Source organism: Lissotriton vulgaris, chromosome 11 (assembly GCF_964263255.1).
Source record: "Lissotriton vulgaris chromosome 11, aLisVul1.2, whole genome shotgun sequence".
In the NCBI taxonomy this organism is placed as follows: domain Eukaryota; kingdom Metazoa; phylum Chordata; class Amphibia; order Caudata; family Salamandridae; genus Lissotriton; species Lissotriton vulgaris.
In genome coordinates this window covers 997,520,679-998,097,394 of record NC_141699.1, presented here as the reverse complement: position 1 = coordinate 998,097,394, position 576,716 = coordinate 997,520,679, and the positions used below count along the sequence as shown (strand labels likewise).

At 43.4% G+C, this 576,716-nt stretch overlaps 1 protein-coding gene and 3 long non-coding RNA genes across 4 annotated transcripts; 1 reads left to right on the top strand and 3 right to left on the bottom strand.

The window, feature by feature from the left end:
- Nucleotides 1-97,809: 97,809 nt before the first annotated feature.
- Nucleotides 97,810-98,601, bottom strand: LOC147683857 (uncharacterized). Its single transcript, XR_015301068.1, has 2 exons — nucleotides 98,561-98,601; nucleotides 97,810-98,069 (listed from the first exon to the last, which is right to left on the bottom strand). It is a non-coding gene; the product is annotated as an uncharacterized LOC147683857 (long non-coding RNA).
- A 4,827-nt stretch (nucleotides 98,602-103,428) lies between these two features.
- Nucleotides 103,429-104,220, bottom strand: LOC147683856 (uncharacterized). Its single transcript, XR_015301067.1, has 2 exons — nucleotides 104,180-104,220; nucleotides 103,429-103,688 (listed from the first exon to the last, which is right to left on the bottom strand). It is a non-coding gene; the product is annotated as an uncharacterized LOC147683856 (long non-coding RNA).
- Nucleotides 104,221-107,488: 3,268 nt separating this feature from the next.
- LOC147683855 (uncharacterized) lies at nucleotides 107,489-108,280 on the top strand. Its single transcript, XR_015301066.1, has 2 exons — nucleotides 107,489-107,529; nucleotides 108,021-108,280. It is a non-coding gene; the product is annotated as an uncharacterized LOC147683855 (long non-coding RNA).
- An 87,623-nt stretch (nucleotides 108,281-195,903) lies between these two features.
- On the bottom strand, nucleotides 195,904-516,723 carry ACAP2 (ArfGAP with coiled-coil, ankyrin repeat and PH domains 2). The gene is made up of 23 exons (XM_086944277.1): nucleotides 516,353-516,723; nucleotides 442,127-442,184; nucleotides 425,700-425,819; nucleotides 408,068-408,121; nucleotides 398,469-398,527; nucleotides 394,812-394,995; nucleotides 390,232-390,276; nucleotides 382,639-382,734; nucleotides 353,627-353,701; nucleotides 303,999-304,111; nucleotides 290,440-290,491; nucleotides 283,090-283,190; nucleotides 280,600-280,705; nucleotides 273,917-274,125; nucleotides 267,282-267,351; nucleotides 254,014-254,108; nucleotides 240,189-240,376; nucleotides 235,703-235,795; nucleotides 220,982-221,175; nucleotides 214,864-214,973; nucleotides 213,180-213,290; nucleotides 205,835-205,896; nucleotides 195,904-197,596 (listed from the first exon to the last, which is right to left on the bottom strand). The coding sequence occupies exons 1-23, from the start codon at nucleotides 516,403-516,405 to the stop codon at nucleotides 197,493-197,495; spliced, it is 2,352 nt and encodes a 783-aa protein (XP_086800403.1). The 5' UTR covers nucleotides 516,406-516,723; the 3' UTR covers nucleotides 195,904-197,492.
- Nucleotides 516,724-576,716: the final 59,993 nt, after the last annotated feature.

The window sequence follows — 576,716 nt, the reverse complement described above, 5'->3', positions numbered from 1 at the left end:
TCCAGATATTTTACGTTTTATTCACTTATTTTTAGTCCTATTTTTCCCTTCATAAAAGCAGAAGTACAAATCCCTGATTGCAAAGAATTTCCCTGGACTGGATGAGCTAATTACGCCTGGATCTGGGAAACAGGAGACCTCTGTCATTGCCTTCTCCCACCCACATACAGGATGCCCAATGGATTCCTCCACATTAATGTGTCCTGTCACCAAGCAAATGAGCAAATGTCCACTTGCAAAACCAACACAATGTTACAAACAAGCATGTGCAATGCAATAGTTCTCGCATTTGTGAGAGTTTAGCTATTGGAATTGTAAATGATTATGCCTTTTATTTCTGTTCTGTTAATTAAAACATAAATAAAAGGCATTGTCATTTACAATGTCAATAGCTCAAACTTTTGTAAATGCAAGAGCTATTTCATTGCAAAGAAGCTTCCGCCATTGTCCCGGGCTGCTTAGTAAGTGAAAGTGGCATGGCGCACTGAATGTTGCAGGAAAGCATGTTGTGCCTGCAGATGGAAAAACGAATTCAAGAAAATAGTGCTTACAGATTAAATAAGACATCCATGTAACAACAGAAGTAAAAGGGCCAGTCCTCATGGGAAGTTACAAATGAAGACAAGGCGGTATTGACCCGTTCCGTGCTCCCGTCGGCCACTACCTGGCTGGAGCTGCGAACGACCGTTGGCCGATGCAGCCCCACACGTTTTTTGAATGTTCCACACTGGCGCGGAACGTTCGAAGCAGCTATGGAGTTAAGGAGGGACTAACAAGCCTATTAACGAATCAGAAGCCAGCATTTACAAAGGACAATGACAAGCCAATAAAAAATATGGGCGGAACTTCAAGGCCATACTCAAATTCAGCATGCCTTGCAGAGCCCAGGCTCGACCTAAATAAAGGCAGTTCAGCCCCAAATACAATTCAAAAGCACAGCCCTTGTGACAAAATGGCGCCATGGCATAGGTCTGGGTCGAGGATGTGAAACGGCATTTGGCCTCATAGGAGCGTCGAACGTTCAGCGCCCAGTGCTGAACGTTCGAAGAACGAATGCTGGCCCGTCGGCCAACGGTCGTGCGTAGCACTGGCAAGGTAGTGCTTGCGACGACCGTTGGCCGACGGCAGCACTTAAGGGGTTAAAGGCTATTTGTTTCCGGTCCTGGTTCAGCCGAGCTGAATACATATCATTTAATTTTTTTATTTTTCAATTTTAGCATGCGCATCTTACCACAGAGAACATCTTCCGCCTACTATCCCCGTACGCTTCCTAAAGTGGTTATTAAAAATGATGCCTTTTGTAACCTTACAGACGAAATATTAAAATAGCACACAATCTCTCAGCGGAAGGCACCCACGCAGCATTCATTCGTTTCGGTTCCGATGGCAGCCCTTCTTCCCAATGGAAGACATTAATGCTCTGCCTTAGCCGGGCCTAATGGACGAAAGAAGGACAAAACTAAGATTTTATTATAGCACTGAAGGAAATCTCTCAACGCGTGTGCGTCAGACAATTCTAAATAGGCCCTGCGCTATAACACCGAGGACTAGCTAATGGGCTCGACTTCCGTGAACAGCACATTCCTTTTATATCATATTAATAGGGTCTTGCTCCAATTATATTATTGTCTGGCTCACTTTTTTCTGAATTTCATTTCAAGCACCACAGGTTCAAAATTGGCGATGACGAAAAATTAATTTGTAGTGTTGTGTTTTGTGTACATTTCCGCCACTGTCCGACGCATCAGTACGGAAAGGAAGTCTGAGTCACTGGTAGTAGGCTTCTGACCAATCACTGACGTGCTTTTGCATTCGTACGAAAATAGAAAACGAGTGTACAGCTGCCCGGCGCGCATTAATATAGATTTTTAGACAGAAAGGGAAGAAAAGGTCGAAAACATGCCAGGTTGCATTAACACTTTTTTTGAGAAAAGCACAGAAGTGTGTCTCAGGTGTGGTTCTACCGAGAAAGTCGAGTCCCTTGACAGAAGGGAAAATTGAAAGCAGTCATTATCAAGTACAATAAAAAAAAAACCGTTGTACTAATAAAAATAGCTGCAAAATAAAATTAATCAAAAACAGAAACACATTATGTTGTAAATGTGTTTGCTGTCTTCTCATGTATCCTGGTACTCCCTGAAGGGTTAATTCGCATTTTTGACTTATGGATAATTGTCTACAATCCGCTATTGGATTGTTGCAATATTATAGATACAAGCATGTGGTAAGGGACTGTTTTCGCTTAGGCGGACAATGTTTGCTCAAGTGTCGGTACAGTGGCGTAGCAAAGGGGTGGGCCTAGGTGGGGCGGTCCGCCCTGGGCGGCACTAGTTTTGGGGGCGGCGGCCTCCCCCTCTTACCTGCTTCATGATTCATTCGCCAGCAATCCCAAACCCCCGCTCGACCCCCCCACCCCCTCTTACAGCCGGGGCGGCAACGGCTGGGAATGCCACGGGCGGCAAAAGGCCTATCTACACCACTGTGTCGGAATTCCAAGTTGGGTGGTATTTAACTCACCGCCCTCAATCTCCCCAACGGCCCCCAGCGACTTGAGACCCTTAGGGGTGATTAGTTTGCACTTTACAAATATGGATTATTTATTATTATTTTAACAACTTACAGTAGGTGCTGTTGATCACACTTACAAAATCCTACTGTGTTGGCTTTTATCTGGTGAGCTAAATAGCGCCACTCTTGGCATCGTTATTACCTTAGTTAAGCATTATTATAAAGAAGCAACGTACAATATAAGTGAAGTAATCTGATTACTGCAAATATATATAACGGATAAAGGGCCAGATGTATCAAGAATTGCTTTCTCAATTCTTAAATAGCGAATTTTCCCGATTCGCTATTTAAGAATCACAAAATGCAATGTATGTAGGATTTGTAAAAAAAAGCTGCGATTCCTACATATTCCTTAATAGCGAATCGCAAATAGCGATTCGCTATTAAGGAATACTTTTCCATTCATTCCTATGGGCCTAGAGGCCTATAGGAATGAGTAGGATTGCATTCGCAATATGCGAGTACCAAATAGGTACTCGCAAATTGTGCATGCAATTTCAAGGGTGCAAGGGGGACCTAAGGGCATGTGTGTGCCCCACATGGCACTTAGAAAAATGCAAAAATGTGAATTTTTTTAGGAAATTGCAAATTACCACCAACTTGAAGTTGGTGGTAATTTGCGATTCCTTAAAGCCAGGTCGCAATTTTTTCTTACTTCCTGCATTGTTTTTTAAGGAATCGCAAATTGTGATTCCCTAATTGCATTAGCAAAATAGGTAATCGCAAAAATTGCGATTCCCTATTTTGTGAATACCTTTTGAGATGATACATCCCAAAAGGCTTTTTACCGTTTGCAAATGTGCCAATTCTGCGAAATAGCCTGTTTGCAAACGGTAAACCGCTTGATGCATCAGGCCCATAGAATCTCCTGCCTTACATTCTAAGGATATTGGAAGTCACGGAGGAGTTCCATAAGCATATGGAGGAATGAGGCTGAACGCCGAGTTCCTTTATAAGGTTATTGAACTCCGAGATGCCTTGCTACATCCTTATCATGTACGCCAGGGGGTACGTTGGGCCAGATGTACAACGTTTTTTTACATTCGCAAATGGCCTGATTCGCAGAGTCTGGCCGTTTGCGAATGCAAAATGGCATTTTTAAATGTGCAAAGGCCCAATTGTGAATCGCAATTTGGGTTTGGACTCGGTATTAGGAAGGGGTGTCTTTGGGGCGTCCCTTCTCTAATAATGAATCGCCGTGGCACGTATGTATGTTTTGTGACCGAAATGGGGTAACAAAACATTTGCATATTACCACCAACTTCAAATTGGTGGTAACCAAATATTTGTAAAAACAATTTTGAAAGCAGGCAGTCGTCCCATGGGCCACTACCACTGCCTACTCTTAAAAATGAAAAGAAAACTTTTCATTTTTCTTTTTGAAATGCATCCCGTAAACAGGCTGCATTCCTAAAAAAAAAAAATTGCTTTATTGTAAAGCAATCACAGGCATGGTGGTCTGCTGACCCTGGCAGGCCACCATCCCTGTGATTTTTGTGATTCCAAATATGTTGCATACTGAGATCTACCTCATTAATATTCATGGGGTAGGGCCTATTTGCGACACACTGAGAATCGCAGAATTAGTAATACATACATTTGTAATTAGGTGTTTGCTATTGCCATAAAAGGGAATTGCAAAAATGTGCTATTTGGTAATCGTGAACAATTACCTACGTACATCTGCCCATTTATGCCCTATAGTTTATGGTCACACCATCACCTTTCCCACAAACCACTTAAAACCTTACGCGTAGCTCTTTCATATGACAGAACGAGCATGCTTGCAAACATGAAGAATTAAAAAAAAAACTCTTGTACAAAAGTAAACACATCACAAACGTGTTAAATATTTGTTGCAAACAGATATTAGAAACAGTCAAACACAAGTCAGTATATTTATCTTTTTTTTTAAAAACCTTCAGTACCTCAAAATGGGAAGAAACATGCAGAAATTCTAGCTTGTCTCTATCTAAGGAGGGCAAAAAATGTATCTAGCAAGATATGGCGCATTCGTGCTCTCTGCCTGCGTTGGCGCACAGTCTACTGTCTAGCAACAACGCTGGCACCCTTGCGCTCTGGTGCAATGGTGTCTGCATTGCAGGCAGGATTATTTTTGTGCAGGAACGGGCACCTTCCTACACAAAAACAATCCTCTGAGGCTTTTTCCTCTTTTTAAGGGTGCTGCAGAATGCAGCACCCATAGAAAGACAAAACAACACAGAGAAACAAAGATATTTCTCCTCTTTGCACCTCACGCGGGATGTCGTAGCATTTTGACGCATTCCAGGTTTACCAGTATTGGTAAATCTGGGACTGCACCAAAATCCATGGGTGGATGTGTAGGAACACCCACGTTCCACCCGAAACACCTTCCATGGGTAGAAAACCATAAGGCTGCGACTTGCGCTACCTTGTGTACCTCCAAATTGACCATTTTCCAAATGTATCTCCAAATTTACCAACTTCTCGTTGTAGGCAAATAGCCACTGTAGTATCACTCCTGCTTTCCACTCTCTTTCTTTTGTATAATAGTGTCTAGGCTCTCGTTGTTTTCTGCTTTTCCTCTATACATCGCTTACAATTCCTGAGAGTTGTGGGAGTTGGTGTTATCCACAATACTCGGTTTACAACCCAAAAGACTACACAAGTCAATCCATGATCAACATGCAGGTAGGAAACAAAACATTTATGGAATATTATAGGGCACAGATGATCTCCTTCAAGATAGCATCTGAGGTTTCTATTTAGCCTATAGACGGTGGCTAGTTTGGGTAAGCAGCTTGGAGCCTTGCCTTAGAACGCTCTAAGTATCAAACATATGTGTTTATGAATTTTTTTATTTAAGTGTTATCCAACGTTATTTAAGGGTGATCCAACGTAAAAGTTCATCATAGGCGTTATTTTTTTCTAGGTTTCAAGATACAGGCGCATTCTCTATAAATAGGTTTGGAATATTTGGATTTTCTGTATCTGTATTCTTGGATTTGCCATTTTAAATAGGCATTGCAATAGTCCAAGGGTGATGGAATTGGCGATCTCAGTATTTATATGTGTGGCTCTAGATAAAAGGGGAAAAAATGTGCATAGAGTATTGAGTTGAAAGGGTATTCCTTGACCGCTATGTTTATTTCGAGGAAGGGCAGAGTAGCACCTCAGAGATCAGAGTCAAACCCTACACAAGGGTTCTAAGCTTTGTATACTGAAGAGGGATTTCTCTCAGTAGTGAGGTCATTCTAATGGAAAGGAATTACAATTCTAGACACTTCTGTTTTAATCCAAACCTTTTTCACCCCAAAGTATAGACAATCCAGGTAGCCATAAAATGTTAGGATGTTTACCAATCTGTTCTTCAAGTCACAGGGGGCCTGGTATGTCCTGAACATATCTGCAGTTGAAGGTAGTGTTGTGTGATCATGTTGGCTAGGGTTTAAATGATCAGGTGTAAGGGTGACAGAAAAACCTCTGAGGCCTTCCAAACTTCAGCCAACTCATGGGTGGGTGAAAGAGCCCATGTGGATTGCTTGGCTGTGGTTAGTGAAGATGGACTGGTTCTACACAGAGTACCAGAAGTTTACAGACACAACTGGTGAACCCTCTGTCCATTTTGAAGCTTGTCAGGTGAATCTACTTCAATAAATACACTGGGGTGACTGAGTAATAATGTGCTACTCTTGGACAAGGCCTCACATAGATGTCATTTTGATACATTTCTGACAAAAAAGCAAGGCAGTTATCTCAGTGTTCTTAGAAATCTTTAATAGTTTCTTGGATGTCTTCTGTTTGCATAATATATATGATTGTTCTGGAAAAAAACAATAGTTTGAAAGGCAGCTAAAGCGGTCTCGAAGACCAGACCTAAAAAGAGATTTCGCATATATGCTATATACATTAAATAGTATACAAAATATCCCATCAACAGACAAATCATATTTTTGAAAAATAAGGAGAAAACGGTCATATTGTCAACCTTTCGAGTAAACATTGAGCCGCATTCATTTTTGTTTTTTTCCAATAGATATCACTTCACGCGTGCACTGGTGATTGCCTTAACCCACAGAATCGATTATATCTTTGTTTTACAAAAGTCTGTAGATTAAATGACAAACTGTTGCCGGGCACATGAATTGCATGCTAAAATGATGAGACACAAAGACCGATAATTACATTATTTGTTTGGGCAGCTGATTCAGAGCTCTTATTTTTTCTTATTTTTATTTCTTACTGCAGAAAATTGCATATAAACAAGTACTTTTTAAAATGTGAATGAACATTTCTAATAGAAATGGTAACATGAAAATAATGAATTCGATTTCTCCACTTGACAATTACATTTGCATTTACATCTGCTAAGAAGTATACAAATAAATTGTTCTGCCGGATTATGAATGAGCACTTCATACTGGGAAGCCATCATACTGGCTGAAAAGCACTGATGTCATTGACTGAAATGCTCTATGTACATTTGTTGTGCTGAGGAATGAATGAGCCTGTTTCAACTGGAGTGCTAAATCGTTTTTTCCAACACAAAAATAAAAGTAGGGGTCATAGTGGGCATAGGTTGTTTTTAAAACAAAAATTAATCACCCTTATAATAAATTGATTGGCATGTTTAGTCGGGATGTCAGTCAAGGACCAGTCAAAATTATGAGTAGGTAGATATTGTGAAGGATCTTCAGGATCATACTGAAAGTGCACTACAACAAGAAATGCTCTAACTTCCCACTTGTGTCAGTGCTGGGTAGAGAGATCAAAAAGGAAACAGGCAACCAAAGCATTTTACAATTGTTATTTTGTATGTTTATGTATGTGACTTGCAAATTAGACAAGACGTTGAGGGTTCCCGAAGATGGAAGAGTCATTCTCAAGCGAGTCAATATTACTATTGCCATGGTCCAAGACTCGGCTATCCTCTTTACTGAGGCTCACTCGTAGGACGAAAGTCCATGACAACCCGCACAGTTTAGCCATCTCCATCATTTCTTCTTGTCCCTTAAAGTTCTTCTGCCTTGTTTGTTTTTGGCACTAGGTTGTGGGACCTCTTGTCTCGAGGAGAACCTTAAATTGGAAGTGCATGTTCTTCAAAGGCACATTTCTGGTGCACCCCAAGAGGGGAGGCCATTAATTGGTCTCCGCACTCTAGCCCTAGTAACGATGCTGGTCGGATGAACATCCAACGCCCAATGCGGAGAACCAAGGGTGACGGAGGCACTGCCAGAGGCACCCAAAGTTTCATTCCATCTGCCTTAACAAGGCGGTCGGACCGCGCCCTTGTCACTTGACTGACATGCCTCCAGTCATGCGAGAGCCACGCCGCCATTCACAGTGTGGCTGGGCTGTACTCACTGAAATAGAGCAAAGAAAAAGAGAGGGACCAAACAGCCAAAGGAGCAGGGTACCAGACAAGACCTAGGTCAATAAAAAAAACCTTTGGGTCAATCCACACTTACCACATCATACTTACACATGGAACCTCAAATCACCAGTGTGATAACAGTAGACGGAGAAACAATATAATCATGAAATAACTCTAATGTAAAAGATACAAGTTTAATCCATAATACATATACAGGTATCTAAATATCAGGATAAATGACAAAATACACATTACATTAAAAATATATAGTTCCTATCTGAGCAACATATAACAATAAATTCACAGAAAGTAAAAAAAGTCTATAGCCTAATATACTATTAAAAATCATATACTACTGAAAATAATTGGGAAACCAAGTAGGAAAAATGATTCCAAATCACAGACAAGTGCTACTTAATCAGAAATAAATCAATTGTAATAATCACAAACATTATTTCATAGGTCATATCTAATACAATTTTTCATAAAGATTTAAGGTAGACTTTTTTTTTCATTGCATCTCGATGCGTTTCGGTGGGCACTAGTCTATGGCCATCACCTTCTTCAGGAAAAAAACATATAGTTCCCAATATCACTTTTTAATAAAAAAAATATGTACAAAAATCAACATAAAGACAAAAATTAGCTACACCTTTTTAAGAACATTGTCTCAACGTCCACAAATTAAGTACAAAGGTGACAAAAAAGGTTTCCACATTAAAACTGGTCATTCTTCGCTCAAGCACAAGCAATTATTCTATAAGGCACGTAGGTCCAGAAGAAGGGTTAAACAGCCACAACTTCTATGAAAAGGGGACTAAGAAGAGCAACCCGGTAACCCTGTAGTGCTTGGGTAAATATGAACAAAATAAGAAAGGGCTGACAAGGCAATCATTCAATACCTGACTCATAGGATTGCAAATAGATTTGCTTAATAGTATTTGCATCCAAGAAAATGTTTACTAATACTGAGCAACAAAGTGACAGATAAGACAATTGAACACTCGGGCTCATACAAGTAAAAATGTTTTTTAGTCATAAGATATAACAGACAAAATCACAAAAAATGAGAGGTTTCATAAATTGCTTCATCCAACAGCTTCATGACCAATAATAATCCAATCTAGTCCTATCAAACACATGTAAATATCTCTAGTGAAAAATGTCAACATATACCTAATTCAACTATCAAGTCCTTACCCCAAAACATGATAGGTTTAGCAATAGAATAGTAAATTAACTTTATCCTACAATAGGTGGGAAGAGAGGTTTGTGCCTAATATCTCTAATTTGCGAAGCTTTATGATCACATGCTCAGCTGAATGAACAGTAGATACAAGGAAGACATTGCATCTATCAAGGGCTTGAAGGGAAGGAGCAAAGCTTTCCTGCTTCTGGTGGCCAGGCCAATCTCATTTGAGTTGCATGTTGACTAGTGTGCTGGGGCATATGCAGTAGCAGGAAGTGCTGTCTGCGGTGGCATCTGGCCATTCTAGTCTGAATCTCTCCACTCACAGGTGGGGATTCTACTTTTAGACTTTTTTGTGGGTGCAGGTGTGAGCTCTTAATGGAAGGTCTGGTCACAAACGTTTGCATAAATGTAGGTCTATTGTAGGAAAAGCAATTTCAAACCGGTACCTAGTAGCCAGCCCGTCCTACCTCCGAGGGTCATTACGCAGCCTGTGTGGGGTAAGAGAAAGATCTGTTAGGTACTAGGGGGCCTGGGGGATGGAGTCACAGGTGGAGGGATGGCAATCACACTTTCAAGCCTAGTAGTGCAGGGTAGAAGTCCCCCCTTGATGATTTATACTTGTTGTGCAGATGAAAGCTAGATCTTTTCTAAAACTGTGCTTAAGGCCTACTTCTGGTAACCAGTCCTGCCACTTTGAACTGCCTCCTACAGTGGTGGGGCAGTGGAGAATATTTGCAAAAGGAATATCTTTGGGCCTATGCTTGGACTACTACAAACTTTGTTTCTGCTCCACCATAAGCCTGGAGGTATTTGTTGTACAGACCAGGAAGGTGTACAACATGGTCATAATACAATGCATACTTCATAAACATGTCCTTCAAGTTCACAAACTTCTTCAAGTTAAAGAGGATGGGCAGACAAATGACAAAGCCAAAACTTATGGAAATTGCTAACGTTGAGGAAAAAGAAAACAATGGTCATGAAGTGCAAATGGATGCACTATGATATTATTACAAATGATTTTCTCTGAATAGTTTTGACATGGGCGATGTTGGGTACGCAGTTGAACCTCAAAGGGGTACTTGAACTACCTCCGCGTGACTTTGTTGCATACACTATGCAACATGTTCCACTAATGATGTGTTTTTGCATTTATACATTACCTGGAATATATGGAAAGTTGTGTATTGTTCTTATTGAGAAAGTGGAACCAATGTAAAATGCTTTTTCAGGATAAAAATTACATAAAAAACTAAAAGTAATGATGGCTACTGCAAATTTCATAATCCTAAATATAATTCATGTATAGAGCCTAAACCGAAAGATTTCAAGACACAGCCTGGCCTTCCAACGTCATGCAACCGAATGACATCCAATAGCAGTACAACTTGTCTGTACATGACAAATGTGAGCTAGTCAGGTGTGATCACTAAAACCATCTCCCTTGATCAGAGGGTCATTAATTTAATTCTCGACGAGGCAGACTTAGATTTTTCTTTTTCCAAAGTGGATGAATTGAGTATCATAAATTGAATAATCAATATTATAGGACTTTTAAGAGTAAGCGAAGAACACTTCTAAAAATAGTTATTTAGCCTGAATTTTCTACTCCAGGCACAACAAATAAAACTTTTACCACTCTGACTTACAAAATAGACGTACGCATAAACCCGGGGTCCGATTACATAAACTTTGCACTGATGCAAAAATCGAGCACACAATGACAATGAAAATAAGGGTTAAGGCCTACATGTGTGAAGTGATTGCTGCAGCCTTTAAAACTACATACAAATCTATCAAACTAGGGGGCATATTACCAAGCAATAGCGATAATTATCGCTATTGCTTGGTTAGAGACAAAAATTTACTGCTGAGCTGCGGCGATTTTTACCGCAAATAAACCTTGGTATTACCAAGGTTTATCGTAAATGCGATAAAAATCGCCGCAATGCATGAATATCGCTGAAAAGTCAGCGATATTCATGCATTACCGAGCTAATGCTCTTAGCCATGTTATCCACCTCCCATTGGATAACATGGCTAAGAACTGCTCAGGGCAGGTGTTAGCTTTTGGAGATATTCGCACTTAGCGCGAATATCTCAAAAAGTTGGTAATAGGAGATAGCGATGTTAGCGACTGTTTTCAGTCGCTAACATCTTGGCACGCCCACTTTGCATGTCATTAGCGATAAATATCACTGAAATGAAAAGTGGGGCCCAAGATGGTCGCTATCTCCTACTAGCTGCCGCTAACTGGTGTTAGCGACAGGTAGGTAATAGGGAGATAATTTTATCTCCGCTTTCTTGGCTTTTAACCCCTTCCATGCTCATGACGAGCTCAGCTCGTCATGAGGCACAGTTGAGCTGTGCTGATGACGAGCTGAGCTCGTCATGAATAAAGCCAAATAGCAGTTTCCAGCACAGGGTAAAAATAACCACAGCAGCGATGTGGTTAAAGGCAAAAAAGCAGAGATAAACCCCCTTGATAATATGCCCCTAAATCTTTTGACAGGAGGGAAGCCATGATTTTAAATATTGCTAGCTCGATTTATATGTTAGCAGTAAGCATACTCCATTCTGATGGCGTATGCTTACCACCAACACAATGGTCCGCCTGCCAAACTTCTCCAGCAGCCCGACGGATTAAGGGCTGTTGGAGAACTGGCTAAATGTCTGCCCTCCAAATTTTTTATTGTCCATCACTACCAGGCTTACTGGAGGTAAGGAGCAGTATAAAAACAATAAATACCAGTCTTGCCATGGGAGATAACTCCCATGGCGAGGGGTGCATTGGTTTCTTTTATTTTCAAAAACATAAACACACTTATGGGGTTAGTTTTTGAAAAAAAAATAACATTGGAAACTTTGCAGTATGGCTTCATCATGTTTGACAGAGCCGTACAGAAAAGTTCAAATGCATTCCCAGGAACTGCCATGACGGATGTTCACGTGAATGCTTGAAATGTCCGTCTGGCTGACGGACATTTAATAATTTGGCACTTAGGACCCTCAATAGGATGATGGAGTAAATTACTTTATCTCCCTGGTGGAGGATGGCCCGACTGCCAAATTATAAATCGGGCCTTTAGTAAGTCACTCATAAGTAGGCCTTCGAGCCAACAAAGTAAGGTTCCTGCCATTTAAAAGCGGAACATGTAAGAATTTAATGGGTGCATGCTCCTAAAGTGACAAGCCCTAAATATCTTGTTTCACCTTCTGTACTGTAGTTGGCTCAATGGAAAAAGCTAAAATACATGTTAATGTGCTATTTCTGTATCTTTGGTTTGGAATGAGCTGCAGAGATGGCTTAACCACTTTTTTTCATATTTATTAAAAATCCAAATCAATGGTGAAGTTGTTTTTTTATAAATATAAAGGAAAATAAACTTTTAAAAAGTTATATCTTCTCTTCTTGTAGCCCCTGTAGGCTAATTTAGCATTAGCCTGCCTACTGCTGACAGTCAGTGCTGCTTTGACAGGAACTTTTAAAGCTCAGTGCCATGGGAAACCTGGAGAAAAAGGGTCTTTTGATCCCAAAAATCACTTTAACCTCCTGGCTTTAATTGCAGGGAGTTGGCTCTAGAGCTAGTCTGGAGTGTTTGAGTGAAATAGGTCTGCCCATTACCTTAGGCACCCTTAGGTGTGCCACAAGCTCCTTCCAGGGGTTGAAAGATTCTGCCTTGTTGAGTTTCCCTGAGAATTAGGATATGCTCCAAATATTGGAATGATTTCCCTTGGAAACGTTTGCCCATTGGTCAGAGAGTTTACATGAGTCACCTCACCCATTGACTAGTGAACTGTAGAACATTAGTACCTCACCACAGCTTCTAATAACACTTTCTGAACCAGTGGCAGAATAGAAGAGGATGAACCCTTTGCGGAGACATGAAGGGCAGGACCTGTTCCAAATTGTACCCGGGACTAAGAAGTGGGCTCTAAGGTAGGTTGGCTAACTTTCAATGTGGCTTCAGAGACATCAAGAACTGAAAGAGGACATTTCCTGGAGTGACCAGTAAACCAGAAACAACTGCAACTGACTGCACCTTGCTGGTGGCTTCTTCTTAAATGTATCCCGGCCCCTAAGTGCCCTCCCTGAGGTCATGGGAGCCTTAGAAGTGACTGAGAGGAACTGCTCCAGCAAGTATAAGAGTTGGGACATAAAAACTTTTTGGACTTCCATGGCCTCTAGAGCTCCAGCAGGACCTTGAGGCAACGGTGTCAGATTTTGGTTTCATTGGCTACAGCTTCAGGCTAGACCAGGCCACGAGAAATCTGCTCGCTCACTCGTTATGATGAGCCAGATTTTATCAGGTTGAGCTATTTTTAGAGCCTCCTGGCCTGTTCTGGTGAGCTGACAAAGAACAGGTATTCTGTTCACTCAGAAAGTGAATAAGCAATAAGGATGCCTTAAAATCTTGTTACATTGGTCTGTGTCCAGAGACAGTGGTCTAATATCTGCTTATGTTTTCTTACAATTTGCTGCTTATTTTATCAAATACGTTAGTGTTTATTTTTCTTTCTCTGACTGCAAAGTTAGAAGATTTTGTCAAGTGAACTGCCTGTCATTCGTTCTGTAAAGAGTGAAAGAAAAGGCTGTAGGATGTCAGTTATAGCGCACATCATTCAAATAGATTGTAAATGAACTGAACAAGCATTTCCAAATATATTTCATGGTACGAGGGTTTTGGTTGCACATTAAAAAAGTTAATTGTCGCAATGCCCTAGATAGAAAATAGACTATCAAGAAAATGTATTGGTGGTAGCTGGAGAGTAAATATTTACATTCTCCTGTGCAAAAAAAAAATGTAGTGCTTATATAGCGCACGTATCACCCCCGAAGGGGTCTCAAGGTGCTGTACACATATCGCTGTAGAACCCTTCCTGTCCTTTCCCTGTGAAGTGCCCACTCCTGGGCACCCCAAGGTGAAGCCAGGCATCCTAGCGCTGTTGGTGCTGTTGTGGAGATTAAGCAAGCTATTGCCCAGAGTTGCAGAGTGGGACCCATGATTAGAATAGGCGCCGAGGAGAAAATTATCAGGTCCGGGGAAATTGAGCCCAAGACCCACCAAGGCGGGAATTGAACCTTGGTCAGGGCCAGACCTCTGCATCAGGGTCTGCCGCTCTAACCATTGAGCCACACTTCTCCAGTCAGAACACCCATAAATGGACGTGAAGACACTCATTCGTGGAGTATTTATGACCATATATATATGTACATATCCCCAAACTCTCACGTAGATGCCTCCAGTAACATTCGCACAATAGCACCCAGACATTTTAAGGCATGGGCAAAGTCGGCTCTGGCCCAGGGCTCCAGCATTTCAGGGGGCCCTCTGTTAGAGCCAACGCTGTTCTACAGAGTATTTCCCTGATGACTTTGAATAATTCTTAAACAGATTGTTTTTAATACCGTTTTCCTTTATTTTTAATGTGGGGTGCTGTGTGAGAGTCTATTGTAGACATTTTGCAGAGAAATGTTGTGTTTGTTGTATGCTAGGTCCATAAATAGTTTCTTTTCGATCAAAACGAGCCCTCTCATATGAAAAATGGGACGTGTAACAGAGATTATTTGCAGTAATATTAGTGAGCTTCTGCTGTGTTCCAATATTGTCACTAGCCATAAATATTGGATGTAAACACATTTAGATTTTGGTCGAGTGCGTTGGTGCACTCAGTTACCTGGCCAAAGGGGCACGTAAAAGCTGAAATTGGATTATAAATTAAAAGTTTTTCAAACAGGGGCCCCCAAATATGTTTTGCCCAGGGCCCCCAAAATCCTTAAGATGGCCCTGCATCCACAGACAAACTCACTCTACATCTGGACGTATCTCAAATAATTAGTGTAGTGACCGGCTGGTCACGGTCTAGTGTTTATAAAAGAATGGGGGTCATCCTCGACTCCACACTCTCCATGACAAAGCAGGGCAACGCCGTCTCCTCCTTCTGCTTCAACACCCTCCGCATGCTTCGCAGAATCTTCAAGTGGATCCCCACCACAACTAGAAGGACGGTCACCCAGGCCCTCGAAGCAGTAGACTGGACTACGGCAACGCACTCTATGCAAGAGCCCCGGCCAAACTTCTGAAACAGCTCCAACGCATCCAGAAAGCCTCCGCATGCCTGATCCTCGACATCCCGCGCCGCAGCCATATCACACCCCATCTGAGAGACCTGCACTGGCTCCCCATCAACAAGAGGATAACCTTCAAGCTCCTCACCAACGTACACAAGGCACTCCACGACACCGGACCAGAGTACCTCAACAGCCGACTCAGCCTCTACACCCCATCCCCCCAGCTCCGCTCTGCAGACCAAGCACTTGCCACCGTCCCCCGCATCCCAAGAGTGACCACCGGCGGCAGATCATTCTCCCACCTCACCGCCAAGACGTGGAACACCCTCCCCATCCACCTATGGCAGACCAAAGACCTCCTAACCTTCAGGAGACTCCTCAAAACCTGGCTCTTCGAGCAGTAGCAGCGTTCCCCCCCCCCCCCCCAGCGCCTTGAGACCCTCACATGTATGTAGTGCGCTTTACAAATGCTATGATTGATTGATTGATTGAATGTGTTTCTACCAGCCAGTCCTCGAGGGCTGGGTCCACACTCACCCACACCCATCCATCACATGTGTCACCGGTCAGGTGACCCTGCTAATAAAAGGGGCCGGGCGCATGTGCCCTGGGCCGGTTCCAGAGGGCCTAGGGACCTAACCCATTACAATTAGTTACCCTCTTGATTGACACATGCATTGATTCAGTGGTCACATTTCTTTTCACACAAATCAAAGTATCACTGCAAGTAGTTAAATTCCAATACACTGCATTGTTCTTGTGAAGGCGCATGCTCACAAGGAAGACTACATATGTATACGGATCTGATTAATATCATTGCTGGCAATTTTGCAATGTTATCAAATGTTGATACTTTTACTGTGTGTTGTGTGCTTGGTTTTGTCAAAAATAAGATTAGCATATGGATGAATTTTTCTACGAATAGACTCTGAGATGTTGAAACACACAAATATATTCAATCATAACCAGACACTAGGGTCTAGTAGGGCCTGTATGCAAAATAATGTAGACACTCAAAAGTTGTACTCACATATGCTCAAGTAGTATAGTGGGGCACATGTCCCAAATTAGGTCTTTGGTCCCCTTCTTCTATATGGTCATGGAACTCCTCAGTGATTTTCAATATTCTTATAATGCATGGAAGCCTGCAATCCCTGTGTAAAAGCCTTCCTCTAGTTTCCTTTTTGCAGGGAAGTTTTGACACATCTAGTCGTCTGTCATAAAGAAATTACATATCTGCTGTACTGTAATAAGTTCATATAGTTGACTTCTTAATTCACAATGCCTGCAGCCAAAGTCAGCGGCCAGGGTGAAAGGTAGGTCACGTAGCATAATTACAGCTGTAGTTTAACCCGTTCGATGCTGAGGACGGCCCCCGGCCGTCCCGCGTGACGGTGGGTGTGAGCAGAGGACGGCCGGGGGCCGTCCAAACCCCGCCCACTTATTAAAATGCCCGCACCGCAGCGGAATTGGTGCCGCGGTACACATTTAAACAAGGAAAACTGGAATTGCCTTTTCCTTTTTCTGCTATGTTTTTGTAAAATGGAAAGCATTCACCAAAAAGAAGATATTTATGGCGACATGGTTCTGTTTTTTGCATACTATAGGTCATTACAGGAAAGACAGAATCTCTCATGTTTCAACACAATTTGAGCCACAGCATTTTGTAATCTGGTTTACAGTAAATTGATCCTAATGTGTTTTTTTGAATTACTAACTGCACAGATTCTGCTTTTATTCTTTGTGTCTGCAATAAACATGAAATAGCAAAACATTGAGTCTTTAAGCGGATTGTGGGAAGGGTGATGTATGACCATGTATTACAGGAAATAAAATACCCTCTGATGTAGATTAAAAGGATATTGTTAGTCGCCTCAGTGTTACGTGACCTTATGAAGGAACTTGATCTTCGGCCTTTTTCCTTTATATGGTCATGGAACTCCTCATTGACTTGCAATAGCCTTATTATGTACAGCAGGGGGACTTTATCCCCTATATAATGTATGACACAGAGGGCTAGATGTAGGTAATTCCGATTTACCTACTCTTAATTACCGAATTTTACCAATTCGGTATTTAAGAGTAGGTAAATAGGAAGGAGGCAGATGTAGGTAATTTTTATTTTACAATTACCGAATCTGTAAGATTCGGTATATACCGATTCGGTAAATACTGAATTGGTATTTCCCATTGATTCCTATAGGCCTTGAAGCCCATAGGAATCAATGGGAAATACCGATTCGGTATTTACCGAATCGGTAAATACCGAATCCTGCAAGGGGGAATGGGGTGTCACTTTGACACCCTGTAGCACCCCAATTCCAGGCTTGTGTGCCATTTGGCACATATACATGCCCTAAGGGCATGTCTGTGTGTCAAATGGCACAGGTGTACATGCACAGATGTGCATGTACACCTGAATTCATTATTTTCCATGCAATAGTATTACATGGGAAATACCAAATTCTAAAGGGCCTGTGGCACACTTAAAAGTGCCACCTACATCTGCATTTACAGATTCTGTATTTTTATCGAGTATGTATTTTCCGATTTGGTAATTGTACCAAATCGGTAAATACAGAATCGGTAAAAATATCGATTCTGTGAATGCATGCCCCCTATATAGGAAAAGGCATTTACCGGTCGGTAACGGCCGAATTCGGCCGTTACCGACCGGTAAATGCCTACCTACATCGGGCCCCATGTACATTATCTCATATATAAATGGCCAGTGTACAGTGTGAAAAAATTGCATTACAAGTTTTAAGGTTTGACCCATAAAATAACAGAACTAATCAGAAATGTTCAGTGTCTATTTTGGGTTTAAGTGCTAAAATAAAAGGAAAATCTGCTTTACAGCCATAATGGCTGACAATACACGAATCACTTATATAACATAAACATTAGTCTCTAATGAAATTTCTGTTAAACAGGTTGTAATCCCACGTAATCTCAGTATTTTCACGTAATGCTTGTTATGCGAAATTTTCAAAAGTATGCTATCAAGCTGTATTGCACTATTATGCAGGGCTTTATTTGGGATTAAAAAAAACAGGGGGGTCTCTCAAAGGGACGTAGGCAATGTAATTAAGGGTATGGCTTAAAAAAGCATAGGCTAAAAATCTGTGCTTAGCATAGTGTGCTGCCCGATTGGTATTTTGTTGCTGCTGTCTCTGCATCCAGATATATAATACAACAAGTAACATTCCACCTACAACAAGCCAGGACCGTTGGCTTTGTCAATGGTTGTTAGTTGCATAAGATAAATAAGCAACAACTATGGCTTCCTTGTATATAACATTGAAAATGCTTCAGTTCTGACATGATCAGACTGTGAATGAAATTTAACGAGTCTCATTGAAGTCACATCAAAGGCAGTGAAGGGTGGCACTGCTGCAGAGTTAAGATTTATTTTTCACCCCAAAGGGCAAAAATGGATAGGCCGATAGGGACCCGTCTCAGCACCTGCTTTTTAGAACTACTGGTGCTCAGCACTGGCAGGACCCGGCCCACTTAAAGCCCTGATATAAGTATCACAGCGTAAGTGTATTGGAAGAGTGCAAAAGACCAGAACACAAGCAGCTGCTGTTTGCAGCGTCTGTGCATTGTGGTACCTTTGTTTTCGCGGGAAATGCACCCTGTAATGGTTTCAAGGGCTCATTTCGTGCTAAAAGATAGCCCAAATGCCGGTTTTCCATTTCGTCTTATTGCATGTGATTTTATGCAATTATGCAAATGCGAATTATGCAAATTGTGCGCACCCCTAATAAACACGTGTCTCCGATGGTGACCATTATGGTAAGACTTCATTCTTCATCCTACTGAATTTACAATATAGTTAATACAATACATACCTAGAAAGGTGTGTGTATATATATATATATATATATATATATATATATATATATATATATATATATATATAGAGAGAGAGAGAGAGAGAGAGAGAGAGAGAGAGAGAGAGAGAGAGAGAGAGAGAGAGAGAGAGAGAGAGAGAGAGAGAGAGAGAGAGAGAGAGAGAGAGAGAGAGAGAGAGAGAGAGAAATATATATATATAATAATATGTTCCATTTCTAGGTTTTAAACCTTAATAGATTAGTGCTTCTGAGGCAGGATTACCCGGTGCATGTAAACATGCAATAGCCACAGGAGGCCAGAACCCATCTGATCCGGTTAAGATAACATTATTACAAAGCTCTCCTTTTATCAAGGCAGTTCTGGGTAACAAAAGAAAGTCATGGCCGCCGGCTACAGCTCTCAGTGGCTCCCTCGGGAGTCTATATTTAGCCTCCTGCATGCATAAAACTGCAGTGTGCTCAACATAAAATATTTAATGTCTCCCACGCTGGCAGGAGCGCCTGTGCTCTGAATACTGTCACAAAGCTTCCGCCACCGTAATGAACTCGGAACAAAGCCAAACCTCTCTGGAAATACAAACTTAATATAAACCACCGCTCACAGAAGTGGGACAGCTGTCTGAGCTTTGTTTCAAATAGTTCCTCAAAATGTAACATAAAGCGAACTGTATTCTTCCACGACCCTAGTTCATTGAATTGTACTAGTAATTATATAGCGCTTTCCATAGCCCTTGCCGAGACAAAGCGCTTTCAGGTAGTTCGATAGTTCGAAGGCGTTATTTATTCAGACCTTCATATCTCAGCCGAGGTTGTGAAGTGCACTATTGTGTATCAGTTTCAGGGTCACCCTTGAAAGTGCATGGTTGAGAATGGGTTTGTAGTTGAGCCTGCATGGAGCGTGTTGGGTGAGGTGTGTTGGGTTTAAACTGGTATTTTGGAGTCTACTCAGTAGCATCAGAGCAAGCCGCTGGAGTCACTGTTAAACCACCCAAGGAGTACTGTAAGTGGTCCACCGAAGAACAACAGTGGACCAGCTCGCTGGAGGCGCTGTTAAACCACCAATGGAGTACTGTGTGTGGTCCACCGAAGAACAACAGTGGACCAGCTCGCTGGAGGCGCTGTTAAACCACCCAAGGAGTACTGTGTGTGGTCCACCGAAGAACAACAGTGGACCAGCTCGCCGGAGGTGCTGTTAAACCACCAAGGGAGTACTGTGTGTGGTCCACCGAAGAACAACAGTGGACCAGCTCGCTGGAGGCGCTGTTAAACCACCAATGGAGTACTGTGTGTGGTCCACCGAAGAACAACAGTGGACCAGCTCGCTGGAGGCGCTGTTAAACCACCCAAGGAGTACTGTGTGTGGTCCACCGAAGAACAACAGTGGACCAGCTCGCCGGAGGTGCTGTTAAACCACCCAAGGAGTACTGTGTGTGGTCCACCGAAGAACAACAGTGGACCAGCTCGCTGGAGGCGCTGTTAAACCACCCAAGGAGTACTGTGTGTGGTCCACCGAAGAACAACAGTGGACCAGCTCGCCGGAGGTGCTGTTAAACCACCCAAGAAGTACTGTGTTTGGTCCACCAAAGAACAACAGTGGACCAGCTTGTTGGAGGTGCTGTTAAACCACCAATGGAGTACTGTGTGTGGTCCACCGAAGAACAACAGTGGACCAGCTCGCTGGAGGCGCTGTTAAACCACCCATGGAGTACTGTGCGTGGTCCACCGAAGAGCAACAGTGGACCAGCTCGCTGGAAGGCGTTGTTAAACCACCCAAGGAGTACTGTGTGTGGTCCACCGAAGAACAACAGTGGACCAGCTCGCTGGAGGCGCTGTTAAACCACCCAAGGAGTACTGTGTGTGGTCCACCGAAGAGCAACAGTGGACCAGCTCGCTGGAAGGCGTTGTTAAACCACCCAAGGAGTACTGTGTGTGGTCCACCGAAGAACAACAGTGGACCAGCTCGCTGGAGGCGCTGTTAAACCACCCAAGGAGTACTGTGTTTGGTCCACCAAAGAACAACAGTGGACCAGCTTGTTGGAGGTGCTGTTAAACCACCAATGGAGTACTGTGTGTGGTCCACCGAAGAACAACAGTGGACCAGCTCGCTGGAGGCGCTGTTAAACCACCCATGTAGTACTGTGCGTGGTCCACCAAAGAACAACAGTGGACCAGCTCGCTGGAGGCGCTGTTAAACCACCCAAGGAGTACTGTGTTTGGTCCACCAAAGAACAACAGTGGACCAGCTCGTTGGAGGAGCTGTTAAACCACCAATGGAGTACTGTGTGTGGTCCACCGAAGAGCAACAGTGGACCAGCTCGCTGGAAGGCGTTGTTAAACCACCCAAGGAGTACTGTGTGTGGTCCACCGAAGAACAACAGTGGACCAGCTCGCTGGAGGCGCTGTTAAACCACCCAAGGAGTACTGTGTTTGGTCCACCAAAGAACAACAGTGGACCAGCTCGTTGGAGGTGCTGTTAAACCACCAATGGAGTACTGTGTGTGGTCCACCGAAGAACAACAGTGGACCAGCTCGCTGGAGGCGCTGTTAAACCACCCAAGGAGTACTGTGTGTGGTCCACCGAAGAACAACAGTGGACCAGCTCGTTGGAGGTGCTGTTAAACCACCCAAGGAGTACTGTGTGTGGTCCACCGAAGAACAACAGTGGACCAGCTCGCTGGAGGCGCTGTTAAACCACCAAGGGTGTACTGTATGTGAGCCACCCAAGAGCAACAAAGGACCCGTTTATTGGCAGTGGAGTTAAGCTACCAATGGAGTTCGATATGAGTCCAGTCCACCCAACTGCAACAGAGGACCAGCTCATTCGAGGAGCTGTACAGTCACCAAGGGAGTTCTATGTGGTGTTCACCCTCCCGCAACAATGTAGTCACCCATTGGTGGCACTATTAAGGCAACAAGGGCCGATGTATGACCATTCTGATTTTTGCGAATTGCAAGTTGCGATTTTTGCGACTCGCAAAATGCAATGTACCAATGTGTCTCAGACATATTTAGAGATTCCCAATGGGGTCGCAAATGACCTACCTCATCAATATTCATGAGGCACGTCACAATTTGCAAACCAATGGGAGTGGCAGGCACTTACAGGGACCGCAAATGCGGTCGCTAAACAATCATACACCCCCTATGACTCACTATTAGGAAGGGATGCCTGTGGTAACCCCTTCTCAATAGTGTCTCTCAAACCCCTTTTGTGAGTTGGAAATAGGTTACTGGCTCACAAAATAGGGTTTGTGCATGCTACAACCAATTTTAGTAGTCGCAAACGGCTCGATTTCACGTTTGTAATCCATAAAAACAGTCGTAGATCTGGCACCAAGGAACCTCAATATAGAGTCCTCCCAGGGGTGAAAGAGGACAAGGTTACTGGAGGCACTGGTAAACTGCCAAGAGAGTACTTATGTTATGTTATGATATGTGATCTTATATAGCGCATGGCTACCCCAGCAACGGGGCGTCCCAGCGCTTGCGGACATGCCTGAAGCTAGTACGGCAGAGGAAGTGCTAGATGGATGCAAACAACCACGTTTTTATAAGGTTTCGGAATTGCAGGTGATTTGAAGTGGCCCGAGCTTTAGGGGGGATAGAATTCCAAAGCTTAGGGGCCAAATACCTGAAGGAGCGGCCACCGGCTCTGCTCCTCCGAATCCTGACAGTACGAGCTAGAGAGAGGTCCGCTGAGCGGAGTGCGCGCGTGGGAGTATAAAAAGGGCAAAGTCCCTGCAGAGTTTGGGGGCCAGCGCTATACAGGATTTTGTGGGTGAGGCAGAGGGTCTTGAATTGAATACGTTGTTGTATTGGAAGCCAATGTAATCGTCGAAGAAAGGGGGACGTGTGGCAAGTTTTGGGTAGGGCAAACAGAACACGGGCGGCGGCGTTCTGTGCTCTTTGCATCCTGTTTATTGCAGTCATGTTAGAGCCTAACATGAGGGCATTGCAATAATCCAGGTGAGATAGAACTAATGCCTGGACTATAATCTGGCGGGTAGAAGGCTAAAAAAAAAACAAGATGCCCAGGTTAAAGCCCAGGTTAACACCAGAACCTGGGCTGCTATGGGAATTCAAAAGGGCATATTATCAAGCCCATTATTTCCGCTTTAGCGGCAGTTTCCTGCAGATAAAAGCGGCGATAATGTATCGCCCTTTCTTGATAATATGGCCCCAGGTTCTTTAATGATCTTTCTGCTATATCCAACAATCTTATAAGTCTTACTATCGCTTGCAAATGCTCTCTTTTCAAGAAGAAGTCAACACCAGCGTGAACAGACTGTACTCCCTGGTGAATCAGGGGCCACTGAAAGTATGATCTATGTTCACTGATTTATTTATTTATTTATTTTACAGAGTTTTATATAGCGCAAACTTGAGCCGAATCGGGTTTTAGAGCGCTTTACACGAGCACCAGTTGCGGTACATGAAACACATTCATTTTTTTGTTAGTCACGGGGAGATCAAGTGATTTGCCCAGAATCACAGGATGTTCAGCGTCATTGCCGAGACTCGAACCTGGTTCCCCAGATTCGAGGACGACCGCCCTAGCTGTTAGGTCAACTCCTCTCCAAGATAGATTAGATAAGGACAAATACAAAGAAGATGTGCTATTGTTTCCTGATGCCACGACATAGGCGGCACTTGTTGGAGGCTGGGTGGGTCACCCATGACGGCAGAAGGTCTAGTGATGAAAAGCATCCTATCCGTATCTGGCAAAAACTCAGTTTATAATAAATAGTAAGAGGTTCAGTAAGGTACCTTTGAATCCATAGGTGTTCGTAGCACTCTATGACGAAGTTGGAATGCGTTCTTATCTTTAAGCTATGTCGATACACCGTGAAGGAAGCTGCATGTACCACTTTATTTAGTGCTGTTTTGAACTGATGATTGGGCAGAAGTTGGTTCCATAATTCAACAGCACATGCATAAGTGTGCTGAATTGAGTAAACTAAAAACCAGAAATAAGTTGTTGTCTATTTACACATTTCTATTGATCTACACATCAGTAGGCACAACATGTACTATCAGCACTAGGGAGCAGATTGGTTGTTTCTGGTCAAGGGTCTGCACATGATAATGGTCACACACATGGCTGCCACCTGCTCAAGACACCGCGTCAGACGTACCTCGCAATTAAAACATTTGGTGCTCAATAGGTGCAGTACTTTGCTGCCATCCTGTGTCCTCCTATAACCATGGAATGACTTCCATACCACAGCAATGTGACCCTCCATTAGAATATTTATGCAAGTACTAAACCAGAAAAACTCATACATGAAAGCCACATCTGGAAGCAAAATAAAGGGATGTTTATTTATTTATAAAATTCACATCGCAATTACTAATAGCAATTCAGGCAATATCATGTCCTTCTGAGATGGGCAGACTCTCAACATGAGCTCAGCCAGCAATACAGAATCAATCACACAAACTGCAATACACATTCAGCTGGGGCTCCACCTCACTGCCAATAAATGCACCAATATTCACCTTCCAGGATTTGTCATACAACAACTCCTCTTTAAGGGTTGGTCATAGGTACCTCTGCTGAGACATTCCTGTCTCCAGATCCTTGTCAAGGCTACCTGAGGCATACCAAAACCACCAGTTCTGGGCTCATTTGGGACCCATCGGACTCCGTCTAGCTACTGCGTGAGAGTAACTGTCAAGAACTCAGTATATCGCCTAATTGAGTCTTTCCTTAGGATGACCAAGAGCTATGTTCTAACCTGACCTGCATGGACCACGAGGCTAGCACCAGCTATGGGTCAACATTTGCTTTCACTGTAAGAAATACTATTTACAGGTTAGGAAGGAGAGAGTGTAATCTGTGGCTGAGCTCCCACAGTACTGAAGAAGAAACTGCAAAGGTAACCCATCATCAAGAGGGGTAATCAGTCCCAGAGAAAACTGTATGTGCTAAGCAACCTAAACAATAATACAGTTACAGAAATAAAGAATGTGATGCTCTAAATCCATATAATTGAAGTGAATTAAATGTAATAAGAAAATTTCACAAAATGAAATGAAATTCAATAGTTTTTGGTAGACCATACCAACTTCAAAATGAAATCAGATTATATAAAGTGTCCGCCTGAGGACTTCAGGCCTCTAACAATATTTGCTAGACCACCTGAACGGTCCCAGAGCTGAGGGGAAGTCAGATATTGTGTGTGATGCAGACTTTTTCACTGTGGTAATGTTGCAGGATTCCCAGTATTGGGATTCCAGTAGTAGGTTACTTCTGCATTGTTCTGACAGGATCTCTAGAACTTCTCCCTTCTCTGATGCACACCTATGGTTTTCCTGCTTAATGTGACTGTATACACTGGGACTGCACTTACAGCAAGGGCTGTAAATTGTGTCACCCTGGTGACGTAACCCAAGATCAGGCGAAGTTCCACAGCAGTAGGTGGTGCATAGAGAGTGAAAGGGGCATCATGTTTACAGAACAAATGTGCCAAAGTCTTTTCAGCAGTCCGAAGGAGGCAGCAGAAATAAAACCTCCATATGCCCCAAACTTAAAAAACACAGGAGAAACCGGTTAGTCTAGGCCAGGTTCCTCCTAAGTTGGTCTATGAGGGCCGGATCCATGTTAGATTTTTAAGTTAACTACATTTATCTATATAGGGATATGCTAAAAATCTGGCATGGATCCTGTCCTCCAGGACCAACTTTGGAGAACCCTGCTCTAGGCAAATGGAATTGCTCACATGTATTCATGTGCACCAATATTTTAGCTCAGGTGTCTTCCTGCACCCCTAGGTGCTAATGTTTGGTTCTATCCAAGGTCTGGGTATTGAAGCGTCAAACTCTTAGGCGATTCTTTCCATGGCCTCTTTCCGCATGCACTTCTTACAGTCTTACCCACCCATCATTCTTTAAGATGGTGGTGGACTCTCCCCGAAAGGCTGCAGACCTCTCAAGATGGCATCTCACCCTACTTGACCTCACACATGTGTGTCTAGTCACCTTCAGGGGAGCTGTGATTGGGGATCTGGAGACCAGCAATCTCTGGAGAACCCTGATGGAACTTCATACCTCTTCCGAGGGTCTGTGTCAACTAGGTGTGGGGGTTGCTTTTCCGTGCTCTTTCTCTCACCACATGGTTTATACAGTGCAAGGGCCTTAACACATAAAGCAAGCGCTTTAAGATGGATGTCTGCCACAGTTGTGGGCTGATTTAAAGTATTGGAGAGCTCCATCAGCGGTTTGGTACCTCCTCAATGAATGCAACTACATTTCTAGTCAATTGCAGCATCTGCCTTTAACGTTTCAGTGACAACCACCCATTTACCACTGTTTGCTTGTGCGCCTCAACGATTTGAGAGGAGGGGCCACCCAAAAATGTGGCAGAGAATCCCTTAATTTAGCATTTGCAGCACGCACTTCATGTGATATCGCCCATGAGCTAGCCTATCATTTTTAGGCTCATTCAGAAACGAATAAATCTAAAGATCAAAACTGAAATAAAATCACTTACACTTGTAAATTCCTTCCTCTTTTTTGTATTGTATTTATTCTTTTTCATTTTGTCTTAAAACTTAATAAAATCTTACTGAACACAAAACTGAAATAAAAAAAAAATAACGACAAATACACATGGGGCAGATTTACAAGCCCCTTGCGCCACTTTTGCGTCACTTTTCCCATGTTAAAAGTGGTGCAAGGGGCTTGTAAATGTGCCCCATAAGTTTTTTATTCTGTTTTATTTTGCGTTGCAAACTTTCTGTAGTCTTGCAACAGAACTGTAATAATAAGAAGGTTTCGGTGTTGCTTTTTTTCATATGTGTGCTTGAAGTGGTAGTGCATTAGGCATCAGTAGGTCATTTCTTTGAGATTTGGTGAACCAACGTGATGTGCCCTTGACAGAAGTGTTTTGCTTGTTTGGTACCCTTGTGATTGGTTTGTGAAGAGGGGTAGTTCTCCCGCGGTTCGAAGAGTGCCAGTGCGAAGAGCGTGTTTGGTTTTGGATAAGAGGCAGAGTGCATTTCGTACAAAGTGTTTTTGCCCATTCCTACTGTGTATGAAACTGATTCACAGGAAAGCAGGATATCCGCCCCCGCCCCTTACATTTTTTATCTTCATATCTCAGCGCAGCTTCGTGTTCACAGTTTCCATCAATTTAAGCTAGGGAACTAATTTACTTGCCCATGTGTAACCTGCAGGTTATGCCTGCACCGGGCACGGGCCTACCAGAGCATCATATACGTATACTCGTTTAACAGGTTGCATCAATGGAACGAGCAGACGTCACAGGCAAAAGGAGCAACTGTAAAACTCCACACTTCAGGAAAACACGCTCTAGGACAGTTCTCGCGCTGTTTTCAGGCAGACTTGAAAGAACCGGAAGTGAGGCACATAGTCTAGGGCAGAGGTCTTCAAATTTTTGGATGCTGAGACCCCCCTGTCAACATTTTCAAGCGTAAGGACCCCCTCCTGAATTTTTTTTTTAAACCTGTAGGTTATTACGAAGGTGAGGACCAAATTATGCGACAGGCTTCACTAAATTGTGTGAGTAGAAAATGTAAATAATGTTCTGTGATGCTGTGTATTTTGGGGTAGCATTGCTTTATTATTTCGAATTTTTTTAAACACAGTAATACTGAGGAAAGATTTCACCCCATCAGTACCAGTTTATAACCAAAATACAGCAATTAAATTCAGAAAGATGTCTAGTCAACCTCTGTGAAGGGCCTCCCAATCCGCAGAAATACGCGCTGCCACATTAGATGCTCACCTGGCCATGGCCGGGAGCAGCAAGGGTGCATTCAAACCGTGGCGGACTTGTGCAGAGTTAAGCAGTTTACCCATGCCCCTTTCCTCTCACCCCCTTCCTTCCATCCCTCTCTTCTCTCCTCTCTCAACCCTGGACCCCTCTCTCACATTGCTGGCAGATGGTTATTAGCCCCTGGACACCTTTTGGTAACAGTAGCGCACTACAAATGTAAATAATAATAGGCAGATGCAGGGGATCCACTAGACCCGAACTTCGGGGAGGGGGTTAACACTCCCAGCCAGGGCTTGTCCAAGCACTGGTCGCACACAGTGCATCAGTCTTTCCTCCTTCTCCATGAATTCCCTCACTACCACTCACCAACAATACACCTCATCTCTCTATAGCACCTGTCTGACAAACATTTCATTTTTTTATAGCGCTACTCATAGTTTACTCACACTCAGTTCTGTGATGTGCATGATACATCTTCTTTGTACCAGGCACTTTAACCTTCTGCACTGTGTGGGTGACGAGAGTGCCCATGTGACTGCACGGTGAGCAATGCAACAGTGTGAGAGTATTGTAAAAGGAGTGACTGCAGGGTGAGTGAGGTGACCATATGAATTTGGGTTCGGCTGTAAGTGCAGAGTGGGACGAATTAGTGCATGGTTAGTGATGGCCTTGTTTGAGTGAGCTACAGATTGAGCAGTAAGGGGGGGACAGGTGAGTGGAGTGTCACATGAGTGCAGGGGTGAGAAGTGTGCTAGTGTGACTGCAGGGTGAGGTACAGAGTGAACAATGCAAGCAAATTTTTAGTGCAGAGTGATCACTGTGAGAGCAGGATGAGCGGGTGAATGTTTGTGCATGGTGATCAGTGTGAGTGCATGGTGATCAGTGTGAGTGCATGGTGAGCAGTGTGAGTGCATGGTGAGCAGTGTGAGTGCATGGTGATCAGTGTGAGTGCATTGTGATCGCTGGGAGTGCAGGGTGAACGTGAAAGTGAAGGTGAGAATGAGAAGTGAGTAGTTTGAAAGCAGGGTGCATTCCCAGAAACTTGAAGCGTAAGGTTTCAGATACAAGTTAAACTATTGCTATAATGGCATTAATCAGGGTTCGAGGGTGGAGGAAATAAATAATGTGCTGATCCTGCAACAAACTTCCAGTCTAATGATTAGGGTTACTAGCTCATTATTTTGATGGCCCAGAAATAAGCAGTCACCTACAGCTATATGTTTTGCACTTATCTGTGAATACTTAGAACAGCAAATATAAATAGAAAGCACTTTTAATTGTGTTCTAGGGATGCCTCAATGATCCATGACTAATAATTAAAGAAAATAAAGACAGAAAAGTCACATCACTAATTAATACATACTTTTTTATTTATAACTCTATTTAGTGTCAAGAGCAGGCATGTTTCTTTTGGCAACCCAACTTTATATTTTTTTCATTAAATGCATTCTCACACTACAGCAGTAAGTGTAAAAATACAAATGTAAGGAATAGTCAGAGTGGGGGCCCAGGCGGTACTGGAACCATAAAAAAACTAAGCTTTGGTAATCAGTTAACAAAGGCATGTAAATATGCTAATGGTCTTTAAAGAACTGTGAAAAAATTGGGCTGGAGATAAGACTCCAGACACTGCCCAGCCGAGGCCCCAGGAGAGAGCTGTACTGCAGCAGCCCGGGCTGAGAAACAGGATGGGGAGGAGGGGGGCTGAAGCCCTGGAGGCCAGGGCAGTCGTGACACTGTGAAGGCGCGACCCCCTTTGCATCGCTCCACGGCCCCCCTGGGGGTCGCGCCCCACAGTTTGAAGACCCCTGGTCTAGGGTGAAACTGAATAGGCTACTACAAGACGAAAAAAAATATTCTTATATTCAATGTTATAACTTTGATGCTTTGCAAATTTAGAGCCACAGATGCAATATTTTCACACAGATTTTTTTCTGAATTGCACTACATTTTTTCCCTCTACATATCGTGAGAAGAGAGTTTCATATGAAGAAATATCGACAGAAGACGACTGTTAACGGATTTCTTTAAACATTTATCCAGTAATTTCAAACAAATCAAAATAACCAGACTGCAGGGCAAGAACCTCTGCCAGATCACAGAACAACAGGGATTGGTCTCAGAGAAGCAGTACCAAGTACCCACCAGCTAATTCCCAGCTGAGGCTCAGTTAACACAAGCAGACGCTGAGCGGAACCCCTCTGGAGAACCAATGGCGCGGATATATGCAGAGAGCCTGCTGCCGCTTTCATGGCTGACATGCATGCCCCACGGGCACGCTCGGAGAGGATGCAGCAGCAGCACTGTAGTTGCCATGCATGAGATGGAGCCTCGTTGCAGCATGGTTTGAGGACCTTAAGAAACAAACAAGTGGGGATTCCCCGGAAGTGGATGCACTAATCTTGGAGTCGCAATCATATAAGATCGCAGCAGAGAGGCAAAGGGCATGTGCAGGAAAGTTGGTTTCTGTTGCAGTAACACCCCCCCATTTTATGCCAGATTTCTGATGCACTTTGACTTGATGTGACCTGGACCCCTGCCAATCAGATGCCCAGGACCTGTGTTCTTTCCCATAACTGTACCTTTGTACCCCCAATCGGCACCTCTCTGGCTCATGTAAGTCCCTTTATAAAAGGTACCATGGGTACCAAGGGCACTGTGGCCAGGGAAGGCCTCTAAGGGCTGCAACACATATTGTGCCACCCTTAGAGGCCCTATACCGTAACACACACACACTGCCATTGCAGGCTGCCTGTTTTGGTGCAGAGTCGACAGGGCACACATGTTCCATGCCTGAAACCCACTGCCTATGGTATAGGTAAGACACCCCTCTAGCTTATTGCACTATACCACTAATTTGGGTACAGTTGCATGAGCACTGTACCCCTACAGTGTCTAAGTCCATTCTTAGACATTGTAAGTGCAGTAAAGGCAAAAGGAGTATATGTTCTGGGAGTTTCTCATTACGAACTCCACAGCACCATAATGGCTTTACTGAATTCTGGGAAGTCTGGTAGCAAACTTCTCAGCATTACAAACCCACACTGATGCCAGTGTGGGATTCTTTATATAATGCACTTAAAAACAACCAGCATCTGGTAGGTTCCCTGATTGGTAAACACCAGCCTGCCACCACGAGACACGTTTCTGCACCCCTGAACTGGAAGGCTTATCCCTGAGCCCGGAAACAAAGGCCTTTCCTGGGCGGAGTTGTTCATACCTCCCCCAGGTCAGGAACAGCCATCTGTGTCTAGGTAGCTTCAAAGGCCTTGCCGCCTTTGCAGCACGACCCCCAGCCTATCCTGGTATCAGGAGAAGGCCACCTTCCTGTCTCTCCCCTTTTTGGCGGGAAGACAGAGGGAAAAATTAGAACAGCTTAGAAGGTGTGCCCACCTCTGCCAACCCAGCCCTTGAGGAGGGGGAGGCAAGGTGAAGCCCATTATTCAGTGTTTGCCATCTTGCAGATGGCAGGCACTCTCTAAACAGTGTTAGGGATTGTGCCCACTCCCCCATGTGGGGTGAGCACACCAAGGGTGTAGTCACCCTAAGGTCAGTAGCCCATTGGCTACTGACCTCGAGACCTCTAAAATGCCCCCTAATGCAGTATTTAGGGGGCAGCCCTGAACACAGAAGGCAGATTCCTGCAACCTACGAAGAAGGACGAAAGAAGACGCCCAGCAGGGGAGACTGTAGAGAAGAACAGACTTGGCCCCAGCCATACCGGCCTGTCTGCACTTTCTAGATCCTGCACCAAAAGTCCTGCAGCCAGCGACCTCCAGAACCCTGGGAGCACTGACTTCCTTCAACAAAGACCTATCTCCTGTGAACAGCAGTTCTGTTCAAAAGAATATCCAAAGCAGTACTCCAAGCATGCTGAAGACAAAGACACCCAACGCCTGGAACCACCACTGCACCCGTCATCTACGGCTTGAGTCGAGTGGCCCACCAGTCTCAGCGAGGTTCCCCAGCACTCCAGAGTCAAAATCCAGTTTGTGTTGACCTCTCCAGGACTCCCCGACGTCGTCTGCAGCCTCTGCATGGAGACCCCCCTAACCGCTAGTGGCCCGATAAGGTGAAATCCAACCTCAAAAGACACCCTGCATCCAGCTTCCCTGCGCCCTGGAGAAGAGGACCTGCGGTGTACCTACGTCCCCAAGCCCTCCAACTTACCTGGCCAGCTGTTGGTTCCTCCCGGAGGACTTCCTGGACTGAGCCTGCCGCCAAAATCCAAAACCAGCACCTCCCATTAAAAACAACAGGGTCCCCAACGCCAAATCAGCACTCTATACCTGGTCGCCCCTGTGCCGCTCGGGGTGCACCTTGTGTGCTAACACAGATCCCCCTTTGCCCTGAGCTAAAACCTAGGAGCTTTGCTCCCACATCCAAGTGACATGACCATGAGCAGCCACCAACTGGAGGCCCCCTATCCCCCATTTGATAACATTGGGTCTCAGCACTGTGCAACGCCGCCACCCTAGTGCCGCTGACGGTGCTCTTTGAGTGCACCCTTTACCCTGGGGGAACCCTGGTTCTAACCCCAGAAACTCAACTCCTAAGACCGAATACTCACTGTTAAAACGATAACCTCATTTTCTCCCATAGGATTGCATTGACTGTTGTTCTGTGGAAAAAGTTCTAAGTCTGGAGATAGAAGTTGTATGAAAAGCTAAGAAAATGTGTTTTAAGAATAACTGGCATACTTTCTTTTATCCTGGAAATGTCCCAGTGTGATATCTAGGCATATCACACTGAGTAGATAAAGTAATCCAGAAAAAGGAATCCGGAAAAAAAACTAATGTAATCAAAAAGTTATTACAACTGTATTTGCACATTTTTGCAACCTGTAAGAAAATTCATTATTCATCCAGCTAGCTTTTTCACAATCTATCTTGGTACGTAAAATCATATTTTACCTCGACTAAGTCCTGCTTTGCTATACAAATAAAATACTACAAAGAAATATTTTTGATACAAACAACTGGTCTGAGTTCAGTCTTTGAAAGTGTGACATCATTCCTTGCCTCAGTGTGTACAATAAATGCTTAACACTACCCTCTGATAAAGCCCACACTACCACAAATAGAGAGTAAGGTATCATCTACTTTTATCTCTGTAAGCCTTTGGGGATCCACTGGAGTCTGTGCACACTATCCCTTACTTTGGAATAGTATATACAGAGCCAGCTTCCTACATTGGGGAACCAATGGCGCATAAATATGTAGAGCGCCTACTGCCCCTTTCATGGCTGACATGCAGTCTCCTCATGTAAGCTCTGAGATGACGTAGCAGCAGCACTGTAGTTGCCATGCACTGAGATGGAGCCTTGTTGCAGCATGGCTTGAGGACCTTAAGAAACAAACAAGTGGTGAGGCCCCGGAAGTGGATGTACTGATCCAGGAGTCAAGATCACTGTAGAGAGGCAAAGGGTGTATCTCCTAGACCAGAAGGCAAACATCCAATAATTTGAAGTTAAGATATAAATGTTAAAGAATAAATGTAAAAACAGTGCTTAGAAGTGAACAGTTCTGGAAAGGTTACCTGAGGTAGCGAGGGACCGGGAAAAGTCCAAAGTTCAGGCCAACCACGATGGAGCGCAGGCCAGCTACGAGTCTCACGCAGGTCCCTCCGAAAAATTATTTTTGATGGAGCCAAACGCAGACACTGAGAACACGATCTTTTGCATGCAGTCGGCCCACTGCGTCGTCGTCCAGCTCTGTTGAGATATAGTCAATGCATAGTCAATGAGCCAAGCAAAGTGTCTCCGTCGGGCTGCGCAGGCTGTAGAACCGCTTTTGTTGAAAAGCCTCGGCGTCGAACAGCGATGCGTCGGTCCCGACTGGCGCAGTGCTGACGATGAATCGATTTTGTAGCAAGACAGCTATAGAACCCACTTCTGAGGCCCAGACAAGAGGATGCACCTCCGGCAAGGGTAGGACACACAGATGGCAGAGTCCAGCAGCACCAGCAGGAAGTCTTTTCTGTCCCTGAGACTTCAGAAAACTGGAGGCAAGTCAGCAAGCCCTTGGAGTCACTCTGGGTTCAAGTAAGATGGGTCAGATCCTTGTCCTCAGCAAGGCAGATATCAGTATGCAGCATGGCAGCTCAGCAAAGCAGTGAAGCGGGTCCTCAGAACAGTCAGTCAAGGCAACGTGGCAATCCTTACAGCACAGCAGTCTTTACTCCAGCAGGGTTTTTCCCAGGTCCAGAAGTGTACTGTCTTGGGAGGGTAGGTGCCCCAGTACTTATACCCAAATGTGCTTTTGAAGTTGGGGAGGAGACTTCAAAACAGCTACTTGAAGTTCACAGGTCCCCTTTCATCCTAGTCCTCTATGCCAGGCTACCCGTGAGGGTAATCAGCTCTTTGTGTGGGACACAGGACCCTGCCTATTCAGATGTAAGTGTTAGCTCCCAGTCTCCCTTCCTGACGAGGAAGGCTATCAGAATGCAGATGAATCCTCCCTTCCTGTGTTTGGGGCTGTCTAGAGCAAATGCAAAAGCTGTACCTGTCACCCAGCCCAGGTGTGTATTGGAGACAGGCTGCAGGCACACAGACTAAAGTTAAAAGCAGAGAAGTGTCCACTTTCTAAACTTGGTATTTCTAAAATAATACTGTCACATCAAATTTTACCACTAAAGAGGATTTATCATTACCATTCCAAACATATGAAACATGATTTAGCTTTCCTTTCTAATCAGGAGTTCCAGCTTAAAAGTGTTGTAAGGAATTCCCAATGCTAACCTATAGGAGGAGTAGGCCTCACAGTAGTGAAAAATGAATGTAGCTGTTTGTCACTACCAGGATATGTAAAATTTAGCAGTACATGGCCTACTTTTTATTTACACAGCACTCTGCCCTCAGGGCTACCTACGGCCTTTCTTAGGGGTGATCTATATGTAATAAATGGGGAGGTTAAGGCTTGACAAGTGGTTTTAAATGCCAAGTTGAAGTTGCAGTAAACTGCACACACAGGCCTCGCAATGGCCGGAGACAGGGTTGAAAGGCTATTTGTGTGGATGGCACAACCCCTGCTGAAGGCCCACTAGTAACATTTAGATTACAGGCCCTGTGTATATGGTATACCACATTACAAGGGACTTTGAGGTAACCTCAATATGCCAATCAGTTATACACCACTTTACAATTTTTAGGGGAGAAGCACAAAGAGCCTTCCTTCTTCCTGGTTTCTAGTATTCAGGACTTGTCCGAGAATATTTTACAACGCTACATGGATATGGAGGAAGTGACTACCAAATTTACCAAGAAACACTCAACTTAGAAATTGCTCTTCTCCTTCGCAATTATGCTGATTTACTGTGTGAAGCAGTGAGGAAAGGAGGAAGCGGGTGATGTCTCCCTCAAGCTGAATTCCTTACTCTCCAGATTCACTAAAAGATAAATGTTTCTTCCTAGATTTGAAAGGGTTCTACTACTTGGCTGTCTCTTGTTTAATTAAAATAGGTTGGATAGTTTTTATTTAGAGTGGCAGGTAAATGGGTTATAATAAGCTAAGCATAACAAGGCCAGACTGGATTCTAAAAGATGGATGCCAGGAACTTCAATGCAAACACACGGAATAATCACTTCAGCTTGAACATTCTAATAATTCCCTGTGCTTAAACTACCATCTCTAAATAAATGGGCTGAATGTTCCAAATGAAACAGCCTCCTAGCAATGAATGAATGCATGAATGAGTGAAGGAATGGGTTTATTTATAAAGAGCAATACTACTTAAACTGAGTATCCTGGTGCTATTCCATGCACATAACCATCTATCAATGACTATAGCTAAAGAGAAGCTCACCAGAGTGAGGAGGACAACAGAACCGGTATGTTTAAAAAGTCAACAAAAAAATCATTTGGCAAGGAGAAAAGCCAGGTTTTAAGGGCGTTGTCTAACGAACGTCTCATTTTCAGTTAGTCTCAAAAAGAGAGGGAGCTGGTTCCAAGCTTTAGCTCGTAGCATGTAAAAGGATCTTCCTCTTCCAGTATTCAACCTGAAATTGAGGATTTGGAGGAGGTTAAAATTGGCTGATCTTCGAATCCTTTGACTACTGTAACGTATGAACCGGTCAGAAAGATATTTCTGATCTGTTAGATGAAAGGGGTTCTGAGGACAATAGTCTGGGATTTAAATAGAAACAGTTTATGTACCAGTAAATTATGTGGAGTTCTAAGACCGTAGGATTTGGAACTCCTGTAAGGGAGTTTGGGCACTAATTTCACAACTGCATTTTGTACCACTTGTAGCTTATTGATTAATCATTTTGAAATGCCTAAATAAAGACAATTACATTATTCTATCCTGGAAGTAATAAGAGCATGGCCTACCGTTTTTCTAGCTGCCAAATGAAGAAGTAAAAAAAACTCTGCACAGCAAGGATTTGTGAACAAAGGGATACGTTACTATCAAATTTAACCCACAGATTCCTAGCAACTGTCAAAAGATTCCAGATTTAGCCACATTGTTGACCCACAAGTGTTTCTGGCCTCCTCCAGGACCGAAATGTGTTGGACATCTATTGAATTCCCTAAAGTTATGCCATTTAGGCTCCTCTGGGACAAGGAGGATCAAAGGAAAAGGAGGAACATCATGATTAAGAGCTTTCTGGAGAAAGACTAATGATACCAGTTTTATCATTCATCCTGAATACAAAGTGCTCCTAAAATAGTTGGAAGATACAAAAAACGATTTTGCACAGCAGATTACATTTCGGCAAGGGCCTTTCACATGATCTGAGATACAGAACATGGTAGTTCCTTTATTAATCTCAGGACATCGAATGCCACTTCAAAGGAGCTGATTAGGAGAGTCTCTGGAATAGGTCTTAGTGATGGCACGAAGGAGATATACCATATTTAAAAAGATTGTCGTTTTTTTTACCCATGTTCACTGCTCACATAGCAATCTGTGCACCTGTGTATGACCAATACCTTTTGTTGTTAATGTTTATAAATAACATAGTGTTGGACGGAAAAGTCTTCTGCGTGGTAAAGATGCACACCCCAGCCCTGAGCACCCAGTTGTAATGTGTCTGGAACTCTAATGCTGATTTTTTGTCATAGGTGAACAAGAAGCATGCATGTGCGCCATGACATAGGCATCTCTCAGAGATTGCGGTGTGTTTGGACCAAGAGGGGCACCCAAAGCACTACCCTCATTGTGGTGGAAGGCTACCTCCTTCACCAGGAGTTAAGCAGGATGGGTGCGGTGGTGGTAGCATACCGGTAGTAATCAGTAGTAGTGAACAGACAATTTTTACCCTGTGTTACTGGATTGTGGCCTACAGACTCATTCCCCTTTTGAAAGGTCCCACTACTGTTTGCATAACTCACCCTTGGCCTACAGCAGGTAGATGTGAGATGCTAAATGACGCAGGAGTAGTGACTCTGTGTTTGTTTTATGTGTGCTGGGAAGGGTACAGAACAAGGATGGAGCAGTACTGTTCAGTGCATGTGTGGTTAGTACATGTACTGGGTGTATGTATGCCTGAGAGGAATACATTACATGAGAGTTATAGTGATGTGCAGTGCGTGCAAAGTGACAGCATGTGCTGGGTGTATGTGTGCTTTGCATAATTACAATGCATGGAAGTGCTTAGCAAAACGCACATTGTGAGGTTTGGAAATAACACACCATAGTTAAAAATAGAAAAGCCTTAGTGCTGAATAGTGCATGCAGACTCAGTGTGTGTGTATGAATTACTGTTTACATGCAAGGGTACAAAGCACAGAGAGATTAGTGCTGGGCAATAAGTGTGCTGTGAGTTTAAACTGAGTAAATGTGCCTACAAGGGTGCATTACATTTTGGGAAGCCTGGGCCTGTCTGGTGAAGATCTGAGCAGCAGAGGAATATCCCCCAGACAGATTTGTGGATTGCTGCATTTGTGTGAGTTGGGAGGGACACATTCTGGAGGGAAGGGAGTCACTTCCTCTTCACATCATGAGGTTGCTCTTTGATTCAGTGATAGATGACATAGAAGGGGGCTGGACACATCTCAGGAAGGGGGATGGGCTGATAAAGAAATGATAAAGAGTGGGGCTGGGAGCCCGGGATTAACCTTTTGATGTACATATCATCGTGACAGACATCGAGATGTGAGCTCTAGTCACTCCCATGAACTGTGTTGTGGGTCAAGCAGCTTCGGAGTCATGCCTGCTGTGACAGACATCTTTCATGAGGAAAGAAGAAAGAGAGGACTGCTCACTTCAAAAGAAGCCGAATCCCAACATCAAACTTCAAAGACTCAGAACCTAAATCACACTTGGTGTCTAGAAAAGGACTATAAGAAAGGGAGGTTGAGTCCCCAAAAATGTGTCATGTGCCAAGCAGCAAGACAGGCTGTGGGAGAAAGGGAATCTCTGCAAGACTTCTGCCTCTGAAAGAGACTGGGGCAGCCAAGCCCTGCTAGTCTTCCTACAGGCTGAGGGACATCACCCTGGGAAACAAAGACCTCCAGCCCTGGAGCCTGGAGCACCAGTGACTGCCTGCAAAGAACACTGTACCCTGTGAGGAAGAAGAGAGCATTGAAAGGAGCGAGGTCCAGTGGGGAGCCCTCCCATGAGGACTCCATGTGCGAGGTGTGAAGATTTGGTGGTGGAACAATAGGGATAAAGCCTGTGTACACTACTGTTTTTGGGAACCCCCGTATGCCAGGAAAGGGCACCCCTAGACAGTGCTATGTATTGAGCGCTATGCATAGGGCGCCAAGAGCGCCCAGCCTTGTTGCGGAGACCCCGATTGAAAGAGGGGCCACCGGTGAAGAAGTTCTGTGACCAGCATGCCTGGACTTGTGAATGTTGACCCCAGAGGGGCCGCCGTGGTGTGGGAGATTGCATCTGAGGAGTTTGTGTTGCATCCAGAAGGTACCACAGCAATCCCATGTGCCAGGCGGAGCTGCTGGGACCAAATCACCAGACTTCAGGTAGTTGTCCAGGACGTGAGAGTGTCTGCGACTAGAGAGTCTAGCCCCACCGTGAGTCCTGCCCAGACTGACCCCCATTGGGGACAAAGAGATGCTGAGGAGGATGGCATGCCTTCGCTGGATTCCAGTTGGGAGCCAAAGAACCGCTGGGGAAAACGTAACTTACCACATCGCTGTGAGCTGGAAGTTGCTCTGAATGCTGGGGAGAGAAGCCACGTCACTCCATATGTACGCCAAGTAGCCTGACTTCTCTGAGCAGGATCTGTTCCCACGAGTACCCGCACTGAGGGCACCTGCTCTAATGCCGAACGCTTCTGGGCTACTGAAGCGGGTAAGACTTGAACTAGGGCCTAAACTCCCCAGGGGTTTGCTGCTGAAGGTGCTGTGGCACTATCATCAACAACAAGTATCTATGGGTCAAGGAAGTAAGAAAAAAGACTCAACTCACAGAATATCCTCGACATAACCAAATGTTAGTTTCTAAAAAGTGAAGAACCCAAATGCTCAATTATGCATGACTAAATACACGTGGGCAAAAAAAACTCAAGGGCATGTAAAGTTTTCCCATCAGTTGCCGATCTGTACCACCCTTTTTACATCATCTGGGTTCTCCTTACCCAGGAGAGAAAGTGTCCACAGTCTAATGGTGTAATAGAGACTGTGAAGACCCAGTGGCTAGTGTGTTAACAAATGGGTAGTACAGATGTTAGATAGATGATAATTAGGCAACTGAAAAAGCAGTGCAAATGGTGTAAGTGGTGATAAAATAAAATTGGATGAGGCTGAGTAAAAGTCTAATTTTTTAATATTTTCTCTCAGCTCCTCCAAATCTACAATTATGTGAAAAGAAGAAAAACAGATTTAACATAATATCTGTACAGCAATGGAGGTCAACATGTTTCTGCATAAGTGGCTGTTTTGCCACTGCTTTCGTCAGGACCTAGATTGTTGCTACTGCTATATAGTGAAAGATGTGGAAGGGAATTAAAATTTATATCACCTGGGATTTCAGGCTAAATACTCCACCACAATCTTGTTGAAGCGTCATGTCGAAGACAGAGAAGTAAAGAGAAACAAAACAGATTAGAAACATATCACAATACATTGATGTGTGATTGATGTGCCATTGCAGAATCAGTCAAATGGTCCGTAATAAAACTATTTCTACAAACTTATGTCGCCACTCACCAAATATTTGTGGGAATGGAGCTTCACCCCACCTGGCTGCAGCTCAGGTATAGAGGAGCACCGCTCTATTTAAAAACAACATAAAGACATTCAGTAATTGATTGAGTTCACACATTTGAATAAAGCACATGAAGCTGGGCTTGGTATGTTTCATGAGCAAGAACTTACTAGATCACAAAGAGCCCACATCAAGTCAAACACGGGTACTTTAATTACCATTCATTCTATATGAACAAGTTAGCGAATGCAGGTAAATTGGTAAATCTTAATGATGTCTCAGAGCTTAAACCGGCATAGGCTGATTGAAAGAACCTAGACTGTTGTTAAACCATAAAGCGCAACTTCACTCGTAGAGGACACCAAAATTCAAATTGACATGTCTCTCTTGGAAACACCTCAAGATTCTTATAGTTGCGCTCTATTATCGACAAGCGCCTGACAACTAATGGTACCAAGCGCGTATCTCGTGGATTATCATGTTCGCGCTCTGTTTTGAACAAGCGCATAACAATTAACAATTAGTGGTTCCAAGCGCGTGTCTCGCCGTCTTGGCACCGAGAGCCATTGCGTGTCAGAATACGGCTGCATTTCTTACCTATCCGTCGGTGTCTCACAGCGTCCCTCTGCGCTGACTGGGGAGGCACTGACTAACTCGAAACCAGCATATTTGTAAACAAAGCCCTTCCGGACACGTGAGGCGGCTGGAGGACACTGGGAATTGTAGTTTAACAGGATTCTATTAAAACGACATACGCCGTATTAAGCGGTTGAATTTAGTTCACAAGTATCTTAGAGTTATTCCCTCGTTTTGCGTCGTCAGATCCGAGCATTTTATCATGTTTTTTCAAACGTTTTTTCAAACACCGTCTCGATCCGGACTCGTCATTTCACATCACGTGATCTGACGGAACGTGGGATACGTAGTCCGATTTGAACATGCCCGATAACAAATAAATAGATATAGGCGCTTTCAAAGGCTAGAACGTATGACAAATATTGTAACACCCTAATTGTGTGTATTGACGCCAACATATTACCATTACATTGTAATAAATGTCGCACTATAGACACTTTTGACTAAAATTCTGAAGAGTCCGAGGGAACTCTTGAGTATAGTCTAATAGTTTACATTCCCTGATGTGGCCACCAGTGAATAGGGAACAACCCTGAACACTATAAACTAAGGAGGGTGGGACAGTGATTTGCCTCACAACTACTAACGCCCGACCTCAACGGGGACTGTGTGGTTGCATTTGAATATTGCATATCTTTGCATGTGAATAGTTAGAAACAAAATTAAATATGTAAAAGCAAGTATTTGGCTGGACATTGATTTATTGTTTGTACTTTGAGTTATGAGTGTGTTCACTGACCTGTATCCACATTCCCCCAAGGGAGCCTGCACTGTTACTGTTCGACCACAGCTACTATTGAGAGTCAAGTGCAGAAGGGGTACTTGGCCCAGTTGAGCTGGATCAATACTAGGTCAGGCCCCAGAACATCAGAAGTAAAAGGTCCGAGGAAGAGGTATGGCACAGCAGCCAGAGCAGCTGGTTTAATGGTTCAAACCCCGGCGATGGTGGCAGCTCAGCTCAGCATCAATTGACTCTGGGCAATAGATAACTTAAAGTCCCCGACAGTCCCTAGCGTCTGGATACCCTTTGGTGTGATAAACACCACGGCTGGGCTCAGCAACCCCTGCCTGCTTTGTGGCCCTCTGAAAGGGGTTCTGACACATATAAATCCATATATAAATATCAACGCCGTACAATATACCTGAACTGCAAAATGCAAACAAAACCTTCTCCCTAAATCATGTTTTTTTCTGTGCAACCAAACAGAAATCTATACTGCAGCTTTAAACATTAATAGTCATCAAACTAAAGGGCTTTTTCATTACTTCATATAATACATTTTTATCCCATAATAACTGCTTGAAAGCTGTTCACGAATGGCATAACAATGTATTGATTGTATGCATCACCACAAACAGCAGGGGAACAGCGTTTACAACGCAACTTTTACAACGAAGTACCTTTACGACGCAACCATTACAACGCAAGTCATTACAACGACTTGCGCTGGGGGCGCTCTAGGATAGGGAATAGTTTTAATTTACTATCCAAAACCTTCCCTACTATCCATGGGGACTGGAGTTGGAATAGTAAATTAAACTATTCACTATCCAGCACCCCCCAACGCAAGTCGTTGTAAAGATGTGCGTTGTAAAAGTTACGTCGTAAAGGCATGCGTTGTAAAAGCATGCGTTGTAACGACATACATCCCAAACAGCATAGCAATCTATTGTCCAGATACATGACAATGTTACTATTAGTGTAAAACATCCCATTAACTCAATTACGTGAAAATAACATAACCTGCACCACCTCTTACTAAGCTGCATGCTAAGAATATTTCACATTGAATGGCAACAAATTGAAACAGCATAAGTCCTTACAATCATAATGCTTGATTCATCAATAACTCTGGGCTCCTATGAACAATCGGGCTACCCATCCCAAATAGGCTTCTCCTCCTTGTCAAGATTAGTAAGCACCATATAAATATCGGTACCATTATAGGGGAAACAAGGTGCTAAGGGATTGAGAGAGTGAGCATAAATGATCACGTACTAGTATAGTAGGAGAGGAACCTGTCACCGTGCAGAAAGCACTGCAGGAAACACAAGGTCAACAATCAATTACTAAGAGATTGAATATGTTAAAGATATATGCAAGAGCATATTCTGGATTCAAGAGTTGGAAGTGAGATCAGTCACACTGCCTTAAAAGAGGCCTTTGAGGTGTTCATGTAAGAGAAATGTCCTAAAGTTAACTCAGACAGGATGAAATAGATCTGTTACACTGTGAAGAATTGAAGCTAGAGTGAAAAAGAAAGGGCTGTCAAAGTCGAACAGTTGACTGGGAAATCTTTACTAAGTAGAAAACTACTAAGGCGCCTATTCACAAAATGCATTTTGTAGTATATTTATTTAGTAGTACTTCATGGTACTGCTCATGAACTGCATAATACTATTTACTAACCAACGTGCAGAGGTCTATGCCTTGCCTATCTCTTCTGTGCGGAGATCTCCACCCTGACTGCAGCAATAGCTGCAAACATACTTCTCCCTTTTTTCTAGTAAACGTGAGAGGGAAGTGTGGCTAGAAAATGTATTATACTTACTACATAATGAGGTTAAGGGAGGAATAAAGAGGAGTTTAGAGAGGGTTAAGGAAGTTTTTTGGTGAGGAACATTCACAAACCCAAAAAAGAGTAAGCCCATTGCAATTCACAAACAGCACTTCTACAGTTACTACAGCCAAAAGGGCTCAAATCAGTTGAAAATGTACTCCTTTCCAAGCCAGGAGCAAGCCTAGTATCATACATGGCCAAACACTTATACGGCAACACACTCTCATAGAAAATAATTGAGATAAGGATTCAAAATAGAACCCCATTGGAAATGCTGTTGAAAAAACATCATTTATTTAAACTTTTTAAACATTAATAAACATTTCATTTTTAAACAATATATATAAAGAAAAAATAAATACTACTTAATTTGTTCCCAATTTTAATGTCATACAAAAGTATGACATTTTTGAAAATGGTCAGCATACTTTGCATCAGGTCAACCAGTGTGCACTGAATGCACACCATCTCATGCAAGCTCACCCCTCACACACCCCTCACACATGAACTATGTGACATCCTCATGATGCGCTTTCTGTGACAAAACTGGCACTCTCTCGTCCACCATTGGCTCCACTAACCTTCCACTGTTCTACTGCCACAGTTTACAAAGTCATTGCTGTCCAAGAGGGTGAACTAGTCATGATTATCAATACCCTAAAATCATGGCCCCGTCTGTCAAAATCTAATCTGCCAAAATAATTAGGCTGTGTCATCCCACCCTTGTGGCCTTCATCACATACTTCATCAACCTGTCACATTAGAATAATTCCAGAAAAACAGCATCTTCAAAAAAATGAAAGAATATGAATATTCATTGTGAATATGAACTGGGTCTGCAGATGTTCATGTCAACAATTATTAATTTGTACAAGCATCCACAGAGTTTGATTACAAAATGCAGGTAAACAAAACAATTAAGCTCATCTGTAAAATAATCAGTCATTTAAATTTTAAACATCTGTCTCATGTGTCTTAAGCAGGCATTCAACTAGGAGTTGTGGGTTTTAAACCAATAGAGGCTGCCTACAATCTTAGGGCTAGATGTTCTAAGGCAGTGGTCTTCAAACTTTTTGATGCCGGGCCCCCCATCAAAATATTTTAGGCATAAGGACCCCCTCTTGACAAAAGTTTCTAGAACCTAGTATTCCTTATCATTGACAACCATACATGTTCTCCAGAGAAACGGTCAATCTGTGTTTGCACCTCATTAGTACCAGTTTAACACCCAAATATAGCAATAAGCAACTAAAAGGTAACCGGTACAGCTTTACAAAGAGCCTTCTACAGAGTGGCAACACCTGCTGCTGCTTTTTAGTAACTTTTGAACCTTTCGAGTAAATAATTTTTTTGTTAAAATTAGCAGATTAAGCTGCAGATGATGGATTATGCGGCAAATGCGGCAAATCTATAATTATGCTAAAATCGCTGTGGTCCCACAATCACATAATTCCAGTGGACCTTGGTATAATAGCTATAATGCATTGGCTGCAACTTTATTGCACTGCATTAGAGGAAAACCATTCTATATTTCATGGGATGCTGTTAGCTTGGGGTTTACAGCTGTATGTAACTGGAGGGAGCTGAACATCATTCATCATAATTAAAACATACGTACGTTTTCAGGTCTCTCACCGCTAGGTAGCTATATATATAATATCGGGCTGCTTTAGTGAATAACGAATACATGCACTATAATAAATTATAAAACCTCCATGCAAAAGTCTGTGTGAAACCAGAGAACCACATAATTAATTTGTGGTTGGTGCAGTGGAGAATAGTGACTTGTGTATTTGTAGTGCTATGAAGCAACTGCCTGTGACAGAAAGCACTGTCAATGTGTAAGTCTTTATTTTATTCTTGCATTACACACAGTATAAGATAGACCCCTACAAAATGAGCAAAATGTTTTATGATAAAATGGTGCTTCCAAAATATACACGCTGCTTCCAAAATATGGGGGCTTATTTAGAAGCCCCTGGCGCTGCCGGTGTGTCATTTTTATGATGCTCTGGTGGGCAAAGTGCAGACTCATATCTACGAGGCCACGCAAAGTCACTTTGTGTGGCTTTTCAAGGCCTCCTAGATAAGGTGTAAAGCAACGCAGCGCAAGGTCGATGCGTTGCCTTACACTGCGTAAGGGGGGGGGGGGGGGTTTCCATGGGTTTTGATATATCTTTCTTTCTCCTTAATTGTTTTCAAAAGCCTCCATGGGTTGTTTATGTGCAGGAAGGCATGCTTTCTTGCAAAAAAAAACATCCTACCAATAATGCAGACACCCTTGCAGCATGGTGCAAGGGTGTCTGCGTTGGTGCTAGGCACTAAGTTGTGTGTCAGCAGAAAGGACAGGAGTGCACAGTACTTATAAATACATCTATTCCTGCTCTTTCGAATTGGCGTAGGGCAGTGCAGCAAAAAATACTTGCGGAACTGCCCTACACCATTTCATTGTAAATGAGGCCCATAGATTTTAATATTATTCAGAACTTATGTAATGTATTTTTTTTTACATAACTGTCACTCCAACACATCCTTAAGGATAATAAGAGCTATGGAAATACGACAATGACTTAATCTTCCTGTGCCCAACAATAAAAAAATGGTGAAGGTGTCCTCATGTAATGCAACTGGTGCTATGTAAAGCACTCTGATACCCAATTCGGGTCAGGTTCGCGCTATATAAAACTCTGTAAAATAAATAAAAACTAAAAGCAAGCACTTCACGACTCATTTAACTCTGTACACTACCACTCAAAAACGTCAAGTGATTTGATCAATCGAATGTAATCGCACTCTCCTGAGCAATCAAAGCCAGGCAGACAACTGAACACACCTTTCTGACCGTGTGCTGCAGGCCTGAAAGACATGCAAATGTTCACAACGAGTTAATCTGCAAATCCTTTACATTTGCAGGTTAACTCATTGCACACATTTGCATTTCTTTCACCGGCCAGCAACACACTGGTAGAATGGTGTCTTCAGCTGACTAAGATTCCCCAGCACATGAGATTCTTGAAATTAACCGTCTGGGATGTTTTTTTTTAATCAAATGAAGAGCACGACCCCCTTCCCATGCCTCCACGGCCCCCCTGGGGTCGGGCCCCAACAATTGAAGACCACTGTTCTAAGCTGTTTAGTGGTCTCAAACCCTGCGGTTCATTAAATCAGTGTCTGCAACTGCTAAATGGCTTTTTACTGTGTACTAAACCCATTTTGCAATGTGGTTAATGGTTACTATATTACAAAATGAGCTTAGAAATACATAATGAATTGAAATTTGTAAGATGCATGTTTAGGGTTTCCCTTCAAAACTGCAATCCACATGCAATGTACCAATGGTTTGTGACTAATTTCGGCTACAAATCATTGAAAACCCACGGACTCCTCAAAGGAGGAGGCAATCTTTTTACTAATGGGAAGGGGTCCACATGTGACCTCTTACCTTTTGTGAATGTTAAAAAAAACCTTGAGGAGCAGGCAGTGGCCTAGGGGATTGCTACCAACGCTCAACTTTAAAGTAATATTTTTTTTACATGCCACTCTTTCTTTTAAGGAAAGTGGGAGTCGTTAAAAAAGTGTTCATTTAAATGTATAGACAGTGCAATGGAAGCACACCTGAAAAGTGCAACTGTGTTTAAAGGCACTTCTAAGACAATCCAGAATGAGTTGCTTGACTGTATTCTGGAGGAAATAAGAGAAAGTATTAAATAGCAATTAAGAAGCACTGATTACCTGGCTATCCAGGCCGGTGGTACAACTGATGTTGCTACAAAGATGCAGTCAGTACTTCTTTTCCACTACATTGATGGCAAAGTCCTAGGTAGTGGAAAGATTGTATTGCTTTTCGTATCTTAAAGATTCATCTGCGGATACCATTTCAGCAGCTATTCTTCATGAACATAACTTTATTTTCCCAGAGCACTGTGGTAAAGACAAGTTAATTGTTCAGAGCTATGATGGTGCCAGTGTCATATGTGGGGCCTCCGGTGGGGTTACAAATATCTGAGATATTTACCCAAATGCACACTATGTCAATTGCTATGCCCACCAACTAAATCTAGGCTGCATCAAAAATATCCAGAGTCAGAATTTTCTTTAAAGAATTATGTGGCATTAGTGCTTTTTCCCTTTCTCCAAAACGGACTGAACAGATAGTGGCAAGAAGAATACGGAAAGGGTGTGCAAATCGCTGCAACTTCAACATTCAAGCTATCAATATAATTTATAAACACAGAGACGGCCTTACAGAATGCGTGAAATCTATCACAGAAAACAGTACATTTGATTCCATTTAAGCATGTGAAGCCAAGAGCTTTACAGAACTCTGGGAAACAGGACGTTTATTTATTTTTTGATCCACAGCTTAATGCACCATGTCAATATTTTGTACAATCCGATGCAAAAGCGAGACACTGATACTGTATTTGTACAAAGGGCCACTTCAGACTATGTGATAAGCATCAACAAGGTACGGGAATCCATTGATAATTTGAACTCTAAATTGCCATATAAATCTCAATTTACAAACCGCAAACTGCAGATAAGTACCTTGATTCAGGAGGGAAAAGAAGTATGTGACATTATTGTGCTACATGCAAGGGAGCACTTTGCATTCACAAGGCATCTCGTCAGTGCAACAACACTACTGCATAGTGACCCGTTTCAAAAACATGGCAAATGTTTTCCTACTTCAGCTCACAATGAAACAGTAGAAGCATATTCAATTTTAAACAAGTCAAGATTGCACATTGAACTATCAATCCTCTATGGAAGACAGGACATTCATCAGCCTACAGGCAGTCATTGCTTTATATATATTTTTATGTCAAACCAACTTACTTTTTCAGGAACTCTTAAGTTATTGAGAATTGTCATTGTAACATCCATGACAATATCTGAAGCTGAAAGACATTTTTCCATACTGAAGAGGTTAAAACTTTTTTAAGAAACACAGTGACCCAAGCTTGTCTAAATGCTCTGGCCATGCTGTCAATGGAAAAAGAACTAATAAATCAGATTAGAGAATTCAAAAAAAGAACTATGGAAAAGTTTGCTTACATTAAAGAACGGTGTGCAACCTTTCTGTATAAATAGAAACCATGGAAATGCACATTGTGTTGAAAATCATTGGTCCTAGCAAATATAGTTTTGATTTACTTTGTATTGAAATTAACATTAAAGAATCCTGTAAGAACCTTGTCTGAAATTAAGTGCCCCACAAATGTAATGGCGGTTTCAATAGCTTGCATCACCTGAGAGGAATTCAGACTTACTTATCCTTACAAAGCCACATACGCTTGGTATTGTTTCAGGGTATTAGTTAATGCCCCCCTCTTTGTACCCTTTTCAAAGATTCCCAGCAAATGAGGCCCAGTTTTGTAAATATCCTAAACTCTGTCAAGCGTTGGACTAATTTACAAACAACAGCCAGGCAGACTGTGACCATGTACCTTCCATTTGTAACTGCAACAAATGATGGACAGAATGCTGAATGATTCAAGCATCTTCCCCCAGTCAAGAGATATGGGTTAAAACCATTGTTCTTTGCCCACTACGTCACCACAGTTTGGACCCAGCCATATGCAAATCAGTCTTGACCCTGTGCCTCATGGGAACAGTTCAGAGTGAAGTGCTGAGCCAGGTCCTCCCTGGACCAAAAGAAGAATCCTGGGACCGATTTCAGGGTATGTTACCCTTCATCACACAGGCTAGCTTCAAACCAGTTGCACAGCGAGCAAGGGACCAACGTCTGGGCATACCCGCCCCACTTAGAGCAAAACGTGTAATTGCAACAAATGATGGACAGAATGCTGAATGATTCAAGCATTCTCACCGGTCAAGTGATCTGAGTTAAATCCATTGTTCTTTTGCCCACTATGCCACCCCAGTTTGGACCCTGCCATATGCAAATCAGTCTTGACCCTGTGCCTCATGGGAACAGTCCAGAGCGAAGTGCTAAACCAGGTCCTCCTTCGACTAGAAACAAGCATCCTGGGACCGGTTTCAGGGTATGTCACCCTTCATCAGCCAGGCTGGCTTGAATCCAGTATCACAGTGAGCAAGGGAACCACGTCTGGGCATAACTGTCCCACTTAGGGCGAAAAGTGTAACTGCAACAAATGATGGATGATTGCTAAATGATTCAAGCATTCTCCCCCAGTCAAGACATCTGGTTTAAATCCATTGTTCTTTTGCCCACTACGCCACCCCAGTTTGGACCCAGCCATATGAAAATCATTCTTGACCCTGTCCCTCATGGGAACGGTCCAGGCCGAGCTGCCAAGTCAGGTCCTCCCTGGACCAGAAACAAACATCCTGGGACTGGTTTCAGGGTATGTCACCCTTCATCAGCCAGGCTAATTGAATCCAGTGGCACAGTAAGTAAGGGACCCACGTCTGGGCATACCCGTCCCACTTAGGGCGAAAAGTGTAACTGCAACAAATGATTGACGGAATGCTGAATGATTCAAGCATTCTCCCCCAGTCAAGAGATCTCTGTTTTGGTTATGTGCCCTTTTCTTTGCTTTTTTGGTGATCCTTTTTGGATAGCCTCTTTGTTTCGGTTTTGAAGATAGCATCTGGGCCTGTTTTTTGAAATCTTATAGATTACTGCAATTCCTGCCTAACCTCAAAAACTGCCCATAGGGAAGATTTTCTCTGAGTGCACCCGGGTGAAGGCTGGTAAAGTGAAGTAGGTAGATCACCGTAAAAGCAAAGAAAAGGGCACGTAACCAAACAGAGAAGTATTACTGGAACAAAAAACGCCCACAAAGCCAACTATCCCGCTTACCTGTGTAACCACTTATAATCCAGTGTCCAACAAAGTGTCCAAAATCATTCAGAAACACTGGAAGATAATGAACACTGGTAATCAACAGTGGGAAAAACCCTTGTTCGCGTACCGCAAAGGAAGAAGCCTAAAGGACAATTTGGTGTCTACCAGACCACAACAGCATACCAAACAAATCAAACCGTATACAACGCATGGGGACTCCCTAAAGTGACCAGGCACTACTCATGCGGTGATTGTAGTGCATGTCACTTGACAAAGACCCCATGAGGGTATCAGCTAAGTCTTCCGGCGGGCTGTTGAATCACCAGACAATGTTTTTGTGACAGGCCCCCCCACGGCATCCATGGGGTACATCTTTATTTAGTTAATCATTTTTCTTACACAGAAGGCTGTAAGCACGCTGAACCGTAAGTACACTTGATGCATCCCAAAAGGCTAATTACTGGTCACAAAAGGACCGATTCTGTGAATCGCCACTTTGCGACTGGTAATTAGCTTAATGAATGCGCCCCTTTTTGTGTTGCATGTATATAGTTTATCTCCGCATGTTTCTTTCTGTTTATTTTTTATACCATTTGCCTTTATGCATGACCTTAAGTTCCATTATGTGAACACTAACTAATATATTATTCTATGGAATAAGTAGCCATTGACTCTGTTGGACCATGTTGAATGCCATTTTATCTCTCGTATGCACTGGCTCAGTAGACAGCTCCAACCCTATTTATCAATACAATTGTGATTATTAGCCTCAAAATATCAGTCTGACCTGAATTCACATGGAGATAAGAGAACTAATTTCATAAACATGTTGAAAGGAATATCTCCACCTCAAAAGTTCTTGAGTGATGATGCAACCTTTGCTAAAGAAGCACGCCAGGCTTGCCTAAAAAGCCAGGACAATAAAAGCGATTCCTTTTTGGTCTTTTCATTTTTTTAAATTGACCTGAAAAAAGTAGCTTTTTTATCCCATTTTTGTAAAAATACGATTTGCACAGGAGATGGTGACAAACCTCCAAAACAAATGCCTTCCCCCCATCACCCACCCCCTTACCCAGGACCAAGCCCAGTTGCACCACTCAGAAATCTCACCAGCCGCCACCAGGGGCGGCCTTAGGCATGTGCAGGCTGTGCACCTGCACAGGGCCACCAAACCCCAGGGGCCACCACGCCAATATATATCATTAATCTAATAATCCTCTGAGGATGGATACATATTTGTGTGGCGGCCCCTGGCAGGGATTTGGCGGCCTCCAGCTCTGTTCCACTTCCAAACACCCGGCCCACACCCCCCCCCCCACCCCCCCCCTTCTTCACTGGCCTCCGCGCTCCGCCCCGCCTGGACCCCCTCTTCCGGGGCCCGCTACCCATGCTCCCTGTCCAGGGCCGCCATGAGCCTAGAGCCGCCCCAGCCGCCACTGTCTAGGGAATTAAATAGAGACAAGCCCCCCCACCCCCTCCCCATCCCCCCCCCCCCCCCCCCCCCTGTGACACGCTCATTCCTTCATTGTCATTTACACCCCCTTCCCTCCCCGGGCACACTAATGATGTCACTAGTGACACTGACAGCTCTCGTCGCTTGACAACCCTCTGCTACTGACCAGCACCTCAGGACAAAAGAGTCATTAACCGGAAACATACATAGTCTTCAGCGCCATCATTTCTTCGCTTGACGCAGATTTTAAACACAAAATAACTGCATGAGCTTCTAGAGACGAGAAACACGCAGCAATAACCGAGGGCAACAAACCATCTTTCAACAGGAAAAGACAAGTTAACGCGCAGCGGCATCTCTACAACGCAAGAATTGCAGGCAGTTAGCTAAAAGGCTGCAGGCATGTGAAATGGTGACGCATGCCGTAAAAAAGATGGAACTTCCATTACATTTTTGAAATAGCTCGACTGCGCAGAAGGAGGCATTGCATTATCTGGTTCAGCAGCCTACGTTTCCTTGGCACCAAATGAAATAGCCCTTTAAATGCTAGAATTCCCAACCTTGAAATCACTTTTTAGCTTACAGGAACGTTTTAAAATCGGCTGCTAAACAACATGAGCACTGTTCACAAAAAAAAAAAAATAAACAGAAACCTTCCTCACCTGGGTGCAAATTTGCTACCTTGTAGAATTCACAAATGTTTTCTAAGTTCATGTGGGGACTGCAACAGTTGCAAGTTTCTAGGAACGTTTTTGTAAATTCCACTTTCCCACACAACAAATATTTAAACTGTGTATTTTTGCATCAGAAAATTTGCAGCTCAAATGTGATCATTAACATTTTTGTTTTCTTTCCTCCACAGGGGCCTTTGAATTCCTCTGTGATCTCCATCAATTTTGAGGCCATTCCCTTCACATTCTGGAAAGTGATTTACTGATAGGAGAGTCAAGTGTGATAAGTCGTCAGACAAGCTTGTGAAGATCCACAAATCCGTAGGTTACTGGGCACACACAAACTATTCAGACACTCTACTCTGTTGCACCGTATTACATCCCTGCTTGCAGCCGAGCACAGAGATTGCCAGAGCCTACTTTGCACCTACTTGTAAGAAAGTGGGGGCATATTACCAAGCAATAGCGATAATTATCGCTATTGCTTGGCTAGAGACAAAAATGTACCGCAGCGCTGCGGCGATTTATACCGCAAATAAACCTTGGTATTACCAAGGTTTAACGCAAATGCGGTAAAAATCGCCGCAAAGCATGAATATCGCTGAAAAGTCAGCGATATTCATGCATTAGCGAGCTAATGCTCTTAGCCATGTTATCCACCTCCCATTGGATAACATAGCTAAGAACTGCTCAGGGCAGGTGTTAGCTTTTGGAGATATTCCCGCTTAGCGCGAATATCTCCAAAAGTTGGTAATAGGAGATAGCGATGTTAGCGACTGTTTTCAGTCTCTAACATCTTGGCACGCCCACTTTGCATCTCATTAGTGATAAATATCACTGACATGCAAAGTGGGGCCCAAGATGGTCGCTATCTCCTACTAGCTGTCGCTAACTGGTGTTAGCGACAGCTAGGTAATAGGGAGATAATTTTATCTCCGCTTTCTTGGCTTTTAAAGCCAAAAAAGCGGAGATAAACCCCCTTGATAATATGCCCAGGTGGTTTCTTAGTTAGGGTAGATTGGCGTCCACCACAAGTAACAAAGTCACTCTCCTGTTAAGTCCAACCAAAGGTTTCAGTAATTTAAACCTGAGCTCAACCTCTGGTAGCCGTGGTACAGTGCAGACAGGCTTAACTTAACGAAAACGAGTAAAGCAATTAGAAGTACCGAAACAGTTAAAAAGTCAAACAAAACAACACAATAAAAATTCCACTTCAATTTATAAACAGAGAGAAAAAATTAATAAGTAACGGTCCACCATAACAATAACAAACCAAATAAGGGGAACCAGATATATGAATTTTTAATAATGTAAGTGGAAAAAGCGCCCAGCAGCACAAAGCGCCAATGGTTAAGAATGGAATGGTCACAGTAGACCGGGGCCAAGGTGCGATGTGGGGTCCACTGCGATAGAGCTCAGTTTGGATACAACAAGTAGATTGGCCCCACTAAGACTTGGCAGTAAGGAAGTTCAAAACAAGATTCTAAATCACAATCTAAAAAAGAGACTTTGGTGTTTTACGGAGGAAAAACTCCTCTCCACATGATACGAACCTGAAATTCAACCAGACGTGGTGGAACTGCCAGTAGGATACTTTCTGCAGTCAATCCCTTTGAAACTTTGGAGGAAATTTTTGAAAAGTTCCCAAACTTCTTTTGATGCCTAAACAACCATACAACTGCACTTCCAAAGCTCCCAGGACCTCAGTTGGAGCACATAGAGATATTCAAGGTGTCAGGTAGAGGGCAACAGCAAAGTTCAATTCAGGTCCAGCTGCCACCTCTCAGCTAGGATTCCTCACAGGAATGTTTTCTTCAGCTTTCATGTTCCTCAAGCCATCCAGGGCATTAGCCTTATGATCCTTGGAGAACTTTCTGTCCCTAGATTTCAAGTGGAAGGGGGCCCAACCTCTTACGGTCTTTCTCACAGGTCACAGATGCAAATTGCAGCAGATTCAAACCACCTGGTATCCTTTCACAAAGTCAACAGTGTTCAGATGAAGGTGCCTTGGACGTCACATCTATGCTTAGCACCATCTAGTGCGTGGGGGTGACTCCTGTGCACTCCCTAACCAATGGGGTTAAAATTCCCAAGGGCAACTATTCCCACTTAATCAGTAGTTCCTGTTTGCCTTACTGCAAACACACCCAAAATGCCATGTGCCAGAGCATTTTTGAGGTGACAAACGTCTTCAGCCACACTACACCTGGGCTCTGAGGGTGGGGATTTATGTCATAGGGTAATCACCTCATCAGAGGTGGGACTGTCTCCAGTCCCCGGAAAAGCACAGCAAAACGCCACTTTGGGCTGTACCTATTTACGAACATTTTTAACTTATTCCACATTTATCCCTAGTAATCCAAAACAATTGTCATCAGTATTCAGAATCTTCCACTGACGAGAAAACGCACTTCGTGTACACGTTAATTTCCAAGTTTCTACTATCCTCATGGTGTCACTCGGACTTTGACCAAGAATATGACGAAAAACGTGAATTCATTTCAGGCAATATTTATTATCACATAACCCAATGCATTTCGGGCATCCAGCCCTTCTTCGGGGGTCACTGTAAGTTATAAAAAGCAACAAGATTACCAAGCTGTTTGTCCCTGTGTATACATTTTACATTGTCTAAGCATGTCCGACCTTAATTTATCTTTTACTTCTCATAAGAAAGACATCCCAATTATTTCTAAACAATTATACACATGTTAACCCAAAAAGTACAACATCAGACTCGAACCCCCATTATTTGCACAATGTTACATGCTGCATTAGCGCGATAAGCCACCCCTTACCCTAAAGACGTATGCCCTTCTTTTCAAACTCAGTTTCAACTTTTTGCAATACTCTGACAAAGTGCGTGAAATCATGTTTATGAACAGTATAAACTCTGTGTTATATACCATGAACATATAGCCAATAATCTGACAAAAAACAAACAGTACATCTTATCTTTGACACGTTTAAAACTAACGGTATTTAACCTGAGTAACCTTGTCTGAGAGCCATGAAAAAAAGTTCTGTGTCAATTGCATTCTTAAATAAACTGTTCTCCTAGCTTACACGTACCTGATGTCCCAACATTAACAGCTACATTGCCTCACTGCTGAAAAAAGAATTACCATTCCACTTGTTTTCCCTCTTTTTAAAGAGCATGCTTTGCGCTCTGATTAGTCCAAATTAAACGGAGGTTCCCACCCTCTCTCACCTGGTAAAATAATTATTCCTGAGATCTGTGCTTACAAAAAACTACATTTCCCACCTTTCCCTGGTTCCATGTGCAGTTAACCTTGACTGAAAAGACATCTGTAATCACAGAAGTTTTACATAAATCCGACAATGCTTGTTGAAATCATATTACTTATACATTCTCAAACAGTCCAATGTTAGAATCCAGTTCTCCTGCTGCCGTCCCCATGAACCACGATGATGGTCTTAGTGCGCGATCTCGTGTAATCACAGAACATTATGATCGTTTCCTTATGGGTGCAGTCCTGATTTTGGGCTATAGTTATAAATCAGGACTGCACCCATAAGGAAACGATCATAATGTTCTGTGATTACACGAGATCGCGCACTAAGACCATCATCGTGGTTCATGGGGACGGCAGCAGGAGAACTGGATTCTAACATTGGACTGTTTGAGAATGTATAAGTAATATGATTTCAACAAGCATTGTCGGATTTATGTAAAACTTCTGTGATTACAGATGTCTTTTCAGTCAAGGTTAACTGCACATGGAACCAGGGAAAGGTGGGAAATGTAGTTTTTTGTAAGCACAGATCTCAGGAATAATTATTTTACCAGGTGAGAGAGGGTGGGAACCTCCGTTTAATTTGGACTAATCAGAGCGCAAAGCATGCTCTTTAAAAAGAGGGAAAACAAGTGGAATGGTAATTCTTTTTTCAGCAGTGAGGCAATGTAGCTGTTAATGTTGGGACATCAGGTACGTGTAAGCTAGGAGAACAGTTTATTTAAGAATGCAATTGACACAGAACTTTTTTTCATGGCTCTCAGACAAGGTTACTCAGGTTAAATACCGTTAGTTTTAAACGTGTCAAAGATAAGATGTACTGTTTGTTTTCTGTCAGATTATTGGCTATATGTTCATGGTATATAACACAGAGTTTATACTGTTCATAAACATGATTTCACGCACTTTGTCAGAGTATTGCAAAAAGTTGAAACTGAGTTTGAAAAGAAGGGCATACGTCTTTAGGGTAAGGGGTGGCTTATCGCGCTAATGCAGCATGTAACATTGTGCAAATAATGGGGGTTCGAGTCTGAGGTTGTACTTTTTGGGTTAACATGTGTATAATTGTTTAGAAATAATTGGGATGTCTTTCTTATGAGAAGTAAAAGATAAATTAAGGTCGGACATGCTTAGACAATGTAAAATGTATACACAGGGACAAACAGCTTGGTAATCTTGTTGCTTTTTATAACTTACAGTGACCCCCGAAGAAGGGCTGGATGCCCGAAATGCATTGGGTTATGTGATAATAAATATTGCCTGAAATGAATTCACGTTTTTCGTCATATTCTTGGTCAAAGTCCGAGTGACACCATGAGGATAGTAGAAACTTGGAAATTAACGTGTACACGAAGTGCGTTTTCTCGTCAGTGGAAGATTCTGAATACTGATGACAATTGTTTTGGATTACTAGGGATAAATGTGGAATAAGTTAAAAATGTTCGTAAATAGGTACAGCCCAAAGTGGCGTTTTGCTGTGCTTTTCCGGGGACTGGAGACAGTCCCACCTCTGATGAAGTTAGTACCTTGTGCTCAGGGTATAGCACTACGGAAAATTGCACGCACCTAAGGATTAAAATGGTTTAAAAATTAAAACTCAAACTTTGCAAGAAGAGGTGTGCGTCCTACCTTCATGAACAAGCAAATAGGGTAATCACCTGTCTCCTTCCACATCTAACACTAAAATTTAAATTGAATCACTGTACCTACAACAAACCCAGAGACAGAAGTCTGGTAGGACAAAAACAGAGTCCGTCAGCAACCAGACAGGGGAATACAGATGTATTAATTTTTTATGCAACGCAGTTCAGCAACCAAAACACCTGGATAGTGACTACACTGTGCCGATTTCTGCCAGATCATAGCCTTAGTAAATCTGGCCCAGAGTGGCACTTCCAGGTTCTCCTATAACTTGATGGCTATGCTGCTTGTTGTTGCCAATTTACGTAGGATGTATGTCGTTACAACGCATACGTTTACAATGCATACCTTTACAACACATTTTTTACAAAGCAACATCCATTACAACGCATACCATTACAACGCATACCATTACAACGAATTGTTAAAAACTACCTTTACAACGCATTCCATTACAATGCATACTACCTTTACAACGCATACCATTACAGCGCACACCATTACATTGCATGTATGGTAAGTATTGGATAGTGAAGGGGTCAAAATTACTATTCTAACTCCAGGGGGGTGCAACAGTAGGGTAAGTGTTGGATAGTGTAGTGGTAAAAAATTACTATTTTAACTCCAGGGGGTGCAACAGTAGGGTAAGTGTTGGATAGTGTAGGGGTAAAAATTACTATTCTAACTCCAGGGGGTGCAACAGTAGGGTAAGGGTTGGATAGTGTAAGGTACTATGCGTTGTGATGGTATGTGTTGTAATGGTATGCGTTGTAATGACATGCGTTGTAGTGGTATGCGTTGTAGTGTCATGCGTTGTAATCGTTGCGTTGTAATGGCATGCGTTGTAATGGATGTTGCGTTGTAAAAGTTTCGTTGTAATGCCAGTGCGTTGTAAAAGTTGCGTTGTAAAGGTTGTTTCTCGTGTCAAGCACTATGACCTGTGGGTGAATCATTGTGGTCAAGGTGAGGGGCCTGACCATCAGCAATAGCAGTCCAGCAAATGTGTAGGTTTAGGGTCTATCCACCCGCAGCCTGGGATGCCATACTGGAAAGCCACCCTCACCCATTTGAAGAAGATAAACGCAACCATACTGAAGACCATAAATCACAAACTGTGCCCTCCTTTGTCCTTGAGACAATCCTGGAACTTAGAATACTTTTCACTGGCAGGTCTCTGTTCTCAGATGAATCACTTAGAGACTTGAAGGCAAAGTTACGTGTGGACCCATTCCTTGTTCTCCTTGCGGATGCTGAAATGATCTATTGAGGGACATAATAAGGTCCTTATACTGAGCTTTCACTTCGTAAACCACAAACATTATTTCTAAGTCATGTAATCCATGTATTGATCCCTATCAGTTTATATGTTGTTTTGTTTACCTGTGAATATGCTTGGATATAAATTGCTTGTAACCTATAAACCTGTTCTGAATAAAATTGTGTGTAGGCACATGGTAACCATACTCAAGTGAAGTGGTTTGATACCCATTGCGTGTTGCCTGCACTGTACAAAAGTACAAAAAAATATATATATATATATTTAGGACAGAGTCCCAGACTCAAGGACTCATGTGAAACATATTTCTGACTGCGCAGAACTTTGCTGGGATGTGAATGACAGTTCTGGTTCTACCTCCAGAAATACCTTTCACAGACTTACATACATCCCTCAATAGGTACGCTTCCGGATGACAGTTCGCTCTGCAAATCTGCATAACATATGTTCAGCCAAATTTACCAACAATCACAGTACAGGATGCTGCCCTTCAAGTGATGATTTAACAAATTGTATACATCTCACAAACTGTCGTGCCTATCGGTGCAAGCAGGAAACACACAAATGTTGACGGGAGGCTGCTTACAATGAGTCTAACCAATGACAATAGCTCAGGGTAGCACTCCAACCCATCGTTCTTTTGCTCACCATGTCACAGTACAGCCCGAAATGCCAAGCCAGGTCCTTCCTGAACCAGAAAACATGCAACCCAGGATCGATTTTGACCTAGTTATGGGCTCATCAGCTGGGTATGGCTTGATTCCAGTGACACAGTGAGCATGGGACCCACATCTGGACTAGACTGGCTGGACTGTTCCCATGAGGAACAGGGTCAAGACTGATTTGTATATAGCTGGGTCCACACTGAAGCGGCATGGTGAGCAAACGAACAATGTTTTGGCGTGCTTCCCCAAGCGATTGCCAGCAGTTAGGCTTATTGCAAGCAGCATCCCATCACCTTTTGTGTGTTCCATGTAAAGCCCTAAGTGGCATGGGCATGCCCACACATGGGTCCGATGCTCCCTGTGTCACTGGTGCCTTGCTGTACCCGGCTGATGAGTCCATAACTAGGGTAAAAATGGTCCTGGGTTGCTTGCGTTCCGGTTCAGGGAGGACCTGGATTGGCAGGTCGGGTTGGACTGTTCCCTTGAGGAACATATCAAGGCTGATTTGCATATAGCTGGACCCAAACTGAGATGGCATGTTGAGCAAAAGAACGATGGGTTGGAATGCTACCCTTGTGGAAGTTGAAGAAATTGATGTACATAAACAGCATTCATTTCCCTTCTTCTCCCACTCCTCTCCCTGTGAGCACCATGAATACCGTAAATTATTGACCGTATCACTCTGCCAGTAAGAGCCCGTACCCATATGCATATGTACAGCCATTCTTGGCACCATGGCCTTCTACCCATTGGAATCCCCGGCTTCCCTCCTGCGCGTATCTCATGCATAGACCATGAAACCCTCTCCCTCTGCGCGACCCTGCTGCGAAAGGCAACTCTCCTGCTTGACCCGCACAAAACCCCCCCCCATTCCCTCTTGAAGAGGCATCCTTCGCCTTAGCTGACATAGCCCTCCCCAGCTGCACCTGACTGCCCCCGCTCTCTCATGTACGGGTCATAAGATCTCTCTCTCTCTATGTGACTCTGTCCCTGTGTCCACCCTGGCTACCCCTCCCTTCTCCTCACATGGGCAAGCCGTAAACCTTCTTCTTCTGCAAGACCCTGTCCTTGGGAACCACGGCCGCGCCTGACCAACACCTCCTTCCCTTCCATGAATGCCCCTCTGTTGACAAGCCTTCCCTCCGCGCTCGATTGTCCATGCGACATGAATACCACTCCTTTGATGACCCCTTCCCCCGGGTCCGGCTGACCACACATGTCCGAGGCCATCGCCTGAGTCAGGAGATACCATTTACTGCCCTTATTGTATGAAGTCACTCCTCTTCAAAGGACCCACTATTGATCCTGGCCACCCCACCCCCTGGCTATGATCAGGCGCGCACATCCTAAACTGTTGACGGAACACTCAGCTGCGTGATTGCCCTCCCCCCTTATCAGCAGGTCAAGGGTCTCTGTTGAGAACACATGTGGGGTAGGATTGACACGAGGATTATAGGGATGTCTTTTCCTTTGCGTCACACTGTCCTGATTGTACTATCAAGTGTTTTGTAAGGTATAAAAGAAGGAGTCTCAGCTCACTTGTTAGAGCACCTCCTGAAAGACACCGTGTTTCGTGTCCGAAATGACTGGCTCTCCTCATGAGAAATAAACTCTGTTCTTGATTCCTGCTTCCAGCGCCTGTCTCTTTATTTGGTAAACTATTCAGCATGGGAACTAAGAGGCGGTTTGCGCCAGCGGCCTGGGCATCGATAGAATTATGGGCTCCTGTTTCACAATTGGCGCCCAACGTGGGGCCCATCAGTGACATAAGGTCCGGTAAGAGAGATCCAGACGAAGAAGTGAACATCTAAAATGATCGGAGTATACCTGCCTTGAGAGGGCCCTAGCCCGGCTGCCGATCGAAAGAACTTCACCAATTCTGAACGGACCTCTCTTGAGTGACCTATTGTCCTGACTGGAATCCCACAGGAATGCTACATGGAGTAAGAGAACGATCGGGCGCTGGAGGAGGAACACGAAGAACTGTCCGTATGGTCCGGTCCGGGTAAGATTAAGTAGGGTGTTCTTACGCCTGATTGGTAGGGTGGTTCTATCCACCTGATTGATTGATTGATTGTATTGAAATCGGTATTTGTATACTGATATTGTTGGTATTGGTTCATTTAGCTTTGAATGCTACTTGACATATTGGTTCTCTTCTTGAGAACGAGACATTCTCTGTTTGCAAACGGCGGTGAATAGGAACGTTCGTCCCTCTTTGCAGATAGAGAAGGGTAGGTAATGCAGACTTTTGTCCCCGTTGTAATCCGTCATGCCTACCTTTCTCCCCACTGATTGTTTGAAATCGATTAATAATCGATTGTTGCTCTTTGAGATCTTCCCTGTCTACAAACTGAGACGAGTAGAAATATTCTGTCTTCCTTTCTGGATAGCGAAGGGCAGGTAATGCAGACGTTTGTCCCCGTTGTAATCCGTCATGCCTGTTTTTCTCCCCACTGATTGGTTGGTTGCCTGGACATTGTTGTTCCAGGAATTGTTTCGTTTGAGGTATTTTCTGCCTGCAAATAACGTGGAATAGAAATATTCTATCTAGTCTTTGCAAGTAGTAAAGGGTAGGTTATGCCCCTTTGTGAATTCGTCAGTCCTACCCACTCCCCACTGTTTGGTTATTTGGGGGGTAGCTCGCATGGTCCGCCCAGGAGACTACCCTTATGGAGGACATATGCTCCCCGCTCATGGGCCATTTAGTGGAAGTAGACCATCTGGTCCGTCCAGGAGGCTACCCTAGTAAGTGGAAGTACATCGCTCGGTCTGTCCAGGATGATACCCTAATGAAGGAATATATGTTCCCCTTTTGATCGATAATCTCGTTCCACCCCGGACCATTTATTGGAGGGAACTCGTCTGGTCCGTCCAGAAGTACCCCTAGTGAAAAGGACACATAAAAATATGAAGTGATCACCGTTCCCTACTAACAGAAAACTTTAGCTCGAAACACGCTAAGGAAGAGAAAGAAAAATAAAAAGAAATCAGGCTAAGTCAGTAACCCCCTGATGAGCCTTTGACTTCACTAAAAATAAGAAACATTAGAAATAGTTCGTAATAATAAATATAAAATGGCGAAAAGTTTGACAGCAAAAAAAAAAAAAAAATAGCCACGAGGTAGCTAGGCTCTACTGCCTATTCCTGCTCCCAACATGTCTGCCTCATTGCCCGCCACGCCCAAATAACGGTCACATGAAATAGAAACAATTCAATAGGTACCTACCCCCATTCCGGAAGCTCCCGAAGTGCAACAGGTCCGCGGTTACGCCCATCCGGAAGGCGAGGCCTCGAGGCACGAGGGGCTCGCCTGGCCGCGGTCAGTAGGAGATGATGTTGGGCAGGCGGTCCAAAGAATGACAGGGACCTCTCCATCCCTCCTCTTCTGCCGCCCTGCAGGCCACGGGGAGAGAGGCGGCTGTCTTGCCTCGGCCACCGACCACCCCTCTCTCTCACCCGATCCGGCTTTCGTTGAAGGGCGAAGCCAAAGCGAGGATGGCGGCATTTCTTTGTGCTATAATGGCCGCAACTACACCCAACGCCTGACAGTTGCAGGTAGTCCCGCCACATGCCGACGTCTGGACAAGCGCAAGTAGCCCCGCCACATGTCCACTCCTGGAGAGTTGGAGGTAGTCCCGCCACCTGTCAAAAAGGAAGGGGGGGGCTGTCTTGCCTCAGCCGCCGACCACCCCCCCCCCCCCCATCTTCAATAGCCAGCACGGCCAATATCGAAGCGACGGAGCCGAGGAACGGCGCGGGGTCGCTGGAAGGGGGAGGTGACGCGAACGAGCCTCCCCCACCTCCCTCAAGGTGGAGGCTTCCAGCGACACCCCAATGCTCTTACTTAAAGAGGGTCAACATCGAAAAGCGGTCTTTTGCCCAGGACGGGCACGCACCCCATGCCTTCTCTCCTCAACCTTGAAGATTCTATGAGAGCCGGGGGCACCCCGATCCCTCCACATGGGCGCCCCCGCCCCCCTCACTGGGAGCCGCGACATTCGTGCAACTCCTGCCGGCGCCAGCCTCGGATTGGAAATGGCTAAAATGCAGCCACGGCACAGACTTGTTCAGTTCCGGTGGAACACCAGAATGACCCGGTAGGAAAATTGTTGCCGCCCTCCCCACTCTTTGACTAATGGTCCATATTGTTAGACTGTTAACCACATAGCACAAACTTTTTGAACTGCCAACGGAAGGTTCTGGTCCAACCATACGAGACTGGAGACATTCTGACTATGCTGGAACCAGCCTGACCTCGCCCAAAATGGCGCCGACACGAAATGAGACTTTTTTGAGTAAAGTTTGTTGCATCCTGACCGCCCAGCTTTTTGTCCCGAGATACGTATGCAGTTTCTTGGATAATGAAAGTAGATATGAAGGATATTGAGTATGTGCTTGGACAATGAACTGACTTAGGGTGGGTACTGATTATGATCTGGAAAATGAATTGGTGTAATTTAGGTAATGAATGAACATTGGATAATGAATTTATGAATTTATTAAAGATGAATTACTGACATGCATCATGCTTGCTCTGTAGGGAAGTTTAATACGATTTTATTGCACTGCTGCACTTTATGCAATGAACTGCCACCAACTTCGTTCTTCTTATGTACAGTTTCAATCTGCTTCGTAGCCGGCCCACTGAGTTGTAGGCCTGTATTTGTACCTCAACACTTTTTATTAAAAGTATTTTGAAAGGGAAAGTATGGTTGTAGCAGTTGCATTAATGAGTTTTGGATGTTTTACTACAATGAGCGAAGAATAAGTATGATGAAAGCTGAAGGTTAAAAAGGATCAGATATTTAGCAGCTACATTATGTGTCACAGGCAGCCGGAAAAGTGTTTTAGACGCCCTTAAAACGACACCACAGAAATGCCACCTGACCGTCACCCTTGCACCCGACAAAGAGGGTTGCGACCAAGTAACTCATGTAGATACGCAGATCGTCAATGATTATCTATCTGACCACTGGTCCCTTTGGGCTTAAACGCCGAGATGGTAAAGAAATGCAGTACGTGGAGATAGGTCGAGTAAGTGGTAGGTAAAAACATTTTCGGACTACTGCATGCTGATGTGTTTTGAATGCTGCCCCCCCCACCCCTTCTTTCTCCTCCCTTCTGCAGGTCACGTCAGAATGTCGGCTGAAGTGTGGGAGAGCGATGGTCGGACCACCGACGAAAAGGGAAAGAGGGAATATGTGTGTAGTCGTTATAACGATAAGTTTTTAAAAGACGTAGACTTAAACATGACTGTTCCTCCTTAGAACATAGCGACTGGGAGGATGGACTGACATAGAAACTTGACGGGTACTGTATGACGACAATTGACTAGAAATAACACGTTAGACAATGTAACTAGACATTTGACTAGGTAGGGAAAGGACAAGGAAAAGTGTGTGGGTAAGGGTTACCACGGCACCACCCGTCTGGGAAGTTAGAAATGTTGCTGATGTTCAAAATGCACTGCCCCCTTTCTCACACTCTTATAGATATAGCCAAGCTGTCCGACTGTTCTCCCGATCAATACTTGCCGTTGCCTCAGCCTGGAGAACTTCCCACCAAAGGAAGGAACTGAAGAATGGTTTAAGATCCAACCATGGGTAAATAGCACGACCAGGCTAATTTCTGACCGACCAACCGAGGTGTAAGTATTGGCAATTGAGAACGCTCGCAGACATAACAAGCGAGAAGGAAAAGGAGGGAAGGGTAGAAAGAGCTAAGCACGTAGATAAATAGGATAGTAAAGATACGTAGGATATAATATGAATTTTGTTGGCCACCTGTCGTTTTCTGTTTTGTCGTGAATGTCTTATATATGTGTAGTACATGTGCTGTCTTCCCTGTCTGAGTTTGTGTGTATGTAATGTACGGATTTATGTCTTCCCTCTGCCTGTATTTACGTATTACCTGACCTTTGCTGTTCTGTGTTGTGAGCGCACTAAATGACCTATTTTCGTACACGTCTCTCTCTCTCTCTCTCTCTCTCTCTCTCTATCTCTCTCTCTCTCTACATGTCATACGTGTACCGAATGGCTCGTTTAGGTTGCGGACGACTCTCACTCTCTATGAGAGTCTCCCTATCTTCTCTCCCTCTTTGTGGTAAAATTGTGCCCCACCGGCACCAGTTTTGATTGGATACTTATTGAACACGAAGGTGTTCAGCGAAATTGACCGAAACTAAAATAATTGTATCTCGCCATATTACTACCTCTCCTTTCAGCAAAATGAATGGACTTGAATTGGCTGAGAAGGAAAGGACAGGTAAGACGACTAAGGTCCCCCAAATCTGGCCATTTATAGGGGAACTGTATGTCAATGGCACCTCATTTCTGTTCTTCAGAGACGAACGCCAACGTCTAGATTGACCCCCGAACGCCCAGATTGCCCTACCCCCTTCTTCACCCAAGCGCGAGCACCCGATGCATCCCCGCCCCATTTTTGATCGACCCCCAGCTACTGTCCCGGATGTAAACACAATGACCATGCGCAACTGTTGTCCCTCGAAAAAGGAAAAACTGTTTTACCCTGACTCTCGATGATAGCGCCCCCGCCCTGTTTGAAAAAGTTAGCCAGCCTTGAAGGGAAATGTTAGACTGTTACGGCTCAGGTTAGAAAGACGAGTCTCCCTGGAGGCTCCGAAATGTAGAGTTTGATGAAATACACAGTTGATAAGAGTCTGACTTTCCTCCATATGTGACCTGTGTAGACAATGAATAAAACTTGGCATGAACTCAGTAGGAATGCCGACATATGCACTGCTTGGTAAATGAACTTCTGACTGTGACCAATGAGCGTATCTCCCAAGTGCGTTGGAGTGAGGGAGGAATTTACATGCATAAATGTCTTCCCCTGACCAGTTCTCTAAAGCTTGTTTTGTACCTATTCAAAGATTCACGATCACCGAAGGAGAAGGGTCAGATGTGACATACAGCCTGGCTGCAGATCTTGAGACACGTGTGACGTCGACCAAAGGTGGAGCTGCAGAGCAACAAGATACGGGACGAGACCGCAATTTCAACGTGGAAAATGAAAAATGATGGGCCGCCTTGAAGCCCTTCGTCTGCTAACCCACGTGTGCCTGGAGTCTCTGCCCCCCTTCTTTGGGCCCGATTGATGGGCCTGCCTGCTTGTTATCCTTTGCTCCCTTGGTCCCTTTTGTGTGTCCCAGGAACTCTGACCCAACTCCGCTCTCTCTCCTATCGACTATTTGAACCACACTCACCCTCTTTTCCACGTGACTTTTTTTTGCCAAAAGGAAGAACTGCATTCATATGGGAATAGGGTGTTGCCACGGAAAATATAGGTGCCGAGCATAAGGCGCCACCAAACGGATTGTTTAGGGAACAGGACTGTGGTCTAACAGCAGAGGACTGACCGCACCCTGCAACGCGTAAGGATAGAACCGAGCTGGACCTATAGCTCCACCGCCGGTGCTCAACAGCGCCAACGAAAGTACACGGACTAGAGCCTACCAGTGATGGCTCACTGATAAAAAGACACTGTGACGAAGAGATCTTGTGTATTGAACTGAGTTCCGCTCTCAACTGCTTGGTCAAAACTGTTCATTGGTCACATTTTTAAGTCAGAAACACTTATGCTATGAAGTGTGCTTAATTGTTAGGAACTCAACGAAATGCAATTTCCTATGTGCTGCATTCTGCCCATCACCTCAACTGTCTATGATTGTACGCCAAATGCTAGTATCAACGAATGCTAATTCTTCAACGATGCCTGTCTATCTGTAACCCCATCAATTGCAAAAATGAACGCTGTAATGTAAAAAGGGGCGACTGTGGAAGTTGAAGAAATTGATGTACATAAACAGCATTCATTTCCCTTCTTCTCCCACTCCTCTCCCTGTGAGCACCATGAATACCGTAAATTATTGACCGTATCACTCTGCCAGTAAGAGCCCGTACCCATATGCATATGTACAGCCATTCTTGGCACCATGGCCTTCTACCCATTGGAATCCCCGGCTTCCCTCCTGCGCGTATCTCATGCATAGACCATGAAACCCTCTCCCTCTGCGCGACCCTGCTGCGAAAGGCAACTCTCCTGCTTGACCCGCACAAACCCCCCCCCCATTCCCTCTTGAAGAGGCATCCTTCGCCTTAGCTGACATAGCCCTCCCCAGCTGCACCTGACTGCCCCCGCTCTCTCATGTACGGGTCATAAGATCTCTCTCTCTCTATGTGACTCTGTCCCTGTGTCCACCCTGGCTACCCCTCCCTTCTCCTCACATGGGCAAGCCGTAAACCTTCTTCTTCTGCAAGACCCTGTCCTTGGGAACCACGGCCGCGCCTGACCAACACCTCCTTCCCTTCCATGAATGCCCCTCTGTTGACAAGCCTTCCCTCCGCGCTCGATTGTCCATGCGACATGAATACCACTCCTTTGATGACCCCTTCCCCCGGGTCCGGCTGACCACACATGTCCGAGGCCATCGCCTGAGTCAGGAGATACCATTTACTGCCCTTATTGTATGAAGTCACTCCTCTTCAAAGGACCCACTATTGATCCTGGCCACCCCACCCCCTGGCTATGATCAGGCGCGCACATCCTAAACTGTTGACGGAACACTCAGCTGCGTGATTGCCCTCCCCTCTTATCAGCAGGTCAAGGGTCTCTGTTGAGAACACATGTGGGGTAGGATTGACACGAGGATTATAGGGATGTCTTTTCCTTTGCGTCACACTGTCCTGATTGTACTATCAAGTGTTTTGTAAGGTATAAAAGAAGGAGTCTCAGCTCACTTGTTAGAGCACCTCCTGAAAGACACCGTGTTTCGTGTCCGAAATGACTGGCTCTCCTCATGAGAAATAAACTCTGTTCTTGATTCCTGCTTCCAGCGCCCGTCTCTTTATTTGGTAAACTATTCAGCATGGGAACTAAGAGGCGGTTTGCGCCAGCGGCCTGGGCATCGATAGAATTATGGGCTCCTGTTTCACACCCTGAGCGATTGCCAGCGGTTAGACGTATTGCAAGCAGCGTCCCATCACCGTTTGTGTGTTTCATGTACCAATGCAAGCATACATTGTATTGCTGGGTGGTAGACCAGCAAAATGCTGTTTTTACTCTCAGCAGTTTTTACCTTTCCACAGGCAACAGCAAAATACCAAAAGTCTAAATCCCGAGACCCAAACCTCATTTGCATGGGTATGCCACCTCAGAAACTAGGCCAGTCTTGGTGGACAAAAACCACACAAAGCTTTACGCCCACCAGCACTGCCCTTCCTCATATGAGAGATAGCCCACCACAGCACCTTAACCACTTTAGATAAAGAGAAATGCAATTTCTCACTGACCTAAAAGTGCTTATGACCATTGTAAGACAGTTCAGGACAGGTGGCCATTTAATAGAATTGAGGGCTAAGGGTATGGATATGCGGAGGAACAATTTATATTTTGGACAGGTGGCCATTTAATAGAATTGAGGGCTAAGGGTATGGATATGCGGAGGAACAATTTATATTTTGAGCAAATATTTTATCAATGACTGGTAATAATGAAAGTCTCAAAGATAAACCATATAGGCTTTGATGACAAGTTTCATTGTGTTGGCAAGGTGCAAATTCCACACCTGTAAACACCGGTTTCATGCGCTAACACCAAGCCAGTAGCATACAGTTATCAGTTAATCCGCACGGAATGGAGAATAACCACGCAGAGCTGTTTTTTCCGGGTTATATACCGCCTCGATACCCTCACGGGTGACAAGAAGCGCTATACACATCTACTGATTGATTGATATCACACATGGTTCTCTTATCCATACCGATTGATGCTCCCATTTACCACCTGCACTGAGCAGGTGGTAAGTAAGAACAGCGGTGTAGGGTGTGGCAGATGGCTATGTTGAATTTGTCGGCGAGCAGGGTGGCTGGAGCGAAGTTAGGGCGTCATCTATGCTCACCCTGTGACCTAAAGGTAGTCGGCAGGGGCCGGGGTGCGCTTGAGCCCTCAGCCCTTTACCAATCCTCCTGTGATTTTACCAGTCAGATATTCTGGCCAATAAAACCACGCTCAATGTGGCCACACCCAAATAATCAGATTGTGGGAACACCAGGCTTGTTGTGAGCAGGAAGTAGCAGTATCCACGTGGGGATACCCCTTAGCTTGATTCAGAAACTGGCCCTAACAGTTACATCAGGGGAAAATACAAGTCTCTAGACGGATGCAATCTATAGAGAAGCAAAATGGCTATTAGATTATAGAAATCCTTCTGATATGTTGAGATTCTGATCAGCAATAAAAATGCCTGTTGTCACTGCACTTTCCACTTCAATATGTGGACTTTAAACATGTGATGGGTTTTATTGGTTTCAGGCATATACAGTTTCCCATGGACAGTGACCTAAAAATTGATTTTTTTCAGTGGAGACTTGATGGTTTAGGTACAGAGAGTTTCCGGCTCTTATCCCATAATTTTCTTTGATTGATGGTAAAATGGCATTCCTAAGCTAGTCTATTGCTTTACTTCACATATTGAACAAGCAGAGTATCGAGCAATGGCAGCTGATGGCAAGACAAGCCCCTTCACGAGAGCCCCGCTACAGTCACAGACTAGAGAGAAACAAGAGGTTTAGAGAGAGAAAAAGAGAGAGTGTATGCATTGTGCTAGCCTGTGATGCAGTCTACATTTTCCCTAGTCTATGCAAGGCTGCTTAATTTACAAAAACACATAAATGCAATGGCCCACAGATGTCCTGAGGAACATGCCCCAGGAGCTGCTGAATGCCAGAGTTGCTGAATATCAAGGCGGCCTCGTCTTGGTTCCTTCTCATTCATCTTTTTCCACTTCCTACGGGCCCGATTCACAGAACTAACTTAAGACAAAATGCTAAACATACTACCATTTTGGTATTCACAGAAGGCACTTACTCATTTTGGTATTCACAAAAGGCACTTACTCATTTCGGTATTCACAGAAGTTAGGCCTCCTAACTTTAGGACTCCTAAATGCCTTCTGTGAATACCGAAAGCCTTAAAATTAGGATTTTTCTCAATTTAGTAGTAGTAAAGTTAGGACTCCTAACTTTACTACTACTAAACTGAGAAAAATCCTAATTTTAAGACTTTCGGTATTCACAGAAGGCATTTAGGAGTCCTAAAGTTAGGAGTCCTTACTTTACTACTACTAAATTGAGAAAAATCCTAATTTTACGACTTTCAGTATTCACAGAAGGCATTTAGGAGTCCTAAAGTTAGGAGTCCTAACTTCTGTGAATACCGAAATGAGTAAGAGCCTTCTGTGAATACCAAAATGAGTAAGTGCCTTCTGTGAATACCAAAATGGTAGTAAGTTTAGGATTTTGTCTTAAGTTAGTTCTGTGAATCGGGCCCTACATCTCCTGTCTCTTTGCATCCATTTTTTAGGTTCTTTTTGATCCCCGCTTTCTACTCCCTTTGTCACTTTTTTCCCTATCTTTCTTACCACTCATGTCTCTTTTTTCTACCTTTCTCTCTTGCTCTAGGTACAAGTTTGATGATGAAAATGTAGTCGCAATCCCAAAAAGTTAATGCTGGTTCTCACCTACTGCAACCACAAGCATACATTAAGTACTGAATCCAATTGCTCTTGGAAGGGGCAGTAGCTAGGACCATCCCTTGATCATGTATTGACAAGCCAGCCACCGTTTCCAGAAAATGTCCTGTCCCACCGCTCAGGACCCATCTAGTCCAGAAGCCGAGGGGCAACAGAGGAAGTGTGCTGCAGCTGACCTGTTCAGTGTATTTGCTGAGATATGACATGGGACTCCTTCGAATCGAAATGCTGTACTTATACAGATGCAGGGCCAATGGGTTGTAAACTGGGAGGATGGTTTCAGAGCACACTAGGCTACTGTGACATAACCATGTTCCAATGCCCACAAGCTAGTCATTTTCTCCTGTATTGTAGGGATGGTGTTTATATTTTCGCCAGGGCTCATTTTGATTACTAATCTGGCCCTGGAAAGATGCTGTATAAAAGCACATATGCAGAGTTTGGTTGCAGAGTTGCATATAGTACAGTGGGACTTACATTGGTTGGATGACGGAAAAGCAGGCAATATAACCTTGTGTTACAGAGACACACCAAATGTAGATTGGCAAGATATACTACATTACATCTCCACATAACATCTACACTTCTGTGCTCAATGATCAGAGGCAGGCGTGATGAGCAATGTCTTTGGCGAATTGATATGGAGTGGTCAAATGACAGAGTCTCTAAGTGTCAAGAAATCAGTTTTCAGAGCCTGCAAAGAGGGCTAGCTCTTATCTGAATGGGATGAACATTACAGAGGGACATAACATAATAAATGCCTTTGTAAAGCTCAATACAGATGCTGATTATTACCCAACTCAATCGTACTTATTTTATCGGGTGCGGAAGGATGCAAAATTATTTGGAACTTCTGGGATTCAACCCTGTGACCATTAGGTCAAACACAGATTCCTAGAGTGGGTACATTAATCCACTGAGCCAGCAGAACCGGCGAGTACTGTGACAAGTACTCATATATACAAAATGGGATGGAGCGGGGATCGTAAGTGGAGTTTAGCAGATCATGGTGTCAACTGCTGGGTGTCATGAAGTGAGGGTCCGCCTTCACACTGGCTTTTCGTTCATAGCCTTAAAATGTGGCACATGATTTAGACCTATAATGGAATGAGCAAATGAGGAACCTTTGAGATGTGATGTCACACGGGATGATATATTTGGTGAACAAAGCACAGGAGATGCAGGTTCCAATGCCAAACCAGATCAATCTTTTTCAAGCAACATTTTGTGAAGGAATATCCACTGATTAGATACAAAATGCAATCTCAAAGGAGAGAACTTTCTTGGCCCTGTCAATTGCTGTTGGCCTAATGTGAGTCAGTTCAGTTCAGTTCAATAAACTTTATTCGGTTAAAAACAAATAACCATAAAAGTAGCAGACATAAAAACAAATTACAGTGATTACAATAATTACAGTAATTAAAGCTCATTATTGTGAGTTCGGTGAGGGAGATCAAATAGGAAATTTAAACCATTTCAGTTACCATTTGTTTCCTTAGTTTAAAAACACTTTTTAAATAATTTAAAACCACAGTAACAGTTAAAACCGTATCCATTTTCTGGACTTCTAAAAAGGCTGGGCGACATCTGGTTAAATTCATTTCTTTTAAAAAAGGGACAATAATTTTTCTACGGGAGGCACTATAAAATCTGCAGAAGAAAAGGATATGGATATCTGATTGTTGTGACATACCATCACACAAACAAGTGGGCAATATATGATTCCATGAGTTCATGCTAGGAAAAAACACTAATCTAAAAAATATACAAAATCTAAAACGAGTTAAAAGAAAGCGATCGTAGTTTGTCATGGGCAGGGATAAATATGGCTGTACAGAGTTAGTCTCACAGAGAGTAGGGAGGTGGGAATGTACTGAATGTTTCAAGATTTCAGCTCTCTTCCTCTTATCCACAAGATGGTCCAGGCAAAGGGATTTTAGTGTACTCCTAGAAATGCTATCCATTGAAGATGGATCCGAATAATAGGAATAGCATCCAATCTCGGTCAGGAAACACTTTACATATCCCAGCCATTCTGCTCTGTCCACGTGATCCAAACTGAGGGTGTCCTGTAACAGGGCCCGATTCATAACGCATTCATTTGTAGTCCATACCCTATGCCACAGTAGGATAGGTTGAATTTTGATAATGTCTGTTATGTAAGGTTGGCCAAGTTCAGCGTGACAGTTAAATGTGGCAGCACACTGTGGAACTGCAAGGACTCCCCTCAAAAATGTATTCTCCACCACCTGGATTTGATCAACATTTGCGTACCCCCACAAACCTGAGCCATACATAGCCACAGACAAGGATGTTGCTTTATATATAGTTAGCATTTCTTTTATCGGCTTCCTGCCCAATTTTCTGACAAAATTCTTTAGGGCCATGATCGTTTTCATAAATAAAAGGGTTCTAGCCTTAATTGCGCTTGTCCAAGAACCTGACTCATGGAATAAAATACCCAAGTAGGAAAAGGTTGGGGTGTTATCCAGTGGCACATTGTTTAAAAACATCCGTTTCATCGGTTTACCTGATTTTGGACCACAGTTCATTGTGAAAGTCTTACTACAGTTTACTAGTAAATCTAGGTTCAGCATGAATTTCTCAAAACTAACTACTAGTTTTTGCAGAGCCCGAGGAGTGCGTGCCATAAGCACGGCATCATCCGCATACATGAGCGCAGGGATTGCCCTCCTCCCCACCCTGGGCATATCCCTGCACTCCTGCACCAGGTGATGCTCGAGCCCATTGATGTAAAGGAGAAATAAAAAAGGTGTCAATACGCAACCTTGCCGCACTCCACGGCCCACACTGAATTGTCTGGAACATTCGCCCCCCCTACCGTAGCGAACAGAAGCTGTGGCTCCACTATAGAGTTCCCTCAGGAAACAGATGATGGTATTGTCCACTCCCAAACCTTTCATTATTGCCCACAATTTGGAGTGCGATACGCAGTCGAACGCTGATGAAAGGTCCACAAAAGTCAAATACAAGCGTTCCGATTTTATCCTTATATATTTGTGCTGCAGTAGCATTAAATTTAGGCCTTGCTCGATTGTGCCAATCCCTTTTTGAAAACCAAATTGCAAATCACTCATGATTTCATTTTCCTCAGCCCAGCTTTGGAGTCTTGCCAACACAATGCGTCCCAGAATTTTTATTGATGAGTCAAGAAGGGAGATTGGTCTGTAACAGGCACAACTGTTTTTGTCCCCCTTCTTGTAAATCGGGACGATGACAGAGGTAAACCAGGATTCTTTCAGGCCCCTTGATAGAGCCGCATTAAAAAGTTGTACCAACATTGGTCCCCAGATTTCAGTATTGACTTTAAATAGGTCTGCAGGAATCCCATCGGGCCCTGCTGCCTTACTGCCTTTGGTGGATCTCAAGGCAAGCAGTACCTCATCAAGTGTTACAACCAAGTTATAACTTGGTTGTAAATCCAAACTATTATGAGGACCTCCACTGTGGATATCTTCCTGTGCCTTATAAAGATTGGAGAAATGATCTACCCAATTATCCTCATTTATTGCGATCTCGATTCGCGCCGTATGGGTTTCGTATGGGAAAGGGGTATTAATTACTTTCCAAAATGCGGCGGGATCTTTAGTTTTTGAGGCCTCGCAAAGGGAATCTATTGCCTCCTTATTTAGCACAGTTTTCCTTACTTTCAGGGCCTGGTTAAATGCGGACCTGCATGCTCTTATTTCACCTATATCCCTGGGGCATCTGTGAACTGCCTGTTTTAAATTTTTCAACGCCCTGGTACATGCATTATCAAACCAACTCTTGGGTCCCTTACCTCTACGTTTTGCCTCCACCCTTAGGCTACTTTTTATGTTTGTGGCTATTATACCAAAGTGCTCAATTATTTGATCATTATTGGAGTTATCACCCAAACAGATCCTGAAGCTATTTGAGCACGCCTCCCAGAGTTCCTTAAAGAAGGTTGCGGGGATTACTTTGCTCCAGTTGAGTGTGTACCCATTTTGTCTCCCAAGGACAACATCAACCGCTGTCTCAACTAGAGGCGCGGCCGTAGATGGGTCTGGGAACAAATCTATTACCTTAAGGCATTGTGGAAGATGGTCACTTATGGGCAGTTGGATATTTGTAACCCCCAACACTCTATGATTGAGATTACTGGAGGAAATAATAAAGTCAATGGTTGACGCTAAGCCTCTACCAACAAAGGTCGGGGCAAAGGGTGTGGGTTTTAGGGCTGATTCATTAGCAAACCCTAGATCAAACATAAATAATAATTCGTTGAGCAGGTCCCCCATCAGAGTGTGTTCGAAATGAGTCAGGTACGTATCTCGCTCTGTCATTAGGCCACATAGGCCCTGACTCCCTTTAGTACATAGTGAACAATTAAAATCCCCCCCCCATAAAATTATCAGTTCTCTGTCATTTTTATCTACCTCTAACTGAACTTCCTCCTTGAGCTGCTTCATCACAACCACAATTTCTTCCCTCGGGACATTATTGTAGAAGTTAATAAACAGCACCTTGGCTCCTTTAAAATTTCTTAGGATTATGAGCTGAAAATAACTAGAATATGAGTAGCAGTGAGCTTGTTTGATTTTAAGTTGGTTTGAAACAAACGTAGTCAAACCACCCTTTGCTCTACCAAAATGACCTCCAACAGCTGGGGTAAAGAAGGTTCTATAACCATTTACATGGATTGAGTCCTGAGTCCATGTTTCTTGCAAGGCCACTATATCCTGGCCATTTATTACAGACTCCCAGGCTGGGTTAGTGATTTTTTGCCTCAACCCTGCTACATTCCAAAACAACAGTGCACAAGGGTCACTCTTTGCCTGTATCGGGCCATTTCCTGTCTGTTCCCCACTCCCATTTTTAACACCTACGATAGATTGCATCTGCTCCAAGATATCACTGTCGCATGGTGTCAGTCTATCGGAAGTGAGGGTCTTATGTAATGTGGGCAATTCTTGAGATAGCTCGCTGGAGGCCTCAATACTATTAGGGAGAACCCCATCCTTAGTAAGAGCTTGAAAAACCGGGGGAGAGGATTTTTTCCCAGCCATATTTTCTTGGGATATCTGAGCTTGCTGTCAATCTACCCCCTCCAGACCAGAGAAAATCTGGAAGCGATTTTGAATTGGTAGATTGTGCATGTGTGGAAGCAATTCTCTATTATTCCATGGTCTGCCTTGAGTGAGATTAGGCTCCAGATAAAATGGATATTGATTATTAGGAGGGGGGTATTGATGGTCTTGTAGCTGATTTCTGGGATAAAAGACCTCCGGCCTCTGCATGTAAATAGGGGGGTCCTGTGCATTTGCATAAGCGAAACTACCCAACATTGGTGGTGCCCCCCTTGGACCAGCCCTATCCCATGGTCTTACATTTCCAAATCCCCGTTGTTGATGGAATGGCTTCTTAAATAGCTGCCTGTCCCAGCCCCGTTTATTAAAGCCTTTTGGCGGTGCATAGGGATAGAAATAGGATAAGAGATGTGTGGAGATGGCATCGCTGCTACTGGCATCGAACCAATCTCCAATATGCCTCACGGCCCTATAATCCTTAAAATTGATGATTATAACATCACCCCTTCTATCCTTCGGTCTGACTCCCACCCAATAGGCACGCCTTACACTTATAATTTCACCATTGATTGATGCAGGTTACGGTCTGTTGTCTCGGAGCCAGAAGGTAACCTTGTTCCGTAATGCTGCATGATCTTCCCATTTACCTGCAGGAAGTTCTGGGACCCCTGCCATTACAATAACATAAGGGGCAGAGTCTGGGGGTAAGTCTATAATACGACTCGTCTTTTCAGGGGCAATAGTCGGAGGATTCCCATTTCTTGACTTAGTCGTTAATAGGTCCTTGCTACCACCTTGGTTTTGAGGTCCCCCTGGTTTAGGTGTTTGCTCCTTAGTTACTGGGGCCGCCAGCTGGGTTATAGGCAATTGTGATGTGGGAGTTAATAACGTGATCGTAGGGCTACCAGATCTTACCCTCTCTTGCACTGGTTTCTTTTTTAGCACAGATGTTGGTGCTATAGGTGCTGGTGTTATAGGTGCTGGTATTATGGGGGAAGCTATTACATTAGATTTTGCAGGTGGGTTGGTTTTTACTGTAGAGTTCATCTTAACTTTTCCTGGGCCCTTTACCAGGTCAAGTAAAAGGAGGGAATTCTGTTCGACCTTTTTCTCTATTTTATCTAGATGTATGCACATCATGTTGGTTTTGTCCAGAAGTGGTTGCATCACACCCCTGATAAGTTCTACAATCTTGGCCATCATGGCCTCCTCACTTACTAAAGTTTGACCAGTTTGTGACTGTGGGGAATGAACTGACCCTTTCCTTATCTTCTGTGCTCGATTGCACAGTGGCTCACCCCCCCTTTTTTTACTGTTTCTCATAGTAAGGGGAGAAGTAGAGGACCTAGAAGATGACTCAATAGGAAGTTTTGGGGAACCTGATAACCTGCATAAACAAATGGATTCTATCAATGTGAAGTGACAAAAAATATAATATTAATTTCTGTGAATTGTGGGAAGATTCACTCTCTCTTAAGGTGGTAAAGATGAGAGCACAATGTGCTTGTTAAAATACCCCTCACACACTAAAAAAATCCAATAGTGTCATGCTTCATCATTGGGGTCTTCCCGTCCCTCTACGGGGCGGGGCGTGCTACGACCTGGCGAACTACGCGGGAGCACTAATAATGTGACAAGGCTATGTGATGGTGCAAGGTGAAGTGTGTCAGTGAAGTGTAGGGACCTAATAATGTGTGGGAAAAACAAAAAGTTAAAAATCCTCTGGCTAGTGGAAAAAAACAATTTATTCACTTCCCTAGCTGGGGACGTTAAGAAGGGGGTTTTGGGGTAGAGCAAATAGCCACTACCTGGTCTACATGTTTCGTAAGCAGTCCCCTACTGCTTACTCATCAGGACCTTCTAGTGGCCCCTACTAAAAAATAGCTCAGTTGCTAAATATAGTAAGCCTGTCGTCCTAAAAACTAACAGTAAAAATAAACTGATAGTTTTATGCTTCAGGGCATGAGCTGGCCCAGGGAAGCTAAGATTCTCAAAAAGAACCTAAATAGGTCTCTGTAAGGAAAAGAGGAGGAAACAAAAAGGACAAATCTTTACCAATTGTCATTCAATTCGAGACACGACGTATATGTAGCGCCACAATGCCCACGGGTCATTCAAGTTATGCCCAACTCATAAAGGTTATAATTAAAGCTTTATGGACAGAGTGATGATGCAATCTGCCATCCCCTGTGAGTCCGTTTGCTTAACGAACATATTGTTGCCCCACATAATTGAGGGCGGATTCATATTATCACACACATTCATTCATAACTCGATGCCCACATAGGCTCACACACAAGGTTAAAAAGAGGAATTCGTTTTTCAATTAGTCACCCGGCAAAATTATCTACCGTGCTGATATCATGACCAATGTTCGTTTAAAAACCATGACACACACACAAGATGTCATTACGGAAATTCATACATACTGCTGAGGCGGAATGAATGTGCCTCATGAGCTGGCAGTCGATAGGTGTTTCAATGCGGTAATCTGTAAGGAAAAAGAGCCGCGCCCATAGTGTCAGAGCACGCATCCTTACTGCAATGTTGCCGTTTTTTTAAGACCAGGGTTTTAACGACGTCTGGTAGCGTCTTTTACTTACAGTAGCCGCGCAAGGTTAATACCTTACTTCTATCCGTCCTGCCGCTCTGGAGAGTGCTCGCGTTAGAAACCCAGTGCTGCTTATGACTTCCCTGAGCGCCGGACACGTGTGGAAAAACTAGAACGCTCACCTAAGATGGCCGCCCCTGGTGGAACGCGGGGTGTGCAAATCAGGTAGTCTCTTCACTATGTCTATTCCGTTTTGTATCTGCAGTGGCATTATTAAATAATTCACAATTATTTACAATCTTAAGCCCGAAGGTCGCGCTTCATGTTAAAAAAAAAAGGTACACCCATAATCTTTGATGGAACGAGGGTGATTGTGAGTGCGATGGTTATCAGATTCATCAGTCCTTCAGGGTGGATACAAAATGATGGTTGGTCCCATATTGGCACTGCTGTAGGACGATAAAGTGGTTATGGTAGTCTACAGCTGGGCCCACGGAATGTCATTGTTGAGCCCATATTTGTTTGACTGGACACGGAAAACCCATCTTTGTTCCTTCTCCAGTAGATATTTCTCGTGGTCGATCTGCTCAATCACTGTCCACATTATATCTTCAGGTTTATGCCCGCTTTCAAGAAAGTGGTTGGTCAGTTTCGTGCTTGACTTCTTGCACTTGATAGTGCTCTTATGTTCGCCTATTCTTATTTTCACCGCCCTGCTCGTCATGCCGATGTACTCGAGATTGCAGGGGCAGGTGATCATATAGACGACATTTGAACTGTTACAGTTACTGAAGCTTCTCTGCTCCCATGTAGTTCCATTCTTGAAAGTCAGTTTCTTACTTTTCTTGGTGAGACAGCATACCTTGCATCCACCGCAGGGGTAGTGTCCTTGTGCCAAGCTGGACTTGCCAGAGATCTTGGCCTCTTTTGGTCTAGTATGTACCAGGATGTCTCTGACACTTTGAGCCCTTTTGTGAGAGAACATGGGTTTTGGAATATCGAGGTCACCACTGTTCAGAATTTTCCAATTCTTATTGATTATTTTGGTGACTTGATCAGAATTTGTGTTATATGTTGTGATACATATTGGTCTCTGTATGTCCGCCTTCTTTACTTTGTCCTCGAGTAGGCTCTCCCTACAATTGTTCCTGGCTCTTTTGTACGCTTGACTGATGATCCTTTGTGGATAGTTCCTTTTTTGTAACTTTATCCTTAGGTCTTCGGATTGAGATTTGAAGTTGTCAATTTCGGTGCAGTTCCTGCGGAGGCGCAGGAACTGCCCATAGGGAAGATTGTCCCTCAGATGTCTTGGGTGGAAACTTTGATACATTAAGAGGCAGTTCTTTGAGGTGCTCTTAAAATGTGTGGTCGTCATGAGTCTGCCATTCTTTGGGAAAATATTCAAGTCCAGGAATACCAAGTTGGTGTTAGAGGTGACACTGGTGAATTTGAGGAACTCGTCCTGATAATTCAACCACGTGAGGAACTGCTGGGCAGTTCTCTCATCTCCATCCCAGATGATGAGGATGTCGTCAATATACCTCTTCCAAGTTAAGATCTTCGGTCGGAAGGGATTGGAGGCATTCAGGATTCTTGTCTCCTCAAGATGGTGGACATAGAGACCAGCTATACTGGGAGCAAATGTGCTTCCCATGCTGGTCCCATGCTTTTGAAGATATAGGGTGCCATTGTGTTCAAAAAAGTTGTCTTTTAGTGCTAAAGAACAACATTCCATCACCACGTTCCGTGGGGTGTGGTACTCCCAGTCATCCGTGAAGAGAACATCTTCTATGATTGCCAGCGTTTCATTGTGGGGCAAGCTGGTATATAGACTTTCTACATCACAGCTGATTAACAGTTGTGAGTTAGGATCAAAAGACACTTCCTCAAGTAGATTCAGCACATCCTTGGTATCTCTCAGGTACGTTGATGTTTTTTGTACCATGGGTCTTAGAAATGCGTCCGCAAATCTAGAGACTGGTTCAAGGACCGACCCGATCCCCGATACGATAGGTCTTCCTGGGGGATTCACCAGATCCTTGTGGATCTTCGGTAGGATATATAGATAGGGGGTTCTTGGATTCTTTTGACATAAAAACTCCCCTTCTTTGTTGGTAATCCAATTATGGGACAGTGCTTCTTCAACCATGGTTTTGATTTTAGTAGCTATTCTCTCCGTGGGATTAGTTTGTAGGATCTCGTAGTTCCTTTCATCTTGGAGTAGCCTGGCGCATTCTCTGTCATATTGTTCTTTTTTCAACAGAACAGTCGCCCCGCCCTTGTCCGCTGGTTTTATGATCACTTCTTTTTTATTACTCAGTTCACGAAGTGCTTGTCGTTCATCTTTTGAAACATTCTGAAAGATTCTTTTCTGCGTGGGGTCAAGGGATTCAAGATCCTTCATGACCGCCTTTTCGAAAGTCAGAAGTTCGATGGGAAGAGTATTGTTCATGGGAGTGAAGGTGGATCGTGGCCTTAACCCTGTGTCACCCTGTTCATAGTTGTCTTGTTTGTCTTTGAAAAAGACCTGTAATTTGATTCTTCTTATGAATTCCTGGACTTCTTTGCACAAGTGGAACTTGTCCATGTTGGCTGTAGGAACATATCCTAGACCTTTTTCTAGAACACTTTGCTGTGAGGCCGATAGTTCTGAGCCTGTCAAGTTTACAACTAAACTCATTTCCGGTTCCTCGATGCCCCTGTCATACTCCTGGTTGACACTCTCGGGGTTTCTTCCTCTTCGGTTTCCCAGTGTACGGAGTTGCCTCTCCGGTTCCTCCCTTTGTTTTGTCCTCGGCGTGACCCTAAAAAAGGAGCCGGATTTTCAAAGTACCCATAGTCTTGTTGGTATCCCCATGGTGGAAAAGGGGCATTAGGGTGTTGGAAAGGCGGTGGGCCATATTGTTGGGGAGGATACATCATTTGTTGGGGGTAGCTGTTCCATCCCCGCATGCCACGTTGATTGGGTCGTCGAAAGTTCCTTCGTGTGCCCTGGTACCTTGGGCTTTTGTTGCCACTTGAATTGGAGCTACTTGATCCTGCTTCTGAGGAATCATCATTAGAAACATTATCACCCGATGGTTTATAGTTATCTTTAATATAGGGGTAGATCTTCTCCTTACTCCACCTGCTGGTGTCTTTTTTAAGTTTCTCATATTTGCTGTCTTTGAGGTTTATTTCAAAATCATTCAATGTTTTATTCAGCTCTTCCAGATATTTTTTTAGATTTGCTGGGGATTCGTAGCTTTTGAGACGTACTTCGATGGCCTGTATTTCCACTTTCAGATCAGTCGCTAGTCTACTTGCCGTCTTGATAATCAAGACGATCCAGTCTCGTGTGCATCTCCACGAGATCTGGGACCAGTCGATTTTGAAAGTCTTATCTTCTAGAAATATGAATGGTTCATTACGAACCACGAGGCCGGCTGGAGCAGTGTTAACCTTTAGGTACTCGGACATGAGTAACCCATGAATGGCAGTTTTTATTTGGGTTCTCCTCAGTTCTTCCAGTTCATCCCAGTCGCTATTCTTAACAGTGGGGCACCCGGAATTTAACCCTTCAAAAGTTCCTAGGGTAGCCATTAGATTGGAAATTTCATCTTCGGTAAATCCAAGGCCTAGATCGGCCATTGTGATTTCAGTAGAGCGGGAACTCCTCTATTCACCTCGTTTGAAAAACCTCAGGGAGCAGAATCACAAAGTTGGTGTGAATACTTGAATCCTTGTCAACTTCCGCAGCTGCACGCTGCCAGTAATTCCAAAACACAGGAGGAAGTAGAGAGGTACTGATAGAATCACCCTCCAATTAGATATGCATAAACAAATGGATTCTATCAATGTGAGGGACGGGAAGACCCCAATGATGAAGCATGACACTATTGGATTTTTTTAGTGTGTGAGGGGTATTTTAACAAGCACATTGTGCTCTCATCTTTACCACCTTAAGAGAGAGTGAATCTTCCCACAATTCACAGAAATTAATATTATATTTTTTGTCACTTCACATTGATAGAATCCATTTGTTTATGCATATCTAATTGGAGGGTGATTCTATCAGTACCTCTCTACTTCCTCCTGTGTTTTGGAACCTGATAACCTAACACTATCATTCCCTATAGGTGGATCCAATGACAATTATTCTATTACCCCCTTGTCCTTGTAAAGCGCTCTGATATCTGCAAAGATCTTGTTCGCGCTATATAAAACTTTCAAAATAAATAAATAAATAAATGATGATAAGCTAGTTGGTGTGCTAGACAAAAGATGTTTGCTCATTATAATGGGATCAACAGGAAGGCTATCAATGTTGTCTGTGATCCCTGATTGTGACAAATCAATAAGCATCACAGAGTCTCTAAGGCGAGAGGGCGAAGTTACATCCCCTATTCCCCCTAAGTTGGATGACCTCAAATCTGAGAATAAAGGTACAGTTCCAGACTCACTCCCCCCTCCTTGTGTAATTTTATGGCTTGCTTTCCTTTGCTTCCCCCTTCGTCTCACTCGGGCTTTCTTGAATCTTCTAGGGGATTCTTTTGTTACGGGCTCATTTATTTCTGTAGAAGCTATGCCCAGCCCTATGGGGGCTTGGACATGAGAGACTTCATCATGCTGCCCCGCATGGACCATAGCAATTACAGTAGTTACTTTGCCTGCGGGGACCGGATGTTCCTTTACCAAAGATGTATCGGAGGTAGTAACTGGAGGCTCAGGTGTAATAGTAATTATAGGCGAATGTTCCAATCCCAAAGACGCCCTTCTGTTGCTATTAATTAGCGCAACCTTTTTAATTAGAAAGTTGTCCATAGTTACCAGTTTAGAGGACATAATGGGGGATAGTTCCAGGCTCAAGTAGTACAAGAAGTAACTATGTAAATGATAAATTCTCACTCACGTGTTATTAATCTGCATAAACGAACAAGGAACAATAATGGACAAAAGGGGTATGGCCCCGGCCCGGCTCCTCGGTCCTCTGAGGGCCACAGAGGGCCCGCCCTTTGCCCGGCGCTACCCGCGCGTTCCCGCGTCGCGGGGGGCGGTGCTGCACTATATGCGCCGCCTGGCGCCAACTCTCGGGACGCGGCTTCCGGGCGCTAGGAGCGCTGGGGGTTGTAGTCCTTACCCCCGAGTCCCGGTGTATGCTGCAGCGCTCGGTGGCAGAGAGCGCCGCGGCTGAAGGCTGAAGGGCAGGCTGTTCGTGGTCCTTCCAAGCGGGACCCCTGTTGCGTGCTGTAAGTCCCCCGCTCTGCCGGGAGCGGTGCTGCACTATATGCGCCGCCTGGCGCCAACTCTCGGGATGCGGCTTCCGGGCGCTAGGAGCGCTGGGGGTTGTAGTCCTTACCCCCGAGTCCCGGTGTATGCTGCAGCGCTCGGTGGCAGAGAGCGCCGCGGCTGAAGGCTGAAGGGCAGGCTGTTCGTGGTCCTTCCAAGCGGGACCCTTGTTGCGTGCTGTAAGTCCCCCGCTCTGCCGGGAGCGGTGCTGCACTATATGCGCCGCCTGGCGCCAACTCTCGGGACGCGGCTTCCGGGCGCTAGGAGCGCTGGGGGTTGTAGTCCTTACCCCCGAGTCCCGGTGTATGCTGCAGCGCTCGGTGGCAGAGAGCGCCGCGGCTGAAGGCTGAAGGGCAGGCTGTTCGTGGTCCTTCCAAGCGGGACCCCTGTTGCGTGCTGTAAGTCCCCTTCCAAGTCAAATAAACGCAAAACCGCTGCGAGCGGCTCCAGCGGAGCAGAGGCCGCGAGCAGTCTTCAAGGTGCAGGCAGTGGGCATGTGCAATGCGGGAAGAGGACACAGCTGAGGGTAGAATGGGCTGCTGGTCCTCTCAGTCCCTGGCAACAGAACAGCTTCCAAGTCAAAAAAACGCAAAACCGCTGCGAGCGGCTCCCGCGGAGCGGGGGCCGCGAACAGTCTTCAAGGTGCAGGCAGTGGGCGTGTGCAATGCGGGAAGAGGACACACCTGAGGGTAGAATGGGCTGCTGGTCCTCGCAGACCCTGGCAACAGAACAGCTTCCAAGTCAAAGAAACGCAAAACCGCTGCGAGCGGCTCCCGCGGAGCGGGGGCCGCAAGCAGTCTTCAAGGTGCAGGCAGTGGGCGTGTGCAATGCGGGAAGAGGACACACCTGAGGGTAGAATGGGCTGCTGGTCCTCGCAGTCCCTGGCAACAGAACAGCTTCCAAGTCACAGAAACGCAAAACCGCTGCGAGCGGCTCCCCATGTGAGTCAAAAAGATAGCACAAAGGAAGTATTTTGCTAAAGAGGCATCACATATGTATCAGAAAAATGCCATGATATGGCTGATTGCCGATCGTGGAAAACAAAAAAGTGATGGGTGGATTGCTTGGATTAATCTCAGCCACAGGCAATTATGTTGGTCTGCAATCCACTCCATTGTTTTTCGCTCCATCACGCTAACTCAGACAGGAACCAGTGATATATCAAAGACTGTGTCACCAGAATCGAGCTATTCCTCAATGATAAGGCCTAAATTGACTAAAATTGGAGTTAGTTGTGTTCCCATCTTGAAGGGACCTGGTCTGGCAGTTCATACAGGACCATTCCTATTGGAGCAGGATCAGGTCTGATTTGCATATGGTAGGTCTCTCTAGAGTGGCATAGTGGGTGAAAAGTGGCTCACCGGAATGGGGCTCAGAACATTAAGTTAAGCATTTCCTCTAGTACTTGTTTGTTGGTGTTTGCAGATCATGGTTGGTTGTCTCCAGAGCTAGGGGCACATATTTGAGAAAAAATTGAACGCTAAGGGTGATTTTAATGGACCTCTAAAAGGCCAGGCCAACAACCCCACAACGGCCAGGAAACGTGACTCTATGGTGCATCAAGAGCAGATGAGATAAGGACAGGTGTAATGGTTGTTACCAACTACTAATTCTTGTCATGAATTGGTGTTGTTACACTGTGAGATGTTTATTTCACTTTGTTGCATCAACCATGTGGATTGCAATCTAAAATATTCTAGACAACGGGTCTGCCAGTCACCCGATTTGAATGTTGGTATCGGCAATAGTTGTAACAAATTGTGGATTTTTTTTAATTTAAGGTTTTGTATAGCATAAACATGAGATGTTAGAGCACTTCACATAGGATACAGTTTTATAAATATTAGCATACAACAGTAATATGAATTTACTTTGGTAGAAAAGGAAAAGTGTACAAATTTGAATTCAATTATGGAAAATATTAGGTAACCAAAACGATGTACATCAGTCAGGAAAAGAGCGCGTCTCGGTGGCGGGTCAGCCAGACCGGTGCCTAGGACAAAAGTCGAAAAATTGAGGTTCACAAACCATGGACAAGGTTTTATCTCAGAGCTCATTCCTCAGGAGCAGCCTTACTTCCTATGTAATTGGAAAAATCGATTGTGACAGTGTAATGTCAAAAGTAAATTACAACAGGGATCTAACAATATATCCTGAATCAGTCAAGTCCTCAAGGCACTCATCGAGTGGTCTATTATCAGGATTCTACCTTCAGATTAGCCCTGCTGTTTTGCACAGTAATCATGTTTTTAATCTACGCTACTTCTCTGCTGCTTGATTTGTTCTCTGCTGCTCTATTTTATGCTGCTTGCACTGTCTAGCAGCTAGAAGACTTGCACTGGGGCACAGAGCACTTTTGGTGTATGTTTTTTGGGGAAATTGTAATTTTCCTTTATGGTCAAGGGCTGTGTATTAAAGGCGCTGATGGGTCACACGTGTTAACAACATTCTTTTGTAGCAGTATGCACCTTGTTTATCTATCACTACACAAGCATTGGAGAGGGGTTCAAAATCTCTGGAAAGTCGGAGCACTATGCTATTTCTGCTACAATATTACACTTTCGATGTATTTTTATTACTTCTATGACATGGACATCGAGGGGCAGATTTACAAGGAACTGATGCATCTGCATAGATGCGTCAGTTTCCTAGCACCAGTGGCAAATGTCCTTGCACCACCATGGATGCGATGTATTTACAATACAGTGCTCCATGGCGCGAGGATTAACAGATGCGTCAGAAATACTGACGCATCTGTTGGCACAAAAGTTACGCATTGCTGGAGTTGCGTGTGAAAGTGACACAACTCCAGCAATGTGCCACAACAGATAGGTGAGTCCCATACAACAAGCCCTGTGTCATTCCTTACGCCTGGTCTGAGCAGGCGTAGGGATTTTTACGCAGTGAAGTCATAGAGTGACGCAGTGAAATGTTGTAAATTTCATTGTGTCAGTTCTACATGGCTTTTTGCCTGGGAACGCCTAGCCTGCATACATTATACCTAGCACAGGTATAATGTGATGCAGGGCTTTACAACGTGACGCATCTCCCCAGATGCGCCACGTTGTAAATTGTCTGCATTGTTTGCGCGCGCCGTTGCATCAAAAAAGTGACCCAATGCCGACGTAAGGAGGCGCAAGGGGGTTGTAATTCTGCCCCGGAGTTCTTAACTCAACTCCCTTAGGGATCAAGTTCTTAAATTTTTGGATCCCTTTAGGAACTGATAGCTCCATGCTATGGGAATAATTAAAAATATACAGAAAATGTAAATTATTGGATGTCTAGGGGAGTTGAGTTGACAGCCCCATGTCATATAAGTAATAAAAACTATTTGAGACAAGTAAATTATTGGACCCCTAGGGCAGCTGAGCTGAGAGCTTCATGTCATGGTAGTGAAGAAAATTGCCGGGAAGGTGTAACGGGTCAGCGGTTGCACCTTGCTTATCAACAGAATCTATCACTTGCTCTCATTTGTTGGTGGTGACTGATCTGCGGGCTAGGTGGAGAGTCAGTCCTTGTGCCTTTAACACCAGGTTGCAGATGGGTTTTTCTTCTGAGAGCTTATATTATGGCTGGGCTCTGGGTACACCAGCTGGCTCCTGGTATACATCTCTAAGATTTGTGATTGATACTGTGTTGTTGCATGTGAGAGTATTTTTACATGTATATATTTACATAATGACTGAGGGCCCGATTCACAGAACTAACTTAAGACAAAATCCTAAACTTACTACCATTTTGGTATTCACAGAAGGCACTTACTCATTTTGGTATTCACAGAAGGCGCTTACTCATTTCGGTATTCACAGAAGGCACTTACTCATTTCGGTATTCACAGAAGTTAGGACTCCTAACTTTAAGACTCCTAAATAACTTCTGTGAATACCGAAAGCCTTAAAATTAGGATTTTTCTCAATTTAATAGTAGTAAAGTTATGACTCCTAACTTTAGGACTCCTAAATGCCTTCTGTGAATACCGAAAGTCTTAAAATTAGGATTTTTCTCAGTTTAGGAGTCCTAAAGTTAGGAGTCCTAACTTTACTACTAAATTGAGAAAAATCCTAATTTTACGACTTTCAGTATTCACAGAAGGCATTTAGGAGTCCTAAAGTTAGGAGTCCTAACTTCTGTGAATACCGAAATGAGTAATTGCCTTCTGTGAATACCAAAATGAGTAAGTGCCTTCTGTGAATACCAAAAGGAGTAAGTGCCTTCAGTGAATACCAAAATGGTAGTAAGTTTAGGATTTTGTCTTAAGTTAGTTCTGTGAATCGGGCCCTGGACATGGCAATGGTATGTGATTTTCAAGGTGCACCCTATATTGTGGTCTGTTCACTTAAAGGAAGTGGTGGCTTTTGGTCCCCTGCAGCTTCCCTCCAATAGGCTGACATGTACATTGATGAGTTCAAAGTTCTAAGGTAGGTCAGACAGAATTGCTCATGGTGGCATCAATTACTTTTCTAGAATTACTTGAATAATATAATTTCCTTGTAAAGCTATGTGGCAGATTTATTACAAAGTAGTACTGCGCAGCAACCAAACTTGCTGTGCTGCGTTATACTAGGAGAGCAGCACAGAGCCGTACCTACTGAGATAATGTGTGGCTACTTTCTTCCCTAGCACTGACACACATAAAGGCAACCTAGCACTATACGTACAAATGTACACCATAGTGCAAAGGTGTGTGCATGATGTCTAGCATAGGGTATGTACTGAAAGGGTACAAACAGAAACAATTGTACACCTTTCGCATTTTCTTAGCGTTTCACACATTGGCTGTGGACTGTATCGTGCAGCATACACTCAATGATTGTAATGTTTTGAGATTTCAGTCCCACAATTCAAAATTCTTTAATAAAGAAATGTTATATGAAAAAAAAGAAATGTTTAAAGAAATGTAAACATTTCTCTACTTAACGCCGTTTCAAGGACGTGTTATTATTTTTGACGCAAAGTCAGGTCTATCAATCTTTGTAAATCTGGCCTTGAAATCAAAAACCCTGGGTGGTAGTGTGGCAACACCCAAGTACCACCCATGGAGCGCTCCCATGACTTAATGTGATGCAAAACAGCACAAACCACAAAAAGCGCTATTCGCTCTACTTTAAGGGCAACTTTCCAATGCAAACAAAGTTTTTCACAGGAAAGCAAATACTTTATAAGCAATTTACACTGCTTTGTGTCACTTTGTGGCATCACAAAGTGTTGATAAATCTGCCCCAATGTGTTTACTCCAAGTAGTGACACAGCAGATATTTCTACAATGAGTGTGATTGCTTTCCATGAACAGACATAATGGGGGTGGGGGTTGAGTGTAACAATAGCTACAAATCAAATTTGAACTCATATTTTCCTAGTGTTGGGTTTTGGGAACCTATGCACCAAAAAGAGGATGGAGTATTCAAAAACAAATTAATGGGTGTAATTGTGCTGAGCGGGACGGGAATTCTTTTCATGGTACAATTGACGATTGTGAGTATATGTCAGGTTATTGACCAGAAGTAAGTTGAAGATCAGAGCTTACCAGACTTTGTACAATTTTAGCATTGGAAGCTACATTCTGCTGCATGCCATACCATGGTGAGAGCTGGACCATCGGATCGGTGGAGTCGATCTGACTCTTCCGCAGTGGCGGGGAATCGTGGGGGTGTGATATGGGTAGAGGAGGGCACAGAGACCAGTTATTGTGGTCCTCCTTCAGAAAATTGTATTGTATGAGAAATTGCAAACTTGGGCTTCATCCTGGAATCACAAACACAATGAGTTTCCGATCAAGGACTGAGGTTGACCAATCCAACCAAAGATAGTGGTCTCTCCACTGGGAGTATTTGGAATCTTGCAATCCAAGATGTGGCAGAGAATCATCCAATGAGGTCAGCTGCTGATTACGCTGCGTACAAAAGGCAGCATCAATAAAGGCAAGATTTAATTGTTGTTCTCAACGCCCCATTGCTACTCATTTTGTCAGTGATTTTTCTCAGCAAATTGGATTTTTTGGGGATCTATCTTCTTTCATCTGTTGACTTCCATAGCTTATTTTGCTACTGTTGCCATTTTCCTCCATGAGTTTGGATCTTTCTTGTGGGTCTTCTGGATTTGGACTTGTTTCTTGTTCGTCTCCTTTCTCTTTCCTGACGGCAGAGGAAGTTTGATACCTCGTCAGTTTGACCAAGGTAGTCTAGATTTTTGTGCTAGAAATACATAGATTGTCAAATATGTTTTTTTCCGTTTGTGGGTTTTTACCTCAATCTGTGAGCATCTCATGGAGACATGTCACCTCTTCATGTATAATATTCTGTGCAGTGTGGCACCGTAACTACTGGGAGGGAATCACTCTTTCCTAAGTGAATTCTCAAAAGAGCACTCATCAGATCTACTTTGTGCCCTGTCCTTGACAGTGTAGCTTGATGATATTGTTGGTCAGTGTTCAAGACCCTACAACACTAAAAGCAACTGGATTTGATGATTTCTGTTTCGGGTGGAACCATCAATTGTTTTCTATCCATTTGGTCCAATCCAACTTTCTCGTGGGCTTTCCAGAGGTTTGCAAAGTTACAAGCTCTTGAGCGGGTACCACATAATTGACAGGTAAATTATTATTTTCAGGTTAGCTGCCTTGAGGTATAAAAACCTTAGGGTAGGTAAAATAGAATTTACAAACACTGGGGAAAAAAAGTACAGGTAAGTATTAAAGGATAAGGATAGTGGTAACTACCGTTAATAAATAATAAGGCTTACATTAAGGTAAGATAGGGTTAAGTGCAGAGTGTAATGTTAAAGGAAGAGAGGCATACAAGGTTTTCACTTTAAATAAATTATAAAAATTAATTAGTAGCTCACTGCTGGAGCAAAAATAATGCAAAAATAAATACTCCGGCATTATTCTCCCCAGGATTAACAACCCAAGTTTAATCTCAAATGCGTATTGACCACGAAAATTACACAGAGCACTGAATGGGTATTATATTTTATACTCTGCACATTCAGCCATTGTGTGATAACCTAAAAGCTTCAGATTCCATCTGTAGGTAAATGATAAAGAACTTTGATTGCTTCTCTCCTACTCTCTTGATTTGTCACTTTTTCGCCTTAACTCTAGTTCTGGCTACAGTTCGCTCTCTCAACTCCTAATCTTCCTTAATTGCAAAACATTAGGGGCCCGATGTAGGTAATTCCTATTTACCTACTCTTAAATACCGAATCATACCGATTCGGTATTTAAGAGTAGGTAAATAGGAAGGGGGCAGATGTAGGTAATTCTTATTTTAGAACTACTGAATCTGTAATATTCGGTATTTACCGATTCGGTAAATACCGAATCGGTATTTCCTATTGATTCATATGGGCCTTGAAGCCCATAAGAATCAATGGGGAATACCGATTCGGTATTTACCCAATCGGTAAATACCGAATCCTGCAAGGGTGAACGGGGTGTTACTTTGACACCTTGTAGCATCCCAATCCCATGCTTGTGTGCCATGTGGCACACATACATGCCCTAAGGGCATGTCTGTGTGTCACATGGCACAGGTTTACATGCACAGATGTGCATGTACACCTGAATTCGGTATTTTATCACCCAATTGTATTGGGTGATAAAATACCGAATTCTGAAGGCCTGTAGCACTGTAAACAGTGCTACCTACATCTTGGATTTACCAAATCGGTAAAATGACCGATTCGGTATTTTACAGAATCGGTAAATTTACCGATTCGGTAAATTTACCGATTCTGTAAAATAATGGCCCCTACATCTCAATCACCAAATACCGGTCGGTAACGGCCGAATTCGGCCGTTACCGACCGGTACATCGGGCCCAATTTCTTTTAAAAAAAAGGAATCTTTTGGAAAATGCTCTTTGGGCAAGACAAGTCCAAGGAGAACCTGAAGACCAACGTCAGATTCAGATTTCATGACATCCTGAATCTGCTGAAACAAATGATCTACCACTTGATCCCATTGTTCAGTCAAGGATTCTTATTGATAGAGGCACAAGCCAGCTTACTAGTATTCCCTTCCATCTTTACTCTAATTTGGTTAAAAGGACTGGAAGAAGTCCTACCAAGCTGACATTTCCAGCCAGGTCATTGTAAGTGAGAAATATGGATCCAACGGGAAGAAAAGAGATATTTTATTTGACTGCAAACCATGCACGGGCTTCCTGCTTTACAACTGTCCCCCTTAAAACCTTCGTGTCAGGATCTCTTATTGAAGAAAATTAACTATTATCTATAAAGATATTTTTCATTTATATGAAGTTTTTGAATAGAGCTAGTAGGTCTAGTCTTGCAGCCCTTTCGGAGTACTAGGATATTACACCATCGGCCCACACCCATAGTTCTTCAGTTTGCATTGAATAGTGATCAGTCACCACTTATACGGCCATCCGAAGAGAGCTGGTAGGAGTAGCTGGCTGGACGCAAGACCCTGCAGCTAACTCAGCTGCACAAGGCCGAAGGCTTTTAATATTGGGGATTGGCAGCCTGAGGTGGGATATGTGCAGAAAATCCCCATTGCACTTGACAAAAGGCTGTGTTCTACTGGTGTTGGTCACCTGCGAAGGATTGGGCACAGGGCCAGGCATTGTGTCAAACCCCCAAAGTGCTTGGCTGAAGACTGTGCGCAGCTGGGGTGGGCTGCCCCAGAATGTTCATCCAGGCACTGCAGCCAACCTCCTTTGAGCACAGCCAAAAGGCCATGGTCTGCGTGTGTTGGCCGTGTTGGAGAGTTAAAAGCTTAGACTGGCCAGAGGTCAGGGCCTATGGCCAACCCGTAGCTGCCCTTAGCTGAAGGCCAAGCACAACAGGAGTTATTCTCCAGAAGAGTGTTGGCTGTAGGGCCACTCACCATTGCACACGCTCAAAGGTGTGTGCTACAGATATTGGCAACTTATGGAGAGTTTGAGCCCTGCGGTCAATTTTGCTACACCAACCAAACAAGGTTGGTTTGGCCACTTACAGAGTGGTGGGCACAGGGCTTGGACAGAGGCCATGGCTTGTGGCCCCAGTTTACTGCTTGTAGCCAAAGGATATGCACAGGGGGTGTTGGCAGCCGTGGACAGTTGTGCACAGGAGATGGGCAGAGGCCAGCTCATTGGCCAGGGCCTAGGTCCAACCCTGTGGTGCCTTGCGGAAGGTGGTACCCTGCGGGTGTTGCCTATCTGCAGTGAGTTGGTGTAGGGGCTGGCCGGAGGCTCTTCCGATGTCTAACCCAGCGAACATGGCTGTTATTGGCTGCCTCCAGAGGTGGAACACAGGACCTGAATGTCAGGTCCTGTGGCCAACTCCGCGGCACTGCAGTGCACAGCACTGCTTGGACACCCATGGAGTATTGGGCATAGGACTTGACCTCTGGACAGGCCTTCTGGCCAATACCCTGTTGGTAGTCTGTGAAGGGTTGGACACAGCACCAGCAGGAGGCCAATCACCTACAGCACCACCCAAAAGGCCATGCGCAGTTGGGGATGGTAACCTGTGTAGGGCTGGCCGCAAGGAAATCTTGGATGTTGTGCCTATGCAAAAAGCTCCAATAATTCACTGAAAAACAAACACATGTTAAAGTTAATTTATGGTTTGCATTGGTTATAACACTGTAGGGTTACAAATTAAAACCAAATAACAGAAGTTTTCAAGTTTCGATCAGGACTATAATCCATAACTTGCAAAACAGTCATGCAAATAATCACTCACAAATGCAATGCTTATGATCTCACAATACAACAATAAATAAATAAAACCCAATAGCAACCTAGTCATAACATGCATGTTTCAGTTTTAATTCACAGCCAAAGTGGCTGTTTTGCAAAAAAGTGAGAGGGCAGAAAAGTACCATATCTACAAAGATATTGCATTCTTTCACTCCCCTCCCCACACCCTTCCATTACAAAATACTAAGCTATGACACAGTTTAACAGTTATAATATACGACTGTTATACACATTACAGCACATACGCATTGCTGGTAAGGTTAGTAGAAACGAAAACATTTCTCCTTATTAACGCTTTCATCAAAGAGGCATTATTTTTTGGGTGCAAAACCTTGTCTACCATTATTAGTGGATAGGACTCTGCGTCAAAACCTATGGGCGGTTGCAAATGAAATCCAAAGTACTACCCATGGGGCGCTGCCTTGACCCAGAGATCTTCAAAGCAGTGCTAGTGCTACTTTGCATTATTTTAGGGCTACTATCCAGCACAAATAAAGTTGTATGCTGGAAAGTAAATCCTAAATCAACAGTGTGCCTCAGTTTGGTCACTTTTGGGAGGCATACCCAGCTCAAATTGTAAGTAAATCTGCCACTAAATGTAATCGTTTTTTTAACCATCCATGTGTAGAACTAATGCATTGGTTTACTTGTGAAGTGACAGTCAGCAAGTTTTGACTTCTTAGCCAACAAACCTTTGCAGGTGTGGTAGTTTTGTTTTAATGAATCTAAGTATTTGCTTAAAAATCTCAACATGCAACATTTTGCTGGCCAAGAACGGATAATCTGAGACAAACAAATCTCAGCCTTCAGTGATCTATTGACTTTTCTTAACTAGCACAACCTAATTGTGTTTTAACTATAATGAATTTTCCATCCTTGGATTTTAAACGACTTTAACAATTATGTTTTATGAATTTTGTAGTGCTACTATTGCAATGGTTTTAATTAGCTATGCAAATAAAAAAAATTAACTAAATCTTTCCAATCTGCTGGCCAAGAACAAAGCTCTGGCTGATCATACAGCACGAACTGGCAAGCTGTGGAAGTGTGCAATTGTGCCTATATGCGAGTTGTATGCATCTACATGTCCTTTCTGTGTATTTTATGTGAACGTTTATGCAGATTGTGAGTTTGTATGCCTATGGTATACAACCTTTAGCACGCATCTTTTAGCACGCATTACCATTACCACGCATCTGTAACAACGCATACCATTACAACGCATAGCGCTTTGAGGCGATCTGACTTAGGGAATGGCTAATGAATAGGTTAATTTACTATCCAATAACCTTCCCTAGTGTCCACGGGGACTGGTGTTGGAATAGTAAATTAAACTATTCACTATCCAGCACCCAAAGCACTATGCGTTGTAAAGGTATCGCGTTGTAAAAAATGCGTGGTAATGGTATGCGTGGTAAAAGTGTGCGTGCTAACATCATACGTCCTATGCCTTTACATGTGTTGGATATGTACATGGGTGCTTGTATCATCGATGTGGTTAGTTCTTGTGTATGTGTGTTCCTTTAAAACAAAAACCTTATCCAGCGGTCTACTGAAACAGAAATCCTATCTGGAGAGAGGACTCAGAACAAATATAACAGCTAGAGTACTACAGTATGAAAGTAAACAGAATGAAGATACCCTATGGAAAAATCAGATTCCCATCACTCACCGAAGTCATCAGTGTCATCATCTGGGTATCCCTCCTGCCATCCACTGTACCTCTTGATCATAGAGGAAATGCTAGTGAATTAACTCTTGAATGGGTCGTAAAGGAAGGACAGAAAGAAGAGAGAAACAAAGCCTCTCATTCATCACATAGATGTGATCACCAACAGTATGTGAAAGTGATAGGCGCAGTGCAAAAGTGTGAAAGTGAAGTTAAGAAAGGATTTACAGGAGAGGAAAGACTTTTATTGGGATATCTCTTGTAATCCCTATTAAAAACAGTGCAAAACGCAGTTTTTATACATAACTGCTTCTGAATGAGTTCGACATGTTTCAGCCTATTGGATAAGTGGTCCAAGGCTTTCTTCAGGACCTATCAATGATTGGCGTTGCTACTGCATTAAAAGTCAAACATGAAAAACAAAGAAAAACACAGATAACACAAAAATGGCATCAGTCCAGGGTTGCACAGGTAATCACTGGCCAGATATAAGTTAAATGATACTGCATCTTTAACCAGCAATAACTCTGAAAACAGACGGTTTAGAATAATGAGTGATCAGTTATGGAATGAGCAATGCCTCCTCTGATCCAATGGATCCAACTTCTGGTCCCTACAGGGCTGAGGCAAGGGGATTAGAGGTGATACTGTCGCTTAAGATGGTGCATGTGCACCCTCCTTTGTTTCAGAAAATAAAGAAGCAGCTCTACAACATATATGATGTTTTTCTTGCTCTGCTTCTGGAGCAGGGGTACCTCGTGGTCCACTGGAAGTCTCAGTTTGTTGAGCTGTCCTCTCAGTCAGGTAGGTCTTGGGCTGCAATCTGGTGGAGAAGGCAACACTTTTCTACCACAGTCCAGCTCCTCTCACAGTCAGGTGAGCCTTCAGTCTTTGCTATGGAGAAGGAGTAAGGCCCATCCACAGACATTATCAGACCTAGTCTAACCTGGAACTCAGTACAAGTTCCACTCCTGGCACTGGCATTCCTCATTCCTTTCTTGCACAGGTGTGTAAGACTCCGCAGTGTCTAGTCAATGAAGATTAACTAAGTACCCTCTGAAGACCACAATTATATTAGTTTGGCAGCCAGACGAACCGCCAACCAAGGGGTATGCTACTTTAGCAGGTTGAAAGGCTACTCCAATCCAAATGGAAAGATTTCCTGCTGTTACTAACCAGATTTAGTGGACTCCCTGTCCATTGTGCACACTAACACTGGCTTAAGCTGGCTCAACAGTGATGTTTATTAGCCTTTATCCGTAAGGCAGATGCAAAGGTAGACAGCCAGAACACAGAAAAGATGGAGGGTGAGTTTCACATAAGCAGGGGAAACCTAAACAACTGACAAAGTGAGAGGGATCGAGACCTTCCCCACCCAACAGGTAAACCGGTTTTGGAGAATGGATAGAGGAATAGGCATGGACTCTGAGATGTGGACAGAGAAATAGACATGGATTCTGGGTTGTCCATAATGGACACCCCTGGCCCGCAATCAACCCGGCACCCACCAGTCTATTCACAACTTACAAAGTCCCAACCATACAACAAGCATCCTGCATACAATTCCCACATTTGAAGAAGGCAAAGGGCCCCGGTTACAGGGAATGGATGAATCTTTTAAAGAGGAAGGCCAGTGGAAAGCTTCCTCAGAGGGGACCATTAAAAAGGCTTGTGTCTCCGGCTAGACATGATGCCATCGCTGTCTGTGCCACAACAGCCTGGGTTAAAAGGTAGGTGGCCACTCTCACTCAGAATGTATGTGCATTTTTGGAGTCCTGCTGGCATCAGAGCTCAGCTCAACAAAAAATAAAACAGGGAACACTTCTAATAAGATCGCAACATTGGCAACCATACTTGGGAAAAATACAGAATTGTATCCAAAAACGTACAAGGGCACTGAAGCACAGCAACACAAAGCCACACCGAACCCCAAGTACTAGAACACAAAATATGTATACAAGTGAAAATATCAGACATTAGAGCAGAAAGGGAAAGGAGCATAGTTTTAAATATCACATTCTTTTCTTCATCAGAAAGTTTAACCCCTTCGATGCTGATGACGGCCCCCAGCCGTCATGCACTACTGTGGGCGTATGCTGATGACGGCGGGGGGCCGTCATGAACCCACCCACTCGCGATTCTGCCGCACAGGCGCAGAATCGCGGCCGCGCCCAAGGGGTTAAGAGCCATGAAATCACAACATGCACTAAGTGCCCCAATTGTTTGTACCTGCCATGTGGTGCACACAGTGTTGTGTGCCAGGGCCACTCATGGACGTACCTGGTATATTTCCCTAGCTCTAAGCAGGACCTGTGCTTCAGAATACCATTTGGAGCATGTAAAACAGTCAGGGGTGTCCAATGAACCACTCCAAACATACCTGAAGGACATCCACATTAGGATTAAATACCACCTACAAGAATCACAGGTGTTTTACTAGGGCGCCTCCAACCCTTCCTCCAAAAAAGCACACTAAAGCAATCGGGACTAGCATTTTATAAGGCTTTATTTTGAAGCCACTCCAGTGCGGAATGTGTTCAAGCAAACTATAGCAAATATTACAAGAATTTTAGCGGGCTAGAATGAACAGAAAGTGAACTAAATATAATAGTTGACGTATTATTTCAGCTAATTCTCCTTCCTATAAAGTCTTTTTAGAGCTTGAAAGCCTTTTTTGCTGTGGCTAATACAGCTATGTACATGTTTGGCATGGGCGGGTCTGAATAGCCACTCTCTGTCCCTGTGAGCCCAGTTTGTTATCATTTACTGGCCTTCACTTTAGAGAAATGAAGAAGCTCCCTGGGATATAGATGTACCTGTCTGCCGTAAAAATTGAACACGCTGTATTTAAATGTTTTCACATGCTACAGTGAGAAAGCAAGCTTGTGATTAGTGGCGTAGTGTGAAAAGAAACTCCTGGGCATGCCTACCTATTAAAACAATTACAAAGAAAGAGGAGCACTCAAATTTATATCAATTTAGCAAAATGAACTTAAGGGTGCAAACTGCTAGACTATGTTGGCTACATAGTACCAAAACAGTGACTGAAAATGCAAGCTGAGCCTACATGCAGGATGCACTGTTCCTAGGAGAAAGTTATTCTCACAAAGTAAACATATGATAAAATGCTAATGAATCAAAAGTTCTATACCTGGATATTGCCAACATAAATTTTATTTTTCACAGTGATTATTCAGTAATAATCCTGCCTTTTCAACTCATCTTATTAATCATGCAATGTTATCTTTACATAACTCTATATGGTTGATAACAAGAGCAAAATACAAATATATGTGTGACTTAATGAGCCACTATGCTTCAAGTTAATCCATTTGAAGAAATAACATTAAGTGTAGTTTCTAGTTGTCGCCCGATGCATTTCGGGAAGCCCTGTTCCCTTCTTCAGGGGCGAGTACCTAGAGCAAATATAATACAGAGAAATGTATGTGTCAAAAAAATTCAACTGCAAAAGGATGAACAGTATACACAGGGAGGAAAAAAGAAATAGCTTTCAAAATTTGTCATTAAAAGAACATTCAATCGTTAGAGCATATCAACTGTGTTATGCAGAAAAATCATTGTACATATCCCCTAGTGTGGATCAATAAGACATTCATCCTATGTAGTAGTGCTGCCCATCTAATGGAAGGACAGACTAATAGTCAGCTAACGAAAATATACTTAAGCAGAAAACACCGCTCATTATTCTAGAACAATAACACATAAAAACATCTGAGTATATGTGCGTGGTCTGTGGGTGAACATAAAAAACCGAGCAACTGCCATATAAGTAGGGCCAGTATATATCATAACCTGCAGTAAGGGTCACAAAGATTGAATAACCAACAGTGTGTTTATGCTTGCTCTAATACGCACGGTCGGGAGAATGGGAAAATAATGAACCTACCAGCTGGAGGGTGATGGATAATACGCTCTCTGAGTCTTCCCTGGTATCTATCACGTAAAAACACTGTGGAGAAATGATGTAGATGGACACCGAATGAGCTAACGATGTTACATAAAACGGGGTTGCTTTAAAGTATTATCTCAACATATTAAATAGAAATAGCTGTGATCTAGCCAGCATGAGCCAAAAAAACGTACACATGGGAAGCATTTACAGAAGTGCAAACCCGACTATTGGAAATGTCCTATTAGTTGTTGGACGAGCATGTCCCTTAAGGTGAAATTAAGCGTAACACTGCCAATTTTCAAATAAGAAAAGTACCTGGAGTCTTAGGTGACTATAAGAAGATCCAGTAACTTATGCTTAACATCGGACCGTTCTGTGATATACGTAAAAGGCTCTTCTCAGTATTTAAGAGGGAATCTACAGGGAAATACAAAACAGGGCTAGAGGCTATGTCCAGTGCACTGTGACTGTAAAGGCTTAAGCGCTGAATCGAGTCTTACCGGTTCTGTCATGAACTCGGAATTATCCTCGTGGGTTTTAAAGTGGACTCCTATGAAAGGGGATACATAACGAAACAGTGCTAAGTTGAACGGCAACCCGTTGAAGGGTAAATAAAGAATGCGAGCGCTGCACTGAGTCTTACCGGAAAGCTGGTGGACGCGACGACACACGCGGCGGTGGAATCCTGATGTGGAAATCAGCGGAGGGATACCATACAGGTTCTTAAATAGTTCCTAGGTGAAGCACGTGTGTGAGTCTAACAAGGATACTGGGAAATGAAGTGCTAACACTAGCGATGTATCGAAAAAAGACTAAAGTGACAGGAGCTCTTACAGAGGAATACAATTCAAGGTGAATTGACCCACATTGTGTAAAATGAATAACCATAATATGGAGATACAATAAAACTTGCAAGCACGATAAAATCCACATACATGAGATATCGGTTTTCAAAACTGAACAGTGCTGTACAAAATAAATAATTAATAACCTCAGTTTAGTGTCAACTACGTAAGTATTCACAAAAAAAGACCTCAGTCTCACAATACAAATGTGTTTTGTCCTGACTACAGTGATGTGAGATGTCCCTCTACATGCGTAGTTACATTCTATTTATGTAGCGAGTGCTTACTGGTTACTATCAATTGTGAAACTAGATGCACAAATCAATAATAAACACTTTGCCATGGTAAATGCATAATAATGTGGTTACATCGCCATATCGAGATTCCAAAACACCTGAAGACATGCAAATGAATGTTTCAACAATTAATGTGTACATCAAGCAACATAAATAAAACCATTAAAATGGTGATCATAACAAAAGAGTGCGAACTATGCGTGAGCATAACTGGGGACAGTATATGCTGTGAGATGAATGTGGGAATTTAATGTGACAGCGAGTCTGCAACTCGAACTTGAAATGCTAAACGGATACTAAGACTCATAAGAAACAACTGTAATCAACCCTATCATTGAGACCTGTGGGTATCAAGGTGGTGAGATATTCAATCCAGTACACCTCCCTCTGCAGTAGTTTGGCGTTGTTGTCTTGGCCTTCTAGTTTAGGTACAACTTCAATGATTTGCGCTCTCAATTGAGCAATATTGTGTTTGAACTCTATCCAATGTGTTGCTACTGAAGTAGTTCTGTTTTTACACCTGAAGTTGCTTTTGTGCTCAGTGAGCCTTGTCTTGAATTTACGTGCAGTTTTGCCTATATATAATTTGCCACATGGGCATTTTAGGCAGTAAACAATGTTCATGGTGTTACAGTCCCCAGAGTGACGTAACTCAATCTTTTTACCTGTAGTGGGGTGCGTCATGCTGTTACCTGTTATGATGTTATTGCAATGTACACAGTTTTGACAGCGCATAGTGCCTGTATGAGATTGTGTAGTTACTTTGGTATTGCCAGTTCTCAACTTATCCATTAAATTCTTGCCTCGGGTGTAAGCAAAAATAGGTTTATCAGCAAAAATACTCCTGAAGTCACTTTCGTTTTGTAGCAGTTCCCATCTGTTAAGAATAATTCTCTTGATTTTATTAGACACAGTGGAAAATTTAGACACAAATGTAATTCCTGACTTCTGTACTTTAGGTGGGGGATTAAGTAGTATTTGTCTGTCTACAGTTGACAGTCTTTCAATTGTGTGGTCAAGCACTTCTGTGGGATAGCCTCTACTCTCAAACCTGTTGCGATGCTTAGGGATTTGTGCGTTTAGTGCATCGTCATTCGTGCAAATTCTTTTAAGTCTCAGAAAGTGCGAATAGGGTAAATTAGTGATGAGACTCTTTGGATGGAAACTGGAAAATAGTAGAGTGCTGTTACGGTCTGTGGGCTTTGAAAAAATGTCAGTATGCAACCTCCGTGACTGGTCATCTTTCTTAATCAATACGTCTAAGTAATTGACCTCAATCTCACTCATGGAGTGAGTGAATTGTATTCTCAAGTTCCTGGTATTGAGTTCACTAATGAGTCTATGGAGTTCAGTGGTGTCTTTGCTCCAAATTAGAAAAATGTCATCGATATATCGACAGTATTGGACGAGACCCATTTGCCATTCTTCATTGGTCAAAATATATTCGTCTTCAAACTTGGACATGAATATATTTGCATAGGCTGGAGCCCCAGAAAATCCCATGCTCGTCCCTGTCAATTGGCCATAGAAATTGTCTTTCCATCTGAAATAACTGTTGTTTAAGCAGAAATGCAGTAATTTCAAGATAAATATACTTTTGTCCTTCGGGAGATCTAGTTTGAGCAATGCCCATTCGGTTGCATCCATGCCTTCCTGATGATTTATGGACGTGTATAGTGCGGTAACATCTATGGTACATAATGTCCACTTGCGACTGTACATACTTTGGATGGTCTCGATTTTGTTAAGAAAATGTGTGGTATCTCTGGTGTATGTACACCATGTTTGCACAAATTTTTGGAGGTAGTAGTCCAAATATTTACCTACAGGATCAAATATGGATCCACACCCCGCCACAATGGGGCGGAAGGGAGGATCCGTGGGGTGTTTGTGAATCTTAGGCGTCATATAGAGACGCGGTCTCTTGGGATTAGGTGTGGTGAGAAAAGACTTTTCTACCTCGGTGATGATACCATCTTGTATGGCTTTCTGCAAGTATGTTTGCAAAATACTTTGTAGAGTGTTGGTGGGGTCATTAGCCAAGATAGTGTATGTGTGGGGGTCGTGAACATGATCATCAACTTTACGTTCATAGTAGTCAGTGTCCATAACAACCAGGGCACCTCCCTTATCTGCTGGTTTAAGGGTAAGAGTTTCATCTTGTGAGATTCCCTGAATCGTTCTATGTTCGTATTGATTAAAATTGGATTTACCAGTGGATTTGTAACGGATCTTGTTAAGATCTCGTTTAACTGTTTCCTCAAAAAAATCGATAATCTTGTGCGACACAGGGGCTTGAAAGGTGCTTTTGGGACGAAAAATTCTATCATCAGTGTCCATGTTGACATCTTCGCATACTTGTAGGACATTGGAAAAGTAGTGGCGAAGTCTTAATTTGCGTGTCAATTTGTAAAGCGCAACCTTAGTGTCTAACAGAGTGGTATCATTGGTGGGTACAAAACTCATACCTTTGTTGAGGGTCATGAGTTGTTGTCTGGTGAGATTTTTCGAAGAAATGTTAATGATCAGACTACACTCTTCCCACTTCTTAGTACTTTTCCCCTGTCCTCGCCTGGTGGGTCGTTTATGGGTTCTGCTGTCGGTTGTTCCTGTAAGTTGACCGAGGGTGGTGGTGGTTGTCCTAATAGTGGAACCTGGGATAAAAAAGACATCGTGGTGGTTGAAGGACCAGGTGCTGTTGTAACTCTCACTGATTTGTGGGTAGATGGTAAACTACGTGTGTCTGTGGTGATAGTAGAAACCGGCAGTCTGGTGGCGGCTATATCTTGGTCTGTGGTGATACTCTCTTCACTCGATGTATTGACTCTAGGTTTGGAAAATCTTTTTTTGGCGTAAATTTCAGCCCACGTGTAGACCTCGTTCAGTTTGTAATCTATCGTATCTCGTCGATACTTCCTAATTTTGCCTTCTTGTAATTCTTTGTTGTATCTGTCGAGTTTGGCATTGAGGTCTTCAAGAGTGTTTGTCCAAATTTGTGGATCAATGCATGTTTCCAGGTCTTTTTTGAGATCAAAGATTTCTTCATCCAGATCTCTGATAGTGTTGGACAGCTCTTCTATAATCAACAAGATGAGATCAAGCGAGCATTTATTTAGAATGGCGAACCATTTATCCATGAACTTGGAGTTTAAGTGAAATCTAAACAGCATGGGTCGTAAAGCTATCCTCAGGCCTCGTGGGATTCTTTTGGCTCGATGGTATTGTACCAAAGTTGAGGCATGCAGTCTTTGATTGAGTTGTCTTCGTGTAAGGTATTCTAATTGTTTGAGTCTTTGAATAGTGGATCCTCCCTGTGTATCAACTAGCTGAATTTCTTTAATAAGCGCATAGATGCCCGTAGCCTCTTCACTGGAGTATGTCAGGGTTTCGGCTCTATTCTCTGTGATGCGTGTTATGTTGTCAAATGATGCCATACTTGTATCAATTAATGCAATATTTAACTGGATGTGGTGCTGCCTCTTGGGAGCCAAGAGCGTGATAAAACAATTACAAAGAAAGAGGAGCACTCAAATTTATATCAATTTAGCAAAATGAACTTAAGGGTGCAAACTGCTAGACTATGTTGGCTACATAGTACCAAAACAGTGACTGAAAATGCAAGCTGAGCCTACATGCAGGATGCACTGTTCCTAGGAGAAAGTTATTCTCACAAAGTAAACATATGATAAAATGCTAATGAATCAAAAGTTCTATACCTGGATATTGCCAACATAAATTTTATTTTTCACAGTGATTATTCAGTAATAATCCTGCCTTTTCAACTCATCTTATTAATCATGCAATGTTATCTTTACATAACTCTATATGGTTGATAACAAGAGCAAAATACAAATATATGTGTGACTTAATGAGCCACTATGCTTCAAGTTAATCCATTTGAAGAAATAACATTAAGTGTAGTTTCTAGTTGTCGCCCGATGCATTTCGGGAAGCCCTGTTCCCTTCTTCAGGGGCGAGTACCTAGAGCAAATATAATACAGAGAAATGTATGTGTCAAAAAAATTCAACTGCAAAAGGATGAACAGTATACACAGGGAGGAAAAAAGAAATAGCTTTCAAAATTTGTCATTAAAAGAACATTCAATCGTTAGAGCATATCAACTGTGTTATGCAGAAAAATCATTGTACATATCCCCTAGTGTGGATCAATAAGACATTCATCCTATGTAGTAGTGCTGCCCATCTAATGGAAGGACAGACTAATAGTCAGCTAACGAAAATATACTTAAGCAGAAAACACCGCTCATTATTCTAGAACAATAACACATAAAAACATCTGAGTATATGTGCGTGGTCTGTGGGTGAACATAAAAAACCGAGCAACTGCCATATAAGTAGGGCCAGTATATATCATAACCTGCAGTAAGGGTCACAAAGATTGAATAACCAACAGTGTGTTTATGCTTGCTCTAATACGCACGGTCGGGAGAATGGGAAAATAATGAACCTACCAGCTGGAGGGTGATGGATAATACGCTCTCTGAGTCTTCCCTGGTATCTATCACGTAAAAACACTGTGGAGAAATGATGTAGATGGACACCGAATGAGCTAACGATGTTACATAAAACGGGGTTGCTTTAAAGTATTATCTCAACATATTAAATAGAAATAGCTGTGATCTAGCCAGCATGAGCCAAAAAAACGTACACATGGGAAGCATTTACAGAAGTGCAAACCCGACTATTGGAAATGTCCTATTAGTTGTTTTCTCACCACACCTAATCCCAAGAGACCGCGTCTCTATATGACGCCTAAGATTCACAAACACCCCACGGATCCTCCCTTCTGCCCCATTGTGGCGGGGTGTGGATCCATATTTGATCCTGTAGGTAAATATTTGGACTACTACCTCCAAAAATTTGTGCAAACATGGTGTACATACACCAGAGATACCACACATTTTCTTAACAAAATCGAGACCATCCAAAGTATGTACAGTCGCAAGTGGACATTATGTACCATAGATGTTACCGCCTTATACACGTCCATAAATCATCAGGAAGGCATGGATGCAACCGAATGGGCATTGCTCAAACTAGATCTCCCGAAGGACAAAAGTATATTTATCTTGAAATTACTGCATTTCTGCTTAAACAACAGTTATTTCAGATGGAAAGACAATTTCTATGGCCAATTGACAGGGACGAGCATGGGATTTTCTGGGGCTCCAGCCTATGCAAATATATTCATGTCCAAGTTTGAAGACGAATATATTTTGACCAATGAAGAATGGCAAATGGGTCTCGTCCAATACTGTCGATATATCGATGACATTTTTCTAATTTGGAGCAAAGACACCACTGAACTCCATAGACTCATTAGTGAACTCAATACCAGGAACTTGAGAATACAATTCACTCACTCCATGAGTGAGATTGAGGTCAATTACTTAGACGTATTGATTAAGAAAGATGACCAGTCACGGAGGTTGCATACTGACATTTTTTCAAAGCCCACAGACCGTAACAGCACTCTACTATTTTCCAGTTTCCATCCAAAGAGTCTCATCACTAATTTACCCTATTCGCACTTTCTGAGACTTAAAAGAATTTGCACGAATGACGATGCACTAAACGCACAAATCCCTAAGCATCGCAACAGGTTTGAGAGTAGAGGCTATCCCACAGAAGTGCTTGACCACACAATTGAAAGACTGTCAACTGTAGACAGACAAATACTACTTAATCCCCCACCTAAAGTACAGAAGTCAGGAATTACATTTGTGTCTAAATTTTCCACTGTGTCTAATAAAATCAAGAGAATTATTCTTAACAGATGGGAACTGCTACAAAACGAAAGTGACTTCAGGAGTATTTTTGCTGATAAACCTATTTTTGCTTACACCCGAGGCAAGAATTTAATGGATAAGTTGAGAACTGGCAATACCAAAGTAACTACACAATCTCATACAGGCACTATGCGCTGTCAAAACTGTGTACATTGCAATAACATCATAACAGGTAACAGCATGACGCACCCCACTACAGGTAAAAAGATTGAGTTACGTCACTCTGGGGACTGTAACACCATGAACATTGTTTACTGCCTAAAATGCCCATGTGGCAAATTATATATAGGCAAAACTGCACGTAAATTCAAGACAAGGCTCACTGAGCACAAAAGCAACTTCAGGTGTAAAAACAGAACTACTTCAGTAGCAACACATTGGATAGAGTTCAAACACAATATTGCTCAATTGAGAGCGCAAATCATTGAAGTTGTACCTAAACTAGAAGGCCAAGACAACAACGCCAAACTACTGCAGAGGGAGGTGTACTGGATTGAATATCTCACCACCTTGATACCCACAGGTCTCAATGATAGGGTTGATTACAGTTGTTTCTTATGAGTCTTAGTATCCGTTTAGCATTTCAAGTTCGAGTTGCAGACTCGCTGTCACATTAAATTCCCACATTCATCTCACAGCATATACTGTCCCCAGTTATGCTCACGCATAGTTCGCACTCTTTTGTTATGATCACCATTTTAATGGTTTTATTTATGTTGCTTGATGTACACATTAATTGTTGAAACATTCATTTGCATGTCTTCAGGTGTTTTGGAATCTCGATATGGCGATGTAACCACATTATTATGCATTTACCATGGCAAAGTGTTTATTATTGATTTGTGCATCTAGTTTCACAATTGATAGTAACCAGTAAGCACTCGCTACATAAATAGAATGTAACTACGCATGTAGAGGGACATCTCACATCACTGTAGTCAGGACAAAACACATTTGTATTGTGAGACTGAGGTCTTTTTTTGTGAATACTTACGTAGTTGACACTAAACTGAGGTTATTAATTATTTATTTTGTACAGCACTGTTCAGTTTTGAAAACCGATATCTCATGTATGTGGATTTTATCGTGCTTGCAAGTTTTATTGTATCTCCATATTATGGTTATTCATTTTACACAATGTGGGTCAATTCACCTTGAATTGTATTCCTCTGTAAGAGCTCCTGTCACTTTAGTCTTTTTTCGATACATCGCTAGTGTTAGCACTTCATTTCCCAGTATCCTTGTTAGACTCACACACGTGCTTCACCTAGGAACTATTTAAGAACCTGTATGGTATCCCTCCGCTGATTTCCACATCAGGATTCCACCGCCGCGTGTGTCGTCGCGTCCACCAGCTTTCCGGTAAGACTCAGTGCAGCGCTCGCATTCTTTATTTACCCTTCAACGGGTTGCCGTTCAACTTAGCACTGTTTCGTTATGTATCCCCTTTCATAGGAGTCCACTTTAAAACCCACGAGGATAATTCCGAGTTCATGACAGAACCGGTAAGACTCGATTCAGCGCTTAAGCCTTTACAGTCACAGTGCACTGGACATAGCCTCTAGCCCTGTTTTGTATTTCCCTGTAGATTCCCTCTTAAATACTGAGAAGAGCCTTTTACGTATATCACAGAACGGTCCGATGTTAAGCATAAGTTACTGGATCTTCTTATAGTCACCTAAGACTCCAGGTACTTTTCTTATTTGAAAATTGGCAGTGTTACGCTTAATTTCACCTTAAGGGACATGCTCGTCCAACAACTAATAGGACATTTCCAATAGTCGGGTTTGCACTTCTGTAAATGCTTCCCATGTGTACGTTTTTTTTGGCTCATGCTGGCTAGATCACAGCTATTTCTATTTAATATGTTGAGATAATACTTTAAAGCAACCCCGTTTTATGTAACATCGTTAGCTCATTCGGTGTCCATCTACATCATTTCTCCACAGTGTTTTTACGTGATAGATACCAGGGAAGACTCAGAGAGCGTATTATCCATCACCCTCCAGCTGGTAGGTTCATTATTTTCCCATTCTCCCGACCGTGCGTATTAGAGCAAGCATAAACACACTGTTGGTTATTCAATCTTTGTGACCCTTACTGCAGGTTATGATATATACTGGCCCTACTTATATGGCAGTTGCTCGGTTTTTTATGTTCACCCACAGACCACGCACATATACTCAGATGTTTTTATGTGTTATTGTTCTAGAATAATGAGCGGTGTTTTCTGCTTAAGTATATTTTCGTTAGCTGACTATTAGTCTGTCCTTCCATTAGATGGGCAGCACTACTACATAGGATGAATGTCTTATTGATCCACACTAGGGGATATGTACAATGATTTTTCTGCATAACACAGTTGATATGCTCTAACGATTGAATGTTCTTTTAATGACAAATTTTGAAAGCTATTTCTTTTTTCCTCCCTGTGTATACTGTTCATCCTTTTGCAGTTGAATTTTTTTGACACATACATTTCTCTGTATTATATTTGCTCTAGGTACTCGCCCCTGAAGAAGGGAACAGGGCTTCCCGAAATGCATCGGGCGACAACTAGAAACTACACTTAATGTTATTTCTTCAAATGGATTAACTTGAAGCATAGTGGCTCATTAAGTCACACATATATTTGTATTTTGCTCTTGTTATCAACCATATAGAGTTATGTAAAGATAACATTGCATGATTAATAAGATGAGTTGAAAAGGCAGGATTATTACTGAATAATCACTGTGAAAAATAAAATTTATGTTGGCAATATCCAGGTATAGAACTTTTGATTCATTAGCATTTTATCATATGTTTACTTTGTGAGAATAACTTTCTCCTAGGAACAGTGCATCCTGCATGTAGGCTCAGCTTGCATTTTCAGTCATGCCTACCTATTATTCATGTAGGTAACAGCGAGGCCTAAAATAACCATGACATATCATATGAAATATATGAAAGGGAAAGCATGTTACAATAATTAATGAAACCTATATAGCACACTGTTCTACATGAATAAGCTTGGATGCAGAGAAAGCACGCAGCGTTAAACATTAATTTGAAATAAATAATTGAGGGCCTCTGGCCATATAAAGGTATGCAGATCTATGAAATAGTGGGCACCAAGGCAAGCAATGTATAGACGCATGAAGCAGAACCTGTGTGTAAACCAGCACTTCACAGACGTGGATAGACATGTGCGTTTGTGTGCATGGAAGGAGGCAGTAGGGGCCAGCATGGCTCGTGGGTGGGGTTGTGGTGGCGGGAAGGTCGTGCAAGGGGTAATTTAATCATAAAAAAGAATCCGTCAGTTAGGTCCGACGTCTTCTCTGCTCCTGCTCACGGGAAGCAGACAGCCAGGCTCCCTCCCTTAAGCCAATCACAACGCTGCAAGCAGCATTGTGATTGGTCGGGCCCCCCTCCAGCCAGCAGCTTATGGGGAGGCCATCTTCTCCATGCAGGCTGCAATGCAGCTTACGTGGAGAAGGGCAGAGTGCGTATGACTACTTTGGGCAGCCCCAGGGGGCCAACCAAACAGTCTTTGCGCACTCAGGAGTGGGCAGGGACACCACTCCACCCCTGCCGGCTTGCAGAACAACCCCGCCTACCCGACCGCAACCAAACATAAAATGGTAATAAATGAAAATGCTTACCATTGTATGTTTCTGCTTCTCTCACTGCGAGAAAGCAGTAGGCGGCGCTACTCCGCCCTAGTGGAGGAGCTGCCCCTGGAAAGAGGAAGCTCTCTTGCTCTGTCTGTTCCGGTTTTCCGTGCGAATACAGGGCCTCATAAGGCACTATTTGGCCGCCGGTTACGTTACGTGGCTTTTCATGGCCTTATAAATATGTGCCCCTTTCACACAGAAAAAAAGAGTGAAAGGGGCGTTCCGCTGGGAGCATTCCCAGCAAAATCCATGGCTTTTTGACACTGCCCCAGATTTACGAGAAATCGTAGGTCTAAGGCAGCGCCAAAAACATACAACTCCGCAGGGGAGGCGTAAGCGAGGCACAATGAGGAGAAATATCTACAGCACACATAGAAAGTGGAAAAAGCCTCTTGTGATTGTTTTTGTGCATGAGGGTTTCAGCCGCGGCCCATGCCCCTTTTTAATTTTCCCTTCGGGTCGTTTGTCGAAGCCTCCCCCAACCAGGCCCCACTGCTCTGACCTGCACGGGCCGCACCTACAAGGTTTCCCTTCCTGCACAAAAATAATCTTCAGCCCGAAACACCGACGCCCTTGCACAATGCTGCAAAGGAGCCTGCGTTGGCGCCTGGCAGCCCATTGAGCGCCGGCTGATGGGAAAAGCACAGGAATGCGCCGTATCTAATAGATACATATCTAACAGATACGGGCATTCCTGCCCTTTTCTTTTATAGTAGGGCAACGCAGAGGTGCAACTAGAGCCAAATTTCGGGAGGGGCTAATAGAAATTTCGGGGGGGGGGCTAATTCTTCCAGCAGTTAGCAGAGTGGAGATGCAGGGACTCTAAGAAGGGGTGAAAACACAAAAAAGCCTGGTTAACAAGTATCTGGTCTTTTAAAGACCTGTGAAGTACTCTGGTGCGGCTGCATTAAGACGATCGCCAGCCTGGGAAGCTGTCTCAGCCCGGGCTGACACACAAGACGGGTGGGGGGTAGGGGCAGTAGCAGGGGCGGCTGGTGACATTTGAAAGTGGTGAGGCGTAAACTAATTTGCATATTGCACCGCAGCGAGCGAGCCCGAACCACCTTGCATCCATCCATACATCATTCATGCATCCACCCATCCATCCACCCACCCATCCTGTACCCATCATGCATTTATGCATCCATCCATCCATCCTGCACCCATCATGCATTCATGCATCCATCCATCCAGCCATTCATCCACCCATCCATCCTGCATCCATCCTGCACCCATCATGCATTCATGCATCCATCCATCCATCCACCCATCCATCCACGCATCCATCATCCATCCATCCATCCTGCATCCATCATTCATTCATGCATCCACCCACCCATCCATCCTGCATCCATCATTCATTCATGCATCCACCCAGCCATCCATCCTGCATCCATCCTGCATCCATCATTCATTCATGCATCCACCCATCCACCCATCATTCATCCTGCATCCATTCATGCATCCACCCATCCACCCACCCATCCACCCACCCATCATCCATCCTGCATCCATCCATCATTCATGTATTTTTATGACCATATAACTTGCACACAGCTTGTCGGTGTTCAATACCAGTCTCGAACCTTGTACTCCAGCGCCAATGATACATGATTAATATTAATTGTTTTTAAAACATGTATTTATTCGACACCAATTTCACACCTTAGTCGGAACATCATTTTTATTTGTTTTTTAAAATATCTATTTATTTAACACAAAAGTAAGTAATGTATACATTTTTATGGCTCGATAAGAGGCTCGAACCTGGTTTCCCAGCACCAAAGTCAGATATGTATTGACCAGCCAATCCTGGCGCTGTATGCAGCGCCAGGATTGGTTGGGGGGCACCATGACTCCTCGCCCAGTCGCCCTGTGTAACCCCGGGGGCTGCGGCCCGCCCCCTGGTCCTCTCTCTAAGGGGGAATTCACGGGAAAACGATCTGCGCATGCGCTGGCATGCTTGTGCCCAAAAATACACTTGCGCAGCTGCAGCAGGCCCATCCTACCCCCGCCCCCCCCTGCGCACTCCGGGAAAGTCGGGTGGCTCCCGGTTTCCCGGCCGGCAGCGCGATTTTTTTTTAGATTTGTATTGGGCTTTTAGTGACAACGTGGTAGGTCCATGGGGCTTAGTGGGGCTACGCCCCAATGGACGCACCGCGCCTGGGCAGTAGCCCTTTGAGCCCAATGGGTGTTGCACGCCAGAGGCAACACAGCAGCAAAGTCTGTGGCGCTGCCCTACGGCAGAAAAAAACAAGAATGAAGCCCACAGTATACACAAAAAACTGTTGGCTTTATCTCTGCTCTGCTCGGATTTGCCACTTAAGTACTGCAGATCTAGAAATAAAGCGACAAACCACTAGTAGTAATCCAAATCAAAATTAATTAACTGTATAATAGAAACACAGTTTATGTCACGAGACTGGGCGAGGTGCCGACGTGATCCGCAGGAGCCACTTCAGATCTGCATGGAGACGTGGCCACAAATACAATCTGCATCACGATGACAAGACATTAGTTTCAAGAGATATTTCAATTAATTGTCTATCTTGTCCCTCGATTTGAAGCATGCTTGCTTCATTCCAATCTTCACAGTAAACCTGCAAATGAGTCTCTGCAAAAACACCCGTCCGTCTCCGAAGGGCGGTGCCTTCTCTGACGTCATGGGCACGAGAGAAGCCCGGGGCGTCTCGCGCTGCGCGCATGGCAGGTGTTCTAGAAGTTTTCCACTGACGCTACGTGCAGTGCAGCACCGTGCGTACGTGCCCTTTTACGTCCAATCAGAGCCCAGGCGGAGTGATTAGAAAGGGCGGAGAGGGAGCAGTTTCTCACTAATTAGGCTGTCACCATTCAATTGATAGGCCGGGTGAGTTATGGCTGGAGGCTCTTTGAAACATAACCTTTAAAAAGCCTACACAGCAGAATCCATATTCCCCTTTGGGCCATAACACTTTTTTTCGCGTTCTAAAATGACTGTGCAGCCATCCCCAGATGTCGCATCGAAGCAGCGAGAAGCCACAGAATCCTAACATAAAGTTTGCTTGTAAACGCCTTTCCATATCATAAAGTCAGCACTCTGTAATGTGGCCTGAATTTGATACAAGTTATCAAAATGCAGCATGGAAGATAGAAACACTGGTGGTCTCCATTTGGCCTTGATTATGAGTTCATCATGGTGTTAATTAGCACATGCCAGATTAAATATCGCATTAATTTATCAACTCGTCTGATCATCAGTTAAAAACCACATATGGTATTTATCACATATGGTAGATACTGCATGTTTGTGGTCCATACGTTTCAGTTACTGCATATCACATTTATCACATGCTAAAAACAACGGGGCAGATTTACATTAACTGGCGTATCCCTGCATATTAGCAGTGATTTGCCAGTTATTTTGCGTGACTCAAACAACCCCATGCACCACCATGAATGCACCGCATTTACAATGCAGCGCACCATGGTGCAAGGTTAGACAGATGCATGACTGATCTGTCGGCATAAGGGTGACGCAGTGCTGGAGTTGTGTCGCAAGCGTGACGCAACTCCAGCACTGCTCTGGGTTGCCCTATACCTAATATGCTGAGTCACTCCTTACGCCTGCTTCGTCAATTTTACGGTGCTTCCTTGCGACGGGACGCCCACCCTGCATACATTATAACTGACTGAGGTATAATGTAGCGCAGGGCTTTACAACGTGACACATCTAACTAGATGCGTCACGTTGTAAATATGTTGCATAGTGGCGCATTGTTTACGCTGCAGCTGCGTCACAAAAGTGACGCAACAGCGGTGTAAAAGTGTCGCAAGGGGCTTGTAAATCTGCCCCAATGTGTCTCGTAAATAACACCCTATTATTGGTATGAGAGGTCTTTGAAAACCAGTGAATACCAATGTAAAATACCTCCAGTGAAAAGCTGGTGCTAAAAATTCCGGAAAATAGAAGAAATCGCAGAACAGCTGTAAAACAGTGCAAAAAATGAGGATCAAAACAATAAGGCAAAAAGAAAAAAACAGTACATGTGCTGTTTAGCTAAAAAATAAAACCACCATTGCCTCCATGGACAGGGGAAGATTCACAGGTTGATTGCCATAGCTGCCAAGAACACCTGTTGCCCGGCGGGTAACAGAGGCTCAATAAATTAAACAGAGATTCGCTGCCTTAGCCAGCCTGCACCGGACCGGGCCTCTTGGCTCCTCTGTGACTGGCAATCAATCAAATTAACCCCTTGGATGCGTCGGACGGCCAGGGGCCGTCCGACGTTACGGTGGGCGTTTGCGGAGGACAGCCGGGGGCCGTCTGAACCACACGGTTAAAGGGTTAAAGGCATGCATATGTGCCATAGTTTCAGCGTACTTATAAGTGACATTCAGTGACTAAATGTGTGACACTTAGACATTTTCCTGCAATCAAAATCCTGCAATGAAGTCCATGGAAACAGACAAACATCAGAACTTACACCTATTTGAGCAACGAGAAACTCGAACTCTGCAGCAGGTGCCTTTAAACCTATTATTTCTAAATATTCAGCACCCTCCACCCCAACCTCAGCTCCAGGTGCAGCTAAATCACAAGAAACAAAGGGATCTCTGTGATAAAAGCAGTAGCCCACTGAGCTATTCACACAAAATACAATTCTGTAATATGCTGGTAGGTTTTCTTTGCAGTAGCTGTCTTGAGAACTGTCCGTTTTAAAGAGACTAAGAGCCTTCTCTCACCCTCTCACCATGACCGGACACAAAATTATGAATTTAGGCTCCTTGACGAGGAAAACTAAGTGGTAGCACAAATGAATATTTATGAATTGCATGGTAGAAAAGGGGTGAGATGTCCTTGGAACGCTTCAACATACATACTGTGCACTTCAATGCCACAAATGCTGTGAAATGTGCCTGCTGCTGTGAAGGTGCCTTGCTAGTAGATAGCGATGGCGGTTTAAAATGGTAACAGGCAAATGTTGGGGGTTTCTGACACACAACATTAAAATAGATTGACATAAGAAAAGTTTCAACAGTGGTAGGTATCAAGAGACGTTCTGAATGAGTGTTTATTTCTTTGTGAAACAACAATAATGGTTAAGTTGAGCCTGCACCCAAGTGCTATAATAGCTGTACGAAGGTGGATACCTGACTATAGTTACCCCAGATTTTTTGCCTAGTGTTTGGCTGGTTTTTTACTTAGTTGGCCTGGGATCCTGCTAATCAGGGCCCCAGGCTATCTGCTCTCTCTTTAAAATGGACTCCATGTACACTAGGTACATCTCCAATTGGATACTGGGTCACCTTATGAGCCCCTGTACAGTGTACTATAGGTACCCAGGGCATAGGTGCATCCAAGGCCTACCAGGGGCTGCAGCATGTATTATGCCACCCCTGGCTGGCCACCCAAATTGACACAACTGGCTGATCACTCAGCTGGGGCAAGGTGGTGTAATCACCCCTTGCTTAGATATAGTATACCTATATCTAACCTTATGTCTGGACACATATACACCTATAAGTCACTCCTATGGCAGGCCTTAACAATCTGGAGGCAGAGTGCTTGGTTTTATGTGAGGTGATGCTCTAGCATGAGCTGAGCCTGTCTGCAGCTTTCGGAACCATGCCCTTATAGCTGTTCTAGGATATTGCCATACCATATACTCTTAAGTGCATTATGAACCTCGCGGTTAAATGCTATCTGTGGTTTGGCTTTATCAAAACAGGTCATGTAAGGTGTCATACGCTTTGGAATACTACCCCCTCGCCAGTCCTGGCGACGGGGGTAGCATTCCACCCTTCTAAAAGGAGAAGACATGTTACTTTCCTTAAACGCGGTTAAAATCAACCAGAGCCTCAGCATCACAAAATGGATGCTGCTGCCACAGACACAAGTCTGGCCTCCTGCTGCTGACCGAAACTCCGGCAGGGGAGGCCTGGACAAAAGGTTTCCTGTCACAGGGAGGTGCTAGCACCACCCCAGACAGGAGATAGTGGATTGGGGCAGGGAGGGCTGAATGAAACTAGACACTGCCTGGGGCACACAAGGTGTCCCATGCATAGCCCAGTTCAAACCGGTGCTGGGGCACTCCAGTCCGAGCTCTGGTGCGAAACTGGACAAAGGGAAAGGGGTGTAACCACCCCCTTCCTGGGTCCCACCCATAGGTGGGACCTAGCAGGTGATCCAGCCCCTTGATTTGGAATAAAGGTAGGAGCTGTGCCCTTAGACTTTAGATCATCCTGACTGAAACTTTGATACGAAACTCTGGACCCTTCGACATCCTACTCGACGTAGAAGACTGAAGAATCTCCCTTGTGGTCAAGGAGTGACCACCCTGCACAAGCGGCACCATCAGCACTCAAAGGTTTTCTTTGTTGTTGCTCCCACCGGAGCTCGAACGACAGAGACCAATAAGAACTGGACTCCCAGACATTCAACAGCCCGATCCACAGCCCCAGCAAAGCTGAGACCCGTGGAGGCGATGTGAGACATGGGACCGGCCATCTTGGAAAGCCAGCGAAGTGCTTCCTGTGCAGCTCCCGAGGCACCCTCGAAGCTGTGCTTTGGGGATTGAGAAGCCCCAGCGCCGAGCAGCTTTCGCACCGAAGATTTCCTCTTCACACTCACCGAGTGCTGCGTGGGGTCCTTTTGCATTTTCCTGCTCGACGCGTCTGTCCGGTCACTTGCCCGTTGGCTAGTGGCCTCTGTGACAAAGAACCTACAACTTTTCACTGCTGGTCTGGTTGCTCCAGACTGGCCCTTGCTCCCCTGAAAAGGAGCAGCCCATCAGACCTTGCTGGTCTGACCCAGAAGCCATCTCCGATTCCTGCGTGGGTTACATTTGCCAAGGCCGGTTGACTCCGATTCGAGAACCGACACCGCCGACAGCGAGAGCCTTCGTGGGACAGTCCGTGTCCACCTCCTGGTCGTCGTCGATACTTCCTGGTCCACGTGGCAGCGGAGACAAACTTCACGACATCACCTGATCGCAACCAGACATCGCCTGGTTCCTTCCTGGTCACTGGCTAGTGACCGAGACTCTGCCCCCTCTGCTTTCAGGTACTCTACATCTTCGATCCACCCTTGGATCCAACCGGACTCTTCTCTCCTGGTCGCCTGCAGCATCTTTTCACCAAGGCTCCATAGAACTCCACGACGAAACCCGACGCACTTTGACACCTATGCACCCGCTTCCTGTGGGCGAGGTAAAGAGGGTACTACGGTGCTCCTGTAGAGATTTACATCCCTAGTGTCCTAGTTTTAAGTGGTTAAGTTCTAGTCCAGTTGGAAGACTTCCAAAGCTGTAACTTTCTAACTTTTACGCACCATTGACTTCTATTGGTGCACGCGTGTGCCTATAGACACTGCACCCGCATCCTGTGGGCCTACCCTGTCCTAACATCTGTTAGTCCAGTGTAGCCCCAGCGATTCTCAAGGCCCTAGGCCTTACCATTGTTCGTGACGTGGTTCATATACCACTATTTTAGTATATGGTTTGAGTGGCCACCAGGGCCTATCCATATTTGTGCAACTTTTGTATGTTATATGAAGTTCTTTGTTTAACGCTTGTGCTTCTGCCCTCATAAAGAGTACAGAGGATTATTCTAGTAGTAAATACATATATTTTATAATATATAACTTGTGTAGTGTACTTTCATTTGGTATTAAAGGGATTGCATATGGTAAAACAGCTGGCTTCACATGCCCTCTTGAGATTAGCTTAAGGCTGCTTTTGTCCATGCTACCAATAGGTTAGCTGGTCTATAAGGTTGGCTTACAACCAATCACCATAGGGGTCGTTTGGACTGGTGCGAGGTGCTCACTAGAATAGTGAACATCACATACCAGGCCAACTTCTCACTATAGCCACAGGTCCGGAAGAGATATGCATTTAAAGAGGTTTTACTGAATTACATAAACCAAAGAAAAGATTCAACAGCCAAGACTAAAATTAACACTTGAGGAACTAAACGCAACCTTTCATCACTTTGTAAAAGTTACATTACTCGAATATAATAAAATAGTAAAGGGTACAGAGCATCTCAGAGAGTGGGACGAGTCATACCAAACAAACGGTGTGGGGCACTATACTCTAAAGAACAGTTCTAATGCTGCACAGATACGAGACAGTGAGTTTATATTGAAACGGGTGCGCAATGCTATGAGGAAGGTGCAGTAAAATTAGTGTAAGAAGAATGTGCCACCCCAAACCCCCCACCCCAATTCTATTAGTGCACGGAAGTTCTGCAGGCCACTGACTAGGTCACTCACAGATTGAGGCAGTCTACGTGGTGGGGTTTCAGCTGCTAATGCAGTCATCTGAGGCCAGGACTCCATGGCACGAGCCCAAGGACAAGTCGGCAGACAGTCTGTCAGTCTGATATTTGAACTATTAATGAAACTAACTGTGCAGACACACGCGGTCAGCAGACAGTGCATGTAGTACATACCGGGAGTGAGCTCCGCTTGCAGCACGGCCTGCACACACACCATTGAGGCTGTGGCAGAATTAATAAGTGCAGCGGAGAGCTGGCAGGCTGTAAAGAGCACCTGCTACTTCGGCGGCATCCTCAGCTCCCGCCTCTTCAGCAGTGCTCCTCTGCTACTCCTTATTATCCCTAATTGCACCACCACTGACCGGCGCCATGCCTCTCCAGTTCATTAGCAGCTGATGGTGGCAGTAGATTTGGAAGTGCCAGGGTCCCCCGAAGCTGTGATGACAGTACAGGCCGCGCTCTGGGGGTGACTCCAGGGCTCTCGCAACCATGATACCTGCCATCCCTTCACTGCTGCCCTGCTCCATGAGCCAGCAGTGCACCCCTCCACCTGCCCCAGCCCTCATATGCTGCTTTAAATGCAGCTTCAATGGTCACTCTACCTGCTTCACCTTCAGTGCACAGGTGGTCAAGCCAGCTCTAAAATGCGTGAGTAATGCATTTTAATCCAGTGATGCGGACCACCACATTAAAATGTGTTAGTCTAATGCAGAGGTCTTCAATCTGTGGGGCGCAACCCCCAGGGAGCCTGTGGAGTCCTGGGAAGGGGGTTGCGCATTCCCCGGCCTCACTTATGCCTGGAATTCAAATCGTTTGCTTTCGTTATGGAAAAAGACAGCCCTAATTTCGCTTGTTAGAATACTTCAGCCAAAGTTTCCTTAATTGAGTCTCCTGTGCTGTGAAAAGCCTTTGTGTCAGGGTGCCTGCATGCCTGAATGAAATGCAAATGTGCGCTATTAGTTAATCTGCAAGTGCAAGGGATACTAGTGAGTGGTTTCGGCTTTAATTGATAGAATCACTCCAAGCTGCTTTGTGATGATAAAGATTTGGGTTTTTTGAGTGGTAGTGCAAAGAGTTAACAACTGGGCTGTGAATCATAACTGTATTTACACATCCCTTAGTACCCTTAAGGAGGTGTACAAGGGACAGTTATGTAAAATACAATTGCCTTACATACGCTCTGGTATTACTAAAATCTACATTTTGGAAGCGTCAATTGATAAAACTATTTTCAAATTTTGAATCAGTCTATCTTACAACTGTGTGTAATGCATTTATAAAAAAAAAATGACTTGCATATTCACAGTGCTTTCTGTCACAGGCTGTGACCTTGTAGCACTAAATATACAAAAGTCACTATTCTCCACTGCACCAACCAAGATTTAATTCTGTGGCTCTCTGGTTACACACAGACCTCTGCAGTGCATTAAATCATAGAGGATTCATAATTACTACAGTGCATTTCCCACTGAGTAACAACTTTTTAGATTTATTTTGTATTTATGCTGCTCATTATTTTATATGTAGATACCTGATGGTGAAAGACCTATAAAATGTACAGCATATTTTGTGGCTTATTGATTAGAGTCTTGCATTGCCAGATAATCACTTTTTTGATGGTCTTGCAGCAAAGCGTCTCAACCATACCTAAGAGGCGGAGCAAAGTCACCCGGCAGGACTTAGCATAGCCTCATTGATAGGGAGTAAGACAAAGCAGCGGAAGCCGCTGGTTTCGTAGTCCTGAAATCGATGAAGGCCAAGTATGCTGAATGCTGTCAGCTGGCATGACTGGACAATCAAGACTGAAGTTATTCCAGGAAGCTGGACAGGATTGTGCAGGTAAGTCTGAAAGCCAAATAGGTTGCTTCTGCTACTGCCGAGTTCCCAGTTGCAAAGCTGGATGTGAGTGACGGATGTGCCTTTTACAGGCCCTAGATTCAAAATGCAAAAAGAACAATTGATGGACAGAATGCAGAACAATGTCATACATTCACCCCAGTACAGAGATCTGGGCCTCAATCCATCTAAACTGGTGTGGCATTGTGAGCAAAAGAATGATGGATTTGTTCTGCATTCCATCCATCAATTGTGTGTCTTTTGCTTTCTCGCCCTAAATGCGCCGGGTATGCCCAGACGTGGCACTGGATTCAAGCTATCCTGGCTGATGAGGGGTGAAACCCCGAAACCGGTCCTAGGATGCTTTTTTCCTGTCAAGGGAGGACCTGGCTTGGCAGTTCGGGCTGGACTGTTCCCATGAGGCACAGGGCCAAGGCTGATTTGCATATGGCCAGGTCCAAACTGGGGTGGCATGGTGAGCAAAAGAATGATGGATTTAACCCAGATCTCTTGACTGGGGGTGAATGTTTAGATTGGTTCTGCATTCCATCCATCAATTGTGTGTCTTTTACTGGATTAAAAATGGCCACCGAAACGATTCCAGAAAGTTCCAGGAGATTCTGGGTTGAAAATGGCAACCAAGAATATACCAGAAGGGTCCAGAATGTTCTCAACGTAGTACACCTAGTGCAAGTAGGCCACATCAGATTGGTGGTGAATTATGTGGACAGATGGCCTTTTAAACACTTGATAACTTAAATGCTGTGATGTTAGTCCTGGCCACTGTGCGTTCTTTGATCTACACATGTGACTACTGTGTTTACTGACTGCTCCAACTGGTCGTGACAATACAGTCTTGTCTTGTGTATGAATACAATGTTTCAGGGGGCTCCAGGTGATCTTGCAGATATAGTGGTGTATCAGGACAGAACAGAGATGTTGTGATGAGATCGGTCTGAATGTGGTTGTAGCTGTTTCTGCTCTGTAGGAATTAATTTTCTCACTCTAAGAACTTCCAATGCATAAAAATGGGCACTTCCTGCTGTTTTGTGCATGTGCTACCAATTGAGCACAGTATTAACTAGATGAGGTAAATAGCACACATAGGAACGAGGGCGCTGGTGTATTCTGACCCATCCGTAAACCCCATGTTTCTGTATGGGTCAGAATTACGAATTGGGAGTTATTCATGGTATTCAATAGATATTGGATGTGTTAAATACCTCAACCTTCGCTAGATTATGGTGGGTCAAACCTGCTGAAATTTAACAGGAGAAATGTATATGGTGTTTATCGTACCATGCAGTTGGGGGCGGCCTTAGTATGTGCAAGCTGTGCACCTGCACAGGGCCACCAAACCCCAGGGGCCACCACGCCAATATATATCCTTAATATAATAATCCTCTGAGTATGGATACATATTTGCGTGGCGGCCCCTGGCAGGGATTTGGCGGCCTCCGGCTCTGTTCCACTTCCAAACACCCTGACCCCCCCTCTTCACTGGCCTTCGCGCTCCGCCCCGTCCGGACTCCCTCTTCCGGGGCCCCCTACCTATGCTCCATGCCCAGGGCCGCCATGAGCCTAGAGCCGCCCCTGAGATTGTGGTGCGTAATGCACCAAGATTTGCCCTTTATTCCCCAAAAACTCCTAATAGGCACTATGTATTGCACCCAATAAATAATGTACCATTATTTATGAGGTACCAAACATAGAAACTTCCCATGAATCAGGGCCATTCGGTATTTAGCACACGCAGTAAATACTGATACTGCTGTTCACTGTAAAAACTCTGATCTCTGTTATTTAACACGTGTTATTAACCAAACTCCGTGGAATTGGTATTTAGCCTTTATACAACTTTGGTGGTTTTTACCACCAAACTCGAAATCAATGCCCATAGATTGTGAGCACAAGAAATCCTCATTCAAGTGAGCCGGATATTGGGTCATTTTTTGCACAAAGTTACTACTGTAATTAGTGGGGAATAACATACCACAACAACTTTTTGTGCGCATGGAATGCTTTTGCCCATGCCGCACAGTTTTCCTGTTATTTAGGTTCCTTCCGGTAGTAATGACCAAGGAGAGAGTTTGGTTTGTGCTAATCTGGTATTTGGTACAAAGTAAAAACCAGGCGCACAAAAAGATTGTTCTCAGTCCCCGCATTGGCCCTCCTCCCCCACCCCAATTCAGAATGAGGCATTTGGTGTAACTTACTAGAATACATCTCAATGGGATAGATGTCACTGGGGCTGCACCCAAAAAAATTAAATTCTGTTGTTTCGAAACCAAATGATCCAACTTTTTAATTATTGAAAAAGTTAAGAATTTTCCGATTTGACCAACATCTAAACAACTCACGCTGACTCATTCCTATACTTTGATTGCTTTGTCCAGTCATGCTTTGCCATGTACCCTTCCTCACCGGCCAATCCCTTCCTACCCGGCCCCACCTTATGTTAGTACTCCAATACAGTTTCCTTCTTCACCTCCTTGCTCTTGTGAAGCAGTACCTTCTCACGCTCCCTACTTTATCTTTGTTCCCTTATGTTTCATTCTACACTGGATACATCCTATGTCTCTATTCAAACTCCTCTTTCCTCCTTCTGTCTACTTCTTTTTCTGTATTCCGTCCATCAATTGTATGTCTTTTACTTCTTCCTGCCTCTCCTGTTACTGTTGCCCTTGATTTTACTTTATGCCTAACTGTATTTGCCTATCCGCCCTTATCTTCTTGCTTCTTTTGAATCTACCTGTCTGTACAATATCATTCCTTTGTAATGACAATCCTTCTCTTCCTCCTATTTCTTTGTTGGTCCCCCCCCACCCTGTTTAACTGCTTGCACCTTCTTCGTGTCATACAGCATTTTCCACCTTACTGTTGGGTGTAGAAGTGTCTGCAACTTCTTTTTCCGCTTAGGTGTAATTTGGTGTACCCCTCTATCAATATTGTTTTGTGTACCATGCATTGATACCAGTGCTTAATTTGAGCTGGTGGTTGCAGGTGAGGTCCAACAGCCCTCAATTTTGGCACTTAATTTTCCTCATCAAGCTTTCACTCAGGGCAAGAGAGTGAAAAGCAAGAAAGGGGCATAGAAAGAGGAAGAGAAAAGAAGGAAAACAGTGATAAAGGTGGAAAGCAGGGATGAAAAAGAACCCGCAAAAGTAAGATAAATGGAAATGTTTACGGATAACAAACAGTATTTTTCTACCAATGTTCCAAAAAAGAGCCACAGTCTTATATATTGTTTTTTTTATTATTATTATTATGACGACAATTTTTAAGGTTAAAGCACTTTACGGACAATAGAAATCGAACTTGAGTTCACCAGATGTCCAATAAGGATCTATGCTTTTAACTTGTATTAATGATTTTTACCAGGATGTTCTTTGTATGTAAAATATATTGTTTTGGTGTAATGGTTTTAACCCTTCGTATGCTGGGGACGAACCCCAGCCGTCACGCCCCGAGGTGCTCGTGTACTGATGACGGCTGGAGTTCGTCACGGCCCGCCCTCTTCGTTTGTTTACCGCACAGCGGCAAAAATGGGCCAGCAGCGAAGGGGTTAAACGACCAAACACCTGAATACATTTCTACTTTTCTTCTGTGAGTGTCTAGTTATAGATGAAACAGGCATGACATGGGATCAAGGCTATGCAGTGTTGGTATTCAACACCTCGATATTCGTAACCAACAATCGGCTTCTGAGTAAAACTTTGGGCCCAGGCACTTATTGTTTTACAAATTAAGCTTTGTTTGATACGCTTAGGTTGAAAGTATTTAAAAGAATAGGTAAAAAAAAACGCCCTCTGCTACCTTAGTGCCTGGTTAGCAATGCAAGTTCAGTGAGATGAAAGTGCAGTGGCAAAATATCTCACATTCAAATAGGACCCTCATAAATGGCTGTGTGGCACACATTGACTAGGACAATGCTTGGTACTCATCATCAGCTAACTGCAAAAGGAAATGTTCACAGCAGTCACTTGATTGCTTTTATCTTTACCCCAGCCCTGCTTCAGGTCCTCACTTTGCCCCTAAATTGTTTCAAGCTTAGAAGAGTTTGTATCTCTGCACCTAACTTCTTTATAATGATAGTGATTCTCAAAATAAGGGTGTATTACATTTTCAGTGTGGATGTGTCACTTATGGCTGCAGAGAACAAATAAAGCATGCTGAAGTTTGTGCAGTTGTAAAACCTAATGATGAGGATGTCAATAGAATTCGAAGAGTGGGCAATGTTGTAATTACTCTCAATGATATCTGCATCTCCAAACTACATCTAAATGAAGCAGCCTTAAATTCTGTAGTAAATGTAGGAAAGCTCTTGCACCATTGTCATTTTTGGAAAGATGTAGACTAGGAATATGGAATTCCGAATAGCGACGTAACAGAATAGCGTTACAGCAATATAGATGGATAAAATATCAAAAGGTAATTTTCAATACCCAACTCCACCTATAGGGATCTTGGCAGTGAGGACTTCAAAGATGGAAAATTATATGGAGGATGAAGAATAAAATAAAATAGTAACTTCAATTTCACAATAACCTAACTCTATTCCTGTAGAGTTTTTTGCAACGGAGAAAATCCTCACACACAGGCTTAGGGCAAACAGACATAAGCCATAGACCCTTGGGGTCATAACACTTGTTATTTACAGTGCTTCCAGCATAAGAGAGTTACAAAGTGCTATATTGAAGATGATGTTATCATTGTTAACAACTCATAGGCCCAGGTTTACAAATATGTCCCAGTACGTGGAGCAGCACTCCAAGTTGCTGCACTGCTTTGAATGATAGGGGGAGAGAGCAGGAAAGCACCATACCTACAGATATATGGCCCCATCCTGATCTCTCACTAGCGCCGGCACACAATCAGGAAGCCGAGCACCACGCACACACCTTTGCACCATAGTGCCAGGGTGTCTGCGTGACTCATGCACAGGTTCCTTCACTGGAAGGGTACCCCTTCAGTCAGGGCCGGACTGGGAAGCACAACCGGCCCTGGCAAAGTGCTCGGCCGGCCCCCCCTCCTCACTCGGAGGGGGGGGAGGGGAGGAACGGTCGAGCACTTAGCCGGGGCCAGTTTTCGGCCAATTTTGCAGCTATGCTGCAAAAACGGCCCTGTAACAAAAACGGCCCCCAGGGGCCCAAAACCGGCCCCCACCCGTGAGGCGCACCGGGGAATTGCCCGGTGCCCGCTATGGCCAGTCCGGGCCTGCCTTCAGTACAAAACACTATGCTTAGACTAACTTCAAAACTTTTCCTACTTTGTATGTGTGCTGTACAGCGCAGCACCCATGAAAAGTGGGAAACGTTAGGAGAAATAAAAGCATTTCTCCTTTGAACACCTGTTTCAAAGTTGTGTTATTTTTTAGCAGAAAACAATGTGCACTATTGTTAGTAGATAGGGTTTTGTGTCAAAAATCAAGGGTGGCTGCATCCGAACGCCCATGTACCATCCATGGAAAACCCACTTGAAACAGAGAAACCCCCTCTCAGACAGCTTTCCAGCGCAAACATTTGAGGGGAAAAAATTTGAGCTGGGTTGCGTCACTTTTGTGACTTACAGCTAGATTCATGAAAGAGCCGTTTTGCGAGTCCTTAATAGCGATTATTAAGGAATCGCTATTAAGGACTTGCAAAACGGGATTCATGTAGGAATCGCTAAAAAAATTGCGATTCCCACACATTCCTTATTTGCGATTAGCAAATAAGCCCATATGAATGAATGGGGAGTATTCCTTATTTGCGATTAGCAATTTGCTAATCGCAAATAAGATAGCGATTTCAAGGGTGCCAGGGGTGTCCAAAGGACACCCTGTAGCACCCCTGAAATGCAAATTTACACAGGTGTTGCGCACACACATATCCAAAGGACATGTGTGTGTGTAACATGCAACAGATAAAAATGCACTAAAGTGCATTTTTATATTTTTTCGCTATTTACCACGAAGTCAGACTTCGTGGTAAATAGCGGCCAAATATTGCGAATTCGCAATTTAAAATTGGTTAATGAACTGCATTTAAGGAATCTCTAATAGAGATTCCTTAAATGCTATTCCTCGCAAATATGCGATTTCGTAAATAGCGATTTTTGCATTTGGGATGATGAATCCCAAATGCAAAAATTGCGCTCGCAAAGGGCCAGATTCTCAGAATCTGGCCCTTTGCGAGCGCAATTTCCTTTCATGAATCTGGCTGTAAGAGTGCAAACAATTTTGTAAATTTGGTCCATTATTTTAGTTTGGCATTCTAGTGGGTATTTACTTATTTTCCTGCACAGGCACAGCGTCGACTGCTCAGATAATCCTAAAAAAATCTAGGCCTCCGTCTTGCTGGACATGCGCTCGGTAATGCAGCTGACTTTTCTAAGGTCGTTCGAGTGGAAATGAAAGAGATAAGTGCCCGCAGCACACAGCGCGCTAGATTTAATCAGGTCAAACATTTATCACCTCTGGAGGGCCTTTGTCTCCAGACAGAGCCGTGGGCGCACGGCTAAACTCGAGGACAGGCGAGGGAGCGAGAAAGAAAATGCAGAAACGGTGTTATCCTAATTGTGTACCACTTGGGCATGAGCCAAGCACGCTTCCCTAATTGGCTCGGAGGATTAGCAGGGCTCGTGAGCGCATCATTAACTGGAAGACACGACAAAGATGATGAGCCTCATAATTTGCAGATTTCTGTGTAACTTTTTAATCTTCGTGCAATGTGATGAGAGTCTCGCGAGCCCCAGGAGGCAAATGAACATTTCATGTTGTCCAGAGAAATTAGTAAAAAAAGAAATGTATTTAAACAGAAAAAAAGCCCAGTAGGGAAAGACTGTTCAGTTTAAATAAACTTTAATTTTTCAAGCGTTACATTTCCAGACATTCCGAGCTTCTAGGCGCCTGAAGATAGAACATATACACACCAAGGGTCAGATGCATCAAATGGTTTTGTCCATTTTGTGTCTATGGGAAAATGTGTTCATGCATATGGCCCCTAGCAATTAAATAAAGCAATAGAAATTAAAAATAAAATGCCCGAGCCATGATTGAGGAGGTCGACAGAGCCCTCGCCGAGTCTGTTCGGAGGAGGCGCAGTTTAAGTTTTGGTTGGATGTAGTCAATGTCCTTATCTGTCTGATTTTTCTTGGTAGAACGTTCCATTGTTTAGCACCCTCAAATTTCAAAACAACCTCCCCCCAAACTTTCAGAGTTGCCAGTTTGGAACATGTAGTGTAGGTTCTTTGTTCGAGCACAACAGTCTGGTGGACTGATGGTAGGCAAAACACATCAGAGAAGCAAGAAGCTTCTTGGCCATGGAAAGCTTTCCAAACAAGCATTAGTACATGGGTGCTGTATGTGTTCTCCGTCTATAAGCCAGCCCAGCTCACTTTCTCCTTGTAAGTGCCATTTGTAAAGCGCACAGCTACCTCCAACGGAGGTGTCCCGGCGCTGTCCGTATACCGCTTAGGAACCCTTCCTGGTTTTTCCCTGTAGAATGTCCACTCCTAGGCACCCCCAAGGTGAAGCCAGGCATCCCAGCGCTGTTGGGTCTGTTGTGGAGATTAAGCAAGCTATTGCCTAGAGTTGCAGAGTGGGACTATTGCCTAGAGTTGCAGAGTGGGACCCATGATTAGAATAGGCACCAAGGCGAGAATTATCAGGTCCGAGGAAATTGAGCCCAAGACCCGCCGAGGTGGGTATTGAACCCTGGTCCCGGGACCAGACCTCTGCATCAGGGTCTGCTGCTCTAACCATTTGAGCCACACTTCTCCACTTCTCCTTGTGTGACATGGTCCTGTTTATAAAGTCCCAAAATAATACATGCACCTCTGTTTTGAATTTTTGGTGGTTTGAAGATTTCCTTTTTTGGGAAGACATAGATAAATAGGAACACATTGAGTTGGGTTTCAATAAACATCTGTTGTTGTCTGCTAAGATTCCCCAAGGGATAAACGTGGTCTTTACAAATACATGTTATGTTATACTTCGTATGCTATGTTATGTTATAGATTACTACATTCTAGAAAAGACAACAGCTTGAACTAATAGTTAAAGAGTAGTCTGCAGATCATCAATGAGAGGAAAGCGGTTTATGAAATGGTGTGGTTGTGCGACCTCACCGTGTAATAAACTCACAAATCCGTCTTGGGTCCAGTCAGGTTCGTTTGCAAAACCTTAACTCAATCCTGGATAGCTATAGCTTCAAGGTCTAAGGCTTTGTCAAAGGTACAAGTGAAAAGCATTTAGAAGTACTAAAACAGTGGAATAAGAAAGAAACACAACCCAAAGAAAATACAACACCAATTTATACAAATATCTCTTATTTTTATGAATTTTTAGACACCAAAACAAACAGGATGCAGTGGAGAATTCTGAAAATATAAATTTGAACTCATAAATCAATGCTTTTAATGTAAATCACTAAAACGCATTGGCAACTACTGTGGGTAGTGGTTACTTAGAAAATTTGAAAAACATTTACAAAGTTGTGTTTTATTGCTCCCTCCACTTTGGGCACCAACTTTGACAGAGAGCAAGTCACAAATGTCAGTAATGCTTTGCAGGACAATTAGCTTGCAGTCAAACCAGTCTCCAGACCACTTCCAGGCTCTATGGACGAACTGCAATAGACATTAATGGAGTGGTGCCTGATGATACAGGATGCAGAAGATGTTGAAAGATGCTGTGAAAGCTGATCCATTGATGGGGGCCTTCCTGGGACCACCCCCTTGTTCTACAAATATGGTGGATCAATTTTGCTCACAGGGGTTGATGTCCCTTGAAGTCCGGTTGATGTCCAGAAAAAGCCAGTTGCCACTGGTCTACTGGTCTCTGGTTACAGCAAAACCAGCGGTTACCTTTAACTGATGCTAGTGTCTATCTTGGGTGAACAAAGTGCACCCAGGCAACTCTCCCAGGTCCAGCAGAGTCAGGTGCTACTTTTGAGGTTTGAACTTGGTCTCCCAGACTGCACTTTTGGCAGTCAGCAGTAGTCAAGCGATTGTGGCTGCCAACTTGCCAGGGCAGGCTTCTTCAGCTTTTGTGGCCCTGTGGCTGTACCAGGAAATAAGCCAACAGACCTTTGTGGTCACTCCTTCCATCTGGGACTTGGAGACGATTTGTCCTTCTGCAGGGCACCACTGGAACAGTCCTCTCTTTTGTATTCCAAGGGTCAGCAGGTGCAGTACAGTCTTGGTGCATCCGGTCTTTGGAAGATGCAGAGAACAGCAGGGCAGTCCTTCTGAGGTATTCTGTTCAGTACAGATATGATGTCAGGCCTGGATGTCACTTTTATGCTCACAACTTACCCTCAGTGGATGTGGTGACTGCTTGCCAATGGGCTACCAGGTCCGTTCCCCACCTGATGATGACTTCCAGCAAAGTCTGGCATCTAGCTTTCCCAGAATGCCATATTCTGCCCACGTCCAAGATAGCAGAACTCTTCTTTTGGTGTTTGGGGCTTGGTAGCCCACCCTAATTGTGCGGCTACCTGAGGGATAGATGCCTATAAGAAAACTAGTTTGGCAACTGTTTCCCCCGCACTGTCCTTGATGCCAACCTTTCTATCAGAAGAAAAGAGCAGCCTCTCTCGTGTGTCCACCATTTGCACCATTTGCCCCTCCAAGATTTCACTGTGCCACTTCTAGGATGCCACTGTGCCAAAACCATACGCATGCTTGAAGCAGGCTTAAGGAGTGACATAGCACAAGGAGGAAAGGCCTCAACATGCATTGCTGGAGTTGCGTCGTGCTTGCGACATGACTCCAGCAATGCATGACTTTTGTGTCAGCAGATGTGTCAGAATTTCTGACGCATCTGTCAATCCTTGTGCCATGATGTGCCGTATTGTAAATATGCAAAAAGAACAATTGATGGACAGAATGCAGGACAATGTCATACATTCACCCCAGTACAGAGATCTGGGCCTAAATCCAGCGTTTTTTTGCTCACCATGCCATTCCAGTTTGGACCCAGCCATATGCAAATCAGTCTTGACCCTGCCCCAATGGGAACAGTCCAGCCCGAACTGCCAGGCCAGAACAATGGATTTAACCCAGATCTCTTGACTGGGAGTGAATGTACGATTTATTCAGCATTCCGTCCATCATTTGGTTGTGTAGCACTTTTCACCCTAAGTGGAATGGGTATGCCCAGATGTGGGTTGCTTGCTCACTGTGCCACTGGATTCAAGCTAGCCTGGCTGATGAAGGGTAATACCCAGAAACCGGTCCCAGGATGCTTGGTTCCGGTCCAGGGAGGACCTGGCTTGGCAGTTTGGCCTGGACTGCTCAAATGAGGCACAGGGTCAAGACTGATTTGCATATGGCTGGGTCTAAACTGGGGTGGCATGGTGAGCAAAAGAACGATGGATTTAACCCAGGTGAATGTATGATTTATTCAGCATTCTGTCCATCATTTGTTTACATATTGTAAATATGGCGCATCCATGGTGGCGCAAGGGTTTCTCAGGGTGGCGTAGGGAAAGTGACGCATCTCTACACATGCATCACTTTCTTGTAAATCTGCCCCCTACTATAATCTTTGTGAGAAATGATCATTTTAAACTATAAAACTGTGTTCCTAGGTTTAACCTTATTGAATTTCCCAATACGCCTAATGGACCTCTCACTCCAAAAGCTATTAATAAACTAACTTTTTCAGTCTTAGCCAGCATGGGACATTTATTTTCAAATAGAGATTTCAGATGCTGTAAGCAGCCAAATACTCTTTGTGAAAATCTGGGGGAAATAGGGAATTATGGGGGAAATCAGTGACCCAAATACAGATGCCCTCAGTAATTTTTCATTTTATTTTTAGGGACCCTCAGGGTCCCACTTGCAAAGACCCAGGTGTTCTCCACCCCCAAACTTGCCAATACCACCAGCATCTGTACTCAGAGGGTGGGAAAAATCCCAGCAATTTTCCGGGCCACTCATAATCAGGAGTTTAGAATCGGAGCTCTTCATGTAAGTGGCTACTTGCTTGTAGCTTAAGCGATTCTCAGCAAAACAGTAGACAGTATACAGTATAGTTTACCAAAGACTCCCTTTGCCAGTGTGATGGTGCAACATAGCAAAGCACCAGGCACTTTATTCTGTTTTGTACATTTTATACTCCTTAGAGAAGTCAATTCCTTCGGCCCAGGGCCTGACTGGGAACCAAAACCGGCCCTGGCAAAGTGCTTGGCCGGCCCCAGTCCCCCCTCCGGGGGTTGGGGGTGCCGCCGAGCTCTTTGCCAGGACTGGTTTTCAACCGATTTTGCAGCTATGCTGCAAAAACGGCCCTGCAACAAAATCGGCCCCCAGGGGCCCAAAACCGGCCCCCACCCGTGCGGCGGACCGGGAGATTGCCCGGTGCCCGCTACGGCCAGTCCGGGCCTGCTTAGGCCATTACTATTAGCAGAGATAATCAGGGATCATGAGACAGCTCTGGCTTATTTATTATCCCTAGAAAACATTTATTTATTTATTTATTTATTTATTTTATATTCTTATATAGCGCCTGAATAGACCCCCGAAGGGGTATCTCCGCGCTTTGCCAGTAAGAATATAACTCCAGATGGTTATGTTCAGAGGGGATAGTGCATATTACCAGGAAAAAGTCAATTGCTGGAAAATAGGTGTGTTTTTAAAGTCTTCCGGAAAGTCAGGTGGCTGGTGAGTGATCTCAACTCAAGAGGTAGAGAGTTCCAGAGCCTTGGTCCCACATGGGCCAGCGCTCGGCCTCCTTGTCTGGACTTCTTTATTCTGGGTACCTGCAAAAGCTCCAGGTTACCAGAGTGCAAGGAGCGTCCAGGAGCATATGGCTGAAAGATTTTGGCCAGATATTTTGGACCTTCACCTATCATACTTCTATGAATAGTGCATAGAGTCTTAAACTGTACTCGCTTCCTCACTGGCAACCAGTGGAGTCTGGTCAGCAGGGGGCGAGAAGGAGTCCTAGAAGGTACATTAAGGACAGTCCTTGCTGCCGTATTTTGGATCACTTGTAACTTTTTGAGTTGTCCTTCATTAGCTCCTAGGAGAAGACCGTTACAATAATCCACTCTGCTGATGACTAGCGCCTGCACAAGTGTTTTCCTGTGGCAGTCTGGCAGATAGGGGAACACTCTTTTTAGCATCCCAATTGCCCGAAAGCAAGTACTGGCCACTTGATTTACATGCTCCTTAAAAGTGAGTGTCTGATCTAATAGCACTCCCAGGTTTTTGACCGTGCTCTTAGGGCTGGGAACAGGTCCTAATTCTAAGGGCCACCATTCAGGTGACCAGTGTGTTGCTGCTTGTCCAAACAACATGACCTCTGTTTTCCCTACGTTGCGTTGGAGACAGTTTGATGACATCCACTCGGATATTGCTCTCATTCCATCTGCAAAAGATCTTTTTATTGCAGGTGTCAGACTTTTAAAAGGGAAAAGAAGTTGGGTGTCGTCGGCGTACGACACCGGGGTAAACCCAAATGATCTTGCTAAGTTGGCTAAGGGGGCCACATACACATTGAATAGTGTCGGGCTTAAACAGGAGCCCTGTGGCACTCCCTTGTTGAGCTCCCTGTGGATGGATTTGTGGGAGCCCAGCCTAACTTCTTGGGAGCGGCCGGATAGAAAACTTTCCATCCAAGACAGAGCCACTCCTTCCAGGCCTACGTCCTTTAAGCGATCGAGAAGCACCGTGTGAGACACCGTATCAAAAGCGGCGGAGAGGTCCAACAGCACCAGAATCATAGAACTGCCCTCATCCAGTGCCATTTTGATGTTATTGGTCACTGTTTGAAGGGCTGATTCGGTGCTGTGGTTAGGCCTGAACCCAGATTGTGAATAGTCCAGGCCCTCCGTCGCCTCAAGATGTTCTGATAGATAGGTGTTCACGTGCTTCTCAGCTATCTTGCCGATGTAAGGCAGGAGTGAGATAGGACGCAGGTTTGAGAGGTCTGTCCATGGAGATGCCGCTTTTTTCCGTATTGGGTTTACCACCGTTCTTTTCCAGTATGCCGGGACCTGTCCTTCCATGAGAGAGATGTTAATAACACTCTGTATGGAGGGTCCCAAGAGAGAAATCAGAGGGGCAACCATCTTGGCAGGGAGGAGGTCATTAGGAGATCCGGATTTAATGTGGGTGATGAGAGGAAGGATCTCTGTCTTGTCAATTGGAGGAAAGGATAGTAGCAGATGCTTATTATGCTTTGGCGGGGTCGGGGATAGGGGCTTGTTGGTGTCATCCATGTTGTTGTTAGCTGCCACTATTCTTTCATAAATAGTGTTTATTTTGTTCTCGAAAAATAGCGATATTTCATCGCATAAAATCTGCGAGAAGTCATCAGAGCTCTCACATGCGGCCGGTTTGACAAAATTTTGCAGAATTTTAAAGAGCTCCTTGGGACAGTTACCCGCTTCTGCTAATTGTTGCGTTAGGCGGTGTTTCCTGGCTTGCATTGATTATATATATGTCGTTTTCAACTATGTTTTAACTGTAGGATACGTAGCAAATACTAAACATGTATCATGTTCATTTTCTTTTTTAATGAAAGTAATATGTATTTATTTATGAATTGTATATGGAAATTAAAGTAAATTAACTAGTTTGTGCACACTTTTATGGTTCAAATAGAGCTGAATAAAGTATTTTTGACAGTTTCTCAGATTTTGCAGTTTGAGAAGTAAGGCATATGTATGTTTATATTTTTGCAAAAATTAAGGGGCATATTATCAAGGACCGGTGTTAAAATTATCGCCGTTTTATCGACAGGAAACTGCTGATAAAACGGCGATAATGGGCTTGATAATACGCCCTTGTTAATACCCATAGAAGCCCATGTTCTGATGTTAACATGGGCTTCTATGGGAATTAACAAGGGCGTATTATCAAGCCCATTATCGCCATTTTATCGGCAGTTTCCTGCAGATAAAACGGCGATAATTTTAACACTGGTCCTTGATAATACGCCCCAAAGTTCTTTCTATCCCATTTCAGAAATACCTCACCCCAAAACAACTTTCAGACAATCTATTGAAATGCCAGTAAGTCTGGCTCATACTTAAAGAGAAAGAAAGAGGCAGAGAGAGAGAAAGTAGTGCGGGGGAGAGAGACAGAGTGTCACATTGGTCAGTTTGTGTGAGTGGTATTATGGATTGGCGAGTGGGTAAATGCAAGAATGACTATGGATGCATTTATAGGTACTTCATTCATAAAGTCACTCAGTCATCCGACCATGCACTCGGTCATGTATCCTTACCTTTATGCATCCATTCGTCTACCAATTGTATAATTGTTGTATTCACCCAATTTCCCATCCAGAATGCCACTGACACAACTTCACCAATGAGGAGCCTCTTTCTATTATAAGCCAGAGCTATATGTTTTGCCAATGCTTGTTTCGTTTGCTCCCCTCGCATCTACCTTTTTACTTTTTCTCTCTTCTTCAAGGGTACTGGCACATGGAGACAACTAAATGAGAGTATAGAGGTTTATACATTTAAAAAAAAAAACTTTTGTGATTCAAGCTTTTGCGCTGCAGGTTTTCGTGAAATTAAATGACTAAATAATATGAATTGTCATTTAGAAAATGAAACATATTTATCATAAGCAATTAAAATATGTGAACAAAAACGGTGTACTTGGGGGAAAATAAAAAAACATACATAATATATGTTACCATTGTCAAAATAAAATGATTTATTAGGTGGAAAAGTATATAAAGCACCAACAAAAACAGTACGTGAAAGATAGAATTTTTGTTAAAAAAAAAAGAAGATTCGTTACTAAGAACACAGTTATAATTTGAAAACTTCTGCAATCATTTAGTGTGATACTTTATGGTTTGAAATGGGGCAGATTGTTTTTTCTGCACATTTGTACCATTACCATAGATATTGTGAAGTGTGGTAGCAATGCACCCTGTAACAAACTGGGCCATCAAGAGTTTCCAGAAGCAAAGGTTTGTTGGAAACTAATAGCAATACAACAGGTGTAAAATGTAATAACTGTGCTGCTGCATGTTTGCATATTTATTTGAACCAAAGTCCTGGCCCAGTTTCAACGCTGAGTTGTAATGTTATGTTAGGACCTCCAGATGTTACAGGAATATTAAATGAACTACTAATTGTGTAAGTAGTAAATAAAAACAACAACAATCGCTTGGGATTTCGTGTATTAGAAAGATGCTAAATAGCTTGAGTAATACACAGAAGAGTTAGCACATGGGTAGCAATAGCGGAATCTCATTTTCAACAAGCCAGGTGCTAGATTTATCACGGTTTTGTGTTGCCCTGCCATGTGCCACGCAAGGGTACTGGAGGACAACGCAAAACCTAGGTGAGATTTATCAAGCCGCGCAAAGCCACCTTGCGTGGCCCTGCATGGCTTGATAAATTTGAGTGACGCAAGTCAGTGCAAAATGCTGCTTTGCATTACTCTGCCCCAGGGAGGCGTTCCATGGGTGGATCGTGTGTGTTCTTTGGTACATTCTCAGATTTACCATTACTGGTAGACCTGGTAATGCATCAAAAAGCTACGCCTCCCTAGTTGAGGCATAATGAGGAAAAATATCTTTATTTCTCCTCGTGTTTTCCTCTTTCTGTGTGTGCTGCATTTTGCAGCACATATCAAAGGCGAAAATGCTTCTCAGAATTGTTTTTTTGCAGAAAGGTGTCTCTCATGCCCAAAAACTACCCCGCCTACGAAGCAGGTAACCTTACACCATGGTCAAGGGTGCCTGCATTGGCGCTAGGCAGTCAAAAGAGCGCCAGCGCTAGTAAAGGACAGGAATGTGCCTTACAATGTTAAATAAGGCACATTTGTGCCCTTTCCCTCTCACACAGCACAGCAACCCAAGTGATAACTCTCACGACCCACTGGGATGCAGCCATATCATTAATGGTCGACAGAAAAACAATAATCAAAGGCTGGTTAGAGGAGGCATACCCTGACGCAGAGGTCAGACCCGGGACCAGGGTTCAATTCCCGACGCGGCAGGGTCTTGAGCCCAATTGTCCACGGACTCGATAATTCTCGCTTCGGTGCCCACTCTAATCACGGGTTCACACTCTGCAACTCTGGGCATTAAGCTTGCTTAATCTCCACAACGGCCCCCTGCAGCGGGATGCCTGGCTTTCACCTTGGGGATGCCCAGTACGGGTTATCTCACAGGGAAAAGCCAGGACGGGTTCCCAAGGCAAGCACCGAGATGCCCCAGGGTAAGTCGAGCGCTATATAAGAACACACATACATACATACATACATACATACATTGATTGATTAGCTTTATTCATTTCCAGTATAAAAACATAAAAGCAACAACAGTACATAAATATACACCAATACATCAATACATTTCATTTCATAAAAGTTAACGTCTGTTAAGTAAAGATTAAATCAATAGAATAAATCAGCTAATCAATGAGCAGCAGGAAGAGTGAACAGATTAATTGAACGCAGGGGTGAAGTGGCCACTCGGTACAAGACCACTTCTAGCTGTCCGGAAATTGCTCTGTGTTGCTTGGCGTTGCGACGGGACATATAATGTTCTAGGGTAGAATTCACTTAGACTCCAGATAGATATGGGCCCATCACCTATTTGTGGCTGCCAAGATTGGAGGTATGGGACGACATATTTATTGCTAAATTTTACAAGTACCAAATCGCCCACAATATTTTTTGGGAGAGGTCCTAGCCAGCCCACCCTTCTAACGCTTACTATAGTGCCATCTATATTGGGGGCAAAGGTCTATTTTTGGTTAGCCAGAACACGACGTTGTTCCTTAGGTCCTGCTGTCTTTCGTGTTTCCCTTTAGGAGTTCTGGTAGTCCTGAGAGGATGCACACGATAGGAGCTGCCTCTGGTGGCAAATGTAGATGGTTGGTTTTGTGTGGTATAGTGTCATAACTAGCCGCTATTCTTTTTTGAGATTACATTTCTTTATTCTGCCCAGCCCTAGAGTAAGAACTCTGTGATGTTGTGGCGGCTTTCGAGATATTTAAGGTTTTCATATGTGGGGCAGCTAATTGGTTACGGATGGTCTTGCTTTGTATAATGGGATTAGGCGTTTCTGTGGGGGCTGAACGCTGTAATTGTACAGAACCTCCCATAGTTTTTGGAAGTAGCGAGTTAGCCTTTATTGCTTCCTCGACACCCGTGAGCCTATCCCCTAAGCTAGTCATTTTGTCGATCAACGGGGATATAATTGACTTCATCATATTTTCGAGCGCGGACAGTAGAGAAGCCTGTGTAGATGCTTTCGGTGTAGCAGTGCTAGGAGTATTGGGTAATGGTGGATTTGGGTTTAGTTTTTGTTGCTTGGCCTGACTGCCCGTTTGTTTTACCTCATCTCTCTTCCTTTTGGCAGAGAGCACCTGGGTGGTGACTGCGGATAAAGAATTTGCTATTGGTCGTGTTATGAGGGGCGTAACCTGTAGAATTTGAGTTAGTTGGGAAGAACAACTGGACCCAGGACTAGTCGTAGCTATAGGGGAGATTGGAGCGGTAGTTTCTAATTTCACAGGGGCGCACAAGGATTTACACATTTGATTTAATTCTTCCAGTAATGATGTCGCTGGGGCTGTATCAGCAGTCTGTGGAGGAGAACCCATACTGAGAGAACTGTCCATGGCTGGGGATCGTTCTATTCTCTCTAATTCGCTTGCAATGGGCAGTATTGCACCCTTGATATATTAGTCCATTGTTTCCCTAAGCAAATCACCCTGGGAGGAAAGTTTTCTAGTGCCCCCCTTGCAAGACATAGCGTGACAGCTTATAACAGTAAAAACTAAGTCAGTATCGGCTACCGAGCTATAGTGACCCTTAGGAAGGACCTGTAGAATGAACCGGAAATAGTCAGTGGGTATCTGTACCTTTAGTCAGTATTCTTCAAATCTTGGTTCAGAACTAAGGGAGGTGCCCCGACCCGGCCTCCTCTGGCCTATGATGGCCTTAGATGGTCCCGCCCTTGTCCCGGGCTTCTCCCGGCGCCGACCCGCGCGCGATCCCGCAACGCGGGGGATGTCCTTCTTTTGTAGCGCCTCCTGGCGCAGGACTCAGGTGTGGCGGCGTGCTAAGGCTCCTGGGAAATGGAGTCCCGTAGCGAGCGCGCCCCTCCCGCTGCGGCCGCTGGTGTAGCTATTGCGGCGGCGGAGGGGAGCGATTCGGCATCGGTGTCGGTGGTCCCTGCAATGGGACTTGCAAGGTATGCCCCTCTGATTTGGAAATGGTCACCCCGCTCCACCGGGGCTGTCCTTCTTTTGTAGTGCCTCCTGGCGCAGGACTCAGGTGTGGCGGCGTGCTCCGGCGCTAGGGCTCCTGGGAAATGGAGTCCCGTAGCGAGCGCGCACCTCCCTCTGCGGCCGCTGGTGTAGCTATTGCGGCGGCAGAGGGGAGCGATTCGGCGTCGGTGTCGGTGGTCCCTGCAATGGGACTTGCAAGGTATGCCCCTCTGATTTGGAAATGGTCCCCGCGCTCCACCGGGGCTGTCCTTCTTTTGTAGCGCCTCCTGGCGCAGGACTCAGGTGTGGCGGCGTGCTCTGGCGCTAGGGCTCCTGGGAAATGGAGTCCTGTAGCGAGCGCGCCCCTCCCGCTGCGGCCGCTGGTGTAGCTATTGCGGCGGCGGAGGGGAGCGATTCGGCGTCGGTGTCGGTGGTCCCTGCAATGGGACTTGCAAGGTATGCCTCTCTGATTTGGAAATGGTCCCCGCGCTCCACCGGGGCTGTCCTTCTTTTGTAGCGCCTCCTGGTTCAGGACTCAGGTGTGGCGGCGTACTCCGGCGCTAGGGCTCCTGGGAAATGGAGTCCCGTAGCGAGCGCGCCCCTCCCGCTGCGGCCGCTGGTGTAGCTATTGCGGCGGCGGAGGGGAGCGATTCGGCGTCGGTTCGGTGGTTCCTGCAATGGGACTTGCAAGGTATGCCCCTCTGATTTGAAAATGGTGCCCCCGCTCCACCGGGGCTGTCCTTCTTTTGTAGCGCCTCCTGGCGCAGGACTCAGGTGTGGCGGCGTGCTCCGGCGCTAGGGCTCCTGGGAAATGGAGTCCCGTAGCAAGCGTGCCCCTCCCGCTGCGGCCGCTGGTGTAGCTATTGCGGCGGCGGAGGGGAGCGATTCGGCATCGGTGTCGGTGGTCCCTGCAATGGGACTTGCAAGGTATGCCCCTCTGATTTGAAAATGGTGCCCCCGCTCCACCGGGGCTGTCCTTCTTTTGTAGCGCCTTCTGGCGTAGGACTCAGGTGTGGCGGCGTGCTCCGGCGCTAGGGCTCCTGGGAAATGGAGTCCTGTAGTGAGCGCGCCCCTCCCGCTGCGGCCGCTGGTGTAGCTATTGCGGCGGCGGAGGGGAGCGATTCGGCGTCGGTGTCGGTGGTCCCTGCAATGGGACTTGCAAGGTATGCCCCTCTGATTTGGAAATGGTCAAAGGCAAGTAAATAGCCGCTCATCACGGAGCTGGATAAAGTAGATGGCACACATAAAAACCGCCCACCAGGCGAACAGAGAGGGAATGTAATAAATTGCAAGGGCAACTTAGGGTCCTAAGAACTGAAAAGGCAGAGATAACACTACTAAGACTGAAACTGTTGTTTTATGAAAAGGGAAACAAACCAGATAAATTGCAATCCAGTACACTCCGGGCACAACGAATGAAGGAATACATTCCCTCACTGAACACACCAGGGGTACTAGAGGTAAGTGATAAGCAAGGGTGTCGGGGCTCTGGGTTCTCTCACGCCTTTGAGTGTGGTTTGTGCCTTTGGATACCAGGCAGTCGAGCATATTGCCTTTCCTCTGAACCTGCAGGTCCATTCAGTCACTCAAATTTAGTCATCCCCTGTGAACCATGCCCATGCAGGCTATAATTACCCAGCAGTATTTTAAGGCATTGCCTCATGTTATCCTTGTAGGGTATCCACCAGGGCCTTGTAATTTTTGGCCCAAGATTGTGAGGACACTCTTTTCCCCCCAAGGGCGCTGATCCTGATCATCTAGCTTGTTCCTCAGTGACATCTGAAATTATGAGAAGCTTCCTTCCATCACACAGCAGCAACAGCCATTTTGTTTGGGTGCAGTATAAATTCCGTGCCCAAACACGAGGCTCTGCTTGGCTTCGTTTCGGTTGAAGGGAGTGTTTCTCCATCGTCCTCGCCTGTTCTTTGCAGCGTTTCTGCCACCCGCTCTGAAGATAACTTCCCAGCTTTTGGCGCACTACCCTTAAAAACTCCTCCTTTCCTTCTGCTGTCCTGTGTCAATCCCGCATCTGCAGCGATTCCAGCATCCATGATCCTGAAAGGAAAAGAACAAAGACAAAGCATTGGCATAATTTTTGAGTGAGCCCACACATCGCTACAAAAGACACACAAAGGTTAGTCCTCTAAGAAAAACACAAAAACGAAAGCGTAACACTTTACTAACAATAAGGATCTCAAGATACCATTGTTATCTCATTCTTTGGACTAACCTCGCAAGTCTTTCCTGCCATCTTTCGAACTACCTGGAACTGTTGCTGAAAACTCTTTGTGTACCAAACCAACTAATAAGCTCTTTAGAATTTGGCAATTGGTCACGGAATTTGAATCTAGAAGATTCAGTCAGTCACCAGAATCCCTGATTGAAAGGGTCATATTTAATTTGTGAGATTGTGAGTATTGTGTCAATGCTAAACTTCTTAACAAAGGTGAATAGTAGTTAATGTACAAGATTTATTAAGAGTTATCTTTCTCCCTCATGTGCATAGTAATGAGAAACAACTCTAGCCTGAGATAAGCAGAGGTCTGATGGAAGACATTCAGCAATCAGATGGGGAGAAGCTCTCCAGGAGGAACCAGCAGACAACTTCACAAGAACCTTCTTGTCTCTCATCCTTTTTCCCTCTGCCCCTCTGGAACACCTACTGGTTATGGGTTTTTCAGTCCTAGTCGAGAGTTGTTGTGGAGGTCCAGCATTGCTCCCGTGGACAAGTCACCAGGTGAGTGGCCTCACAAAGGGAAACAGGAGGCGTGCCTCAACTTCTGTAAGGTGCTCTACTCGGCAGGAGGAGAAAACCTGGAAGAGATGACCTCATATTTAGGTACACTCTGGTTGCCACAAGTGCCCCCAGAGTGGAAAGACTTCCTGGAGGAGCCTATTGCTTCCCAAGAAGTATTATATGTAATAAAATCCCTTAAACCTCACAAGGTACCAGGTCCTAACAGACTGACAGGCGCCTTCTTTAAAGAACTCTCAGCACTACTAGTAAAACCCCGAACAGACCTCTATAATATATTCCAGGAAACAAAATTAGTGACTCCCACAATGAGAGAAGCAGCAGTGATAGTGATCCCTAAATTAGGTAAACCAAAAACAGAATGTAAATCTTACAGACGCATAGCACCAATAAACACTGCTGTGAAGATGTTGACCAGAATTCCAGCTGAAGGTTAAGCAAAATCCTACTGGTACTAATGGAACCATGATCAGGTGGGATTTATCAGAGATAGACATGGCACGTATAATGTATGGAAAGTCGCACATTAAGGGCTGATTCTGATGCCGGTTGGAAATGCTTCCCGACTGAATCGGGTTGGAAATGGTTTCCTACCCACTCTGATCGGGACAGTCCGACCAACGGAGTACAATGCATCCGGATGCTTCCCAATATGATTTGGTTCAACTCCCATTGACTTCAATAGGAGCATATGTTCCTAACCGCATCATAATTGGGCCCCAGGGTCGTTCCCGATCCGATTTGGAAGGAGCGAATTGCGTTAGGAGGCCTTCCTAACTGTATCAGAAACAGGCCCTAGGTGGGAAAGCTTTCCAACCCGCATCAGAATCGGGCTCATAGTCTAAATATTTAGTAAATGCTAGATACTGGCCATTCTGGTAACACTTGACTCAGATAAAGCATTCAGTAGGGTGAGCTGCAACTACTTCCAAGCCATACTTAACAGAATAAACCTGGGGCCCAAATTTTAGCTCTGGATTTTGGGGCACTACGTGTAACCCGAGTCTCGCATCCAAGTCAGTGGTAGGGCGCCCAATGTATTCTTACTCCAGCAGGGAACACGACAAGCTCCCACTTAAGAAAAATTTACACATCTTCAAAAAGCCATGCAAGACCCAATGGTTGAACAAGAAAGTCATAAAGCCCCTTTCTGTATAAACTGTGTAGTGTAGTGTGTGTGTCGTGGAAAGTGTGTAGTGGCGATAGGACGCTTTGCAAAAAAGCTAAAGCTGTCTGTAGCCAGACCTGCAAAGGTCTGCAACAAATAGCAACTGAGCAGAGGTACAAGCAATAAAACAACCAGGATGAATCAGAATGAACTAGATACCTATAGGTTGGAGACTGTATACTATTTATGCAGAAAAATTGTTTAACAGAATTAAATGGATACCTCAAAGAACTGAGAATTTGTATTAATAAATGACACGCAAACACATTGAAGCAACTCAATGCCCGGATGACCCTGAACTCGTACAAATCGCTTGCACCGCTTACGTACTTTAATCAGGGCTATTCCAAAGAGTTAAAAATGAAATTCTTAACCGCATCGCTGCTGCGGTTATTTTTGCGCTGTGCGGCTGTTTTCAAATAACCGCGTTACATGACGAGCTCAGCTCGTCATCCGCACACGTCACCCGTGGCTGATGACGAGCTGAGCTCTTCATCAGCATCGCAGGGGTTAAGGTACAGATATGGCATCCTCCCATGCACTCAGCATCTTCCACAATGGCTAAGGGCCACAACTCCTAGCACGTGCAGGCTGTGTAACAACAAGCAAGGAGACATTTTACACCTAATCTGTACCTGTAAGGATTTACATCAAGAATGACTACTGCTATTAAAAGCTTACCTCAAGCAATTAGGAACCTGCACTAGAAGACAAGCGGTGTTGGCTTGCTTTAACCCAGGAAGCACGAAGCTGAATTGCAGATTAGTAAAATACTTAAAGCTGGTCAAACAAAAAGCACCTAAAATTGTCATAGCGGAACGACAGACAGACAAGTGAGAACCCTCTATGGCGCAACTAACTTAAAATTCAGGACTGGCTTTCTCCGAAGGACGGAGGACTTGCTCTTTCGTTAAATAATAGTTTGTATAGCAATGGTTCTTTGTTTTAAATGTATAATAATGTTACCTACTCATTATGGTTTCTATTCATTGCATAAGGACAGAGCACTAGCACTTTTGGAAAAAAAAATATTAAAAAAAACATTTGTCTGTACAGCTACCGCTTTTTTAATGCACAACAATATTAGCTTCTGTTTGACATTTTTTTATTATTGTATAACAACAATTTTATTGCATCTTTTTAAAAGCAAACACTGCAATGGTTGTTAATAACTATGCAAAATAAATAAACTTAACTTAAAATTGAAGCAACTCAATTTTGATCAGAAAAGTAATCACCAAATATTTGCCCTATACAGCAGCGGAATGCAACAAAGTTTTCTGTGCAAAAGGATATACAGACTTGATGATATTAAAATATGTTAATGTATAATAATCATATATGTATATATATATATATATATATATAAACATATATATTTGTGTGTGTCAAATCAGAATAAATTAATCTATTTAATGTTATTTCCTGTGGATTCCATTTTAAGTTCCTGCTTCCGTTAATTTCTATGGCAGACTTCTGCAATACCAGTGGTTGGCCATGTGTGCTGCTGAACTCCATGTCATCAGAGACCGAGTATATTTACCAGGGTTCATTTTTTGGGTGTAGCAGCCTTACACTCATAAATGAGGCTCCGCCTCCTATTTCAGGGATGAAGAGATATGCGTCTGCATGTTGTATTTAATTTACACTCGGATATTTTGAATAGCCAAAACTAGTCAATTTACTACAAAATGTAAAAGTTAATTTACATATGTAGATCTCCTCACGTGTAAATCTCCCTTTGTGAAATGACATCTATGAGTGAAAATTTAGTCAAAACTGTAGACTTGCTTGTCCCGTTCCCTGAAACGGGTTGAAGTTAGTAAAAACGGCATATACAACCATAAAATTACCAGTAGCAATGACATTATGTCCGTATTTGATGTTCCACACACTTGGCAGAGACCTCTGCACTTGGGATGGATATTTCTCTATGGTAATGTATAGGCACATTTTGAAACTTTAATTAAAGTTGAAAAACCCCAAAATATTTGTAAATTAAATCTTAATGTAAAGTAAGTTTATATGTGTATTTTTTAAAGTTGAATATTTGTTAAATGTTACAGCACTACTGAATACATACTAAAATAAAATGTATTTAAAGTGTAAAACATAGCACCCACTTAAAGTAAAATTTTATATTTATTTACTACATTTTAATATGTATTAAAGGTTACAAAAATGTATGTGTTGAATTAATATACATTTAATTTAATTTATTTTAAAAAGTTATATTTATTTTTAAATTAGAAAGGCTATTAAAATATTTTTAATAAATTAGTTTCTAATTAAATTTAACGGTTATTTTCTAACATCAAAATAAAACCTACATATATTAAATTCATTTATTTTACCATTATTTCCTACAGGGTTTTATTTTAAGTGCCTACCTCGATTATTTACAAAGGGGCGTAAAGCCACTTATTGTGGCTTAATTCTACTTTGTAAATATGGTATCCTTTCATGCAGTTTTTGGTGTGAAAGGGGCGTGCAAAGGGTGTTGTTGTGGGCATTCCACCACAACACCCATTGCTTTTTGACGCTGCCCCAGATTTACAAGGGTATGGAAATCTGAGACGGCACCAGAAACTAACCATGCAAATGTGTTAGAATGGCGCAACGAGGAGAAATACTATTATTTCTCCTTATTTTTGCTACTTCTATGTGTGCTGCAGAATCGAGGTAACAAATTGTCATTATTGATTGTTTATATGCAGGAAGGGACATCTTCCTGCACATAAACAATCCTTCCTTGCAATGCAGGCACTCTTACACTATGGCTCATGGGTGTCTGTGTTTGTGCTAGGCAGCTATTTGTATACTAGGGAAAACACAAGGTGCACCGCATTGTTGTAAATATGGCGTATCCCTACACTTTGGAAATGGTGGAACACAGCCCTGCACATTTTCCAGAGCTCCGCCATTTCCTTGTAAATATGCCCCGAGTCTGGAGCAGTTCCAGAGAGCTGCCCTTTAACTCAGCACCGGATCCAGCTTCTCTGCAGTCCCTCTTTCACTTCACAAAATGAACAGTTTCACTGAAATGGAATACCAAGCAAAAACTACAACACAATGCAACTCCAATTCTAATTTAGAAGGTTTCGTTTGTCAGTTTCTGTCTAAGATTTCTAGGAAACTTCTTCCTACACCTTCAGAGAAATACAAAGACCATACAGAGTATTTAACTGGCTCCTGGAAATATACAGAAAATGACCATGAACAGTACAAAGGTTTATACAGTAAATCAGGTGCTCCTTTATTCAGCAGTTTCTAAAAATGAAACAGGCCACTGAATGCAGCGACGCTTCTGGAGTCAAGATTGGGTTTACAAATGCAAACTCTAAGCAGGGCAGCCTCGAACAGAGCTAACATAAAAAGGTAAAAGTACAGTGCACACATTTATTCCTGGCAATTTTAAACACACAGCAATTATGTGACCAGCACCTTGTGTAATTGGAAAGTTTTCTCTGGGAGGAAAAATGCTTCCGTTTCAATTGAAGTCAAGTGCATCATGGAACCATTCAGATGCCACTTCTGTGTTTTTGTTGTTCTTTTTTTAACGATTTGTCCTAAAGTGATTTACCAGCTCACAACTTTTCCCGTCACTAAGGTCCCGATTCACAGAACTAACTTAAGACAAAATTCTAAACTTACTCTCATTTTGGTATTCACAGAAGAAGGCACTTACTCATTTTTGTATTCACAGAAGAAGGCACTTACTCATTTCGGTATTCACAGAAGTTAGGAGTCCTGACTTTAGGACTCCTAAATGCCTTCTGTGAATACCGAAAGCCTTAAAATTAGGATTTTTCTCAGTTTAGGAGTCCTAAAATTAGGCGTCCTAACTTTACTACTACTAAACTGAGAAAAATCCTAATTTTAAGACTTTCGGTATTCACAGAAGGCATTTAGGAGTCCTAAAGTCAGGAGTCCTAACTTTACTACTACTAAATTGAGAAAAATCCTAATTTTAAGACTTTCGGTATTCACAGAAGGCATTTAGGAGTCCTAAAGTTAGGAGTCCTAACTTCTGTGAAAACCAAAATGAGTAAGTGCCTTCTGTGAAACCGAAATGAGTAAGTGCCTTCTGTGAATACCAAAATGGTAGTAAGTTTAGGATTTTGTCTTAAGTTAGTTCTGTGAATCGGGCCCTAAGTGTTCTTGATTCCACATTTTTTTATAGACACCTAATTATTCTGCAATTATCTTGGAGGATATTTTATTTATTGCTACTTTGCTCAGATGCTGTTTGTTGTTAACATTTTTAGGTCTGGCTGCAGAGAACTTTGACTTCATTTCGCCACTACACAATTTGAGCCCCACATAACACCGATTACACAGAAATGGGCTTAGGCGCTTTCTTCTTCAGCGATTGGCTCTTGCATGGCATTCTGAGGATGTAAACCTGTTTCTGCAGTGAGAGCTTGCAACAGTGATGGGACCAAGCAGTTCCTTTTTTTTTATTCTGTTCTTTACGTTGCTACTCTACATGATATATTCTGGATCTTTTCCACAGAGAAGTCACTAATTTAATTGCCATAGCTGTAATAATACAAAGTCAAGAAGTAATCATAGACAAAAAAAAAACATAATTCAACTTCTCTTCAGACTGCTGATCGCTGCTCCTTAGCACGGAGCCTGAAGCTGTTCTGCGTTCGTACCCTGGGTCTCTAGCACTGCTCCTGATCGGTATTTCTTTTTCCTACTCAGAGCACCAGCTGATCTTCTGTGTTCTGGGCACTGTTCACTTTTGTTCAGAGTGTGGGTGCAGCTCACATACTTACGCCGGTCACTGTTCGTGTTCGCGCCCATTGGGCCTACCACTTCTACTTCTTGGAGCTTCTCTGGTGTCAAGAGCACAGGCTAATGCCAGAAACTCTTTTTGTTTGCACACAGCAGTTCTCCCTCTGCTTTTACCATGCAGTCGTATTCATACATATCAGGAGCTTGGCTGATTCTGTTTTTTGTCTCTAATTACTTCAATGCTACATCTAATTATGTTTTGTCTCTTATATTTGCAGTATTACTACAAAGACATTACCCTTAGCTAAGGCCTACATTGTAGATATCTCTGTGACTCTTTCATGGTATTCAATTTTTGGAGCCAAGTGGCAGGTTGTGGGTAGTTCTAACAGAGTCTACTTTTTTTGCCCCCCGCGAACCATTCCTTACTTTTTTTTTTAGGTCGAGCCTAGTGGCAGCGCACATGTGCTGCTCGCTCTACGAGACTGCTGTTGTAGAGTATGGGAAAAAAGCCGCGCCCACTCTCCTCCCATATTTTTCCTTGGCTTGTGTCATTGTCTTCTGTAAATGCTACCTTCTGATTTGTTAATAGGCTTGTTAGTCCCTCCTTAGTACGGCCTTGTCTTCATTTGTACCCCCCCATGGGGACTGGCCCTTTTGCTTCAGTTGTTACGCGGGACCTGTTATTTAGTCTGTAAGCACTATTTACTTTATTGAGTTTCTTTTACTGCAGGCCGGACATGTGCTGCTTCAGCTGAAACTGCTTGAGTTTTTTTAAGCAGCACGGCCACCCCCATAACACAGGCGCCTGCTTTCAGTCACTTTAACCCACCATTATCTCGTGTCTGTTGCAACCCCCCAAGTACAACGGATTTACAAATGATTAGCAAATTACGTCATTTGAATACCAGGTAGCACATAATCCTGTGCTAATTGGCTGAAGCTGAGAGCAAATCTGTGTTACAGGTCATCTGTACTAAAGGCACCTAAAGGGTTGTTTTCAACAACCTGTTTTATTAACACCACCACCATCACCAGTACCACAAATACCACCAATACCACCACCTCCATCAATATCCTCCACTGCCAATACCACCACCATCAACACCAATACCACTATCACCACCACGACCATCACCAATACCACTACCACCAATACCAATACCACCACCACCAAAACCACCAATACCACCACTACCAATACTACCACCACTACCAATACCACCACTACTAATACCACCACCACTACAAATACCACCACCACTACGAATACCATCACCAATACCACCACCACCACCACCACCAATTCCACCACCACTACTAATTCCACTGCCACCACCAATACCAACACCAGCAATACCACCACCACCACCACCACTAATACCACTACCAATACCACCACTACTAATACCACCACCAATACCACCACCACCACCACCAATACCACCACCACTAATACCACCACCCATACCACCACCACCAATACCACTATCACCACCACCAATACCACTATCACCACCACTAATACCACCACCATTAACACCACCACCATTAACACCACCACCAATACCACCACCACCAATACCACCACCACCAATACCATTAACACCAATACCACTAACACCAATACCACCAATACCAATACCACCAATATCAATATCAATACCACCGCCAATATCAATACCACCACCTCAGCGCCTCTCACTCACTAGTAAAAGGAGAGGCACTGTACAAGGCCGGAGCTGCAGCCGAGACCATCCCTCCCTCCCTCCATGCCTGCCATAAAGCACAGCACAGCCCAGCCCGCCATGCACCAGGAGGTGAGGCCAGGGCCCCACTCCAGCTGGAGTGTTTTTTATTAGGCCAAAAATGGCAATGACATTATGCACTGCCACACTGCACACTCAAATCAAGGAGAGGGCAGAAAGCTCTTCCTCCTGAGGCGCAACATTGTAATCACAGAGCGAAAGGTGTTGGAGCTCAGATCATATGTAACTCTCACCTCACACTTTGAGTCTGTGTAATTTACACTTACACATCTTCTTCACTGCACTATTTATCACTACTTTGAAGATGTCGCAGGCCGGTCTCTTCCTCTGATATTTACAATCTAACAAGCGGTCGAGAAGGCCCTTTATTGCAATGCAATAGGTCTCACATTTGCGAGAGTTTAAGCTATTAATATTGTAAAGGACGATGCCTTTTATTTATATTTTGAAACCCAAAGCATAAATAAAAGGTATTGTCATTTACAATGGCAATAACTCAAACTCACATGAATGCGAGACCTATTGCATTGCAAATGCTTGTTGTATAGACCAGGCACAACTGGTGTGATGTTATGCGTTGTAAAATTGTGAAAGGGCAAATATTACAATGAGTAGAAAGTGGGAGGTAGAAGGGGGGCAAATGTGTAAGTGTGCATGGCTGGGGGCACACAGGGAAGTGTGATTGAGTTTAAACACACCATGGCATGGCTACCTCTGCATTGATTATATGTAGGGCTCCCGGTTTTATGGTATATATATATATATTTTTTTACATTTCCACTGCATTTATACATATTTATTTTGGGCAATTTTATTGGTATTTGTCCATATTTACTTTATGTTTTGAGAATAAACTAAGACGTAAAATGTGATATTTCCACATTTAACTGATAACATGCACTTGTACTTTGATGCCTTTTGCGTTTTATCCAATTAGGCAGCCAAAAATAACAAACACTGCACATACAGGTAAATATTAGCATTATATGTTAGCACATGCCTTTATTAAAGGGAATCTGGTCCTGTTTTTAATTCCCTGTGGTGGCTTTCTGCTCAGCAGTTGGTCTGGATTCATAATGGAGAGTCACTTGCAAGAAGCACAATTTTATGGATTTTTCCGCTTCTAAAAATGAATACAGACAGGAAATTGATTGTTTTCTGTCCGTATTTATCTGTAAAAAAAACTTCAAACAGAAAACTGGAAGCCTTAATTATATGTTGTGTCTGGGAAAAGCCGATGTACTTTCTTACTGGAGCTTGTGCAACGTGTCCAAGTATCAATGCTTTTATTCACGAACAATGTAGGTACGTTGAATTTAAGATGGTGGCTCAGTCAATAAGAGTGGGCTCAAATGAAGACCATACAAAGCATTAACCCCTTCACTGCGTCGGCTATTCCGCCGCAGTGCTAAGGGAGGAGGGCGGCCGAACGGCGGGTCCATGCTGGTGACAGAACCGCTCCGTCACCAGCCGCGGTTGCGCTGTGCTCATGACGGAGCGGTTCCGTCATGGCCCCGCCCGCTCAATAGAACGCTCAGCGCAGGCGCGGAATCCGCGCTGCGCAGGCATGCCGAGCGGGCCGTGACGGAACCGCTCCGTCATCAGCACAGCGCGGCCGCGGCTGATGACGGAGTGGTTCCATCACCAGCAGGGGAGGGGTTAAAGGGCTCTTGAAAAGCATGTGTTATTTACCCATTATAGCCTGGGCACCGTGGCACTGTTACTACCCCCTTGTTACAGACCCTATTTCCAATGTTATCCCATTTTTGGAGCATCCCCATATCACATACACAGTTTGCTCTTTTTGTTTGGTTTCATAAATAAGTGAACTAGTTATATTTGGCAAAGGCAAAAGGCTTAGCTTATTATTGAAAATGCATGCCAGATGGATTGGCTTGGCCAATACTTATTTGAGTCTGGTACTCTGCAGCACTCACGGAGGCTTTAATCTCTTGGCAGCATGTTCACCAGAAGCAGACAGAGCACACAACTTAAAAGTGGTTTCAAACCACAGACCGCCCCTTTCCCTCAACACTGTGTCTTTAACACCAGTTTCTTTGAGAGATGCCTGGCTTGTGGCATAAAAAAATGGATTTGTATACTAGCACCACGAGGGCAAAGAACTGCTTCAGGGAGGCTATGCATTCTTCACACTCCACAAAACACATTGCTTTCCTATATTTTACCCATTTTGTTGGTGCCTTTTGTGTTGCGGGCGCTGAGCCAATAGACACAGGCGAGGTACCATTTATATCAGGAGAAGTATGGGAACACAGAATATTACCAATTGGATATTCACCCATTGCTGGCTTCCAAATGCAAGCACGTTTGCAATAAAGAAGACATTTTGCAAAATGCCATCAGAATCATATGATAGTATGGAATACACCATATGTAGAGATGTACAAATACCTACTACGCCTAAAATCAGTATCTTGTTTGAATCTCAAAAAAAGCATCGGATCTTTTCACACCTATTCATTCATTTGATTTTACCAATGAATTGCTGCATAGTTGGTACACAATGAAAAAAACATCATCACAAGCTGCAGCTCAATTGTTGATTTGTGTTTTTGGACAAACACTATGGGGCGGATCTACAAGAAAGTGCCGCAACGCGGCACCGCAAGCCCTTTGGCTGTGCCACGCTGCGGCACTTTCAGAGCACAGGAATGCGACATATCTACAATGATATGTCGCATTCCTGTGCTTTCCCCTGCGCTGGCGCAGAAACAGCTGCATGGGGAGATTGCTTTTGTGAAGGAAGGGGCACCTTCCTGCACAAAAACAATCACCGCAGGCATTTTCCTCTTTCAATGCGTGCTGTAGAATGCACGTTTCTCGTAAATCTGGAAATGCATCAGTGGACATGGGTGTTGCGTGGGAACACCCACAGCAACACCAATGACCTGCCCCAAACACACAAAGTGTTGCGTGAATAGCGGCGATATTTACAAGCACAGGTTAAATCACGCAGGGTGACTTTACCTGTGCTTGTAAATATCCCTTGAAACAAGGGTGGTTGGGCCCTGTGGGAAAGAGGGTAGGTAGGGCCACAGTATAATGAAAAAACGGGAAGTTTTTACCTAAACCTCTGGGAATTAATTGAAACAATAAATGTTGTTTGACGGATAAACAACTTTATTTGTTTACCCCGACAGTCAATTTTGTCTTTTGTTTCTTTGATTTCACAGTTTGTTTTATCTTTTTATACACAGAACAAGTTCGCCATCAACTTCACATATAGCCATATGTGGTTTACAATACAAATTTGTGAATATTTACAATGAGTGAGTGAAACACAAAATTATGTGAAAAACATTTAAATTACAAAAGTGCTCATGATTATGACAAAAACATGGACAATGAAGTAACCATCAGAATTAGAAAAAACACAATTGTCAGTATGTGGGCTGTGGGGTAAGAATTTTTCAAATGTAACCCCTAGCCACTAGAACTGAACAAATCAATATACTTCAAGAAAAAAGCCCATTTCATGCATCAATCGCTTTAACGTAAATATCAAATACAAGATAAATGCCGACGCGTTTCGAATCCTGTTTGTGGATTTGCAGGATTCTCATCAGGGCAGTGTAATTCTAGTCCATGGACACTGTTTACAAAACAAAGGGGAAAGGTTGTTTTAATCGAAAAGGGTCCTCAAGCCAGTTTTCTATTAAAATTATTTACATCACTGAAGGCGGCATACCTTGTGTGATTTTTGTCCAAGGCTGCACTTGTTTAGTGAAAAACGTCTATGCTGTGGAACCGCGCTGCAACAGAATGAAGATTGGGTTAACCGGCAATCCGAAAGGGGCAAAGTTTGAATGCCTAGATTTAAGCGCAGGGAGGGCATTATTACCTCTTGTCTTCGTGCTCCGGCGGCTGGTCTGCCTGTGTCCGGATAATTAATTCCTACGTTATCCGTGTTACATTTCTGGGGGAATTAAGTTTAAACAAGCAATGAGATCATTGATCTACGCTGCTTTGATGTAACTGTGTGTACAGGCGCTCGGGGGACTTACTTGTTTGGTTCTCCGGCGGCGCGAGTTTTTCGCTCCGGAATTCAGTTTTCTTTCTGTGTGAATGAGGAAGGAAATAATCACTGCACTGAGCCTATTCGTGCGCTTTGATAAAGGGGACATTTTAAGGAACTGGGGCTTACCAGTAGTATTCACGTTTTCGCTTCTCACGTTCGCACTGCTCCACGGCCCACTCTGAATGTAGGTGTCCGCGGCTGTGCCTGGAGTGAATACATAGTTTGTGTGATTCATGGTCAGCCAATCAGGGCCGTGTTGGTCGTGATCATGTTCTAGTTTCTTCTGGGATATGTAGTCCCCAAGTAAAAGGTCATATATCTCAAGTCCAGTTTATTTCACTGAGACAGTTTAAACCATTGTTGACACTGTCAAATTTTAATATGAGGTATGCCTCTTTGCGCAATAACATGGTGTCAACATCGGACTGATGTTTAGACTCTACCCGGGCCAATATCGTCCACTTAAAATCACTTTCACTATGATTCTTATCCATAAAATGTTCAACCATTGGCGCGGACAGCACTCTTTTTTTTATTCGGGAACGATGTTGGGTTATTCTGGCATTGACTGGTTGGCTTGTTTTGCCAATGTACACTCTGTCGCACGGACAGACCACAGCATAGTCTACATTTTTCGTTTTACAATTTGTAAATACTTGATGTTTCCATTGTATACCATTATGGGTAAACACACTGCCTTCAAGGGTGGTTGAGCAAGATACACAATTTCCACATTTGTGGTGCCCACATATTGGTTTCAGATTCCACTGTGTTCTTAAATCCCTTTTTTGTTGCGGAATGTGACTGTCCGCTTTTATGAGCTGTTGTCCTATGCTTGTGTTCTTACGCATGGCAAAATTGGTTTTGCTAGGAGGTACTCCAATGTTTCTAATAGGTGCCAGTTTTTTAAAATGATGCGTTTGAAATGGTTTGTGTGTTGACTAAAAGTAGTTACACACACTAATTTGTCTAATTCGCATTTTTCCTTGACCTTAAGTAAAGTCTCTCTTGGGGTGAATCTGGGTCTATTTTTCGAATGTTTTAATAGTTTTTTGGGGTACCCACGTTTCACCATTTCGCTGCAAAAGGATGTTGCATGTGACTCAAAGTCAGATACATTCGTGCAAATGTATCTGACTTTGAGTCACATGCAACATCCTTTTGCAGCGAAATGGTTAAGGTCAAGGAAAAATGCGAATTAGACAAATTAGTGTGTGTAACTACTTTTAGTCAACACACAAACCATTTCAAACGCATCATTTTAAAAAACTGGCACCTATTAGAAACATTGGAGTACCCCCTAGCAAAACCAATTTTTGCCATGCGTAAGAACACAAGCATAGGACAACAGCTCATAAAAGCGGACAGTCACATTCCGCAACAAAAAAGTGATTTAAGAACACAGTGGAATCTGAAACCAATATGTGGGCACCACAAATGTGGAAATTGTGTATCTTGCTCAACCACCCTTGAAGGCAGTGTGTTTACCCATAATGGTATACAATGGAAACATCAAGTATTTACAAATTGTAAAACGAAAAATGTAGTCTATGCTGTGGTCTGTCCGTGCGACAGAGTGTACATTGGCAAAACAAGCCAACCAGTCAATGCCAGAATAACCCAACATCGTTCCCGAATAAAAAAAAGAGTGCTGTCCGCGCCAATGGTTGAACATTTTATGGATAAGAATCATAGTGAAAGTGATTTTAAGAGGACGATATTGGCCCGGGTAGAGTCTAAACATCAGTCCGATGTTGACACCATGTTATTGCGCAAAGAGGCATACCTCATATTAAAATTTGACAGTGTCAACAATGGTTAAAACTGTCTCAGTGAAATAAACAGGGCTTGAGATATATGACCTTTTACTTGGGGACTACATATCCCAGAAGACACTAGAACATGATCACGGCCAACACGGCCCTGATTGGCTGACCATGAATCACACAAACTATGTATTCACTCCAGGCACAGCCGCGGACACCTACATTCAGAGTGGGCCGTGGAGCAGTGCGAACGTGAGAAGCGAAAACGTGAATACTACTGGTAAGCCCCAGTTCCTTAAAATGTCCCCTTTATCAAAGCGCACGAATAGGCTCAGTGCAGTGATTATTTCCTTCCTCATTCACACAGAAAGAAAACTGAATTCCGGAGCGAAAAACTCGCGCCGCCGGAGAACCAGACAAGTAAGTCCCCCGAGCGCCTGTACACACAGTTACATCAAAGCAGCGTAGATCAATGATCTCATTGCTTGTTTAAACTTAATTCCCCCAGAAATGTAACACGGATCACGTAGGAATTAATTAACCGGACACAGGCAGACCAGCCGCCGGAGCACGAAGACAAGAGGTAATAATGCCCTCCCTGCGCTTAAATCTAGGCATTCAAACTTTGCCCCTTTCAGATTGCCGGTTAACCCAATCTTCATTCTGTTGCAGCGCGGTTCCACAGCATAGACGTTTTTCACTAAACAAGTGCAGCCTTGGACAAAAATCACACAAGGTATGCCGCCTTCAGTGATGTAAATAATTTTAATAGAAAACTGGCTTGAGGACCCTTTTCGATTAAAACAACCTTTCCCCTTTGTTTTGTAAACAGTGTCCATGGACTAGAATTACACTGCCCTGATGAGAATCCTGCAAATCCGCAAACAGGATTCGAAACGCGTCGGCATTTATCTTGTATTTGATATTTACGTTAAAGCGATTGATGCATGAAATGGGCTTTTTTCTTGAAGTATATTGATTTGTTCAGTTCTAGTGGCTAGGGGTTACATTTGAAAAAATCTTACCCCACAGCCCACATACTGACAATTGTGTTTTTTCTAATTCTGATGGTTACTTTATTGTCCATGTTTTTGTCATAATCATGAGCACTTTTGTCATTTAAATGTTTTTCAAATTATTTTGTGTTTCACTCACTCATTGTAAATATTCACAAATTTGTATTGTAAACCACATATGGCTATATATGAAGTTGATGGCGACCTTGTTTTGTGTATAAAAAGATAAAACAAACTGTGAAATCAAAGAAACAAAAGACAAAATTGACAGTCGGGGTAAACAAATAAAGTTATGTTTATCCGTCAAACAACATTTATTGTTTCAATTAATTCCCAGAGGTTTAGGTAAAAACTTCCCGTTTTTTCATGTAAATATCCCTTAGCAGGCTGCGCCATCGGTGCGTCACGCAACGTGATGCACCGGCGGCGCATGGGACTTGTAAATCTGCCCCGGAATATCCCTGTGAGCAAAAGGATCTGAAGAACATAACATTATGTGACTTATGTAAATCAGCCATCGGGGTAAACTATTAAAGATGAAATCGTGGTCATTCATTTTTATTTTATTCCTACTTAGTTTCATTATTTGGTTTGTTTCTTTTGGAAAACTATGTACAACTTCCACAAATGACCCATTGCTGAATTTAGGATTTGGTCTAGTTTTCAGAAACATGTAGCTTTTCGGTTTCACCCATGGGTTTCACACCTGTTTCCAGCACAAGCTACAAGTAGGTTGAAACACAAAAGAAGGGACAATAGACTACCAGTTAGAAAAAGGCAAAAACTGTGGTAAAAACAATCGTTTTTGTTTACATATCTGCTTGTTCCCGAAAGTTGGGAAGATTGGGATCTTAGCACAGCAAATCTTTTGTTGATGCCATTTTTATATGGAAAAAACATACACTTAGTTACACAGTCCCCATTCCCATCTTTGAAACAAAAACTAAATATTTTTGACAATTTTCTCTGTTCCTTTCAGGAAAATCCACACTCCCTGGGTACTTTTAGAATATCCAAAATGTGTGTCTGGGCGCTGTGGTGATGCACATTTGGGTTAGAAAACAATTGTGGATAAAATGTTATGAAGCCTTAAACTCAAAGGCCCACAAAAATGTGCTCAGCACTAGGGTGGGATAAGCTTCACCAACTAAGTGGTTAGTTAACCAATCCTTGTGAACACTGTTTATCTGTGTTACATGCAGAAATGCTGTTTTTTTTTACACTACCGCCTGTCTTACTGACTTTGTCAATGCAGTTGAAAAAGTAGCAAACAAAGATTGCTTTCTGTGAAGAATGTCTACAGGAAATCAAGAACTGATTGACACACAGCGGGATGATTGAGTGTGTAATTTAGATGTACAATGATCCATCTTGCATTCCAATGGAGTCTTTCTTGGAAAGCAGAATGATGCGCCAAACAGTGAACAGCATGAAGTCATGAAGAGTGACACTCCTGTGGATGAAGCCAAAGCACACTATGTCCATTTGAAAGAAAATTAGAGGAAAGAGTTTGAGGGGATGGAAAGAAGACAAAAGAGATGAGAGAGGGGAAAGGAGCAGGCTGGTTTGCACATTTTTGCCAGGGATGCTTTTGGTTCCCAGTCCAGCCCTGCATTTGCTCCTAACAAATGTGCTGTTCTGGGAGTCATGTATTTAAACTCCAGCAAGGCAAACAGCGCCTTTAGACCAGTGCTTAATTTGTAAAAACCTTAGTGCTGGTGCCCTCGACAGGAGGACACTAGAGCATGCACCATCCGTTACCCCTGACAGCACTGTCAATGATAGCAACAACACACAATCATCACACTCTTAAAAGTGTGACAATTCATACTATTACAGGCCCCCAAAGCTATAAGAATGGCCTTGCAGGCAAATACTAATAATTGGAAATTGAAATTGAAATAATAAACAGAAGTTGTTGTGCTTGTACCTAAATTGGCAGACACCACTACCATGTGGCAGACAGTCATAAGCCTCGGTGCTGGCAATTAAGTGCTGGTGCTGAGCACCAGAAAACAAAGGCACAAATTAAGCACTGCTTTAGACCCTTACGGGTGAGTAGTCGTGCTTTACAAGTAACCTGATTGAATGATTGATTGGGCATTCTGAACTTCTGAGGTGGGTAAATGGAATACCATTAATTGAGAACTAAAATATTATCTCCTACAGCACTTAGAAATGGTAAATGTGTGATATTTACGCCCGGATCCCAAGTTCGCCAAAATGAAGGTGCTGTTTATTGTGCCCCATAAATAACGATACAGCAGGCTTCTTCTCAAGTTTTTGGGGAATAACATGCATGATTACCACACCAAAATCTGCTTGTTACTGTAAATACAGTATACTTTTTCCCTGGTAAATTATGGCAGGTTTGACCTGCCAAAATTTAAGAAAGGGGGAGATATTAAATAGACTCGTGATTTTTGGGTGTGTTAAAAACGCCCAACTCGCAATTCCGGCCCCAGCGCAAGCAGGAGTTGATGCCGGGGCAGAAACCACAGACCCATTCAAAATCCGGACCTTGGGGTTATGTAGAAAACAGGTTATTAGTATAAATAGCATTCACGTTTATGTGGATGGATGTTTTCTCAGGTTTTTGTTTAATAATCACAGTATATCTAAGCCTAAACTGGTTTTAAACGCATTAAAAGGCGTTGTTGTCATCGATAAAGGCTGCTGCTCTTGCACATTGCAAGGCTTTTGTCGGCAATGACAAACACTTATTGTGGGTGGTAGATAAGGGTGCACAGCTAGGCTATCTGGTGAATTTCGGTGTTTTTAGGTGTGTGTCATAGACAATGTTATCTGGTAAGGTCAATCAAGTGCTTCTTAGTCAAATAAAGCAACTATTTTTAAAAATGTGAGGAAAATAATATGTGGAACCTCTGGCTGGTGATGAAGCCCTTGGGGTGATTTTGGAGGCAGCAACTTACATAATTGTACAACCTCAAACATACAGGGCTAATAATAGGTGGAAACCAGTGATCACAGAAACTAGAAGAATAGCAAATAACTGCAAAGGAGAAGATGTAGACTGAGAAAGAAGACAAGTAAGATACTGGGTAAAAGGAGTGGATCAGAGTAAGAGCTGGGATGTTATATTGGTCTCTGGAATAAAAATAAAAAAAAGATCAGAGGCCCGATGTAGGTGGCCATTTACCGGCTGGTAACGGCCGATTTCGGCCGTTACCGACCGGTAAATGGGTTTTTGGGATGTAGGGGGCCAATTTTACTTATTCGGTAAATTTACCGAATCGGTATTTTTACCGATTCGGTAACTTCCAGATTTAGGTGGAACTCTTCTGAGTCCCAAAGGCCTTTCAGATTCGGTATTTTACCACCCAATCCAATTGGGTGGTAAAATACCGAATCCAGGTGTGCATGCACATGTGTGCATGCACACCTATGCCATGTGACAGACAGACATGCCCTTAGGGCATGTCTGTGTGCCACATGGCACACATGCCTATATTTGGGGTGCTAGAGGGTGTCAAAGTGACACCCCCTGCACCCTTGCTGGAATCGGTATTTACCGAATCGGTAAATACCGATTAAGTAATGCCCATTGATTCCAATGGGCTTCAATGCCCATAGGAATCAATGGGCATTACCGAATCGGTATTTACCGATTCGGTAAATACAGAATCTTAACGATTCGGTATTTACCGATTCTGTAATACCTACATGCCCCCCCCCCCCCCCCCTCTATTTTACCACTTCTTAACTACTGAATCGGTAAAATTCGGTATTTAAGAAGTGGTAAAATAAAATTACCTACATCTAGCCCCTAATGCCACTGAGAGCAGAATACTGTAAAAGGTAGTATCACGGTTTGTACGTGTTGAAGACACCGTTGTATACACTATATGAAAACAAAACACGAGAGTGGCAGGCACTAATGGGACAGGACTCCAATGTAATAGAGGGGTACAACTAAAGTCTTATTGTGTCCTGATCTGGAAGGAGACTCACCAAGGAGTCACCCAAGTATGGAATAAATGCAACAAGAGTTAACTTATACTAAACTTGGGAAAGCAGAGTGAGTGAAAGCAGAGTGCACAGACTAAACAAGTATGGGGACTAAACAAGTATGGGGAGATGAAGACTATGTGCAGGAAGACACTACTGGAGGCATAAAAAGACCAAGTACAAACTGATTGAACAACCGCAGGCATTGAACTATCTTGTGCCTTACTAGGTGAGGGGCAGATAGAATAAAAACATGTGTTCAGTAGTGCTTCACACAGGGGCATAGCTATCAATGATGTATCAGGTGCAGTAGAACCAAGGTTGAGTGATGGATGAGAACCACTGAACTCCAACTATGATTGTTGTTTTGCTGCAGAACTTGGAGCAGAAGGAACCACATTTTCCTTGTTTACATTATGGCCCGCAACACTCTAGCGGCATCACTGCCTTCATTCACACATCAAGCATTTACAAGAATGGTATAAAACAAATGTCACTATTACCCAATTTAATGGGACTCTGTTTAGTGACCTCGGCAGGATGGAAAGCTGAATTTGCCTTGTTGAATTTCAAACTTTGACCTTCAGATAACTGTATATTTTAATAATGGGTGTTACCTCAAAGCGGTATCTTTTCGCTGGCAATCAGGGAAAAGAGACAAATAGAGGGCACTGTCTATACCCTTGTTGTGTCATATAAAGTGGCAATGTAGCAAGTTTTTTTAATCTACAGTCTGGACAGACCTTTTCCTTGTGTCAGTGAAAGTGGAGTGATTTGCCTTTCTTGTGAAAAATGCCACTGTGATGTCAAAACCCTGCACGAGCACCCCTTGTGCATGGCAGATACGTGTATATACAATGAGTGCGTGCCCCCTGTATGGTAGTAGGAGCCTGTATTTCACGTGAATGAGTAATGGGGCCAGTGGGATCCATTTTGATGCCTCTGGTTTAGCAGGTCACAAGATGGAATATTTGGACAGCTTCTCCCAGAAAGTGGAAGTGCATTGCCTACATTCCTGTGGCTGGAGGATGGAGCCTGAAAAGAGGAAGACTGAGACTTTAGAAATTCCATTAGCTTCTTGTTAGTTAAGGGATTCCAACTAGTTCTTCCTGAGCACTGTCATTTGATAGCTGGTATAGGTGAAGGGCAGGACTGCAGTCTGTGTTGCTTCTGTTTCTGTTGTTCAGGGTATGGATGTTTCTAGGCAGGGCTTGTACTTGTGTCTGTCTCTGATTACTGGATAAGGAAGGCTAGTGACAACAAGGTGCAGAGAGAGCTCACACCTTATTATGCAGATCTTTTGGGTATTCCCGTTGAAGTCAGCCCCATTGCTAAGGCTGTTCGAGCCATCACTTTGCACAAATCCGCAGCTCCTATCTGGAAACTATGAATAAACGTCTAATCCAAGCCACTCTACTAAGGTCTTCTTGACCAAGGAAGGGAGTGTGTCACAGAGTACTCAATGCTCAAATAACTTCTGTGCACACAGGCCTGGGGCTTACCGGATAGCCAGTCTCATAGATGTGAGAGGCCACCACCTGAATTCAACACTCTCTGCTGGAGAAGCTGAGGATGTGCCTATGAAGCCTAGATGCTTGCCTCCATTCTGAGAGATGGAAGGAGTTTGCCTGGCTTCAGAAGAAGTCAGAATGGCCAGGAGGAGGAGCCCAGCATGTTCTAAGTGTAAAGAGTCCCCAAAAAATGCTGACACCCCAAGAGAGCGAGCCTTAGCAACCGGAGCTGTGAGGAGGAGGACCCCCCCCCATCCCACTGCATTGTTCATGAGTGAACTGTATCAAGATTGCTACAAGGCATGTATTCCTGTGTTGCTTCTCAGCCTGCCACGAGCCCAAGAGTCTTGGGTTGCGGCTACTGACGAGGAGGGAAAAGCTGCATCAATGCTGAGGTGGAAAGCCCTGATCATCCCAGATGCCAAAATTGCCCAAAAGACACCATCATCAGAGATCAGGCCTGGAGTCTGCCTTCCACTGCTGAAAGCCTGTCTGCAGTGTCCACTGCCAGAGATGGGTATTTGGGTGCAGTTCCACCTCAATGAGTCTGTCCTGCAAACATTATCACAAGTGAAGCTGCTGCTGCAGTCCCCAAAATACAATAGTCTTTGTTGTGAGGGCAGGAGTTCAACCCACATCCACCGCACAGCCCAGACTGCACGACGAACCAGCAAGTAAACCATGGGGTTTAGCGTGCCAGTGGCAGCTCCTCCTCTAAGGCGGAGGAGCATCACCCCACTGTTTTTAGAGCAGTGAAAAGGGGTCAAATAAAACTATAATAAGATTCTTATTGTTCTCTTTTTGGGTTCTGCAGGCTGGGTTAGGGCAGGGTGGGGCTGGTGGCTCAGGGTGGGAGGAGTGGACTATGCACACTAAGTGCGCATGATTGTTCAGTCAGCCGTTTTGGCCGGCCAAGCAGTCATGCGCACTTTGCATATTCCCTACCAGGTTGTGATGGCCAGCCTGGTAGGGAATATGCACAGGCTTCCTTTCCTGGTCTGAGCACTGATCCACGGCGCTCAGACCAATAACATCGCTGCATTGCAGCGTTGTGATTGGCTCAGGGGAGCCTGTGTGCCCGAGAGCTTGTGAAGCTTCTACCGGACTGAAGTTAGGAAGAGCGTAGAAACGGAGGAGCGATGTGGCCCGCGGAGAAAGTGTAAGTGTGTTTTAAAAAATATATATTTTCACACCCCTCCCCCTGTTGTCATCTCCCCCCCCACCCCATTCACTACTAGCCGCCACTGTATCATGCACTTGGGCATGAGCAACTGAGGTGCAAGGGCAAGTGTGCTTGAGACCATTTCATAAAAAGAATGAGTGAAAAATACATTGAACGGAGTTGCTCCTGAACTAGTGATAAAATGTGAGCCATCTGTGGCCGAGTCTTATCCCTGCCTAAGACCATAGCATTGTTTACTGGAAAAGAGGCGAGTGTAGTGCTTCATTGTTCATAAACTCTGTATAACTTACTCATCTTGTTGTGTAGTATCTAGTTCTGCTGTTGGATTAAAGTACTTCCATTTTTCCATTAAAGAAAAGAGCACTAGACATTATGTTATTGTATCGGTTGGGTGGCCGCTGAGGCATTGCCTCCTTGAGAAGCCTGTGACTGCTCGCTTCCGCTACCCTGAGTGTCAAGTGAGAGAGGGATGTACTTGGCCAGTTTGCAGAGCTGTAGGAGGAAAGATAAAGAACACCAGTGTCAAAGACCTGGATCACCATGATTGTGGCCCAGCAGTTCTAGCTGCCCTTGAACTAGGTCGGTCAATGCCACAGGGCCCACTCTTTTGCTTCAAAATCTAAATCTAAATTTAAAATGCACGAGTCTGGTAATAGGGCAATGACAGAAGACGGCTCCAAATGTTGTATAAAATCTGGGATTAACCGTTTCACATAAGATTTTTTTTTTTAACCTCATCCGTGCTGCCACGATTTACCGCCGGTGCTGGGGCCCAATGTTAATGGGTGTGGTCATGAGGGAACTGTTCCGTCATGAGCACAGCCCAACCGATGCTCATGACGGAATTGTTCCGTCATGAGCATCGAAAGGGTTAATCAGTGAATGTATGAAAACGATTTTAACAGTGCTCCTAAGAGTGTATCGGTGCTAATGACTAACAGCAAGAGGTCAGTTAAGCCACAGCAAACAACCAGTTTAACTCAGAACTAAGAGAGCGGAGTTCGAGTAGAAGTAGATTCCAGGACTTTGCGGCCAGATAAGAGTCCGCCCCACCATGCCTGTCTGATCCTAGGGACTACAGCCAAAAAGGACTGAGAAGAATGTAAAATCCTAGCTGGAATATTGACATAGTCTTGTTGACCGATGCAGAGGGCCGATCATGGATAAGGCCCTATGAGCCATGAGTAAAGATACATTTAGAATTCTCTTCTTTATGGGTAGCCAGGGTTGAAATGGCAATGTTGAGATAGCAGTTTAAAACTGCTCTCCCGGCTTGCAGTGGCAGACTGAGAGTCCTGCTTTGTGGCTGCACAGTAAGTGCTGCAGTCCACAGGGGACACTTAATGAGGTACACCTTGTACCACATACTAGGGACTTATAAGTAAGTTAACTTATGCTAATTGGGTGTAATCCATGTAAGCATATACCTGTAAGGGTTAGAGCACATGAACTGAGGCCTGGACAGCAGGTCTCTGAGCATTTCAGAGTGATTTCACCAGTACTTAATAGGCAAAAAGTGGGAATGCACCTACAAAAAGCCATTGTCTTACACTGGCATAAAAGGAAGAAGTGGGGCCACACATGTAATTAGGTCTCACGTGGGCGGAGCAGCAAAGCTGCCACACCCTGAGAGAGATATTGTTAGAAAAAGGGTACTGTAAGCCCTGCCCCTCCTTTCCATTGGGTAGCGTCAGCGTTAATGGTAAATGCTGGCTTCCCAATGGAAAGGAGTGTTTTTAGTTGCCGCCCTGTCCGCTTTTTAGACAGCCCCTACGTACAACATGGCCTGCTTTACGGCTGTAGTAACTAACTTTCTTATCAGTGGAGGCGTGATTTATTAACTACTCCGGCCAGGCACTGAGCTCACAGGCGCAGGAGTTCACTGGGAGGACAGAGGGATCCCGGCAGACTCTGTAGTCTTAGAAGTGGAATTCCCGCCCTCTCCTCTCCTCGCTACTCTACGTCCACCCCACTCTCTGCCGTTCCTCCCCCTTCCTCGAGTGCTCTGTGGAGCGTCCTTGTTTCTATCGTGGTACATTAATGTTTAAATGAGACATATTTGCTGCCAAAGCTTGATTTTATGAAATGCACGCGCCCTGTCTGGAAATCTCACACTGAGAGCTCCCCGGATTGTCCTATGTGTCCCAGGCCCTCCGGCTCCCGGCTGAGAGGCCTGACCCAGGGCAAGGCTTAGCCCGGGTGCGCTCCCACAGCAACGAGAGACGCGGCCCCGAGACACCGGCCTCCCGCCTCGGATCCCAGGCAGAGACCGCGGTGTCCGGACGAGGAGCACACAAGAGAGTGCAGGGCGCCCTCCCAGAAGACACAGAGCCTCCCGGGGGAGAGAGGGCAGAGTCCCTGAGAAGAGAGAGAGCAGAGACAGAGCCCCTGAGAGCAGAGAGGGCAGAGAGATAGAGCCTCCAGAGGGAGAAAGAACACAGAGACAGAGCTCCTGGGAGGAGAGGGACAGTCAGAGGGGACAGAGCTCCTGAAAGGACAGTAGGGGCGGCCTTAGGCATGTGCAAGCTGTGCACCTGCACAGGGCCGCCAAACCCCAGGGGCCACCACACCAATATATATTTTTAATATATTAATCCTCTGAGGATGGATACATATTTAAGTGGTGGCCCCTGGCAGGGATTTGGGGGCCTCCGACTCTGTTCCACTTCCAAACACCCTGACCCCCTCTTCACTGGCCTTCGCGCTCTGCCCCCCCCCCCCCGGACCCCATCTTCCGGGGCCCCCTACCCGTGCTCCCTGCCCTGGGCCGCCATGAGCCTAGAGATGCCCCTGAGGACAGAGAGGGGGCAGCGCAGTGCGCACTCCCATACGAGACAGAGCCGTCCAGTGGAGAGGGAGCAAAGACAGAGCCCATGAGAAAAGAGAGATCAGAGACTCTAGGAGTAGACAGCGAGCACAGACAGAGACAGTACCTCCCGGAGGAGAGAGAGAGAGAGAGAGAGAGAGAGAGAGAGAGAGAGAGAGGATGAGAGAGAGCCGAGACAGAGCTCCGGGAAGAAGAGAAAGCAGAGCCAGAGCCCCTGAGGAGAGGTGGTTCCGGAAGAGAGGACAGATCCCTCAGAGGAGAGGGAGCACAGACAGAGGAGACAGAGCTCCTGAGAGTACAGAGAGGGGCCGAGGAGCACAGATAGAAAAGACAGCCCCTGATAGGAAGCAGACAACTGAAAGAGGAGACAGCCCCGAGAACACAAGAGGAGGCAGCAGCGTACCAAGAGAGGACAGAGAGGGACCGCACAGTGCGCACCCACAGAGACAGAGCCGAGCCCATGAGAGGAGGAGGAGGAGGACAGACACAGACAGAGAACCGGGGAGAAGAGAGCACAGACAGAAGAGACAGAGCCCCTGAGAGGAAGCAGAGAACCGAAGGAGGAGACAACCCCCTAGAGCACAAGAAAAGGCAGCAGTGCATCAAGAGAGAAACGAGGCCCTGAGACGAGACGGGCACCCTTTCGAGAAGAAACGACCACCACAACCCCAACCCCCAGGAAGCTCCCAGAGCACAGGTGTCGCCCCCTGCTCTCACCGGCCCCCGTCCCTCCCCTGACCCTGTCGGGGGCAGTATGGACGAGCTGGGGATCTACCGCTGCCAGAAGTGTAAGATGGCCGTCCGCTCCCTGCCCCTGCTGGAGAAGCACAAGTTCGGCATCAGGGTTGGGGGTCTGTCGCAGGGGCTCTGCAAGACCCCCTCTATCTTGTTTCTATCTTGTTTCTAAGTGTGGTTGAGCACTCATTGTCTGCTGGGGTTAAGACCAACAAAACACGTTGTAGTGATGGATTATAATTCTGCATTCCTCACAAACCTTTAGATGTCTGATGCTTGTAGATGTCTGATGCTTGTGCATGTGGATGTCTGGTGCTTGTGGATGTCTGATGCTTGTGGATGTGGATTTCTGATGCCTGTAGATGTCTGATGCCTGTAGATGTCTGATGCCGGACACTTGTGGATGTCTGGTGCTTGCGGATGTCTGATGCTTGTGGATGCCTGATGCTTGTAGATGTCTGATGCCTGACGCTTGTGGATATCTGACTCTTGTGGATGTCTGACGCTTGTGGATGTCTGATGCCGGACGCTTGTGGATGTTTGACGCTTGTGGATGTCTGATGCCGGACGCTTGTGGATGTTTGACGCTTGCAGATGCCTGATGTTTGCGAATGTCTGATGCTTGCTGATGCCCGAGGCTTGTGGATGTCTGACGCTTGTGGATGTCTGATGCCTGATGCTTGTGGATGTCTGACGCTTGTGGATGTCTGACGCTTGTGGATGTCTGACGCTTGTGGATGTCTGACGCTTGTGGATGCCTGACGCTTGTGGATGCCTGACGCTTGTGGATGCCTGACGCTTGTGGATGCCTGACGCTTGTGGATGCCTGATGCATGTGGATGACTGAATCCTGATGCTTGTGGATGCCTGATGCTTGTGGAGGCCTGATGCTGGTGGATGCCTGATGCTGGTGGATGCCTGATGCTGGTGGATGCCTGATGCTGGTGGATGCCTGATGTTTGTGGATGTCTGATGCTTATGGATGCCTGATGCTTGTGGATGTCTGATGCTTATGGATGTCTGATGCTTGTGGATGTGATGCTTTTGGATGTCTGATGCTTGTGGGTGTCTTATGCTTGTGGATGCTTGCCGCTTGTGGATGTCTGACGCTTGCGGATGCCTGACGCTTGTGGATGCTTGCCGCTTGTGGATGCTTGCCGCTTGTGGATGCCTGACGCTTGTGGATGCCTGACGCTTGTGGATGCTTGCCGCTTGTGGATGCCTGACGCTTGTGGATGTCTGATGCTCGTGGATGTAAATGACAATGCTTTTTATTTATGTTTTGGTTTGTACAACATACATTAACGGCATTGTCATTTACAATACCATTTGCAATACCAATAGCTCCAAAACTCTCAGTTGTGGGACCTACAGCATTACAAATGCTTGTTTTTTTCTTTGCCCCTTAAAAACCTCTAACATGCCGGAGGGTGTTTAACGCTATCTTTGCTAGCAAGTATGAAGAAAAAGGTATGCTAAAATGACATTGTTCAGGACACCTTCTGCCCTGCAGCTCCCACTCCCAGTAAACAAAGCCAGGGTCTGAAACAATGCTCTCCACAGCCACTGCTCACAGTACCAGGGCCGAGCCATCCTGCCCTGCGCTCTGGGCCTCCATTTGGCTGCCAGTGCCATTTCGTATCCATGCGCCACTCTGAGTAGTTTTTCCGTCTCAGAACTTCACATGCACCACATTCTGCCCGAACCTCGGCGGCTGATCACCCCACAGAAACCATTTGCATGCGTCTTGTTTTTTTCATGTATATTTAGCGTGGACTCGTCCCGAAGGTATCAGAGCGCTTTACGTGAGCGCCAGTTGCATTACAGATCGACACATTCGTTTTTTGGTTTTTTTGGGCACGAGGCGATGGAGTGGTTTACCCTGAATCACAGGATGCTTGAGCCTCCCGCCAGACTCCAACCTGGTTCCCCAACGTCATACTCGGCAGGAGGCCGCGAATTTGGCAATCAGCTATTAATGCTTTTGAAAAGAACCACATCTGCCTTGTGAGCGATCAGTACCCATACATTGAGACCGGAAGTATTTGTTTTTGATGTTAGCTTTTAAGTTGGCGCCACCTTGTGGCTCTGTTGTGCCTCACTCACTGTTCCAACTTCCTTTGTTCTTTCATTTTGACCCCGGCTGCTCCTGTCGCGAAACTGCTGTCAACTCGAAGTGTTATTGTTTCCGCACGTGACCAGGTCTCTGCTGTGCTTTTCTTGTTCCAGAAACTCAGGAAGTGTGACATATATTGTCTAGACAGCAGAGAGGAGCATTGTTGGCGCGTGAAAACGCGGCGGATTCCCGAATATGCATAACGAAAGCTAAATGTGATATAAATGTATATTTGCAGTCAGACGAAAAAATAACAAAACATTACCGGATTCGAGCGGAAAGGAACACGAGACAGAGGTCGCAGGGCAGGGGTAATCTGCAAGCAATAACTGGTTTCACTGAACACAAAAATGCGAAAAAAAGAGACATGCCTCTCTAGAGAGGAGATGCAGTTACCTTGATAAGGATTTTTATTTGGCATTATAATACATGTGTGATATATAGTAGGAAAAATTCAGTAAGAAATTTCGGTAATCCTGCCTGTCAGAGTTTGCCTCCAGCTTTTATACAAGAGAAGTTCCCCATGGTATACTAGCGCCATCTAATGTACAAAGGGAGTATTGCTCAAGCATGAACAGCCATACCGACCAAATGAGTTAATAAATTAAAAAAACTTTGGAACCGAGTTGCAAAAACGTTGAGGGGAGGGGGGGGGTTGAAAGCTTCGAGGTAGAAGAGTGGGACATACAGGGCACAAGTCCTAAATGAAGAAGTGGGGGGACGCTCGCTTACAGGAAGTGACATCACGACCGGAAGTGGCGTCACGAAAGGCAGCAACCTAGAAGTGGGGGGACGCTCACAGACCGAAAGTGACGTCACGACCGGAAGTGACGTCACGAAAGGCAAAAACCTGTTGAAATACGGCGTCCATCCATTGGTTGCAACGGCGAACCTGGTAGGTGAAGGGGCGTGGTGACCGGCGTGGTGTCCTGCGGCAGTCCGAGACCCTTCCGATTTCAGCCATCCACCCGCGCGCACCTATTTTGTAAGGGTGGACGCGGTTTTCATTGTAAATGGTGGACGGCTTTGTGATTGAGCAGGGTGGACGGCGTCCACCCTGGAAAACCCTCGAAAATAAGTGGGGGGATGCCGTCCACCCGCGTGGTACCCAGACTCGTGCCCTGGGGACATAGGTGCTCTAAGAAGAAGTGGGGCAGCCATTGAGATTTTCAGGAATTCCCCCGAAAAAGCCATAAATATTGATGATCACAAACGTTCCCAATGCTTGATCACACTGAATTGTCAAACTTCAGTGCCCCCCCCCCAAAAAAAATTAGCATGAATATCCAAATATAGTGAAATGTAGGTAGCTGCCTGAGTCGCCCAGAGGCCGACAACGTAGGGCTAGATGTAGGTAGGCTTTTCTAGAGAGGAGAATCAGTCACCTTGATAAGGCTTTTTATTTGCCATTGTATTATATGTGTCATATATAGTAAGAAATTTCGGTAATCCTGCCTGTCAGAGTTTGCCTCCAGCCTTTTCCTATGTAGGAGGCTATTTTTCTGATTCAGTAAATAAAGAATCAGTATTTACCGAATCATCATTTGGTATTTACCGAATCGGTAAATGAGATGTAGAAAGCACTGTAAACAGTGCTTCTGGGCTATAAGAATTCGTTATTTACCACCAACTATTAGTTGGTGGTAAATAAGGATTTCCTATGTAAATGCATAAATGTGCATTTACACCTGTGCCATGTGACAGACATACATGCCCTTAGGGCATGTATGTGTGCCACATCTGCACACAAGCACTAATCAGGGGTGCAGCAGGGTGTCAAAATGACACCCTGCCACCCTTGACTTTTTTCCAATTTTACCGAATCGGTAATTACCGATTCGGTAATTGACATTCATTCCTATGGACCTCCAGGCCCATAGGAATCAATGGTAAATACCGATTCGGTAAATACCTAATCTTACAGATTCAGTAGTTTTTTACCGAATTATTATCTACATTGCAATTACTGATTCGATTTTCGAATCGGTAATTTACAATTACCTACATCTAGCCCATAGACAGGCAGCAGCTTAGCGCTGCATTTCCCTGCTGTGTCGCACACTTCTCCCTCCCCTTGCTCCCCCGCCTCTCTTTGGCTCTAAGCCCTCACCCCTCCATCCCCCAAGTGACCTATGGGGTGGAGGGGTGAGGGCCTATTTCCAGGGAGGTAGGCCAAACCCCTTGAGGAAAGGTCACTTCTGGGGGTCGGTGGGAGACCTCTATATGCAACTCAACGACCGGGGTCCTCTTCTTTGTACACTCCTGTGCAGCGAGCAAGGAACATATGCTGGGGTCAGTTTTTTCACATGGATACAAGGTGAGCAGGGGACAATATAGGAAACATTTCTGTCATATACCGGCAGTTGCCACCCCTGAGGCTTGGCTGAGTTACCGGGAAATTCATAGGATTTTGGTGCAGAACCAACCACAAGAAGGCGCCCAAAAGGGGGCTTCATGCCAATACCACTGAAGTCCTTACAGCAGGGCCCTGGGGTGAAAGCAGTGGTACCCTGTTATTCCTAAGAGCAGTTGTAAGCCTGGGAAAATGGGGGATTGCCTGGTAGTGTTCCGCCTATGCGCACAAGTTCATTTTCCTGGGGGGTTCATTGAGCTCAGAAGTGGGTGACTCCCAAAGTTTAGCACCAGGTGTTGTGTATTCGTGGTACTTGATGGCTAATCAGGTAGGCAGTGAGAATAGGTAATATCTCTGACTGCCCTTGGACCGCCAGTAAGTTAACCCATCACCATATCTAATAAAACTGCAACATAATGTTCTCCAAAGAAATCTGGAGTGGTCTCAGTTATTTGGGGTTTTCGTTCCATGTATTTATCTTGTCTATTAAGTGTGTTTGCGCCTGGCTAAGGGATATCTGCATCACACCAGAGAAGAGGGAAAATAAAACTTTGTGGTAGTGAGAAAGTGTATGGGAAAATACACCTGGTTCATAAAACTGCCCTCACACACAGCAAGCTGTGTCATGTTTTATCACAGGGCTGCTAACCCACCTCAGCACAAGTCAACGCTGGAGGTGGAGAAATAGGGAGGGGGAAGACAATACAACATACAGTGTAGGATAACATGTGAGAAAAGGTGTGCAGAAAAAAATGATAATATAAAGCTGGTGTCAGGGAGTCCCATTAACAATTTTGATATCGGGCACCCTGTCCTGGTTTAAAATGAAGGAAATGTGGATACTGGGTTGGGGAGCTTATAATGAGGCACCAACCCCTCCATGCTGCAAAAGCGTCGACATGTTTCAGCCAGCAAAATATACTACTTGGACTTCAGGACTCTCAATGTTGTGATTGTAGGAAGGTGGATACCTGACTATGGTTACCCCAGATTGTTTGCCTAGTGTTTAGCTGGTTTTCGACTTAGGTGGCCTGGGATCCTGCTAATGAGGGCCCCAGGCTATCTGCGCTCTCTGTAAAATGGACTCCTTGTACTTTAGGTACATCCCCAATTGGATACTGGGTCACCTTATGAGCCCCTGTACAGTGTACTATAGGTACCCAGGGCATAGGTGCATCCAAGGCCTACCAGGGGCTGCAGCATGTATTATGCCACCCCTGGCTGGCCATTCACATTGACACACCTGGCTGATCACTCAGCTGGGGCAAGGTGGTGTAATCACCCCTTGCTTAGTTATAGTATACCTATATCTAACCTTATATCTAGACACATATGCACCTATAAGTCACTCCTATGGCAGGGCTTAACAATCGTGGAGGCAGAGTGCTTGGTTTTATGTGAGATGGTGCTCTAGCATGAGCTGAGCCTGTCTGCAGCTGTCGGAACCATGTCCTTATAGCTGTTCTAGGATATTGGCATACCATATACTCTTAAGTGCATTATGAACCTCCCAGTTAAATGCTAACTATGGTTTGGCTTTATCAAAACATGTCGAGTAAGATGTCATACGATTTGGAATACTACCCCCTCGCCAGTCCTGGCGATGGGGGTAGCATTCCACCCTTCTAGAGGGAGAATACATGTTGTTCCTACTATTCCCGGTTAAAGTTAACCAGAGCCTCAGCATCACAAAATGGATGCCGCTGTCACAGACACAAGTCTGACCTCCTGCTGCTGGGAGTCCTTCCAGCGAGGGAGGCTTGGACAATAGGTTTCCTGCCTTGAGAGGTGCTAGCACCACCCCAGACAGGACTTTGTGTATTGGGACAGGGAGGGCTGAAAGGATTGAGACACTGTCTGGGGCACACAAGGTGTCCCATGCATAGGCCAGTTCAAACCGGTGCTGGGGCCCTCCAGCCCCAGCTGTGGCGCAAAACTGGACAAAGGGAAAGGGGTGTAACCACCCCCTTCCCAGGTCCCACCCATAAGAGGGACCTAGCAGGTAATCCAGCCCCTAAGATTGGTATATAGGTAGGAGCTGAGTCACAGGACTTTAGATTATCCTGACTGAAACTTTGAAACGAAACTCTGGATCTTCATCACTCTACTTTGGAAGAAGACGACTGAAGAATCTCCCTTGTGGTCAAGGAGGGACCACCCTGCACAAGCAGGCACCATCCAGCGATCGACGATTTGCTTTGCCGCCACCTCTCGCCGGAGCCCGAGACCAGAGCCTAACAAGAACCGGATTCCCAGACATCCAACAGCCCGATCCACAATCCCTGCAAAGCTGAGACCCGTGGAGGTGACGAGAGACGTGGGATCGGCCATCTTGAAAAGTCTGCGACCTGCTAACTGTGCAGCCCCCCAGGACTCCTTGAAGCTGTGTATTGGGTATTGAGAAGCCCCAAGCCCGAGCAGCATTTGAACCAAAGATCAGCTCTGCACACTCCACGAGTTCTGCGTGGGGCCCTTTTGCATTTTCCTGCTCAACGCGTCTGCCCGGTCACTTGCCCGTTGGCTAGTGGCCATCTTGGCGACGATTCTTTGAAACTACACTGCTGGTCTGGTTGCTCCAGACTGGCCCTTGCTTCCCTCAAAAGAAGCAGCCCCTCAGACCTTGCTGGTCTGAGTAAGAAGCCTACATCGTATCCTGCATGGGTTGCTTTTGCCAAGGCTTGTTGACCTTAATCCTGAAGCCGACAGCGAGAGCCTTCGTGCGACAGTCCGTGCTTGCCTCCTGGTTGTCGTCGATGCCTCCTGGTCCACGTGGCTGCAGAGACAAGCTTCCCATCAGCACCTGATTGCAACGCGATATCACCTGGTTCCATCCTGGTTCCTTCCTGGTCACTGGCTAGTGACCCAGACTCTGTCCCCTCTGCTTTCAGGTCTTCTACATCTTCGATCTACCCGGACTTTTCTCTTCTGGCCACCTGCAGCATCTTTTCTCCAAGGCTTCATAGAACTCCACAAAGAAACCCGACACACTTTGGGACCTATGCACCCGCTTCCTGTGGGTTAGGTAACACGAGTACTGCAGTGCTCCTGTAAAGAGTAACTCTCCTAGTGTCCTAGTTTCAGGTGGTTAGGTTCTAGTCCAGTCGGAAGACTCCCAAACCTTTAACTTTCCATTTTTAAGCACCCATTGACTTCTATGTGTGCACACGTGTGCCTTTAGACACTGCACACACATCCCATGGGCCTCCTGCTCCCTAACCATTGTTAGTCCAGTGTAGCCTCAGCGATTCCCAAGGCCCTAGGCCTTACCATCGTTCGTGACGTGGTACTTATACCATTTTTTTAGTATATGGTTTAGCGGGCTACCCGGCCCTATCCATAATTGTGCAACTTTTGCATGTTATATTAAGTTACTTGTTATACGCTTGTGCTTCTGGGCTCATAAAGAGTTCAGGGGATTTCCTTAGAAATAAATACATATATATTTTGAATATATATCCTGTGTGGTGTCCTTTCATTTGGTATTAAAGGGATTGCATATGGTAAAACAGCTGGCTTCACATGCCCTCTTGAGTTTAGCCTAAGACTGCTCTGTCCATGCTACCCCTAGGATAGCTAGTCTATAAGGTTGACTTTACAACCATCACCATAAGGGTTGTTTGGACTGGTGCAAGGTGCTCACTAGAATAGTGAACATCATATACCAGGACAACTTCTCACAGTGATCCCTCGGTGCTTATCCTATCTCCTACAAATCCAGGAGTAGTGGGAAGATTACCCTACGAGTCAAATGCTTGGTTGAAAGGTAGTTGAGCCCATTGCTCGTTGAAGAGAAACAGAGTTTATTAGAATTCTAAACTCGAACTGGCAGGGGAGTGAGAACAGCTCCCTGTAATCACACTTGTCTGGAAGGTAAGCTGTCGCTCGACACACTTTGACTCTCCCTGTCGCTGAGTATCACTAACAATAGGATCTCTGCCCCATGAGTTCCAGAACTCTAACATATTTTTGGAGGTATAGAGTAACAGATTTCTTCACATAGAAAAAGATTTCTCATGTAAAAGACATTTAACAGGAATGCACCTTAACCCTAAATACAATGTGGCAAATATTGACCTCGAGACAATCTTCTAGTTTAAGTCTTTGTGTGTGCGTTTCCATATATTTCCATGCATAGACCATGGGTTTTTGTTCACCTCAAAAACAGTGACTTTACACAACATTGGGCTAACTTCAAATAAAGTTACTATATTCTTTGGGAATTGGGTTCTGTGACCTTAAAGTATGAACGCAGAATTACTAAAACAGTTTATAAAATAGGATAACCCATATCACCAACACATCGAAACATGTTCAATATAGAAATATTTTTTAAAGTCTTTTTTCAATATCTAGAGCACTAGTTTTGATATCGTTATGGATGTTTCTATATTTAGCCTTCTGATCCTCTTGGAAATAATTTCACAAGTCTACTTTGAGGCCTGTGGAAGTGTATCTTTATAAAGCATGCAATCACCACACATTACCTTACCACGTTTATGTCTTTACCACACATGTGTTTACCACTCATGTTAAGTACATTTTAAGGTAAGTATACCCCCAAACATCTATCTATCTATCTACTGAAAGAACCTAAGGTTATAGAGATGTTATAGTTAGGTTCAGATTTTACACACACAAAACCACAGAAATTCAGCAGCTATAGGTATCTCAAGTAACTATAACTGGTGACCTAAGGTAACTATAGTGCACGCCCCGTCATGCAGTTTTCTCATCAATAATTTTCTGCAAATGTTGCAGTGATATTTTCAATGATATCTTAGAAGATATCATGAGTGATGTAATATGTGGGTCAGAGAGCAGGGCATGACAAGGGTATGAGTTATAGTTACCTCAGGGCACAAGTTAGAGTTACTTGAGATAACTATAATTGCTCTGTACGCTGGGTTCCACTGAGGAAAATAATGGATTTTAAAAAGCGTGAATGTTTAAACGGAACCCACCGAAGGGTGTGATCGGTTCCAAATTGGACTACCTGTTCCAGCAGGCACTAAAAGGAAAAATGCACTGAGCGAGGCCAACTAAAGGTCATCAATTAATGAACAGTATACAGCTGGGTATAAAATCAAAGGTCTCTGGAAACACTCACAATATCCAACTTGCCTAGGAAGAAGAGGCAGGAGCCTTGAAACGCATTAGGCACTATTAACATTTACTGGAATGCAGATGCGGATTCCTTTGTTAGAATAAACCTCTCGGTTTTTACTTGCTGGTGAGTGCGTCCTTGAAAGCTCTTGGGCCTTGATATATATAAGTCCGCGGCAAAGAAAAATCAAGGAGGCGTTAGTAAATCATCAACGCCAGCCGAGGAATCTGAACCCGAGACTTCCTCGCTGTCAGGAGCCAGTGTTACAACGGAAAATGGCTCAGAAACGGAAGGTGAAGATGGTACAGAAAATACGGTGAAAATAACAATGGCAGAGGAACTGGAATATGTGAGGCAAAGTCGACGGGATACACTTCGCTCCAGCACTATGCAGTCGGCAAAAAACGGCGCACAAAGAGGAGGAGAGCAAGGAGGACTGCCGACAAACAACGCACCAAAACGAGGTTGGGGAAGGGGGTCATGGAAAAACAAGAAATAAAAGTAAGTGATCTTATAACCCCACAAAAAAATGCAAATACAAATATAAACTTAGCGCAGATAAATCTATCAGCAGCAGAGACCCAACTTTTATCATTAGGCTTGTCATACTGCCCGGAGTCGAACTTCCAATATACCAGGACCAGAGCGGATGTGTACCAATACATAAGAAAATGAAAGTTACGTAAATATCATGAACAAATGAAAACAAAAAACAAATCACAAACTGTGCCTGCGGAGGCGACGGCTTTACCTAACATGACAGCAGGTGATCATGAACTATTATCTGACTTACAATCCATTGTTAATTTGCCTGCAAGTTCAGAAGATGGTATCCCCTCACAAGAAATGCAGGGAAGCCAAAGGGGGTTCCCATACATTAGTACTCAGGAGATAAACAACATTGGAAACAAAAAACTGAAACTCCGTTTAAGAGGAAGTTGAAGTTTGTGCCCATAATGGCTAAGGATGCCATAGACGTGTTTAATGACGTAGTAATATCTCAAATAAACAAATTGAATACCAAAACACATGAGACCAAGAGGAAAATGACTAGTGAAGAAAGGAGCTATGGTGCATTAATGGAAAAATTGAAAAAACAGAACAACATAGTAATAAGAAATTCGGACAAGGGGGCGAATATAGTGTTGTGGCCCCTAGCTGACTATCTAGCCGAAGCCGAAATGCAACTTAAGGACATCCAATGCTATCATCATAGCACCCCTCTTCGTTATAAACAAATGCAAGATGAACTGTGTGGCATATTACTGGCCTGGAAGAGCAAGGGACTATTAAATTTGGAAGAGTTTAAATTCTTAAAGAAAGAGTTCCCTAAAACACCGGTAATATATTTCATACCGAAAATCCATAAAAACAGAGAAAAAACGCCCGGACGTCCCATCATTTCGGCCTCTTGAAAATATGTCCAAATATATAGACTTTTTTTCTTCAGGAGCACGTCCAGAAGCTAGATTCATATGTAAGAGACACAGGGGATTTTCTGTCAAAGATTGAAAAGGTGGATTGGAAGGAGGGGTATCTACTCATTACTCTTGACGTTACTTCTTTGTATACGTGTATAAAAAATCCAGATGGTATCAAGGCAGTGAGCTACTTTCTAGACAGAAGACCAATAGAATTTACATCACATAATAGGATGCTTATGGATATGTTGGTTTTTTGTTTAGAACATAACTTTTTCCTTTTCAGGAAGAAAAATGTTCCGTCAAGTACAAGGTGTTGCCATGGGGGCCAGCTTCTCCCCAAGCTATGCATGTTTATTGATGGGCTGGTGGGAGCAGCAGGTCCTCAGGAGGCAACATGGGGATACATACAATAACAAAGTCATATTGTGGCTGCGATATATAGACGACTTAATGATTATATGGAATGGAACCAAAGAAGAGGCAGAGGAGTTTATTGCCTCTCTAAATATGAACAATATGAATTTAAATTTCACATCACACATAAGCAGTGAACAAATTTCATTCCTAGATGTACTAGTTAAAATAGAAAATTTTAAAATCTGTACCACTCTGTTTAGAAAAGAAACTTCAGGAAACACCTTACTACATGCAACTAGTGCGCATCCGTCCCATCTCATACATAGTATCCCCTACGGGGAGATGTTAAGATTGCGCCGAATATGCAGTAGTGAGGTTGAACTGGTCAAAAATCAAGAGGAAAGTAAGTTGAGATTTATGGTCAAGGGATATAGTGCAAAGACTATCAAAAGCGCAATTCAAAAATCTAGGATGAGGGCCAGGGAAGATCTTTTAGAAACAGCTAATGCACTCCAGAAAACCCAAAAAAACATGTTACCAGTGATGGAAGAAGCCCCTAGACTGATTCTTACCTACAATCGCCAACATAAAATCCTGCGCAGAATAGTCCAAAAAAATGGGCACATAGTAAAAGATGACCCTATTATTGGCAACTCACTTCCGGAGTATCCTGCCATAACATTTAGAAAGTCTACATCGATGGCAGATGTATTGGTAACAAGTATTCCTGAATGCTAAAGCACTACAGAGTGGTTAACGGCAAGGAAGGGGTTCTTTAAATGTATCAGCTGTAAAGCATGTAAATTCGGCATTAATAAAACATCATCCTTAACTGCTTTCAGCGCAAAGCCCCAATCCATTAAACAGCATTTAACATGCAAGAGTGAATGCTTAGTATATGTTTTGGAATGTAGCTGTAATCTTAGATATGTTGGAAGTACCAAACTGCCGGGGCATCAACGTATATTACAACACCTCAGGGCAATTACCAACAGTGACCCTAGTTACCCAGTAGCCCGCCACTTCAAGGAAGCCAAAAGAGGGGGGGGGGGGGGGGGAGGAGCTTCGCGCGTATCCAAGATGGACGCGTGAGCACAGGGCTCCCGAGACCCTTTCCGCCTCCTGCATCTATCCTGCACGTATCCTGATTTTGATGACGGGTTCTACTAGCTGATGCCCTGCTGACACGATATCTCTTTTCAAAAATCGATTTGGCCGCCGGGAACCGGACTCACTACACCGCGAAACTTAGCGGCCTACATCGACGATTATCCACGGTCTTGAGTCCCTGAGGTACCCAGGTGGCAAATGAACAACAACGGTCAGTGAGACCCGACCGCTGCCCCTGTGGTACTTTCGGTTTTGTTTTTGGTCACTGTCTACTGCGACTTGCTGCCTGTTGACACTGCTGGCCTGTGTCTTGCTGCCGGCTCAAGGCTTATCTTTTGTCTCTCGCCCTCATCCCTGACTCCACAAGTCGGTTCTGCGGAGAGCCATTCTAACCAGATCTCAAAAGGCCCGACAGGGCTCGCTACTCAACATGGTGGGCAAGTCGGAGAGTGAGAAGCGGGCTACCAGGGGCCCATACCGAGGGGGTGTCGCCCAAACCAATACTATGGATCGCTTCACCCGCCCGAAGGGATCCCCTGGTGGGGTGGGTAAAATCTCAGATGAGACCGGAGATGGCTCTCCTGCGACGGAAGAATTGAAACTGCGAGAAGTCATGGGCGCCATTGCTAGTGTGAAGACCTCTATGGGCCAGCAGTACGAGACACTGGCTTCTAAGATAAACACTGTGGCGATTGAAGTCAACCTCATCAGGACGGATCTCGCAAAGACCAATGAGCGGGTCGAGTCCCTGGACCTTAAGACTGCAAGTCTCACCACTGATGTCTCGGACATCCAATGACTTGTTTGTCCGTCGGCTGCATGATTTGGAGAGCCGGGCCAGGTGCAACAACGTCCGCATTATTGGTGTTCCGGAGAACTCCACGGAACTATCCACAGACCTTCTGGTGGAGGACCTTGTGCTGAATCACCTAGCTCCTAAGGGCCTCAGTAACTTTTTCACGGTGGAGCGCGCCCACAGAGTTTCAGACGGGAAGCCTAAACTGGGTGCCGCACCGAGGCCTATCATACCCCCGATTTTTAATTTTCAGGACAGAGACGCTATTCTTCAAGCATCACGCACCAATGGTCCCACAAAATTTGACAACGCGTCGATCAGTTTTTATCCGGACTTTACACAGGCGGTGCAAAAACAACGCATGGGCTTCACGGGGGTGAAACGGTGACTTAGAGACATGGGACTAAAGTACGCTATGCTTTTCCCGGCCCGATTGAGGATTGAATATGAGGAACGTGCACTCTTCTTTGACCGCCCAGAGGTTGTCAGCGATACTCTGCCGGCACATCGGAACCGCCCGGAACAATCAAGAGGCGCTGAAGGTGGCCTGGAGGAACAGGAGGAATGAGTCCCTACCGGCGTGCCAGCTCTATGGACTTACAGCAGTGGTTTGATGATTCCTATGTACATATATTGGTGACTACCCGGGGGTGGGAGGACTCGGGATTCTTCCTCCTCTAGGGTTTTTTTTCTCTCTTTTTGTAGGTTAGTTTAATGGGGCGACAGGCACACTGCAAGTTGGGGTGCCTTTTTGGTCTAACGCAGGGGTGCAGGGTGGGGGGGTGTTTTAGTGACTTTGGTGGGGTCTTTGTTTCTTTGTTTACTTCGAGGCTTCACTTTGCTGCATATTCCGTCTATTGCGCCTGTTTCTTTGTGCGGGGAGCACAGTTCTCATTTCTGGAATGGGGGGTAAGGGGCTGAGGGTGCTGAGTTGGAATGTCAATGGTCTGGGCGATAGGATTAAGCGGGGGATAGTTTTACAATATTTGAAGCGTCTTTCACCGGATATAGTGTTACTACAGGAAACACATCTGATAGGGAACACTTGCCATGCATTGAACAGAAGGGGATATCGTCTGGCGGCACATTCTGGATTTACTACTGGGTCGAGGGGGGGCGGGCGTCCTCGTTAGGAGTTCCCTCCCCTTGGAGATAGACGACACTGTGCTGGATGATAGAGGCCGATATGCGGCCATCACGGGCCGCTGGGAGGGGAAAACGATCTCCATACTCTCTGAATATGTCCTGCCGGGCCTACAGTCCACCACGTTTTCTGATTTGGGAAGGGTGGTTTTGAGCTTCCCTGAGGGTATGTTGGTAGTGGGTGGGGACTTTAACTCGGTTGTTTGTGGTAGCGAGGACCGTAGCCCCCCCAGGACTCTTCCGAAATCACAATCATGGCTGGGCAACTTCCTGGATGCGTTGGGTTTAGTGGATTGCTGGAGGCAACTGCACCCTGGACAGGCACAATATACCTTTTATTCGGGAGCACATGGGAGTCTCTCGAGGCTTGATTATATCCTAGTACCAGCGGTGCAGGTGGTCTCTGTGAGGGAAATTCGACATCTTGCTAGGGGGATCTCGGACCACTTCCCACTTTGGCTTACTATTGATCTGCAGTTGGGAACTGAGGGCCGGGTTGCTCCGATTAACCCCTGGCACCTTCGTAATCCGAAAACTAGAGCTGAGGTGGTTAAATGCATGGATTATTACTTTGCCGAGAATGTGGGGTCAGTATCTTCCTCCATTTCCCTGTGGGAGGCCTATAAGACAGTGATCCGGGGTCAAACCTTGTCCTTGATTGCCAGTGCGAAGAAAAGCAAGAATGAGGAGGTGGTATGTTTGGAGAATGAAATTACGGCTTTAGAAGAAGGGTTGGAATCGGGGGTCACATCTGAGGGGTTGCATGTTCTGGCCCTTAAACAGGCCGACTACAGGGCTCTGGTGACGGATGCGGCCAGGGTGATGAGTCGTGAGCAACAGGGGCGTCTGATGAAATAGCGCTCGCTATCCACTCCCTTCGCTCGGGGAAGGCCTCTGGCCCGAATGGTATCCCGATAGAGCTGTACAAGTTGTGTCCCGACAAAATGGCGCCACATCTTCGCCAAATGTTTTTGGAATCGCGAGATCTTGGATCCCTTCCCCGGGATCAGAGACTGGCGTCCATTGCAGTCATCCACAAAGACGGGAAGCCCCGTGACCAATGTTCGTCATACAGGCCGATCTCGCTTTTGAACGTCGAGCCTAAGATTTTGGCAAAACTTTTGGCAAATCGTCTGATTACAGTGATCAGTGATTTGATACACCCAGATCAGTCTGGGTTCATTCCCCATCGTAATACTGCGCTCATCCTTCGCCGTCTTCATGGCGTACTAGCAAGGGCGGGGTCGCTTCGTGAACCGGCCATCTTGGTTTCTTTGGACGCCTCGATGGCCTTCGACACGGTAGAATGGCCGTATTTGTGGGCGGCCCTCGCAAAATTTGGTTTTGGCCCAAATTTCATTGGGTGGGTTAGACGCCTGTATGAACAACCACTAGCCCAAGTGGTGGTCAACGGTAGGGCCTCGGAGCCTTTTGTTCTCGGAAGAGGCACACGGCAGGGCTGCTCATTGTCACCACTGCTCTTTGCGCTCGCCCTTGAGCCCCTTGCCGCGTGGCTTCGGTGGGAGCCATCGCTTAAAGGCATCAGGTGGTCCCCTGACTGATCGTATATCGTTGTATGCAGACGATATTTTGTTATACCTCACTTCCCCTCGTAAATCATTAGGAGTGTTGTTCGACGTTTTAGGCTCCTTCGGGAGGAATTCTGGCTTGGCTATCAACTGGGCCAAGTCTTGCATCTATCCGCTTACTGGAGAATTGCCTCTATTGCCCCGCGTCTGTCCGATACCAATATCACACGACGGTTTTAAGTATTTGGGGATTTACATTTCCTTGGACTCTGCTGTACGGTATGAGAGGAATTTGCTTCCACCGCTTCGCCGGCTTCGATCGGACGTCACAGCGTGGTGTGGTTTGCCGCTGTCCCCGGTAGGGAGAGCGGCCCTATTTAAGATGATGTCTCTCCCCCGATTCCTGTACGCCCTCTAAAATACGCTTGACTTGGTGCCAGCCAGTTATTTCCGCGAGATTGAGGGCCTCCAGAGGAAGCTGGTGTGGGGCAGGCGGCCTCGCATTGCACTGGAGAAATTGACTCTGCCCTGGTACGACGGCGGCATAGCGCTGCCCGATATAAAACGATACTATTGGGCATCCCAGCTGAGTGCAGTCAACCATGCAATGTACGGTCCGGTCCCGAATCCCGCATTCGGGATGGATGGATGGCAGCTACCGGGAGGCGATTATAATAGGGCGCTCTACTCTAGATCGGCTCGAAGAATCTGACTGGACCCACTGGGGTTGCGGTACGAGTGTAGAGTAGTGCGACTTCTGCCACGGGATGGTCGGACAAGCGGACTAGAGCTAACCCGCTTTACGCGGCAGAGAGACTGGGCAGTCTCTGGACGACGAAGGGATTCGACAAATGGGACCTTATTGGTATCAGTAGGGTTGGAGATCTCTTGGTCAAGAATAGGATCAAAACTTTCGATGAACTCCAACGAGAATATAAATTGAGTGATAGGGAGCACTTCCGCTATATTCAGATTCGCCACGCACTTGAGTCGGTCTTCCCAGCCGGAACCGCTATCCCAGAGTCCTCTCCCCTGAAAGATAGAGTGCTTGACGGGTATGTCCCCGATAGTACTATTTCTCTCATTTATAAAAAGCTTATCAATGACCGCTCGGATCTTCTTGTACAGCTTCGTGGGGCCTGGACCGGTGATGGGCTGGAGTTGGATGATGAAGATTGGCAGGCCGCTATATCATCCCCTAAGGAGGTCGCGATTCCGGCGCGTCTCCGGCTGGTGCAACTGAAGATTTTACACCGTGTCTATGTCACGGGTCCACGCTTGATGAGTATGGGTTATTCTTTGGACGGGTTGTGTAGGCGCGGCTGCGGTATGCTTGCTACTTTTCCCCATATTTTATGGGAATGTCCGGATGTCGTGGTATTTTGGAGTTGTGTGCATGCTGTTATGGAAGAGGTGACGGGTGTTTCATTATTGCTTGAGGCCAGACGCTGCCTGCTGAACGTCTGGGAGCCGAATGATTACAGCGTTGCTCAGACTCAATGGGCCACCCTCGGCAACATGATTGCGAAAAGGGACATAGCCCAGCTGTGGGGGTCTCAAAGGGCACCTCTGGTTTCAACATGGAAGGAAAACATGGACTGGTGCATGTTTCGAGAAAAAACTGTGTATGTCGCCCGTGGCAGGCCCAAGAAGTGGGGGAGGATATGGGGCCAATGGAACTCATATCGTGGAGAGATTTGCACCCCCCCTTTCGTAGAAACCTCTGATATTCCTCTGTCCCCGTGACCGTACATTACATGCATCCATATCCTATTGAATACGACTTGCTTGCCTACTCTCGGCCCCCTTCCCTCCTTGAGATCCTCTATCCTTTCTCAAATTAGCTCCTTTAACTGGGTTGCTCCCCCTGTTATCTGAGACAGCCACTTATTATATAGTCTATTGCCTCGGAATTTTTGTTGGTGTGTTTGTTTTAAAAAATTTTAAATGTGAAACCTTTCATTTATCCTCCTACCACCACAAGATCATTGCATTGGCATATGGTATCGCTGCAGGACCCACGGGTTGTCGGCTGATGAGCTGTGTACTATTTTGATTTTTATTGCTACTGGCCGGCCTCTGTGGTTGTAGGTCTGTAATTGTACTACTTTTCTTGTAATAAAGGTTTTCACAAAAAAAAAAGAGGCCAAAAGATCTGAAATACTATTTGATTGATAGTGTCCCCATTCAAAGAAGAGGCGGTGATAGGGAGGGAATGCTGCGGACACCAATAGGGTGAAGTAGTGGGTTTTTCCTTAGTAGAAGCACAGCACAGAAAAGTTAAGAATATACATGTATTGGGGAACTATTCAGTGACCTCCAGGGTAAATGGCTACAGCCAGGGGTTCGTGCAATATGGTGGCCTTTACGAAAATGCATTTATGCAATTATTCTGTGAAACAATGTATTTTACAAATATTAGTATACACCCATATTTTTTAACTCAATGGTTAGTGTGGGTTGAAAAAGTATTTTACGATTATTGTGGGCCATGAAGGTATTTTACATATATATTTTTTACCCTGATGTCATAAATATCACATTTTAAAATTGTATTTTACATTTATGATAAGAATTATAATGTTGATTACAACTGAAAAGAAAAACATACCCAGTACATGTTAAGATGTCTTTTATGTTCATAGTTGCACTGGCACTTTAAATAGAGGTGTGCTTCACGACCATGTTGTCATGTGATCAAGGCAGGGATCTGCCGAAACGCGTCGTGAGGATTCTGGTGGCGTTTAAGAAAAAAAATTCAAAGCACCAAACTGGGTCTGTCTTGTCTTCTATGCGAGTCCGGCTGGAAGTTGCAACTGGAGCGAGTTTTGTCGATATATATATATATATATATATATATATATATATATATATATATATATATATATATATATAAGCTTCCCCGTGTGCGGCATCTTCAATTGGGCACCTTTTGTTTGATGAAAATTTGGCGGCCAGCCCGGTCGCGAAGATGCTCCTCTGCCGCTGCGGATCCGTGTGAGACCCACCCAGATCTCGCACTTTGGAGCGGGGGAGACCACAATTAAGGACTGACTAAAGACAGTGAGTTTCCGTTTGCACCCCATCTCAAACCCACCTGGGTAATACTGTTTATCGGCCACAAGCAACAGCGCAACTGGTGAAAGATCGTTGTTTCATAAAACTGCTAATACCAGAAGCACTCTGCGGTTAACACCCATTGGGGCGGGACTCATAATCTGTGCAGACATTTTAAACAACGCGGCTGTTGAGTGTGGACCGATAATGCCTGTGAACAAGAATGGCTACATTCGAAATGCGTCAGGCTCTTTGGGAGTGTGAGGTGCACTGCACTCTTACCTGTGATCCTTAATAAAGATGGAGAAAACTTCTCTGTGTGCGGCATCTTCAATTGGGCACCTTTTGTTTGATGAGAATATATATATATATATATATATATATATATATATATATATATATATATCACGAGCAAATGTCCCAAAGTGAGAGGAGCGTCAGTAGCTGGTGCCGGCGGCAAGGTTCAGGACACCCTCGTGGGTGGGGAACCTACAGAAAATAAACTAAGAATTCAACAAACGGAGTAGTGTGCGGCGTGTTTCTCTTTTGAAACGTCTTTGCAAAAAGATATATATATATATATATATATATATATATATATATATATACACACACACACACACACAAATTTCGGGGGCCCACTGAGCCCCCATGTTTTTAGTTTATTATTACCTCCCTTTACCACTACCCCTCCCAAATATTACCCTTACCTCCCTTTACAAAAACCCACCCCTAGGTCCTAAAATAACACTTACTTCCCTTTACCACTACCCAGCCCGGAACCGTAAATTTGTACTTACCTCCCTTTACCACTACTCACCCCATCCCTAAAATTTACCTTTACTTTCCTTTACCACAGCCCGCCCCAAACACTAAAACTACCTTTATCTCCCTTTACAACTGCTCACCCTAAACCCTCAAATTTGTTCTAAAGGCTGTTTTCCCAGCCTGTGATGACCAGCTATATTTTTATTAGAGCGGTCAGCAGTGACTTGCAAGTCATTTCTCCCTTGGCAATCTTTTGAAAAGTTGATTATGATATTTCTTTCATAGTGAACTTTAGGTACCATTGGTGTCACTGTTTTAAAGCTGATGTTATGGTACAAAGTTCAGGAACAATTCATGAAAATATGGCAGAAGAATTGCACCCGATATTTACTTCCCAGGAAAAATATGGAAATTTCTGATTCGCAAATGGGACAGGCTGATTTCGAGGGATTTGACAAGACCATGCATCACTGCATGGCTTTCTCTTCACCCCAGTAAAAATGCAGGATTAAGGCCCAATGTGGTAAAAAAAAGATGCACGATAGCCAGTACAATAGGTGAAACGGTAAATCTCAAGTTACAGGAAAAGATGGTAGTAAGGAAGCAGGAAGGCATCAGGAAAGCCCCACCGGGAGCAGCATCCTTGCTGCTCAGCCCAAGCATTCAAACTGACATTCACTCATCCAGGCACCCATCAACATTCTGATTACATCACAGTCACTCTAGCTGAGCAGCAGGGTACATAACACTGAGGGGAGAATGCATGTTACGTTATGTTAAACTTCTTGTAGAGCACACATACACCGATTGGTTTCATGGCACTAATCTAGGATATTGCCTGAGCCCCATGTGTTTGATCATCTACTGGGTTTTAGGTATAAGCTTGGCTATATAACCAAGTCTTGAGAAGCCTCCTGAATCTAGAGAATTCAGTGCAGGTTCTGATGTCCAAGGGAAGAGTATTCCAGAAGCTGGGTGCCAATGCTGCAAACCTACAACCGCCTACTTGTTTCCGTTTGTATGAAGGAATGACTAGGAGGTTCTTATGAGCGGAGCGCAAGCTCCGGGAAGGTATGCATTTTTGGACAAGCCGGGATATGAATTTTGGGCTAGCACCATGCATGGACTTAAAAATGAGGCAGCCAACTTTAAATGCACATCTTTGTGTGATAGGAAGCCAATGTAGTTTTTCCATAATGGGTGAAACATGTTCCCATCTGGGTTGCTGAAAGATCAGCCTGGCTGCTTGATTCTGTACCAACTGCTAAATTTTAGTAAGATATAAGAGGGTGCCGAAATATAAAGAGTTGGCATAGTCCAGCTGCGAAATCACCATGGCTAGGACAACCTGGATCAGAGCTTCCTGAGTAAGTAATCTTCTGATCTTTCTTATCTTTCTGAGCTGAAACAGGTGGAGGTTACTGCTCCTATCTGGGATTTCATAGTAAGATCACTATTGATGATAACCCCTAAACTCTTGGCTGAGGATGAAGGAGTGAGGGGGAGAACCCAATTCACTTGGCCAAAAATGTGCGTTCCAAGGGTTCAGGGGACCCCCAATCAGAATCACTTCGGTTTTGTCTGGATTATGTTTTAACTGGTTACTATTCATCCAGTCGCGGATGTGCAGCATTGTTGCCTGGAATTCCGATACCGAATCAGGTGAATTATCGATAGCGAACACCAGTTGCAAATCATCTGCATAGTTATACGTGCACACCTTCCTGTTTTTCAGGGACCGAAGTAGGGGGACAAGGTAGAGGTTGAACAAATGAGGGGACAATGAGGAGCCCTGAGGTACTCCACATGTCGTTTCCATTTTTGGGGCAGAGAACTGGGAAAGACGCACCGACTGGGTGTGATCCTCAAGAAATGACTCAATCCAGCTGGAAGCTGCTCCCTTATGGCAAAGATATGAAGATACCACACCCTGCTCCTGCGTTGTCTCTGCGTAAGAAGCAAAGGCCACAATACTAAGGATTTCTCCAAATTCAAGAATTTACTAACACACTATCAAAAGAGAAAACCAGAGGCAATAAAGCCACGCAGATGCGGAACGCTGATGCAACCACAATGTGGACATGAGTCACCCTTTGTGGTGATCCAACTTGTGGGTGGTAAAAGCGCATTCGGAGTGAAAGCATGCATATTATTGTCAGGTGGTTGATTTGTTTTCATTCCATAGTATTCAGATGTGAAACTTTAGCCAGTTCAACCCGATTTTGCTGGTTTTACTGCCAAAGATTACAAAAATAAATGTGGAATGCTCTGCAGGACAAGAGTTACTGATCTCGCACAGTGAAGTGAAAAATACTTGTGGGGTCCAGCCCTGCGAGTGGTCGAGCAATATAAATCCATAACTGATAATTGAACACCCTTTGCGCCTGGCATCAATAGGAAGAGCGGGCGGGCGCTCAAATAAAATAAAATAAAAATATCAAAATAAAAGTGCACGCACTTATGAACAAAATATATATTAAAAGAAACACAGCAGGGATAGAGGTTTCAAAGAGTGCTTGACTGTCTGGCTGTCACACAATGGCGTGCACATACCCTCCTCCCAGTCCCTGTTGCGGTCATTCAGCAGTGAGTAATTACATGTAATCTGCTTCACTGTAAGTCCTTATCATCTTTGTCAGAATCCTTCTTTTGAGTGTTTAAGTGCAGGTCAGTGATAGCCATTCTTGCTCTTAAAATGTAACACAACATTTTAGATGTCCCCCTTTCCTTCAAGGTAAATATATATCCTCCTAACCAAAAATGATTTGGGGTATTTCATCAATGCTTTTGTAAAAGTCAAATGCCTCACTGGAGAGCAGGTTGGAGGTATTTCTGGACTATAATGAGAAAGAGTAGGCCATGTGTTAGACCTGGCACCATTGGCGTGGATCTCCCTTCCATTTTTTGCTGTTGCTTCCTGTGTTTTTGCTGTGTGTTGGAATCCGTTTTGCTGGTCTAGATGCTTTGGGCTCTTTGGCCCTGCTGTTCAGTGCCAAAGTGAAAGTGCTCCCTTTGTAAATTGTTGTTATGGATTAGTGATTCAATGATTGGCATTTTTTATTTACATGTCAGACCCTAGTATAGTGCACTGTGTGCCCAGGGCCTGTAAATTAAATGCTGCTAGTGGACTGCAGCACTAATTGTCACTGGTGACACGACATGTCCTAGTAAGCCAGCAAAGAGATCCCTTGAGAGCAAATATTTCAGGCTTCTCTGAGTGAAATCTTTTAGCCATGCTGTACGGCATCTTTTTTTAGCCATGCTTTACAGTATCCCTGCTGCTGTGCGACACAGCTTAAAAAAAAAGCACAACGATGTGGTTGCTGCATTATGTTGTAGGATCGCATATGTTCAACAAGCATATGCATCCCTACAAAACAACAGACTTCTCCCTTTTTATTTACTGATTGGGGCTATTTTAAAACAGCACAAAAGATTGTCTTAAAAAAAACAATGAAAGAAGATGAGCAGGTTGAGGGAGCTGAATTGGAATGAAGCAACACAGTGGTTGTGGAAAAAGCAACCCAAGGGCGAGAACATGGGGCAAAAGGAAAAACATGGACGAAAGAGCAACGTGTAGCAAGAAACAAACAGGTAAGAAAGAGAACAAGAACAAAGTTGGGGGGGGGGGTGTCAAATGAGAGCAACCCCGGATACACAAAGGAGACAGCTGAAGAACACAAGGACTCTCATGCATCAAAGAGATGAAAGAGGGTATCCTCCATGAACAAACGCAAGATGGACAGGCTGATAAAAAGAAAGCCATCAAATAGAAAGCAAGCTAATAAGAGTGACAGTAAAGCCAACCAATGGTAAGCAATAGGTGGGCTGCATGCCACTGTATGTTCTTGGTAAACCCACAATATGCCTGTCGCAACCTAGGCTCGACCTAAGAACATATGCTCTTTAAAGGCCTGGTAATTGTACATACGGTTATGCACCACTTTCTACCCTAAGTTCTTGGTTTCTAAATTTCAACTTCAAGCACCACAGTAATCTTTGAGCTCCTTGGGCCAATAGTTGCAGCAGATCATCAAGAGTCAGATAGTCTGTTTCAGAGACTGGGCTTTTTATGATGCTGCAACTAAGGAATAGAACAAACTTCCCCTTGAACTTTGCTATTTGACATCGTTAAGTTGTTACAAAAGAAAAAACAAAAAGCTAAAAAATTTACTTTTTATTCTGTATACTCCACTGTTGCCTTTCCTCTTTGTTTCAGCTTTCCGGATATGGATTTCCTTCTTCTAGTACGGGGTATGTTGTCATTCTCTAAAGCACGTTGAAATTCTGTTGTACATGGGTTCTACAAATACTGCACGTAGCACAACACATACCAATTCTGTACAGATAATTCCGTAACCACAACAGCTTGGGTACACATTATAGATTCTAACGACATGGCACTATGCAACCTAGAGGAATCACATGAAACCTATTCTTCCACATTTCGCAAGAAAGTGATAGAGACATATTTAACACAGGGTATGTACTTTAATTGACTCAAATATGTCATTTTTCAAGCATACAAATTATGTCATTCAGTATTTACAATTCTTACATAATGTACAATTCAGAGTTACAATACAGATGAGAGATTATGTTTCATTGACATCAATGACAAAAAGAACAACATTCATGCGCTAGTTATGTTTTATAACTGATAATTATAATGCAAAAATGGAGAAAGGATACATGAGTGAAGCCTGTGAGCGTATGTAGCTTCAATCAAAAACCATGCATAGATGGTCATGCTTTGTGGCCAAAGTAACCAAAACAGTTCACCATTTCAATGTGTGTTCAGCTTCTGTTCTCAGGAATATCAGAACACTTTTCAGACATGGGAAAATTGATAATCATTTGTGACGTTTTAAGTCGTGCTATAATCCTGAAAAATGTATTTCTTATCGTTAACTTTTTCCCCACAAAAGTTGAGAACACAGCACAAGAGACAATGCACAAAGAAATTGCATGAAAGCAGTCATAAAACATTGAAGTGAGCTGGGATAAGAAAGCATATGGAGGAAGATTGTTATGCTAAAAGTATTTATACAGCATATGTACACCATAAGATTTCATGGCGCTAAATAGCCACATAGAACATAAAAACAACCATCTACTGTAAAGAAGAGATGCCCTAATTGTATGCTTGATGAAAAAGTTGTGGTGAAAAGGAAAAACCTTGAGGCCCTCTACAGTCCAAATGCGCTTCTGTTGGCCCTAAAGCGGGCAAGCCATATTGACTGGGAGCGTTCCTTAAGGAACAATTTAATCCAATCTAATGCCTAACCGTGTAGCACTGCGGACTACGTATGGTCCATCGATATCTTATGGTCGATCATGTCAAAGGCCACTGAACGGTCCAATAGGACTAATGCCAATGTAGAATCATTGTTACACTCCCGACACAACCACTGAAAGGATTACTGATTCTGTGAAATGTTCGGAGCGAAAACTGGCTTGGCACTGCTCTAAGAACTTAGATCCTTCGAGAAAGGAGCACTACTGATATAATCGTTTAGCTTTGGAGCACAGTGCAGTAAAGGTACTGGACTAACAATGCTTCTATAAAAGACTGACAGTAGCACTCTTGTTTGAAAGTACATGGGTGACCTTTGACAAAGGAATTTACCATCACTTCAACATGCATGAACTTGCAAGGACAAACCACGATACCTGCCTTTTGCTAGCAGACCTCTGGCAAGATGCTGCTACAGGTTCAGATTAAAGCGTTCACTGATGCAGAGAACCAAACTAGTCATACATCTTCCCATTCTGCCGTAATAATGTGTCAGGAAACATACATGATGCATCCCGATTTAAACTACAATCAAGGGGTTTTGAACACTGTCCATGAAAATAAATAAGAACACATGAATTGTGGTAGCTCCACTGAAAACAATAAAGACGCAGAGAATTAATAATGGCTGGTATCCTTTACCTACTTCAAGATTCCAATGCTCGTCCTTCTGTCAGTCTCTGTTTATAATAGAACATTCCATGGATGAAATGTTCTAATAACTTTATAGCCCTTCTGCCTCAACTGTACCTGTCCTCAATCTTGTTGCAACTTAAAAAGATGGTCTTTATCAATCAGTATGTTCTTAGCACTGGGCTATAATCCAATAGTACGTAAGCAAAAGCTCACTTTACTTAAAGATTATAACCCCTGGGGCCTGGAGATCCACAGCTCCGAATAAGACAATACAAGCGTGATGAAAGGAATTGCTTTAAACAACCCGAATTCCGGGTACTTAGACTGGATGCATTCAGATTTTTTTTTACTCAAATCCATGCTATTAAAGACAGAAACTAAACTCACGCAATCACGCCTGATCACACTCTAAAATGAACATTACAGCTCGATCTTCTAGGCCAAATCCCAACTGAACAGGAAAACAAAAATCACCACTTATTTTGGCTTTTTGTCAGGCCGCATTAGTGAGTTGCAGAATGAGGTACTCTGCACAGGTAGCTGCGGACAAGCATAACGCGACACAAAGTCACAGTCTTTCTTGGAAACGGCATACGTAAACATAAAATCCCACTTTTCCCACAGTTTTCCGATTTATTTAAGACTATAGACTTAAGACTCACCTATACGGGAGGTAGGCGGCTGTGATGGCTGCTTGGACTGTTTACCCTACTTACCATAGCGCGGGGACACGCCGGTGCGCGTAACCAGGCGCTCTACAAATTTCCCTAATAATAATAATAATATATCTGGCTGATCGGCACTGGTCTTTCTTACACCACAAACGTGATAAGCAACAAGAATTAAGGTTTTTCAGATGTAGGCAAAGTTCATTTGGTCAAGACTGGCTCCTAGATGTATATTTTTCCTTACATGTGTCTATTTGCACAGATTTGCTCTTGTGTAGTGGAATCACAAAATAATAACTTGCCTTTATGGAAAGGTTAAGCATAGAAAATATAAACTATACAGAACTCTTAAATGTATGCAGCCTAATATATGGTTACATTCTTAAGTAAGTGATAACACTAAATTTAGTTGGGCATGAAACCAGGATATTGTGCTATAATTCACCACGCTCTTCCAAATCTGCTTAAAAAACAAAAACCGAGGCGCTCAAAAAAGTACTGCTCCACAACTCAGTCAACAGTAAAACCAAATCACCATTCTACACTAGAATTTCATTACAAATTTGCCTAATATTCAGAATGCTTGCGTCACGCGATACAACAAAGCTTTATCTAGGCAAACAACTGAAAGTAAAACCTTTTAAAGCAGTATATTGGCCCTGGATTTACCTTCAGCAAGCATGCCTTGATCTTATATCATTAACATACTTAATCAAATACCATGGCTTAAACTACTAATTTATAATAACTCTTAGTCGGGAAACACTGTTGAAGCTATATTGTTGTGATGGCCCTGGATACAGAAAAGAAGCTGGTAGGGACACCCACTGCATGGCAGGGGGAATCTTCGACCCAGAAAGCCATACATCAAAAGCGTTAGCAGAAATTAAACATCAGATCAATCCCACAGAAAAAAAGTAAATAAGTACACAGAAGGAAAAGAGAGAGGTGATTAGAACATTTCATGGTCTCTGCAGAAAGTGCCAAAGGAATCACAGACATATCCCTGTACCGAGCAGTGATGTTGATGTGTTGAAGTAACTTGTAGAACTCTCCTCCCACCCTCTTTTCTTGTCCTGTTGAAGACCTAAAATCTGAAAAGCATCAAAATGATCAAGGGCTCACACAAATTACAGAATCTCACTGTTGAACTGTGGTTCATATGGTGCTGAAAGATTTATGACCTTTGAATCTAAACGAAGGGATTTATTAATTTAGAGCAGTATGATATTATAAGTGTGTGCTTTAGCGAGGCGGTCTTGCTTCCTCTTTAGTTGAATATTAAATCTTAAAACTACTAAATGAATAATAAATTCTTCCTTAAATTGAAGCCCCAAGGGGAGCTGCACTTTAATTTAAGCATAATAAAGGGCCTCTTTGAGAGTTTGACATCCAATAAAAAAGTGGCAGATGTACCATTTGTTAGATTTAAAGAGCCATTATCAACAATGCACTTGTAAAAAGGAGGACATAATATCTGTTACTTTTTGGTGGATGTCCTGCATCTGCCCAACTCTAAATAAGCCCCAATGTTTTATTTGAACATATTTTTGCAAATGGGCAAACATTTGGATTCCAATAGTCTAATGTTGCCTTTTTGGACATGCTACTTATAAGGAAGCCCTTAGTAAAGTCACATTAATAAAGCCACCCAATTGTCAATAGATATATGTGTGGCGAGGGTACACAAAATACCTTAAGCATGGTTTCAGCTATTCGATTGATCACTATAGGCAGTTTCACCTCATCTAATGAGACCTAGTCAAAGGACAACGATGTGGTCTTATTTTTATCTTTGCATTTAACTGCTACAGATTGAACACCTTTCCCTAACAAAATACCTGGTACCTTGGATTCAAAGTGAATTAGCTTATCTTGCAAACAAAAAACTCACAGACAAAACCAAAGCATAACTCAATGCAAAGGCATTTTAGCACCTTTTAAATGACTATTCAACAGTCAATATGGGAGTTTTGGGAAAACATACCTGCAAAGGTTTACATAGCAAACAGCCAAATTAATGGACTGGCCCACTGAATATACCTTACCATAATGGCCCTGGACACCATCCCACGGATCCGCCAGACCACGCCTGGAGGAAGATCCTTCTCCTACCTCGCTGCAAAGACCTGGAACTTGCACTATAATGCACTCAATATGCAACACGGATGGTATCTCTACATTCATGGTGGTACACAGAGACCTAGAGATCAACAGCAATTCCTCTGCCTCTGCAGGCATTCTGATACACTCAGGATTGCAGCTTTGACTGACTCTGATGGTCTTGTTTTATCTCCTCTGCTGAGAGATTTAGCCTCCAGTCTGGCCATGTAGCTACTATTGTCCTGGGAAGACCCTTTCAAATTTGTACTTAGAAGGTCGAAAAGCTGACTTAATATCAACCATATGTTCATTTATTGGAAGGACCATCAGTATTGTGTGACTAAGTGATTTCACATTCTCATAGACACAATTTATGTCCGGTTGGTTGATTGTTCTCTTTTCTGGCCGTGTTTTGTGTGAAATATATATGTATGTATATATATTTCATCATCTCACTTGATCAGCTTTGCACTGCGCCTTCACATTTAGCACCTTGAGGTTTGTTGGAATTGCCATATGAGGAGTTTTGAATATGATAAATCTAAAAATCATTGGGTGTGCTTTCTAAATTGTTACATAACACAATTACTTTCACCAGCCCTTGCTAGATATGATGCTAGTTTAAGAGATGCTTTCTCCAGAAGAGTTGGCACTGGGTGAGGAACTGCATCACAGTCCATTTAATGATTGCCACTCAGCACCTGGGGATGTCCTGATTTTGAAAAAAAGACTATGGTGGAGCACAATGTGAAATGGACTGCATGTAAAAATACTGTCTGCAGACAAGACAAAGGCAAACAATTAAAAACGAAAATATTGCAATGTTGAGCAAAGAAAGTCGTACAATGCAGTGATTTTATGACTTTGATAGAAATGTTGTCACAAAAACATTCCACTGGTGTGTGGTTGCTGCCTATCCCATTGATGGTTTCTCCTTGGGTTTTTTCCACAGCAGGGGGGTGAAGGGTTGGGGGGAGAATGGGTGGGTCCATACTGCCTCCTGCACAACCGCCTGTCCCTTACACCCTCAGCAGTATCAGTTATTTTTCACCACTCCTACACCCTCTTGCTCTCCACCTTTCATAACCCTTCTCAAATCTCAAGACATTCTTGATTTTGTCCTAGACCGTTTTTACTCCTGTGCAGAGCACAACATTTCAAATGTACCAATCTGGCGGTACAATCGTTAGATAGGAATCAGTTTCTATAACCTTAAAATCTACCAACTATCAAGGAAGCCATTAACAAATGATAAAGAGACCTGGACTCTGAACCGTCCAACATTTAGCCCTAAATTTGTTTCAGGCATTCACCCCTAGAAATTCATTGTCTGGGTTGAGCAATCACTTAAAGCAGTTCCTAAATTGTTACAGGTATAACAATATACAGAAATCTGGCAAAGCCTGATGGGAACATGGAGAGTTTCTCAATTTGCAAACTATTTTTTTTCTACCAGATCATAAATGTGGACCACTTATTTAGGTGCCTGGGTCTTTTTTATGCCCCATTCCGACCCTGCACTTTATTTAAGAGCTGTCCTCAGAAGACCCAAAATTTAATAAAGGCTTCAACATTTTCAAAATTAATTTACAGGCGCTGAACAAGTTTGAGCCTTGCAATCATGGAATATAAATGCAGAGCTCAATTGCAGAAGACCTAAAAGGTCCAGCTTGCTCAGAGAGCTGCACTTGCCCTTTCTGAGAACCAAGTGAATACAGTCACAAGACAATCACAGCTATGACTAAATTTCTAAGCAATACAAGCTTAACCAATCTCGCCATTTTAGGTCAGTATAAAAATAAGCAGACACGGTTTAAGGGAGCTGCTGATAATACATTAAAGAGGTGTGGATAGTGCCTCGAGAGGTGAGACTGGGGCCTGTGTTGGGTAAAAGCAATAGTGCTGTGTTGGTTTTTGGCCTAAGGCATACTTTTTATAGTTTCCATCCAAAGAGTGCGCCACATGGTGAGTTGCTTTATTAATTGCAGTAACAACACAATCTGTAGCGATTGCAGATTTTCTCAAAAGAAGTGCACTACAAAGGTGCAATATTTGTCCATCTCCAATCCCAATAAGGAGTTATCTATACAGTGATCAAATCATTGTGCTTAGCACTGCTCTTAGATATTACACATGATCTTCTGCAACAGTAAAGAATGCAATCACTAGCATCTCACATAAGACCAAGGATTTGTGTACAAAAAAAAAGTTACGCATCGGGAGACTTAACAAATAAACAACTACATAGATGCTGAAGAACAAACAAAAATAATGCATCACGGATCTTCCAATGAAGACGGTGTGGTGACTTTTATCTTTACAATAAAATTGCCATAAGACCCCTTTTTAAAAATGTTCTTACAACCTACCTGTGATGCAACGCTGCACACATCAGTGAATACATTTATCTATTCACACAACATATATCTCAAAAAGGGTCTTCAAGCAGTCACCATCTTTTTGGAGGAAGTAAATTTCACAAACAACATTCTTCATAAATGAACATGTTCAAGTTGGGATTTAAAAGTTTAGTTCTTAATTTTTATCAAGATAAACATGTAGTCAAATCAGACTATTATAGTGAACGTGACAACTTGACTGAAGGTTTTTAGCATTAACTGGTCATGGTTAAAAATACTTTACACACAGGACTGTGCTCTCAATTAATGTGATAGATCATGCAACATAACATTTGTAAAGGTAAACAAAAAACAGAAAACAAAAATAATTTACCAATAAATTCTAAGTTTTGCATATTACACAATTGAGAGTGATCAAAAAATAAGACTATGAATGATCTAAACATATAAAACTGTGGTACACGAGTAACACAGACACATAGATAATCATGTTACCTGGTAAATGCAATTTATGTAGTAGAATACTGTGCAAAAGTATGAATGACTAAGAATGTGCAATCCTATTCGCGTAAAAAAATCCAGCATATGAATTAAGTTTGCTTCTTTTTTCAGTTCCATCCCATGCATAGGTAAGCATATACCTAGACGAAGCTCAGCCAATCTCTTCCTTGTGGATGTCTTGTGCTACACATACTTCCAGCTCTATTGGCTGGCAAGTGTACTACAGAATCACACTGTATTCAATTGAGGGGCCATTTTGTGTAGCACGTGACTTGCATTTACTGGGGGAAAAAATGGCGTGGGGAAGGAGAAAAGCTGTAGCTACTTGAAATGCTTCAAGAGAAGGCGCATGGAGTGCAATGTTTTTGGAAAAATCGACAAAGTTACAATAATGCCACAGTGTGAGCACTGTACAAATGCACTAGAACTTATCTGCACCTGATAAGTGACTCAACTGAATTTGCCCTATTTGAGTACACATGCACATAGCAATTTCCTGATTTGGTTCAGGAATTACCTTCATCATATCCAAGTAAGGTGCTAGCAAGGATTCTGAAAACCTCGTACTTTGCATATCGTTCATAATATTAAAGAATTTAATTTGTTTGTCAATAACTTCGTAAACGAGAATGATACACAGTGCCCGTTTAACCATGTGCCAAATGTATCTTTTAAAGCAGATATCTTCATCAATGAAGTTCCGAAATTGAAATGGCAAATTGGTCAAAGTTATTTGACTTGACTTGACTAGGACCTGAAAACTACAATTATATATTCAAAAGCTGCCATCTAGAATGAAAGTGTAACCAATTTTAGAACAGGTACTGGTGCTTTTTTACTTGGAAAACAGGCGCCAGAATTGACATAGACCACATAGCATGGCATCTGCATCACTTAGGATTTGTAATGAGAAGCCTTAAAATCTGTTTATCCTTCCGCCAAGATACCACAAGGTGAAATACATGGACAGTCAGAACATGTGGAGACATGATACATTTAAAGCAAAGGAGTACTTTGCTAGACTGGCTGCTGAGGTATCCATCATTTCTGGTGCACTGTGGTGTCTTTCTGCATATAAAAGACCTTAGATTCATGGTGCCAATCAAATGCTGTATGAGGTCCCAGAATGTTCGGTACTTAAACTAATGTTCCCAATCAGGTAATGAGGCAGGGACCAGGCACTTTACTCCGGAAGCACCAGATGTGGGTAAGGATAAGGGTACACTTTTCTCCTTCACATCACTCAAGACTTTGGTGTGTCCGACGGCTGGAAACGGTTTAATTTCTCAGGATTATTGGATGCCATGTGTGAAAAATCACGGAATATGTCTTGGTAGGTCTCGTCACCTGTAAAGGTAGAAACAGGCATGTTACAACTAGTGACACAAAAATAAAACCCATCTCAACAATGATATTGACTCAGCATTCAACAGAAGCGCTTGGGTATATTAGCTGACAAATGACCTTACACAAGTTACAAATGGAGGGTGATTACATGACTGATGGCAGACTAGTGAAGTAACATTGACATGCTGAGACCGGCAAAATAAACTATACCTTGAAGCAACTTCAATGCAGCGCGACAGATGAAAGTTTTGAGTTAAATAGTGCTTGAAAGTAGTGCAAAAAGGGAATGCAAATTAGGATACAAGATACCATCTCAAAAGAAATGGTCAAAATAAGATAGGAAAGTACATGTATGTTCTAACCCCTCCTCCCCGGAAGGGAATTATAATATAGACCGTTACAAAAAATCTCGATGAACACTGATTTACGTAGTGTCGCTACACAAGACAGGGAAATGTGGTTGTACAATCAAAAATATGAATTACTACAGGAAAAAGAGGGCGATATAGTAGATGATCCCTAGTTTGTTTTTTACCTAGCAAAAGCCAAAGTAAACAGTAAACAAAAAGTGTAAATAAGATTGGCTACAATAAGCAAAGACCTAAGACAGCCCAAAGAACACATTGCATAACCCACTAGAGCCCAAGGTCATTACTATAGTTCATATGAACATAAGGAAGGCTGTGACGGTTATTTCAATAACACTACAATCATGAAGTGGAACCAGATTAAAAAGACGTTACCTAGAGGAGTATCTTCCCATCCTCAGGAAGGCTCTCTGAGACATTACAAATAGCCTCCTCGATTTACGAAATAAAATGTAAACCTGGATGTTTCAATGGGATGGTCACCAACACCAGTAGATGGTCATTATTGCTCCAGAGACCCAAACAGAAATTATAATACAGCCACTTGATGGGACCAGGTGGCACTATATATAATGCCAATTAAAATACCATAAGATTAAGTGATGAAACATATAGAGAGAAATGGACCTAGTGATAGACGTTGGAAAAAGAAACAGTGTTAGGAAGAAGCCATTCTCACCTGTGGAAAGAAGGATAATATATAGTTGATGTCAGTCGTACTTGCAGCCTATGTTCTCCCATCACTTCCACAACATTTTTTAACTGCCTTATAAACAAATTCCTAACCACAGAACAACGAAGTTTTATGATGGTCGTCCTAGTTTTTCAGCAGGTTTCTCAGCTGTGAAATATGTTAAGTAAATCTAGTGTGCTAATGTGGTTTCCATTCAGCTGGTCACCTTATTTTGCATACACGTTGCAACCACAGTCTCTTTTTTGAGCATGTTTCCATTTTGATACTTATCTTAGCAACACCTTTAATGTAGTCTGATAAAGCACGGAAGAAAGAGATTTGTCCTGATGAAACTCAAGACCTGTGTAAGGCTATAAATAGAGGCTGAAACATGTTAACATGTCCACAAGGGTTTAAATATTCCCCTTTGTTTTAGATATACCTACTGGTGACCAGGATACAAAAAATGGGGTCAGCCACAAGGTAATTTAATTACTTTTGTTCGGGTCACTATTTTTCTCAAAATATCAAAGAAACCTCCGGAAAGAAATATATCTTTACCACAAACCAAAACCATACACTGGTTCAATCACTAGAACTCCCTTATTTCAAGGTGAGCACACTTGAGTTTCTGAGGAGCGGGTCCTGTAGGGAGGCATGCCACCCTTGGGTAGGAAATGTATTTGCCCTGTTACCCATTGGCTACTTATGAATGTAGGAACATTTGGTTTATATGGACATGTACTCACAACATTGAGTATGGTTTAACATTTCTCTCTAGAGGACCTTTTCCCTGGCTCATTGAATGCATCATGATTTGATACACTGTTGACAGCACAGTGTGTGGCTTCATGACAACTGCCCATCCTCTCTGCTAGTCTAAAAAGATTATAAATATAAAATATCCTCTTTGGTCTGGTAGCAGAGACATCCAGTAAAGACTCCAAAGGAAACAGTATGGCAGAAAACAAAGCAGGACAGAATAAAGAAAAAAAAGTAGTGTGTTGAATGTGCAGAAAGTGAGTTCCAAGTCGGTGTGTAGTTTAAAATGACTGAGCTGTATATGACTTTTAGGAATACACATAGAGAATACTTTTCTTGTTCTTGTGCAATCTTTTGCAGCACAATCAATTGCAAGCAATGGCCACAAAGTACTTATAAGGTTGCAAACAGGGTGTGAATCATAATAGGTCAAACTAACCTACGGTACAGATAAACAAAATTTATACACAAAGGTATTACTAAAGAAGAAGCAGAGAAAATGTATAGACACCGGTGTGTGGTCATGCAAGCATGTTACACCTTGTTAGTAAAGAAGCACATTTGAAACAAATTATTTTAGAATTGTTTATGTAAAAATGAAAGAGGTTTAGTTTTAAGCACACATATTAGATTTAAAGCAGTACATTTCTTAGGAAGATTTTGCAAGCAAGAGTGTCATAGGTAAGGTGCAGTTTTGTAATACAAAAATAATATCTTGCTTTGCCTTCTACATTCAACATTGAGATAAAGCTGGCATTTTAAAACACATTCAGAAAGTTTAATGTAAGGTAATACTGGCATAGTCTATAATGTTAACATGAGCAAATACCTGCCACTTTGGGAATTATTCATTCTTGTGTAATGGTCAAAGTAAATAATAATGTGAAGCAATCTGGGTAGGTCACAGAGTCAGAATTCATGAGGCAACACTCTGGTGACCAGAGAGGCAACCAATTGAAATCAAACACACATTAGGAAATAGGACAATACGTTTAGGAAAGTCAACAGAAATAAAATCAATGGATTATAAGTAATCTAAATTAACACAAAAACATTAAGGACGATTTCACTCTGCCACCATTCAGAATACAATCAAATTAATCAGTATATTCTATTTACTTTCAAAAGACCTATTTACTAATTTCAGATAACATCATGGCATAATAAATCCTGAAGAACTTGGTACGGTATGGACTTTTTGTATATGGTAAACTGATTACCAAGTCACATTCTATTCATGCTAAAAGCAAATAAAAAATGAGCTAAAAATTTGGGGCATCTCATATTTTGACAAACATTATATGGCTTCTTGGACAAGCAAAGTACATTAGCTATGCACAACATTATTTGCAGTCCATCCTTCACCAATGTGTGGTATCAAAATCATACAAAATGCAAGATATAGCGTTATTTGTGAAAGCTAAACTCACTTATGGCTCAGAGTTAGCTCCGCCAGTCGAAGCTGGGAAACAGAGGTCTGGAGTTAGAACAGTAGAGCGGAGTTCCAGTGTTTTACATTAACTATTTCTCCCTGCTTGGATTTCTCCCTCCAAATTCCTTCATCCATTTGAAGATTTGTAGGTAGCCTGAGCCTTTTCTGAAGCTGTGACTGTGTCATGTAGGTATTCTTCAGGAAGGCTTGATGTCACCACTTCAAATCATCTTATGGTCTGAATCAACATCACAATTATTAGCCAACCTGAGAGCACGGTCTTGTCTGTGATCTGCTCTTGTGCACTGCTACAAAGTTAGGTTCCCCTTATTACTTTGGCTTGCAGGCACTGCAGTAACTAATATGAAATGGTTATGGAAAAACCTGAGTCTAATCACACCTTCTCTCTTATAGCACACTTTACAGGAATATTTTACAGATGGAAAAAGAACACAGTATCGGTGTCACCTACAATGCCGCATTAATGCTAATAAGATATTACATTATATGTCAGCATTGGTCAGGATTAATTCCCACCTCCCAGAAATGTGATCCATTCCGTGGGATATGCAACTGCATTCAGCTCAAAAACATTCTGCGCAGGTCATGAGTACATATCATACCAATGCAGATATTGAGGATTAGAATGTGGAAGGTGCCTTCACATAGATGCCCTCCCAATATTTTGAAATCAATGGATTTAACTTTGCACAACCTTTGAGATTTTAGAAAACGATCAGGGAGAGATCTCTTGTTATAAAGTCAGTCACCCTAAAAGTAGGCTTTGGCATAAATGAAGAACATGGCTACCCTTTTTAATACACAACTGAACCACTTAGGGCAATCAGTTACTTCAAAGTTGAAGGTAATGAAGGCAATGCAGAAAGAAAGGTGTGAGCCGAAGGTAAAAAACATAAGAGCTCCGGTTGAATTTCATCTGGACGATAAACCTTATTAAAATACTTGTGGTTCCTAGTTTATGCACTTTATTTATAAATTTAACTTATCATTATTTCAATGTTCAAGCCCCATGTTGGTACTGTATATAGCTGGACGGAGTGGTGGGCAAGCGGGGGAGAGCACAATATGTGGCTAACTTATCTTCCATTCCTCTCCAGGCATTGAGTTCTTCAAATTGTCAATTTAGGTTTTGAGAGGAAGCACCAACAGGTTTATTCTATAATTTATGTATTCAATTTTGTTTGATATGGCGCTGCTGCACCAGAAAGTTTTCATGTGCTTTAAGTAGAATGACAGTCAAATAGCCATGAACATCCTAAGACCACATCAGGATGTGAAGTGTGAAAACAATCTGATAAGAAATATGGTGGCATCCGAGAATAAGTTTGTGCATACATGGTTAAATCAGGGCCTTCTTTAAAGTTTGGTAAAGCAAGAGCTAAGTTTCGATTGATGGAACTCGAACTGCTTCAAACCTGCAGTTCCCCTAAGCCATTTAGAGATGGGGGAACTGCCAGGTTCTGCCTGGTGGAAACCTTTGTCAGCCAGATCTTTTTGATGGGCAGACCATCCATCAGGCTCTGTAGTTTGAAAGACCCACTATTTAGGGTGGCCCTACAGCTGTATATTATTTCTGCTTGGGTCAGCCGTGTTTTGCTTGACCTCTCAAAAAAGCAGGGAGATGCCTACCTGTGTGCGTTGGAAGGGGCATTTTTTTGTGTTTTTTTTCTGAAACAAACCTTCTCTCTGCGAGTTTTTTTATAACCAATAAACTTGAATGATAGGTGGGCTAATAAAATGGTGGCATGCCCCGCATACAGGTTTGCCAAAAGTGCCCCCATCGCACTATTGGATGCACTTTTGGCAACGGGGTCCAGACACAACAGTGTTCTGTCAACAGCACAGGCTGTCCTCTGTTGTTGGAGGCAAAGACAGGATCTCTGTAAACCAAGTGAACCATTAACCAAGGCCTTAATAATCCTATCAGGCTGGTAAGGATACAGTGGAAAGAGGCAGGTTTTAGAGAGCTTCCAAATGAGATTAGGATAGGGTGATTTTTCTAATTTTATATACACAAAAGAGTTACAGATTGATGTTGCTGTACAACCAAAAGATTGGTTCTGTGCAAGGGCACATTTTTATTTCAGGATTATAGAGTAAGTAATCTTTCAGTGAATGGCTCTGTTGGCAGACAACAAATCCTGCATTTATTTCTAGGTTTAACAGGGACCAGTCTTGTTATTATGCTTCTGTGATTAAACCTAACATTCCCGGAGCAGTGAATCGTTTTGCACCAGAAAGGCCCAGCCTCATGTCCAGAGCCCCACCTTCGTAACTTTTACCTACATTAATAGCTAGCTGGGCTTCACAAAAGACACAGGGCGGGTAGCTTTAAAAATAAGCAATACCAGCCATTCTCACCCACTATTTCATAAAAAACTGAGACCTATTGCTTGTTTTTAAATGATGGCCATAAATGCCACTTGATTTCTTCCAACAGATGAGGTTCCCTGCATACACCTGAAATTTACGTTATTTGCTTTTGCGTGAATATGTAAAATTACAGCAAAATACATGAAATGAAAATCTGTCATTATGAACTGTATTTTAGTGCGAAATGCAGCACGACATACATTTTTGACTAGGGTGCTCTTTGTGCTAAAAAAATAGTGCAAGAAAACAAAAGCATCACAAACTGCTATTCGCATTCTGTTCCTCCGCATTTGCAGTAAATTTTGAACGCATATGGAATATGATTATGCAAAGTGGTATGGTGGCATAATTTAGGGAAATTCGTGTAAGAAGCGAAACACAAAATTCCGAAAATTGCACAAATTACGCCGGCTAATTTGAATTTCACTAAGGCTTGAAGCCAAGATCATGGTGATTATATGGGCAGTGCATGTTTGTGTTTAGATCTTACGTGAACTTAAATAATTTACTGTGGTTAATACTATGGGTACACAACAGTACTATCCGTCACCTCTATGGTGGCTCTGCTGGGATACATGGTGGATATACCGCCTGGGGTGCACAGGCTCGCTGCTATGATGCTATTACTGTCGAAACACAGATTAGCTCGACACAGGGGACAGACCGTTATACCCAAAGTAGACAACCGTCTCTCAGACGCGGCGTACAGCCAGGAGCAACTGACAGAGTATTGGCTGCTGCTGCCGGCCACTAGCAGACCAAGTGATATGTGGGCCACACTTGAACTCTACCTGGCAGCGGGCACCACAAAGACTCAACCATGAGACATAGCTGGTTAGTGCTAGCAGGGCTGGCTACGAACACTAGGTAACGGGGCAGGGTTGTCGGGCTGCCCTGGGGGTGATGCTTAAGATGGAGACTGCGTTCCCCACCCTGGTCACGAAGACTGGGGCAACTTTTGACACACTAATGGCAGGAAGAAACATGAACCCCAGCGCCAAAAAAAGGTGCAACTAACCAATGACTTTGTACCGGCAGTATTTCACCCAGCGCGTTCAATAGGAGTAGTACCTGCTTTTATCCGCGAGTTGTTTAACTTAATTTCATTAAAATCAATAAAAAGAATTAAAGAAAAGACTATGGGTATGGAAAAAAGCAATTTTCTTTGTTGTAAAATCTCTGAAAATGTGCAAAGGTCGCAAAGTTCTACTTCAGTAGGACTTTCAAGTTCAAATCGTGAAATTTGTGATGCTTTAAAATGGTTTGCTCACCATTTTCAATATTTTGTACGACAATGCATTTTGATGTACTATTCTGTCACAAGTGTTGATCCACCAATGAGGAAAAGCTATGCAGGGTATGCACTTGCGTACAAAATACACCAGTATTAGCAACACATTATCTTTTCACCATTTTTACAAGCAAAAGGCACATTAAAATTCAGCACGAACTAACGCAACACAAAAACTACATGAATGTAGGTAAAGAGTAGTGGGAAACTCTGCACACAAGGTGAAATCACATAATCGGAAACTATGGGAAGCATATCAAGTCAAAACCTTCAACCAAACTTCAATCCCACTTTATTCATGCCCAGAAGTTCTTATTGTGCTGTTCTACATGCTAGGTAGGACTTCTGAAAGTTACTAAGTCAGGGATAGGTTTGCTCACATTGCACAAGTAGCACAAACATATCAGTGGAACTTTAAGATAAAGCAGTCAAATTCGATGCTTGCATAGATACATATCTTTAGTTAGATTTCTTTAGTTTTTTTGCTCTCGCTGAGCTTTTCTGATCACTATATCTTTTTTCCTTGATTTATTTTGTCTTGCACTTTACAATACTGTTTATTGTTCTGTGTTTTTGGTATCCAACAATAAAAATAAAATAAAAAGGGAAGGTTTCCTAAAACCAATACAATAGCATGAAGGAAAATGAAGCGGTTACAATGGATACGAATACTAAGAAAATTCAAAATTAAATATATCCTCTCTATCTCTCTCATAACACTGTATGTGCTTGTTTAGGCACTAACAAAACTGCCCCTCAAAACAGGTTTCAATAAAAATGTACACTGTCGTGACCGCCGCCATTAACAAGCAGATCAGGCCTCGTGTTCAACTAGGGCCATATGGTACACATTACCCTGTGGCATCCTAATTCATAAAGGATTTTTAGTAGGCACAAGTCTGATTTTATCACTTTTATCTTATGCCTCATTGATTGTCACAGCATCACAGGTTCCAAACGAACCTTCTGCAGGTGCTATTACAGCACGGCACAGGCTCCCATAAACACCATTCGTACATGGCACTGCAATCTAATGATCCAATTTACATGCGTTTTGAAATTCTTTGAATTTTGTCCAGTTACTAAAAGGATCTAGAATCAGGTAACTCAAACATACCCACTATTTCTAATTATAGCTTATTCACATATTGATTCCTTAGGAGTGCGCCGTTCACAGCGTTGGATGCCGAGTAGTTTACCCAACATTAACATTTCCATTAAATTGTAACCAACTAGGAGTCATCAAGCTGAATACTAATAAATTCCTGGATACAGGTCTTATACTGCATGTCAGTATGGCTGTTATTAGAATATTGACCTGGCTGTCCATAGAGTCCTTCAGATTCCCGCATCTCCTCATTCATTCTTGCCAATCGCAACCTGGAAAAACAAGGAAATTAAGCAATGAGATCTTTAGGGAAAGGGATGTGGGTAAGAACACAGATTTGAAGCAGTGTTTTCTGTGATGTTTAAATATTACAAAGCACGGAATCTCGAAGGTATGCATATAGGTGTCACTAGCCGTGCAGTCAGGAATAAATATGCTGTACCGACTAGGATAGAGTGACCACTAGTTTGTAAGACAAGATCGACTTTAGTGCCTATTTTATCCATTGACCACTGCGAGAGATGGAATAATATTGAGATCACAATATTTGGGGAAAGACAACATTTTGCACGTGACAAGTTTTCCAAGTTCCTCCACAAAAGGTAAAAAGAGACTGCATACTCTATAGGTTTTAAGAAATCCAATATTCAATTGGCCAAGATCATTAAAGGAAGGCACATACAGTCCCTACTTCTCCCTTTTCGGGGGTGGGTGGGGGGGGGGGGGGGGGAGTTTCTGGTCTTACCCTTTGTCTTTGCTTTCCTCTGAAGCATTTAACAAAAAGTTACTTACCTTCAGAAATTGTATTTCTTGGTGGATGTTATATATCCCAGAGATTGCGGTCCTTATGTCTCCGCCCACTCAGGATGTGAGGGCATTCGATATGTAAGGCTTCGATCACTGGGATGGCTTCAGCTTCCGAATCATTTGCTGCCCCTCATTGAGGCAAGTGAAGAGTAACTGAGAAAGTATCAACGAATGCAACAACCAGCATATATCCAATTTGGCTACATTAGGATCTTATTAACACCTTGGCTGCTGTGGTTATGTTTCCCCTGTGCTGGAAAATCATTGATGCCATATATTCATGACGAGCTGAGCTCGTCATCAGCACACGACCACCGTGGCTGATGACGAGCTGAGCTCGTCATCAGCATCGAAGGGGTTAATAACAATAAGTCTGGTGAGAGGAGAGAGGGAGGTGAGGAATATGCAGGAAGATACAGTATACACCAGAAATGACATTACTGTGATAAAACATATGTTGATACTTTTTCTTGCAGGATCCTCACTTTCTGGAAGGTGGGTCAAGAAAGCCATGCAACACAGACCTGGCAAAGGAGCCGTGACTGCATTCCTGGGATGTGATGGCTATTGCTTGCAAATGTCCGGGACAATCAAGATCAGCAGTGTTTGATCCTCTTGCACCTTCTGCATGACTTTTAGTAAAGTGGGAGTGGTAGGAATATACAGAACTGGCAGTGTGGCCAGTCATACCAGAGGGCATCCCCGAGGGAACTATTCAGGCCAAGAACACTTCCTGTTGGATACTGTGGTGAGGATTTGCACATCTGGACACCTCAATCTGAAAAGACTGCTTCTGTCACTTCAGGATGTAGTTCCCACTAGCAGTCCCCTAAAAAGAGAGCGACTCAGAGCATCTGCTCTTAAGTAGGCTCTCGAGTTGGATGACTACTGGGAAAATACCCTTTGCTGGGCCCAATACCATGGGTGAATTGCCTACTAACACAGGGTGCATCATCTCCCACTGCCATCTCTAAGAAATCATGTTTTCTGACAAATCTTGAATGCATACTCCAAAGTTAGAAGGGAGGCGGCCTACATGACAAGATGGATGGCTGGTATTTTCAATTCACTTAGTTGAATGCGCTACTCTGATGTTGACTCACAGACACTCCTCCATGGCGCTGCCCAGATCTGCTCCCAGCCAAGAGAGGAGGCATCCATAGCCACTGTAGCCCCTAGCAGCGGAGTGTTGAGTGTTTACTCACTGGCAGATTGGACAGAGACACCCACCAGTGCAGATCCGGAAGGTCAGAATTGAAAATGCGAGGATGCCTGGATGCTACAGCCATTGATTCTTAAGGCACCACTAGAAAGTTCTAATCGATCAGCTGGCATGTGGTAGTAGAATAATGCATGAGGCCATCAGGCTTAATTGGAACTGGACTTGCCGAACCCCAGATTGGAATCTGATTGAGAAACTTACCACATACGGAATGTTTGCAATCCTTGAGTCGAGCACTGCACCTATAAACATTAGACTGTGCTTGAAAGCTAGATGCAAGATGAGACTTCTGGATATTGATTATAAAGCCCAGGTAGTGAAGGAGTCGCAGTGAGCAGTAGAGGATTCATGATCAGCGCAGGAGACCCTGCTTTCAGATTAGCCAATTGTCCAAGAACAGGGATGCAGGGGACTCCTACCCTCAGCAGCAAAGTCACAACAAGGGCCACCAAATGGTGAAAACTCACTTATCGCGCATCATTCAAAATGGCAGAACAGCGAACTGTAGTGCTGAAACCCACAGAAAACTTCAGATAATGTCGCCTGAGGGGGTAGGACCGATAGGTGACAATAGGCATCTCGCAATGAAGGCCAGCAGGCCTTGGCTCAAGGATAGAATTGTGCACTTGTCCAGTTCAATAAAAATTATTCAAGAGACCAAGATTGTGGGTAGATATTATAAACTCATGTGCCCCTTTCCTCCATGGGCATGCCTCTATGGCCTCTTTGATAAGTAGGGCAAGAATTTTCTAATTGAGATTGACATGCAAGCCAGACAGCATAATCAGCTATAAGAAGGGTGGTCTGAAGTAGAGGACAGAAATGATGCTGTGGAGCCCTTGAGGATTAGCTAGATGATGCACTTAGCCACTATGATCGCCTCTCAACAGGTGCAGAAATGGGAGACCCTACCCTCATTAGAGGTTAGGTGTGTAGAGGAGGTGGTGTCGGAGACACAGCAGAAGATAACAGAAGCTGGAGCTATTTCTTGTGTTGCTGATTATGTCCCTTTGATCAAACCTTGACCCTCAAGGAGAGGTATTGCACTGCACAAGACTATTCTGCCCGGGAATAGACTCGAAATGTCCTGTACTACTAGTAAATTGTCTTATTCAGGAAGGCTAAAAAAAAAAACCGTTATCCAGGGAGGCTCGACTCACAAGCATTCTGTGACCCTGCTGTCGTTAAAGGTTTAAAGGAAGAAGTCTGCCATCTCTGTAACATCTGCTTGCCGTCGAAGGGTAGTGGGATGCATGGATAGATCTTGAGAAGCAATTTGAAGGCATCCAAGTGTGGGCTAATTGCAGCCCCTATGGAATGAGCCACGGTGTCTGCAAAACCCAAGCCCCACTTAGGGATCTGTTTGTAAGCATCCAATCAATTATACACTTGACTGGAAAGAGGATATTTCAAGTGATAAGACAAGTGAAGAAGGAGATTCCCATAAGCGCCACACCTGCACACTCATGTCAGTTTCTTAATCAATCTCCTTCCCCACCACAAGACGCAAAGCACTACGAAACAATTCCAGGCCACCAGCTTAGTCAGAACCTCACTATGTTCTTCAGGAGGCCCTTCCATAGAACAGAAAGCAGGAAGAGCAGTGAGGAATCTGCGGTTAGAGAAAGAATCAGTCTACTCTTCCCTCGTTTGAGGAAGGTTTTCACCTACAAATTGATGTACATTATGAATGTGGTATTTTTATATTTTTTCATTTATCCGTCAGGTCTGTCCTAGTGCCAAGATGACTTTGTAAATGAGCACATTATAATTATAAAAATAAGAAGTAAAGGGCAGGACATTTACAGATGACCGAATTCTACCACTCAATCGATTTAGGACCATTGTTCGGTGAAACAGACAGCAATCGCATATGGAACTGATAGGTCTCTAGTAATGGTAAGGTTTGATGCACAGTCTTCTATTTCTTTAGTCGATGGAAGAATAAACTAGTTACCTACCTTCAATAACGTTTACTCCATTAGATCTAGGAACGAGCCACATATCAATCCTTTTAAAGTTGTTGCAAAGCATTAGAATGGATCCAAATATTCAACATCAGTTCATCCATCTGGAGTCGAGCACCACCAGCTAGACTCGCAAGGATCAGAATAAAAAGTCGGAGCTAGCAACTCAAAGTCTGAATAAGAAATAAAATAGAGGAGAGGAATTAATTTTTTTAAACCAGTGGTTCTTGCTGCAGATTCAAGGTTTTAGAAAAGTGGTACAGAAATCAATGTGCTGGAGGACAGAAATAGGACAACAAGAACCATGTCATAAGCTACTGAAGGACACTATTCCATAATAAAATTGGGGACAGGGGTTTTTAGGCCTCATGGGTTGGGGTAGTTTTATGGACATTGAGGGGGTAAGTTCTAGGGCTCAGGCGGGGGGGGGCTAGGGTCTGGGTAGTTTATGGTAGGGGCAGGGTTTTAGGCATCAGGGAATGGGGGGTAGAAAGAGGTAGTTTTATGGGCAGGGGATGTTATAGGCCTGAGGGCAGAGGGGCAAAGTAGGGAATAGCATTTTAAGACTTTGGGCAGGGAAGGGAGGTCAGGGTAGTGGGGATCTTAACCACACATACCCCCTTACCAATTGTGCCTTTAAAATAAAATTGCGTGGTAATGGCATCTGTGGTATAGGAAAGCGTGGTTAAGGCGCATTCGTGGTTCGGGCTACGTGGTAGAGGTACGCGTGGTTTAGCCATGCAGTTTCGCTGTCATACAACCCAAGGAAATAGAGGTCTCTCCCTACTTCTGGCGTTATAGGCCTGATTTAGTGGGTGAATCTTTTCAGTTTTCACACGTTATATACCAGAGATTCCATATTGAAATGGTTTCTTCACATTTCCCAATCCAGAAAAACTAGTGATTCACTCTATATTGTTTCAACTTTTCAACTTCAAAAAGAATCTCTTGTGCAAACTTTTTTTTTTCTTTAAAGATGCTGGCTAAGCATGGACATTTTATGAGAACTTTGAAATTTAGAAACCAGCTTAAGAACAAATAAAGAACGACTGAATCATCAACTGCCAAGCAAATGAGGTTTAATAATGGACAAGAAGGTAGTGTTGTACTGGGCTACTCATTAAAAACTGTACTAACATCCCACACCGACAGGGAAACAGTTTTGTCTGAAAAAAAAAGTTACTTACGATTGGTAATGCTCTTTCTGATAGAGACTCTATCTAACTGCCGATTCCTCAACTTTTAAATATTCGCAAGGAATCAGACTGGATCCCAAAACTTTTGAACAGTGCCTCTGTGCGCCGGTCCACCATGGAAATAACGTGCTGACCTCAGTTGCTTTTGAGGCTGTATGCGCTTCCAGGCGCAGAGCCTCGACACTAGCTGGTTTTGACCACTGTGCAGATTCCTAGACATGGGATCTTATTAAAGGGTAGAGCCATTCACAGAATGGGGAAGATAAGAGAGTCAGTGAGGAAACGGCAGTTAGATAGAGTCTCTACCAGAAAGAGCGTTACCAAAGGTAAGTAACTTGTTCTTCTGACACAGACTTTTAACCACAGATTCCTTACCTTTTGAACAGAAACCAAAACAGCACGTATTTGAAGGTGGGTCTGCAAATCGACTCAACGAACAACAAAGTCTTGTAGGACTAAGGGAGCAAAATGCCCCTGGCGGCAAACCTGGATATCCAGAAAGAAGCGCCTTGTGAACATATGCAGTGACCCCCCAAATCGCTACCTGGCAGATATCCAGAACTGAAACTCTGTGTGGCAATGCAATGGAAGCAGCTTTGGCCCTGGTGCAATAAGCTTGCTGTCCTTCCACAGGCTGCTTTGGGCCATGCGTTGCAGTTCTTAATACAGAGCACGATCCAATGAGAGATGGTCCTTGCCGGCACAGCATAGCCTTTCATTGCTTCACCAAATCCCACAAGAGCGGATAGTCTGCTCTGTGCTTTCTGGTATGATAACTATAAAACCACAGTGCTCTTTTGGGATCCAAGTGATGTAGTCTCTCCTCCTCCTTATACAGGTGAAGCATAGCACAGAACTCCGGTAGTTTAACCCGAAGTCACAACTTTCTGAAAGGTAGCGATGTCTGCCCCTGACCCAATTGCAATCCAGTAACCACCACTGTAGGTCTTTCACAATCTCCTTCAAAATCTAGATGTGGCCGGAGAGGTGCCCTTGATTTTGGGCCCTCTGAGACTTTATATCACACTGCAAATCCTGCATATGCCACCTGATGTCCTTGACCAGCAGGATACAGAGAGCCATCAGTCGCAGCAGCCTTAGAGTCGAACTTACTGAAAACTAGGACAGAGGCTGAACAATTCGGATTATAGCCTGAATGTACTGGACTCTCTCTTCCTGGGGAAGGCATGAAACCTAATTGTGTCCAGATTGCTCCAATGAAAGAAAGCATCTGAGAAGGAGTCATGTGCCACTTCATCACGTTGAAAGTGAATCCCATTAATTTGAAGATATAGATCTATGTATTTTAAAAGACTGGTAAAATCTGTGCTAGGGTCATGATTCTGGATTTTTGCTTTCAGAGACATACGTTTAGAAAGTGTAGTTAAAATATCAGATAGACACCTTATTATTGCCTTAATATACACACAATATATTTATCTTTGATATTAGAGAAACAGCCAGCCTAGATAGAGAAAGCTTCCTGTAGCAAAAAAGAACATTAACTTGGAATATGCTTGAATGTAAGTAAGAACATGAGAGAGGCTCTATATAAAGTAATAAAACATAAACTGGCAGACATTAACTTTAAAAAGTGCTGACACTAAAAATATTAATTGAGGAGAATGAAAAGTTAAAAAATGTTGTTATCAATATCAAAAGAATTAAAACTGCCAAAAAACACAGGGCCTGAGCACTCTTAATTGTTGTAAAGGCCTGGGGTCAACAATCCCCCTACAGCAGCAGAGTTTTAAAATATTTGCAACTATTTTAAAACACGACAACACAGTTGGGATTGACACAGCGGTTGCATCAAATATTTTTAACATCAATGAAAATAATCCTTAATTGTATTTTATGGCAGGATATTTATTATGTCCAGATTATGAAGCCATCTGTAGCCAAACAAATCCAGGATCAGATAACACTGAATACAGATAAAGTACACCAAGAACCAGTTTTTGGCTTTGGTTTGAATTTTTTATGGAAATATTTAAATAAAAATAAGGCATAAGAACCTGCGAACCTAAGCGACAACCATTGTGGACAGAGACCAATATGAGGATTTAGTGTGACGCACTCAGTCTGCTTTAATGCACTGGCCAAGATGCTGCCTATACCCGCATGGTTGTAACTTTCAACCATTTCCAATATTTGTTTTAAAGACATCTACAGTTCTAACATAGGTTGAAGTATTTCAGTTTGGTAAACTTCAAAGATAGTATGTACTTTGAAAGAACAAAGGTCGCACATCTGAAATTTTGGTGTGACTGGGATGTGAACATGTTAGTTATATAAAAGCTGAAAGTAAGCGAGATCAAGTAAAATAATTTTCTAATATAATCATATTAAAAAAAACTTACAGTGTTACAATATCAGCATTTGCAGCTTCTACTGCAATGGTCAAGGGGTCTTTTCCTTCTTCATCTTTGGCATGCTGATTTGCCCCACGTTTCAGAAATAAGCAGACTTGCCTGTTTAAAAAAAATACTATTAATCCAGTATTCTAGAATCACAACATTACAACCATCCAATGGGTTTAGGAGCACTACTTTTATAAATGAAGTAAAATCTCAGGAGACTACCCTAGATACATTATTCACTCTGTGAAACATGTAATGTCAAGAGTAAGATCTTGTAGGAGGAAAAAGCACCTATTTTCTACTACAGTAAAATTTAAGTAGAAAAGAGCAGCAAACCATTTCTGAATATATGAAATGTACACTTAAGGTTTATTCAGAGTTCGACAAATGGCTTATTCAGTCAGAAAAATATTATAAGCTCATTATATCCAAAGGCACTTGTAATATGGTGATTCATCAAACTTTAAATACTGGAGATTTGTGAGACCCCCCTGACTGGACGTTGTAGGCTAAAGAACAACAACCTGAGGATTTGGAGGCTTGCATTGTTACAGAAAACTCTAAAATATGGGACGTGGTTCCAAACCTACCTAAAGACACAACCTAAGGGGCATCTCTGTAAAAGTTTTTCATTTTCAGCACCTTTTGGTGAGTACTTTCTGCAGTGTGATTTGGCCATAGCAAGAAAGATTCAAGATCCCTATCCTTTATAAAAGTTTCCAAGTCTGAAGTTAAAACTTTTGACCAGGATGAACCCCAAATATTTACTGAGCCATGGGGTTATTACATCTTGTGAATTAACATTGGATTTTGAGTTATCTTTCTTTGTTTAGCATTTGTCGGCTTTGCTACAACTGTTGAACCTTGTGTCTTATATTTTTTGCAGCATTTAACTCCATAAATGTTTAACTTTTAACTACTTTCAAGTTTTGAGTTCGTTATTCCTTAACTGCATTGCTGAAATCTCTGTGAGGACACCACTGCTGCTTGTGGTAAATTACTAATGGTGAGCTATGTTTTTTACCACAGAAACAAGTGTAACTTATGGGTAGGAGGGAAGGGGTGGAGGGGATTAGAATGTTTGGGTCTTATGGGAGCGGAGTCACAGGTTACATTAAGTCTGTAGAATTGCTCCTGAAAGCTCATCAAAACAATGGTTATTGCAAATTTACATTCATAGTTTCCTTTGAGTGTTTCTTTTTGCAATTGTTTCAGTTCTCTTTGATTACTAAAGCTAATTTGCTATTTTTTCTGAACATTAATAACTATTAAAGAGTCTCTAGTTACTAGGAAAATAGTTTTAGACACTTACAGAGAGGGGAAAATAGGCATTACTCTGGTTGTGATCGTTTAGAAAACTTTCTCATTAAAGCGCCCCATTGTTTGACATATTCAACTAACCCACACAGAAAAAAAGGATAGCAAATAAAAAATACAACTCGAGCATCTAACAAATAACCGTTTATGGGACTTATCTGTTATTTCTATATGTTTACTGAATAGGTGCTTTCAGTCCCAAACCCACTTCCTGAAGATAAACCTATTATAATACCTTTGTTATTGAAAAATTTACTTCTAGAGTAGGAAGAATGCACTATTTGATTTTTAAATATGCTAATTGTTTCACATTATTTCAGTATTAGAACATTAACATCCAATAGAAGACCAATGTGTTTTAGCTCACCCGGTGTGCCCTAAAACAGTTGCATGATGCAGGGGTCCTCTACCATACAGGTCCATGTGATTAACATTGGCTCCATTCTGCAGCAGGAACTCACAAGTGACCAAAGAACCCTAGGAGACAAAAAGAAATCTAGTCAGTGCTAAAAATCTAGGGGTGCAATATACAAATAGATTGAGAACTGCTCATGAAAGTTGTGAAAACTAGAGGAAGTATGCTTCCAGTTTTTAACATGTAACCCTTTAAGGCAAGAATGTACATAAGGGTTCCTTTTTTGTTTACAACAGCACATTTTCAATTGAAATGGGTACTTAATTTGCAGCAACATACAGTTTACTGATAAAACTTTATTGCACACAAATGATAATGTGTGTAAATCATAAATATTTATCCATTGTGCATCACCAGTTATAGTGTCTTAACTTGTTTAGATCCTCTCATAATCTTTGTTTCCATCACATTTCAGAATGACAAAAAAATGTGCTTAATTTTGCTTTACTAACTTCTGAATGTGTACAGTGCCTTTACAGGCATTTCCAATTTGTTGTGCATTATAAAAAATTCTACAACCTTTCCTCTCGCATTACCCGTACCCCAGCAAGATTGTAACATAATTCACTTCACTTTCTCTGACAGTAAAGTGAGAGGAGTTGGTAAACACCAATCCCCATGTTAAAAATAAAATAAAAGAAATCAACAGCAAATTGTCAGAAGACAGTCTGATATTGGACCTCTTTCTGTCTTTGAAGCGCATGAATGTGACATGACAAATACAGAATACTTACTGTTTGGACTTTTGCGAGTCACCAAAAATTAGCTCACAACCCACCAGTGGGTCCCCACCCACAGTTTGGGAAACGCCGGTCTATAAAAGTGTCATGGAAATTCTTAAATGCATTAAAACACCTGAACTGCTTGCACACATTTTTTATGATGGGAATTTCAGATTTGTACTCTAAAATGTAACAATATAGAACAATGACAGTAAAGCAATGTTCTCAACTGATTCAAGTAAGGTATTTTTTATAGTTTAAAAGCTGTAACTGATTCTGCTAAAATAAACTGTACTTTAATTGAGAATTTTATTTATTTATTTATTTTAAAGTTTTATATAGCGCAAACAAGATCTTTGCAGATATCAGAGCGCTGTACATAGAAGGGTACATGAGGGAACATAGTCAGACAAGTACATCAATATATCACCCAGTACAAATAGTACAAATAAATGAGTGCAAAGCCAATCATATGAATAATAAGACAATATGAATAATAAGACAATAATATGAATAATAAGAGAGTATGAATAATAAGACAATAATAAGACAACTCAAACAGATAAGTAAAGGGGTCAAACATGTAGTTCAGATCGGTGCAGGGTGTTAATATGATTCGAGAAAGTAGTTCAAGTGTATTTAGCCATGAGGATAGCTTTTACTTCTTTTTTAAAGAGTGTAGTGGAGGATATAAGCCTGGTTTCGGGAGGGAGTGAGTTCCAAATTCTAGGCGCCATTCCCGAGAAGGAGCGCTTGTATGTTTTTTCCTTCCGGAATCTTCGAGGTTTCAGCAGAAGATTGTTTGTGCCTCTCGTGTTTCTAATTCCCCCAGAGATTGTCAGTTTCTGAGCAAGGTAGCCGGGTGAGTTTAGGTGTACCGCCTTGTGTGTCATGCAGGCGATTTTCAGATGTATTCTGGCTTCAAAAGGCAGCCAATTCAGGGATTTCAAGTCAGGGGTAATGTGGGAGTGCTTTTTTGACCCAGTGATGAGTCTCGCTGCAGCATTTAGAGACGCTTTTAGTGGTGCGGTTGTAGTTAGGGGGAGTCCGCAGAGGGCGGTGCTGCCGTATTCAATTCGTGGGATGACTAGTGCTTGTACTGCAGTTTGGAAGTCTTTGGCTGGAAGGTAGGGTTTAAGTTTCCTCAGAGTATTGATCTGGAAGTTTGCTCCCTTTGTTGCCTTGCTGATATGTTGCTGCATGCTGAGATTGGTGTCGAGTGTTATGCCTAAAGATTTTGCTGAGTCCACGATGGTGGGTTGGACATTGAGTGCGGTTAGGTTTTTAAGCCAATGTTGAGTGGTGGATATCTTCGCTGGGGGTGAGATCAGAAGGAACTCTGTTTTCAAGGCATTGAGTTTGAGGTGATTGTCGGCAAGCCAGGATTGGGTGTATCTGATTGTTGAGTTCAGGAGCAGGATGTCATTGGGTGATTGTAATTTGAGGTAAAGTTGAGTGTCATCGGCGTACATGTGGAAGTGTACATTGGATGCTTGTAGCAAGGTGGTGAGAGGTTCCATGACTAGGTTGAACAAAGTTGGGGATAGAGAGGATCCTTGGGGGACGCCTAGCGTTACAGGTATTGGCGAGGACATCCGGTTGTTGCTCTTGAATTTCTGCGACCTGTTGTGAAGAAAGGAAGTGAACCACTTGAGGACAGTTCCAGATAGGCCCATTCTTGTGTTTAGTAGTTCTAGTAGATTCTCATGTTTAACGGTGTCGAATGCTGAGGAGAGGTCAAGAAGGATGAGGAGGCAGGTGTCGTTTTGGTCTAGCATTTGAAGTGCGTCATCAATTATGTGAGTCATAGCAGTTTCTGTGCTGTGTCCGGCTCGGAAGCCTGACTGGTGAGGGTTGAGGAGATCGAATTGCTCAATGTGTTTAGTCAATTGTAGTTGTGCGCATTTTTCCAGCAGTTTGGCGAGAGTGGGGATATTGGTGATGGGACGGTAATTATTGAGATCAGAGGGGTCGGCTGTTGGTTTCTTTAGTAGAGGTGTGACCTGACCAATTTTGAGGGAGTCAGGTATGCTTCCTTGTTGGAGAGAGCTGTTGATGATTTTAGTCCAGAGAGGGAGAAGCAAAGGGGTAAAGTCTTTTACTGCGCAGGCAGGGAGGGGGTCCGTGAGGTGATTGGATGGTTTCAGGGTGCTGAGTAATTTGCCAATTTCTTCTTCCGAGTATGTGCCAAAGGTTGACCATGTAGCATTGTTTTTTGGTTCAGTGGGTGCTAGGCATTGGGGTTTGGAGTAGAGGCTTGCGTCAGTGAGGAGATCGCTTTTTATTTTGTCAGTTTTTTGGGTAAAGAAAGCAGCGAAGTCTTCACAGGAGGGTGCCTCACGCCCAATGTTGAGTGGTTGTGGTTGCTCCTTGGATTGTGACTTGATTAGCTCAAACAGTTTTCTCGGGCGGTTTTTTGCTTGGTCGAGTTGGAGGCTGAAGAAGTCCAATTTTGAGCGTTTTATTTTCCTGAAGTAGGCGTTTCTCTTTTTCTTCAGATCTTTTAGGTGCATTGCGGAGGGAGCTGATCTCCAGGTCCGTTCTGCCATTCGCATGTCTCTTCTATCCTCGTTGAGACTCCGTCGTACCATGGTTTGGAGGTTTTAGTAGAGACTCTTTTTAGCTGCATAGGTGCAGCCTCATTAATTATAGAGGTCATAGCGTTGAGATAGTGGTCAGTCAGAGTTTGGACGTCCGTGGCGCCTGTAGGTGGGAGTAGGAGATTGCAACTGTTAGGGGGCAAAGAGCCTGGGTTGAGCTTTTTCGCGTCTCTTTTCCAGACTTTGGTCTTGGGGAGTTGAGCCGGGTTGACTTTGACTTTTTCATTGATAAAGAATGTGATAATATGATGATCTGACCAGTCACAGGGTTGGATGGATTCGAGTTGGATAGAGTCCTCTTTGGAGATGATCAGGTCTAGGGTAGAACCTTTCTCGTGTGTCGGGCTGTTGCAAATTTGGGTGAGTTTAAGGGCACCGAGGAAATTTTTAAGACTATTTACCACCGCGTCGTTGCGGTCATTCCAGTGGAGGTTGAAGTCACCAAGGTATATTTGGGTGAGCTGCCGTCCGGAATTGGTTGAGATCATATCCATGATTTGTTGGGAAAAGGTGAGGTTGTCCCTGGGTGGGTGGTAGATGCTGTGAAGAGAGCATATCGGTTTGCCCTCACTAATAATGTCAAGGCAGATGTATTCCCAGGATGTTGGGGATGGTAGGGATGTGGAATTGACTTTCTGAACAGAGAGGTTGTCCCTGTATATGCATGCGATTCCACCACCTATTTGGCCTGTTCTGTCGAGCCTGATAATGTGGTAGTTGGGAGGAACCAGAATGTCCATTATGGGTGTTGAAGATTCAGTTAGCCACGTTTCAGTCAGGATGATTAGGTCAAGGTCCCGCGATAGGAGGAGTTCAGCAATGGCTGCGGAATGTTTCGTGGCCGATCTGCAGTTGAGAAGAATGCATTTGAGACGGGGTGTGTAGAGGGTGTTAGCTGGTTCTATCGAGAGAGGGACTTTTCTAAGATTATGGGGGATGGAGAATCTGCTGTTTAGTGTGGGTGGTCTAAGGGGATTTGGGTGTATCGTGGGAATGTTGCAGTGTGGGGTGCTTGTGTCAATTTGGGGGGCTGGGTCATAGGAGCGGAGAAGGGTGAGTGTGTCGAGGTCAGAAGAAGAGTTGTGGGTGTGGTGAGGGCGGTTGTTGCGATTAGGAGCTGGGATTGAGGTCAGATTGGGGGATAGCTGAGTGCCAGAGTTGGTCGGATGGGAGGGAGACAAGTTTGGCGGGGGGTGTAGGTGTGTGAGGGTTTGCAGGGGCGATGCGGGGGACGAGGGCAGTAGCGCCTATGAGCAGGGATTGACGCCAGGTGTGGGGCGTGATGAGGGTGGGAGTCCGCCGGCGGAGTAGGGGACAGGTTGGTAGGGGGGGAGGAGGTGGGTGGGGGGTGTGTGGGGTGTGTGGAGAGTAGTTCTTTGATGGCGTGAATGTCTTCTTTGATCTGAGTGAGGGTGGCCGTGATGTATTCCATCGTAGGGTAGGTGGTGGGAGTGGCAGTCAGGGGTGAATGGTTGACCAGGGAATTTGTGTGCAGGTGGGAGGGAGGGCTGGTGTTCGAGCAGGTCTGCGTTGTGTTGGTGTGCGGGATGGAGTTAGGGATGTGAGAAGTTTTGGGCGGGAGGGGTGTGGATGAGGTAGGTAGGAAGTTGGCGTTATGGTTGATGGCATTGGTGGTGGGCGGGTGGGTCAAGGTGTAGGCTGGGAGACTGGTAGCCGTGGTGGGTGTGTAGGGAGGGTAAAGGGGGCTGAGAGTAGGAGGGGAAGTGAGATTGGAGATGGTCCTGTTGAAGGGAGGTGGAGTTAAATTAAGAGAGGGGGTGTGTTCTGCGACGTTGGTTAGAGGGTAATGAGGACTGAGGAAGGGGGGGATAAAGGAGGGAAGTTGTTGGAGTGAGTGTTATTCTGGTGCTGGGCTAAAAAAAGGTGTGTTATGGGTGGGAGCTGTGCTGTCAGCGGCGTTATGGTTTAAATCAGGTGTGTTATGGGTGGGAGCTGTGTTGTCAGCGGCGAGCGGGGTGTTACTGCCCGCTGTAGTTGTGATAGGAGTGTTGAAGGTATGTGTGGAGGTCCGCAAGTTGGTAGAAGTGGCGGGGGAAAGAGCGGTGTATGAGGGGGAGCGATCTGTGTCTGTGATGGAGTGCTGAATTGGGATAGTGGGGTTGTGGGTAGGGGATGGGAGGTCAGGGGTGGTGGGTGTGTCCCTGCTTGAAGAGTATGTAGCTGTGAGGTCAAGGTTGGTGGGACTGGGGGAGATATGAGTGTTTGCCCGTGAATTGGAGAGGTGTTCTTTGAAAGTGGGGAACATGTTGTCTAGCAGTTCCAGGTTCCTGTCTGTGGATTGTGATAGGACAATCCCGTTATTATAAATAGTGATGGTGGCACTGCCTGGAAAGGCTAGGGATGGTGTGATGGGGAGAGTTAGGCTGTGAGCGGATTTTCTGGTGGAGGAGACGGTGAGTAGGGTGAAGAACGCTTTTCTCCATTGAGCTCTGCGTGTGGTGTGGAAGATGATATCGGTGTTCAGGGATCCATTGAGAAGTAGGTGTCAGCAAAGGGCGTTTCCGAGTGTGACCTAAGGAAGTTGTGTTTAAAGCGTTTGGCGGCTTTTTTGGTGAGTGATGGTGGGTAGTTGATTTTGTATGTGTGTTTGCCGATGGGGTCCATATTTTTTATTCACAAAACTTAACTGGAGGGCCATGGAAATCCTATTAGAGCAAACCAATCAAACCAAAAATTCTGCAGTATTGAAGAAAATCAATTCACATTATGAAAATATATGACTTGTACCCCGTGCACAGCCTGAATGAGTGGTGTTGCGTTGTTTTCCTCTGCATTCACCCAGTTAACTTCTGCGCCATGTGCCAATGCTTCTGCCATGTCAGGAAGGCGTTTCTCATAAGCAGCTCGATAAAGGTGCAGTCCTGGATGAAACTTTTTTAAATCCTGAAATACTGAAGAATCTCGCTTCTCGACCTCTAGGACTATAAAGTCACAATGAAAAAGAAAGGGACAAAACCATTAGGTGCTAAAAAACAAAGCTTCCAGTCCCTCAAATGGCAGAAAACATTGCTTACTGCATTTAAAATAAACAGGTTTATTTACCAAATACCTTTTTGAACTATGATACTTCCTATTATATATTGAATAGAGAACAATACCCTCCTATATCTAATATTGAGTCAAGTAATTTGCATGTAGCAAAATAAAGCTGCAGGCCTTACCAAACACAAGAATACAGACTCCACACACATTCATTTAAAGTGTTTCCACTCCAGCAAGGTAGCGTCTAAGCACTGAAAAGGGATGGAAGTGGATTAATTGACATAATTGGGCTTTAAGACTTTAAGAGGACAAGCAGAAGAATTAGCACGTGATAACTGTTTTTTTTGATGGAAGAGGAACAGCCTCCGTTCTTTACAATATTTAACAGAAGAACAGGGGGAGGAAGACCAGGCGAAGGTGCATTTTGAACTCGGGGATTTGCAACCAAGCCATTTCTATTTTGCATAAGGAGCAAGAGACCGTGGTCGGAGGCTAAACTTAAACATGCCAGGGAGGTTTGAAGCAACACAGCTCCTTCTCAGATTGAGGGGCAATGAACTTTCTGTCAATTCACTCTGCTACATAAGGGGTAAAGGGGCACAGAATAAAGTTTAGTCAAGTCAACATTAACACTCACTGACTGACTGACCCTCGTGCAACTGATGAGAGAGCGTGACTGATTGGTCACTTAATCCCCCACTAGCGTCCCTGCAAACATCCATTATAAGTGGTACCAATGATACCCTACCTCTTATTGGTTTTGGTTGGCTCACAAGTGCTTTAGTGAAATCAAATGTCTTTTCTGAGTTATTTTGCCTGTTAGAAACAGAGTAAGGCACCAGAGGCGTGGTAGGTATCTCGCATAGTAGGCAGTGAATATGGCAGTCTGAAAATATGCTTGCCAAACCCACTCGGAGTGTTCCACAGAAGCTGTTGTCTTAGCATTACAATTCGGTATTAGAAGTGGCAAACTACAGAATAACAAGGAGTACTGACCCAAAACCTATTTTGAGAACTTACTCGTCCCAGCGGGGGATGGGGAGTTGGGGTGGGGAGGGCAGGGGGGTTCTATCAGGTAAATGATATATAAGGATCCTACTGGATGTCATGATGAACACACAACTCAAGAGCTTCCAAAGGACTTTTGTGTATTGCTGTTCAAAAATCCTGAGCTGGATACGTTTTTCCACTAAGAGGTGCTGACATAAGCACTATAAAGATAGGCTTATCGCGATCCCTGAATATACCACTCTCAGATGCAAACTGGTGACTGACAACCTGAGAAGCGGGGTGGATATCCCAGCTCAACAAGTCACTAGTCACAAATGCACTAGACCCCTTGGGAACACAGAGGGCCAGGAGGGAGGATGATGTAGGGACCTTAGATGACAACTGCCGGGTGGAGGTGATGATGGCCCCTTGGGTTTTAGCGTTATCAATGAGATTACACCTAATCCAATTCAAATAACTCTGTAAGATCTACTACTCTCCTGAACACCTCTGGTGCATAGGCCAGGCCCAGTACCCCCGTGTCTGCGCTGTGGGCCACTCCTGGTACTTTGAACTACGTTATTTGGACGTGCCCAGAGGTGCAGGCGTACTGGACGCTGATAATTGGTCACATGGGCCAGGCAATGGGTATCCCCCTGGAACTTGCTGCAAAAATAGTGCTCTTGGGGATAATCTGTGAAGGACTCCAAGACTATCCAGAAACCTCTTGAAATGACATATCTAGTAGCCAAAAGAGATCTGGGTAGGCACTAGAGGGATGAGCGGGCCCCGTCTCCACAGGAGTTGGTTCGGGCATGGATTCCTGTGCTGCTCCTGAAAAACTGTTATATAAGGCGAGGGGGGTTACGCAGACGTTTGACCGAATCTGGGACATGTGGATTGAGGAGTGTGACTATTGAGGTTATTAGGGGGATGTGTGCCACTGCCTTAGTGGTTGCGATATATATTTTTGATATCTCTAAGTGCAATTTTCAGAAATATGCTTGATTTGTCCACTGTTTTCTACTGTGGTCCATAGGGCTCGAGTTTCACTTTTGTTTTGTTCATGTTGCTAACTAGCTAAATCAATAAAATGTGTCATATAAAAAAAAGAGGTGCGGACATAAAAACAGTGCACTACTGTGGGGCCTTAAGAACTGGAGCCTAGTGGAGAGAAATCAGTCACAGTTCTTAAAATGAAATTGAGAAAATCTTGCACCCGAAACTTCATGAAATTGAGTGAAATAATCCAGACTAGTTTCCCAATATGAATTTTGTCTGCAAAAGAAGCAAGATTAAATACTAGAGCTTTTATGTAACTAGAGCACCTGGAATAATCTAAAAGCATAATATCACCAAGTTCCAGGAACAGTTATTTAAAGACCTCAAGATATCTTGAATGGGTAAAATAAGCACTAGGAACATTATCCCATGATTTCTATATACTACGCATTCCATAAAAATAATGATTCCTTGAGCCAGAATCAAGACCGTGTTTACCAGCGGCGGTTTTCATTCACGGGCGGCGGGGCTCCGCCCTCCCTATCGACTCGGCCGACAAGCCAGGGATTTAAAATGCTAAGTAACAGCAATGTTACTTACCAGGCATTTTAAATCCCGAGCCGGCGGAGCCGCACTGCAGTGCTGATCAAAGCCCCGGCCTGCCTGCCTGCCATCAGTTTAGGACGCACTCGAGCGTCACTGCAGCAGCAGGCAGGCCAGGCAGGAAATGGAGGAAGCGTGTGGGGTGATTTGTGACACATGCGCTTTGCGCATGTGTCACAATGTAATGCTACAGCCTGAAGCCTCACTGCCGGAGTCTAAACACCGGGCGCATTAGGTGCCAGCCCGGGAGTATAAAGAATGGCCCTTTTGGGGCCCGCCCAGAAATGACGCAAGGCAGCATCACAAATTTACAGCAGCCTCGGGCGGGTACAGTGTAAGCCCGAGGCTGCATTTAAGTCTGGGGAATGATGACGAGTACACCCTCACCCCACCCTTTGATTAGTCGTCACTGGAGGGGGTGGGGTCATGCATAACTGACCCCAGCCACCTCAAAAACGACTCATTTGGGAAAGGACATTTTTAAAAATGAAATAATCATTACACTGAATGATTATTGAATATAAACTTTTAACTTCATTTTGAAAAAAAAGAAAACGCTGTAAGCATTTTATTTATGTCACAGAGTCATGAGACTTAACTCATGACCCTGTGACGTGGTGTCACATGCTGCACAGAGAAGAGCTTTCACTTTCATCCTGAAAGTGAAAGCTTTACTGTTTCAGCTCTCTCTGAACAAGTAGCTGCTGGACAACAAAGGAGAAGCACAGCCAGCCAGCAACTAGCATCAACCGGCTGACTGACCAAGAGAGAAGCTGCCTGATAACTGGGGTAAGTGTGAAGTATTAATTATTGTTCATTTAAATTATTTTTTCAATATTTCCATTATTTAAATATACTACTTTGTAATTATTTTAACATATAGCACACTCTAGTCTAGTATCATGACTCATGAGTGCATTTAAATAAACTTGCAAGGGTTAATGTGTGTCATGCAGTGCACTCCATGCAAACTTCTATGTAATATGCAGATGACAGATTTTTATTTTATGAAACTAGATAAGTGGGTTACTGCTTTTAATAGAGCTCATTTGGTTATGTGCAGTGACAGTGCATACATTTTAATCCTTCCCATATAGCACAGTGAGCTATAAACAGCATGCAACTCTTCAACCTTGTAACCCTCACTTACTTTTGTAACACAACCTGTACATTGATTTACACTCTTCATTTATTGTCAATATATGTGTACATGTGATCTAAAGCGCTTTGACACCCTACATATGGATGAGTAGCACTATAAAAAGAAAAAAAACAAAATAGTGGCATTTAAATTTAAAAATTTTGAAAATAAAAATTCAAAAGCAAGCGTCTTATGATGTGATAAGCTTTAAGCCTTTCTTTCTGCTCCATTGCTTCAAATCAATTACTATTTAAAGCAAGACTACTCACCCGTAGGGTTTCAAGGCGCTGTGTGTGGGGTGTTGAGGGAGGGGATCTAGAATTGATTTGACGAGCCAAGTCTTGAGGTCCTTCCTTAATTGCGGACGTGATGGTGATTGCCTGAGGTGTAGAGGCAGGACGTTCCAGAAGTTTAGACAAGGATCTTTCTCCAGCACTGGTCTACAGATGTGTGATGGTGGCCTGCGCCAATTGGGCGGAGTGGAGATGTCAAGGGAGAGTGTAGAAGCAGAAGTGGTGGTTGAGCTATGTATGTCTGGCGTTGTGGAGGGATTTGTAGGCGTGCGTGAGGCGCTTGAGCTAAGGTAATTCTTTTGTTGAAAGATAGCAAGTGAAGGTCTCTCAGGGAATAGAATGCCATTATAACGTGGTTGTAACAACACAAGTGCTGTTACAACGCATTACCATTGCAAAGCACACTTTTACCATGCATATACCTTTACCACGCATGCCATTACAAGGAAAAGACATGCGTGGTAAAGGCATATACTTGGTAAAAGTGGTTACGGTAAGTAATTGTGTGTCTCTGTTTGTGTGTGTGTGTATATGTGTATATGTATATATATATATATTAATATTACCCCCAGGCAACCCCAAAATGACCCTTTGTACCAGTGCCAATAGTCCTACCCCCTTAAAATTCTAAAATTACCCTTACCACCCTAATACCCATACCCCCTAAACCCTAAAATTACCCTTACAACCCCAAACCCTAAACTTTAAATTACCCTTGGCACCACAAAACCCAGATTTGTCCGAGCCCTAAAATTACCCTGGGCACCCTAAAATCCAAACCCACCCTGAATCCTAAAATTAACCTTGGCACCCCAAAACATATACCTGTACTGAACCCTAAAATTAATCTTGGCAACCCAAACCTATACCCCTACACCCCAAACCCACCCTAAACCCTATACTTACCTTATACTTACATGTAAAACACATATGCTTTTACCATACTTGCCTATACAAAGAAATTCATGTAAAGGCATGTGTGGTAAAGGTATATGCATTATAATGCTTTGCATTGTAATGCTAAGCATTGTAATAGCATTGCGATGTAATGGTACTTGCGTTGTGTTGTCATGTCATGCGTTGTAATGGCATGCGTTGTATTGGATTCGTTGTAATGGATATTTCCCTTCTCAGGTGGCCGGTGATGTGGCTGCGACGTGGGATGTTCAGGATGAGTTTGGCGGAGGTGTTCTTGATGTTCTGCAGTTTCTTTTGGAGTTTCTGGGTGGTGCTGGATAGAGTGCTGACAAGCTCATGGGTGACAGTTTTCCTGTACTCACTGGGGCACACTGGAAGATTTCATGAAGTAGATGGAGCATGTGGAAATAGGAGGAATAAACAACGTTGATTTGGTGGTTTATTGAGAGAGAGAAGTCCAGGAGGTTGCCACGGTTTCACATGTAGTCAGTGGGAGTGTGGGGGGGGAGGTGTGGAAAAGTCAGCCCATATGACAACCGATGCCCAGGCTGCTGGCGCAAGACGCCTCTTAGTTCCCATTCTGAATAGTTACCAAATAAAGAGACGGGCGCTGGAAGCAGGAATCACAAGAACAGGATTTATTACTCATGAGGAGAGCCTGTCATTTCGGACACGAAACAAGGTGTCATCGGGAGGTGCTCTAACAAGTTCTTCAGAGGCATCGCCTTTTATACCTTACAAAACATTCCTTATTACAACAACGACATTGTGAAACAAGAAAACGACATCCCCCTAATCCCCGTGTCAATCCCACCCCACATGTATCCACAATAGAAGCCCTTGACCTGCTGATAAGAGGAGGGGGTAATCAAGCAGCTGAGTGTTCCGCCGATTCTTGGGATATGTGCGCCTGATCGTAGCCCAGGGGGTGGGGAGGCTAGGATCAATAGTGGGTCCTTTGAGGAGGAGCGATTTCATACAATAAGGGGCAGAAAACAGTGTCTCCCGGCTTAGGTGATGGCCTCGGACATGTGTGGATAGTCCATCGCGGAGGGAGGGCTTACTAACAGAGGGGTTATTCATGAAAGGAAAGGAGGTGTTGGTCAGGCGCGGCCGTGACTCCCAAGGACAGGGTCTTGCAGAAGAAGAAGGTTTATGCCTTGTCCATGTGAGGGAGGAGGGGGGAGCCAGGGTGCACACAGGGACAGAGTCGCACAGAGAGAGAGAGAGGTCTTATGACCCGTACATGAGAGAACGGGGGCAGTCAGATACAGCTGGGGGGGGGGGGTTATGTCAGCTGAGGCGAGGGATGCTTCTTCAGGAGGAAATGGGGGACTTTGCGTGGGTCAAGCAGGAGAGTTGCTTTTCTTAGCAGGATCGCGCAGAGGGAGAGGGTTTCATGGTCCATGCATGTGAGAAGGGGGGGGGGGGGTTCAATACGCGCAGGATGGAAGCCGGGGATTCCAATGAGCGGGCAAAAGGCCATGGTGCCTAAAAATGGCTATCAGGTACATGTGGGCACGGGCTTTTACTGGCGGAGTGGTGCGGTTAACGTACAGGGAAGGGAATGGGAAAAGGAAAAATGAACGCTGCTTATGTACATCAATTTCCTAATTTTCCACAGAGGGGGGTTCCAAGTGCTGCAGACCCCCTCTGCCTGAGCCACCAAGAGTCAACCAAGGCAGAGGGGGTGGCAACACTTGGGGGTAGATCCCAGGTTGAGGACTTAGGTCTTGTTTGAGTTAGTTAAGCTTGAGGCAGCTGTCCTTCATCCTGGTGGTGACTGCATTTATCCTGTTGTGGAAGTTGCTCTTGGCAGCTGTGGGTCCTTCTGTGAGGTAGAGAATCAGCTGGATGTTATCGGCGTAGGAGACAACGTTGAATCTGTGGTTCTTGACGATGGCTGCAAATAGGGCCTGAAGAGCTTGGGGCTCAGGGAGGAGCCTTGAGACCCTTTGCAGCTGATCTCTGTGGGTTTTCAGTTGAATGGTGGAAGTCTTACTCTCTGTGTTCGGCCAGTGAGGAAGGAGCAGATCCATCCAGGGCTTTGTTCCGGATGCTGGCATCGTGGAATCTTGTGCAGAGGGTGTGGTGGGAAACAGTGTTGAAGGCAGCTGAGAGGTCCAGCAGGAAGAGGGAAGCTGTTTCCCATGGGTCCCCAACCACCTTGCATGCTTTCTGAGTAGCTGCATTTAGGCAGCAAGCACGCTGGCAGTAAGTGCATCGTGGTCATGAAAAGCATGCAGTCTGTCCCACTTATTTTCTTGGCAAAATCACATTTCGGCACTGCCTGGAAGAAATAATCACCAATCTCTTGCCAAACTGCCTGCTTTCCCACAGTGTAAAACACTTTCTTCAGTTAGCGCAAGTTATAAACCAAAATAATTCCTGACCCGGCTGGCAGAGAGTGCTCCACGTAGAACCATGGGGTCGTCCTATGCCAACTGTTGTTTTCCAGAAAGGCGATGGACTATAGGCTATTTAGAGGTGGCAGTGGCCTTGGTGCTGAAAGTTTTCAACCTAGGGGTCTGGTTGCTGGAAATGATCACTGGCTTATCTGTCCTCTAGCCCCCTGAATGTAGCCAGTGTAAAACCTTAACTCACCATCCCTCCTCTAGTCACATGAGGTGTTCCCATACCTCTGCTCACTACTTCAACAGGATTCTAGAGTTTCGGGCCAGCGGCACAGGTGCTCACTGCAATGCACACATACTCAAACATACACACACATTCATTCACATAGATTCATGTTAAAACATGGGCATGCACTTCTTTGCAGAAATATTCAACGCTATACAAAATTTCACACATCACCATGCTTGCAGAGACCCAGAAGCTCACTTGCACTCATGCACATTCGATTAAAAACACCTGAATGTATTATTTTTATTTGTTTTGTGTAAAACATTATTGTACAGGAAGCACATTGGCTTGAAACATTACATTACATGAATGCAATGTAATTGCTGGTAATAATTATTGTTTTAATTCTTTTAGCACATGAAAAATTGGAGTTAAAACTGATCGTGATATAATCACAGAGATCAGTACTGAGAGATATCGAAAGAGGACAAGTGGTAGTTCTGACTCTGCTGTAACAGGACATTGACCAAAACTCAGCTTCGTGATCCTTAATCTCAGGCCACAAGGTAGGACATGGTTCTCTATTTACGGCAAAGGTCCACATTCAGCTGTATATGGATGCCAATTGTGTGGTCTTTAGGTGTGGAGGACTGCCTGTTGGCTTATCCTAGCAGAACAGTTCAGAGTGTGAGCTTGTAGCGAGTTGAAAGTTCAAGGGAATCATTTTTTGTTTTTCATCATGAACCATGAAAATTCCCAAAATGTTGATTTTGAAATCTTTTATATTTTTATACACTTTCATTTATTTAACTGTGGCCTGATAATCCCTTACTATCCCTTAATGCTTTTCACCCTTAAAGCCTTTAAACACCAAACTGCCCATATGTTTTATCCTTTCTTCCTGCTTAAAAAAGTACTACTCTAATTCATTATAGCCCTCTACTACTACTTAGTGCTACCCTAAAATCTCCTAACTATCCCTTAAAGCTAACTAATACTTGAATTATTAAAATGCATTGCTAGTCTCCGGGCCCTTTACCCCACCTCATTTTAAATGCTCCTGTCTACTTTAGGAGGATGCCTCTTACCCCTGATCCCAGTACACTCATCTTTGCTCTATAATGCATGGCATTTTACCATGTTTTAGGCCACTGTTTATTTTCATTCTAGTTTTTTCAGCCGACAATATTTTTTACAGCAATGTTTTTCAGCCTATTTTTTGCACACAATATTTTTACTGCACACAGAGTATGTACAGTGAGTTGGATATATAAAATCGATCTAATGTGTTGTGACTTTCTGACTGTTGTCCATTTAGTAATAGGATCACTGACAGGACTAGCACTGTCTATAGGCTGTAATTTTAGTCTGTCTTGTGTGTAAAATAGGTCATTTCATCAATGTGTAGAATATCAAAATGGTCTAACTGCAATGTTAAACTCCTAATTGAAAACATATGCATTTATTTTGCTGTGTTGGGTACAGATGAGTACTGGATATATCAGAGATCTGCCTAGAACCCTTTTAAAGGGTATTGCTCAATTAGTCTCTCATTCTTTTGAAGACATTTTTTAATATGTTTTGTATTATTTGCCATCTAAAGTCAAGTCAAAATTTATAAGTACACCCTTTAAATTCTAGGCAGATCACTGAATTGACATGCTCAAGCTTTTCAATCACCACTGGTGTTGTGCATGCTATGGCACCTAGCCTCGAAGCTCACACCATATTTTAATTATTAACAGGATCCCAGGAGAAATTCTGCAAAAATTTACAAGGCTATACCGCTTGGGGAACAGCTGTACGTGCTGCTGCAGTTGCATTCCTGTCAGACTGAAGATGGATGTGGATGAATAATTCCTGTTACTTGTGTGTGCATGACAATTTAAATTAGTGTTTATTTAGTATTTTGCTTAATATCGTTTTTGTGTCTTCAACCAAGGGAATTTTAAAAAACAGGCTAGGTTTTCTATTTACAATCTGATATATTGCTGGACACAATGAACACAGTTGACAGTTTACTCATAAACCCATTTTTGGGTTTGACATATGCAGATAAACTGCAAGTGAAAACATTAGGAGCTGATAAACCTCAAATTAAAATTGAGCAGTCTACAAAAGATAGGGGAAAGGGGTACACACGTCGCTTTACCAGTACATGGTATGATAGGATTGAATGGCTTACTGGTAGCGCTTCTAAAAATGCTTTATTCTGTTTCCCATGCTTACTCTTTGGAGGTGAAGTTACCTGGACAAAAACAGGAGTTACTGACCTAAAGCATCTGGCTGAAAAAATAAAAAAACATGATTCCTGTAAATCCCATTTGACAAATATGTTAAAATTATCTCTTTTTGGAAAATCGGACATTGTACAGCAATTAAACGAAGCATACCGTGTGGGAGTAAGAAAACATAATGCAGAAGTGGATAAAAACCGATACATTTTATCAAAATTGATTGACTGTATTCGATTTTGTGGTGCCTTTGAATTGGCATTACGAGGCCATGATGAAACTGAAGAGTCTCTAAATCCTGGTGTGTTCAGGGGCCTTGTTGATTTTGTCTCCAGCATTGACAGTGCTATGGAAACACATTTAAAAACAGCCACCGTGTTTAAAGGCACTTCTAAAACTATTCAAAATGAATTGCTGGACTGTATGCTGGAAGTAATAAGAGACTATATTATACAGCAGTTGAGAACCACTGATTATGTAGCTATCCAAGCTGATGATACAACTGATGTCTCTACTAAGACACAGTCAGTTCTGGTCTTCCGCTACATTGATGGAAATTGCAAGGTAGCTGAAAGATTTTATTGTTTCACACATCTAAAAGACTCATCTGCAGAAACAATTGCCTCAGCCATTCTTAATGAATTAAACATTGTTTTCCCTGAGCAATGTGCTAAAGGAAAAGTAATTGCTCAAAGCTACGATGGTGCCAGCGTCATGCGTGGTGCAACAGGTGGGGTGCAAAAGAAAATCAGGGATGTTTACCCAAATGCACATTATATTCACTGCTATGCCCACCAACTTAACCTAATTATGGAACAGGCTTCCTCCAAAATATCTAGAGTTAAAATTTTCTTTTCAGAGATTGGTGGTATAACAGCATTTTTTGCACGTTCCCCGAAAAGGACGGAAGTTCTTGAACAAATAGTTTCAAGAAGACTTCCAAGAGGGTCTGCAACTCGCTGGAACTTCAATATTCGAGCAATATTGCTAATTTATGAATTCAGAGAAGATCTTCTTGAATGTATGTCAACCATTGCAAACAGTGGTGATTTTGAGTCGAATACTATATGTGAAGCTAAGGGATTTAGTAGAACATTAGATGATAGAGAGTTTATATTCTTTCTGTTTCTTTTTTTCAAAATAATGCCCCAGGTAGACATTTTATATAATCAATTGCAAAAGCGAGACTTTGACACTGTGTCTGTCCAGAAAGCTACTACACACTTTGTGACAAGCATCACCAAAGTACGAGAATCCATTGACAGTTTGGATTCTACACTGCCTCAAGAATGTACATTTGTAAACCGGAGACTGCAAATAAATACTTTAACCCAAGAAGCAAAAGAAGTCTGTGACATTATTGTGGTCCATGCCAGAGAGCGCTTTGCTTTCACAAAGCATCTTGTAAGTGCAACACTATTGCGAAGTGACCTTTTTGAAAGCCATGACAAATCTTTCCCAGCTGAGGCACTCGCAGAAACGGTAGAAGCCTATCCTATGTTAGACAAAGCCAGATTGAGTACAGAACTTTCGGTCCTGTATGGAAGACGAGACTTCCGTCAAACTACTGGTGGTGCCATGGCTTTATTTAGCTTTTTATGTGAAAACAACTTAGAGAAATCCTTTTCTGAGACCATAAAGCTCTTAAGAGTTGTCATTACTACACCCATGACAACAGCAGAATCTGAGCGATGTTTTTCCACACTAAAGAGGGTAAAAACTTTTTTGCGAAACACTATGACTCAAGCTAGACTTAATGCTTTGGCTATGCTGTCAATGGAAAAAGAGCTAATAAAGGAAATACCAGAATTCAACAAAAGAACAATCGAAAAGTTTGTTCATATTAAAGATCGACGAGCAAACTTTCTATATAAATAGAAAATATGAATCTGATGTGTGATCATAGTTTCAGGTGTTTATAGCTCAGTTTGTTTTGTTTGATAACATTAGGAAGTACTGTTGGAAATGTTCTCATTCCATTTAATATTCATACAACTCCTGTACAGTTGATATGTATTTATATATGTGTGCTTATGTATCTGTGAATTTATATATATTTGTTTTCATATTTTAATATTATTTAAAATATTTTTGTTGTTAGTGTTTTGAGGGTATATGTCTTTATATATACAACATTTAGTTATTTTCCTAATTTATTTTTATTTAACCGTTTTCTACTGTACTGACAGGGACAGGAACCCTTCTACCTGAGATTGACATGCAAAGTATTTAAATATTATTTTTATTTTGTCAATTGTGTTTAAAAATATATTGGTTTTGAAAGTTCTTAAAATGTACATTTATTTATTTCCATAATTTCTTTTTGTTTAACTTTTTCTGCTGTGCTGGCTGAAGGGCACAAGGACCTGAGAGTGACATTCAAACAATTTACATAGTATTATTTAAAATAATTTTGTTTGTGTTTACAAATATCATATTGGTTTTGAAGGGATATTTCTTAAAATATACATTTATTTATTTTCATATTTTATTTTTGTGTAGCCATTTTCTACTATACTGACTGCCACAAGGGCCTGAGAGTGGCATGCAAAGTATTTAAAAATAAAGTAAAACATTTGTACCTAGCCTGCTTATGCAAATAACGTTTTTGTTCTTTCTTTCTTAAATAAATGAAAGATTTTTAATGGATATTTCTTATATTATAAGCAATGCATATTACACTAATTTCCTAACTTATTTTTAATTAGTGTTTTTCTAAAATACTGATAGACCCAAGGGCTTCAGAGCGCTATATGAACTATTTTAAATACAATATTTACTTAATTATTTTGCAAAATTGAGTTGCTCAAAAATGAAAAGCTTTTGCTGACTTCCTAAAAATTAAATGTTTGTTTCAAATTAATATTTCTTATACATGTAGCTATTTAATATGTCATAAAGATTACTGGGCAATCAACGTTGAATAGCTGATGCAGAAAAGGAAATGGCCAGCCGTCATTTTTGGGAGGAACAAAATTACAAGAGTGTTTCTTTGTGGATGTGCAACCTGGCTTAGTACCCTGGCCCTCTTCAGAAGTCAGTCTTGCTTGGCAACACAGAAATTCTCTGAAATAATGTATGAGTTTTCTTTTATGAATGCCTAGAAGAACTGATTTTTCAGTCCATTTATCACTGAAATAGTGCGGAAAATTGCACCAAAAAATGCCAATTTTTAAAAAATTTCTTCGCGGGGAGGAACCCCCCCACACCCCCCTTATTGCCGTCGCGCTCGTTCGCTTCGCTCGCTCGCTCCCGTTCGTTGATGCCTACTTCAAAAGCCCCACCAGGTTCAAATTCCACCAGCCGCCACTGGTGTTTACACATCTTGAAATTCACTGGTTCAACAATGACCAAGGATCACAAGTTCAGCTCTGTGGTGGAATAGTGGTCCCTATCCTCTTCATGTCACAGAAGCAAACCGCACCCCACGTCCTCCTAGTCACGAGGAACCCCTGATAAACAATGGGTTCAAATAAAAGAAGCATACACTCTTTTGCCTTTGGACAACCCTGATCATCTTCTCCAAGTAGACAGACCACTGCACTTAATCCTCCTCCGACTGCCAAAATTCTGACTTACAGAATAAAGTGACCTGTTGGTATGGCCTGCCTGCTTCTCTACCGCAACCACTGCAATCTTCACCAACCCTATTTGCAAGCTTGCTTTGAACCCAGCTATTTCCACTGCTTGATGATACGCACACCTCTGTCACTAGGTTAGGCAGAAAGGTTCCAGAACCCATGCCCAACAATCCCTGAGCATATGCCCCAACATCTAGAAAACAAACATGTGCTCTCCAAATTCTTTAACATACTTGCCAATGCATCATCCTCCAACTTTGATTGCACCAGTGAGAGTTAGTTCTGCTAGGAAGCTCACTACTAACTTATAATGGACGATAAGGCCTGAGGCCCTTCCTCCGGTCTGTACCACCCACACAGAAAGTGCCTACAAAGTTACTTCTATGTGGTATCTACCTTCGCCATACTAGACATAATGTGCCCCAGGGCTTGTCTATATTTTGGTGCAAATTCAGTTAAGGGGACATGTCTCATATTTGGTAGACATTGTCTTATTCAAATTTACTGGAAGAAAATGTTCTCCCATGGCTAAGACTATGGTCCACTTAGAAAACCAGTACCGTTTCAAGGTGCATCTGACTCCAGGAACTAGGATCCATAGTACTCCAAACTGAGCAAACAAATCATCCCTTACCTAGTGGAGATGAGGTTCCAAAGAGGTACAAGCTTGAAACGGGCACCAGAGCCCTTGGGTGGAGACTTAGCGATCTAAGGTTTAAAACACAGCTGTACTGAAGAAGATACCATTATTAGCAAAGGATAATCCATGTAAGTTCTGGAAAACATGGTCATCCTTTATGTCATATGGGGGAATATTACACACTATGTCCTGAGGTCTGCTCCCATATTGGGCATCCAGAACCGCACATAGTCATCAGACTCATACACACATGCTATTCATCTGCTATTTTGGACTTTATATATGCACGGTTATATTTTGCCTTGTTGCTTGGGACTGAGGCTGCCCATGACTTACCACTAATCAAAAGTGCAAAATTATAGATTCAATACCACTGTTACCATCACTCCTAAAAATGTTTTGTTGACAAAATACACTGTTTTGTATATCTATAATGGAATGATGTATTATTATAAATATAATACAATAAATCTAGACTGACCTGGTTCATACAAACTGTTTGAGGATACAGTAGAGGCAAGAAGTTCTCGACTGCCATCTGAACAGAAGTGGATTCCACTGTCATTGCTTTTCACTGATCAAGACAAAAAAAACAAATGTTTCTTTCTTCCACTTCACTACATCCAGTGATCAACTCATTACAAAAACAGACCTCAATGCGCACCCATCTTTCTGAAGTTGATGGAGCATGGTTGTGAGCGAAGTCTAAAATTCAATGTTCAAGATCAATATAGCAGGATCACAGAAGTATCGTAAAAATTTCTAGTTCTAAAAAAGCAAAATGAAGAAAAACAGCGAGTTTATGAAAGAAAAGTAAAAGTAAGGTGGCAGCACTTGACTTTTTATGGAAAATAAACCTGAAGCGGATACAATGTCTTGTATTTGCACAGATGGTCAACAGTAGAAAATGGCCCCGAAAGCACGCTTCACATACTCTACGAGAGTAGTACTTACTACTACGTAGTTTTGAAGAGGTATCAAAGTAGGAGAAGAGTGAATCTAGTTCATCAGGACAGAACAGAGACTCCCGCCTTGCCTCGTCGCTGTTTACAGCAACCGCTGGGGGCATGCGTGTTAGCGATGCAAAAAAGCAGGCAGTACAGACAAAAGGCAGGAGAAATTGTTACTTTAAAAAATGAAATAGGAATAAAAACGGGAGGAAAGGAGGTGGTTAGTTAACGGTTTGTCAAATACAGAAACAGTCTTCTCAGCACACACAAAGCCTCAAGCATCAGAAAAGGTAATAATCAGATTTACCAATAATCCTTCAGAACAGACAGAAAGTTATCAACTCACACATTTTCCTGAAAGGATCCCTTCTCAACCAGACATAGTTTAAATTAGTAGGCTATACAAACAATCAAAGTAATAATGTCACACTGCCCGATTGCAAAACATGATATAACTGTTCGAGAGATTCAAGGGCAAATATCTCAAGTGTAGTCCTCAATGTTTGATACATTGAACTAAAAGTGTCACACAGTTGTCAGTACAGTGGGCCCATCAATGTATATAAGTATGTATATGGTATTTCTATAGTGAAACATTGCCTAAAGTACCAAGAAATTTAGGACTGATGAAAAAGCAATGGAAAGGGGACAGTTGTAAATGCATATTCATACCCATGGAAAGGAACAGCAAATAAAGGTATATTGTAAGCTGTGTCCCCTCTACACTATCTCAACAATACTCTTTTATACTACTGTATTGATCCATGTTCACTCCCATCATTCTCAGAACCTAAGAAGGCACCTATATCTCGAAAATAATTTATATGCATTGGTATGGAGATTACAGTTGCACCCCCCCCCACCTCCACCCCCACCCATGAATTGGGTCTATCAAACATATAATATGTTATAATATGCAATGTGCTATTTATCGTGCACACTCATAGCAGGATAATGCCTTCACGGCACAATGGGCCTTGGGAATTAGGAGTAGAATGTGTTGAAGGCTTCACCCTAGCACAAGGGGAGAATTAAAGATCGGACACTACAACATGTAGACATTAGGGATTAAGGAGGGTTTTATAAGTTTGTGCAATCAGAGCAGGGACTGGCAACATTGACTGTTAAAAGGAAAGACATTCAAGGAAGGGGTTCCAGGAGTTATTCAAGTCAGCTGACCTGTGAAAAATATTAATTGAAAGCTTTGACGTGAAAATCACCCAATGATCTTAAGTTTCGGAAAAAAAGGTTGCTTGGTCAAAAACCTCCGGAAATGGAGGGAGCCGATTTGTGTATCACTACTGAGATGATTCAATTTTGAACTTCTGAAAAAGAAATGTGTTGTCTTCCAATAAATCCTTGTAGTGTTCAGGAAGGATTTGAAACCCATACTCTTAAGGTAAAGGTTTGGGAAACAGCATTCATTAAAGTGGTCCCCTTCAACGTGTGGACAGTCATGAACTAATCTGGAGGTAGCCCGCTCAAGCATTCCACTTTCTTGCCAGCCTTGGGCGATTATCCTTTGCTGTTGAAATACTGTAAATGTGACACTGTGCCTCTCAATTGTAGTGATATAATGTACACGAATGTTCGATTGAACTGCCCAAGTAGCGGAGATGTAATAGTTGAAGTCCTTGCTATATCATAAAATCTCTAAAATGCTAATGAACAGATTTGACAAAACAAATTAATTAAAGTGGTCCCCTCAAAAAGCTCAAAATAAGCTCAAATTAATTACTTGCTTGCATTATCTCTGTTGTAGAGAAATGTACCTAAAATGAGAGGTGTTAACCAATCCTCACAATACTACATACAACACGGGAAGGATTTGAGGAAAAGAAGGACTACTTCAAAACTAGACTGTAAAAAGGGCCATCAGTGGATGACCATGTGTAATCTATTTTGTGAGGCACAACAATTTGTGTATATGTATTTATTTAGTGTTTTTCTACACCATAAACACATACTATAGGTTCTAGGCTACATTTGAAGTTAGAGCAGATCATGAGCATGTGTGTGGTGGGGGATGCAATTAATGAGGGAGGACAGAGGTTAAGGAAACATCTTCAGATTCTCATCAAATGAGGATGATAGTTTAGTGGTGAGCTTATAATCGAGAAATTAAGTAGATAAAGGGTAGACTAATTACCAAGCACAAAAACCACCAGATCTTCTTTAATGCAAGCCAAGGTAAATTTGATTGTACACCCAGGGTGGATATCAGATAATAGGACATGTTGAGTTTGATAGACCCAAACCTTTCAAAGCTCTTACCCATAGAGGGGATAACAGAGATGGTTGTGGGAAGATATTTGGTGAGAACGCAGGGATTTCTTATAAGTTTACTTTACTAAAGGAAAAAAGTTGATTTCTTCGGGATGTTATGGAGGCTCTATAAAAAGAAGGCCTTGTTCAGGATTCCATTACAAATATAAGGAAAGCCTTAACAGACTACTGCCGGGGGCGCCTTATACATGAGGTGCATTTTCCTTCATTGAACTGGACAAACCTTTTAAACGGTGCGCCCAGTGTAATGAAGGAAAATGCACTGTATTATGATGAATACGCTGCCCTCGGGGCAGCTGCAAACTCCTGCTGCCCTGGGGAAGCGTATTCACGTGAAAAACGGAGGGGCTGCTTTGAAGTCACTCAGTGTTTTCACAGTGCAAGCGGCAACCCGCCGGCACTTTGAAGGGGGATTAGAGATTCCCTTGCCGGCGGGTGCAGTCAGGCATGTCTGGGAGGTTCAAAGGATCCCTTTTCCCCCTCCAGAGGGCTGCTCTCAGGGGGCGTACTGACAGTGCCTCACCTTTTTGGTGGGCGCATTCTCTGTGCACCTCCTGAGAGCTTCTTTGCCTCTGCGCCCATGTCTGTAAAACGGTGCCGGCACAGAGGCAAAGGGATTCCCTCTTTTGCATGAGGCACGGCAGAGGGAATGCCCTCTGAAGATACGGCTGGCGCTTTATGAGCGCCAGCGCTATCGGTATTACAGACGGGGCAGCACGAGCGTCTGCGGTCCCTTCCGTAATACCCACGTGCCCCGGGGGCCTGCAAAGCGGGCTCAAATGTCCATAGCACCCAGGGACACTTGGTGTAATAGGGCCCCAGATGTTTTATTTTGAAAACTTTCTTAAAAATACTTTTGTTACGAAAGGTTTTAATTAGAGTTTATATTTAGACTTGTCTGTGGAGAATACATATATGATCAATTTTGATGATTGCAGTTTAGGAGTAAACAATAGTGAGGTCAAATCTGTTGTGACTGTTTTTAAGACGCAGAGAAATGAAGTGAGATAGAGCCCCCTGAGCTAGGGTTTGAACGTGAAAACCGTAGTGAAGGGAGAATTGTCCTACAAATGTCGACAATATTGTTTGAAGTCTCTAGCTTTTGGCTGTAGTGTAATAACATTAGATTTGGCAAAGATGTTGTAACTGGCAAGAGGGAATCAGCTTTAGCCCGGTGCAGTTGTAGTATATGAAGTCTAAAGTGTGCCCTACAGAATGAGGAGGAACTATTATCATTTCTTGTTCTTACACAAACATTATTTGGGACAAAAATAAGCACTGCAGAAAAAGCTTACCAGCTTTCTTACATTTACCTACTTAATTAGGGGAATCACTTCATAATTTGTCTCTATATGTACAACAGCATGCTGCAAATGTCCCTAAAATACATGTAGACATATGTGCCCCTTATCTCCAGTACCAAACAGAGACAGCAAGAATAAGAGAGAGAAATAGTGTGAGTGTATGCAACTGTTAAGTGAGATGCATTAATCATGGTGCCACTAGCATTATCCCACAATTCTGTGAGAAAACCTCCTCACATTAGCTGCTAAAAGTGACCTGCGCCAGTGCTCCTAACAATTTTATCTACTAAGTAGGCGTGTTCTCATTAACCAGTTCCAATTTACTAACTATAAAATGAATAGTCACAATTAAGTGAAGCCATATTAAGGTAACTCATGGTTATTGCAATATAGTATTACGGCACCAGTAAAAAAAATAAAGGCATACCTGAACTTATCGAAGATGTTGAGAAGTTATCCTGTGATGTCAGGGACTTCTCAGAACTACTGAGGTCTTTGTTCTTGCACTGGGAATAAGGCCTTTTCCGTCCATCAAGAGGGTGAAAAGCAACACAGTCCTGATTCACAAACCTCTTTTCCACGTACTTTGCTCTGATATAGGCCTCCTTTTCTAGTCTTTAAAAAGCAAACAGTATAATTTTAGCAAGAAACCAAAATAAAAAAGCAGAAGTAGTTGCCACTGGGTGATTTATCAATGCAGCAGAACGCAAAAGTGGACCCCTACAACCTTAGTACTAAGCACAACCAATTCAGCCAACTGTATAAGCATTATCAAAGTAAAACACAATAAGAAAAATCCACTTTACAAGTGAGCAACACAATGATGAGTCAGAAAAGACCAAAATGAATAACGACAAGTTATGTGAGAAGACATGCAGAGTTCATTATCAGCAGTGTAGTTTTAATCCTACCCACATTTTCATAAAGAAAATTCACCATCAGCAACAAGATGAATGGATTCAATCACTATAAAGATGCATGTGTTTTTCACATCTTAAAGGGAAATTGCAAATGTTTTAATGCTTTTCTCTTCAGCAACATGAAGTTTGAAAAAGCATACTAAAGGTGAAAACTTCTTCCTAGGACCGGCACTTTAACCTCACTGTTCACAGAAGATGAGGAAAGGAGGCTGGCTTTGATGTAGCCAAGGAAGCCTGAGCAAACACGTCTTCTGGTCTGGGCTGCCTATGGAGAAACCCACTGTCAACTGAAGCTGGGCAATTTTCCTTGTTGAAAGTTAGTAAAAGCTAAAAGATCTGAGGGGATAAAAAGCGCCATAATCTTCACAATCTATTGTAAATAGGCTACCACTGTCCAGAATCACTAATCTTGTACGAACTACAGTGCCCAAAGAAGTGACTTGTTATGTTATGTTATGTTAAATGAATTTTTTTGAGCGCAACTAACACCGTTAGGTTCCTTGGCGCTTTGCTGAGGGAGCAGGAAGAAGAGACAAAAAAAAAGACAGCTAATTATAAGACTCAGTGAAGAGGAACGTTTTAAGGGAGGATCTAAACTTGGAGTAAGGAGAGGACAACCTAAGAGATAGGGGTAAGGAGTTCCAAAACGACGGGGCTAAAAATGAAAACCTATGGCCACCGTGTTTCTTCCTCTTGAATCTGGGCACTGATAACAGGGCCATCTGAGATGACCGAAGGGTTCGAAGAGGGACATACGGATGAAGGAGAGAAGAAATAAAAAGGGGGCTGTGACCTGCAAGAGATTTGGAAATAATGCAGCCAAGCTTGAATTTGCAGCGGGCAGATACCGGAAGCCAATGGAGACTTTTTAAAAGGGGGCGGACATGTTGATCTCTGGGTTGGTGGTAGATCAGGCGAGCAGCCTGATTTTGGATCAGCTGGAGTCTCCTAAGTTGATAAGCAGGAATGCCTACGTATAGTGCATTTGCGTAGTCAAGCCTAGACATGACTAATGCAAGCAGGGCCAGAATAAGGGCATCGGTGGTAAGTAGGCGAGAGATTTTGCGTATTTTCCGGAGTTGGAAATGGCTAGAGGAAACTACGGCGCTTATCTGGGGCGTCATAGAGAGGTCATTGCTTATGACTACTCCCAGACTTTTGGCTGAATTGACAGGGCAGGGGGGGCTGCCAAGGCTAGCAGGCCAGAAAGAAGGGTGCCAGGGATTGGAGGGTCCCCCGACAAGAACCAGCTCGGTCTTGTCGGGGTTGAGCTTCAGGTGGTTTGAGCCCATCCAATTGCTGATGAAACAGAGGGTGTTTTGAAAGGTGGTGATAGATTCATCAGAGGAGTCGATGGTGAAAACCAGTTGAATGTCATCCGCGTAATTGAACGCGGAGACATTAAATCTGCGGAGGGAACGGATTAAAGGGGCCAGGTATAAATTAAAAAGGAGGGGGGATAAAGAAGAGCCCTGTGGGACACCGCAAGTCAGCTCGACTTGAGTAGTGGAGAACTGGGACAGCCTGACTGCTTGATGGCGTTGAGTCAGGAAAGACCGAACCCAGTCCAGGGCGGTGCCCTGGATACCAGCCTCTCTGACACGGTCGACCAAAATGCCATGGTCGACCGTGTCAAAGGCGGCCGACAGGTCCAGGAGGACCAGAGCCTGACAGGTGTTGGAGTCGGCCCCCCTGCGTAGTTCGTCCATCACAGAAAGGATGACTGCTTCTGTGGAATGCGCAGGTCTAAACCCAGCCTGCTGGGGGTCCAAGACACACGAGTCTTCCACAAAAGTGCTGAGGGTTTGAGTAACATGTGACTCTAGGACTTTGCTGAGGAAAGGGAGGAGGGAGATAGGGCGATAGTTGCTCATGATGGACGGGTCTGCCGAGGGTTCTTTCAGAATGGCAACCACCTCGGCCCGTTTGAAAGATCCAGGGACCTCCCCCGTAGTCAAAGAGTTGTTTAAAAGGGCTAGGGGGGGTTCAGGACAGGAAGTGAAATCTTCCCGAAGGGCCGAGGGGGGGCAACAGTTGCTGGGGGAACCAGAGGAGACTTTATGCAACAGTGAGAGAAAATTGACCTTCGAGATGGGGGGGATCTGGGTTAAGGTGTGAGTATTAAGATTGCAGGGGGCACTGGGCAGGGGGGGGGGGGGAACGGGTAAGGCTTGAGCAGAGATGCTAGTTTTGATCTTAATAATCTTGTCCACAAAAAATTGGTTTAGGGAGTCACACAAAGGCTGGGAGGGGAGGGGAGGGGAGCAATGGTAACTCTCGCCAGGTTGGACAATTCCTCAACAATTGAGAATATGTCTTTAGACTTGTTTGCGGAGTCCAAGATTTTATTAGAGAAATAGCGAGATTTAGCCAGGGCGATTGCAGACTTGTACTCTCTCAGCTGAGAAGAAAAGATCTCTTTTGTCTCGGGGGAATATCCCCGGCGCCAGCGCCTTTCAGCCTGATGGAGACTAAGTTTTAATGCTTTGAGATCCTCGGTGAACCACCGGTGGGCGTCGTGACTGCGCCTCGTCTTAACTGGTTTTAGAGGTGCCACCGAGTCAGCAGCGGAGGTAAGCCATTGGGTGAGATTCTCTAATTGAGAATCCGTGGAGATAATTGTTCCCGTGGTTGGGGCAGATGAACTGAGGAGGGAAGTGAATTTATTGAGATCGGCCTTGTTCCAATTGCGTGCCAGGAAGTTGGATTCTCGAACGGTGGTGACGGGGGGGGGCATGGCTAAAGAAAAAGTGATTAAAAAGTGATCTGACCAGAGGTAAGGAAGAATAAGGGGTGCAGAGATGTCTAGGGAAGCAGTCCAAACCTGGTCCAAAATATGACCTTTAACATGCGTGGGTGTATGTATATGTTGAATACAGTTGAAGCCCAACATGAGGTCAGAAAAGGCTAATGAATCAGAGGTTTCATGGGAGTCCGACGGCCAATAATTGAAGTCGCCCAGGACCAAAACATTAGCATTGTTAATGGTGAGCTGGGAGATCAGGTCGCCGAACTGGATTGAAAAACTTCCATTCGGTAACACCATATCTGGTAGAGACAAGATCTGGCTGCAGATTCTTTACCTGAGAACTATCCCCAGGCGCCAGACTGGATCCGGAAACTTTTCTGCAGCAGTACCTCTGCGCGTTGGAAGAGGGTGTTGAGCGACTAACGTCGTCCACAAGATGGGACATCGGCAGAGTCAAAATAAGCCCTCCCCCCGAAACGCAGACATTTTTCTCCACAGCTACTTTCCGTGCTAAAATGTGGAGCCACAAAGAAACTGTAATGGAAACAGAGTGCCCAGAAATACCTTCTTTTTGAAAAATGGTCATATGTGTTTTAGTGTTATATATACATATAATTACTTCTTTAGAAAAACAGTTTACAGATCGAGGAGGATGGGTGGGTCAGTAAGGAATCTGCGGCTAGATTTTGTCTCTACCAGATAAGGCTACCAAAGTTGAGTAATTTATTAATCTGTTAGGTACTTCTATTCGTAGATTCCTTACCTCAGAATGAGATAAACCAAGCAATTCCATCCCCGGAGGAGGGTCTGTGAACCTGATCCTAGAAAAGATCCCAGACTAGGCTAACCGGTATGAAATAAGGAAGAAAGGAGAGACCAGCTGCCGGGAAGGGAGGTGAGGAAGAAGATATCTCACCAGAAACATTGAGAAGCCCAAATGGAATAGAATCTGCAACTTGTGCAAACACATTGGAAGAAGTACCATGGCAGAAAAATAAAGATGAGTCAGAAAGTTCAGTTCAGAGAACATAATAGTATGTCATTCCCTTAAAGACAACTGGACCAAGGAAAAGGAACAGAAGGCCAATGGTAGTAGCTAGAATTATTGAGTCAAAGCACCTAGCCATAGAAGCAATAAATGCAGAGAGCACCAACTAATAGTATAAGAGAAGCATTGTGGGCAATAACAACAATTAAGACCACAGACCGCCCGTGGTCAGAGGGAACACTCAGAGAGGGAAGGGAGCTCTTTGGGACTGTTCAGCATAAAATCCTCAGGGTGGGTGGGAGAGAGAGAGCCAAGCAACAAACATGAAGAGGCCTCCCCAAATACGAGAAAGAGCGCAGCAACTTAAGCAGAAACACACTTAACTATAGAGATATCTTACAAAGGAGGTATAAAATATATGGAAAATATATATGCATGCAAAACACATACATAACATTCATATTTATATATTCACTGAAAAAGCCGAGGGTTACAGGGACGTTATAGTTAGGCTAACATTTCACTTGTAAGAAATCAGAGAAATTCAGCATACATAGTCTGTTACATTCTGCAAACGTGCCTCCCGGCGCACTACTAATTGGGGGATGAAGTTCCCTTGCCTCTTCAGGGTCCTTGAGGGCCAACTAGCCTTCTGTTATCTCCAGTAAGACCCACACAGCTGCATTGCTGAGAGGTCATCAGACGCCACGCTCCCTTTCTCCACCAATCTGCAAATGCAGCTCCTGGAGAACTACTGCTTCAGGGATGAAGTCCACTTTAGTCCTTAGGCCCTCGGTAGTCAAGGGGACCTCACCCCCACTACCAGCAGTGCACCGAGAGGCACTTTTGCAGGGTGGTGTTGCATGGGTGCGGGGCCTCCGACCACCTCTCAGCAATCCCACTGTGTGGGGCTAACTGGAGGTAACAGGAGGTCTTCCTGGCCTCCAAGGACCCTCAGCAGCCAAGAGGACTTCATCCTAAAAGCAGGAGCGTGCCAGGAGGCACCTGTGCAGAGTAGTGGAGAAAGGGGGCGGGGCTTCCAGCGAGTTGCCGTCTTTTTATGTTGTTGATTTTTTTCTTATTTAGGAAGGGGGGCTGTATAGTCCCCCTTTCTTTGGACCCTTTTGGGCCCCAGGAACCCCCAACTCCTGGAGACCTGACCCTTTTTTCATTTAAAAAACAGGTGGTTTGCCGCCCAGGCCATTTTTGGCCCCGGGGACCCCAGCCTGTGGCCTGCCCTTTTTCTTTTTGTCTTTTTTTTTTTTTTAAGGGAGGGGGACTGCCCCCCCCCCCCCCACCCCCCCTTCCAAGACTGATTTTGACCCCGGGGACCCCATCCCCCGGGGCCAGGCCTTTCTATATTTTGTTTTATGAAAAGGGGTGGCCTTTTCTTTACTTTTTTATATTCTTTAACAGGAGGGGAGCCCACTCCCGGGCCATTTTCTGCTCACGTACCCTATCCTGGGGGGAGTCTAAAAGCCCCGGTGGTACCTGCCGGCTCCCACCTCATGAGGGAGCAGGCATTGCTTTTCACACCCAGGGAGCTGCTGACATGCAGCTCCCTATGTGTTAAAAACAAAGTGTGCTCCACTTTGAGCAAGCAAGAGTATAATGCTCTTGCTTGCTCAAAGTGGAGCACACTGTGAGCTATGGCATGGCGGGAGTGGTGTTCCCACCATGCTATAGCAAACTGCAATGCCCTGGGGGTGGACACCCCAGGACACTGCTGGAGCCGCCGCCCTCCTCCTTTATTCATATGCGCCAGGGGATGGGGTAGTTACCCCCCACACTTAATAATTTATTTTAGCCCCGTGGTGGTGGTGGTCCCCGGGGCAGGGGGGAGTCAATAAGGCACCCCCACATTATTGAAATTGGCCCCAGGAGGTGGCGGTCCTTGGGGTGGGGGGTCCGCGAGGCCCCCTCATATTGTTTTAATTCGCCCCGGAGAGGTGGCAGTCCCCTGGGGCGGGGGTGTCTGCGATGCCCTCCCCCCATATAATTGGAAATTGCCCCAGGGAAGTTGCGGTCCCTGGTGCTCTGATAAGACCTAGGAGGGAGGCCCGTGTGCCCCTCTCCTATATTTACCTTATACCATAGGAACCTGGCCCACCCGAGGCGTTAGTTTAAAGCAAGCACAGGAGCCTTTAAAGCAAGCACAGGAGCCATGAAATCACAATCTACCTCCCTGCAAAATTTGGTGTACGTTTGTTCAGTGGTTCGGGTTATAGATGTGGTTAAAGGCTCCTATGGGAATTAACATTACAAATACAACCTTATTTTGCGCCACACTTTCTTGGCTCCCCGGTATAGATCACCCCCAAACATTATATGACACACAGAACCTACCTTGACACTTTCTTGGGAAAATGTCATGAAGATTGGTCAAACAACACTAAAGTTATAGCCAAGTCAAAAATGCTTTTCCTATGGAAACTAGGTTCTAACTAGTACTACCTACTGGCGACTGCCAGTAGATAACATATACATACATACAAAAAAACAATACTTATACAGAAGAAAAATTGATTAAAGACAGGTGTTCAAGAAGGGCACATATAAAAGGCCATGGGCCAGGATTAAACAACAGTGAGCTGGCAACCAACCACATGGCCTTATATATTTTATTTTTTTATTTTATTTATTTGGGTTTCTTATAGAGCGCTAACAATCATCCCAAAGGGATATCACGGCGCTAAGTTTGCTAAAGTACGGGTGCAGTGGGCGTCGTTGCTTGATTTAATCGAAGTGGGGGAAAAGGAACGTTTTTAGTTTTTTTCTAAATGCCAGGTGGCATTCTGTGAGTCGGAGGGCTGCAGGCAGTTCGTTCCATTTCCTTGCTGCGGCGTGGGAAAAGGCTTGTTCGCCCATCCTGGCTCTTTTAACCCGGGGAACGCTAGCTAGCGCCGAAAGTTGAGAGCGGAGGTTTCTAGTGGGAGTGTAGAAGTGAATCCTGTTTCTCAGTATGAGCGGTCCTGTTTCATGCAGTGCTCTATGAGTGATGCATAACATTTTGAAGATTGCTCTTTGCTTCATTGGCAGCCAGTGTAGATCACGCAGACAGTTTGAGGCCGAGTCGTATTTCCTTTTCATGCAGATGGCCTTGGCTGCTGCGTTCTGCACCAATTGAAGTTTGGTGAATAGGTACTCCGCCATGCCAACGAACAAGGAGTTTCCATAGTCCAGCCTACTCATCAAGAGAGACTGAACTAGGATCCTGCTGCACTCTATTGGAACCCATGGAAAGACTCGTTTGAGCATTTTCAGGGTTGCAAAGCCTTTGCCGCATATAGTGGCTACATGAGTTTTCATGGAGAGGGAGGTGTCAATAGTTATTCCAAGGTTCTTCGCTGTTGATGTCGGGGCAGGAGGGATACCCAGGGCTACCGGCCACCAGGTGTCGTTCCACAGTTCAGTATGGCCTCCGAACAGCAGTATCTCTGATTTGTCTGCATTTAGCTTAAGATAGTGCTTGTGCATCCAGTCAGCCAAATCAGAGAGACAGTTTATAAGCCTATCCTTGGGGTTATCCTCCTCTTCCAAAATTACAGTAAGTTGGGTGTCATCAGCATAAGAGTAGATTTCAACACCCCATCTTCTGCCAACTTCAGCGAGGGAAGACACAAAAATATTAAACATGGTGGGGCTTAGCGAGGCCCCTTGCGGGACCCCGTATTTGATAGTCCGGCGAGGGGATGAGAAGTTGCCCAGGTGCACTGATTGTGATCTTTCCGATAGGAAAGATCGCAGCCAACCCAGTGCTCTGTCCCCGATGCCCCTGGAAGCCAAGGTCTCCAGGAGCAGATTGTGGGGGACAGTGTCGAATGCTGCCGAGAGGTCTAACAGGATTAGGGCAACAGTTTTCCCCTTGTCCACATGCATTCTGATGTTGTCAAGCACAGCAAGGAGAGTAGTTTCAGTGCTGTTGTTGGCCCTAAATCCTGTTTGTGTAATATCTAGGAGGTTGTTTGTTTCGAGAAAACTGACCAGTTGCCTGTTGACCAGTTTCTCTAGTACTTTCGACAGATAGGGAAGTTGGGAGATGGGTCTATAGTTGGCCGGGTTGTTGATATTAAGACCTGCTTTTTTTAGAAGGGGGGTGACTGTTGCGTTCTTCCAGCTGGATGGAAATTCTGCTGTTTCTAGTGAGTGATTCAGCACCTGGGTTACTGCAGGGCAAATCAGAGGAATGAGTTGCCGGAAGATATGGTGGGGGCAAGGGTCCAAGGGGGAGCCGGATTTTATTTCGAGCATTGCTTTGCCTACTTCCTCTTCGGAGAATGGGCCGAAGCTAGTGCAGTGGGCATGGGGGGTGGGTGGCTCATGTTCCTCCGGGAGGCCTGTCTCGGGATTGGGGAAGGAAGAATAAATCTTGTCTATCTTTTCACAAAAGAAGCTGTTCATTTTGTCACAGCTGATTTGCGAGGGGACCAGACTAGATGATAAGCTGTGCGGGCAGCACAGCTCTTTGACAATTTTAAAGAGCTCTTTGGAGGAGTCTTTCTTCTCTAGGATTCTATTGGAAAAGTAGTCCTTTTTTGCCTTTTTAATGGCTTTGGTATATTGCGACAGTTCTTTTTTGTAAATTGCCCTGGTCTCTTGGGATCTCGTTAGCCTCCATTTGTGTTCGAGCATAGTGCATTTCCTTTTAAGTGATTTTAATTCCTGGCCGTACCACTTTTCAGACATAGTGCGCCTGGGTTTAGGATTCCGGCACTGTCGCGTACAGTGCTGTAGAGCTGATGCGATGTGGTCCTGAAGTCTCTCTGTTGCTTCATCGACACTTGTTACTGCGGAAGGGGGATGTACAAAATGTTTCTTAAAAGTTTCAACCTTGAAGTTCGCAAAACTTCGTTTGTGGGTTGCTGTCTGATAAGAAGGCCTGGTATTTTTGACCGGTAGGTGAATTTCAAATTCAGCCATAAAGTGGTCTGTCCACGGTAATGGTTTTATCCCTGAAATGGAGATAGGGTTAATATTGGAGAAAATCAGGTCGAGGGTATGTCCGGCCTGGTGAGTTGGTTGCTTAATTCGCTGGGACAGCTGCAGTATCTCCATGTTTTCAGTTAGTTGTTAAGCGAGGGGGTTATTATTATCATCATAGTGGATAGTAAAATCTCCTAGCAGTAATAGGTTTTTGTTCTGGAGACAAATTGTCATGACTTGCGCTAGAAGATGAGTGTTAAATTCCGCGGTGCAGCCCGGGGGGTTATAGATGATGGCTCCACAAAATAAGATGGTGGTGTTAGTGGATAGGGAAAATGCCATAACTTCGTGGATCCCGACCTGAGTGATCATTTCCTGTTTACAAGTAAATGAGTCTTTAAACAGTAGTGCTACCCGCCCTCCTTTCTTCTTCTTCTTCCTATTAAGGTTGAGAATTTTGTAGTTGTCTGGGAGGGCCGAGGCAATATCCGGAGTATTATGGGTATCTAACCAGGTCTCTGTGAGAAAGGCTAGGTCTGGTTTGTCATTTTCTAGAATATCCCATATTTCGATTGCATGTTTGGGGAGGGACCTTACGTTAAGGTGGATACATTTTAGAGTCACTTCGAGGGAGGCGGGATTGGTGGAGCAGTGCCAGGGGTTGCTCAGCCAGTGGCAATTCCGACAGCTGACTGGTCCCATGATGTTAGGGGGTTCCAGTTGTGCACATGATGCTTGGGTCTGAAAGTAAGCGGTGTTGAATCTTCTTAGCTCGCTCCCTGAGTAGGTAATGGAGCGTTTGCTCAGAGACGGTGGGTGGCTGGCGGGTGGGACAGGGATTGTGGCCCCGGGTCCCGGATGTTGCGGACGGGCGCAGACGGGCTTGCCTTAGGCGCGCCTTCGGCGCGCTGACGGCGCGCCCGCTGCGCCCGTCCGCTGCGCTTCCGGCGTGGTGGCTCCATTTTGTAGTGGCGAGGGGCGGGAGGGTGGGAGGGGCTGAGCACTCGCCTCGAGAAGCAGCAAAAAACAACACCACCGACGAGCGGTGATAATCCGGCAGCCAAGAGACCGGTGAAAAGGAAAACATCAGGGGAGAAACAATCTTGCTAGAGTAGTCAAGTTGAACAAGCCAAACATAGGGGGGCCCTATGCAGATAACGAGTCCTGTCCGAGGGAAGAATAACAGACAGGAAAGGGACTTGGTCAAAGCAGTGGACAAGACGGAACAAATAGCAAGGAAAGACCAAACCACAAGTGATGGTCCAAACCAAGAAATCAATACAAAGAACAAAAGTAACAGATGGAGAGGTAGTGCCTATAGCCTAATGAGGATATGGGCTAGAGGGGGAAAGGAAAGGTCCAGGTGCACGGGATGACCTGTGCCTGACAACAAGCCATATGACAACACGGTTAAGGGTCCTGAGATCACCAAGAATCATAATTGGTATGCTCTTCAGGTGAGTGAGAGTTAACCACCGAAAGGTTTGGAACAGAATCCCCGTTCACTAGAAGCAAGGAAAAAAACTCCCCGGAAAAGAAACCCTAGGGATCACAAACATCTGTATGAACCAACCCAGAGTGGGTGGGCAAGGCCTCCATGTTCAAGTAGAGACAAAAAATGAAAAATGGCTCCAAAAGGGGCAGAAGACATGTCTGAAGAACAGACAGGCCAGAACCAACATATGTGTTGGCATTGCAGGTGTGATGGACAAAATCAACCAAAGCAAAAAGTAACAATAGCTTTGTGCAGGGAAGAAGAAGATTAAAACAGGCCATGCAGAGGAATAGAAGTGAAAGGATCGGCAGAGTAGGTCACCCACACCAAGGTACAGACATGGCATGTCCACAATGGACCTAAGAGAGAAAAGAAGGGTAAGGAGCCTGTTACTTTTACTTTTATGATGAACATGGAGGGTCGGCTGACCCCAGCCATAGATTATGACATTTTTTTATGGGATGTCTGCTTACATGTGTAAGCTAACTGATCAAACGGTTTGCACAAAGTAGTATCGTTCATTTGGTGAGGATATTATTAATTACATCGTTTTTACAGTCCGCCTGGCGAGGTGGAGTGATTGGGTATAGTTGCACGATTTGTTGTAACGTAAATAATGGGAGATACTGTTAACGATTTGTAACCAATGAAGGTTGATTATTTGAATGGGACTTAGGATGATGATACACTGATGGACCGGGATCTTCGGTACCTACATATGCAGTAGATATTTTGAATATGGGGTAATGCCCATCGGAAGAGACAATAAAGCCCTCGAGCCAATGAGAATGATTTTGCCGGCAGGCTGTTTCGTACATTAGGATCCCCAGACATAATTTACCTCTTAACCATCTAATGCAGGAAATCCAGGCACTCGCTGGCTGCAGTCCGGATAAGTCTGACGGGCTACACAATGAATTATCAATAAAGCTTTTGAGCTTTTCCTTTGTAACCATGACTACGCGGCTTAGATGCGGATGGGCGTTGCGGACCCAACGAGTATGTGGCAACGCCCAGTGGGCGGTCCAGTGATGCCCATAGAGTTAGTCGACATTGGCTCGCTGACGGAGAGTTTAAATACTAAAATTCCCAGCCACCCCTCACATCCCACCATTGAATGTGGGAGCGGGCGTCACACGCCATACTTTGAGGACGTGGACATTGTTTCTCTAAAACTGGAGATTGATTTTTCAAGTTAACAAGCTCGCGGTCCACTAAAAAACATTTCTTGGCCATTAAGGGAGTTTGCATACAAGTAAATGTTTAAAATCTCCCCTATAGATCAGCTTGCAAACTGGAGAAGTGGTGTAAAGTGTAAACAGACATCCCGATGTGCTACTGAGGTAAGCCTCGCTTTGTTGGATATAACCAGAATGACTAGCACGACGTTTGAACATGTACTAATAGTCCGCCACTCTCTGGCAGGTTACCCCTGAATCGGCACCAAAAATCAGGGAAGACATACACAAGATCCTTATCTGGTAAGCGACCTTTGTGAAGTCCATTGCCACGTTAGAACAGTGCTTCAGTTTGACATCAGGTTTAAAGTTTGTGTTGTGTCCTTCGTTTGTCTTTTCCAGAATATCAATATCACTGTGGTTCTGAGGCAGCAGATTTGGGCTGTATATTGAATAAGGTAGGCGAAATGCACCGGCTGGTGTGTGCTTTTTTTCAAGCAATGGTCTTAGGTACCACTCTAAATAAGAACTGTTGTTTTCTTTCTCTCTTTATAGAACTTCGTGGTCCTGATGAGAACCCTACAAACAGTTGGGTTCGAAACACGTCAACCTTTTTCTGCTTTGTCAAACAAACTATGTTCTGTAACTAATCCACTGGTGTAGTGAAATAGTTGTTTGATTTAGGAAATAGTGATCAATTGGAATCATTTCTGCACTTCAGTGAGAGTGTATAGGATTTATTTTGGTCGTTTGACCTTGGCAGTATGAGTGAGGTCCACCAGGTCTGGGGCTACGTAAAGGTTATTGTATAGTGTGGCTAGACCCATCCTGGTGTGGCGGTTGGATGATGTGAGTGTCTGGTATAAGTGTTTTGAGGAATGTGTTTGAGGTATGTCTGAAGGTTTGCATTGATTGTGTGGTAGTCTCTTGGTGATTGTTGGATTTTGATGAAATTTTGTCGTGTACATAATTCCCCTCCTTTTTGTAGTCATTGTTGATGCAGATGTATATAAAGTATTGCTGATAAAGTGATTTGAAATATATCTGTCAAATAAAATAATTGATGGCATAGAAAAAGTGCGGACCTAGATGTTTCATTCTTAGGTTCTGGTAATCAAACAAGTTTAGGAGTGTTTCTCAGTATTGGTAATCGTTCTGTTTTGTTTTTCTAAACTGAAGAACGGCATAACATCCTTCACTCGTGAAGTAGAGGAGGAAGGAAATCCAAAAACGCAGTCTCATTAATAGCATTCAACTAGATGTATATGGTAAAAGGGTATTTGATCACAATATTTGGCACTTGCTAAGGGAAATGTATTTCCATCTGCTGAAATGTTTTGTAAAAAATAGGATGATCTGAAACTGCCTTTATTAATTATAATGAATCAGCTATGTAGCTACAATGAAGTAGTGCTGTTTCAACAAACAATACACATTTCAGTTAGTTTTTTTTAGAGAAACTCATTGGGTTGTGCTTATTCTTATTCTTTCTTTAAAAGGGAAGAATCTTATATCCATCAGTTTCCTGGTACATCCACCTAACTGAACCTTATTACCCTCTGATTTGTTTCTTCAAAAGCTTTTTCCTGAAAACCTAGCCCATCCCTTAACTATATGGTAGACTCTACATGCACCAGGTGTCTTGGTCCTCATGTGAATCTGAACTGTATTCTTCTGTACTCTTCTTCTCCACCCAAAACAAAATGAAGGTGCAACAAACTTGCAGATGTACAGTTTAGATTGATTGGGATCTATTTGTTGGATTTAAAATCTATGTAACTGCCATTTCTTTATTTTTTAGAACCATAGGAAAAACTGCTTTGCTCCTCTTGATCGTGCAGAGGCAACATGGATTAAATTGTTACATTCAAAATCTGCCCATATGTTTTGAAGTTAAAGAGGGTCCCTGTAGAAGTGCCACAGCTGGAGAGTTCCAGGGTAAAACTGAATGATAAAGAAATCCTAAAACTTAAAGAAAAATACCCATAAAAATAAGTACCTTGGACTTTCATTGTCTGGCTTCTTTACTTCAAGGGTTTTCAATTTAGCTTCATATATTCGATTAATAACTTGATTTCCCAGTTCACACATCAGCTGTAGGTAAAATAAAAAACATATATCATACGGATTTAAAACAAACAAATGTTGAATGAATTAGGCATTATCTTAGTTAATGTATAGACTTGTAATAATTTAACATCTTGAGGAAAGTATTTGAAAATTACATATTATGAGAAGTTTGGTGGAAACAATACTGTTAGCAATAGAGCGTAGGTTGTGTTTTGTATATGTATACATGTATGCATATGCATACATACCAACAGTACTCGTTAAATACAAGTGCTGCTTACGGTGCCTCTGTAGTTTTAACACCCCACAGGAAAGACAATTTTACAATGCTAACAATTATGCCCACTTATGAACAATCTGCAACAACAATGCACAGAAAATCTACAGGACGTTGTGGTGGAGGGAGGACAACATTAGAAGGGTTAGGACTGTTATGTGATAACATTGGACATTTCCAAAGAGAGCTTTTTTACATAAAGAACTCAAAATAGACTGGAAGGCACATCATGCTCAACTCTCATCCGTTACATTTTCCAAGTTTGGTGAAGTTTTTATCACAGAATAAAGAACACGGTAAACATAGATGTGCTACAATGATATGATATTTCTACCCTATAACCACTGGGGAAACAAGAGAATACACCTACAACTTAGGTTGTATAAAAGCTACAAGCTGCATATCCCAAAAACCTAATGTAGGGCAGGATCATTTGAAAATTCTTCAAGTAGAGAAGTAAATAAGAGAAAAACCCTAACAAGAGGACTAAAAAGAGGGCTTGAGACAAATTCATATCTCCACCTAGGGGACCTATCATTGGAGGTTTATTTCATACAAACTACTGAGGGACACGTAGGGGTGGGAAAGAAAAACTGTGTTCAATTTAACTGATGGAGGACTTTTGCCATTGGTCTGTATTGGGAGTTAAAAGTATCTGATGTGTCGCCTCCATAAAACTCACTCTATTCTATTCCCCGTAGTGTGAAGACAGGATAGAGCCTAAACAGAAAAGTGTTAAATTGTGGCTTGAAATGGTACAAACTCAAAAATGCATTTATTCTTTGTGTGACAGCACTTTGTAAAAAAAAAAAGAGTTAACATGTATAGACATTATTTTGAGAAAGTCAACATGTTTCACTATTGTAAAATTCATCGCAGATTGATCAGGCATAATAAATGACTTCGTATCTCAAGATAGTCACTGTCCCTAGAGAGTGGAATGTCAAATGTGGTCACCAATTGAACCTCAACATTTTAGACACCCACGTGGACTCCTAAAAAAAGACTCTATTTAAATACTGGCATAACAGGGCACCATAGAAGATATTATGAAATTGGAGTTAAAGTCAAAGTTGTTTAGACCAGAACAAGGTCCCACTGAGGAAAGATAAATGGTGAAGGAAGGAAAAGATGACCAAGACATTTCAGAAACCTATGTACAACAGGGGCTTTGAAAAGGGAGGGCTGGTCAGGTAACTGGGAAAAGGCAGAAGACAGCCCTTAAGAATGCCCAGAGCAGAGCCCTGCTGGGAAAGGAAACGAATGAAAAGAAGAACTTCAGAAAGGGGTGCAGAACAGGCATCAATGTTTTTTCTGCACACCGTGCCACAAATCTTTCCAACAGCAGGTGTATACAGTCTTGGTGGTGGGACGCCTGTCTGCTAAGATGACTTTGCAGACTTCGGAAGCAAAGCTGAAAGCTGTCAACTGCTGCCACTCAATCTCCATGCAAGAAGGCAGAGACTGGACAGGTTCGGGTGGAGGAGCTTCCCCTGCTGCTGCAACAGAAGATCCTCCTGAATGGGCAGCCTGATCGGAGATCAATGGCCATGCTCAGTAGCTCGGGATGCCTCCATGCCCAATTCTAAGCCACAAAGATGACTTGGGCCAGGTTGTTCTTGATCTTCTTGAAAACTCTGGGCAGGAGTGGTACAGGCGAAATGCATCAAGAAGGCCTGTACTCAACTCGAGATGAAAAGCGTCTCAGAGGGAGAACTGCCTTGGAAACTCCAGCGTGCAAAATTGCTGACATTGCGGGTTCTCTGCAGAGGCGAACAGATCTCACAAAGGCTCTCCCCCTGGTTGAAAGAGACCTTGCCCGACCTATGGGTGGCGACGCCATTCGTGATTCGCTAGGCATTGACAGCTGAGTTTGTCTGATTTGGCGTTCAGAGAGCATGCCAGGTGATGAACCAGCTCGGATATGCCCTGATGTTCCAGGCATGTCCGGGTACACAGGGCCTCTTCATAAGGGTTCACGACCCCACCCTGCCCTGTTTGTTGCAGTACCACATGGCAGTGGTGTTGGCCATTAACAATTGCACTAGCCTTCCCTTGAAGGAGGGTACAAAGGCTTTCAATGCTATTCCGATCGCATGGAGCTCCAGCAGGTTAATGTGGGGCACGGATTGCGCTGGAGACCAGAATCCTCTGATCTTCACCTCTCGTAGATGGTGTCCCCATTCCAGGAGTGACGCCCTGCCACTACGGTGAGACCTCATTGGGGAAGGAGAGGGGTCTGCCTCTGGCCCAATTTTGATCTATGAGCCTTCACTGCAGATTTCTAGCAGTTCTCTGCAAGATCTGGAACAAGTCGGAGAGATTCCTCTAATGCTGTGCCCATTGGAACTTAAGGTCCCACAGCAGAGACCACATATGTCATCGAGCATGAGTTACCAACAGAATGCAGGAGCGAGAAATCCCAACAGCCTCAAGGTCTATCTTACCGATATCCAGGATAGAAGCTGAAACATCAGTACTACAGCTTGAATATCCTGGACTCACCGCTCGGGAGAATAAGCCAGAAACTGTACTGTGTCCAGAACAGTCCAGATGAAAGGGAGCTTATGAGAAGGAGTCAGGTGTGGCTTCGGCATGTTGATAGTGAACCCCAGCGAGTGCAGGAGGTCCACCATAGTCTGGAGGTGGGAGATAACAGCCTGGGGTGAGCCCGTCTTTAACAGCCAGTCGTCAAGATAAGGAATGACTGGCTCCCTGGATTGCTGCAGATGAGCTGCAACCATCGCCATCACCTTGCTGAACACTCAAGGGGCGTTGGTAAGGCCAAAAGGGAGCACAGTGAACTGAAAATGCTCGTGGCTTACCATGAATCACAGGTAATGCCGGTGGCTAGGCAGGACAGGAATGTGGTAATATGCGTCTTGCAAGTACAACACTAACATGAACATTTTACACCACTACTTCTTGAGGAAGTAGTCGAGGGCTGTAGGTCTAGGAAAGGACAAAAGCCTCTGTCCTTTTTGGGGACCAAGAAATAGCGGAATACAAACCATGAAACACTTCCGACGTCGGCACCTTCTTTATGTCACCTTTGGCCAAGAGAGCAGTGACTTCCTGGCAGAAAAGGCACAGATGATCCTCCATCATCTGGTCTTGAGATGGTGGCATGGAGGGAGGAGCTGTCATGAAGGTGCGGGAGTAGCCCCTTCTGACAATTTGCAAAACCCACTTGTCCAATGTTATGTACTGCCAGTGGGGCAAGTGATGGTGAATCCTGCAGCCAATTGGGTGCTATATTGGTAAGAAGGCAGATTAGGAGAGTTTGGGGCTGCTGCTGGGGAAGAGGGGGTGAACTGACTAGAGCACTAGCTGCCTGACCACATGGTCTGTCTGTGGGTACCACGGCCACGCAAAGGCTGGGGAGCTTGCACAGCGTGGTGGCTGGGAGGATATTGGTATGACTGGAAACTCCTTCATAGCCACAAAAGGAGTGAAAGGTGGATTTAGGGCAGAGGTCTTCAATCTGTGGGGCCTGACCCCCAGGGGGGTCGTGGAGTCCTGGGAAGGGGGTCGCAGAACAGATTGAACAAGTTACTTACCTTCGGTAACGATATATCTGTAAGAAACATTAGTTAGTGTTAGATTCCTTACCTTAGAATATCCCCAGGCGTCAGTCTGGATCCGGAAACTTTTGCGTAGCAGTACCCCTGCGCGTCGGTAGGCGTCGTCTGCAGGCGTCCCCTGCGGCTCCGCGTCCGTCGTCGGCGTCGTGCGCCGTGATGACGTCGCTGGAGTACATAGACGCCGCCTCCGCGCGCTGACGTCAGTTCTTTGCACACAGCTTTTCCGCGCCAGGAGACGCAGAGCCATGAGAGAACCAACACTGGTGCCATGTACAAACTAGGGCCCTGAAAGGGATGACCTTAACCCTAGGTATCAGTTCGCAGAACGGGGAGGATGGGTGGGTTCGGTAAGGAATCTAACACTAACTAATGTTTCTTACAGATATATCGTTACCGAAGGTAAGTAACTTGTTCATCTGAAAGAAACACGTTAGTGTTAGATTCCTTACCTTAGAATACATACCCCAGCAATACCAACCCCGGTGGTGGGTCTGCGAACCAATACAAAACTACACCAGAAAGTCCTGGAGGACAGAACGGCCAAAGAAGCCATCCCTCCGGACTTGACTGTCCAGGCAGTAGTGCCTCGCAAAGGTGTGCAGCGAGGCCCACGTAGCCGCCTGGCAAATGTCCTGCAAGGGGACTCCCCGGCCCAGGGCAGTAGTAGCCGCCGTGGCCCGAGTGGAATGGGCCCTCAGCCCAACAGGAGGCTCCTTCCGAGCCAAAGAGTAGCACGCTTCGATGCAGAGGACGACCCATCGAGAGATGGTTCGTTTACAAACCGCCCGTCCCTTCTTCGCACCCACGTAGCCAACAAACAGTTGGTCATCCACCCGGAACTGGCGTGTGCGATCCATGTAAAATGAAAGCGCACGTTTTGGGTCCAGACGATGGAGCCGCTCTTCATCCTTTGAAGGATGCGGAGGCGGGAAGAAGGAAGGGAGGGTGATGGACTGCCCGATGTGAAAGGCCGAAACAACCTTGGGCAGGAAAGAAGGTCTAGTCCTCAGAACCACCTTGTCAGGATGAATGGACAGGAAAGGAGGTTGGACAGAAAGAGCCTGGAGCTCACTCACCCTCCTGGCAGAGGTGATGGCAACCAGGAAAGCCGTCTTTAAAGTCAGGAGACGGAGAGGGCAAGAATGAAGGGGCTCAAAGGGAGCGCACATCAGGAAAGTTAGAACCAGGTTCAAATCCCACTGAGGCATCACAAACGGAACAGGTGGAAACATGTGAGTGATGCCTTTCAAGAATCGAGTTACAATCGGGGATTTGAACAAAGAAGGCTGATCAGGAAGCCTCAAAAAGGCTGAAAGGGCAGAAAGGTAGCCCTTGATAGTGCCCAGAGCAGAGCCCTGCTGGGCAAGAGAAAGAAGAAACAGAAGAACCTCCGAAAGAGGGGCAGAAAGAGGATCCACAGCCTTTGCTGTGCACCATGCCACAAATCTGTTCCACCGACAGGCGTATACCGACTTAGTGGAGGGACGCCTGGCTGCCAGAATAACATCACAGACTTCAGGAGGCAAGTCAAATGGCCTCAACTGCCGCCGCTCAATCTCCAAGCATGGAGGTGGAGACTGGACAGGTTCGGGTGGAGGACCGTCCCCTGCTGCTGCGACAGAAGGTCCTCCTGAAGGGGCAGGCGGATCGGGGGACCGACTGACATGCTGAGTAGCTCGGGATACCAGTACCTTCGAGCCCAGTCCGGAGCCACAAGGATAACTTGGGCCCGGTCGCGCCTGATCTTCTTCAGCACTCTGGGCAGAAGTGGTATAGGCGGAAAGGCGTATAACAGACCGCAACTCCACTCGCGCCGAAAGGCGTCGCCGTGCGAGTGCCGTCTTGGAAACTCCAACGCGCAGAACTGATGACATTGCGCGTTCTCTTCTGTGGCGAATAGATCTAACCAAGGCTCTCCCCACTGCAGAAAGATGCCTTGCGCCACGTCCGAGTTCAGACGCCATTCGTGATCCATCGAGCACCGACGGCTGAGTTCGTCCGCCCTGGCGTTCAGAGAACCTGCCAGGTGTTGAACCGTCAGAGTCACGCCCTGACGTTCCAGCCATTGCCAGAGGCGCAGAGCCTCCTGGCAAAGGGTCCACGACCCCACACCGCCCTGTTTGTTGCAGTACCACATGGCGGTGGTGTTGTCGGTGAACACCTGCACTACACTCCCGTTGACAAAGGGGAGGAATGCCTTCAGTGCCAGACGAATCGCCCGTAGCTCCAACAGATTGATATGGAGCCGGGACTCCGCCGGAGACCAGATGCCTCTGATCTCTGCCTCTCCCAAGTGGCCACCCCAGCCCTGGAGGGACGCGTCCGTCACGACAACGTGCTCCGGTTGGGGAAGGGAGAGGGACTTGCCCCTGACCCAATCGCGGTCCGTAAGCCACCACTGCAGTTGTCTCGCAGTGCCCTCCGAGATCAAGACGTGGTCGGACAAGTTGCCCTGATGCTGGGCCCACTGAAACTTCAGGTCCCACTGCAGAGCCCGCATCCGCCACCTGGCGTGATGCACCAGAAGGATGCAGGAAGCCATCAGTCCCAGCAGCCGCAGCGTCAACCTGACCGAGACTCGGGATAGCGGCTGAAAGATGGGAATCAAAGCCTGAATATCCCGAACCCGCCGTTCCGGAGGATAAACCCGAAACTGCGCCGAGTCCAGAACCGCTCCGATGAAAAGGAGCTTTTGAGAGGGACACAGGTGTGATTTCGGCACGTTGATGGAGAACCCCAGGCCGTGCAAGAGGTCTGCCGTCATCTGAAGGTGGTGGACGACTGTCTGGGGCGAGCCCGCCTTCAACAACCAGTCGTCTAGGTAGGGGAAGACTGAAACCCCTAACCTGCGCAGATGGGCTGCGACCACCGCCATCACCTTTGTGAACACCCGTGGGGCGCTGGTAAGGCCGAAGGGGAGCACGATAAACTGAAAGTGCTCCTGGCCTACCGTGAACCGCAGGTAACGCCGGTGGGCCGGCAGGACGGGGATGTGAAAATAGGCGTCCTGCAAGTCCAACGCTACCATCCAGTCTTGCGGGTCTAGAGCAGCCAAGACCTGAGCTAACGTCAACATCTTGAACTTCTCCTTCCGGAGGAAGCCGTTGACGTTCCTTAGATCCAAGATAGGACGTAGGCCCCCCTTGTCCTTCTTGGGCACCAGAAAGTAGTGGGAATAACAACCACGCCCTACTTCTGGCCCAGGAACGCGCTCGATGGCCCCCTTGGCCAAGAGGGCCGTAACTTCCTCCTGCAGAAGTGTCAAGTGGTCCCCCGACACACGGTGGTTCTGCGGTGGCATGGCTGGAGGAGAGGTCTCGAAGGGGAGGGAGTAGCCCCTTCGGACAATTTGCAGCACCCACCTGTCCGAAGTGATCGTGCGCCAGTGAGCGTGGTGATGGCGAACCCTGCCACCCACTGGCGTCACATGGGGCCGAAAGCACGGACTAGGAGGATTTTGGGGTAGATGCTGCGGGGGAAGGTGTGGTCTGACCCCGCCGTTGTCCCCGACCGCCACCACGGCGGTTTCCACGGCCGCCACCGCGTTGGAAGGATTGTTGCGGCGCGTGGCTGGCAGCACGTGTGGGGGCGCCCCTTCCTTGGCCACGAAAGGGACGAAACGAACCCGGTTGCTGACGCTGGGTCGAGAGACCCAAGGACTTGGCCGTGACCCTGGAGTCCTTGAAGCGTTCCAGCGCGTGGTCCGCTTTGTCACCGAACAGGTGACAGCCATCAAACGGCATGTCCATCAGGGTATTTTGGACATCAGCCGAAAAATTGGCGGATCTCAGCCAGGCGTGACGGCGAATCGCCACCGTCGTAGACATAGCCCTGCCCAGCGAGTCGGTCGTATCAAGACCACACCGAATGGAATATTTCGCTGCATCCCGGCCCTCAGCTACAGCTTGACCGAGCTTTGCCCGCACCTCCATGGGGCATTCTGGCAGCAGCTCCGCGACCGTATCCCACACAGAGTGGGTGTAGCGGCCCAAGAGGCAGGCGGTGTTGCAAGACCGCAGGCCCAAACTAATGGACGAGAAGACCTTCTTTCCAAACTGGTCATACCTCTTGGATTCCCGGTCGGGCGGGGCCGACGGGAATGCGGACTGGGAGGTCGAGGCCTGGATCACCAGACTCTCAGGAGTGGGGTGGGTAGACAGGTACTTGGGGTCGTCCGGACAAGGACGGTGGCGCCTGGCCACGTTCCGATCAACAGGCGCACCTGAAGCGGGCCTGGACCACGTGCCCAACAGAACGTCAGACAAGGCTTCATTAAACGGCAGCAGAGGCTCCAAAGGGCATGACTGCGGCTTGAAGACCTCGGTGAGGATGTTAGGCCTCACGGCCGCGACGGGGAGCTCAAGGTTTAAGGCCTTGGCAGCCCTCATCAGCACCACAGAATAGGCAGCTCCCTCCACCGATGCCACGGTTGGAGGAGAGATCAAACCAGGGTTAGGGGAGTCGTCCAAACCACTGGCATCCCCCAAGTCACCCGTCCAGTCCGGGTCATACTGGCACTCGCGAGCCAGAGGGTCCTCGGACCCCTCCCAACCTTCACCGTACTCCTCATCCTCTCCGTATTCGGAGTCAATGATGAAGACCGGCTCCTCGGGGTTCATGGGCCCCATCGGCGCCGGGACCGGCGTCGTGTGACGCCCATCCGGCGCCGCGTCCGGCGTCGGAGAAGGTAAGGGGACGGCGCCGCCCGGAGCCGGCGCCGGAACCCCACCGCCGGCCGGAACCGGCAGTGGAGAACCGGCGCCGCGCGGGGACGGCGCCGGGGGTAACCCCGATGGCAACGGCGCCGGGGAGGCCGGAAGACCAGCCGGCGCCGATCCCGAAGGCCCCTGCGGCGCCGGGGTCGGAGCCGTCGGCGACGCCGGGCCCGGAGCACCCGACGGCGCCGAGGCAGGGACACCCGAACCGCCAGGGCCCCCAGACGGTAGCACTGGGCCCGAAGGCGCCGTAGGCCCCGTCGGAGAAGCGAGCGCCCTCATGGCCATGAGGAACGCCTCGATCTCCTCAGGCGTCGCGCCATGCCCAGGGACCGGAGGGTATGAGGCAGGCCGCGCCGGCGACTCTCGCGGAGCCGCGGGGTTGGGGTCACCCGAGCCCCCGGCCGCATCGCGCGAGCGTCGGGGGGAGTCGGGGGTACGATGACGACGCCCCGACTACTTGTGCTTCCTACCTGACGAGCCTGACGAGTGGTGTCGACTTCCGGAGCGCCCAGCGCGGCTCCGCGACCGCTCCCTCGAACGCTCCCCCGACCTCCGGCCGGACCGGGACCGCTCCCGGTCCCGACGTGGGGCCGACACCCGGAGCTCCAGCAGCTTGCGGGACCGCTCCCGCCTAGCCTTGTTGGTAAGGGCCCGGCAGTCGAGGCACGATTCCACGTCGTGGTCGGGGCCCAGACACCGGAGGCAGAGGCGGTGATGGTCTGTGACCGACATCGTGCGCTCACAGTCATCGCAATTCTTAAATCCAGGCATCCTATCAGGCACAATAGAGAAAAAAGTCGAAAAACTTGGTCAAAGACCGGAGTACTGCTCTTCCAGATCTGCGTCCACTGGCGCGGAAAAAAGAAGAACTGACGTCAGCGCGCGGAGGCGGCGTCTATGTACTCCAGCGACGTCATCACGGCGCACGACGCCGACGACGGACGCGGAGCCGCAGGGGACGCCTGCAGACGACGCCTACCGACGCGCAGGGGTACTGCTACGCAAAAGTTTCCGGATCCAGACTGACGCCTGGGGATATTCTAAGGTAAGGAATCTAACACTAACGTGTTTCTTTCAGATCTGTCAGTTTGCCTTAGTGGGGCCGGGCTGATTGAGGGTGCTCACGGCGGAGGCCTAATTCACACGAGGGGTGAAAAAAATCAAAGCCTCATTAACAAGTAAAAGGTCTTTTAAAGACCTGTGAAGTACTTGGGTGTGGCTTTGTGTGTGTCCAGTGAAGCTGTTTCAGCCGGGCTCACATACACAAGGGGAGGGGTGGGGTGGCTGGGGGAGGAGGCTGTAGCCCTTTGAGTTCAATGGGCGTTGCACGCCTGGGAGCTGTGGGTCCCGCCAGTAAAGCACGTGAAAGGTCCTCATTGGTTCAAGTCCCACGAGCCCTCATACCTGGTGCCTGTGCAGGAGAAATGTGCCCGATAGTCTGTTCTTCATGGTGAGATGTAGTTACAGCCTGTCTGCCACCCCCCACCCCCAGCAGGAAGGCACAGAGATGCCCTCCCATGAGAGAGGAAGAAGAAGGAAGAAGACACAGATATACTGACCACCCCCCATGAGAGAGGCACAGAAATGGTGGGTGAATGAATGATGGATGGATGGATGAAAGGGTGGATGGATGAATGATGAATGTATGGATGGATGGATGAAAGGGTGGATGGCTGTAGGGATGGACGGATGTAAGGATGAAAGGGTGCACGGAGGATGGATGGATGTAAGGATGAAAGGGTGGATAGATGAATGAAGGATGGATGGATGGAAGGATGGATGAAAGATGGATGGACGAAAGAGTGGATGAAGGATGTATGTATGGATGGATTGATGAAAAGGTAGATGGATGAAGGATGGATGTATGGATGGATAAAAGGTTGCATGGATGAATGATAGATGGATGGATGTGTGAAAAGGTGGGTGGATGAATGATGGGTGAATGGATGGATAGATGAAAGGGTGGGTGGATGAAGGATGGCTGTATGGATGGAAGGATGAAAGGGTGGATGGATGAAGGATTAATGTATGGATGGAAGGATGAAAGGGTGAACGATAAATGGATGGAAGAATGAAAGGGTGGATGAATGAAGGATGGATGGATGGATGAGTGAAAGTGTGGGTGGGCGAATGATGGATGGATGGATGTGATGAGGTCTAACAGGCGCATTTATGGTTGTCGATAGTGGTTGATGATGAGGAGTACCAGTTTCTAGAAACTTTTGTCGGAAGGGGGTCATTACGCCTAAAAAGGTTTTACAAGGGGGTCTCGGCATCAAAAAGTTTGAAGACCTCTGATTTAGGGTGATGGGAGGCCATAAGAAGGCCCAAGGATTTTGCCGTAGCCGGACTGTTCTTGAAGCGCTCCAAAGAGACGCCTTCCATCTAAGGGTATTTCCATAGGAGAAAATTGCATTGGGGGTTGTCAGGGGGCAAGTAGGGAATGCACCAGGATTTACATAGGAGGTTGAGGCTTGGAGTCCCCGTGTTGAATTTGGATGCAAAAGGACATCAGTGAGAGCTTCGTTGAACAGTAATAGCAGTTCTGAGGGAGGAGACTTCAGGTTGCAGCACCTCAGTCAAGAAGTTAATCTTGACTGCCACTGAGGGCAACCGAAGGTCCAAGACCTCAGCTGCCCTCTGCACCACCATTGCATTAGAGGCTCCCTCCTCCATAGACATGGTAGGAGGAGAAAGGAGACTAGTATCTGGAAAAGTATCTAGGCCGTTGGCTCTGCCCAGTTCCTCACACCAGTCCATGTTAGGATTCTCTTCCTATGGCTGGTATTCTTCAGGGTCCAACGGCCCAGCAACGATGGAGCATGCTGTTGACAGCTGCCCTAGTGTCTTGTGTAGAAACTGGACCAGGATATTGGGTCTGAGCCAGATGCCCCATTGCTCTATTCCTTTTGCGGAAGGTCAAGTTCTTGGGCAGCTGACCCCTACCCTAGTATATAATTTATAATTGTAGCTGCTGCACCTGGACAGCAGTACAAAAGGGGGTGGTGACGGACGGAAGGCATGGCTTGGCAGTTCGGGCTGGACTGTTCCCATGAGGCACAGGGTCAGACTGATATGCATATGGCCATGTCTGAACTGGGGTGGTGTGGAGTGCAAAAAAACGATGGATTTAGGCCCAGATCTCTGTACTGGGGTGAATGTATGACATTGTTCTGCATTCTGTCCATCATCTGTGGTTTTTGCATTTGTCACCCCGAGTGGGATGTGTATGCTCAGACGTGAGTCCCATGCACTCCACACCACTGGATTCAAGCAAGACGGCTAGAATGCCAGAAACCGGTCCTCGGAAGCTTGTTTCCGGTCCAGGGAAGCCATGGCTTGGCAGTTCGGGCTGGACTGTTCCCATGAGGCACAGGGTCAGACTGATTTGCATATGGCCATGTCTGAACTGGGGTGGTGTGGAGTGCAAAAAACGATGGATTTAGGCCCAGATCTCTGTACTGGGGTGAATGTATGACATTGTTCTGCATTCTGTCCATCATCTGTGGTTTTTGCACCTGGACAGCAGCCAGACATGCCAATGTCCAATGGCCTGCGAAAAGCTAGGAGGTTTTGTTTGTTGGGGAGGTGTGGGGGCAAATACAACCACGCTTGGGCACTGGGCAAGGCTGCGGAGGAGGTAGGAGGATTTAAATATCACCACTTGCCTTGGCCTTAGGGTAAGTGCAGGGGGTGGGTGGAGGTAATGGAATTAGTGGGAAGGGAGAGTTTAATACTACCCTCTACCACTTAGCCAAGGCTGAGAAGGAAGTCAGCCATTAGCACTTTCTCCGGGCCTTTGGCAAGGCTAAGAAATCCAATTGAGGGGCATGGGGGCATGGGGGTGGGTGCTTTCCCTCCCACCCTGCAGTAACACTAGAGGATACAGAGACAAACACAACCCTCCATGCTTTTGAGAAGCCTGGAAGAGGGGGGAAGGTGGCCATCACTCCTCTACCTGTCCCTTAGGAGCAAGTGTTAGGAGAATTCAAATATGGGTATTTGGGGCAATCTCCAATACAACTCACTGGCCCTTCGGCAAGGCTGGGGTATTCAACCTGTAAGGAGTCCAGTAGGGGGTGGGGACAGGGTCCAAAACAAACTTGTCAAACCTAGGCAAGGCTTTGGAGCAGATGCAACAGACAGCAAAATCCTCTGTGCCCATACAGCAATGCCAATGGTGGGGAAGGCAGCCACTACTACCCACTATAGTTCTTGGGCATAGCCAAGCAAACTAAAATTAGGGTTCGGGGTACGTACTAATTATATCACATGCAAAGGACTGTAGGAGATATATTAGCCCTCTAGGCTATGTTAATATGATTTTAATGTGTGATAAGAAATGAAACCTACATTTTTCTAGCAACTGGTATGCTATCAATATTATTCAGTGGACTGGCTGGATACATATAGATCGCTCCACCAAGAGACTTAACTCCTTAAACAGCCAATGTAGTTTTACCCCAAGGTCATAAGTTGGCAACCAAGAACGTTGGTACACATTATGCACCCATCTCATGATACTCCCATATAGCTTCCTCTTAATTTTGAAAATGAAAAAAAAAAAGCTTTCTCAAAAGAAATTATGCATTACTAGCTATGGAATCTTTCACTGTACCTTTAGTAATTCAGGCTCCCATGTATCTAACGTTAATGACCTTACTTTTGAGAAGTGCACACCAAGACTCCTAAAGAAAAGGGAGAAAAAAGGTATAAAAGTATACAGCACGCATGTTTGAACATAATCAACAGTATACATATTTTCTCTAAATTGTAACTTTATAACTGGTAAAAGGGAATAAATTAATTGATGCACTCGTTGTTCCCCTTAGTTTCTGCTACATCTTATAAGTAGTCTTGTCAGGCGCCTTTATATATAATATGTTTAAATTCATTATATCCGTTTTAATAGCCTCAGTATAGTCAGAAGTGTAAGGAATCCGATGCAGTATAACTCCAACTTGTAGGGTAGAAAACAGTTTCCGCCTCAACGTCCATCAATGATGGCTCCTAGAAATAGGTTTGAACCTTGCCGGGAAGTTTGGAGTATAATTACAAAGAGTGTTTTGAATATTATGAGATGTTATCTTAGAGAAGCAGTGCAGTCACAGTGGCAATGTAATCCTCAGTCACTGTGATGCACTATTTATCAAAGGCAGAGAGCAGCCACTCAAGAAAAATGACAAAACCTACAAAAGATTGCCAACCTTAAGCCAAGCCTCATCCAACTAAAATGCAAATGGGGGTTGAGTTAACCCCATGTCAAGATATCAGCGCACTTCTTTTTCAAAACAAGTTAACTTCAACTGTAGGATAATCAAGAATGCATTTACAGATAATCAGTGCAGTGATAGGGTTACTATTTCAAATGAAGACGACACAAACTAATAATCTGGACAAATGACATGACTGCTTTTGACATGAATGGAAGATCATAAATACTTGAGTCTAATGGAAAATGAGAAAGACATAAGTTCCTTGCAACACTGGCTCTTATACTCCTAGTCCTACAGCCTGACTGCATGCCGAACGATGAAACTTATGTGCAGTACAGAGCCTGGTCATATGAAGAGCAGATGCAGGACACATACTCTTCTACAATGGTGAGGGCATTGTCTGGAATGGGTCATTGTCTGAAAGGGGCATGGTCGACTGACGCGAGTCGGAGGTGTGACTTGAACCAAAAAGGACATAGTCTATCACATTTTATGTGCTGTGAATGGATGGAAGCTATGGGATTTCTACCATCTGTTAAAGTTCCTTTTGTAAACGGTTTTCTTAACGTATACTCCTCTATCCGGTGGATATCCATCCAGGCAGGAAATAAGAGAAAGGGAGCATAGGTTGGCTAACAATGGATCAGGTAACCAGCCATAAATCTCACCGAAAGTAAAGCAAGACAACAATCAAAAATAATATGGCATTAAAATGAAAGAGCATTAAACGTGCAAATTATGTTACGTCGTTAAGTGTTTGCCCACAATTCCATCATTTGGCACATCATTTGCAATGTTATTAAATCTTGGGAGTTATTTCTCATCAAACAAAAGGACACCACTTTCATTTGTCTGAGGCTGGCAAAAATAAATAGAACACGTTCAACTTGTAGTCCTATTTTTTTCCATGAGCATTTTCTCTGAATTAATAAACAATTTTTTGTAACAATCTTTCAAACAAATAAATCTACACGAGAAGCAACATTTCGTTTTTTTTCTCTGAACAAAGCAAGTTATATGTATATTTGAGCGGAAGCAGCACTACTTTAAGGCGTCTGATGGAAGGTTCTCCCAAAGAAAGAACTGGTTAGGTCCAGGGCCTTGTAATCTGATGTTCTATTAGCTGGATGGTGTAAAGAAAGCATGCATGAAGGCATGAAACTCCCAGTTGCAACAGCCATTCTCATGGTTTTGCAGGAGTGTTCCAAATGGGACTGATTGCTGGACTGTTGATTATACTAATCAGCTTTTAGACCACTCTGTCACTTCATAAAATCAAATAGTATCATCAAGTAGTAAAGTACCGGAGGGAATGTATTCCAGGATACTAGGTGAATAGGGGATCCAATCCGCTCTACAGGCTGAATTTGGTATTATGTGAAGGCTTAGGTATTCTTACCCAAGACATTCTTCTGTCATATAGTCAACACTAGGGTGCTCCCCTCTAGTAAGCTCTTGCACATGGGCTCTTCCTTGATCCTTTTCCCCCTACAGCATAATTCACCAGCCCTTTGTCCTTTCTTTTTTGTCTCTGTGCTCCCTGCCTTCCCCAGGTACTTCTCAGGTTTGTGGCAAATGCAAGGGCACAGGCTGTAAGGGCTCGAATGGGCCAGGTCCTGGTTGCAGCTATTGGAGGAGCAGGAGGACCATAGAAGAGCCCTATGACCTGCTTATTTCATTACTCGCGGTGTACCACCTGTATGTGATTATTGGGACTATAACTGTTTGGTATCCTTATTTGATATCGTTACTGGAGCTGTATTCTCCTTCTCTTCTCGTTGTTTATCACCTGTATGTGTTTTTCTGTGATAATCAGTGCAGTGATGGCATTCTTATTTGTTATCGATACTGGAGTAGTATTCTACCTTTCATCATTATGCAAAGCGCTCCGATGTCCCTTGGGATCTGGTTCGCGCTATATAAAACTTTATAAAATAAAATAAGGTGTGAGAACTGCCTCAACATCCTTGGTGCCAGGTTGAAGGAATCTGTTCCCGAGACAGTTCTATGTGAAGCGATCAAACAGGAGGCTTTGCCATGCATTCCCCAGTTCTCTAAGCTTCGCTCTGAGGAACAGTCCCTCTGAGTCTTTTAAACTCTGATGAGGCATCTAAAGACACACTTTATATCGACAACGGCAGGGCGTATATTAGAATAACCTGACATGGTGGTCAGAAAAAGGCTAATGGCCTAAGTCTGCTGCTATGGAAATTCCTTGCTTAAAGGAGAAAAGCCCAAACTGGGAAGAAAACCCACCAGTGCTAATTCCTAGCTATGTGCGTATATGGCAGAGGAAAATCAACCATAGGTTCTCCTAAATATTTAGAACTTTGTTCAGAAATTTGAATATTTTCTGTTACTACCAAATTCTAAATGCAGCAAGTGAGGAGATCCCTTTGAAGGCTTAACAAGAAAAACGACTCCCAGCAAGACGACAATATGAGGATTCTGCTGCAAACATCCCTGAATACGTCTACACGGAACACAGCCTCGAGTCAAAAGACTGTCTTGAAAAGACAACCCGCCTTCTGGGATACTTGATAAATGAACAGAAAATTAAACTGCTTGACTGACCTGCTGTTCATTATGGAAACCCAGAAAAGGTGATGGGAGGCTGCTTCCAATAAGTCTAACTACTAGCAATCGGTAGGGGGTAGCACTTCAACCCACCGTTCAGTTATATTCCCGGGTTAGGCCCATGTAGCTAAGCAGCTTATTTCTTACACTGTCCTCACAAATAACATTTCCAGCAGTGACCTTTTGCACACATTTGCACGCATGACAAAGTGGATTAGTTTCTCTGAAACTAAAGTTGTTTTTACATCTAGCTTCGCACAACATTATCACAGCGAATGAATATCATGTACAAGGTCTTGATTCGCACTACATACAAATGTCACCATTATCTTCATCCACGGGGCAACAGAGCTATCTACATATCCATGAAGATACTAATCTATACGCACATCACAAGGCTGCTTTACATTATAAAAGATGAGAATCCCGATAGATTAGCAGAGGAGGCACTTCCGCTGACACCGAGGTCCTTGCATGCTATGAAATCACCACGGAGCGGTCTGACATCTTGTGAAGGGTGTCCAGTTCCTGACCAAGACATGGCCCTTCACTCTATCCCATCAGATATGGGGTTGGATCATCCCTTGGGGGAAATCTTGGCTCTACACCTACACACACTCCAGGTACACTTAGAGTAGGGTCTGCATAGTAGGAGTATACTGCCTGTTTATATGCTTACATTTATACATTGTTTAGCACCATGGTAGAGCACTATCTACAATTTACTCTTTAGGGGCTTGTAATCATGTTCATCTGGTCGGTCTCCAAATCATTGCAGCACACGTACTTCATGCAAAAATAACATTGGTTCAATAAATATTATTGAAACGCCCCACTGTGTATTCTCTGTATATTTCTCAGAGAATAAGTGAGCATGAGTGACTGAGCGAAAAGTTCTGTACTTTTTCTTTTTCCACGATCCCAGAGGGGACAGGGTTGTCATGTTCAGTGGTTGCCAGAAACCATTCGATCCCTGATAGGTTAGGGACGCTTACGGTCTAAAGGCCAACATTTCCTGTGGGGGTGTCCGGATTCAGTCTTAACACCAAGCCCCTAGTTTATATTTTCCAAACAATGCACAGATCATAGGGATGGTTAGGAACTACACAACAGTTCTTTTTATTACCAGGCCAAATCAATTTGGACCGAGCAATGTTCAAATTAGTCTTGACCCTGCTTCTCATGGAACGGTCTAGCTCGAACGGCCAAGCCAGGTCCTCCCACAACAGGTACACAAGCAACTAGGACCAGTTTCGCCCTATATATGGGCTCATCAGCTGGCTACAGATTGGTTCCAGTGACAGTGAGTAAGGGACCCACGTCTGGGCATACCCATGCTACTGAGGGCTGTACATAAAACACACAAATGTTGATGAGAGGTTGCTTGCAAAAAGTCTAATCACTGGCAATCGCTCGGGAAGCACTCCAACCCATCGTTCTTTTGCTCACCATGTCATTTCAGTTTGGACTCAGCCATATGCAAATCAGTCTAGACCCTGTTCCTCATGGGAACAGTCCAGCCCGAAATGCCAAGCCAGGTCCTCCCTGGACCCGAGTGAGTTCTAGTGGCTGAGATTAATTCAAGTAGTCCATATAGAGCATTATGGGAAGGCACATATTTCACACAGCTCAAAGTGGCAACTACACTTTTCACACGTTTTACGACTAAAATTAGAGGAATGATTTCCTGGTTTGCTTTTAATTGAAAAGGTGTTTTTGGTACTGGTGTTATTATTTTATAATAGTGGCTTGTCTGTTTTAATTGGATTTCTTTAAAAATGGAAAATGTTGCCTAATTTGGGCACAATTGCGTTGCAAAATGATTTTTAAAAAAAATTTATGTAACTAGATATATTTTTAAGTGTGTTCTGGTAACCAATACATGGCTGGAGATAGTCTCGAAAAACGAACATGGTAAACGAAGGGCCTAGCTACATTTATTTGTTTGATACTGAAAAATAAATGACGAAGTCAGCAACGGCATCCAGTTGTGTGGAAAGAGTCCCTGAAAAGCGGATTAAGGAATACATCTTCAGGAGTCTGAACAGTGCTTGTAGACAATGCAGCATGAAAGACTAAACATACCATCGATGAATCAATCAATAAGGTTTGGTAAAGCGCAACTACTCACCCGTGAGGGTATCAAGGAGCTGCAGAAGCCCAAATGTGTTCTCAGTAAGATAGGCGCATTGACACCACGAGCGCACCTACTGGGATGGAATTTTCTAGTATTGGTGCTGTAAAATTATTGCCATGTGTACTGATCTAGATGTACCGTTCATGCTCTTGGACCTTTATTTTGCTGTCCAATCTTTCCCTGATTAAGTTGGATCCTTCCTTCAGTATAGCGGACCTGATGCCATAGCTACATCGCCAATTTCATTGCTTAAATTTGTACATGCCCTATTTTGATATGCGGACTAATCTGAAGTGCACCACTAAACACAAGATTCTCTTTGGAGTGCCAAATAAATTAACTTAAGTGTAAGTTAGTGAATCAGTTTGCATGAGGTGTGAGGATAAATATACCATGAATACGCTGTCCTGTTTATCTGACATGGAGGGTCTGAAACATCAGCATTACCGTGCTCAATATCCCAGGAACTATTTTTTTAAGGCAACAGCCTTGGCCACTTGAATTATGCAGAAGTGGACGACTCCATTATGCAGCGAAGAAAAGCAAATTATTTACTAATTATGCAGCAGCTTTTTTCCGAAAAAGCAGTGGTTTGATAATTATTACATATCTCACTACAAGGTACCTTAGAATTCAAGGCATCGGACCTTAAAAGATGCAAGCTCTTTTTTCTAAAGTCTGAGAGCCATGATGGATTGGCTGCTGCTATGATACCACTAAAACATGGTCTATTATGTGACGATGATTTTGCGTTAAGAGTAAAACAAAAGGACAAGACTGTAGTCATTCTGCCCACCATGTTTGAATTTGTTTCCCGCTGTAACAAAACCTCCCCCTCAGTCTATCAAATGGGGATGTTTCCACTACTTGGCCAACATTGTAAACTCGGAAAATGGCTAATTACAGCTGATGGTCAACAGATAACTTCATTAATGATGCCTTGCCCTGAACCGTACTCTGTGTTCATCTAATTAACTAAAAATTGATCCTTTTCAGGTTGAACATGTTTAGTGTAAATCAGCAATTTTAAGCAGCAGATGATGGTGTATGTGGAGTAAGCTGTAAATTGATATCTATGTGGAAAATGTTGCAGATGAACAATTGTGCTTTTACACCGGTCCGGATGCTAGCTCAGTCTAGATACTGTATTCTATGACCATCCAGTTTTGATTACTTTACATCATTGTAACATAAAAACGCATACTTTAAAAAAAAATTCTTTGGTTAGAAGGTTTACATACAGGAGTGCCCTTTGGTTGTATACACATTCATCCAGAAGAAGGATTCAGAAGCCTAACGCTTAACGGTTAGGTGGCCACCTACCTGTGTATGCCAGAACACTCTATGCACAGGATGATTCCAAGGTTGATGCTGGCCCACCGGGGATCCGCCAGACCACAATCGCAGCAGATATTGTTTCCAGCGATACACTGAACCCGCTTTAATGCACTTTCACCTTTGACTAATTTCTCTTTCACCTCACTGCCAGAGTCGAGACTTCCTGTGGAAGGCGAGGAATTCTTGTCCAGCTTCTGAAGAAAGAGAAGGACAAATTCAGGAAAGAATTGAAATTGACAACTTTATTCAACAGGCCTGCTTTATTAGAAAAAGTAATGAGATAATGTATATGAACATAGTAAATACTACAAGAAATAAGAAATCATTAATGAATGCCTTATGCAACAAAACCCCTTCATGAAAGACTGATTGATTTGTCCTGGTTGCATCATTGCCTATATTACGATGTCCGCGACCCTTTTTATAAATACCTCTAAATGATTTCCTCTACATATTTTAAGATCTAACATACAATGATGACATGAAATAAAAGCTCAAAAAAATATATTTTTTTCTTTGCATGTTATATAAGGTTCTCACATTATATTTTGTGCCCTGATTTCAGACACAGCGTGGTCTTCCACATGTCAAGTTGAGGTTTCAGTCCGGTTATTCACTCAATGTCAATCATTCCACTAGTTGTTGTGTGGCCGAAGCAAAAACTGAACCTATCTGCTTCAATGCCATGGACTGTGAATCACACACAATATTAAAATTGAAGACTTTACAAAATAATCAGCATTGGACTCGAACATCAAGTAAATTCGCTACGGTACTACAAGACAAAGAAGTTCTGAACACAATTGTTGTTGGGCGTTCGATGATGAACATGGGCAAACCCACCATCTGTACAAAAGAGCACCCTCTTGGCAAAAATTGAAGGTCTTTGGCACAGGTGGTGATTTAAGGACTACTTTTTAATAGTGAAGTTTCCTACAATGGCGCACCAGTGGAAAGACGCCATTTTGCACTAAGATTCAAAATAAGACTGAAACAGTGACATGATTTAGGTTTGGTGAATATGAAATGGACAAGACCGATACCTACACGGAGTAATACTCATGAAGTAGAAGAAATAGGAACCTCCTTAATAGATCACTTCCTCTCCGGTAAACACAGAACTGAACAACAACACACCACTTAACAGAATGGCTGTCAAGCACCGATCTCAGAAAGCTGAAGTTCCTGTGCCAAAAGGAGCTCAATCGTAAGCAGTGAGTATACCCTGAGAAAACGGAGATGGCATATTGATTTTACAACTTGTTTAAGGGACTCTTTTGCTAGAGTGGGAGGTGACAGTGCTGAGGCAGGCTGACAGTGGAGAGTAAATGCACCAAAACAATTAAAGCAGTGGCGCAAGCGCAGATGACAGTATGCATAGAAAAATAGTTGCATTCTCTGCATCCCCACCTCCCTTTGGGAGCAACGCCTTAAGGAAAGGAATCAGATGACAGATGCAGTTTTTAAAAGAACTCATCAAAGGGGGCACATCAACATCCCAAGCAGAGCAAACTCCAAGGAGAAATCAGAAAATTGATAGTCATTCCAATTCTCTGGAAACTGCACAACTGCACATTAAAATTCAATCAAAGGTTTGCTGGTTTTCATACCCCAACTGGAAACCCACAACCAGCAGTGAATGCAGTAGAAGCAAACAAAAAAGAAGGAAAGAGGCATTGAACAAAAAAATTCACAAAGAGATATGGAGTACCGGACACTGGGGAAACACCAGCCATACAGAACCTGGTTTCAAAATCTTGAACACTTGTTAGACACAACATTCTAGGTGAAGGCCTTGTGGATAACCAAATATGATTATCTGTTTTTAGGGAGTTGCATGACAATGATTTTTGTCTTTTGGAATCTTGTTACAATCTCCAAGGTCTTGTGTAAAGCTCATTGTATCCTCCTGTGTAGCTGCTTTTATTTGGACAAATATCAGTGAGTGTAGGAAGGGGAGAAGATGTATTAGAGTGTTAGGGTAAATCAACAGGTTTAATTTGGCAACACAATTTCAGGTAGATATCCTATCTGACTGTAGATTCATCAGCACAGAATAACCCCATTGCAATTGGATCCAGATAATTTTTTCATAGTAGAGATGCTGAAGCTGCAGGATTCTAGGCATTTAAGCACCATCCCTTTCAGTGCACAGAGATGTTGAGTGTGAACAACTGATGGTTAAGTGTGATGGATAGCAACTGGGACCTCTTTAGATGTTAAAAAGAGGCCACTGTACAGAATGGGGAGGCAGTGGCGCAGTGAGGATTACGCCGTTAGACTTCGTAACCACCAGAAAGAACATTTCTGGAGTTAAGTAACTTGGGCTTCTGATGGTAAGGAATCTGCAGTTAGAAGGATCTTGAACTGCTGATTTCATTACCTTAGAATATAGACCATAGCTTTATCTCCCAAGGTGGAGGGTCTGTGGAGAGGACCGATACCAAAAAAGTCTTGAGGGGTCACACAGGCAAAATATCCTAACCACCAGTCTTTGCTTTTATGGTAGTAGCGTTTTGTGACAGAATGTATGCACTGATAGCCATGTTGGAGCCTAGCAGATGTCAAGGATAGGCACACCGCCTACCAATGTAATGTGGCAACCTTAGCCCTGGTGGAACGGACTCTCCAACTTTACAGGGGCTAATTATTGACCAGTACGTAGCCAATCGTAATGTCCACATTAAGAAAGTCCTCTTTTGCGCCGCCTTACCTTTCTTTGCTGATGAAAATCCCCCCACAAAGTTGGTCGACCACTCGATGGTCCTTGGAACAATCAATGTGAAAGCTTAAAGCTGTTAGGGTCCTACCGATGGAGCCTTTCTTGCACTGAAAACAAAATGTTCAGCTGGAAACTCCCTCATAACTCCTTGCTAGATGAGGCCTTCAAGGAGGAAATACGTGGGGACATCGAGGAATACATCACCATAAACACTGGCTCAGTTACATCTCAGGCTTCCTTGTGAGAAGCCTTCAAGGTGGTTATCAGTGGGAAATGTATAGCGCGCCAGGCTGGGGTACTGAAGGCAATCAGGGGTACGCTGGCCTCCCTCGAGGCCGACAAAGGAGCTAGAGTCACAATATTACACCACAAACGATCCAGCCCTCATAGCTTCACTATAAGAGCCACTCATGGAATTTGAGGAGGAAGCACACACAAGCTAGACAGTATGGCGAGGGAGACATGCCAGGTAGAACTCTTGCGAACATGCTCAGGACACCACATTCCGCTGCTTACGTCACTAAGGTCCTGGGAGTAGACCGTACTCTGATTAGAGGTTCGCAGGGCATTGTAGATTGCTTCACACAGTTTTACGCTAAGCTGTACACGGCCACGCACCGAACAGTGCCTGAGGACCTTCAGTCATTTTTGGAATCCCTAGAGTTTCTTTGGCTGGGGAGGGGGCACCGGGAGTACCTTGATGTACCATTCTCAACAGAAGATATAGTTCAAGTTAAATGCAGCTTACCACTAGATAAGGCCCCCGGCCCCGATTGACTAACCACCGCGTTCTACAAGGCCTACGCAACAGAACTGGCCCCACATTTGATAGCAGTTTATGTAGAGGCGCAGACCTCTGGCATCCTGCCTCCGTCAATGCGTGAAGTCATGATACTAATGCTGCTAAAGCCCGGGAAACCCAGCAATGAAGTAGACTCCGACCACTATCACTAATAAATGTAGATGTCAAAATATTTGGCAAGCTGCTTGCAAGTAAACTACAGCCATTACTCCCAACGATTGGCCAACCATATCAGTTGGGATTCATCTCGGGGAGATCAACCTCCCACAACCTCTGCACCTTTTTTACAGTATTACATTATTTACATCCACATCCACACTTTCAGGCGGTCACAATACTACTTGATGCCATAAAAGCGTTTGACACGCTGGAGTGGACATACCTATTTGCAATACTGGAGAGAATGGGTTCCAGCCCTCTGTTTCTGGGTCTCATACGACTCTCTATATGGAGCCGTCTGCAAGGATCCGTATCAATGGCATGATCTTGCAGCCTTTCCTGATCACGCGAGGAACGAGGCAGGGCTGTCCCCTCTCTCCTCTCCTATTCGCCATTGCGATGGAACCACCAGGGGCATCATGACAGCATCATGCTGACAAGGTGCTGAGGTTTAGCACGAGAGGTCTCCTGGTCTTGCTATATGCAGACGATACTACCCTTTACATTACTGATCCAGCCGTGAACACTGCTCCCATTCTAAGAGAACTGTTACTGGACTATCCGGCATATCTATAAATTGGGCCAAGTCCACTCTCTTCCAACTCATGGACAACACAGCTCCATTCCCTGTTGAGTACCCCCTCCAGTGGGCAGATGGCCCAGTGAAATATCTGGGGATCTGGCTTAGTAGGGATGAGCAGAAGATCTGGAACATGAACTTTGGGCGGACCATTACATGGTTGGAGGGAAGAGTGTGCGCCTGGGCTAAATTACCTCTGTCCCTGGCTTGGAGGATTGCGATTGCGAAGATGGTAATATTGCTCAAATTCCTGTATTTATTTGTAAATATCCCGGTCCCCCTCACACAAGCATATTCAAAACAATTTGTGCTTAATTAATATCCATGATGTGGGTGGGACAACCAGCGCGGATATCGTGGGAACTCTTGACACTGCCATTGACTCAGGGAGGGCTGGGTGACCAGACATGCCGTTATATGCCTACTGTGCACAGGCCTAATTCTTACACTACTGGGCGAATCCCACCCCGTTCCAGCCGCACACGGCGGTCGAGCTAGATGTGGCGGTGCAGGTTCCTCTGCAGGTTGCTATCTATCAACCCTTTAGGCGGCCGCGTGATGGTATAGCTACGGTCGAGACCTTGCGCCGGGCGTGGGACAGACTACGTGACAGAGCCCAGCTAAAGATCTTATATGCCCCTACCGTCCCTCTAGTACACAATCCCATGATCCCCGCAATAGAGGAGGGAGCAAGTGGGTCAGTAGCCAGGACTCTGGGTTTACGCACATTTGCAGATCTATTTCCCGAGGACGAATTCAGACCCCAGCCAACAACACCAGAGGGGGAGGTCGGGACCTTCGCAGAACTCTTTCTATATTAAAAACTTCGGGCAACATGCAAGCAGATACACGCCACTTTCCCTGGCCCTCCACCAACTCTATCGGCACTCGAAAATATAATTTAGACAGCCTCAATTCCCAAGCTCATAACGAGCTTATATAGCAATCTGCAGAACGTGGTCCCCTCAACTCAGAGCTGCACATTCAGGTAACGGAGGAGAACCAATGGGTCTTCTGCTGCAATCAGCTCACAGCGCTGTCCCCCAATTACAAATTGAGATTCATTCATTTTAAATACATACATCGCTTTTACAGAACCCTAGTTCAGTTTCACCGCATGGGAATTAGAGCAGACAACTGCTGCTGGAGATGCAGCTACACTCCAGCTACCTTCATACACATGGCATGGAGCTGCCCCTCGGCCACCTACTGGACCGACATCTTCAGTACAATACATGACATAATAGGCACATCACCGGACCCTGAGACGCTTACTGGGATACGTAAAAGACACAGCTGCAGAAACGCGAAAACTTCATGCCATGTTGTTACTGCTAGCTAAGCGCAGGGTAGCTATGTTCTGGGGGAAGAAGGGAGCGCCCACAGTAGCTGCTTGGGTACACGAAGTCACATTCTGCCATACACAACTGACAACCTTTTGGGAACTAATGCCGAGCGCTTCTAGACCAAAGGACATTTTGGCTCAGTTTCTCGATTGGGCTCGCTCGCTACAAGCTGAGAGAGACGATTCCCTGGGACAGGCCAACACCACTGGCCCACAGTAAAGGAACGAGAGGCTAGCGGTCGGCTGCAACAGGAAAATGAAAGGGAATATGTAAACTATTCGGGTGCTAGCTGTACACTGTAAGATGATCGGACTGGTGCTCCCCCCCCATACTGGAGATGTTCCAGCCCACTGGTCAGGCTGGGATCTGCTCTGAATTAACATCCTGTAACACCTTAGATAATATGCTAAACTCTTGATTGTAATGTAGATCTGTGGTATTGCTATCTATCTCTGAAACACACGCAACACTGATTGCTTCTCTGGCTGAGTTGTTGTAACTGTTGGTTGTTTTGAAATGCCAATAAATAAAAGAAAAAGAAAGAAGAAAAAAAGAAAATGTCTTAAGTTCACTCATGCGACAAGCTGACGTAATTGGCATTGGCTCTACTGGCATAGTCAGGGGAAATGTTAAGAACAAGTTAGGGTCCCACAGGAAAGCTGTGTCAAACCTTTAATAAGTCTCATCACAACAGGTTCTTTGAAAAAGGACAGTATGTCAGGCAAACGTAGAAAGGCTAAGAGGCCGACAAATAACCTTTGGTACTGCTTCCTACAAGGCCTTGCTGCGCTAAAGACAACAAAACAACAAAAGGACGTCAATTTTGCTTTGCTTGTAAGGGGTCTGTGTTGTGAACACAATACCAAGTTTAATATTTGTCCCACTGCCTAGAAAAAAAAGTGTCTTCGTAACCATCTTGATCTTCAGGCAAACAACCATCTTACCATACGCTTGGTGGCTCACATATATTCTGTTCAAACCACACAACTGAAATCTCCCATGACAACCTAAGTGAACCTTTTTTCTTTATCTGTTTTTATGAAACAATCTCTTACTTACCTCCGTCTCATCACTCTTTTCTCTATATGCTGTAGCAATACTAGTTTGGACTGCTTTAATCCATGCCTGCCGCAGCTTTTCTGAGTCAGCCTGTAGCATACAGCTTCTACATGAAAGACAGAACACAGTTTTATTAAACGACAACTAGATTCAATGTGTATAGCCAGTGGTGCTGAACAATTTTCAGAGGAGGTCAAAGTCACTGAGGGGTCAGGTCTCCAAATTTACTAAAAGTTGGAACAATTCTAGAGTGATTTAAATGGTCAAGTCTAGCAAATGAGAAAAATATATTTAGGCCAGAATGTGTGCTTTGCAGAGTCTCTGAAAGGGAGCTGTGCCCATAGTAGCACTGTGCAGGGTACTGTGCCAAGGAAAATGGTCCTATGAAAATTCTGAAATTATAAACTACACAGTTTGCTGAGCAAAATATCGTGGCCTCATAATTTTGTGCCCTAAACATAAAAGGTTTTGTTGAAATACAGCTTTACGTCTTTACTTGCAACTTAACTCTCAACAAGCATACTTGCTACATGGAAGTACTTATCGTAATACTGAAGCTGGCGTATTCTAGGAGGATGTGAAAGAACTATTGCTTTAGGCTAGACAAGTGAAAACAGACTACATGAACGATAAAAAAGAATTGATTTGTCAAAATCCCAAATTAACAGGGCAGACATCGGCACTAGTGAACTTATTACTGTAGTCAAGAAACACTTTTTCTTCTACCACCACTATCTATCTTACCCCCCCCCCCCCTTCTGAGAAAAAAACACAGACCTCAATCGATTTCCTAATAGAAAACGTCTATGAATCATGAATTTATTTAATGAAGCACATATTACAAATTCAACTGTCACATGGCATCTAACTGACATTATACTCCCATGCAATCAGTAGAAAAGCGAGCGAGTGACATGAAGGTTAGAAGCTGACCCTTTCGAAGTGAATGCAATCCACACAGCTACCCACCTAGAAAACTAAAATCAAAGGACATTCCAGCTTCCAATCTCATTATATCCAAACATATCACCAAGACCATTAAAAAAAGATATCTACATCAATGACTCTCCCAGGAACCTTTATCTTAAAAGACTCCTTGGCCGGCTGACTTTTTGCAGTTGCTTTAAGCTAGGTCAAGTGCTGCTCTTATTAAAACTATACACTGGATGCAAATATCCTTGATAAATATATTTTAATTACTAAGTTCCTCAGTATAGGAAAGAGAATGGAAATGAAAAACCTGCAACATTGCAGAGGTTTTCACAGCAGAATTCTGTTTAGGCCAGTGCAATACAACATATGGTTGGATTGGTTGAAACACAAAGTGAGTCTGTTTATCACTGTCAGTCCTTTTTAAAGGTATTTTAAGCTAGAAAACATCTTACTTGTGTGAAGGGAAAAGGAGTTTACCATTTGAATAGGTTCACTTTCATACCATATCACACATGATCAGAGTGTACCAAAATCCTGCTTCATTTTGCTACACCATGTACTTGTGACATGCCTCATTCACTCTTTGATACTACAAGGGATATACCTGAATGTTGAAAGAGAATGTTAAAGTTTAGCGAAAAGAGTACTGACGTTACAAACCAAAGTGGCAAAATTCATTATTAAAGTCTGGACCACAAACTGCCAATACTAAAGAAGCCTCCTCTCGCTAATGAATGCAGCACAGATCCAGGTCATAGCACCCTGCTTTATCCACTAAGTGGCATGGAACAATGGGCCAGCCATATTTCAAGCAGGCACGAGCTAGAGACAGACTACCTATGTCTTACATTGTGACGCAACTCACCCCCAAACTGAAGCACAGCAAGCAAACCACATTTCCTATGGAACGGACTTGCACGACGGGGCTCACGCTGTGGAATTTGATCCAAGAATAAGGAATCCAAATAAGTGAAACCCAAACTCTTTAAATCCACTATACCTTAATCACTTTCTGTTAGAACCCAAACAACTGAACGGATCTATTGAGCCCTCCGCCACAAACGCTTTGATGACATCTAATGTCGCAATGCAGCCCACATAACAAATAAATAAGGTTCCTTGCCATCCCATTACTATTGCAAACCTTGAAGGCCTTCATATTGAGGCCTGATGAACTAGTGCACCCGCTATTACAATTACCGGGGTATCATTAATTATGGGGTGTGAAATTAACCCAGTTTTACAAGTAATCCCATTAAGGACCCTCTATGCAAACGGAAACATGCAGAATTCTGTTTAGCCACACTGATTTCTGCATGTCATGCTAGAAATTTGCATTGGGCCAAATTCTTCCAGGTTTAACCAAAAGGAATTGGTGCTGAACCCCAACATGATAAAATGCAGGCAAGATTACAGCATGCCTTGTAATACCCACATGGAAGAAACTCATGATTCCTCACACATCGGTGCTGACAGACCTCTTGGAGTATGGACCTAAATGTTTACCTTCTAGTCACAAATGACCGAAAAGATAATCAATTAAAACAAGTCACTTACTTTGTTGGGGAGACTACTTCAAAGCAGAAACGCCTTTCTATGTCTTCACAGTGTTTGACTGTGCAGAGCCGTAAATCTTCGACAACCACTGTGGGGTTATCCTACAAAAAAAAAAAGAACATGAAAATCAACAAATCAATAACACAGAATGCAACAAACCTCATATCACTCGCTCATTAAAATCTAGGTTAAAGGAAGGTGCACAAAATGCTAATATCATGAATAAACAAGTAAATGTATATGTTAGAAACACGATAAAACACGCCATAATAAGTTTATTTTTAAAATGTCCTAGTTTCCTTAAGTGGAAAATCTCATTTTGCTTGGCGGGAGTATCCCTGTAGAATCACCAGGGCACTTTCATCTGGATAAAAATTATTATATTCAATTCATGAGTGCATTAATTCACTCACACCCATATGAAGACACTTATCGAATATAGGAGATGGCTGTCACTAACTACAATCTTACCTTCAATGAAACAACTAGGTCTAGACAGAGGACAGAAGGCACTGCTATGTATGATGAATCAGCATCTCTTGGTCATTAAAATTGGGAATTATGGATACAGCCAAGTTTACTTAGTTGCAGAACCTAGCACCAGATATCGCATGCTGCTGTGAAGTTTGATGGAAAAATACAGAGATCTGTCATATGCTCCACTGTTGTGCCTGTTGGACATGCTCTCCTTTAATTCCTCTAATTCAATGTGTTTTGTAGACTTTGTGAAAAATGTATGGACATGTTTAGTGTGCGCTAACTTCGATGGGCCAATAACACTCTAAATCATGTCTAATTTTCTGCTCAGAGAGGCTACCTTTGTCACACTGCTAAGCTGCCTGACAATGGTCATCATATAGTCATAAAAGATAAATTGAAATTGAAATACAGAATACTCAGTAATGATTGATAGGTCCATAGTCATTTTTAGTTTATAGGAAGAGATGGCTGCCCTTACATTAATAAAAGTCCATCATGTACATGTGTACATGTAAGACACAATATTTCAAACTACTGTTCTAACCTTCTGAAACAGGCTTCAAAAGCTATGTGAATATAGTGGTAATATTGGTCAATGCTTCAAGGGTTATGCACACATTATACACCATGATCTTAGAAGCCTTGGCTCGAACGTTAATGTCAATTTAATCTCAATAGATCTTCATTTCCAAACAGTTTTAATGCGATAGTTCACCAAGCATGGACTGGCAAATTCTAGCTGCTATGCTGGATGAGCCTTCTGCATACCATTAGCCATTTCCTTTAACCACATCAATGCTTAGGAGATTCATCGTCAATGCTGAATTTTTGAAAATCCCATTGTTCATGACGAGCTCAGCTCGTCATGAGTGTATGGAGGTGTACATCATGACGAGCTGAGCAGGTCATGAGCGTCCAAGGGGTTAATAGTAGAGACACACTTTTATCATCATAGCTTTAGAAAACTCTACCACCCCACCCACTTGAAGGATAAGAGTTGTAGACCACATGATACTTGCTTGGATAAATTAGGTATCGGATCAGAAGTCAAATTTTCTAAGATTGCCTTGGACTCCTGTACACACTCCCAACAGTCAGTCCTGCTTTCTGTTAAATTTAGTTTTAGACGCCCTTCGAGATTAGCTAATCTCAGTCAGCCAAAGGTTCAACCATCAATAATAGGAACATATGTTTTCGCAAATGCATACTTTATTTTTTGGGTTGCTTTTATCCTGAGTTGGCAACTAGAATATTTCCAGATACTATGCAAGAGTTGGGTCTCCAGTCTGATCCCACTCAGATGTAGATTCATTAGGTAAATGTACTCTTTTACTGTTTTCTTAGAGGTACATATGAAACTACAGGGCTGATTTCATTATTGTGTAGGAACCATGGAAAATGGTTGCTACTAGTTACTGGGAAGCCTTGTTCAACTGGTATGGCCAACTTTTGAACGCAATGAGCATCTGTGTATAAATCTAAGGAGCTGTGAATTGACCAGACCGAGAAGAGGCACTTAAAGTGGAGAGACTCAAAGAACATGCTAGAATGAATTAATTAGAACTTCCCACCTGAGTAGTTGGATTTCACGGAGTAAATGGGTATATAACACTATTTTCATTTTAATAGCAAAACCTATGAAATGACTAACAGGCAATTTGCAAACTGTTGTTAGAACATTATGCAGAAGAAATCATGTTAGAGTTTAACCACATCAGTGCTAAGGAAATTCGTCCATGGTGCTGTACTTTTTAAAATCCCATTGTTCATGACAAGCTCAGCTCATCATTAGCACACGACCAGTGTACTGCATGACGAGCTGAGCTCGTCATGAGCAGCGAAGGGGTTAAGATACAAACCATTAAGATCATGGGTGGGACTTTACCAATAGGATTGTAATGAAACCTGAAAACAGGCAGTGTGCATTATATGAAACAAGTTACTTACATGTAACTCTAGTTCTCCAGTGTTGGTATCTTTCATATATTCATGTGCTTGAATCGCTCCCTGTTGTCAGGCTGGGAATACTCAGCAATATTAAAATAGTGGTAAACAGAGTTAAAATGGCCTCAAGTCTCAGCAACAGTATTTGCTTGGTAGCAAATCAAACTCATTTGAAGCAACTGGACTTCAGCCAATGAGGTGGAAGTGCTAGCTTTCCAACTCCTCTAGGGGTCACTATAGCTCAGATTTCAGCCTTGGTGTGGCAGAAGGCGACGCAGGGTTATATTCAATGCATGGTTGGCCTAATTGTGAGGTGGTTGAGGAAAACAAATATTTGGTCAGAAGAACAAATGTCTTTTGTTTTGTCTATGTGAAACAATGTATCTGCATGCATAAAGTGAGTGCTTTTCGTCTGATGTTGTGGGATTTAGGAAGAGGGAGCACAGAATGATGGGAAAGTTCAGGTGAAAATCAGAGGGAACTTTGAGTACAAACTTCAATTAGTCCATAGGATGAATTTGTCCTCATTAAAACGGAAATAGGGTTATTTTACAGTGAATGTGTGAATTCTCTGTGTTCTTCGTGCGGATGTAACTGCTAAACGCATTGCTATCTTCCAGGAAAAGAGTTTTATATGTGCTTTATGGATGGTTCGAATGGAGGCAACATGAGCTTGCTGAGCACAATATTAAGTTCCCATGGTACTAGTGGTTCCATACTGGAGGGAAAACTCTGACACTTCCTTTCAAAAATTGCTTTATGATTCTTAGAATGGTGTCAATCATCTGTTGCATTGCAATCAAAATGCAAACAGCACCTGGGACATTTCAGGTTGGTCATAGCCATGACAAGCCTGTAATGTGGAAATGTCCTCAACAGTATTTGGCTAGTCATCATAGTCTCAATAAGGTTACTGTTGATCCATTGCATCTCCTTTAAAAGATGGTACATAGCGAACATCCAACTGCATAGGGCTAAAGGCAGTCTGTAAAGTACCTCGTTCACTGCATTCCCTCTACAATTCAGAGTCTTGAATTTGCATTGGAAAGTGTGCTGGCACTTCAATACCTAAAAATTGGCTGATGTGGAAAGAAACTGTTGTCAACGCTATGGTCATCAATAGGGGTCGATGTTGGCATTGACTGGGTCGACATAAGGAACAAGGACATTCTTGGTGTTGTCGACAGTGGGCTGGTAAACGCAGTGTCAACGATGGTGACACTGAAGCTATTGTTGACAATGGCGGCTTTTTCAAATTCAATAACGATGAAGACACCTGTAGAGGCTTGAAGTCAGTCAGAGGGTCCAGAAAGCTTACTTATTCACATACAAGTCAAAGGGATTTGGAGCACCCTGCTGACACGTCACAGCTGAATTACCTCATGCATCATGGTAGATGTGGTTCAATGTTGCCTGCTTCACACACAGTTCTCACAGTTTGTTGGCCAGCGCCAGTACCAGTATTCTTTTCAAGTGTATCCCCAGACACGTGTTTCTAGATTCCTCTTTCATCAGTGGGGAAAAATGTTCGTAGGTCGCTGGACGTGCTGCCGCAGTTTCCTCAGGGTTAGTCCCACTCTCAGCCTGCAGGTGCTCACAGAGCTCGTCAGCTCACGGCCCACGGGAGCCATCTTAAACAGTCAAAGGGATTTTGAGCACCCTAATTCACTTCCCACCCACAGGACTTCAGGCAACACATTTCCATTGTCTGGGAAGTCTCTCCTTCACCTCAAGATAAGCCAGGCTAAATAAGTGGCACTCAAATGGATTCCCCTTTAATAATGTGAGCCAAACGTTAAAGGTGAACATCAGAAGACATCTGCTCCAGCATTTGCAAAATCTACATTTCAAAGTTTGCATTATTTACCATTTATATTTTCTCACGTTGCTATGATCACAAGGATACTGCTTCCTCAAGCATTGCCTAAATATCTTCATATTCCCTAATACATGTATCCAATCATCACTTTACACTTCCAACCCCTGAACTGATCAGCTGTTCTTGCTGAAGCAGTAGTCCAGTGGCAGCTGAGGAGTGCGCATATTGTTCATCTGAATCTAGTGCCCGTGAAAAGTATCTAATAGACCACTGTAACACATGGAAATTGTTGCTTCTTTCTACAGTGTTGCATCCTCAGATTGCATGCTGTTTGACCCCTGCACAAAAACTGACCTCGACTTACCACTTCTGGCTGTCACCTCTACGTAGAATCTCTATTAATGAATTTCTGTAAATTGCCCACACCTGGATTCAAAGATCATAACCTCCTGTGTAATACCCTTGCACATCTACTAGCTCATTTATTAATTCCACCAGCCATCCACATGAACTCACAAACGTCCTACTAAGGATTACACATACATCATGGTAATTTAACATACCACAAAGAAACTTAAGTAAACACATGGAATGGTTTACCTGAGAGCACAAGATTAATTCCTATAACCAATAAACAATGAACCACTAACATTGTGTCCCCAGAGCAGCATGCTGCCCAGTGTAAAGCGCTTCAATGCCTCGACAGCGGTTCAGAGCACTATAAAATGCGATTACTATTGACAAAAAACTCACTTCTCCTTTCCATCCCATTGCATAGGATTTATTGCCCAAACGTCATCTAGATAACTTACCAGGATCCAAGCTCACTTTTAGATTCAAGTCACATTATTTCTTCTGCTCTACGCCCCCTTTCTCCAATATCCCACAGCTAATTTAATCCCCTTGAGAAGTACTGGATCCAGATTGGCACCCAGGTTGAATGCAAGAAGCACTTACCCATTGGGTGGGATGGACACTGGGGTCTCAAATATCTCCCCTTTCTGAACGTGGGTTGATTTATCTTAATATGTCTTTTTGAGTCAACACAGCAATGGCACTAAAACTGCTTTTAAGATAACATTTTCGCTGCTTCTCTAGTGTTAGTTCTTTACTGCCACTATTCCCATGTTTATAATCAGAGTTGCTATTTATGAGACTGGGCACCATTGTTATGGAATGCCTGATTATTTGAAATGTGTAGCATTTGTGTTAAGCTTTTCAATTAACCCCTTCACTGCGGCGGCTATTCCGCCGCAGTGCTAAGGGGGCGGGGCGGCCGCGAGGCGGCCGCATGCTGGTGACGGAACCGCTCCGTCACCAGCGTCGGTTGACCTCTGCTTGTGACGGAGCGGTTCCGTCATGGCCCGCCCCGCTCAATAGAACGTCAGCGCAGGCGCGAAATTCGCGCCGCGCAGGCGCACCGATCGGGCCATGACGGAACCGCTCCGCCATCAGCACAGCTCACCCGTAGCTGATGACGGACCGGTTCCGTCATCAGCAGGCAACGGGTTAACACGAGGTTAAAAGAAAACAAACAAAGTAAACATAGGGGAATTGTAAAAAATGTTATAAGTTACTTGTTCAAATGTCAAGTTTAACAAGAATTACAATGTAAAAGTAGGGCGTGTGGACAGCAATGTAAACATAATGTTAAAATGACATAACTTAAATGCTGCTGATCTAAAAGAGATGCATCATACCAAACACACATCTTGGCTATTCTGGTGTATTTATTTACATCAATTTCTGGAATGTCTTCCTGCACTTTTGTGAGACATTAATTACTTTACAATCAGGATAATACTACTAAGAATCACACAGGAAGGACATGCCTATGATAACTGAACATTTTTGAAGAATGCAAGCCTTTGAGAGACGTCAGTTACAACATTCTGAGATTTTCCTCAGAATTAATAATTGAATCATTCTATTTGAATGTTATTCGATCAGAATGTCTATATGCACTGCTAATGGTTTGATTCTAGGATAAGGTCCATTCATAAAGTATTACAAACGTTAGAGAGTGGAGCTGTAAGGTAAAGTATACTTTCCACTCCACATTACCACATTTAACTGGGTGCATGTATGGTCATGAAGTAATCAAAGATTCCCCCAACAATAATTGCCTGAAATACTGAGGGATAAATACATTTTCAAATTAAAAAAATCTGACTTATTCTGACATCAATTGTTTGCAGAGCGAATTCAAATATATAAACCTTTTCTTTTTGCATCTTTGAATTTACAATTCATATATTTTGTAATTTGCCTGCTTTTTCATTATATTAACATTTCTAGTTTTGTTATTTCTTTCAATTTTCTAGTCTTTTAAATAATTTATGTGGGTGCCATTTAAAAAAATTGTTCCGCTTATTCATTATTTTCCATAGGGACTGCTAATGAAAACATGAATGCTCAAGTTGTTGAATTTCAATAGTTGACGGTCTAATTTGGTGATAACTTTGGATCTCTTTAACTGTTGTATTATTTGACGTGGGTGAATCAGTCGATTCATACTTGTGTCCACTTATCTAAATTTGTTTTCAGCACCTTTGTTCAATGGTGTTCAAGGATGGGTTGCACTCACTAAGCAAGCTTAGCGTCTTCATGAAAGTAGTAAGTGATCAGGATGGGAAGGAGTAGCACACAGACAAATACACATTATACAAACATAGAAGGATGAGGCCACTAACAATTAAGGGTTCTGAGAGGTTTGGACAATGTGGGATTCACACACTAATGTTTTACTTGTAAACCCACTTTTTGCAGTAAGTATGCTTATTGTTGATGGCATACAATCAAAGTTCTTTATTAGTTTGCTGACCATGATGTAACAAAAATGTGATGCTTGGGAACAGGGAAGTCGATCACATGCCAAAGGTATCACAGATTCCTAGACAGACAGAGTGGCAATTCTTCCTGCCATTACACAACATGTTCCTTTGGCCATCAAAGATGGAAAAATCAAAGGAGAGCGAGGAGGTCCCAAGGAAGACGATACAGGATGAAAATAAAATAGAGAGGGCAAAATAACAATAAGGAAAACAAAAATAAATGAAGCACCATTTTGTGGAACAAAGTCCTCTATAGCCATCTTAAATCGTTACCTTCATTTTTTTCTGATATACCAGTTGGTTGTTTTGTATTGAGAACCAGCGCCTGTATGAAGTAAGGTATAAATACATTATAAAAAAGCTGCCTGGGATTACCACACACATGTTGATAACATAACAGAAGTATTTAGCAATGTTATGTCACATAAAACATTGAATGTTAGAACACGGGAGTGAAATGAAATGGTTTCACCTATGTTTACTCAATCAGTAAAACATTACTCATTAGTGCAAGCAGCTCCCAAAGTTGTGTTTAAAGCAGATTAAAAAAGCAGTAAAGGAGAAAAGTTAAGGGACAGCAGAGGAAACTCTCAGTAAACAATGAAACAAAAGTACATTGGACTGGAGTCTATGTAATAGCTACACAGCAGTTTCACTAACTAATGAAACAATAGCCAAGGGCATCAGACAATCTCTCTAGACTACCTGAAGCTGCCTTATTTGCTTGCCTATTTTTTGCTAAGGAGTAAAGATTTAAACATTTACATGACTCATCACTTGTGACCTCTTTATTCTGATTTGCAATTTCTTTTTTTTTTCACATGGAGTTTTCAGCACTAAAAGTATTCAAAAACTCCAGGTGAAAGACTGGCCAAAAGGAGGAATTTGCCGGAAAACCGGACCCAATTACCAATTTCCCTAGTAATTTCAAATTTCTTAGTGGGCCCTTCGAGTCCAAATTGTAATTGCCTGAATTTCCCTCATCCATGTTACCACCAGTGTTACAAATACCCTGGTATAACAAGTATAACCTCTCTCGAATTCTCTTGTTAACAGTACATCTGGTTATTTATATAAATACATTGAAAGAAACAATTAAATATGCAAATCTATAGTTATGGCTTTTGCAAGGAGCAAATGACTTGCTCTATGTCGTGCTAATTAGGTACAGAAATACCACATTGCTGACTTCTGCCGCTAAAAGAGTTGTTCTCAGCAGTCTATGCTAGTGGAAGATGAAGGGAAATAAGATCTAGATTAAACTAAATGTGATTTACCATTTAGGATGGTTTGGCTAGAAGCAATTACATCTAGAGCCACTTTGATAACTATTTGCAAAAACTCTGCCTACACAACATAACTAAAATAATATAAGGGATGGGGGCATGGAAGTTATACATTTTACAATGTAATATATCTTTGAATAATTTACTTTAAAAACTCTACAGGAGGGATGCCACTGTACAGGTAATAGGCTGTGCACATTACCTCAGTTTTTTCTATCCTGTACAATGTCTCATTTTAAGGAAAAAACAACTTTAACCCATCTATCCTGCATTCCTTTCCATTACCAGTCAACTTTCCCATTCGTCCATGACCATTTCTAGAAACTCACTGACCTTTCCCAAAATGATGGTTACCAATCAGCATGGGCATAGCTATCTCTGGGCAATGCAGGTGAAGCTGCAGCAGGGTCCAAGGGGTGTGGTGTCCAGTGCAAAAGCAACTTCAGTCACAGTTGTCAAATTACCCTGATTATGACAGTCCTTTACCACCCAAGTGAAAGTGAGGGGACAAATGTTCTTGTTTGCACTAGGGCCCAAAGCAGCCTTGCTCAGCCACTGCAATCACCACACACCCTCAGTAACTTCAGGAGTAGATTTCAAAACTGACAGCCCCACTACAATTTGTATCTATATCATGCTGTCAAAGACTAAGAGGAGTACTCGCTTCTACTTTGGAATGAAGATGGGGAACTCAACGTGTTCATTGGAAAAATTCCAACGTATTTTTGGCCTAGGGCCTTCTTCAGAACCTGGACCATATACAAATATTTGAAATCCAGACAGATATCACTATTTTGGTGTAAGAAAAGTGACACAAAAATTACAGTGCTCACTGCTCAACACTGAAAAATGGGGGTCTGAGGCGCTGCTTATGCTCATTTGCCATTTTCATTGGATACATAGAGACAAAGAGCAGGCAGTAGAACGGCTGCTTATAACCCACTTTTCCCTCTGCAACCCACAATCGTGTTTGATTCACTGGAGACCTGAGGAAAGAAAGAGAATGTGGGTGACGGTCTGTCATTGGTGACCATTAGCTTGATTAGCAGTCACAACTCACTGCAGAGCCGCAACAAACAGTGAATTTGTCTCCATGTTGGCAGCTGCTCTGAATGTCACTGCACTTCCTTTCTGCTCATTCAGACTAGAAGAGAAGGGTCAGACAGAATGGGAAATTGACAGGGTATTGTTTCTTAATATTTTGGTTGGGGTGGGGGAAGGAGGTAAGCAGGTACTCAGGAATATGGAAGACGGCCACACAGAGACCTGGTATTTGCTATTTTAAACACTAAGGGCAGACATAGGGCAGGGAGATAGGAAAGCGGACATGAACCAGGTTTCCTATGAATGGAATGAAGGTAGGGTTAAGTAATTGGACCTCCTATTTCCCTGTGCAAATACTTCAACCCTGAAAGGATTAAGGCAAGGACAAAGAACCATAATCAGTTATCTTAGCCTGGCTATTTTAGCCAAGCCCACCTTGAAGGAATAAAATACTCATCTAACACAAATGTACTGTCTTAGAGGCAACACATGGCAGTATTAATGAAAAACGATGCTGAAAAAAAAGATTGCAATTGTCTTCTACCGCAAGGCTTGACTGAAGGCGGTTTGAATATGCCATTAAGACTCAGATTTGTTTTCCTGGTGCAGCCAGTATGCTTAGAATCAACTGTGGCTTCTGTAACTGCCATAGCATATCAGGGCACTGATGAGCAATGAATACTTTATTTAGCCAGTAGTCACATGACTTTGTCAATAACGTTTATTAGCCAATAACACCTCTGACTGGATAAGTTTTCTCTTTGTATTTCATACAGCAGGACATCTATCTAGAGTAGAATTAAAAAATATAATAACACAAGAAACAGAAGCTGGTTCTACTTGGAGGAGCAAAATAACCATTAGCTACATAATCCTATGAATATTTTATGGATCTAGAGCCTTTATTCAGTACATGAAGAATAGAGCAACCAGAAACTGTAAGCAAATGTATGTAATTTTTCATGTTGCTAAGATTGAAGAGAAAGAATGTTGTATTTTTTTAAACTGTCATAGTTGGCATTGGTTTCTCAATGTAATAGAAGATGAAGACGATGGGACTTGGAAATTGAGAAATAAACTATTTTCCATATTTCTTTAGGTATATAGTTCAACACAAGAAAGTATGTGATAATTATACATATATACTTAATACTAAAACAAAAACTCAGGATGAAATGTTGTTGAACATATTTTGAAAATGTCCAATTGTCATCTAAATGTACATACATTTAACTTGGAAAGGAACGTCTTATAGTCTTCATTTTGAGGATTGTGGCCAGGAGCGGTGTGCTACGGAGAGTTGAGCGTCTTCTTTGGAAACTTTGAAGAAAAGTACTGAACAGTGACTATAGTGCACACTTTTTTTGTCCTCAACGCCTTGCTTTTGGTACTATATACATTCACCTTGTTTTATGGCTCATGTTAAGCTGAATAAAATAATGTTTTAAAGTGAACTAGAGTTAAACCAAAGGTTCAAACTTAACAGGGAGTGCACATAAAGGTCATACATCAAAAAACACAATTCCTTGTTAAGCATAACAAAACTTTTCATGTGTTGTGTGCACGCAAATTGTCACTTTAGCCTGAAACTATATCAGATATGCAAATAAAAATAAACACAAATGAAAGGTATGCCTTCCAAGTGCCTGAAAATATTTCAATCACAGCAAACATTTATTAGGGAGTATGTATTTGCAGTTTTGAAATACTTCAATCTAGATTGGCAGGAATTTTAATTCCATCTCTCTACGATTTTATCCCACTATAATAGTATGTAATACAATTTACTTTGAAATCTAATGTGCTTTGTATAGCAAGTGACTAGATTCACATGACTGAAGCATATTGTAAAGGTATAAACATATATGCAATCTAATAAAATGGCAGCCTATCTAAAAATAGACAAATATTAAAAGTAAATTTGGACTGACGCCCTTCCTTAACCCCAAATGTAAGCAACAGAAATACTGCTGAATAGGGCAAGTGAGGCTGCATCCACCTCTATTCTTGGAAACATCTCTAAGTGTGTGCACTCATTTGTCTACCTGGCAATGTCACCCTTCTACAAAATAACTTGATGATATTGCTATACATGAGATGCCAATTGTTTTTTTCTTCTCAGAATCTAGGCTGAATAAAGATTGTATTTCAGGCCTAATTAACATCCATTGTGCAAGGTACACCACTAGCTGGATAATGTTTCTATCTGCCGATCTTCCGGGCTCAAAGACAACTTTCATTAATCCAGTCATCCATTTGCCTACCATGCATGTGGGAGAAACTCTGCTGCTCACATTGGTTCATCTGGCTTATGATGCTCACCAGCAATATATGGTTACATAATTACCCCTTGTACAGCAGTCTCCTTCTCTCTGCCTGAACTGCTGAGTTTGTGTGGTGCACAGTAGGAGCACTGTTCGCTACTAGCCGGGACAGACAACATTTTTACATGGTGTCTTTGCCCTCAGTTTAATTACACAAATGAATGTTTTCGTTAGGGGGAATACAAGAAATCCAGAAAGCAATGAAACGAAAGACGGTGGTTTACCAAGGGATAAAACATTGTATGATATTAAAGCCCTGCATTCATTGTTTAAGACACTGATGTCATCCAATAGAAAGAGAGGTCTTCTAACATCCAGTCTGAGACTGGCGCTCTTTGTATTAAAATATGAGTTTTGGAAGAAATAAGTTATTCAAAAGCAAAGGGTGAGTTTTCAGGACAGCACTAGCCTAGCCCTACGAAGACTTGTAGAAAAGACCTCAGACAACAGCGTCTGAACCAACACAAATCAGTGAAAACAGTTGCTATGATAATGTTCATCAAATATATTCTATAAAGAAACATATTGGTGTTCCACAATGCACTAATACTGGCAAAGTGAAACCTGCAACTGTTACTGTTCCTTTAGCCTTATCGAGGAACTTTCTTTAAACAATTGAAAAAGAAAATAACAGCATCCTGGTTCTGACAGCTCTGGCACACCATTGCACTGGAGCAGATGACGTACAAGCTTGCACACACGGACAAGAAATTTCAGCCACTTTGGCCACCCCTTCTCCTCTACCTATCTTGCTTGGAATACTCCTGTTTCCAACCCCCAGGGTTGCGAGCCCTTCACCTCTTTTAATATTAGACACAAAGCGTCCCCTTCATACTTCACGACTCCAATGGGGTAGTCCCAGCAACCCTCTGCCCAACAAACAGCAACCCATCCTCCGGCATCGCGTACGACTTAATTCCCAGAGGACATCGCTGGGGACTACTGTTTCCCTCTCCCCCTTTGCCCTTCTCTCCCCCACACCTAGGTGTGGACTTTACGGAGTACTGGAGCAATGAGGATTGTTTCTTCCTACAGACCCAAGAATATAGATAATCTAGTGATCACAAATAACAAACTAAACATGTTGCAATTTATAATCTCTACCACATTGATATGTGAAGTACATCAATCAACCACATGCCATAATAGGGTGCAAATGAATAGGCTTCCATCAAGGCACCCTCAGAAGAGGCCCAGCGCACTGGCACACCAGAGGAACCGAATGCATCTAGAGACAGAACTTTGGTTTTCTGTTAGGACAAAGCTCGGTTTCTGAAGTCTCGAATATGTCGCCAAACAAAGGAAATTGGATTAGGATGACTGTAGAATTAGTCTTACTGGTGACAACTATCAGTGTGGGATATCTATCACAACCTACTTGAAACCCCAATGCTCCAGTTAAAGCCGGATGTAGCTTTACTGTTCAATGCCACCTGTGTTTAATACTGGCACTAATATTTGTGATTTAGCAACTCACCCAGATATATGAAATGTATTTTGAGAGTTGAGAAAGGAAAGAAATGAAAATAGGCCTCACTGTGCTGCCTTCTCACAGTGAAGCCCTGGAACTCCTTAGCATCATAGAAAACAAACCTGCACAACCACTGATGAAGACAACTCTTCAAAATCTACAGTGAAAGAGAATGATGTCATGGCCATGAGGGAGAAAAGGATGCTGAGAGTCCAAGCACTCAAAGTGTAACCTAAGCAAGACACCAGAGGTGAATGCGCAAATACCAACTCTAGATTCCTGTAAGCCAGTGACCTGCAGCATGCGAGGAAGCTAAGGTAAGAGCACAAGTAAGGTATTTGACCATGAAACTCCCAAAAAGCTACTAGCTTTTCAAGTAAAAGTAAGACTGAGAGAACATCTCAGAGCTAATTGAAAGCATGTTCAACTGTATACATTCAGGGACATGTACCAAGCAGGAAAGCTGGTAGGCATGTACATGTGACACTGGACCAAGATCAGGTCCACAGGTGATATCAGCCTTACATTTCTGAAACATTTAAGTTGTTGGAATAATGTGCTCTGGTTCCAAGACTTAACTGAACACAATATGCCACAGGTTTGGACAACTGGACAATGGGTTAATGAGATTAAGGAACTGATTTATCATTTGGTGGACAGGTACTGCGTCATAAATGTGACCGTCCACCTTATTGCAAGTGCATGAAGATATAATACACTTATAATAAGTTGGACGTGATATCTTATTTAGCAGTTAGCAGAAGGCTAAAACTAGTTTACATGTTTCACTGTGAAGCATCTCAAGCTGGGGGCGTATTTTAAAGGCTGCCTCCCTTTTATTCCTACTAATAACTAACAATCTATCTTCACAACTGAGGTCATCAAGGTACACTTGGGACACTATCACCTACATGCCCTGGTTACACTTGGCTGAGACACTTCTCATGCACTGCAAATAAAATCATATGTTTAGGTGTGGTTAATAATGAAATTTCTCATGCCAAAGAAGATCAGTGGAAAGCAACACAGAACTGATTGGTACCTGATGCGATCTGGCTTTTTCCTGTCATGTGAAAAAATGGGGTAGGATTAAAACATTCTGGAAAGAAGGAAAAGGAAGGAAAATGCAAAACAGGCAAAATAAGCAAAGAAGTAGGGTGAAATGAAAACACAGCAAGAAATAAAGCCCAAAGCCAGAGAAATTGCATACACTGGATCCACTCAAAAATGCACATTTCATACAAATAACTATTTTTGGTGTGTCAGAAGAGGTGAAACAGTTATAACATTTCTACGTACTGATTATCCATTGAAGATCAGTTTTGAACATATGGATATGCATAAGAGTATGCAGAGGCAATAACACAATAAGCACATATACAGTCAGTATTGATACTGATGCAAACATTGCTAACTCAACGTGTGTGCGTATGTATATGTGCAAACGTGATAAGAGTAACACGCTATTACCATTTCTGAGGGAGGGGAGGAGCCAAGAGGTTAAGCTTCGAGCTGCATATAATTTGGGGTTAGTCCAGCTAAATTATCTGTCCTTGAAGTCGGGCTAAGTCAGAAAACGTCACCTTTGTTAAGGAGATTTTAGATTTCCCAGACTGCTGCAGGGGAACATTTTCTGCCAGTCAATGTTTTGCCCGTGAAATGTAACTTGTGACTAGGAATTTACTAATTGATACATTTATAGTATTTATATGGCATGGATTTAGCCATAGGAGCAGCAGAGCACTTTACAGCAATCTAGATAACAGTAAAATAAAGGAAGAAAGTAGATTATGCAGGAAGAATCATGGTAAGCTTACAATTGGAGAGGAGCAAAGTCTGACAAGGAGAAAGGATTTATGGATACGTTCAGACAGGGTGATTGTTCAGGTTCCTTCTGAAGTGGAGAACGCTGTTATTAGTCCTCAGTCTTTAGGAAAGCTATTTATTTAAAAAGTTTTCTATAGCGCTATCCCGACCCAGGGGTATTGGAGCGCATTACAATAGGTACATAACAGATAATCATCAGATACAAAATAGAAGAGTGACATATCAACATAAGAACGCAAAAATAAAGAGCAACACATTGTAGTGCAGGACAGTTTTTTCTCTTCAGGGTGCTTCGGACTCATAGAGCTGGAGCAGAGCTCGAAGTCCGCTAGCTGCCCAGAGCTATCCATTCCCTAGGGAGCGGTTGAGGAACAGGGTTTTGAGTTGGCTTTTGAATTCTACAAAGGATCGAATGGTTCTTATGTGAGGGGGAATGGAGTTCCAAATGTTGGGAGCGCTTCCGGTGAAAGATCGGTCCGTAGTTTTTTTTTATTCGTTTTAGGTGGGATGAGTAGGAGGGAGTTTGGACTCAGGTTCCTGGTCTGGCCGGTTTTTATGAGTTGCTCCAGAGTCTAAGGTCAAAACATGAGAAGGTCTGGTTCGGGGCCTTGGGATACCCAGATAGGTGGGCAGAAATAGGTGTACACGTCTCTGGGTGATCCAAGCAATTTTCAAGTGAATTCAAGCCTCTAAGGGCAACCAATGGAGGTCTTTTAGAATGGACATGACGTTATCTGTTTTTTCTGTGCTTTTCAAAAGGATAGCAGCCATGTGTGGGATGGCCCTGAAAGAGGCAAGATTAGTCCTGTGGATGCAAGGAAATAGGGCACTGCCACCGTAAAAAAAAGTGAAATAATACGAGGACTTAAACAATGGTTCTCAGGATGGACCGTGTAATTTTCATAAGAAGGTAAAGTTGGAAAAAGCTGTTTTGGTTAGAAAGGAGGGTGGAGATTTCTGAAGGGTTCAAAACTTTGAGGTACAGTTGGATGCTGTTGACATAGTGAAGAACTGAAGCTCCCATGTGAAGCACAGGACCAAGAAGTTTCATGTAGAGTTTAACAGAAGAGGCGAGAGGCTAGATCATTGGGAGGGAGAATGAAATGATGGTGCGGAGTGGAAATGAAGGTGTTTGGAGTGTAGAGACCGTTTTGCAGGATATAAAGGATAGGTCTGCTGAGCCACTGCTCAGCAGATTTAACATGCAATTTCCTGCCATCTAAAGTTCTGACCAGTGGGGAGTAATTCGAGAATCATGGAATGGCAGAACGCGGCATCAAAGCTGCACTAAGCCACATATTCTCAGCGCTCAAGTACCTCGAATGGCCACTTAAACAAGACGTTTAAGAAAAGCTTTGTAGAGCTTGGGAAAGAAGCAATATAATGTTGCTAGCCCACAAAATTGTACTTCCTAAAGCATGATAACTACGCATCAACAGTAGTAAAAAAGAAAAAAGGCCTATGACACTCATCAGAACTTTATATTTGTGGTATACCTGTTCTCATTTTATATCAAAAAGCAAAGCACATTAACAATATCTCGAATAAAAATGGTTAAATATGTGCAGTGAGGTAAAGGTATTCCAGGTCCTCTACGAATGGAACCAGTCGTTTCTCTGTTATGTGAAACTTAAAATGGAATCTGTGAGGCAGTAGACCAAGATTTCTCCTGTTAGGTTGTATATTAACGTTAAATCTGTTAATGTAGAGCATTTTAATTTAATTGTTTACACTCAGATGTTTTAATGAGCTACATTTACCTTCTCATACAAGAAGTGGCATTTATAAGTACAGATATGTTTGGTCAGGTTAATCAAATGTTGCCAAAGTTACTAGCAAACCAGAAAAATATGTTTCATAACACAACACAAAGTACTTCGACACAGCAATAGCACTACTTAAATGGACCGAAAGAGCCCATCAATGCTTGCCATTGGTGCTCTTTTGCACAAAGAAGACTTTTGATAGCTGTGTGTGATTTCCTCGTGATGGGTTTGAAGGAAACAGCCATTCCTCTCATTTTAATAAGTGGGAGCAAAGTCTGGCATAAAAGCTGGTCATGTCTACCAACATCTGATGTATTTTGGCATTCCATATGGGTTGAGGAAGGGAAGAGTTTGGCCTCCAGCTTTGTATGCCTTTCACATAAAGCCTTTTATTCTAATGACGATGAGTGCTAACAACACACCGTCTGCTCCATCTGGCAGCGTTCGTATCATACATGTTGGCTTTAACAGATGAACTAATGGTCCTGCCCTTGCTCTTCTCAACATTGAGCTGGCAGCCCATGAAATTGACAGAATTCTCAGTATAGTTGAATATGTGGAAAACAAAAGAAAGGTTCTTTAAACAAGGGTTACTGGGCTGAAAGACGTAAGAGTGAGAGAAAGGGCCAGGTAATGAGATGCAACATCACAGTATTATCAAATGTTTCAAAAGGACCAGAACTTAAATCTTTTGAACAGTTTGATGTTTCTAAGGAAAAGTAGCACCCTTTGTTAATCTGATTAGGTCAGAAAACTCTAGAATTATCTCTTTAGAGAGCCTGTACTAGGGACAATGAAGTAACTACCGAGGTAAAAGTGGCATGGTTATTCATCATTAGATTTGGTTCGCATACATTCCTTGAATATCTCCACCACTTTTTTTCAGGAGTGTTCGAAGTCAACATTTACTGTGGTCAACTGAGATGACAAAGATAGCACTAATGCAGTGAGGGCAGAGGAGGGAGGGAGGGAGAGAGCGAGAGAGAGAGAGCGAGAGAGAGAGAGAGAGCGAGAGAGAGAGAGAGAGAGCGAGAGAGAGAGAGAGAGCGAGCGAGCGAGAGAGAGAGAGCGAGAGAGAGAGAGAGAGAGAGAGAGCGAGAGAGAGAGAGAGAGAGCGCGAGAGAGAGCGCAAGAGAGAGCGAGAGGGAGCGAGCGGGAGCGAGAGGGAGAGCGAGCGAGAGAGAGCGAGAGAGAGGGAGAGCGAGCGAGAGAGAGCGAGAGAGAGCGAGAGAGAGCGAGAGAGAGCGAGAGAGAGCGAGAGAGAGCGAGAGAGAGCGAGAGAGAGCGAGAGAGAGCGAGAGAGAGCGAGAGAGAGCGAGAGAGAGAGAGCGAGAGAGAGAGCGAGGGAGAGCGAGAGCGAGAGGGAGCGCGAGAGGGAGCGAGAGAGAGAGCGAGAGCGAGAGAGCGAGAGAGCGAGAGCGCGCGCGAGAGAGAGAGAGCGAGAGAGAGAGCGAGAGAGCGAGAGAGCGAGAGAGAGAGAGAGAGAGAGAGAGAGAGCGAGAGAGAGCGAGAGAGAGCGCGAGAGGGAGCGAGAGAGAGAGCGAGAGGGAGCGAGAGAGAGAGCGAGAGGGAGAGCGAGAGGGAGCGAGAGGGAGAGCGAGCGAGAGAGAGCGAGAGAGAGCGAGAGAGAGAGTGAGAGAGAGCGAGAGAGAGCGAGAGAGAGCGAGAGAGAGCGAGAGAGAGCGAGAGGGAGAGCGAGAGGGAGAGCGAGAGGGAGAGCGAGAGGGAGAGCGAGAGCGAGAGGGAGAGCGAGAGGGAGAGCGAGAGAGAGAGAGAGAGAGCGAGAGAGCGAGAGAGAGCGAGAGCGAGAGAGCGAGAGAGAGCGAGAGCGAGAGAGCGAGAGAGCGAGAGAGAGCGAGAGAGCGAGAGAGAGAGGGGGGAGAGGGGGGAGAAACTGAAACTACTGGACTAGTGCAAGTGTTTTTAGTCTCCTTTAAAAGGATATTTTCTATGGTTTGAATTATCACACTTCGTACGCAAAAGTTAGATGCAAAATGGATAACACCTGTGACACAGAATAATTCATACAGCGAAGCAGAGGTCTGGTTCATTACCTTCGATCACCTTTGCGACTGGCACCGGCTTGATCTTACTTCTTTCATCCTGGACATCTGGCTCCAGTATTGACCCCTTAGACTAGGTCAGTGGGTTTTGGCACTGCATTAACAGTGACTTGAAGGCGAGTTGGTGGTTGTACCCAGTGGTCTACGAGTCCTACTTGCCTCATGAAATGCGCCCTCAACCTCAAAGCCTCAGAGTACTTATTAGCCCCCCGTAAAATATCTATTTGGACTAATGTGCCACTTTGTTTTCTGCTGGTGTTGATTATAGCACCCCAATGCCACTAAGAGGCTAGTCAGTATCACTGCCGCTGCAGGCCGTTAACATCGATATGCTGCGAAAAATGTTGCACTTTACCTGGGTCTCAGAGCTGAACTTGCCACCAGAGGACATGTTTGCACTTTAAGCACCTGGGGAAGAGGTTCTTTTTTTTAAAGTACTTCCTTCAGTTCTTTGACTTTAAATTGTTTCCTTTAACTGTTTTTTTAATTAATCAATTAATAGACATGTTTTTATATACTACCCGCTGAAGAATTTGTCACACTATTGGAATGATTTTAATTAATCGTTCAATAAAGAATAAATATATCTATCAATCAATCACAGTTGCCAATTTTAGGCATTTGTGTCAAATCATAAAATATGAACGTTGCATATAGGAGGCGCTAGCTACACCCTCAGCACCCCTGGCAGGTGTCACTGGATGAGAGACTTGCCATTGGGAACACCCAGCAAGAAAGTGTTTATGATTCTGGGCAAATCACCTTATCTCCCCGTGCCTACCAAAAAATAATGTGTCCATCTGTAACGTAACTAGTGCTCATGTAAAGCGCTATGATGGCTTCAGATCAAGTTTGCGCTATATAAAACTCCACCAAAAAAATGTGTCAGGGATTTTGCGTTTTTGGTCATTCCTTTTAGCCCTTTCCTTTGTATTTGATGACTTCTGACACTTGCACATATTCTTGTTTGTTCGTATGCATATAATTATAAGGTTATAATGTGTAATATAACTTTGAGTGAGGTTCCACTTACATGCAGTGTCTTTGTTTCACATTGACACCCCACTGTGTAAAATGTTTATTAAAATGCATTTTCAACAAAGTAGCCACACCTATTTTACAGGGAGTACTGTGTACCATAAGTGTGTCCATTCATACAGAGTGAGTATACATCTATTGCAAGCTTTCCAGTCATTGGCTGCTACAGAACACAGCACAATTCACAGTTGACTAGTTGAGGTTCTTGCCTTTTGAAGTATATTCCCAGGGTGTGTCTATAATCTACAGGGCTAACTGCTCAAAGTCATCTCGCATTTCTGGTATGACATATTACGGGGCATAATGATGGCCCTTGTGGCGCTGAGGGGAGGTCTCCACCCCTTCAAGGAGCCCTCAACCCTTAAATTGGGCCCCATCTAGCCCAAGGTAAATGAATATCTGTGTGCTATGGGAGACTCAGGGGGCTCCTCATCGCATTATGTAGGGATACCTCATCATTTGCATTAGGCCACTGGACACAGGCTAGGCGCTGCATAAGTCTTGGTCATTCAGAACAGGAGCATAGCTAGCTGAAACCCTTTGCATGTGAGCAGACAGCTGTGTTTAAAAGGGGGAGGTTGGATAAAGGAGAGGGAGGGAAAGTGGGTGAGAGAAAGAAGGATAGGGAGGGAAAGGGGCAAGAGTGAATGACAAGATGGGAATAGGTGTGTGCAGGGAGGGGTGTATGCAAGAGTACATGCAAGGTGTAAACATGTGACCCATTTGGATTGTAAGAAGGATTTCTCCGACAAGCGAGAGATCACCCAGGAAATCCACAACATTTCTGGCACAGGTGATATTAAATAAAAAATTATTGTTTCACATTCACAGAAAATTCCATCTATACTGTTGGTAAACGATGAGTGCGCAACAAACACTCAATAAAATGGCTGTATTACAATTATATTGAATTATAATAGAACTGCAATTTAATTGTGTATTAAATCTTGTATTATTAAGATATATGCTCTGAGTCTTCTGGCATACATCATAGCAAATCTGAAAATAATTACCTGTTCCAAGTTTTAAAGGCATTACTGGCCCTTTTAAAGAGATATCCTTCCATTACAATGCCATTAGCTGCATCAACATTGTATTCAAGTCTGGGATCATCGGTGGTGAAATCCTAGCATAAAGAAATGTCACTTTAAAACAAAATATTAAAAAATATATGCACTCAGTTACATTTCGAAGAGTTTTGACTTAACAATGAACAATATTACAGTCACAAAAACAGGAGTAAAACATCTGAAACAGATCCTCTTGTATCAGGTTAACAGAACAGGGGTTTCAGTAGTCCCATTCATAGCTATGGAGCAAGCAATATGACTGTGCTCGATTGCCTGGGAAGTGGGTGAGCAGGGCGGGAGGAGTATAGAAAATAACAAAGTAGAAGGGAAAAAAAGGTTGTTAAATAAGTGAGTGACTAAAGTACATGTGGACAACTCATGGAGTGGATTAGAACTATGTTTCACACAGAAGCTGGATATTGGCCCCATTGCATAATTCGGTTTTGCAAATTCGTAGAGCCTGTTTGTCTGTGGTCACTAAAATATCTGAAAGGATATGCAACGCTGTTCAGACATAGTACCTCAAATGAATAGTGTCAACATTGTTAAGTGCTGTCTTTTTTTCTATACACTTACCAAAAGAGAAACCCAGCTCTGGGTACAAATGATTGAAATAAATACGTTGCAATGAGCTCTGCTTGACGTGATGCATAGCCATTCTGTGTCCAGATTAAATAAAAACCTTGATCCTCCCAGTATTTTCTATTATAGTGAAAATGAACTGAAAGCGCTCCTTTTGAAACACAGATCGGCTAGAAGGGAATCCAGGGAGTCTATTAAATCCACAGTCTAGAGATATAGGTTGACCGTCCTACACAACCTGGCAGTCAAAATTACTTATTACTTGTAACAAACATACAGGACATTTCCCACCTTACAAGATTACATCTAGACAGGTTTCATTTTTTGATGCATTCCCAAGCATGTGTCCCTGGAAAGAAAATCTACCCAAACACCCTTGCGATGGCCTATCCATTCAAATCACGCAGCACTTTGTCCTGATTTGTGAATATTTTAGGGTGCTAGGAAGCATTTTTTAAACCGCTGTTTAAGGAACATTCATTGTTCTTTTATAAAGATGCTTTTAACTATGTATGTAAACTTGATACCGTGACAGTGTGTTTTGCAGTTTCTGCTTTTACTTCTGTGAGAACAAGAATAAGGAAAATATATAGCCATCTGGAAAATGTATTGTATGAGCATGACTGATGTTAGATTCCAATGAGATTCCTGCATGACAATATGCAGTATGTTAAAGTTTTCATATAATTCTGGACTGTATTTCTCATTCTTTAAAAAAAAGAAAAATTTACTTTATAAACCTTGATTTAATTGCATATATCTTTTATGGATTCTTTTATCTGAATAAAGATTTTGGAACTTGAATAAGAACCTTTTAAATGACGTCTGAAAATGGGTGCATTTCCCAACAAGGCATCCAAACGAGGTTATATTTGCCTTTCGATAAAGACGGCTGTGCTGTTTTCTTATGATAACTTTACAATCAATGTGTGTTTCATAGGAACAAAAACAATTGCTCAATAAGTAGTTTGGGTAATGATGATTTTTATCTACTTCTCTGACATGAAATGCCTCCAGAAAATATGACCTGACCTGACCCCACTGGTCCAGCAGAGAGCCAGGTAGGGGGGTGAGCCCTACCCAATGGGAGTCAGTCAAGCGGTTAATTTGTGCCTCCATCTTTCTCTTTTATGATACATTGGAGCAAGATTATCCAACGGAGAGGGCCGCCCTGGGAAGTTAATCACCACAGAGGAGTCAGAGGGCTGGGGGCAAACTACATGGGAGTGCCCTCACTTTCAGATAATATTCTACCTTAGCTCAAACTCATGACATGTTGGTGCACTACGCCAACTTATTTATAAAATGATGTTTTTGCGTATTACTAGGCAGGTGGAGGGATACATCAAGAATATAAATTGTTTTTGGTGACTAGGCTTCGCCATTACTTTTGGAGCATACAAAACGGGTGATGAATGCTGTCAGGCAGGTAAAACCATCTTTTTGGGGCTTATTTTCAGATCTGTTGTGAATCTTAAGGTGATTTCATCATCTGTAAAGCTGATCCCTGCTGTTGGGATTTAATGGACCATATTTGCCAGAAAACTGTTTCTTATCATGATTTTTCATGGAAATAATCTTCAGCAGGCAACAAAACTAAAAAGAGGAACATTTGCTGTAAACTCAGGAATACCTTTAGCATCCATCTCAGACCAATGTTGAGTGAATCCATTCTTCAAACAGCAGCAGCAGTATGTCAGTTGATTTCATAGTGTTCTACTTTGAGCTTTGCTACAGAGTTCTAATAACCAACTAGAGCGCTAACATTCTATATTCAAGACAAAGGTGAGACACAACTAAATGCCATGTTACTAGAATAGAAGCTGGTCAATTTAAAGCATGTTCCACTAATCAGGCAGCAGAACATTAGTGAAATAATGAGTTTAAATGTACTTCTTCTTGATAACCATGTAGAATAAAAAGTGCCTTTAAATAGTGTGAGGGTAAAAATTAATATTATCAAGTTATGGCATGTTATGAATTAAAGGGTTCACAATAGTCGATTACATATTTACACATGCTCAGCATTATCTTTCAACATCAGTGTCCTCATGCTATTCATCATGTCATCTATGGCCTACTAAAGTTTAAAACTTGAAATGCAAACATTTTGGGAGACTTCGGACTTTTTTTATTGTTTACTTTATGGTCCAATAGTATATACAGTAATACATATGGAGATACAATAAACAGCTAGATAAATATACTTAATAATAAGCTTTAACCTCAAGACTGGTTTGTTGGCCATTGTGATGTATACCTTGTCACGTCATTTAGGTGTCAAGCATGTGGTGGAATAAGTGAGTAAATTGTACTGATCGGCACCGACAACCTGTAATGCAAGGTACCATGTGATTCTAATTCCACTGCTCTGTAATTCTGTGGGCCAATCTGTACTGTATTATTTGTACAATATTTGAATCAAAGACAAGTTAAAACAAAACAAAAACTTAAAATCGGTTTCAAATAAATCATTCTGCTCTACTTATAACTTAACTATAAGTTAAAAGTACAAGTGACAGGGGAGGAGCCAAGATGGCGACCGGAGCAGACGCTTGAGCGCCCAGCTCCGTCGGCCCTTGGCCCTGTAATATCATCCTGATTCCTATCCTCACCGTTTCTCGAGGTGAAACGTGTGCGACGACGCGCTGCTCACGCCGCCGCTTCCCCGAAGTCTCAGCCCGCCCGGATGCCGGAGTTCTTGGTGCTTTGGTTCTCCGCCCTGTACCCCTGCTCCATTGTTGCCTTTGCCTGCCCCCTGGAGGCTCCGCAGTCACCGGACCCGCTAGCGCCAACCCGAGCCGCGCGGTCCCGACCTCACTTCACATCACGGACTGCCGCCAGCTGTGCCTGGGGGGTGACGGCCAGACACCTACTGCACCCTGCGCCTGAAGGACTGGGGCTGTAAGGTAAGCCCCGGTGAAACGGGTCTCCTGCCTCGAGCTGTGGACTGCGCTGTGGGAGGCTGCCGACCCCCTTCTTCTATTGTCTAGCCGGCTGCTAAGGGAACCCGAGGGAAGGGTGGCGACTGTTGGCGTTCCCTGTGGCGGCGCAGACCTGAGGGGAACTGACTTTTTGCTGCGACCCCCCCCCCTGGCCATTGTACCGTCCTGCGGTAAACATGGCGTTATTTGCCTGTCCGCGGCTGGGGGGTGATACCCCGGTCCTGCCCGCTGCCTGCTTCGCCCTCCCTCCGTCAGACACCAGCTCTACAGTGCCGTCCCGGATTGCTGCCGATGTGGGGGTGCAGCTTCCACTGACATGCGGCTCCGTTCTGGCTGTCCTACGGGACTTTCGTTTACAAATGTGTGCTGGCTTGCAGGCGCTGAGTGAGCAGTTTGACTCCATGCTGTCGGCTGCGGGTCGTGAGCGCTCCGTTTGTCACCAACACGGCGTGGGTCTGCCAGTGCCTTTGTCCTCCTACGGGGACACAATGACTGCGTGTGATCGTGCTACACTGGTGCCTGCAACTGGCTTTCCCGGCACCCCGGATCAATCGCTCTCCAGCTCAACTGCTGATACTTTGTTTCCCCGTTCATTGCTGCCTGCTTCATTGTTGCCTGCCTCACCGCGTCTGCATGAGTATGCAGCTGGGCAGCACCTAACATCCTCGAGGACTCGTTCACAGTGGCCTTCGTCTTCTTTCCTGTGGAACTCCTGTACTTTAAATGCCAAGTTGGGACTTTATGTGGTGGACAAAGGGACCTCTACAGATGGTCGGTGGCCATTTTGTGATCCTTCTTCACTATCTTCTCCTAAGCGGCCATATTGTCTTTGTCTGCACGGGATGCGGGGCCTTCATGTAGGGGCAGGCTTATTCTCAAGCCCGCGATCGGGCCAGGGCTAGACTGATTTATATCACCATGGTTTCACGGATGGGCTGGACTGGGAATGGAACTGTTATGTATATGTTGTGCGCACTCGTCGCGATCTGTCTTCCTTCATTTATAATGTGACAATTCATTTTCACACGACCGCTTTTGGTGCAGTGGGTTTTCAGTGTGTGGAAGCTATAAATGGCCGAGGGTTTAGGGCGCTCTGATGATACGTAGGCTCCTCCCCACTTTCTTCTTTTTGGGAGTTTAGATTAGAATAGTTCTATTCTTTTCTCACCCCCTTTATCATAGGTGTAATGTTTTCTTATCTTTCTTTTATTCTATTCCTATTCTCTTTCTTGTCTATATTTCGGGTTTACCGGGCGACAGGCACTATGCTGGGGGGGGGGGCAGGCCGTAGCATCCGCATTGGTGTAGGGTGGGGGGGTAATTTACTATTCTAATTAGTTCTATGGGCCTTTTTTTCCTTTTATGTTTCTGCGCTATACTTGTTTTCGATTCTGGGTCCGGGTGTGGGGTTGGCTGAGTGGGGGCGGCACTGGAGGGGTGCGTAATTGCTGATGTGACTATCCTGTTGTAGAACTGCATTGCCTCACTGCCTGAGATTTTACTTCCATTGTTGTTTTAACCTCTTCGCCGCTAATGACAAGGGTAACTCGTCATGGAGTTTCCATTGATTTCAATGGAAATTACATGGAAGAGCCAGAAGAGCCATAGCATCCAAGTGGTTAATGATGCTGCCTCTCTCCCGTGTTGTGAAGATATCGTGCGGACTCGAATCTCCTTGGTTCTTACTCTTCACTGACTTTTTCCCTGATAAACTTATATAAAAAACTTTAAAATTAACCTTCACTTCTCCTCCCCCTGGTGTCAAGGGTCTCTCCAGTGTATTATTCATAAATCGTTGCTAATTTTGACCGTTGAAGCTAAGGGGCCGTAATGTTTGTATCAGTGCTTAACTGTATCGTGGCCGGCCTGAAGGTTGTAGGCCCGTATTTGTTCCCTTAATATGCACGAATAAAGGTTTTCAAAAATTTTAAAAAAAAAAAAAAAAGTACAAGTGACAGAAAATTTTGAAATAATTTCAGAGCATAACAAAAGGAAAAAGGAAAAACCCAAATACATATTTAAGCAGACAATTCTAAAAATGCTCACCACATGCTAGTGTATTTATCTGAAAGATTCAATGTAAAAAACATCACTGTGTCATATTTTGGAAGTGATATCAACTGCCTTCTGATCTCTCAAAAACGGAAAAGCTTCGGGCCAAGACAACCTTAATGCAGAAATGGTTATGGCAGACCCTGAAACGTCAGCCAGGATCATCCAGCCACTGTTTTACATTGATTTGGGGGAAAACTGAAGTACCAGACAACTGGAACCAAGGCATCATCGTCAAGATTCCAAAGAACTGAGCATAAACTAACAACTGCTGTGGAATCACCTTTCTGTCAATCTAGAGTAAAATCCAGGTGAATCATTACAGAGCACATTTCTAGTGCCATGTAAAAGCAGTTAGGAACAGAACAGGCTTGGTTCTGCAGAGGGCAGAGAGTGTGTTGGTCAGATCCTTACTCTACACAACATCATAGCACAGTGCGTGGAGTGGCAGAGGCAATTATACATCAACTTCAATGATTTTGGGAAAAATCATTGACAGTATCCACTGTGACAGCCTCTGACATATAGTGAGAGCCCATGACTTACTGCAGCATATAGTTCTCATCAAGAGTTTCTATGCCAATTTTACCTGCATGGTGGGAGCCAGTGAGTATAGCGTCGAAGTCTAGACCAGTGTGATGCAGGGTTGTCTGATGACAGTATTGCCCTTCAATCTAGTCATTGACTGAGTGATGTGATGTATAACAGGAGACCGAGCCTGAGGCATAAGATGGACTTTAAATATGCAGATGACCTAGCCTTGCTCTCTCACACACATCACCAGCCTATGTAGGAAGAGACGTCTTACCGAAGAATCTATGCACAAGAAATGGGCATGAAGATCAGCACAAAGAAGTCAGACGTCAAACCAAATCCTTCACTAATCAAGATGAATGGTGGGGACCTTGCCATCAAGAGTTCACTTACCTGGGCAGTAATATCAGCCATGATGGAGGGGCAAGCAGTGAAATCAATAGCAGACTAAGCAAGTCCAGGAATGGCTTCAGGATGCTGAGCAATTTGTGGAGGTCAACTTCAGTACAGGACCAACACCAAGCTGAGGCTTTACAAGAGCTGTGTTGTGTCAATACTCTTGTATCAATCAAAATGCTGGCACATAATAAAAAGAAAATTACCAAACTGTCAGCTTGCCACATTAGTAACCTGGGAAGAATTGTGTGAATTTTCTAGCTGCGAGTAATCCTGAACCACGACCTCACCAGATGCAAGCAATAGAGAACATGGACTCCATTATTTGAGAGCAAGATGGAGATTGATACAGCTCTCCAATGGACCCCAGAAGGCAAACGGAAGACCGGCAGGCCAAAGAACACCTGCAAGCGGAGTGTGGAAACAGAAATGAAGATTCTGAAACACAGCTGGGTAACCATACAGAAACTTTGCCAAGACTTATCTACATGGAGGTCCTTCTGTGCTGCCCTACATGTCAGTAGGCATAAGGGGCAGCAAGCAACTAAGCAACTTTAAAACCAAATCCTCAATTATAGAACTGTAACATGACTTCCAAATACTCACAACTAACTTCTTTAAGATTAACAGATTTGCAAGCAATATTTTTTGCACTACTTTGAGATCATAGGATTCCTTCATATTATTAAGATAGCTAGTAGTAGAGATCTATCTACACTAATCATTAACACCATATAAATTCTACCAAATATCTCTATCCCAAACCAGATCACTCTCCTACACCTCCAAAATTCAAGTCCCATGTTTCTTCAGTATATCGACATGTCAAAATTAAGTCAGACTCTCACAGCGCCAGGGAGTCCATACAAACCACAGTCCAATAAAGCCTGAATATTATTTTCTGTTGAATAACGTTTAGGTTGAGGTGAAGCTTCCATTTCAGAAGGTTTCTATCCCATAATGAACCTTCTTTCTAGATTATTAGAATCTTTATTCCACTCAGTTGATTTGTCTATCCCATGATATTTACCATGTTCCTCTAACAGAAACTCTCAGATCGAAGACGAATGAAGAGGACTGCCTGTGGTCAATTTATAGTGCTTGAGAACATTGGGAAAACTCTTTGGCATCAGGCAGACACTGCGAAGTGGGAAAAATCTGACTCTTGTTTGCATGGTAACTGCTCTTTAATAGTTAACTTGTACTTCAGTTTCATGTACTCAAGATTAACCAATTTGTTACCTAACCAGACTTTTTTCAACAGGCCTGTGCACACATATAGAGTACCCAAAGTGACCTCCTTTCAGTTTAGTATCAGGTTGTAGGAGAAATTTAGAGAACACATGAGTTAAATAACATTTAGAAGAAGTAATCGGGATTGTTTGTATTTCTTCTTTAATCCAAAACGATTGCCCAGCCAACACGTGTTTCATCTTGGGAGATATCCCACGACTTCTTCAGGGCGTCTTTCAAAAATTACTAGGCCGGTTTTACTTCCGTCACAGTTGGTGTGGTAAAAAAAACTTCTAACTTGCAGTCCTAGTAATGGACGTTAACTCGGGCTAGGAGTCGTAGCTCCACATGGAATGTGCTAGTAAGTAGGTAGCGCTCTGAAGGCAAATCAGGTGCAGTTGGACAGCCGAGAAACAGATACCATGTGAGGATATCTATGACAGAGTACACTGCACACATCATTTTGCGGTTCCTTGATAACCGGGAAGTCTACGCAGAATGGTTTCCTGAAAAAGGCAGACATCATGTTGTGCCACAAATGACTGCCATTCTGGAGATGTGGTCTTGGATTTTATCCCAACTACATTCCATGATATCACGGATAAACCTGCCGGTAAATTTTTACCTAGGCTCAGGGCTGTCGCGTTGTGCTGCAAATTACCTTGATGATTAGCTAGCTCTATGTTTCCCTTAGTCATCAATATATTATTGTCAGAGGGTACAATACTCCTTATACATTCCGCCTCTATGGAGTGGAGGAAAGAAATACCGGATTCTCTACTTGATGGAATGGAATCATTGGTGCCTGCGTCCTTCTGGGACACGTTCAGTCAGACATTAGATTCTAGATTTGAGGATCCATCTAAAGGAAAGTCACCTTGCCCTGTATTACAACCCTGACTAGCTACAAAGGGGAAACGTCTAAACTGTCTTAAAGAATGGTCTGGAGCAGAGGTACGAAATTCCAGGGCTAGCAGGTTTTCAACTAGAATCTACCGGGTTTGTTCGGGAAGAGAGTCTGCAAGCTCTAAGGATATCTTCTCTGATAACCGAACGACAACTCCTGACATGGGGAATCCAATGGATGCTTTTTGGTGACAGAATTTGTGCTTTCTCTACTGTTCCTGCTGTCATCTTTGGGGACATTGACCATATAGATTTTTGGCGCCTGAGGCAAGTTTGTACCTAACGGTGCAATACTTTGTTGTCTATAATCATTTAGAGTATTCCCTAGACTTGATATGTGATTTGTGCTTCTACCTTTAACCCTTTCGATGCTGATGACGAGCTCAGCTCGTCATCACCCACGGGTGTCGTGTGCTGATGACGAGCTGAGCTCGTCATAGTGCCACTAAAATGGCATTTTCCAGCACAGGGGGGGGGGGAAACGCCCAGCAGCCATGTGGTTAATAACAAAGTTAGTCAATAGCAAATCATTCAAATTCAGTTAATGTTTGTACCCGGTTCAGGTGCATTACAGCTCAAACAATAAGCTCTTAATTGCCAACAGATTAAAGTGAAAGAATAGAAGAAATTACTCTTCCACTATCAAATGCAGTTAAAAACCTGGAAAAGTTTATTAATGTGTTTCATTGCATTTAACCAAGTAAATCTGCACAAAGGACAGAAAGCTATATGCATACTGATATAAATTTTAAAATGTGCAGCTGTCTACTCAGATGGAAGGTCAGATCTCCCAAAAGAGTTGTATTTGTGCCACTAAATGTTTCCTTTTGAAGCACCCATTTCCTTCATTAATACCTCTCTTTTGCATTCTACGGCACGAAGTGGACTGGCGTCAAAATATTTAAATAAAATATAAGAAAATTATATTAACAATATATATTTATTACATAGTTGGCAACAGCCTGTAGTTGGGTCAGAGTTTCCAATGAAAATGCATTTTTCTTTTTATTAACATTGACACCATTCATGACAACATTTTCCAATAAAAAAGTACATCTGTGCGGGTTACTCATGGCAAGTTTCGTGCAGATCCGGACTAGAAAAATCATAAAGATATTACTAGACCTGCAGGTCTAGTGACTTAAATAATCTACTAAACTTAATTATAATGCTCTTGACCCATAAACTGTTATCAAATTATGTGATCTTGGGCAAATATTTTAATTCACTGAGCCACCATGTTCTTCTTTATCACATATGAGAGCACCTTCAAATACGCAAGTTCACACGTGTCTGCTTTCCAAAAATACTTTTGTTTGATTTATTAGACTACATTTTTGACAAATATATAACACAAATCTTGACAAAAATAGGATAAACCGGACCGGAGAGTTGCATCTTATTGTTTTTTTAACAGCACTGTCATCAGGGCCGGGTCGGAATGTTTCTCAAATCATGTTTAAAAGCTATCACTTTCCCACTGACATGCTACCTATTGATAAATCTATATAGACTACTAACAATGTTTAAAAAATCGAGTTTCTGCTAATATTTGTCACTGGCACATCAAGTGAAGTGTTCTGATTTGTTTTGCTACTATCTAAATCTTTGTTTGCATCACACATTTGTTTCACAGTGATTGTCAGATAGATCACTTGACAAAAACCTCTAAATGTAATAACAGAAAGAAAACTAAACACTTATTCCTGGATTAAAATGAGCAGCAATTTGAAAAAGACAAACTGACATTTGACCGCTCTCTTATAAGAGAAAGCAAATGTGTCGAGATAAAAACAAGTTTCAAAGGAGTCTTTATTGCTCCTTCATTTACTGAATGAACAGAACACCTGCTCCTTTCCAGTTTAAGTTCACCCACCAGACGGAGGAGTGGTCATATAAATAGTTTGATGTAGTAAAATCTGACTCACCATAGCCAGTGGGCAGGTAGATTTATCAAAGCCTGCATGCAGACCTATCAAGCCTGTGTCCAAAAACAGGGGAACTAAAAGTAAAATTTCCCACGTCAACTTCCATAGGATTACCCTAAAGTTCAAAGAACTTTATTCAAAGACATGCCTTTGCCTGGTTTGGAGTAAATACGCTTAGTAGTGTTTGAGATAATGGCATTTGAAAAGAGGACTGGTCTGGACATACGAGATTAGATTTTAGACATATCGCCACAGTCAGAAAGGTGTATTTTTGATGTGTCAATCACTTTAGCGCTATTTAAAAAAATGTGCTCAAAGTTTGGCACATCTACGAGATTTAGGTTACTCTTGCTATTTTTTCATTTGTGTGGATTTGTCAATTGGGCATATTTTTTATTGGGGGGGGTGGGGGTGGGTAAAAAAAAGTGTTAATTTGCTAGTGAGTTTTATGCAGATCAGTCCCAGGGGGACACTTATTGGGCTGGTCATAAAAAGAATTATTTCCCATTTTTACCTCCAAAGAAATCTTTGCTCTCTGCCACAGAAAGAAACCATCATTCCATCTTTCCGTCCACACGCTCTTGCTGTAGTGGGAACGTGTTTCAACCAAATAAAATCATTGAAATTGTTTTTTGATTACCTCCCACTGGCTGCAAGAAAGACAGTGGGCTTTGCATTCAGAACGTCCACGCCTAGGTTGGACTACTGCAATAGTTTGTATGCAGGCACCTAATAACAACCTACTCAGAAGCTTCAAGCGGTGCAGCATGCTATGGCTTGTACTGAAACTTCCTCACCGGTCGTTGGCCTCTGCAGCTCTAAAAGCTTCACATTGGCTGACAGTATACAAAAGGGTCCTTTTAAAATCCTGCTACACATTTTCAGTGCAACTTGGCCAAGATATATAATGGCCAGATTCACCCATTACACTTCCAAAAGGACTTCGAGGTCTTCACATGGTAGCCTTTTGAAGCCCCTCTCTTTTAGATTCTAAACGAGTGGAGGCAAATCCTTTGCTGTTCTGGGCACTAAGGCATGGAAAGAACTGCCTAGTCACCTAAGATCCATTGAATCAGATGCAATTTTTAGAAAGCAGATGAAGACGTGGCTGTTTGCAGCCATGACTGACACTGTCTTTAGCTCATTCTGTGATTAACTTCTTTTTCAGGTCCCCTTAGTTGGGACAAAGTCCTTTATGCGCCGTTTCAGCACCAGGATGCTCCTTTGGAAGTGGCAGAGTGCCCTACAAGCACACCATTCATCAATAAACCTGAAATCTGGGTCATACTGGCTCATTAACTAGCACCAACGTTATTAGTACATGCTAGGCCCTACGGTCAACCTATTCTGAAAGTCGTGGCAGGTTAGGCGTAAAGCCTGGCCAAGTGGCAGACCCTGCGCTATTTCCAACTGTACACAGCTAATAGTCCCATATGGTCTAGCCAACACCTGCCCTTATTCCCATAGGTGCCCCCAAACAGCCGGGCCAAGCCTTGTTGAAAAAGCCTCCTTCATCTGTGCCCATCCCTTTACCTTTGTTCCCCATATCAGATCCCATTGAACTTTGAGATCCTGAACTAGGCTTAACTTTCTTAAAGCCTTTCAAATATCATTCAGAATCAATAATTAGTGCCAAAACTAACAGCAAATTAGCATTTTGTTGGGCCCAGTAGCTATACCCCCTTCTTGACAGATCTGTGTGTACTGGAAAACAGGAGCAAGCTAAACATGCAAAGGGTCTGTCAAATTGTGTACAGGTTCATGGCAAGGCAATAAAGATATTAGCAGGTCAAATATCATTCAACTCTTATTAACTCTGTCCCACCTTGTCCGAGCTATCTGAAACATGAGATTACTGCACTGGATTTAACTTGCTAAAAGCATAAAAAATAACATGCACACTGGTTAACCAGTGCCAAAGTTATTTGGAAATGAATCACCCCATTTTACATTTGCCCTTTCTTGATAAATCTGCAATAACCTCAATATATCAGGAGTAACAAAAATAAGGGTCTGCTAGATTTCTTGCAGAATGGTGATATTGTATTGAAGTTACCAGCATAGCAATGAGTTTTTACCCTACCCATTTATATTTGCTCCCCCATGAGTGAGCTACATAAACCTTGACATACCAACAGAAACCTAAACATGCTAAAGTGTGCCACGTTTCATTTGGGTTCATGAAACAGAAGCTCAGTTATTAACATATTGCTGAACCCCTCCACCTGATTAATCTGTACTAATATGAACATTTTAAGAGAGGTCGAAAATGCTAAAACATGTCTGCCACATTTAATGCAAATGTGTCAAATGGCACTGAAGTTCTAAGCAAATCAGTATATATAGTGCCTGTGTTGTTTGGTTAAGTCACAGTTTCCATTAAAAGGATGTTTTGTTATGCTTCCTTAATAATATTGGTGCAGTTCAAACAATCTGCAGCAAATTTTACCCCCAAAAGTATATCCACATTGAGTTCCTGATAATACGTTTTGTGCCCATCCATCAAACAGCAATCCAAACAAGCATTAAAAATGCAATAAGTCTTGCACTTTTTTGAGTTAGAGCTATTGGCATAGCTCAACAGCTACCAAACAGAAATTGCCACTTTGCAGGTGCCGAACAGAGCATTGCTCCATGAAACAGCCTGAAAGTCTAAATCGATGTTGAAAGCCTACAAAAATACAAAGGCAGATCAGGATGACCTGGAGGAACACAGACTTATTGGGGTGGCCAACGCAAGCAAACAATGAGTGAAATCGCCTGGGCGCGACTAAAGCACGCAAAAGCGGGAGAATCAGACTCAATGCATCAATAAAAACCCTGTATTTCTAAATGGCCCAACAACGAACAAATGGCAATTCATGGGCATGCCAAAAGCCGATAGAAGAGATAACAATAGGTCTTGCAGACAGCACATGTGCGCTGCCTAGGCTGGACCTACAAATGGGGGTCCCAAAAGTAACATTTCCCATTTTAACTCCTATAGCATTCTTTGCTCCTTGATATCTAAAAAATGGCTGAATAGAATTAAAACAAACTTTTAAAGTATGTGCAACTCTCCTCAAGGAAGTGCTTTAGATATTTTGGTGTCAATCCATTCAGTAGTTTTAGAGAAATCTGGGTTGAGAAAGTGTTTCAGTTTAGGCATGAAAAGGTTAAATAATAGGTATCTGGACCATTAGTATGGAAAGATCAGTAAACCTTAGTTCAAGTACCACTTGCAAGATCAGAAGTAAAAGAATATTCAATCAAGAGTGAACGAGTGAGCCTTTTCTTCTGATGGTAAAAACTCATAGCTAGGATTATGTACCTTAAAACACTCGGAATGATTTGTTGCTCAGAGAAAAATCTGTCGTTACAGTCTACACAAGACTCAGTACATTGTCCCAGAGTCCTGAAAAATAGATTAAAAAGAGACAAATTGGAAAGGAGTTGAATCTCTTAGACCGCTGGTGCAGGTGAGAGGGTCCATAAAACAACATTTTAAAAATAAGTAGGCTGGGCCTCCAAAAGGGTCCCTTAGCAGCCATCCCCCTTGGCTGACCCCATGGCAGCCAACCGCACTGGAAAACCCCCACAGCCAGCCACGGCTGTACATGGCCTAAAACAGTGAACAATAAGGGTTAGTAACTAGGAGGTAGTGCAACAAATGGTTGCATTTTGCATCAGATGAAAAGAAAAAAAAAGTCTAGGCAACGTATGCAAACGTGATTAGAAGAAAATAGACTATCTACAGAGTTAATAAAACAAAGAACACAAATAAAGTCCTGAGTTTTAAGCTATAGCAAAAACGAGGAAGGATATCAAAGTATGAAAATTCACTAAATTTCAATTTTAATTTTCCAAACTACGTTTCGATTTAATACAAAAATACCTAGTTTTTTTTTTTTTTAAATCACCTGCTCCCATCTTCACTAGGATTACATAAATAGTAATCAAAGAGCTAGGGCTCCAGGGTTCACAGCACAGCGTATGAAGCAGTAAACGTGTAGGTGATATGTTTTAACGGAATGCTGAACCACAAAAGCAAATTAAATTAAAAAACAAAATTACATTACAGAATACCGACAAAGCGTCCCTAAATAGCGGTCAGACTTACCGGATACCACACATAATGAAACCCGGGTAAAAGTTTCATCCTGCCTTTCCTCCTGAATATTTCCTTATTCTGCCTAGGAAAGAATTAAAAGAGGATCCGAGGTGCTTTCTTAATTTCTTCTTTAGCCGGAGCAGTAAAGCAGTACTATGAACAATGGAATTACCATCCGCGGCAGGACTTCAGCAATTGAGACCGCCAGATCTTATTACTGCAGGGTGAAGAGTCATGTTACGAGACAGACATAGTGCTCTGAGAACATACCTCCATGGTGGAAGTAGTTAACATCATATCCTTCCCCTAACTGGTGTCATTAATACCCTGAAATGAATGAGATCTCTCTCGTGACAATATATTCCTTTGCTACAAAGATGGAAGGGACATTGCTGGTTTTGCACTACCACACAAAGGAAAATAATTTCTGAAGGCTAGTATTAACATTGGTGAATCGAAAATGGATGTATAAAAAGTAGAGTAGTTGAAAAACATTTAGGGCCCAATTAATAATTTGGTGGTCAGCCCATCCTCTACCAGGGAGACAGAGTAAATTATTCGGTTGCCCTGGCGGAGGATAAGAGGACCACATTTTGAAATGTCCATTGAACCAACTGACATTTCAAGCATTGACACGAACCGCCGTAATGTATTGTAACTTTGCCATACAGCACAGTCAAATATGACAGTCGTACAGGGAAGTTAAAACCCAAAAGTGGAAATTTGTTTTAGAAAATTAAAAACAATGCCAACCCCCCTCACCATGAGAGTAATGTCTCATGGCGAGAGGAGCATTTTGCGGTTTTCACTGGCCCTTACCGCCAGGGTTTTCCTTGCGGGGACCAGCAATCAAAAGTGACATGTGTATTCATACTTCTAAATTAGGTAGGTCGACATACAGGTGAACCTCTGATGGCCGCAACTCCATTGGGAGGGTTTTGACCATGAAGAAGGAGTAGTCTTCGCCGTTGTTGCACCAAAGTTCAGCTCGCATTTAAATCAGGTGGTCGGACCATTATGTTGGAGGCAAGGGTACTCCATCGTCTTTGAGAGAGAGTCCCCTTTCCGAAACATATAAATTAGTGTATGGAATGTGAGGTTTGGCATAACTTTACATTTAAAGCAGCAGCAAAATGATGTTTGTGTCCAAATTCATCACACTACAAAAACAGATAACATTAATAAAAAAAGACCATAAGGCTCAACTCTATTAAAGAGGTCAAAATAAAAAGAGGACCCACAACATAGAACATATAATTAATTTACAAAACAATAGGTCCTTATTTAGAGTTTGGCAAATGGGATTCTCCATTTCAAACATGTCAGACGCTCATTCCACCATATAATAAGTGCATTATAGACTATGGTACTTGAAATACAACGTTGGGGACATCTGTCACGTTTAAGACAGAGTAGCCCTCCACCAAACACTAAATAAGGCCCATAGTCCATCATATAATTTGTCACTATTTTATTATTTTCTATTTTTATTGTAAATGTTTCCAAACATATAGATGTTTAACGAAATCAAATACCTATTCTCTCTTGTATGCAATCAACAAGTACCAATTCTAAACCTGTTTTTAAAAAAAAACAAGTACCAATTCCAACCATTGTTACTATATCGAAAAATTACCTCAACCTGGACAATGCCATGACCTTCAGGAAATAAAAAACTTTTCAAACATTTTTGATTACCAAAAACCCCTAAGAATAAGATCCTGAAAAGAAATAACAGAAAGTACCTGTGGAGTATTCAACCAGGCATCATTATGAAAAATCTATTTATATGAGAGGCCATACATATTTTACATTTTAATAGCTTCTATGATGCTTACAAGGGAATATACCTCCTTATTACGCATGCCTTCACTCCGCATGCAATTACAACGTGGTCGTTTCAACGACCGTGTTGTAACAATGCATACCATTGTCCCGCAAGTCGTAGCAAAGATTTGCAGAGGGGGACGCTGGATGTTGGAATGGTATCATTTACTATTCCAACTCCAGTCTGTGCAAAAGTAGGGAAGGTGTTGGATTTTAAATCAAACACCTTCTCCCACCTACGCAAGTAGTTGTTATGACTTGCGGGGTAATGATATGCATTGTTACAACGCAGTCGTTGTAACGATTGCGTTGCAATTGCATTCGGAGTGAAGGATTCATTGTAAGGGCTGTTTACCCTTACTAGGTCAATTAAACCAACATGTATTTAGTATGGTATCGAAAATTTTGCATTTATGCTTTGGAAGCGGGCAAATTTAGTCATCAGTGCAAGGAGAACTGCAGATGAAAACACAGTTTAGGGGGATGCTGCTCATACTATCTGCATAAAAATAGGAAAACCACTTTTATCGAAGAAACTAATGAAATCATGGGATTTTTCAGTCAAACTGAACCATTCGTTGGACTGTTAAACTAACCTGTGGGGTCCTGCAAGTTTTCTTTCTCTCCCTACACCTGTTTAATTTGTATCTCCTTCCTCTTATTCAGTCCCCGCCTGAAGGTAAGGTGTGTACCTTCAACTATGCAGATGATCAGCAACTGATTTTCAACATTGACAACACCCCTAACTCTATCCTGAATTTTCAGAACTCATCCGCAATCGGATGAATAATAGCCAATTAAAATTAAATCCTGATAAAAGTGAACTAACCCTAACCAGCGGTTCTAGGAATCCCTGGACCTCGAATTGTTGGCCAGCACAGTTGGGAGTGCCCCCACTTCCTTCCTCCTCAGCCAAGAGTCTCGGTGTCACAATTGATAGGGATCTCATGCTGAAGACCCAGATTGGAACAGTAGTCTCTATCTACTTTTTCCAACTGAGGAAGATCAGGAAAATCAGTAGATTCATCACAACAGAAGCAGTTATTCAAGTTATTCTATCCTTGGTAATTTCACATCTTGACTATGAGAACTCTACCTACTTTGGCCTCCCAGGGTACGTAATGAAAATACTGCAACTGGTCCAAAATCAGGTAGCAAGACTTATCACCAGCCGAGAAGGGCACCACGTCACTCCCCTCATGAGGAAACTGCATTGGCTCCCGGTAACTCAAAGCTGTGCATTTAAGGTTGGATGCCTTATATTCAGATCCCTTCATGGCACATACCCGGAATTTATTTCCACTCCTAATCAGAGGTATGCCCCTGTCCGGGCCCTTAGTTCATACTCGTCCAAGAACAAATCATTTACCACATGATGCTTCTGTTTTAAATGCTTGGGGTTTGCCTTCTGTTACTGGCCATTTCCCCTGTGGGGGATGTAGTGTATGCCATCTTACGTCATCTACTAAAACACTACAATTAGAAGAGGGCAAAACATGGCACCTACGAGGCCACACCAACTGTAATTCAAGTAACGTCATCTACTTGATTACATGCCCCTGTGGTCTCAGGTACGTAGGGATGACCACCAGAAAAATTAAAACTAGAATAGGAGAACATCGTAGTAATATCCGATGTGGTAGGAACACTACAAAACTGACTACCCATTTCCTTGAGCAAGGCCACTGCCCAAACGATGTTAAATGGGTTATAATTGAACAGCTGAATTCTAACAATGAAGGTACGTTATATGAGAAGGAGCAGCGATGGGTATACCGTCTTTCTACCCATAAATATGGTCTAAACGACGATATCCCATGGGGATCAGTCATGCGTAGATAGACAACCTTACCATCCCAGTTAAATTGTCTTTCTACAGTCCTTGGTCTCATAGTCTGGGGACACTGAAATAAAAACTGATCCTTTTTGCCCCAATATGTGTACTAAGGTTATGATTGACAAGGAGGTGACCATATTTCTAATATAAGGAATTTCATCTGTTAAATTGTCTTTCCACAGTCCGTGGTCTCATAGTTTGAGGACACTGAAATAAAAACTGATCCTTTTCCCAAATATGTGTACTAAGGTTATGATTGACAATGACGTGACCGTATTTCTAATACACGGTCCTTTATGGATAAGGAATATCATCTGCCTATTTTATCCCAAAGCACTACTCTATTTTGCCATTCATATTCATTTACCAATTATTGGGGGCCTCGAGGTATTACTTCTATGGTTTCAATAGTTCGGCTTAAATGTGCCCGGCGGCGTGTATATACAAAAAAACAAACAGGCGCCTTTAAGATCCTGACGCGATCGCCCAAGACACGTGACTACACGCTCCACGTCACACGCATCCCTCCCTTTCTTTGTTTATATCGAACGCGGCTTCTATTCCGCGTTTGGTGCTACGGGCGGCGGACGTGGCCGCGTGTAGGTTATTCAGCGGGGAGCCGTTTGGAGACAAGTAAGTCTCGACCTGGTCTCCTTAAGGGCTCAGTATTGCACTAATAACGGCATTTAGAAACCTTCACTGATATGCTCTCTTTGTCTTCGCGTTAGAAAGCCAAACGTGAAGAATTCCTCCTGCCGCTATGCCCATGGGGCACACCACCTGACGATACTTAGTAAGTGTTTGGCAGATTCCTCCTTTTTTGTAGTCCACTGCGCCCCATATGCTTCTTACAGAGGTGTTCTTAGGAGTTAATACTTCTAGTCCCCTAACTATTCATTTAACGAATCGAGCACTGTTTTTATGCAACTATCCACTCCTGATATATATTCAAGCACCACAGACAATGACTAACGTTGGTTGTATTTCTAATATGAATAATATATATATGACTGGCATGCTCCTTTCAAAAAATTCTAAAAGAAAGGGGACAGGCAATAACTATAGTTTGTATTTATTGTCTCATATAGATGTGTGCACATGTTTAGAGCTTATCTGCGTAAATGCATTTTTTCAAGGGTTTACAATTTGGATGTTTTTTATCCACCCCATACAGATTATTACCGTTTCTCCTACAATAAGGAGTGTGTTCAAACTGAGGAAGAATTTCCTAAAGGAGCTTCGACAATTACAGGTCGTATTGTTCCTTATAACCACCACTGGGTCCGAGCGCTTTAGCGTGCTCTGATCATTGAGCGGAATTAATTTTTCATACCTGGTCCTGACGAATGCTGAGCGGAGTAATGCTCTTAAAGCAGAAACATGTTGACCAATTTTTTTAACTTTGCCTTTTCCACTTTATTAAGGGACTGATTGGTTCTAATTTGCACAACCTTGTATTAGTCCGGGAAAATTATCACGTTTTCTAAACACTGGTTTTAATAGAGTTAGAGCTACCCTCCTATTAAACTAATTTCGAGGAGTAGTCCACACTCTTTTTAATTCACTTTCACCTTCTCTAGCTAATAATGGGAACCCAATGAAGACAACTGGCTACCAGTGTTTCACTGGGGCCTGAGGGTTCTTTTTAGCTAGTTCTTTGAGCACGTGCACCCTATTTTCTCCTACTGATAATAACATTCTCTTCCGCAAGTTCAGTAGTGCCTGAATAAATTCTTTGCTTGCCTACTGAGTTGGATGTTTGCATTAACACTCTCTTGTTGTTTGAAATAACCTTAGTTCATCCCACCAGATCCTGTTGGCCATCCCCACCTTTAAAAGGAAAAGACTTGGCGGATCCCATTTTGCAGTATTGGCACCCCCACTTTTGGAATCCACTCCCTTAAAACATCAGATCTTCTACATGCTACTCTCATTTTAGGAGACAATTAAAAACGTGCCAGTTTTCTCTGGCTTACGAATTAATGATCTAATGAGCAGCTGACCATCCATCTCTCTTTATAAGTGCCATGAAACCGTATGGTGAACGTGCACTCTACAAATTCTTTTAACATAACGTTCTTATGCACTAAAGGCCCTTATCGAGTGGGCTGTGCCCTCCCTCAACATCTGATGCAGGTTTTACTTTTGGTTCTAATAGCAGGCGAGAACAAACCGGCTTACAAGCTATGGCTAGAGACCAGACCTGGTAGCCTGAAGGAATCTATGGAACATTACTAAGATGCAATTTTTTCATAGGATCCTGGTAAGAGGCATAAATACCAGTGGGTGATGCCCTTCTTTGTTTTTATTCTAGTGGTGTCCTTTTTCAGATTAAAATGGGGGGGGGGTGTAATTTGGGGCATATTTGTACTACTACATGTTTCAACCGGCTTTTAACTTCAACCAGCTTTCATCAGTACCAGCAAGATCCCAGTTGAATGCCTCAATCAATATGGACAGATTGTTTTAATTATACTCCATCTCTAGCGCATGCTTTCACTCCATCCACACATTCACGTTATCCTCCCGGAACTCATGTATAGTTATGTTGCTAGCTGCTCGGTAATTACCCACCATATTCATGTAAACAGGACTAACAGTCGTTGACAAATACATTCTATACGATTCTGTGTTTGTAAGACATGCACTGCACCCTCTGCTATTAGTGACTACATATTGTGCATACTTGCTTCAAACTTCAAGATTCAGTCTTAAAACAAGACTATCATAGAAAATACAGTGTCCCAATCTATTTGTTTCACTTATCGTCAATTAACATGTGGTGAAAATTTCTAAATCGCATGCCATGATTGTTGGGCTGGTAAATGTTTTACACCGTCACAATTTTATTTTTTAGTCAGGTGGGTCGAGTATTAACCCAGAGCTTGGTCAGTGAGGTAGCACTAATCATGCAATACTAAAGGAATCACACCAGGGTCAAGTGTTATCCTATTTTCATGTGCCAATGAAGGTTGCGGTCATTGTTATCTACATTTAGCGGGAACGCATCTTAACCAGTAGGATGTTACATGCATGCTAGACCCCAGCATGGCACTCTAGATTTAAACAGGTGATTCAAATATGTTGAGATCTTGGAACAAAATCGGTAGCTCAGTTAAAAAGCCAAATGGTTCTTAACTTGTATCCTACTTACTACTCCAAGGCATCAACCCATATTCCAGTAGTAAACTATTACAATGGGATTAAGCTGAATCCTTCATCCGGAAAATATTGAAGAGGGCAAAAAATAACTACAGGAGCGCACATATCAAACACAGTTGTCCAAAGGAGATGAAGGAATAATTGATTTGTCGAACCACATAAAATGACAGGTCTAATCAGGTGAAGACGACAATAAATAGGAACTAGTGGATCCTTAACAAAGGACAACTTACTCTTGGAATTCCTCTTTTTGGGCATAGTTGAGGGAGAAACCCGAGGGATGTCTTGGTGCACATGGTTGTCTTCTATAATCTTGTTTTGAGACACAAGTCTATAGCAAGTAGGCATGTGCAATTAGTCATAACTAATAGAGTGTGCACTGCATCACTTTCCAACACATAAAACGTATACTATTTATATGACAATGGCTGCTATTCAAATTTCCACGAATGTAAACTTGCAGGGTAATTCCAGAGTAGCTAGAAACAAACTAACCGAAAATTCTGGAATAACAAAGGTGAAAGCATGCTCTACGAATCCGAGTATAGTTAAAAGAATCAGGGACACTGTGTGAGGCTTGGTGGTCTACTAACAGATAACAGTGTCAAGATTCACCGATCACTCATCCATCTGCTCAAATACTACAACAACATCATCCAGACCTATCTGAAGCTCAAATCAACCAAGAGAGAACGCCTGTTATTGGCTAAGAACAACAAACAAGAAACAGTACAAATGTGGCCAATGAGATGAACCTTGAAAGCTTTGAACCGAACTTTCATTGAATGCCAAATCACGTGGATTCACCCTTGACACCAATTTCACACTCGAGAAACACACTGACAAAACAAACCACAGAAAACCTGGTACCAACTCCCTTATAAAGAAAGTGAACCAGTCTTGACTAGAAAGTGACTTCCGAAACGCTGTTCATGACCTCGTACGCTCATATCTGGATGCTGGTGACACCCTACTCCTTGGCCTTCCAGACTAGCACCCTTAACACCTTGGCTGCTGATGGAATTCCCCTCCTGTTCTGAACTTATTGAATTCCCATTGTTCATGACGAGCTCAGCTCGTCATAAGCACACGACCAGTGTACTGCATGACGAGCTGAGCTCGTCATGAGCATGGAAGGGGTTAAAGGGCATCCTATACACTGAAGCATGTCCCATCCAGAAAACCATGAAAGGGATAAGAGGCCTGCTTAATGTCAAAACCTTGCAGAGGAGAAACATATTCACACAGACACAGGAGATAGTTTTTCTACTCGTGTCAGCTGAATACACTATTTAGTGGAACTGACCTATTTGACTTGCTTTACGAATAACAATTACTTCAAACAGAAAAATGAATTATACTGTGGAAAAAGACATAAGAGGGAAGGCTGAAAGCTGAGGAGGTTGGTGGAGGAAATGAGAAAAAGTCACCAAGGAAGCCTACTGAGGTTCCGTGACAATTATAAGTGGTGTTTTCGACTCACACGAATATGGTCGAGTCTGGTATCTATGAACCGCAAATGACGAGTTTGGTAAGTGTGCGCAGTTTCGCTGTGCTAACTTAAACAGTTCGTTTGTTATGTGGGTTGTTCATCTGTACCCACGGGTTCCATCTTGGATACGGCATCCATTTTGTCTCTTGCCCTCAAGTAGCCAGCGAACGGATGCTGTCCGCTTCGCGACCCTGGGACTCTCAAGATATTTGCGGAAAACACATGTTCTTTATAAGTGTCTTTATGACGAGGGGGATGATACTGTAAGGCAGATGGCGCCGCTCGAGGCTCATCTTGCCGCACGGACTTATTGTCTCAGCCGTGCATCTCATTAGGCACGTCCCTTTGATGCCTGTATCTCATGTTTCCCGATACCTCCTCTTTTACACCCTTTCCGATTTCCCCACTGTCTCCGTCTTCCTCTGCACCTGTCTTTGTTCCTATTTCGATCTGTTTTACTGCCGATTGGAATGCACTAATGTTGGGAAGATGGGTTTTTACAGTTGGGAACCGCCAAATGTTTCCGCACTTATGTTCCGGACGTTGTGTGTATCAAAGTGACCAAAGCGACCCCTCTGGGGGATAATTATGGGAACCGGGTTGTAAACCTTTGTGTGTCATGTTGTCCTATGGGTAAATTCTGTATAAAAGGAGCGATCCACAGAACCAATTTGAAGCAGTCTCCCCAAGTTGCACGTGTTGTACTTGTCGTGACTTCTGTGTTCCCTGCAGTAAATAAAGCTTGAATCTTTGACGCCGAAGGAAGTGTCCCGTGTCTCTGTCATTGGTACGCCGGAACAGGTAACCCACGAAGGTTTCAGGTGTTGTCCCCTGGCACCGCTGGGTCTTAAAGAACCCAGTCCTTCAGTTGGCGCCCAACGTGGGGCTGCATCAGTGGTACCGGTCCAAGCCCGACGATCGTGAGGAACTTCGTGTGAAATCTCCGAGGGAAAGTGCACTCCGCTTCATCGATCCTGTTGTCGAAACAAGTGGCCCGAAGACTTTTCCCGCGAAGATTCCCGCCTCCTGACGGCTGCGACGGACTGCTGCCCTGACTGTAGACCTGTTTTGGCGCCTGGCGTAGACCTTGGTATAGCGAGACGATTGACGGGCCTTCCTGGTGACGCCATCGATCTTTGAGTTAAGTATTTGTGGGTCGCTCCCAGAGTCCTTAGTTGTTGACACTTTAGCGGGTGTTTTTGTTGTTAACGCTGTGTGAGTGTTTTTTTTCGGTGACACTTTGCTAGCGTACTTTGTTGTGTTATTTGACGACTGCAGCCGCCAAAAACCGAGGGTTTTGTTCTTTGCTGGGACTTGGTAAATCCCGTAACCCTTGAAGTTTGTGAAACTCGGCTAGTGTGCAAGATGCCCGGTCGCAGTACTTTGTTTAGTTGTTTCAGACCTTGTGGTACGGATTCCCGACTGGAGGACTCGTGTCCGATACCTCCGGTTGGAACCCCGACTTATGAACTGTACAGTAAACATGGGCTAGGCCCGATTACTTTTATTGAATATTGGATCAAATACACAAAGAAAGATGGTGACCTTCGTTGGCCACCACATGGTAGCTTCGAGGCCCCGATCTTAGATAATCTAGAGGTTAAATTGTTTGCGAAAAAGTCAAGGCCGGCCATGTTTGATGCCTTTCGGTTGTGGCGCAAAGAAGCCCGACAGAAAGAAATCAGACAGACTAAGCAAAATCAGAGAGATAGTGCTGGTACCATTGTAAAGAAAGCAGAGCAGTTTCAGCATGATAAGGAGATTAGGGAAAAGGAAGTGTTTGACAGATTACAGCGTATGACTATAGATAAATGCTATCCTACTTTGCCTACGGAGTCGGAAAAGAAGGATGAGTCAGTTGAGGATTCCTTAATGTCCTATCTTATGAAGTCGCCACCTCCGTACGTACAGGGTACCACAGCCCCTGTGATTCCCCCTGTACCTGTTCCTGCACCTATTCTTCCTCCGCCTGTTCCTCAACCTGCACCCGTTTTTCCGACTGTTCCTGCTTCTTTGTCTGTTGCTATCCCTACTGCTCCTCCGCTTCCACATACTCCTGCTCATGCTACTGCTCCTGCTCTGTTAACTCCTGCTGTTGCTTCTGTTTCTACTCCTTCACTTGTTAGTCCTGTGTCCTATACTTCTCCCTCTACTCGTAGTCGTAGTTCTCCTCTTGCGGCTAGCTTCTTTCATTCGCTCGGACCTGTTCTTGGGTCCGCTGGTTCAGATGGTCCTCAGAGACGTAGCCAGCTTCCAGGTAATAGGGAACGTGCTTCGCTATATAATATGGCGATGGGTTGGATGACGCACCCCCTTAGAAATCCACCCCGTATTGTACTCGACACGTTTTGTCAGTTCAATATACCAACCCAGAGATTTGTATTCGAGGAAATGTGCAAGGTCCTTCGTGATCAGATATCGGCCGACGCACCTGACGAGGTGCTGACCGCGTTGTCTGATTTACAGCTTCAGTTTTCGGCTGGATTGATAGTGGATACCAACGTTCGACGAGCCGTTGAACGGTTGCTATCTTTTCGTCCCACTCCTATACCTCAAGCCTTGTTTGTTGAGGATATTGAAAGACAGCCAGACGAGTCTGGTCAATTTCCTATGCGAGAAGTCCCACCGGTTTGGATACCAGCTGATCCTAATGCTCACCCCCCGGTATTGGCGCATTTCCAGAGAATATGGATACATCTCCCATGGAAACGCTCGGAAGTATTGCAGGTGAAGCAATCTTTGCCTGACCCACGCAAGAATCCTACAGGGTATTACAAAGAATTATCGCAGCTCGTAGATGCTACGGTAATGAATCTTGCCGATATTGATATGTTGTTCGGCAATGTCGTACCGCAACCGGTATGGGCTAAGATTCGTCATGAAAACCATCCGAATGAATTAGGTGGTGCTTGGGCTGCCATTGTAGCGGCAGATGCCGGACAAACGGCTGCTGCTAAACCCGACCAGCTGATTGTTGACCTTCCTCAAAGAATTATAACATTAATGAAAACTCTTATGCCAGCTATGAGGGTGAACTGGGACAAATTGTCAGCTTGTAAGCAAAAGAAGGACGAGAGTGTTTCCGACTTCTTTACGAGGTTTGAGGAGTCATTCATTGATCATAGTGGTCAGGATATGGGCACTGAGGGTGGTCAAAGGTTGTTCGTAGATAAATTCGTTTCGAACTTATTGCCCGATTTGAGCAATAAATTGAAGAATTCAGAAAGTGCATGGGCCGTTTCTACTTCAGCTCAGATATTGGCCACGGCACAATATTATGAGAACAGAGAGAAAGAAGAGAACGACCGTGTTGATAAAAAGACGAAAGAGCTTAAAACTAAAGTGTTGCTTCAGCAAGCGTATCCTCCACGTTCTAATCAGACTACTTCGCAACAAAATCGATCGCAGCCGCAATCGAACCGATCACAATCTCGCAATGACTCTTCTTCCCAAAGATCCTCGTTAGGGTACAATCAATGTGCTTATTGTAGACAGGAGGGACATATCAAATTTAATTGTCCTGTTCTAAACGAACGTAATAGTGGTAATCCATCTAGAGGAGGTCGTGGTGGTTCGCAGCAGGCTCCACGTGGCAGAGGTCGTGGTGCTCAGAATGATCGCTCGGATAACTCATCCAACTCCGATAATTGTTTTGATCAACGTGGATCGTCGCAAGGACGATCTGCGCAATACAATGTAGACGATTATTACGTCGATCAGGGAACTGACGATGGTAATTACTAGGACAGCCAAAGACAAGGAGAGGGAGTGGTATCAGTTCCGGTTGATCAGAGAGGGCCTTACGTCGCAGTTGCTACATCGGGCGTCGTTGAGCCTTTTCTGTTGGACACTGGTGCAGCGAAAAGTTCCATAAAGCATTCGAAACTCCCTGGCGCACCTTTGTCTGGCTTAACAAATGTTTCCGTTGGATTCTCTGGCGCCCCCGTTAGCAATCCAGTTTCGCACCCTTTGCCCCTTAAAATTGGGCCTCGTGAGCTCGAAGCTCCGTTGATTTTAACCACGGGTTGTGGTGAAAATCTTTTGGGCCTGGATTTGCTTAAACGTTTGTATGCGACTTTGTATTGTTCTCCTGCGGGTGTAAAGCTTACGTTGGGAGAGAGGGTTGTCTCTCCTATGTACTTGTCTCTCGATAAGCTTCCACCGGAATTGAGTTCTCTTCCTGCGTCTTTGTGAGCAACAGGTCCCAATGATGTGGGCCTGCTTGATATTTCACCATATGTTGTTCAGTTGAAATCTAATGTGCGGTTGCCACGTATTCCCCAGTATCGTATCTCTCTTGATGGTGAACGAGCGCTGTTAGCGATCATCTATGATTTGATCGAGAAAGACGTTATTGAGGAAACACGGGGAAATGTGTGCAACAGCCCTGTACTACCCATTCTAAAACGTACTGATCCTTCGAAACCACCTGTTTATCGTTTTGTTATCGATTTACGGGAGGTGAATAAAATTGTGATTCCTCAGTTCCCTGTTGTGCCTGACATCACGGCGCTACTGACTCTGATTCCAGCTTCTGCATCGTGGTTTTCGGTGATTGACTTGAAGAATGCGTTCTTCAGCATCCCGATTGCAGAGGAGAGTAGAGACCTTTTCGGTTTCTCTCTTGGTGGACGCAGCTTCCGGTTTAAACGCGCTCCTCAGGGCTACTGTGAAAGTCCATCGATTTACAGTCAAGCCTTGAAGGGTCAACTGGATGCGTTTACGCTGCCGGTTGGTGCGGCCTTAATCCAATACGTCGATGACCTATTGGTAGCTGCCGATACTCAGGACATTTGCAAAATTGCTACAGTATCGCTGCTGCAACATCTCTGCGAGTTAAATCACAAGGTGTCGTCTTCTAAACTCCAATATTGTTGTCAAGAAGTAACCTATTTAGGTCACTTATTGTCGAAGGAGGGAAGGAGGTTGACCCCAGAGAGAATTGCGGCGATTGCGCGAATGGCTGTGCCAACAACCCAAAGAGATGTGCATGCCTTTTTAGGTATTACGTCGTACTGCAGGCAGTGGATTCCTAATTTTTCATTGCTAGCGAAACCATTAGTGGCTCTTACGTGCAAGGATGTTTCGACTCCTTTACCATGGACGGAAGAATGTCAGAGAAGTTTTTCTGAATTACGTGATTCATTGTGTTCGGCTCCTGTGTTAGGTACTCCTGACTATAGCAAGCCGTTCACATTATATGTTCACGAGAGGGAAGGTTGTGCGTTGAGTGTTTTAACGCAACCTTTTGGTGGTAAGCAACGTCCATGTGCATATTTTTCCTCGACTTTGGACCCGGTAGCTAGAGCATTGCCGAGTTGTTTGCGAGCGACGGCGGCAGCCGCGGTCTCCATCCGACAATCAGCAGGATTGGTCATGGATAATATGCTCACGGTGATGGTTCCGCATGCAGTCGATACCCTTTTAAATCGTACGAAAACTCAGCACTTGACGAGTGCGAGGTTGTCTGGGTACGAGTTGACGCTGTTGGCAAGCCACATTCGAATAAAACGTTGTAATGTTCTGAACCCGGCAACTTTGTTACCAATTAGCTCAGAGTCAGATGAAATAACAGAACACGATTGTTATTTGAGGACAGAGGAGGAAACAAAAGGTCGAGTGGACCTTAAAAACACCCCATTGGAAGACCCAGACGGTACACTGTATGTGGATGGTTCATGTTTCAAGTTGCCGAATGGCGATGTGACTACTGCATACGCTGTTGTAACGTTGAATACTGTTGTTGAGACTGCGAGATTAAATCAGAATTCTGCCCAAGCTGCAGAGCTGATCGCTCTTACTAGAGCATGTGTGTTAGCAAAAGGGAAACGTGTGAATGTGTTTACCGATAGCCAATATGCCTTTGGCGTCGCACATAGTTTTGGACGGTTGTGGAGAGAGAGAGGTTTTCTAACATCGCATGGTACGAAGATTCAGCATGGCCAGCTTGTGAATGATCTTTTGGATGCGCTTACGTTGCCTAAACAAGTGGCAATTGTTAAATGTAGTGCGCATCGTAAGGTGACGGATGATGTTGGTCGTGGTAATGCTTTTGCGGATGAGACTGCTAAGGAGACTGCCCGGAACCTTAGCACACGAATGTATGTGACGAGTTCGGTTAGGTGGCCTACAGAATCGAGTATGTGTGAGGACACTATCGAGAGTGTGAAAGCAATTCAGAATGAGGCCACCGAGACTGAAAAGACGAAGTGGAAAGAAAGTACGGGAAAATTGGATACGAATGGTTGTTGGATTGATTTGTCTGATCAGAAAAAATGGATGTTACCGGATGCGTATGTGCTGGCTGTTGTGACTATGGCGCATGGGGTAGCACATATTAGTGCGAAAGGTATTTGTAAATTACTGTCTCCTGTGTGGAAGAACGATGGTATTACGAAATGTGCTGAACGCTTGGTTAAGAATTGTATGGTATGTATGTTGTACAATCCTGGTAAGGGAACCCCAACTCCTCCTGGCAGTTTTGCTCCCCCTTCATGTCCCTTTGAAGTGATCCAATTGGACTTCATCCATATGGAGCGATGCAATAACCTGAAATACGTCTTAGTTGTGGTTTGCGCATTCTCCCGATGGATCGAGGCTTATCCTCTCAAAGACAATACTGCTTTGTCTACTGCGAAAATCCTACTGAAGGAATATTTTCCTCGGTATGGAATGCCTAGAGTCGTGTGGTCAGATAACGGAAGTGAGTTTGTGGGTAGTGTGATGAAGAGTGTGTGTAAGGGCCTTGGAATTAATCAGAAATTCCATAGCGCCAATCATCCCCAGTCAGCTGGTTTGGTTGAAGGGTATAACGGCACTCTTAAACTAAAACTAGCAAAGATTCAGGCTACGACTGGTCTCTCGTGGCCTGACGCTTTACCCTTAGCATTACTGTCAACAAGGGCAACTGTACACTCCCGAGTAGGGCTCAGTCCCTATGAAATAGTGTTCGGTCGTCCTGCTAATGTTTGGGGGGTCCCTAGACCGGGTATTTTCTGTGATCTTGAGTACCCAATGTTGATCGATTATCTTCATGACTTGACTGCTAAACTGAGGTTAATTCACCAACAGGTTCACGAAGCATTGCCGACGCAGACGGAGGGTCCAGGCCACCAGCTCCAGCCCGGAGATTGGGTGGTGACGCGCAACTTTTCGCGCAAGAACAACTTGGACCCGAGGTTCACTGGACCCTACCAGGTCCTCCTTGCCACGAGAACTGCAGTTCGTCTTGAGGGGCGGAAGAATTGGGTACATGCCACCCATACGAAAAAAGTCCCTATCCCGTTGCCAGCAGACTCGTGGGTGAGGAAAGGCATTGCATCAACTGAAACCGAAGGATTGCCGGCGTTTGTACCTTTCAGTGACGCACAACCTGTCGGAGAATCCTCAGTGCAGCAGAAAGGCACTGTTGAACATTTGACAGCAAAAGACTCAAGACCAGAACATTCAGCTGATCAACAGGACGTTGTCCCTTCAACCGATCCTTTGTTTGACGAACAGACACGTCCTGGGAAAACCCGATACTTTTTGCGATCTAGCACCAGAGACTAATAAAAGATCCTGTTCGGTCCCCTGACAATTGCATTATCCCGTTTTCCACGATCAGTTTGAACACTCGTATTACTGTAATTATTTTGTATATATATTCATTGAGTTTCGTTCCTCATATTTTTGCTTCCACAGCTAAGAAACATTGGTTTCGCATATATATATGTGAAATAAAGACCGTAGGGCCGCGCGCGTACTTCCTTCTGGTTAGTAGGTCTTGACACTAGGTTAAAGACCGTCGGTTCCTGGGAACTCCTAGGGATTGACTACCGCTACACAGAACGAAGTGCGTCAAGAAACGTTGCGGACGGTCATAGGGAATGGCCTTTTCAAAGCTGACGGACTTGGAAGGAGCTCAAGAGCAAAGATTCAAGCTGCGGCAACTCAGTCGTACCAAATGTTTTAAATTCCAAATATTTGTATTGTTTTTGACTGTCTCTGCATTACTGGCGGGTGGGGTGTATTACACGATGTTTTACTTCTTACCTTCTGTTACACCCACTCCTACCCCTGACCCTAAACTTACCTCCACTGTATCTCCTCATTCTTTTCATATCTTACCTGAACACGAGCAGGCTAGACGTGCAGAATTCCGCAACAATTCCTTTATTCAGCTCCTCCATCAGCATCAGTTAGTGGTTAACACTACTAATTGTTGGGTGTGTGGGTTGATGCCACATACTACAGATAAGGGAATTCCATATCTGGTGTTACCGTATAGTTCCCAAGGGTCTGCTCGAGCATTTCAAACAATGTTTCGAAGCGCACTGGGTTTCCACCCCATTCGAGAACCACGTTCCCCCTACTCTGGTCCTACCTCGTACCAAAAACCTTTGTCTATAGCAATAGAGGATTTAGATAGCGATATCTATGATCCCTCGCTGATTCCTGAAGAAGAGGTACAAGCCTATAGGGTCCTAAGTAGAGGCGAATATAGTGTGTTCACTAGTGAAAAACAGCTTAAAAGCTCGCCTCCGATATGGGTCGTACCCCACATTGGTAATTTTTGTCTAATAGGTCGTGGCCGGAGATCGAAAGCCCGACTTGGAGAGAGTGCTTGCACTGAAAATTACATTCTGCCGATGGTCTCGTCCCCTGTGTTTTTGGCTGCCAAGGGTACATACTTTATCTGTCATGATCGTGCGTATGCATGGTTGCCCTCTGACTTCATGGGCTCATGTTTTATCGCAAACTTGTTGCCTCCGACGTTTACTGTAGATGCAGATTATCACAAGACTAGAGTTGTGAGAGGCGTAATTAGCGAAGAGGATACTGCCGGTCAAGAGGCAGGAGACTTTTTCAAGGGTTTCCTCCCGTTTTGGGGACCTATGGTTAATAGTAGGAACCTGAGACAGTTGACTCGAGTGGTAGAATCGACAGCTAATATTACTGCCAGTGCCCTTGGTAATATCACCACTGAACTTCAGGCGGATAGGCTTATGACGTTACAAAACCGTATGGTTTTAGATGTCATCTTAGCAGATCGAGGTGGGGTATGTAAGGTGATCCATTCGAGCTGCTGCATTTTTATTCCAGATAACGCTCCAACTGTCTATCAAGCCATCTCGAAGTTGCATAAGATCTCCGAATCCATACACGTGGATGTAGGGGATTGGACGCTACTTGGGTGGTTTTGGGGCCTGATGTCGACTTGGGGTTGGAAGATTCTGATGATCATCGGAGTCGTTGTGGCGTTCCTGTTCACGTGTTGCCTTTGTGTGCAGTGCGGTCCTGCCTTATGTGGCCTCTGTGCTACAACGTGTATGAGACAGCCACCTGCTACTAAGGAGACTCGGTTGGACAGAGCTATGCTACAACAACATCTCAATGGTCTGATGAATATTGAATATGATTCTGACTAGTGCTTGCCTACATGAGGGCAAAAGGAGCGTCTGAGGTTCCGTGACAATTATAAGTGGTGTTTTCGACTCACACGAATATGGTCGAGTCTGGTATCTATGAACCGCAAATGACGAGTTTGGTAAGTGTGCGCAGTTTCGCTGTGCTAACTTAAACCGTTCGTTTGTTATGTGGGTTGTTCATCTGTACCCACGGGTTCCATCTTGGATACGGCATCCATTTTGTCTCTTGCCCTCAAGTAGCCAGCGAACGGATGCTGTCCGCTTCGCGACCCTGGGACTCTCAAGATATTTGCGGAAAACACATGTTCTTTATAAGTGTCTTTATGACGAGGGGGATGATACTGTAAGGCAGATGGCGCCGCTCGAGGCTCATCTTGCCGCACGGACTTATTGTCTCAGCCGTGCATCTCATTAGGCACGTCCCTTTGATGCCTGTATCTCATGTTTCCCGATACCTCCCCTTTTACACCCTTTCCGATTTCCCCACTGTCTCCGTCTTCCTCTGCACCTGTCTTTGTTCCTATTTCGATCTGTTTTACTGCCGATTGGAATGCACTAATGTTGGGAAGATGGGTTTTTACAGTTGGGAACCGCCAAATGTTTCCGCACTTATGTTCCGGACGTTGTGTGTATCAAAGTGACCAAAGCGACCCCTCTGGGGGATAATTATGGGAACCGGGTTGTAAACCTTTGTGTGTCATGTTGTCCTATGGGTAAATTCTGTATAAAAGGAGCGATCCACAGAACCAATTTGAAGCAGTCTCCCCAAGTTGCACGTGTTGTACTTGTCGTGACTTCTGTGTTCCCTGCAGTAAATAAAGCTTGAATCTTTGACGCCGAAGGAAGTGTCCCGTGTCTCTGTCATTGGTACGCCGGAACAGGTAACCCACGAAGGTTTCAGGTGTTGTCCCCTGGCACCGCTGGGTCTTAAAGAACCCAGTCCTTCACTACAGCGAGGAAATAGCATCTATCATCAATTTAGGAAGGAGACAGGATAACTGGGTTTGTAAATGTTATATGAACGCTTGGAGACCATAGTGCTCTGATGCCTTCTGAGGTATTCAAGGAGGTTACAGTTTATATTTATTATTTTGCTATAACTTGCAAAAGTATTAATATTACACACACACTCACGTTGTTTCTATACAACATGTAGGCATTACAAGTGTAAACACCAAAGGCACAAGCACCAATATTTAGGATAATAGTGTTTAGAAGTTATTCCAAAATGGTTAATGCTCAGCATTAGGAAAGTTTAGTAAATGTTTTACCTGCAGCGAGGCCTGGCAGAAGGCAAAGAGGAAGAAAAGCAAAACAGGTGAGTATAAAATGGAAAAAGACCTTAATTAAAGTATACAATTGAAGAAAATTGTAAATAGTAAATTCAAAAGAGAAAATTATATTTATCTCAATCATATTTTGAATTTCTTTCTACACAGATCACTGGTTGTTGGGTTCAGTTAAGAGAACAACGTTATATCAACCCTGCTCAGATAAAGCTGCAACACAGTTTTGTGGTTCATAATTGTATTACATGGCTACAAGATTAAATTCACTTTTACTATGCTTTGTGTTGTTAATTCTAGGAAGCCCCCGCAAGATGTGTGAAATCTAAAGATATTCAATTCATAATCTTCTCTTTTTCACCACACATACTTATAGTCAAAATTTGAAATCAAAATGTTTTTTTCATCACAATTTAGCTGTAATGCAAAACAAGTGTTAACTAACTGAACTGGACCACTTTACACTTTAAATTCAATGACAATGCTAAATCTCTGCTTGAAGAAATGCATCGAGTAAAGAAGAGGAATATCTTTTAGCACAATAAAAAGAACACTTAATGTGAAGGCAAGTGTGGCCTTGTGAATTAAATTAAATTAGAGCCCTCCCCTTGTATCTGTGCTTTCCTGCCTCATGGCCTACCAAATAGAAGCTAGTTGAAAGAAGCACTTACGTAATTCATGGGAACCTGTAATCTCTGTATAAAAGCCAGTCTCTAATTTTATTATTTATTATTACGTTCACCTGTGGGAATCTTGGTGCTAAATAACAGAATATATATATATATATATATATATATATATATATATAAAGAGCATGCACGCAACAGAGAATTGCTTACTTTCTTCTGCTTGGACTCTGTTCCTGTGAGTGTCAGGGGTGGCGACAGACTCTTAAAGTTAAGGAGGTTGGAATCACGGTATATTATAGACTTGTCGAGTAAAATGCCAACTGGACTGAACATGCATGAGGATCTTGCGGTACACCTGGGATGATTTTATTTGTATTAACAGTAACATTGCTTCACGTCCTTTAATTATTTTCAATGGATATGAGAATGAATTTCTATTGTATTTTTCCCATCAGGATTGTGATACGTTGCAGGCATTATGTTGAATTTATGCCCATCCAGGGCTTTATTACATAAAGAGGAATATGGGACTATAGGTTGTGTTAATAATGTAGCCACATGGCGCTTGGGATCTATTTCGATTTCCAATCTTATTTTAACACTTTATGTTATACTCATTTAGTATTGACAGACACCGTCTGATATTGCACTTGCCCATTCAGGGCGTGATTCTTTGATTGATACTGTCGCATTGTATGCTTTTTTGAATTTGATATACACTGATGCATTACCGGCAGCATTACACAATGCGATTACAATCACTCCAAGATGGCGACCGCCACTTTTTCAATTTGATTTGTTATGGTAGTCCTATCTTTATGTTTACTACCCGAGCAACGCGGGTGTTTAAATACATGTTGATGTTTGTAGCCAGCGTCTCATTACTGACGAAGGCCAAGTGCCGAAAGCGCTTTGTGAGATATTAAAGGAACTTTGTGTAACCTGCCTTTGGAGTGCTGCCTCCTGTTTCCCGAGGATTGCGGGGAGGGATTGTTGGAGCAGATATATATATATATATATTTTCCAAGGATAATCCGGCTGCAAGGTAGGCTCAGCTCGTCCTGAAAACACGGACCCAAGTTTTGTGCAAGGTGGTTTATTCGGTGTTAGTGCTCCCAGCCATCATGGCGTGTTTCGCGCTGCACAGAGAGCTTGATCACATGACACAGGTAAGTTTTGGCATTGGTTTAAATACATTGCTGACGTTACAGGTATTGGCCTACAGGTTACATAAACATAGAAGAAATCCTGGTTTGAGAACTACAAAATCTTTTTCTTTTATCAATTCATTTTGAATACCAAAGATGCTATGTATGTAAGTTTGGCCACTAAAAATAAATGCAAACCTGTGTACTAGTATAAAAACATGCAATGCCTGATTTTCGTGAAGGTGAGAAAAAGTAAATAAACGTGAATAAAATAAATAAATTCATTATTGTTAAATCTCAGTGCGGCTTGAATCCTGATGTTTGTACTAAATCAATAGACTTAGAATATAGCAGCATGTTTTTCTTAAATCCCTGGGTGTATTTATGGGTGGATCAGTATGGAGCCCCATACGCTTGAAATGTCCAATAATTACAGGTCCCAAAGGGATGGAGATAAAGTGCAAACGGGCATAAGAGTTAATCGCCGAAAGAGCCACTTGTATTGGGAAAGGATGTAGTGCCATTGAAATACCATAGTGGTAAAAGACTGGCCACAATTTATGTGCAAAACAACGCATATCATATATGGATCTAGAAATTCATATCTATAAATGAATTTCAATCTGTACATTGTCAACCATCAACAGCAAAATATACACAAGCAAATCAATTAATTATTACACCTATAAAAACCTTAAATGGTATATAAAGGCTAAAATTGATTTATAATTAAAGTATATCTAAAATGACCATCACAGTAAATTTCATTGCTAAAAGATGGCATTACAAAACAGATTAACCTGTGGGAATCTTGGTGCTAAATAACAGAATATATATATATATATATATATATATATATATATATATATATATATATATATATATATATATATATATATATATATATATATATATATATATATATATATATATATATATATATATATATATATATATATATATATATATATATATATATATATATATATATATATATATATATATATATATATACCATATATGTATGATGCAATACCACTTATGAACCTACCAGGACGCACAATGACTGCAGTTATTAAATTGCTATCGCCTACAAAAATGCTGGCTCAGAGCAAGATACTCACAGAAGTGATGCTGGTATGGCATACTATGGGGAGTGCGTGAAATCAGGGCTATGTAGGGTTTTTGACCGCAGGAGAACTATAGGACACATTTCTAAGTGGGGAGTAATAAATCCTTTGAATAATTACAAATGGAGTATGAACTAACGGAAATAAAAAGATTTAGCTATTTACAGCTAAGACAAGCAGCAGGGGTGCATGTACATAAAGTTGCCCAGCTAAAAGAGAGCATCCCACTGGAGCACAGGATTATACCGGAAACCAAATTTCAATGGGAAGTGTTGAAAATATTTAGGACCTTGTGAGTAAAACTCCCAATACCCTCAGGATTGAGGAATCGATGGAAGGCGGGTGTATGGACAATGGAGGATATGGAATGTGAAAAACCGATACAGCATCCATGAGAGGTTGCGATCAGGACAGGACTAAGACTGGTGCAACTGAAAATACTGCAGAGAGTACATTACACCAAAACGAGGCTGCAGAAAATGGAGAAGGTGGAATCCAATGTATGCCATAGGATTTGTGGACAACTGCAGCATATAATGTAGCAATGCCCCAGGCTAAAAAGGTTCAGGAGTGGGTACAGGGAAACACACAGATCCAAGGAGAGAGGCTACTGTTGCTGGGTATATGGGGACACTGCAAAGATATGCACACTAGCTGGGCAAGATGGGACAGACAATAAGGAACTGATGTATATTTAGATTGGTGCATGTTGGCCAAAAAGGTCATCTACGAAGGCAGGGGATGAACAAAGATATAAGAAAAGATCTGAGGCCATGAAGAGAACAGTAGTGTAGGATGGTAAATCCTGGACAGAATGAGAAGTAAAAGTGAATACAAAGAGAAAGGAAATCAGGGGATGTAAATGTAAATGTATTTGAGCTTATATAGCGCACAGCTACCCGCAGTGGGTTTCCCGGCGCTTGCTTAGGGAACCCGTCCTGGTATTCCCCTGTGAGATAACCCCGGCAGGGTATCCACAAGGTGAAAGCCAGGCATCCCGCCGCGAGGGGCCATTGTGGAGATTAAGCAAGCTATTGCCCAGAGTCGCAGAGTGTGAACCCATGAGTCGAGAAGGCACCGGAGCGAGAATTATCGAGTCCGTGGAATTTTTAGCCCAAGACCCGCCGAGGCGGGGAATTGAACCCTGGTCCAGGGCCGATCTCAGCTTCCGGGTCTGCCGCCTCTAACCCCTGAGCCACACTTCTCCACGGATGATAACATCTATGAAAAGATAAACGAGGGTGACATGAAGCAGATGTGATGTACTATGCATATGCTGTGGCCAGTGCTATTTTCAAAAATATTTGTTTAAAGAAATGAGTATAGAAAATATTTAAGTCTTATTGGTTTCAAAATTGGCAAAGACAGATACTGGTAACATTTGTTCTTTTACTTGTGGAATGAGTGGAGGGTGGATTACTGGGTAACATGACTTCCTGAAAAAGAAGTTAACCTCAAATATTATCGGAGGACATGAGAAATGCGAAATCTGTGGAGGCACCCCGTTTGTCTTTAGTAGATAGTTTAAAAACTAGGCAAAAATCTGGGTCATGTAAGCTTCATTAATTTAGTACAAAGCACGTAATCGATTAAGTTTGTATTTATTTTTACATTCTTGTGGAATTTTAATTTGTTGTGATCCTGGTTGGAACTAGACAGAGATACAGTAACCATTTTTCAGCTGGCTTTCCGAAGAGTCGGACTGAATTTACAGAAGATCTACCTGTTCCTAAATTTTAGGTGTGTGCTGCTGGCGTCCATCGATGCGATCCCCATTTGCTCATATCCTTATGCTGCTTCCAGTATGTTGTGCCAAGTTCAAGATGACCTGGGAACTTTGTGCTTAAAATGCCAACCCAGAAAAGAACTTTGTTTTTGGATATTTTCTGTATCAAGACACACTAACCATATCTGGACTGTAATGATACTTATTCCCTGGAATGTTGATAGTCTATCTGCATAGTGATTACGCTGAGTCTAGCTTTTTAAATAAATATATATTTAATGTTTTGTTTTAGTGTCCTGAGATAATAAGTTAGAATTTTCACTTATAGAAATGCTCAAATACATTTACACATTTGGTCTAAAGGCAATAAATAGCTAAACACGCCACAGTAAGTCTTTATTTTCAATCCTATGATTAAATCTAGATGCAGGAAGAACATGATCCGGCCCCCGAACCCTTACATATCAAAGGTGAGGCCCCCAACCCTCACAGCCAGACTAAGAACCAAACGTAGCCCTCCAAATTTTGTCACACCAGCTCCCATACCTCCTACAGTGAGCGAGCCCAACCACTGCAAGAGAGTAGGGGTTTGGGGGATTCATGACCCAACCAACTTTTGAAAAGGGGGAAATGGTGCATTATAGAACACATTTTTCATTATTATTATACATCATCAGTTCAATGTCCGCACTGCTATCCAACCATTGCTCCAATTAGCATAAGGAAAAAATGTAAATCTATCTAAAATAATATCAAACTCTTCCAAAGGTGCCCAACATATACTTCTAGCAGAAAATTACATAATGAAGTTACTCTTCAAAACAATCATATCACACAACGGCCAATGACACCTAGGCCAGTTCCTTGTCATGTACATTTGAAAGTCACAGGCCAGCAAACTGAGTTGAAGGAAATCTAGTAGAACCTCCTGAAATGATAATTTTTCTACACAGGGATACTTGCAAGTGTGAGATATGCCATCCTACCCCAAACACCGCAAAGCTCTTCTTTACGTAGGAGCGTCACTGTAGTCTTCTACTGACACTATCCCTGCTGCAGTCTGATGAGTGCCACGCAAGGATTCAGACAGCCCCATGAAAGTGTCTGCAACATGCAGAATCACCCTATATGACCAACTCAGTGTAGCATCATGAAGTTCAGGGGGTGATAGTCACAGTGGAGACACTAGGACCAATGAGCATGCCCTCGGCACGGACGGCAGTTCCTGCCTTGTGGAGATTATAGGTGGACTATGATTTGATGATCAAAAAGATCTTGCTCAGAGAAGTACCAGACTGAGTGTGCCACTGCGCCCTTCCCCCGACTCCAAAGGAGTAGAAGCACACATAGTAGTTAACCCTTAACTGACCCAGGTAGAGTTCAATCTTTATAGAGGTCTGTAGGCTAGGAGAACTTTCTCTTCTAGTGTAGACCGGAAGACTTTACAGCTAGAGGGCACTTTGGAGCAGGCTTAGATAAGTGATGTGCAAAATGAAAGGGCGGTACAGAGTTTGTAACAATAGTTAGAGTCTTTTTAAATGTGAGACTCTATCGCAAGGTGACACTATTCAAACCGATGAGGACATTATGAATTGTACCATGACCAATGTGCTTGGTTTGAAAGAGGAATCCTAACACCTGGGCAACATTGTGGGAGGCACTAATGTCAGAATACCCGATTCTGTCTGTAGGCGAATATCAAAGAGATGTATCAATTCTTGCATGAGGAGATACTGGCTAGGATCCTCATGACCAGTTATCATTGGACTTAAGGTCAAGGAGCAAGGACCCAAGGAGGTGAGATAATGATTTAACTGGGAACATTGATAATGACAAGGGCTGCAGCCAAGAAAACAACCCTAAGTTTAGAGATTGCAAAATCTTTATATTCTTAGAACAAAATAGGAGGGAGAATCTACAACTGATTAAGCGGTGCAGACTGCAAACAATCTTAAGGCTTCAATGTTGTATCCAGGCAAGGTGAGACTGGCTTATAAAAGCAGTACTTTGTTACTCACCCAGCCGAAACCAGGACTTCCTGCCGAGCAAGAAACCTGAACACTGTACTTGAGAGCTGAGGTGAGAGGACCCCCGTTTGAGGTTTCTCTTGTGATCCAATTGATGTAATACTCTGCACTGTGTTGGGGATTTGGAGAAATATTAGATTTTTCTAGTTTTCATTCTTATTCTCTAATATTTACCTCCTCTCCTCACCCCTCTATATTGTTTTGTACATCACTTTGTCTCAGACGGTCTTACCTTGGGCAGAAAAATGTCCTGGTGCTTACTACTTTTGAGTTGCTCACTAAAATTGTTTTGGAATAAAGTGCATACTTCTTGGGGGAATTGTACATAGAGATGCATTTCAAAACAATTAAAGAGTTAATTTGTTGGGACCAAAAGTACAACAATATGTTCGTATTTTGGTTTCTCAGATAGAGGTTTAATGTCCGCTGGTGAACAAAAGAGTAAGATGTGCAAAAGCAATGGATAAATAATTGATGGAACTCCAACTAGAACTGTGACCTTGCAAAGTAATCGAATCTGAGCACCAGTTAGTAACCTCTGCATTTTAAATGACTTGCAATTATACCTTAATGATGAGGGAGACAACTCTAGCAGTTGCTGATGGGGAAAAGAGCTTTTAAAAGATAGTTCCTTTCCCACCAATGATGTGGCAGCGAGACGGTTTGAAGTTACACATTTTAAGTTCTTTCCAAAGTAACCAAAATCACCTTTTGCTTTTTAGAAAAAAAGTATTTTTTCAAATGCGAGGAATTAAATGTTTACATGAAAATGATGTGCTACCAAATGATTGCAAATATTTATTGGCCTCGTTTAAAGTTATGTTTGAATATAGAGACAAACAGTGTATTTGCAGTTTGCTGAAAGACAAATCTTTTGGGTGGTTGCACTGATGCTCCATTTTTAGATTGTGAATATCTTGTCCAATACTTAGAAAAACAGAGGGTCATATCAAATATTCCAAAACTGAATAGAAAACTGCAACTAAATTAGCACTTCATGGAAACATCTAAAAAGGATAATATGCCTGCATATTGTGTGCCACCATACAACCACACAACTTTAAGAGCCCACCTCTGCTTATGTAGCTCGGTATATTACACAGCTCAACAATGTTTGCTCCTTCTACCACCTTCTAACTGGATCCTTAATAATCATCATATAGAAATAGCCTTTCAACGTACAATAAACGCCAGGTAGGTGCTGGCAAGATTAGTTCTTTTCAACTTTTGAGGCACTTTCAATTCAGACCGTCAAGCACTCACACCACGAAAATAGCTAATCATATGCACGCTCGTATGTTATGATGAGCTTGGAAGGGCTGTTTATGGGCCTAAGAATCCCGAAGATCCAGAGATACAAAAAAAAATACCTTTGCCTGGGATAATAACACCGATTATTGTGCACAAGTTGAGTAGTAAGGGGTGCATAATTACTGAAATAAAGGTCAATTATTTAAAAAAAGGTTTACAATGCAGCGTGACTGACTTCAGAATCTGTATGTGCACCACATCTTGGATAAGAGTGCCCAGTAAGGAATGCAGAGTTGTGTTTTTTTATCTAATAGCCGTAGAGTACACAAGAGGGCCCTTAAATAAACAGAGACCATCTTGTTAAGACAAATAATCATGTGTTATATGGCTAAATTTATATCTTTGCTATAATATTTTTAAATTTTTAGCTCATTCTTGAATCTAATCTGCCCAGAGGATCATGATTCAGGCCTTAGTCCTATCTAGACTGGATTACGGTAATGTCCTATACTTGGGAATAGACCATGCATCTATGAGGCTTTTGAGGATGGTTCGGAATTCGGCGGCCAGACTGCAGTACCAGCTTCCTAAACACGCCTCAGTCTCGCATCTCTTTCTTGAACAGCATTGACTGACAGTCTCTAAACAGATCAATTTAAGGCTCTTTGTTATATATTTACAGCCAAAGCTAGGTCAGCGCCACACTACATCCAGGACTTAGTGACATCTTACTTCTCTTCTCATCCCCTGAGATTTATTTATTTTATTTATTTTGAGAGTTTTATAAAGCGCGAACAAGATCCTAGCAGATATCAGAGCGCTATACAAACAATAAATCTTAGTTATACATCAAATAAGCGCAGATCAACACAAGTGAATAAAACATGTAGTCCTAGCAACATAGCTAGATTTAACATCAAGAGTTGTCTTGTGGATGGGAGCGCGAGTGCTTCTTGTATCAGGGTTTCAGCAAGTCCTACACAAGTGTATTTGGCCATGAGGATGGCTTTAACTTCCTTTTTAAAAGAGGTATTGGACGGGTTAAGTCTGGTTTCTGGTGGTAGGGCGTTCCAAATTCTGGGTGCCATCCCAGAGAAGGATCTGTTATAAGTTTTTATCTTATGGAATTTTGTGGTTTCAGTAGTAGTTTTTCCGCATTTCTAGAGGTTCTGGAACCACCTGAGATCGTCAATTTCTGTGCCAGGTAACTTGGAGTCTTAAGATGCATGGCTCTGTGTGTCATGCACGCAATTTTCAGCTGGATTCTCGCCTCTAGGGGTAGCCAGTTCAGGGATTGAAGGTCCGGAGAGATGTGGGAGCTACGTTTAGATCCAGTTATGATTCTTGCTGCGGCGTTGATTGAGGCTCTCAGAGGTGCAGTAGTTGCCTTGGGTAAGCCACAGAGAGAGACACATCCGTATTCCACTCTGGGTATAACCAGAGCTTGTACTGCCTGCTTGAAATCATTGTGTGGTAGGAAGGGTTTCAGTTTCCTCAGTGTGTTTAATCTGGAAGTTGGACCCCTTTGCAGCAGTACGGATATGTTTTTGCATGTTGAGATTACTGTAACGTTATTCCTAGTGACTTTGCTGAGTCTACAATGACAGGATGAACGTTGAACGCCGTAATATGTTTGATCCAATCTTGCATTTTCGGGATTTGAGCCGGTGGAGAAATGAGTAGAAATTCAGTCTTTAGGGCATTCGGTTTCAGATGATTTTGTGCCAGCCAATTTTGGGTATTCCTAAGAGCTGTATTTAGTAGTTTGATGTCCTTTAGGGAATGAATCTTGAGGTATAGTTGTGGGTCATCTGCGTACATGTGAAATTGCACGTTAGATGTTTGTAAAATTTCTGTGAGGGGTTCCAGGAAGAGATTAAACAGTGTTGGGGATAGTGCAGATCCTTGCGGTACACCCAGGGATACTGGGATGGGCTTGGACAGGGTATTATTGACTTTGAATTGTTGTGTCCGATTTTGGAGAAATGAAGTGAACCAGCTTAGTACTGCCCCAGATAGGCCCATTCTGTGTTTCAGGAGGTCTAGCAGGTTCTCATGCTTGACCGTATCAAAGGGAGAGGAGAGGTCAAGTAGGATGAGTAGGCAGGATCTGTTTTGGTCAAGTATTTGCAGCGCATCGTCAATGATGTGTGTCATGGCTGATTCTGTGCTATGGCCAGCTAGGAAACCTGATTGGTATTTGATGAGAAGGTCAAACCGATCAATATGTTTTGTTAGCTGTAGATGCACACATTTTTCCAACAACTTGGCTAAGGTAGGGATATGGAGATAGGGTGATAATTGCTAAGGTCCTTGGGGTCTGCTGTGGGCTTCTTTAGAATGGGTGCAACCTGGCCTACTTTGAGCGAGTCTGGGATGCATCCTTGTTGAAGTGAGCTGTTTATGATCTTGGACCAGAGAGGAAGAAGCAGTGGGGTAAGGTCTTTGACTGTGTTTGCCGGAAGTGGGTCAGAAAAGTGGTTGGCTCGGTTTAATGCGCTGAGGATTTTGCCTAAGGCGTCTTCGGAGTAGAAGGTGAATGATGACCAATCCGCGTTATTTTCAGGCTTGGACTCTGAGGAGAGTTGGCCAGGCGTTGTTTTGGGAGCAGACAAGGTTAGTGTCTTCGGTCTAGCGTATAGGGTTAGATCCTTTAGGAGGTCGCTCTTGATGGTGTCGGTCTTTAAGGTGAAGTAGGTGGAGAATTCTTCACAGTTTGGTTGCGAGCCTTCCCTATCTTGTAGGTGAAGAGGTGCCACCTTAGATTGGGTTTTAATAAGATCAAAGAGTTTTTTGGGCCGATTTTTTGCCTTGTCAAGTTGAAGGCTGAATAAGTCGGCTTTAGCGCGTTTGATCTTCCGGAAATATGCGTTTCTCTTTGTCCTGAGAGTCTTGAGGTGGCTGGCGGAAGGTATTGATCTCCAGGCCCGTTCTGAGGTTCTGAGTGAGCGCCTATCCTCGTTGAGTGTACCGTTGTACCAAGGTTTAGAATCTTTCAAAGAAACTCTTTTTAGTTGCAGAGGTGCAACCCCGTCTATTATTACTGTCATAGTCGAGAGGTAGTGGTCGGTGAGCTCGTGAACTGTGGAAGATCCTGCGGGAGGTAACAGACGGTTAGAACAGGAAGGAGGCAAGGTGGTGGGATTGAGTTTTTTCAAGTCTCTTTTCCACACTTTGGGTCTTGTGGATTGAGCGGAGTTCAATTTCACCGTTTCCTTAATGATGAAGGTGATGATGTGATGGTTTGACCAATCGCAGGGTAGGATCGACTCTAGCTGAATGGAGCCTGGTTTAGAGATTAATAAGTCCAGAATCGATCCTTTGTCGTGTGTTGGGGTGTCGCAGAATTGCATTAGGTCTAGGTCAGCAAGGAAATTCTTGTTCTCTGCTGTGTCTTTAGGATCGGCCCAATGGAGATGAAGTCTTCGAGGAATATTTGGGTATTTTGTCGCCCCGCGTATGATGATACTAAGTCCATGTGGAGAAGTGTGGCTCAATGGTTAGAGGGCAGACCCTGATGCAGAGGTCTAGCCCGGGACCAGGGTTCAATTCCCCGCCTTGGTGGGTCTTGAGCTCAAAATTCCATGGACCTGATAATTCTCGCCTCGGTGCCTATTCTAATCATAGAGTCCCACTCTGCAACTCTGGGCAATAGCTTGCTTAATCTCCACAACGGCCCCCACAATGCTAAGGATGCCTGGCCTTCACCCTGTGGGTGCCCAGGAGTGGACACCCCACAGGGAAAGTCAGGACGGGTTCCACAGCGGTATTCGTACAAGCGCCTTGAGACCCTTGCGGGTGAGTAGTGCGCTATACAAGTATCAATTTACATTTTACAATTTTACAATTTACATGAAGTGTTTGGTGAAGGCGAGGTTCTCCCCTGGTGGGTGACGGATGATGTGCAGAGAGCAGACAGGTTTGCCCTTGCTAGTGATGTTAAGGCACATGTATTCGCATGGCTGGAATAGTGGGGAGATGGCTCTGTTTACGGAGATAAATACGATGTATGCATGCATTGCCTCCCCCGGACTTATCATCTTGAGCTCTGTCTAGCCTGATGATGTTGTAATTAGGTGGAACTAAAATATCAATGATTGGGGTAGAGGAATCCTTTAGCCAGGTTTCCGTTAGTATTATCAGGTCTGGCTCATGTGTGAGGATGATGTCAGCTATGTCTGCGGCAGGTCTAGCAGTCGATCTGCAGTTTAGGAGCATCCATTTGAGTTTGGGCGTGCTGATGGTTGGGGAGGGTTACTGAGTGATAGTGATTCTTCTAAGGTTGTTGTTTGTGACGCCTCTAGTGTTTGGTTTAGTGGTCCTACGGGGGTTGGGGGGGATAGTAGGCATCCCCGATAAAGCGGGAGTAGTAAGCTTCGAGGGGGCGGGGTCGTATGAGCTCACCAGGGAGCGTAAGTCGCTCTCTGAGAGGAGAAGAGGGTATAAAGGTAAAGTAATGGAATATGGAATAATGGGGTATAAGGTCTATTGTTTTGCTCTTCTTTTCAGCCACAATCCCTGTCCGCCATTTTGATTGTTCCCCTGCAGTAGGGTGAAAGTACCAGAGATCGGTAAATTCTATGTAAAAAATGGGCGAGATGTTGGTGTGTGCGCTATGTACAATAATAAACTGCCACCTCGGCACTATTTAGCTAGATGACCTTTGCCCTTTGGCGGCGCGCTGCATGAGGCGCCGTCTATTCCGAGACCGGTCTGAGCGGCTTGCGGTGCCCCAGCTCGATGGTGCCTAGTTTCGGTGTGCGTTCTCGGCGCTGATCCCCGTCGGACGGCAGTCTCTTCCGGGCATCGCCTGATCTGTTATCAAAAACAATACTCCTGAGTACTGGCAACTTGGCCTTTTGCCCTGTACCTAGGTTCTATCTGGCCCAGATGGGAGGAGATTGTTTTGTAGTGCTAGGCCCGAAAGTGTGGAACTCTTATCCCAAATCTCTTAAGGACGTACCTTCCTTCTTGCGTTCCGCAAAGGTCTGAAGACATGGCTATTCTAAGTAGACAGTTTGTTTTTTCATCAAACTAAGTGCCAGGAAACCCTTTTTGGGTAGCTGTGCGCTTTATAAGACTATAAAATAAATACACTAATATTGGTAATGTATTATGGTGATGATTGTATGTGCTTTAACTTGCTTTGTTGATCTCAGTAGAGGTCTTAATCAATAAACGTGTCTGATGATGGTTAAAATAACCATATGTAAAACCTTACTAATTTGATTCTTAGGTTCCAGGATTTGAGACAACCTTACTGCACATACATACATACATACATAAAAAGTAACAAATAGTTGGCGAGTATACTGCATAATATGATTTGGGCAGTTGTAGAATTTTCCTTCAAGTCTCCATTTTAATTCCAGAGTCAGACACATTGCGTTGTAGTGCCAAAGCAAACATTTAAGGGGGGGGACGTAGAGTCAACGGTGCAGCTTCAGAAATGAGATAGCCAGACTAGCTGGGTTAGACTTTGCATACATGACATCAATGTCTATACATTTCTGAATCCAAACATTAAGAAGAGCCTTCCATGTCAGCTGGTACAGGTGAAAAATCTAACGGGTAGGAATATAACCTAACTGGATGTTTACTATTCTCAAAGTGAGGGATGAGGAGTGGGAGGTGAGATACTGATGATTCAAGCCCATGTGAGTATCTGAAGAATCATTTGGGAGCTGCACAAATGATGTGACAGGAGGAGTCCTTAAAATCTGGGGGTAGTATCAATACCTTTGCCTGTTTCTACTGAAGTCCCTGACAAGCTTAATAATTAGCCACTGCTCAGAATGTTTTACCCCACATTGAGAGAGGTTAATCAAATGCCATCCTCTTACATATGCACCCTACGGTGACAAATGCAAGTTCGTCATCTTGCATCTTTTCCTTCAAAATATTTTGATGTTTTAAAAGCTCAAGAAGTCAAGCTGAACCCATATTAGAATTAATATTGACCTTAATCAACCATTTGCAAATTTATCCCACTTGTGTCATCAATGGCAGAAGCTCTCCACTATCAAAGAAAATTACAGTGTCACTTAATTTCCCTAATGTCCAATGCATAGGCTTTGAAATTAGGAAATTAAAGGTTAAGACAGAGCATTCTACATCTGGATCCATTGATCCTCGATAATTACCTCTGTGCCGTTAAGTTTCTCTACCTATCAAGGATTAATAAAAAAAGGGGTGGTGCTCTAGATCTTTCAGAAAAACAGCAACTTATTTAATATGTTAATCCTATGTTTGTCTTGGCAATGACACTGAGATAGCACTCGTGCCCACTTAGTTTTACATCTCTGAGTTGACTGAGCACCCATTTAACATTGTTAGACATGGAATGTAAATTCCAAGTCAAGTCAACCACATTTATAAAGAGCTAAAGAAAAGCTTACTGCATCCGAATGCTATGGATACACGAACGTATAAAATGACCAACAGCAATAAAAGAAAACGGAGGAAAATCATCTCTAACCACCCCTGCTGACTGTTAGCTAACATATTACCATGCGCAGAAACTCTGAGAGCCACAGGTTTGCTGTCAGTACAGAAAAAGAACTTTCCGCTGCTGGTCCATTTCCAATTTCCAATTGTCTTTAACTTTTTGGTGGTGTCCAAATTTAGGACTGACAGAATTTCCAGCATACTTTGAGACACATAAGGGTAGTTCTGTAGACTGTCCCGTCTACCAAGTTAAAAAATATGAAACAATGAATGCTTTAAAATGGAACATGGGGGAGTAAAAGGTGGCTTAATGGTGACTGTGAGGATTAAGTTAATCTTTACTGGTTTGATAAAGACGCAGTTGAGTTTGTTAATCTTTACTATCAGCACAAGGTCCTCAATAGCAAATCTATTGACATTTTAGTGGCCCAAATCTCTTTTGTCAAATGGCCTTATTTTGAGTTAGGCAGATATGCGACATCTGCCAAAAAGTGGCCGATGTGCTGCCCTCAGTCATAAGAGCTCACGGATGTCCATGGCACTGGAAGACAGACTGTACTTCCAGCACTTTTTGGCAATTGTTCCACTTAACCAAACTCTAAATAAGGATTTAAAAATGAACTACTTGCAGCACTCTCAAACACCTAATTAAATCAACATTTTTCATCCCTGTTCCACCTTTTTACTTGGCACATCCTTTAACTTTTGTCTGGGCAACCTACAATATTAACTCTCTAAGTTGAGACTGCTATAAACAGAATATACCACTGCAGCCACCACAAGCGCATTCTCCCCATTACTTCCCTAAAACTCCACCCTATCAAAATTGGCTTCTGGATTATTTCAGAAACTTGCTTATGCCAGTACCCTTTACAATGACCTCCAACAACCAGAAAGAGCAAAATGATGATTACAAACTGCTAGTCATCCAAGCAGAAAAAAAGAAGTCCATCATCCCTATGGTAAAAGTCTTCACTGGCCTACCTGTTGCATATATTTCTACAAGTAACTTTGGTTCCACTCGTCAATGCTTTCTCCCAATCCCACATTCAGGTGTTAGAGAGGTACACAAAAGAAGCTCCCTCTCTCTCAGACTCAGATTTCCCTCAGAAGGGCTACCAAACCCTTACACGAACGGTCCATATTACAAGATGTCAAAATATAATTGATAAGAGTACTTGACTGAACATCCATCAATATGATGGCACCCACACAATGAGGATAAGTATTTTGAACTCTACTTTTAACCAGTCCACTATTATCCCGAGCCACTCCTACCTTATAGGTTTGAAATGTGTATTAATAAAAAGTAATGCTGGATAGAAAATTGTAGAGAGAAAAAAATTAAACAGGAAGCTCAGTTACGCCAAAGTATATGCAGTCCTTGATATGGCAGTCAACACACAATGAGCATAGGCAGGAGGTACTAAGAAGACAATTTAAGACAGGTATCAGAAGAGTAAGTGACCTATGAACAACCACACAAAGGCAGCATTCAACTGCACATTGTTCCGATAAACTTCTTTATTCTACCTTTTGCTGAATAGTGGAGTGTTTTTGTTCCATGTCCCTCTTCTCCTTTGCTGCATCCACGACAAGAGTATCCAACTGTATAAAAAACAAAATAAGTAAATTAAGTTTTAAATTGTTAGAAGAAAATTGGCATTTTGTCCTGAGAAGGGTAAATTAGACAATTGTGATAAACCAATACAATATTACACATTTACGTTCCCGATTTATGAATTGTGTACTAATAGGACATGAAAAATCAATTAATGCTGGAATAAGCAACTCATACAAAACAAAGTATAAAAAATATTTTGATGGCAAGCAGTGGTAACTGTAATGTCCAACTCTCTCCCCATTTTCACAACATTTGTGTGGGACAGAGCATCATCTTAAAAGACCTTAACTTTATTTACTATTTTTGATTGTTAGAGAATGGACAGTTGTGGTAGATCAGTCAATTCAATGCATGCTTGTGAAACCTATTTATATAACAGCACTCAGAGTAGACAAGGTGTGGAACTGGGTGTGCACATCAAGAGCAGGTTAACTGTCTTCCTTATTACTTATAACTGGAATGTGCCTTAAAATAAAAAAATAATAATAATGAAAAGTTGATGAAAAGAACATAGTAAAGCGGCACAGATATAGTACACTCATCTAAGCAGGGGCTGGATGTGTTTTTAAAAATTTCAAATCCATACATATGAACAGATGGCCATCTCTCAGTGACCAGCAAAACTTTAACTGTGTTGATCTGCCCAAGCTGAGAAAGCTGATGAACCATGCTTCCAAACGTATCTTGGCTATGTAAAGGCGCTGGCTCATCACATCCTATGTAAAGAAAAATAAAGCCTATTACAAGCTACAGCAATTCATAGACCGTTCGTCTGAGATTATTACCAAACTTGTATGCCAACAAAAATATCCCGACTTTGGTGTTTGTTTTGCTGTAAACAATACAAATAATCTCAGGTCAGCTACCAATCAAAGAAAATTACAAGAGAGACGTGGTTGGAAACCATACTAGACCGTAAGTAAAAAAAAAAAAAAAAAAAAAACACGCAACCAGAAAATATCAAACTAGGAATTGAATGGCTAAGGTGGTACAAAGAATATGTTTCCAGAGCACTTTCTAAAACTATATAGACTATGTAAACAGAAGTTACTTACAGTATAGATCACAGAATCATAAACAAGCATCTCTCTTTCTTTATACTAATCAGTTAGAGAAGGGAATGGAGGATGTTGCTTGGCAACAGAATAAAATCAATAGAAGATGAAGTACAAACATGCGCACTGACATCACAGATATTATTTATTATCTACTTCTATTAAAATGTTATGCACACATCAACCAGAGGAACTGAATCTTCTGTATTCAGGAAACAGGATTCTCTACTATGAATAGGCTGCACTTAGCCCTTTTTTTGACACACATTTGAACTCATGGGAAACTTAGATAGAAAACAAGTCCCAAAACTGAAGAGGGCAAATACTGCTGAATCAAATATATGTCTCCACATGGCTTGATGAATTTGACTTTCAGCTCTAGAGTTAACATTGAACATACAATTTGCAAAAGGGGGATAGGAATTACCCGAGTGACTACTTCGCAGAGTGAGGAATGGCAAACAAATGCTTTGATGAAAATCCACTTAAATGCACTGACCTTAGAGGAGAAAGTCTAAAAATGTAACAACATACTAAAATACACGCAAATGGCCAGACTACCATTTTCTCCATGATGCCTCTTTTTCTCCTATAGGATTACTGTAAGGAAAGACATTTCTTGTTGCTGTGTTCTCCTCAATTTTTGTTACAGACATCTGTTGTTTTGACCTTGGCTATGGTCTGGTAAAAAGGAATCAGCCACATGTGCTCGGTTTTAGTGGACAACGATATCTATTTCCAAAATGACATGATTGCCACTCTCAACAAAACATCAAAAAGCCGGTCTCTCGACATCATTAATGTAAGGGGTGTGATCTTGCTTGCCAGTAGCCTCTTTCAGTATATGCTCGAACTTGGCACAAGTAGAAACTAATGTTATTGAAATGGGATGCAAGCATAACTGGATCAAAGGCTGCGATGGTCGGATAAGGCATACATTTTTCATTAGAAATGTATACAAGCAGTATTTCGAACAGACTTTGGCTTATCGACTAAAAACAGTAAGAGACTGTCGCCACACAGTCTGGTGCTCTAAAGCATGTATTAGGGTTTCAGACTTTGACTGAAATAATATGATGGTTGGATGTTTTGGTGCCACCTTCGAAAACACTACACCTTAATATACGACCCTCACCAGGTCTTGAAGATGGTCCTTTAAAATCAAAAGAGCGGACCGATAAGTCAGCATTTTGGAGCATTGTAGGGAAATCATAATCACTATTTCATATTTTATTTAGGAACCTGTGAAGAGCGACTTCCTTCTGCTGTGTAGATATTGGGTTTGCCCTGTAGCGCAGACTTCCTATTTGTCTCTTGGTGGTTTTGTTTTTTCCTTTAAATCTGTGACATTGTGCTTGCTATATGTATGTTTTTAAAGGGGATGTTTTAACGGGATTTTAGTAACTGGGGCTGCATAGACAATTGTATATGTATTATGCAAATTCATTACTTTTGGAATGTATACAATAAACTATTTAGATTATATAAATTGCTCTTTTCAACTGCCTTCTTTTGATGAGGACATTCTTTAAAGCATAGAAGATAGGACAAGGGAACTCCCAATATTATTTTTTAGGTCCAGAGGAGGGAGTAAGGTCAGAAAACTAGGTAAGGAGAACCTCTGTACTGACCTGTCGCTTATTCACAATTGTGAGTAAATCTAATACATTTCTCTAGAGATGCAACATGAGTAAAAGTATTCACATAAACAAAGAGTGCTTTAGTTTGTTATTTATTGTCATTTTACACGTAAGATCAGAGAAAACATTTAATCATTTTTTCATTTTTTATAAATATTTTAGTGCAAGAAACATTTTTAGCAAGTGAAAGAGAATTAATTCGGACCCCACAATGAAAAAATGCTATCAAAAACCTCATACATTCATCATCATTCATTCCTGGTCTAACACACTCTCTATTGTGACATAATACAAAAGAAATACATACAAAAGACAACAGTACAGCTGAGATCCTTATGGGTTCTTTACTCGTTAAGTGTCCAATTTTTCCATCTTTGACAAATTCCAAGTTCATAAGTCATTTATTCTTAGGTATCCCTCTCCTTGTGATCTTGTAAAACTTGGATCTCAGGTGTATAAGGCCTACGTATGTTTCGTTGAGCTTGGTAATATCACCTTCATCAGGGCCAACATTAAACACAGACTAATACAAACATAATTAAAATCAGGGGAACCTTTATATTTAGCATAAAAGGGAGTCGCGATGATGAGTCCAAATCGTAGGTATGCGTTATCCAAGGTGGGGATGATATGTTCTGCTACGAGGTAGTCTATTATTAGTTTGTATGGGCTCTCCAGATGTCAGCTTACACACTCATCACTGGTGTGCGGTCGATACTTGTCAATAGGTATGCTTGTAGATTATAAAGTATCTATGGAATGCTGCTGTCGCAATCAATTAAAGTTTTTTATTTCTGTATCATTTTGTAGTTGCTCACAAATCATATGTATCTCCAAAATAAAGCCTCTCCACGGGCTAAGGAGCCTCGTGTCCGTCCCAACACTCCCCCGTGACGTCGCAACAGCTGTACTGTTGTCTTTTGTATGTATTTCTTTTGTATTATGTCACAATAGAGAGTGTGTTAGACCAGGAATGAATGATGATGAATGTATGAGGTTTTTGATAGCATTTTTTCATTGGGGGTCCGAATTAATTCTCTTTCACTTGCTAAAAAGGTTTCTTGCACTAAAATATTTATAAAAAATGAAAAAATGATGAAATGTTTTCTCTGATCTTACGTGTAAAATGACCATAAATACCAAACTAAAGTACTCTTTGTTTATGTGAATACTTTTACTCATGTTGCATCTCTAGAGAAATGTATTAGATTTACTCACAATTGTGAATAAGCGACAGGTCAGTATAGAGGTTCTCCTTACCTAGCATTCTTTAAAGCATACAATAATGATCTGATGTCTGGGGGAGCTTTTTGATGTTGTGTTGATACGGTTTACCCCAGATCCCTGCAACAAAAGTAAGCAGGGTACACCCGGTTTGTTGATGTGTAACTGCCACTCTGCCAAATCTGCTATTTGTGTGCAGGGCTCCTACGTAGTTATATACAGCAGAAAGAGTAAGCAGGTGTAAAGAAAATATTTTTCCCATCGACACCTGAAAAATAGCATTTGATTTTTGTCTTTTCCCAGCAGCCCGAGTTTCAGAGCATGCGCTCCGTGTGTCACAGGCATCAAACATTAATTTTGTAACTTCTGTCAAGAAAATGCTATTGCAACCAAATCTGCAGTAAAGGAATTCTGAGCTGAAAAGGCAGATAGTTGAGTTTGACTACTACTATATATTATCATTCAGCTAGCTTGGAAGCATGAATTATATTCTGCCTGAGCTCTAAAGAGCACATTTCGAAGGCATACATCATAGCTTTTTCATGACTCATGGGAAGCTATGCCTGCCATCTGCTGTTTCACACCTCAAGTTTGTCAAACAATAGCCAGGAAAGGTAAGGAAGAATTCCAGACGGATCTAAAGTGTGGTATTTGAGTTTCTATGGATCTCTATTCACCTTTTAGAATTAGAAATGGGGTCATCCCAGCCGCTCGAGTAGAGCACTTCACCAGGCCTGTACCAAACAGTGGGTCAGTGAAGAAGCTCTCTTTTAATGTCTTGGAGATAAAGTTCAGCTCAGATGTGTCAAGGGACACACCAATATTTTAGGGTGCATGAGACACTGGGATAGCTCATACTGTGACCCTTGCACTTAAATTGGAACGAGAGATGTGTGCATTTTATGTAGATCCAACACATTTTTGCCTGACAACTACCACACCAAAATCTATGTGCTAGGTAAATAGTTTTGTACATTTTAGGCCGTATTAAGAGTAATGGCGGTCCTGGGACAGCCATACTCAAAGTGGTGGTCCAACCACCATATTACAATGATGCAATGATGGGGGTGGGACCGCCACAAGACCGCCCCTTCTGCTCCGGCATCCTACGGCGTGGCAGTGTGGAAGGGGGCGGTGTATGCTGGCGTTGCCAAAGCCGGCACCTCCAACCATATAACTTCCTGCATTTCCACTGCCCATTTACCCTAACAGGGCCCCTGGCAATTCTGCACGTGGGGGTTCGTGCTGGGGTACATTGTGTGCCCCCTCCAGAATATCACCTACGTTCATGTACTGTGTGACATTTACAAACGTGCTGTAGGCGCTGTCACGGTGTCGGTATGCTGTTTAGGCTCTCCCATGAGTTTAACATAACCGCTGCCATGACACAGCCACAGGACTGGGTTCACCATAGGCTTGGCAGTCTTCCTGGGACCGCCGCGGTGGCGGTCCCAGAGAAAGACAGCCAAATTTCTAATAAGGTCCTTAGGGCCAGATGTACGACAGGATTTAGCATGCACAAACGGGTTTGCGCATGCTAAATATTTGTGGGCCATATTTTGCAAAATAGTGTTTTGCGAGTCACTATTAGGAAGGGGCGTTTCCTTCCTAATAGCGACCCCAAAGGTATGTATGAATGTTTTGTGACCGCAATTGCGTCGCAAAATACTTGCAAATTATCACCCTCTTCAAGAGGGTGGTAATTCACTCGCAAAAGTGAAGGTGTCCCCAGGGGACCCCTTCTTCTTTGCAAATGCAGAGGAAAATATTTTTTAAGGGCAGGCAGTGGTCCAAGAGACCACTACCTGCCCTTGAAAAATTAAACGAAAAAGTTTCATTTTTTTAAATGCATTTAGTTTTCCGTTAAGGAAAACGACCAGCATTTAAAAAAAATACTTTCTTTAATGAAAAGAAGTCCCAGACATGGAGGTCTGCTGAGCCCAGCAGGCTACCATCCCTGGGAGGGCCAGCCATTCCCAATGGGGTCGCAAATTGCGAGTAGCTCATTAATATTCATGAGCCTTGCATTTTGCGACCCTATTGGGAATAGCTAACAGTGTCTCTGACACTGTTGTACATTTGCTTATGCAACTCGCAAATTACTCGCAATTTTTCACAATTTGCGAGTCGCAAATGGTCGTACATCTGGCCCTTAGTTTGTAAAGCATTATTTTGAAACTTTCAGTAGCAAATGGGTTCTGCCCATTTCTAATCTCCCTTGAGTTTTTGTTTTTAGTTTTGTATGGTTACTGTGTGTGAGTCTCACTAAAGGGGTTTCATTCACTATAAACTCAATTATAATGGATTGTGAAGGCTAACCAGATATGGTCTGCTCCTCTGCAGCTAGGGTAAGAGGCTCGGATGGACTTCAATTTTCTGTATAAGCGCATAAAATTAGGAATCAGTTTTACACAAAAGGAGAGGTAGTTCCAGAACCTCAGGCCCCTCACGACAAACCATATATTCCTAGCCTATGAGTCTCTGTATGAGAAATCAAGTCTCAGACCGTAGAGATGAATCTTTTTCTATTCGGTAACCCTCCAGCATTATAAAGCCCTCTAAGAACTAAAAAACAGAACTCACAGACATATTGTGGAAACCTTTCAAAAACTGCATTCAGGGTATTTAGGAGTCTGTAAATGTAACGAATACAGAGGGCGTGCGCACAACAAAACAGGAGAGAGGCCATAAAACAGCAAAGCAGGGAAATAAGATGGGCATATGAACCACTAGAGGCCGAGGTATCACCATGGCTTGGAAGACGAGAGAAGGCAGACAGGCCTGCAGCACTCTTTTAATGGCAATAAGTAACTATGTGTGTTTGGCCAATGTGGTCTTTTTTCCTAGAAGTACAATACTGACTGAATTAGAGATCGGATGGATGTGACTATATCTCCTATGTCATTTATCCTTTCCCGAATTAAACATCTTTGGTGGAAAAAACATTTAATTAATTTTCCTTTCCTGTATCCGTTACCCCTCTCTGGCGCAGTTTGTGTGTAGAGATGATTGCTATTGATTAATTATTTTTGTTTCATATTTAATTACAAAAGAACGGGAAAAAGTAGGCTACTAAAGTTAATTAAAATCGGAGAACCCTTTCACAACAAACTAGATCCTCGAAAAGTACTATTGTCAGCGATCGCTGTCATCTCAACGCTTCCAAAAGCTTTTCAACCCTCAACCATAAGCACGACACAGCCACAGCGAATTGCCAGGGGAACTAAAATGTTCAACAAAGAATGCAGCTTCTATTTCCAAACCACTTTAGAACTGTGTCCAACCCTGAGTCATATGTTTGGTGCATGGAGACTTCATCTACAGAAAGGCTTTTGTCTGCCAGATGGGAAGAAATTTCTTGTGACAAACATGTTGTTGTCTGAACTATGCATGGTAAGGACTCTCCCTTATGACCAAGAGGGGGGGGTTATGGTGCCGACTGTCTGCAGAGTTGTTTTTGTTTTGATACTTTATCAAAATGCAAATATTGCCACTTATAACTAATATATCAACTTTAGTGAAGATGCAGCAACTAAAACTAGATACATTTACCTATTCTTTAACGTTCCATACAACAAGGATGTCCTCAAACTGTCTTCCATGTATAAAACAAAAAAAAACAAAATAAGCAATGCAATGGAGAAATGCATTACAGTAGAAAAGAGCAAAGCCTTCGATTATGAAACTAAGAACCCAGCCGAAGTAACGTGTATGTGCATGTGTATATATATATATAAATGCAATTTTAAAACTGGACTAAGGTCGCGACTCACAAACGGATTCAACATAGTGAAAAGTACAGTCTTAAAATATCCGACATTCTCGTGAGCCAAGCAGCTGGGCCACAAATCAGCGTCTATAGCCTCAGACCCAAGAGAGGAAGCCAGACTGAGGCTTAAATGTCTTCATCAAGCGCCCTTTGACTTCTATTTAAAAGAGGCCAGTGGAAGGGAGTACCCTGACTTCGGGGGGAAGGGAGTTCCAGATCCTCGGCGACCTACCGGAGAAGGCTCGATTGTAGGTCTTTTTTTTCTTGAATTTTTGTGTTTTGAGTAAAAGGGTGGTGGCGCTTCTGGAGGCTATTGAACGATGTGAGAGCTCCAGTTTCTGAGCGAGGTACATCGGGGTCTTGAAGTGGATGGCTTTGCGTGTCATGTATGCAATTTTTACCTGTATCCGAATTTCATATGGAAGCCAATTCAAGGACAGCAAGTCCGGAGAGATGTGGTTGTATTTTTTAGTGCCAGTTAAGAGCTTAGCAGCAGAATTGAGGGCCACCCTAAGAGGAGCCGTTTTCACTCTGGGCAAGCCGCAAAGCATTGCACTGCCATAGTCCAGCTTTGCAATCACTAATGCTTGGTCTGCAACCTTTAGGTCATGACCAGGGAGAAAGAGTTTGAGCTTCCTGCTGATGCGGAGTTGGAAGTTCACTCCTTTGGTGAGGGAACTGATGTGTTTTTGCATGTCCAGACTTTTGTCTAATATAATACTAAGTGGGGATGCAGAGTCCACGAGGTAAGGTCTACAGCTAAGAGCAGTAAGCTAATTCAACCAGTGTTCAATGGCCGGAGATTGCTTGTGAGGTGAGATTAGGAGGAATTCTGTTTTAGAGCATTTAGTTTCAGGTGCTTACATGTCAGCCAGCTTTGAGTTTCCAGCAGGACTGAGTTGAAGGACTGAATGTGCTCAGGGGAGGCGATCTTGCGGTATAGTTGAGTATTGTCTGCATACATGTGATCGTGAATGCTGGATGATTTCAGAATTTCTGTTAGAGGCTTTATGAATGAGTTAAAGAGCGTGGGAGAGAGTGCTGAACCTTAGGGAACCCCCAGCGTAACCGGTGCAGGATGGGACAAGGATTGGTTCACCTTGAAGCTTTGGGATTTGTTCAGGAGGAACAAAGAGAACCAGTTAAGAACAGGCCCAGACAACCCCATGCAGTGTTCCAGGAGGTCAATTAGGTCATCGTGTCTGACAGTATCAAATGCTAACGAACGGTCAAGAAGGATCAATAGGCACGATATATATATATATATATATATATATATATATATATATATATATATATATATATATATATATATATATATATATTGCGCTTCTCGTCTCCCTCGTTTTCACAAAAGACAGCACTCACGGGGGAGAGTCACAGATTTTATTCGGACTCTCAAACGCACCAGACGCGTTTCGGCATTCGCCTTCCTCGAGGAAGACGAATGCCGAAACGCAATTTTTTTTTTAAATGTCAGGAAAGACCTTATTACCATATCTAACTATAACATCACTTTAACCTGTTTTTTAAGTGATACCGTATTTTCCGGCGTATAAGACGACTCGGCGTATAAGACGACCCCCTACTTTTCATGATAAAATGTAGGTTTCATGCTATACTCGCTGTATAAGACTACCCCCACTTCCAACGCAGTCCTGCATAGCGATTTTGGTCATTCACGGCGCCATTTGTTCTATTTGCCTATTACTTTTTATTTGCTATCGATACTTGCACAGTGCTTCCACAGTGCCACCATCACCTACGTAACATTAGTTCTTGTGTTTGAGTGCCCTCTACTTGCACACATGTCACTTTTTCCTCCTGTAATGCACCATTTTCTATTGAGAAGCGGTCTGACACCTTCGGGTGAAGTCCGCACTATGTAAAAACGCATGAACACATACCGTAAAGTTTGGTACCCGGCGTATAAGACGACCCCCAACTTTCCAGAACATTTTAAGGGGTTAAAAAGTCGTCTTATACGCCGGAAAATACGGTATATAAACATGACATGCAAATTAAAGAAGCCTTGGCAAAGAATATAGGTTTGGTCTTGGCAAGCTGGTAAAAAAGTTAGTTCTTTTTTCCAATTCAAGCAGATGCTACAAAAAAAAGTAGAGACAATAAAAACATGTTGCCGCTTAAACATGGCAAACGCTTCTTTAAAATCAAACATTTCAAATTAAACAAATCGCATTTCACAACATTTTTATGAAACACTCTGGGTGCTTCCTATCAGGTAGGTGTACTCAAAACGGATACATAAAATGCTATGTTGTTTTAATGTACATCTAAGCAAAATATGATTCTTATTAGTGCAAATAAAAGATATTTGCTTTGAATTTCTATAACATGAAGTAATAATTTAAACACAAAGATGACTAGAAATAATAAACAAATAATGGATGGGAGAAAGCACTTTCAAGCTGGAGCTTTTACTCACCAGTCCTGGCACTGAAGTGCACTTCTTTTTCGCCCGCTGTGCACATATAATCAGGTAAAATACTATCACTCAGTTCAAGTCAACGAAAGACTGAATCAGACCAAAGAATGAACTCTTTAAAAGGGCTCCTAACTAAAGTAAAATTTCAAAGGTGGAAGTAACTTTTTCAAGCCCTCCAACAAAGAACTTAGAAAAAAGGATTGGATTTTGTTAAATTGATTGTGTGAAAGGTGTTCTGTTCCATTTCGTTACCCATGATTTTTCGCTTTTTGGACTACCTGGTTAATGACTTTTGCCATGAGACTCACTCACTGTAAGGTGTGTTATAATGGACTGGGAGTGCTAAAAGTCACTGTACGCCTTTTAAGAAAAGGCCCACTACTGCAGAGCTAGGGTAAGAGGCTCTAGGCTGGTTTAATGTGAAAAAGTGCACACATGCTTGTGCATATGTGTGCAAGCTGACCGCGAGAAACTATCACCTAAATCAGCCGGGTATCTGCGCACAGGTAGCCTACTGCAGAAGGGATCCTTCATAAATTTGTGTTGTTCAGTACAGGCCTTATAATACGAGTGGGAATTAATAATAGGAGTATGCACTCTCGAATACCTAGATATTGTGCTGTGTAGCGCTATGCTGGATGAGAGGCCAGGTACCCACCATCAAACGCTGGGCGCACGACATGTTATATTGCTGCACACAGACAGAGAACTACAGCGAGCTTCTCCCCCCCATCTAGCCGCCCAAAGAATTTCTGGGGACTATACCAGAGTTACATCACTGTGCTGGGGACCCGGGGGGCCATTCACGTCCACCTCACTAGCGGGATTGAGGGGTTAAGAGAGGTGGGAGGGGTAACTACACACCGGAGGGTAGAGGGGAGTGCTATGAGCGGCATGGTTCCTTGTTGTTGTATGGCCCGCCAATTGTCATGATGTCACACGCCGCCTGCCCTGCCTTGGGTTGTTGGCTTAAAGGCTGTGTTACGAGGGTGCCCGAACTTTGCTAACTGCGGACTTGACTTGATTTGCACTGGGTGCTTGTTTGGGGGGAGGGGGGGCGAGTATTTGAATGTCATGTCTTTTGATTCATAAACTCAATAAACAAAGTTAAAAAAAAAAAAAAGATATTGTGCTGTGTATGGGTATAGTGATTCACTGTATTGTACACTATGGGCGAAATCTGCACCAAAACACAGTTTTGCCATAGTTAGACCTAGAGAATAGTATGGTGCACAATTCCTATGGTAAATAAGGAAACTGAGTGAAGATCTGACATTAATTTCCACATATCTGCACTCCTTCTGGCACATCAAGATTTATCATTTTTCTCAGACTCAATTCTTAATTAGATTCAGGACTATGATTAACCCGGCTCGGCCAAGCTGAATTATCTGCTGGTCAGCTGGAGGATCAAAAGCTTCCCCACACAATAGGTCCATCGGCAACTAATTAGGCCTGCTCCAGGAAGAGGAGAGGATAGGGACAGAATCTGCAAATAATAATACTTTTTTCACAAAGCACTTGCCTGGGAAAGCCCAACCTCGCCAAATCAAAGGAGGTTAGCCAAACCCGTGGAGCCATTAACAGAAAGGGCTTCCTTCTGAAGTTCGGAGAGAAGGGACCATGCCATAGTGGCAGTTAAAGGTAGGGCATAGGCTTTAGAGAAAGTCTTTCAATAGACCACTTGATGGCAGCATCTTATAAATTGTGCAGGAGATTTGGGGTAGAGGTGGGCTGATATGCTACCCTAGGATAGGACAGGGGACACTACCTTCTACAACATTCCACTCACTCTTAAAATCTCCAGCACAATGGAGAGACTTTTGAGAACAGTCTGGACCTGGGAGAGGAAAATCCAGAGCAATGCCCAGGTAGAGGATGAAAGAAACCTGCCCCCACTGCAAATATGAACTTATGATTTCAGCTGTTACCCTGGGATTAGAACTTGTTTCTCAAGAGCCATTGGTGCTGCCCCCGTCATCCTCAGGGGGACAGGCGAGGAAGGGATGGACCTGCTTGGGAGCTGGAGGGTTCTCTTGGATTTTCTGTGGACTGGTGCTGCAAAAGTATGACTTTCGCTTCCACTGACCCAGTTGCGCTGTAGGGAGCCAATAGCGGCAGTGGGACCTGGAATGTGCAGGCGCAGGGGGCACTCTGTCTTGGGGTTTTGGAGTGCTGCTGAAGGCCCCTGGCACCGGAATAGAGTGAGGCACCCAGGCGGAACATCAGTCCTGTGTGAGGAGGGACAGCAGTAAAAATCAGGCTCCCCAAGAAATACAAATTTGAAGGCCAGGAGGCCTGAAGAAACCACATCAGGGGGCTAGTGTGTGTCATCAGGATCAAACCATGCAACTTTCCTCATGCAGTGAATCATTACAGTTATTAGTGAATGCCACATTGTTAGTGCTTTAAAATGGTGTTGAAATGTATTATAATACATTTCTGGTTTTATTAAAGTGGTTACCCCCTGACACAAGAAGTAGGCATGCCTTTTGATAACTACAGACCATTGATTTGTTTCTAGTATGTGGGGGTTACTGTAATTATGGCGTTCAGAACTCACTCTGTGACTGAGAAACATTAGGAGGGTGTCACCATAGGTAGTTCCACCTGCAATCAAGTATGTATTTGTTAATTCATGTGTACTGGAGCACTTTGAGGGAAAGGAAAACATAAAGAACAACCAGGTACATTATGATTTGTTTTACTCCATCCTCTTGAGAATACAGGCAGGCTCTCTATGTTTGCAAAAGATGGATAGTATGAAACCCATCCCAGTCCAAATGTTAGAGGGGGATAAAGAAAGTGTGGTAGCTATGTTAGACGTAAATGCATGCAATGGAGTAATATCAGAAGAGTGGGCTTCTGCTACAGAGAAAGATGATATCAAGCAAAAAGTCATACATTTCAAAAATTTGGTTGGCCAGCTGGTAAATTGCAGTCTGAAGAACTGCGCAGTTTTGCGATTGTGGCACCAGAACTTTCACGCATAGGTCAAATTTGCATGAGGAGTAATTTGCTTATCCCACCTACAACTTTACGTGAACGCATCATTAAAGTGGCCCATGAAGCCCATTTAGGTATTTCTTCACACATGCAAAAAGTTAAGACAGTACTTCTGGTGGCCAGATTTGGACAGGATGGTAGCTACCGTGATTGGCAGGTGCCCTCAATGTCTAGTTTTGGATAAACATGGGACACCACGGTTAAGCCACTTCATCCTGTTCCACTTCCTTCAGGCCCTTGGGTTAATGCAGCCTCAGATTTTTCAGGACCTTTTCATTTGTTACCGGCTAGTCAAAAATTCCTTATTGTATTGGTGGATTACTTCTCCACAAAGACAGCTCTTGAATTTTAAAAGAAGGTATTTCTTATTGAAGGGTGCCCTTAATTCGTGGAAACAGACAAATGGACACATTTGGCGTCCACAGAAATGAAAAATATTCATGCAAAGTGTTGATGTATCTCATCTTCAAGTTGCCCTTTATAGTCCAACTTTCAATGGACTTGTTGAGCGAGTGAATCGCATTTTAAAAGTAGGAATATAAACAGCTCTATCAGCTCACTTGTATGTGAATGATTATTTGGAAGACAAAATTTGGAATTACCTTATTACACCACACTCTACCACAGTTGTTTCTCCTTTTAGTAGTTTGAGAGGTGGAGAAGCTAAAAACAAATTAATTTCTAGTTGGTTAAAGATAGCTTCAGGATGGGTGTCTCTTAAGCAACTGGGAAACACTGAAGAAATGAATATCAGGAATAGAGTATTGACAAAACAAAACAAGCAAAAGAATTGGTATGATATGAAGCACAATGTACGTGAACATGATTTTAAGGTCAATGATTTTGTTCTGATTAAAAAACCCAACAATGTTTTGAAGGGAGAATCAAAATGCCCTTCTCTGTTTAGAGTAATTAAAACAGGAACAGCATCAGTTCTACTGCAAGGTAGTGGCTGGTGAATATAAATAATCCGATACCCATCTCTGAAATACTAGCAAGTATCTATAATCAAACTTGCAATTTACGAGAAAATACGGATTCTATGTTGTCCACTGATATGTCCTCAGCAAGTGGAAGTATAGTCTCAGATGTCAGTAAACTATGAATCCAAGTACTTCAGAACTAATCATTACTAAGGCTAATTTGCCTATCAATCAAAGTTACATTGTCACTCTGTCCTCAAGGATAGTAAAAGTACCAAATAGGTTAAAAGAGTATGTATTGTATTGCATGAATAGTCTGTTTTTGTGTTTTGTTATGGGGAGGGGTGGTGTAGTATGTGTAGCAGTGGTATTTTATACAGTAGTTGTTGTTCCTTTAAATGTAGTTGTTTTTCAGTGATTTGTTTTCCCATGTTCAGAACGATTGGTGCGAATGACGCTTGGAACTTGCGGGCAGTAGTCTGTTGGTGTCCTGTGGCATCCGGACGTCCGTGCCGTCGTCGGTTCTACTTATTAGAATAAAGAAGTAACCTTTATATTTAGTCTTCTGGATTTTCTGCATGCATTTTTCCTTCCTCGCCACTCTCACAATCATCCGCGTAGACCGATATATTGTGACAGATGTCTGTATAATAAGTGTTGATTAGGTTTGATGGAGTTGTTACTTCTGAATCATTTATAAAGGTCCATGTGGAATTCAAACTCCAAAACCTATTTCTACAGGTTTTATCACGGAGTAGTCAACTTCTCACTAATGTTAGATTTGAAAGTACTATTCAGGAGGTGGATGCTGAAATTCCAATAGATACCCTCAAGAACTAAGGACCTTGTCGAGAGCCTTGAAAACTTCAAGCAGACTTTGAACAACAGATGTTGAACTAAAAGTAAAGCGTGATGCGCAGAGACACATACCATGCTCCTATCTACTGCCATCATGCTTTCCTGATAATAGTCAATAGGCGATGTCCTTCACTGATTGACTATAAATTTGTATCCTGTCTGTTTGAAAAAAATGCACTATGCAATAACGTTTTATAGATAAAAGGGGCTCAACTGTCTCAATCTGATAGAACAGCATGTACTCTCTATTAAGGATAATTCTTACAAAAGGGAGTCATGGTAGATCATAGTGCAGTCCTACTGAGGTTCAACTAAGTGGTAATCTAAATAAGGGTGAATATTTCTATAAGGATTTATTTAACCTTAGATTAATGGCAGGCAGTGGATAGGCCCCAACATGTTACTCAGGCTAAAATATATTCTATTTTAGTGCCTTGGTGGGAAATTTCTTTTTCAATAAAGCTTCAGGTGAGTTACAATCCTGTTACTTTATTGACGTGAATAGATCAGCATAAACATAAAAAGGGAAAAACAGGAGTACCCAATCATCACAAGTACAAGTGTCACACCTTCATTAAAGATACACAGAGAGCAACCTGATCCAGGGTAACTTATTGTTATCTGAATATACAAAGTAGACTTTCTTTAGGTAGTAGTCAAATGTAAAGAACAGTACAAGCTGACCAGTCAGGCAATAATGCTGAAAGTGCTGACATTAGCCAAAGGTTTCCATAGAGGCCACATTAGTAGGTTCGCTTGACACCATTTGCTGGAGGCTTACCATTGCTTCTATGTTGAAGGGTTTACTGTCCCCTATGGATCTGCGGTCAAATTGTGATGATGCCATCCGGATGTCGAAACAATGAACCCCTTTGTTATTGAAAATATTCTCTTCCATTCAGGGATATTCTTCCAACATTAAAGAGAAATGGACCCGCAACCCTGAGGAGCCACACGCAGGCGAAGAGCACCCCTATCCTTTGGTTCTGAGTGGAAGGCAGCCAGTGTTATTCATCAACACCATTGTTTTGATGGTAAAGAGTAAATAACCACAGAAGAGCCAGTGAACTTCAGGTTCTCAGTGATCATAGAATTACACCATTACTAGCAATGACATCACAAGAGTTGCTATAGCAACTGACAACACAAGAGATGGTTGGATTGTATCAGGTGACTGGCCTCATAAGTCACAGTTTACGTGGGCAGCACCATTAATATGGTAAAACTGAGGGTATTAGAGCACATGCGTGCTATTAAAAATAAGGATTTTAGCTATCCCGTAGCACGACACTTCTCAGTAAAACATAACAGCAACAGGGACCTGCTGCAATATTACTGTTTGGATTATTTACCATCAAATATCAGGGGTGGAGATCGGATGCTTAAATTGAGGAGATTGGAATCCCGTTATATTATTGATCTAGGGCCAAAATACCAAATGGGTTGAATGGTGGGGAAGAATTGGCTGTCCATTTGAACAAATGAGGAACTGTGATTAATGAAAATGATCTTTTGAAATAATGTCTGTAACATTTTAAACATGTCACTTGGGCCGATACACGGCATAATCATCATTGGTAATGAGGACAGGCAGCCTTTCTAGATATAAGGCTGCATTGCCGATCCACGGCGATATTGTAGTTATATGAATGGTATCATATGAAATTATTGTTTTTTTAATTGTTGAAAACAAGTGAAATGTGCGTTACAACTCGGTATCTAAAACCGACTTTGTAACAAAACAAATGAAATGTGATGCAGTATTGACTGTTTTAAGATGGCGCCCGTGTAAATTGAGGGTGCGATGAGTCAGTTTTTTACCAATTCCTTCACGTGACATGTGACTTTTAAATATAAAAAAATGGCCACCAGTGTTTTGTTTAGAGATTACGACACTGACGAAGGATGTAAATCCGAAACGCGTTTGTCCTAAATAAACTGCTGTTGAGCCACAGAATCCTCGAGAGTGCTATTCTTTTCCTGACTGAAAGAGAAAGGGAAGTTACTGAGCTGGATTTTTATCGCGGTGCGCCACCGCGTTTCTGCACCCGACCACGAAGTGCCCCGCCAATGGCGAACGGAGGAGCGATATATATATATATATATGTATATATATGTTGTGGTAATGTATTTGTGTACACTCATTTTGAAAATATCAAAAAGATGATTTTTTGCATAGAACGTATAGAATAAATACAGTACAAAGAGACTTGAATCATGAATAGTTGTACATCTATTGTTTGTTCATTGACTATTGATATTGGAAATGTATGGTAGTTGTTTAGAATATTCATATCTACAGGAAGAGTTAAATTAGGTTTCTCTTTGTCTTACTGTTTAGCACACTTATCTATCCCAAGGCACTGTTAATATTTTTTTTGATTGGATGGGAAGGTCACAGTGGCAAAACCAGCGTGGGTGCAGATCCAAGACTGGATTCAATGGGGGGCATTGGCATCGGGACTGGAGCCGCCGGCACGGAACCAGATGGAGCCTGACATGGATTACCAATTCAAAAAGAGTTTGCAGAGCTGGCTTTTTCTTGCCCTGGACTCTCTTTGTTACTCTTTAATCTATTATTTCCACTACACTTTCATCTCACTTCCAGTGCCAGCCCCGTTTGGGTCTATGTGGGCCTTGAGTTTAGCTTCAGGATGCTGGATTACAAGTGACAGATGAGCTCTATAAGTTCAGTATTCATTTATTCACTGTCACTGATAGTCGCTGTGGTTCACTTTTCTTGTTAGTCAACTTTGTACATGTTTTCAATATGTATCCTTAGGTACATACTTACTTGGGTCATCACCCTGTCCTGCAGGATCTACATGTGATTATTTTGAAGTCAGTGTAGCATTAGGTTCCAGGCTTTCAGTGGCTGGCAGCGGAACGGTTTATGATCTACACCTGGCTCCCAGTGAGTTGTAACACCTGTGACTGAGAACAGGATACACTTGGTATAGTCTGGTTCATCTGAGCACAAAGTAGTGGATCCAGTAAAGCATGTATTCTGTTCCGCAACAGAGGAGTGAAGCCATGCTATTCTGCTATACCTCATAGTCCGTGTCTGGCACCGACCAAACCCAGTGCTGCCTGGATGTTTGGGGTCCGAAGAGGCATACTGGAGGAGCACATCACCTGTTTATCCTTGTGCTGTTCAGGTCCCTGAAGACAGCTTGGCACCAGAAGTGCCTAAACTATCTGTTAGGAAGACAAGACAAGGTCTGTGCACTAATGGATTTTGCACAAATGCACTGGGTCAGTTGGTGATGTGCATCTGGAAAACAGGAAGTGACGTGGTGCTCAAAACCACTGCATGACCGAGATAGTGGTTATGCACACTAAAGGAGCATCCTGACTACCCCTTCAGCACCAATCTTAAAGTTTCTTTTTTGTGACTGAAATTTTGCCACCCTGAGAGGGATCATTTCCCTTCCTATATTACTGTGGCAACGCAGACTGCAAATACTTTAAGAGATTTTATACCGAATGCTGGTAAACTCTCAATGTTGTAAAAACTGTGGCACCGCCCTATAGAGAATTCCTGGGGGCTAGAGACAGGGAAGATTTTGCATGCATTTACTATTTTTTAAGCACGGAAGAACCAAACATCTTTGATCATCTGTTTCAGATTATTCCAGAGTCCAGATTCAAAAAACTGCACGCATATCTTTCATACAAGCGGCCAAAAAAGATAATACATCTGTGACACTATGCGATGCGTTGCAATAAGCCTTAGTCAAGAGAAAATACCCTTTCGGCAACTGTAATTTACCAAACCATATACATTCAAACATAAAACCATATCACCAGAACATAACACCACCACCATCAAAGGCCAGTATTTTATTAAAAATAACCAAACAAAGGGTCACATATAGCAAATGTTTTCTATTAAGTATTTTAAAAAAAAATTAAACAATTTATGACAATAAATACAGATTAGAATCAGTACATTACTGGGAGAACTTGTAAGAAAATGTGTTCTTATGTAAAAAAAAGGCAAATACAGCAGACCAAAATAATTTTTAAACACTAGATTTTTTGTGTACAGAAATTAACGACAAATGTCACCACAGTCTATAGTATGCCTTTGAAAACAAAAGAGCATCGACGCGTTTCGGTGGGTATATCGGCTTCGACACCACCTACTTCAGGACAAGAGCTGATATCTCCCCATTGGTCGTTAATTTCGGTACACAAAAAATCTAGTGTTTGACAAATGATTTTGGTCTGCTGTATTTGCCTTATTGTATTAATTGTCATCAATTGTTATAAAAAAATGTATACTTAATGGAAAACATTTTCCTTAGCATTCAAGGTCCCTCCTGATCTTGCTCATAGTCCCACAGCTCAGACAACTCGAGACCAAATGCTACCATGTCTCAAATAAGTCCCTATCGAACAGACCATTCAATAGTTTGAGTCCAAAGGTACACACATAACAAGAGGGAGCATCCGGATAAGAAAATCAAACATGAATATGCTGATAAGGATTGGTCAATAGTACGGTGTAAATAATGGAAAAGTTGTTAAATTTGAGTAAAAAGTAGAGAGTCACTGACAAGCTAATTTTAACAAAGTAGAGGAGGGTAGTTTCAGCAGAAGGTATCTCTGGTTAATGCAAAAAGGTGTAATACATATGAGGACATCTGTAAGGAAGAAAAAAGTCAGGCTGTTTGGTCAAAGCTGAAGGAAACCTAAACAAAACAAATTTGAAGAGGGGGCCTTTGGAAAAAATGTGCTTGCAGTACTGTCCCCTACTGAAGAAAAGTTACAACGGAAATGAAAAAAAGCTCAGAGACCATTCAGTTTGATATTTAACCAATAGAAAATAGGTAGTGGGGCAAATCCAAGGACCATGTTAATTAAATGCAGAGAAATAAATTATTTTTCTGTATGTTTTACAGAGTTTATGAAATGTACTGACGGTACACTGCAAAAACATTGAAATGTCTACACAGATTGCAAATATTTTATCATGCCCTACTCTCCATGAATTGTCCATATCTGGCCAAAACCTCTCCCTGTTCTATTTAGTATACTTGCAGCTAAACAATGAAATTGCACTTCGATGCCCAGAATCATCTACTACTAACAACTTTCAGAGCACCAACACACTAATGAAAATTACAGATGACTTCAAAAACAAACTTTGGTGCTCCGTTAAGATGGATGTGAACGTTTTATTCAGCACCCATCAGTGGCGCGAGATAAATGCAGATTACCTACTGCTACTGAACCATGTATCTTCACTGCAATCGAAACAGGAAAAAACAAATTGTTTATTTGGAGTGGCAAGCTTTTGGGCCCTCAATAATGCACTGAAGTAGAGGACAAGTTGATAATCTAATTAGAGTCAGGTTTGGTAAAGTAAAAGCAGATCCCTGATGCTAAGAGGCCCTGAAGAAGCAAAATGTAACTCGTAACTCTATCCCTAAAAATCAAGAACAGCCATATGTCATTTAAATTGTGGTTAAAAGATCTGGGAGATTTTTCCACAGAATTAGATCCTTGAATCAAATTTGGGGTAGGACTTCTGGGTGAAAGTATCTTCCTCACTTCAAACCTCAGGATGCTCTTGTCCCTTGGGACTGGGATGATCCCAGATAATGCATGCTGCCAGTGTAGCGGTGGCCAAATCAGTGATTACGGCAGGAAGCCATGCACAGCGAAGCAGAGGGTGCTGAGGTCATTTGAGGATTGACTGATCGCCACTTACAAGCAGCACAAAGCAGATCAGCGGGTGATGCTGGCCCAGTAAACTGGCTCACAGAAAGGAGGCAAGTGCCTCCAAGCAAAGAGGAGTGAAGCACGTGAGTGTGTGGGCTACAGCACGGCTGTATAAAGAGGCTGGGGAAGCAGTTATTATGCCAACAAAAGTGTTGGATATACTGACTCTTCACTGTAAGCAGAAATAAGTGGGTGGAAACCGAAAAAAGTAACAACAGCCGCAGAAATATGCATATTAAACCTTGGGCATTTATCCAGGGTCGCATTCATCAACTGGGGTTAGGTATCTAGAATGCCAACGAGAGCTGACATCAGAAGAGAGAGAACACAAAACCAGAGGAAGTAGACAGCAAATAGGAAAGAGGGAAGATAGGTCCTTTAACAAAGGGATAGTGATAAGCGCCGATTTTGGGACTACCAGCGCGAAACCCTACTACGATCCTGTAGCAAAATAGCAAAGCGCCGATTTTGGGACTACCAGCGCAAAACCCTACTACAGGATGCTAGTTTAGGACCCTTATCCATAAGGTTCCTTCAGTTTAAAGATGAGCCCAAATTTGAATCCTTTCTAGAGGAGGTTTATCCCCGGTGGCAAAATCATTATACCTCAAATTTAGATATGGGGTTCTACACACCAACTTTAAAAAATCTAAATGGGGCAACAAGACTCTTGATAAAGACTCAGACAAATGCAGTTTCTGTAAAAATGTTGCACTGGTCAAGGAAAATGTTTCACACATTTTATTTTTCTGCCCGGCGTACAAAATCCCGAGGGAAAGATGGATCAAACCCTTATGTAAAACCCTCAAAGTAAGACACTATAGGGAGGCAGAACGAATTCTATGTCAGGACCGGAGGCTTCAGATTATGCTATATCTTCCTTCGCTTTATTAACATAAAGAAACCACAGCAGCTCAGGAAAAGATATAATAAGAACACAAGATGCTTTAAACATAAAGCATTGACGTAATGTTCAACAAAAAATCAACACAACTCCCAAGAGTCTCTTTGCTTATAATAATAGTCCATAGTCCTTTGTCTCTGTCCATCGTCCCTATATAACCGGACTTCCCATCATCTTCCTCCTCTTTCTTCGCTGCTCCCGCAGCCAGATAAGTGTTTTTCTATTTTGTCTTCTTTTATTGTGATTGATTGTCTTGCGGTCTTTGGGGACTCCTTGCATGGTTATTCCATTTCAGAGTCCCTGGTTGCGGGAACGTTCTGCCGTTCCTACGCGACTTTATTCCCACTTGTGTGCGGTGTGTACATAGACCGCAAGGGGGCGGCCTGTCGCCTCGCCGACCCTCCGGCGCGCCTCCGCAGTACGAGGAGCCGCGCCGTGGGGTCTGCTTGCGCAGGGGCCGACCCTCGCGTACCCCTCTGACACCTGGTGATCCGGGTCTGTACTTTCACGATTTTTTGACGCCCTCTGGGGTCTGTATAGCGGTTTTGACCGCGTGAATCGCCTTCGGGCGAGATCTGTGCACCTCTTTAACAGCGTGTGGCCTAGCGCGCTTGAGGGGTACGTAGACCCGGTCCCGGCGAGGAGGGTCTGCGCGCTTGGGGGTTGGTGCAGCCCACCTGCCACGTCAGCTGGCCCAAAACGTGATCGCAGCCGCTGGGCCTGCCCACATTCGAGAACTTTCTCGGTTGCCGCCCTCTTGGGTGCCCCGCATTTGCCCCTTGGTTCCGAGATGGAAGGGGAGTACGAGGAAGAGGCCTGCCCCTATCTGCAGGATGATGAGTTTTACCAAGCGGTGGACAACTCCATCTATCGTTGTGTGACGGAGGTGGTAGGGCCCATGGAGGACCGCCTTTCGGCCCGCATCGTGGAGGAGTGTGCAAAGCTGGCAGCGGCGCAGGTGCCGCCGTCCCCCGAACTCCCGGGGACGTCCGGCGGGCTGCCGCCCGCTCCGAAGAGACCCCGGGGTGAAGGGCCTTCATCGGAAGCCCAAGGCGTGGATAAGGGCGCTTTCGAGCGTCTTCGTGACGCCTTCCTGGCCAAGGCGACGGCGGTGCCTCCGACGCCCTTGGTGGAGCCTGGCACTTCGGGCGGCCTGTCGACGGCGCCCGCCTCCCCGATCTACGACTCTCCGGACACGGATGACGACGGGGAGTCGACCCGTTCTTGGCTCCCGGCGCCTTCAGGGAAGGAGATGCCCCGAGATGAGTCGGGCATGCTGGACCCGGACGAGATCGTCCACCCCCGTTCCGCGGCCTGGGCCCCGGGGGAGACGGTGGCGAAGTTTGTCGCGGGCAGGTTGCGCAAGCCCCTGGAGAAGGAGGCGAGGGGTTGCCTGCGCGGGGAATGCCCTCGGCCTACTTTGGAGGGGAAAGTGGCCATGACACCAGAATTGGACCCCAAGATGGCCACCTTCCTGGCGAAATTCATGAAGGACCCCAGGAAGGGGATCGACCGGTCCTGGCGGGCCTGCCAGGACAAGCTATTGGATGCGGTCGGGCCCGCCACGAAGATCCTCGATATGGCGGAGGAGGCTCGAGCGAATGGCACCGCCATTTCACCGGAGGTGCTCTCCAACTGGGCCCAGAGGGTGATAGTATTCTTGGGCAACGCCAACTGTGCCCTGTCCACGGAGCGGCGGCGGTCGCTCCTTATCAAGCTGGACCCAAAGCTGGGGGACCTGGCCTCGTCGGAGGCAGGTGCCGTGGCCCAGGGTGGCCTTTTCGGTGAGCCTTTCATCCGCGAGCTTGGAAAGTTCGTGAACACGTTCACGTCGCTGGACAAGGCCCAGTCCAGCATCAAGAGGGTGTTCCACCAGCGTTTTTCTGGAGGGGCCGGTCGCGGCAGGGGCCGCGCGATCGGCCGTGGTCAGCAGACCAACAACCGTGGACAAGGCTCCGGAAGAGGTCAGTACCAGACCTCGGCCAACTACACCAATTTCTACCCCACGAGGGGACAGCGCTATGGTGGCAGAGGATTCAAGAAGAACTCCGGACAAGGAAATGCCCCCGGTGAGTGTACTTTGCTTGGATCAAGTTCCGATTGGGGGGCGGCTGGCAAGCTTTTACGGGGAGTGGGAATTGCTCACTGCCGATGCTTGGGTTTTGCAAACTGTGAGAGGTTTCCATATAGAGTTTCACGACCAACCAACTCAGGTGAGGCCCCCGCGCCCGATGGTTTTCTCAGAATCCGACGCGCGATTGATAGACGGGGAGGTCTCAGACTTGCTGCGCAAGGGAGCCATCCGTCTATCAACGCGCCACCCACATGGGTTCCTCAGCAACGTCTTCTTGGTAGACAAGACGGATGGGGGCAAGAGGCCTGTGATCAATCTCAAGGAATTCAATGGGTGGTTGGTCTACCGTCACTTCAAGATGGAGGGGATCCACCTCCTTCGGGACGTGCTCCTCCCTCGGGATTGGATGGTGCGACTGGATCTCAAGGATGCCTACTTGGTCGTTCCCATCCACCCCCCTCATCGTCGTTTCCTACAATTCCTGTGGGACGGCAAGGTGTTCGAATTCACCGCCCTGCCGTTCGGTCTTTCTTCGGCCCCGTGGTGCTTCACGAAGGTCCTTCACCCGGTGGTGGAGTTTCTCAGAAGCCAGGGGGTCCGTATGATAGTATACCTAGACGACATCCTCCTCATGGGACAGTGCCCGGAGGTTCTGGCGGGACAGCTGCGTCAAGCTGTAGGCCTGCTTCAGAGACTGGGGTTCGTCGTCAACGGCTCCAAGTCGGTCTTGGTTCCCACTCAGTAGATCACCTTTTTAGGTTTCGTGGTGGACTCGGTACAGGCGGTCTTGAGCCTACCGGGTCGGAAGGTCGCAAAGATACGACACCTGCTTCGGCAGACGATCGCGAGGGATCGTACGTCACTGCGCCATGTCGCCAAGGTGGTGGGTCTTCTATCGTCCTCCATCCAGGCGATTTTCCCAGGCCCGCTGCACTACAGGGCTCTTCAGCGCCTGAAGGCGCAGCATTTGCGCCGTGGGATGTGTTACGACCAGTGGGTTCCCCTCACAGACGAAGTGAAGGAGGAGATGTCATGGTGGCTGTCTCACATGGAGGCATGGAATGGGCGAGCGATCTTCGGGTCGGCTCCGGACTTGATCATAGAGTCCGACGCCAGCGGGTCGGGCTGGGGCGCCCGGTGCGGGGATTTTTCCACCGGCGGCGCCTGGTCGTCAGAAGAACAACAATTGCATATCAATTGTTTGGAGCTCCTTGCGGGCTCCTTCGCGGTTCGCCTTTGGACCAAGGATTCGGTCAAGGCTTGTGTCCTGCTAGGGATGGACAATATTTCGGCGGTCCGATATGTGAACCGCCTGGGAGGTCCTCGGTCCCGCGCTTTGGCGGATTTAGCGAAGGACTTCTGGGATTATTGCCTGTCTCGTCACATTGCGGTGACGGCAGAGTATCTGCCAGGCCAGTCCAATCAAGTAGCGGATTGGCACTCTCGACATCTCAGGGATGCCAGCCAGTGGAAACTGGATCCGGGAGTCTTCCGGTGGCTACATTCCCTTTGGGGCCCCTTCTCGGTGGACCTCTTCGCGTCCCGTCTCGACCACCAGCTGCCGCGGTTCTACAGCTGGAGGCCGGACCCTCTGGCGGAGGCCACGGACGCGTTCTTACAGGATTGGAGTCGGGAACAACCGTTTGCGTTTCCCCCGTTCTCCATGATCATGCGAACGGCGGCTCAATTACGCCGCCAGGGTGCGGACCTGGTGTTGGTTACACCGCTGTGGAGGTCTCAAGTATGGTTTCCGGTTCTTCTGGACCTTTCCTGGGATTTTCCAATCCTACTCCCCCTGTTTCCTCTGCTCCTGACGAGCCCGGATCTGGAACCTCACCCTCTCGTCATGCAGAACACTCTCCGCCTCGTGGCGTGGAGGCTCTCAGGAGACGCTGGACGCTCCCGGGCCTTTCGGCATCAGCTGAGCACTTGCTCTCCAAAGCATGGGCCGATAGTACGACGAAGCGTTACAGATCCGCTTGGCTTAAGTGGATGCGTTGGTGTTTACGAAGGGATCTGGATCCCGTGGTCGCGGGCCTCGTTCCCGTGCTGAATTTCCTAGCGCATTTGGCCGACAAGGGTCTAGCGTATAGGACGATCAATGCTATTCGATCGGCGATTTCTGCTGGCCATGATAAAATCGATGGCCATCCGGTAGGGGAACATCCTTTTGTGTGCCGGCTTCTGCGAGCTGTTCGCCTCGCGCTGCCGCCAGAACCCAGGTACTCCGTCCTTTGGGACGTCAATTTGGTTCTGAATTTGTTCCTGTCGTGGCCGGCCAATTCCTATTTGTCTCTTAAAGAGCTGTCAGCGAAGTTAGCCATGTTGTTATGTCTGGTCTCTTGTAGGCGCGTCTCGGACGTGCGCGCGCTGGATGTTTCTGCACGCATTTTTTCCCCGGATGGGGTTACTTTTACGGTGGGCCGACGCACTAAGACGTCGTCGCGTTCCATTTCTTATCCAGCCTTTACTGACACTCCTAAGTTGTGTGTCGTGCAATGCCTCAAAGCTTATGAGGACCTGACCTTGGATCTGCGCCCTCCGGGCGAGCGTCAGTTGTTGATTGCCCTGCGGAAGCCACACAAAGCTGTCTCCTCCCCCACTATTGCTCGGTGGGTGCGTTGGGTCATGCAGGAAGCGGGCATCAATACTTCTCTCTTTGGAGCACACTCCGCCAGGGGAGCCATGGCCTCTAAGGCGTTCTCGGTGGGTGCTCGTCTGGAGGACCTTATGCGAGCTGCGGACTGGTCCTCGGATTCCACCTTCAAGAGGTTTTATTTTAAGCCGGTGGTGGATTTAGCTCAGTTGGTGGTAAGTAAGCTTTAAACTAGCATAATCTGAAGCCTCCGGTCCTGACATAGAATCGAAATTTGCCTAGCTTACGTAACGGTAAGTTTCAATTCTATTAAGGACACGGAGGCGAGGATTATCCCACCCGGACTACGGTGGTGTCTCTACCCACCCGTATGGCAGTAAGTAAAGCGTTTTCCTTTACGTTGTCAGTACTGTGTTGTTCTCTGCATGCTCCTCGCCTTGTTGTCGCATTTCCTGGGCCACCTCGCTGATGCTGTTCCTTTTTTGGCAGGCAACGACGGTGCTAAACAGGACCAATGAGGCTTAAGCGTGATCTGCGCGAAGAAAGAGGAGGAAGATGATGGGAAGTCCGGTTATATAGGGACGATGGACAGAGACAAAGGACTATGGACTATTATTATAAGCAAAGAGACTCTTGGGAGTTGTGTTGATTTTTTGTTGAACATTACGTCAATGCTTTATGTTTAAAGCATCTTGTGTTCTTATTATATCTTTTCCTGAGCTGCTGTGGTTTCTTTATGTTAATAAAGCGAAGGAAGATATAGCATAATCCTCGCCTCCGTGTCCTTAATAGAATTGAAACTTACCGTTACGTAAGCTAGGCAAATTTCGATTCTCCTATCAGATACTGCACGACTGATAGTATTTTGTGTGTCTAGATTTCTTATGCGTGTAATGTTTCATAGAGAGAAAAATGGCTTGAAACTGTAACTTTAGTAGACCATTATGTAAGCAGTTAGTGGATAGTATGTAGACTGCCTTAACATATTTAGACGACACAGGTTTTTAACATATAATTTGTTTGTAGCAACAACGATTGGTTGTCGAATAGCAATTCTTCAAAAAATGTTTTTTTTTTTTTTAATCTTGTCTGAATAGTAATAGTTTTTAATTGGAATGCATGAACTAAAATTTAGTACACCCTCGCCTATCTAATTTTTCCTATGTAAATATTTTATACCTTTTATTCCATTTTAGTAATTTTAGAAATTTCCGATGAATTGTGTAAATCTTTCCCCCATCCATGACATAGGACTTAGTCAGTTATTAAACATCTCTTGCTGTGATGATGATGATAAATTAAAATGTGATGTACTTTTATTATGCACTTTTATGGTTTAGAAAAAACCGAAATAAAGTTTGAATTGATTGATTGATTGATAGTGATAAAAAGAAAGACCATGTACACAAACATTTAACACATTCCTTTCGAATGGGATAACGGTCATTCTCACGTGAGGGAAACCATTCAAAATATTAAGCGGTAAAACATAAAGAGTCTGGATAAAAAAAGTCAGAGGATCCAAAGCAGAGGCAATGTCTACAAAAGGAATTAAGCGCTGTGAAATTAATTAGATGCCAATGATAACAAATCGTTGGTTTGATTCATGCCTAGAACTAGAGAACCAGGTACTGGTAACAGGGCTATGGATTCTGGAAAGCTTGTAGGAGTGGAGGGTGAAACGGATTTCTGCAAAGGGGTTCCCAGACATTCTAAAATTACATTCAGAGAATGAGTATTTATATATAAGGAATGCACAAAGAACAAAGGCAATCAAAGTTTATGTGAAAGAAACAAAGTGAGATTTAATATCTTGATCACTCTCACATAAGAGTAAATGAGCGGACAAGATACTATCAGTAGCAAGGGGCTTAAAAGATATCCTGTCCAGTGGAATAAATGCCTAGTCTGCAGAAGTGACCCTAATTACAGAGATAACAGTGGGCATTCGAGGAATTTAAGAAAAGCTTTTCTGAAACAGAAGCGAAACTGTAATTCTGGCATCCTGACAAACTACAGTAATAACTGGTGGGAAGTAATACACATGGAAAGCGAGAAAGGAAACTAAAGTGCTGGACTGTGACAGAAAAAGTAATGATAATAATGAGAATGTGCGAGTGGTAACCCTAAAGGAGAGGAAAGATTAGCAGAGCCTTGATGACAGGGAAAGACTCAAAATAAAAGCAACAAGAGTAAAAAGCACGAGTAGCAACAAGGCATGAGACTTACCCTGCCCAATCAAGAAAACAAATCTGCTAAAAACACCCCATTAACTAACAGGATTAATGAATAATTTGCAAAATACAAAGTGGGAATATGAATTACAACCTATCGCTCACTTCAGCCCACCTACTGACCAATCTGTCTGACCTTCCTTATCTATCCATTCCCTATTTGTTATCCAGTCTATTCAGCCATTTGTTTGTACTCCCTATTGTAACTGGGAACGGGCATTTACCTATCTCTCCCACCTCCAAATAACAGGTGAGGAAGTCCCTAAGATACACCTGGTGAAGCCAAAATAAGAAGACACAAGCTGAATTCCTATGAAGAGGGTCAGTTGATAGTTACTTCCATATTACATGACACTTGAGACACATTCACTATGAGAAAGGCGAGCATCTGATTACCGATGGAAGAATAGAGAATGCAGAATTGAAAGACTTAAAATAAAAGAAAATGTTTCAATTAATTACCTGTGAACCAAGCTCCTTCATGTGTGGTTCAAGTTCACTGAAGAGATCGTAGCCCTGGTGGAAGAAGGCTAGATGTGCGTACATGAAGGATAACATCTACAATAGAAAATATGGATAACGATTATACAAACCAAAATATGTTTCCTATGCATGCATAGTTCTTTCATATATCACAAACAGACAAATATAACAAACACTTAAAAAGCAATAACCATCCTTAGTCAATTGTAAACATTGCTAATGGACTATGAAAAGCAATTAGAGATGAAAGCTCCAAGTGACAAATATTGGTGGGTAGAAACCACTAAACGTGGCCTAGGTTGGTTAAAAGAAATACATTTCTAGGAGCCCTCGCTCAGGAATCAGGTACTTACTTGTCTTCACATGTTTACAAAAACTTGCCCAACTTGGAGACATTCATTCAAACAGAAAAATCAACATGGAAAGTGGTTGTATAATTTAAAATCTAATTCACAATAATAGATTGCATCTGTTAACAACAAGAATGTTTAATAATCAATGGGATCTAGAGACAACAAGGCAAAAGATATGATAAATTATGCTCATTTACTTACCCCCGGTAATCGTCTTAGAATCTGATTTTAGCCTAGGGGATTCAGAATTCTTGCTCGATTGATGAATCCAACTATAAAGTTTCACTTGTTTTAACTCAGGCAAATTAGCTATGCAGTGTACTAGAGGGGCAAGCACAGTAGAGAGTGGAGAAAATAAACAGAGTCTAATAGGGCGCTTTACATCTTCTATGGTCTCTTACCATTGAATGAAAAAATGCATCACGGAGGGGTCACCAGAGTGCCTGGCTCCAAGATGACCACACACCTGTGCAACATAATCTGCGTCAATCAGAACCTTTCACCACAGCCATCTAGCCCCGCCAGATGATCCTTACACTACACTGTACCTGAAGCAGCCACCTGGGGCTGTGGGGATGCAGACTCATGCTCAGGGGGACTCCACCAGTTTGAGATGGACCAAGATGGTGGCCCGGTCGATGCTGGCCTCGTATGCCCGCAACAAAGAGGCGAGACCTGGAGGAGTGGCCCTGGTGACAGAGAGGTGAGCGACCAAAAGAGACGCTTGGTAAGATGCACCTGTGCCACACGCGGAGTTCATCGCAGTAACGCCTGTGCCTGATAATGCTGGGGGCTGGAGTACAGATGCCGCCCCCAAGGCGAGGGCCTGCTCTGCCCCCCAGCACTGGAAATAAGCCTGGGGTGGGGCCCTACTCTGGCCGCTTGCACCAGAGGCGGCATACTGATCGGCACTGCATCTACCGTGGGTCCGCATGACTGCCCCAGCTGCAGAGACAGGGTAGGGGGGCTGGGTAGGCCACACTGACGCCAATGGTAATCAGTGGGAAGACACTAGATGTATGGCCCCTGAGCCCAAGACACAGATGGGCGAGAATCCACCAGGACTGCATTGTGAACTGGGAGGGCCTTCCCAAAAGAAGCCTTTTAAGACTCGGAGAGATTGACACATTCTGCGATCATATGGATGCCCTTTCCTCCTATTATCACTGCTTATTGCTTTTCTCAAATAATATCCTTTGAGGAGTTTTGCAATAAACTAAATAACTTTGTTGTATAAAAATTTAAAATGATCCGAGGAGCCTAATAATGTGTTGCTTGATTAAATCACCTCATCCCTGGCCAAACTTTAACCTACACACATACCTAGTAATCCAGACACTTCCCACCTTTTCAAAAAGCATGCTTCTTTATTTGCTCCCATCATATGCTACCTTAGCAACCTTTCCATCAGGAGGCTCTTGTGAGGGGAAGAAAGTCTGATTATTTCTCTTCTGAAAAAGGGTAACATTTCCACCACCGGGTTGTCCAACTTGCGACCATCACTGGTTCTCTGTATTGTACAAAATACTGGAAAAATAATCCAGCAGCTCTTAATCTTCCTAGACAGTCATCATATTTTGACTCCAAATTAATCTAAGCATAGATATGCATATATCTTAGCTGAAAATCAAGTATGGATGTCAACTAACTAGCCTCTGCTCAAAAAAGAGCTCATTATTTTTGGTTGCAAAGAGTGATCTGCCATACAGACTATTACAACTCATAAAAGTTTCAACTTTGTTCTTCAGCCAGAAGTGAAAATTAAGAACCTTATCTTTAACTTTGACCATGATGTATCCGATCAATATTGTAGTAAGTGTTATCTACAACTTAGAAAACTAATTCTCTTGTTATTGTCCGAAAAACACTAAGCAATAGTAGTAAGAGTCTCTATTCACTCCGGCCTAGATTATTGCAATGCCCCATATCCTCGACTACCTCATTCGTCCTGTAAGAGCATCTAAGCCCTCAAAAACAGAATAGAAACATTGTGTCTCCAGGTCATGGAGCAGAACACTGGTTACCAGTGGCAGCTAGCATACGCTTCAAAATGGCTTCCCTCTTCTTTAAAAGTTCCACCAACAGATGCTTTATTATTGATAGCAATTAACAAGGAAAAGAGAGAGAGGAGGGAAGAAGGGGCCTCGTTCATCCCCCCAATCTGAGATTCAACAAACAGAGAGAAAGAGATTGAAGATAAACTCTTAACAGCCCAATCATCCGGGCCATCAGAAAAAAGATTTCCCTTGCAGGGACCCCATTAGGTTTGCAGGAGAACACTCACCCACCAACCTAGTTGGAGGCATGCTTCATCATCCGGTTCCCACCCAGGAAGCAGAATGCCTCCTAGGTGTGCTTTGACGCCCGAATTACAGCGGAGCTGCTTTTTCACTCACTGTGAGTACTGAATACTGTGAAAATGAAAAGTTAGAACTAACTCCGGGGTACCAAATTCTTTAATATGTGGTCCCTGAGGTAGGATTAAAAACGAGATATTTGGATATGAATCAGAGAATATGATCTTGCACGTCTCTTCAAGGATGTGAAAAAATAGTGATCCAAGTGAAGTGGTCTACATGTTTCAGCCAGTGGGTTTCCAATTGATTGGCTTTCTTCAGGACCTGTGGCTCAGGCTAAACCCTGAACACACCTGCACTATGCACACACGCTAAGGTGTGCATAGATGTTTACGGTGCGTAATTTACAGGTTTGACCGTCTGATTTGGTCAATTTTAATGCACAAATATTTTCCGTAACATAGGTCCCAGTGGGAGGCGGTGCCTATAGTCACACTAGCGTCAAGGTCAGCCACCTGCTGAGTTACCTACTCGTTCCTCACTCCCAGGATCTCGGCGAAACAATATTATTATTGATAGCTACATTCCAAAACATCAGTTTTGGGACGCCTTCCTTTTCTTGGAGGGCCCCCATAGTTTGTAACTCAGTACTAACTTTTACAGAGGAACTGAAAGACCTACGTAGTAAGCCCTAAATCAGGTCAGACTGGTTGAATTTAGCAAATGCAACTAGCAGTGATAACAAGTACTGTGTAAACTCAAGGGTATGGATGTTAAATTAGTCAGATAATTAAAATGAGAAACAGGTGAATATGTTAAAATGACTTAAACATCATAACTATCTCTGCCTCAGAAATGACAGGTCTAAAGCACCTGAGGGAAACAGGCAACAATGAAGGAAGGCCAACCAGAATGTATGCTTATCTAATAAGATAAAATTGATGTCCCTAAAAAGCCCAAAACCAAGGACAGGATTACCGGCAGAAATTTTAACAAAGTTAAATGAGGGAACAAGAAAGATAGTGTAAATTCTTATCTAAAGGTAGCCTAAACACTCTACAGGATCAATGGAAAAACTGCCAGCAACGATTCATAGTGACAAAAGAGCGAATTTTGCTATATGAATCCATGACGCATAAAACAAAGTTCGTGGTTGTTTCAATTATTTGTAGGATTAGCGTGTATGGAGTCAAGAATAAGAAGCCCTAAGAAATAAATAAAAATATCAATGTGCCAATATTCAAGAATGTGAAGAAATGAAACATGTCAACCTACAAGTATTTAGATTCTTGAATTTATTTGAATATGTAATTTGGTACAGCTTTTAGTGCAGACACACATATTATAGAAATAGACTAACTGGCACAGGTTTTTAATAACTTATAGACGGATTCATAGAAGTACATCATGTATTAATGAGCATAGATTAGGGGTTGTTTTAGTAGGAGACACCACCGGCAACTTTTCGGGCATGGACAGAAGAAGGCGCTAGGTTTAAGGCAAGAGTAGATACTCAAATAGGTTATTTAATAATTCTGTCTCTGTTGCTTTCCTTGATTTTTCATTAGGAGTGGATACCAATGAAGATTGATACAGGTGGCTTGCTAATTCATGTGATAACCTAGCCGGATTGGTGCTCCTGTAAAGTGTTTTCATTTTACCTTTTCATTTTCAGTAACATTTGAGGAGTTATGATGGATGAGTTACTGCAATGCTCTAAACTGACACTTCAAAGCATTTTCTGTTTTTGTGTCTTCATCAAGTGCACTTTTGTAATAAAATATTGTCTCTGTCCAGTGTATCTTACAAATAATCAGTGCTATGGTAATCAATACTGCTGTTTTTGCTTGCCAAGAGCTATTTTTGAATGGTCTGTTCTATGTTCATGTTCATGTTCATCCCTGCTTCCACTCTTCAATTGGTCTCTGAGAAGTTTAAAAATATTTGCAAAAACAACAAGTTGCATGACATACAGTTTTATGTTTAGCTTTGGATAAAAAATATAATATCTAGCATTCTTGTCCGGATTTCCTTAGATAAAACCAACTCTTTAAATCAACATTTTATGCCCACTGAAAGGGTAGGACAAAATAATAACGTATGTTCAGCAGATTCCAAATCAAGATTAAAGAAATGATAAGTAAGTTGACTGCAGGACATTTCCTCCAGACAATTGCAATGCTCAAAAATCCAAGTCAGAGAGCGATTGGGCAACCTGCCTGTTGCAGATTCATATTCCAGAGGGGATGACTCTGGCTGCTGACAACACGATTACTATGTTTCAAAGTAGGTTTGTGACAAGCTTCGTAGAATACATTTAGCCTCCATTAGAGATATTGTCCTCTGAAAACATGTTTATTTAATTACTAAGAGAACATTTTGGACTGTGCTTCTCTTCTTGAGTTCTTCCTTCATGAATCTCAGTCTGATTATGCAGGTATTTTCAGAAAACACCACTCTTTGTGCTATGATATCAGAAATGTCTTAACATAGCTTAAAAGTCGCAATCCAGTCTGACTCTTGAATCAGCTGCAGGTCTGTTGTATCACCTATTACCAGGGTCATTCCAATTATGCGACTCTGTAGCCCCAAAGGTTCTCTTTTAATTATGGATTTGCCGCACTAGTCACCCTGCATTAATTACAAATTCCCAAAAAATGTATCTAGCAGAAACTGATCAAATGTTATGAAAAAAACAAGTGAAATGCGATGCTGCATTATGGCATACCCTATGTGGAGGTTAAATGGTCAACTTTAAGGTAATTTGTGTGGTTTGGTGTTTAACTTGTACTAGTAGTGTTAATTTGTTTATCCGTACAGTATTATTGTGTATTAAAATGAGAAAATGGCGAGTTTTTATAATACGTAAACAATAGCCAAATAGTGTGTCATGGAACTTGGGGGGGAACAGCATCATGCTGGAATAGCCAGGTTTTCAAACCTTTATGAGACTTGGGTTGGTTAGGTAATGGTATTGCAAAGTTTTATCTCCTGAATCTGGAGTAAATTTCCTCTGTGCCTTAGGTATAAAAGGCTCTATGAACTATAACTATGGTCTTAAACATCACTAGCTTATTTAAGGGAAGCCAGTACAAGCTCTACGGGCCTGTGAACGAGCTGCTGTTGCAAGCCTATCACCACTAACCGCCCAGTTCTGCATGCGCTGCAGGCAGATCAGAGATTCTGGAAGCAGACTCAAGTATAGTGCATTACAATTGTCCTGGCGAAACAGAATAGTAGCCTCGACACCTATCCTGCAAGCACGAGCATACCGCACTGATTTGTTGGTCTATGATAGGCTCCTTATCAATAAAAAAATATTTAGCAGAGTGCACAAAGGTAAGAGGAGTTCCCAGTTCTGAGAGCCAAAGATTTCGGTATATGTTTGATACACAAGGGCCTGAAGGTAAAAACCTCTGTTTTATAACCAAGCATTCAATTGTCCACCAACACCTAACATGGCTGCTGCAGTGGAGACATCAGCCATAGTGATAATGTGTGTGCCATCAGCCTATGACTTTAAGGAAAGGCAAAAATCTGAATCAACTCGGCCAAAGGGAAGATGTAGATGTTAACTAAAGTGGGGCTCAGATTCAGGCCTTGAAGAACCCCACAAGGTACGATTCTGCTTTCTCACAAGAAGCATGATTCATTGACAGTTCAGGTCCTGTTAAATAAAAAGAAACTATGCCACATTAAGACCTTCCCCTCGAAGTCTGGTGCATGCAGTCCCTGTATCAAGACGGTATGGGAGACTGTGTTAGATACTACACTGAGATCTAACATGACCAGTGAGGTACTGCAACCCTTATCCAAAAGCGCTCTCGTTTTCTATGCCACACTGTAACATGACTTTTTGTGTTGCACAATCTAGATACCCGTGACACATAATTGGGTCCACCACTACTAAATAATTCTATTGTCCCTGTGTATAATTCATACTTCAGTGACTGGTGCCTTACAATAACCATTACTAGACAGAGGCAATTGGTATTCATAAAATGTCTTTGCAATGTAAAAAACTGTACAAAAAAATATTATAACCAAGGACGTAAAAGCAAGTGGTTCTTTTGAGGGTAGCGGTGAGATTATTTACAAGTTACTATTCAAGAAATAATATTTCATTTAGCCTACAGGCTAAACTTCAGAGCAGAATGTGGGCAGGTAGTGTAATTTTCAAAAGGGAAGTGAGAAACGTTTTTTCAGTCGTTTTGTTTTGTGTCAAGCACAAGATGAAAAACATGCTGGGTGAAAATAGAATAGCCCCACTTTTGTGTCTCCAATACTGAGAATAAAATAATTTTTCCCACAGTTCAAATTGACTGAAATTGACGTTTTGCTACTGAAATTACTGCTTGGCAGTCATCCAGGATTCTTATTAATGGATATATGAGAGCTCCTTGCTTAGCACTTTTCTACAGTTTCCTTCAACAACATAAGGTGAAAAGACCCCCAAATAGCAAGAAAAAATACTGCTTGTGTTTTAGACAAGTTCATGAAGCATTTTTTATAAAGGGAAGTAGAAGGGATCTGCATTTTGTTCCTGGGACACAGTTTTCCACCACTCACCACAACTGATTGTATATTAAAATCAAAGGAAGTTGTTTTCATCACACCACCCCAAACAATAAGCATCAGAGAGGTTAAAGGGTGATCAGGAGTGCAGGACGCTTTCTAGTGCCTAGCAGGGTACACTTTCATATTTGCTGGCCACAGCACCATTAGTATGGCTGAGTTTATAGGACTGTGCTTCTGTATTTTCAAGCACATTCCGATTGTTGGAGTAACACCTTGTTTTTTAGTATGAAACATTATAGGTGGATTCGCTATGAACAAGTATATGCAGGAAACTTCCAAAGAAATGTAGATACATAAATCATGTGAAGATTTCAAGTAAACAGGTTCAGATTTTAGCTTCTTACCGATTTTAAAATTTCCGACCTCCGCTTTGACTGAAGAACATTGATCTGGAGACAGAAAATACAACATTAATCTTAATAAATAAGCTGGCATTAGCAGTAAATAGCAAAGGAACCAAACAGTTAATGATTACATTATTTTACTTACATTTCAAAGAAAACTAAATATAGTCAGAGGCTACCTTTTATTTCATAGACTTGTAACTATAAACTCCAGTAACAAGGCACGTTGTAGTGGTTATTTACAAAGTCAAGCCTAACCCAACCATTACTAAGTCAGTTGAGTTACATACAGCTCCCCCAACCTAAATTCACCGAGTTTTTCAATTTTTGCATCATAACTAAGTTACATTAAGACCTGACTTAAGCTGCCTGCCTATTAGAGAATATATGACGATTTGATTTCCGTGTGAGGACATTTCACAATTTTACACATAATTCAATTCGTCATTTTAAAAAACAAGCATATGTGCATTAAATATATCTGTGTTCAATGTGCTTTATTTACTCCAAAACTTTATGTGACAACTTGCCTATGAATATAAGATTTAGAACTTGCTGCAAAGGTGTCACACTTTACGGTTCTAATTGGTAGGCTTCCTTCATCACATTGTTCAAATAAGTTGAAGGGTGAGATGTATGCCTGTGGGTCTTTGTCGTGTGGTTATGGACCGGTTTGCGTCAAATCTTAATGTGATTGTGATTCTGTGTGCCTTTGCGTTTGTGTATGTTTGCTGTGTCTGCATAAATGGCTCCTTTTTAAGTCCCTCTTTTTCAAAAAGCAAGTAACTTTAGTATCAGAATCTTCATCAAGTGTCATTCACACAAATGTGTCCAAAAAAGCCCAGACTTAAAAGTAAGAGACAAAAAAGCTAAGTAACTTAACAGGTACTCTCTGTATTATACAACCTCAGCTATTGTTAATTCAGGGACACTTCTGCCATTTAATGGCAGATCAAAATGTTAGTGCACCGTACTACATCTAAATGTGAGGCTATAGGGACAAAATGTGCCCATGTACTCCATATTGGCATACTGGTCAGGGAAAGCCCAGACTTCCGATAAGAGCATGCACAAAATTAATCACTGACATTTTCTCTTCTTATGGCCATATATATATATATATATATTGGCGCCATGCAAAAGAAGTTGATGTTAAAGTGAAAAATTAGCTGAATTCATTTATTAGCAAATCCTACAAAGTTATGCCAAGCCTGAGCATTTTAACCCAGCAATTTATCCGAATTTAATCTAGATATTAGGTTCAGGGAAAAATACCATACACAGTAGGGAGTGGTTAGTTTAATTGCCTGCATGAGGGAATAAATAAGATGCAATCATATAAATAAAAACATTATGCGGACAAGAGTAGAAAAGAAATCCTGTTGTGTAAACATTGTACCTTAAGGATGATTCTTTTTCATAGCAGTTAGGAAGTTATTGTTGAAGAGGGTAGCCAACATTGATCGTTTGTATGATTTTATCGATGGGAAAAGTGTTAAAGCTTCAGGGGTTAAAGAAATCTGAATTTGTACACTTTTTAAGTGCCTTAATAAATGTAATCCTTAACTCTAATGCTATTTTTAGGAGGATTTGATCTTGGATTTTAACAGTGACAAGTAATAGTTGCATGTTAATGTATCAGTCAAATATAAAACAATATCATTTATGACAATTTGTAATTAACAGCATTTTTTGTACTCGTCTACTCTCAAGAATTATTGCAGCAAAGAATGGCATGAGAACCAGGATACTGCTTATCTTCTATAAAAAAAAAAGTCACATACAACTTTATCGATTATATATGATAACCATAAAAGTACATGCTAAATAACTTATGGCATTAAAAAGTGTAAAAAAAAAAAAGAAATACTATATAAGAAAGATATCGAAATATTATATGACACTGTCAGCTAGGCAAATTACCAAGTCATAAGATATTTCCTCATATATGATAGAATGTTAATAAAGCACAGTGCTAAGACATCAGACTGTACACTTTAAAAGGACCCAACAACAAGAGAGGCTTCCTGGTCCTTGAGTGTTTTCAAATACCACAGTGCCGGACCACAAAGCTTAAAAGTTTTAGTCTTCGAAAAGGGAGTAAATAGCGCTTAGCCTACATAGCATAAACCTTACAGGAAAATACCGAATGGATCAAAGTATGTGGCGATTTACCATCAGAAGGGCATACAATAATACAGTTGCATCCATATGGGCTTAACGGAAAAAGTAACAAATGTAAAGATCCAAACCAAAATTTTAACAAGAGAGGCCTGTTTTCAGAGGCACATAGTAAATATGGCTCTGTGTTGGGAATAGTTGAAGCATGCTGTACTGCCTATTAGATGATTTGGCACGCTCAAGTGTGTCTCTCTAAAAAAAGCATGCCTTGCTTCGTCACAGAGCTAGGATCTGTAAAAAGAGATGGCCTGCCTAAACAGCTAAAACACGATTTAACACAGGATAACCATGGGACTCTCAGTCCAAAGTAGCAACTAAGACCATCCCTGATGACCTGTTGATTAAAAATACATTTAGGGTAGCTCCAAACAGATATCCACAGCAACAGTGGTGAACGTTTAAGCGGGACCTCAATGTAAGACATGGCAAGCTCTTCATGGAAGATGAAAGAAAAGCGACAAGGGGGCTGGAATAGTAACTGCCAGCAAAACCGGTTCTTCTTGCGTTTGATTGGCAGAACATTAGTACATTTATAAAGTTGTACTGAAAATAAATATTTGCCTACATCTATACAAACAGAATACTGAATATGTTCCAAAAAGCAGACTGTTTGTAAACTTTGTGCTTCTGCTCGGTCCCTAAAATATTAATCTTTATCCACCAAAAAATATTCTTATTTTGTCTGCACAAAAGGCCTTCGATTAGGTCCCTGAAATTCTCTTCTGGCACCAACTCCTAATTTTATTTTGCTCTGAAATATTAGATTTCCAATGACATTAAAGTAACGTTTGTATACTCTAAAGAAGACTCAAAGAGAAGGACGACATTAAAGCTGCAGTTTGGGATTTTTGCCTTCAATAGAAGCAACCCAAACTGGAGGTGCTTCTGGGTAATTTCAACATGCAAATATTGCTGAGATGCTATTGGGTCGGGTTAAAAAACAAGTGCCAATTGTGATGTGCTTTGATTTAAATACTGATGCAAACAGCATTTACACACACAAGAGTTTCCTCTGCAATAAATGTTGGATATCAGGTAATGGTTTTTAGGTACAAAAAGTAAGTCACTGAACAGCAGATGTCAGTTGACTTTATGATACTAGGAAGAACTGGAAATTCAAGAAATTCCCCTCCCGAGTGTAATCAAAATAGAATGGCAATGTGTGACAAGCTTGATCAGCAGCACTCTTGTAATGCCAGGAAATGTAATCACCTATACAAGTAGTCTGATGCCACTATGTGCCGCCAAGACTTGCATCTGTAGTAAACAAAATGCACAAAAAAAGCCTTCATTTCATATATTTTAAATATACATTCCTATAGATGGGCTTCACCTGTGTGTATTAATGAATTCTACATATACCATGGTGAAATTGTTAAACTTCAACCATACAAAGAACGTGATACGACAAAGGATTACATTGTGGATAATGTTAAAGCTGACAGAGAGGAGACCGGAGATAGAAACATTCAGCTGAAGAAGGTTTTTTTTTTAATGACCTGGGTCATTGCTTATGATTGGTTAGCAGTTTGGCTTGCGAGGAAAGTCATGGAGAGGTTAGAGTCAAGACAAATATCCAACGATTTCACCTCAGTGTGCAAAGTTTAAAAGAATTTGTCATTCTTGAGATTGGCAAGCAGCTCCTCATTTAATCTATGGTTGTGTGGGCTTTTGATGAATAGATACTCAATTTCCTCAGGTTAAGCTTCAAAGGAGTGACAGAGGTTCAATTTTACATTTTTAGATGACAGGTTTTCATAGAGGTCACATCCTGAATTATTGAACTCTTCAGGTAGATTTGCATATCATCTGGGGATCTCCATCTTCCATCATAATTCTGAGAAGGTCCTAGTAAAGATTTACAAGCACAAGAGCTAAAATTGATAATTGAGGAACACTGCAGATTGCCAGTGCACATCTTTGAATGTACGATATCAAATCTTAAACATCTGTTTTCAGTTGGTCAGAAAGAAAGACAACCATTACAATGCAACATCTACTATGACCCTTAGTGATTCTAGAATCTCCAGTAGACTTTGGTAATCAATCGTGTTGGCCACCCCTGAGAAGCCCTTGCAGCAAGAAAGAGCATTAGCTTAATTAGGGATAACTTTGCAAATACTCCGTTAGTTACTCTCACATCCACTGGTTACAAAGTGTCTAGAAAAGAACTCTCATAATTTCTGCTTCAACCCCTTAAAAATGACTGACAATTCAATTATAATTTTCAGGTCATCAAAGCTCTCGTATTGTAAAACGGCACTGCCCGCTGCATAATTTCTTTGCTTTAATACAATACATTGAAACTTTCAGAACTGAAACCTATTTTAGAAGTTCCAGGTCAAACATATGATTTTTATAGAGAACGCTGTGAGTACTCATTTAAAATGTACACTTACTTGAAGGACGTAGTCCAAAGCTATGTGCCGGAAGCATTTTCTTGTTGCGATTAATATGTTTGTTGCCTCCTCCACCTCGTGAAGTTTTGTTCTTTGAACTTGGGCATTCTTAACAAGTGCGTTTTCTTTTTCTTCACTGACCTTATCAAACTGCTTCTTTGCATCTTTGAATTTTCGAAGATCACTAAAGGAAAAAGTACTTATTGTAACCAACATAATATTTGTAATGATCACCCAACGTAGGACATATTTATGGTAAAATAAATATGAAACAGTAGACCATTGACAAAATGAGAAATATATTATGAATTTCTTTAGAGCATAAGACGGCTTGCTTAATCTAACCATGTGCAATGATTATGGGATTTATGCAGCACAAAAACATATGTACAAATGGAAGCTTAAATACGCAATCAAAACAAAGCATTGGATACAAGTTGAAATCACTGCAACCACAAGACAACCCAGGCATAAAAATAGGTACCAAGGTAAAAAAATAATAATAATAATGTTAACGAAATGAAACTGTGACGGAGGCGAAGGCAACACATACAACAACTACCACTGAACTGCAGTGATTCAACTATAAGTATCTACTTCAAACATAGCAAATATTCAAAGGACAAATCTATTGTTAGAGAATGAGGAGGACTTGCATCACCTGTAGTGGTGACATGAGGGAATATTTGGACTAGTGAAAGATGGCGAGAAGTGATATACATGGCCTGGATTTGCCACAAGAAACCTGAAAAGATGTGGGGATTTGGCCGGAGCGAAGAACCCTACCATGACAGGAGGTAGTTGGACTGAAAAGGGTGGGGGTCAGCAACACATAAGGTACAAGGGAAAAGTAGTCTTAAGGATGACACAACAGATAATAATGGATATTAATGGCTCCAAATGATGCATAAGATGTAACAGACTCCTGGTTATAGTGGGAAATATGTTTTCTGGCACTTAATAACAGAAATGTATCTGCATTGAATAAAGCCAATAATAGGTTTTTAAAATAAGTTAATTAATGCAATACCCTCCAGTGAATATGTGCACATTTGCCCATTGTACAGCCTTGCAGTTCTCGACTATACAAATGTTCCCGAGTATAAATAAAGTTCATGCATTAGGCCTAGCAGGCTTGCCATGGTGTCTTTTTAATACACTCAATACACTTCCTAGCCCAGTTAGTCATTCTGGAGCATGGGCAATCAATTGAGAAGCAGCATACTAGTTGGCCAGTTGCACACCCCACATTCGTATGAATATTTATCTGAGCTTTAGTGCAATATTTGTTTAGCTAAATAATATACAATGTTTTTGTAGAACCAGTGCTGCAAGTATTTTACTGACTAGACAGTAATGGAGCCAAGACCCCTTTGTTTTTGGGAGATGCTTTGATTTTTGTTGATCAGGACATCAATGTCTTGAAAGATATTAATATGCAGGGTCTATTCTAGGAGTAAATACAAGGGCCTGCCTGTGGAAAGTGGAATCTGAAAGTGAAATTGGTTAGCAAAGCAAACCTTCCTCTACTAGCACGAGCCAGAAATGTGAGAAAAAGTGAAGTTTGGAGGTCAGTCACTTCTCCACGTCATTTGAAGGATACTGCATCGCGAAAGTGAGTCTCAGATAGTTAAAAAAGTATCCGAGACACATTCCTCGGTCTCAAATCTTTACAGTCTGTGTGCATGGACTTTCTTTATGAAAGAATTTAACAAAGACAACCTTCATTTTCTATGTCCTTCCTCATCCATTTCTTCACACATGGAATGGGGAATTGAACCTCTACCCAATGGCACAGTGTTTATTCTTTTCAATATTTGATTAGTAACAGAAGTCCATCATCCAGGAACACTTCATGCCACACCAAAAGGTACCACAGGTTGCCACGTTAACCTGAGGTTTACTTTGAGAGTGTTCATAGTTTCTTTATATCAGAAAGCAGCTGAGCACTTGCTATTCTTTGCTCCAAGTTAGCAATACTATGACCACTCTCCCGCAGTGAAGAGCTCAGAAAGGTACCTTCCATTCTGATGGAGACACTCAGCTTACAAATAGTATCTCAGGTAAGAAGATGAACCAATGGGAAAAGCAAGCAGTTAACATAGATCGGTACTGAAGCATCAAGGCTTAGTGGCCAGATTATGGAGAATACTTGTGGATCATAAATACAGAAATATCTGGGCCAGAAGACACTAAAATGGATTGATGTGGGCTAATGGGTGAGAGGTTCTATGCAACCAGTTAAACGTGCACATTTTACTGGTACTTGTATACCAAGCTGAAAAAACTAGCAAACCCTATGAAGGAAACCGATCATTTTCCCAACAAATGCAACTAGGCATAGCTAAATAAAACAATTAGTTAAAAGCCTTTCTTATCCTCATGTTAACGAAGTGCAAGAGCCTTAACAAAGAATTTGATCAGAAAATAGCAACCCTAATAGATACCACAATAGCAAGGCCTAATAGAAGGGTTTTTGTAAGATTCCAATACACCCACTACCCACTTCAGAAAAGTCAGACATGAGAAGAAAGTATTATTTTCTTTGGGCAAAGTCCCAGAATCAACATAAATATTGAGGAGGTGGGCATAGACTCAGAATCATATTTGTGCCCAATGCTATCTCTTTGATCACGACTGGTTCCCCAGCCTCTAAATAAGAGAGGGGAACAACGAAAAAAGCAGACAGAGAATCTACCAACTTTTTTAGACTGCCCATTTCTCATCCAACATGGAGGGGCTAATTATGACACCGACTTGGTCATGGGACCAACTGACACCTGGTTGGCGGTCCCGACCGACTGATTTCAAAGCGACCGAACACAGTTCGGTCAAATGGTCCCTTTCCTCAATGGGACCTTGTGTTACGGGCGTAAATTGGTCGTAACACAAGTTCATCCCTGCACCCTATGGCAGGTACCTCGAAGGGCCTGCCACAAGGTGCAGTGATCAACAGGGGACACCATAGGTGCCGCCTCGGCCTCCAACCAGAGGCCGTCCACCAAAGCGGGCCCTGCTGTGGGCACCCAAACATGCTCTCCAACACGGTTTCCATGTCGGACAGGCTGGCATGAAAACCATGTCAGATAAAGTGCATTGTAATCTCAAGCGCGGAAAGGCCTGCCTTGAGATAACAGGCCGGATTCCGACTGGCCAAGTGGCTCTACGAGCTCATCAGAAGCCAGCCCAAATGACCAGCCGGTTTACTTTCGGGCCACCTCCAACATAATGAGGCTGTCGAAAAGTAAACCGACCAGCCCATTACAATGCAGCTCAAAAGGCTCCGACCAAAAGTCTGAGCCTTTACTGGCGTATTGTAATCGGCCCCGAAATGAGGTCCTAAGCCTCTTAAATCGATTAAGAGAGAGGTACAGTGAAAAATGTTAAAATCTTATTTGGATCAACGAGAAAATGTTTTACAATTTTCACTATTTCTATAAGGGAAACATGACGTCTTTCTGCTGTACTCTCTTTTGGAATGTATTGCATTCATGAAAAAAATGCAGCAACAGAATATTGTAAGTGAACTTGAGGAAGAATGTACAACAGTCTGTAATTCTTAAAATAAATATACCATGACATTTAAATACATACACAACTTCATTGGTAATGCCAGCTAAAACACCATATCTGTTTCCACAAGAAAAATAAACTTACTCCTTAATAAATATCTGGAGCTGTGTTTTAATGGATCTCTGAGCTTGATCAAACAGGATCTGAAAGGAAATTGCAAAGTTACTTTTCAGACAACTAACTGAAACTTTAGTTTAACCCATTACTATGACTTTTATGCAACAACTTGTATGCATAAATGACAAAGAACATATTTCATAATTGTACGATAGCCCCACGATCTGTATAACCGGAAAATGATAAAAAAATGTTTTACTTAAATACACCTTAATGATCCCGAAAGGCGTTAAAAAAAAAAAAACGTTATACTGAATAGGTATGGCAGTGCAATGTTCCCCATTACGTATTTGTGAAAGCATATGAGTAAAAAAACAAAAAGTAAAGCACAAACTTGCAATGCAAACAGACATTACAGCATTGTGCCGAAAAGCAAAAATTCAATAAAAAAAGTTTTTTTAAACTAATACAAAGAAATACTGAAAGTGTTAACAAGTGGCAAAAATTCAACGATTACGAATGGACCTTCATAAGTTATATCTTTATGCTCCTTCTAAATATTTAACAGATACAATTATATCATTTATCGGCATGTTCGATCGATTCAAACACTGGTGCGACAAATCCCACCCCTATTCTGGAGACCCAGAAACACTGATCTACATTAATAAATTAAGCATCCATACATCATCTAAATTAGGGCCTCATTTGATGTTAAAGGTAACATTTCTGGATTTATTTAGCAACACAATTTGACAAAGCCAATAGGCCTTGCTTTTATAATTTGAGTACCCATTTCTTTTCTCTGTCAATATTAATCTATAAAATATTCTTAAATAAACTAAAACAAAAAACATTTTAAAACACTGGAGGAAAAAGCAAAACACGTATATCAAAACTGTACATTGAATGCAATGTTTTGAATCTTTATAAATGGCATGGTTTGTTTTTCAGACACTTTTCACAGAGGAAACACTGAAATGTGTTGTTTTAAACACAAAAAAAGAGAGAGCGCTTGCAGATGTCTAATTGGGTTTGTTGACATTTAGTGTACTGCAGCAGACCAGGGAGCAGATTTATGGACCTCCCAAAGAAGTGTTATGCCAAGTACCCCTTTTCCCTATGACACCAGCTGAGTTAATCTGCAGATGGTACTTCTCCCAGTGCCATAAATGCCCATGGGCCAAATCACAGGCTATAATGCCATATGTGGAATAAAGGAGATAAATAAAAACAACCCTTACAGTCTGCTCTCTAGACAATCCCAGGATACAATACCTGTTGCTGTGCTTATACAATCAAGCTGGGAAGGGTGGGAGGAAAGGTGTATTTCAGGGAGTGATACATTTCGAGGGTGAAAAAGCACACAAGAGAAAGAGCTATAAAACACATGCACTCTCATTGAGTGCTAAATAAACAAGCATTTGCAATGCAATAGGTCTCGCAGTTACAAGTTTGAGCCATTGGCATTGTAAATAATACCTTTTATTTATGTTTTTAAAACAAAAGGCATTATTATTTTTACTTATTTATTTATGCAAACATAAGAAAAACATTTTTGGCAATAAATATAATAAATATATAGATATAAAGTATACAAATATGAAATAAAGTAGTGGCCAAGCAGCCTAGGAAGACCATTCCTGGCACTGCACTGCACTGCACTCCTTAGATGGTGCATGCAAAATTCCAACCCTCCCAGTCCAAGCAGCCAGTGGATGAAGTGGGCAGATCCATGGCCATTCATGTATGCTTTGGTGGGCAGGAGCCTAAACGGCATGAACAGATGAATGCAGGAAGGGGATGCATCAAAACCCCACCTACATACACACAAGTATTTTTATTATGATTTATTTGGGGGGAAACATGAGACTGGCATAAAACCTAAGCACAGATAGTCCTCCGCAGGTGCTGCCCCGAGAATCTGGAAGAGCATTCCCACAGCCCTTAGAACATCAAACTGTTAGATAACCTTCAAGAAGCAGTTGAATGATTCCTTATTAAACTGTCCATTGTGCTCACACTGGATCAATCTTCTGAGTCTACGGCACCATATATAACTTTCAAGAAGAACTAATGCAGCAAAAGTTAAGCTAAAATAACCCTTTCTTCCTAAAATGAACATGATGAAACCAAAGATGTAAAGCAACTCTTGGCAATAAAAACTGCACTCTGCTATATTTGTATACACTCGTATTATTTGTAGATATATAACTTGGATGCAGGGAGGTATGAAATTGTATACAGGTCTGAGGATATGTAAAGTGGTCTGTTTATTAACAATCAGGGCAGGGTCAGGCCCGTTAACACTCACGCACACATGCCAGCACGGGGTGTGAGGCCGATCACGCGCACATGCCAGCAGGGGGGGTGACAAGCATGTTCACACTCACGCACACATGCCTGCTGGGGGAGTCAGGCAGGCTCGTTCACACTCACACATATGCTACAGGGGGTTGTCAGGCTCGTTCACACTTACGCACACATGCCAGCTGGGGGCGTCAGGCTCGTTCACACTCACACATGCCAGCGGGGGGTGTCAGGCTCGTTCACACTCACACATGCCAGCGGGGGGTGTCAGGCTCGTTCACACTCACTCACACATGCCAGCAGGGGGGTGCCAGGCTCGTTCACACTCACTTACACATGCCAGTAGGTGGGGGTGGGTGCCAGGTTCATTCAAACTCACTCACACATGCCAGCACGGGGTGTCAGGTTGATCACGTGTACATGCCAGCAAGGGGTGCCAGGCCGATTACTCTCACATGCCAGCAGGGGGTGGGGAGTGTGTCTGCCAGGGGCACCCACCTTCCTACACAGCCACAGCTGGCCGGTAAGGATCGCCAGCAGGAACATTGTGAGCAGCAGGGCCGTGTGTTTTCCATCCTCGTGGCCGTGCAAGGGCTGATCTCTGCCAAGGGTCACCGAGCAGTGCGGGGCTACGCGGGGAAGAGGCACAAAGCAGTCAAAGGGGGAGGAAGGTGACTGAAAGGGCAGGGAGGAAGAGAAGAGGTGGTCGAAGAGGAGGCAGGGAGAGGAGGGGAGAGAGCTGCGAGGGAGGAAGAGAGGGGGCCACAGCGGGTGGGAGAACCTGAGCGTGGACTGAAACGCCAGAGGAAGGGAAAGCGAAAGCACGCCTTGCGCACGTTGATGGGGACGAGAACGCGTGCACTGGCTGGGGGCAGCTGGTGCGTGTGTGTTTGTTAGAGCAGGTCACGTAGAACTTGGCCAAGCAGGCGCTGCTGGAGTTCAGCAGGTGAGAGCGGGCCGAGTCACAGATCCTTTATGCTGTCCCTGGGGGAGGGGGGGGAGGGGGGTGGGGGGGGTGCGGGGGGGGGGGGGTGGTGATAGCGCGACGGCCTAGGAGTGCAAGGCACACTACACGTGTTGTTTAGAGCAACATAGCAGAATGGCTAGAGTGTGGGATTTTGAAGCTGGGGAACCCAGTTCGAGTCTCTGCACCGATCCTCAAACATCCGGTGATTCTGGGCAAATCGCCTAGCTCCCTGCGCCTTAAAAGGAATGGGTCCGCTTGTTCACGCTTGAATAAAGAAGGCAGTATAGGGCGCCCCGAGCACCAACCCTCCCGTTCGCAAGGCGCTATTAGCGGGTGTAGCACGGCATGTAGAATGGCGGAGCGCGCATAAGGCTTGCACCTGTTTCAATGTACACATTGAAATGGTGACTGCTGTAGCTCATAAGGGCACTCCACTGTTCAGGCCATGGAACACGACACGCTAGCACGTGGTCCTCTACTTTGGGCATTGCGTGGTTTACGGCTTGAAGACCAGTATCTCTTGTTTTAGCCTTACCTGGATAGCTGTTTCAGCCGCACCCTCCAATTAAGTCTAACATAGTCGACTGCTTTGTTGACGACGCGCTCTCTCTGGTGCGTTCTGGTTGACGGCTCGGAGAGATATCTTCAGTTAATTGGTAGATGGTTTGTTTGACAGCGTCCTCTACTGGATCAGTGGCATTAGTGATGGAGGCATGTATAATGCCTTTCACAAGTTGAGCTCCTTCGCTCTCCTCTATCAGGACCGCAGCGCTTTAACTACAGTATAAGTGACCTCATGATCAGATAAGACCCTCTAAGAGCTGCCTGGTTTGAATTGTAGGCCCTGAAGTGTTTCAATGATGCCTTTAACACTTTGATAGAGCTTGAGTTGGGAGAGGCTGCCATCCTTTTTGAAGTGCTTATAAATGGACTCTTGAGTGGCTGCTATTGTGGTCTATCTGTGTGGGCATCTCAAGTAATCCTACGGTGTACAGCGCTATATGAAGGATTTCTTTCAGCTAAACTGTCTGCCAGGACCAGCGCTGTAGGGCTGGTCGGAGAGAAAACAGAGAGAAGGCGGAGCGTGGACAGAAAGTGAAAGCACGCCATGCGCGCGTTTAGGGAGACGAGAACGTGTGCACTGGCTGGGGGCGGCTGGTGAGCGTGTGTGTATGTGTTTTTGTTGTTAGCACAGTTACTGCATGCAGCTGGCTTGCGTGGACGGAAGGGAGACAGGAGATGTGCACATCGCACGTGTTCACGGGCGCGTTCACGACCTCCATTCGCCCTGCGCGTGCCCAGCTCTTGTCTCCCTTCAGAGGCAAGTCAGCAGCAATAGATCTCGCTGGCGACAGAGCTTTGGCGCTGCGTCACCAGGCGAGACCTAAAAAGAATACATTGTGAGCAGTGGAAGCCAATCAAAAGGATTCCAAAGAACTGTGCGCCAGGGGAGAGACGAAGAAGAAGAGGAAGGCAAGTTATTGAATAAGAAAAAAGCAAATAAGAGTGACAAAAAACTAAATCAAGGGTAAGCCATGTGAGAGGAGCTGTAAGACAACTAAATTAACTACAGATCTTTTGCAATACGCATGCATGAACGAATTCCTTCATTTGTACCAGTGAACCCCACGGGCACATACTTTAGTGGACCGGGTCTCTTGTTGCCAGTCCCACGGGCGCAGTACGATCAGATTCATTTAAAATGAAAAAGGGTCTAGACTTTCAGGCCTTGAGGTCCACCCATGTCCAAGAACTGATACTGCAGTGTAAAATTGCATTAAGCCAAGGGCATAACACAAGCCCTCACAGTACCTTTGATGCAGGGTGGTTCCCACCCATCAGCTGTCCACTTTTGGCATAAAGCCTATGGATATCCATGAGCTACAGGAGTATGTGGGGGACTAAACCACATTTTGCAGGGTGGCCCCATCATTTGGTGCTACAACACAGAATTAGGCTGTAGCTTAGCCAGGGTAGCAGGTCATTGCAGGAGGGTGGTACATGCCGCGCACCAGAATGACTAGTAGTTGTAAGGAGTGGAACAGGGACTGTAGACATGGCATTGACCAAAACCTTGAATAGGCAGCCCAGTGGACTTCATTGACAGGACTGGAAGGTGTCAGTGGGTCACACAAGCTCTGGAAGCAAGACATACTGTGTGCAGTCACAATGTTCACTGAATCAATTCTTCTCTTTATCAAGGGACTGGCCCTATTCACTCCTGCCTCAGTTCCTTCTGCTATCCCCAGAACAGACCTGCTCAGAACAGATAAAAAAACACTGCTTTGTCATCAATAATTGTCAATCCTTCCTTCTGTCTGTCGTTGTGCTGCATGGTCCCTGCCTGCAGTGCTCTTTGTGGCCCAGGGCAGCCTGAATCTTTAGGAAGGAGAAAGAGAGCTTCCTTTTCTATGCCCATGGCTGGAAGATGAATCTGTTCAGTGAGACAATACTGCAGCTCTGAGAGGCCTATCTTTGCCCATAAGTCAAGTAAGAGGGGACACAATGAATGGGAGATGCTCTCCACTAAGCCTTACAGGGTGCCAAGGTTGGCATCTTTGTGGAAAAATATAGTCAGTTGCCTCATTCCATGTGAACAGTGTCCTGCAACGCTCAAACGTCACTGTAAATTTCGTGCATTCCAATTTGTAAAAATGTGTGATTTAAAAAGTATTCTGCACATGTCTTTTAAATACTTATTCAAATTATGTATAGAACACTCTAAAATGTTGACACATTGTAGTGCAGCCATGCATTTGAACAAGCATTGGGAAAGCCAACTGATCTTACCTACGAGTGCTATTGACTTTAGCAATGATTTGTAGCCATGTTGCACAGCAGCGATTGAAGAAAAAAATATATAAAAGTACTCATGAATTTTATTTCTGAACAAGGTTTGTATACCGTCTATATTGTATATTAGCCTATTGTAATGTTTAGTTTTGTAAAGATAGACCTTGAAAACCTTTCAAATGACTTCCTGTGGCTTAACTGGAAAAGTTCAATGAAGAACTGAGTCATATTTTTTTTCCAGTGTTATATAGTGCAAGCTTGACCCGAAGGTATCAGGTATCCAAGCGCTTTACACGAGCACCAGTTGTGTTACAAAAGGACGCATTCATCTTTTTGTCAGGCACGAGGAGATAAAGATATTTCCCCCGAATCAAAGGATAGTATGAATATGGACTACTATCAGGTACCAAAGTTCTTGTTTATGAAAATGCTGGCTAAAAGAATAGCAGTGGCCTCCTGACTATTCAAAAAATGTGGGCAAACTCTATGAATCTAGAGAAAGTTTCTACTTGTGCACATATCCTGACTTCAATAGCGTACTCGTCTGTTTTCATCTTATGTGCCTATCCCACAGGCTAAATCTAAGAGGACCTCTGAAGTGGTCATGCTGGTCCCTACTCCCCACATCATTGAGGAAAAACACTGCATATGTGTTCAAGTTGCTAGATTAATAGACACAACAGATTTGTCAAACTTGGAAAAAAGTTTTATGTGGCGATTGCTAAAAGGATACCCTTAGTACACTTACATTTGAGGGAAAAAAAGAAATGCAGATGGGTTTTGCCAAAGAAGTTACCAAACCACAAATTGACGAGCTTGCCGAGTTCTAAATATACTCCACCTCAGTACGTTGTAAATACTGAATTATTGTAAAGTTTTTTTCCTGATTAAGTAAACTCGAGAAAGGCCATTAGTGAGGTTACTGGAGGCACAGGGTAGTGGAACTATTTGCTTTATCAGACCTTTCCCCACTGTTGACACCATGATGTGGAAGGAGTCAGAAATCATAAATAAGCCAAACGTAACTGGTGACAGCCATGAAAGTAGAATGACTTCCAATTCTAAAGGACATGCCTATTTGGTCTCCATTATCTTACAAAATGTAGAACTTAAAGTCTAATTGTCAATTGTCATCTTGATCATAGCACACAGAGTACAAGCCATCTTTTAAAGAAACAGGAACAAATAAAAATATTGACACTTTCCATCTGGAGTTTGTAAGTTGCTTGAAGGCAGGGTTTAAAGGCCATGGGCAGATCCTACAGCCTGTCACTTTCCCCAGCTCCCTGAGAATAATTGAGATAATGAGGCGAGAGGTAGAGAAAAACCAATTAGAGAGGAGAGAAGTAGAGAAAGAATGGATGGAAGAAAAGAGACAGCAAGAGGAGATAAGGAAGAGGGCTGATTTAAGTATTTTTGCCAGAGATGCTTTTGGTTCCCCAGCCCGGGCCGACACATGTCCATGGTCAAGCTGCCAAGTTTCAGATGACGCAACTTGAAGATAACCTCATAAGTGGTGACAGGCGCCGGACGGGCCAGGAAGCTGGCCTTCCACCTCTGAACTAAGTGCAGTGGAGGGAAACATGCACGAGCTCAGATTCTGACATCTTAGGCTTTATGAATACTGGAAAAAAATACAGAGACTTCCGGTCATAGTTCTGGCATGTAAGCAATGCGACAATAACAAGAGACCATGTTTATCAAAGGAGAATTTCCTTTCTTCAGCATTCTTCGGGTAGCTCTGAACAACATTTTGCTAGCAGTATTAATAACTGTGTGTAAAGCTCTGTCTTAAAGTATTCCGAAAGGAACTTAATGACAGTCAAGCTCTTGTGTCGGAGATCCGCCCCTGGTTTCCTCCAGAGATCTTGGACAGTGTACACAACAGAACCCTTTAACTAATAACGAGGCTGACAGTTACTGAAGCACTATTAATAGGAAAGGAAACGGTCTCCAGTGAGTCTGTGTCTGCAGTGGAAACATGCACTCAGGGCGATGACTGATTTAATTTTCAATTCGCTCGCCAGCCTCAAGACAGCAGCACTTGGGCTCGGCCAGCTGTGAATTCAAATTAAATCGGGATTGAAATTGTGTTTAGCTCCATTGATGAAAGTAGCAGACCATCAAAATGCAATCAGGGCATGAACAAAGCAAACCTGTTCGACCTCTGCCAGAAACCCAGTCAACCATTGGTTTCCAGAAACAGTATGCAGCACCTGAAGCAGTTCTTAATTTGAGCCAGTGGTTGTAAGTAAGTAATCCATATTTGTAAAGCGCAAACGTTTCAGCCCTTAAGGTTTCAAGGCGCTAGGGGCCTTTGGTGAGATTAAGTGAGCTATTGCCCAGAGTCACATGATGGTGAGCTGAGCTGCCGCTGGGGTTCAAACCGTGAACCACCCTGCTCCCGAGTCAGCCGCTCTGGCCGCTGCACCACACCTCTCACTCCTTGCAGGTGAGGCCCACCGTCACTTGTCATGAAATAAGTAGACAGAAAACAGTGAAAAAAACAACGAGAGTAAGCAGGAACCTGCCGGAGTAAGCTAAAAAGGCAGGGATGGTGGATGAAAGACACGAGGTAGAATCAATACTACGTACGCAGCCTTGGCATTCAGCACCTCCGACATTCAATAGTATCACCTGTGGGCTTCTGAGCAACACTTTGGATCCCAGTACTTATTCTTTTACAAATTAAGCACTGACTTGCAGGACATTAAGTTTGTGACCAACAAACTGCGTAAACGCTTAGACCTTCTCCTCATGCTCACTGTCCATATAACACCCTAGGCCAACCGGCGGGATTGTTGCCACAAAGCAAAAAACACTGAATACCACTTATGGCCAAACTATTGGGATCAATGAGCTACATTAAAATGCAACATAATGTGTTTGTTTTATTCTTGGTTTTAGTGAGTCAGGTAAAAAAGATTTTTTAAAAGGAACATGGAGTGTGGGTCCTATTTCTTAAAAGTGTAGTAGCTTAAGTACGGCAGGAAGCAATCCCACCATCATTTGGAAGCTACTGCTCTATTAAAGAATTACTGGGGTGACCTGCTGAGGAAGCCTTGAGCGGGTGACCACCAGCCCCCAGGCATCAGCAGAAGTGCAATGGCGTCCATACAAGTACAGCGGCACTCTCAGTCACTTTGGCATTACCAACCAAACGATAACCAGGCAAACACGGACCTCATTTAGACAAACCTTTGGATGGTCCAAATCTGGGCAGTGTTTCCAAAGAGGAATAGCTCCTTGAGACCCACAATGGCATTGGTTGCTCAGGGAACCTTACCCAGCCCCACCACACCACTCTTTGAACAGCCGGAAATACATTCAGTGCGTCATTATTACACAAACTCCGCCCATCATATTTTCCCAAGTAAGCATTCAACATAAAAAACACAGTTTAATTACTGGAAAGTCCAGTGGCATAAAACATAATCGCAAATAAGGACCTGTGAGACTCCGTTTTACACAACTTTTGTAGCTTTACTCAATGGGTAATGACAGACACATCGATAACCAAGACATACATTTCTTGTTTACATCGGAGCAAACTTACTGTGTGATAATTGATCATTTCTTGGAGGCTGTCTGAGAACTTCGTCAAGCTAGACTGCAAAAAAATAACAAGAAATAGAAATAAGGTAACATAAATCCAGTCATTTTTTTTAAATATTCCACTGGAGTACACAGTGCATCCTATCTGGAACACATTGTACTTTATAGCACTAGAAAGAATCTTCTGAAAATCTTTGTTAAGTGATTGAACAACCAAAACGACCAACAACAATTATCAAACTCAATTGCTTTAAATGAAACCAAAAATGTAGGTCTGAATGGACAGGCTACTATAAGTAGTTGGTTACGTAAGGATGTTTTTAAATGAATCTCTGAAATGTTTCCAAATTAACGGGAATTTAAAACAGAACATCTAGCAGTATTTTTTGTATTTTTCATACCGGTACTAGTCACCAACACAAAATGCCTAGAGCCCTTTGTTTTACTTTTGAAGCACAGGCAGCATTTAATTTGATATTATTAATTAAAGGTTGCTTTGCCAATGTCTAAAAGCACTTCATTTAGGCAAAACCTAACAATACTGAATTGTAAATTATCGCATGAACATGAAAGATGAATATGTTATCAGTGCGACATAATGACCACAAGGAAGCTCGCCTCTGGTGCGGGCCACTACAAAAGACAAATGTTCCATAATGTCATATGTGCGAAATTCCCTTAATTTCATTTTGCATAGTTACGGAAAATTTCAGAAAAAAAATATGTGACATGTCTTCTGGTATTTAGTGCTAAATTGTGTTGTGAAATGCATCCTCGTGTCCATTTTGGACGTGAGTACACATTTTGCACAACAACAAAAAAACACAAGCGCCACGAACAACCACCACTTATATATTGTTGTTCCCATGCTCCCGCAACAGACTTTTTATTTAAAAAGACTGGGAATTATGTGACATGACACAATGGCATAATTTCAGGAATTTCACGCAAGAAGGATAATGCCAGAAATTATGCAAAACTACAACGGTGTAATGAAAATTGTGTTTTGGCCAAGTCATAAATTGTCTTTATGCAAGACATGGCTTGTAACTTAGTGTATTTGTTTCCTTAAAGTTTCAGGAGTCCAATCCTCTCACACTCCAAGTGTATACATGTGAACCGTGGTGAACACCTTTTTGCAGAGTCGCTTGCACACTGAGTCACTGTGGATTTTTCAAGCCGACCAGAATATAATGGCACTTCACCAGCCTAGAAGACTAGTGCTGTTGCACAGAACAAATTGATCCTAATGGAGAAGGTGTAAGGTAAATGTGTTATCTCATTTCAGGTCTATGTAAACAGCATTTGAATATAGACAGTGGACTTTGGTTATCAAACCACAAAAGAGAGTACTTTAACACGGCACACGTATGTGTCTCTAAAAGCAGGTTTATGTTCCTGGGACATGCATAGAGTCAGTGAACTGCAGGGTTTCAAAACACTAAAAGGAAATGTGTGCATTTTAACCACATCCATGCTTATGACGAGCCCAGCTCATCATGAGGCACAGGGGAGCTGTGCTCATGACGTCATAACGGCCGCGGCAATCCCACGCGCAATTGATTCCCTGCCTGTGCAAGAGAATCAATCAGAGGGTGGAGTTGTGACGAGCCCAGCTCGTCATGAGGCACAGTGGAGCTGTACTCATGACGAGCTGGGCTCGTCATAACGGCCGCGGCACTCCCACGTGCAATTGATTCCCCGCCTGTGCGGGAGTATCAATCAGTGGGCGGAGTTGTGATGAGCCCAGCTCGTCACAAGCACCGCTGGGCAGCGGACCCCGCGCCCTGGGGGAATTACCCCTGCGGCGAAGGGGTTAAGTGGAAATGAGTAATATTGATAAATAGGAGAAAGAGGTGCTGAGGGAGAGATTCCCCTTTAGAACCCAGGTACTAGAAGGGTTTATAATAGAGGAATTTCAATTTGGGGGAATGCATGAAGACCCATTTCCCGCGGTCTTATACGCTGGGTGTAATGCATTTGCAGTCTGGATTTAAAAGTATTTGGTGTTTTTCCAGGTACTGCGCAGAAAGACTGTGAAGCCCACACCGACCTGGACTAGAAGGCAGTGGAAGTTTCAGAACACAGGACTGGTTTGAACAGTGTTGTACGCCCTAGTTACCATCCTATGCTGATTTTTGAAACCGACGGATGAGCTGATCGCTATTAGCAACAGCTATCACATCAACAATGATGGTCTTATGGTCTCTGTGGTCATAGGGCTAGATACTTTGAAAAGCCTAAAGTGGACCTGTCTGCTGTGCCTTGTGTCCTTTACTAAGCCTCCACAGAATGCTAGTAATCAGAGACATAGCCTGAGTGTTTTAATTTGGATTCCGAAGTAAATAACATCAAGGTAAAGGTGACCGCCTAGTAAAATTGCAAACGTATAAATGCTTTGATCCGAAAATTTAAAAGGAGCTAATTTGAGCCCTTTCATCCCAGACAATTCTTTTCACTTGTGATCTATATAAAAGGGAACCCTAACTTCGTTGCTGCCCGCCCGTGGATACTGGCAGGAAGGGAGAGCCTGCACTTCGTGACAGCAGAGGATTCCTGAGACTTTCTTTCTCCCCCTCGTTACTCCTCACCTCGCGGTACCCGCTTCGCGGGTCCCGCAGCGCCTTGCGCATAGGAGCCAGCAGACCCTGGAACTGTAACCAGCTGAGGACAGGAGGCGCGGGCAGGTGAGCTAGCCGGCGGGGCTGCGAGCACGCAGGCAGGGACTCCGATGACCAGGAGCCCCTGCGCGCCCATTTGACACACCTGGGCTGCTCTCCCCGCTGGCCACGCCCCCCGCCCTCAGTCCAGTAAAAGCGGCTGTTTTGCTTTGTAATTCGGAACCCTAACTTCGTTGCTGCCCGCCCGTGGATACTGGCAGGAAGGGAGAGCCTGCACTTCGTGACAGCAGAGGATTCCTGAGACTTTCTTTCTCCCCCTCGTTACTCCTCACCTCGCGGTACCCGCTTCGCGGGTCCCGCAGCGCCTTGCGCATAGGAGCCAGCAGACCCTGGAACTGTAACCAGCTGAGGACAGGAGGCGCGGGCAGGTGAGCTAGCCGGCGGGGCTGCGAGCACGCAGGCAGGGACTCCGATGACCAGGAGCCCCTGCGCGCCCATTTGACACACCTGGGCTGCTCTCCCCGCTGGCCACACCCCCCTGTACGCCAACCAATCAGTAAGTGCCCTTAGACTATACCTTGAACTACTGTCCCCGCTGCGCGGGAGCGCGCCGGGTGAAGCCCGGGACAAGGGCGGGACCGTCTGTGGCCGTCAGGGGCCGCAGGAGGCCGGGCTGGGCCACCCCTATAACATCTAGATTCCCAAGTATTGTTCCACCGTTTGATATACTAGTCGATACGTGACTTGGAGATACTTTTGCAGGGGAGCTCTTTATACTATGGCTGGCACAACAAGTACTTCCACATTATTGCTATCAAAGTCAGACTTAGAACCGGCCGCTATGGGCCCGCTTGACTCTTATTTCAAACGCTTGCCACAGGATATTGACAAAGAGATTGCCCTGGCGGAAAGACGAGCTGGGCGTAGGCTCTCGATAGAGCTTTTGAAAAACCCGCCTGAAAAAAACCAAGGTTTAAACTTTCCTGCCCTGGTTACACCACTGTCATCTATTGTTTTACCAGTCACCCAGGACTTACTATTTGACATACCCCCCCTGATTGAGCTAGTTGATACCCCTCCAGCAGTCACTGCAGGAACTGGTTTGTTTGTTGAGCACTTTGATGCACTCAGTCATTCATCTAAAGATAATGTAGTTCTAGAAAAATCTTGTTTGCATGTGGATATGCTTAAACCCAAGCCTGGTGTTAAAAGGAAATGGGGAGTTACTGTCAAAAAAGCACAAGCACAAAAACCTGTGAGAAAGCATAGGAAGCTGGGTTCTAAATCATCCTTAAGCCATGCCCCTGCAAAGAATGAAGTAGTAATGCCGAGGGGGGAGGAAATAGCAGTCCAACTAGAAGTGGACTCAATAATTTTGGTGCCTCCTGCAAATTTGGCAGCCCCAGCCAATGATCCAATTTTTTCAGAACCCCCGGGGTTACCCTCTCCTAATCATGATTTCCTGGTAGAAGTGGGGAAAATAATGCGTTCCCTTTTACACCCTGTTGAGCTTAGACTCCAAAAGCTAGCCGACCAACTTGACCATCTAGAGCAAGCTAGCTTGGATAATTTCTTTTCCATTAAATCTTTAATCAAGTCTGGAAATAGATTGCGTGAGAATGGGAAACCCTCACAGTTAGCTATCAAAGACCAGGAAGTTGTGTTGGTGGACTTGCAATCCCCGCCTGTAAGTGTCACCCCTGTCCAGGAAACCAAAGGGGTGAACAGTAAGACTGTATCCAATACAATTCCCTCTAAAATCAGCACTAACAGTGGGAACACTAAATCCTCTAACAAGGTTAATGGGAGTTGTAATGTTGGTGTAAAAACCCCACCCACCATTACTAGAAAAAATACCACGTCTTTGCCGATTGGGCAGGGGAAAACCATGGCCAAAAGGCCAGGAAATGGTAAATCGCCCTCCAGTAATGGCACTGGGAATAAGGTGGGGCCTACGATTATTTCAGGAGTGGGTAGTGGTCCCATGAGGGAGGCCCCTAGCATTGGGAATAGGACCAACACTGTTGCGGCAGTGGAAAACACCCTTATACATTGCCGTGTTCCCCCGGAGCAAGCACCCACAAAACCCCATATAACTAAATTCCTGGCTAAGACTCCTCCAGTACAGCTCACCCCGGACTCCTACCCATATGTGGCCATACTCACTAATGTCCCACCCCTAATGGAGGGTCAAAAAGAAACCTTTGACATGCTAAAAAACAAAGCCATGCACTGGCTTCGTGTCAATAGACCTCTGCCAGGGGGAGTGGACGGCCTGATAATTGGGGCAAGAAGAGTCAACTGGATAGGGAACACCCTAAAAAAGCAGGGGGGTGAGTGTATCATAATTAATTTTCAGGATCCTAGGGTTGTGGGGCTGATAACGGGACCAGGATGGAATATTAGTATTGGAGGGATTGGGGTTGTGGACCTAACTTTCTTCTACCCGAGACCTGACACCCAGTCAGGGGGTTGTTGGGAGTACCCGAGATCTGTTATTCCGATTGGGGTAGAGGCTGGTCCCATGGCTGTGCCCACCGCAAGTACAAACAAGTATTATTTACCGGTATGTATCCCACAGAATGGGCAGGGACAGATGAGGTGGGGATATTGACAGAGCCCAGATGTCCAATCGCCTCCGGTGGGGGAATGGGTTGGGGGAAGTAACACTGGCGGAAAAATGTCAAATAATGAAGATGAAACGAGTTTAACCTCGGAAATAGAGAATATGTGTGATGGGAGTAATATTGCAAGTCCTGTGGGCTATGTGGGTGAACTAGCTATCCCAACCACTATTAGCATCAAGGAGGGAATAGTTGCTAATTGTATAGATATTGTCGTGGGAGAGAACTGTGATTGTAGGACGCGAGTTGATTTGTTGCCCATGGTACCTATTGAAAAGGGGACTTGTATAGAAAACACCCTGGAGAACTTTTTGTCGTGGAACATAGCGGGGCTGGGGGCTAGATTATTGTCACAGCAATGGATTGACTTTGTAAGTGGATTCGAAATGTGCCTATTCCAAGAGACGTGGGCTTGTGACCCAATATATTTCCCAGGTTACTTAAATTTTTGTATACCAGCCACGAGAGGCCCCAGGGGCAGACCCATGGGTGGCCTCGCAATTTGGATCAAGCAAAATTCAAAGGTTAAAATAAAAGTGATTGATCTAGGGTGCAAGGACATACAATTATTAAGGTTATCTGTAGGAAAGGGTGGCGTGATAGATATTTACAATATATATGCCAGGGGCACGAGTCTTGGGAATTCTGCCACCTTAGAGGTCTTATCCGCCTCCCTAGATTCCCAGTCACTTGGAAACAGAGTAATTTTGGCTGGTGATTTGAACAGGACATTTGAGCCTTTAGAAAATACTGCACACCCAATAGGAATGGAGGAGGATGCCCTCTGGGGCGTCCCAAATCTAAACCTCGTACCTGTGAAGCGGTGGTCAAAAGACATTCTTTTGTTGAACGCGCTATGTCTAGAGTATGGTTTGAGGGCTCTTAATGGCAGGACAAAAAGCGACCAAGGTGGCAATTGCACATTCGATAATGGGCATAACAAAAGTAGGATCGACTACGTCATCTGTAGTTTTGAGTTATGGTGTGGTGTGGGTGACATGGAAATTGTGGGGAGAGTTGAAAGTGATCATAACCCCCTTTGTGTCTCCCACTCATGGTGGAGGTCCGCACGAACTAATTTAGTTTCAGGTAATGGGAATGTACCTGTCATGACTAATGACTTAAGACGGGTGAGATGGCCGTATGTCCTGGCCAATTTGTCCACTTTGGAGTCCATTAAATTGGAGACAGTCAATGCTATTGCTGCCATGACAAAAGCAGACCCTGTAATACCAGACTCGGTTGAATTAACTGATATACATGACACCTTCTTCTCTGTGATAAAACCGCACTTTACCAAGCCAGCAAAGTATAACAGAAAAGCGCCAATCACTATGGCGTCCTGGTTCAACAAGCAGTGCAGGGTAGCCAGACTGGAGTTGGGCAGAGCACTTAAAAGCAGGGTATGGGCTACGATTAGCGCCAGTAGGAAACATTATAATGATAGTATCCGCCTGGCCAAGAAGTTGTGGGATGAGGAGTATTGGGAGGAGTTACTCGCTGCTTCAGGACAGAAGGATTCCAGGCTTTTCTGGAAAACCGTGAAATGGGGAAGAGGGGGCGTCTCTAACCAACCCGACAACAATGTCGATGAGGCATTGTGGGTCGAGTATTTTAAACCCCAGTATGCTGAGAGCAGGGATATAATGGCCATAGAACCAATCCCTATGATTTTCTGTAAGGGTGATTTATTTTCATGCAAGGATGCGGAACACGTAATAGCAAGTTTGCAGGGGGGGAAAGCCCCTGGGCTGGATGGAATCCCCTCAGATATCTTTAAACACGACAAGGCCCAGTGGGCAAAATACGCGACCTTGCTGGGAAATGGCCTAGCGAAAGGGGCTAAAATCCCAAATATATGGAAGGGGGCAATAATAATACCGATCTTTAAGAAAGGCGATCGGTCACTACCAGCAAATTATAGACCAATAAGTTTGTTGGCCACCATGCAAAAAGTGGTGGGGAAGATGCTGGTCGACAAACTTATGGCCTGGGTAGATGATAATAATGCGTTATCCCCCTTTCAGGCAGGATTCAGACGTGCAACCAGTACGGTCGACCAAATTTTTCGCTTCACCATGTTGCGGTGGGGGACTGTACTCCTGGGCAAAGGCAGGCTCTATGTAGCATTTGTAGATCTCAGGGCCGCCTTTGATCTGGTGCCCAGGCGCACGCTGTGGGAGGTTCTGTTTAAATTAGGGGTCCCACCTGATTTGCTCACGCTGATAATGCGTCTGCATGAAAGTAACTACGCAAAGGTCCAGTGGGGGAGGAATGGGGAATCCACTGCTAACTTCCCAGTCGAGCGGGGGGTCCGGCAGGGATGTGCTATGGCACCCCTGCTGTTCTCCCTGTTCATTAATGGCATTGTGGACAGGATTTTGGACGCAATGGTCGATGCACCTTCGTTAGCGGGCATCAGAGTCCCCATTCTGATGTTCGCTGACGACACCCTGATCGTGTCTAAAACCCCGTCGGGCCTCCAGAGAGCTTTGAACATTTTCGACTCATTTTGCAAGGAACGGGGCCTAGAGGTTAATGTAAATAAGACTAAGTTGATGGCCTTTGGGCAAAAGTGCCATTCTCGACCCAATGTTTCTTTGAACAATATCAAGCTTGAGTCGGTAGATGTTTTCACGTATCTCGGGGTAGAGATATCAAGTAAACCGGGTTGGTCACGACACATAGAGAAGGCGGTGTTGAAACATCAGCAGATTTCTGGTGTACTCAGGGTTGAGCAAATAAAATCTAAAACCAGGCCCATAAAACCTGTCCTCATGGTTTATGACGCAAAGGCCCTGGGCGCAGCCCTTTATGGGGCTGAAGTCTGGGGCTTTGAGAGTCTCACCACCCTTCAGAGATCTGAGAACAGGTTCCTGAGAGGGATAACTAGTCTCCCTCAAAGCACCCCACTTATACCGCTTGGTTTAGACTTAGGTAGAAGATCGCTTACTGACCGTACCCGATTGAGGCCTATCCTTTATTGGAGACGTTTATGGACAACCATGGAAATAAGACACTACGCCGAGGGGTTCTTAGCATTAGCCAAACTTGATGTTTTCCATAAAATCGCATGGCTAAAAACGTTAAGAGATGCACTTTTTGAGCTTGGGCTCTCCAAACTGTGGGAAAACCCCTTAGGGGAAGTATTCCCCAGTAAATCCAGTATTAAAGAACTATATTGGAATCACATTGATCAAAAACTTTGGAGAAGCGTAACCTCGGAATCCTTGGGGGGTAGATTCATGGAAATTAAACATCAGCCATCCTTAGAAAAATATTGGGATACTATAACTCTCCCAACAGACAGGAAATTATTTTTCCAGTTAAGGGCAGGCTCTCTCCCCTTGAGGTGTATGACGTCCAGTTGGAAGACTGGAGGTAGTGCGTGTTGCCCGTCATGCGGGGCCCCCAATGAAAGCATCGCACATTTTCTATTCTCATGTGTGGCTTATGTAAATCCAAGGAAATCTTGGCTGGCCCCAGTTTGTAGGAATCTCGGTGTCCTAAGTGGTGTTGAGGGGCTAAGAATTATTTGTTCTTCCACTGAAATGTTCATTGTAGTCGGAACTGCCAAATATTTGGGGTGGGCGTGGTCCTTAAGGAGGAGGGCTCTAGCTACCAGTACCTTCTGAATTCTACATCCTCCCAATTTCCTGTGTACGATTTTGATTTGTAGATAGCAACTGGGAGATATATATGAATTTTAAATTTAAAATGCGGATAACATGTATGCTATGAGTTTTATTGTACAATGAACAGAAACTACCTAGGCAGTCATTTATACGTTAAACACACTCTGCGAGAAAGGACCAACACTGAGAATGAACAGCTTCCAATTAAAAACATAAATTTATTGCATTCACATACACAATACTTAAAAAGTACATTTCATAAAAAGTTGACATTCCATGATTCATAACATAAAAATTCTTGAACATAGGGGGATGAGTTGTAGGTCGACGCGTTTCGGCGGCCAGCGCCTTTCTCAAGACAATTTTTACAACTATCTGCAAATGAAAATGTATAATATTGATTAAATCATTCTCAGTTATTACATACATAAGTTTATTCTATACATTCTATAAAAAATTAGCGGAAGCATTGTTCAGATTTCTCAGGTCCTAAATCTGTCCTTAACCCAGTTGATAATATACGAACAATTTGTAAAACATAAATTAAAGATACGTAACCTCTTTTTATGGCCTACTACTGATGTGTGCATATAGATGTCACAGTCTATGGATATAATGACTATTAGCTTATTCATCTCATTGTTTGATATTTTAAGGTTTTGAGCAATATTTATTATATAGAACATCATTTATGACAATAACTGATTTTGGAACATTCTGAATAGATTGACAGACATAGTTACTTATCTATTGAACAAAGTTAGAAATTTCATGATCAAAAATACATTCACCATTTTGTGACAGTAAATGGCGATGATTAGACCTGAGATTAGATCTAATTTATACAGGATCAATCTCTGGATATAAATAAGAGAAAAGTGGAAAATAGATAGAGTGGAGATAACAGAGAGGATAACTATATCTCATAGTTTTTAGTGCCTATTTGAATGATGTTATCTATATTTTGTTAATTATAATAAAGGTTTCAGTTGATTATATCAAATGGATATTTCAATTCTAGTGGAAATATATGAAAAATATAATAATATTCCTATATCTGAGTATCTCTGTATATTTCTCATGAAAATATATCCAAAACTGAATGATATTCCTATTTCTAAGTGTCTCTGATTACATCTAGTGGTCGTTATGGTAGATTTTGCTAACGGATTTCAATTTGTGCGTATATCTAATTTGTACTTACCACAAATGGGTAATATCAAAAACGATTGATAGTGTAGACATTAGAGCAGTATCATCTATTGATTTCGAACCAGGGGTAGAATTGATACAGGACTGGTTCAGAGTTGTTGATAACTACAAAAATCAAAAACACAGGTGGTTTTATAGATATACAAAAGTGCAATCCTATCTCAAAATGGATAATAAAATAATAACAGGGATAACTGACCTATTATAGAGACTTGTCAAGTCCTATGATCTTGCTAGTCGGTTGATAAGTGCTTCAATCTGTAGTACTAGGATTAAAAACTGCCTGAATGCCCAATAATGAGTGATATGTTAGAATATACTTAAATATAAATTAAGTCTAATAATATACAGAGCTATGCCTCTGATGAAATGTATTTACTTCTTATTCTTACCCAATGATGAGCTTTGGAAAAATGTCACCTCCACACTATAATTATATATTAGCGGTGTCTCAGGATCTGGGATGCTCACAGAATCTGATGACGAAAAGAATTAAATTTGCAACCTATTAATGCTGTAGATCTTTTTTTAAGATTCCAAGCTACGGGTATTCTATGTAAAGCCCTATTGCATGCTTACCAGGTTTTATGTCTCAGGGTGACCGTCATTGATAGGGGGTCAGAGGCCGTTTAAAATTTCCGAATAAGTGTTGGCCTTGCGTGCAATCACGTCTGATTCCTTAAAATGAAAGGAGCAATGCTTGTTATAGATTGGGACAAAGCTATTTCTATAGGCAGAGTCTGGTTTCACCAATAATTTAGCAAGTGATTTCCAACAACATACCGGTCTTGATAGTCGGTGACTTCTCTGCGTAATGGCAAGATGAAGATTTAGAGCGTTTAATAGCTATTACTCCCGCTATCCAGATACCTGCAGGGCGACAATAAATCCTAAGTTTAAGGGCCGGCCAGATATTCTTTAGTCGCCAACTGCTAGTCTCCCTCTGCCGGTAGCTTACCTGTATGTGCAGGAGATAAGGAGGTGTGGAGGTGAACGTCTGCTTCGGGCGTAGTCCCTGACGAAATGCAGGAGAAGTACCACGCGCGCCTATTTATGTGCACGCCGAAGCCGCTAATTGAGCTAATTAAGACTCAGTTAGTGCTGAGAACGCGAGGAAAGACTACGATCTTCTCGCGGGGATGACATGAAAAGCGCTGTTGCTTTGAATATAGACGCACATCTCGCTATAGTCGTATTAACTGGAACTAGATGGCAGACTAAGGTCCAAAGAGACGGGCGCTTATTATTTTACCGTGTTAGTAGTTTAGATTAATGGATATAATGTCTAACGCGAGAATACATCTATCCAAAAAAATAATTCGGCTGATTAGACATTAAATCAAATAAAATGTCTAAGACTCTAAACAAGGTCTGTTTTCTTTTATTATTAGACCGGATTGCTAAAAGAGAAGTTAGAATTTTTAGACATTTGGATTCTCCATGAAGATGGAAAACTAAAAGTAGATCTTTTTATAAAACCGACCGCCAGAAATACCCTCCTTCACTTCCGAAGTTTCCATCCAAGGAATCAGAGACAAAGCATCCCTTTCTCTCAATTTTTGAGAGTTAGGAGAAACTGTACTAGTCTCATAGACTTTGATAGACAGGCAGCAGGAATGAGACAAAAATTCTTAGACCGAGGCTACCCTCATAGGCTAGTGCGAGATTCATATAAAAGAGCACGGTACTATGACAGAGACTGCTTGCTGAGAGGTAAATCTAAGACAGAAGCAAACAAACTAGTCTGCATCACACGTCATTCTACAGTTAATGCGAAAGTGAAACAAGTCATTAACTCTTCTTGGCACATCCTGAACAGCAATGGAGCCACAAAACTTGAAAAACCTCTTTTTGCCCACAAGCGCAATAAAACATCAAAGATCATATAGTCCACTCCAGACTCAAAAAGCCTGTTGATTCCATACATATGGCGCAGAAATCTCTAACAGGAAATAACCCTGTGAAAGGCACTTTTCCTTGCTCAAGTTGCAAATCCTGTGTAAATATAGACACAGACACAGGAGTCACCTTCACACTTAACGGATATACAGCCAATGCTAAAGAGATGTACAATTGTAAGACCTCTAACGTCATATATCTCCTGATATGCCCATGTTCTCAAGGGTATGTAGGTGAAACATCACGTGCAATACAGACAAGACTGACAGAACATCGTTCAGCAGTCAAAACCAAAAAATTGACTGCACCCATAGTGAAACATTATGTAGATCATGGCCATGGTCCTAATGATTTCACTTGGCGTATATTAGAGAAAATTAACATTGCTGATGACAAAGGAGGAGAAGCAATACGCAAAAAACGCGAAGTCTTCTGGATTTTTTCTCTCAACACATTCCGTGAGGGATTAAATAGTGAAATCCCGTGGGAGAATGCCATCTTTTAAATATAAAATCATAGTAAAACAGAAGCCTCACCCTTTTAGCAATCCGGTCTAATAATAAAAGAAAACAGACCTTGTTTAGAGTCTTAGACATTTTATTTGATTTAATGTCTAATCAGCCGAATTATTTTTTTGGATAGATGTATTCTCGCGTTAGACATTATATCCATTAATCTAAACTACTAACACGGTAAAATAATAAGCGCCCGTCTCTTTGGACCTTAGTCTGCCATCTAGTTCCAGTTAATACGACTATAGCGAGATGTGCGTCTATATTCAAAGCAACAGCGCTTTTCATGTCATCCCCGCGAGAAGATCGTAGTCTTTCCTCGCGTTCTCAGCACTAACTGAGTCTTAATTAGCTCAATTAGCGGCTTCGGCGTGCACATAAATAGGCGCGCGTGGTACTTCTCCTGCATTTCGTCAGGGACTACGCCCGAAGCAGACGTTCACCTCCACACCTCCTTATCTCCTGCACATACAGGTAAGCTACCGGCAGAGGGAGACTAGCAGTTGGCGACTAAAGAATATCTGGCCGGCCCTTAAACTTAGGATTTATTGTCGCCCTGCAGGTATCTGGATAGCGGGAGTAATAGCTATTAAACGCTCTAAATCTTCATCTTGCCATTACGCAGAGAAGTCACCGACTATCAAGACCGGTATGTTGTTGGAAATCACTTGCTAAATTATTGGTGAAACCAGACTCTGCCTATAGAAATAGCTTTGTCCCAATCTATAACAAGCATTGCTCCTTTCATTTTAAGGAATCAGACGTGATTGCACGCAAGGCCAACACTTATTCGGAAATTTTAAACGGCCTCTGACCCCCTATCAATGACGGTCACCCTGAGACATAAAACCTGGTAAGCATGCAATAGGGCTTTACATAGAATACCCGTAGCTTGGAATCTTAAAAAAAGATCTACAGCATTAATAGGTTGCAAATTTAATTCTTTTCGTCATCAGATTCTGTGAGCATCCCAGATCCTGAGACACCGCTAATATATAATTATAGTGTGGAGGTGACATTTTTCCAAAGCTCATCATTGGGTAAGAATAAGAAGTAAATACATTTCATCAGAGGCATAGCTCTGTATATTATTAGACTTAATTTATATTTAAGTATATTCTAACATATCACTCATTATTGGGCATTCAGGCAGTTTTTAATCCTAGTACTACAGATTGAAGCACTTATCAACCGACTAGCAAGATCATAGGACTTGACAAGTCTCTATAATAGGTCAGTTATCCCTGTTATTATTTTATTATCCATTTTGAGATAGGATTGCACTTTTGTATATCTATAAAACCACCTGTGTTTTTGATTTTTGTAGTTATCAACAACTCTGAACCAGTCCTGTATCAATTCTACCCCTGGTTCGAAATCAATAGATGATACTGCTCTGATGTCTACACTATCAATCGTTTTTGATATTACCCATTTGTGGTAAGTACAAATTAGATATACGCACAAATTGAAATCCGTTAGCAAAATCTACCATAACGACCACTAGATGTAATCAGAGACACTTAGAAATAGGAATATCATTCAGTTTTGGATATATTTTCATGAGAAATATACAGAGATACTCAGATATAGGAATATTATTATATTTTTCATATATTTCCACTAGAATTGAAATATCCATTTGATATAATCAACTGAAACCTTTATTATAATTAACAAAATATAGATAACATCATTCAAATAGGCACTAAAAACTATGAGATATAGTTATCCTCTCTGTTATCTCCACTCTATCTATTTTCCACTTTTCTCTTATTTATATCCAGAGATTGATCCTGTATAAATTAGATCTAATCTCAGGTCTAATCATCGCCATTTACTGTCACAAAATGGTGAATGTATTTTTGATCATGAAATTTCTAACTTTGTTCAATAGATAAGTAACTATGTCTGTCAATCTATTCAGAATGTTCCAAAATCAGTTATTGTCATAAATGATGTTCTATATAATAAATATTGCTCAAAACCTTAAAATATCAAACAATGAGATGAATAAGCTAATAGTCATTATATCCATAGACTGTGACATCTATATGCACACATCAGTAGTAGGCCATAAAAAGAGGTTACGTATCTTTAATTTATGTTTTACAAATTGTTCGTATATTATCAACTGGGTTAAGGACAGATTTAGGACCTGAGAAATCTGAACAATGCTTCCGCTAATTTTTTATAGAATGTATAGAATAAACTTATGTATGTAATAACTGAGAATGATTTAATCAATATTATACATTTTCATTTGCAGATAGTTGTAAAAATTGTCTTGAGAAAGGCGCTGGCCGCCGAAACGCGTCGACCTACAACTCATCCCCCTATGTTCAAGAATTTTTATGTTATGAATCATGGAATGTCAACTTTTTATGAAATGTACTTTTTAAGTATTGTGTATGTGAATGCAATAAATTTATGTTTTTAATTGGAAGCTGTTCATTCTCAGTGTTGGTCCTTTCTCGCAGAGTGTGTTTAACGTATAAATGACTGCCTAGGTAGTTTCTGTTCATTGATTTATTCCCTGACCTAGGGGTTGTATTGTTAATTTGTACACAGGGAACCCTTGTTGTCTTCAAAGGGATGAGTTTTATTGTATAAATCCGGGAATGGTCCGTAACGCGGAGGTTTCTATACTGTAACATGCATGTAGTTTCTGCTTTGTATGAAAAAGCTTATTTTAATCCCAATTGACAAATAATTTTTATGTCTGTGTATTATGTATTTTTAACTATAGACTAACTGGTATAGATTGTTTGATATTTTTAAGAAATGTATGTAATTTATATGTGTGTGCTTTTATGAGTGTACAACTCGAATAAAGCTTTTCAATTCAATAAAAGGCAATGAATTAAAATGATTGTGAACATTTTCTGACTCCGAGACTACACCGATTTTTGAATGCTTTGCAGCAAACCTCACATTTACATGAAAACAAAAACCTTTGTTAAAACATATAATGTGATGTTTTCTTTCTTGACAAGGGGTTTTAAGTTACCATGGAGTCAGAGACACAAAAATGATTGAACAAGCTCCACCTGAAAATGTAGGTGGCACAATTATAAAAGCCTTTGAATCACGCAGAGCAGACCTTAATTCCCCTTCCCTCACCCTCTCAAACCCTAGACTGTAATGTGGTGGAAGGCAGTGTAACTTAGTCTACAGAGCAAAGCCTAGTTAATCCCTGCCTAATACGGCACCAGGTCAATGGGTCTTCTCACACGACACAAACTATGTATTTTAAGTTATCCCACACATGGGGACCTTTCAACTATCAAAAGTTACCAATGAATATTTTCCAACCACATTGCAAAACCTCCTTTAGGATTAACATTCCTAACGGTGGTAGTACATACATTGGGGACTAGAGTTAAGCTTTAAACTGATTCAACGTCTGTATTACACAACATACATTACATTGCTAGTAATTGATTGTTATGGTTCATCTAAACATCTTGGTATGCACCATTTTTATATTATTGACATAATTCATCAAGTTAATGCTAATTCTATAACACTGATCACATACTAAAACTGAAGAACCCTTAACTATATACATAAGATACATATTCTTTTCTACAAGAGTGCACCCCAAACAATTCAAATACATTTTCTTTTCCTATGATATCTTTATTGAAAAAGTCATTCATATGCTTCCTTAATGAAGGGCTTATATGGGGAATCTAGATTGGTCGTTCACATTATCAAAGTTCTGTGTGATGGTAGTGGGCCCAAAATCTAAAAGTAGAAGACCTTTAACGTGGCTAATTTTACTTTGGGTAAAGTCACAGTGTTCGTTCCCTTAATTGGTTACTTTATTTGATGCCAAAAACTGTTGTAAGCCATTAATTGAGGCTAAAAGATCAGATTTTACTAAAACCATGTGGGCAGTTTCCAGTTTTGCATGTAGGCTAGGTTTGCGGGTGGCAAGGGATCTTTTAAAAATGTACCGGGCTAAATGCATATCCCAACTTCGGTATGGTAGTTAAGTTTGGGATATATAAACTTGGATAAAATTTTAACTGCAGCGAATATATTTATACGTCAGATGGTACAGGTCCCATTCCCTACCACAGCATTCTGGGTGCCGGCAGAGCTAGGCCTTGGACAAGTGACTGATATGGAGCAGGGAAGAATTAAAGTTAATTCGGTTGATCCTTGCATACTGCCTGGCCCTTGATTGGGAACATAAAATGCTGTGGATAGCTTATGTGAAGGCAGCTTTTGCCTCCCTAGGCATTACCAACATTTTTGAGAATCCCACTTCTCTGTACATGCATGAGCTGGGGTGAGCTAAAAGGTTGTTCTTGGATCAAACCCATATGGAGAAAAGAGCAGTGAGCTGCAGAAACCATCAGTGCGGGCCACATGCTGCTGACAAATGTGCAGGGGATGGAGTCGTATCTAGCCAAGGTTTGTCTACAGCAAGATAGGTTTTTATTGGCCAGGTTCAGGTTTTACCAACTTTGTCATCTCTTAGCGTCCCCATGTGGATGGGCGCAGCTTGATGCGTTGCTGGGCGCGGCCTGATGCGTGGTTGCTCTGCAGCTGCAAAACACACAAGATGATGGGCGGAATGTTGCACAAATGGCAAAACATTCACCCTCATTCTGCAGCTGCGACAATAAATTTCCTCAGGACACTCTGCAGTTTGTAATGTTTTATTCCCACTATAATTTGCCCAAGCAGCAGTTTTTAATTCCTCTGTTGAAGTCCTTACATTTTAACCAAGTAAGGCCAGCCATGTTTTATCTCCACATGTTCCCTACCGAATGAATGTTATAGCTTTTGCGAGCTGCTTTGGCATTCAAGAGATTAAAACTTGATTAACGGATGTACGGTTGTAGCTGAACGAGTTATTCATGTTTTACTGATTATTATGTTATGTACCATTTTTGCAAATATTGTAATAATGATGCAGCTTCTTGTAATCTTATATGGCTTATTTATCTACCAAATAAATATTTTGTGATGCTGATGAAGGGCTTATATGATTTTTATTCATTCTAATTGTCATGGTTATACATAATCTGAAAATATGATTCTTTTTGTAAGTGGGATGTTAACATCAAACTAGAATTCCATTAAACATAAAAAAAATTCCAATTCATAGCTTACCTCAATCACCACATCCTTGCTTGAATACTGTGCGAGGTCCCGAATGCCATTCATAAATTGCTTGTTGGCAGCACAAAAGGCCTTGCCTGCATCAATCATGCCAATACATAACTTAACAAGCTAAGAAAAGAAGAGAGAAAGAAATTATTTCCACCTCCATTGTAACATACTTAGACTTTCCAGAACCCCACTGCACATATAAAAACCAGAATTTTTCCTTTGGCTCATTTTGATTCCTGGCACAGACTTATATCTTAACCCGTTATGCGCGCCGCAAATTCCGCCCCAGTGCGGACGTTCCATTGCTCGGGCGGGATCGGAACGTTCAGCGGACGTGTGCAGCACTAGCGAGGTAGTGCATGCGACGTCCGCCGAACATTCGCAGCACTTAACGGGTTAATAACAGTTGTTTCGATGTTGTTGCTTAGTACCTGCAAAGCATGTTTATAAAGCAATAGGAAAGCATTTTTATCTTATTTTAAGAGACAATCGATTGAGTGCTGAGGGTTTCTAAACCACCCTATCTTTACTGTGACTTTTATTCACAGCCGGTAGGTACCTTGGCATGTAGAGAAGGAACCAGAAATTGATATTTAAAGTTACAGAGCTTTGTGCATCCAATACAATTCACATGAGCACACCCCTTTCTCCTGCAAGGAAGCCCCCTCCCGCTGTGTCCTTATTCTTCGGTTTTACATTCTGTATTCAGATAAGAAAAATACATTTTATATAGAAAGATATCGTTGTAATTTACATATACATTCAATCAAGATGATCATCGCAATCATCAACTTCAGACATAGGTTGCAAAATGTGCTGACATTCATAATTCACCTTCTCACGTTACGAGACGTCTCAGAAGATGGGAAAAGTATATAAGAAAAGGGCAGTAGCAGTCTCATTGAAGTGACTAGTAGCAAAAATATCAAACTATAATTTTCATTAAAAAATACAATTTCAGCACTAGATGTATGGTCAGTCAGTCTGTCACATCAAGTAGTAGCATCCTCAGTGGAACGTGACAGTACACTCTCAGACAGACATTATCAGGAAATCCCAAACAAAGGAAGAGGAAGAAAAGGGAATATGCTCAAGTTAGGACTATACTTTCAGATAGTTATCAAGTTTAGACAAGAATGATGTCTTACAGGAAATAAAATCTGGCTGTTGTAAGACCTTATTATTTATTTATTTATGTATGTATGTCCTTTGTATTGCACACAAATCATTCCCAAGGGGATCTCTCGGTGCCTGAGAAAGACAGGCCGTCTATGAGGAGCAAATTAAAAGAGCCAGGTTTTGAGCAATTTTTTAAGTCTGGACAGATTCGGGCATTCCCGAATTTGTTCAGGGAGTTTGTCCCAGAGTTCAGTTGCCAGATAGGAAAAGGCACGGCCTCCTATTTTTACCTTCCTTATTCTATGGCGGCACAACAGCTTACGATTACTGGATCTGAGCTGACGTGCAGGGTGATACCATTTAAGTTTGTCAAATAGGCCAGTCCCAATCCGTGCAAGGACCTAAAGACCAGGCACAGCATCTTAACGGTGGCTCGTTTCTTGATGGGAAGCCAATGCAATTGGCGTAGGAGGGGCAAAGAAGGAGTTCGGACTGGTTTATAAAGGCAAGACGGGCAGCTGTATTTTGCACGACCTGTAGTTTGGATAATAGGTCCTCCCTAATTCCTACCAGCAATGGAAATACAGTAGTCAAGGTGACTAATTAATTGCACCTGAATAGAGTCTTCCTGGCGCTGAGCGCGATCCATGGGAAAATCTTTCTCAACACCTGCATGGTCCCGAAGCAGGAGCCTGCAAGTGTCTTCACCTGCTTCTCCATTGAAAGCTGACTATCAAACTTTATCCCAAGATTCTTTGCCCAACTTCTCGGGGAGTGGGCATCTCCCAAATCAGAAGGCCACCAGTCTGAGGACCACAGGTCCACAGCCTTGCCACACAGGAGAATCTCTGTTTTTGAGGAATTTAGTTGTAAAAAGTTCCTCTTCATCCAATCTGCTATATTGATCATGCACTTTAAAAACTTCGTTTTGGCAGGATCCTTCTCTATATGTACAATCAGCTGCGTATCATCAGCGCAGCATATGGGTTCAAACCCACAGTTTCTGATGACTGAGGCCAAAGGGGTAACATAGATTGAATAACGTAGGACTCAGAATAGAACCCTGCGGTACCCCCTTGTCCACTGCAGTTGTAGATGACACATAGGCATCGAGCTGAACAGATTGGGTTCTATCAGAGAGGTAACTCTGAATCCATTTCAAGGCTGAGCCTCCGACACCAATCTCTCGCAGCCTGCTTAACAGAATGCGGTGGGAGATGGTGTCGAAGGCTGCCGACAGATCCAGCAGCACTAGCATGACTGGAGCATCCCGGTCAAGCAACATCCTAAGCGTATCCATAACTTCAAGCAGGGCGGCCATCCATGCTATGAGATGCCCGAAAGCCTGACTGAGAGGGGTCCAGGATCTTATTCTGTTCTAAATAATTTGAGAGGTGTTGATTTATTATTGTTTCCATGATTTTGGACCATCATGGGAGAAGGGAGATGGGTCTATAATTTTGTGCATCGGTAGGATCTGCTAAAGCCTTTTTCAGCAGAGGTTTAATACGAGCTACTTTCCAGTTGCGTGGGAAAGTGGCTGTAGTTAGGGGGATGTTACATATGTATGCCAGAGTATCTGCCAGGATGGGGGCAAGCTCGTTCATGGCCTTTGCTGGTAAAGGGTCTAAAATCGATCCTGATTTAGCCTTGGCCAATAATCAACACTGCTTGCATAACACACCCAAGCCCAATCAATCGGCTGGAATTTCTTTAATCCTTTTGGCAAAAAAGAGGTCTACAAACAACTTGTCATCCGGGGTAGCCCATCCAAGGGTTTGGTAGCATTGGACCTAAGTGCATGGATCAACATTCATGTGGCAAACGCAGTGGAGCCCACACCACGTCATATAGTTTATTATGCTCTACAGTATCGCACAAGTATAATCACAGGGAATTTTGACACTAGACTGCACAATGTCAACAATACTTACAAAATTAACACAACTTGCTTCTCTAATTGTTTTATCATTGTATCCCAGATAATCGTTTTAAATCCTAACGTGTTTGAGGTTCACACAGGCGTACGTAGGGTTCTAATTTTCTTGTTTGAATACACATTTTATCTCTTTAAGGCAAATTTAAGGATTTCCTTCATGTCAAATGTTTTTGTCTTTGTGTCCTAGAGCACTGGAAGATAACATACGTCAGTGTGAAAACACATATGGCGGCAGTTCCTAATGAAGGGGCTGGCTCATATGGACCTCACAGACCCATCGACCCATTTTGCCCTCACGAAAGGCTGTGTTGATGTTTGGCTTTGTACCAAACCGGTGTTTCCTGTTGCTACATTAACTAATTTGAACACAATTTTTTAAAAACATTTTATTGATTGATTTTTCACAAAATACACTAACTACAGCACACATACTAGACACAAGTGTATAGTAGATATGGAGAAGGGTATAGAGGGGCAGTTTTACCCTAGGTTGAGAAAACAAACAAGGGTAGGTGGGTAAAATAAAGAAAGGGGAGAGGAGACGAAAAGATTTGTCTGATAAACTAATGCGTAGGTGAGAATGGCATGTTTAATCAGTACAATAAATCAAGATAGTATCCATCGGTTAGTACAGTGCTACATTTGCATTAATATATTGCATTATCATATCAGAGTTCAACTGATCACAAGTTCAGTCTTGCTGCTTGATGAACAGGGAGCCTTTATGGACCTTGTAGAGTTTTCCTAATTTCTAGGGCGTGTACTTTATGACTAAGGAAACCTATTTTAGTTGCCCTGCACTTCCCTGTAAGAAATTGTGAAGTTATCTTTGTCTGGTTTTGCTCTCATTGGTTAACTATACTCCTTCTGGATCAGTTTCTCAATCATTGTTCTCTGAAGGGCCTTACCACATTCTACCTTTTCGTATTAGGTTGGACATGTCGGGAAATTCTCCAATCTCCCTATTTGGCTTCTTATAAATGTTCAGACAGGTTTCTAAAGTTTTTCAAAGTGTAGCATCCTGTCAGGAATGATGGCAGGCAGCTTTTACATGACATATACATGCCAGATTTTGAATTACAAAATATCTTTTGGGGATGGGGTTTCTTGTTTTCAGAACAGGACTAAGGCTAATCTTCCGACTAAGAGAAAATGCGATAATAATCTTTTAAGGACAGTGTTTTGGAGGTATATTTTATCGTCCCCTGGTAGGCCCAGAAGAATTACTGTAGTGGCCATCGGGAGCACAACTCTTGGGATTTCTTTGAAGAGGTTGATCAACTTAGACCAATATGTGTTGATTTTGGACAAGACCACCGGACCGAGCATTGTGCATGGTTCTGAACGCCAAAAACCTGGCCTCGAGCCTAGCTCGGGTTATGTACCAAAGTGTGAGGAGTCAAAGTATTCTATTCATGTTGGGTGATTATGGATATTTTTCTGACACTGTTATATATTAGGTTCCATTTGTCTTCCATTAACTCCTAATGTTATGCCTCTTCACACCTTGCCATGTAGTTGTGCCTGACTATGGAGGTGGCCCTAGCAAACACAAGGGATGATGGACGGAGCGCTGAAACTTTTCAGACACTCACCCCCAGTCACAGATCTGGGTCGAATTCATCATCATTCTTTAGCTCACTTTGCCACCTCAGTTCAGACCCAGCTATATGCAAATCAGTCTTAACCCTGTCCTCATGGAAACAGTCCAGGTGGCGAAGTGAGCTAAAGACTGATGATGGATTCAACCCAGATCTGTGACTGGGGGTGAGTGTCTGAAAGGTTTCAGAGCTCCGTCCATCATCTCCTTGTGTTTGCTTTGTTTACCCTAAGTTGGCAGGGTAAGCCCAGACGTTGGTCCCTTGCTCACTTTGCCACTGGCCTCAAGCTAGCCTGGCTGATGAAGGGTGTTCCCCAGAAACCGGTCCCAGGATGCTTATTTCCAGGTCAAATAAGACCTGGCTTGGCAGTTCGGTCTGGACTGTTCCCACAAGGCACAGGGTCAAGACTGCTTTGCATATAGCTGGGTCTGACCTGAGGTGACGAAGTGAGCTAAAGAATGATGATGTGTAAATCAGTGTATGGAAAATGTTACATAAGGCAAAGGGGACTACAAGGTGTAGGATTCACATCATCCATGTTTTAGGCATTTTTGTTTTCTAAAGAGTACTTGGTCTGGAGAAGCACAAATTCAGGATTCAGGACATAACACAATAGTTAGCATTGACTTTAATAATAATTTATTTTTTTTACCCAAACAAACCTTTTAGCAGCAAAAAAATGATGGATTTAACACAGATCTGTGGGGGGGGGATGTTTAATTTTTTCAGCATTCCGTCCATCATCTGTTCTTTTTGCTTTTGTCACCCTAAGTGAGAAGAGTATGCCCAGACGTGGACCTTGTGCTCGCTATTCCACCAGATTCAAGCTAACATGGCTGATGAGAGGTGACACCCCGAAATCGGTCCCAGAAGGCTTGATTCTGGTCCAAGGAGGACTTGGCCTGGCAGTTCGGGCTGGACTGTTGCCATGGGGAGCAGTCAAGGCTGATTTGCGTATGGGTTGGTCTAAACTGGAATGTCGTGGCGAGCAAATAAATGATGGAATTTAAACAAGATCTGTGAATGGGGGTGCATGCTTGATTTGTTCAGCATTCCAACCATCATATGTTCTTTTTACTTTTAGAAAGATGGCATGTTCTTACTTCCGCCATTCTGTGCCTCCTGTCTCTCAATGCACGTCTGGTTTAGGCGACTGCCGGGATTTGTGCATTTCCACTAGACAGCCACACACAAATGGATCTTAGGTGTGACTGATGGGCCATCTACATCCTGATGAGCCATCCTGGGTAGGATGGGAGGGAGGGGCTGACACTTACACCTGAATAGGTAGTGTCCTGTTCCTACACAAAGGGCTGTACACCCCCCTGTAGTGAGTCTGGAGCCAGGGCAGGAAGGAAAGGCCTGGGGACACTTCAAGGCTTTCTTTGAAGTTTCCCCCACTTCAAAAGCACAACTGGGTATAAGTACTGGACCTTTGACACCATGACTTCAGTATACTTCTGGGCCTTTGGCCACTCTGCCAGGGAGAAGAGCTGCTGTGCTGCTAAAAGGACTGTCACTCTGCTGGAGTGCTGCTTTGCTGGACTTCTGCCTTGCTGTGCTCTTGCCTTGCTGAGCTGCCCTGTTGCCTGCTGTTCTCCTGCCTGGGTGAGTAGGACAGGACCTACATCACTTGAACCCAGAGTGACTCCAAGGGCTTGCTGAATTTAAGTCTCCAGTATATCAAAGACTTCAACTGCCTACATCTGGGCTCAACAAGCTGTGAGTCGGCCATGCAAAGTGGGGACAGCCCAGTTCTGGGTCCTTGTAACTGAGGCCTAAGGTGCATCTACAACCAGAACCCACGCATCCTCATTGGCACCGGTGCATCTTCGCCTTTGCGTAGGTCGGATTTGGCGTATCTTCTCCTTTGAATGGATCTGAACAAGTGTATCCTCGAAGCGGAATACGTTGCCGCGGCATCGCACTCGGAACCATACACCCAGAACAAGACCATTAGGCCATAAGTATGAAGGCGAATTGCGATAGCAAATGCTGAATTTCATAGAATTTCAGCGTTTGCGATCACAATTTGCAATTGTGCTATGTATGAAAGCACAACTGTCTCGCAAATTAAGGAATCGCTAAATTTGCGATTCCTTACTTTGCGAATGCATTTAAGGACTCGCAAATTGCGATTCCCTAAATGCAATGTATGAAGCACCCAAGTTGTGAGAATATGGCATAAGGAATCGCAAATTACCACCAACTACAGATTGGTGGTAATTGGCAATTTCTTTCAAAATTCTAGCCCATAGGAATGAATGGGGAGGTATTCCTTAATTGCGAATCGCAATTTGCGATTGGCAATTAAGGAATATGTAGGATTTGCTAAATTTATTACAAATCCTATATACATAGCTTTTTGCGATTCTCAAATAGCGATTCTCAAAAATTCGCTATTTGAGAATCGCAAAACCTAACATTGATACATATGGCCCATTGAGCTTTAAGGCAGTCAAAAATTTTATATGAGCCCATTTATCGCTCGACTTCACCTTCCGCAACTTCATTCCATTGCAATTCACAAAAGCAAAGGGTGAATTCAGTAATACCGATTGGATTGCCAGGGAAGGCTAATATTTAAGTAAATCACAATTATTTGAATGTGGACAGCAGATCACCAAACAGGCTGTTGCCTTGTCTCTTCCATTTACGATATTTCTTCCATTCTCAATTTAAAGATTTTAAAACAATCTGTTCTTGTGATACGAAGTCTTGTGTCGTCCTATATGTACAGGAGACTACAAAAGAACCCCACTATCCCAATATTATGGGTGGAGAACACAGTTTTCTTCCTCTGGGTGCCATACCATTGAAAGCGAGAGACGACTTTCGCAGCGTCTCCATATAAGATAATTAGATAAACGAAAAAATATTTGTCCTACAGAAGGTGAAGATTTATTAAACTTTCATTGAAACGCCGCATCAACAGTTTTCTGTGTATTTTTAAATGTGTACTTTTTTATCTGTATTTATTTGTTATTTGTTTTTATGAAGTGGGTAAAGAAAATGATGCCAATGGATTAATGAAATTGTTTAAGACATGTTGGTCACTTACTGTATTTGCTTCTGAAGAATTTATCAACAACTTGCTTTCAAATAACAAAAGATTTTAAATAAAACAATGCATAGTTTATTATATTTTATAGTTTTATTGTAACACGTTCCAGCAACGTATCAATGAAAAGTCTCTTTCAAGTAAAATTGGTGGTTATTGTTGCAATCGTATCTTGTACAAAGTACCTATAGCACATGATCCGGATGTTAGGTTGGTTTACAGTGTTTACCTATATATTTACCTCATTCGATTTCTAGTCTTTTGGAAAGGGATCCTTGCTGTTTTAGGTTTCATAAACCCATCCCTTTTGAAAGTATTAGGGTACTTCCCTCACATTTTGACAAATAACACTGAATATGAACAGCTCTTTAACGTACTGAAGTTGAGGACCATGGCACTTTGCAGAAATGGTAACTTCTCCCTAACGAAAGTTTAATATTATTCTAAAGAACAGTACCTGTTTTGGAAGGTCAGGGGGTGGCAAGGTGGGCTATAGTAATGGGAAAAAATGTCATTTACCCAACATAGATTAAGAAATAGGATATTGCCCTCTCTGCCTACAGTGTCAAGTGTAAAACAATCGAGGCACTGCGTTTTTTAGACTGTTAAAAATGTATCAAAAAAATAGAACAGGTGGAGCAAATTTCAAAAAAACCTTTAAACCGCATCAGTGTCTTTTGAAACTCCCTTTCACCAAATTCAAGGACGTATCAAGGCATTTTAGACGCTTTACATCATGGGCGTCCAATGTAGGTTCAGAAAGGGCAGGTTCATGCTGGTTTTATCAGCTAGCCACAGAAGATACATCTACAAATAATACATCTAAATAAAAATCACTGACGTTCACTGAATGCCCTGAAAATATGGCTTGGATCCAGCTGCCTTGCACAACTCTACACTACACAAAGAGTTTATTATTATTTTTAATTTCAAGCTTCCTAATGGACACAACATTTTAATCACGAAAGTGAGTCCTAGCCTTCCAGATCACACCGACCCCCCTTCGCCCCCAAATGTAGAGTTTAATAATGTTTGACTATTTAACTACAAATGCATTCTAGGATCATATGTATTTGTACACTTTTGCAAAAGCGGTGGTAAAGAGAATTCATTAACACGTCTACATCTGAAATCATTTAAAAATAGAGCTGCGCGCCTCTTCGTGCCATATGTTAATGCCAAAAACACCACCCACGTTCAGCAAATTCAAATCTGATGTCGAGATGCTTGTGGTAAAGCAACTCGCTCTTTCAAGCTGCAAAAAATAGTTCTAATTGCACCAACAGCTGCTGGAAAAAGTGTCCCGTTAACTTGCTAAGTAAATACATTTCTATCAACTTCCCCAGAATTCGTAGGCATTAATTTACTTCATTCCTGTAGCTTACTACTTTTTTCAATGAAAGGAAATATGCTATTTAAAGGCAACAAGCATTAAACAAATCGCAATTCATTCTGATATCGGTGGGGAACGGCGCATACAAAAATTACATAGGGGTAGATGAAAAAAGGTGAAAAGGAATTCGAGCTACCGACTGAATTAATAGCACAAAAGGCACATATTTACTCGTTCCAACTAATTCATATACATCCCATTGAGTTGTGCACGCTGATCTGATTAAACAGCATGGGATCACAGAAAAAAGTTGCCACACGTTACGGAGAAGGGAACGCACACATAATATAAAAGTTAATCAAGTGGATTTCAGTTTTTTTTTTTTAAATTTCCAAATCAGTAACGTCTCCCCAGATTTTGAAAAACGGCTAAATGCATTGAACAATATGACTTTACCGGTTTGTGTCGTTCGAAAGACACATCTCTAATAAAACAGGAAACGGCCAAACATTTTTACCCGCATTTACAAAAGTTGACGTTTAGACAAGAAAGCAAAACTCACTTAAGAAAACTAAGAAGAAGAAAAACACCTCATTCTGGCAACTTTCTTGGCCTACACCAGGAACGACTGGGAGTAAATTAGTAAACCTGAGCACAAGATAACATTTCTGAGAATCTTTAACCCAGAGGGGGATTTACTTCTTTGAGAGAGTAAACCGTCACTTATATTGGTAACTTATTGGACATTGCCCCGAGTGCCCCCCACTTTTTCATATGTTTTCATAAATTAATAAGTTTGTGTCAGGGAAATGTTGTGGGGCAGTGCGGGCGGGGGATTATAACGAACCACACAATTAAAAAAAAATCTTTTTAAAAAACGTCCCCGACGGTCTCCTGCTGCTCTGTGGGGGGCGTGGGGCGGGCTAAGGTTCCCAGCCTCCCCCACGGCCAATCCAGACGCTGCTCTCATGCCCATGAGAGCAGTGTCGGGATTGGGCAGAGCGGGCTTTTTTGCGCTCCATTTGGGAGCTGGGAGCCTGTGCCTGCTGTCAGTGTGCATGACGGTTTGGCCGTCCTAAGACTGCTGGCCAAACCGTCACGTCATGCACACTGATGGCAATGCCCACCACTCCTCCCCCCTGCTGTGACCCCGTCCCCCAAGACTCAGCCACAGGGTGAAAAATAGAATGATCTGCATTTCGATCATTTTAATTTTCGTTTGCCTCTACGGGCAGTGGGTTGGCGCACCTCCGCCATACTGGAGGAGCCGCCTCTGAAATAAAGTTCGAGTAAATTGCAGAACCGCAATCTGCACTGCTTGCAGAACACACGCCTAAACTGTACTTCTATTTTGCTTTGTGAACTGAGCACCCTCATCGTAGGTCAAATAAATCTGCATTTGTACGAACCACATTCTGATTCAAAGAATCAGGACGACTGAAATATTATTAATGCATATTGAACTTGTTGCAGATAAAATTCTGGGCTTGGCAACATAGGTAAACACAGAGCTGCTGAACGATGGCAGAAGTATGTGTGAATGTTATACTATACTTTTCAAAACATTGAGGGGGATTATTAACCCTTTGACCGCGGCCGGAATTTCCCCATGGTGCGGGGAAATTCCACTGGTGCGCAGATCGAACGGCTCCCGGCCATCCGACGCACACGCCCACCAGGACGTCGGCCGGCCAGGGGCCGTCCAATGCATACAAGGGGTTAAGAGGAATATTTACCCTTTGGGTTTGCAGCGTATTTTGGAGTTGTTAAATAAGAGGTACTAAAGGAAGTTAAGGTGTGAATCAAGAGATAGAGGTAACCTATTCTCAAGATATCAACTTTTACCCGACTAAAACAAGGTAACGTTTAATCTCAGTTATTATTCTGTTTAGTTGCCAAATTTGAAATGTCAACTGTTGGCCACCAACATGTGATAAGAAGGAAGTTTGATACAGCCTTTAGGAGCATCCATTATGTCAAGCATCTGGACCTATGACTGAGAGTGAATATGAGTTGTGAAAAAAAAGATCATCTTTAGTCTGAAACTTTTTATAATGCCTGCAAGACAGGTAAGAGAATCTCAACAGTCTTTAACACCTTGGCTGCTAGGCGTTTTCCCCCCCCCCTGTGCTGGAAATTGCCATTTTGCTGGTGTCATGACGAGCTCAGCTCGTCATCAGCACAGCTCAACTGTGCATCATGACGAGCTGAGCTCGTCATGAGCATCGAAAGGGTTAAAATATTTTACACCTTGGGTGCTACAGAACAACCATGCTAACAGGGTGACGTTGCTGTTATTGGCATTCTAGTAAAGTAGCAGTGGGCTTTTTGTTGGCTCAGCGTATCTAGTAATTCACGGCTTAAAACCTCACTACTTGAGGACTTTTAGCCTACTGGTCTCAACCTCGGTTTCAAAATATAAATTGCTAACATCTGACTGCGTTCTAGAAAGTAGTCTCTTTGACCGTTTAGTAAATAATACTTTACTACATAGGTAACTGGAACCGTGTGGCGATCTGTGAAATATTTTTGTCTGTATGTTCCCGGACCCTTTTTCCATAAGGATGCCCAAACATATTCTGCACTAGGAAATACATGAGTTCACTCAGTAATACGAAGAGGGAGGCACTACTTCCCACAAAAAATAATCCAACCCTGGGGGTTGGGGGGGGGGAATTGTTGGGGTCCTTCTGAGTATCGGATGGGGAACCCACACACTACAAAAAATAATTCAGCCCTGTGGATAGGGTCCCCGGGGTCTGCCCCCTGTCAAAAAAAACTTTGCACCATGGGGTAGGATCCCGGGGCCCTTCCAAGTCTTGGGTAGGAGGCCACACGCCCCCTCCGCAACAATAATGAAATACAGCCCCCCCCCCCCCATCCCCAAATAAAAAATCCTTCTGCCCTGGGGGATGGGGTCTCAGGGTCGCGATAAGGTCTACAGGGAGGCACAGGGCCCCCTCCCAAAATAAAAAGAAAGAAAGCAGAGAATGTGGAATAAGCATTGTAGCCGCTTACTTAATATACACCACTCCAGCTGGGGAGGGTCCCATAATGGCTTGTAAGGGCTAAGTTTTTGTAATATTTTATGCCTGTTGTGGTGCAAAAAGGGGCAGAAGCATCACTAAGCGTATTTGTTTTTTCTTCTAAATGTTGTGGAAGGCTGCAGGGAGCACAGCAGCCTGCACACCAACATTAAAAAAAATGTATTAAGTGTTCTAGGTCATTGAATCTATGACTGCAGGGGAGCTTAACATTACTTTCAAAGCACTATAAGCTGGAGCTGTACATCCTTTAGCTGGAGTGCAGGAACCCCTTGAGGCTGATTCTATGGCTTTGTTTTGTGGCCTAACAAATGTAAAATGGCATGTTAATTTTTTTTTAAATACTTTATTGAAAATAATTTGTCACTATTATTAAACTTTTCAATGTGTGAATGCATAAAACATATTTTATTATCGTTATAGGTGACGTTTTGACAAAGCCAATAGGCCTGCTTTATATATGTTTGATGATATTGTTAAGAATAGTTCTAAGTACCCATTCTTCTGTTTATCAGCTATGTTATATTTTTGGGCACCTCTCTACTTTAGAGTTAAACCCCATTAGAGAATTCCAGTTGCATTTTGCTTATTGCTCAATGAGATCATCAATTTCAGCAGCTTGATGTTCCGGTTTGCTCTGTGATGAGTTTGAGGAGTGTGATTTCTAAAGATCTCAAGTCAATAACTAGCTACATATTATCTCTGGGTATAAGTCTTTGGATAACAGTGCTGGGCTTGGTTTAAGTAGAATGTTAAAAAACAAAAAGGCATCTTTGTTGTTTAGAAAGGTATGATGGCTTGTTGCTTTCGTATGGTTAGTTTTTCCGAAGGTACTTATTTTCTCTTAACCCAAGTCTGAAAAGATAATTTTTTTCTTGCTGATGATTATAAGCTATAAATAGTATGCATAAAATAGCAAGTGCTCTTAATATGGCTTTTCAGAACATCTCTTGTGGTAGACTCACTAGCACTGCAATGTCTTCTTGGGTGTCCGCGGTAGTGTATTTCTCTAATTGTATGATGAGTAGTTTGAAATGAAATGACAAAAATGGGTTTGAATACAGCTAATTACCATGAAAAATATACTAGAAAGGCAACCGGCACAATGTGAGAGCCATTCTGCCAAATGTTTCATTGACTGAAATGGTAAGTTACCTAAAACTTTATTTACATAAATTGCTTATATTTTCTCGATAGGCTCTAACAGGAGATAAACATCCCATTCTCTACTAATTTTATAGGTTCCTCTCGGAATACCTAACACAAATTACTTCTAGTACTACATAAACTTTTTTTTATTTTTAACACTCTTTATGGGCATTTTACAGAAATTCCAGTAACATAACATTTGGCCTATTTCTTCCGATATAGGATCAAGGTAATATTTAACACCATTACAATAATGACTATATCCTTTTCTTACAAACTTAAGTCCTCCTCTTCCCACTCACCCTTTGGTGTCTTGGTATCCCATGTCTGTATTCACGGATAGGGTTTAATAACCATTGTCCAAAGTGCAGTGCCATGTTACCATCTAACCAAGTTCTTGCTACGGGGTTTGTTGTGTATCCCTCCCCTCCTCTGCCTCCCCATCTTGGGAATCTCTCAGGTCTGCAATCATCGCGAACCATGCCCGTACATCCTCCTCAAGTCGATCATCTTTTCTTATCTGTTTCATCCGAACCAATTCAGGTGTTGCCCACTCTTTCATACCTCTTATCCATCTACTTAGAAGTGGTGGAGTCGGGCTAAGCCATGAAATTGCTATCCTTCTCTTTGCCCTCACCATCCCTAGCAGCACGAACATCCTACTCAGTTTTTTCTTTTTCGGGGTAGTTATTAAATTAAATAGAACTGAATGGGTCGTCCTGGGGATGGACTATCCCGTCACCATGTGTATAAGCTCCAACACTCCCTCCCAAAATGGTAGTGCTACATAAACTGGTTTCCCATTGTCCCCAAATGACCCATATCATCATAATAACCTAATCGCCATCCTCTTTGAATTCATGGGTAGATTCCTGGCCTTGTTATGTTATATTATGTGCATTTGTAAAGAGCACTATCGCCTACTAGGATGTCCCTTAGCATCAGCTTTCTGCCTTCAGCTGCTCACATAAGGAATGTCTACCTGTGACCAGTTCCCAATCGAAATCCAGATTACACAAGTGCACTGGGTAGGACAAACCAAAGCGTTTAAAACTACATTTATTGTTTAAGTGTTGAGTATTCGAGTATCCTATGTTTTAATTCTATTACATTTTTGTATGTATTAGCTTTAAAGCAAAGGGTTCAGAAATCTGACTTTGGCTCCATGTACAGGTCTTTGGTTTATGTGACTGCAATCTCGAGATAAGGTTTTCTTTCTTGCACTTTCTTACAAAAAATAACCCCTTCGTCATCCTTTAAATGGTTTTCAACGTTTACTTGTATTGCAGCATTGTGTAATTTCCAACATTTTAAAAGGGAGAAGGAGCTAGTAGCTTAATTTGAACCACTTTTTTTCTTGGAAGAATGTACTGTCTAATCTCAAAGGACAACACTGTCTGCAATAAAACAAGCAAGGGCGAAGCCAAAAGGTCTGGCTTATGATGCCAAATCATATAAACCTTGTGTTAAAAAATGTTGTTTAAGTTAGTTACATACACAAATACTGTTTATCACGTTAAAGCCTGTCCTACTGGCTTTGCTAACAATGGGAACATTTGCAACAAGGCATTACTCTCTTAAGTATGCATACAGGAAATAAATAATTGAATTCGGCAAAAAGTGTGATGATTCAGTGTCTTTTTTCACATGTAAGCCTCTTAATGCAATCTATTGGAAGCACTAGCTGTAAAACAGGATGACTTCAAATAGCCAGAAGCATGAGGTGAGAAACTAATACTCCTCTCAATGAAGTAAAAAACCACTCTACGCATACTTTAAAGAATAGGAAACAATAAATCTAAAGGCTGCTGCACAGACAAGGCAGACCTAAAAAGAATATAATATGGTAGGAGGACCACATTGGCATCACACACCAGACTGAATCTACTGCAGCACACTACTTTGGACTTTGAAACATGCAACCTCGGTGAACAATACTTCTTACAAAAGGCATACAAACCTCAGGATCGCATCATTTTAGTTTTACAAGGGAACCATCATTGGAACATAGTTATTCTAAACTGCTAAGACTGATGATTATGGTCCGAAATGCTAACTGCAATTTTGAGTCACTGTAATAGACATTCCAAATTGTATACCCCCGTTACCCATTTACATTAGCCAGCCCTTTGTTGTTCACAATGAAAGCAAGGGTAAATCGACAGTCGTCAAAGTAGTCAAAATTAAGGGAATCTAAAAGCACGAGCTGTTCTAATGTCATTTTTCACTTTGAGGAATTTAGACTCTTACACCTTGGTACATTTTTTTACCCAATATACCCTCATTTTCTATTGCACAACTCGGATGTGCGGTTACACATATGCCATTACATACAACGTTTATCGTCCTACCACCAAGTTTGTAGGCTCTACCAACATCGGTTCTACCATCTAGAATCGGCTGTTAGCTGCATCCCCCTTCTTTGCGTTTGAATTACTATTTCGACATTGTTTCTTCAACATTGAAAATGTTCTTCCATTTATGCAGCCTTTGCTTTACGTTAAGCTATCTCACCTTACAAGCTTTCAATTCCATCAGTTAATCTGCTAAACCTTTGCTCAGCAGCATTCACTGACTTCCTTAAATCCCATAATACTATTTATAAACGCCTCTGACTCAGGCCCTAACTTCTTGAATAGGTGTCTTTAATATTATGCTCACACTAGGGCTTTACACTCTGTGGTTGTGGCCTTATTGCAGAGGCTTTACAGCGGTGACAGGGGATTTTCAGGTCTCACCATTCTAAATCTCCATCTCATTCTTTCAAGCTTACTTCTGACCTTTGCTGCTTTCCTTAGCCCTAGCAAGCCAGTCTGTTTAACTCTAGCTAGCCTGTCACTTTATATACTGTTTTTTTCCACAGTTCAGCTAAATATAACCCTTATTTGGCGTGTGAGCAATTTACAAAATTCATCTAACATAGCAATTTTGATTAAAGATGTAATAGACATGATTTTAGGAAGATAATCTACTGAAATACTTTGTACTCATGTTGGTGGTCTTATGAAGGGTGCTACTACCTGCAACCGAAAGGAACTCCTGGACTGACACAGTGAAAAACAGCCTTCTAAACACATGAATGGATTCTGGACAATTTACTTTAAAGTTAGTGAAAGATGAACAAGGTTCACACTGATAAAAGTTTAACTTTTTAAAAATGTCCTACAGTAAAAACACATACCTTATCAAGTTTCACTTCCAGTTCCGTCACATCACCTTCAACTTCCTCCAAAGCGGCTCTAAAGAGAACATAAAATACATTTTAAAATGTAATACTTCACTCTGAAGATAATATGAATACATCCATGCTACAAATTAACATTTCTAGATTTTAAAATGGGAGGATTATACTGCAGATAGCAATAGCTCCTGTATTTTATTTACATCCCTATTTGAATAGATGTAAAAGGGAGCGGAGTGTCATATCTAGGTGTGAAGTATAGGCTAACACTACGAACCCTGGTCCATCCGTTAAATGACAGGCTTGGCTCAATTTGGTTGGGTGGAGCATTCAAGTATAGAGGTAATAAGGCAGCAAATTACTTCTATTTTTCAAAGCACCAAGGGAGTGATAAAGGGTTGTAAGGCAAGAGGGAGGATGGGCTGAGACATCAAAGATGTTCTCGCCTCACTTTGGTCTTGGGGATCTTGGTAAAGGAAACCTGATCAACTTGCCTAGTAAAAGCCATCATAATCCGCCATAGATGAACAAATAACAATTAAATATACTTCCACTTAGAAGTAATTGATTTAATATAGCTGATGTGACAAGAAAGGCAATTAACTTTTTATGTTCAAATGACAGAAAAGCAGGAAGGAAAGCAATTTATCAAAAATGATGGTAAAAGAATGTCAGAAATAATTATATTAACAGTTGAATATCACATCTGACCAAAATTTAAATAGAGTAGGAGATTCAAATAAGAAGTGCATCAAACAGTCAACAACAACATAAGCCGCAGTCCATTATTTTAGATTTAAAAGTCTGGTTTGTAATCACAGGCAGTTTTATAGTAAAAAGAGGTCTGATTGAATTGATAGAGAGAGGGGTAGCCATCCAGTAACAATACACAGTCATTTTTACTGACAGTCCTTTAGTCAATATATGAAGAAAGTTAAGTTTCCCAAAAATAATAATATTTGATAGTTTTATGTATACTTTAATGCAGTTTGGCCAGTTCAATTAAATGCATGTAAGCAAAGCCTGAATTTCTGAAAAGCACTTCGGTTAACATTATGCATTATTTCAGATTTACGATATTCAGATGGAACTAAACCACACTTATTTTGTAGTTCTGAAAAGATAACATACCTTGACAAATATTGATGTATAATAAATTATAGCATCAACCCTGGATTGCCAACAATTATTAATATTTATGTAAATGTAAATGTGTTTCGATTTATATAGCGCAACACTTTAACCCAGGGGTCTCAAGGCGCTTGCTTAGGGAACCCGTCCTGGTATTCCCCTGTGAGATACCCCGGCCGGGTATCCACAAGGTGAAAGCCAGGCATCCCGCCGCGAGGGGCCGTAGTGGAGATTAAGCAAGCTATTGCCCAGAGTCACAGAGTGTGACCCCGTGAGTCGAGAAGGCACCGGAGCGAGAATTGTCGACTCCGTGGAATTTTGAGCCCGAGACCCGCCGAGGCGGGGAATCGAACCCTGGTCCACGGCCGATCTCAGCTTCCGGATCTGCCGCCTCTAACCACTGAGCCACGCTTCTCCACTTCCTATCCTGTTCATAGGATTGTGACATATTCATGCTCTTTCAGAACATGTATTACAGAAATGAAAAACGTATCAAAATCTAAATGTTTTTCTGTAGATTTAATAGCTGGCAATTTTTTTTATCACAGTATGGTTCTTAGAGGGAAGTAGAAATCACGACCAACTGAAAAGGATTATTTATGTTTTTCTCAATTCAAACCCATGTAGGAGATACTACTGGATCATTAGTCTGTATAAATAATAACCAAGTCTAACAATAAAGGCATGGTACTTGTAAATGCCAGATATCCCAGACCTCTATTAGTTTCATTACAACTAATTCTAGTTGTATTACTCTAAATTAAATTACAGAACAAGACAGAGAAATGCAAAGGCAAAATATAAAGTAAATATAATATTTGTGGGGGAGAAAATATTTTCTATTGCTTCAATTCCCCCCCACCAACTTAAGTGAAATAAGAATATTTATCATGTATCTCTTTAACTCAATTGTCTTTTTATTATAGTCACTATGGAGTTTAATAGTATGATGAATAGCATTAGTGAACACTATCCCATGATATATGTTTTTAGTTTGACACAAAATTACGTAGTATTATTATGCATAGCAGGAGTGCAGTATACGCTTATTTGAAAGAATTCAGTTTTATTAATATTAGGAGCATAGTCAAAGACAATACAACAACTACTTATTATTTGAAGGATGGCTTGGATAGAGGTCTCAGGGTGAGAGATAAACAAAGCATCATCTGCATAAGTAGAAGTTTTAATAGAAATATTCCAAATTATTGTGCTGTTGTTACCTGGTAAATTCCTAATGCCAAATACAAGTGGTAAATGCTAAAAGAAAAACAAGAAGAGGAGAGAATAGGCAACTTTGTCAAGTATCTCCAAATAAGTTAAGACTTAGAAGTGATCCCAATGTAAAACATCTCAGCCAAAATTTGGCTATAAAGAGGTTTGATCAAATTAATACATTGGGAGCAACATGGAGGAGTTTAACACTTGAAATATAAACTGACATTTGACTTTATCAAATGCCTTCTCTGCGTCCAGAGCTAATAATCCTGAATGTGAATGTGAATTACAAATTGAAATCAAAATGTGACAAATGAGTCTAGTATTATGTGACCACCTTTAATAAAACCAGCTTGGCATGGAAGAATTGGGTAATACAGTTTTTTCCAGAGATTGTGTTGCCTTGATTTATTAGTTGAACTATAAAGATAGACTAGCTGGGCCTCTGTCTGGTTTTGGATAAAAAATGAAAAAAGGCTTTGGAAAATTATCCTGCAACCGGGTATTAAGGGGCAAACGCTGTAAATTGGGTTAAATGTTATAGAACTTGTTGAGAAAAACAGTTTTATAAAAAATAAACAGATGGGATACTATCAGTATATGGTGTTTTCTCATAATTAAGTGATGAGATGAAGTTTTTCATTAGGCACGTAAGGGTAGCTAATACTTTAGCACTTTAAGAACTAATAGGCATATGACTAAAAGTTAAGAAGGCATCGATACATTTAGAAATAATAGCTGCAGGTGTAGTATATAAATGATGGAAAAATGACTGAAGTTCATTATGTACAGATTTTGAGGAAAACAATAGTTTCCCATGACTTGTACAGATTGCATGTATTTGGTTTCTATCTTTTTTAATGCATAAATAATTAAGAAGTCATTTTCCTGATTCATGACCATAAAAATATAGTCTAGCTATGTAATTTGATATCTGTAAACTGGCTCTTATACTGTGTAAAGACTTCGATACAAAGTTTATATAGTCGCAATCTGCAATCAATATTACTGGATGTGATAAACCATCATTCATATTTGTTGGCAACTGATTCTTTCTAGATCAGATTTTTTTTAATTTAATGTAAACAATTAATTTTAATGAACCAATGAGGAAACAGGCTCACCTCTAAAATTAGCTATGAAAGCATCCCACTGTACTATATTTGAGGTTGACTTTTCAGCATTAAGGTCAAAATAATATTCAACAGAATTCAATAAATTCCCTTAATTAGTGTCATTAAGAACAGTGTTCTCATATGGGGTGAGCAATCATCTAATTCAATTACAATGTTAGTAGTGCATTGTCTGTTGTTCAATCTTTAGATTAGAGATCATATGACATATTTCCTGAGGATAACAAATAATATTTGTCGAAGTCTGAAAGGTAAGACTCAGTGAAAAATAAAAATTCTTTATGAGTAGCAAAGTGAAGTCTCCAATGATGACAAGTTTAAGTATTTTTTTAATGGTTCTGAATAAAGGAAAGGATGTTGGAGGTTTACATTTAGTTGAGGAAATTCTATCCAAAAGTGAGTTTCCAATAAGATTAAAATCTCATCAACAAACAGTGGAACATCATCAAATCAAATAATTTCAAAAGTGGTATCCATTCAAAAAGTTGAATATTCTACCATAGGTGTGTATAAATTAACTCTGCTGTATTTTCTTTCAAAAGAAAATGTAGACAAACGTTTTCCTACTTGGAGCTGGGAAAGAAGCAACATTGCCAATCCATCCTTTAACCACAGTAGACAAAATGTAATTACTATGGGTTTCATGAAGCGAACATATTTTAACCAGAAGTCTGGCTAAATAATCACTTATTTGATTCCTCTTTATCAGATGTCCAAGCCCTTTAACAATTAAAAAGGCTATTTTAAACTGATATGCAATGCACATAACTTACAATAAAAACATATGGCATCGGAAGTATTTTATAAAATAATTACATGATGACCAATAATGCTAAAAAGAAGCTCACAGAACGATAGGCACACACAAGACATGCAACATGAAAGACAAAACACAACCAAAACGTAGTATAACACATCAGAAAAGTTAATTAGTTGTAATGTTGTAGAGGACAGTATGGCGGAATATACAGAAAATATTTTTGAACATATCAGAGCTCTTCAGAATCAAGGTCTTACTAGGACTTTAAATGATGCTGGTCCAAGAAGTCAATTAAATCTAAAAGGGAGTTGAAGGGTTAAGAATTACAGTGCTTCCAGATGCTTACAGCAGAAGGATAAACATCTATATTTACAGTGTTTGACCTTTAGTCTAAGCCAGAAAACAGTAAAGATTTTACAAATAACTACAACTTCTTTAGCAAAATCTTAGTGAATATTGATGTTATGACCATTAGCTAATAACAATGGTATCTCCATGTCGGAGTTCTCAATCCTGAGTGATGATTACATAATACCTTGAAGATAACTTGTCTACGTTAGGACTGATTTGCCTTTCATTGAGATAGGCTACACTGAGACTTTAGAATTCCAAACTTCTTTAAGAGTTTTATATTCAATAGTTTAGGTAATAGATTAGCCAAGTAATTTTAGTGGGTTTGACTATCCACATTTTACAACAGATTAAAAGGTGCACTCTATTGCCTGCTATGATTATCCACGTCCAGAATCAATTTACTTAATATTGAAACTTTAGCAATAACAGGACCATTTGGGAAATTCTGGTTTCATCATCTTGGGGAGTTTATTTTTGTTGTCATATTCTTTCTCTGATCATTTTTAATATCTGTGCCACTCATATCAGTGGTATTGTGAATAACTTAAAGTTATGCAAACTTTTACTAAGCAAAGGCTTTTGTGCTTCAACTACTTTAGATTTGTTTGTTGGAAGTGAAATAACCTGGTTTATTTTGTTGCCATTAACTTGTGAAGAATTATTTTCCAATGATTTAGTACGCATATTAGTTATAGAGCTGTAGCTCTTCATATACACAAACAGATTTGAATACATGCAGATATCCAGCACAGTAGTAATTTGACCTTAGCAATGTAGATTGATCAGTGATTTAACAATGTTTAAAGAGGAAAACCCCAATATTTGGGTTTTAGCTGATGACCAAAAAAATCACCTACAAAGAGAAAGGAAGCAGTGTCTAGCAATATAAATGATATTGATCCTTTTAAAGGGAAAGCCTTCACCTTATTTGAAATCACTGTGCAATGCCTACCTTAAAAAAGAAAGAAGGAGCAACCTTACTGACAATATTCCCTTTGCTGTTGATTATGCTGCCTTCCCGGACGTGAACTTCAGGCACAACCAATCAGAGCCATGCTCTGGCACCAATCCTTCTCCTAAAAAATCTGTCCTCCTCACAATTCTATCGGAGAAACAGTGCTTCTTCACTGGAGGTTCTCTCAGTAGTACAACGGATATACAAAGCATACATAAAACATGAAACTATGAAGATCCTACAGCAGCGCGTACATCCTTCTTCACACACTCTGTGTTCCTTGTGTCCCATCCTCTGAATGTAACCTTACCTCAAAATTACAATGTACTTCTAGGGTATTCACCCTAGTGGAAACTAGAACCACCTCTTGTTGAATGCAACAACAAATACTTCGCTACTTCTCACCTGGCTATGTTCATAACGTGCGTCTTTGGAAGAGGTCGAATACGGATGGACTTTATGCATACATTTAATCATTCTGAGCAAAGCTTTGGAATCAACCCTAAATGGCAGGCTGCCTGATAACTTGTAAAAGGAGAGAAACAGTTCACCGAAGTAAAGTAAACATGCCAAACCTTTTTTTGAGACAAACACTGGTATTTATTTCTGTACAAACTTAAGCTGATCAGCAAGTCATGGCAAACATAAATCAGGGCAGACCAAATAAAACAATGAGGTTTACTAATCGACAGCATCATCAATTAAAGTCTAGAATTCAACAGATGTGTTGCATATTAATTGAAATCAAAAGGCAGCAGGGAAGGGATATATGATTAAATGTGTTGTTTGTACAATGTAACGCTGAATTCAACATAGATGGAGTGTACTACCTGGTGCACGAGCCACACTAACTTTGACTAAATCATCATTTTAGGACCACACTACTACAAATCTCTATGTGGTGCGTAATCACCTATATCTCGATAATAAACGTAAACTATCTGAGAAGGAAGATTATTTTTAAGGTTTCACAATGTAAACCAAGGAGATAACAGTCTTAAAAATTAAGTAACAAAGAAAATGACGACATCAGGAATATAGATGTTATTATATACAGTACTAATCTAAAATGGAAGCAGCCTGTTTAATAAATTACACATTTAAAGACTGATTTATTGAACTTTCACATAGCAGAATCTACATTAGGAAGGCCCTACATAGTACTTTCACCACTACACTGTGCCGGCTCAAACACCACCACATTGGATGCTCTCCAGGAAAGAACATGCTACTTCAGTCTGAGAAAATATATTGGATGGGCCATCATGCAACATTCTCAAATACAGTGGATACCGCAGTGACGACATAAGAGCTAATTCCTTTTTTACTTCCAGGTGTTCTCTTCCCTTTGCCTCAGTAGCTGCCCTCAGGTCAGGAAAAAGAACGATCCAAGGTTCCTGAACCTACAGACTTTGCTTCAATATGCCCGATTAGCCCGAGCAGATGGAACAGAGTCAACCCAAGTTAAGCTGATCAGGAGTTCCAGGAGGCTTTCGAACTCATTTGGAGCATTAGTGTTATAGGTGCACCAAGGAACATTCATGGCTGAATCTTCTCGGGTAAAACTGGAGTCCGTGGCACTTCTGCAACTGTCATACACATCTTGGAAACACGAAGGCCACAGGAAAGCATCTTCTGTTCCTCACTTTACCTTGTCTGCTGGCCCTCCAGTCAAAGGAACACCAGCTTCAAGCAGGCTAACATTATCTCTTGCTGTCTAAACGGCTTGAAGCTACTCAACAAACCTCTTCAGGAAGCCAATGAACAGAAGCATCTTACGAGGTGAATTTTGCCCTTCACCAACCTCCGCCCATATTCTCCTTTCAGTCTTGATGCAGAATATTTTCTGTGTTACAGGTTGGAGCAAAATCTGTAGACTACATTAAACGAGCAGGAGAAAACTGTCTCACTCATCCTGCCAAAAGTGACATTGTCCAATCAAGCTCCCACAAAACTGTTAGGCTTTCCTTCATACCAGTTAGGCCCAAGTACAACACATTTTCAATCTATGGCCTGGAGGCCCCGTTAATCTGCTTCTTATTTTACTTGTGTTCAAAGATGTTCTTCTTTGCTAGCGTTACTGGAAAATTGTGTCTGCTCCGAATCACAGAAGGAATGCCTGCTGTCCCCAGGAATCTGAGACAGTGGCATTTAACTATCCGGGAAATGGACTTCAATGATGAACATTCAAGCATTTCCATTCAAGCTATAATAGGAAACACATTACAATAAGACGTTCGCCTGTCTTGTTTACAGGGCTGTTTAACAGGCCTTGACTGATGAGCTTTCATTTATAATATGAGGAACATGTTTTATCACCAATGATCGGTATACAGACTAAGATCTATACTAGATAATGTGTATCACTTTCCTTGTGGCCCTTTGTACTTTGGTGATCAATTACTCATTACAAAAAAAGTCTCATGTAGAATCTGAACTTGAAGGTAAAACTCAAATAATGGTTTTTAATGAATTTGTACTTTTCATAGGTTTCCTTTGAAGACTCAACGCCAAGAAGGGTAAACGCTAAAACCAATACATGCTGCATATCCTGTAGGACTGACTTAAATAGAAACAAATATTGTGTTCACATAATGAGGGTGGTCAGAAGGTGGTTTGTGGTGAATCAAACAAAGCATTATATAAAGCAACATTAAATAGTACTTTTGGTTGTCAGGGTGTCTCACAGAGCTGTCATTCTGGAGAAACTGTCCATTTTGGTACATGCAAGCCAATTTTTTTTTCGACTAACTCCATCTACATATGCTATTTATGTAGTGCTATTTATGTAGGTGTGCAGAGTGTAATATGCTAATTATTCTCATTACGAATCCTCAAGCAAATTATATCTGCATGTGCGGATTATGACAGAAGCTAACCTGAGTACGAAAAAGTGCGTGTTTGTGTATATACATATATATATATATACACACACATACACCCCCAAATATATACATATATACACACACATATAAACATATGAGATAGTAGCTAAAAATGTGCGAAGTCATGGTGAATTTTTTCAATAACTAAATTTGGCGAAGGGAGAAAAATGTGAATATCAAATTTCACTCTACTTGTTTTAAAACAGACATCCGGTATTTCCATAAGTTTGCATACATCCACCTGGGGCGGGAATTGGAAATATTATCAGGTGTTCCTCATGACTGCCTGCCCGTGCTCTTTTTTTTCAGCCTGTGAACAAGAACACAGTGTTTGAAATGTGTTGGGCATTTTGATAAAGTGATGTGGAGAGGGAGACTACAACACGGGAGTTATCAAATAAAGATGTTAAAACGTCTTCATTTGAGGGCACCTCATTGGAATAGTAAAATAAAATAAAAGGGCACCCAATATGAGAGATAAATTAGTGGCAAATAACCCAATTGAACCACCAAAAACAAACTGGCTAAGTCAACGAAAAGGTTTGTTCAGGTGTAAAACCTGCAAAGCCTGCCAGAACGGAGTAAACACCACTAGTTTTGGGAAAGCATTTGGGGCAGGAGACCACATGATCACAAAATCTCTGTCTCGAGTGTCCCTGCTGGCTTAGGTATGTGGGAAGTACCAAGCTGCAGGGGCACAAAAGGATTTTGCAACATATTAGAGCAATTAAAAATTGCGACCCAGTGTACCTAGTTGCTCGCCATTTTAACGAAACCCATCAAGCAGATCCCAAGTTCTTAAAATACTACATCATAGACAGTGTACCCTTTAATAAAAGAGGTGGAGACAGAGAGGGTGCCCTGAGAAATCTGGAAACCAGATATATTTTAGAACTTGACTCCAAACATCCAAATGACCTCAATATGGCAGAAGATTTATATACATGTTTTTAAAATTTGAAAAAAAGAAATAATAATTTTAGAACAATAAATCCGTTGAGGTAATTTATGGACAGAGTTTCGTATCCAAGAAGAATCCGGCATTTATAAAATATGTTTAATAAGAGTCCATAGATTTTTGTACAGTACGTTCATAGGAGGAGCATCAAGTGTTGTTTTTTAAATAGATGATGTCATGGTATCAATTCACATTTATTAAATTCTTTTTTTTCACATATTGCACTTCATAAAGGACAGAGGCTTCTGTCGCTATAAAAAAAGAAAATATCATATATGCATAAACGGTGAACCATGAGTATAGAAGAAAGAGAACACCTATGGGCTATCTATTTAGTGACTTATTTATTCCTTTATATATATATATATATATATATATGTATTAAGATATTTATTTATTTAATATTTTTTATATATATGTATACATTTATATAATTTTTTTATATCTTTGAATGTAAAAATATTGGAAATACATCTTATTGCACATAGCACTTCATAAAATAATTGTGTTATATGACATAAAACAATTTGATGGAATTACAAAAGTTGAATGAATATGGTATTCATACCAAGATCTTCAAAAAAACCTCAGGTGATACTCAAAGTGAAAAACAATTGTAAACAGACTGTTCATGCAAAACCACTGAATCAATTGTGTGCACTGTCACTTTAATGGGTGTGTTAAGAAAGTAAAAAATGCTGAAAGAAAAAAGTGAAAAACATGCTGTTAAGTTTAAAAGCAGTCAGCTGATGCATATACGTGTCAAGTGATCAAGACACTTTGGTGCTGAAACGCGTAATGGCCGACTGAGCGCAACCTAATAAAGGATTCTGTGCACTTAATGGTGGTCCTTGCTCCTGTTTCTTGTGGAATTGCAAACGCCGGCTGGCAGAGGGAGCTTGTTGCGAGATTATATATATATATATATATATATATATATTAGCTAAAAATGTGTGAAGTCGTGGTGAATTTTTGAAGCAGTAATTTTGGGCAAAGAAAGAAAAAATTGAATATCACATTTCACTCCACTGATTTTAAAACATACATCCGGTATTTGCATCAGTTTGGCACACTTGACAAATGTTAAGTACATTACTTCAGGGAAATACAACATTTTAGAAAGAGACCCTTTTAAAGTTAATAAATACTAAAGTGAGAAAACTTATGGAAATACTGCAATTTGTAGAGAGAGTAAGCAGTCCTTCTAGGATAGTGTTTGAACCTGGCCCACTCTGCAGGATCACTTCCAAACATTTTGCATTTCCCCTCCTGTTTTGCTGGATATGTTTTTGTTGGCTTGAAGACTCTGCACAATTTACAGCTGCTAATCGGTGTTAAGTGCTTGTGCTCTCTCATGTCAACATGGTAAAATTGTCTTACACCAAATTGCCCTATTTAATTTACTTGATAGTTCCTAGTAAAAAGATATTATAGGTACCAAGGGTTAAGAATTTAAATACTATTAGTGGGCCACCCAAGTAATTTGACTTTTAAAACATGTCTGGTGCCTTCCACTGTAGCCTCTGTGCAGTTTTACACAGCTGGATGTGTATTTTTACCTTTTACATGTTATGGAGTACAAGTCTTACAAATGTGTTTTTCACTACTGAGAGGATAACCTCTCCCATAATATAACATTGAGTTACCTTATAATATGTAATAAGTGATAACTTTGTTTGGGGCCAGGGGTAGGAATGTCATGTTTGTTGTCTGAGGAATTGTAATGTGAAACCCTCTTTAATAATAAAGGTGGATTTTAAGTCCGCATTCTGAAAGTGCCAGATTGAGAAACTTGCCATTTTCTTGTCCTCGCCATTAGGTGCCTATTCCAGTATCCTGGGTCACATGACTAGGTGTAGTTACCCTTTTTGTATTCCAACAACACAACCACACAATAGAGAGCCTAGGTGGGGGGGGGGGGGGTCGCGGAGCTGTGCACAGCCCCACTTGCACTTTAAACAACACTACTCAGCCCACACACAAAGGCCTATTGTGTCTTCAGATTAACTGGGGCCAGGGCAGAGAGTCAGAAATTCCAGATACTTCTGTAGAGGGAAAATTCAAGAAGTTTGTTCCACTTCTAAGGCGGCACCAGGTATCAAATTAGGACCCTCCAACCCACACTTCCGTACACTGCTGGACCAGTGAAAACTACAGAAGGACTCTCCTGCTGCCTAGGGCTTGCCCTGATGTCGGAGAGAAAAGACTAGACCTGCACCTTTCATCCCAGGCTACCTGAGTGACTCCAAGGGCAGGTTAGGCCTGTTCTACGCTACCGGGACACCAGCTCTAGAAGTCTCCCTACAACTGTAAAAATCACAATCATCTACACCACCACTACCTCTGGATGACTGCAATTCAGGAAACACCAGGGCTCATAAGAACACCAGTTGCAAACAACACATTCATGCAATCTGCTACCCAAAAAGGCTGCACGAAGAAAGCTTCCCATTTGTATCTTAAGCCCAAATAATCAGTAACAGGCTGTTCCGATAGCAACAAAGCATCTGGATGTGGTTAGTTTGTGAGAGTTTGTTCCGAGATCCCTACAAGGAAACTGCTCTGCGTGCTGCCTTGCAATAATCAGGTTAATAGTTTTTGTGCGGCGTGTGAAACCATGCAAAGGACTTCTGCCGCTATATGAAAAATCGCTTAACAAATAACATGTTTTTCAGCTGTTTTGCGAAGGCACAACAGATTTCTTGATTTCTCAGACTGAAAGGACACAGCTAAAACATAACTTTGGGTCAAGCTATCAAAGTATTAATAGAGCCAGTCTTATGTACTCAAATCTTTCTGTTTAGGGTCAAATCATTATTATTACTCATTTTTGGTGGCAAAATAGGTATTTAAAGAGGTAGCAAGGAAGCCTGTAATGCCTGCAATGAGGCAACATGCGCATAGGTTTGTCGAGCCAATACTTCTAGAGCACGGGGTCTCCAACCTTTTCGGTAATAAGAGCTACTTATGTTCAGGGAAAATAATCCTAGCTCCTACTATTATTCGTGTTGTATAGTGATCTTATAAGACAAGTTTACATTAGTGTTCACGTCACATGAGCAGCGTTCAACTCAGTGCATCAGGCTGGGTTGCCAACAGTAATGCAAAAGAGGTTTATCAACTTGGAATGTCTCTTCATGGATAATACATTCAAGCCCTAGCTGCACTGCCCCTGGCACAAAGGTTATAATAGGAGTAATCCTTCTCAGCGCTACACGATTTATCACTTACATTTCTTCTTTTAATATACTTTGGAAGTTCAACCATGTTTCTGGAAACATCGGCTATTTCATCTTCAATACACCCTTTTCAATTTTGGCATACATATGTTAATTCATCTATGCAAAAGCATCTAACTTAGGAGGCGGGGGTTCACATAGGAGAGCTACTCACAGGTAGCTAGAGAGCTACAAGTGGCTCACGAGCTACTCGTTGGAGAAACCTGTTCTAGAGCCTATGCTCTGGTAACTCAAGTTATTCATAAATTGGTGTTGGTTACCTGCAAAACTGTTACAAATACTGAATATTTAAAGTTCCCGTTGGCTACCTACAATACAGAGATCAATGGACGGATGATCCACAGTTACTATGGTTCTTCCCTGGCACAGTCCCAGACTACTGGCTTGGTGCACCAAAAGCCTACCTCCACCCTCAGCAAAATGTGCACAGTGTCCCCTTCACCAACCAGTGAGGAGCACCTGACAGACTGCTTGGGGTACCAGCCCACTACCCCTAGAAGAACGCTCTACTCATGCAAGTAAACATTTGAGTCTCGCATAACTGGCAACCCCCTCATATCCCTATGATTGTATGTCACATGATTGTGTATCTGAATGATGTTCATGGAGGATGTGGGAAGAAGGAAGTCCTTTGTATGGTCCATTGTATACAGCACAAAATGGTGTTTCCTCACACACTGTGAAAGAAAACCATTCTGGTTTCTCGGTCCCAGAGGAGTCCCTGGGTCTCCCCAGGGAATGTAACCTCATCTTGGTTCTAAATGCTACCTAAAACCAGGTCACAGCCCGGCCAAGACACAAAACACAACTGTAAATGGACCAATGGCCTAGAGTTGTCTAGTCAAAAGCTTTGTGTGGATAGCACACCGCTGCTTAGGGTGTCATAGTTGTGAAGAGCTCAAGACACAGCCGAAAACCATCTAGAGCCTTACCCTTTATGTTGGAATGTGAAATGCCCACGTCTGTTACGCTAATACCAATCTAGAAATAGCAGAGACCCTAACTGAGAAGCCTGGAAGGCACCAGTGCCCTGCCATTCTTTGCAGATATGCCCGAAACGAGTTTCCATGAACCGATTGAACACTCGACAGGTTATGAGGTCATCAGAGCTGGAAATATTAGTCAAAAACTTGAGCTGGTTTTCAACTTCTACGTGGAAACCGGTGACAAAATGACTCCACCTGTAGGTTCAACCTGCTCGCTTGAAAAAATTATTTCCTTACATTTCATTCCCATCATTAGCTGGTAAAGCATTAATTACTCATGGATTACACCACCAGTTTCTAGCTCGCCTTATCCAGGCCCACCATTATTAGGCCAGAGCTCAAAATAGGGAAACAAAACTCGGCATTAATAAATTAGAATAAAACATGCAGCACTGGCTAGGAAAAGCCTACTCTGGCAGCTAGAAGCCAAAAGGGTATTCGTGCTCTGTGACCATCTATGAAATACAATCTGCATTTTCTGATTAGGTAGGTTCCATCATTGTACACCAAAAAGATCATGAAAAATCACAGGTGTGATCATTTAAAGTGGCACATGCATCTTTAATATGAATATACTTCAGCACGATTTAAAACCCAAACACCTATAAAATGCCCTTTATATGTGAGCAAAGGTGATGGAGCAAAATGGTGACACACTTCATTCAAAAAATGGTTCCAAGCTTGTGAATTAGTGGTACAAATTAGTTAGATAGTGTGTCAGAATCCCGAGACATAAATTACTGATAGATGGTGGAAACTGCACACTTGTCCGCACACCTGTTCTAAAACTGAAATAACCCTAGTTTCACCAGCCATTCATCTGTAAGCAATTTGTAGTGGTTGCACTTAAATCCTTACTTTGTTAGGCTGGATAATAACATAGGTGTGTAGACTAGAGAGCACAGAAGTGTATACAACATGCTCAAAATACTGCAGCTCGATAGTGACATGGATAGTAAGAGATCACATTGGCCTCGTAATCTAAAACATTGCCGACATAGAAAATAATTCATTTCAAATCCTTGAGTACTCAATCCTCAAGCCCAATTACACAATTTGTCCCCACTGATATACAGTCCTGGCACAGACCGCAAGGGTCCACATGCGTCAACAAGCTACATTGGAGAAGAGTGATAAATTGTGCAGCTAATATACATGGAGGACGCTTTAACCCAACCAATGGATTAAAAAACCGGATTTCCCCTTCAATAAATTGCCCCTCAGCAGGAAACGACACAACAAACTGCAGGGCCAAAGAAGCGCCTGTAAATTCTGTTTCTAGCAGTGTTTCAGGAATATGAAAACAGCTCATGGTGTACATAACTAAATGATTGTATTCAAATACTTTTGCTTACTAATTGTCTCACACAAAAGATACAGGTTTAAGTTTGTCATACTTGTTTGATACATTTACACTTTTTATTGTATAAATAATTGACAAATAAGTTCAATGTGCACAAATAGAAGAAAAATTACATGAGCGCATAACGAGAAGGTAGGGGTCTCAGAGTCAGGATAAAAATGAATTTAAAAAGCATATATTGGAATTTAAACAACATGCACAAACCAAAGTTCTCCTTGGTCAGGGTCAACCTCTGGAGGGCCTTATTGGTACTGCTCAAGATAGCAGTGCTTTGGCAGAGATGTCTGTAGAGAACTGGGATCTAGCTAATGGTTCTTCAACTAGATGAGACTAGATTCAATTCTAGCAATCAGATGCCACCCAAGGATTTCAAGTGAGAGCCATGGGCAGAATCTATCCAATTCAAGGTCTTCTACTCATGGTTGGGTCCATGTTGCCTGGAATCTCTGAAAATGCTTTGCTACTGAAGACACCAAAGTTCCAAAAATCCCACGTATGGCACAGATTTCTTTCGACCCAAGCGACTAGCATTGCAGACAAGAATAGTTCAGCAAGAAACATCAAGTACAGTTGGCTAAACTAATTTCCAAATGAAACAGTTGGAATAATAGAAAGTAGGCTTACAAGAATGGAAGGTTGCATTAGGCTCGGTCTTTCATAAGATGGCAAAAATGGTGCACATTGAAAATAACACCAGGGCTAACAATTTGATAATCCTAGTATTCCCGATGTCGTGGGTAGGAAGAGGTCCTGTGAGAGACAGTGGGACAATTCCTGCGGATGCAAATACTACAATAATGTCGATCTTGCAGAGGTGAAGATGTGGAACGTGGCAAGAAAAGAGGCCCTCCTCAGACGTAGGGGAGAAATTTTTATTTAGAAGTAATATGGTGCCCCCATTTCCAGATCTGAAAGGGAACCCCAAACTAAGGGGCATGGGTACAAAATATAAAGAATGTTTCCTTCAACCTAAGAATAAAGAACAAATTAAGCAAGCTTTTATAAAAGAAAACGTCAACATGTGACTAAAGAGGGGGGTGTGAACTAGGGTCTACTTGAGAGAGGGCAGGCAGAAGCAGGAAGAGGCTGTCTTGTACTTAAAGGTACTCAGCTATGTTAATTATATGTTCTAGGGCTACTAGAATTATGGGGCAATGAACGACCAAATAATGCAGCAGGGTTGATCTTATAATGTGGCAATAAAAAGCTAAATTATACAACATATGTGGTATTTGATGTGGCAGTATTATACTTTTTTTTACATTTTAACACCTATTAATACAGTCTGGACAAACATTTAGACTTTTTATTAACGGTTTAACACCTCACTACAGCAATTAACACATGAAATTAGAGCATTTAATATTTGCTGAAGGTCTTCCCACAGTCATACGTATCTCACTAAAAAAGCATACATCATGCTCGTACATTTGTACATTCACTTGTACAATAATAAAAATCGAAATATTGTAAATCTCCATCTACCCACTATCTCCTAAATCCCAAGCATTAATTGCGTGAAATCGGATCCAATTTTGCCATACTTTACTAAAACTACAATCTTTGTTTATCACTGTATTGGTACACGACTGTATATCTTTCATAACGGACACCAAAAACCTTGTGATCAATATCTTGGAAGCTCTTTTAGTGCAATATGTATGACTGTTGGGGGGTGGCATGGGTTTACTTAAATGTTTTTTGATGTATTCTATTTATCTGCATTGAAATAAAATGTATTTGTATATTGAGGTATACATGAAATGAAAACTTGAAATGTGTCAGTAAATATATGATTTTGAAAACAGTTTGGCATTACATTTAATGTAGACAAGCAAGTAACCGTGTGTTTATTACTGTTGACTTATTCGCACTTTCGATCTTCCTGGTAGGCGGTTGTTGTGGGTTTCCTGGATGGTTACCCCGTTCCGCAACCTTTATTCATTTTCAGGGGCCCTCTTTTATTGGTTTTGTGTAGAAATCTGAAAATTATGCAGCAGCTGGTAGATTACGAGACAGGTACTGTAATTCCATAATTAAGCGCAAAACCGTGAAGCTGCAGAATAGCATCATCCTAGTGGTCCTTGCTACATCGATGGACCACCATGGGTGATGCTTGAAGATGGAGGGTTTAAGGATTGAAAAGAGTCACCAGGTTGTAAGGTCCTTAGTGTTTAATGGCTCCTCCCATCACCGCTCTCGCTTTCCCCCTCCCTGCTTTCCCACTAAATACTGGCACCTGGCTCTGGTGTTAATACATCGAGCCGAGGACTAAAAGACACAAAGAAGTGTGAACATCACGCAAAGCTGTGATGCCAGAGTAGGAATCATGCATTGGCACTTTGAGCCATTTCTGTCAAGTTGTCGACCTAAATATAAATGTATCTGTCGGCCTGAATGCTAAATAAACTGAAGTTGAAAAGGCATCTGGAGGCTGAGCAAAGGGACTGACTCGTTAAAGCAAAAAAACAACTAGTTACAAGCAGATTTTTCCCAGGTTATAGTTTTTAATTACGCCTCACTTGCTCTATCAATCAATCAATCAATCAAAGCATTTATATAGCGCACTACTCACCCGGAGGGTCTCAAGGTGCGGGGGCGGGGGGGGGGGGGGGGGGGGGGGGGTCCGCTACTGCTCGAACAGCCAGGTCTTAAACTGCTTCCTGAAGGCGAGGTGGTCTTGGGTCAGGCGGAGGTGGGTCGGGAGGGAGTTCCAGGTCTTGGCGGCCAGGTAGGAGAAGGACCTTCCTCCTGTGGTGGCTCTTCGGATGCGGGGGACGGCGGCGAGGGCGTGGTTGGTCGATCGAAGCTGGTGTGTGGGGGTGTATAAGTTGAGGCGGCTGTTGAGGTATCTTGGGCCTTGGTTTTGTAGGGCTTTGTGTGAGTGGGTGAGGAGACGGAAGGTGATTCTCTATCAAGGTCGCAGATCAATATAAACCAATATAAATTGAAATTAACCCCTTCCATGCTGGTGACGAACCCCAGCCGTCATGCACTACAGTGCTCGTGTGCTGATGACGGCTGGGGTTCGTCATGGCCCGCCAGTGTTCGGCCGGCGGCCGCACACGGGAAAAATCGCGGCCGCACGGAAGGGGTTAATTAACATTATGTTCACTAGTTGGTACAAAATCTCTCTCTGGCTAGCAGGAGAGAGAGACATTTATCCAGTAAATGCTTTCAGCTGTGCAGTTTCATAACTTGCTGTAAAGTATTTTTTTTCTGCAGCTAGTATGGTTCAGTTTAAAAACAGAGCACTGAGTGCATCACACCAGCAAAGCTCTTTCCCGGAGCCGCAGCTATTTAATGTACTACTTTGAATAACTACAAGGGCTAGCAAAGCCAAGAGGTCTAGTTTACATTTTGAGTCCTCACTAAAATGTTTTCAAAAAACATGCTGAGTGGGGGAAAAAACTATTGATCTCTGCATACAATATATCCATGAAATGTAAAATTGTACCTTATGCATTGCAATGCAACGCACGCATTCCATAGTAGGCAGATACGCCAAACATCCAACAAAAAGGATGTCACACACCTTCGACTAGTTCAACTAAATGTTTAATATAGATGTTAAAAATATCGATTTTGTATTAATGTAATTATGTTTATATTTATTTTGTATGTGTGTGATCCATGTATTTTTGGTATAAAATTTGTTTTTGTTATCTGTGAAAAATGTTAGTAGTTATTACATTTTTTTTGTTCTAATTTGGCATTTTTTGTTCCATAGTGGGATGTAGGTTTATAGGGGAATAGGGTGGGAAGTTATTTAATTACCTCAAATTGTAAAGCGCTCCGATATCCTTCGGTAAAACTTTATAAATAAAGTGGCTAATATAATACTCCCTGTGCAGTAGAGCAAGTGCCCAAACAGCCCTAAAAATGCAGATGAGCCCTGCTTGCAGAATGCACAATTCGAGCATCCGTGGTCTAAAATACTTCATGGAACTGGAGCCAAATTCAAATATCAATCAAAATCCACCCCCCCCCCCCCCCCCAAAAAAAAAACCAAAAGAAAAATGTAAGACAAATATCCTTTGGTGGCTGCACAAGCGTATTTTAGAGCTGCTTTAAAACATCGGGATTTTGGCAGACGAGGCTGTCTCTGGGCATAAACGTATGTCATTTGCCACATTATGGCTCTACTTGAAAATAGGAGGCTGCGGATCAGAGAGATGACCCTCCTTCGCACATGTGAAAAGGCTTCATGGTATATTTCATACCTCTGAAGTTTCTCAGACCCATGCTTGAGTAGCTCAAACAGCTAGCACAGTGAAAATTGAGGGTTCCGAAATGTGATTATTTTTTGTTTTTATAGCACCAACATGTTGCCATGGTGAGACTATACAGGTAAAGGGTGCCTGGGAGGAATTCCAAGCACAGACCAGGTAACTGGGTGTAGAGAAAAGGGAACTTCAGAGCAATTGAGACCAGGGACAAAGAGTGCCAAAAAGTTGGATGGGTAGAGTAAAAACATGAAATGTGTGTAAAGAGGACAAGTAAGTTAAGACGGAGACAACAGGCGAATGCCACATGGAAGGCTTTCAAATCGCACATAGAATAAAAGAAGGGGGTGGGGAGGAATCTGGAATGAATCTAAAGAGGCATTAGTGGTGGTATCCAGTGTAATTTCCCTGTGCATGGACTGCTAACTGCGGAAATCTGCCCGACTGTCTCATTTGTGAATTCTACAGTATGGGAATAAAGCTAAAAAAAAGCACAAGATAAACCAAAGGCAGAAAGGAACTTGGACCAATTAAGAAACAGTTAGGTAGAAACACACTTTATGCGCAAATGGTGTCTACAGACTATCCTAAGTTGCAGGACTTTGAGGGCCGGGACAGGCATTCTCGTCCATGCCCCACAGAACATTATGGAAAAAGTGGTGCAACTTCATCGCTTCTCCTGGAAGCAGAAGCAGGAATTTAAAGAGTTTAAGAATAGGAAAGGATGATGTTTATGCTACAATTGGTCAGGCTCCACACCCCCTTTACAGATTGCAGAGGCTTGGAAGAAGATATCGTCTTACTAAAAGGGCTCACACAGACACTGGTCCACGTCTGTAACAGCACAGTGATTGTTATAAAAAAAGAATGATGATTAGTGTATTTAATCAATGGTTACAATTAATTCAAGATTTTAAATCCATCATTTTTGGTCAAGCCTGGGCAGCGCATGCGGTTCTCTACGAGGCATGTTGTATTCAGGTAGGGACTTGAAGCTCCGCCCACTTTCCACCCATATTTTTCATTGGCTTGGGTCATTGTCCACTGTAAACTGTCGCAGTTCATGGTCAATGGCTTAGTAGTCCCCCCTTAGTACCACCTGGTCTCATTTTGTAACCTCCCCCCAGGGGAGCTATGTTCTCCAGATTAGTGGTGTGAGCCCATTCGAAACACTTTAAATTGTGTATACCACGAGTGTGATGTAAAGGTAAGGTCTATGGGCCCATGGAGCCCGAAATGCATTGGGACCCTAACTTTCATGTTAACCAATGAAAAGATTTTCTATTGTGGAATTTACCCCATTCAGAGGGGAGGCTGTCAAGCAGGTCGGGGGTACTCTACTTAGACGTGAGGATGTATCATCATGTAAGTGGTCTCAATCTATGAGTAAAGTACTAGAAAACCGAATGCACAATGAGTATTTACTAGCGAATGAGACTGCATCGAACAGCCGATTTATCCATTATTGGTTTAATCTTCTGAAGACAACATCTCACTGAAGAACTCAACGATAACAGAACTTAGATTCTAGATGAGGACATTTTTCTGCCTCGTTGTAAATAACTAGGGAAGGGTTCACTTCAGGAAGCAGCAGGAATGCTCAGAGTCAAACAATACATCTTTGAAGCCCAGAAAGGAAGGAGTCTATTTGCGACGTTATTTAAGGAGTTTGCAGAACTGGGGTGTGTCAGCTATTTAAAAATGAGATAGGGAAGAAGTCAGAATCATAAAGGGGTCACAACACCTCCTTAAAGTCTGAACATGCTTTGAGGAGACAAGGATAGGTAGTTTGCTTAGCACCACAAAGAAGTCAAAAATATGCAACAAAAGAAATATGGCTGTTTCTTCTCAGGCGAACAGTTTGACGACTTGACAAAGAAAATGTCCGCATTCATCATGAGGCATGACAAATCAGATATGAAATGTAAATGTGGGTATACTTGTAAAGCGCACTGCCGCCCTATCTCAGGGCATCCTAGCGCTGTATACCGCTGTGGAACCCTTCCTGGCTTTCCCTGCGAGATGCCCCCTACTGGGCACCCACAAGGTGAAGCTAGCCATCCCAGCGCTACTCGGACCGTTGTGGAGATTAAGCAAGCTATTGCCCAGAGTTGCAGAGTAGGACCCATGATTAGAGTAGGCACCAATGCGAGAATTATAGAGTCCGCAGACATTGAGCCCGAGACCCTGCCGCGTCGGGAATTGAACCCTGGTCCCGGGCCAGACCTCTGCATCAGGGTCTGCCGCCTCTAACCAGTGAGCCACACTTCTCCAAACACTTCAAGCACAAGACAAGCAAAGATGACGCAGGGAGATGGGAATAGGAATAAAATAGAATCAGAAAACGGAATGCAAACATACAATGTAAGGCAAAGGATGTCAAGAAAAGGAGACCCTTACTGCTGGCATGCGGCAAACTCCCAGGCTTTACATCCACAATTTGAATGTTACCAGTGCTTCCCGACTCTCCTACTCTCATTATCTCTACCTTGTATGTTCTATCCAACTAATCCCTTTTAGTATATCATCCATTCTTTACGCTTCACAACTCATGTTACCTAAAGTTTTTAAATGTCTGAGACAGTGGAATCTAGATATATCAAATAAGCCACCATGTGTTAGTATAAGTCTATGAAACTATGCAGTAAGATCAGACCACCAAACTGCGTGTGATGATAAATTAAGATCCAGTGAGGCCCAAAATAGACTGTTCGCTTCACTCACAGTGAATGGCAGGTGATGGAAGCAGAGAAATAGTTTGACTAGGCAAGGGAAAGGAAGTTGGAAGGGCAATCAGTTATTTAAGGGGGGGGGGGGGAGAGCAGGATATTAACCCCTTCCACGCTGATGACAAGCTGGGCTCGTCATGGCGTAGCCTCCTCGCACGCTGATGACGAGCCCAGCTCGTCACGTAACATGCGATTTTAGAAATCTCAGCGTACGAGCGGAATTCCGCTAGCGCGCATGAGGTTAAGACTTGGCAGAAGCATGAATAAAGAGAACTATCATGGAGGCTAGTGTAACAAACATCCAGAGTAAATAGGATGTCAGACAAGCCTTTCTGAAATAGACATCCACATTTATTTTGATAAGTGAGAAGTGATCAAGGCACAGTGTGGGCTAAAGAACGGTGATGGATTAAACCCAGATCAGTTGACTGGGGGTGAGTGCTTGTATTGTCAACGCTCCGTCCATCATTTCCTTTGGTTTTTCTTTGTTGTTGGTAGGGTATGGCAGGGTATGCTCAGACGTGAGTCCCTTGCTCACTTTGCCACTGGATTCAAGCAAGCTGGGCTGAAGAAGGCTGAAATGCCAGAAATCGGTCCTTGGTAGCTTGTTTCCGGTCCAGGGAAGGCATGGCTTGGCAGTTCGGGCTGGACTGTTCCCATGAGGCACAGGGTCAGACTGATTTGCATATGGCCATGTCTGAACTGGGGTGGCAGAGTGGGCTAAAGAACGGTGAAGGATTAAACCCAGTTTGGGTGAGTGCTTGTATTGTCAACGCTCCGTCCATCATTTCCTTTGGTTTTTCTTTAATATTACAAATAACAATTGTTTTTTTATTTTTTTTAATAATTAATACTTAAATAAAAGTTATTGTAATTTTTAATGGCAATAGCTTAAACTTTTGTAAATAACTTTTGTGAACATTATGTTCAGTGTATTTTATTGTGACGAAAATCCAAGAACAGAAGTGAAATATTAACATCCTTTTGTGACATTTGTAATAAAGCTTGAAACATTGAGAGAACATATTTGAACCAGTTGTTGAATGGTTGCACAGATTGATGCTGTGGTGGCGCTGAGTGATGTTGTGGTTGCGACGAGTGATGCTGTGGCGTTCAGTGATGCTGTGGTGGTGCAATAGAGTAACTATGTGGCAGGGAAGTGGGGAGGAAGCAAACAAGGGTGAGCACATTACAGAGGGAAGTGGGGAGGAAGCACAAAGGGTGAGCACATCGCGGAGGGAAGTGGGGAGGAAGTACACAGGGTGAGCACATCGCGGAGGAAGCACACATGGGTGAGCACATCATGGAAGGAAGTGGGGAGGAAGCACACTTAGGTGAGCACATCCTCAATGTGGGAATGAAACCATACTTTAAAAATGATGAATTTACTGGCAGTCTCTAATTCGGATCTCAGTGGGCTTCTTCGTTTGGGAATAGGAGTACTGCTCGTGGGGTTATTACCATCGGACCCTTCTTCTGGATCATGAGAACATATATCACAAATCTTGAAAGGCTTCTTCATCATGAAGGTAAGGGTGTCATGACCCACATCTTTAGAAGTTATCTTATAAGACAGGCAAGTGTGTTACTAAATCCTGGCCCCGGCCATGGGTTATTTAACCCCTTCAGCACCTATTCTCTAACCACAATGCAGCACACCTACCACTGAGAATGGATCTGTGTTATGATGTGTGTTGAGATGGTTTGATAAGACTTCTGAGAGTTTCAAGGTGGTCAGTTACTCCTGACTCCTTGGAGTGAAATGATAACAGGTTGGGTGCTCCAATAAAGCTTTTTTAAACATCACATTTGTGTGGGCGCCCGGTGTATCTTCCCCAAAACAATCTGCTACTCTATGGGACACCATGAAACTAGGCTTTGCGGCGATGCCATCCCAGCTGTCCCCAAACCGAAATGAGTTCCTGCCCATGCCGAGGAGTGTGCTCAGTATTTCATACACACGTATTGAAGAAATGTAAAGCATGTTGCTGATTTTTAACACCCAACTAAGGTGAGAAAAAAATAGATTTTGCTTCTCCCCCTTCCTTGGTGTCCTAACCCTTTCTATTCTCTGGGTTTTATTTCTGCGACATGGTTTTGTTTGTCAACAGAAACACCGGTTTCCACAGCTATAACTGGTCTGGCGCACAGTTGCTTGTCTTTTTAATACCACCGAGCGTGTCATCATCCAAACATGCTTGGACTGCAGATGTCTACCTCTGAAATAAAGGCACCGTCCCGAAAGAGGACTTGTCGGTAAGACATATGTCAATCGGCAGGGGCCAGGGACATTGCATGTGGCATGCAAAGGAAGGGGCAGGTTTCCCCAAATGTGCATTTCAGAAAATATAACAGGACACATAGAATTAAGGAGTGTCGATCCAGACATCTATATGCATGCCAAAACAGGAGACTCCAACCCCACGGGTGAGCCAGTAAGGACTCACGTACTAACAGACAAGAGCTCACGGTGCACACAAACACTCTTACGACGTCTGCTTCTTGCAGTGTAACTTGCCAGACGTGGGCGAGCCCTTTAACTAGTGTAAAAAGTTCTTATAGCGGGCAGGACTGTTTGGGGGTGACTTTTGCACATTCTGCATATAGGGTCCATGCTGAGTCAGTCTCGGTGACCCAGCCGACTGCCCTCTTCGCTGTGGCTGCAGGGCAGAGGTTTCACTGGCTCACAGACTTTACAAAATCCACTCCTAGTAGACTGCGCCTTACAGACAGTGTCACAGTTCAGCGCTGCAAAAGGGCTATCACCGACACCAACGCTAGAAACAGACATTTTCAATGATTGATTACAACTTACATTTGTGACAGCATAACATAAAACTCTTTCGATGATGTAAACTGCACTTCCATTGAAGAGATATACCTACAATTATAGAGCTAAATAAGTTATATCCAAGTGCGTTCTGAATGAAGAGAGCGCATAACTTAATGTGTGTGCCATGCCAACACCAGGAATGTATGCATTACATACAACCATCACTCTGTGTACACTCCAAATATAGGCACTAGGTACTAGGAGATGCAGAAATGCACCATTCCCGGTATGTACAATTGAGATGTATTGAGTGCAGTGTGAATTGCACGGGTAAGTCACTGAAAATTAGTGCAATGCACACCCCTTGCACTCCACGTCTAACTTCAAGGAGGAAGTGTAGTCCGAGTGATAACACCAAATACACCTTTACGTCTATGTGCACTGCGAATGTACTTAGCCGAACTGTGGAAGGTGACAGAACCAATCACTACGCACTCCAGGTACACTGTGAATGCAAAGATAGACTTAGATATACCGCTTAACTCGCATCTGACTCCCAATGTACTGCATGAATGCACTGATTACCCTGCACTGTGAAAGCCATGAATGTGTGTGCAATAAGTCACTGTCTTAATGCCTCCTTCAATCCCTACAAACTGTGAACCTGTTGAGTCGGTGTAATATTCACCATCGCACCACACACACTGTTCACCCCTTGTGGACTGCCTCTGCACAGAATACACGAGTGAACACTGCGAATGCCACGAACACTAAAAATGATTTATATGAATTTCACTCAGTGTAAACTGCAAATATACTGAGCGGGCGTGTGCTGGAAGACAGCATTGTACACCTGCCACTCCACGTACACGGTGCACGTACAGGATAAGGGCACACGCCAGCCACGAGAGACGGAAGTCCCAACTTCCGTGAGCAGCCTTGATTCCATCAGCCTCGCACTCACACGGGCCACTTACATTGATTTGTTCCTATAATCAAAAATCAGGCGTTGATATCATCTGTGAGATGCGATCCTCCGAGGTGCACTCCCCCAATTATTCCTGTCCCCTGGAAGCAGCAACAAGGTATTACCCGTGAAAGGAAACCTGGGGAGGTGTCCTGGCTTTCTACGGGCAACAGAAACCCGAGCCGCCCCTTGTTCTCTGCACTGACTGAGCAGACAACTGCTGTCAGGGAGGCATTTCAGCGGAGCAGCAGTGACATGGATCCAAAAAAAAAACAAGCAGCACAGAAAGCGATCGCTATAGTAAAAACTAGGAGGAATACGATGTACCTTTCTTTGCTGCATTCCCATTGTTAACATTTGTTGTCACAACAACCCACATAAGCATAAGATGGAGGATGGTTCTCTGTGGCTCTGAAAGCAACACGTAGATGTGAAGTACCGAGACCCGCTGACATTGGCTATAGGCTCACAGCCGTTATACATTTGCTTTTGTAATTTGCGCACTTGTAATTTTCTCCTCGTGTATCTTTACTGTTCCTATTGTGAAGCGCTCTGACGCCTTCGGGTAAAGTCCGCGCTATATAAAAACACTAAAATTAGTCGCATGGAATAATAATGACTCACAGCCGCAGCCCGGCTTGAACAGGAAGCCAGGCAACCTGTGTTGGGACGGGGGCGGGGCCGCAAAAAGACAGGAAGCAGACGGGAGCCTACCCAGCGCTCCTGTGCTGAAGCGCTCCTGTGCCCGTCATCCGGAAGATTTGCGTGTCAGCTAGCGGGGCTCCCGTGCTCGTGGAGAGCCCCGCCTGCTGCTGAGGACGACCCGCTGCCTGCCGAGGGAGAGAGGGACACACGAAAAGAATTTGGTGAGTGGGGTGTGGGGTGCACGTGTGTGTGTGTGTGTGTGTGTGTGTGTGTGTGTGTGTCTGTGTGTGTGTCTGTGTGTGTGTCTGTGTGTGCGTCTGTGTGTGCGTCTGTGTGTGCGTCTGTGTGTGCGTCTGTGTGTGCGTCTGTGTGTGCGTCTGTGTGCGCGTGTGTCTGTGCGCGTGTGTCTGTGCGCGTGTGTCTGTGCGCGTGTGTCTGTGCGCGTGTGTCTGTGCGCGTGTGTCTGTGCGCGTGTGTCTGTGCGCGTGTGTCTGTGCGCGTGTGTCTGTGCGCGTGTGTCTGTGTGTGTGTATGTATGCATGCATGCATGCATGCATGCGTGCGTGTGTAAAAAGAGCCGATGACTGGTGGGGGGATGGAAAGTGAAAGTAACCAGCGCGTGTGTTTCAGTTTGTGTGGTGGCTGGCTGTGTGAGCATGGGCACGGCGCCGTGCGCGCCCACGAGGAGGAATCTGAGACAGCGAGGCGTGTGGGCGATCGCTGTCTCACATTCCCCCAGACACACCAGCAAAAGGTTCATCGCTACGCTATCGCTACGCTCGACCTAAAAACTGTTAGTAGGTAGAGTGATTATTTACTTTCAATTTACTTTTCTAATCTCAGTGTGTTTCTTTAATCTAATAGTGCAACCAAGCTATCTCTAGTGACTCCTGTGTCCTCAGTGTAGGTTGAGAACAAAGATGAAGCTGTACCCGGATAGACTTCAGTCCTAGTACATACAAATATACTCTGTCTGTGTTTAGAGACAGAGTGGTCTCCCCTTAGGAGTCTTCCATAAAAGTTCACCCACAAAACATTTTTTAAAAATGCAGATTTGTTCACGTACAAAAGTAGTAATCCGACCACTGGCTGCACCCAGATGCATTCACAGGAATCCATGTACACTGGCCGCGGTTTTACCTTAGAATCCAGGGTGGAAAAAAACATGTAGTTCAAGCTAGTAAGACAGCATGGTTGACTGGTTTTCAATAAAGTGATAATTAAATCGGAGGCGACTTCCAAAACACAGTCATTGTTCACATTGTTGTGAACGGGGCTACGCTGAACACTCAAACACTATTTATTACCTGCCTGCATTGGAGAATCAACTTCAACCACTCTCTGTGTAATATTGAACTTCCTGTGGTGAAGCAATCAACAGCTAGGTCTGGTGTCTGCCAGGGAAAGTAGGTTGACAAAGGGCTTGCAAAGATCACTGTGGCATGAACAGTTTTGTTTCCAAACCCTGCTCTGAGTGCGACAATTCAGATTCAAACGAATATTTTAATGTATTTAAAAAAAAGCAGACATGAACCACAAATGGTTTCAACTGAAATTATTTGTAACTGGTCAACTGACATCTTCATCGCACCCACAAGAAAAAAAAAATAAAGGCTAAAATTAGAAATGTACAGTACACATTTGCCTAAGTATCTGTTAAGAAAGTTGTCCAATGTAATGTAAGGGAAGAATTAGCAGAGAAAATAATAAAAGGATTTTTAACACAAACTTAACCAAGCAAAAACCGCCAATATGATTTGCAGTACTCATTGAAACAAGATAGCCATTAATTAACGTTTACCTTGGCTAGCATGTCTCTCTTTTAAAACGAGAAAAATAAACCCTTTGACTGCCTTTTTATTGCTTTAGGTGACAGATGGAAATCTCAATTAGTCATAGGATTCACAAGTCAATGTCCCTTTAAAAGTAACACGATTCACACCCGGAAGAAAATGTAGGTCTGGCTGTCACAGCCATTTGCCATGGAAAGAATTAGGTAATTCTGAAAGCAGGGCTGGTTATTTATTGATAGATGGCTGGCCCTCTGCCCAGGGAGCTGCAAACACAAGTACAGCTCCCGGCAGAGGGAAGCTGGGATGTGTCAGTGTACTCATTCATCAATATGGCATTATTGTACTTAAATGTACCACTCTCTCCAGGCCTTTCAAGAGAGAGGACGCTCTTGTTGGTATGAGAGACCAACTTTCATCATCCCATTTAATCCCGTGGGAGTGACAGCCGAAACGTATTGGTAGGCCTACCAGCAATTCTGCAACAGCACTTCCAGTGGTGACTATGGCGGAGATAAAAGATCAATACTGCTTTTCCCTATTGATTTTTCCTTAATGGAGCAATATGCCCATTACTTAACTAAGAAACAGATAGCCCTACCATCCCCCACAGGTTTTGGTCAATCAGTGTGCACCACCCTTCTGTTAGCTTGCTTGGCCTTCTTTTGGGCCTGAGGTTAACGTGTTACTTGGCCTGTCAATGTATTCTTTTTTAAACTGCACAATTAAAATTCTGGGCAGTTTAACGAGGCTAGACCTATTCAGACCACTACAGCATTTCCTATCGAGATATAAAATATGAATTAAAATATTTACATGCACCTTGGAGGCCATATCAATTCTGGTCTCCTAAAAGGAAACATTAGGGTCTTGTGAGCATCGGTCAGGAATCCATTTAAACCACACAAATAATGGAAAATACTGTTTCATCCTTTAGTTCCCTGTTCACAAAGATATAAGCATGCAGGGCTTAGACGTTAGGTCTTTTGGCACTCCAGGCACCCTATGTGTTCTAGGGCGGAATGAAGTTTCCATTGAATGCCTTTGAGGCAAACAAAGCTGAAAAAACAATCCAACACCCTGACATTTTGGATCTTGGGCAGACACTATGCACCATGAGGAAATTGCAACGAATGCTTATCATTCCCACAGAAGTCCCAACACTGAGTCTGCGCCATCATCGGTCTGGCTTGGTTCCAGGCAGCTGAAAGCTGGGATACCGTTAGAGCCGGCCACAGAAGTGACTAGTTTTTAGGTTTCGCCTATTATCATTCGCTTGCGAATGTAATAGGCGATAATTCAAGTGCTCCATCGACTCGTCAAACCACTGTGTTTTTTCCACAGTGCATGTGAGTCACGTGACCACAAAAGCAGGTCACGTGACCACACAAGCACGCGCATCTCCCTAATCCGCCTGCCACACTTCTCCTCCCCTCGCATTCCCGCCCCCCCAACCAGGCTCTCCCGCCCCCATCCGGCTTCCCTCAGCGCATCTCCCTAATCCGCCTGCCACACTTCTCCTCCCCTCGCTCGCATTCCCGCCCCCCCACCAGGCTCTCCCGCCCCCATCCGGCTTCCCTTCGGGCATTTGCGAGGCCATTTCTATGGAATCCAAAAAGGCGTTAAGCAAAACAAGCACTGCCGTTGCCAATAGGTTTCACATTTGGAAAGTTGGAGCTATTGGTTTTGTAAATGACATTTTATATTTATATATCGTTATTGGCATTGGCAATAACAATATATAAATATAAAATGTCATTTACAAAACCAATAGCTCCAACTTTCCAAATGCGAAACCTATTGGCAACGCCAGTGCTTGTTTTAAATGCCATACAACTGCACCCTTTTTCAAGTCACGCTTCAGGTTGGTGCAGAACAACAAAAAAGCATAAATACAGAAAAAATGACCCAGGAGAAGTGGAGGGGCAAAAAACACTTACAATTCTACATAGTGTAGAATAACAATATCTAGGAAAAATGATTGCTTGTCTATAGGTTTACAGTATCAACAGAATATTGTGTCTTCTTGGCTATTTACACTACGATAATGATAAAAGCAGCCAAACAGTGGCATGATGATCAAATATAAAAATGCTTAATAAACAATTACGTAATTGGGAACTACATAACTCTCTAAATGATTGCCTTTTAAGCAACCATGGAGTACCATGCAAAACAATAGTGTAAAGTTGTGGTGAGTGCATGATGGTATAGAGTACTCATGATGGTTACTGAAGGCCAGGTACATATTTGGCCATCACCAGGAAAGATTATGATGTCAATAGGGTTTATGTAGCCCTGCAGGTGTCAGAAATTTTAGCTGGGGGATCTGGACATGGAAATTAGAACTGTGGTATGCTTGTACTGTTCGCCTGTAGACTGAGTCCTGCCATCCAGCTGTACAAGTTGATTTAATAGTGGAGTAGTGTCTCACGCAAAATGTTACAGTTTATGAGCATTTGCAAAGAGCATGATCAGGGCCACTGGAATTATGCGGCAGAAGAGGGCCACATTATGCGGCAGGATTGAGTGAATTATGCAACAAGAAAAGGCCTATTCTGCAATCTTATTATTACTTAATTATTTTAAAAAAATGTAACTCTTATTTATACTGTGTGGTTATTGGTTGTTCCTCGTTAGTACCAGTTTAACACCCAAATATACCAATAAGAAGTATAAGTTTTACCAGCCAACCTTTGTAAAGGGCCTTCCAATGTGCGGCAACACGTGTTGCAGTGTTTTTAGTAACTTTTGAACCGTTTAAGCTAAAAAATATTTTTGGGGGTTAAAATCAGTGGCTAATGTGGCACGAGGCAAATCTACAATTATGCAAAAAGTAAAAACCGCCGCACAATCGCAAAATTCCTGTTGTCCAGACCATGATTCTACAAGTTTAAAGCTAGGTGAAGGTGGGGCACCAATACCGGTGCTCGATGAAAACCAATTTGCTAAGATATGGAAGTGTATAAAATATATATACTTGTCAAAGGGACAGGGTGTTTCAGAGATCTACTTGATCTATATAAAAAAAAAATCTGCTTATCCACTTTGGTGATATAGATTGAGCTGACAAATTGTGGTAAAAATCTTATTAGATCAGAGTTCTGATAATACCCTACTTGAATATGCCAAAAGTCACAATGCTTTGTTGGATGAGTCTGTTGTAATACAGTCATATTTCAATCTCTTCAACGACTTGAACATCACCAACCACACAGGTTTCCAATGAACTTTAAAATCCTACACTTCTTGCTACATAAAACCTGGCTTCACTACTTTACCCAGTCTGTGGCCAATAGACTGTCTTGGTGGTGTTTTTCAAGTTCATCATTTTAAATGTTATACACAATCATTGGCAACACTTAACTAACCACAGCTAATCTGCTGCTATTGAAGGAAGGAGTCAGTCAGAAATGGTTAATTTACCTCCCAGTTTAAAAGTCTATCGTTTCGGTGGCGTGCTCGAGATGCGCATCTGTTCTGCACATTGTTTACAAATAGGTTTAAGAATATTCAAAGATGACAGTGTTATGCAATAAACAGGGAAAGGGATTGTACTTGCATATCTGGACACTTTGTTTTGAGGCACTTTTCATAGTATAAAGAAAAGATGTTTTGACTTCCTTTATATGTTTGACACGTACACCCTTGCAATTATTGGCAGAAATATTGTATGTTAGACTCACTGTAGGAGGCTTTGGTCAGTCTCCTTCAGCCACTGACTTCTTTTGCTTTCCAACCACCTTCAGCCATTGGTTTAAGACATTGTCAATGTCATCTTAGACACGCCCACAAGAGTGTTTTAATGTTATTGCATTTCTATCGCCTGTTTAGGTGTCCTATCGTCGGCATTGGAATGCATGATCGACTCTTTCACAACGGAATACAGACCACAGGACTGCAGAGAAGGTGCTGGAACTAGAAACTGATTAAAACAAGCATTGGCAAAGTGAATAGGTCTCGCCTATGCAAGAGCTATTGGATTTGACAATGTGTTTAGCCATGTAGTACACCAACGTGGCTGTAGTTTAGCATGGCTTAATGTTTGTGGCATTGAGGAGAGTGGCGTGGAGAGGTGCAGAGTGGCACAGAGGGGCGTGTCGGAGTGTCACAGAGTTGTAGAATGCAGTGGCATAGATTAGAGTGGTACAGAGTAGTTTAGAGAGGCCTAGAGTACAGCGGGGTAGAATACAGTGGTGCAGAGTAGGTGGCATAGAGTACAGTGGTACAGAGTGGTGCAGAGTAGAGTTGAGTGGAGTGGTGCAGAGTAGAATGCAGTGGCATAGAGTGAAGTGCTGTAGAGTGGCGTAGAATGTAGTGGCATAGAGTGCACTGGCATGGAGTGCAGTAGATTGGCGTAGAGTAGAGTGCAGTGACGCAAAATAGAGTGGGGGAGAGTTCAGTGGCTGCGAGTGCAGAGGGGGAGAATGGTGCAGAGTCGCTGTAGAATGGTGCAGAGTAGAGTGGCGTAGCGTAAACTGGTGCTGAGTTGGGTGGCATAGAGTGCAATGACGTAGAGTGCAATGGTCTAGAGTGGTGTAGAGTAGACTGGCATAGAGTGTATTGGCATGGAGCGCATTGGTTTGAGTAGAGTGGTGTAGAGTGCAGTGGTTTAGAGCAGAGTGCAGTGAAGTGGCACAGCATAGAGTGCAGTGGCATAGAGTTGTGTGGTGCAAAGTAGAGTGCCATGGAGTGGCGTAGAGTGGAAAGTTGCAGAGTAGAGTGAAGAACTGCAGGGTAGAATAGAGTAGCGTTGAGTGCAGTGATACAGAGTAGAGTGCATTGGCGTAGAAGTTATTGACGCAGAGTGCAGTGGCATAGAGTGCAGTGATGCAGAGTAGAGAGGTGCGGAATGGCATAGAACAGAGTGGTGCAGAGTACAGTAGAGTGACGTGGAGTGGTGCAGAGTAGAGCAGACTGGAGTGGTGTACAGTACAGTGGCAAAAAGTACAATGTTTTAGAGTAGAGTGCAGTGCTCTAGGCTAGAGTTGTGTAGAGTCCAGTGGCACAGAATGCAATGATTAATAAGGGAGAGGATGTAGCCCTACGGCTAGAGCGGTCGACGTCGAAGCTGGGGAACCGGGTAAGAGTCTTGGCAACGACGCTCAACATCCTGTGATTCCGGGCAAATCACTTAATCTCCCCGAGCCTAACAAAAATAAATGTGTCCTCGTGTAACAAAACTGGTGCTATGTAAAGCGCTCCGATACCCGATATCTTAGGGTCTAGTTTGCACTATATATATATATTTTTTAATGATTTAGAGTAGCGTGGCGTACAGTGCAGTGGCATAAAGTATAGTGGTGTAGAGTAGAGTGGCATAGAGAGGCGCAGTGTAGAGTGGAGTAGCACAGAGTGGAGTGCCACAGAGTAAAGTGGTGTAGAGTGAAGTATCGTACAGTGGATTGTTTCAGGGTAGAGTGGAGTGGAGTGGTGCAGGCAGGGTACACTGCAGTGATGCAGAGTGTAGTGTCGTAGAGCGCATTGTCATAGAGTTTATTGGTACTGAGTTTATTGGTACAGAATGCAGTAGCATAGAGTGCAGTGTTGCAGAGTAGAGTGGTTGGCATAGAATAGAGTGGTGCTGAGTGGAGTAGTGCAGAGTAGAGTGGAGCGGCCTACACTAGTGATGATGAATGCAGTGGTTTCGAGCAGAGTGGTGGAGAATGCAGTTGTGTGCAGTAGCATAGAGTAGAATGGAATGGAATGGAATGGCGATGAGTAGAGTGGCATAGAGTGTATTGTTTAAGAGAAGAGTGAAGTGGCTTAGATAAGAGTAGAGCGGCCTAGAGTGCAGTGGTGCAAAGTAGATTAGAGTGGCATAGAGTGGACTGGCATAGAATGCAGTGGTACCGAGTAGAGTGCATTGGCATAGAGTGAAGTGGCGCAGAGCGAAGTGGCTTGGAGTGGTGCAGAGTACAGTGGCGCAGAGGACAGTGGCGCAGAGGACAGTGGCGCAGAGGACAGTGGCGGAGAGGACAGTGGCGCAGAGGACAGTGCAGTGACGAAGATTGGAGTAGCTTAGAGTGGTGCAGAATACAATACAGTGATGTGGAGTGGTGCAGGTTGCAGTGGCTTAGAGTAAAGTGGAGTATGGATGGTGTGATAGTGCACTGCCATTCAGACAACACATTTTTAATTGAAATGACCATTACATATGCACAGAGATACAATTTTACTGACAAAAGTATACAGCGCACAAACGATAATGCATGGAAATGTCATCACCTAGTGTACTGATTTGTTTTGATAGTATTAAAATATTGTTTCCACCACACATCGAATTACAAAAAAGTGCTTTATTTGTCCGTTCTTTCACAGCAAGATGGTCACACAAATCCGATCACTTTGAATTCAGAGAATGAATAGTAAACGCCAAGCTCCCTCGGAAAACGGAGCCTGGCATTTGACCTCGGTCTTTGAATGTACAGCAAACATGACAAGACAAGAACAAGTTTTAAAGGTCTATTTACAGAATGTGAGCACTTGGAAGGATACAGTGAATAGACAATGCTCCAGGTGAGGGATGAACGCAAGCTGGACAGCCTACAACAAATAAAGCCAGCAAATAGAAAGCAAGCAAATGTGAGTTACAAACCACAAAGCCAATGATAAGCAATAGTTGGAATGCCATCCCAGGGAAGCTTTCCGAATGTCCCAAAGATGACTTTAGCAAACCTGTTAGCTGTGCTGTCGAGTAGGCTTCGACCTGAAAATGGATACCACAGAAAAGAAAGCAGCCCTTTTCTTGCAGCATCCATTTTTCAGAGGATTTTGTCTGCACTCGCTGTCCAGTACAAAAACACACACTAGCAAAGACAGAATGTTTGACAATTGTCCCCATTCCACGGGGCATACACTTATTAAAACTATTGGCTGTGGCAATGCTTCTTAACCATGTTAAAGTTTCTTTGGAGCAAAGATGTTGCAGAAGACTGTTCCACATTTACTGTCCCCTCATGGAATCTACAGTTCTCAAGTTTTAAGTAAGGAGAAGGAGCGCATGCTTCTAGAAAGCCTTGGCAACTCCATTGCCTCCTCACGTTCGTACTCACAGACTCCAGATTATCTATAGAAACCTACATCTTGCTAACCTACCTATTGACCTACCTAGGTGGAGAGGTATGGTGCAGCAGCCAGGGCAGCTGACTTCGGAGCACAGGGTTCTCGGTTCGATCCCCAGCTGCGGCAGCAGCTCAGCTCAGCTCAGCACCATGTGACTCTGGGCAATAGCTCACTTAATTTCCACGACGGCCCCCAGCACCTTGAGACCCATTAGGGTAGTAGTAGAGCTTTACAAATACAGATTTACATTTTTTCATTTGTTTACCTATTGTTAGGACAACATCTTATAGAATATTTAGGGACTTCTTCATGACCCATTCCAGATTCCTTTATACAGAATAATTAATAAGGAATCTTCAGTTGAGAAAACCCTGAGAAGAATGAGTGAAGTAATTCCCTTTGTAAATGTTTGCATTTTTATTCACTGTTCTGTTCAACCCATAATTTTTTCAATGACTTAAGTTTGATCCGTGGCCAATGCTTGAAGCCGCTAAGGAAACGAGGGATTCAAATCCGCCATGGTAAACCGCTTCCCTAAAAACATATAATCAAACTATATTCTCAGTGACAAAATGCAACCAAGAAATGTTCTGTTCTCTTGTCCATTAGGACATGAACGTGTCCACAAAAGTATAAATAATCGAACATCACAGCAAGAACTACTCAAGATGTGTTCGGCATCGAATGGTTCGCGGGCATCATATGGGGCGCGTCCAGAACTAGCCCGTTAGAGCGTGAATTGCAGATTGCCTATATGTGTTGGAGATATAATTAAACTCAGATTTCTGTTATTGCAAAGGGTGCCATGATCTCATACGACTATATCTGGTGTTTATATGTGTAACCAGGCGTTTCTATGTCGCAGGCGGGGGTGTGGAACACATTTCTTTCCAGGATATGGTAAACATTTCACTTGACATTAAGTCTTCGCTATGACATCAGTTAAAAGTCCATATTAATATGATAAATATACCAAAAACACTGACTGACGCCATCAGGTTTTAACGCCGTCTTGATGACAGAATCTGCCCCTGCACACGAGTTGGCAAGAAATGCCTTTTTTATGATTTTTTCAAATTAAGGATAATCAGTTTATTTTCCTATGCGCGGGTGGATTACTTACCTTCCTCTGATTACACAAACGCTATAAGCAAATTTCCTTCCATTTGATAACATTTCCCAATAATATACATTATTTAACTAAGAAAAATGTTAATCTTCCGTGAGGTACTAATGACACGTCGTACCATTTACTCAGGTATTTTATTAATAACTCAGGAAAGTTTCTTCCATTTTCTCTTGTGGTATAGAAAATTTGTGACAGTCTCAATCTTAACTCGTGTTCTTATCAATGCTGCATTTGAATTTCCTTTCATAAAAATGTCAAATGTTGGAGAAAAAAAATAAACATTTCCAAGTCACCTGGTAGTAATACAAGCTCATTAAGATTTTAGAGCCTTCTTATTCGTTGGTAAACCTGCGCTCTCCCCCCACTTGAAACGCAGCATATGGACAACTGCTCGGCCTATGAAGATAATCACGTGCAGATGTTTGGCACATGCCTCTTCCATTTAACTGCATCTTTTGCAGTCACTGTTGTGCGTTTTCCACGTATTCGCGCCAAATAAAACACACTGCAGTATTTCACTCGATGGTACCGTGCTTAAAAGGCCACAGTCACGAGAAGGGAAGGGAAACTTGCCAAACGGCCATCTGAGCCCCATTTTATTTCGATAAATAAACTTGCTTTTGAGTAGATTTAAAACTGTAGCAGAAAGTAAACACCAGGCGAAATCTAAAAATGCAACAAAATGTTCAACTGCTGTCGTGACTAAAAAGAGATAGCAGATTGCCACAGGCAGCAGAACCGGGACAACCCGTTTACACTGCCCAGGGCCACCCTGTCCAGAAGGCGTTGAGGCTAAGGAGGTGTGTGCCACACAAACACTATCTAAATCGGAGAAAACTCAATGAAATGCCTGTCAAAAGGAAAGATTGTGTGTGGGGACTGCCTCCAGGGACACAGTGGTAAATGCTAAGCAGGGATCTATCAAGTGTGCAAATTGCATTCAAAAAGTATGCATGAATTGTGTATTTTGTGTAAAAAAGAAGGCCAAGTATGATAATACCACTGTCAACGGATATAGCTCAGAGCACCAAATTAATTGCTTTTTATTCACCTCAATTATACATGAGATTACTGCCCAACACTACAGCCTTATTTTTTAAAAAGAATCCAAATACAAGGCAGGGTTCAATTTGCTAGGAACGGTAGACTGACAAACACACACTTTCTCCCCCCCCCCCCAGCCCCTGAGCTACTTTTGGTCAAGCTGTGCTGAAAGCACAGCTTGACCAATAAGTGGCGTATGGGCGCAGGTAAGGGTAAATATGATCCGTTAATAACAATCCTGCAAGATTTATAGTATATATTGATTTCTTGTAATGGCTACCGGTGATAGATACACAAAGTCTTTATGGGTGGTGGTGCGTCCCAGAACTTTAACGGATGGCAAGCGACAATGACAAGAGAGGGTAGGAGAGGAGGCAAGCAACAACAAAGGGATGGGGGTACAAACAACTATGACAGGCGGGCAAGCAACAATGACGGGAAGGGAGGTCAGGCAAACAACAACAAGAAGGGTGTAAACAATAACAACAGGAAGGGGGCAAGTAACGACTGGAGGAGGAAGGGACAAACAACATTGACAGTACACGGGCAAGTGCAAGCAATAACGCATGAGGATGCAATCAACAACGACAAGGCAGTAACAACAACGGGGGGAACAAGGGAAAAAAGTACCTCAATTTGAGCATGAACAGCAGAAGAAGACTATTAAAGCAACTTATCAGGGATGTATGACGTTAAAACGCATACTTTTACCACGCATACCATTACAACGCAATATTTACAACGCAGGACCCTTTACAACACATACCTTTACAACGCATGACATTACATCGCAGATACTATTACAACGCATGCCATTACAACGTAAGTATAGGTAAGTATATTATTTTTAAATATTATTATATTCTTTTTAATGTAATTAATAAATATTTAATTATTTGTATTTATTAAATACATTTTTTATTGACATAATTGTAATTTTAAAATTATATATATATATATATATATATATATATATATATATATATATATATGTATACACACACACACACTTTTTTAAATAAATATTAAAATTACTAAAATAAATGTATTTCATTTAAGTATTTTTATAAAACTGAACCCTTAAAATACCCCTGTATCCCAAAACCAGCCCTGAACCCTAAAAATACCCCTGTACCCCATAACCCAAACCCAGTCCTGAACCCTAAAATTACCCCTGTACTCCATAACCCAAACCTAATCCCTAAAAATACCCCTGTACCCCAAAACCCAAACCCAGCCCTGAACCCTAAAAATACCCCTGTACCCCAAAACCCAAACCCAGCCCTGAACCCTAAAAATACCCCTGTACCCCCAAACCCAGCCCTGAACCCTAAAAATACCCCTGTACCCCAAAACCCAAACCCAGCCCTGAACCCTAAAAATACCCCTGTACCCCAAAACCCAAACCCAGCCCTGAACCCTAAAAATACCCCTGTACCCCAAACCCCAAACCCAGCCCTGAACCCTAAAAATACCCCTGTACCCCAAAACCCAAACCCAGCCCTGAACCCTAAAAATACCCCTGTACCCCAAAACCCAAACCCAGCCATGAACCCTAAAAATACCCCTGTACCCCAAAACCCAAACCCAGTCCTGAACCCTAAAATACCCCTGTACCCCAAAACCCAAACCCAGCCCTGAACCCTAAAAATACCCCTGTACCCCAAAACCCAAACCCAGCCCTGAACCCTAAAAATACCCCTGTACCCCAAAACCCAAACCCAGCCATGAACCCTAAAAATACCCCTGTACCCCAAAACCCAAACCCAGCCCTGAACCCTAAAATACCCCTGTACCCCAAAACCCAAACCCAGCCCTGAACCCTAAAAATACCCCTGTACCCCATAACCCAAACCCAGCCCTGAACCCTAAAAATACGCCTGTACCCCATAACCCAAACCCAGCCCTGAACCCTAAAAATACCCCTGTACCCCATAACCCAAACCCAGCCCTGAACCCTAAAAATACCCCTGTACCCCATAACCCAAACCCAGCCCTGAACCCTAAAAATACCCCTGTACCCCAAAACCCAAACCCAGCCCTGAACCCTAAAAATACCCCTGTACCCCATAACCCAAACCCAGCCCTGAACCCTAAAAATACCCCTGTACCCCATAACCCAAACCCAGCCCTGAACCCTAAAAATACCCCTGTACCCCAAAACCCAAACCCAGCCCTGAACCCTAAAAATACCCCTGTACCCCAAAACCCAAACTATATATAAAATTACTTTAATTAATTAATTTATTTTTAATATTTTGGTAATTAAAAAAAGGTAAAATAAAATGATATACTTTCCAATACTTATGTTGTAATGGCATGCGTTGTAATAGTATCTGCGATGTAATGTCATGCGTTGTAAAGGTATGAGTTGTAAAGGATCCTGCGTTGTAATGGTATGCGTGGTAACAGTATGCGTGGTAAAAATCGCGTTGTAAGTTACATACCACTTATCAGTACTTGGTTCAAGTCCCAGGGAAGGGTCAAACACACTGAGAAAAAGTCAAACTGACACACGCTGGCCAATGAGATGCAATGAAATCAGACAGACAATGAAGCCAACGAATGGTAAACAATCGGCGTGCTCCACTCACCTCTGAGTTAACAAAATATCTTAAAAGTGACAGCGCATGAGCTGTGTAAATTGAGACCTAAAAAAGGACACTTCATCATCATGTTTTATGTTTAAGCATAAACAAGACCCCGCTAAAATAGACATCAGTATACCTTACACAAGATACACATTAAATAAATACTCAGAAGGGGAATAGGCAGTCAGCAAAAATGGGTCTTGCAGCAGAACTGAAATAGTGATAGGTAGAGCTCAAGCAAGGCAGTATTACCTTTCATAATCTGGGCCCTACATTGGTTAGCGGTTGCCAGTAGATTCACCTTCAAGCTACTTTGTATCACTCACAAAGTAATACATGAAACAGGACCGCTTTTTATCAGGAATACAATCACCAAATACATTCGACGAAGGAACCTCTGCTCCAGATTTATTTATTTATTTATTTAGCGACTTGTAAAGCGCCTGGTGACCCAAGGGCATCCCCGCGCTATGAAAATTTGTTATCCAGATGAGAGGGAGGAAAGGAGGGGGATGACATTATTTAGGGAATAAAAGTGTTTTCAATTTTTTTCTAAAAATCAAATAATTGGATTCCAGTCTAAGGGTACGTGGGAGAGAATTCCATCAAGTGGAAGCTTTCACTGAGAAGCGTCAACCTCCAGTGCGTGTCTTTTTAAATTTGGGGATGTTGGCAAGGTGCTCACTCTCGGACCTCAGGGATCTGGACGCTTTATATGGAGTAACCAGGTCGCTGAGGATCGAAGGGCCACCTCCATTGATCAGTTTGTGTGCCGTGCACATGGCTTTGAATTCCACTCTTTGGCGCACAGGGAGCCAGTGCAGGGCCTTGATAGCAGGTTTCGCTGACACTCTGGAGGGAAGGTTCATGAGTAGCCGGGCTGCTGCATTCTGAGTTTGTTGCAGTTTCGCCAGGGTAGCCTCAGGGGCTCCCAGGTAGATCATGTTACTATAGTCCAGACGTGACAGTATGAGCCCTTGGACCAGTAGTTTCCTGGATGCGGGGGGAAGTAGGGGGAGAATCCTGCGGGTGGTACGCATAAGCCCAAAACAGGTTCCTGCAGTTTTGGCCGCTTGCGTTTTCATTGAGAGCTCGGGTTCTAACCATACTCCTAGGGTCTTAATTTCATGTTTCGGGGTAGGAAGATTGGCACCTTGCCTCAAAACCCCAACATACTACAAACAAGCATTTGCAATGCAAAAGGTCTTGCATTAACAAGAGTTTAAGCTTTTGGTAATGCATTAGTTAAAACTCCCTCAAATGCGCGACCTATTGCAGTGCAAATGTGTTTCACTAGCGCCTATGTGGCGTTTTCACATTCATGAAGGACACGCCCCTTTCTTTAGACAAGCCGCGTCTGAAGAAAGGGGTGTGTCCGACATTAAAGTGAAACTGCGGCATGGGGGCTTTCACAAAAAAGAAGCATCTGTTTGTCAGTTAACAAACAGATTTTTTTGGGGGGGGGGGGGTAAAAGTGCAGATGCCGCTCCTTCACTTTAATGTTGGCCGCGTACCTTTCTTTAGACGCGGTTTGTGTAAAGAAAGGGGCGCGGCCTCTATGAATGTGAAAGCGCCGCATGGGCGCTAGTAAAACAAAATAAATGGTAAGCACGGCCGCTAAATGCAGACGGCGGTGCTAAAGTAAATACATTTTAAAGCGCGGCTGCTAAAGTTAATGCGGACAGCCATTACACAAAAATGTACAACATATACTTGTGTATGTAAACATTTATCCGGCACAATGACACTTTGAGCTGGAATCCCCACATCCAGAAGATGCTCCTAACCCATAAAAGTGTGGGGGGTGTTCTTCTTAGGGAACATCGCTCCTCCACAATCAAACCTATTGCCCCAGAAGTTGAAATATACAAAGCTAGAGGGGTAAGCGCAGCGTTGTACGGGGCAGAATTGTGGGGATCCTGTAACCTGGACATACTAGCAAAAGCGGAGAGTAAATTTTTGAAAGACCTGATGGCTCTCCCATTGAGTACACCTACAGTCCCTGTGCTCCTAGATCTAGGTTGTAGGTCGATTTCGGATCAAGCACAGTTGCGCCCTCTGTTACTCTGGGCTCGTCTATGGCGCGTTCCAGAGCTAGCTTCTTATGCAGAGGCGCTTCGAGAGGTTATGGAATTAGAGGACTGGTCTAAGATCAAATGGTTGAGGGAGATCAAAAGGTTGTCGGCGGAGCTCGGGCTTGGTGATGTGTGGGCCGAGAGATCTGCCCCCCTAAAGCCACCCTAAAGAAACTATATTGGAGTTGCGTTCATATCAAACTTAAAACCAAATCCAATCATTGTAACTTCACTGTGGCTTTTGTGAGGGTTAAAGACATGGTAGCCTATGAGCCATATCTGGATATGATTTCTATCCCTTTGGACCGGGCTCTGTACTTTAAGTTCAGAGTGGGGACCAGTAGGCAAATTGACTTCCAGATGGAAATCCTCTCATCAACTCTCACCCTTATGTGCACTCTGCCCCAATCGAATTGAGTCTGTAGCCCACATTCTCTTTGAATGTCCCGATTATCAGGCACCGAGGAGGCGTTGGCTTAGACCTCTATGCAGACGATTAGGAACACGCCAGCATACTGTTGCACTTCGTATTCTAATGTCAGACACATCATCCTTGATTGTTTGTGGTGTGTCTAAATTTTTAAAGTGGTTTTGGTTGATTCGCCTAAGAAGGCTTTCATTGGCAATTTAATTCTTGTTTTATCCAACCATATTTTAACATTTGTAATACACTGTGTTTGCTGTAAATATTGCCCTTTTTAGGATTATATATTTGTATTGTGACTGTTGTAAATATTGTGTCTTTTTAAATAATATGTAAAGCTTTTAGGATATTTTTACATATCGAAATAAAGCCTATCAATCAATCAGTAAACATTTATCATTTGATTATATGTATGTATTTAGATATGTGCATTTATTTGCACAAATATATATTCTACCTATGGTTTAAAAATATATACATATTCTTTGGGTCTGCTTAACAAATGTATATATTACTTATGGTTTAAATATATATATTTATATAAATTTATTCTTAACATGTATATAGGTGACTGCGTAGTTTTCGTATATGTAATTTGATTAGATGCTCATGGGTCCCGGTTTTATTTTCTCTATTACAATATGTAAATATGAACATAACAATTGTATCTACAAGATCGTCACTATTGAAATAGAGGAAAATATACAAATAAAATAAACAAAAAAACTTTATAAAAATACACAAATAAATTAGCTGCATGTACAGCAACACTTGAAAGTCAGAGTTTTCAAGTATCTATCCACATATGCACATATTGGGCTTCATACAATACAACTTAATATCTGAATATATTATATTCCTTATACATGCATACCCTTTCTATGTAGTTACGTATCTATATATTACTTTACACCTACTGTAGAAGCAAATTAAAAAATCTTAGACTCTCTCCAATGCACTACTCTATGTCTCATCCTATACTTCTCTCAATGTATACTCTACCTCCAATCTCCGACTCCTCCCAAACCTCATTCTACTACTATGATCTCCCAAATGACACATTCTAGATTCTTCCCTCATGGATGCCTCCTTTGACTGATCCCAAACTTTATTTTACTAATCTGATCTCCCTAATCCCTTTCTAGAATCTTCCCTCCTTTGACTCATCCCAAACCTCATCTTACTTCTGTGAACTCACAAATAAAATTTTCTAAAATCTTCCTTCCTCTGTCCATCCATTATCCTATTCAATCAAACTAACAAACTCACATGTCCACCATTCAAATTAACAATTTGTATTTCCCTATACTAATCCACCACTAATTCGTTTTGGGTCTGGAGTAGCATGCTACTCGCAGAAAAGCCCTAGAACAGCTCACCAAGGGTAGTAAGAAGCGGTATATAAATACAATTACATGCTCCAGATTCAGGGTCATGCAGGGTTGGGGGAATATCCCAGGTGTATTAAGGTATATAACCTCTGAGGGTATATGGCTTGAATAATCAGATCTAGCACACCAAAACAAATGTGATAAATGGATTCAATGCCGGGCAAAGCATTTACGATCATTATTTTCAAGCCAAATTTTATGTGGTAAGATCACATGTAATTTTGCAGTTTGCACAGGATAGAGGTGTATATGCTCAAAGGAAAACAATTGTTTCAGCATCTGAGAAGCTGCATTCTGCTCCATCATAAGCCTTCTTGTAAGTACAAAAGTAGTGTTAACATATTCATATTCTCATATCTCAAACGTGCCAATACCGAGGCAATGACTAACAATTATAAACTTGGAGCTCATAAAAGTGCATAGAAACATCCAAGTGACTATTGCTATGACAATTCAGACCTGGCTGTTGCAATGGGATGTCCCAAGATGCGAATAACATAGCTATACACAGAAAAAGGAAGTGAGAGTGTCTCCATCGATGTTAGACCTAGTGGAGGAGTAGGGGTTAGTACTGCACATCTGAATGAACTGGTCCAAAGTCAGTACTGGATTCCTCGAAGTGATGGGGGTTCTAGGCAAGAGTGCAATCGGATGTCAGAGAGCAGGTGATGAGCTGCCTGGACTATTGTAATGCTCTCCTGATTTCATCAAGTGAGTCCTCTTGGAGTAGACTTCGAATAGTTCAAAACACAGCGGCCCGCCTTGTCTCGAACTCCCTTGCCAGAACAGCTTCTCTCCCTCTTCTACAACGGCTACACTGGCTTCCGGTACGCAAACAGGTCAAATTTTCCGATATGCTGTATTGTGCACAAAGCATTAAATGGTAAAGGTCCTAGTTATCTCTCTTAAAAACCTCAGTCAATATCTGCCAATATTAATCAATAACATCAAAGGGATTATTTGACAAAATGGACAGTAATTTGGAGGCAGAAAATAAGTGAAATGGCACTTTGAAAGCTGAAATAGCCATATAAGAAAGGTGAGATTGCTGTTCCGCGGTCTGACGGCAGGGCTGTTGCTTGTTCCACCATGGTTGGTTGAAGGAAGTCTAGATCAGATTGAAAATATTTGCAGACATGCATTGGGGCGGAGTCCGCTATTGCAAATCATAACCATGAACAATGTAACTTACGATCACAGCCACCCTTCAGGGTTGTTTCAGTATTAAAAAAAGGTGTGTCCCTTTAGTTTCTACTTCATTTCCCCAAACTCTGCCACTCTAAAGAAATGAACAGTTTGCTGCTCAATTATTTTAAGTTTCTGAATTACATGAATTTCGTAAGTTAATGCATCGTTTTAGGCACGCCTTTCTGTGTAATGTTTCCTGGAATATTAGAACATGACTCAGCTGTTTGATTAGCCGTTGGTGCACTAGTTCTCGTTTTTTTACCACATGTCCTTTGTCTCAATGAGATCTGGTAATTGTATTCATTAAGTATTTATCATCAAACCTTTGTGAGTGAAACAAGTTCAATTCCGCTCAGGAATCAGTACAAAGCTTCAAACCGTTTTTGTTTATAAAATATCGTTGGGCTATCCTGTCTGCCCTGAAGAAGGCAGAAATGTATGAAGCATTCCAAAACGTGTACTATATGGTTCATGGATGATGTACCTCTTGGATATGCACATTTCATAATTTAACTAATGCTTTGCCTCACTTATGTACCCACTGCTAACAAGGTTAGCCTTGGACTATTCTTATCCGTTGTCTCATTATATTCAGGTCAAATAAGTTACCATGCTTTACAGCCACAATAAAGTCAATGGCCAGTCAGGGGGTCATTTTAGGTTTATGATTTCATTCTCCTTCGTAGTTTGTGATTGTGGTAAAAAAACACTATCATACCATACAATCATATGGGCTCCCTCCCTTTAGGGGTTAAGCCCACTCGTATCAAAGTCTGTTCACACAAGTAAGGGCCGGGTCCTATGGTTAAGCATCTTTAGGTGGGTATGGCCCAGCGCTCTATTAAAATAGGTGCTAAAACTAACCATTGTTCTTAACACCTTGGCTGCTAATGGGTTTTCCCCCTCCTGCGCTGACCTTTGATGTTTCCCATTATACATGACGAGTTATCCTTGTCATCAGCACAGCTCAACCAGTGCATCATGACGAGTTACCCTTGTCATTAGCATTGAAGAGGTTAATCAGCAGAGAATAACACATCCACCCCCATATCTCCAACAAGGACTGAAAGGTTATTCTATTGAGGGAAGTTTTCTGACAACTAACAACAAAACACATGCTACACAATAGCAGGCCCCACATTTACGTGATGGGGGCCTGGTTGGAGATATGGGGGTGCCAGGGAGGACAGAGAAGGCACAAAATAAAAACTGAACACATGCAATGCCCAGTTATTGTCGTTATGTTGTGTAACATTTTGGGATGCTGTCATCTATTACAAAGAAACATGAGAACAAAATGTTCCCTTTGTTTTAATTCGTAGAGTGGGTGACAGGGAGATTTGTGCTCAGTCAGGGAGCGGAAGGCATTACTCCTAGGCCGAGTACATCATTTGTCACACAAGACCTGCACATCTAGCAACACATTGCTGATTCTTTGAAGCATAACATTTTTCACTTACAAGTGGCAGGTTGGTTAATAAATTAATCAACTGTATTGTTGTTGGAAATGTAACCTAACTGTGAAAGTAACCGTGTGTCAGGTGAAATACTAATTGTTTTATATGAATCTGTCTATTTTTGGTGTCAGGCAAAAGGAAGACTGGCTTGTTTCCTAGCTTCCCATCTGTCTACGCAGAAGCTTGGGAAACTGTGATTCTCCCACCCTCGGTTCTTGAGTCCCCGATAGTTACAATTTAATAACCTCACAAACCCACTAAAACCTCCGATTCCTACAGGATATTATTGATAATCAATACTGACACCAAGATCATGGAAAAGTTGATGCCCACCAGACTCCTCCCACTTTTTCCCATAATCGTCCGACCTGATTAGTCTGGATTTATATTGGGACGTACACAGCTTACAATCTAGACATCATGCAAGCGTTTGATTCGCAGCAGTAGTTGTATAGGTTTATGCTACTGGAGCACAGAGGCCCTTGTAAGAGATTCCTCCAGTGGATAAAACTGCTGTATCGGCACCCGGTTGCCCGGGTATGAGTCCATGACAATGTTTCTCCATTGATCCTTATCGGTAGAGGTAAACAGGCCTGCAAATCTTGTCCTTATCTCGTCACGTTTGCTGTGCATTCAAGACAGAGGTCAAATGCCAGGCACGGTCTTCCAAGGGTGCTGGTTTACTTTTCTTTCTCGGACTTCAAAGTGAGAGGATTTATGTGCCACTTTTGCTGGATGCTGGGGGTAGGAAAGAATTTTATTCTAGCACCCAACATTTAAATGAAATGTGTAAGTATTTCAGAATATATCAGAATTAGGAACACAAACAAAGCACATTTTTTTTTTATTTATGGAGTGTTGGAAACAAATAATTTAATAGGATCAAAACAAATCATTAGACTAGGGGATGCAATTTCCACACGTTTTCGTCTCTGCACTGTATAGGTTAATTAGTAAAACTGCATCTCTGCACAAATGTAATGGTCTTTTCAACTGAAAATGTGTTGTCTGTAATGGCAGTGTGCTACCATACCACGAATACTCCACCATCCACTCTACACCACTCCACACCACTGCACCCTACTCTGCACCACTCCACGTCACTGCACTCTGCACCATTCCACTCTTTACCACTGCACTTCATATCACTGGACTTTGTGCCTCTCCACTCTACCCTGTACCACTCTAAGCCAATGCACTTTGCACCACTCTACTCTACTCTACACCACTCTAGGCCACACCAATCTACTCTGCACAACTCCATTCTACGCTAATGTAGTCTACGCTACTCTGCAATACTGCACTCTAAGCCAATACATTCTATGCAAATGCACTTTACTCAGTAACACTCAACTCTATGCCCCTGAACTCTACACCAGTCCACTGTACGACATTCTAATCTACTCTGCACCACTGCATTCGACACCACTTTACTCTATGCCACTACACTCTATGCCAGTCTATGCAACTGCACTCTAACCTGCACCACTCCAATCTATGCTACTCTACTCCACTCCACCCCACTTCACGCCAATGCACTCTACTCTGCATCACTGGACTCTACGCCACTGCTGTCTTCACCACTCTACACCACTGCACTCTGACAATCTGCAACAATGCACTCTCCACCAATGAACCCTAAACCACTCTACTCTGCACTACTCCACTCTATGCTACTCCACGTATGCCACTGCACTCTATGGCACTATACTCTACTCAGCATCACTCTGCGCCACTGCCCTCTGCTCCATTCTACAACAATTTATGCCACTGCATTCAACTACTCTACATTGTACAGCACTGAATTGCACTCTACGCCACTATACTCCATAAAACTCTACACCAATGCGCTCCACACCAGTCCACGCAATGCCACTCCCGTGTATGCCACTGTACACAATGCCACACTATGCCACTCCACACTTCCCTACTGCATTCTATGACATTCACCGCCACTCTCCTCTGCGCCACTAACTTTTAGCCATGCGGAACAACAGTCGCACTAGTGTACAACATGGCTAAAAAAAACTGGCAAAGCCAATGGCTTTTGCATTGGCTAGACCTATTGGCTTTGCCAATGCTTCTTAATAGAATTGTTGTTGTATATGCATGTATTCAGGCAATACTGAGCATTACCTCAAACCAGTATTGAGGGATACCAGGATTTTACAATCTTTTTTTTTTTCTTTTATTGGCATTTCAGAAAAGTGTACATAAACAAACCACCGTGTAGGGTGAAATGCCCATTTACTCGCCCACAAACAATCAAACCATAAAGAAAAAAACAAATCATAAAGATAACATAAATTGAGTACAAATGTACTGTCAGTTTAGGGGATATAGGTACTACATTGCTTCTGATGTGTCGATACATCAATATTATACCAGATACTCAGTCTGTTTCATTCCTCACCCACTTCGACCCGCATGTCCGCGGCTGCTTGTTGATGTAGGTATTCTCGTAGTGGCTCCCAGATGTCTTTCAATCTGGAAGATGTAGGCAGTTCCTCTTTATATACTTCCAAATTGTCCTTACAGTAAAGAAGATCTTTGATCCAGTGTTCAGTTGTCGATGACCTTTCCCCCCCCCCCCCCACCCCCCTCCATGTTATGGCCACTCTGGGTTTGGCCATCAGTAGCGCTATACGTATAAATCGACCCATTACCCCCTTTACATGAGGAACACTGCAGAGTAAACATACTAAAGGAATGCAATGTATTGCCACACTCGACATTTCTGTTATAGCCCGCACCACACCATTACAATACTCCGCAACCTTTGCGCACTCCCAGGCGAGGTGTATAAAGTCAGCTTCTGATTGACCGCACCTCCTGCACCTGTCTGAATCTCATAATCTATAGTGATGAAGCCTCGCAGGCGTATGATATACCTGGTGTATGTATTTAAAATGTATGATGCGTAAATTTCCATTAGGGGTGAGTTTACTAGTTAGGTTACATATATATTCCCAATCCGACATGGAAATTGGGTAGGACAGTTTATCATTCCATTTCTCCAGGCTACTGTCAGGACCACTAGGTCTCTCAGCCCGTATTGACCTATACAGGTTGGTGATTCATTTTGTATAAGTGAGGTTGGTCATCAGCAGCAGCTGTAGAGAGTGTAGTGTGGGAGGCTCAGTTGGGTAGGTGCCGTAGTGAGATTTAATTGCATGCCTAAGCCTGTGAAAGGCAAATCGAAACAGCAGCACAGGGTTACTGATATATTGTGGGGTTTCCTCAGGGTGAAACATTCCGTTGGGATACAGATCTTGCAGCAGTTGTATGCATGCCTCATGCAAAAGGCGTAACACGCCCGCCTCATGTGTCACAGATAGTGCAGCATGATGCTCTAGGGGCAGCGCTGGGGCATAAATAGGCAACTTATCGGCCAGTTTGGCTATCGCCTGCCATGCAGCTACTGTGGTATCTATGGTATTTATTTCTGTTTTTGGGACCCCACGCTTCGTATGTGTGAACAAGCTGTGCAGCGGGACGGGGAAGGCATCCCCCTCCTCCACTGCGACATGAGGTGTGAATGCATGTGGGCGAACCCAAAGTATGCATATTGTGTCTGTGCACTCAGGTAGTAAATATAGAGGTCCGGAGCACCGAAACCTCCTTCGCCATAATCTAAGGTAAGAGTAGACCAGCTCACCCGAGCTTGCATGCCCCCCCATATCAATCGAAGCAGAGTCATCCGTAGAGTGTCAAAAAATTTCTTCGTCAATGAAATTGGGATATTAGAAAACAAATACAAAAATCGTGGCAGAGCCACCATTTTCGTGAGTGCAATGCGATCGGCAAGAGACAGGGGCATAGCTATCCATTTCTCAACCTGCTGATCTAATGTGCTGCACGCCCACCCATAGTTTTCGCGTATAACTACCTTTGGGTCCCAATGGATCCATACTCCGAATACTTAACCGGGTCCACCGTCCACACCAACCGATACTCCATTGTTGGTTGAGTCAATGGGATCGTAGTAGACTTGTCCCAGTTTACCGTTAGGCCTGACATCAATCCAAATCTGACATACACTCGCAGCAGCTGCAATAGATACCAAGAAGGCTCTCGAACAAAAAGCACCATGTCATCGGTGTATAAAGAGATGGCAACCAGACGAAATTTAAAATTTTGTGTCACATCCCTGTGCTTCTGCCGTATCTCACACGCCAGGGGCTCCACAGCCAGAGCAAACAGAAGCGGCGACAATGGGCAGCCCTGGCGGGTGCCACGCCGATTAGGAAAGGGAGCTAAAGTCAGGCTACCCACCCACACGCGCGGGCGCCGACGGGTCAGCATATAATATCATGACCCATTTCATGAAGATTGGTGGGAACCCCATGCGCTGTAAGATATAGAACAAATACTTCCACTCGATTGAATCGAAAGCCTTGGCCATGTCCAGCATTACTGCTGCCGCAGGCAGGCTAGGTTCTAGAACGTGGAGCATTGCGAATATAGTCCTCAGATTATACGATGTGGACTGCTCCGGTATAAAACCCGACTGATCCAGTAGGACCAGGCATGACATCAGAGGTTGTAGTTTACCAGCAAGGATTTTGGCAAGTATTTTCGCATTTATAATAATCAGCGATAACGGCCTGTAGGAGTCGCATAAATCGGGTGGCTTATCTTTTTTAAGCAGCTTTATTAACAATGCCTGCAGTGGATTGGTGCATGTTCCATGAAAAGTATGTATATGTGGCTAGGGGGTGTCCCAAAAAATGGTCCCACATTTGGAACGAATGGAATGAGTATAGAGGATACATCTGTATTCCGCCACTGGTACCAGCTCAAGATGAATAATTGTAGACATGATGCAAGTTACCTACTGTTATGATATTGTGCACTAATATCTGGTAAAGAACCTAGTCATGACGAGAAATGAGAATGTATTGCGATCTGCCTTGTGATGTTGATTCCTATTGTTAATAAAAAGAAATATAAAAAAAAAAAAACAATGCCTGCCGTAAGGCTACATCCCGGTCTCGTGTGCCTCAGCATACATCTCGAGCAAGTGGGGAGTGAGCAGATCCGCATAAGCTTTATAAAACTCGATGGTAAGGCCGTCGGGCCCAGGTGCTTTCGCGGGAGGGCACAGATCACCTCCTTTATATCCTCCTCAGCTATTGGCTGTCGAATGCCCACAGGGACTATGTCATTGTGAGAAGTTGGCCTGGTATATGATGATCACTAATTCTAGTGAGCACCTTGCACCAGTCCAAACGACCCTTATGGTGATTGGTTGTAAGTCAACCTTATAGACCAGCTATCCTAGGGGTGCATGGACAAAAGCAGTCAGGCTAAACTCAAGAGGGCATGTGAAGCCAGCTGTTTTACCATATGCAATCCTTTAAATATCAAATGAAAGGACACCACACAAGTTATATATTACAAAATATATGTATTTATTTCTAGAATAATCCCCTATACTCTTTAAGAGCACAGAAGCACAAGCGTTAAACAAAGAACACAGTATAACATACAATAAGCTGCCCAATTTTGGATAGGCTGGGTGGCCACTCAAACCATATATTAAGAAAGTGGTATAAGTACCACGTCCCGAATAATGAACGGGCCTAGGTCCTTGGGAATGGCTGGGCCTACACTGAACTAATGAAGGTTAGGACATAGGAGGCCCAAAGGATGCGGGTGCAGTGTCTATAGGCAACCGCGTTTACCATACAAGTCAATGGTGCGTAAAAATCAGAAAGTTATAGGTTTAGGAGACTTCCGACTGGACTAGAACTTAGCCACTTGAAACTAGGACACTAGGGATGTAAATCACTACAGGGGCACCGGAGTACCCTCGTTACCTCACCCACAGGAAGCGGTGCATAGGTGCCAAAGTGAGTCGGGTTTCTTCGTTAAGGTCTATGGAGCCTGGAGGAAAAGATGCGTCAGACGGCCAGGAGAGAAGAGTCCGGTTGGATCCAGGGGTGGATCGAAGATGTAGAGTACCTGAAAGCAGAGGGGACAGAGTCTAGGTCACTAGCCAGTGGCCAGGATGGAACCAGGACGGAACCAGGCAATGTCGGGTTGCGATCAGTTGCTGTCGAGTAGTTTGTCTCCGCTGCCACGTAGACCAGGAAGTATCGACGACGACCAGGAGTTGAACACGGGCTGTCCCGCGAAGGCTCTCGCTGTCGGCGGTGTCGGTTCTCGAATCGGAGTCACCAAGCCTTGGCAAATGCAACCCACGCAGGACCCGAAGATGTCTTCTGGATCGGACCGGGAAGGTCAGATCGGTGGCTCCTTTTCAGGGGAGCTGGGGCTAGTCTGAAGCAACCAGACCAGCAGTGTAGTTTTGATAGATCGTCGTCATAGAGGCCACTAGCGAACGGGCAAGTGACCGGACAACGCGTCGAGCAGGAAAAGTGCAAAAGGGCCCCACGCAGCACTCGGTGAGTGTGGAGAGGTGATCTTCGGTGCACAGGCTGCTCGTGGCTGGGGCTTCTCAAACCCCAATGCACAGCTTCGAGGGTGCCTCGGGAGCTGCACGGGAAGCACTTTGTCGACTTTTCAAGATGGCCGGTCCCACGTCTCACGTCACCTCCATGGGTCTAAGCTTTGCTAGGACTGTGGATCGGGCTGTTGGAAGTCTGGGAGTCTGGGAGTCCAGGTCTTGTCGGTCTCTGTCGCTCGAGCTCCCGCGGGAGCAACGGCAAAGAAAGTCTCGATGCGCTGATGGTGCCTGCTTGCACAGGGTGGCCATTCCTTGACCACAAGGGAGATTCTTCAGTCTTCTACGTTGACTAGGATGTCGAAGGGTCCAGAGTTTCGTTTCAAAGTTTCAGTCAAGATGATCTGATGTGCATTGGCACAGCTCCTACCTTTATTCCAAATCAAGGGGCTGGATCACCTGCTAGGTCCCTCCTATGGGTGGGACCCAGGAAGGGGGTGGTTACACCCCTTTCCCTTTGTCCAGTTTCACGCCAGAGCTGGGGCTGGAGTGCCCCAGCACCGGTTTGAACTGGGCTACGCATGGGACGCCTTGTGCGCTCCAGGCAGTGTCTAGTTTCATTCAGCCCTCCCTGCCCCAATCCACTATCTCCTGTCTGGGGTGGTGTAACACCTCCCTGTGACAGGATACCATTTGTCCAGGCCTCCCCTGCCGGAGTTTCGGTCAGCAGCAGGAGGCCAGACTTGTGTTTGTGGCAGCAGCATCCATTTTGTGATGCGGAGGCTCTGGCTAGATTTAACCGCGTTTAAGCAAAGTAGCATGTCTTCTCCCTCGAGAAGGGTGGAATGCTACCCCCGTCGCCAGGACTGGCAAGGGGGTAGTATTCCAAAGCGTATGACACCTTACACAACATGTTTTGATAAAGCCAAACCAAAGTTAGCAGTGAACCGCGAGGTTCATAATGCACTTAAGAGTATATGGTATGGCAATATCCCAGAACAGCTAAGGGACTTCGTTCCGAAAGCTGCAGACAGGCTCAGCTCATGCTAGAGCACCATCTCACATAAAACCAAGCACTCTGCCTCCAGGATTGTTAAGGCCTGCCATAGGAGTGACTTATAGGTATATATGTGTCCAGATATAGGTTTAGATATAGGTATACTATCTCTAAGCAAGGGGTGATTACACCACCTTGCCCCAGCTGAGTGATCAGCCAGTTGTGTCAGATTGGATAGCCAGCCAGGGGTGGCAAAAGATATGCTGCAGCCCCTGGCAGGCCTTGGATGCACCTATGCCCTGGGTACCTATAGTACACTGTACAGGGGCTGATAAGGTGACCCAATGTCCAATTGGTAATGTACCTAAAGTACATGGTTGTGAATTTAGAAAGAGAACAGCAGGTTGTGGGTCTGATTAGCAGGCCCACAGCCACATTAAGTCGAAAACCAGTAAAGCAAAAAGCAAAAAATGGGGTGACCATAGGAAAGCAGACCCTACTCTCCAACAGTCATCCATATACTCTCCATCTCAGGGCAAGTAGCTACACCCCTAGAAGTGTAAAAGGTCAGTATAGAATTTACAAAATTGCTCAGTTATGTCCAACGGGTGGTAATGTCCCTTACCCTGAGTGTCTGTTATCTTATCTATGTGTTGCTGTGCGAGTTTTAATTTTATCTGCGAGGTTTCGCCCCGATCTGCCCCCCTCTCCATATCTACGTGCCACATGTCTGCACGATATATACCGTACCTCGGTTTCGGCCAGTGTGTCGTATTCCAATATTAAATCATGTATTCGGGATAGAGTGTCGGCCGTAGGGGCATCAGTATACTCACGCTCTAGGGTCTGTAGCTCGGACTCTATTTTGGCAAGTTGGGTTCTAAGATGTTTCAATATACCAGCAGTTGTGCTTATGCATACTCCTCAAATTGCTAGTTTAAAGGCTTCCCATAATGTGGAAGCACTGTCTACCGAGCCGTGATTGAACTCAAAAAAGTTTTCTATGGCCGTGTGGACAGTGTCGCAGTAAAATCAGGTCTAGTAATGCCTCTGGCCGCAACCGCCAAGTGAAAGGTCGATGGACTGCCGTAGGGATCACAATATCCAACACCACAAGGTTATGATCAGACAATGTACGTGGGAGATTGGCAGCTGCTGCTACCCAATCGACCGCGTCCCCACCGAAAAGCCAGTAGTCTAATTTAGACTAGCTATTGTGCGCCGGGGTGGCATGCGTGCCTTCCTTAACTGCCCCATTGCGCACTCTCCAGACATCAACCAGTCCAAATTCCAATATGGGGTTATGAACACTTTGAACAACTCGTGGTGTACGGTGAGCCTATGGGTTAGATTTATCTAGGCCGGTATCTAAATAGGTGTTGAGGTCTCCCTCCATGTAATGTTGGTCTTGGGCTAGTCTTTTAATCTGTTATAAATTCTCAAAAAGCATTCCGGATCATCTGCTATCAGGCCATACATGTTTACCATGGTGGTGAGTGAGTTCCCCAGTTTGCCCTGCACCATTGCACAGCGCCCCACCTAATCCACATGTGTACGCAGTGGTGTAAATGTAACACCCCGTCTGACCAGTATGAGTATGAGGAAGCCAGCCTAACCCTGGCCCATTTAAGAATAAAATGTTGTTCCACAAATGTAGTCAGGTGCGTTTCCTGTAGCAATGCAATTTGCGTGTCATGGCGATTAAGATAGGCAAGTACTTAACATATTTTCTTCTGGGAGTTCAGCCCTCTAACATTCCACGTAATCAACCTATATCTCTCACCCCTGTCCCTGTCTGGCATCTACGAACTGGAACATAACATTGGTACGACATGTATCAAGATTTACAGCAGCAACCCATATCAGATTTCTATAACATCCGTAATCCCCTAGTGTAAACATGGAAAATACAAAAAGAAAATAAAGAACCCACACAAACAAAAGTGACCCATCTACCCACCCCAACCTCCCAATCTGGTCCACTCCGCATACCTACCTCCCTCCCGGTAATTTACCCAGTCCTCCCAGAGAAGATCTATCAAATAGAGGTTCACCCGCTGGGGGAGAGGGAACGGCGGTAGACACCCATCTTGCGGCGGGGTGGCCAGGCTGCTGCAGCAGGGTGTACCATCGCATCACATTAATGTTGTACACAAGTCATGACAACAACATCTCAGCAAATAACATTATAACAGCACGCTGTGCATATCTCTGATATAGTATCAACTTTGCGCAAACAGTTTCACGGACAGCACGGCAATCAATTACTATGGCCGCCATAGCAACACCAATGAAACTAAATCAGCTTTCAGTCTGCGTCGTCAGAGCCTGGTGCTCCCGTTAGGCCTTTTGTGCCTCCCTGACGTGGACCTTTATTACAGGTTTGTTTTGTGAACGTGAAGAAGCGAGATTGTCCGTAATTTTTAGGTTAGCAGGGTATAGCATTGCGTAGGGAACTGAGGCGGATTGCAGCAACTTCTTTGCTGGCACAAATTCTCTGTGAGCCACCTGCACCGCTGGAGTGTAATCCGGAAAAAAGGATAAAGTATTGCCTTTGTGATTAATAGGACATCTCTATCTGCGTAATTTAAAAGGCGTGCTATGATGAGACGCGGCGATGTTCCCGGTTTTGGCTGGGGTCCGAGAGTCCTGTGAGCCCTTTCCACTATCATGACTGGAGAAAGCACAGATCCAAACAGCTCACGTAACAGTTGGTCAATGAATGTCTCCATCTTTGATATCGTGGTCGACTCCGGCAGGCCAATTATGCAAAGGTTATTTCGATGGGATTGTGCCTCTAAATCTTCGTTTCTCGCTCTTATGACCTCTAGCAATTTCTCCATTTGTAGTATATGTGTCCGTGATTCAGCCTGGGAATCCTGCGTATCAGACAGCCGATTCTCGAGGACGTCGAGCCTGGTTTCGTGCACATCAACCTTTTTCTTCACCGCATCTAGACTGGATGTGAGCGCATCAATCTTGCTGTTGATAGTTTAAGCCTGAACGCAGTTCCAGTAGTATTGATTGCATGTCTTTGCCGGATCATCTATGGTATCCACTAAACTCATGCATGGTCTCTGTGGCTCGGGTGGCACACAGAGCTCGGATCACCGCCGCTCCACAGTGCAGAGGGTCCAGGCCGGTCATCTCCCACACTCGGCGCTCAGCTCAACAGCAGACAGCGTTCTCTGTCGCTTTCCACCTGGCCTGGAGAGTGTCCCCGCTATCACAGCCCCTCTCCACAGCAGTGTGGTATGGTTGAACGCACCAGCTTGCCGCACCAGGAGGCCCTCCTAATTCCTTACTGCAAAGTCCAGCGGCTGTACGCAGATCACAGCCGGGCCGCCATTTTCCTTTCAGAGCCCGTCACCACGGACCCATCAAGACCAGTAGGTTCCCGATTGCTGTGGACGACAGAAATCTTGCCAGGTGAGCCTAACTTGCGTAGCAATCGATGTCGTAGGTTTTCACGATAGCACACATGTGATGAGTGGTATTAAACGGATATTCGAGCCTGGCCGGCGGAGCTCCCTCACACAAGGCAGCCATTTCGCTTTGCGCTGTAGCCTCGCTCCCTAGGAATTGACAAAATCTTTATGGATGGCAAATGGTATGAGCATGTACGTTTAAAGATACACTATTGTCAAAAAGATATTTAAGTTGTATGGTTCCCAATTGATGTGTCTGGTTTGGATACGGAATTTATGGGCTCCAGACGTCCGTTGTTTGATCAACTTACTCCAAGCTTTAGCTTCAGGCCTTATGCCACACCTTGGGGGCATTAATCTCCGCCTTTAAAAAACAAAAACAAGATTCGACCCCAATAGTCCCAAAACCTTTGGGACTATAACTACTGCTGATTTCTAAAATCATGAAGCAACACCTTGCTAAATGGCTATCCTCTAAATACCAATACACGAGACGAGTTACAGGCAGGATTTCGACAAAAGGGGCATCACTGAGGCATTGCAGATTGCTTCACTCAATGAATGCCAATCTACTCAAGATACTAGTCTCCCACCTGGCCTGGTGCTCCTTGACCTATTGGCTGAATTCAGCACAGTAGATCATTCCATCTTATTCAAGCTATGAAACGGTGGACGCTGGCTAATGCAGTTCTTGACTGAACGATCAGACATAGGTGAAGTCGCTGGCTCCATATTGCTCACTGGAACACACCATTTGTTGAGGAGTTCTCCAGGGGTCTGCATTGTCTGCCATTTTATTTGACACCTACGTGCACCCTGTGGGTGAGCGAATTCACAGCTAAGGGTTCAGAGTCCAATCATATGCCAATCATATCCAATTGCTGCTAAAGTTTAATCCTGACCCCTTGAGCAACACGTTTTGCTGAGGAAATATCAGTAGTTTATTTTGGATGCCAGACAACTTCCTCAATTTCAAAGGCAGCAGACTGACATTCCGGCTCTTGATACCTACCCCTCAGATTGGTCCGAAATGCTCTAGTTCTCCCTCACTAGGTGACTTACCAAGTCTCACTTGGTAAGCCAAATAAATGGGGTGCTAGTTTGACAACTAAAATTTTGATTTAAAATTTTAAAATTCAGAAACTCTGGCCATTTTGTTTTCATCTACTCAAACTTTAAGGAAAATTGGCCTACTCATTTCTAAACAGAAACTGGCTTCTGTTTTAGGGCTATGGAGCTAATGTCGCCTGGATTACGGGAATGTTGAGAACCTGAGCTTCTCAAAAAAGTGCTTACGGATGTTTTGTCTCGGAAGTACGAACAGGACTTACCGCATTGGCTATGGGATAAACAGAGAATCCACCCCAAGATGCTGTGTCTAATTTTAGACTGACCAAACGTTTCTTTTGGATCATAAAGTCCCTCATATTCCGTTGTGCAACTTGAGATCTAGAATTGTGCGCAAACGAAGACCCTCGATTTAAGAAAGCAAAAAGGAGGAAAATATTTCAGCTTATTGTGGACCCAGGAATGATCTCCCCTTTTATCTGCAGTCAACATCTGATTGTGCTGATTTCTGTAAAGCACCGAATACTTTACTCTTCTGCTAAAGTCGTTTACTATCATTTTCTTATGTCTGTTCTGAAGCAGGCTTTTTGGGTGCATTCTACAAATAATAAAACAATTTGCAAAAAATGAAGACTGCATAGTAAGTAGAAATAAAATAAGTTGACTGGGACTCAAAAGTGCACAACTATGTATTACCATGTGGTTTATGTTGAACTACTATTAAAAAATAAACTTGTCTGGTAGTGTTGGCAAAACTCCTTTTATACAGCGGGAGATGAAGGATAGATAGCATACCCATAATGTGCACAAGATTCCTATTTAAGTAAGCCTGTGTTTGTGCTGGCTGAATGAAATGGTTTCAGGAATTGTAGGTGTCTGCCTGTATGATTTGAATGCACATAGATCGGTGAGTGACGGGATGCGTGTGTAGAGGTAACAGTACATCTGCTACACTGTGTGCACAGGTTACTGGATTTCTTGTGACATGTATGAAGGGATCCCTGTAGATGTGGCGATTTGGTACCCACATATCTGGCTGCTACCTTTATATGTATATGTGATGGTCTGTGTGTGCATGTATGTATGTATGTATGTGTCTCTGTAGGCGCATAAATGCATGATCTAAGCCTAGATGTTTCTCTGTATACATGCAGTGCACAAATAAAAAAACCTATCAGCCGAGTCAAAGCTTGCTGCCATTAGACCCATATAGAATAAAATGTTCATAAAAAATGAAAGCAGAAAAAAAACATGTAGCTCAACTACTGTAAAATTTCAGGTACCATTATTTTTGCAGCATCATTTAGTAGCATGTGTTGATGCATGCTAGTATTTCCCAAACATATTCATAATGGAAAAATCAGTGTAACCAGTTTAAATAAGATTATGGGAACCAAAAAATAAACAAGCACTGGCAAAGCCAATAGGTCTGAAATTGGTGGTCAGCTTTTTAGTTGCCAATGTGTGACTTGTTTTAGTAAGGTTTTTGTAAACCTTTATTGGTGAGGGAGCTGCCAGGCCCTTGCCATTATAACAAACATTGGCAAAAGCAAAAATAGTTTTTGGTCTCAGAAAGCACACACTGCCTCAGTAGTTATTGCCACTGAAAAAACTACTTGGTGGGCCAATCTGCTCCTTGTGAAAGAGCAGAATGCCAGCCGATACAGAGAGAGAGAGGATTTTAATAAACACAAAAGCTTATGGTCAACGCCAGACCAATTTAGGGGCCCAATTATTAAAGATATCTCAAAATTGCACCCATGGTATATGTCCTTGTATTAAGTGCAGCTATACAGCTTTCTTGAATTCCCAAGAATTCACAGAAGTAGGACAAGAAATAGTACTCCTAGAAAATATTTGTGAACTGCATTTTAGCATGAGCAAATATGCATGTGTTTGCAAGTTCACTTTCCCTCCAACCATTTTTTTCCAAACTCTAGAAGAAGGTTTACATCTGCCATTGTTGAGTACATTTCCAACATTTCTCAGTATGGGAAAAGATTAGACAAGAGTTGTTGAAAACCCTCAAAACATGCAGGTTAGTGGGTTTGCAGAGACACAAAAGTGCATTCTAACCGTGGAACTATCGCTTACCACTACCTTCAGCCCCAGGATGAAGATCTGCAGAAATGTGGCAATATAAGGGGATAGAAAGTATTCAAACACTACTATGGTATGAGCCCTGGCATAATCAGAGAGGCTATATCAGAGCTCTTATATAATGAGATTGCTGCCATAATTTGTCGCTGCACTACATGTCACCAAAGGGACGAGTGGATTTTGTTACAGGACAAGTAGATTTATGATGCAACCTACCCCATGGACAAGTAGATACTTTACTAAATTCCACAGCCCTGAGTGTTAATTTACTTCAATTACTACAAGCAGAATGTTTTTATAAACCTATATATTCTATTGCCAATTCAATACTGTATTATGCCACAAGGCGCAGGAGTGACGGTGCAGGCAGGGCCAAATTACGTGTTGGATAAAAGTCTGTGAGCGAAAGGACTAGTTATACATCAGTTAAGGAGCTATGATCTTTGAAGTATTTAGCGGACATGAAATACCTCAACACAATTAATCTCATTATTCTACTAGAGGCAATTCATGAGTAGCACTTCGTCTTTTTATTATATTTTATGTATAGTTCATTCACACTTTAAAATACAAACTTATACATTATATAAAAAATAACTACATATCATTACAAAATTTGACTGGTATAAAATATACTTCAGACTTCAGAAATAGCTAAATATTCAATTAAGGCCCCACATATGAAATGTTATTCAGAATCAGGACATTAATAGTAGTACCACTACGGGTAATAGTAGAAATGGAAGATTCATAACCAGCTGACCCAAACTACACAAATTACACAAAGAGAAAATTCTAAATGTGTACTGTTTATTGTTCCTTAAAATACCTCCTCCTTTGTCTCTCATCTTTCCTTAGACCAGATCAGGTGCCCATTACATCCAAGACAGGTATGTTATTTAAATGGAAACCCAAAAATGTTTGCCAATCTTCAAAGCCTGGAAGATCGCTTTGCTTAGTGCCCAACCTAAGTCAAAATTCCAAAAGATGATTTCAAATGCAAACTATTTTCTGTGTAGATTTTTTTTAAAGTTCTTAAAACTCAGATTCAAATCCTCTAATAATAATACATTTGCCACTTAAAGTGCATGAGCCTACAGCCGATAAAATTAACCAAAACAATTTTTCAATACATTGCCAAAGTCAATATTTCATGTTTTAAAAGAATGAGGAGGGTACCACTTCTAATGTTTACAACCAAAATTAGCACAAAGCAGGCAATTCTATGGCTGAATTGAATACTAACTCACGTCTCTGGGCTTCCATGGGAGTGGCCACGAGAGTCCAAGAATATCCAAAGAGTACGCATTACCAAGATTCCACTTGTTGGAAGGCAGCCAGATGAAAGCACCATAAATGAATACCTTGAGAATCTATGCTCCACAAACCATCAGGTCAAACCTCAATAACTTTTTTAAACTACTCCGATCAATCATCATAGACAGAACACTCTTTCCATATGGATAAACAATTCTTTATTTTCCCAGAAACAAAAAAATGTATAAGATTTGACAACTTTCAATCACATGCCCCCAAAAATCCCCCAACTTTCTTACCCAAAGGCTAATTACATGAAACTACTTTTATATTTCAATAATTAGTTTTGGGTCTATTTATATCACAGCAGTTGACCAGCAACCCAAAATGTCATTGCAGTAACAATGTCAGACTAATAATGTGAAACTGTATGAAATGCATTTTTTTTTACTTTTAGTCTGAACAATACTTACCTTGAATACGAATTTCATTCAAGATGTAAGAATTATGATATTGCCATTTACAATGACATACATCTACAGCCCAGAATGGCTAGAACTGATGTTAAAATAATACATCTGCTTAGATAAAGTATAGCAACAAGACAAGGTAATGGCGAAATGATGGACATATTGAGGTAAAAAAAAAAATTACAACTTTATTTACTAAATGTTTTTAAATTAAATTTAGAATACATATTAAACCATTGGAACTAAATGTGTTTATGCTAAAGGTTCGAACAAATAGTATTCAGCTAGATTGTAATCTAACCTCCGTCTAGTCACACAAAATTGTGTCATACTTGCAGAAGAGAGCTACGACACACTCAACCCATTGTTATGCAATTACAAATCTGGACTAAAGCAGCTAGAAAACAAAATGTAATTTACTAACAGGTAAAGAAGTAGGAAGCAATGCTCTCGCAACCACAATACAGTGTAAAACACGCAATAAACAGTAATAACAATAAGGTAGCAAACAACAGCAGATCTTTGTGTTCCTATTCCTTTTCAAAAGACTTTTATTGGATCCACATTCAGTCGACACGTGTTTCGTCGTGTTCAAAAGTGGAGTCAACACGACTCTTCAGGGCTGGTAGATAGACCCAAGCATCTAAGGGTCGATGCGAAAAGTGAGTGTTGTTGGTAGAAGGATCCTGTGTATGTGTTGATGGGTGTTCAATATCCTTTACATCAAGAAAACCCTTGTTCCGGGTTTGGAGCGACAAGTAAGACTGCTCAGATAACGGTTACAAGCCCAATGTGGCTCGCCAGTACCAAAATGAGACTAGACACGTGTGAGTGTCTGACCGTACCGGGAGGGGATCCAAATTTAAAGTTTGAACTGTTTTATAGTTCAGTTTCTCTGTAGATTTAACGAACTGTAGCTCGGTATCCCTCCTCTGTGTATTCCCGGTCGCCGTGTTCCAAGGACCTTGGACGTGGCAATGCCGCCACGGAAAGGCATGCGGTGATTGCTGCGGGGCCCCCTGCAGGGCCCCCAGGTTGGCGCCACTGTCTGGGGGGCACATGGGGGGTACCTATGGTACCCCCCCACATTTGCATATGCATAGCGGCAGGCACCGCGCGGTGCCTGCCGCTTTGCATATGCAAATGCAAAACAGCATTTTTTACATTGTGGCGGGCGGTGCAGAGTGCAGAGTGCACCGCCCGCCACAATGCAAAAACTACAGGATGTGCCCGCCACTGTGGCGGGCACATCCTAATTCCCCCCACGGGACCCCCGCCCTTATGACGGGCGGTCCCGTTCTACGATAGGGTGGCGGCGGACAATGTCCGCCCGTCATCCTAATGGGGCCCTCATTGTGCTAGAGGCAGCAAACTTAGAAGTATTAAAGATTTAGGATCAGGTGACATTTTTGGAGGAACTACAAAGTGTCTATTACTTTTCTGAATAATTCGGTGGTTGCTGATTATCCTTATTGTCTTGGGAAGGGTTTGACAGAATTTTAAGGTCTGTATGAAAAAGGAGCTTTCACTTCTGGGCGTTCTCCTGAAAGGGGCATCACGAGGAGCAGTGATGGTCTCGATTCCTTCTTTGGGTCCATACTCTAAATTTAGACTGTTGAAAAACCGCCTTTAGTGCACGACTGATCGATCTCATTGGGCCAGGCTAATAACTTGTGTGGCAGAGGCATTCTTGATTTCATGGTATTGCATTGACTGAACACTTTATACGTGTGAAGTACAGTCCATTGGCTTAGTCAAGGCGTGATAGCACCTGGACCCCCAAGGCAAAATCTGCATACCCAAGTGTGTTGCTGAAATGCCTATTTCTCTTGATGTCCCGGGTGAATCTTCCTGCCCTCACAAGTTGTTTATACCGCTCTATGAGTCCCACGCTTCCTGTGTTTTCAAATGCTTTTTATTCATTTGCATTGGTGCGTAAAAAAGCACTTTGTACTTATAGTCCATGCTTATGAGAAGCAAGGCTGGCAGTCTTTTACTGGCAGCCTTGCTCATCGTAAGCAAGGACTATACGTTCAAAGTGCGAGTTTAAGCACCTATCTCTATCTGTCTATCTATCGCCATCACTCTATCTATCCATCTATCTATATATTTATCGCCCTCACACTATCTATCTATCTATTGCCCTCACTCTATCTATCTATCGCCCTCACTCTATCTATCGCCATCACTCTATCGCCCTCACACTATCTATCTATCTAATGCTCTCACTCTATCTATCGCTCTCACTCTATCACCCTACCTCTATTTATCTGTCGCCCTCACTCTATGCATCGCATCTCCACAGCATCACTCAGCACCACCACAGCATCACTCAGGGGCGGTATTGCACCGTTACATCGCAACTTTTACAACGCTGGATCCATTACATCGCATGCCTTTACAACGCATGCCATTACAACGCAAGTATAGGTAAGTATACAATTTTTTTAATTATTTAATATTATTTAATTAATGTAATTAATATTAATTATAAATAGAGATATTAATTTATGTTTTTTTATATTATAAATTAAATATATTAATGTAAGTAATTTAAAAAATAAGTATGAGTATAGGAGTATATGTTTTGGGGTACTGAGGTATATGTTTTGGGGTGTTTGGGTATTTTTAGGTTACAGGGCTGGGTTTGGGTTTTGGGGTACAGGGGTATTTTTAGGTTTCAGGGCTGGGTTTGGGTTTTGGGGTACAGGGGTATTTTTAGGTTTCAGGGCTGGGTTTGGGTTTTGGGGTACAGGGGTATTTTTAGGTTTCAGAGCTGGGTTTGGGTTTTGGGGTACAGGGGTATTTTTAGGTTTCAGGGCTGGGTTTGGGTTTTGGGGTACAGGGGTATTTTTAGGTTTCAGGGCTGGGTTTGGGTTTTGGGGTACAGGGGTATTTTTAGGTTTTAGGGCTGGGTTTGGGTTTTGGGGTACAGGGGTATTTTTAGGTTTCAGGGCTGGGTTTGGGTTTTGGGGTACAGGGGTATTTTTAGGGTTCGGTTTTTTTTAAAAAACGACTTTAAATAAATTAAATTAATTAAATTAATTAAATTATATTATTTACAATTTATAAATTAATTAAATTACATTAATTAAAATAAATTAATTACAATTTTCAAATTTTTTAAATGTATTTAATTTAATTAAAATATTAATTCCATTTTTTAATTTAATGTAATTAATTTAATTAATTTAATTAAAATTTTTAAATTAATTAAATTAATTACAATTTTTAAATTAATTAAATTAAGTTAATAGTATTAAATATATTAAATTAATTACATTTTTTTTAAAAAGATATACTTACCTATACTTACGTTGTAATGGCATGCGTTGTAATAGCATCTGCTATGTAATGACATGCGTTGTAAAGGCATGCATTGTAATGGATCCTGCGTTGTAAAAATTGCGATGTAACGGTCTGCGTTGTAAAATTACGCGTTGTAACGTCATGCATCCCTCAGGGGCACCACAATATCACTATGCGCTACCACAGCATCACTGAACGCCACAGCATCACTTGTCGCCACCACAGCATCAATCTGTGCAACCATTCAACAACAACTGGTTCAAATATGTTCTCTCAATGTTACAAGCTTTATTACAAATGTCACAAAAGTATGTTAATATTTCACTTCTGTTCTTGGATTTGTCACAATAAAATACACTGAACATAAACTTCACAAAAGTTATTTACAAAAGTTAAAGCTATTGCCATTATAAATTACAATAACTTTTATTTAAGTATTAATTACTTAAAAAAATTAAAAGCCATTGTTATTTGTAATATTAATACATCTAAGTCACGAAAATACAACACATATTACATTACAGATGCTATAGGTGTCACATTTGCGAAAGTTAAAACTATTGTCATTGTAAATGACAAAGCTATTAATTGCGCTATTTTTCAAAACCAACACACAAATAAAAAAATTGTCATTTACAATACCAATAGCTCAAACTTTCCTAATGCGAGACTTATTGCATTGCAAATGCTTGTTTTAAATGATAGATTTCAAACATAAATTCAGAAACATTCATTCTTTCCCCCGCCTGGACAGCAATGCCAACAGTGAACTAAGAGGCAAGTCAGTTGTTATGTACCCTCTTTGGGTGCACTGGTTTCCTATTATACACGAACATTATAGTTTATTAAATCAAACACAGGAAAAGGTTGTGTGCAGCACACATCCTTAGGTTATGCAAGTGGAGATTTTCAGATATAAAATAATTAAGAAAAAGGAGGGAGAGTAAATTAAAACAATTGCCTAGGATCACACAATCTGGTAACGTGGTAAGCTGGAATTAATCACAGGTTTTCTGGTTTCACATTGTGCAATTCAGCCACTAGATGTATATGCTTCGCTTCCCCTACACCCACCACACTGCCCTCCACCCCTAGAAACTCCCCTCCTGACCACCACCCTACTAGCATCAATGTGGCCCTTGGTCACATCAGAGACCAAAATTTATGGCCCTTGGGAAAATGTTTGTGAGTACCCATGAGCTACAATTCGATAGGGATCTGTGTAAAGCATTATGTGTATAGATGTATATGCCATAAGATTTATTTTATTCTGCTAGGCAAAATTACCCCATTTAGAGAAGTGTATCGTGTACTACACAAAGAATTTCAGAACACATCTGCCTACTTAACATAATTTGATGACTTAGATTTTTTGTAAAGCGTTGTTTTGAAATTGATCTCTGCATAGCTAAAAACAAAAAGAGGCCGTAAACTTAAAACAGATTTCTTTTTTGCAGTACATTAGCATCTGTCTTTCAGTTCTGCACTGGTTAAGAGGGGGCCCATATGATATCGTTTAAAATGTCATGAAAACCAGAAGTCACTGTGGCTCTCACTGCACAGAACCGTGTGCCTTTTGTTTTTGAACGTCCACTATTTAACAAGCTACTTCCAACAAAAGATAAAGAGTTAGCGAAATGCTTCATTATGTGATTCTAAGAAGCAGTCAGTCTGGGAAGGCCTTAACTGGAATAGCTTTAAATCAACAGATCCTTCGAAAAGATTCCCTACTGTGCTCCAAAGCTCATGGAGACAGTTAACTGCACAGCAATGATGGCTTTCCAACATTTTTATGAGATAAAACTAAAAAAATGCGCTGTAAAGTGCGATTTCCAACTACAAGTAAAATAAATTGCAGCTGCCAATAGGGGCAGATTTACAAGTCCCTAGCGCCACTTTTGCGTCAATTTTCTCATGTTAAAAGTGACGTCAAGGGGCTTGTAAATCTGCCCCTATATGTTTAAAACAAAAACAACAACAAAAAACACAATAAGTGCACGTAGCTTTCCGTGCCACTTTGCTCTGCTGAATTAACGATTTGCCCTTTTCAGGAGGCAGCGGTATAAACTATTTTAGTGCACATGAGTCATGCGAGTGTGACAGAGTTTCCTCGGTTTGCGCAGGCTGTCAGACTGCGGTTCCTACCGCTTCCTAGTCACTTAAAAAAAAAAAAACAAGCAAGCAAAAAAAAAAAACTGTATTTCCCTGTACTCATGTCACTACTGTAAGCTCGGGCGTGAAACACCACAGATATTAATCACGGTGGAGATAGCGTGATATTTTGCTGCAATTGCTGTGTAGATGTGCAACACCCAAGAAACAAAGATGGACGAAGGAAGTAGCGGGACAATGCATGGAGACACACCCTGCAGGCATCTTCCAGGCACCACCGAGTCAAATGTCAGCCAAAACACAGAGGGCAGGCGAAGCTAGCACGAGAAAGGTTTCCTACCGCAAACAATAGCTTTTCCCCATCCCAGAGATGGCGTTTCCGGTTCAGTACAGCAAGCCAAGCAGACTTCCAACCTCTAGGAAAGAGCACTCACTCTAACAAATGGATTATTAGACTGAACATTCTTCTGTAGAGGACATGTTATCGAAGCCAGGAAGAGAGATGTACAGCTTGACGTTTGAAGATAAGTAGCATGTTAGATATACAGAGATCATACAGTAATACATTTACAATTTTATATGTAAATGCAAAATTACACAAATAAGAAAAAAGTGACAAGGGTCGGTGTGTCTAGCACGATCACACAGTTGTCACTAGCACGCAAAATGCAACAGGAATGAAGCCAGCATCTATGGAGATGCAGTACACTGAATGTCACAAAGGCCAGCATGAACTAGAATGTACAAAGCAATTTAACAAATATGCAATAATAGAAGACCCCTTCTGTGGAACAATAAAACTAGTCAAAAACCGCAGAACATAATAAAGGGAGCACACAGGGGCATAGGACACAATTACAAGCCATACAGAGTAATGTGATTTATTGTCTTATATGCAACGTCGGGGGCTGAATGGATGATTAGGCGATTCCAAACAAAAAGCTTAGGCAAAGTTTCCTTTAACCGGGATAAGTGCTAACAGCAGAGGTACTAAAAGCCCAAAATGGAGAGGTGAAGTCATAAACACCTTAATTGTATCTGAGGTTCAAAGAGCTCCACAGGAGCAGCAATGTCAATCTACACCCCCTCAAAGTAATGCAAGGGACCCCCCTCCTCCCTCTCAACTTGTCACTGAGCTGACAAGGCTAGCAGTTTCTGCAAACCTCTCGGCTTCAACCCTCAAGCTACAGTCTTTCACTGGTTTTCGTGACCCCAGGATGCACTGTCCTGGGTATCCAATCGCTCCTAAAGCTTGGAACGACCTCTCACAGCACTTTGGAGCCTCCTCTTCCCTTCATGAATTCTGCCAGAAGCTGGAGAAGTGTGGCTTAATGATTAGAGCGGCAGACCCTGATGCAGAGGTCTAGCTCGGGACCAGGGTTCAATTCCCTGCCTCGGTGGATCTTGGGCTCAAAAATTCCACGGACATGATAATTCTCGCCTCGGTGCCTATTCCAATCATGGAGTCCCACTCTGCAACTCTGGGCAATAGCTTGCTTAATCTCCACAACGGCCCCTACAACGCTAAGGATGCCTGGCCTCCACCTTGGGGGTGCCCAGGAGTGGACGCCTCACAGGGAAAGCCAGGATGGGTTCCACAGCGGTATTCGTACAAGCGCCTTGAGACCCTTGCGGGTGAGTAGTGCGCTATAGAAGTATCCATTTACATTACATTACATTGAAGACCTGGATCCTCGAGTAAACCCCCTTTCCTTAAGGCTACCTGCACACACCTGCCAATGCGCCAGGATATCCTCACGGGTGACAGAGCACTATAAAAATACATCTAACATAACATCTTATGGGCCACGTGAAATGGAAAGTTCCTGTGCACATGGGTGTCATCTACCCTCTTGCTAGGTCTGGGAATAGGATTAACTGACTCGCTACAAAGCAGCATATCTTCCCAATTCCATTTTGGCGCACTGAGCACCTAAACGGATGGCCTTTACCTCCGTCATCTTGCACTGGTCTACCAGAGCTGGAGACACTATGCCTGGGTCTCACAGGACTCTTTCCCTACTCTGAGACACCACAATATTCCTAGAGGACGTGTCACATGATTGATATTCATGAACTGGAGAAGAAAGCTCACCAACAATGAAGTAGAGAAAAATAAGATGGAAAAGTGGTTTATCACAGAAAAGGACTTGAGATAGAACGGAGAAAGTGTGTGCAACACTTTATTATAACTTGTACAAAATCAGAGGCTTTAGTAGAAGAGTGAGGTAAGTGGCCAGAATGGAAATGAATATAGGTTTTTCAAGAACAACCAAAAGCATATCAAAGGAAGTGCTAGAAGAGTATATATGTGAGAAAGTTTGGAGAATCTGATGCTGCATGGACATCATGTTATCAATCTATACTCCTATTATAAAGAAGAACTTTGCACCTTTGAGGCGGGTAAACTCGGGAACCACAGTGCCAATCCACATGACTGATACATCATTGTAATTGTCAGGGTGTGCAGATGGACATAGGCTACATAAAGTATAAAAATATGCGTTATTTAAAAAATGAACATTAAAAAAAAGTAGTCCCTTCAAAGTAGCCCCGGCCGCGACCTGCGTCCTGACGTCAGGAGCGCGGGGAGGAGCGGCGTCCAGGAACGCGGGGAGGAGCGCGGACATGGCGCGGGGGAGGAGCGGTGACGAACGGCGGAATAGCGGTGAGGACCGGCGGGAGGAGCGGTAAGCGGTAAGCGGCAAAGCAGTGAAATGAGGAGCGCGGGGAAGGAGCAGCGGCTGAGGTAAGGCTCCGGGCAGGCGGGGGTCGGGGCAGGCGGGCGGGTGGGGGACGGGACGGGGCGGGGCGGGCAGGGGCACAGGCTGCTTGACAATGTCGGGGCAGGCTGGGGACGGGACGGGGAAGGCGGGGGCCTGGGCTGCTTGAAAATGTCGGGGCGGGCGGGGGGCCGGGATGCTGCTGCACAATGTCGGGCGGGCGGGGGGCCGGGAAGCCTGATTGCTCCCCGACATGGTCGGGAAGGGCTGCTAGCCCTATATAAAAGTGGAAGAAGAATGAACTATAGTTCAGCCCCGTACAGTCATTGGTTTTCTTTAATTTCTCATGTTTTGCCACTAATTTGATGGGCTCTCCACCAAGGTCCAGGGCCTGACTGGCCATAGGGGGCACCAGGCATTTCCCCAGTGGGCCGCCAAGGTGGGGGCCAGTTTTAGACCCATGGGGGATCGTTATTGTCACCAGGGACCAGTTTTGCAGCATAGCTGCAATATCTGTCCCAGCAACAAAAGCGGCACAAAGCTTTCCGCTCCGGGGCTAGCCGAGCTCTTTGCCAGGGCTGGTTTCGGTTTCCAGTCCACTCCTTCCAATGTCTTGTCATTTTGAGGATGGTCTCGTTGTGCCATTTCTTTTCGTATTCGGTTTTGAAGATGGGGTCCTCAAGTTAAATTGCAGATCCTGACAACATTTTAATTGCTGATTTATAGATTTTTGCGAAGGCCTTGATTGCTGCTTGGATGCCTTAGCCTCTCATTAAGGCACATTGCCATTTACTAACATCTCACAGTTCCTATGTTTCACTTTGCAGGCATACCAACATTTTGAATCTACTGCTTTTTGTATTAACAAAGTAAAGATTTGTTTCCATATCCTTTCTTAAAGACGCATAAAAAATATTGTTAAAAGTACCTACTATGCAATATTTGGCTACAAATGCCTTTTTCTTCGCTGCTTCCAAACCAGACTTCAATTTTCTGACTCCTTTTCATATGACTTTTTTTTTTTTTTTTTTTAGGTACTTCTCACTTCTGCTAATGCATTAAGTTCAGTGTCGGGACCTAGTCTCAGATTCCATGTTGTTGTTTTTAACCCGCGATTTGCCTTTAGTATGGAATTTTCTTTGTATGACAGCTAGTGACTCAAAGTTGTGCAACTATTACCAAACACTTCCACACAACAACAAAAAAATACGTAATCATCATATACTAATTATAGCACAACAATCAGTGATCTTCTAAAAAATTGATCAGTTGAGGATTTTGATGACTCATGTCTACTTCGTTTTCACGGAGAATTCATCAGTTTACCATTATCAAAAGTAGTAGGAAAAAGATTTGCATGCAAGGGTCTAAGCTAGAATGGCTATGTAAATACCTGGACCTTCAGTCACCTCTCAAACCAGTAGCACTTCAGGACATTATCACACTCCAGTATTGCCTGTAAAAACTAAAAAATAACAACAACAAAAATCCTAATGCTAAAAGCACAAAAGACTGCATTCATGGTAATTACCAATAATCCAAAAGAAAATACATTCCAAAACTAATCTGTAGGAGGCTGTCTTCAGTAGCATGAAAATCTCCAGGTATGACAGGAAACACATTCAAGGGAAATCTTAGTTTATTCTTTAACACAGAGGATCCCATCCACACCCAACAACAATCCTTCTTCCAAAAGAAGAAGGGTTCTCCCCATCCTCATTACACATGGTACAATTGTTGGGCTACACAACCCACTCCTCTACGGCGAGCCTCAATACAAATTCAATCAAAAAACCTTCTATCTCCAAATTACCTAAAAACAACTTGGCAACGCTATCATGACAGGGATTCCAAAGCCGCCTAACTCCAGTTCAAGTACTGTTGCATTCAATGAAAATATTAAAATCAGGTAGGATTTTTTTGCCTATATCACACCTATCCCACACATGCTCCCAGAGGCTCGGTGAAATTTAAACTGGGCTATAAACCTACAAAGTTATACATATGAGAAAAACGAGCCTAGCCAGCCTACTGACAATATTAATAGACTCTAGATCACCCATAAGCAAACTCTCTCCAATTCTGGAATTTCCCAAATTCAGAGGTACACAAGCGATGAAACAGTCTGTCTCATACGCTGCTACAAATGTAACAGCTGGACATTGCTCTTGGTGAGATCACCAGTACATTTTCAGCTGTAAATACAAGGACTATGCCGCTTAAATTAAAAAACAGATTGGACAAGTATTTAGCATGTTGGAGGAAGGAGAACAATTTTTTTTAATAGGATTCTAAAATCTGTTAACATCTGTAGGTCAAATCATCCATTTACATGGATTATAAAAACAGGAGAACACAAAATATTAAAACGACATGGATGAGAAGCATAAAATAACATTATGGATGTACAACAATGCATGGCCTACAATAAATTGCAAGATGATTTCACTCCAGTGATTGTGCTGCCATAAATGATCAAGATGATTTGGACTGAGTGGTACAGAGGTTATAAAATATATCAAAGTTGCATTTAGCAGGAATACGCATTGCTCGTCTTTCTTGATTCAAGATATTATGCTTTTCATCGTAATTAGACCTTTAAACAATAAAAATACCAGGAAACAGTATTGAATAAAATACAGTGGAGTACTATAAAGATAAATGACAGGGAGTGATTTGCTGCAGAAGATGAGGAAACACTGCTAGTCACAGAGTCATAAAGCTAACTAGTAAATTAGTTTCACTGATTAAAATTCAGGAAGAAGTAATACCCGAGTAATGCATAACTACACTCACTAACAAATGCAACATAGAAGAGACTATTGCTTATAAAAGAAAGAGTACAGTATAATATAAGAAACCAAATTAGTCGTTTCACAGGAAAAATGATCTTGCAAATGAAAACCTGAGAAAACTTATTTCCAGAGATCTCGAAGAAAATCCCTAAAGAGGATTTTCTAAGTTTAGTTTAAAAAAGATACAACAGATAACAACTCTTGCAGGGTTTCACCAGTAATAAATCTACAGAGGATAAGCATTAACATTTCTTACAGAGGCTCAGAGGGCTAAAACTCCCTTTCATGGCTCACGAGGGAGCAGCCTTAAAGAGAACCATCCAGGAATGCTCGACAGAGCGTGCTCTTGCAAAGGAACTTTTGAAAATATTATAGAAGAGGATCTTCCTAGATTACTATACGAGATGCACAGTAGTAAAAAAAACTTTTGCAGTCGTTTATCCAGGAAAAAGACTTTGCAAAAGACCATGGGGAAACCCTGTCAAAAGATAACGGAGGTAAACCTCTTGCAGAAAACTTGTTTAAAGTTCATGCAAAGGATCACCGTGGAAAATATCTTGAGGCACATCATCAGACAGCACTCTTGACGAGTGATCAGAAGAAGGGTTCAAAGGAAATGGTGGGGAGTGCCTTCACTGAACAAAAATTTGAGAGCACGTTTGCACACTATTATCAGGCAACACCCTGTTAATGCAACGCATTATTGCAAAAGAATAACAAAGGACACTCTTGTGGGCAAATGCAAGAAGAGAAAGCAGTAAAAATAATTGCTAATGCATACGGGTTTCAAGTGCAGTCAGTTGCACGAGAAACAAGAATCTTGAGCCTCAGGGCTCCATCAGCCTCAGCAGACTTGTTTCTCGTGTTAATAATATATGATGTATTAATACGATAATGTGCACTACCCCTTAACAAATGTTTGTAATAAGTTCAATAGAGTACTGTGCATTTCAGGACAATTTCTTTAAGACAAACGCTGAGCCTGCAGCCCTGCCCCTTAGCCAGGGTACTCAAAAACTGCCATAGAAGGTGTACAGGTGATAAGTGCGAAGAATACAAAGAACGACAGGGCCCTTTTGTACCTGAAACGGGGTGAGTCCTTCAAGCACTCCTCGAAATCAACGGTCACCTTCATGCTGTCGCCTCAGCCCCTCCCGGGCGATCAAGGTGAGTGCAGGAATAAGGAGACAGCAGCAAGATAGGGGGATCTGTGCCCAGCAGCTGAAGCCTGTCACACTTCAGCCTGCCTCACCGCCGCCCAGCTCTCAGCCCTCGGCGCTTCCTCCACTTCTGAATACGGTCCCTGCCTGCTGGCAGACACTCCAGGCTCCCAGACATGCACATAGACATAGACAACGGACAACAATGCAAGAGTCGGAGCGTCATAGACACAAAAGATAGAATACTCGGCAGACTACCATTTAGTTCACCCTCGCTTCCTGCCACCGAGCCCAAAGCAATCCAAGCTGCGTGACGTAAATGACCCATATGAATATGTGGCGGCGAAAAGTAATGGTTAGCGTTGATTCTTACGAAATAGTGACATTTTAATGAAACGCAAAGAACGCTTTCAAATATGTAATTTAACCGACCTATTTGTTGCAGCTTATGAAACGAAGAGACCTAGCAGAATAACTTCGGAGACCTTAGTCGCCAATATACGATGCGTATCAAATGAAAAGACCATGCAAAATAACGTTGGAGACGTGTTTATTGTCTCATAATTAACAGGAGGCTACGACCAGGTCCACAGCAACGGTCCGACTCACTCCAACCGCCCTCTCAACGAGTTGGAACCTGGAACATCGGCCAGAGCCACACAATGTATAATACCGCTGTGCATCCCGTGATAAAGCACGAGATACACAGCCACAATACGCATACTGCACCATTATAACTATTACATTGAAGACACACAGCTACGTTTGAATATGGCGGCCAAGCTAGTCCGGCTGAATGGTAGAACTCCTTCACCTTGGAACGTAAGCAGCTTAAGGCACATAGCTAAAAACGCTGGTTTTACAAGACCCTCAATGATGATGATTAAGCAATGTCATTTATTTTAACTAAAGTGCGTGAAAAGAATGGTTGTATTAATTCTAAATATTAATTCATAGAATTGTAGAATGTAAAAAGTATACATATAAACATTCGTATTTTTATCATCTCTTTTACATACACCGATCATGCCATTTTACAGATCTAAATAGCTGTAGGAAATATTACCATCCTAGTGGCACGTCAGCTTTGTGTATGGTTCTTCCTCATCATAGAGGATTTAAAGCTTACTTTTCAAAATGGCGCACACTGTTGCTCCACCCTTTACAAATCACAATTTTGGCAAGCTTTCCGTAAAGCTTTCGGTTTCCATGGAAACGCAATAGACAGACTTGATGTGTACACACTGGACACGGGAGAACCTCGAATAACATTCGCAACTTGTTATGAAACTAAATGAGCATTAGGTTTCGACAGTGGTCTAAGTGCATAAAAAAATATGGGCATTAGGTTTCGACAGTGGTCTAAGTGCATAAAAAAATATGGGAACTGTGATGCTGCGCGCATTGGGGCGGGGTGAGTGAGTGTGGGGTCGGGGTCAAAGGTGTGGCTGAAAGAAACAATATATATTTTTTGTATTCAGTAACGTTTTTCGCTCTTTCACCTATTTATATATTATAATGCACAGTTTAAATGAAAATTAAATGCAAGTTATATCACGCGCCACTCTTGAGTATCAGTCCTGCCAAGCGTCACGCAACGGGTGTGACACTCACGCATTTCAGTGCATTGTCACGCATTTTGCCACCAGTGCCAGGCGCACCACCAGCGGCTCCTGTGCCAGCGCTCTGACTGCTGCTCGAGACGTGCTGTGCTGCCTGATCCCGAGTTCCTAACTAGTTAACTGCTCTCAGCCTTTCGGAGTGGCTGAGAGCGCTACAATGTATCTGCACTCTGCCCTCGAAACTGAAAGCGGCGCCGGAGGCTCGGGGTTTACTCATCTGACACTGCAGGGGGAGGGAGGGGCTGCCCTCTCTCAGCAGACTCGATAGCACTGCTATCAATCACCGTCGTGGCATCATGGGGGCCGGGATTTTAATTCGGATGTGCCGTCACGACCGGAAGAGGAAGTAGGCTGGCGGAAGTGGTGGGGAATCCGAGTGAGCAGCAGGCAGCACGAGAGACAGACTCGAGTCTTATGGCCGCCCGCCGCCGTGCAAAAGGGGGAAAGAATCGATTAATTTGCGGCGGGCAGCGGCGCCGCAACACTGCTGCCTGCCCAGCCCCACCTTGATGACCTGGCCACAGCCGAGCCGGCGACAGTCAGCTGAGCTTTGATCAAAGGCCTGTGAGCGGCTGCGCCCCGGGGGGCCCAGAGGACTCGACTCGAGTGGCGAGTAGCTGCCTCAGCCTGGATGAAGCAGAAAGAGGCTGCGCCTGTGGCAGAGTGCACATCGTGGCTGGGCAGTGAGTGCAGTAAGTGACCTGGTCGGGCCCTCAGCCTGCGCATAAAATGTAATATTATTATTTACCGCTCGGCCCCGAAGTGGTTGGCTGGGACGAGACCGTAACGGAAAACATCATCCATTGAGTCACCTGCAGTGAGTCGCTGTGACTGTCACTAGTAACTACAGCTGTACACTCGGAACTGTCTGGAGGCCTCTGTTTGCACGTTATTTATCGTAGCATGGCATCCGATGGGCGATGAATTTATCTCTTACTCGTGGTGCCATAAATGGTGCTCTCCAACTGTCTCATTCAAACAAGGCACTTTCCTCCTCCATGCGTTCTTTTGCGTGAGCTAACATCCAACGCGCTTTCTAAATGCATTTTTGCAGAATTGAATACGAAGTGTAGAGGTATGGTCGGAAATTATTCTAGTTTAGGCACATTGTGACAAGTACTTATAAACTTAGACCAGATACTTAATGAACCCATGGGCTGTATTCTGGGATTTTAATGAAATTGTAAGGCCTGTGTACCAGTGATACCCAAAGCTGCAGAAGAAGCATTATTATTTGTTTAGGCCCCGCCTGCAGATTAAGGTGAAAAGCAGTACACATGAGGGGTTTTGCTTATTTTAAAATGCACCCAGTGACACAGAGCACTGAAGTGCCCTCTTTCTGAGGGGACAGACCGGTGTGGGACTGAGTAGCGCCCCCCGAAGACAGTCTCAGCAAAGGGCCTGCGCATCAGGCATCGTGATCCTCCAGATGATTGCGGGAGAGTCTGGAGACCCGAGCCGTGCTGCTCACTGCCGGCTGTGTGACAGTGAGACAGAGAGATAGAACAAGTAGGTAATAAATGGTCAGGCAGCCGCCACTGTACGTTGTAGTCATGTGTTGCGAAGTTGTAGTCTTACTTCTGTGAAGATGAGCTGGCAGGGTCAGAGGCATCCTGATCATGCGGTCGGCCAGTCACCACAGAGAGAGGGGAGCAGGCCAGCATCGCGTGAAATCATTAAATGCAGCTGTTCTCGAGCTTTCCTCCCCTGAATTCATTTCAAATAAGAGTATGCCTAGCCCCGGAGTCAGTGAGGGGCATAAAAGAAGAGTTATTGTGGTCGCTGTGCGACTTTTGTTTAACATACCAAGAAGCTCCAGTGTCCGCCACTCTCTTCGCGACCTTCACTGGCTCCCAGTTGCTCACAGGATTATGTTTAAAATCCTTGTCCTCTCCTACCGCGCCGTCCATCAAACTGGACCAGTCTATCTGAGGAAAAGATTCTCCCTCTATGTTCCCAACCGACCCCTTAGGTCGGCCAACTTGTGCCAAATGACCGTACCTTAATTTAAATACAGCAGACTAGGTGGCCAATCCATCACAGTCAGAGCAGCGAAAGCCTGGAATACTCTTCCTCTCCACCTAAAAACAGCCCCTACCATCTCTGTTTTTAAGAAAGGATTGAAGACCCACCTCTTTAACACCATTCTGTAGGGTTCTCTCCTCTCTCTAAATCAGCATCTCAGGTTTCTGTCTGCTTTGCCCTCTCTCTCTTTCGCACCAGGATACTATTTTCTTAGTAATAGAGCGCGCTACAAAAGCTTTTATAATAATAATAATAATAATAATAATAATAAACTAACTTGCAAATCTGTGCTCGGCTTCCCTTGCGACCTCCTACAAGTTCCACGCACACAAGAGTCACACCTACACTTGCAGCCACACACAGACTTGCACATAAGGTGGGCAGTCAGTGACACGCAGACACACACAACATTTACGGCACAACAGTTTTCTCAGACCGGTGGGCTGATGTAACATGATTTCGCTGTGCTGGCTAAACGTTCACTTGACACAGTTTTACTAAAGCCACTATACATGAACCATCATTAACCTTCTGCACAGCGCCACCATTGGATAGTTTTCTCTTGAAACTGGCAAATGGGTGTATTCTTAAAAGAAACTTTCAGATTTCGTTTTCCATGTTAATCATTACCATTTTAAAATACGTATGTTGTAACCTGTTACAGTTTATCCGTGGTGATGGACCAGATGTTGCTTTCATGAAAGTGGCACAGGGATTCCGAGTTTTTTTGGTGGCTGCTCTCTGAGATTACCACGCATTGTCATTGATTAACTGTTATGGCTTAACAAACCATTTGTTTTAACTAAAATGTATACTAGACTTCACATTCAACTTTATTAAACTATAGTCATGCTCCCAAACATATATTTTTTTGGTTATTATGATGCCAAATATATCTGCCACATGACCCTGTTGGTAAAAGAAAGCAGGTCGGTGATCTTGTGTAGGCACTTTAGGAACATTGGGCAGTTTTGAGGCAGTTTTCATATCACAACATGGGCATTCATGCATCACTAAAAGTGCTACACTTAAGACATTTATATGTAACATGTCAGAAGACTGAATATATGGCTATGTCACACATAGGCAGTCTCAAAATTTGACAGCTATGTATTAGGTCAGTGCAAATACTTCAGATAGTTTACACAAGAGGCATGTTATTCTTCCAAAATGCTGGGGGTTAACTTGTTTCACAGTAGGAATGAATATTATGTATGTGTGCGAATGATGTGTGGTGATTTCTGTCTGCGCCAGAGTCCAAAAGCCAAGCTGTCAATATACAATGAAGTATGATATGGCGCTGCTCAACTTTAATGCAATCGCTGCAAACGTTTTGTGCCTAACCAGATAGAAACATAATACAGTACTGGTTGGCACAGTGGTAAACAGTGGCAACTGTGTTATAGTGCTATGGGGTCCCAGTCTGCTACAGAAAGCACTGTGAATATGCTATGCTATAAACTTTGCTTTTTAGGCTATTGCACAGTCATGAATGATCAGATCTATAAGATCCTCTTCTGAGCAGCTACAGTGCTTGCCTGCCCCCCCGCTACTGAGAACTGCAGTCACGCAGTCTATCTCTGGTTATTGTGCTTCCATTTCTGGTGCTTTGGAGTGGTTTTAAGATCTTCTTAGAGTTTTTCATTGCTCAAATGGCTGTCATTTCTGATATTTATGTGTTTCCCTCATCTTCATTGCTTGATTTTGCTCGCGAGAAAGTGTCACTTATAGTCATTGAAATGTCACTCATAATTACACTGAAATTATGAAAGTGTCACACATAGCAATCTGAAACCTTGGCAGCTATGGAGTATTTGAGCGCGCTACAAAACCCACTATAACATAACATTAATCAGTGGAAAATGCACCATCAGACATTATGAAATCTCTATTAGTTAATGCACTGCCACCAGAGAGACACAGAATTGAATCCTGATTAGTTCAGTGGAGAATAGTGAAGAGTATGTTTAGTGCTAAACGTCCTAATACCGTATGTGACAGAAAGCACTGTGAATATGTAAGTCATTGTTAGAAATGGGATTTTTGGTAGTCTAGGGCATGTACCAAAGCCAGGTAGAAACCACCACGCTAGTCAGGATAAGGGAGTTATACTCCTAAAATAAATATTTTAACAACCTCTGCTGCCAATCAAGTAAGAAGAATCATCAACGATTCCTTAACTACTGGAATATTTCCAGAAGAAATAAAAAAATCACACATATGGAGGAACTTCGCGCGAGTCCAAGATGGCCGCGTGTGCTTTGGACTCCCGTGATCCCTGCCGCCTCCTGAGACATCCTGTATACGAACCTGTGGCCTGACGGTGGGAATTTGCGGAGGATGGAAACTGGTGCTGGGAGCTGTTCTCCGCGTTCGATTCTGCCTCCGGGAGCCGAAGAAACATCGTCGACAAGTTTGCGGCCTGCAGGCTCAGAAGCCGGGGCCTCGAATTGGTGTCCGACCCCAGTGCAAGTGCAACAACAAGGGGCCGGTAACCGGAAGTCACCGGTCCGGCCCCGCGTCTGGGCCTGATCTTCCTTGCCCCGTGTGCAACCCCCACCCCCCCACCTGCTGCTTGTGCCATCTGCGGGGGTCGGGAGAGACCCGTGCCCACACCGCCACTGGGATTGTAAGCTGTAAGGGTGCAGCGGATCTGGCACAGGAGGATACTGCATATGAGCGGCGGGCAGCTGACAGTGGTGCCGGGGGCTGGTGAGCGGCATGGAGACCCGGGTGCTCCCACTTTGCTCCCACTTTGCCTACACGCTGCTCCTGAGGCGGAAAGCCGGGAGACTGTTCATTCTTTTAAAAAAACTGTCAAAATTGTTTGTTGTCTTTGACTTTTAACCTCACTCACCCCCAGTCAATTGGCTCTGTTTTCGGGCTAATTTACTCGTCACTTGCAGGCGTGGGACGCTGTTTCAGCGCCACGCTCGATCCTCAGGCCACGCCCCCTTTGGAGGCCACGCCCACCGCCCATCAATATAAGTGAGACGCTGAATACGAGCGCCTTCACTTGCCTACACGCTGCTCCTGAGGCGGAAAGCCGGGAGACTGTTCATTCTTTTAAAAAACTGTCAAAATTCTTTGTTGTCTTTGACTTTTAACCTCACTCACCCCCAGTCACTTGGCTCTGTTTACGGGCTAATTTACTCGTCACTTGCAGGCGTGGGACGATGTTTCAGCGCCACGCTCGATCCTCAGGCCACGCCCCCTTTGGAGGCCACGCCCACCGCCCATCAGTATAAGTGAGACGCTGAATACGAGCGCCTTCACTTGCCTACACGCTGCTCCTGAGGCGGAAAGCCGGGAGACTGTTCATTCTTTTAAAAAACTGTCAAAATTGTTTGTTGTCTTTGACTTTTAACCTCACTCACCCCCAGTCACTTGGCTCTGTTTACGGGCTAATTTACTCGTCACTTGCAGGCGTGGGACGCTGTTTCAGCGCCACGCTCGATCCTCAGGCCACGCCCCCTTTGGAGGCCACGCCCACCGACTCATCCCCCCTCAAAAATGTGCTTCCCCCGGAAGCGCAGCGGACGAGCACAGCGGGCGCGCCGTTTGCACGCCGAATGCGCGCCTAAGGAAAGCCCGTCCGCGGCGACCGAGGCCAGAGGCCAGTCACTCTGCCTCTCCCACCCAATATTCCCGTTCACAACTGACCGATTTTCAAGGCAAGTGGCCATTAGCTGCTGCCACCACAGCCCGAATCACTAGTCTTGGCCTAATGACTTCTCATAACCCACTCCACACCTATTCTGTGTCCTCGCCTTCGACTAGCTACCCTTCAACCCCGCCTCTAACTGGCCCTCCCCCCACAGTTGTAACTGCTATGTATCTTAATACTAGATCGGCAGTCAAACATCAGCTCGACCTTTTCACCCTACTCGAATCTCACAAACCCGACCTGCTATTCCTCACCGAGACGTGGTTTTCGGACAGCTCTCTCCCCTCCCTGCTAGCAATACTCCCCCCATCCTACTACGCCATCCGAGCCGACCGTTCTTCCGGTAGGCCTGGTGGAGGGGTTGCCCTGATTGCCCGTAAAGAATTCACGTTTCAACCTCTAGTCTTCCCTTCCCTGGGAGCATCAGACTGTTTAGTTGCCCGCTCACTTTCTCTGACTCCCCCACTCACGTGCGTCCTTATCTACCGACCCCCGTCCTCCCCTCAAACGTTTCTCCCTAACTTCCAAGACCTAATGGCGACCCTGGTAGTCAACCACTCTTCCATCATAGTTCTGGGAGACTTTAACTTTTGGCCCTCTGACCCTGCGGAATGCGCAACTTCCAAAGAGTTTTCAGACTCCCTTCAGTCGCTCAATTTCACTTCAGTCATCAATGCCCCTACGCACAGGCTGGGACATATCCTTGACCAAATTTGGCACCGAGATTGCCCGGTCACCTCACTGTCTATTTCCCCTTGTCTTTGGTCAGATCATTCTCTGATCACCTTTTCTCTATCCCTTCTCTCATTTCCTAAGTCCACTCCCGCGAAAAACGTCTGGGCACGATCATGGAACCGCGTTGACGTCGAGGCCTTATCTGCTACACTCTCCTTATCCAGCCCCGACCTCTCCGGGCTGCCTTCTTCTGGACAAGCGGAAGCTATTAGCAGCTGGCTGCGGGCTGGCTGCGATACCATCGCCCCTTTAAAGCGCATCTCGTCCAAACGCCCCAAAGATGCTAACCGATGGTTCTCTGACGATCTGAAGACCCAAAAACTTAATCTCCGCCAAGCGGAACGCCAGTGGAGGCGGAACTACTGTCCTGCTTCTAAAACCCGCTACACCGTCCTCCTAGTACAATACAAGAAATCCATTCTGGAAACCAAAAAGACTTATTTTTCATCTAAAATTCAGCTCGCGGAGAACCGGCCAAGAGAAATATTCTCCATCGTTCAAGATCTCGCCTATTCCGATAGAGCCTCACTCAAACCTTCTCCATCACAATCACTTTGCGATTCCCTCAATTCCTTTTTCCTTGACAAAATCAGTACGATCAAAGCTAAGATCCCCCCCCCCCCCTTCCCCGGCTTTCACTGACCCTTGCTGTCCTCCAGCTACAGCACGTCTTGATTCGATCCCCCCCCTCACGACCGATTCACTCTCCTCCATTCTCCCGCTGGTTAAATCCGGCTCCCCGTCGGATCCCTGCCCTGCCTATATTTTGAAGCAGATCTACTCCCACTATCCCCTCACCGCCCCTTACGTTTCTTAACAGCTCGCTGTCCTAGGGTATTGTTACTCCAACACTCAAATCGGCAGTGATCGTTCCGATCTTCAAAAAACCTGGGGCGGACCCTTCAGATCCAGCCAATTACCGCCCCATCTCTCTTCTGCCTTTCTTGGCGAAGGTACTGGAACGCCATGTTGTCAGAACCTTGAGTGAGTTTGAGAAAAAGCAATAGTGTCTTGGCTCCGAGGCAGGCTGGATTCCGCCCGGCTCATTTAACTGAGTCAGTAATTATATCTGTCCTGGATAACCTCCGAGAAGGAATGGATACTAGTCAGCCTCAGGCCCTGGTCCTCCTCGATCTTTCCGCCACATTCGACACGGTGGACCATACCATCTTACTTTCACGTGTCGAGGCGGTGGGAATCGGAGGGACAGCCCTGCTATGGCTATCCTCCTTCTTGAGTGGTCGCACTCAGGCGGTCCGCCTGGGTGAGTACTCAGCTGACTTTCGGCCTATCCAGTGCGGGGTCCCCCAAGGATCCTCTTTGTCCCCTCTCTTATTCAACCTTTACATTGCCCCCCTTATTTTTGCTTTACAGCAGCTGGAGGTCTCTGTGTATAACTACGCAGACGATCTCCAGCTTATCTTTTCTCTCTCTTCCTCCCCCGAGTCAATATCTAATTTTCAGTTCATCATGACTTTTATTCAGGACTGGATGAATTTCAACCACCTGAAACTCAATCCCGATAAAACGGAATTGGTGTTGACAGGTGGTTGCTCCAGTCCCTGGTCCTCTTCTTTTTGGCCCCCTTCCTTAGGCTCCCCACCCACTCCTGTCCCCTCCGTCAAAACTCTTGGGTTTAAAATCAATAATCAACTTTCCCTACACTCTCAAGTAAGTGCCGTCGTATCCTCAGCCTTCCTCTCCCTCAGGACAATACGTAAAGTTTCACGATTCTTTTCCTCAGCTGCGCTCAAACTAATACTTCTGGCCATGGTAACATCTCGCCTGGACTATGGCAATGCCCTTTATCACGGCATGCCTGCGTACCTCATGAGGCGTCTCCAATTGGTTCAAAACCAAGCCGCTCGGCTGGTCTTTAATCTACCAAAATCACACCACGTTACACCCCTCCTCGTTTCCCTTCACTGGCTCCCTGTACGGCAGCGCGCCCTATTCAAGCTTGGCTGTACCATCTTTAAAGCCCGGACAGGCTCTGCCCCATCTTTCATTAACACAGCCATTCAAGACTACATTCCATCGAGAGAACTTCGTTCTTCTACCCACCATCTCCTTGTGATCCCCCGCTTCAAACGGAAGAAGTGGGGAGGCTCCAAATTTTCTACCACGGCCCCAGCATTCTGGAACTCTCTCCCACTCCATTTGAGAACCGGCTCCCAGTACCCTCTGTTCCGTAAAGGCCTCAAAACCTTTCTCTTTACCCAAGCCTTCCCCTCTTAAATGGTCACATCCCCAAACCTTCCTGTCCCCTGAGTAGCAGTAGTCATACAGCGCCAAGAAACCGCTAGGTGTATGTGCGCTCTACAAAACCCTTAAACTCAAACTCAAACTCAGAGGACGGCAGAGAGTGACCCCCGAGTGTTGTGGCCTGCCTAGAGGGTGTGGGGGTGTCGCATTGGCATGGTATGTGGAGTGGAGTTGGCCCTGGCGAGATGTTTTGAGGGGCCCAAAAGGCAGAGAGTCGCTGGTGACTGGCGGTGAGTGACGGAGGTGGCGACCTACCTGGGATGCTGAGAAACGGGCCAGGAGAGAAGATTGTGCGCTGATGAGTGCGCAACAGTGCTGCAGTGAGCCCGGCTGGCCCTACAGTTTTGTGATTCGCAAAGCCAGTGGCGAAGATACTAGCGGGGCCCGAGAGAAGTCAAAAGTGCTCTGCTTGCAGTGAGTGTTGTCTCTGATCGTTGCCGCACATCAAGTGATTGAGTGGCTTGTCCCGAGCCCAAAACCGAAATGGCGACTAAACCGGAGGCGAAGAAACAGCAATCCAAGTCCACCAGGGGGTCCCGATGTATCCAAACTAATAAGTTGGATCGCTACACGCAATCCAGGGGTTCGCCTAATGGGTCTGGAAAGCCACAGGACGGGGGTGGAGAGGCCTCGGGCCCTACATCGGAACCCACGTTATTGGATGTGATGGCTGCCATAGATGGGGTTAAAACCTCTCTTGGACAAAAGATGGAGTCGTTAGACCAAAAGTTGGACTCTGTAAGCATCAAGGTTAATTTAATGCGGGCTGATCTCACCAAAACGAGAGAGAGGGTAAAGTCGTTGTATATCAAAACGGCGAGTTTGACGGATGACGTAGCACAGCTGCAGCAGGAGGTCCGGAACCTTAAAGACTCCAGTGAAATGGCGAGCCGCAAAATGGACGAATACGAAGAAAGGGCCCAGAGAAACAACGTGCGCATCATTGGTGTTCCGGAGCCGGCAAGGGTCAGGCTCCTAACCTTTTTGTGGAGGACATTATACTTAATCATCTGAAACCGAAGGGACTGGGGAACTTCTTCACGGTGGAGCGGGCACACAGGATTCCAGGAGGAAGGCAGCGACCGGGGGCTCCACCTCGGCCAATGATCGCGAGGGTGCTCAACTTTAGAGATAGAGACGCTATCCTGCAAGCCTCCAGAACTGGGGGCCTTCTGAAGTATGAAAATTCCACCCTCAATTTTTTCCGGACTTTACGCAGGCGGTTCAGAGGCAGCGGCAGAATTTTCTCGGAGTCAAGAAGCAGCTTCGTGACAAAGGATTTAAATATGCCATGATGTTCCCCGGCCAAGTTGCGTGTTGAGACTGAGGGGAAGGTCTGGTTTTTTGACAATCCGGAAATTGCCTCAGATTGGGTAGAGAGTCTTCCCTCCCGGAGAAACCCTCAGAGACAGAGTGGCGAAGACGGAGAGGGCTCACAAGAAAAGGAATGATGAGTACTATTATCTTCTGTGAAATAAGATCTTACTGGGTGGGGGGTCAGCTACGAGACACTCCCGCAAATATGCTTCTTTGAAAAAGGAGTTAAAACAGGCGTAACAATATCCTAGGGGTGTGCGGGGATGTGGAGTGCCGAACTCCTCCTCGGATCTACTCTTAGATAGTCGATTAGTTAGAATATGGGGTGACAGGCACACTGCGAGTTGGGGGTTGGCGATTGCCGTGAGCAGGGGTGCAGGGTGGGGGAGGGATGTGGTGTTTGTTGATGTGTGTTTGTGGTTCTGTTTTATTTGTTATGTTTCTTGTTATTGTTTACCAGGGCATCAAGTTGAAACGTAGCATGTTAATGTTGCAGAGGTCGGAGGATAGTCACGTCCTTTTCATCTTTGATGATGGGGGGTAGGGAACTGAAGGTTTTAAGTTGGAATGTGAATGGGTTGGGGGATAAAATCAAACGTAGTGTGGTTCTTCAGTATCTTAAACGTCATGCTCCTGATGTGGTTCTACTTCAGGAAACGCATCTAGTAGGAAATTCATGTAAGGCGATGCATAGAATGGGATACAGGTTGGTGGCGCATGCGGGATTCACTTCGGGATACAGGGGGTGGGAATCCTGACCTGGAAGGCGCTCCCGTTGGTGATTGACTCTATTTCTGAGGATGATAAAGGCAGATATTTTGGGGTGACAGGTCGTTGGGAGGGGCACACCCTCTGCTTGTTGTGGGTTTATGTCCCCCGGGTATGCAAGCTACCACTTTCGCTGACTTGGGAAAGATCCTTCTAGATCTCCAGAGGGGACTAATGATTTTGGGGGGAGATCTTAATGCAGTGGTCTCTGGAGTTATGGATCGACATCCTCCAAGGGATACGGGACGGGTTCAGAGATGGCTGCCTGATTTCCTCAATGCTATGGGTTTGGTGGATGGTTGGAGACTGCTTCATCCGGACCAAAAACAATACACCTTTCACTCTGGTGCCCATGGTAGCCTCTCCCGTTTAGACTACTGCCTAGTGCCTGCTGCCCAAGCATCTTACATTGCGGAGGCGACACACCTTGCTAGGGGCATATCTGACCATTCTCCGCTCTGGTTCCGATTCTGTATTGCTTTGGGGTCGGGGGTAGGGTAGCCCCCATTAATCCCTGGCACATGCGTAATCCTAAAATCTGGAAGGACCTGATTAAGGCTCTAGATCATTTTTTTCTGGAGAATGAGGGGTCGGTGTCCTGTTCAGTTTCACTCTGGGAAGCCTTCAAGACAATTATTAGGGGCAAGGCTCTCATTGATAGCGGGAGTGAAGAAAGATAGGAACAAAGACATTGTTGAAGCAGAATCTGAGATAGCTCGCTTGGAGGCAGGGCCGGACTGGGACCCACAATCGGCCCTGGCAAAGTGCTCGGCCGGCTCCCCCTCCCCACTGGGGGGGGCGGTTGAAGGTGCCGCCAAGCTCTTTGGTACAGGGCAGATTTTGCAGCTATAATGCAAAAACGGCCCTATAACAAAAATGGCCCCCAGGGGCCCAAAACCGTCCCCTACCCATGCAGCGCACCGGGGGATTGCCCGGTGCTCGCTATATCCAGTCCGGGCCTGCTTGGAGGAGGGACTGGAGCAGGAGGTGACTCGTGCTAAACTGCTCGTCCTGAATCTTAAGCAGCTCGAGTATAGATCACTGGTCACTGATAGCGCCAGAGTCCTTGAGTAGAGAGCAGCAGGGTCGGTTATATGAAGTTGGAGATAAAGCAGGGAAACTTATTGCTTGGTTGGACAAGAAGGATAGGGCAGACCGTGTTGTCCCAGAACTTGTGACAGCGGAGCGAGCACGACTTGCTGACCCCCAGAGTATAGTGGATAGTTTTGCAGATTATTTTCAAACTGTGTACAACTCGGTCTCAGATCTGCCGGAGGAAGACTCCCACTTGCTGCTGCGAGATTTACAACTTCCGTGCTTGACCAGAGAGGACCGTGATTTCATGGATAGTGCCCTCACTGCAGACGAAGTGGCCCTGGCGGTGCGCTCTGTGAATACGGGTAAGGCATTGGGACCTAACGGGCTCCCAATTGAGCTGTATAAGCTTCGGCCTGATAAGATTGCTCCCTACCTGAGAGGTATGTTTGTTGAGGCCCGGGAGAAGGGGATACTACCCTATGATCAGAGAGTGGCTTCTGTTGTGGTTATTCATAAGGATGGTAATCCAAAATCGAATTGTGCTTCGTATAGGCCTATCTCGTTATTGAATGCGGAGCCCAAAATACTTGCCAAGCTTCTTTCTAATAGACTGATTAAGGTGATCAGCGGGCTGATACATCCTGATCAATCGGGCTTTATACCACATAGTAACACAGCCCTAAACTTGCGCCAGTTACATTGGGTGATAGCCAGGGCTCATACCCTGAGGGAGCCGGCCATAATAGCTTTGCTTGACGCAACAATGGCCTGTCACACTGTAGAATTGCCGTATTTGTGGGCAGTCCTGGCTAAATTCGGCTTTGGACCAGAGTTCATCCGTTGAGTGCGTTTGTTATATACTGAACCTCTCGCTCAGGTGGTGGTAAATAACCTGGTCTCGGTGCCATTTTGTCCCCTCTCTCCCCTTCTGTTTTCACTGGCCCTTGAGCCTTTAGCGGCCGGGATCCGCTGGGAACCCTCTATTCGGGGTATTCGATGGTCCCCGCAGTGGGAGGACCGGATCTCTCTGTATGCGGACGACATTCTACTTTACCTGACCTCTCCTAGAAAGTCCCTAATTGTCGTTTGTGATGTGTTGGCCTTCTTTGGTAGGAACTCCGGGCTGTCTATAAACTGGGGGAAATCTCTTTTGTTCGTTCTTAGTGGGGAGACTCCGGTTCCCCCGCAAAATTGTCCGATTCAGATCGCTACAGACGGGTTTCAGTATCTGGGGATCTTCATTTTATTAGACCCTACAGTCCGTTATGCGAGGAACCTCCTTCCCCCTTTGGTCAGATTAAGGATTGACACAGCCAACTGGAAGAAGCTTCCTCTCTCTCTACTGGGGCGCGCAACCCTTTTAAAAATGTTGTCTCTGCCCGCTTTCTTTACGCCCTCCAGAATACATTAGATATAGTGCCGGCTAGTTACTTTCGAGAGGTGGAAGGGTTGCAGCGTAGTCTGTTATGGGAGGGCAGACCCCGTATTGCTTTAGCTAAATTGACGCTCCCATGGTATGACGGCGGTGTTGCCCTCCCTGATATCAAGCAATACTATTGGGCCTCTCAGCTGGTGTCCATTAACCAGGGGACTTACGGGCCCGTCTTGGATATGCGATGGATAGGTGGCGTCTCCCTGGAGGCAATCATAATAGGGCATTATATGCTAAGTCAGCGAGAGGGTGCTTGACGGGGCTGACCAAACATGCGGTGCGGATCTGGCATGACGCCACTAGCTCCCTGGGATGGAGGGAACGATTGATGCTGGCCACCCCACTGTTTGACTCGGAAAAGTTGGCCAAGCTTTGGAACACAAGAGGTTTTGATAAGTGGGACTTGATTGGGATTTCAACGATTGGCGATATCTGGGTTAAGGGGAGGATTAAAACATTTGAAGAACTGCAGACTGAATTTGAGTTGAGGAGAACTGAGTATTTCCGCTATGCGCAAGTCAGACATGCGTTGAAGGCGGCTCTGCCTGCAGAGGCAGACCTACCCGAGGCCTCACCCCTAGAAGATAGAATTTTAGATGGTCATTTGCCCGAGATTACTATTTCCCTTATCTATAAGAAGTTGATTAATCATAGAGCAGATCTCCTGGTAGAACTGAGGGATAAATGGACGCGAGATGGCATTGAATTAGATGATGAGGACTGGCAATCGGCTGTGTCCTTTCCGAAGGAAGTCGCGATCCCAGCATGATTGAGGCTTGTTCAGTGGAAAATACTACACAGGGTGTATGTCACAGGGCCCCGTCTAGTTCGGATGGGGCTATCTGAAACTGGCTTGTGCAGACGGGGATGTGGTCTCGTGGGTACGTTCCTCCATATCCTCTGGGAATGTCGGTATACAGTCGAGTATTGGAGTAAGATACATGATACTATGCGAGAGGTCCTGGGGGTAACGGTGCTGGCGGAGGCGAGACAATTCCTCCTTAATATTTGGGAGCCTACAGATCTTAACTCAGCTCAGACTAGGTGGGCGACACTGGGTGCTATGATAGCGAAGAGGAATATAGCTCAACAGTGGGGATCTGAGCGGCTACCCACCCTTGAGGGATGGAAAGAGAATATGGATTGGTGTATGTTTCGTGAAAAGATAGTTTACTTGGCGAGGGGCCGACCTCGTACATGGGCATCAGTGTGGGGATTGTGGAACCGATACAGGGGGGAGATTTGTGTACCACCTATAGACTCTATCTTTGATACTCCTGCTTCCCCTTTGATTTTTGAATACATATGTACCCTGCTCCCTGTTCCCCCCCTTACCCCCCCCCAACCCCCATATCACCACCTTCTCCGGTAAGATGAAATACAATGCGGGAAAGTGTCTCCTCTGCCTTTATTTTTTGATGCCTTGTCTTAATAAAAAGAAATATATTTAAAAAAATCACACATATGCCCTTTACTGAAGAAAACAAACTTGGACCCTCTGAACACTGACAACTTCAGGCCCATTACAAATGGACCTTTCCTGGACAAACTGATAGAAAGAGCAGCGTTCGCCCAGGTGTCACAATTCATTAAAGAGAATGACATACTTTCAGACTTCCAAACAGGATTCCGTCCGGGAAAAGGCACTGAATATGCCCTCCTTGCCATTTGGAGTAACCTGAAGAATACAGTTGACCGCAACGGGGTTGCTGCGCTACTCCTCTTGGACCTCTCAGCTGACTTTGACACTGTTGACCATGACACTCTGAAACAAAGACTCTATGAAGCCGGTATAGAAGGAACTGCTCTAGACTGGATCGCGTCCTACCTTCGAAACAGAACTAATGTCATCCATACCCCACCTTTCTCGTCCAAACCGTACTCCATAAAAGCAGGGGTCCCTCAAGGTTCTTTCATCTCACCCATGCTTTTCAACATCTACATGAAGTCATTACCAGTACTGATCAATACATTTCACCTTACGTGCTATAACTATGCAGATGACACACAAATACTCCTTCAACTGGAATGCCCCAAGACATTGGAAAATCACCAATTTTCAGCTGTCTCTGACCCGTGGATCAGTGGATGACTTGGAGCCATCTCAAATTGAATGCTTCAAAAACTGAAATACTCACGTATGGCAATTGGAAACATTACAAACTGCTTGCCGCATGGCCTAATGAACTGGGATACCGCCTAAAGTATCAAAGGAATTAAGAAACCTCGGAATGACCATGGACTCCAAGCTGTTGATGAATGCCCAAGTGTATAAACTAGCAAGATCAAGCTTTGTCACTATAAAAACGCTGCAACGAATTTTCCCTCATTTGGTATTTCCACACAAGGTCCAAGCTACCATCTTCCTTGTTCTGTCCAAACTCGATTACGCCAATAGCCTCTACCACGGATCACCTTTAACGACAATGAAAAGACTACAACGGATCCAGAACTCGGCTGCCAGACTACGCTTGCATATCAAACCGCAAGACCACATCTCCCCTGCCTTGAAAGCCCTGTATTGGTTACCGGTTGCCAGAAGATCCACGTTCAAGCTGCTTTGTATCACCCACAAAGCAATACATGGAATGGGACCACTCTTTATCAGGATTAAAATCACCAAACACATTCAACAAAGGAACTTCCGCTCTAAAGGAGCATTTCGTCTCAAAATCCCACCATACAAGAAAAAAAACATGGGTGGCACATCCTTCTCTGTTCAAGCAGCCAAACTATGGAACTCTTTACCCCCCAACATAAGGTCCACCGACAACCACCTTATCTTCAGAAAACTACTCAAGATTTGGCTCTTACCCACATAAGCACCATACGCAAACAGAAATTTACAGCATATCTCTCTGTATATAAGCATTTGTTAGGGCGAGGCCTGCGCCACTTCGTCAGAAGTGGCCAGAGTTTCGAAGCCCTCTTGTAAGGGCTTGCAGAAAAGCAGTTGAAAATGCCAGACATTCCATTATGCGCAAGAATTTTCATGGTGTTTTTGTGGCATATGCTTTGCAATAGGTCCTGGCAAGGCCGTGTTATAGTAAGACAGCACGCCATAGGCCGTAGGAATTTCTCAATGTAGACTTCCTGCATATTGTGTGCGGTTACGCGCAGGGGAGCACAATTAATTATCAATTACAGCTGTCAGGAGGCCGCAGTAATGGAATCCAGATGTTCTGGGCGCGTTCACCAGTCTGCAGTGAGTGGCGCGCGTTCGTGCTTGTTCTGTGTTCTCCTTCTACCAAAGACATTACTCGCGTTTCCTCTTTTCATGCAGATCTGGTTTTCTTTACTGACTACAGCTGTGTTTATAAAGACGGTGGCTTCAGTTGTGCAGCAGGTGCAGTGGCACCAGTGTGGTGTAGCTATCATTAGTGGAGCAGGGGCAGTGGCACCAGTGTGGTGTAGCTATTATTAGTGCAGCAGGTGCAGTGGTACCAGTGTGTGGTAGCTACCATTGTGCAGCAGGTGCAGTGGCACCAGTGTGGTGTAGCTATCATTAGTGCAGCAGGTGCAGTGGTACCAGTGTGTGGTAGCTACCATTGTGCAGCAGGTGCAGTGGCACCAGTGTGGTGTAGCTATCATTAGTGGAGCAGGGGCAGTGGCGCCAGTGTGGTGTAGCTATTATTAGTGCAGCAGGTGCAGTGGTACCAGTGTGTGGTAGCTAGCATTGGTGGAGCAGGTGCAGTGGTAGTGTTGCTTAGGTATGATTGTGCCGCAGGTGCAGTGGCACCAGTGTGGCGTAGCTATCATTGGTGCAGCATGTGCAGTGGTACTGGTGTGTGGTAGCTACCATTGGTGGAGCAGGTGCAGTGGTAGTGTTGCTTGGCTATGATTGTGCAGCAGGTGCAGTGGCACCAGTGTGTGGCGTAGTTACCATTCGTGGAGCAGGTGCAGTGTTATCAGTGTTACTTAGCTATGATTGCGCAGCAGGTGTAGTACCACCAGTGTGGCATAGCTACCATTGTGCAGTAGGTGCAGTGGCACCAGTGTGGCATAGCTACACTTGTACAGCAGGTGCAGTGGCACCAGTGTGGCATAGCTACACTTGTGCAGCAGGTGCAGTTGCACCAGTGTGGCATAGCTACCCTTGTGCAGGAGGTGCAGTGGCACCACTGTGGCATAGCTACCATTGTGCAGCAGGTGCAGTGGCACCAGTGTGGTGTAAGTATCTTTGGTGGAGCAGGTGCAGTGGCACCAGTGTGGCATAGCTACACTTGTGCAGCAGGTGCAGTTGCACCAGTGTGGCATAGCTACCCTTGTGCAGGAGGTGCAGTGGCACCACTGTGGCATAGCTACCATTGTGCAGCAGGTGCAGTGGCACCAGTGTGTTGTAAGTATCTTTGGTGGAGCAGGTGCAGTGTTACCAGTGTGGCGTAGGCGTAGCTACCATTGGTGGAGCAGGTGCTGTGGTACCAGTTTAGTGCAGCAGGTGCAGTGGTACTAGTGTGTGGTAGCTACCATTGGTGGAGCAGGTGCAGTGGTAGTGTTGCTTAGCTATGATTGTGCAGCAGGTGCAGTGGCACCAGTGTGTGGTAGCTGCCGTTGTGTAGCAGGTGCAGTGTTATCAGTGTTACTTAGCTATGATTGTGCAGCAGGTACAGTTGCACCAGTGTGGCATAGCTACACTTGTGCAGCAGGTGCAGTTGCACCAGTGTGGCATAGCTACCCTTGTGCAGGAGGTGCAGTGGCACCACTGTGGCTTAGCTACCATTGTGCAGCAGGTGCAGTGGCACCAGTGTGGTGTAAGTATATTTGGTGGAGTAGGTGCAGTGGTACCAGTGTGGAGTAGGCGTAGCTACCATTGGTGGAGCAGGTGCTGTGGTACCAGTTTAGTGCAGCAGGTGCAGTGGTACCAGTGTGTGGTAGCTACCATAGGTGGAGCAGTTGCAGTGGTAGTGTTGCTTAGCTATGATTGTGCAGCAGGTGCAGTGGCACCAGTGTGTGGCGTAGTTACCATTCGTGGAGCAGGTGAGGTGTTATCAGTGTTACTTAGCTATGATTGCGCTGCAGGTGTAGTACCACCAGTGTGGCGTAGCTACCATTGTGCAGTAGGTGCAGTGGCACCACTGTGGCATAGCTACCATTGTGCAGCAGGTGCAGTGGCACCAGTGTGGTGTAAGTATATTTGGTGGAGCAGGTGCAGTGGTACCAGTGTGGTGTAGGCGTAGCTACCATTGGTGGACAGGTGCTGTGGTACCAGTTTAGTGCAGCAGGTGCAGTGGTACCAGTGTGTGGTAGCTACCATAGGTGGAGCAGTTGCAGTGGTAGTGTTGCTTAGCTATGATTGTGCAGCAGGTGCAGTGGCACCAGTGTGTGGTAGATGGCGTTGTGTAGCAGGTGCCGTGTTATCAGTGTTACTTAGCTATGATTGTGCAGCAGGTGCAGTGGCACCAGTGTGGCGTAGCTATCATTGGTGCAGCATGTGCAGTGGAACCGGTGAGTGGTAGCTACCATTGGTAGAGCAGGTGCAGTGGTAGTGTTGCTTAGCTATGATTGTGCAGCAGGTGCAGTGGCACCAGTGTGTGGCGTAGTTACCATTCGTGGAGCAGGTGAGGTGTTATCAGTGTTACTTAGCTATGATTGCGCAGCAGGTGTAGTACCACCAGTGTGGCGTAGCTACCATTGTGCAGTAGGTGCAGTGGCACCAGTGTGACATAGCTACACTTGTGCAGCAGGTGCAGTGGCACCAGTGTGGTGTAAGTATCTTTGGTGGAGCAGGTGCAGTGGCACCAGTGTGGCATAGCTACACTTGTGCAGCAGGTGCAGTTGCATAAGTGTGGCATAACTACCCTTGTGCAGGAGGTGCAGTGGCACCACTGTGGCATAGCTACCATTGTGCAGCAGGTGCAGTGGCACCAGTGTGGTGTAAGTATCTTTGGTGGAGCAGGTGCAGTGTTACCAGTGTGGTGTAGGCGTAGCTACCATTGGTGGAGCAGGTGCTGTGGTACCAGTTTAGTGCAGCAGGTACAGTGGTACCAGTGTGTGGTAGCTACCATTGGTGGAGCAGGTGCAGTGGTAGTGTTGCTTAGCTATGATTGTGCAGCAGGTGCAGTGGCACCAGTGTGTGGTAGCTGCTGTTGTGTAGCAGGTGCAGTGTTATCAGTGTTACTTAGCTATGATTGTGCAGCAGGTGCAGTTGCACCAGTGTGGCATAGCTACCCTTGTGCAGGAGGTGCAGTGGCACCAGTGTGGTGTAAGTATATTTGGCGGAGCAGGTGCAGTGGTGCCAGTGTGGCGTAAGCGTAGCTACCATTGGTGGAGCAGGTACTGTGGTACCAGTTTAGTGCAGCAGGTGCAGTGGTACCAGTGTGTGGTAGCTACCATAGGTGTAGCAGTTGCAGTGGTAGTGTTGCTTAGCTATGATTGTGCAGCAGGTGCAGTGGCACCAGTGTGTGGTAGATGGCGTTGTGTAGCAGGTGCAGTGTTATCAGTGTTACTTAGCTATGATTGTGCAGCAGGTGCAGTGGCACCAGTGTGGCGTAGCTATCATTGGTGCAGCATGTGCAGTGGTACCGGTGAGTGGTAGCTACCATTGGTGGAGCAGGTGCAGTGGTAGTGTTGCCTAGCTATGATTGTGCAGCAGGTGCAGTGGCACCAGTGTGTGGCGTAGTTACCATTCGTGGAGCAGGTGAGGTGTTATCAGTGTTACTTAGCTATGATTGCGCAGCAGGTGTAGTACCACCAGTGTGGCGTAGCTACCATTGTGCAGCAGGTGCAGTGGCACCAGTGTGGCATAGCTACAATTGTGCAGCAGGCGCTGTTGCACCAGTATGGCATAGCTACCCTTGTGCAGGAGGTGCAGTGGCACCACTGTGGCATAGCTACCATTGTGCAGCAGGTGCAGTGGCACCAGTGTGGTGTAAGTATCTTTGGTGGAGCAGGTGGAGTGGTACCAGCACTGGCACCAGTGTGGTATAGCTATCATTACTGGAGCAGGTGCAGTGGCACCAGTGTAGCGAAGCTACCATTGTGCAGCAGGTGCAGTGGCACTAGTGTGGTATAGCTATCATTAGTGGAGCAGGTGCAGTGGCACCAGTGTGGTATAGCTATCATTAGTGTAGCAGGTGCAGTGGCACCAGTGTGGCGTAGCAGGTGCAGGGGCAACAGTGCGGTGTAGGTACCATTGTTCAGCAGGTGCAGTGGCACAAGTGTGGTGTAGGTACCATTGCTGCAGTAGGTGCAGTGGCACCAGTGTGGCGTAGGTACCATTGCTGCAGCAGGTGCAGTGGCACCAGTGTGGTGTAGCTATCATTGTTGCAGCAGATACAGTGGCACCAGTGTGGCGTAGCTACCATTGCTGCAGCAGGTGCAGTGGCACCAGTGCGCCACATTGGTGTAACACACTCACTACCACACACTCACCCCCACAGACTCACCACCACAGACTCACCACCACACACTCATCACTACACACACAACCACACACACAACAACACACCACCAGCCGTCAGTGCACGCTTTCACCAGGGCCAAACACCACCAGCCATCAATGCACGCTTTCACGAACCACAAACACCACTAGGCGTACAACACCAGCTGTCAGTGCATGCTTTTACACGGCGCACTCACCAGCAACCATCAGTGCACGCTTTCACCATACACACACACCATCAGCCATCTGTTCACGCTTTTACCAACCACACACCCACCAGCCGTCAGTGCACCCTTCCACCAGGCACACACACCTCGAGCCGGCAGTGCACTCTTTTACCAAGCACACACACCACCAGCCATCAGTGCACAATTTCTACAGGCAGTCACACACACCACCAGCCATCAGTGCACGCATCAATTGTTAACGCATCCACAATTAACTATTGTAGCAATCTCAGTATGGTACACTTTACTTTTAAACATATTCATGTAAAGCACAGCATGCCACCATTGCTACAATTCCAATCTAATCCACATAATTCCACTACACACCACATGCACACACTCCATAACACATGGCGAAAAGATTGCCATTTACAATGCCATTAGCTCAAACTCAAATAAATCCGAGCTCAATTGCATTTACAATGCTTGTTTGTACTATAGATATGTACCTATCTTTGTGTATTACTTTGTATAAACATGTAAAATAATTATGTTGTTGAGAGAAAAAGAAAAAAATAATAATAAATAAATAAATATTATCTTTGGTCTACCTGTACATACTTCCATTTTGCATCTATGTACCTTCCATGTACTTGGATCTGTGCGTCTGTTACTTTTCTCCTGAAAAAGCATATCCAATGCACTACCCTATTTCTCATCCTGTGCCTCTATCAATATCTTTACTATACATATACTTACCTCCTTTATGTATCCATATACTTTCAATGTACTTATAGATCTATATTTTTATCACTTTCTTCTAATTTAGCATTTCCAATGCACTACCCTATTTCTCAGCCTATACTTTGCTCAATATATCTTCTAGTCCAACCTTATGACTCATCTCAAACTTCTTTCTACTACTCTTTTCAATGCACTACCCGATCTCTCATCCTATACATCTATCAATATATCCTCTACATCCACTCTCTCATTTATCCCGAACCCCATACCACTACTATGATCCCCAAAATAACCCTTTCTAGACTCTCTTCTACTCTACCCCTCCTTGCATCATCTGACACCCCTTTTACTATACCGATCCCCTAAAAAAAACTTTCTAAACTCTTCCCTCTGACTCCTCCGCTCCAAAACTCCTTTTTCTCATCCAAAAGCCTCCAACTACTGCTAACACCTTAAAATAAAAAACTCACCACTAATCCTTTATTGGGTTCCAGAATAGCGTACCATTCGCCAATAAAGCGTCCAAACATCCCATCAGGGTTACAAGCGCTATATAAATGCAAACGTTTTCCCTTTTCTACCCCTCCCAACCCTTCTCAATCCAAATAACTGACTAACATATCCACCACTAAAATTACTCTCATGTTTCACCATACTAAATCAACACTAATCCTGATGGATTCCAGAGCAGAGTGCTACTTGCTCTTCAAACCCCCATCAGGGTAGCAAGCGCTATATAAATACAAACCTCTTTCCCTCTTCTATCCCGCCACCTAACCTTCTCTACCCAAATAACTGAATAACATATCCACTACTCAAATTACTTCATATTTTACTATACTAATTTTCAACACTAATCTTTTATGGGTTCCGGATTAGCGTGCTACTCGCCAGTAAAGCACTTCAACAACCATCAGGGGGAACAAGTGCTATATGAATGCAAACCTGTCTTCCCTTTTATCCCTCTGCTATCCTTCTCACTCCAAATAACTGACTAATATTCACCACTGAAATGACTTCATATTTCACCATATTATTTCACCACTAATCCTTTAAGGCTTTCCTGAATAGCGTGCGCCAACAAGCGCTATATAAATACAAACCTTTTTCCTCCTCTATCCTTCCGCTATCATTCCAAATCCAAATAACTGGCTAACTTATCCACCACTTAAAATGTACTTGCATATTTCACTATACTAATTCAACACTAATTCTCTATGGGTCCCGGAGTAGCGTGCTACTGGCCGAAAAAGCGCTTTGACGCATCTTCAGGGGTAGTAAGCGCTATATAAATGCAATTACAATACAATACAATGTGCACAGAACCAACAGTAATACAGTGTAAGCACTACAAAAGGACACCACACCAGTTAAGAAAAATATCCAATATTTTTATATACTTAAGACAAGACCAAAAACTATAAAAATCCACAATACAGTACTCAAAATATGCTTAAAAACAGTTCCTTGATGTCAATAGCTCCATCCGGGTCTATCACGGGGTCGTGAGCAAACAAATCCAAACAGTTCTGGCTGACCGCAGCATCGCGGCCCAGCTACGCTGTTGGGACGACCCGCAACAGTACCTTTTATAAATGCAGGGCATCGGCGACCTCTCGTTCAGCTTCCAAAAGCATGGCGTCCGCAGGCGTCGGTTCCAGAGGTCGGACGCAGGGGCCCTTGAAGTCACACACGTTTAAGATAGAACTGCTCTCTGTTGAAGTCAGGAGCGCTGGCGTCGGCAGGCGTTGGGTGCTGCGGTGCGAAGTGCAGGGATGTGGCGTGCGGTGCCCTCAGGTTGCGGTACGAGCAGCGGCTCGGTGGTGGTGTCAGATGGTGTCGTCGGTGAGACCAGGGTCGCGGTGTGAAGTGAATGCGGTGCTGGTAGCGGTGCTGGCAGGTCACGGTGCAAGCAGCGTCATCGTCGTTGTTGAAGCGCTGTTGTCGGCTGACGAACTGGAGTCGATGGCGGATGCGGAGTGCGGGGCTCACAGGTCGCTGTGCGAGCAGCGGCTCGGTGGAGGCATCAGCAGGCATCGTCGGTGAGACCAGGGTCACGGTTTGGTGTTGTGACGGTGCCCTCTGTGGTGCCTTCAGGACATGGAGTCGGCAGCGGCGTCGTAGACATCGCTAGGTTGCTTTTCTTCTGTTGCAGCACAAAACACACAGTCCCCAGTGCTGAGGGCAGAAGAGCTTGAAGTCTTTGCTGTTCCTGAGGCTTCTTGAACAGGGGGCAAGCCCTACCTCAAGCCCTTGGAGAAACTCACAAAAGTAGATTGCAGAAAGTGCAGGCCAGTCCTTTCACTGCCCAAGACAGAAGCAGCCACTGCAGGCCAACACAGCAAAGCACACAGCAAAGTGTTAGGTCCTCCGCACAGCTTCTCCAGCTCTTCTGCTTGGCAGTTTTCTTGATCCAAAGAGTTCTAAAGTTCAGGGGTCTGGGTCCCAATATTTATATCCCAACATTCTTTGATCTCTTAGGCAGAGAGTGTATGTGGCCAGTCAGAACCTGTTCTGCCTTCTCTGGTGTGACTTCCTGGGAGGAGGTGGAGACGGCATGGTCAGAGGCAGGCCAGGCCCTTTGAGGTGCAAGGAAATCTCCTCCCCCTTCCCCATTTGCAGCCCTGGTCTATTCAGCCTTTTCCTGACCCACCTAGACTATCTGGAGCCACTCCTGCTCCCCAGCCTTCTGTCATACAAAACCCAGACAGGCAATCCACATTCCAGCAGAGGCAAACGGAATGACTGAGCAAGAAAATACCTACTTTCTAAAAGTGGTATTTTCAAACACAGAATGTAAAAATCACCTTCACTAAAAGATGCATCTTTAGATTCTGAGTTCAGGCGTACTAAACTTTATTTTCCTACAGAATTCCCCGGGCCAGTCATGTTTATAAGATGTTATAAACAAACTCTCCATTCTGTCCAATGGGGAACAGGTAGCCTTGCAATAGCGAAAAACTAAATTGGCCGTAATTCACTATCAGGACATGCCACACACACCAGGGCATGTCCTGCCTTTCACATACACTCTTCTTGGACCCTGGTATTTAAAAGGGCACCAATTTCAGTTTATGGGCCCAGATAAGTTTGTGGTGGGTCATGCAAAGCAAGAAGAACAGCTCTGATGTTGTCAGACGCCGCGACCTGCACCGAGGCTGGGGGCACTGCTCGTGAAGTATACAATGCACGGCCCCACCTGCACCGCAGCTTCGACGGCGTCAATGACAGCCGACACCTGCAGTTGTCAGCCTTCCTGACGCCAGTGCATGCACTGATGCCGTCACAGCCAGCACCAGCATCACGTTATCGCAGAGCCAATAACTGACAAGGGTGACGTCACAAACTCTTCAACATTGCACTGGCTCACCGGAACCAATGCCTCATTGCTGCCGCCACCGCCTAACTTCCCCTGTCCTGGATTCAACGCCTCACCTCCTCACATACTTGACACCTCACCTCCCCCGTGGAAGAAAAGGAACCGGCTTCACCTCTGCACCGACACCTCACCTCCACGACACCATGCATCATCTGTTGACTTCGTTTCCAAGGTACTGTTGTTTGGGGGTCCATGTGACTCCTTGGCCGGCCCGCACACCTCACTGGCGGCACCGTACTTTGGATTTGTGCCTGTCACACCACGTAGTAATAGTCCCAAGTGGAGCTATTTTGTTTCTACAGTTCTGCTTTGGAAGTGACCGTTTCAAAAGTGATATCGTGATACATGTATAATGGATTTTTTTGTGTTTTGGTCTAGTTTGGTTTAGATAAAGATCTTTTATTTTTCTAAACTGGTGTGGTATCCATTTGTGGTATTTTCACTGTGTTACTGTGTCTTTGGGTACAAATACTTTACACGTTGCCTTTGAGATAAGCCCGTCTGCTTGTGCCAGGCTACCAAGGTGGTGAGAAGGTGTTATCTGAAGTGTGTAATCCCCTTACCCTGACTAGAAGGAAGTGTCCTTACTTGGACAAAGGTGCATACCTCTGCAATTAGAACCCCTAATTTCTAACAGTCATTTTAAACGTGCATTACTCACAATATAAGCTACAAAGCGCAAAAAAGTTTAAGATAAAAATAGTGCTTTAAAAATATATATTTAAGTAATACCGAGACTATGCATAGAACAAAGTTATTTTTATAACTGTCTTTTAAAACCACCCGCTTGACACCTTACCTTGTAGCTCCCTTAAAAATGGCTCTCAAAAACAATAAACGTGTGTCATCAGGAAGTGATTCCATCAGTTGAAGATAATACCGGTTTCCGAACTCCCTTTACATTTGCAGATTCACCAGTTGCATGCATTTACATTTCCTTCTGGAAAGCAGACACCCTGGCAAGATGGGTTGTTTAGCTGTCTGCACCTCCATTGGTTTTGCAGCACATGAGACTCCTTGCCTTACACTCCTGCTGAAGCATTTCAACTGTCGGAATTAACCGTTCCGGGACTGCCGTCTGTTCACACAAAGTAGGGGAACTGTTTTTTTAAGATTAAAAAAGTATGGGCATGTTGTCAGATTCCCACCCCACACACTTCGACCACTGGGTATCGATATTCCATAAAAACTGGAGCGGCAATACAGCTAACAGCACCTGCCAGCAATTGGGTGCAATGCTACAGAACTGAAGCACTTTTAGCAACACCCCTATACAACTTGTGGAACGTTTCAGTTTACTGTTAGTTCTTGAACTTCGGGGACAGTACCACATTTCAGAATCTTATTCTGTTAAGTGGAGTGGTGTCATAGAGGGGACCGAGCTATGAAGGGCGAGGTCCCGAGGAGCAGAAATCAGCCCTACTAAATGCCACGCATTGCTGGTTGGAATAACACATTTTAGTACTGGTGTCCACATCACTGCACTAAAATGCTTGGTCACGCATTAGCAGCCAGCTAGCTCCTATGTCTGACGGGATGCTCCAGCCAAATGAGGCACAGGGATGGTGGTTCACTTCTTAGTAGCCTTTGTGAACCGGGCCCAGGTTCATGAGAGGTGCATGTCTATGGTGATCTAAGCCTGGTCCCGGTAGTTGTTTACTTTATAAAAATTGCAACTTTAACACTGTTTCAATTGCTCTGTCAACGAGCGACATTTGGTTTTTTAGCCATAGTGATGCAGCCAGTGTCAAGAGTGCAGAGAGCAGTGAGTGTATGTACTGCTGCTGAGTGCACAGTGACCTGGCATCTTTTCAGAGCGAGGCCAGTCCTGAGTCCTTGCTTTAGCCTGACAAAGGGATCAGCCTGACAGTCAGATAGTCCCTGACTTGTATTAGAGGAGAGAGCAGCTTTGGTAGCACTCAGAAAGTGAGGCTAGCTCAGGCTGGACAAATTTGGAACAAAGGGGCATATTACCAAGGGCCTTATCGCCGCTTTAGCGGGAATTTTTCCCGCTAAAGCGGCGATAATTTTATCGCCCTATTACCTAGCTGTGGCTAACACCAGTTAGCGACAGCTTTAAGGAGATAGCGATCATCTTGGGGCCCACTTTGCATGTCAGCGATAATTATCGCTAATGACATGCAAAGTGGGCGTGCCAAGATGTTAGCGGCTGGAAACAGTCGCTAACATCGCTATTTCCTATTATCTACTTGTAGAAATATTCGCGCTAAGCGCGAATATCTCCAAAAGCTAACGCCTGCCAAAAGCAGTTCTTAGCCATGTTATCCAATGGAAAGTGGATAACATTGCTAAGAGCATTGTCACGATAATGCATGAATATCGGTGATTTTTCAGCGATATTCATGCATTTCGAAGGATTTTTACCGCTTTTGAGATAAACCTTGATAATATCAAGGTATCTCAGCGGTAAAAATCCTCGGTGCTCGGCGATATAATATTACCCGATAACCATGCATAGCGATAATTATCGCTATTGCCTGGTAATATGCCCCTAACTTCCTTAGCACATGCCAGTCCAGCACTGGAGATGATTTCCTTTTAAACATCCCACCTACAACATTTATTTAGGTAAAAACATACACCTCTACACTCTTACAATGTGGCAAGAAAGTAAGACATAGATAAAGTGACAGGCCAATGGTGTTCATTTTACGTTGATGAAATTGGAGTAATTCTGACCTGAACTAATCACCAAGCTAAGAGTAAAAACAGAGTGTGATTTTACAGTATAAAAGTAATAATACTATTATATTTAGGATAGCTTTATGTATAAATGTATGCTTTAGGACTCATAAAATGTCAATACGAAATGTTCTTTTAACATTCCAGGTTCTTTTCAACTTAGCAATCTGCTTTCTGAGTGTTTGGTTTTACTAATGAGAAAGTGTCACACATTTGGCAGTAGAATGACATAAGTACACTGAAACTGTGGAAATTTCACACATACGCAATCTGAAAAGTTGACAGCTATGCAGAGTCTCAGGAACTGAGTCTTAGACAGTCAATTTATATATTTTTAGGTTTCACCTAGACAGCTCTCATTTTGTTTACATGCAGGGGGCTACTTCCCGTCCATAGACTACCTTTTGTTAGCTTCAGTGTCACTCTCATTTTACTTTGCTTGCATTTGTCACGGCATGCTGGCATAATGTCCTCTTCTTGTGTTTGGCCCTCCCCTGGAGCATGGACAAAGTACTTGAGTCCATCCAATGCTCCCATTTTTGGAGCTACTTTTTAGTGTTCAACCTCTCCATAAGATTGCTTGTGCTTTCAGGACATTTCCCATATGGACTTCTCAAGCACCACCGCACCCCCCTGTATCGCTCGCACTTACAAGTTGTTATGTGATTCTCCAACACCACCCTGCCACATTACCCCCAGCATCGCTCACATATGCAAGTGTGCTTTTGTCTCCCACCTGAACTCTCACATGTGTCCTTGTAGGCCTCCAAGAGTACTTCTATTGCCCTCAATCGCCCGTGTACTTCTGTGCCTCCACTCCACATGTTCCTCTGTTCCTCTCGTCCAGCTGTGCTTCTGTCCACCCACATCACCGCTCTCCTCCTAGTTGCTCCTGGGAAGAGGCAGTCTTCTGCACTATTCCCCACTCTGAAGGGATGCTTGCATCCATAGTCAAAGAAGTCAAGACTCCAGCAGAGGCCATGAGCACCAACTGTGCTTCCTGTAGGCCAGAAGTACCCTGAAGGTGGAGAAGAAGGTGAGTGGCTAAGACTCACCATTGCAGGGATAAACCTCTTATGTGCAGCTCTTGTTTTTCATAGTTATGCCACCTCATATTGTACCACCCCTTCCCCCATCTCGCCTCTCAGAGAGAGGTGTTGGGTCTCCTCACACTGCGGATAAGTGGGCACATCTCAATTACACAGGTGTCTCTTGGATTCACCTTTCTCACCATGTGGAGTCCTACCACACAAAATCCCCCTTCTTTGTCTCTCCACTGCAGCATAGCTTCTTGAACATCTTTTCGGTTGGATGACTTGTATCATTCCACTGCTAACATTCAGGGAATTACTTTTCTTACTCGAAGAGACTGCATGTGTTTTCTTTCTCTCTCTCCCTCGTGTGCTGCTTCCCCCAGCAAATTATACCCCCACTCTCTGTTGTCCTCCTCCTTTCCCAGCTTATCCATTGCTTCACCCAACTAAGCTGTTTTAAAAAAAAATATCCTTCACCTCTGTTGCTCCTCCTACTTTCACTCCTCCCCCAGAGGCACCCCCACTGGCTCCTCCATTGCTCCAACATCCTCATTCAGCCTCTGTATGTGGTCCGAATCAGTTTTGATTTCATATTTTACTTGGTTTGCTCTGTAGCTGCAATTTGCTCAACTTTTACTAAGCTCCTTTATGGGTGTTTAAATGATTATCTTTGTTTTAAATAACCTCTTCAAATGGCAGATAATCAGCATATTAAATAATGATCAATAATATAATAAAGCCCATGGTTGTATCCACTGCGTTATGATTTAAATTTGTGGACAGAACTTTTGCAAAACATTGGCTGCATTGCTATTGGTTAAAAGTGTAGACAGAAATGTTGCGCTGAATAAGTCATTAATGTTGAACTTTGATCAATTACCCACAAAAGAAGTCCTGAATGTCTGGATATGTCTGGGACAATGTTATAGTATGCTATGCAGATCTGAATACAGATTATACTGTATGTATGGGTGCTCCGGAGATAACATTTATTGTTTTATTTGATATATTACATTGGTGCAGATGTGGTATTTCAGAGTTGCAAAGTACGCTGGGTGATATTGCCTATCTACTCAATATAAACTATTTAAAATAAAAGCGAGAGAGAGCCCTTATCGACCCCTATGCGTGTAGGTTTGGTGATGCCTGTGCATGCATATGTCATCACAGTGGGCTGCCTATTTTAGAAAAAGTTAGGGGCCCCTGCCTAAAAGGATAAACCCTGGCAAGGAAAAAACTGTTTTTTGAAAAAGAGCAAAATTAGCACCGGGTTTTGTGCTATTTTTATACATCCTATAGACGCCTATTTATGTTTAATGTAATTCAACTGACACTGTTACTTCTGATTAAATTTTATTTTATTAAAAATATATTTTTCTTTTTTCTTTTTTCTTATATCTTATATATTATTTTTCTGTGCAAGTTATCAAATCTTAGTTACATTTCAAAATCCAAAATTCATTAGATACAATACTTTTTGCTCACAATTATATACAGAAAAATTTCCTTCAACGCGTTTCGGCAAAGCTTTCCTCAGGAATTCGGTATATATTCTGTATCAATGATAACTGTATTTTGATAACATAGACTCTGACTCCACAGTAGGTTAAAATGCCTACGGATACGACACAATGGATGACTATTTTTATTTAGCCAGGGTACGCATAAATATTGACACCATATTAGGATCTATGATGCGAAAATACGAATATATCCACACTACGCAAATAATGCCATGTAGCAACTGGACTTTTTGTTTTCCTGTCTGCTTTAGTACCCTTGTTCGAGCTGTTAATCACTCATGATGGCCAATAGTCCAGGGTTGTTTCACATTCAAAACGCGTGCCTTTATTGTTGTGAACTTCACTTGATATCTGGAGAAAAAGCGACCCGGGGCATAGCTATGGCTATGCCCCGGGACGCAAGGGCAAAACAACCTACATGCCACAAGTCGAGTCGCAACGTCGACAGCTACAGTCAGTCAGAAGTACTTTATTCGGTTCATAACAAAAACCATAAAAGTATACAAACATCAGGGGTCAAGACCGAAATACAATGAAGCATTAAAAGAATAGATATTCATAAAATTCAATTACATGTTTAAAAACATTCACTCATAATCAGTTTAACACAGAAAACACATTTTTTTAAAAGATAAAAACAGAACATTTCAATGTGATTCCCAAAGTCCACTATTTACAATTAGTCCACTTGATTTTTTTCCCCAATCTCATAGCTATTGTCAGAAAATTCGCAATGTTAAAAATTTCCCAGATATTGGACAGCAGCTGAAGGTACATGAGGGCCGGTTTAACTTGTCTGAACCCTTTATCTTTCATTAAGGGTAAAATAAACTTTTTTTGGATTGCGTTAAAATGTCTACAAAAGAACAAAAAGTGTGCGGTATCCATAACGGAAAACCCGTCACAGGGACAGAGCTCCAGATCTGTCACCTTGGTCCAACCTGGGCGATCAGTAAGAAGGAGGTGGAATTTATTCTACCTGAATTTAGTCAACAAAAATCTATGATTTGCATTATTGACTATTTTCAGATATAATTCTATATCTTGAACAAACTATTTAGGTAACAGGGAAGTAGGGCGCACAGCTGAGAGTATGGCTTAAAGTAAAGTCCTCACGTATCTAAATGGATTGCTACTAGGCTGGAAAGGGAGGTTACCTAACCCCCTTAAAACCTCGTGGACACGTCCAAGAATAAAGCTTATAAACACTCCTGCCGAGCAATCAGAATATGAGCGATATTTATAAACAGCAAATATAATGTTAAACAGAATTCATAAAGCAGGTATGAAAGCAAAAGTCCAAAATTTCATCCAATAAGTTTTCCAGACTCCCGGGTCTTGTAATACATTGATCCGTATTTTAATTTCAATTCTCAAAGTTCAATCCAAGCGATGTTCGAGTCAAGATTCAATCCAAGGTTCAAGATACAATGTTCAGAAAATAATCAAAACTCCCAAAGAAAACAATCACTGCAGCCAACACGTGTTTCGTAGGGCATTAATCTCATGCCACATAACTTCCTCAGGGCTGCAAGCCAAAATAATAAAACAATAGTAAATCTTACTGACAATAATCAAATTGAGAGGGTACTCTTAATAAAGTCACCACCTAAGTGAAAGAAAACATAGTACCCTTAATCGAGTGACAGATTCAAAATGCAGTTTTGTGAAAGTCCCGGTGTCAACAGTGTAAGGACAACAAAACATTCCGAAATATTACCAAATTCAAAAGAATATATGAAGATTTACCTTAATCACAAAATATATAATGTTACCAACATTATCAAACTCTTTCTAGAGGATATATGTATATGAAATTACAATTAATGGAACGATATGAAGAGGCTCTTAGTTTTGTCACCTTAGTCCATCACATAATTTCTCTCTATAACAAAGACCCATTATCTGTCTCAATAAGTGCTAATAGCGATTACATGAATAAAATAAGCAGTAGTTCAAAAGTGACGCAAGCCCTTGTCATGAGACATCTTAATGTAAAATACACATGTATAAATCAGTGGAAAATCTCTAAGCTAAATATAACAGCAAATGACATTAATATCTGCAAAAGGACAGTCTGTATTACCTTTTCTTTCCTATTCTTCGTTCCCCACGTTTATTTATATCATTAATCGGTTCCAGGATTTGCAGGAACTATAATAGAGAGCCATATGATTAGACTCATACTTCTAAGAAACATAAGGAAAAGTATCTCTATTCAGTGAATTCCCTTACCAATATCTCAGCGCGAAGGGGTTTGTTGCAATTAACTTCCGATACCCATATTCTTGTTTTTCTACACCATATCTTCTTAACAGGTTCTAAAATACAAGAACCAAAGATCCAAGGACCTGCTGCCAAATAATATCACGTGTATTCTGGATTACAACAAGTATAACCCTTACCTGTATCCCCCCTCCAAGGACTCCAAGTATCCCTTGTCCGGCTCTATCGAGTGTCGGCGTCTTCTATGGGCGCCATATTGTTTAAGTAAACGCTATGACTGCGGAGCGTAATATCGCCGCCATATTGGAATGGGTCACCGCGTCCGTGGACACATGTAAACTATATTGCTAATAGTCACTATTTCAAGTGTGGCTTATTTGGAAAGTAGATAAGCATTCCTGTAGGAAATAAGTAAACTATATCAAGACTCCTCCAATGTAATATGAAAATCGGCGTTTTCTATGGGCGTCATATTGTGAAAGTACCAAATCAAGAAATACTGAAACTGTGGTACATAATGTCGCCGCCATATTTAAATGACTTATCGCCTCCGAGGATAGGGCATATTTGCACAGTCATACATAATTATCAGTCTAACTTTTGTTTAATATATGATTAAGTTGAGAGATTTAAGAAACTCTCTCATAGAACAAATATATACAATGCGTCCAAATACCAGATTTAAGAGAATATATAGTTTCAATATTGGGTCGTGATAGTTAATCGGGGGAGGTGGGGGGCCAGGTATCGGGAAAGGCGAAAAAATAAGAGATATGTATTAACGAGTATACTTTGCAACTTAACCATATACATGTATACTGAGTAATCAGCTCTTCCCAATTAATAAAGTTGTTTAACATATATGGTGACATTGCATTGAGTCTCTCATAACTTTCCTATGTGCTTCACTTCGCATAAAAATAGAGGATGTCGTGGCATTAGCATTCTAGTTCCTCAGGTATCAACTAAAAATTTTTTTCAAATCAATATAATCAGAATAATCAATTTTTAAGACTAAAAGCCAGATCACAAACATCAGCTGCATCTTTTAACATGTAGAATTACAATATAGCTAATCTCCCAGAAAATACTGTAATTCTGTGTCAATATTGAGCCCTTCTTCTACGGCCCGAAGGACCATAATCCACTGGGCCTCTCTTCGTCTCAATTTTAATAATCTGTCTCCTCCACGTCTGTCCAGAATTACATGTTCAATTACATGAAAGGAGAATTTATGATTATCAGAGTCATGTCTGTTCTGAATAACATGTGAGGCTATGGGGTACCTTGTATCACCATTCTTGAGTGCCCGGTAGTGTTCTACCATCCGGTCCTTAAGTCTTCTGACCGTACTTCCAACATATATCTTCTCACACAGGCAAACAATAACATAAATAACAAAGGTGGTTTCACAATTAATGAAAGAATCAATATAAAAAGTGCCTGTGTTGTTGTATTCAAATTTCACAACCTTTCTTTTGGCCCACCAACATGAGCTGCAGTTTCCACAGTAGTGGAAACCCTTAGGCCAAAAGAAAGGTTGTGAAATTTGAATACAACAACACAGGCACTTTTTATATTGATTCTTTCATTAATTGTGAAACCACCTTTGTTATTTATGTTATTGTTTGCCTGTGTGGGAAGATATATGTTGGAAGTACGGTCAGAAGACTTAAGGACCGGATGGTAGAACACTACCGGGCACTCAAGAATGGTGATACAAGGTACCCCATAGCCTCACATGTTATTCAGAACAGACATGACTCTGATAATCATAAATTCTCCTTTCATGGAATTGAACATGTAATTCTGGACAGACGTGGAGGAGACAGATTATTAAAATTGAGACGAAGAGAGGCCCGGTGGATTATGGTCCTTCGGGCCGTAGAAGAAGGGCTCAATATTGACACAGAATTACAGTATTTTCTGGGAGATTAGCTATATTGTAATTCTACATGTTAAAAGATGCAGCTGATGTTTGTGATCTGGCTTTTAGTCTTAAAAATTGATTATTCTGATTATATTGATTTGAAAAAATTTTTTAGTTGATACCTGAGGAACTAGAATGCTAATGCCACGACATCCTCTATTTTTATGCGAAGTGAAGCACATAGGAAAGTTATGAGAGACTCAATGCAATGTCACCATATATGTTAAACAACTTTATTAATTGGGAAGAGCTGATTACTCAGTATACATGTATATGGTTAAGTTGCAAAGTATACTCGTTAATACATATCTCTTATTTTTTCGCCTTTCCCGATACCTGGCCCCCCACCTCCCCCGATTAACTATCACGACCCAATATTGAAACTATATATTCTCTTAAATCTGGTATTTGGACGCATTGTATATATTTGTTCTATGAGAGAGTTTCTTAAATCTCTCAACTTAATCATATATTAAACAAAAGTTAGACTGATAATTATGTATGACTGTGCAAATATGCCCTATCCTCGGAGGCGATAAGTCATTTAAATATGGCGGCGACATTATGTACCACAGTTTCAGTATTTCTTGATTTGGTACTTTCACAATATGACGCCCATAGAAAACGCCGATTTTCATATTACATTGGAGAAGTCTTGATATAGTTTACTTATTTCCTACAGGAATGCTTATCTACTTTCCAAATAAGCCACACTTGAAATAGTGACTATTAGCAATATAGTTTACATGTGTCCACGGACGCGGTGACCCATTCCAATATGGCGGCGATATTACGCTCCGCAGTCATAGCGTTTACTTAAACAATATGGCGCCCATAGAAGACGCCGACACTCGATAGAGCCGGACAAGGGATACTTGGAGTCCTTGGAGGGGGGATACAGGTAAGGGTTATACTTGTTGTAATCCAGAATACACGTGATATTATTTGGCAGCAGGTCCTTGGATCTTTGGTTCTTGTATTTTAGAACCTGTTAAGAAGATATGGTGTAGAAAAACAAGAATATGGGTATCGGAAGTTAATTGCAACAAACCCCTTCGCGCTGAGATATTGGTAAGGGAATTCACTGAATAGAGATACTTTTCCTTATGTTTCTTAGAAGTATGAGTCTAATCATATGGCTCTCTATTATAGTTCCTGCAAATCCTGGAACCGATTAATGATATAAATAAACGTGGGGAACGAAGAATAGGAAAGAAAAGGTAATACAGACTGTCCTTTTGCAGATATTAATGTCATTTGCTGTTATATTTAGCTTAGAGATTTTCCACTGATTTATACATGTGTATTTTACATTAAGATGTCTCATGACAAGGGCTTGCGTCACTTTTGAACTACTGCTTATTTTATTCATGTAATCGCTATTAGCACTTATTGAGACAGATAATGGGTCTTTGTTATAGAGAGAAATTATGTGATGGACTAAGGTGACAAAACTAAGAGCCTCTTCATATTGTTCCATTAATTGTAATTTCATATACATATATCCTCTAGAAAGAGTTTGATAATGTTGGTAACATTATATATTTTGTGATTAAGGTAAATCTTCATATATTCTTTTGAATTTGGTAATATTTCTGAATGTTTTGTTGTCCTTACACTGTTGACACCGGGACTTTCACAAAACTGCATTTTGAATCTGTCACTCGATTAAGGGTACTATGTTTTCTTTCACTTAGGTGGTGACTTTATTAAGAGTACCCTCTCAATTTGATTATTGTCAGTAAGATTTACTATTGTTTTATTATTTTGGCTTGCAGCCCTGAGGAAGTTATGTGGCATGAGATTAATGCCCTACGAAACACGTGTTGGCTGCAGTGATTGTTTTCTTTGGGAGTTTTGATTATTTTCTGAACATTGTATCTTGAACCTTGGATTGAATCTTGACTCGAACATCGCTTGGATTGAACTTTGAGAATTGAAATTAAAATACGGATCAATGTATTACAAGACCCGGGAGTCTGGAAAACTTATTGGATGAAATTTTGGACTTTTGCTTTCATACCTGCTTTATGAATTCTGTTTAACATTATATTTGCTGTTTATAAATATCGCTCATATTCTGATTGCTCGGCAGGAGTGTTTATAAGCTTAATTCTATATCTTTAGAGTTTACCAACAGTTGATGGGCCCTTACAGTTGGTTTAAGAAGCTCCTTGTCTTCTCTGTACATATTCATGTACCAGGACCCATTTCCCTTTATTGCTGCTACATGCCACAGATGATTACAATCTGTGATTGTACCAATGATTGTAAATAGACCCTGTAAAACAGCATTGGAACAGGACACCAAGATTGATACATCTGATCAATCTCACCAAAAACCTCTACTTTTTATCTTTTTCTTCACCTTGGCAATAAATTCCCTCACCCACTTTCTTTTGAGCACCCCTTCTTTTGCACGTTCCCTCCTGGAGCAACCACCAATGTATAGTGATTTAATTCCATTGATGTAAATAAATTTGTTTTTGTTACATATGAAGCTCAGACTTTTTTTCACACCCTTTTATGCATATCGTGGAAAATGATTATAGTGAAGTACTATTACTCATAAGGAGCGTAAATTCATTGTTTGCTCATAATTAAGATTTTGTGATCAATTCTGAGATCGTGAATGTTTGGTTTGAGGACCGCTGTTTAGTTACTGAGCACTAACATTCAGAAAACAATTAAATAAAGAGGCAACCATTTATTAACTCGCAAATAAATAGTTACCCCTTTATTTAAAAATTTTTAGACCTCCTTACACAATCTCTGACCCACCCAGGCCCCCTATTGCCACCCTGCTGGCATCAGTGCGGCCCTCTGTCACACTACAGACCGAATTTTGTGGCCCATGGGCAAATGTTTGCGAGTACCCAGGCTATACACGAATGCTGAATCTGGAAGTCAGTCTCTGAAAAACAACAAAAGCAGAATGAATCCGAACTACTTCTGAATATGCTGAAAGAGAATACACATCCCCTGTCTACTGTTACTGCATGAAAGAGGGATCTGTTGACCCACGTTTGGTTCTAGTTGAAAATTCTCTCTGACCAAGGAGGGGGTGCACTACAAAGTGCCCAGAGTACCTATGTGCATCCAGAGCTGATGACTGCCTGACAACTAGCTTCCCAGAGGTGAGCTAATACACACTTGAAGTCTGATCTGAAATATGAGATGTCTCCCTGTCCTGGAACATCTGGATGTACCCTGCCTGACAGAAGAGTGAAGGAGCAAGTCAGCCCTGCAGGAAGAGTGGACTACCAGCATGGACAATAGCAGCTGACAATGGAGCTGAGGGTCTGTCCACCAGGGACTCTTGAAAATGTGAGTGGTTGCTCCTGGTCTCGAGGCTATCACCCTCGCTGACGTGGAGGACTAGGAGCACTTGATGAACTGTGCCCGAGCAGATTGCCCTAATGTAACCTACTGGCTGCTGGTCTGCGGCATTACCTAAAGTATGTTTGAACGGATCTCTGCCATTGCAGCCCATTGTACATGCTCCATGTGTGCCCGAGCAGTCTCTTCTGTTGAAAAATAGACTGCTGACAAAGTGTGTTCAAAGTGGTTCACCCAAGAATGCCGGAGAGGACTATGTTTATGTAACTGAAGCTGCTATCTCGAGGCTCTTGCCCACTTTGTACCAGAGTGAACTGTGTCATTGTGACCCTGAGTGTGGCTCCCTGAGTTGCTTCAGGCCTGATATCCATGGCGTGGTTTCCCCTAACGTTTTGCCTTCAGATCTCCTATTTTTGCTGACTTCGTTTTTGCTGGCCTTAGTATTCTGCACACTTTACCACTGTCGACCAGTGCTAAGCTCTTTCCCTAAAACATGGTAACATTGGCTTATCCACAGTTGGCATATTTAATTTACTTATAAGTCCCTAGTAAAGTGCATTACATATACCCAGGGCCTGTAAATTAAATGTTGCTAGCGGGCTGCAGCACTGGTTGTGCCACCACTTAAGTAGCCCTTTCGACATGTCTCAGACCTGCCATTTCTGAGCCTGTGTGTGTAGTTTTAAACTGCCATGTTAACCTGGCAAGTTAAATCTCTTGCCAGGCCCAAACCTTCCTTTTTATTACATATAGATCACTCCAGGGAAGGCCCTGGACAGCCCAAGGGCAGGGTGCAGTGTATTTAAAAAGTTGGACACATACCTTTAAGTTTGACATGTCCTCGTAGTGGAAAAACTCTCAAATTCATTTTCACTACTGCAAGACCTATCTCTCCAATAGGATATATTTGGGATTACTTTATTATTGTAATTTCCAATTGGGAAGAGATAAGACCCCCAAGTGTGGTCACAATTAAAAATCACATCTTATGGTGATGTCGAATTTTAAATTGCAATTCTATAGAAAGTTGGAATTTTCTTGCTTTAGCCATTTAGTGCCTGCTGCTTGTCACTGAACACTTGTCTGGGGTGGGTGACAGCTGGGCTTTGTGTATTACCCCTAGAGAGTCACACACAATGGGAGCGTATGTGTGACCTGATGAGCCTCCCTGGAAGGATGGCAGGGAGGAGCTGGACCAAGCTTCACTTGCACCTTAATAGGCTGTGTCCTGTCCCCACCCAAAGGGCTACATACCCCCCCTCCCCTGTAGTGAGTCTGGAGCCAGGACAGGGAGGGCAGGACATCTGTGCACTTCAAAGGCATCTCTTTGAAGTCTCCCCTACTTCAAAGAAAACACTGGGTATAAGAACTAAACCTTAGACACAACCACTTCAGTACACTTCTGGGCCTGTAAATACTCTGCCAGGAAGAAGGACTGCTGTGCAGCTGACAGGACTGCCACTCTGCTACGCTACTAGACCGCTACTCTGCAACTCTGCTGGACTCCTGTCTTGCTGTGCTGACCTGCTGCCTGCTTCCCTCTTGCCTGGGAGTGAGAAGGACTGGACCTTCATCTCTCCAACCCAGACCCCAGGGTGACTCCAAGGGTTAGCTGGCTGGCCTCCTGATCTGAAGTCTCGGGGACATAAAAGACTTCCAACTTATCTGCTTCTGCACCTGGACTCTGTCATCTGTGAGTCTGCCCTGCCAAGTAGTACCTTCTCAGTCCTGGACCCTGGGAAGTGAGGCCTCAGATGTTTGCTTCAGCAAAACCCATGCACTCCCTCTTGAACCAGTGCATTGCGTGGATTGGATTTGCATTGCTCTTGTTGCATAACGAGAACCGGCACATCACCTCTGCTGCATGGATTGGCCCAACACATCGCCCTCAGAACCACCACTGTGCAACACTCTACGTGGTGCAAAGTCTTTGCACCTCCGTTGATGAAGACACTGAGAACTCCACATCCCAGGCCCCGTGATCATCAGAGCCGACGCATCACTGCTGCGGCGGGGATCAGCACCAGCACATCCCCGCCATTGAGTGGATCGATACCGATGCTTCGCTTCAACTGCATCACGCACCCCTCAACGTTCACGCATCCGGGATCAAGGTACTTTGATTCAGCGGACCAACCCTGGTCTCTGTAGCCGGCCCATGCTCTATCATGGTAAGCCTGAGCTTTTGACTTTGTACCAGTCCACAGCAACCAGATATCCCACGTAAGCGCTTATTGCTTTTAAGCACTATTTTACAGTTTTCTCAAGTTCTACTTATTGGAATTTTGTCCTTTTGGTCTTGTTTTATTTATTTAAATATTCTTTATTTTTCACAACTGGCTCTTTGTGTGGTGTCAGTTTGAAGTGTTGCACACATACTTTACACATTTTCTTCAAGTTAAGCCTGACTGATCCGCTCTAAGCTACCACTACCAGAGGGTGAGCACAGACTAATTTGGGGATTGCTAGTGCCTTAACCTGACTAGGATTGTGGTTTCCGATTGATCAAGGCTCACACCCCAGTCAACCAGGAATCCAATTTCTAACAGGCACTGGCTGGGAATACACCAGATCAGACTGCGCCACCCCACCTAAGATTGTAAAGTGCTTTGAGTGGCCCAACTGTTGCTACTGTCACAACCTCAAACTCTCTCAGGTGGTATATTTGTGGGGGGGAGGCTCCTGCAGTTGTGGTTGCCACCGTGAATCATTAGTAAGGCGGGAAGGAGGGTGAGATGGAAAAGGGGGGAGAAGAAAAAAAATCAATAAAAAAAATCCCTTACCTACTGTCCGGCCGCCGCCATTCTTTCGTCTTCTTCAGCATTGTGATTGTTCTGAGCGCCATGGTTTGGCGCTCAGGTGGGGAATAGAAGCCTGGGTATGTTCTCCACCAAGGCTGTAATGCAGCCTGGGTGGAGAAAATGCAAAGTGAGCATGAATGGGGCCGGACAAATATTCATGCACACTTATACGGGTGTCACCACTCCTCCCTCCTGCGCAGCCGAGCCCTGCCCCACAAAACTGCCAAAGCACAGTAAAAATAAAATGCTGATAGCATTGCGATATTATAATTTTCTTTTTCTTTTTTTGCTGTGCTGAAAGGCAGTGGGGCAACACGCCTCCACCTTTGCAGAGGAGCCGCTCTTGGGCTCCCATGTAAAACCATTTAAGGCTCACGTAGAAGACTGCGGGTCAGTGGGTTCCATGGCAGGGAGGGTATTGGCATTTTTGGAAGATTTACCTGCAGTCCAGGGGATCCAGGCCTGCTATGCTCCTGGGCTCTTGGTTGGAGCTCCCTCAGCGGGTTTCTTGTGTGTGCCATCTTGGAGTTCTGCAATCAGACCTTCAACCCAGTCTCAACATTCCTCTTCACAATCTTCTAAGTCTCTAACATCTTGGTCTCCTGGTTTTCCATTATCCTGAAGGTTGTTCTGCTGGCAGGGTTTCTGCCACAATTCTGCGACCCCTCTTGCAGACCTGGGGGTGTGGAGTGCCGAGCTTGTTGTACCCCCACATTAAGCTCTCTGAGAGGCCTGTGACTGCTCACAATCGCTACTACTGCGAGTCAAGTGCTGAAAAGTTTGTACTAGGCCCAGTTTGCAAAGCCGTAGTAGGACCGATCCCAGGACATCAGAGGCAAATGGCCACAGCGCCTAGACCTGAGGCCCAGTAGCTCCTGCTTGCCCTATGACCTCCGAATGGGGTCTGGCACAGCCTTCTGCGAGAGCATAGCTACCAGTGCAACCCGTGCATAGACACCAGATCTCAGGAAGGGTATGGTCTAATTTCACTCCAATTCTGGACATCTTTTACTGCCTAGTTTGGCAGGAAGGGCGGAAGGATCAATTCTCCTTTCCTTTATTAATTCCCTCGACATAAATGCTATGCTGATGGCCTGCTGTGATGGAGGCATCTTAATACCTGTTGAGTCAGCCATATGAAGAGCACACACAATGCAGTCTTTGTGTTCTCTTTTTGTGGTAGGTGTAATGAGGTAGTGTTACTATCCTACAAACACTATACTAGTCATGTTTATGCATGCAAGCCTCATGTTAATTATGAATTTGGCCTGTTACTGGGAGAGTGACACTTCCTTGTGTTGTTTAGAGTGGGTGAGCTCCCATTTATATTATTTTATTTTAATTTGTTTTAGCTATATATCTGTCTTGGTCCTGGGTGGTCTTAAATAGGACCCAGTGTTTTTGTCGTCTTCGTGAAGCAGAAGAAGAAAATTATGATACTATCATGTGACCTGTTCGAGCTGGACACTTCCACATATGGCAAAAAAAATCACATCACCAAAACAGATGATACCACTATGATTTTTTAAACTGTTTCAATTCAAAAAGATTGCACCTGATGTTTTTTAGGTCTCCGCCTGCGAAGGCTGCACTTGCTCAGTCTTGCAGGGGCGATCTTATGTTTTTCGGTAAGGGGCTTAAACCCGCCCCTCTTCTCCATTGGCTGGCTTCCTAAACGGAGGCCAGCCATTGGAGGAGAGGGACATCACTCCGTTTAAGCCCCGTCTTTTGGGGATTCGGGGGGGGTGTTTTTTACTTTCTTTCTCTCCTCTTCCCATTGGCTGGAATGTTACCTTCGAGCCAATGGGAAGAGGAGAGAAAGAAAACCACGCCCCTGAATCCGAAAATCACGGGTCATTTCTCTGAGGCATTTCTGCTTTGCCTCGGAGAAATGTGGTCGTGTGGAGTCTCTTCTGGTCGCGGCCCGCAGCTTGGATGACGCAGGTAAGCTCTCCCCCCCCCTGTTGGTTGTGCTTGCTCTCCTCCCCCCCTCGTTGGTTGTGCTATCTCTCCTGCCCCCCCTCATTGGTTGTGCTTGCTCTCCTGCCCCCCTCGTTGGTTGTGCTTGCACTCCTGACCCCCCTTGTTGGTTGTGCTTGCTCTCCTGCCCCCCTAGTTGGTTGTGCTTGCTCTCCTGCCCCCCTCTCGTTGGTTGTGCTTGCTCTCCTGCCCCCCTCGTTTGTTGTGCTTGCTCTCCTGCCCCCCTTGTTTGTTGCGCTTGCTCTCCTACCCCCCCTCGTTGGTGGTGCTTGCTCTCCTACACCCCCCTTGTTGGTTGTGCTTGCTCTCCTGCACCCCCTCGTTGGTTGTGCTTGCTCTCCTGACCCCCCCACCCTCGTTGGCTGTGCTTGCTTTCCTGACCCCCCCCCCCTCGTTGGTTGTGCTTGCTCTCCTGACCCCCCCCCCCTCGTTGGTTGTGCTTGCTCTCCTGCCCCCCCCCCATTGGACCCTGCTCATTGGTTCCTATTGTAGGGGAGGACAACTCTTTTGATGCTAAACAATGCTTTTTGACTGCACACTAGTATTTTGTAAATAGTGAGAAACTTGTGCTGCCTTATTTATTAAAATGTATTGGGCTGCCTGTCATTGCAATCAGGGATAAAGAGACAGAGGAGTGAGTGACAAAGAGAGAGAGAATATGTGAGTGTGAAAGTGTGTGATACAGCTTTATGGGGGATGGTGGTGGTTAGCACCAACAGTTTTTAAATTAAAAACAAACTTTGAAAGAGGGCCTTTCTTTAAAGCCCTTGTGTTTCAAAGGAAAGAAAATGATTTCTTTCTCAACAATATGTGCAACAACCCTTATGTTCATTCAAGTCGGTGATGCTTTCATGCTTTACTTCGAAATGCATGGTATGTGGACTCCTATTTCCTGAGGGATTTCTTTTCCCAGATGATGTGTTTCTGCAGTTTTGTTTTTCGTTTATCATATGAATCTTGTGCAGCACATACTGCAAACTGAGCCGCCTTTAGGTTTCGGAGTGAGTTCCAGAGGTGGCCGAGTGGTAATGATAGTATGCCTAAGAGCTCTGTAGTTTAGGATGAGGGAAGGCAGTGCGAGTGTCTATTAGCGAAAGTCACCGTGCCATAAAGATTCTCAATAGTGGCCATTCAATACTTTGCCTCTTTGCAGAGCATACAGAGTGATTGTCAGGTGTCCCTATTGTAATTACTTTTCTATGGGAAACTTTGTGAAGGAGTTGCACAACTTTTAAAATATGGAAAGTCCCATGGGAACATTTGTCTAACTCTCCCTAGCTGCCCCCTGTGCACCCCCCACACACACACACTCACACTGTGTGGGAAGCTGGCCTGCTGGTTTTGCCTGCTGGCTGCAATCTGGCTTTGACACTCTCTATACAGAAGTGAGTGGTGCCAGTTGGGAGAAGTGGGAACTGACCTTTAGAAGGAAGCGGGCATTATGAACTGGGAGGGAATTAGTTACAGCCTCCTAACAAACATTTTGGGCAACTGTATATATTTTTTTGTATACTAATGAAGCCCAGTTTGGTGATGTGGGTTCTGATAGGGTCGAGGTGGGACCTGGTTTGGGGTGCTGGGCTCTGTTATCACAAGGTGGCCACTGTCCTTTTGGGGAGCACAGTGGAGTGTAGGCTGGGGTCCCCAGCTGTCTCTCAGAGTTGATTGACTCGAGGACGCTGGCCCGTAATCTGACGTGACGCAGCCTGGCTCTGTGTGTGTGGCTCTGTGTGTGGCTCTGTGTGTGTGTGGTTCTGTCTGTCTGTGTGTGTGTGTGTGTGTGTGTGGTTCTGCCTGTGTGTGTGTGTGGGTCTGTCTCTGTGTGTGTGGTTCTGTCTGTGTGTGTGTGTGTGGTTCTGTCTGTGTGTGTGGGGTTCTGTCTGTGTGTGTGTGGTTCTGTATGTGTGTGTGTGGTTCTGTATGTGTGTGGTTCTGTATGTGTGTGTGTGGTTCTGTCTGTGTGTGTGTGTGGGGTTCTGTCTGTGTGTGGGGGGTTCTGTCTGTGTGTGTGGGGGGGGGTTCTGTGTGTGTGTGTGTGTGTGGGGTTCTGTGTGTGTGTGTGTGGGGGGGGGGGTCTGTCTGTGTGTGTGTGGGGTTCTGTCTGTGTGTGTGGCTCTGTGTGTGTGTGTGTTACAATGCCAATAGCTCTAGCTTTTGCAAAGGTGAGACCGTTGCATTGTAAATGCTTGTTTAATATTTCTTGAGTGCTAGATGGCGTTAATGGTTGCACTTTTATGGTTTGTATAAACAGTGGTGGGCGGTGACCCTCGACACTGGAGGGGCATCGAGGGGAGCGAGAGCCCAACCCAGTGGGGGCCAAAAAGATAATATAAAAAAGAAGAAAAATGTACTTACTCGTGTTTCGCTCTCCGACGTGTTTTCTGCTTTCATGGCAGCGCGACGCCACTTCATGAAGTCTTAGGCAACCCCCTTCTGCACATCCCAATGCTGCAGATGAGCAGCATGAGAGCAGCAACAGGATTGGCTGGAGCAAGATGCCTCGACTCTCCAGCAGGCACAGGAGGGCTTTGCCTGCTCTCCATCCAGCTGTCTGGGACAGCTAGGTGGAGAGGTTTACACTGCGCGTGTCAGGCTGCCCGTTGCAAGACAGTCGGCCAAAGTGACTTGCACAGTGTAAACTGGTGAAGGGAGCACCACTCCCCTCCTGCCAGTCTGCAGCAAAACCCCTCCCGTAAACACTGCTCGGGCTGGGAGCAGTGAAAAATAAAATGGTTATTCATTTTATTGCCGTTTAAATTTTCACTTTTGCTGCACTGGCAGCAGGAGAGCGTCAATCCTCTTCCCTAATTGGGGGGGGGGGGGGGCTGTGGATATGTACAACAAATAAAAGTGTATTTCATTGAGTAATTACCTTACTTTGGAGACAATCAGTTGTACAGGGTATTTCAATACATCTAGATACATTTTTATGCTGTGGGTTGAATTGCGATGCAACCATTGTGTTTTCTTTTATTTTACCCCACTTTTCGGATCGTTTTTGCTAACATCCAATTTCAAATGACGTTCCAGGACGCTTTCTATATGTGATATTTTTGATGCTAGTGCAGGTGGGTGTTTTGTTGCGGTATGGGAGCATTATGATCCTTTAATTAAAGATTGGAAGCGTGAATAGGCCGGAGCCAGACACGTTGTTGATTGCAGAACACAGTTTGGAGCGTCATACAATTGCTACAGTAACTCGTCTGTGGAGTTACACAAAGGTTCCACATCTCTGGTTACAACAGTTGCACTTTACAAGAAGCCCTTAAAATAAACGAGTCGAGCCTTTAAAAAGATACAAAACAGGACACAATTAATATCACTCGTCACAGACTGCACCAGCTCATGGCTTTTATAAACATTAAAGCAGGCCAGTTGTGTATGATGCAGAGAAATGTTGGAGAAAAAAACGTCACTTCCGGTTTTGAATCTGAAAGTGTTTATTGACAAAAGAAATAATAGTTATCTGGGTCAGGGCTTAATTTGCAAAACAAATAAGTGCCAGGTCTCTCATCAGGAGGCCACTGCAGCTTGCACCACACATTTCCTGTGCCATGCTGCCAATGATAGTACAAACACAACGACTAACCATCAGACTCCTACAAGTGTGACAATTCGGACTATTCAGCCCCCCAAAGCTAAACGAATGGCTTGGGCGGCAGGTAATAGTCAATTTTAATTAACTAATAATTAACTATTGTTGTGCTCATCTCTAAATTAACCAGACAGCGCCACCTTGTGACAGACTGTCACAAGCACCAATGTTGAAAAATAAGTACCGGTGCCAAGCACCGGCTCAAATTAAGCACTGATGTGGGAGTCGTAGTATCAAGTTACATGGGCGTTCTCTGTAAATGATCGGTGGAGGCCCTCCCTGAATATCATCAAGACTCAAATTTGTACCCTGATACACACCCGTGTCTAGTACCCATCACATGATAGATAGGTTTCTCACAAAAATTCATGCAAGTGCATTAGCTGAGGTCCTGAAATCTCAAACGGTACAACTTCACGCCTCAAGTAACAAAACGCGAAATGCCTCAAATCCAGAAACCAGCACTTGCTGTGCATAATGTTAGCATGAGTACGAAAGCATGGCTGAAGTAGGTTTACGTTATGCAAAGGCAGGCAGCCACGTCAAAAATGTAAAAACAAGCCTCTAGATATTTGAGGTTCTGGGTCACAATAGATGATCTAAGACCGGTGATCAGGTCTAAAAAGGGGCAGAGCAACAGGGACATATGAATCTCTTAAATTAAATCAAATAATTTGAAATAAACAGTATATGTGCCTGGTCTGTTGAAGTGCTCTGGATGTAATGGTTGGTGCATCCTTGATGCATTAGTTATTGTCTAATACACCCTGCTCCATTCCAGTGCACTGTTAATTCCCTCCACTAGCCGTCTTGTGAATACAGGTCCTCATTTATGAGAAGCTTGTGTCACGTTCGCACCACGCATCGTGTACATGCATGACGCAAACCTCAAAGTCAGATTTTTAAAGCCACGCAAAGCCGCTTTCATGGCTCAGTGTGGCTTCAAAGATCTGGAGTAACACAAGGCAGCACAAATCACAGCGTTGGGTTACTCTGCTCTGGGCAGGCGCTGCATGGGTTTTCCCACGCAACTCCAGTGGATTTTGATGCATCCGCAGATTTGTAAAAACCTGGGAATGCTCAAAAATCTTACACTGTCTCTATTTCTCCTCGTTTCTTCCTCTTTCTATGTATGTTGCATTCTGCAGCACAGATAGAGGGAGGAATATGCCTCCCAGGATTGTTTTTGTGCAGGGTGGTGTCCTTTTCCATACAAAAACAATCCTGCATGCAACACAGGCACCCTTACACTATCGTGCAAGGGTGTTTGCTCAGCCCTTGGCTGCCAAAAAGGCACTAGTGCAAGGGAAAGAGGACAGGAATGTGCTTGATCGCCTTAAACAGGGCACATTCCTGCCCCTCCCCTGTCATGCAGTGCAGTGCAGCAGGGTGTCTTGCTGGGCTGCACTGTATGACATCCTCATAAATAGTGTGCTGAATGTTGCCATGGATGTCAGTTGACCAGAATACCAGGTTTAGAAGAAGGGACAAAAAAAACAACCTCTTAGACCCAACCCCCAATGACACCCCTAACCCCTCAGCATCCTCTCATTTGCGGCTAACGAGCTAGTCCACTTGCTTGTAACTGTGGGGCATATTTACAAGTGCTTTATCTCTCCTTTTTTTTTTTAGCTTAAAAAGCCAAAAAGGAGAGATAAAACTATCGCCCTATTTACAAGAGAGTGCTAACATGCATAATCACATGTTAGCACCCTTTTACCCAACGCCGCCCTTTGCATCTCTAATGAGATGCAAAGTGGGCGTCACTGGGTGTACCCCAGATGGACTACCATGCAAATATCGCTGATGTTCACATCGCGATATTTACAAGGCTGCCCCAGCATTTTAGCACACGTTAGTTTTTGGAGAAAACAGCTGTTGTCTACAAGAACTAACGTCTGCTAAAATGCAGACTTGCCTATCCCTAACATTGGGGTGGATTATGCTGATACGACCTGTGGGTCGTATCAGCAAGGTTATCGCCGTTTTCCAGGGAACATCACTGGAAAACCACCCATGTTCCATGCAAAACGGCGATAACCTCGCTATCTCTGGAATTGTTATCGCCCTGGAGAAACGAGTTGTTAATAACGCGCCATCAGGGCGATAAATTCCAGAGCTAGCCTGCGATAACAAAATTATCGTTGATATGCCCCTGTTATTAATTATTATATTAAATATTATTAATTAGTTAGAACTCTCTTTGGTTTCAGTTTCTGCTACCTCGATGAATCATGGAACTACATGCTGCAATGCAGTACTGGAGGAGGCAAAGGGCACGCTAGAGGTGGAAGCTGCTCTCCCGGTCACTCCTTATTGGCTTGAACGGATGTGGCTGGTATTGCACTCACTGTAAGGCAACCTAGACAATAGGATGAAAAGATGGAGCTTCTCCTGGGGAGTGGCAGATGCCACGGTAAAGTTGGTCCTTATGAGCGGAAGGTAGAAATCCTTAACCTTTGGCACCAGCAGTCAACTCACTCGCCTTAGGCCTAGGTAGAAATCCAGTTAGATTTGTGGGTCAAAAGTGATTGGCGAAAGAAATCTAGGCTACCTTAAGAGCCCTCAGGGTGATTTACAATTTGACCTAGTCCAATATGTTTGAAGACCAGTTGCTGGAGGAGGGAGAGCTCAGTAGCATGATCTGCAGCACTGGCTTTTTAAAGATTCCATCACTTGGGACTACATGTTACCTACGAAGTTGCAAAGAGGTCAGATTTTTCAGCCTCATACGGGTGGTAAAATATATTGACTCTTCGTGAACTTTAGTGAGATCTCAAATGTGTTTATTCCAGTGTAAGCAAATTTAATAATTTTAAATTGAGACCCTGTTTTTTAAATTCCTTGTCAAATTGTTCACCGCTTAAACACACCACAGCCATAGACTTTCTAACCAAATATACCACCCCATCCACAATAGTTCTGGGCAATTGAAGAGCTGTAGTCCCACACTAGTGAAAGACTCATGCTATAAAAAATGCTGGGTAAGACTGGGATGGAAGCCTTTTTGATAAAGATAAACTGATAAGACCCTCCTTATAAGTAGCCTGGAATTCCAGATGGAGCCCTGTTGGGAATGCGGAATAACCGTGCTAATGATGCTCAGGTTCAGTGATCTTGTTATGAGGGATACATCCTTCCAGGTCACACGCAGTGGAGTCAATGGATATGGGCTTACATGCAGAGACGTCTTAAGGATTTGGGAGCCCCGGGGCCAAACATATTGGGGGGAGGGGCCCTCTTCGGAACAGCTTTGCAATTATGAACAGATTTCAGCTCTTTCATGCCTTGGTTGGCCAGGTCACTGGCACTACACAGGCATACTGGTAAACATTCTAAATGTGTTTTCATCTAATGATCAAAGAAGGTGATTGGTGTTTTCATTATTGCAACTGACAAATATTATTGCAAATAATCTCTCTGATCATTTCCTATTTCTCAAATGCAAGGTCCTGTTTTGAGCTAAAGGAAACCTTTTCTATGGATGATGCACGGTGTTGATAATCAAACACAATTTCACTGCCAAATATCTGTAACAGAGCCCAACACATCAACAACACCCAAAAATATTACAAGAAAATGGCATTTAAAAAAATCTGTTTAAAAAATCGTTTGAAGTCATCAGGGCAATAGTCTCTGCAGAACAGAGCTGGATCTATGAGGTGGGGGCATACTGAAAGGCTGGGGTCCTGGGCCAGCATCCACTTTGCCCATGCCTTAAAACGCCCCTGCTTACATGTGGGAATCAGTGCCGAAACACTGATTCACACACTATTCCCCATCATGTACTGGCCTATAGGGGATCAACTTTTGATCCCTTCAGATAATTCAACCTGAAATTACCTGGTAACACCAGCTGCAGGTTACCTGCCTTACATCTGAGCCACTCTTTGTAATGGCCCAAGTAGAACAATGAGAACATGTATTGGAAAGTTTTCAATCAAATTCTGCAAATTGTATATATTTTGAAGGAAACTGCATTAATTTACCAGGTCCCATGGAGTACGAAGAGGAAATCTCTTTATGATAAGTGTATACCAATGATTGAGGGCGCAGAAGAGCTCCACGCCAACGGCTGTTGCAGCGAAATGTACTAAAGCTTGATGTAGGCGTTGCCTCTTATTTCTGAAATGAACTGAGTCGTTTGGTAGCCGTGGGCTCCTGGATCTTCCAATTCTTTCCCTTTTCTTCTTCTTCCTTGACAGATGGCTGCCTCCTCTGCCTTCCTCTCTCATTACCCTGTCACTCTGGCTGCTCGCTCTTCCAATAATAGCGCAGGTAATATATCACCAAGAGGAATATGACATACGAACAAAGAACACGAAGCTGATTCACTAAAGAAAGGGCACTTAGCATAATTATCTTCATTACAAATTCTCCTGATGTACAAGTCAGTTACTTGCGTGGTTGCTTCTTCTAAGATCTCAATATGCGTTTTCCAGTTATTTCTCGTCGATGAGATTTGCGGCTCCTGTTAAAAGGAGTCATTGGTTGCCTCTAGAATGGAAGAAAAGAAAGTGGACCCAAAAGAGGTCAGCAGATGCTCTGGGCTATGTACATTCATCATGTCAGTTGCACCATGAGTGGTCATTTCACTATTTCATCTTAAGCAATACTGGCCCACCTGGGTGGTGGATAGGGACTGTTCCTTTCACACTCTACATGTTAAGGCCTTCAGTTGGTGTGATTTTTTTTTAGAGCACTCTACATGTTTATCTTAAACTGTGATAAAATACACAATTATTTAACCGACAGTCACAAGAATAAATAAAAGAGCGGTGTATGTGTTTAAGCATGTATTGGTGTGCCTGCTGACATATGTTAGGGATCTTATTTTAAGCATACAGTTAATCTAAATGGGAATTATAAATATCAGAAACATACAAATTTGCAACAGCTGCATTATTAACATTTGTTGCTAATAATTATTGTTCTTGGAAAGACCACTTCAGTCGTAACATGAATTACTGAATACAGACTCGCACTCTATATTTAGTATATTTAGACAAGCACATAAAAAGGATTCAGGCACTTTGACCCTCTGGTATCCCCATATGTTTCTGCCCTGGCTTATTACTAGCGCCTAATTCTGTGAAACCCCTCCCCCCCACACACACACATCTACTCAGCTGTATATTCTGTCGTGGCCACAAATATGCAGAGAAAAATAAAAGTTCACTTTGCCACTTATTTGCTATTTGGGTCACAACACCTCTGCGAGAGAGCAACACCTGTCTGCTGATTGCCTCTAAGTTATCTGTAAGGTACCCCATCCAGTTACTGTGTCTCTAATGCACACTCCTTTAGAAATGGGAAACTGCTGTCCTCAACGGATTTTAGGTTATGATAACATTGTGAAGTTGTGAAGTCTTGTGTAAAAGGATACAGCTGGAACTTTTCCCTGGTTTATGAAAACAGAACAATCCTTGTGTCCTTGGAAAATGCATTGTCCAATGCCACTGCTTTATGTTTGCCTGAATGTGAGAAAATGGATTGATTATTACGCAGGCCTGGGCGGATTGTGGAATTGTACTTTGCAGAATTTCACAGTTACTGGAAAACTCTGAAATTCCTGGAGTTCCGTGCCCTGGCTGAGTACATTATGCACCATCATTGACAACCCCCCCCCCCCAAAAAAAACCTCTCTAGCCCCACCGCCCCGGTTCCCACTCCGCATAGTAAGGCCTGACATCACCTTATCTGATCCTCCTCCTCGAGTCCTTGGTGGGTGGGGTATGGTGCCGGCTATCCAATGTCCACAGCGGTGGCGCGGCAGTCCTGTCCGGCCGCCATTCTCTTAGCTGCCACTGCCTTCCTGCTGCTGCTGGGTTGGCTGCATTTGTGACTCTGCTTTGAAGAAACTCGAGACTTCGTTGCTCCAGCGAGGAAATTCAACTAAGTCGGCACTAGGAGCCTCAGCCACCTTAGTGCAGCAACTAAGCTCACCCATTCCCAACTTAGAGAACAAGAACTGCAGTGCGCATGGCGTATTGTGCACGCAATACACCATATGCAGTGCAGTTCTAGTTGCCTGAGCAAATTGTTTTTATTTCCTTCACTCACATGCCAATTATTCCTACATTCTTTCCTGCACTTAACTCCACTCTGCGTAAACTTTCACTGGATTTGCTTTACCAAGTACTCAATTCTTTTCCCCAGAGTCCAGTCCCACCCTAGGTCAAGAATGTGCATGAATCAAGGTATGGTTGCAACCGATTAAGATTTTGTTATAGCAGGTAAACGGTTAGTTATTGCAAGTGCTACTCTGTCGTGTGTTCTTCTTGCGATTCAAGGAGCACACTAGATTAATAAATACATTTTTTACTGTATTATTTAGGCCTATAAGTGCTCTTGGAAGAGAAGCTTGCAAAAAAAAATGCATATGAATAGTTAGCTATACAGACTTTGGTGACCCCAAACTGCCATGCTGTATGAAGAAGCAATCAATCAATCAGGGTTGATCAAGCGCAACTACTCACCCATGAGGGGGGCGGCTCCGTTGAGTGCTGGGGTCATCAGAAGACCCAGATCTTTAGGTCCTTGCTGAACTGGGGCAATGTGGGAGAATGTTGGAGTTGGAGGGGGACGGTGTTCTTGGCTTTGGCTGCGAAGTAGGAGAAGGACTTTCCTTCCGCTGTGGTCTTGATGATACGTGGGACAGTGGCCAGTGAGAGCTAGGCTGTTCGGAGGTGTATTTTGGGGGCATCGAAGGAGAGGAGGCTGTTCAGGAATGTGGGTCCAGTGTTGTGAAGGGCCAACAGTAGTAAGAAGATCCATCCCTTGCAGGGTGCCTCGGTCATTTGAATGAGCCATTCACCATCAGAATGAAGTGGTTTTTAACATTGTTGCTCTGCGTTTGTGGAATTTTTCATTTATTTGAAAGTCAGCACAAGCACCTCTAAGTATTGATTTTTACCAAGCTTTTAGGGAGATTTTTATTTTTTTTAAAGCAGTGTGAGATTATGTTGAAGCCAAGCAGTTGTACAAGGAACTTAACACTTGTATTCTGTGTAGTGTGCATTGGTATAATGTGTTTTCCACCTTGGGGGAAAGAACAAGCGCATCTCAACAGGTTTCCATGAAATGCAGTAGTGTTTTGTACAACTGAGGATGTCAGTTGTCAAGCCTTGTTTCAGTATACGTTTCAAGCTTTATTTGACATGGAGGCAGTGCAAATGAAAGTTGAACTTCGTTGTCTGGGGGCTTGACCTATGTCAATGTGCAGGCTCAGAACGAGTCCATTTACCTGGTATTGCAAAAATTGCATCATCTGCAGTACATATTATGAAACAACTATCTGTACTGTCTACAGCTTATACCCCAACTCATACACTTTATGAGATCATGTATGCATGAACAGCAGCGCAGTTTCACCAAAACCAGCTGAAGGGCATTTCATTGTATTTCAGGATATGACCCCTGAGCCTTCTGTATTAACCCCTACTCTGCGGGGCGTTTTCACCTGCTGTGCGGGGGGAGGGCCGGGGCCGCGCGCAGCGCTGGTGTGCTTGTGACGAGCTCGGCTCGTCATGAGGCACAGTGGAGCTGCACTCATGACTAGCGGAGCTCGTCACGACCACAACTGTTTTGGAACGTTCAGCACAGCGGGGAAATTATCCCCACGATTGAATGTTCCAACGGTCATGACGAGCTGAGCTCGTCATGAGTGCAGCTCAACCATGCCTCATGACGAGCTGAGCTCGTCATGAGCACACAGCGGGTTAAAAGATGCAGCTCCTATAGGAATGCTTATTAGACTACAACAATGTGAACCAAAGAACAGGAGAGTTGGATGCAGTGTTTTGTGGGAGGACATTGATTCTGGAGGCATGGATACCCTCTTGTGTGATTAATGCACTATACAAATTACCGTAACATCCAGGTGAATTGTAATCTATGTTGCCACAAACCTCATACACGAGTTTTCACAAAACAAAGCTCATCTCCGCTCTCGATGAAGGTGGATGGAATCATAGGCAGGCTGTTTACCCTATACTGAAATACTGCTCAGAGTTTAGCTGGGAACCCACTGGCCCATTAGCAGCAACATGCAGTAAAACAGTGCGCTGAAGCCATATGATGTGAGCAATGTTCCCAAAACAGGAGTGGAAATAGGTCCTCGTGTTCGATGGACCTTGCAGATGGCCACAAGAGCATATTAAGTTGCTTAGCAAGGTCCAAGTGGGTAGCACTGGAATTGTCCATCACAAAAAAAGTGTTTAAAGGTAGGGGTTGCATATATATTGTTTGACAACAGAGGGCCACAGCAGGAAAAGTGCAGCAAAATCTGTTTTTGTTGTTTCTACTGAAAAATAAGTATTCACTTCAGTGGTGTTTTGTCAGTTATAAATGGTTTTAACTGGAAACCCTAATATGGTGAAGCTGGAATAAAGAACTAGGGTTTTCTTTGGAGGGTCATATGGAGTTGTGAAACTGTGTGTTGTGCTCTATGGTCTTTGACAAGCAACAACTGGAGCTACTGAAAAATACAGCTCGAGCAACTAAGATTTGGGTTTTGGGAGTTCCCCCAAATTCCCTCTATTCCAAGGTAAGGAGGACTAGACGTCCACGATGCCGTATTTTCTCATAGAGGTGGTTCGGTAGGATGACAGCATTTACAAGATGGAGGTAGGCGGTGTTTGTTTCTTACCTTGATAAGGCACTGAGAAGTATACACTTCGGGGTGGAACAGTGATGATAGAACTGAACTCCCCTGCTACGAGACAGGCTGCAGTCTGCAAGCAGCTGACAAAAAAGTGATAACATCAACGACCTAAAATATTAGTCCCCCGCCCCCCCCCCCCCCCCCCCCATCCACAGTCATGCAAACGATAAGTGGAGAAAGGATCTGTGTTGAGTTGTCTTGTAAGGACACTACTCACATATTCACCAAGCCATAGCCAGCTAGAGCTTTTCTAGATGAAAAAAGTCATTTTGGCAGGGAAAAGGGGCTGATTGGGAGCAAAGCACCAGACTTTAATTTTTGTTTGACTTAGAGCTGGCACAAATACTTGTCTCCTGGAGGGCAGGAGCGCATTTAGGGTGTTCATGCTCCCTCCCTTTCCTGTCCGTCCTTTTACCACTAATCTGATACAAATGTTTGTGATGGCCTTAGTTGTGATGTCATATTCTTAAACTGGGTAACTATCCAGTTGGCATCTCTTTTATGTCAGTGATATTTGTGTACTAGAAACTGCTTATACCTCTTTTCAAGTCCTAATTTAATGTTGATTTGGGTGCAAACAAGAGATTGCGACCAAAACAGGATAAAACATTATCTGGAAAAGTTAACCAACAGTAATGTTTCCTATTCACATTCCACCAGGAAACAAACTGATAACATGTGAACAGGGAAGAGGCAAAGAATTAAGTAATTGGTGGTCAAAACTCTAAGACCACTTTTTATGACTCAGTCTGAAGAGTAAGAAGTAGAGTGTTGAGGCAATCATTCACCTTTGAAATACCACATTCTCTATTACTGCTATTAAGAGATGCGGTATTACTGCATCAAAGACTGGTGCACTCTGAACCAGGCCTTGTAGCAGCAGCAGCTGGTGAACTTTGAATATGGTGTGGCATGAATAACTTTCCTGAATTAGACTGAGTAAACGTGCAACATTAACTTACTTTTAGCGGATCCGCAGGGGCTCTCCCCTTTGTGAAAATGTAGAATTTAAATCAGGGCCTGTGGGTGCATTTTATAGTGCCTTTTTCACATACATTGGATATGAAACTATATCCTGAAGGGACACTATTAATATTTTTCAATACCTTTGCGGAGCCCACGATACACTGTGGATGCCTATTTTATAACCCAAAGAATGTGCACTATTTGTCATGGGTTAGACTCATGAAGCATGGCTGAGCCCATTCCCCCGGTCAGAAACATATGGTGTGCACATAGGGTAACTCACATGTACAGTCTCACATGTTGACACAAACCCACAAATCCAACACTTGCCTCCTTAAGGTACAATTTCCCAAATTTCTGGAGGTGGTGATGTTTTTGATCTCTTGTACTTTCACCAAGTTGCAATTGTGGACAAGTTAGTCATAGTGGGACAAATGTATCAAGATAAGAAATTGCGATTCCTTAATAGCAATTTTTAAGGAATCGCTATTTAGGAGTCGCAATTCCTTATGCACATAAGAATCACAAAATAAATAGCGATTCCTACACATTCCCTAATAGCCAATCGCAAATTGCGATTCGCTATTCGGGAATGCATTCCCTTTCATTCCTATGGGGCTACAGGCCCATAAGAATGAATGGGAAAGCATTCGCAATTTGCAAGTACACAGCAGGTAATCGCAAATTGCAATTGCAAGGGTGCATGTGTATGTGCCATGTGTATGCCCCACCTGGCACTATGAAAAATGCAATTTTGTGCATTTTTCTAAGGATTTGCAAATTACCATCAACTTGAAGTTATTGGTAATATGCGAATCCTTATTGCAAAGTTGCAAAGTTGCATTTTTAAAATGCTTTATGCATTGCATTTAGGAAATTGTGATTCCCTAAATGCATTCGCAAAATAAATATCCGCAAAAATTGCTATTACCTATTTTGCGAATGCATTTAGGTTTGATGCATCGGAAATGGCTTTTTACCGGTCGCAAACGGGTGAAAAGCTTGATGCATGTGCCCAAAGATGTTTTCTGCCAACTAAAAATAGTTTTATGCTTAGTAATAGCATGGGTCATAAAGGCTACTGCGTGGTAAAATCTCTGTGTTGGAAGTACCACGCATTGTGAAAGTAATTTACCGCAACAATATATGCAGCAAAACAGCCCACAAAAGACATGTTTGACAAATAATATGTAAAAAGGTGCCAAATAGAATGTTCTTCAAAATCAGCTCAGACCAACATAAAAAAACACACCCTGTGCAGTTTAAGTATTCTAGCCCTTAGTTTAATCTTTCATATTTTAAAAGTAAAAAATGCATTAAGTTCATTCTTTATATAGTAAACACACAAAAATTAGAGGAAACTCGGTTTAGGTTTAAAGTATTTTATTAAGGTATAAAAAACATGGGGAAGGGAATAGGAGGTCAAGCGAACATACAGTGCAAAAAGCGAGGTTTGCAGCGGTTCAGAAAGAAAGTAGGGAGACAGGAAGCCCCAGAGGGTAACAAGGCATAAGTCTTAAAGCAATAAGGCATCGTGAAGGACCCCTTAGTAGACCCCCACTCCCTCAGCAAGGCCGAGCTGAAATAGCGTCCCGCAACACAGCAAAAAAACACACTATCCCTCCAGCCCCCCAGCCCCGGAAAGTTAGGAGAAAGAGAAGCAAAGAAAGAAAAGGAAGAAAACAATACCCCAACATCCCCGTCCGAAGGTCAGCATTAGAAGCATATAACCCCGCCCCCAGCCCCCAGCCCCAGACCCCTAATCCCGCACATTCACTCCGCTGGAGCCGCCGGCGGCGTCAGCCTAAGAAGACGCAGGTACCGTGGGCATGTGAGCTCACGGAATTCCGTGGATAGCAGTGCCAAAAAGGGATGCCAGAGTTCTTCAAACTGGTCAACATTCCCAGCCACCGTCAGCGACATCTTTTCCATGCCCAGTACCTGCCAGAGCCTGTGCAACCAACCAGTGATAGAGGGGGCAGTGGGGGTACGCCAGAGCACCAGGATGTTTTGAACCGCGGAGCCCAGCGCAATCGCAATCTGCCTACCCCTGCGGGACTTCAGCGGGTACATCAGGTCATTGGGGAGGCCTAGCAAGACATACGCAGGGAAGCGCGGGAGCTCAATCTCAAAATGCCTGTCCACCTCATCCAAGACCTCTTTCCAATAGGCCGACAGCACCGGGCACTCCCAGAGAATATGCGTGAGGGTACCCTCCTGTCCGCAGCCGCGCCAGCAACCTTTATCGCCGATTTTGCGCATCTCGTAGAGCCGTTCCGGGGTGTAATACCAATAGGTGGACACCTTAGTAAAGGTCTCCGTCAGCCCAGTGTGGTACGCAGAGTGCCTCGCCCGATACGCAATCCTGTCCCACTCTTTGTGGCTCAAGGTCCTGCCCAATTCCCTGTGCCAGCGCTCCCTCCCTGGGTTATGGTAATGGAACGGCGGGGGTTGGAGAAACTTGTACAAGTCGGTGATAAGCTTGGCATCCGAGGTCCGGGTTACCAGCCATCGCTCATAGGGCGTAATCGAACGGGCAGCGACGTCGCGCACCGGGGGTTGTAGAGCCCAGTGGCGGACTTGCATATAACGCAGCCTGTCCCCCTCCGTCAGGCCAAACTCCTGTCGGAGCTGCTGGAAGGGGAGTACGCCCTCCGGCCCGTAGATCTGGAAAAGCGCCCTGCAGCCCGCGCTCACCCAGTGGGAAAAGGCTCCCGGTTCCAGGCCCGGAGTGAAGTCTGGATTGCCAGCAATGGGAGTAAACGGCGATGGAAAAGTGGTGAGCTCGCGAAGCTCGCACACCGCGTCCCACACTCTCAGCGGAACCCGGGTGATAAAAGAGGCGTAGAGGTTCGGCGGACGGTGAGCGCGCCGCAGGAACGGGACTTCCTGGAGTGTACGGCCCGCAACTGCCTGGTCTTGAAAGAGCCAGTGCTTATCTGATTCCCACCGGCTCCACTCCACCAGATACCGAAGTTGTGCTG

Bases quoted from the DNA above. Each gene is read 5' to 3' on its own strand.
- ACAP2 (XM_086944277.1), bottom strand. From the start codon at position 516,405: ATGAAGGTGACCGTTGATTTCGAGGAGTGCTTGAAGGACTCACCCCGT. The intron at 382,735-390,231 runs GTAAGAAGCTAA...TTTCTATTGTAG, and splicing joins GGTCGGAAATTTTAAAATCG to ATGTTATCCTTCATGTACGC. The intron at 290,492-303,998 runs GTAATTATTTTC...TACTTCATACAG, and splicing joins GCCTTTAAAACTTGGAACAG to GCGCTGGTTCTCAATACAAA.